Raw genomic sequence first — 471,377 nt, forward strand, 5'->3', positions numbered from 1 at the left:
CACTCCAAACAACATCGAAACACTTCTTCATGTTTGATGGGCAACGTGGGAATATTCTTCTGCTGTCGAAACCACCTCTGTTTCAGGTCAGCTGGGTAATAAATATATAATTATCGCTCAGACAAAAAGTCCGATTTCGCCTTCGGTCCGCTTGCGACCCCGCCGTGGGAACGCAACGCTTGTATTCAATTTCTTTTCTTCCTTTTCCCTCCGAGTCTAAAACCGACTCACGCGTGGGCGAGGGGAGCAACGTCCTGTCCAGGAAAGGCGTAGCGGGTCCACAGAAATGTACAAATGTGCAGTCTTGGGGTGAGCCCTACTGAGGGGGGAGGGAATAAGAGACAGGGCCCCCCCCCGCCGACCGCCCCCCAGCAGAGGCCTGCTGGCAGCCGGGTGGGACAGGCTGCGGGCGGGGGTCGGACGGCCAGTGCTCCCCTTACACTCTTCCTTCCTGCCTGGTTCCTGCCGCCGTTCGCGCAGCGCTTGCCCCGGCCGCCCGGTTTGCCCCCGCCCGCGAGTCACCCCCTGTCTGGCGGCCGGGGAGAGGTCCCGAGCCCAGCCCTGGGGGCCGGGAAGCTGCCCTCGGGGCGGCCGCCTGCCCCGCACCCCGATTCCCACGCACTAAGCGGGGCGGGGCGGCCCCTCTCCTCCCCGGAGTCCTTGGGCTGCGCGCAACAGCTGCGCTCCGGAGCAGCCCCCCGGCCGGCGCCGGGGAGGTCATAGCGCCGCGGCGTAGGCTGCGGGGTAGGGCTCCAGCTGCGGCTTGCCCATGCCGGGCAGCAGGATGTAGGCGAGCGGCGGCTGGAGGCCCGGGCTGGGCCAGGCGCTGCAGTTGCAGGGGATCATGTAGCCCGGGTTGCCCGGGGACGGGTGCGAGTGGCTGTGCCCCCCGGCGGCGGCGGCGGCGGCTGCGGCGGCGGCGGCGGCCCCGTGGAAGGCGCCGGCTCCCGCGGCGCCGGGGTAGGCCAGGGAGGGGCCGTAGGGCAGCGCGGCGCCGGAGGAGGAGGCGGAGGCCGAGGACAGCTCTGCCATCTTGGAGCCCAGGTCCAGCAGCGAGTAGGGGCCGCCCGCGGCTGCGGCGGCGGCTGCGGCGGCGGCGGCCGCGGCGGCCGATTGCGGGAAGAAGACGCGGGCGGCCGCGGCGGCGGCCGCTTTCTCGGGGTTGGCCAGCAGCGAGTCGGGCCCCAGCCCCGCGCCCGCCCCGCCGTGCAGCCCGGCCGCCTTGAGCCCCGGCGGCGGCTCGGCCTCGGCCAGCCCGTAGGGCACGGGGAAGGCGAACTTGTCCTTCTTCAGCAGCGTCTTGGGCTTGCGGCGCGGCCGGTACTTGTAGTCCGGGTGCTCCTTCATGTGCATGGCGCGCAGGCGCTTGGCCTCGTCGATGAAGGGCCGCTTCTCCGCCTCGCTCAGCAGCTTCCACTCCGCGCCCAGGCGCTTGCTGATCTCCGAGTTGTGCATCTTGGGGTTCTCCTGCGCCATCTTCCGCCGCTGCGCCCGCGACCACACCATGAACGCGTTCATCGGCCGCTTGACGTGGTCCGCCGGCTTGGCCATGCTGCCCGCGCTCCGGGCGCCGAGGTCCCCGCCTGTGCTCCGAGCCGCCCGGGGCGTCACAGGGACCCGGGCCAGGCGGTCGCCGCGCGCCCCGCGCTTCCCGGCTCTCCCGAGCCCGCCCGGGCGCTTCTCATTTGACGGCGCGGGAGAGGCGGCGGCTCGCGGGGCAGAGCGAGCCCGGGGCGCTCACGGAGTCCGGGCCATGGCCGGGCCGGGCTGCTGGCGGCGCGCGCGGTCCCTCTCCCTGCCCGGCTGGCTCGGGCTGGAGGCTGGCGAGCGGCCGGTGCCCGCCTCTCACGGCCAGATCCGGGCGGCCGGCGCGCCGCTGCCAACCGCCTGCCCCTGGGACATCCCGGCTCCTTCTCCTTCTCCTTCTGCTTCTCCTTCGCCTTCGCCCCGCTCCCGGCCGGCTCCCGCCGCAGCCCCCGCGGCTCAGCGCCGCCTCCCGGGATCAGGCTCCGGCTCCCAGTGCGGCGGCGGCTCCCGGAGCTTCCCCCAAACTTCGCCAAGTTTCATGCGGGCGCGCTCCGGCTCGCTCGGCCCGGCCCGGCTCCTCCCCCTGTCCGCCTGCCTCCGGCTCCCCGCGCTCGCCTGGCCGGGGCGCGGGGCCGCCTAATGCCGCTGCCGGGCGATCGCCGCCGGTAAAGTCCCCGGCGCGGCTCTCAGCCGTGGCCCCGGTGCGGCAGGCAGGCGAAGCGCTGTGCGGGCGGGCATGGGGGCCGGCGGGGTACTGCCTGGGCCGTGCCTGTGTGGCTCTGCGCGCAGGAGAACGCGGGGCCCGGGGCTACCGAGAGGGAGGGACCGCGGGCGCGCCGGCTCCCACCCCCGCCATTGATCGGCCGGCACGCCCCTCCCTCGCCCTTCCCGGCAGGTTAGGGGGGCGGAGACTCCCGAGCCTGCCTGGCCGGGCGGCGCTCGCCCGCCGAAGTCGGGGGCTGGGAAGGCGCCGAGAGCGGCGGAGCCGCGAGCGGCGCGTCCGTGCCGCCCCCCACACCCCGCACACCCGCGCGGGGATCGGGGCCACCCCGGGCCGCGCAGCCGGGCCCCCGGAGAGAGCTCGCCTCCGGCCCCACCGCTGGGAGCCTCCCGCCAGCCCCGCTCGCTGTCCGGGCTGCTCTCCCGGCGCCCCTAGGCGCAATGGGCCGCCTGTCTCCGGCCCTGGCCCCGCGCACCGGCCCCGCCGCTCCGCCCGGGCGCAGAGCGCTGGCCCAGGAGCAGCGTGCGGCCCCGCGCCGGCCGGCCCATTGCCCCAGCTCCGGCAAGCGGCAGCGCGGCCCCTTCGGGACCGGCCCAGGGGTTGTTTACTCGTAGCCAGTGCTCCACAGCCCCCCGCCCCGGCTTTGTCAGTGACGTGCGTCGGGCCATTTGCATATTTCCCTTCCCTCTGGACGTGCTCCCACCAGTTCCCAAGCCCCCGCTGGGGCTGGCTGGGTTCCGAACAGCCCGCCCGGGGCTCGCCTCGCCTCGCCTCGCCTCGCCTCGCTGGTGCGCCAGCAGCTGGGGCTTGGCTTACCTGTGCGGTGTGGGGAAGTGCTGCCTCCCACGCAGCGCGAAGGCTTTCACGCCTTGCCATCCGGCTGGGGTGTGCCCGCCAGAGCCGGGCTGTGACTCAGCCTGCAGCCCAGGCGCAGGTGACTCAACAGTTGGAGGGACGGACAGCGGGGCGGACATCTCCGCGGCGGCAGGTTTACTTCCAAGAAGCGCGTGTTAGCTGGCAAGAACTTTGCTGCCTAGCTGCGCTCCCCCTGACATCCACAGGGGCCTGGGTCAGGAGCACTGGGCTGGTGGTCTGGGGATGGTGGGGTGGGAGGCGTTTGGGGCAATGAAGAGGGGGATTTCCTTTCTTGCTGCAGGACAAGCAGCCCTGTTGAAAGTTCATCTCACTTCAAGCAGGCCCCAGTGTTGTGGAAAGGAGGTGTCCCAAGGGCTCTCTGTGTAAGCAATTCCTTTCTAAAGTTGGCCAGTGGCAAAACTTAGGGGCCACGGTTACGCTACAAGGATCTGTTGACAGAAGTCACTATGGGAAGAGATTTCCCAACAAAACTTCTGTCGAGAGAGTGCGGCCACACACAAAAGCCAATTGGGAGAGGGCTCCGTTCTGTCGACAGAGCTGCCTGGCTGCCTGGGTGCTCTCTTAAGAAAACAGGCACCCTGAAGCACAGCAGACAGGGCTGCCTATTGTTGTGGATGCCCTGTCTGTCGAGAGAAGGTCCCCCCACCATGTCCATGCAGCATTTTTGCTGACAGAACCTGTCAACAAAAGGTGCTTTTCCTCATCTTGGTGAGGCAGGTTATCAGGAGAAGGGCCGACTTTTGGTATGTCACCAAAATGCATTTTGTGTGTGGACGTTCACCCGTTTTGTCAACAAAACCAGGGTTTTGAGAGCAAAACTTGCTAGTGTAGCCATAGGCAGGGGTAAAAACTTAGCTAGGGCTAACCCAGCTGGAGCTACAGTCAGGGTATGATATCTATCATCAACCCGATGAAAAACTGTAATCCTGCGAAGTTTTAGGCTACTAGGACATTTTAAGAAGCTCCAGCACTGAAGTGAAAATATGAGATGTTCTTTTTCTTCTCCTTCTGTATGTGCCCTATGTTGCACATCTACAGGGCCAAACTGATAACCAGCCCCATAGCTGGTGAAAATCAGTAGCTCCATGAACCTCCCTGGAGTTCTGCCTATTGCTACTGGTTGAAGAGTTTACCAGCTGAAGTACTTCTGGGTTAAAAATGCCCTGAACGGTTCACACGTAAAGTGCACCTGCCCTTTCTTCGCATTTAATGCATTATTCCCTTCACGGCTCATCTAGTCAGATTCCTCTCAATCTTCACATCCACCTTGCCAACTTTTGAACCCTAGCAATCCGTTTAGCTGTGCAAAAATTACAATCTGTTGTGAAAGGCAGGGAGATTAAGCTCTCTACCAACATGACTGGCATTTAGGCTTAAAGTGGAAATCCTGTTTCTTGGAGGTTAAAGAAATGGCCAAGAGTGGCTGTAACTCGTATAGGTATTATTATTTTCCAGGTGACTCTTTCACTCTGTCACCAATAGCTTTCAGCTCTGAAATGAAGTCAGTATTTAAAAATCTCCTCCGTTATGTTAACTGTGGTGCAGTTTCATACTTCAAGCATTTAATGGCATATTTTATAGTGGAAAAATCATCCTAGAGCTCTTTTTGCTTAGAGTAGATGCTGGCATAATCAGTTACTTGCTTCCTTACTTTCTGTAGGCTAAGTCTAGGTGAGAAGCATGTGATCTTCCAGCAAAACTTCTGTCGACCGACCCTGTCCACACACAAAAGCAGTTTGAAAGAGCAACCTGCTCTGTTGACAGAGAGTGGCCAGACTGCCTGGATGCTCTCTCAACAGAAAGACCAACTGGAAGCAGAGCAGATAGGGCTGCCCATGACCTGGAAGCCCTGTCTGTCCACACAGGGTCCTCTGGAGTAGCCACATGGCTTTTTGTAGACAAGAAATTGTCAACGAAGGCATTATTCCTCAACAGTTCTAGTTACACTGATCAGAACCACTGACAGTAGTACGAAAATGGGTGGTCTCAAAAATGCAAATGGCCATTATTAGCATATTTGCTCACTGGTAGATGCTGTTGCCAGCACAAAAAAATCTGTGTAAATGTGGTTCTGCTGGTGAAACCTTTGTAGGCAGCCACTTATGCCAGGAAAAATCAAGCACAAAATGCTGCATATGAAGAGGGGAGTTCGCCTGCAGAATCAGATTTCCATTGCTTTTTTCTGCTGGCAGCAGCCTCTGCCAGGGAGTGAATATGCAAATGAGGACCATTTGCATTTTCAAGACAGCCTATTTGCATACTGCTGCCAGCGGTTTGAATCAGTGTAACCATAGCCAATGTGAAGAGGCACAATGTTGCCAGCTGATGTGCCAGGTTTTGTTGACACTCTGTCGACACAGCGCATTTTGTGTCCAGATGCTCCATTTATTATTATTATTATTATTATTATTATTATTATTTACAAAAGCCCAGTTTTTTCAGCCTTTGTGTGGCTGTATTGTCTATTGTCTGGAAGAGGGAAACAGCAGGAGTTATTTCAGGCAAGGAAAGGACGGGAGAACATTATTTAGCTGGCCCCGACCACTTTGATAAAAGGGGTGAGAATCACCAGAAGCCGTGACAAAGAGTTGACCAGAGACAAAAGCCGCCCTTGGGCTGCTACTACCGAGCAAACTCCAGCCCATTACAAGAGGACGGGACAGGGGCACGGTCTCTTCTTCCTTTATCCTGCCAACATACTCAACTGGGAAACTCAGATAAGGAGTACGGGGTGGGGCTAACAAGGAGACCTGTTACTGCAGTCGCCTCTAACGGGAGTGGCGTTTCCCTCCCTGCCATGGGATCCGAGCACTGTAGCTACTGACCTGATCCGTGGCGTTTCTACCCACGGTGGAATGATGCGCTGACATCCGGCTGGCTCGGGCAATGGGTGGCCCAAAGAGCCAGCGCACCAGGAGGCGCTCAAAGAAGAATGGTTCGTAAATTAAACCCCCCACCAGCCTCTGCTCACGGGCTAGCAGGAGACTTGTCCGTGTGCTTGGCGTGGAGCTGGGGCAGCGACACGGTCCATCAGGAGGTCGGAGCCCGGGCGCAGTTTGGTGACCCTGTCCTAGCGTGGCTCGCAAGTGACAGCAGGAGGCCTGTTGGGACAGGGCGTGACTGCGTGTGAGGGCGGGCTAGGGGCGCCAACAGGAACGATCGACACTCACCGGAGCGGGGGACCTTCAGGGGGTTTCCCAAGCGGGAATGGGCAATGTTCGCAGCTGCGCCTAAAGTTTGGCGGCGAGAACAGGGCGACGAGCACGTGCGGGCTCATCTACTCGCGCCCCCGCGACGCATCGGGCTCTGGGTAACTGGCGGCGTGTGCATTCCCCTCCCACCGACCCAAGCCCTGGCCTGGCGGGAAGCCACTCTCTGACTCCAGTGAGGTGCGCTTCAGGTTCCCTGGGGGCGGTCCCAGGCGGCCGGAACAGCTGCGAATACACCAGGCTAGCGGTCAGAAGGGTCTGTCCCAGGCTGGCGAGGCGCCGCTGTGCAGCTGGGGAGCAGGTTTTTCCTCCGTCCACACGCACCACTCGACCCGAAGACCGGCTTTCAAACGCGCTTGTCCTCCCGCTTCCCCGCGGGGGCTGCCCACGCCCGACTAACTCGGCCCCGTCCGCCTGCCCCGCGGCGCGCCGGACATCGCCGGGAGCCAGGGTGGCCCCGCAGAGGAAGGACCAGACAGCGGAGGTGCCGCGGCCCCCTTCCCGCGCCCCGAGGTGCCTTAGTCTTGGAGCGCGAGGGGGCCGGACGGGGGCGCGGGACTGGTTCCACCGCGTTCCATTTTCGAACCCGGGCCTTCCGGCTCGATTTAAACGCAGGCGCTTACGGCCGTACCTGGCTGAATGTGGCGAGGCCGTCGGTCCCTAGCGGTACGCTAGTTGCTCAGACTCTACGGTGGCATCGACGTCATTGCTGAGGAGGCTCGGGTGCCGTGACATGTGCTCGCCTTATGTGACAGTGCAAACTCAGAGGCGCGCTTGCGGCTTCCGGCGCAGAGAAACGAGCGGCCGCACTCCCAAGCTAGAGTAAAGGCATAACCCACTTTATTGGAAACTGTCGTATTTTCTTCTAGCAGCCCCCCTCAAATTGCAGAGGGTGCAGGATCTTTTCAGTTAATTTGGGGAACCTGAATGCGTTTAAAGTAAACCACCGCGAGCCCCTCCGTTCTGTTAGCTTGTTGAAGTGACGGTTCCTATTCCAATCCTGTGATTTGATTACATATTTCACCTTTGCGCTCCCGGAAGTTTGGCGTAGTTTTAAGAGGCTGTTTCGGTCTTCAAGCGCCGGTAGAGCAGCGATAGAGGAAGTAAGCGCTGTACTTCTTCTTAATTTGTGTTATTTGAATTTAATAATAAGGTGGCAAGTCAGAGAGATAACAAGTATTGGAAGAATAGTGGTCAGCCTGATAGCAATCTGCACCTAATCATTCCAACGGAGTCAAAAGCTGACTCATGAGCTCAATAGACTTATCACTGCGTTGTATTTATAGAACCACATTGTGATTTTACTGCTTTGTTTGCGCACTAAAGCGTTCCCGTATACAAATTGGGAAGCTGACATTTTTCTTTGTGCTGATATCAGGGACCAATTCCTCATTTACTTTCGGTTGTCAAAAGTTGGCAGACACTTTAATTTCTTAACCACACTTTTCTATGTGGCTTAGTTTTCAGGGTTGCCGAAGTTGCTTACCACCTCACCAGCACAAGATTACTAGAAGAGAGGAAGTAAATTGTACATATATAGCAAAGAGCTTCAGCGTGTTGAGGAATATTAATTTCCAATAATATTCACTTTTTATTATTAGAGTACTGGCAGCACACTTTTAATTAAGTGTCTGGTAATCACCAAGCACGGTTTGCTAGATTTGTATTTTGTAATCTGGCTGTCAGAGTGTAATTCTGGCATCCAAAAACTCAGCTGGAGAATAAACTTTTTATAACTAACACATACATTGGTTAACGAGGTTTGCTATGTTGGAAGCTTTCAGGGTTCTATAATTAAATATATATATTTTAAATTAAATCTAAGGTTTTGGGTAAGTCTGCAATATGTTCTAATCATTTTGGGACAGATCCTACAAGTACTGAATATACAGAACTCTTGAAATCCAAGGAAATGGCATGAACAGGACAGCTGCAAGATCAAACTTGGAATGGGATCCCTGTTAACATGGACCATAAGCAAGGAGTAAAAAAGGTAGTGCTACTTTGAAAAGTTAAGGGAGGCTGTAAAATTAGCATACTCATGCTCAAATGATCTGAATCCCATTTGTAATCAGAGTCATATTCATTTACTTCAGTGACTAGAATAAATTTCTGCTCTTTTTAATCCTGTTGACCCTGGAGAAATTATAGCTTTGGGTGAGCTGGAGTCCATTCTGGCTCATATTTAATCAGCACAATTGGTAACCAAGTTCTGGCTGCAGTATCTTTGCTGCTGCCGGTTCACAAGCCAGAAAGAATTCACTGTGCTCTTAGATTCCAAGTTGAGTTCCCATCAGTAGCAATTTGAAACAAAGCCAAACAAAACAGCTTTTTACTTTTGAACTGGACATAGCTGATCTGTAAATGAGTGGAAAACAATTAACACAGACCCGTCAATACCGTTTTTAAAGAATCACTTTTGGTACTAGGGTCACATTTAAATTAGAGACCTTACAAACATTTATGTATATGCATGAACTTCTCTCAGATGAGTAGCCTTTTCATTTCAATGGAAGTACTCCTATGAGTAAAGTTCTGCCTGGGAACACTGAGCCAAATTATCTGGATTAATTAAATAAAATTCCCATGAAAGAATTTGGGCCAATGTTGTCTCGTAATATTATAAGACTTCTACTTATCTGAGCAGTCTCTGTCTACTGAACACATCACAACATTCTTGTCTTAGCTGAAGTTAAATTAGCTTTCATGCCAAGGGCATAATCATTAGGGCTATGTCTACACTACAGTGATATGTCCACAGAAGTTGCTGTCATAATATATCTTCTTACAAAACTTCTGTCGACAGATCGCGGCCACGCACGAAAACAGATTGTTGATCCGCCAGAGCATCCACACAGCTTTTTTTGTCGGCAGATTCTGTCAAGAAAGGTGCTCTGCTTCCTGGGGCAAAGGCAGAAGGTTGTTGACAAAAGTCCGGGGTTTTGTCGACAGTACGTCACTAGAATGCATTTTTGGTATGAATGATCTGTGAGTTTTGTTGACAAAACTGGAGTGAAGAAAACTCTCTAGTGTGGACGTAACTTAGAGTTACATCTACACTAAAGGGTTTTGTCTGCAAAACAGCCATTTTGCCAAGAAAACCCATGGAGCACCCAAATTCCCAAGGCGTTCTGTTGACAGTAAGTCAACAGAATGCAGCACTTCTGTTGACGGCTGTACCCCACTCCGCATGAGGAATAATACCTCTGTGGACAGAGATCTGGACAGTCCAGCCTCCGTTCCTTGTCAACCTGTGTTATTCTAAGAAGGCAAATGTCTCTCACTGCAACCTAGATGAAGAAAGGGAAGGAGTGTGGTATGATAGGAACTATGATAACACCAACTCTTCTGCCATGCCTAGGCCACTCCCTCCCTTTCGTTCCCCAGACTTCTGGGGGAAGGGAAACTTTCACCATCTCAGTATAGTGTAGAGGAGGAGAGCACAGCAACTGTGAAAGCCACACAGCCCGGCTAGCACAAACTGCACTGCCATGCCTTGCCAGCCCCTTCCTGGGCTGATTGGTGAAGGGAAACTTTCACTGTCCCAACAAAGCAGAGAGAGAGAACACGTGACAACCCCAAAAGCCACCCAGCCTCAAAAGCAAAAGCTGCACGGCCATGTCTTTCCCCCGCCCTGGCCTCCTGGGGGAAAGGAAAGTTTCACTGTCCCAGCAAGGTGGGGAGAGGAAGCACAAAGTGACTGTGACAGCCACACAGCCCTGAGAGCACAAACTGCATTGCCCTGCCTGCCCCCCTGCCAATGTCCCTTCCTCAGGGTTTCTAGGGAAAAGGAAACTCTCAGTGCCCCAGAAAAGTGGGGAGGGGAAGAAAACAGTCACCACAACTGCCATAACCCAAATAGCCACCATGTCTTCCTGCTACTTGTAGTGCACACAGCTGCAGAAACTGCTTTTGGAATCATGGGGCTGAAGGCATGCCCCAATCTAGTCCTTACCATGACTGGAAACAAACCTAGTCCAACAGGTCACTTAAGATCTCTGTGTAGTATCTGCTGCACGGAGGAGGCTTAAAAGCTGAAAATTGTTGATGTGCATAACGCATCCCTATTATTTGCCACAGAGGATCTTGTATTAAATTTCTTTGCATGTTGTAAAATTTCTCCCACCCACAGTAAATTTCTCTCTCTAATGTCTGGCCTTTACTTATGTTTTATTGCAGTGTACACAAGAGCAGGCTCTTTGACCCCTGCTCTCTGCCCACTTCCAGCTGTTAGACGGGCACAGATCTGAAGGTGAAAATGAACACAGGAAGATATGTTCCTAGAGCCCATGCAAGCCACGCATACAGACAGGATGCAGTTAAAGGCATGGATGAGAATCACACTGGAGGAGAGGAGGGCAGATCAAAAGGACAGGAGATTGGATGGAGTGGAGGAGAGAGTGGTCAGACAGTATGAAGTCCAGATCCAGGAGGAGATGTTGAAGCTGACGGTGCAGCAAACAGAGCTCCTGAGAGCACAGAGTCCTGCTGCAGCCCAAGATAAAACACATGCCCTCCTCACCATTTTCCTTGTCCTCCCCCTATCAGCACCCCAGAATGTGGGAGCTGGGGAGAGAGCCAAGGGAAGCCTTGCATTCCACTCCCAGGAACATGTCTCAGAGCAGAAGGCTGACATTTCCCCACCTGTGATGGCAGAATGCCTCTTGCCATTGCTTATCTCTGAAGTTCCTGCCATGAACTCCTTTACTGTGTACAACATTTTGTGCCCTAAATAAAAACAATGAAGTTATCAAAAAGAGCATCTTCATTGTTTGTTTTGCATAGGGAGGGGTTGTATGCATCAGGGTTTACAGGCCAGCCTACATCAAATGGGAGGCAGCTCCTTAATAGCAACAGACATGGCTGTAATTTCACACTCTGGTAATTCAGAAAGCTGTTTTTTAAAGTGTCTCTGATTAGCAGTGCCCCTTGCTGGGCTCTCCTTACTGCCTGGTCATCTGGCTGCCCATAATTAGTAGCCAGGTGCTTTACCTTGGCCCTGTAGCTTGGCATGAAATTATCCCCCCTCACTCTCACACAGGGTCTGGAGCACACAGCAGGTTGTCACCATGAGGGGCATGTTTCTTTCACTGAGGCTCTGGAGTCAGAAGAGCCCCTACACAGAAGTCAGGAATGTAGGGTTTAATATGAAACTAGCCATCAGATGAAGGCATATATATTAGGTTTGAAAAAATACCCATGCCTTATCCCTATTTATGGAGGATGTCATTGCTGCTCTGAACCCTGCAGGATAGCTCAAATAAGACTTTATCCTTATTGGTAAGTTTGGCTAATTTTCCAAGTATTTTGTTAACTGGGCAGCATCACTGGTGTCTCTGCTCTTGTACAAGCTCACTAAAGAAATCTTAATGAGGTCTTCCCTTTCTTGGGCCCAGAATTATTTAAATAAGTAGGAGTCTGGCTCAGCCTAAAAGAGCCAGGCCTTGAGAGCACTAAATATATTCAGGTTAGTCCTCTTGCTTCTGTAAATTGTTCGATTGCCAGCAGCACTCCCAGTGTGTTTCAGGAGAAGATTCACCCCTTGGAAGGGCAGATGGTAGTACTGTTCCTGCCCTGTTTCAAATATTATGTCAGAGGAAGCCACTTTATACTTGCTGGGCTGTCAGAGGCTGCCAAGGGGATATATTGAAACAGTGTCTGTTCACGGCTGTCTTGCACACTTCTTACCACCTACGTTTTGGCCTGAATTCACATTCCACCACAGTAACTTCTTCACAGCAGACTTTTCATTACCCAGGGCCTGCACTATGCTGCATTTTGCTGGTTTAAATCCTAGCTCGCAAGCTAGCTAGCTAGCTTAGTACCTCTGTGTTGGTTATCTAGTGGACTCTTGTCATAAATAATATTTTGTAAAATGGTTAGAAATATATTTGTTTTCCATTAAGCTTATCTGTAACTTTTCAATAATAATTGTTAAGCAAAATGTTTAGGCTCATGGACCTAATTCTACTTTTGCTTTTATTAGTATTTTATGTTTCTGTTAAACTTTTCTCTAGAGGGTTTCTCAGGATCGTAAAGTTAGTTAAAGCCTGTTAAGCCTGCTGGCATGTAGGACAGCAGCAAAGGTCCTCCACTTCTGTCTGTCTGTGGTCATTTTCTCCAGGGTGTCCCAGTTGTAGTTCAAAGATCATAAAGGAAGTCTATAAAATTGTACTATTAAGAGAGTAAAGAGATAGAGCCCATCTGCCTACAGAAGCTGGTTACAGCTTCCTGACAGAGAAAATAGGAGATGTTTAAGAACAGTACACTTGATCTTTTTTCCCTCAAGAACTTACATATTCTGTTGTACCTCGGCCCACAGCCTTCTCACATTTGCAAATTTGACCAAGAGCACCACATCTTAGGAACAGTGCCTCAACATCTCAGTGGCCAGAATTCTCATCTACACTCTCCTATTAACTTGGTAACAGAAATCTGTTTCTCTGGGCCACCTGATGCCTTAAGTCTCCATGATCCAACATGTGGTAAAGGCCAGGGGCTATCTTTTCACATTATGGAGAAGTGTACCCTCATGAACCATATTCTTTGAAAACTCAGATGATTCACACTGATTTTCAAAACCCAGTTAAACACACTCAAGCTCTCCATGGACTTGCTGCAGAAAGTACTTACATATTCATCTCTGGTTCCCTCTCTGGCCTCTACTTTGACCTACAGCGTAATGCTACTCCTCTCTATGTCAGAACTTTTTCTCTGTAGCCCCTGTTGTCTGGAAAAATCTTTTTTTTTTTTTGTCAACTTCCTAACTTATTTCAAATCTCCATTGAAAATATATTTTCTATATTACTGAAACTTCAGCTTTTCTCCCGTTATTAATCTTGCTTATTTCATTGTTGTAGTCGTATTTAATTTTATCAAGCATCATAAAATACAGATGAAATGAAAAACTATCTGTATAATAAATGTGTAGTGTTCTGGATAGATTACAAAAGAATTGTCAATGATAAACATAAATAACCAAAAGAAGTCAATGGGGTTGCAGAAAAGATGAATTTGTCTCTTTGTTCATTAATCTTATTTAAGCTTTTTTGGATACTTTGTACCAAGCCAATCTAAATCTTTTACAGCCAATTTACTTCTTTACACAATATATTCATCAGGGTAACTTATCAGCAAGGACAGTAAAATATAAATATTGGGTTTTTTTGAAAAATGAAGTTCACAACTTAAAAATATGACCCTTTTCATGGATGCTATAGATGAGTGAGAAATTTGAAAAGCATCTACATTCAGGTAAGGAAGCTAGAAATGTGCAAATAATTTTACTAGCATTGATAGAGACATATCCTTCTAATTAATGGGAAAAATCAAATCAAATTACCCCAGAAAGAGAAATTCCTTTGATTTTCTGTTATCTTGCTCTAATATTTGATTATCAAATTTCATTATACCACATGAACAGGGTTATGCAAAAAAGAATTCATTCTGGATGAATTATTATTAGCGCAGCAGGTAAATAAGTTGGGTTGGGATTTTCAAAGAAGCCTAAGGGAATAAGGCCCCCAAATCCCATTGAATTTCAATGGGATTTTGTGTCTTTACTCTGTTAGGCTCCTTTGAAAACCTCAGCTTTCATAGATGAGTAGTCTAGACCTCAAGCATGTTGATGCGTTCGTGAAAGAACTAGATTATTATTGTTCTCTCACCCTTGCTCCAAACAAGCTTTCAATCCTGCCACTTTTCGGCAACTAGGAAGGCTGCACAGCACTTAGATCAAAGACTAAATAAAATTCAATTAGTCTTTATTTGCATTTACCTGGACCTTTGACTTCACTTTGCTCTTAGGCCCTGCTGCTCTCACTGACGAAAGGAAAAGCTAAAAATTCAAATGGATTTTTACTTTCGCCTCAGTGCCACATGAACCATCAGCCCTGTCCTGCAATTTTTGAAACACATTGCATGGCAAGACCTGAGGCAAACGTCAGCTGCAAAATATACTTTCCCTACCCATCTACATTTCATTATAGATAAAGTTTCTCTTTGCTGCTTAGCTTAGCTCTTTGTTGGCATAGATAAGTGCTCCATTTTTTAACAGAATACTTGTCTGTATATTTTTGCGTACTGCAAAACACTGGAATTAATGAGAGAACCACTTTCTGTATATCATGCTATAATCCAATTAGAGGAAGAGTGGTGCATGTGTGTGTATTAGGAACGCTAGTACTGTTGTGTTTAGCTGCAGCAATAGCGGTATCTGACATATACAGTGCTGCATGTCTTCACGCTCACAAATTGAAATCCTGGCCTCATTGAAGTTAGTGACAAAGCTCCCATTGACTTCAACTGAGCCAGTGCCATTGACTTCAACTGAGCCAGGATTTCACCCACTGTTTCTAATGTGAACATAGGGCCTGATCCAGAACCGACTGAAGTTAATTGAAAGGGTCCCATTGACTTCAGTGAGCTTTGGATCAGATCCATAATGAATGTTTTTCACAGACTGAAACTATTATAGCAAATAAAAAAGGCCAAAATGTCCAAGGCTGCTTTGTGCGAAATGATATGTTACATTAACGTTGGATTTGGCCTGGCATGAGAATATGACAAACACAATGAACATTATTGCCAGATTTATTTTTTATTTCATGATGCATTAAATTTAATGTTTAATGAAAATGTGAAATTGATGGGGGGTTTTCTCTCAGGCATAACAAGGACAGGTGCAACACGAGCTTCTGGACGTGGGTTGCAAGATGCGTAATCGAAGCTCAAAGTCACACATGGCTGGTACTCAAGTCCAGGGAGGAGGGGGAGCGTCAAAGAGGGCAGTTGCCCTGGGGCCCAGCAATTCAAAGGGGCCTGGGTCTCCCAGTCACCATTACTACTATTGAAAGAGTGGTGGTGGCCAGGGCCCAGGGCCCTTTAAATCACTGCTAGAGCCCCACACCCACACGGCTCTGAGGGTAGGGAGGATCATGCGGCTGTGCCACCAGTGCTAAAGCCCACCCCTTTCCAGGAGCACGGATCCCCTTCTGTCTGAAGCCCCCGACCCTTTCAGGAGCATGGAGCCAGTCCCTCCCCCAAGGATACCTTGCCGAAGGGCCTGCAGAGGTTGTTGGCTCCTCTCACGTTATTAGAACAATCTTAGAAAGTCTAAAATCACAGCTGACAATTTCCTGATTCAAGAAGTGTTGCATTCAACATGGGAGAAATCCATACCAGCTTTCATCTTGACAGATGAAAAGGAGCTGAACACAGAACTGAAAATGAATGATAGCTTTAGATATAGGTGATCATGATTTGATCTTTGTGTTTTAAAAGGTCCAGTTTCACAAGCTGAAAACAATTATAAGCCAAATCAACTGGATGGAAGAATTGAATCAGAAAAACGGGAATCATAATAATTTAAAAACACCTTCCCAGCTGCTCCCAAAGCCACATTAAGGAAGTTAAGCCATATTAGGCTAGGGTTCAGGGCTCCTATATAGGACTTCTTAAGGCAAGGGAGCAGAGGGTAAGCAGGATCACCCAGTATTACGATAAGCATCTCCACATTGCCAATCTGGATTTTCCAGTCCGGGGAACAAAGTTCCATCCACTAGCTTTCTGTACAGTCCAGAATTTCTGAAGATGCCTGTTGTGAACCCTCCCTGACCATCCCATATTGATGTCAGAGAAATGACCTTTGTGATCTACCAATGCCTGCAATACCATGCAGAAGTATCACTCTCGGTTTATGTACTCACAGGCCAGGTGTTCCGGGGCCATGATGGGGATTTGTGGGCCATCTATTGCCCCACTGCAGTTAGGAAACCCCATGTCAGCAAAGCCATCCACTATGGCCTCTACATCTCCCAGGATCACGTTCTTCCTGAGGAGACACCAACAGATCGCATGAGTGACCTGAATCACCAAGGACCCCACCGTAGATCTGCCCACCCCAAATTGATTAGCCACTGACCAATAACTGTTGGGCATTGGAGACTTCCACAGGATGATTGCCACTTGCTTCTGAACTTTTAAAGCCAGCTTCATCCTTATGTTGTTTCGTCTCAGTGCGGGGGCCAGCACATCACAAGCTTCCATAAAAGTGGACTTGCACATTCGAAAGTTCTGCACCCACTGCTTGTCATCTCAGGACTCCAAAACAATGTGGTCCCACCAGTGTGTGCAGGTCTCACGAGTCCAAACCCGACGTTCCACTGTCGGCAATGCATTCAGGGCAGCCAGCATTCCTGACTTCTTGGACGGCAGTTGAAAGATTTGCTCTTCAAAACCATCATCATCATCATTATACTGAAACATCACTGTGCTTTGTAATAGAAAGCAAAATTGCGTGACAATCTGTGAAGCTGCCACAACTGTGTGTGCAATGACTTGAAACCATTGGGGATCCACACTTGCATTAGCACTGTGCCAGAGAAAATGCTGGGCCAAATGGTGTGATCTTCAGTTTGTTTTCGTCCGATTACTGGGTGCTCTCAACTCTGAAAAAGTGCTTTTCATTCTGGGATTCTGTCATGAAACCCCCACAAGCAAGCAGGGCTAAGGCACTGTGGGATAGGTAACCATAATGCGCTGCTCATTCAGTCGAACTTCAATAATGCAATGGGGACACAGAAACTCAACATGGAGAAACAGTGGCTCAAATTTCTAGAAGGTTTGTAGACACTTAAATTCGAATTCATAAGAATGAGATTAAAAATTCTAATTTAGTAAATGTCGAATTTATCTCGAGGTGTAGCTGCAGCCATTGATATTGGGTAACGTAATAAAGCAGCAGCTGGGACTCCGTTAATGAAGAATGAAAGGAAGGCAATATAATGAGTAACAATCAACATGGGTTTATGGAAGATACCTCCCAAGATGTTCTTCAGGCAGCCTCTGGCAAAGCAGGGAAAACATGGTGGATGAGGAAGAGGAAGAGGATGACGATGGTCAGCAGTCGACAGCCAGGAACTTTTTTAAACTTTATATCTTGTCTCCCATTTGACAGCTGGATCCGGATGGCGGGGAAGGCACCTCTGGTGAGTTCTCATTTTAATCATGCTACAAGTGGGTTACGGCATTTGGGTGATCTGTGGGGGTACTGCACCTACACACTCTGGACCCCTTGAACCAACTTAACATGTCTGCAGATGGAATGTCAGTCCTCCATGCACATCCCTGTAAAGCTTTGTAATCCTTTTCATGAGGAGTTTCTGGTGAGGCCTGCCTTATTCCGACCTTCATGCTAGGGCACTTTCCATGCCAAGCCAGCAGTTATTAATCATTTTCAAGTTGTATTGGCAAAGGAGTGATGGGATATAGTTAGTCTTGGCATAAAGCATTTGACTTGGCACCTCATGACATTTGGATTTTAAAAAATGGAATTAGTATCAGGTTTAAAATAACAACAACAGTGTAGGGCAGGGCACACACTAAGAGGCCTCAGTGCCCACACTATGGTCCTTCCCCTGCTCTGCCGGTGTCCCTCCCAAGGCCCCTCCTCTGATTGTCTTCTGCCATGCCCTCAAGGCTCTGCACACCACCTGCTCCTCTCTGCCCCTCCTCCCCTTAGCTCTGCTTCCTCCTCTCTGCTCACTCTTCTCTTGGACCAGTGTTGGGTAGGGTCTTGTAGCAAAGCATGAGTGGGGCCTCAGGGGGAATGTACCAAGCACTGGCAGAGAGCGAGGGGCAGGGCCATGGTCTGCACACCAAGGCCCACATAAGATCAATTTGGCCTTGAATAGAACAATATAAAATTAACATGCTACACGTTAGATAAGAACAGCCATACTGGGTGAGACCAATGGTCCATCTAGCCCAATATCCTGTCTTCCAACAGTGGCCAATTTGAGGTGCTTCAGAGGAAATGAGCAAAACTGGTAATCATAAGGTGATCCATCCCTGGTCAACCATTCTCAGCTTCCGGCAAACAGGCTGAGGACAGCATCCCTAAAAGCTGATAGCTTTCACAAAGCAACTGTAAACAGAGAATAATCACATGTAACATTAGCCGTGTCTACACGTGCACGCTACTTCGAAGTAGCGGCACTAACTTCGAAATAGCGCCCGTCACGGCTACACACGTCGGGCGCTATTTCGAAGTTAACTTCGACGTTAGGCGGCGAGACGTCAAAGTCACTATCCTCATCAGGAGATGGGGATAGCGCCCTACTTCGACGTTCAACATCGAAGTAGGGACCGTGTAGTCATTGCGCGTCCCGCAACTTTGAAATAGCGGGGTCCGCCATGGCGGCCATCAGCTGAGGGCTTGAGAGACGCTCTCTCTCCAGCCCCTGCGGGGCTCTATGGTCACCGTGGGCAGCAGCCCTTAGCCCAGGGCTTCTGGCTGCTGCTGCTGCAGCTGGGGATCCATGCTGCAGGCACAGGGTCTGCAACCAGTTGTCAGCTCTGTGGATCTTGTGGTGTTTAGTGCAACTGTGTCTGGGAGGGGCCCTTTAAGGGAGCGGCTTGCTGTTGAGTCCGCCCTGTGACCCTGTCTGCAGCTGTTCCTGGCACCCTTATTTCGGTGTGCGCTACTTTGGCGTGTAGACGTTCCCTCACAGCGCCTATTTCGATGTGGTGCTGCGCAACGTCGAAGTTGAACATCGACGTTGCCAGCCCTGGAGGACGTGTAGACGTTATTCATCGAAATAGCCTATTTCGATGTTGCTACATCGAAATAAGCTACTTCGATGTAGGCTTCACGTGTAGACGTAGCCATTATGACCAAGAGGGAAAATGTGATCCTTGGGTGCACAAACAAAGAAATTTTGAATAGGAACAGAGAGGTTATTTTCTCTCTTTTTTGGCACTGGTGACCACTGCTGGATCATTGTGTCTAATTGTGATGACTGCAATACTGACGAGCCATAAGAATGATGAAGCAATTAAAAAACCTGCCATGTTGTGATAGACTCAAGGAGCTCAGTCTATGTAGCTTAATGAAGAGAAGGTTGGGGTGACATGATTAGTCTTAAAGTACCTACAAGGAAAACAAACATTTCATAGAATCATAGACCACTGGGACTGGAAGGGACCTCGAGAGGCCATGGAGTCCAGTCCCCTGCCCCAATGGCAGGACCAAGCACTGTCTAAACCATCCCTGATAGACATCTATCTAACCTGTTCTTAAATATCTCCAGCAATGGAGATTTCACAACCTCCCTTGGCAATTTATTCCACTGTTTGACAACCCTGGCAGTTAGGAACTTTTTCCTAATGTCCAACCTAAACCTCCCTTGCTGCAGTTTAAGTCCATTGCCTGTTGTTCTATTCTCAGAGGCCAAGAAGAACAAGTTTTCTCCTTCCTCCTTATGACTCCCTTTTAGATACCTGAAAACCGCTATCATGTCGCCCCTCAACCTTCTCTTTTCCAAACTAAACAAGCCTAATTCTTTCAGCCTTCCTTCATAGGTCACGTTCTCTAGACCTTTAATCATTCTTGTCGCTCTTTTCTGGACCCTCTCTAATTTCTCCACATCTTTCTTGAACTGCAGTGCCCAGAACTGGACACAATACTCCAGCTGAGGCCTAACCCGCGCAGAGCAGAGCGGGAGAATGACTTCTCGCGTCTTGTTCACAACACACCTGTTAATGCATCCCAGAATCACGTTTGCTTTTTTTACAACAGCATCACACTGTTGACTCATATTTAGCTTGTGGTCCACTATAACCCCTAGAGCCCTTTCTGCTGTAGTCATTCCTAGACAGTCTCTCCCCATTCTGTATGTGTGACACTGATTGCTCCTTCCCAAGTGGAGCACTTTGCATTTGTCCTTATTAAACTTCATCCTGTTTACCTCAGACCATTTCTGATAATGGACTCTTCAATCTAGCAAATAAAGTATAACATAGGCCAATGACTAGACGTTAAAGCTAGACAAATTCAGGCTAGAAATAAGGCGTAATTTTTTAACAGTGACGATAATTAACTATTGGAACAATTCACCAGGGATCATGATAAATTCTCCAGGACTGGTAATTTTTGAATCAAGATTGTCTATTTTTCTAAAAACCACACTCTCAAAATTGTTTTGGGCAAGTTCTCTGGCCTGTAATTTAGAAGAAGTCAGGTTGGATTATCACAATAGTCCCTTTTGCTTTATAATCTATGAATTAGATCTCTCAGCACAATCCGTTAAAGTCAGCAAGAAGACCTCCATCGACTTTAGTGGGCTTTGGATCAGGCTCTAAATTAAAAGTGAAGACAATTTTTGTACGACCTCATTTACTCTTGAACTCAGGTCCCCAGAAATAGAAGACCCATTTATTAAACCACATTATGAATCATCTCTTTTTATGTATCAGAGGGGTAGCCATGTTAGTCTGGATCTGTAACAGCAACGAATGTTCCTGTGGCACTATATAGACTAACAGAAAAGTTTTGAGCATGAGCTTTCGTGAGCACAGACTCACTTCATCAGATGATGGCAGTATCTGTTTAGTGGAATAATTGGTTGTTTTAAAGATAACTATAGTGGGGGGTCTATCGGAAGGCAATGGCTTTTGGTGTATAATTCCTGTTAACACTAGAGGCAATGAAAGCACATAAATCCTTTTTAGAATGGGAGAACAGAGGCCTTTGAGTGTGTATGCTACATAGATTAGAGCGATCCCTTCACACAGTAACACGTTTATAGATGTTTTTTATATTTTAGAGGAAGAGATAAGTTTCACACAAGGGTTTTTCCTTTTTCATTTATTTTCTTTTCTTTTTAAACCTCAAAGTATAGATGCAGTTAGTATATTTTTGGCTTGCAGCACACACAAATTTATGATAAAACAATAAATTAAAGTAGCCAGGTTTCCTTCAGGCATTCAGACTTTCATTTAATCAGAAGAGAAAGTTGTAACAATTGTGGAATATTAAGTAAAAGTCAGCTATCATGTGCATGTGATTACTTATGTGAGCACATAGCTATACAAATACCTGACTACTAGTGTCATCCTTAAAAATTACGCAGGTGATTCCAGCTAACTTAGTGAAAGATCGTTGCAGTAGCTATCTATGCAAGACTGAACATGATGGGGAATCTTGCATATTTCCCTGACAGTACAAAATGCATTGAAACGATAGCCTTTAGCTGGGTCTACACTACAAAGTTCTGTCTACAGACGTCACTGTTGACAGGATTTTGCCAAGAGAGCCTCTGTCTACAGAACATGTCCACACTTAATCCAGGCTCCCCCTGTCGACACCCTCTGTCCATAGAGAGAGGCCAGACTGCCCAGCCTTCTGTTGACAGAACAGCCAATCGGAAGCTCTGCAAACAGGGCTACCAGGTGAACCAGAAGCCTTCTCTGTCGACAGAGGGCCCCCAGACCATCTACACTATTTTTCTGTCTACAGAATCTATCTACAGAGATGCTATGCCTCAAACTTTTAAGACATAACTCTGCTGGGAAAAAGATTGTGTACTGTTCACAGATTCTAGACAGAACCCATTTGTCGTGTAGATGCTCACTAGTTTTGTCAACAGAAGGCTTCTTCAGTAGACAAAACTTTGTAGTGTAGACCCAGCAACAGTGTGTCTGTGTAGACATAATTATTCTAAAATCATATGAGATCAGTACAAATGATACCTTATTTCTGAAGACATTTGTAGCTAAACTTAGGGAAAAACTATCAAAACAAAAAGCAGTCAAGTAGCACTTTAAAGACTAGCAAAATGGTTTATTAGGTGAGCTTTCGTGGGACAGACCCACTTCTTCAGACCATAGCCAGACCAGAACAGACTCAATATTTAAGGCACAGAGAACCAAAAACAGTAAGCAAGGAGGACAAATCAGAAAAAGATAATCAAGGTGAGCAAATCAGAGAGTGGAGGGGTGGGGGGGAAGGTCAAGAATTAGATAGAGCCAAGTATGCAGACGAGCCCCTATAGTGACTCAGAAACTTCCCATCACGATTTAAACCATCTGTTAATGTGCCGAATTTGAATATAAAAGCCAGCTCGACTGTTTCCCTTTCCAAAACGATGTGATAATTCCTTTTCAGTAACACACATACCTTTAGGTCACTGACAGAATGCCCCATTCCATTAAAATGTTGACTAACTGGTTTGTGGATCTGGAGTGTTTTGATGTCTGTTTTGTGCCCATTGACCCTTTGTCTAAGGGAGTTAGAAGTCTGTCCAATACCCGAAGTATCTGGGCATTGTTGGAAAACAATAGGGAAAAACTGTTTGTATTCACCTTATTTTCCTTTTTTTCTCCACTTTTTTATTGAAGAAAATAAGCACAATTTAATCGAGTATGATTTCAGTGCAGTTTTATAAGTAAAAAGACCTGAATATAAAATTTAAACTGTATTACATTTTAACTCTGACAATATTATAGTCACCTATAAATAATCCCAGAAGATAGCGTGCATTGGTAACAAACTCACTCTTTTACTGGCCAGGTCCCAGATTAATGCTGTTATTGTTAAATGTTAATTTATTTGAAAACACTTAAAGTAAGGTGATCAAAAAATTTTCAGAACTCATTTTGTTGAAAAATGTTAATTTGTGAAATTTTAACTGTTCATGAAGTAGGGTTAAGTTCAACAAATTTCCTGACTTGGAAAAAAATTCAAGAAAAATGTTTAGAAAACAAAACTTTCAAAATGAAAAATTCTGCATTGTTGTTGCTGCTTCATGACTTTGATTCAAAATGTAAGCTAGTTAGACTGAAAAGGGTAAAAGCACCTAATTTCAGTTAACAGCTATTTGCAAGATTTTGATTATTTTTTGCTGTTGTTCTTATTTGAGAACAGAAAAAAATTTAAACTATCAAAAATAGTTTCTAATGCAAAAACTGTTGTCTGCCCAGCTCTTGCTTAAAATCAATCTACCCAAAGGTCTGAGTGAACCTTTGCAAATTGTATGAACTGGGCTAATGTTTAGAACCTAAACTTCGCTGAATACCCTTCACCTTCAGACTCAGGGTATGTATACACTAGGAGATTAGGTTGAATCTGTTACGTGGATTTTTTAGCACCCAATTTTGTAAAGTCAAGGGTGTGTGTTGACCCTGGTGCATGAAGATAATGGAGTGTGTCCCCACTAGGTTTGGCGCTTTGGCTTTGCCAGAAATGCACTGTGAGTATTTATCCTGTAGTTCCAGCTGCCCCCTTGTATTGTGAATTAAGCTTTCAGTATCTGAAGAGACAAAAAATTAGTTCTGGGCAAATAAATATATGGAGATATACATATCTCATAGAAATGGAAGAAACTTTGAGTGGTCATATGAGTTCTGTCATCTGCCCCCTCAGCAGGACCAGGTACCCTCTTAGTCTCCCATAGTACATTTATCTCCTCTATCCCTTTGGAAAGCAATGGCAAAAAGTGTTTCTGTGCTCTTTTTAAACTGGCTAGCTGAGAAGATGTCTTTGCAAGCTTTAAATTCTTGTGGCAAGTCTTATGAGCATTATGCATTGTGCTGTAGTATGTTCAGAGCCTTAGAAACTTTCATAGTGATGAAGACTGAGGAGGACACAGACATACACAAATGTAAAAGAAACATTCCCCTCGTGGTGTCAGCCTGCTCTATGCTCCATAACTTATGTGAGAGTAAGGGTTAAAATTTCACGTCAGTCTCCTTCTCCTAGGAGCACAGGGACATGGATGTTTAGAGTTGGGGTTATATTTTACAATGTGTATTACCTTGCGTTTATCAATCTTGAATTTCATCTGCCATTTTTCTGCCCAGTCACCCACTTTTGTGAAATCCTTTTGTAGCTGTTCGCAAGCTTCTTGGGACTTAACTACCTTGAGCAGTTTTGTATTGTCTTCAAATGTTGCCTCCTCACTGTTTACTCCTTTTTTCCAGATCCTTTAATATGTTGAATAGGATGATTCCCATTACAAATCCTTGGGGAAAGAGGGCAGGGGGGACACAACTATTTAACTCCCTATTTACCATTCCAGAACCTGACCATTTATTCCTGTTCTTTTTCCTATTTTTCAGCCTGTTCCTAATCCAGAAGAGGCTCTTCCCTCTTACCCCATGACGCAATTTTATAGTACATTGTCAGAGAATATTTGTGACCACTGTTGTATCATAGCTGCAAAATATACAGGAATAGCAGAGTATGTTATATTGTTGGGGGGCAGGTACTATAAGTGACAGAAAGCAAAGTAAAATATTAAATGCATCAAATTGTTCCAAGTTTGAACAGTAAGAATATAGCAATAGGTTTATATTTCTGACCACTTGAGCATGATGGAATTAGTGACTCTGAAATACTTAAGGTGATTAGAGAGGCTACAAAAACCAGAAAACCCAATAATAATCGGGAATATCAGCTCTCACCATAATGACAGGGTACACGTCACCTCAGGAAAGGGTGCAGAGATAAAATGTACTGGGCACCATTAATGATAAGTTCTTGGACAGTCCTGGAATCCACATCTGAAGAGGCAATTCTTAATTTATTCCTAAGTGAAGAACAGGATCTGGTCCAAGAAATGAATATAATTGAACTGTGCAGTAATAGTGACCATAATGTTATTAAATTTAAAATCCTTGTGAGAAAGAATACACCAAAGAAAACCACCTCAGTAGCATTCAACTTTAAAAAAGGGAATTGGAAAAAAGTGAGGAAGCTAGTTCAACTGAATTCAAAAGAACACTCACAAGCATGAAATGCCTGTAAGCTGCAGGGAAGTAATTTAAGGCCACCATAAGTAAAGCTGTCCCCTCCATTGCACTGTTGAGGCAGCTGTTCCAGACCCCATGTTTTGGAGGGCCTGTGGGGTTACTGGTGTGCCTGCACTGGCAGTAGGGATGGACTGCTGCCCCGGAACTCAACAGGGGCAGGAAGTGAAGCAACCCAGCCCCAGCCTGGTCTGCTACTCCAAGTGATATGGCTGGGAAACAGGGGACCAGAGCAGACCATGAACAAATCTTTCCATTTCCTGCTGCTACAGTGAGTGCAAGAGAGGTTTGACACTTGCTGCTGGCCCTAGAAGCTCTGCTTATCCCCTGGGCCATGTCATTTGGGGCTTGGGGGAGGAGGAAAGTGGGGGCAGATGTAGCATGGTAGGTGCTGAGAACCCTCTGTCATGTGACTGGACTTTTATGTCGGGTATGGAAGACATTTTACGTGTCCATTAAAACAAAAAAGCAGTCCAGTGGCACTTTAAAGACTAACAAAATAATTTATTAGGTGATGAGCTTTCATGGGACAGACCCACTTCTTCAGATCATCATGTGTCCATTGTATCTGTTGGCCCCAAACAGTGTGCAGGGAGGGGCTGTGTGAGGTATCTAATGAAAGCTGAGGATGCCCTGAATCTGTGTCTGCTATTTTTGTGTCTGTATAATGTTTGTAGGTAGAGTTTTAGGTTTTAGCTCTGTAGTTGTACTAGCAATGTTTTAGTGTAAGATACGCAGTGGAAGGCCAGGGTATTTGACTGAGACAAAGAAACAGATTCCCTGACATCAATACACATCTCAAGAATTTGGGACTGTCTCCTGGGACTCATCCAAAGGCAGTTTGCCACAACAACCCACCTGAGTCAGGTGATCTAGTTAAAAAGACTCTCCAGTGCCTGATGGAAAAGAAGAAAGGGCTTTTCCCTTCCACAGGAGAAAACTATAAAAGGGGCCTACCATCGTCCATCTTGGTGGGAGTCTTTTTCTTTGTTTCTGTCTTTTGTCCTGTTCCAAGGATCCACGTTCCAGCATGCTGACTCCAGCTGGCCAGGTCTACAATTCTCCAGTAACTAAGACTATGTAACCTGGAATCATATCCCTTATGGGGTGGACTTTCAGAGACTTTCAAGAAGCATAGCACATCAGTGGCCTGCATCAATAGCTGTAACTGATGTATGTACAATATCACTTTAACAATTTTTCTCTATCCCTGTTCTTTCTTTTTTGGTTAATAAACCTTTAGATGTTTAGATGTGAGGGATTTGGCAAGCATGGCAATTTGGGTAAGATACAAGTATATATTAACTGGGGACTGTGACTAGACCCTTTGGGGCCCAGGAGAATCTGTGTGGTGTTGGTGAAATAGGTTTAATAACCACTCACTTTAGTTGGGAATTGTTGGTCTGGGCTGGTTTAGCAGCTGGTAAGTCTGTGGATTTGTTTGTGTGGCTTCTGGCTGGCCAATGGGGCTGGCTGAGGTACTTTTGTGGCTGGCTTGATTTGCCTTAGCGAGAAGAAAATCCCAGCCTGGGGCTCTAAGTGGCCTGGTGTTAAACAAAGATTCCCTGGTTTGATTTTCTTAGCTGTGCCCAGAAATCCCATCACATCACACCCTCCAGTTAGAGAGGAAGTCTGTGCCTATGATAAGTGAGGTCACTGGAGAAATGAGGTACTAAAGCACCACATAACGAAGACAAGGCTAATGTGGAAAAGCTATATTAATTCTTCGCATTAGTCTTTACTGCAGGGCCAGTGAGGGAAATTCCTACCCCTGAGCCATTTGTGTCAGATGACAAATACGAGGAACTGTTCCAAACTGAGATGTTATTAAGGTAGGTCTTGGAACAAACAGTAATAAATCACCAAGAGCACATGGTATTCACCAGAGTTCTGAAGAAATTCAGATATGAAAATGCTAAACCACTAACTCTCTGAAGCAATCTGTCACTTAAATCAGCTTCTGTGCCAGATGACTGGAGGATAGCTAATGTAACACCAGGTTTTAAAAAAGGGATCCAGAGGTAAGCCTGTCAAATACAGGTTGGCAAGCCTAATATCAGTACAGGCTGAACCTCTCTAGTCTGGCATTCTCTCACCTGGAAACATTTGTAATCTGGCATGATCTTAGTTAGCCAGATGATCACTTATCATGGATGTGGCCAAGTGCCCTGCAGTCCTATAAAATTTGTTTATAGCCACCAGTCCTGGCTGTTGGTGTTCCGTGCTGTTCTTTAGCTGTAACTTATCCCTAAATATCTTCTCAGAACTCAGTAAGCAGTGGAAGTATTGGTAATGCTACTAGACAATATTGACCTCCCATTATCCAGCAAATTCTTTCATTCAGACCCAGTCAGGTCTCAAGGGTGCTGGACTAGAGAGGTTCAATCTGTATTTGTGTTCATGCAAAATGTACTTAGATCCTGAAAAATACTTCACTGAGAACGTATTCTTACTGAGTTAACTGCTGTCTGTGCTGTCTGGCTGGGTTGTCTCCTTTAAGAATGATTGAGTGCTTTGTTTCTGCTTTATGTTTTGCACAAGAGGTGAAGCAACAGTGGGGAGACGCTCCAAGGACATTTTTATGGATGATCTCCAGAGCTCTAAGGCCATTTCTGTTTGTGAACCTTAATAATGAATTACATTTAAGAATATTCAGTTCTTTAAACTGGTTGTCATATATCATGTCAATTATGCAAAAATACTAGTTTTGCAATTTTTGTTCTTGAAATCCCCATTCACCTTTCACATCCCAGGACAAATTCTGCATTTGTCTTGACATCAATGTTGACTTGACATCAATGGAGATGCACAAGATGTGAGTCAGGGCAGAATATAACTGCCTGGCTATGTCTACACTAGCAAGTTCCTTTCAATAAAATGGGCCTTTTGTGGAACTACCTGTGGAATATCTATACACAAAATGCATTATTTTGATCTGAAATCAAAAGAACACAGCAGTTTGTCTGGTGGCCCTCTTCCTCTCCCTGATGAGGGAGAATGCCTTTGTCTGAAAGATTCTTTCAGAAAAAAAAAAAGAAAAGTGTGCAGACACCATTGGGACCCTTTTCTCAAAGGAACAGTCCTCCTGGCACCAGATTTTTTGACCCCCCGCCAATTCTGTAAAAAGAGCAAAGGCTGTGTGGACACTCTCTACCGAAAGAGCAGATTGATTTTTGGACCTGCTTTTTTGTCTGTGGACACGCTCTTTCAGAAGAAGTGTTTTCAGAAGAGATCTTCTGGAAGAACTTCTTTTCCTATGGTTGCATGTATACTAGCAAGTTCTTTCAAAATAGTTTTCGAAAGGAGGGCCCTTTTCGAAAGCTCCTAGGAGCATCTACACACAAAAAGCATTCTTTTAAACATAATTTTGAAAGAACACAGCACTCATTTCATAATCACTCTTCCCTTCTGGTGTCAGGAAGAGCCCTGTCTTTCAAAATCCTCTTCCGAAAGAAGGCATGTGTAGACGCTCCACAGGGTGTTCCTTCAAAAGAGCAGTTCTCCATGGTGCCCGCCAGCTGGCGTGCGGAGATGCCCCTGCCAGCACAAGTGAGGCTCTATGGATGGTTCAGCTGGCCTCGTTTAAAGAGGCAGAGACTCAGAAGCCCTGTGGCAGGAAGCTGAGAGGGTGCTGTGTGCAGGAACCCCATGAGCCTTCAGCAGCATGCCCACTCAGAGAGGCCAGAGTCCAGTGAGGCACCCCACCAGCCCCGTGGCCAGTTCCCAGGACCCCTGTGCCCCCTGGGGCCCCCTCCGACCACCAGAGGGATCCTTGGAGGGCAGCCAGGGGCCAAGGAAGAGGGTCCCCTCCTGGATTAAGGGAGAGATAAAAGACTTGCTGGAACTGTGGGGGGACAAGGACGTGCTCCTCCACACCAGTGGCAGCACCAGAATTCTGCGGCCCTCGTCTGGCTGTCGGCAGCACCGAGGACCCAAGGGCACCCCCACTGCACAGCCGACCAGGTGAAGTTGAAGGTGAAAGAACTGCAGCAGGCATACACCTGGGCCCAGGACATGGCCAGCCACTCAGAGGGTAGCAGCCACCAGCTGCCCCCCACAGCAAAGCCCTCAATTGGCTCCTGGGGCTGAAGTATGCAGCCGAGCTGGAGGCTGTGCTGGACATAGCGGCAGCTGAGGTGAAGCCCCAGGTGGCACCCGATGGCCAGCCGGGAGCCACAGTCAGGAGCCAGGACTAGTAGCAGGAGACGTCCTTGGATGAGGAGGGGGCCCTGGTGATTGCGATCCTGTCTGGATCCTCAAGCCAGGACCCCTCCTCCCAGGCCCTCCCCAAAGTCCTCAAGGATCCTCAGGTAGGTAACTGATGAATTGGACACCCCAGGACTGGGCGGGGCCACCCAGTACAGCCGGCAGCAGGCCAGCCACATGACCACCAGCTCCATCTCGAAGCATCCCAGTTGGCCACAGCCACCCAGGCACAGCACTCAGCACCCCCTGCTGCAGACAGAATCACAACCCACAAGACCAGGGAGAAGGACTGAGAGGGGGTGCAGACCTCATCTGGCATGTGACCGACCTGTGCGGGGACTCCCGAGTGCCCAAGATCCCCCAAGGCCCACAGGCCATCTGATGGGGAGCTGGTCACAGGGGATGCGGGGGGCAGCCCCTGGGGCCAGATGATGGGGCTAATGGGTCACGTCCTCTCCCTTTCTGTCTCCATAGCACCACTGTCCGAGGGCTAAGCGAGCCCTGTCCAGGGCCAGGGGAGCCCACCCCCTGAGTGGTGAGAGGACCAGGCCATCACAACCCCCATCTCCTGTGCAGGCCCATGCCCGGAGGCCAGGCCACCACTGTCACAAGGAAGAGGAGGAGGAGGCCACCTTACAGACCATGGCTATCTGGGAGCAGACTGTTGTGCTCCAGTGGTGGCCGGAGCTGAAGGAGGCAGACATGGGGTGGTGGCGGGAGGCCTCGGGGGGAGGTCGCCAGGGCCCTCTGAACCCTCACCTGGGCCATCGTCCAGTGCCCATTCCCACCACCCACCATCCCCCCGCTACCTCCCCTGCCAACCCCTCCTGCTATCTCCCCCACCACCACCCCCAAGCTTGCTGCCCTGCTCCTGCCCAACATCCCTCCCGCTGCCCTGATGGAACTGGTGCAGCTGCTCACCACCAGGGCAGGCCATGCCAGGTCAGCTCCCCACACCTCTCTGGCTCCTGCCACTGAGCTTGTGGCCGCAGCTCCCCCACCGTGCCCCTACCTCCCTGTGGTCCCGGCCCTGTCGCAGCCCCACCAGGAACCCCAGGCCCAGGGCTCCCACAGCCATCATGGGTCATGGCCCCCCCACCCCTGTGGAAGACTGAGACACCCCACAATGCCCTCCCACCTCTAGGTTCAGGTGCCCCCACACCCTCCCACTACACTGTATATAGTTCCTCCCATTCACCCCTGTATAATCCCACCCCCCAATTTATGTTCTTGCTGAAAGATGGTTCATTTTGAGAGTTAACATGTTTACAAATACCCCCATGTCCCATGTGGTAGCCCACTCCTGCATGAATTGCTCACGCTTGCACTCGCCCACCACCACGGGCGCATTCTGGATGCTGACCTCCAGCCCCATGAGGAGGCACTGAAAGTGTCCCTTGAAGCTCCACCATGCCCCGGGCCTGATTCAGGCACTCACTGAACTGCACCTGGGGGGGGGGTCAGTTTGTCCTGTGTAGGGTTGCATGAGCCACGGGTGCAAGGGGTAAGTGGCATGGCCACAATGCAGGGGGCATGGTGATGTCCACAACAGTCCCCTCCTGCATTCTGTGGCCCAGAAAGGAATTGTGAAAAATCTGGCCATCATGGGCTCACCTGAACCATCCCACACAGACATCCATGAACTGGCCTTGGGCATACACAAAGGCCTGGAGGATCAAGGAGTGGTACCCCTTTCTATTGATATATTGCCCTGCACAGTGGTCCAGGGCCCAGATGGGGATATAGCTCCCATCTAGGGCCCCAAAGCAGATGGGGAAGCCCAGGCCAACAAATCCCTCCATGGTGGAGTCAAGGTCCCTGACTTAGATGACCTTCTGCAGGAGGATGGCACTGATGGCTTGAATGACCTGCATGGAATGGACAGCGTGTGTGTGTTGGGGCCCCAGAGCCCCCTATCCATGGCTCCCGCCCCTCATGCCTCTCCCCCACCCCTCCATGGCTCCATTCCTGGTCCCTTCCCTGACCCTTCCAGGGCCCCTCCCCTGTCCTCTGTCCCTTCCAGTGCCCCACCCCCTCTCCCCAATGGTTCCCCTTGCCTGGGAGCCCCCAGACCCCCCTGGGGTGGGAGTGTGACCCGAGCATCACTTACCTCCAGGAGGATGGCCCTGATGGTGGACTTGCCCACCCCAAACTGGTGGCCAACTGAGCAGTGGCTGTACGGGGTGGCCAGTTTCCATAAAGTGATAGTTACTCTTTTATCCAGGGGGAGCATGGGCCGCATCCACATGTGCTGGTGCTGAAGGGCGGAGCCAGCCAGTGGCACAGCTCCAGGAATGTCTCCTTCCTCAGCTGGAGGTTCTGGAGCCATCGCTCATTGTCCCACTCAAGCATCACCACCCGGTCCCACTACTCGCTGCTGGTGGGGTAGCGCCACAAGCGCCGGGTGGCATGGGGGGATGGGGCACGGATAATGCTCCGTGGAGGACACCTGCAGAACCGGGGCAGGGGGCATCAGCGGCCACAGGAGGTAGAGGACTGTGGTGACAATCGTGGCCAGTAGTTTGACCTGGTCATCAGTGGCATCCCTATCAGGGAGCTGGAGTTGATCCTTGGAGTCTGAGGGGGTCCTGGCTTAGCTCTGGGCACAGGGTCAGAAGTGCTGCGTCTTGCAGAGCAGTCCTTGGTGTGTGCAGGGCAGGGGCGTTTGGAAGCAGCCCTTTAAGGGAGCAGCTGGCTGCAGGGCCCAGAAAGGCTTGTCTGCCATGCAACCCCATCTGCGGCATTTCCTGGCTCGTTCTTTCGAATGCGGTCCCATGGCTGTGTGGATGCTCCCTTTCAAAAGAGTGCCTCAGTCTTTTGAAAGGACAGATTGGAAGGTCAATCTGGCTTTTGGTGTATGCACGCCCTTTGACACCTAATCTTTCGATAGGTGCCTTCAGGAAGATCGCCTTTTGACAACACTCTGGAGTGTGGATGCAGACTACAGCTGTGTCTACATGTGCCCCCTCCTATTGGAGGGGGCACATTAATGAGGCAGTTCAGAAGATGATAATGAGATGCTGCAGGAATATGCGGTGCCTCATTAGCATAATGGCGGCCACGTGTGATTCGAAAGTGCTGCTTTCAGAATGCACACTGCCCATGTAGATGGGGGCCTTTCAAAAGGACCGCCCCCCCCCGGACTTTGAAAGCCCTTTCTTCCCAAAGCCAAGTAGAAAGAAGGGACTTTCAAAATCAGGGGGTTCTTTTTAAAGTCCTCCAGCTAGACGGGTAGTGTGTGTTCCGAAAGAGGCACTTTCGAATCACGCACGGCCTCTATTATGCTAATGAGGAGCTGCATATTCATGGTAGCACCTCATTCGCATCTGCCAAAATCCCTCATTACCATGCCCCTTCCAAAAGAAGGGGGCTAGTGTGTATGTGGCCTTACAGAATGGCTTATTTTGAAATAAGGCTGCTGTGTAAAAATAGCCACATAGAAAAAAGGAAAAGGGCCAAAAGTAACAGGGAAGGAGTGGGGAGAGAGAGTGAAAGATTATAAACCTAATCCTTTGTCACATATATTCCATTCAAAATTAGGATTTGCTAATATTTACTTTTTTAATATAATCTGTTTCTTAAAATTAAATAATGATCAGCAATAATTCAAGGTTTTCAATTTGGCTAAGGCTGTATAGGCCTGTCTATGGATTCTTGTGCTATTCATAAGCCAGTTTAGCTCTGCACTTGTGTTGTAGAAGGATGGAATTATAGCTTTGCAGTAGATTAGGTTTCTTTGTATTATTCTATTTATATATCTAGTTGCTCTATTATGCATTTTCTTCATACTATCTTATAAACTGATTGGGACATATCTCCTTTTCTATTGTGTGCTTAAGTGCCCACCACAGTATGTATTCAAAAGCAAAATTAAATACCCAATATCCCAGGCTTAGAAAATCATTGGTGCTCAGTTGCTGCATTGTAATTCTGCCTACAGTTCTACCTATCTACATTCAGCTTATACAGGAAATGCAGTTAAAGACATGGATTGCTGAGAAATGGGAATTATACTCCACAAATAGTAATGAGTAAACTTTGCCCATTTCTTGTCCCATATGCCATCCTTGAGCTTTATTGAGGAAAGCTCTCAATACAATGCACTATGTAATATCTAAGTACGTTCTCAGCTCAGTTAGCACCTTTGTTTGCTTTTGGGCTCTGTGTCTTTGTGTCCTAAAATTATAGGCACATAATCCTTGAGTCAGCTATATGACTTGAAACAACTAACATGGTATTATTGCCTGCGAGACACCCATTAGAGAGGGGAAATACTGAGTATTTTACTGAGCAAATGAAATGTTATTCAAGTGATAACACATCTTAGCACAAAGCAGATTCTAATACCATTCTTTTGTATTCATGGCAGTAGAGACTCGTAACACCGATTAAATCCAAACATAATGTGGGCAGGTGCTATGCAAGTTTTCCCTCCAAGCTTTATCAGTCCATTTTCTTCTCATTCTGCTGCTGTTGCAGTACCAGAGCTCCGTGGGACAGAAAGGTGGTGCTTTTTGCTTTGTAGACAAACATAGTGAGGTTGAGGATGAAAGCACTATCGGTCTTTCACTTGATTGAAACAGGATTTAATAGGTAAAAGGTTAGTTCGTTAATGTACCATATCACCTAATCATCACATACCCTGTCCAGTAAAGGGCTCATGGAGATCAGATATAGTACAGAGATGAATCATTTAGTAAAGTTTTAGGATTAAATGTAGTGCACATTCCCTCTCCCAATATATCTTTCGGTTTCTGGAACGATATTGACTAGAGAAGATGCTATGGGCCCTCTTTACGAATGGATGACTTTTGCAAGGAGTGTAGGAAATGCAAAGCTTTATGGGAAGGGGGTGGTTTAGAGTATACTAGAAAGAAAAGTCTCAGTGAAGATGCTGAAAGAGGTAGTTGATTCTCCCCAGCTTCTATCCCTGCCTCACCTGTTCCCCCAGACCACACCCCACTCCACCTCTTCTTCCCCTCTGTCCTGTCGCCATCACTCATTAGATTATCTCAAGTAACCTGGCTGGCAGTATAAGGCAGCCAAGTGAGTAGGGGCTGGTGCTGATTAATCACTTGGCATTTTCCCTTCCCCCACACTAATTAGGCTTTGGCTTTGGGTTTGGGCACCATTTAGGGTTGCCAGTCCCCAAAACTTGAGCACCTGGCAATCTTAAATTACACCTGACCCAGAAGCCAAACACCAGGCTATCCAGGTGGCAACCCTAATGTTTGGGATGATTTGAGGTGTTCAGTTTCAATAAGATAATCTATTGTATAGCTCTAAATACAATTTCAGTGTTCTCTAATCTTGTTTGTCTTTGCTATGGTCCTCCATGGGGTCATTCAGACCAATTCTGTGTGCTTCCATATGTATTTATGTACTTATAATAAAAATGTAAATTAAAGACTCAAAAACTAACGGCATTATTTCATAATACTTCCCTGGAAGCATACATGCACAGAGAAAACATTTGAAAAAAAATATTAGTAGCTCTAGGAAGCATGGAGTGTTTAATATCCAGATTAAATATTTGTAGAGCTTGAGTTCCTTTTCTGTCAGTCTATCTCCTGCTGTTGTCAAAGACTCCTGTCACATGTCTCCTGACCAATTACATCTGGTGTAGCTTGGGAAGAATCCTCCATATGACTGCTCACTGTGCAATGGATGATGAACAGTAGACTGATCTGAATTATTCTTATGGTAACCCCTTTACGGGTTTTAGAAACAATTAACTTATCTATTTTCTACTAGTCCTTAAGCTTTCTGGATAGCACAAATGTAAATATATTTTAACCTCAAATCCAATGTATAATTTTTGTGAAACTGGAAATAGGGAACCAGCGTGATTGGAAGATACATTTCAATTAATTCTTCCACCAACGCTTTATCTGTTCAGCATCAGAACCTTTTATAGTGTTAAAATTAACAATTATGCAGCTGATGGCTGGCTGAATCCACCAGGGGACCGGGAAAGGGCTTCAGATAACACAACATGTATAAATCATTCAGGAGAACAATTCATGAAAGAAAAGTTATCTGTGTTTTGGATGACATTGGGAGAACTAAATAGGAGTCAATTTGAAGAAGGGACATTTCACTCTATTGTCCAGCATGGCTTTTATGTGTGTGTGTTGTAATATACATTTTCAAAATTAATTAACCATTAACAGCAAGATAAATGTCTCTTCTTGTGCTAAGGAAATATTGGACTCAGTGGTGAAAGATTATTTCACATGAGTAGCACTCTTAAGGAAAGCTGTTGCCAGATAAGGTGGCAACAGTACTTGGAAGAGGAACAATGAGAAGTGACAGACAAGCCCATGTTTACCAAACTGAATAGAGAACTTGCAGGTTTCCACTCACTGATCAGTTACATAAGCATAGTGAATCCAGTCTGGAGTGATGTTTCACCAACCTCGTATCAGTAACAAAGTGGTAACTACTTCAGAATATAATAACATGCCATGAAATCTTACTCCAGGCAGTAATGAATAACATTTTGTATTTCAGTTTTATGAAATGCTTTAAAATACATCATTGGAACTGGTCTGATGTTTAAACATTTGGCAACTTTGTTCAGTGCCTTCCTCCAATGATGAGGCTTTTGGTTGCAGAGTGGCTGGGATGGGGTGTGAATCTACCTGGCCCAAACTTAAAATATTACTCCATTAACAGGGCCAGAAATGTGGCAAGAGGAAGATGTTATACAACTAGCCTGCGGATTAATCTGGTTTCTGCTCCCTGCATGGAACTACATGGAAGGCTTGGAGAGGGGCGGGGGCGGGGCGTGGTTTTGTTTCATTTGTGTGTGTGTGTGTCTGTGTACATGGAAGGTTTGGGGGGGTTGTTTGTTTTATTTGTGTGTGTGTGTGTGTTGATTGGCCTTAGAACTGAGCCCCAAAAGATCTTACGATATTAACATAGGGAATATCACAGAAGTCTAGTTCAGCATTCATCAGTGTAAATTAGATCAGAAGCTTGCCAAGCATGTCCAAATACCTTTTCCTGAAATGTTGCCTTATGAAAAACAGTAAACTAGGAGAAACAATAGTGATGCTGCAAGAAAGATGTATTTGGCGTCACTCTAAGAGTTGTGCAAATAAGTGATTTTTTTGGTTTTCTGACTGTACTTACTTATTCACTGAAAATCTGTTGGGTCTACCTGAGACGCAAAGTATCTTATTTTTTTGGCAAGCCAGAAAAGTTAAAAAAAATAATTTGGGGCTGAATAAAATGTTTTGTTTACCTTCAAATGATTGTTTTTAATTTTTTTAAAAAATAAAATTGAGGAAAATTAGAAATGTCATTTCAAATAAAAATCAGAAAGTCGTATTTCAGAAAACATTTTAAACAATCAGAAAAAATTATCATATTAATCTGATGAATTAATCATAAATAGGTACACACTATATATATATTCTCTCTCACCATCTCTGTCCCCACACACTAGAAGATCTACCCAGCATTGCTCAGGTCCTTCAGGGCAGGAGGAGAGATTCAGGAGTCAGGGAGGGGCCGAGAGATATTTGGGGCTCAGGGCAGGGAGCTAGGGGTGTGGAAGGTGCAGGAGTCAGGGTACGGGTTTGAGGGCTCAGGGCAGGGGCTGGGGAGATAGGAGTGAGAGGTGTGTGGGGAGCTCATGTGCCTGCTCCTCGGGGTCAACCTGGTGTGGTGGGGGCCATGCTGCCTGGTCACTAGCGTTGCTCCTCGGACTGGCCTGGGGCGGCAGGGGCCGTGTCACCTGGCCAGCATCATTGTTCCCCAGGACCAGCCTGGGACAGCAGAGGCTGCACTGCCTGGCCTGGCGGTTGCTCCACATCTCTCCAGAGTTATCATGGGTATGCATGTTTGTTGCCCCCTGTGGTCATAATGTCATGTACATGTCACTGCTACCAGACCCCTCTCTTTTCATTTAATGAGAAACAATTACATTTCACACACATCCCATTGTCCTGGCATAACCAAGCCCTGACCCTGCTTTAAGTTATGATCAGAGAAAGCTGAATACCAAATTTGGTAGTCCTAACTCTACCATTCAGGAGGAGTTCTTGAACTGCTGGATTCACAGACAGAAGAATGGACAGACGGATATACAAACTCTCTCAGGTAAACACATGCACATTATATATGTGTGTGTGCTTACACACACAGGTAAATAGTCAACTAGCCATGTGTAGATTGAGAATAGTAGAGTGTAGTTAATGAATATTCTTGAGTTATTTGTATTAAACACATTTTAAAAGTATTTTAATAATATAAACATTTTAAGAATATAATTAAACCAAGAATATACATCATCTACAGCCCATTATTCTTGATCTATGCAAAACTAGTTTCCTATTTACTCGTATGCTGCACATGTATTATAATTTAGTCTCTCATTCTTTGTCTTATCTCATTTATTTTATCTTGAAGTTACAGAAGGAGAGGAGTAGTTTGGATATTAGGAAAAGTACTTCACCAGGAGGGTGGTGAAGCACTGGAATGTGTTGCCTAGAGAGGTGGTGGTGTCTCCATCCCTAGTGGTTTTTAAGTCAGAGCTTGACATAGTCATGGCTGGGATGAATTAGTTGGGGTTGATCCTGCTTGAAGCACGTGGTTGGGCTCGATGACCTCTTAAGGTCCCTTGCAGCTCTGTGATTCTATGATTTTCCTATATAGTTATTTAAATATACTCTTCTGAGTACTAACTGTACTATTTATATGATATTTTATATGTAACTTATTTTTATCTTTGGTATACGTTGGCAGTAATATGAATTGATCAAGGAGTCACCACCTCCTGTACTTTGCAATACAAGGATGTTCAAATTTATGAATAAATTTAACAAGGACATGTAAGCATCCTGCATATTTTTCCATTCAAATACAAACACTTCTAATTACAAACCTGATGGAACACTGGTGCAGAAAATACTTCTTTCAGATGATAAGGTTGCTTTGACTGTCAGAAATATGTTTTTAATGTACAGAAAAAATGCTTTGTATTGACTTTGACACACTTTGCAATATGCTTCCTCCTAGTGACAGTCAACAGACTTTGCTTTTTGTTCCATCTGCCAAGTAATGGCAAGACACTGGAGAATCAGTAGAGCCCCCCCAACCAATACCATGTATGTGCTGTGTTGGTCCTCCAAAAAAACCGCAAACTAAAAGAAAAATAGCAAAGACCTGACCTTCATATCATATGTTTAATAGTGATAAAATAATGGCATTCATTGGAAACTGTTCACACAAAATCAAGACATATGCCATAAAAAGCCACTTTCTTTTGGTGGCTCATAGTAGCTGAAGACACATATTCTGTTGTGCCAGAAGGGCATGGGATTGTCTCTGTGGAGGAATATCTGACTCTTCAATTCTGAGATCATAGCTATGCCCTAATAACCTCCAGCATGGGTTAGAGCAGCTTGGAGGCTGCTCTAATTTTATACCAGCTAGATACACTCTCTAAGGCACAGCTTGCCAGCTGACCAGCATATTCTGCCCTAAGTCAGGGATGATTGGAGTGGCTCAGAGGCCAGATAAGTCAGATCTTGCTAGGAGCTCTTCCATGCCCGGGAAATTTTCAGCTGGCTAGATCCAACTGCTTTCCAGTCCCTTTGTATGGCTTATAGAATCATAGAACATTAGACTGGCAGGGACCTCAAGAGGTCATCAAGTCCAGCCCCCAGCCCTCATGACAGGAACAATCACTGTAGACCAGCCCCGACGGGCATTTATTTAACCTGCTCTAAAATATCTCCAATGGTGGAGATTCCACGACCTCCCTAGGCAATTTATTCCAATTTTAAACCACCCTGACAGTTAGGACGTTTTTTCTCAAGTTCAACTTTCATGTATGTGGGTAACCTTTACGAAGGAGATAAATCAGTGGCCTAGAGTGTCTACACTATTAACTTTCACTAGTACAAGTTCATTGTTTAGGTGCATGAAAAATCCATACCTCTCAGAAACGCAGTTATATTGACCTAATCACTGATGTAGAAAGTGCTCTGTTGACAGGCCAGCTTCTCCCATCAACATAGATACCTCCTTCCAGTAATGTGGAGTAACTACAGCAATGTCAGAAGTTCTTCCTTCAGTATAAATATCTGCCCAAATAACTGCATTTGCAATTTCTAGGCTTACTAGAACCACAGGCTTAAATGCTGGCAGTCAATTCAGCAATTAATCATTCAGAGATGGAGAGTTGGTCCTTTGAGGACTAAGATTTCTTGAATTTTAAGCTTGGCTCTGACTTTCTCTCTCTTTGGCCAGGGGAAAACTACTTATACCTTTCTGCTGTTGTTTCCCACCACTAAAACTGAGGCAATAATATTTACTTAGCTACCTCACATGGGTGTCATAAATTAGATAATATTTGTAGAGCACTCTGAACACATTTAGTGCTATGTATTACTCTTTTAATTAACATTTCCATGGAACCTTCTGGGTAAGGATTTTTGGGTTACAGTTTACAAAGAAAGAACCCATCTATTTTGCACAGATGTTAAAAATCCTAAGGCAATTTTCAAAACATAAAGGTTTCCACTGGTGTCTTTGACCCTAACTTTGCCTCTTCCTAGCATTGCACTTTACTATGAGCAATTACCTTTTGTCTTGCAACCCACAATCACCTACATTTTAGTAATGGGGTTAATGATTTCTTACACAGTAATAAAACCAAAATGCATAATAATATGTGTGGCTTTCACTTTCTTCTTTTTGGTTTAAAAATGTCCACAAACAGAGTCCAGTATTCTCATGTTCATTCATCTTTTGAAAGTAATGATTTTTCCATTTTCCTGTGTCAGTTTCTCCCAAACAGTGGATTGTGAATATTTAACATTCGATTTATAACATTTCTGTTGTTACCCAAGTCAGATGATATTGTTTCTGTTCCCTAGGCAGATGACTTGTCAGTTCAGTGCAGATTTCGAGTTTCAAATATAACAAATCATTGTACAGTAAACCCTCATTTTATGTGGCTTCATTTTTGCGTAACGTGAGTTTCACACAATGTGAAGCTGCTGGGCTCTCAGCCTGCCTAGTTCCCTCTAGCTTCAGGCATCCAGGCAGGCTAAGAGCCCCTTCCCCTGCTTTCCCAGAATGGCACTAGACACTGCTCTGAGAAGGTTGGGGGAAGGCTTTTCGCTCACCTAGCTGCCTGCCCCTAAGGGCAGCTAGGCAGGCTAAAACCCCCTTCCCCTTGCCCAGAGCCCTGGGGAAGTGGTTGCCATGGGTGCTCCCCTCCAGGAGCCCCAGGGAAGCGGCAGCCGTGGGTGCTTCCCACCTGGAGTCCTGGGTAACCAGCAGCTATGGGCCCCCCCGTCCCCTTCCCAGGGGCCCAACCCATCCCCCAAACCTTCCCCAACTTATGTGAAATTCAAGGTACGTGAGGATTGTGCTCCACAAGGGATTACTGTATAGGTGATTGCATAGGTTCACTTTGCTTCCAGGGAATTTAAGAACATTTGAGCTTAACATTCAGATTTCATTAGTATTTCCCACAGTAAAACTTGAGAGGTTGATGATCGTGAAAGGCAGACATGAAACAGTTAAGGATATATTCAAATGGAAATCTGTCAGCATGAGGGTTGTTTTTCTTTTAATTCTTACTTCAGCTGTGATGTATGTATAGTTAGCAAAACGATGATAAAAGACAATATATTACTGTAAGGGATTATTTTTAATAAGTTATAAATGTACTTTGTGAAGAAAACAGACCCCCTATATTAATGAAACTTTATTATTTGGTTATATTCAGGGAATACCAAGACCCAAGCTTATCAATCCACTTGTCTAAATTACCTTTTATTGATGATGTCTTTTAGTTCATAAAGAAATCTGTTTATTCTCAAGCTCCACTCATATGAAAATTCTTTATTTTGATTTTGCATTTTTATATTACTGTGTACCAAATGGTGAGTAATAGATAGGATAAGCTTTTCTTGCAATACTTCATTCTTCAGTGCACTTCTGCCAGCACAAACAGGATTATTTCCAGCTATCAATATATAGGTGGTCTATCTGGCTGGATCAGCTCAGATGCTGCCTGTCTCTAAACAGCATAAGTGAACCTTGTTCCAGAGGATGATTTGTGAATTATTGTTTTGCTGAAGTTCAGGCTAAAAGAGCAAAACTAAATACATTTAAATTAAATTTTCTAAACTCTTTTTGTGGTCTTTAGAAAGGAAAGATGATCTTGTAATTAAAGATACTGGACAGAAATTCTGGAGCTCTTCGATTAATTCCAAGAATTGCCACAGACTTCCTATGGAACGTTGGGCAAGCCACTTCAAAACTCTGCCCCTTAGTCACAAAGCCTGGGATTTATTTTAGTGAAGGGCCCTGCTCTGTGCTATGCAGGAGATTAGACCAGACGACCCTAGTTGTTCCCTCAGGCCTTAAAATCTATTACGCTGATTTCCTATACCCTGAGCTTTCCAGATTTCAAACTTTTTTTCTCATCCCAAATTATGGCAAAAATGCAAAATCTCAAAAATGTTCACCGATCAATAACCCAAAAGAATTTCAGGTTGGGTCAATCAAGATGTTTTATTGCAATAGTTTCAAATTGTTTCATTTTGGTTTTGACCTTTAAAATTGAGCTCTTTATAATGTAAACAAACTGATATTTCAAACTGGAAAATAAAACTTTCATTTTGAAAATATCAGAAGGGAATGTTTCAACAATTTTTGAACTGGGAGATTTGTCAAAACCAATCATTTCAGCAATTTGGTTGAAAAAAAATTCCCAAACAGCTCATCTGCAAAATGGGGTAATGGTATTTCCTTTCGCTTCTGCTTTGTGGGTCTATCTAATTTAGATTGTAAATTCTGCAGGGCACAAACTGTCTCTTAATATACGTTGTGCTAGAGTCACGGTGTCCAAGATGTTTGCCACTCGTCGCATGTGGTGAACTAGACGCTGCAGTGTGCCGAAATGTGGCCCATTTTTGACCATAACTTCTACTTCATTGATTGCTAAATGTTTTTTGCATGGTTTCTTGAGGAAATTTACATTTCTTATCTGGTACCATATAAAGTAGCCTGTTTTTGCTCTTTGTATAGGGTTTTCTTAAATAAACAATACAGATATCTTTGGATACATAATTTGGAAGATGTTCCTGCAAGAAATTAACATTAAATCAACACACTGCAATAAAGTGGTATTAACTAAAATGCAGCAGGAGAAGGAAGTAGATGGTCAACATGGATTACTAGCACCAAGAAACAGGCAAGAGAAGGTATCAGTCATCACAGAAGTCTTGGAAACACGAAAAAGAAATTGGATAAAATTCCATGATCATAGAGCCAAACAGAAAAGCACCTGTGCCGAAGATACATGCCTGCAGGAAATAACAAATCTTAACAGCATTCAAAACTAACCTACAAGTGGAATGAGCAAAGTGAAAAACAGATATAACTGGTATTTACTGCTGCTCAAAAGAGAAAAATAACTTGGAAAACACAGAAGAATGCTGAAAAAGCCGTAATAAGTGCTGAACAGAAAAAAGCTGCAAGCGATGCATCTCACAAAAGAAATGTAACAAAAGAAAAAAAGAATTAGCTGTCATTTGTTAGAACTAACTTGACCAAAGCTCATTTGTGTGCCTGACTTCTGACAGCTAATCCAAATTATGTTAAAGGGAGAGAAAATATTTTAATTAACACAATCATGATTTATGTAACGTCACATGGCATATATCATCCATTCTGAGACTATACATAAGTGCCTGCAGCAAGTCTCAAACAGAAGCTGGTCCAAGGTGAGTTCAGCAGGCACCAAACACTTCTCCTCAAACTCTCAAACACCTGATGCAATACAGCGAGAGTCCCAGATTTTTCTCTCAATCAACTTTATTGGTAAGAAGGAAATTCTTTTATTTGGTCAGGAAAATAGTAGAGTACCTGATTTCTCTGCATATACTTCCTATCTCAGAATTATTATTTAATATCCAAACAGACAAATGCCATGAAGCTGAATGCAGACCCTTGCAAATGTAGACAATAATTAATATTTAGCACATTGGATCTCTGTTAGTGTATGACAGTTAACAAAAACAGCACATTAAAATCTAAAGCTATAATGTGAAGTACTCTGATATTAAATAACAATGTAACATTTTGGGGAATATTCTAATGAACACACATGCGTGTGTGCATATTTCAGTGCTGCTTAGATAAATCAATAAAGTTTTTGTTTCTGATCCAATCTATTTCCCCCAGTTTTGTGTAGTTGAACAATATAGCCCTTGTACATTGTCCTGCTACTAATCATTTCAACCACTGTCAGTACATTCCAGATCTTTATTTATAAGCATATAGGTTTCTTTACAAAGGTTAGATCCAAACTGAAATATTTCACATTATTTCTTGTGGAAAGGAATAAACTATTTCATGGAACAGAGGTAAGTGAACTTTTCACGTGGGCCCCAGTTTTCATTCCTTCAATTAGCAGAGCCCCCTCAAACTGTGTAATATAATCCAAACTGACAGAAATTTTGGTTATGTTCATATAAAAAAAAACCCCTTTTGGCAAGTGTAAGAAAATATGTATAGAATGTAAAAACTTTATTAATTGGTATATATATGTGAACACACAGACATAAAAACTTAACGTATTTCAACATTTGAATGAGATGAGTGAGCCTGAGACCTAGCAGCTGATCGTGCTACACCCCTCTTACAAAATTCCACATCCCCTGAGGGGTCCGGCCCCCTGCTTTGCTTACCTCTGTCATAGAACACTTCCTAATTTTAAATTTAAACACACTTGAGGTATTACCAAAAGTTACAGTTTTGGTGTCATCAATAAATGTTGCCACTCTACGAGTCAGTCTTGGATTAAGTCGAGGTCTGCAAGCAAAATAGTGAAAAGAGCCATTTTTTCTAATTCAGTTACATAATAAATACTTCGAGAGCTGCAATGTGTGCAAATACAAGACAGTTCTTCATATACAACTTCAAACTGTACTTTTTGTAGCCCCTGTTTTAAGAACAGCGCACACACAATGATTTGTACCAGTTAGAAAATGTAAATTACTTTCACCCCCTGTCTTGGAGAGTAAATGAGGACAAGGAATAGGAGACAGGCTCTTAAGCAGAAAGGAACAATGTCCACCCCCGCCCCCCCAACATTCCAAGGCTTTACCCCCTTTGGCCCTCAAATCCATCCCTCATCACCAGGCTTTACATGCCTCAGAATCCAAACCTGCCTACCCCATCCCCAGGATTAAACCCTCTCAGCGTCAAACCACCCCCTTCATCCCCAGGCTTAACCTGCCTCAGGTGACAAGCTCCTTTAGCTGTGCATGTGCACGGGCCACTACTCCTCCACAGCCGTCGCCTACGCCTCCTTCTGTTTCTCAGCACAGCCACGTGATTCCAGCAGGAGCAGACTTGGCTGCCCCCCTCCCGCCAGCTCTCCTGCTCATTTCCCCAGCTGCACTGCGGGCAGCTCCCTGCCCTGCCTCACTGAAATAACGGAACTCAATTGAATTGGTTTAATGGCTGGATCCCTGCCACTGCCCTGCCGTCCGCTAAACCAATTAAGTTTAGTTCCATTATTTCAGTGGTGCCCAGGCAGAGAACTGCAAGAGAATTCAGCGGCGGCAGCATCAACCACAACCTAAAGTGACTCCTTAAATAGCCACATGTGGCTCTGAAGCCACAGGTTGCCGACCCCTGGATTAGGTCATTTATCCCATTAATGACTATGATTACTGGAACTCATTCTCATTTATGATGACTGTTTTGGCTTCAATCTATTAAGCCAATTTGCTATCCACTTTGCATATCAGCATTCCTTGCTGTTAGTTGGTCAGTGTAGAATCAAACATTTTGGTGGTTCTTTGTCTAAAGTATTATTAGACAATATTGTAAGAATTTTTCTTCTTCATAGTCTCACTGGTTTCTTCAGAAAAGAAGAAGTTAGGCTGTCAGGCATAACCTATTTTTGTTAAGACCATCTTTATTCCATTAAATTATATATATAATTGACTCCAGAAATGTGTTTGGGATTGATAATAGATTGGCCGATTTACACTATTTTTCATCTTTAAAAATAATGTAACATGAATGCTAATGTCTATTTATCTGGTATTTTGAAGACTACTAAGGGCAAACTGAACATATGACAAGAATTGCAAGGTGGTTATAGCGTTCTCTGAATTTTCTGGGATGCAAACAAGCTTTGCCCATTGATTTACTTGTGTTATAGTTGTGAGAATAATTTTAGTGGTTATCATTCTGTCAGCATTATTTCCAGACATTATTTATAAACTTAGTTTATTTGGTTATGTACTTTATCTGTCATTTAATGTAAATTTATTCCTTCACTTTTGCACCTCTCGCATCTTCAGTTAAGGTCTTCCTATTTTTGCTTTCATTGGTCCCATACTAGCTTATTCACTGATTCTCTATATAGTCTCTGTATCCTGGAAAGCAGTGACTCTGAGGATCTAAGACGTCAGAGGGGACAGTCAGCTCAAGCTGAACTCCCAGTGTGACTCCTGACAAAAAGATCATTGGATGTATGAAAAGGAAAGAAATAAGCTGGAGTAGGAAGGTAATTTTACCTCCATTAGCAGCATTGGTGAGATTGCTACTGGGATACTGTCTACAGGTTTGATGTCCTTGTTTTAAAAAGATGTTGAAAAATTTGGAAGAGTACAATGACGATCCACAAATGATTTGGGAGATCAAGAAAATGCCTTGCCATGTGACATTTAAACAGCTCAATCTGTTTAGTTTATCAAAAGAAGGATTGACAGATGTCTTGGTTTCAGTGTTTAAGTACCTTGAGAGGGTGGAGATACCAGGTATTAGTGGTGTCCTTATTCTACCAGAGAAAATAATAGCAAGAAACAGTGCTTGTAAATTAAAACTAGACAAATTCAAATGGGAAGTTAGGCATACATTTTTAACTGTGAGGTTGAATAGCCACTAGACCAGACTACCAACAGAAGTGAGGGATTACCCCATCTCTTGATGTCTTCAAACCAAGACTGGATGCCATTCTGGAAGACATACTTTAGCCCGATACAAGTTATTGGGTTCAGTTCTGAAGCAAGCGTGTGAAACGTAAAAGTAGCCAAAGTAGATGATGCGATCACATGAGAGTATGCAAATGAGGTGTGCAATTTTTAAATTAACACCTCATTTGCATTGTTGAGTGCCCTCATTTGCATGACCCTGCCTGCAGCAGCATGCATGTAGACGCAGCCTATAAGGCATAAGCAGTTCTCATTTAATGATGCATTTTTAGCTGTATGTAATTGCCAGATTTTATACTGTGTAATTTAAAGCTGTCTTCAACAAGCAGCAAGGTGAATAATGGCAAACATTATCTGTGGACCTCATTTTCACAGGAGATCCAGCTAAATCAACCTGAACCATCTATACAGTATAGCTCCAAGTCCTCTCACTTTCTAAGCCTGCAGTTGCTGAAGTTCTGGAGGCTCTTCAGCAATATATTGTTGAGGGTCACCAAATGAGTTTGTTCCCAACTAAAGAGAAGGAGAAGAGAATTGGGGTCTGTTTATAGGATTCTGTATGTAGTATTTTAAAAAAATGTTTTCCGCTGCTTCACTGATGATCACTTTACAAATACATTCAGTAATAATTATCATTATCATATTAATCATCTTGCATAGGAATAACTCAAGCATTTTTATTAAGCTGCTAAAGAAGTTAGATTAATAATTACTTGTTTTAAGCATGTTTCATACTTCATGTGATAGAGTAACAACAGTACCCACATGCATAAAGGATAACTTCCCAGGAGAAGTGAATTAGGATATCACACTACCTAGTGCTTAAGGCAAATCTACAAATATGATTGCCAGCTTTATTGACATCATTCTTGACGTCACTGACAACTAGTAACGTATTATGAGGAACGAATTTGCTCCTGTTTCAGGCTTCTTATACAGAGTTCAAGACAACCGAGGTAAGTGGCTATCCAACAGTTTTACATGGGCTTAACAGCTAGAATTATCATAATAACTGCTAAAATGCATACCTGAGGGAGATGAGTAGAGAGTGCCATTTCCACCGTATTTTGGAAATTTCTGACATTAAGTTCAGGGATCTCTTTGAAAATTGGTTATTGGAAGAAATGAAGCCATTTAGATATTGTTTTTAAGTTCTTCTCCTATCGTACTGTGTTACATCATAATGTAAGGGGGAAAGTGGCTTTTGCTCCAGGAATTGAGTCCCATACACAGCTTTCAGGTAAAATTCCCTAGTAATAAATATGATTTACTGAGGTCCATGTTTGGCTTTGCTCCTTCTGAAGCATAAAGCCCATGAAGAACTCCATGCTACCACAGCAACTGTTAGAGTGATAGAGGAGAAACTTTTCAGCAACAGCTCCAAACTCCCAAACCAGAGGGCAGATATTGTGAAGGCACTGTGTGAAGGTGGAACTGGTTCCACAATTTCCTGGTAAGTAAATGAAGGGCAATGACATTGAAGGCCTGTGTTTTGGGGGGTAAAATCTGGTTTTATGTGACTTGGGGAAAGGAGCTCCACCTTTTGACTTGCAAAATCTACCCTCAGTCTATGAAATACCAGCTGCTTGGGAAGAAGCAAGTCACAGTGTTTTGGGGTCACTCAGCTTTGGAACCATCTGGACTTTGTTGCCAAGTGTCTGTAGCAATTTAGCTCATGACAAATGAGAAGTGTGTCAAGATGGATATAGTGTGAGGTATCCTGCTTCTGTAGCTCTTCTCACGTGTTGTGGTCTACACAAGGAAAACATACCAATGGAACAGAAGTAATTGCAAGAAAGAAACTGGAGGACAGGGCATTCAGAGAAAGCCATTTTAAATCGAGGATCTGCTAAAATAACACATTTAAAAATAAATTCTCAATGCAATAAAAGATAACATTCAATAGAAATTTAACACAGTAGAATAATAGAATCATGACTATATATTCTTGATATCAAAAAAATGTATGTATCACTGAAGTGTCTCCTTAAACAAATACTTCAGAAAATAATTTGGTGTGGATAAGTTATCTATTAAACATTGTTCCTCTTGCAGGGGTATTTAAACAAGGGAAAAAAGGAAGTCTTATTCTGAAGAATTGGCCAGCGTCCTTAGATGTGGAAATAGCTTGGCACTTATTTAAAAATATAAATATACTTTTTTCTAGTTCAGTTCAGTACAGGAATACATGACCCTGGTACAGAGTTTTAAATTGGTCTTGATACACGCAGGAGAAAGGGCCTTATAGCATTGGTAAATTTTACACTAATGAAGAGACGTATAATTAATTTCTAGTGAGCAATAAATACATGTTGGTGTGGTTACTTATTTCTATTAATCATTCTTAGAGACCGCAGCTGAGATTGGGCCTCCCCTTGCACTTGGTACTATGCAAATACATATGACAAGACAGTCCCTGCCTCCAAAGAGCTTACAGTCTAAACAGACAAGACACCAGAACATTTTACTTGCCCTATTAGATCACACTGTTGGTCCATCTAATATGCTGTCATTGTGACAGTAGCCAGCATGAGATGCTTCACAGGGAAGTACAAGATCCCTGCAGTTGGCAGATGAAATAAGGGAATAATTCATCAGATGAAATTCCCTCAGGGTACTTAAGAAACTAGCTGAAGCAAGCTCCAAATCATTAGTGCTTATTTTTAAGAATTCCTGGAGAAAACGCAAGGCACTAGAGGGCCAAAGAAGGGCAAACATAGCACCTATCTTTAAGAAAGGAAATAGAGAGGACCTGGGAAATTACAGACCAGTCAGCCAACTTTGATACATGGAAAGATATTGGAGTAAATTTTATTAACAATTTGTAAGCACCTAGGGGATTATAAGAAATAGGCAGCATGGATTTGTCAAGAAGAAATCATGCCAAAGCAACCTAATTTACTTCTTTGATAGGGGAAAGCAGTAAATGTGGTATTGCTAGATATTACTAGAAATTTTGACACAGTGTCACATGACATTTGGTAAGATCAGTGTATAACTTGTTGAAAGACCACACTCAAAAAGTAGGTATCAGTGGTTTGCGCTCAAACTGGAAGGCCATATTTAGTGGAGTCCTGAATGGATCAGTCCTGTATCTGGTATTATTCAGTATTTTTTTAAAGACTTGAATAATGGAGTGGAAAATATGCTAATAAAATTTGCATATGATTCCAAACTGGGAGGGATTGCAAGCACTTTGGAAGGTATGATTAGAATTCAAAACTATTTGGATAAATTGGAGAATTGATTTGAATTCAGCAAGATGAAAGTCAATAAAGACACATCTAAAGCACTTCACTTAGTAAGAAAAAAATCAATCAACCCACAACTACAAACTGAGGAAGAACTGGCTAAGTGGAAGTATTGCTGAAAAGGATCTGGGGGTTATAACTGAATATGGAATATGAGTTGACAATGTGAGGCAGCTATGAAAAAGGCAATATTGCTTTGATGTGTATTAAAAGGATTCTCATATTTAAGACATAGGAAGTAAATGTCCTTCAGTTCTCAGCACTGCTGAGGTCTCAGCTGGAATATTGTGCCCACTTCTAGATGCCACACTATGGGGAAAATGTGGATAAACTTAAGACAGTCCAGAGAAGAAGAACAAACATGAAAGGGTAAGAAACCTGACACATGAGTAAAGAATAAACAAACTGGTCATGTTTACTTTTGAGAATAAAAGACTGAAGGGGCCCCTGAGGTCATCTATGTAAAGAGGATTGTGATTAATTGTTCTGAAGGTCGGAAAAAAAATAACGGGCTCAATATGCAGCCCAGGAGATTTAGGTAGATATTAGGGAAAACCTTTTAACCATAAGGTTTTTTAAAAACTGTAATGAGCTTACAAGGGAAATTGTGGAATCCCCATCAGTGGAGGTTTTAACGTTCCAATGGACAAACACTTGCTAGGGATGATCTAGGTTTACTGGGTCCTGCCTAAGGCAGAGAAAGCTAAAATAAATCAGCTATTAAGGTACCTTCTAGTCTTGCATTTCCGTGATCCTCATTTTACAGATGGGAAACCAGGGCGCACAGTAATTAAGTGGCTTGTTCAAAGTCACACAAAAAGTCTATGGCAGGGATGGGAATCTGAATCCAGGTCTCCTGAGCCCCTGTCCAGACCCTTAATTACAAGACTAACTTTCTACTGCGCAAGTACAATCAACCTGTTAACACAAGAGCCACAAAAAAGCTATGTCATGAGCTCCAGAATAGAGCAAGTATTTTTGTAAAGTACTCGGGGTCGGGGGCGTGTCATAAAGTCACACTCTGTTGTGATCATGTGACTCCATTTCCAACCATTCACTGATACTCACTCTGGTTTGCGTTTATGCTGAACTAAAGGAACCTTGTATATTATAGATTCTCAGTGTTGATTTGGAACTATGGTCCTGTTGATTTTATTTGAAGATATCAACTCTTGAAAAAAATAAAATGATAGTAATTATTAAAACTAGTTTTTGGCAAAACGTCATCTCTACTTGAGAATTTCCTTCACATGGGAATTCATGGCAGGATCACTTCAGCCATCAAACACCAGTCTTAACTTGTTCCTCCATTAGCCCATGCTTACTACTATTAGATGACTTGTATCTTCCTAACGTTGTCTTCAGCTTAATTAGAAATTTGATTAAGTGAACTAAACACAGGTTGTGTGCAGCTAGAATGAGAATTTTTGTGGGTGAGCTGGTTTTTGTCATTAATCTCTGTCATACCATTCTGTTTTGATGCATATTTGAATTAATGTCCTTGCTGTTAATGTAGTCTCTGTCCATCCCGAGATATTAAGACTTCCACTGAAATTTGCTGAGAAAATAATAAGGATCTTAAAAGTTCTTAAGGGCAAGACCCATAGACCCAGTATCAGCTCTGAGTGATCTCTAACCACATATCACTAGTAAGGATTTAGCCAACTGAATTGTAGCTTAACTAAAATAGCTTCAGCAGAGTTGGAGGGTATATCAGCTTTCAAACAAGATATGAGATATCACTCAGAGATGTGAAGAGCAGCTCTTCTCACTGAGTCTTCTAGCCTATCACTATTGTCTACAAATACCAGAAGGTTTCAATCACTTTGAAGAAACCTTCCAATGCAGCCAGTTGGCAAAGCCAATTTGAACAGGATGGTCCCCACCCCTCTGTTAAGGCTGTGCTCTTGGGGTTCATTCATTATTCCAGATGTTGGCTGTATTCTCACTGTGTGGCAATATTTCCAGGGGCTGTAATCTGAAAATAGGTTCTATTGTATGTAGAAACACTATTTTGGAATACGTTTTGCTTATTCTGGGACTTCCTTGTCACATAGATGCGTTATTCTGGACTATTTTATTTTATTTTGGAATAATAACTCTGGCATAAACTAACCTTGCTGTGTAGACATAACCCATGAATGCATGAAATGAATCAAAGATAACTCCCAGGTTATAGGCATGAGTGAGAGGAAGAAGAGTGGTCATTCTTATTAGAGTCTGTCTAAGTTTATACGAGGTCCCTCATCACTATGTTAGATAGATGCAATTTACATGGTTTAAAGTGGGAGAAAAAGTCCAAATATAAGGTCTCACCTTGCTCCCATTGGGCCTGACTCTCTTTTATTCAAAGGACACGTTATATCACTCTGATACTGCAAAGGGATCTTACAGTGAGAGTAAATTGTATTTGCCTTATACAAGTAGAGCCGTGTAAATAAGCATAAATAAGAGTCAGGTGATGGGGTCAATGGTAAACCTCCATTCTTCCAATGGGAGTTAGGAGCTGACCAATTATTTGCAAATACACTAGGATAACCTTGTCATTCTTTGCCACCACAAATATCTGATTGTATGACATTTATCTGTCTCCTTCTGGAACCCACTTTTTAAATGAAACCAGGCAAATAAACTTAAACTTAAACTTAAACTTAAACTTAAACTTGGTGAGAGTCATCTTCAATGCTCTCTGCAGAATGGTTTATGCCACAAAAACATGACACTTAAATTAGCATTTTTACCAAGATAGGAAAGTACTGTATATGCTGAATAGTAATAACAGTTTTGAAGTGCAAACTACCCATTCGAGGACTTTCCTTACACTTTCCGTTATGAGATTTTTCAGCTTATACACAACTGTTTGATTCTGTTCATAAGCTATATTATATCCTGCCCTCATCACTGCAGCATGAAAGTGCTTTAGCTGTTTTCTTTGAGTCATGTCACTTTGGGCACCCAAGTAGATCAGTTAAAATTCTCTCTCTACCATTGGGTAGTAAATGCTGTTTTTATATTTCCTGTTTTTATATTTACTTCAACTTTAGCAATCTGAGCAACTTTAGCTCTCAGGCACCCAGACAACATTTAAAATTCCCTTTCCTCATCCTTGGACCACTACGGGTATCTCTATGTAAGTATATCAAATATTACCTCTTACTGAATCTTCCTCTCCTCAGGAGACTGGCTCCCGTACTGCCATTGATGTGCTATCACACACATTAGGTTCATTAGGTTAGGGGCACAGCCACAGGTACCAATTTGCTTCTTCCTGGGTAGGTTCTCCACCTTCAGTTGGCTGCTTCCCCCAAAAGCCCACAAGTGCTCCTTCTCTTCCCACCCAGCTCTGCCCGCTCCTCCCACCTCAAGCCTCCCATCTAGCAGCCGAACAGCTGATTGGCTGGTGGGAGCTGAGCACCAACTATTTTGTTTTTCACTCAGCCTCGGCACATCCACAGAGTTGGCGCCCATGTGCACAAGGCTAGATGTTACAGTCCTAATAAGAAAACCAAAAGCAAATTAAAATGAATAGTGTGCAGTGTCCCTATTAAACCCTCAAAATCCTTTCCAACTAATCTTTAAATGGTAGCTATAGTGCTCTCTCATGCTCTCTCTCTCTCTCTCTCTCTCACACACACACACGCAAACACACATGCGCACACACTATCCACATCCAATATTTCTAACCCTAGCAAGTCAGAACTCCAAACTGGAAGGAGTACATTGGCATTATCCTTGTATCTGTGTGAGCTGAAACTTGTTGCAAAGAAGTTGAGCATCAAGGAAATATGCAAACGGTACACTGCACCACACTAATCATACACAGTAACACGTATCACTGTCTGTAGAAAAGGAAATGGGGCTAAAGTTGCAATAACAACTTCTTGTTTCTTCCCTCCTATATTTTTGCTCAGAGGCAGCAAAATGAAATCCTGTTGAGAAAACTGTATTTTTGTTTACATGCAATGAATTTGTCTTTAGCCTGCCTTTTGCTTTAATCACAGTCTGACTGTGTAGTAACAAATGACATTTGTGTTCTGAGGAAGGACTCAACAAGATATAATTAGAAATACTTTAGCTGACCTTTCATAAAATATGATCCCCAACAACATTGTGCAGAATTGTATTAAAAAATGGATGTGTCTCTTTTGTGGGTACAGAAAAGATTACAGGATACTTTTATTTTAGAATAATTACACAGTGACCTTCAGAGTTATTTGAAAAGGTCATATGCTCTTCACATACCCTTGATTTCCTTTCAGTTTTTCCTTTTGTCCCACCAGACATAAATTTAGCAAAGGAAGAAGAAAGAAAGAGAGAGAATTTTTTCTGTGGTTAAAACGGAAGAAGATAGTTCAAAGTCCCCATAGGCACTCAGAGGAATGTGGGCTGATAGGCTATTTTCTACCATTTAGCTCCTGCATTATCACTACTCCTTTTCTTCATTATTCTCCACTTATCACATGCAGCATCGCTGCAGAGCCCAAATAGAGAGTTGTAATTACCCAGCTGCCACCTGATAGTACCCCTTCTATCATCTTTATCTCACTAGGCCTTGCTGTTTCATCATTGGATAAAACTTGCCCATGGCAATGACTGTGATAGCACATCTCAGAGATACATTTAAAGTTTACTCATTTATTGCAGAAAAATGCTGAACCCATGCAATTATTAGCTACACTTGCCAATTTATTTGTTCAGTAAGGCTACTTTAACTCCCTTTTCTATCAGCTATTTGTTCTGTTCTTCTTGAAAACACTGAGGTCAATGTTGGGCACTGAGGTGAAACAGAAAAATTGCCAAATGTCCAGTACCATGACTGCCAAGAGACACCTTGATAAAACCACACATTCCCATTCACTGGAAGTCTAAACTGAAGGCCTTGCATTTTTGAGACATTCTTGCTTATATTACTGGATGATGCTGATGTGCAGAATCCTTCAGTTTTAGCATTCACAGCTTTTCTGACAAACTTGTGACTCTCAGGACCCGTGTACCAAAATACCAGAAAATCAAGATGTACATTTCAGAAATTATTCCCCTGCTGATGAATGTCTAAGATAAGTCAAGACAAATGGAAAAACATGAGTGTGCTATATTAAACTTATAAATGGGCTCATCAGATTCTCATTATTGGCTCTAACCCAAGTTTTGACTTGTTTTAAACTGGTTATTTTCCTTTAGGACTGATGCCATTTTCTAGCTTGCAATCTGAAAAATATGTTTCCCAGAAGATAAATAAAAATTATTTATTAAAACTCCCAGGAAAAGGGAAAACACACCACATAGATTAGAGCACTAAGAGATGCAGTTCTTGGTTTGGTATTGTTTGCATTATGGTGTGATGTTGACTGAGGGGTTCCCACCAGTGGCATAGCTAGGAGAGGAAAACTGGGTGGGCCCTGGCTTTTGTGTGGGTGGGCAATGATGGGGTAATGGGGGTGGGAGGGAGACAATGAGCAATGATAGGAGGCATCAGGGGCAGGAAAGATCCAGTGCCCAAGGGAACAGGGGAAGTGAGCCTTAGAAAGAGGGAGGGAGGGAGGGGGGGACCCACCCACCCCCTCCCCCTCCCACCCACTTACCATTCATCTGGCACCTGGGGCATTCAAGCTGCTGGACATGCCCATGGAGCGAAAGGGAGGCCCCACTGGGGCTTGAGCTCTTCCTGCCCTGCCCACCTGTGGATCTGTCTGTCAGCCTGGCCATGTCCTGCTCCTGTTGGTGCCCTAAGAACAGTAGAGCTACAGATCTCCTTAACTATTACCCATAAGATACATTGCGTAAAGATTACGTCAAACTGATTGGTTTCTGGCTCTCAGTAGTCAGCTTTCATTCATGTAAAACCTATGTATCACCCTGTGCTCTGTCTACACTGGCATCCAGAAGTCCCACAGTCATACAGACTAGTACTTCCAGGTCTCTGCTGTGTTAAATACTGTACAAACGCATAGCCTGTCCCACAGAGCTTACAATCTAAGTGGGAGAAGTTTAGATGCGCCTGACTCTCACTGAAAGTCACAGGCCTAGCTGCCCTTTTTAATTCCCCCCCACCCCACCCCCACCCCATTCAAGGTGAGCTACAAATTCTATTCAGAGTCTTATACCTTGTCCATCACTGTGGTACCTGAACAACAAATAATGAGAGAAAGGAAGATGATTAGGCTAGTTTGAGAGGTTGGGATCTGGGGCACAATAAGGACACGTCTACACTAGGAGATAAAATTGATTTTAGATGCCCAACTCCAGCTTTGAGAACTGCATAACTGCAGTTAGCAAATCTAAAATCAGTTTTTGCTGCCAGCCCCGCAGCAGGAGGTTGACAGGAGAAACTCTCCTGTCGACTTCCCTTACTCCTAGCAACTGTGAGAAGTAGCAGCGGTGATGTGGGTGCCCTGACCATTCAATTTGGTGTGGCCCCACTAGGCACACTACGTCAAACCCTGGAAGGTCAACTGCCAGTGCATCGATCTTCCAGTAAGAATAGATGTACCTATGATAATGTGACTTGCCACAAGTCACACGGGAAGTCTGTGGCAGAGCCAGCAATTAAAGTGAGATCTCCAGAGTTCTAGCTCTGAGACTTAGCCACGAGATCATATCTTTCCTTGCCAAAGCTCTGTGTCTGATTGAAATGATTGCATTCTTTGTTGCTAATTGATGTTGACATTGTTTATCATCACTGACCTTCTTTGTAAGTTTGCTTGAGTGCATATGAGGAAATAGTACTTCATTGCTAATTCAGAAGTCAGCAGTGAAAGAAAAGCCGGCAGAAGCAATGGGATCCTGACAGCACATAAGCCATATACAGTTTCCTAGTTGTTTGCTGAATTAATGTTTGTAAAGTGCTTTGGAGACAAAATATTTCAAGCATTACTGCTACTACAGCTTCAGAGACATGAGGCCAGAGCAGTCTGCTCATCCCCTTATTCACAGGAAGGCTTCCTCTGGGGGAAAATGTGTGTGCAAAACCCCCATACCTGATGTCTGTTTAACTGCTTTTGTTGCTCTTCCTGAGAAAGGGTATCTATTAGGGGAGATGCCATGCACGTCTTGCATTTACTACTGCTCCAGTAAAGACTGTTAAGACTTTTTTAATATTTAGTATATACTTGGCATTATTTCCTGGGCACTGAGTCAGGATATTTGGGTCTGCTTTCTCAGCCATGCCACTGATTTACCATACAACCTTGGACAAGTCACTTAAGGTAATATTTACGAGTGTTGCTGCTTCAGTTAGGGTAGGTCAAGGGTCTGTATGTGGCTCTTTCAGGACTTCTTTTGGGTCCCAACACTATAGCTGGGTCTACGCTAGAAAATTAAGTTAAATTCAAGAGTCTAAGGTTGATTTTATAAACCATCAGTCTATACCACAGTGCTCAATATGTGAATTTTAAGGGGCTCTAAGGTCGACTCCTGTAATGCCAAATTCATAGGAGCTATGTCTACACTACTTCTCCCATTCAAAAAGGGCATGTAAATGCTGCAGACCTAAAATGCTATTGAGGGGCTGATATGAATATTCAGTGCCTCATTTGCATAATGATGGCCACTAGTCACATTGAAAGTGCTGCTTTCGAAAGGCAAACTTAGCCATGTAGAATACAGCAGGCCACAATAACAAGGGTAGTGTTTTCTTCACTGAGGTCTAGGTGGGTCAGAAGGCACCTGACCCTGGCTTTTAAATGGCCAAAGGCATGTTCTTCTGCTATTCTGCATCTGCGCAGCCTACAGTTAAAGATCTCCTTACTGGAGTCCAGGGTGCCTGTGTAGGGCTTCATGAGTCAAGGGAACAAGGGGTCAGCAGAGTCACCAAGAATCACTATGAACATTTCTACACACCCCCAGTGTTGATTTTTATGGTCTGAGAAGAAAGTTCCACTCTGAAGCCTTGTAAACAGACCAGAATTCCTAAAGATTCATGGGTCATGCACCCTTCCCGACTACCCCATGTTGATAGTGAAATGATCTTGGTGATCCACCAACACCTGCAACACCCTAGAGAACTACCCCTTCTAGTTAATGTACTCTGAGGCCTGGTGGCAGGATGCAGATGTGCTTTCCATCAATGGCCCCACCACAGTTAGGGAATCCCATGACAGCAAATCCATCCACTATGTCCTGCACATTCTCCAGAGTCACTGTCTTTTGCAGGAGAAGTTTATTGATTGCCTTGGCTACCTGGATGGCAACAGCCCCAATGTAGATTTGCCCACTCCAAATTGATTTCCACTTTCCAGGAGCTGTCTGGTGCTGCAAACTTACACAGAGCAATTACCACATGCTTCTTGACTGTCAAAGCAGGCCTCATTCGTAACGCTGGGCTCCAGAGTGGGAGACAGCACTTCACAAAGTTCCAGGAAAGTGGCCTTATACACATGCAAACATTTTGCAGCCACTGCTGACTGTCCCATGACCACAAAAAAGATACACTCCCACCAGTCTGAGCTGGTTTTGTAGATCCAGAGCCTGCGCTCTATGCTGTACAGTGACTCCAGTGCTGCCAACAACGCCACAGTGCTATTCTCTGGGTCTTCACATCCATTAGTGTCCCCCACATCAATCCACTGGTAGTGCATGGGCATTACATTCAGAATACACTGCATTGCAGTGTGGAAAGTCATCACAAAACACTGCATCAAACATTGAAGCATCTTTGGATCCATGGTAATGTTTGTAATGGCAGGTGACAGTCAATGTAAAAGCACCTCAAAAATTCCCTTGTCCATTTCTTTTCAGCGGGAAGAGAGGGAAAGGCATTCTAGTATGATGACATCAGAAACCCAGAACCACTCGCAGTGACTTTTTTTCCCCCACAGGAAACTGGCACTTAATTCCAAAATGTAATGGATCTGTAGGAACTGTGGGATAGGTGCCCACAATGCACTGTCGACACTGTCAAACTTAGGCAAACTGGCCAGGACACACCAAGTCAACTTTGTGAGCAGTTTCAGACACTCAAATTTGACTTTATAAAATCAAGTATTAAGAAGTCGAATTCAATAAATTAGACTTTATTCCCTATAACTGCAAAGTAAAAACACCCCTTCTGATTATTCTGAAGAAATGGTGAATGTCTAAAAGCTCCTACATCCCCTGTGAGGTCAGTTTCGCACATCCCTACCAGATGTGCGAAATTGAACCCCTGAAGTGGGTTGATCTTCCAGGCCAGTGTAGACACACTGCAAGTAGCATAACTGTGGCCAGTTATGTGACAACTCAAGAGACTGTGAAACAAGGAAAGCCATTCATGGATGGTGAATATATAGAAGAGTGCTCTATAAAAGTATCTGAGTAGATGTACAGTAATTTCAAAAAGAAAAACAAAATAGTTCAGAATCTAATGTCCTCCAGAGACAGAGGTTTGGGAGTGAAAGTCAGGGAGACAGTGATACAAACACACACATGTAAACTGTGAGGAAATAGAATATGTAAAAATTTGTGAACATCCTGCAGTAAACATGTATCGCATTACAAACCATTGTGTGTGCACTATTCTTCATACAGGGGTTACAAAAAGTATAGTTTGATGTTATTTATTAAGGACCACCTCTTATTCACATGCATTGTGACTCTTGAATTATTGTTTTTATTGTTTTTTTTTTTAGCTGAATTAAAAAAATGGCTCTTCTTGCTATTTTTGTTGCCAGCCCCTGGGGTAGGTCTACACAGCAAAGTTTTTTCAAACTAACAGGCATTATTTTGAAATAACTATCCTAGTGTCTACACAATGCAACTGCAATTGCAAAATAATTTTGAAATAGCTGTTGGCTTATTTTGAAATTGCTAACGTTCATTCAATGAAGAATAGTGTTTATTTCAAAATAGGTTCAGTTAAGACAGGGAATGCAACCTATTTTGAAATATGCCATAGTGCGTCCAATGTCTCAATTTCGAAATAGACTATGTGCGTAGATGCTGTATTTCGAAATAGCTAAGTTGTATTTTGAAATGCATTTTTGTAGAAGTGTTATTTTAAAATACGCTATTCCAGAATAGCTCTTCAGAATAGCTTATTTCAAAATAAGGCTGCCTTGCAGTCATAGCCTTAGTGTATCAGGGATGTTCTGGATGATGCATGGTCCTGCCATGACGGCAAGGGATTGAACTCAGTGACCTCTCAAGGTACCTTCCAATTCCAGTGTTCTATGATTCCATCTAAAACTAAATCTATACATAAGTACCACAATAACAATAGCCTGGTTTTTCAGAAATACCCATCACCCACAACCACAAGCAGAAGCCAATGGAAGCCACAGGTATACAGCATGTCTGATTATCACCCCATTTATTTGGAGGCCTTAATAAATATTTGGGTATCTATCTTTAAGAACCCACTTAAGTGGGTCTGTCCCACGAAAGCTCACTTAATAAACCATTTTGCTAGTCTTTAAAGTGCTACTTGACTGCTTTTTGTTTTGCTAGTGTATAGACTAGCACGGCTTCCTCTTTGTTACTTTTGAAAATGTTGGCTTTGGCGTTAAGTGCCTTACTTTCCTCATTTCTGTCAACAGCAAGATTGCAACCTTTTCGCACTCTTATGAAGTGCTTAGAGATCTATGGCTGCAAAGAGCTACCTAGTAGAAGTGTTAATTGCTTGTTGTTATTGTGATCAATTACATTAGTTTTGGCAACAAACGGAGGTTTTAGAAGATCGCCATGAGGTCATTGCCTGAGACATCCTCTGTGAGATCAATGTGAGAATCCCACTGGGCCTATTACTCAGTTTTCAAACTTTACATGTTTACCACACCCTTGGGAGAAATTCAGGCTGCAAGAAACTTAGGGTGTTCACCAGTTCAGGAGCAGCATGAAAAGCGTTTGCATACCTCCCACCCACTTGAAAAAAAAAGAGTGCCAGATAATTAGTTTGAATTGGCATGGAATATTGGCTCAAAAAGTGCAGTGGTTTAAAAAAAATTGCTCTGAATGGTGTTACGTGCATCCTGCTACAAAATGACATGCTGTGTCATGCATTTTTAACTAATATTTGATTGAGGCTGAATGGGTGTCACATTTTTACTACCTCTCAGCACTGCATATTGAAGTATAGAGATTATTATGGCAGTTACTAAAACTGCACCTACTGCTCTTTTAAAAGGAGTGCTTTTAATTAAGAAGTCAAAGCATGGTTGAAATTGTACGCCATGCACTAAATGGCTGGGTGCAAGGTTGGGCAAATGCCGACGGCAAAGCTGAGTGGATTGCCAGCACTGAAAGAGTCATTTAGTGCAGTTATATCACTCTCCTCACCACGTGTTATTGCTAATATGCTGGGCATAAATCATATATTATATTAGAACAAACTCCACTTTGAAGAACACCTGATGGTTTTCTGAAATGAGCCAAAACCAGCCTGACCTTTCCAGGCTGGCTACCCACCCCCTACACACACACACACACACACACACACTAAGAAGGGGCCAAGCAGTTATACTTTCTTCTGCTTTCTCCTATGCAGCAGTTAGGGCTTTGGGTACTCGCATGTTCTTTTCCTGGCTGGTGAACCACCTCAAAGGAAAAACTGGGATGTTGTTAAGGATGGTCTTGCTGCTACAGCCCATTTATCAGTGTAAAGCTATCTCAGGCTATTCAACTCTCACTGCCCCTTTGTCTCCTGTCAGTGAGTATGGGCTGTTTTGGTAAAGGATCCAGTGGAAGGATGTGTGTGCCCAGCGCTCTTGCTTGTACGCAAGGGGGCAGAGAGATGTGCGCACTGTAGCTAGCTGCATGTAAACTGGTGCATGAAAAAGTAGGCAGTTCACTCTCCTGCCCCATCCAGCACTCTTTGGAGAGGAGCAGCTCTGAAGCAATCTTTACTCACAGGCATTGCAAACCAAACCAAACCAAACCAAAATGTACATCACTTTCAGCTGTCCAACTGCACTGGGAAAATATGACTGTTGTGAATTCTTGCCCTTTGCCACTCAGTACAGAGGTCTCCATTTAGAGGAAATTAATATGTTGTGAGCTTTTGAACAGCTGCTCATTTTTGCTCCAGAGGTGGCACCAGCTCTGGGGATGGACTCCTGTGAAGTTGTATGCAAAAACCACATACTCACTTCTACTTACGCAATCAGATGGCAGCCTGAAACTCCAGCAGCTGGGTGTGAAGGTTGGGATTGTCAGTGCCACAGCACATGATCCCCTCCTTCTATGAATGCCCCACAGAGGAGGAGGAGTTGGGGCTTGCGGAGACTTAGCCATAACCCACCTTCTGCTCTGTTTGAAGCCCATGGGACAAACCAGCACTTCTCCAGACCTTTAATCATTCTTGTTGCTCTGCTCTGGACCGTCTCCAATTTCTCCACATCTTTCCTGAAATGTGGTGCCCAGAACTGGACACGGTACTCCAACTGAGGCCTAAGGAGCACTGAGCAGAGCAGAAGAATGATTTCTCACATTTTGCTCTCAACACTCCTGTTAATGCAGCCCAGAATCATGTTTGCGTCTTTGCAACAGCAACACAGTGTTGACTGCATGGCAGGATGAGGGTCCCATTACACAGTGTAAATTCCCATCATACCTCAAGAGTTGTTTAAACCACAGCTCCTGGAATCCTTCCCCTGCTAACCACACAGTGGGGTTGTGTAAGTGCAGGGTCTCAGTCCAGATGACCAAAACCTCCAGTGGCTCCCCACAAATCTACACATATCTCCTGGAAATAGCCAGTTTGGGTAATGCAACTTCCTGTAATTTCTTATCAGGAGAATAATGAAAAGCAAACAATAGCAAAGTGTTTTTTTGTTATTTTCATGATAGGAACATCAAGCAACACGCCTCATTAAGCAAGACGCCATAAATATAAATAGTAATAAAAAGAGAGTGCCAGCCCTGAGGAGCTTACAATCTAAATATTTAGCAAATAACTAACAAAACTCACACACACACGCATACACACACACACTTATGATAAAGATTTTTGAAACTCTAGGGATACACATGATGCCATGAATAGCAGCAAATCAAGTGTGAATGATTTGGTCAGAAATAGATCGGTTCATCCTTGTTTCTTATTTGACCATCGTTGCATGCTCGTATTTAATCCTTCAGAGTGCTGAGTACTCAGGCCTCAGTTCCACAAAGCATTTAAGCATGTCATGTTTAAAGGACTACACACATGATGGGCTTTGCTGGATCAGACCCAGCGCTGAGCCCTACCTCAGCAATCATAACACTGTGGTAAATCTAAACAACCAGGCTTTAATGAGTCGTTAACTGGGAACAGGGGGATGAACCTCTTACATATTTAACCTTTATCTACAGATCTATGAAACTGTTATACAAGGAATATTAATGCCTTTACACAGAAGAGCACTTACGCACATACTTAAGTCCAGCAAATCAATAAGGCACTTAAGCTCATGCTTAAACTCAAGCACAACTGCTAACTGTAGTTACAAACCTATCTTCCCATGTAACATGGGGACAACAGATATCTGCATCTATATTTTAACTATGCCTGTGTGAATATATTCACAAACAAGGTACATATTGATACACAGGACAGCTAATGGCCAAATTTTAAGTATGATTATAAGCATGCAAAGCAACTGACAACAAAGAAAGAAAAGCCTCTGAGAACAGTTGAAATAATCCAAGTATAATTTAGTGACTGTAAGGTCTCAGAATGAATGAATGAAATGAGCTTGTTCAGGCTGGATCAGATTTAGGTAGGAGATGGGTCAATAATTTAACTTTATTAGGGAATCTTCTTGAATGTTCTTTTCGTTTGGGAGTCTTCAGCTACCACTCTTAAATAAGGCCAGTAAAGGAATCCAGATTGCTTTATTTTTTCTGAAGCACATTCAAGGCAATCTTTCCATCTCCATTGTGTTTCTTGCATTTTTGAGCCTAACACAGAAAGGCTTCTGAATGTATATTTCCTGAAATACCTTTCCCAGCCAAAATAAAGAGGTTTCTAACCCAGTTGCTTCCTTATCTCACATTCATCTAAATTATTTATTTTTGTTATGACATTTTACAACTAGAAGTAGAGATTTCAAGGTAGTATACAGATCTGGCTTGCTATAAAGTTGTGTAATACCCTGGTAGTCTCTTTGTAGGAAAAAAAGCTTGAAATATACTAAAATATAGAGATTCATTTTAGTTTCCCAAAGCATCATATTTTCCAGGCAAAACTTTCTTGGATTTACTACTGGCAAAATGACATTTAAACAACATTTTTATGCCTCATTACATTGTGTCATACATGTAATTCAGTGATTGAAGGGAGGCAGTTAAAAATTCAGTACTAAATACAGAGGACTGACCCACAGGTTGCATCTTCTTTCGTAATGATGAAGCATTGCAATTATTACTAGCATGTGTTGAAAGAAACTGCAGTGGGTGTGGTTTAGGAGCCAAGATCTTGTTGTCTCTGCTACTTTGTTCTATAAAGAACATGACTGGGTTATTCTTAGAATATTTGTTTTCTCTCTGGAAAATCCTATGTCAAGTAAGTTGTTATTGTTGGTGTGACTGATTATTATTATATTACGTAAACACCCGTAATGGGAGCAATAAAAGCTTCCTAAAAGTAGGGGGGCCAATGGTGCCTGAGGCATGGCCCTGCTGCCTGCTTTTACTGGCTCTCCTCCCTGAGTTCCTGCCTATGTACCACTCCTCCCTACACCCGTGCCTTCACACAGCCCCTTCCCCCATATCCTGCCCCACCTCTTCCCCTCAAGATTCCACTCACTTCTCTCCACCTTCTAGCTCACCTTGCTTGCTCGTACACAGCCAGTAAAAAGTGGTGTGGTGGGACTATGGCCTCCTCGCTTCTTCCCTGCCAGACGTTCCAGCACCTCGACCTAGGACAACCCACATCAGCACCCCATTGCGTCAGGCACTGTTCAAAACACATAGTGAGAGAGGGGCACTGCCCTGAAGAGCTTGCATTCTAACTAGGCAAGAAGGAAGTCAAAACGTGCCATAAAAGGATGGACCATACAAATAGAGTATCGGGAAGGAGGTGAAGAAAGATAAAGGGTAAGATTTTATAAGTTATGCGCCCCACTCCCATTGAAACAAATGGGAATTAGGCATGTAAATACCTTTAAAAATCTTCCCTAGAGTGACAGACCATCTATCAAAGACTCAAGGATTGATCCCAAATCTTCTGAGTACCAGTCCATATGGTGCATATGACCTTCCTGTCTTTTTTAAAAGCTCTTCTCTTCTGAAGTGCCAGTTACACTCATCAGTGTAACAGTTGGACTGGTCTTTGTTCTGGTCCAGCTGACTTACTATAGCCACTGCACGAGAATAACCATGTGTAAGCATCCCCTGTGGTGAAAAGCCCACCGGAAAAGATGCAGCTGAAAGAGTAACCACAGTCTTCCCTCTACATGAAAAGGGTATATTAGAGGAAAGAACTGTCTGTAAAATGGGCAGGGCCAACCAGAGAGAGGGTACCTATGTGGATAGGAGGATAGCACATTGTCATCATAATTCTGCATGAATGGCTCATATGTAAACCATCAGTGGATTTAAAGCTGGTTTCTCCTGGTCTCCTGAGCCACGTCTACATGTGCACGCTACTTCGAAGTAGCAGCACTAACTTCGAAATAGCGCCTGTCACGGCTACACGTGTTGGGCGCTACTTCGATGTTAACATCGACGTTAGGCGGCGAGACGTCGAAGCCACTAACCCCATGAGGGGATGGGAATAGCGCCCTACTTCAACGTTCAACGTCGAAGTAGGGAACGTGTAGTCATTGCGCGTCCCGCAACTTCGAAATTGCGGGGTCCTCCATGGCGGCCATCAGCTGAGGGGTTGAGAGACGCTCTCTCCAGCCCCTCAGCTCAATGGTGGCCACGTGGAGCGGCCCCTTAAAGGTCCCCACCCCCTCCCTTTCTGTGCAGGAAGCTGAGAAAGCGTGCAGGCAGCAGCAATAACATGCAGCTCGCCTGCACGCTCTTCTTCAGCCACCCAGACCCCCAAAGGACCTCATGGCCGCCCAGCAGCCCCCCTAGCGCCCTCAGGGAACCCCCCCGAATGGGAGCCAGGGAAGCCAGGGCAGGAGCCAGGCCGGGAAGTGGCAGCGGGGCCCCTCCTGGACAGAGGCCGAGCTTCGGAACCTGCTGGGGCTCTGGAGCGAGGAGGAGGTGCTCCAGGTAATGGGGAGCAAGAGGCAGAATGCGGATGCGTTCGCTCGGCTGGCCAAGGGCCTGGCCGCCCAGGGTCACCCTGCCCGCACTCCGGACCATGTCCGGAGTAAAATGAAGGAGCTGCGGCAGGGTTACGCCCGGGCCCGGGATGCAGCCGGCCGATCTGGGGCCGCCCCCATCACTTGCCCCTTTTACAGGGAGCTCAGGGACATCCTGGGCCCCCGGCACACCTCCTCCCCTCCGGCCACGCTTGACACCTCGGCTGAGGAGCCCCAGCAGGCCCCGGAGCCGGAGTCCGCCCCGGAGGCAAGCCCCGCACCCGGGGGTTCCCCCCTGGAGCCCACCCCCGGGGCACCGGAGCAGGAGGAGGAGGAGGAGGGGGACTCCTCCTCTACCGACACCGGGCTCCAGATCCTCCTGCCATCCTGGAGCAGCAGCCGGGCGTCTGCCCCCTGGGTGTCCCCCGACCATGGGGCCCTGCAGGCCTCCACAGCCCAGCCCTGAAAGAAGGCCTCCCCCTTGCTCTCCACCAGGTTGTGTAGGGCACTGCAGGCACCCACAAGCTGGAGGATGTTGGTGGGGCCCGCATCCAGGCGGGTGAGGAGACACCTCCAGCGCTCTTTGAGGTGCCCAAATGAGCACTCCACCACCTGGCGCTTGTGGTTCAGGCGCTGGTTGAAGCACTCCTGGCTAGCGGAGAGATGGCCCATGTACGGGTGCATGAGCCAGGGCCGGAGGGGGTATGCCGCATCTGCGATGACGCAGAGGGGCATGGTGGTGTCCCCCACAGGGATCTCCCACTGGGGGATGTAGGTCCCCACCTCCAGCCGGCGGCACAGGCCCGAGTTCCGGAAAACCCGGGCGTCGTGGGTACTGCCAGGCCAGCCCAGCCCACATAAATGTCCTGGAAACTGCCCCAGCTGTCCACCAAAGCCTGGAGGACCACTGAGTGGTAGCCCTTCCCGTTGATGTAGTGTCCTCCACTGTGCTCCGGGGCGCGGATGAGGATGTGAGTCCCATCCAGAGCCCCGAAGCAATTGGGGAAGCCCAGGGTGGCAAAGCCCGCGATGGTGGCATCTGGGTCCCCCAGCCTCACGAGCCTGTGGAGGAGCATGGCGTTGATGGCGCGGACGACCTGCAGGGGAAGCACATGGGAGAGCACCAATGAGGGGTGAGCAGTGTGTGTGTGGCCCTCCCCTGCCAGGGCCCCCCTCCCCTGCCCTGCCCTGCCAGAGCCCCCCTGCCCTGCCAGGGCTGCCTCCTCCCCCTCCCCCCGTGGGTCCTCTTACCTCCATGAGGACAGCCCCGACGGTGGCCTTGCCGACGCCAAACTGCTGTCCCATGGATCGGTAGCTGTCGGGAGTGGCCAGCTTCCAGACAGCGATGCCGACCCGTTTCTCCACAGGGAGGGCACACCGCATGGCGGTGTCCTGGTGCCTGAGTGCGGGGGTGAGCCACTGGCATAGCTCCATAAATGTCTGCCGGCTCATGCGAAAGTTCCTGAGCCAGCCGTCGTCCCACTCCCCAAGCACCAGCCGCTCCCACCAGTCAGTGCTGGTGGGGTAGCTCCACAGCTGGTGGCGTATGAGGCAGCGGGGGGGTCAGGGTGCTGCAGGGTTGGGGGTTGCATCCTCCTCGCCTGCGGGCATCTCCTCCTCTGTGGCAAGGAGGTGCTCAGCTGCCTCCTGCATGGCACGGAGCAGGGCGAGCACTGCTCCTGCAGGGGCGCCTGGGTGGACCTCTGGCTGCTGCTGCTGGGGGGTCCATGACTGCGTCGCCCGAAGTGTGCGTGCCTTTGGCTCTGCAGACCACATGCTGTGCAGGCTGAGTGTGTCTGGGAGGGGCCCTTTAAGGGAGCGGCTAGCTGTTGCCCTGGAAGCGCTAGTCCGCCCTGTGACCCTGTCTGCAGCTGTGCCTGGCACCCTTATTTCGATGTGTGCTACTTTGGCGTGTAGACGTTCCCTTGCAGCGCCTATTTCGATGTGGTGCTGCGCAACGTCGATGTTGAATATTGACGTTGCCAGCCCTGGAGGACGTGTAGACATTATTCATCGAAATAGCTTATTTCAATGTCACTACATCGAAATAAGCTACTTCGATGTAGGGTTCACGTGTAGACGTAGCTCTGGTGTAACTTCCAGAGGAGGACAGCTGTGGATGCATTGCTTTCCCTTCTCCAGGGTGAATTACCACTGAGGATGGCACATCAGCCTCTGCTGATACAAGGCAGTACAAAATGATTCAGTAGAAACTCTCCAGGGCCAGAGCCTCCATTTATGTAAACTGTAATAACTCCATTGATTCAAACAACACTGTACCTAGTTTTCATCCTTGGTGTTCTCTATAACTAACCTTCTTCCCTGTTGAAAACTGGGAATTTTTGTTTTCTACCTTGAGTTCACAACACACTTTTCCTTCTTACTCCAGGACTATTTAATTTCCTAAATTCTGTCCTGGAAGAGACTCTTTCAAAGGTTTTAAAAATTTGCAAATAATTTATAGCAACCAGCTCTTTTTGTCCCCGCTTGTTTGACTATTAGACTGGAGCAGCACAATTTTTCTTTACAGATTCTGCATTGATCCGTCCCTGCCATCACATGCAAAGTGATAGGTCTTATAATTCTGCTATTTTCAACTCATTTACTGGGTAATAATTCCCACCGCTCTGTAAATTCCATGTTCACCCACACAACCTTTATTAAATATAATTATAACATTGGTACCTTCCAGCCGTCTAGTCTGGTAGCTGATTTTAATGCTAAATTACCTTTTTGGTAAGCAGCACAGTCCCTCCATTCTTATGCTTCTTTAGAAATGGTGGATGAACACCATTTTGTGCTATGTTCAGATAATAACAATATTCTGTCAAACTGTGCCTTCATGAGTTTTAGCTGGGTTAGCCAGAATCATATACAGTAAACTTTTTCATATCTGGCAGCCCCAGGACCATGAGGTTTCTGCATAGTCAAATATTCTAGATAATAGAGAGATATACCTACCAACACAAAACATTAAAGAAAAACAACATTAGATATTAAGAAACAAACAAAAATGTATGCAAAGTACTTTATTTACCAACAGCAACATTTACATATGGTTAGGATGCTGGTTATTTGAGACTTCCTGATGGTAGAATAACGGCTATGAAAGAGTTTTGTGGGTTAGGGACAAGGGAAGAATGCTGGGCAGAATCAAAGCTGTTATTTAAAATATTATTGGCTTGTTGAGTTTACCAGAACAATGAATGGCCTAGTATAAGCCTACTTTACTTATTTGCCCAGTTCTTCCCCATATATTTTAGCCATTTTCCAGGATAGAATGTCCTAGCTAGCAGGACTGAACCTATGTCACAGGTGGCCAAATTGTGTTTATTCTTTCTCCTCTTCACTAGTAAGAGTCTTAGGATGGACATAAAGTTAAGCTCACCAGTCTTCAGTCTTTCTCCTCATCCCTGCTAGCTGTTCATGGGGTCACATTTTAAGGTTTTTGTCCCTTAAGCAGAACTTTCAAAATATTTCTGAAAGCATTTTTGTTTGCAACAAGTCTGAAGATGCCTGATATGTCAGTCACATGGCAAATAGCAAACAAAACACTTGGACATCCCTCCGCCCCTTAATATTTCCACTGCTTTGAAAGACAAAGGCAAATTGACTGCCAGATGAGAGTTCTTCAGTACACAAATCCTTGTCGGCAAAGCCACTGAAACTTTGCACAGTGCCTTTATCTTTCCTCTTTGACTGTGAGGCTATAATGGGGACACTGTGTTCAAACAGCTATTTGCTGGAAAAACTGCAAACACTTGAAAAATTAAACCTAGCACAATTGCATTCAAGCTAATGAAAGCTGGGAATGTTAGAGGTGACACTCTCCATCTTCAAGATGAGGGCGTATTATAGAACCTGTCATTCTTCAGTGCTCCTTGCTGCCAATCTACTGTATGGAGTAGCACTAACAATACCCATTGCCGTGCAAAGCACAGGGTTTGTGTCATGAAAGGGCAGCAGGCTGACAAATAGGGTGGGGGTGGAGAGACTGAAAGCACATGACGCCACTTGAACAGGCACTCTCTCTCTCTCTCTCTCTCTCTCTCTCTCTCTCTCTCAGGGAGGTGATAACCACTTTAACGGCAGCGTGTCTTTAGGCAGGACAGCTGACACATCAATGACTGTAGCCCTGGCTAAACGAAACTGGCATTGCTGCCTTTGTCTAGATCAGTGTTTCTTAAACTTTTTGAGACCACTGAACTCCAAACAGTAATATTTTTTATGTAGTAACACATATGACAATGTTCTTCAAAAAATTGTTAGACCAATAAAAAAAACAAACTGCAGCATATACAGCAAAAACAAAATGCAGTAATTTAATCAGGTATCCTAGCAATGAAAAATTAACAATGCATCTGGTTTTAATAACAGAAAATACACACTATCAGCATATGATACCAAAGAAGTGTCAGACGCTCGCGGCACACCAGCAAGTTGCTCCCAGAACACCAGCGTTCCATGGAGCATAGTTTAAGAAACACTGGTCTATATTATCAGACTGTTTTGCAACACAAACCATTTAATCACTTGTCATTCTTCATACTTCCAGCAGAGCAGAGCAGTCAGACACATCGATTGTGTCCCTCCAAAATTCCTTCTTCAAGAACTGCATAATTGCAGAAGTTGCTACTTCACTTGTATTTGTGTTGAAACTGCAGGAAACAAATCCATTGAAATGGACACATATGACAGAATGGTAGTACTTACAGGTATTGTCGGGGCTTTGGCATCTACTAAGAATTCATTTACTTGCTTAACACTTTATTTCGCAGCGTGAAGGTGTTTGGTGTCGGATGTCAGAGTTCAGGAGGGTATCAGCTCCAACACGCTGTTCGATACATAATTAATCTCTGAGAGAAACTCCATCTGCAAAGCACATCCACGCAGAGCGCGCACACAGAACAAACAGTGGCAGAGATGGGCTGATCTTTGGTGATGTTACATTAGAAAAGTCTAGGCCCAAATCATGTAAAACTGAGCAGTCTCACTTTTGTTTAGATAATGATGGTTTAAAACAGGATCCAGCATGGTGTTGTTTGGTAAGATGCCGCATAATTCAGTTCCTAATCAGAATATTATATCCCCACAGTCAAAGAGGAAAGATAAAGACATTAATGGTAGACCTCTGAATTGAGGAAGATGCTTTTATTTATCCATGTATCAGTGTGGCTACTGAGACCTTGTCTGCACGATAGTGCTGTCAACAGAAGTATCAGGGAGGTAGCCGTGTTAGTCTGTATCTTCAAAAACAACAAGAAGACCTGGGGCACCTTATAGACTGACAGATAGTTTGGAGCACAAGCTTTCGTGAGCAAAGACCCGCTTTGTCAGATGCATGAGCTGGGGGGGAGTCTCTTGCCAACAGAAGTTATTCCATTTTAATTAAAGCACCTTTGCATGTCCGCACTGTGCCTCTTGTATTGGCAGAGCACAGCTGCACTAGCAGTTCTTGCATGCGCACAGAGTGTGCACTGTGGGTAGGTATCCCATTGTACAACTGGCTGCAGGGGAGCTTGGGAAGGGTTTGCAGTGCCTCCTGGGGCACGTACAGCCTCTTACGAGGCAGTTGCTCAATACCATTGCTCTGTGGACATTATATTAGATTACCAGTCCCTTTTCAGCTGAAGTGGGGAAGAAGAAAAGGGGAGAGTGTGTGACAGGCAGTGTGTGTGTGTCGTGTGGAAGGGGGAGACAGGAACAGTGTGTGGGGGGAAGTTTGTGTGTTGGAGGAAAATGTATCAGTATGCTCTGTCTTTAAGGTCAGATGGCAGCCTGAGCAACCAATCCTGGAGCAAGGGACTCCCCACCAGCCTTACCCCACGCCAGCCCCTGGCTCTGCGCAGCACAGCGGTCTCTCTCTCTCTCACACACACACTCCAACCCACCTCGCATTCTCAGACTGCTCTGCTTACCTAGTACGGTACTGTGACTCCATCAGATTTCTCCCTTGGCCTCCTCCGCTACCCAAAGTGGTATGAATGGTATTGCCTCTTGCCTTCAAAAAATCCTAGCAAACTAAATGGGCCTATGCAGGCCCTCTGTCACTTGCCCCAGAACTCAGAGCTTCAGCAGCAGTGGTGGCCATTGCTCCAGACCCCTTTGAAGTGCCAGTAGCGCTGCTCCCCTACTTCACGCAGCTGTTGGGGGCCCAGCTCCACAGTCCCAGTGGCACTGAGGGCATAGAATGAGGAATGGTGTAGCCAGCTGCCCAGGAGAAGTCCCTGAAGACACCTGGAGGAGTCTGAGATGAGGTCACTGTGACAGGGAGAATTGAGAGATTCTGGGAAGTTGGGGAACTCATCAGTTTTACTTAAAAACAAGCATCCTTTCCGGGGTTTGAGTGAGTTGTCTGGAATTTCAGTTTTTGGCAGACCCTGAAAACCCAAGAGAAAATCAGGATCAGAAGATATAACTCCTGTTACAGTTTGGTTGAAATCATGAGAGCTGAAACTTAGGGAAAGGAGTCAGAGGGGGTTCACACAACTGTACTTGATTGATCCTTTCCAGGTCTCCTGCTTTTGCTGACAAGCTTTCCCTGCTTAGTATTATATCAACCTAATTCAGGAAATGAAAAGAATACCAAAAAGTCTGCCACCCAGTAAGCAAACAAACAACAAAAATGACATTCACCATTCATTTCCACAGATCCCACAAACATACTGACAATGCCCTGAAACAATGTTGTACCTTGGAAAGAGAGAGTCACCAGGTTCAACGAATGGGCAAGTTTTTCCTGTGTCAGAGCTCTGCTGAGCACGGGAAAGAGGGGAGGGTGGCTGGGACCTGATTATGGTCCCTTGATTGTCAGGGCCAACAGTGGCTCTAATATCTTAATGGACCCCATGCCAGCAAAAGACAAGGGTAATGAACAGGACTTTCCTATATCCCTTTCCCACATGCTCCTTGCCTGCACTGATACACCTACTGTGCTTGGATTGGAGGCAGGCAGGAAGGCTTATACTGGAGCTGACACACTTACACCCAGCAGAGAGTTTGTGATCTTCTTACACAAGACACATCTGCAACCAGAATTCTGTTATCTCCCTTTCCTAAAGGGAAAAGGTACAGGGCAATGCTGCCTATCTGCCTTAACACATATTCCTTCTCCAAAACCAAAGGCACAAAGCTTGCAACAGCCTAAAATTTGGTGTGAACAAAGCCATAAATTGATATACTCCCCTAAATGGGCAAACTTCCCCCACCCTCCATGGATACACAAGTCCCCAAGCTGAAAAGCAATGGCTAGCTAGCCAAAGGCCTATAATCAATCACTAATCACAACACTTGGGTGGACAAAATCAGAGAAGGTGCCCAGGCCTCGTGCACATTATAAATAGTTCAGATACTTTTGAATGCAAGATTATGAACTAATGCTAATCAGCAAGTGGAGTATGCCAATTACTGTCCACTCTGCCTATACTTAATAGACTGAGGACAGTCAACATTCTAGCTACCAGTTCAGTTTCTACATATTCATTTTATAGGCATTCAAAATATTCATAACAAAATGCAAAACTGCTTGAATATTTTTGGGTTTTGTGGTGTTGTGTCTGGTAAATGGACACGTTTGGTGCTGTTCATAAATCTTCACATTCATAGATTACTAGCTCTCCCTGCCCCCCTCAAATTAGACAGAGATTGGTTGAACTATGATGTAAATTGCAAACCTCCCTGAGTTATCTTCTTCTTTTCTAGACAAGTTCAGGTAAGTAGATGTGAAGTGAAAGCCACAAGAAAGTCAACACTGGTATTTTATATAAATCTTAGCTTCTGTAGTAGAGAGATTCTGGCTTTACTTCAGTGTCTATAGGTTACCCAGAGCTCATTCCCATAGAGAAGGTGGGGATGAAAACAGCCTTGTAGACTAAGATTTTGGTGCCTCTTTGCAGAGCCCCATCACTGAAGGCTCGTTTCATCATTCTTCCAAAGGATGCATTAGAACAATATACTCTGTTTTCAATTTCTGTATCAATGCTGGCTGTTTGAGAGAAGCAGATGCTGAGGTGTGGAAAATGGTCCATATTTTCCAGAGGTGATGGTGATTTTCAGAGTAGCAGGACTAGTTTGAGCAGGTGAAGGCTGGTGGAATATGTAGGTTTTCCTGATGTTGAGAGAGACTCCTGCAAAAAGGCAGAGGGTGCTTTTCAGACAGTCTCTGTGTGAGAGAATGATGCAGTCATAATCAGTGAGGATCTTCCTAGTGATCTTAGATTGTGTTCGGAGAGGTCAGAGATTGAGGATTTGGTCATCCTTATGACACTCAGTCCTGATTCCATCAGGAAGGCAGTTGTGGATGAGAGGCAAGATCACAACAAAATAAATGGAAGAAAGTGTTGGAGCAATGACACAGCCCTGCTTGACGCTAGTGCAAATGATGAATGATTCAGTCTCTGAGCCATTGAGGAGAATGGTAGCTGTCTTCCCACACCATGCAATAGTCTGATGATGTGAATGAATTTCTGTGCCACAGCCAAACCTACATAAGAGCATCTATAGGGCATCGTCAGTAATGGAGTCAAAAGCCTTGGTTAGATTGATGACTGCCACGCACAGTTCCTGGGGTTGCTCTCTGCACTTCTTCTGAATCTGTCACACCACAAAGACACCATGTTAGTTGTGCCTTGGGAAAGCCGGAAGCCACACTGTGAATTAGGGAGAGATCCTCGACAAAGTGAAGAAGGTGATTTTTTATGTTTGGGGCAAGGATCTTCCCTGAGTTGAGGAGGAGGGCAGTACCACTCTCGTTCCTACAAAAATATGTGTCCCCTTTCTGGAATACTGTAGCAATGATGGAATTCTTAAAGTCAGGTGGAATTTCTTCCCAGTCTAGATTTTATCAAGGAGTTGGCAATTTTTCTGCTGGATCATTGTTCCACCAGCTTTAAAAACCTCAGCCAGAATCCCAACTGGGTCTGGTGCCTTATGATTTTTGTTTGGGTGACTTCACACCAGGCTTCCTCAGAAGATGGGGGATCAGCAAAGTGCTCCATTGCTGAACGTTGTGGATAGACTTGACGGTGTCTTCAGAAATGGCAGATTTGAGGCTTAGCAGGCTCTCAAAGTGCTTCTTTCAATGTTTAGTGGCTGCATTTTCCTTGGGGAGGGTAGAACCATCCTGGGCATGTAAGGGTACTGGGCTTTTGGAGGTTGGTGTACATATGACTTTTGCTGCAAGAAGAAGCTTCTTATGTCATCCTGGTCTATGAAGATGTCGATCTCACAGGCCTTCTCTTGCTACCACTTATTTATTTTTGATGATATCCAGCCTCCTTTTAACTTTGGCTTGGAGCAGGTAATAAGCCTCATGTTTTAGTTGGTTAGAGCAATCATGTTTCCAGTTAGAGAATGCAGTTCTCTTTGGTTGAATTAATGTTAGGATTTTCTTGTTGTTTTCATCACATCAGTCGCCAGTGTCGACACATGGAATATCCTATAGTTTCAGCACATGCACAGTGAATGGTATTTTTAAGTTCAACACAGGGCTCTTGAATGTCAACGATGTCATCAGGCAACGTAGAGATTTTCTCAGACAGTTATTGCTGGAACGTCTCACAGCTGGCTTGGTCTTGAAGTGCTTTGACGTTATATCACTTTCACTTTGTCATTATTTGTGGTGTGATGGAGAAAGCTGCAGATACCTGATCTCACTAACTGAGTGATCTGTACCTCTCATAGCTCGAGTTTTACAGACATTGGTGTAATATTGGGTGGTGCCAGGAGGTGCCAGTGTTTGGACAAAGGCTATTTACAGGAGGTTTGAAATGTGTTACTCTGCCTAAAGATGGCACTTGTGATGAGCAAGTCCTGTGCCATATATTTGAGGAGGAGAGTACCACTGGGGTTCACATTTCACACCCGTTCTTTGTTACTATGCATCTCCAGAGTTGGGAGTCCTGTCTGACTCTGGCACTGAAATCTCCCAGGAGGATGTATGTCTGACTTCAGTGTGGTTGTGTGGCTTGCACTGAGAATGCTATAAGATGCTCCTGTTGTCTTCCTCATTATCAAGTGCTGGGGTGTGTGTATTGATGACTATTGCATACTGATTGTCACGAAACAGTCACTGATTCCCACAGGAAGCTCCAACAGCTGCCTGACGATGCGGTTTTTGATGGCAAAGCCAACTCTATGAATGCATCTCTCTTCAGGTAGCTTTCCTAGACACCCTCCTCTTCTTTTAATTGTCCCTTTTCGACCCGGTGGGTCTCACTACCTGCAATGTTGAAGATGAGTCTTTTCAGTTCTCTGGCAATTTTATGGCATTCCTTCTTTGTGGGCATTCACTGAGCTGTGAGCTCATAAGGGTGCAGACATTCCAGGTGGTGAAATCATTGTCTTACATCTGTTTTGGCTGAGGAGTTGAGTGATCCTGCTGGATAGAGCTATCCAGTTGGAAGACTGTGAGACAGCCCATGTTTCAGGCACCTGTTCAATTCAGCCACTGCTGCCGGAATGCACTTCTCACCCAAGCACAAGGTGACTGCTCCACTGCTGCTGCCTGAATGCAGATTTGTGATTAAAGGCTGAGAGTCCTTTGGCAGAAGCTTGTGCCTGCAATCTTTTAACTTGGGGAAATCAGTGTGCAGGTGGTGACCACACAAGACTCAACAGGAAGAAAGGTGATCCAAAGCAGCTAGGGGTCTCCCTCTTGCTGAAGCCCTCATCCAGCTTCACAGCTAACTTCAAAGCCACAAGTCCTCTGTATATGCCTGATTCTTGTGAAGTTTGTGCCACAGTTAGTGAGGAGCACTGCCTCAGGCCTGCTCACTGAGGGGACTCCTGCCAGGAGTCTGAATGCTCAGATGATGTAGCCCTAAGGGTCCTTAGCTCATTCAAACCTCTCCATCACCATAAGGTTGTGGAATAGGAAAGTGTAGTTTATTCATTAACATAGCATAAGAATTAGGGCTCACCTGATGTAATAGGCAGCAGGTTCAAAACAACATAAGGATGAACTTCACGCAACGCAGGCTCCACCCGTGGAATTTTGCCAGGGGAGATTGTGAAGGCCCAAACTATAAGTGACTTTAGAAAAGAATTAGAAAAGTGCATGGAGGATTTGTCCATCTATGGCTATTAGCCAAGATGATCAGGGAGGCAAGACTGCTAGAACTGGGATTAATGACAACAGATGGAGCACTGAATAACTGCCCTGTTTTATTCATTGCCTCGGAAGCATCTCACACTGGGCACTATCAGAAGAGAGGGTGCTGAGCTTAGATGGACCATTGGTCCAAGCTAATTCTTATGTTTGTATCAATTGGTTTAATTTACCATCACATCATTGGATAGAATGATTTTTTTTAAATAAATCAAATATCCACATGCATTGCAAGGTTAAAAAACATTTACAGCTAAATGCTGTTGATTCTTTCCTCTTTCCTGGTTGCTGTCACCTTTGAAATACGAAGGTCTAATGGCAAAAAAAAAAAAAAAAAAAAAATCCCAGCTCCCAATTCAGCTTTTGTATAACAGAAAGTCACTAATGAAAGTTACCCAGATACCAAAAGGCGCAGCAGGCAGGGGAGAGTTTCAAAAGGGAATGTTAGTTTGCTACATTCCATTGCTATCTCCTTGTAAGCCGAAGCTACATTTTATTTGTTCCTTTCTCTTGGAAGAGCTGCTTAGAAGACATTTTAAAAGATTCCCAGGAAGTCCTGTTGTGGAAGTGTGCAAGAAGAAGTAGCCATTCAAAGGCCCCAGTCCTCAGATGGTGTAAAGTAGCATTATAGCTCCATAAACTTGAACAGAGCGACTTCAATTTACGTCAGCTGTAGATTTTGCTATTAATCTCCCCTCCACAGATGAGCTTCCTTTTCTGCCATCTCTGTTCCCCCAAAGGCAACCAGGTTGCTTTCAAGAGCATTTTTGGCCTTAAAAGGTCTAAATCAGGAACATGGTATCAGAAAAGCAAATTTCAAAACAGCCAGGCTGCCTGGGAGAATCTTCAATACAATGGGAAGAATTGAATTACAAAGGGGCTGGGGAAACAGGTAAATTCTAGTTTTACTGACACCTCTGAGAGATCTATCACCTTTGTGCATCCAGGATTTTGTACAAGGCCGTTCAGTTGTGGGACCAGATAAGTCCCACAGACTTAAGTGGAATGGTTCCTAAGCTTTGTGAACCCAAAGCTCTGCCCAGGGGTGAATTTTACTCTGTCTACACAGGTAAGGTGTAAAATCTTTGTTGGAAGGAATCTCTTATTTGTATGACAGTCTTCATTTCATAGAAGGCAGCACATATGCGCAACACTGTGTAAATAAAATGAAAGAATAAAAGCAAACCAAATGACTAAGATCCCCATGCAGCAGTCAGGCTTTATGAAGTCTTATATTTACAAACTGACTATTTAATTGCAATTTAGCAGAATCATGGCAGAAATAGAAATGACATTGCATTTCATCCAGAGCATTCCACAGCACAAGCAGGGTGTCAATAGACTGTATGAGATATTTAAATTGATCTGACCACAGAACTCAGCCAAAATGGGCATAGATAAGACACATTATTGCTGTTTACCTGTGCAATATAAGGAAATTGTAGGTACTTGCTTTAGTCTGGCTTTCAGTGCCACCATGGGAGACTCAGGCTTTATTTTACCTGTCAGTGGAAATTTGCTAGATTTGTCAGAGCTCAGCGTGACTATATTGCTATGGATGTAGTCAACTACAGCACAGATCTTGGATTCCTGATGCAAATGATCTGAGAAAAGTTGCCATGGATCAAACAGATAATTTCCCATAGCACATGCAATGGTATTTCATTCTAAGTTACAGGTTGCAGCTGGTCTCTCTCTTGCTGTGTGCTGCTAAGTGCTTAGACTGGCACTTTTATTATCAGAATAGAACAAATCTAGGCTAATGTGTGTAGTATAAAGAGTCCCAGGGAGCCACAGCTCCTCATTCTCCAGCCATTCTTTCCAGTTTTTCTGCTGTTGCACTCTGGATAATTGCAGTTTAATTGGGTGACATGAAATGAAAACTGTGTCCACATTATCCAGGATTATCTCTTTTTCCTGAAGCCTGCCACCAATTGAAAGGAGCCCATTTATCAGTCCAAAGAGCTGTACTCAGTTGCTTTTACGAGCTGGGAAGAGTGTGAGAACAGGCTAGGACTGGGAGAAAAGGACCTGACAGCTAAGAAAAATTATTTCAGTTGTTTATCAGGAGGAAAGTTTATCTGATCCTTTACTCATGGCTCGACACTCTGAACCTCCGTATCATTTTGTAATGAACATTGACCAAGTTTCCTTCCTCAACTTGATGTGCTTCAGTACTGCCTCTCTTTTGTGTGGGCACAGATCAACTTTAAAGCTTCTTTCAGGCAGCATGAATGCACTTCATTTTACCAAAAAGAACTTTGTATTGCTAGCTAGAAAAAAGGAAGGTTGTTTAAAAGGGAAGGGTAGACAATCCAGACAAAATGAAGAGCTTTCAGTTTCCATTATGAGCATGTCGCTCTATTCTTCTCAGCTGTTTATACATTCCCAGCACAATAATGCTGCTTTGCAGTAATATGTGTCCCCTTTTACACTATTCATATTGGAAAAAGCCCTCACATCATGACCACAGTAATAAATACTATAGAAATGTGGGTATAATGTCAATTTGCATTCTGTGAGAAGATCAAGGTAAACCTAACGGCCAAAAGAATATTCCACTAATGTTCATTCATCATTCTATAGTTCCAGGTAAAAGAAGGACCTTGTCACTACACTGCAAACCCTTTCAAATGCTAGCACGTTTGTGTGAATATTTTAGCCTAATGCACTGATTGTTAAATAGAAAGAGAAGCCTTTGAAATTGTCTATGGCACTCAAATCCCTAGCTGCACAAGGTCTAGGCAGGAGTGGTTTCTATTCAGAAAGAAATAGAAGGCTTTAGTTCAATAAGAACAGTGTGTATGAAGGTTACGCAGGATATTGTGTGTTATTAAATGAAAATTTTTTCACTGAAAAAAGCTCATCATCTATAAATGGCTACAGTAAATACAGAGTCTCAGGCTTGTATACATGCATGGCACAGTATGCACTCTTGGTGTGACCATATGTCCCTATCCCAACTACAGGACAGGGAGACACGATGGGGGAGGGGCAGCTTCTCCTGGCTCCACTGAGGCGAGGGGAGACAGGAACCCAGCAGCAGCCATGGGTGGGCTCCCGGCTCCCCACGCCTCTGGGAGCTGGGAAGAAGGTGGCAGCTGCCAGTGCTCCTCCCGGCTTCCCCAAGCCTCATGGAACTGGGAAAGAGGCAGCAGCTAGAGGTGCTGCTCCTGGCTTCCCTGAGGCAAGGGGAGCCAGGAACTGGGTGGCAGACACCCCCAGGGCCTCAACCTACCCTTAACTTTGCAGGGCCCCCTCTGGCTCCCTCTTCCTGTGTCTGGAGACTACGTTAGTATGTGCTCTCTGGCCAGCAGCTGCAGCTGTGCACGCTGGTGAGGTAAAGGGTCAGCCAGCGGTGAGGAGGGGAAAAAATATGGGGCAATTAGCCCCTTTTAAAAAATAAGTCAGAAATTCTTTCTGGCAGCTGAAATATGGTGCTGTCCCACCCAGTATGGGACAGATTGTCACCATATGTATTCTCCACTCTCTTTTAGTTAGGCATTTCGTTGAAGAAGGGTTCTGTAGGTATGCAAGTTAGGAATTGTTACCTTTTCTATCATTTATGCATCTTTTTAAGATTAGTCACATACCTATAGTTATCAGTCAAGTAGCACACTTTGCCCTCTCTCAGAGACACACATGCACACAGAAGATGGGTCTACACTGCAGAGGTCTTCTGTTAACAAAACTCAGGAGTGTCCACACTACAAACGTGTTCTGTCAAGAATCTGTTGACAGAACGCAGCACTTTTCCCAGCGGAGCTCTGTCTTGACTGTACGAGCCATAGCACCTCTGTTGACAGAGTGTTGACAAAAAATAGTGTAGATACTCCGGGGAGGGGTGGCCTCTGTTGACAGGACTTCCGGTTCACTGGGCTGCCTTGTTTGCAGAGCTTCTGATTGGCCGTTCTGTCGACAGAGTGAGCCTGTATTAGGTGTGGATGTGTTCTGTAGACAGTGGTTCTGTCTGGAAATATCTATAGACGGTGACTTCTGTCGAGAGAACTCTGTAGTGTAGATAGAGTTAGAGTGTATGCAACAACTGATCTCACCTCCATTCTGGACATATCCTTGGTTTATACACTATATATGCAAATACAGATCAAGCCAAAGTCCACTGGGGACAATGAGGAAACTGCATGGGCTTTGCTTCAACATTTATAAAAGGGACAGCAAAAATATCCGAAGTTGTTATAATTATAACAAAAACAAGGAGAAATTATTAATTTATAAGTTCAAATTTAACCATCCTTACTTTCCCACGTGCTTTTCACAAACGTGACTTATTACCACCACACTCAACTGGCAAACATCGACTATTGCAGTAATGAATTGTGGGAACCTGTCCCCCAGTTCCCTCATCCCCACACCATTCCGGGTACACTCCTGGTTCTTTGAGATCATCTTCCCACATTGCAATTACCTCATTCCCCTCCTATGGTAAGCAAATGTCCATTTTTCCCTATTGGAAGGAAGGAAAAGTCAGGTGTCCATAGAGATGGCAAAAAAAGCTTACAGAAATGTCTTTCTTCTGCAGCTGAATTCTCAGCTGGCCACCCACTGAGTGTCCTCTCTCCATGTCTGCATCCAATTCCTGAAAATAATACAGGGACCTGGACTGTATTTTCAACGTTAGAAGAAAGAGGATAGAAAAGTGTAAGAAAAAAGATTTTTGATTCCCCTCTTCACTACACAGATATTGTGAACATGGGTGATGGCAGTGAAATACCCTTTGGTGAACTATAATGCTTCTGTGCCACAGCTGTGTTCTTAACTGGCCATCCACTGAGTGTCCCACCTTCTATCATTGCATCCGATCCTTGAAAATAATACAGGGGCCCGGATTGTATTCTCAAAGGCAGAAGAAAGGGGATAGAAAAGGCTAGGAAAAAAGATTTTTGACTTCCCTCTTCACTACACAGATATTGCCACCACGAGGGATGGCAGTGAAATATCCTACACGGAACTTGTAATGGAAATGGTAATCTCAGCGAGCCCCCTCCCCACCTCCGTGGGGGTCAAAGCGTGAAGACAGATAGGAAGTGTTAGCAAAAAGATTATATAGCCAAACTATCAAACCAGCAGGTGTCTGCAATGGTCAGCGAGCTCCCGAAAATATATTTGCCAGGGTGTGTGTGGGGGGGGTGGGGTGCTGTGGTCTGCAGCTGCAGAGCCACTTGGAATGTTGAAGTAGCTGAAGTAGTTCCCCTGACTATCTCAGCCACTGGGGGAGACTTCCCCCCCGGCGGCAGCAAGCCCCCGATTTTCTTAGCCACCGGGGGAACTTCATGCTCACAGCTGTAAGCACCACTGGCCCCTTGCTAGGGGTGTGTTGGGTTCAGTGGGGGGGGGGCAGTTGAAGTGGTTCATCCAACTGTCTTAGCCACCAGGGGATACTTCCACCCACAAGCTGCAAACTCCACTAGTCCCTTGCAAGGGGTGTGGGGGGTTCAACTGGGTGCCAGTTCAAGGGCCCCCCAAACTATCTCAGCTGCCAGGGGAGAAATCCCCTTGGCTGCTGAAAGCCCCCGAATATCTTTCCCACCTTTGGAGCCCTAAGCACGCACAAGCTAGGACATGGTGCTGCCTGGCAGCATGGTCAACACCCAACAGCAGGCGCATCCTTTTATGGGGTTATTTGAAAGACACAAATTACAGTTGATTTTTGTCTAACTCCTCTAATCTCAATCTGGACTCCAATTTTTTCTGCAAAATTTTTGCATGCATATTTCTTCCCTCATACAATTTCCAAATACTGTACAGTAATGGAACTGCTATATTTATGCACATCTGCCTAGCCCTGGCTGAGTCAAGCAGCTCCAATCCCCCATCCTCTGGGTCCTGCTCTGCATCTTGTCCCAGGCAGGCCAATCCGCTGGTCCCCTGGCCCCTGCTTTGCCTCTCAGCCTCAGCACCCAAATTCCTCAGCTCCACTGCCAATTCTCTAGGCCCTCACTCCACCTCCTGGCCCTGGCAGCTCCAATCCTTTGCCTCCATCTCCACTATCCAGTCACCCAGTCTCCTGATCCTTTGCTTGGCCTCCCAGTCCCAGAGCCCCGAATTTCCTGGCCTGCAGCACTGATGGGCTGCACCACTTCCCCTTCCACCAGTTCCCCCACCAGCTCCCTGCTCTGTTCCAGCCCCCACAGCCCTGAGCACAACCCCCCCTCCCCTCCACGCAGAGTTGCCATGCAGCAGCCCAGCGGATGGGTGTTCAAGCTGCACAAGGCACCAGATATCATAAGGATGGCCCTGACTGGTTCTCAACCTGTGGCAATTGGCCCATTTGTGGCCCCATCAGTACAGACCTGCAGCACATGGGAGATCCTCAGGACCACAATGCAGTTTACATACCACATTCTGGGCCCCACAGCGGTAACTAGGTTAAGAATCACTGACTTAAATGCTGGGTACTTGATCCATTCCATGGAAGGGTTCCTTGCTCCAGGAAAGGGTTGATTCACCAAGGAGCATTTCCTTGAAGCCAGGAATGGTGCAGCAGCTGTCGTTCATTCTGTTGACCCTGTCTTTGCTATGGGAGGGTGAGGGGGTGGTCCTGCTGCCATAATTCAGCCTTCCAAACAGGTCACCTGGTTGTGTCTGCCCCTTTTGGGGTAACAATATTCAATAGACAAAAATCCAACAAATAATTCCAAAGCCCTATACTCAGAGATTTCTGTATCTAGCCAATGCCTCAGGGCCTAGTGGCCATTATATAACTCCATATTCTGAATTATCCTTATCCCCTTATGCCAGGCACCACCTTCACAATGGCAGTGGGAGGTGGGAATGCAGGCCACCTCTCTATGCAGTGCAGGGGAAGGGGCTAGCTAGTTTCCAGCCCAGGGACTATACAAACAACAGTCATGGTCTTCACAGTCCAGCTGCTTTCTGTCGTTTCCCTGGGGTTCTTCTTAGCCTGCCTTTCTACCTTACATGCTCTGCATTAGACTCTTCTTTCAGGAGCAGGATCTTAGACCGTATTCTTCCCCTCTGGCTTGACACCTAGCTGTTCTAACAGAGTGACTGCAGACTCCCTCCCTGCAGCCCCTTCTGCTGCAAATGTCCCTCTATACAACCCAGCCTGCTTCTGCCCAGATGCATTTCACCATCTGTTAAGCCTGGCTCTGTCTCCAGGTGTAGACAGATAACATACCTAGTCTGTCAGACCACCTTAACAGCTTGTCTGAAACACCACCCGCCACCATCACCTTCAGCTATCAGCAATGATTCAAAAATCTCCTCTCCCACAAAAATCCATCTCCCTCAATTCAATCCTACACAGCTAATTACCTCATTGATATAGCAGTGTACATGGCTCACCAACAGCTCATGACTGACAGGAACAAAACTGTGGTTAATTTTTGATCTAAAACTTCTCCTCCATGATATTTGACAATGTCACATTCTCTGCCTTATTATTCAGGCTCATCCTTGACTTCTCCACTTCCCAACATATCCAGGCTGTCTCCAACTCTTGCTGCTTCTTCCTGCACAACACATTGAAGATTCAATCGTGTGTGTGTGTGTGTGAGAGAGAGAGAGACAAACAACTAAATCTTTGTTCACATCCTAGCCCCTCTCTCAGGCTTAGTACTGTAACTTCTGACTATACACAACCAACCTTCTCACACCATCCAAAACACAGCTATTACAATCATTTCTTACTTGGTTAGCCCAGCACTTCAGTCACTTGTTCAAATCGTTTGACAGCCTTACTTCTAAGTGCTATAATGACCTGGGGGACTGCACCCTGATTACTTAACAGGGTCTCAGACCCACTAAAAATTACTGTGCCCAGACAATCCTTCCCTCAGTTATGTGCAGCCCCATGCATTCTGGGTCAGGGGTTTGAGAGTTAGTGCTGTGACTGTCCTTATAACACAGACAGCCGTAAAACTCGGAGTTTATATATGTCTGCCTTGTTTTAAGGATCTCCCAGGAATTTTGAAAAAATATCAAATATTAATTCTGTTTTTGTGCAGTCTGTAAGTACCAATCCCATAACACCCCTGCCTCCTTCCTTCAGTCACTGCCCTCAGCAACTACCATACTGGAGACCCTTAATAATACAAGACAAAAGAAAAGGCAACTCAGATCTGTCAGTTTTTGCTGCTCCTGTGATGATACTGCTGTGAGAGGCCTGAAGCACAGTATCAGGCCTGGACATTGCTTTGTGTGGCACGGTGTTATGTGGGGGATATTTTGTCCCATGTGCCTGACAGTCTGCACTGCTGTGTCAGTGCTGGTATGCTTTTGCTCTTGCTCTGCCTGCCTCTGCTCAGCTCAGGATGCCAGCACAACCCTGTGGCTGCGTCTACACTGGCCCCTCCCTTTCAAAAGGGGCATGTCAGTGAGGGAGTTTGGAAGATACTAATGAGGTGCTAATATGAATATGCAGCGCCTCATTAGCATAATGGCAGCTGCGCACAATTTGAAAGTGCATTTGGTTTTAGGAAGAAGGGGCTTTTGAAGTCAGGGGACCCTTTCAAAAGGCCCCTGGCTACACGGGTGGTGCGTGTTCCAAAAGTGGCACTTTTGAGTCGCATGTGGCCACCATTATGCTAATGAGGCACTACGTATTCATGACAGTGCCTCATTAGCATCTTCCAAACTCCCTCATTAACATGCCCCTTTTGAAAGGGAGGGGTGAGTGTAGACGCAGCCTGTGTGTGTCTCATCTTCGCTTCTGCTGCCCACAGCCCCCACGTCACTGCTGCTGGTATTTGGTGTAGTGTTGTCTCATCAAGTCCCTTCCAACATGCAGGGCACGCTGGGTTTCTTCTGTGAATGGAGGGTTTATCCCTTTATTTAACAGGTGAATAAGTGACATTCAGGGCTTACTGGATTTCCTCTGACCTCAGCAGGCGATCAACAGCTGCGTTGCATGGCAGTGATACATTTTAGGAGGGACCTTCAAGTCCTTACAATAGGAGGGACCTTCAGACTCCTGCCACTGTACGCTGGGGCTCTGCGTGTTTTGGGGAAGGCAGGAAGGAAAGAAACAAACTGTGAAGCATCCTCACTTGGCATCAAGTGCTCTTTCAAAAAGGAGCTTGAGATCATGCTTCTTCCATGAGAAGCTGATGCAGCCTTAACCTATGCTCAGTCACTGCACTGTGAGGAAGAGCAGTGCTGAGTGAGGACTGCCCATGAAAACATGGCTGGCTCCACAGACTGGAGCATCTCCTCCCTGAAGAGTGCTAGGATCCACAGAGCAGGGAAACAGCCCAGCCTGCCTCTGCCACACACATTCAAAGCCCCACCCCCCAGAAAGAAGGAATATAATAGTCAAAACTCCAGAGGTGAACCTCACTGTTTCCCAAAGCCAATGTGGACATCCAGCTGCTTTTTCCAGAAGATGCTAGGCTATCATCTCAGACGTGAGGTAAGTTCAAAAATCAATTCCAGAGGGTGGGATCCCCTAGTCTAGCCAAGTTGCTCTCCGCTCACGACTGGGATAAGATGTTGGGCAATTTTTCACCCCCTTTATTGCCGCTCCTGGATCTTGGGGCCAGTCAGGGTCTAGTTCAAACTGCAGTGCAACCTAGAGCAATCTCAGGGCACCACTGTGTCGCATCAGACCGCCCTCCACCCTGAGGGGTGTTACCACCAACTGATGATCACCCAAAAGCAGCGCTCTGTAGGCCTGTGGAACTCCTTGCCAGAAGATGTTGTGAAGACCAGGATTTTAGCAGGGTTCCAAAAAGAACCAGATAAATTCATGGAGGTTAGGTCCAATCAATGGCTATGAGGCAGGGTGGTTAGGAATGGTGTCCCCAGCCTCTGTTTGTCAGAGACTAGGAATGGGTGACAGGAGAGGGATCACTTGATGATTACCTGGAATTACAGGTAATTACATCTGGAATTGGCCACTGTTAGAAGACAGGATATTGGTCTGGATGGACCTTTGGTCAGACCTAGTATGGCCGTTCTTATGTTCTTACGCTCTTAAACAGTGTGGCACTCCAGCCACAGCCCGTTGGCATGTGCCTCCCCCGACCCCCGACACTAGGTACAAGGAAGAGCGCTGTACAAAACTCTCTTCACACTACCACAGTGATACATAGGGACAGTAGCAAGGGTCACAATCTAACCCAGAGTATGTCTTTTCTAAATTACTAACATCAGGCCATGCTGTGCGAAGGCTTTCTCATTTTCTCACCAGGTAATGTGACTATATGCCTGCCATGATTAGCCAGTCAGGAGTCTGGGGCTTCCAGAACTATTGGCCAGTTAGTAAGGAATGATCAGTGTTTAACTATAGCAAGTTATTCTCCCTGCAGAAGGTGTTTGACCCCTGAAGAGTATAATACAGGCATTCCCATATATTGTATGGCTTGTATATACATACAACATTTTATTTTTTTATAAAAAGTTCTGGATATCTGTTTTGACATACCAGGGGATAGTGCAGACAGTGGACTGCTCTCTCCTCCCTATCCTGTAACCTTGAGTGTCCTAAAATGCCTTGCTGATTTATCTCCCACCTACGCTGCTCACAAACAACCTTCCAGCTTGCAAGCCAGACCCCCAGTGTAACTGCAGCCTGCCAGTTACTCTTGGCTTTCAACAGCCTTGGTTATTCTTCAGAGTGTCCCCACCACATCACACTCCCAGATGTCCCCTAGAAATTTATCTCCCATACTGCCCAGCCCTCTCCTGCATGGGATAAACATATTAAGTTGGTTATCCCTTTGAGGGAATAATATGCCAGTTTATTACCTTAAATTGAGTTACACAGACACTTCAGTTTAAAAACTATTGGCTTAGATAAAAGGGTGAAACTAGTTTATTACCTACAAAGAGCGAGAGCCTTGAAGTTAGTACAAGTAATGAGACATCAAAGTCAGAAATGGTTGCATGAGAAAAAAAAGATAAAATACTGACTAGTGCTTAATTTAATAAACAACATTAGATTCAAGCAAATTTTCTCACCACATACTTCCAGCAACATTGTTAGCAAAAATTTTTCAAGTCAGGACCCTTTCTCTCAAAGTCCAGCCACCTTTTTTCCTTTGTCTTCTTATAAGTAATGCCAAAGAGCAGCTGGGAGAGAAGGAGAGTGGGTATCTTGTTTGCCCGTTTTTTTATAGTTTCAGTCTTCTTTTTAAGAAACATTTCTACCTGGAAACGAGAAAGCAAAGAGTCTGCATGGAAGGATGTTCTCTGCTGCTTCTTTTTCACCTGTTTGAGCTTCCTGGTTTCTCTTGCTACGGGCAAAGCACAGCAAACATAAGAACATAAGAACAGCCATTACTGGATCAGACTAAAAGTCCATCTAGCCCAGTGTCCCGTCTGCCGACAGTGGCCATGCCAGGTGCCCCAGAAGGGGCGAACCGAAGACAATGATCAAGCAACTTGTCTCCTGTCATCCATCTCCAGCCTCTGACAAACAGAGGACAGGGACAACATTCCTATTCCCTAGCTAATAGCCTTTTATGGATCTAACCTACATGAATTTATCTAGCTCTTCTTTGAACTCTCTTATTATCTTAGCCTTCATAGTGTCCTCTGGCAAGGAGTTCCACAGGTTGACCGTGTGCTGTGTGAAGAATAATTTTCTTTTATTATTTTAAAACCTGCTACCCATTAATTTAATTTGTTGTCCTCTAGTTATTATATTATGGGAACAAGTAAATAACTTTTCTTTATTCACCCTCCCACACCGCTCAGGATTTTATATACCTCTGTCATGTCCCCCCTCAGTATCCTCTTTTCTAAACTGAAAAGTCCCAATCTCTTTAACCTTGTTTCATATGGGACCCATTCCAAACCCCTAATCATTTTCGTTGCCCTTTACTGAACCTTTTCTAATGCCAAAATATCTTTTTTGAGGTGAGGAGACCACATCTGTGTGCTCCCTTTTTTCGAGAAAGGCCTCTTTGACCAGTGTGGTGCAACATAAGTTTTGAATGTATGCTCTTAACATCATAGAGGGAAATTTGATAATTTCATATACAATATCACCACGCATATTTCAGTAGGACAGTAGTAAGTGTGCATATTTCAGATGATACAATAGCATGTAGGGTGTGCATCCAGGGTGAACTTTATCACAATCTGAATCCAAATTGTGGCTTAAAGAAGAAGCAAAAATGAATTAGGCACTATGGGCTGGATCCACAAAAGGACATAGATGTTCAATGACCAGTGTTGCAACACCCACCTTTTAGGCACCCAGAAAGTCACTGTAATGGCTTGAGGGGGGCAGCTATCTCTGCTTGAGATGTACAGCTGGGAATCCCTCTCTTAGAGTCAGGTGACTTGGGTGTCTAAACCATTTGTGGTGAACATGAGTTAGGCAGCTGCTTCACTCAGTAGACAACACTGACAATGGGGGCCATTGGGGGTGATCTTAAATGTGGGGAAGCCCTGTTCAAATTCCTCTCCCTCATGAGATAGAGGGGGGAATTGACCCAAGGTATCTCATTCAAAATGAGTACCATAACCTCCAGGCAAAAACCTATGAGGTAGGTTGCCTCCTTCTGTCATTTTGTGCTGAGTTAGGCATGTTCAGAGCATGCCTAATAGCTCGGGCCCAGCATGGAAGATAGGCATTCATACCTCCACCCCCAAGTTTGTAGCTCATGCTAGGGCTTAGGTGTACGATAGGCATGTGTAAACCTAGAGTGAGGCAGCACTACATATGCTCAGAGACCATAAGATAGGCATTTAGGGAATATTTACTGTGAATATTTAGGAGCTGAGTAAGCTGAGGTGTCCTAAGGGATATGCAGAAGGTCACATGGGGTGCCTAAGACTGAGCACCAGATACCTAAGATCTTTTGTTGATCTGGACTTTTAGCTTAGTGTTTTCATAGGAAAGAGAACTGCTCAAAAATCTACCACCTACTTGGCAACCAGCACCTTCCATTTATGAAGGACCTACCCATGAGGTGATTCATTGGGAATCCATGCTGTTGACAAGAAGAAAACAGAAGGTTTTGAGCTGTGGGGTTGCTGAAGTTGCTTGTGTATGTCCTGGATGGGAAAAAAGAAGAATGGTTATGTTAGAAATGATATTGGAGAGAAGCAGGAACTGCTTTCAGAAATTACCAGACACAAACATATGTAATTTGGCCACAATAGGCACAGAGATGGAAATAACCATGAGAGAGTTACCAGGGAAGGAATACTGGGAGATCTTCTCAGCTGGAGAAGACCAGGTGAGACTCCTAAGCCCAAAGCAGGAGGGAAAAAATGTCATCTGGAGGAAAAAATCACTAGGGCTACGTCTACACTAGTCCCAAACTTCGAAATGGCCACGCAAATGGCCATTTCAAAGTTTGGGGCTAGTGTAGACGTAGCCTAGGGCAGTCAGACTTTCCATGCTGCATCAGCCAAAAGAAGATTTTGCTTAGAATAAATATTCATTTAAATCAAGAAAAACTATCATTTCAAATCAGAGCCATCGAACCCAAACAACAAGATACTGGCCAATTTAATAATTTCTCAAAGCAGGGTCTGATTCTGAAGTTCCTTTCCAGGCAAAGCGCCCATTGAAATTGGAGTCAGTTTTGCCTGAGTCAGGACTTCAAGATCAGGTCCCCTGGAGATTTACCACCTCCCCTGCACAATTACGTAATTCTCATTGACATTAGTATAAAGCATTCTCACAGGTCAAAATTTTCAAAGCCAACCAAGAGATTTAGCTACGCAGCACCAGTGGAATTAATTTAATATTGCACATGTGTCTTGGCAAAGAAATTACTATGGTCAAAAATAACAGCAATATAGGTTAGCCAATTTTACTAAACAAACACAAAGAGCAGGAAAAGAACTGTAGTAAAGGAACCAGCAAAAAAAGCATGTCTAGGGGCCAACCAACCTACAATTACAATCAGGGGACTGCTCGAACTGCTTTTATTAAAGTCTCCTTGAACTATGTACTTTTACTTTGTACAGACCCAGATCAATGTTCTGTGTATTGTAAAAGAAATACAATCAAGCACCTGATATTGCTGTCTCGTACTGGAACACAAGTGCAGGGTCATCTTTATATCCAGACACTGGTTTTGCTGTGTTACCATCCAGAGCAGCACTATAAGCTCACCTTTTGTTTTTCAGATGCATTTGTTGCAACTGGATTTCATTCACAAAGCACCCTGGGACTCAAGTCCTACTGCAGCACAGAATATATTGTTAAAGGAAACAAAAGTGGCCTTTGTTCTTCCATTAGGTAGAAAGCTTTGGGAATCTAGGAATAATTGTAACACAAATTTGTGTTCACAATCTTTCGGGTGATTTTCTTTTTGTAAAGAGTCAAAAAGCAAATATCACAATTTCTTTTGCAAACATGACACAGAAGGCAGAACTTGATTCATTTGTGAACTGTCCCACAGCATATTTGTTTTCAACAGGCTTTATACTCGCTCAGGCTTTATACTACCGAGCTACCTTTCTGAACTAAATGCTCACTACTGGTTCTTTGTATGGCTGCCAGCAGCGTTGGAGCTCTATCCACATGTAAACGAATTGTTGCCATAAAGCAAAATAATTAGGGGTTTTTGTAAGATGAATGTGTTGTGACATACTCTCTAAGCCCTCCAAGGGCTCTTGTGGACAAGATGTGATTTGTTGCTAACATGTTGTGCTGTTTGGCTGTTCACTTCATCTGTTAATAAAACCTAAAAGATGCTCTCTCGGAAACAGCAAAAGGAAAGTGCAAGCCTTGTGACTGCAGTGATACAGCCTGACGCACTGCAATGCCCCCTGAAGCCAATGGAAGGATCCCTCCCTGCCCCACCCCGACTTCAGTGGGATTTGGTTCAAGTCCAGACTGATCAAGAGACATGGCAGAACAAAATTTGCATCATTAACCCCCCATTAATGGCCCACTGGATGTCCATTTATTGAATAATCATTGCCTTGCAAGTTGAAAAAATATGCTAAAGTTAAAGGGAAAGTTTTTATTACCTCCCTCTTTTATGAAGGTAATCCCACTGCAACTCTCAACATAACACAAACATCTGCGAATGGAACAAGTCAGACAAATCTTATGCACTTTTGGGTCCCAAACCCACAGTCTTGTGCTTTGGGAAAAATCTTTACTAACAACACTAGGGCTACATTTATGCTACAGAGATCTTCCAAAAGAAGTTCTTCTGCAAGATCTCTTCCGAAAAACTTTTTTCAAAAGAGTGCATCCATGTGCAAAAAAGCGGATTGAAAGAGTGATCTGCTCTTTCGAAAGAGAGCATCCACACAGCCCCCGCTCTTTCAAAAGAATAGGCCAGGGATCAAAAATGAAGATTGGTCTTTCTAAAGAAGGGCCTTGTGGAGCATCTATACGTGTTTTCTTTTGAAAGAAGATTTGGAAAGGGGGTGCTCTTCCTGAAATGGGAAAGGAAGCGTGATTTCATAAGGAACAGCACATTCTTTCGATTTACTTTAGAAAGAATGCATTCTGTGTGTACACGCTCCATGGGCTCTTTCGAAAGAGCCCCCTTCTTTCGAAAAATCTTTTGAAAGAACTTGCTAGTGTAGACGCAGCCTAGTAATGTTGCCTGAATGATGACTGAAGAATCAGTTGATCATGGGAACTAACCACTTGGACATTTTACAAGGGAAGACTGTATGGAATATGCCAAGAATTTTGGAAGATACCTTCAAAGGTCATTTGTCTTACAATGTCTAGTACCTATTTGAGAAATCACTTCAAAAGAATAGTGATCTATGGGGCAACAGCATTTTTTCAGACTGGGAAGATGTGGAGGAAATTATTTGAGTGAAAACAATGAGAAGTTTTGTGGCACCTTATAGACTAACAGATATATTGGAGCATCAGTTTTTGTGGGCCAAGACCCACTTTGTCAGATGCATGTGATGAAGTGGGTCTTTGCCCATGAAAGCTTAAGCGCCAACAAATCTGTTAGTCTATAAGGTGCCACAAGACTTCTTATTGTTTTTGCGGATACAGACTAACATGGCTACCCCATTGATACTTGCCTGTTGAAGTGTGTATGTCTGTATGTATATGTGTGCACACGTGCAGAGTCTTCAAAGGGTTACAACTAAAATGGCTGCAGAAAATCAGCTTAAAATGCTACACAATGAAACATGTTATTGCGGGTATTTGAGACAGGCTTGATAATGAATTTCAGGCAAAAAATATTTCTTTGGTTGTCACAGAAATATGTGGTGAGCCAAGTGTTTGCTTTCAATGCTCAGAATATGTTTGGTTACATTTCATTACCACAGGCTAATTGTCTGGGAAACTGTTTTCACATCCAGAATTCCTGATATGGTTAAAAAAAAGGCTACTGGGAACCGAGAAGACTTATGTTGCTGATTATTTAAGAGTTAAAGGATTAGTAGTGGCAGTGGGTATTTAGGCGCTTTTTGAAAGAAACCCAAGTTAGGTCTGTGATTGATGCTGTTGCCCACAAATCATAACTCATGCAGAAGGTGAAGCACCACGTGTATACTGACTGCTTGTTTATAAATACCTCAGTAGCCTTTTTTCAGTAAAATATGGAAATTCCTGCCTTCTATAGCCACTTTCTCCTACATCATTAAGCATGTCAATACTGCTGAACAATCAAACAGGAAAATGGTTTAATCTGCTTATGTTGGAGTACTTATTTATTATAATCATTCATCAACAAGATCTGTGAAAAAAGGGAGCTGATTATATCCACTGGTTAAATACTGCACAGTACACAACTGTGGCAAACATCAGAAAAAGATGGGCATGTTGCCTGATAAAGAATTACACTGGCAGTGAAAGGCTGACCTACAGTCAGCAAATGTTAATCATTTTTACACCAAAGTGAGTGTAACATTTCTATAGGGAAATTACTTCAATCTGGTCAGTGCAAGGAGCAGTTTGTATAATCGGATTGCAAATAAGGTTTGATCACATTCCAGCTTAATCTACTCTCTGAGCACCATTTACAGCACTAAATCAAACACTGGGAAGCTGCAGGTGCTGCCTTACAGTCATTACACCCAAGGGGCAAAGACTTGGTAATAAACAGCAAATAAATTGAAGCACTGACTTGCCTGCTACAGGGCATTTCTAATTATCCTCTAGTTTAGCTGGAAATTGTCATGCTCTCATCACAGCTTATTTTAACTGCTGCTGAATAAGTATGATACTTTTAGACTGAATTAACTGAGAATATAAATATATGCATATCCTCTCTCTCTCTCTGTCTCTCTCTCTCTCCCTCTCCCCCCCCCACACACTTTTTTTTATCATAGTTGGCTATAGAAATATAAATCCCAGGGAGGCCATGCTGTTTTCATATCCTCATGAGAAAAGCAGAAATGTAATGACTCTATGCCTCATTTATTTCAATTATGGGTTGAAGACCTACCAAAACAGACACCACCTACCAGGATATGGGCTGATAAGTGCAGCTGCATCCTTCCAGGTTGCTGGTGGTGGTATTTACCAATGCATGGCAAGATAGTTGATATCAAAGAATGAACTGATATTAACAAAACAAACAAGTGCAGTAATAAATGAATAAGTAAAGGGAGTCAGGGGAATAGATTCCAGGTTTCTGCAAAGAAGGTTGGTTGGAACTTTGCAGATAATGTGAGTAACTGAAAAAACCACACATATCCGAGCAATTTGTGATACCCACAGTTCCTCCCATCCAAGTTTTATTCTGAAAATTTGTGAACACGAAAAATATTCAGGAGGATACAATATTAAAAGGAGTGATGATAAAAATGGACATCTCTACTGGGAGGGATGGGGCATTAGGAATAAAGGTATGTGGTATGCCTGGATGGGTGATGATTTGGGTATCATTTCTAGTATGTATAGTAGGATGTGAAAAAAGTGGTGTGGTATACAGCTAGCCTAACAACTGCAGTAATGAAGCTGCTGAAGAACTGAAGACAATACTGCGCTGATTCTTGACTTTAGTTAGTTAGTTAGTGAATTTGCCTTCAAAGATAAAATTTATTTACTCCTATTTTTTAAAAAATGTAATTGCATAACTCAATTAGTCAGATGGAAGTTAAAATTTGAGATAATGTTGTGAAATAAGATTTATAACCTTTAGATAAATTGATCTCTATAATATCCCTAAAAACTGCTTAACAGGTAATAATTATAATGAAGGTATACATTCACCTTCATCGTTGATGTTCATGATCCTCTTGCTAACACAAGGACAGTAGAATAACCACTGGATTTGCATCTTTCAGGAGTGCAAGCATTTGAAGAATAGTTTGTTACAGAAAAAATGACTATTTGCTTGGACATGGTGCTTATATTTAGAACAGTCACCTGGAGACTACTTGGAGACTACAGGAGAAAACTCACACAAAATGCAGTATAGTTCCTGAAGTTCAGGCTGCAAATAACCTCAGCTGGACAACTTCAACTTGCAGCAACACCTGGCTTCTGTGAACTGGTGTTTTCCTCAGTAAGAAATGTACATGGACTGTGCCCCCAGAGTCCACAGCATCCATTTCTGAGGAAAATGATCATTTCCAGACAATAACCAGTCACAAACTGGAGAGAAAGTGGGGAACAGATTACTGTATTGGCCAGTGAGATACTGTTGGAGTTTCCAAATTGAATTGAAGAGTGATGGCTGTGCTCTCTAGGGGTATCTGCTTTGAGCTTACTCCCAACCCAGCTTGCAGGGTTAAAAAAACCACCTAGTTGTTTTATAGTCACCAATTTGGCTTGAAAACTGCATTACTTATACGTAGATGCTATCACACAGGCATGAAATATTCTTCCATCCTTACCACCCTTCTTCCAAACAATAGTTATCCCAATGACCTGTCCCCGGATCATTCAACATTAACATTACTGGCAACTTTTTTTTCCCTTAGGGAAATGCAAAGACTGTCCTTTTGTTAAATGTTGATTTGGTATGGTATCTGCATTTAAAGTGCCTCCATGTTGCAGATGAGCTATGCTGTTTCACATTATGTTCTTTCTTTTGGTTTTGAGGCAAATTAATTAACATGATACAGAAAAGGAAGAATACAAATGCTGAAGCCCTCACTTTAAGCCCTCATACTCTTTTGTTCTCCATTATTGCACCAAATTATTTAATTGGGTCTCTCTGATTGTGCACAGACACAGAAAAGAACACAGTCTATTGTGAGAAGCCCTACAACCATAATGCAGTATCAAATTCAATTCCCATCAAAAGTGCTTGCTGCTAAAAGCCTGTACTGTGGCTGCAGATTAATGAAGATCTGCATTGAGCAAAGTGGTGGTCATAGAGACATTATTTTTCTCCAATAGAAGGCCTATTCTTGAAGAACAATAAAAGCATAGAAAAGCGTTAGTCTGCTTATGGATGGAAATAAATCAAAATGAATAAGAGGGTTGATGGAAATAGTCTGAAAGCAGCAGAGTGGGATTCTGAAAATACTGGTTTTGTTTTGTGAGGATTCTCCCCCACGCTTTTCTTTTTCCCATAGCCTCTCAAAACTGCTGCTCAAGGGAGTGAAGGGCAAATTTGAAAAAATCAGAAAGAAGTTGCCCGTAATCACAAATGCATTTTTTTTCCTGCAGAATATGTTGTAGAGACTCCTCAAAATGAGAAGAAAACATGGTGGGGAAAAGAAAAGAAAGAGGAACATTGCGTAATGCTAAAGCACAGGTCTGAGCCAGGGAGCAATGTTGAAACTGCATCCAAACTGCGTTTTTGGCTGGTTTCCCCTTTTACATTTCAATTTTACTCCAGTTTTTGCAATGCTTTTTTGGCTTGGCTAAATGAAGGAGTGACACCTGTTGGAGGACTGTCATCAATTTCAACAGGACCGGGGCTTTATCACTGGAACAAGCTTATCTTTCTAAAAGCCACAGAAGTGTTATATTCACCTCCTGGGGAAATAGGTGTGGAGGCTCTGCTCACAGCGGTGCTCTCTCTCATGCTGAACAATGAGTATAGCCCTCAGTCAAGATGAGCTCAATGGGCCTGATTCTTCTTCCAGAGAAGTTAATGATGCAGGGTCAAGGCCACTCTCCACTTAGAAAAAGAGATCTATTTTCATTACCCATGACGAATCCTACCTCATTGCACTCCAGCAAATCAGGCGACAGAAACAGAGAAGCAGGTAGATATGTCACATGGCTGGACTTTTATATTAGGTCTGGAAGCGATTTTGATGCCTAGTGTGGCTATTGGCCCCAAACATTGTGCTGGGGTGCCATGTGAGGTGTCAAGTGAAAGCTGATGAAGCCCTGAATCTGTGTTTGCTACTTATGTGTCTGTATCGTGTATGTAGGTAGTTATAGGTTTTAGCTATGAAACTGTATTAGAAAATGTTTTAGTGCTAAGGTGTGAACTCAGCCCCAGCCAGGACACTGGTCTGAACAATATAGGGTGGAAACCAGAGGCTCAAGCACCTAATCACATTCCAGATGATTGAGACATATCAATGGGATGGAGCCCAATGGTCAAAGTGACCTGGGCTGAAACAAAGGAAAAGTCCAGTTCAGAAATCTGAGACTATCTCTGAGGATTCATCCGATGGTGCTTTGCCACAACAGACTACCTGAGTCAGGTGGGGGTGGACCCTCAGGGCACTATGGAAAGAAGAAAGAGTTTTGTTCCTGAACTGGAAGAGAACAGAAGAGACAATACAAGAGTGAACAATGGTGTGGTCTTAGCAATGTCCATCTTGGATCCTTTGTCTTTTGGTTTCAAAGTGTCCATGTGCCAGCATGAGGACTCCAGAAGGCTGGATCTACAATGCTTTAATAACTGAATCTGTGTAACCTGAAATGAACTTTCAGAGACTTTCAAGAAGCAGCAAATAACATTGTTGGCCTGCATCAGTAGTTAAAACAAAAAGCAGTCCAGTAGCAGTTTAAAGACTAACAAAATAATTTAGTAGGTGGTGAACTTTTGTGGGATAGACCCACTTCTTCAGACCACAGCCATACAAGAACAGAGGTCTGAAGAAGTGGGTCCATCCCACGAAAGCTCACCACCTAATAAACTATTTTGTTAGTCTTTAAAGTGCTACTGGACTGCTTTTTTGTTTTGATAGAAGATATGACTACCACGGCTATCACTGTTACTGCATCCGTAGTTATGACTGATGCATGTAAAGCATTTTTTTAACAATTCTTCTCTCGAACCCTGTTCTTTCTTTTTTTAAATAAATCTTTAGCTATTAGATATAAAGAATTGGTGAGCATGTTGTTTGGGTAAGATCCAAGTATATATTAACCAGGGGCTGGGGCTGGACCCTCTGAGGTCTGGAAGAATCTGTGTGGTGTTTGGTGAAACGGGCTTAAGAGCCTCTCCCCAGACTTTTGGAGTTGTTGGTCTGGGCTGATAGCTGAGAAGCCTGTGGGCTTGCTTGTGCGACTTCTGGCTGGCCAGTGAGGCTGGCAGAGGTACTGTGGTGGCTGGTTGGATTTTCCTTAGTAAGAAGGAAATCCCAGACTGGGGCTGTAAGTGTCCTGGATTTTAAGCAAACCCTGGATTGATTTCTCTAGCTGTGCCCAGAAACCCTGTCCTACTACAAGATAGTGGAGGACAGAACTGGGAATCCAGTGTACATGTGACTGTTGAATCAGGAAGTAAAACAATCTCTACACTGGGTTTCACTTTCTGAATAATGAGTCAGCAATGAGGCACATTCCTTATTTTCCATATAGTCACTGGCATGAGGTAGCCTACTTTTTCATGTGGTCTTTCAGGCCTACCTAAATAGCTTACTGTCCCCGCTGTTTAGTTAAGACCTCTGAGAAGAATGAACAAGTCTTACATGAGGCATCAGTGTGAAAGCCAGTGCCGTAACAGAACCTTTTTACTGCAGCTAGAACTGCAGATGAAGAATTCTGTATAATGTACAGAATCAGCAGTGTGCAGTGGCTTGCCCTTTTAAACAAAATAATCCACACTGAATACTCTTGGCCTGCTAATCAGTTAATTAATTTATACAATATAAAATAGTACTACAGGTTGAACCTCTCTCATGCAGCACCCTTGGGACCTGACAGGTATCAAACCAGAGAATTTGCTGGACAATGAGAGGTCCATGTTGTCTAGTAGCATTACCCAACACTTCCACTGCTTATGGGGCTCTTTGAAGACATTTAGGGGTAAAATAGAGCTACATAACAGCACAGAACACTGATAGCCAGGACTGGTGGCTGTAAACTAACTCTATGGGACCACTGGAAACTTGGCCACACCCACGATAGGTGATCATCTTGCTGAATTATGGATGTTGCTGGATGACAGAATGTTGGACTAGAGAGGTTCAACCTGTAGTTGTAGCCATTGAATAATACTTTCGTGAATGTTTTCTTTTCTTAACTGTATCCAAAAGTATGTCCTTAACTTACCTTACATTTAATTAAAGTCCCATCAGTCTTTAAAGCTTTCCATTTCTGCTTCTTGTAGGTACATTCAGAGGGGAAACAACATGGAGATACCTTGAGTCCAGAATAGTGCCGCCATGGAGTTTGGTTGGGCTAGGCAGTCTGAAAGCTGCTATAGCAGAGGCTGGCAAAATCAGCCCCATGGGCCAGATCTGGCCCTCCAAGCATTTCTCTCTAGCCTGCCCACTCTGATTAGCAGAGTGTGTGTACTTACAGCCAGTAGCATGTTTTCAGCTGCCCCTCCCCCACCTTGTTCCTTCTGCAGCAGAGCTGCTCCTAGGATTCTCCTGCTAGCTGTGCAGAGGGAGAGAGGGGGAGGGAAGAGGGTAGTGCTAAAGTCAGGGTATTTGCCTGCCCGCCATAGTCCATCTCTCCAGAGCAGGGATTGGGGTAGAGAGACACACAGCAGAGCTGCTCCTGTCAGAAGCATGGATGGTAAGTGACTCACTCAGGAGTGCATAACAGGGAAAGGGGAGACAACAGAACAGGACAGATTTCCCATAAAGAAACAGAGGATGGCTTCGTTCAGAAATGTACCCAATGGCAGCCAGCACACTCACTCTGTGTCACCATCACACATGTACCCAGTCTGCGCCACACACACACAAATACCATCACACCTCTACTCTTGGCAGCCGCTCAATAACGAGGAGGATGTCTTCATGTCACCCTCCTATTTGTGAGTCCATTGATGGCTGACCAGTCCAATTCTGGACTCTCCTAAACTTATGTCCTATGCCGACTGCGAAATGGTGACAGGAGCAGGATTATGAAATCTGGAAGCTTTTAGTCATGAACCAGCACGTAGGCAGTGGATTTATGTATCAGTCATTCTGTTTTGAAGACCGAGGTGGCAGAATGGTCCAGCTGCTGCATCTATGACTGAGCAGCCCTATTTAGGATCTGCTCTGCTCACCCCATGTGGGGAGGGGCTGGAAAAAGTGCCTTAAACATAATCCACCTCAACTCCCTGACTAGATGACCGCATCCAGTGGGTTTACCTCTCTGCAGTAAAAATTGAATGGTAAACTTTGGAATGTGGATTATTCTGACCATAATGGATAACCCAGACAGAGGGTGACCCAAATTACCCCTGGCAATCATCATCTGTGAGCTGCGAAGATTCAGCATCAACATAGCTGCCCTGGCAGAAATGTGTGAAGCAGAAGAAGCACAGCTAAGAGAAGGTGGAGGATTTTATGTCAGATGATAGTGGTGACTCAAAATGAATGGAAACCTTTGAGTCATGGCCTTAGGTTCTGGTAAGGGCTACAGATGGGGGTTGTGGCAAAGGGAGCCATATAATTCACAAACCCAGTGATCACATCCCCACTTGTCCCTCCCACTCCTCCTCTGTGATTTCATGAAGCGCTCAGTGACTGACAACCAACACAGAATCCTGCTGTATAGGGAATGGAACCCAGTTTCCTGGTTCAGTCTCCTGTGATTCGCTTGCATTGTGAGTCTAGTGGAACTATTCAAAAAAAGCAGAATTCACCCCTTTCTCTTGTATCACTTGACAGTAGACTTGTGTTTCAGAACTCTTGTCTCCTTCTTCTACCCACAAAGAAACATTTTTGTGAAGTTCTTCCCTAACTCACCATCTCTTTCTTAGTCCTGACAGCTGTTGATGGGAAAATCCCTACTTACCATAAGGTAGGCAAGTATGCTGATTTGAACACATCACTCAGATTGCTGCTTAGATATGTTTCAAAATTATTATGCATTACAGGTATTTTTAAAGTTCTGAAATTGTTACCCAGATCCTCAGCTTCTGTAAATTAATGCAGCTCTGTTGAAATCAATGGCTTTGTTCCAGGTATCTGTTCAGATACCTCCTATTTATATAGGTGTAAAGCTTTCTGCAGTGACTCACAGACATATGTAGCAACATCAAGGTAGGCTGTTAGGAACCAGGGCACAATCCCCAAACTGATTGTGGGTTCTATACTCAGATTTTGCCAATCAATTATCAAAGGTGAGTTCCTCAGGCACTATAACAGCCTTAACACAGAGTAATAGACCCTTGGGTATTCCAAGGTAGCTTGCCAGCCAGGTGAACATACCTTTGCAATAGATGCTTTCTTACAAGAATCACAGGAATATTTATGTTATTCCCAGTCCCAAAGGATTTACCCTAGGTCAACTGCATTTTAAATCTTACACCAACAACGAAGATGGTAACCAACGCTATAATAAACTATATATAGATTTATTAAGCAGGAAAGTGAAGCAAGAGAATTACTTACAATGTTAAAGCAAGTAAACCTGCACGGAAAAGTTATAATCTCAAGTTTCAAAAAGTAATAGAAACTTCTATAATAAGTAACAGAGAGGAAGCCGCGCTAGCTCCACATGACCTTTAGGGTTAACCCAGGATAAGCTCTGGGGATCTCGTGCTTATGCCAAGGAACCTTCCTCCCATAGTCCCAGCCACATACAGCTACAATTCTTGTTCATTAGAGAGGTTTTATTCTCCTCCTTGCCTGTGCTCTGAGCTGCAAGCTCAGCTGACAGGAGGCACCACCTTCACAGCACATCTTTGGACGAATGGGGGGCAGGGGGCAGGGGAGGAGGGGAAGTTGCAAAACAACCAACATCTTTTGTCCTCTTTATCATTCAACAATAATCCATCAGGTGTAGATGGACCTTTCCAGTAGGGCACGACAGTAGCATCTTCTGTTTGGCTACGCCTACACCAAAGAGTTTTGTAGACAAAACTTGTGGAGCATCTACACACAGAACGTACTTCGTCAATAGAAACTGTCAACAAAAAAAGCTGCGCAGATGCTTCAGGGGGTGGAAGGGCCCATTTGTTGACAGAGCGGATCAAAAAATTGATCCATTTTTATGTGTAGACTGATCTGTTGACAGAAGTTTTGTAGGAGCATCTCTTCTGACTGTAACTTCTATAGACTGATGCTTCTAGTGTAGCTGTAGCCTTGGAGATGAGCACTTCACACTAGCTAATGTGTGTCTCCTGTCTGGTGACTCACACACTCACAGGCTCTGTCTACACTAGCACAAATCTTCGAAATGGCCATGCAAATGGCCATTTCAAAGCTTACTAATGAGGTGCTGACTATGCATTTCAGTGCTGAGGTGCCTATTCAGCCCCTCATTAGCATGCCACCAGCCATGGCTCTTCAAAATTGCCGCCTTTCACTGCTGCGCAGCTCATCCAGACGGGGGTCCTTTTTGAAAGGACCCTGGGACCTTTGAAATCCCCTTATTCCTACCAGCAGTAATTTGCTCCTTATTAGTAATTTGCATGGCCAGTTCGAAGATTTGTGCTTAGTGTAGACACGGCCACAGTGTCTCACAATACAACTTCTCAGATATTATTTTACAATGTGAGGTACAGCTATTACAAGTGAGGTTAGTGCATGCAGCAACTCACAAGCATTCCATAAAGACTGAACCCTGAATACATTTTTGTAGCTCTAATATCCATTGTAATAATACTAACACACAGGTGAGCCAGACTAAATCCAGCACTGTATTTATCTGTATTCAGCTGAGGCATGGTGACTGTGACATGAGCTATCTCTTGGTCTGCCAGCATCACAGTCAGATCTTGCCCTGGGCAATGGAATGAAGAAAAGCAGAGATGCTGTTGTGGGTGTCCTTTGGTGTACGCATCCTGATTAGTAGGACAGGGTTCAAGAGAGTAGTTTTAGCGGAGGCATGGCAAGACAGGCATTGCTGATACTCAAGAGACCCTGTGTTCCACGCTTGCAATGCATGTATCTAATCATGTCCCCCAACTCGCAGATCACACTCCTTGCATACAGTCTGATGGAGAGTTTTTGGCCTTGTCTACTAGTGCTATGGAAAGACACCCTGAGCAGGACTGAATATATAATATTTGAAGAGATGAAAAGATGTGTTATCAGACTAATAATTACTACATAGGATGGTCATTTAAACTGTATAGCAGAAGACAGTTTGGTCAAAGCATGAGCTAAACTGGACCTAAGATTGTAATTATTGAAGGAAATCCCTTAAAACACGGTAGTTTCTTCACAGTTAAGGTACCACTTAGCAAAAAACCAAAAAATGTGAAAGTGTCGCAAAGTAGAGACATTAAAGTGTTCAAAAATTGTTCTGTGACAGGTAGGCCAAGGCACCAGGTCTGGAAGCCACTTTTCCTCAACGTGGCATCACTCCAGATGTCTATTTCCTATTTTATTGCAACAATAAATGCCCCAAATGAGATTCAAGCCCCATTGTGCTAGGTGCTGTACAGACACATAAGAGGAGGTAGTTTGTGGCCCCACGAGCTTGCAGGCTAAACTGAGAAGGATGGGAGACAAGAAATAAGTGGCATCATGACATCCCCATTGAATCTTCTGCTCCTCCTTGTGCCCCTCCCGCTTCTCATTTGTCTCATCCTGAAAGGCATACAGACTAGATTTACTTGGGGAGCACTGTCCAGGTAACAGTTGGTGCTGTTCCTTTAAATCATTTCCTTTCCAAACACATCTTCCCTACTCCCTGCCTCTCAGAGTGACTCCATGCTTCTTCTGCATGCGTCCCTGTATGTTCACTTCAGATAACCGAGTTTATAAACTCCCCAACAGGGCCATACAAAATGCATAATGAATTCAGAAACTATTACCACTTCTATTATTCGAATAGTCCTGACACACACTCCCACATCCCAAAACAAGCAAAAGACCAACAGCTGAAGACTGGTGTTCCTTGTTCAAACTAGTTATGATGACCCCCCCACCCCCAAAAAAAGATAAATATATTCAAACAAGTTTGTTGAATCCTAATGTATCTTTAAACATCTTATCCAATTCACCTGAAACTTTCTAGCAAAAATTCTACTGTGATATAGGAAGATTCTAAGCTGTAAATGTTACATTTCTGTTGTCAGGTTAATTTGCCATGAATTTTTGAATAGTGTTCCTAAACTATGGAATGTGAGGATTAAAGACTATTGTTTCTCATCATGCAATATCTTCTCCAAGCAAAACCTCCATAAACAGATGTTGTCAGCAACTCATAACTGGATCTTCATCAAACTACCTCGCTCTTTAGAAAGACGAAAAACAACAACAAAGGCACTTTAGTCATAGAGAGTTTTGTACTGTGTTATAATTTTCATATTACCCTTTGCCCAGCCATTCTACTCTGGCTGCATATGTATATCATTCATTGCAAGTTTACTTCATTCCTCTGGATTCATGGCTGATGCTCTCTGGACCATAAAATTTCAGCTGCAAAACCAGAACATCTCATTATTTCTGAAATATCAAGCTTGTATCTCTTGATAAATAATTCCTACTAGTATAATGTATCAGACTAAAACATATTTTCTGAGGCCAGTGAGGTTAAAGCGGCAATCTCACCTTTTTTAATTTTTTTGCCCTGAAGACAGTGATTTCCATATATAGAGTGACCCTGGTTTGTGTTGAACATGGGGAATGAGGGTGAAGCATGAAACGACACATATTGCTGTCAGAGATTTGAAATGAGGCCTGCTAACCTGTAGGCAGCCTTACAGGACTAATCAGTCCCCCACATTAGCAATATATTCAGATTGCTGCATGCGGTAGCCAGCTATGCCTGGGAAGTTTTCTTTTTTTAAATCACTGCCATTGACAAACATTACATTTTAATGTGATTTTTCTCCTTCTAGTCCCCTTCTAAAAATATCTATTGACACCATATCTCTGAGACACTAGCTTCATCTGGTTTCCTTGACACTTGAAGAGTCAGTGAGACTGCTGATTTGCTTTTGCATACACATCAGTCAGCAGTGCTTAAACAGATAATATTTTTACTCACATAGATGACAACACAGAATTCTTTTGAATCCGACTGCTTCTTAAACTTTACCTGTGAAGTGTCTTAGGTGCCTATGTTGCCGCTGTTGAGTTTATTTTTAAATAGAGCAAGATGCACAGAGCAGGAACGAAAACTTTAAACTCTCTTTTTCTTATACCTTTTAAAATCTTTTGGTAATCAAAATATTTAAAAAGGAACCCTTAGAGTCAATGATGTTCCAGTCTTTCCCATTCAGCATACTGCTCACTGCAGCAAAGGCTGGGTTTGCCTTTGTATAATAGAATTCTAAATTATATTTAAATGTGTATAAATGGCTGGTGCAATGTACACCCATTTGCTTTTCCCAGTATGTCTCGTGCAGTAGGATCTTTGTGCTTTTATTCACTAAGAGCTCCCATCTTCACTGTTTTATGCAGGGAGAGTAACCCAAAAAAGGGCATGTGGCTGGGCACCTCCTTCACCTAGTTGGCCTTGGTGTTTCTCCCTCTGGTGATGGAAGAAGAGGAGGAAGGCAAAAAACGGTCCTACTCTGAAGAGGTTTTCTCGCTCTGGTTTATTTTTTTATGTTAGCATAGGAGATCTCAGGATAACCTCAAGCCACACTCTTTGGCCAAACCAATAAGAACCAAAAACACCCTCCGAACACAGAAAGGGATTTCCTTTCCCTGTCTCTTCTCTGGGGTATTATTTCATTATGCTGACTTCTGGGTCCCTGTCCTTCCTCAAACAGCAGTTAGCTCAGTTGCTTCCCTCATTGGGAAGAGACCAGCCTTCTACCCCAGAGAATCCATTTCTCCCTGTCACCACACTAACTCTGCTACAGCTTGTCTCTCCCCTCTCACCTCCATACCAGAAGAGGGGTTTTTAAAGGACTGAGGTCTAGTTAACTTGAGGTAACCTCCTTTCAGCTCAGAAAGGAGCTAATGGAATGGAATGGGAGCTAATGCTATGGCTAGCAGCGCCAATGCCTATGTGGATTTGTACTCGGAAATCTACTAGTTTTTGAGTGAAGCAGGTGGCTAATAATGTTGATCCCTGTCTCCTTCCCATGACCCTGCTCTAGCTCCCTATGCCATTCTTCATCCCACAAAGGCCCACCACTCTCTTATAGCCATCACATCTGATTTTGCCACAGCCGGAAAGGCAGAATAAAGATACCAGTAAGTGGTAGCTACAAGAAATATGTCTCTACCTCTGTGGCACCCACTTGTCTCTCCAAAGGAACACCACCTAATTTCTCAGTCAGATTCAAGAAGCATGGGAAACCTCATTGGGGTTCCTCAGCCTGGGTGACTGTTCAGAATTCTCCCTAGTACTCTTCTGCCTGAATTGGGATTTTCAGTGGGAAAGAAATACTTAGTCACTTCAAGAAACTGAGTTTTGTTTAGTTTATTTTGAGGACCAGCATCCTAGACAAGGGTCAAGGACAGCAAAAGAAGGAAGAAAAGAATTTCTACATCATATGTCCCATCCTTATGAGCAGCTCTGAAAGGTGCTGAGTACGCTCAACTGCCATTGCCGTCAATTGAAATTGTAGGTGCTCAGTACCCTTTTGAAAATACTGAGCATCCCATATGATCAGGCCCTATCAGTAACCACTTGTGAAAGTAAATAAAATAAACTGAAGAAAAGACGACAAATGGCTCACCAGGGTCTATTTTTTTCAATCTACTTACTTTGAGGTGAATTTTGCAGAGTGAAGCTACAGTGCTCTGCAGCCAGTCGAACACACAACAGCATACAACACATTACTGAAATCTCAAGGTAACAACTAATAACACGAATGGAACATACAATTGGATGTACTGGGTCAGACCAGTTAGCCATCTAGTTTGGTTAGTAGCCTGCCTCTGGCAGCAAACAGCATCAGCTGACTCAGTGTATGGTGGGTATTGAGAGGCTACATATCCCACACAGTCCCGAGAATGGGCTGGACAGCTGCAGCAGCATAAGTAGCATGGTTACTTGATTAAGCCTAACGTTTCTAAGAAAGTAACATTACACGGAAAAACGAAGATGAAAGTAAAGGTAAAATCAAGCCTATGCAGAACAGTGGCTTATGATAGGATTCCTAAAGCTATATCTATACTAGGGAAAGGAAGTTGATTGCAGATACGCAATTCTAGCTGTGGCAATTGCATAGCTAGAATCGACTTGTCTGCAGTCGACTCACCTGGCTGTCCTCACTGAAGAAGGTCAATGGGAGAGTTTCTCCCATTGACTTCCCTTACTCCTTGCATCTCACAATGAGTACAGGGATCAGTGCCAACCCCTGATAAGTTGACTTTGCATGTCTCTACCAGACACAAGAAATCAACCCCCAGAAGATCAGCCCTTAATGGGTCAATGTTGCAGGGCAGTGTAGACACAGCCTCAGTAGGTGAAGCAATTCCACCATCTTTGTATGCTCCATTGCGACTTACTGCTTGTTTTTGCTCGAAGAGTGGGCCTCATTCAGGTAAGGTGCTCACCACCTTTAACCTTAGTGATTTCTCTGAGCATCAGCAGCACTCAGCACCTGAAGGTCCCAAGCCTGAACTGGCACTTTAGAGCCTGACTGAAAGGTCACTGAAATCAGCAGAAAGACTCCCACTGACTTCCAAGAGTTTTGGAACACACTACTGTGCCCTGATTCAGCAAGGCTCTTGCAAGCATGTGTCCAAATTTAATCACACGAGAAGTTCTCTTCTGAGTTCAGTGGGACTAGACACATGCTTAAGCACCTGGCTAACCTGAGACCTTAGGGAGCAAGCATTAAAGGGGCCCAAGGGATTTAAAAAAAGTAATTTGATATTGTCTCCAAATTAGTGTCATCTCCAAGCACTTAACTCCTTGTAAAAATGGTTGATCTTGGAGTTCATTGTAGTACAAAACCTAAACATAACTTTGGGGAAATGTCTGTTTTTACTATAATAAAGGATATTTTTTTGTTTTTTAACATAGATGTTATTTTGCCCCTGTGTAATATATGCAACTGAACTCAATAACTTTTTAAAATCAGAATAGCTTCAAAGGCAATTTGAATAAATAAACAAATCCGATGAAGTGATAAGGGTTTCTCTGGAGGAAAGCTCACTGGCAAATTTATTTTTAAAAAAATCTTTTAAAAAATCAAAACCATTTCCTCCATTTTAAAAAGATGTTTGAAGTCTTTTTGAATTTGCCCCTTGGTCTCATTTAAATCTAACTTCTAATCCCCTCGCCTTTGCAATCATGTAACATCTTTATTTTGGTATTACAACTTTTATTCTTGAGTACATGCCAGGTATAGACTTATATATAATTTCAAGCACAAGAGATGTGATTGAAATTGATGTCTCCCCAAAGAAGCTGAAAACTATTTAAACATCCTTGGACTCAATTAAGGGATTTGAAGGATTAGAAAGGCAAAAATGGAGGTTAAGCAGGTACAGTTACCATTTAAAGTTACATTTAATTTTAAGAACCTGCTACAAATCACAAAACACTGAATCCCTCTGCTTATGTTTTGTACCAGCAATTTGCACTTGGCTGTGTTTTCTCAGACACAGTGCTATTAAATGCTGCACTCACACAGAGCCCAATCCTGCATTCTCTACTCTTTCGATTCAATGAAATTAAAGATAGGCACAAATTAGGATGGTCAATCACAGTTAACTCACATGATTAACTAAAAATATTAAACACTATTAAAATTGTGATTAACCACAGATTTGATCACACTGCTAAACAATGGAATACCAATTGAAATCTATTAAATATCTTCAATGTTTTGCTATATATTCATTTACAACACAGAATACAAAATGCACAGTGCTCACGTTATAGTATTTTATTACAAATATTTGAACTGTAAAAATGATAAACTAAAGAACAAGTATTTTTTCCACTTACTTCATACAAGTGCTGTAGTATGTTCTCTTTACAGAGAAAGTACAACTTACAAATGCACTCAAAACCAAAATATGTAAAACTTTAGAGCCCACCAGTCTATTCAGTCTTACATCTTGTTCTGCCAATTGCTCACATAAAGTTTGTTTTACATTTGCAGGAGATAATGCTGCCCACTACTTATCTACAATGTCACCTAAAAGTAAGAACAGGAGTTCACACGGCACTGGTGTAGCCTGCACTTCAAGGTGTTTGCGTGCCAGATATCCTAGATATCCCTATGCTCCTCTGCGCTGCAGACATGATGCCAAAGGACATGCTTTCATGCTGATGACACTGATCAAAACAAGTATTAATTAAATCTGTGGCTCAGCTCTTTGGGGAAGAATGGTATATCTTCCACTCCACACGTTGCCATGTATTTCATATTACCATGGTCTCAAATGACCACCCAGCACAGGTTCACTTTCACTGCAGACCTGCCAAAGTGCAAAGACAGCACTGATGTAAGATTTCTAAAGATAGCTACAGCATTTGACCCAAGCTTAAGAATCTGAAATGCTTTACAAAATCTGAAGGACAAAATGTGAAACATGCTTTCATAACTCGCAACAGAGCAACACTGTGATGTGGAAACTACAGAACCTGAAACAACAAAAAAGAAAATCAGCTGTCTGCTGTTGGCATCTGACCTAGATGATTAAAATGAACGTGTTTTGCCCTTCACTTCTTTGAGTCATTATCAAGCAGAATCCATCAGCAACATGAATGCATGTCCTCAGGAATGGTGGTTAAAGCATGATGGGACATGCAAATCCTTTGCTCATCTGTCATGTAAATATTTTGTAACACTAGTTGTCACAAGGCCATGTGAACTCCTGTTTTTAATTTTAGGTGACACTGTAAACAAAACCAGGCACCATTATCTTTTTCATATGTAAAATGGACATTTTGTCTGAAAGGAGAAGAAGTAGGACTCAGTGGACTTGTAAGAGCTAAAGTTTTACACTGTTTAATTTTTAATTCTGTTTTTAATATAATTCTACATTTGTATGTTCAGCTTTTATAATAAAGAGATTGCACTAGTAGTAGGCATCCTTCAGTCTGCACAGACTATGGATCGCGCCCTTTAAAGTTTCAATTTAAGAATTCATTTACAGCGTCTATTGTGACTATAAAGACCCACACGAGAGTGACAGTCCTTGCTGCATCTCTTGCAGATGTAGTGGGTGGCTGGCAAGTCCTTATTGTGCTTTCTGTGAACTCGTTTGTCCTCTGCTAGCTGTCTGATCTTCAACTTGCCCTTCTGAAGGCCCTTGTGTAAGCCCTGCCTCCATCTGCCGCGGTCATCTGCTAGTTCTTCCCAGTTGTCCAGCTCGATGTCTACCTCTCTGAGGTCTCTCTTGCAGACATCTTTGTAACGCAACTGGGGGCATCCGGGGGGTCTTTTGCCAGAGGCTAGCTCACCATACATGATATCTTTTGGAATCCTTCCATCGTTCATCCTGTGGACGTGGCCAAGCCAGCGGAGTCAACGCTGCCTGAGGAGGGTGTGCATGGTCGGGATTCCAGCTTGCTCGAGGACCGTGGTGTTGGTCACTCGGTCCTTCCATGATATTCCAAGGATGCGCCTGAGGCAGCGCAAGTGGAAGACGTTCAGCCTCTTTTCCTGGCGGGCATACAGGATCCAAGTCTCGCTGCCATAAAGTAGGGTGCTGAGGATGCAGGCTCTGTAGACTTGCATTTTGGTGTGAGTGTACAGCTTGTTGTTATTCCACACTCTCTTGCTGAGTCTGGACAGAGTTGTGGCTGCTTTTCCGATCCTCCTATTTAGCTCAGTGTCCAACGACAGGGTGTCAGTGATGGTGGACCCGAGGTAAACGTACTCATGGACAACCTCTAACGTATAGTTGTCAATGCTGAGATTGCACTGTAGTACCTGTATTATGTGAACTGAAAATATTGCTTCTTTTTTTTTTACAGTGCAAGTATTTGTAATACAAATAAATATAAAGTGGGCAGTATATGATTTATATTCTGCATGGTAAATGACTCAAAACAAAAAAGCAGTCATGTGGCACTTTAAAGACTAACAAAATAATTGATTAGGTGATGAGCTTTCGTAGGACAGACCCACTTCTTGAATTTGAAGAACTGAAGAATTTGAAGTGGGTCTGTCCCACGAAAGCTCATCACTTAATAAATTAATTTGTTAGATTTTAAAGTGCTACATGACTGTTTTTTTGTTTCGATAGAATACAGACTAACATGGCTACCTATCTGTCGTAATTGACTCAATGAGTGTCATCAGCATTGAAACACAGCCTCTGGAATGGTGACTATATTTGAAAATTTGGAAAACATCCAAAATATTTAAATGAATGGCATTCTAATATATTTCTAATGACTGATTGTCATTAATTTTTTTTAAACACATGATTAATTGACAATAATTTTTAATCACTTGACAGTCCTGGCATGACCCATAACCTGTCATCCAACCTCTGTAACTAAATGTGAAACTCTTAGTTCCCTAATAGGTTAAAAAAAAATCAAACCCTGAAACTGAATGCTCCCAAATTTCAGGATTCCAACTCAGGACCCAAATAAAATGACTCCTAGGCTATCTCTAGATTGAAAAGATCTGTTGGCAAAAGATACACAAATTGTGCAACACTTTTGTGTATCTCCTGCCCACAGTTCTGTCAGGAGAGGTTTTCCCAACATTTGGCCTGTCTACACAGGACTGAATGTTGGACAACCCCCCGCGCCCGTGAAAACATTCCCTCTTCCTCATGGAATGAGGATGACTGGGATGTTGACAGAAGGCTCCTGGAGCAGCAGACTTCTGTCAGAAGCCTTCCAGGTTTCTGACACAAGCCTGCAATTTAGACAGAGCCCTACTGGTTGTGGTGCTCAGTGTCTGTGTTTGGGCTCATCCTGTTACAGTTGTTCAAAGTGCAAACTCAGATTGACACTTGGATATGGGTTTGCTTCTGTGTCACTGGTCCAGGCTGAAACAGAGCTAACGTCAATGGGCGTTTCACTTCTGTTAAGGACTCAAAGACTTGGCCCTGAACAGCGCTGAAATTTTAAAAGCTGGTACAAAACATTGGTGGCACAGCTCTTACTTTCTTCCTACCACCAGGTGGGATTTGATATATCAAGAATGCATCTCTCTGAGGCAAGCAGTACTGTAGCACCTTAGAAACTAACAAATTTATTAGCTTTAATCAGTAAGATCCATTTCTTCAGACAAAAATGGATCCTACTTAATTTGCTTTATCAACTAGTCCTACTAGCAACAGGTAACCGGCTTTTTTTCCTTCCCTCCTCCCTGCTAGATATATTCTGGCTTCGATTTTTCTACTCCATTTTCATCTGAAAAAGTGGGTTTTACCCACGAAAGCTCAAGACTAACACATTTGTTTGTCTTCAAGGTGCTACTGGGCTGCTTGTTATTTGTGAAGCAACAGACTAAAACCATTACCCCTCTGAGAGTAATAAAGCACTTCTTCTACCTCATGCCCTCAGAAACTGATATATTATTATTCTGTCCTAAGGCAAAATTTCTAATGCACTCAGTGCTGTTACTGATATACAGGATGCATTGTCCCCATTGTCAAAAGCTAGCAATCCGAAAAGACCAAGGAAGTCTGTGGAAAGGGGAAAGCATGCAAGTGAAGTTATGAGTGGTCACATTGACCCATTTTGGAAAACTTCTTTGAGTTTCCCATTAAGGCCCAGCACAGTAGGCCAGGAGGATACTCCACGAGATGCCACTGCAGAGCTGCACCTGACCCACACCTGAAAAGCTTTGAACTTGGAAATGAATTGTCTATCTAACAGCAGTGGGAAAAGCCACAAACCACACCTGAACACTGCGCATAGCCCCTGATGCTGACTTACAAGGATGACACTGGAGAATTCAAAAAGGTCTAGAGCAGCAAGGATAAGAAGGGGTCTGAGAGATTACAGCAACATGGAGACATTAGGAAAATTCTGAATTTGTTAGCAGAGAGGAGACTGAGAGAGAAAGGTCGTGCGTGCAATGTATACAAGTCAGAGCAAAATAGGTAAGCTAGATGGTAAGAAACAAGTTCAAGGGTGCCATGTTTGAGAGTAATAAGGCACAAATTGAAGGGCAAGGTTCTAAAGGGAGTTTTTACAGTATTTCTTTATGCTAAAGGTAATTCGTCTGAAGACCAGAATTATACTCAATAGTCAGTTATAGTAGTTGCAGCCATGAGTACATCTACCAGACAGTGGGGCAGTGAAAGGCTTCTGGGAACCCTAATCAAGCTTCTCCCACTAGCTGGAGAGGAGGATTGTGTGATTTCCCTGACTTTGAAAGGCACCTTTTCTACAGATGCTACTAAATCAGCCCTTCCATTCTTATATTGGGGTTCACAGAAATAGTTCTGCAGAATCTTTTTATGACAGCAATGGATTGTACTTTGGAACTGGGATCGTTGAACATATGGCACAGATAAATTGGCTTCCTATAGCATTTGCCTTTTTCCTTGATTATGGTTATGAGAAAATATTATGGTGACTTAAATGTGATACCTCTGAACAGAGTGACCAGTCTGTCTCAGCCCTCTGCTACATACACATTTCTGGTACAAGGGGTTTACAGGAGACTCAGGATGAAATCTCCTGTAAGATCCCCTAGATGAAACACCAGCAACACGCCTTTGTTATAAAACGAGAAAGACAAGCACTAAGGGTCACTGCCAACCCACCAACTTCAATGGGAGTCTTTCCCATCCTTTCAACGGGCTTTGGATCAGGCCCTCAGAGGGAAAATACAGTTCAGTGCACAAGCACTGAGTGGATTGACTCAGATGGGCTCCCTTGGTCCTGCCGCATTGTTGTGTGCCTCAGGGGATTTTCCTCTCAAGATTCCAAACAAGATGACCATTATATTTTTGTTTTAAAAAGAAAAAAAGCTCACGCGTTCTTTCCAAACATTTACAGTTAGATTTTTCTTTTTGTAATTCATGCCATCATTTTATAAATGTGATGAATAGAACATCACTTGTATTGTGATCCACCCTACATGTGTCATTCTAGGAAGCCCCCTCCCCCCCACCCCATATAAATCTGCATGCTGCTCATTTCCCACAAACGGTTCTTAACAAAGCCAAGGAGCTCTCCCAGGGTGTGCTCATTTGGAGAGCACCATTTTCTGTGCCCTGCATGGCCTCTTGGCATCCAATCTGTAATAGGATATGGTGACAGCCGCATCTTTTCAAAACACACGCAGGTTGGGGAAACACAGAGATGCCACTGGAGCAGAGTACTGAGCACCTTTACCAAGCCTTCTTCTTCAGCGTTCATGCCCATCCCGCCCAGCTGCCCAGAGAAGCAAGAACCCAAAGCCATCCTCATGTTTCCACACTGAATCTAGGGATACTTCTTTTACTCTCACTCTAGAGGCCTGATCCAAAGCCTGGGGGAACCTAAACACTAATTTCAAGGATAGTGCCAGGCCTGCAGGATAACAGTGTAAGTGGGCCTTTTTGATACACCAGCATCCTATTGTGATCTTCTTGACCCTAACTATTCTTCATATTTCCCAGTTATGACTGCATGTTGTGATTAGATGTTTAGTGACTACCACCAAGGCCCGCATGTGCACATGTAGTTGGAGAAAGTAAAATGTTACAGAGTAAACCTGTCTCTCAGGAGCAAACTGGATGTTTTTGTTTTACGGGGGTTTTGGTTTATTTTATTTTATTGTTCCTTTTTTTTTTTTGCACAATTATATGGTTGAGTTACTGTTGGCCTGGTGGCTTGAGAGGTCACTTGCCAGCCATGATCGGAGATGTAAAGGCAGTGGAAGGAAAAGCCTTGTGTTAATTTGGCTCAATTTGCAAACTAATGGAAGCCCTCCCAATGTGTTTAGGGTCAGCTCTGCTCTATTTGGGAAATGTTTGACTATTACCATTTAAAGCCTCAGATGTGCCAAGCCCCATTTCCACCTCCCATTCCCCAGCCCTCTCCAGGTTGCTCCCTCCTTTAATTTCCCTGCAGATTTTAGAAAGGATGTATTAAATTAAAATCGCTCGCTGTTTTGTGAGCAGTCTTTTGTGACCAATAATGAATGTAATGAGTGAAAAAGGAAAGGGAAAACAGGATGATTAAACCATGCCAGGCTGCTTTTACTCAGCAGTTTGCAATGCAACACAAATGGACAATTGGGGCTTTTCTTCTTTGATTAATTTGTATCTGTGTTTTCATTTGCCACATAAAAAGGCAAATTATTTGCTTAAACATGAGTTAGGTACCAGCTGTTACTGTCCTTAAAATGAAGGATATGAGCTTAATGCACCCTATATCTGATAGCACATTTAGACAACTTCACTTTGGCATTTTTAATTTTGGATACAAACCTGACCACTTCATAAAGCTTAGATTTTGTTTTAATGTTGATAGAGGAGGAGAAGTGTTTTCTTTTGGTCCTTGTTATTGCTCACTGGGAAAATACAGTGGTCATGGCTACATGGCTAAGTTTTGTCTTGCGTTTCCTTCCCTCCCCCACAAAAAAAACAGTGACATTTCTGAGCATACAACTTAGACAATAAGCATGGTTTCAAATTGTGCATGGAGCTGGGACCATTTCTTTTTCAGGAGTAGTTTGTTTTTTACATGTGATGTACAGTGATCAAAAGCATGCTTGCCTGTGTTTTGCTCTCTGTGGGGCCTTGTGTGTGTGTGTGTGTGTGTGTGTGTAAGCATACACATGCACACTAGTGCAAAAGAGGGAATGCTGATGCTTATCTCTTCTCTAAAGTGCCTGGAATGCCGCTGATGAAAAGGGCCATATAAAATCTGTGTATTCTTATTATATTATTAAACTATATAATAGAGAGACAAACAAATATCCCAAACATTAGAGGTAGCTATAATACCTTTCCATGGTCCCGAGAAACAATTTCAGCTTCACTCAAACGTAGCAGATTTCTGTTTACTGAGATCATCCTCCTATGCAGAAGAAATTGATGATTTCAATAGGTTTTGAATCCAGTTCATAATGCTGGCAAGCATAACTAGAGCAACATTCAATGAACTTGCATAAAGTTGATCCTACAGAAATGGAGGCCAGATTTGGACAATATATCTTTAAACATATTTCTATGTCATACCCATGTTACCTTCCGGTATATAATGGGAAATTGATGACTTTGAGCACTATTGTAGTCTGAGAAGGTCCATATTCAAGGTCAAATTATAGAAGTGTTTTTCAATCTATTTTTAATAAAGTATCCCTTTTTCAAAAAAGTACCCCCAGACTTCTCTGGCATATCTATGAGGGTACATGTATCACTGGTTGAGAATCACGGTCCTAAGGTAATTTGAGGTCTTGAAATAAGTGCCATTCAACCTGTCCAGATTACTGTACCCTTTTCAGGAGTTAGATTTGTTTTGCATACCAAGTTGCACCTCACTTAAAAACTACTTACTTACAAAAACATACATAAATATCACAGAAGACTATTACTAAAAACTTGCTGACTTTCTACCATCTTATCAAATAAATCAATTGGAACAGAACTATTGTACTTAAATTTCAGCGTGAGGCATATGAAACAGTAAAAATAAGTCATTGTCTGAATGAACTTTTAGACTGTACTGGTTCTACTAGTGTTGTTGTTGTTTTAATGTAGACTGTTGTAAAACTAGGCAAATATCTAGACAAGTTGATGTAGACCCTGGAAGACCATAGTACTCATACCACTGGTTGAGAAACACTGCTATAGCATACCTACACCCAGTAATTCTCAACAACTGCTCAATCGCTCAGTTCAGAGCAAATATAAATTATAGTGAAGCAGACGAGAGTGCAATGATTTGTAGAGTGGACTTGGGTCCGTCTCTTTTTAACTTTGTCCTTTGCAGCTGCTGCTTCACATGAAGTTACATGCCCTGTTACGAAGGGTTTCTAACCAGAGTCATCACTGGCAAAGACAAGTGCCAAATGCAGTGAGCCAGGATAGATGTAGCAACAACAACTTTATCCTATTATTAAGTAACCTCTTCATCCAATTTCCATTTCAATTTTATAGCTAGTGCTGAACCAAGTAATTAAAATGCATAAGTTCACTACAGAATTATTCAGTCAAATAATACAGATTCTGACAAATCCTTAAACTCATAAAAAGCATTTTCCTTTCCCAAACTTCCAGTAAGTACAGCTGGCACCACACAGAAACACTCTTTAAACGCACTGAAACCAAAATGTAGCAGCCTTAACATTCTGATTTTCTCCATCTTATATTTGTTTTTTTTTCACAGGATGAAAATGAACTGTCATGCCAATAGGACAATGGCAGTCAATACTTTTTGTTTTGTTTTTAATGAATGAAGGAAACAAACTTTAATTTGAATAATAAACCATCCAGAATATCTAGCTCAAAACATGTTTTTATTATTTACATTCTTGGGTTTGGCTTGTTATGCTCTTGGCATATCTATTCATATCACTTGCAATATTTTTTCATTTCATATATTAATATTTAATATTCTTTATACATTGTTCAACCTTAATGGTTGTCTAATTTCTGTTTCTCCTCCACAGAGAAGCTATTAATTCATGAGCATATAGGGCAGTAAGTAATAATTTGCATGAATGCCTTGAGCAGATATGCTTCCATAGGCCCCCATAACATAGACTCTGGAAAGAATGATACCATCTATTGGCCAAGCTTCATTGAACAGTGCCTTACAAGAAGAAGAAGAAAGTTGTTTTAATCCATAAAGAACTCTACTAAGTGAAAAATCAACACAGATGACAGGAAACAGTTTCTTTCCAGGGATTTGATTTGATTTGATTTGATTTTAATGTGTTAAATATATTCCTGTGGAGCAAGTTTTAAAAATGGCAAGGAAATGGATGTCTTCTGTATATTCTAAGATCATACAGTGCACATTGAAACCACACCTAGAGCTCTGCTGACCTGCCCTCACTCTTTTCCGCCATTGCTCCCAACTGGAGCCTAAGGCCTAGACTACATTACTGAGGGCCATCAATCCAAGTTATGCCACTTCAGCTACATGCATAACATAGCTGAAGTCAAGCAGTCCAGTAGCATCTTAAAGACTAACTAATTTATTTGTTAGGTAATGAACTTTGGTGAGTAAGACCCTCTTCTGCAGATTTGAGTACAAACTAAGAATCCAGGGTTTACATGACAGGGCGAGGAGGAAGGAAGGAGGAGGAGAAGCGAGAGAGAGAGAGAGGGAGATTTAAAAAAATGGGGAGGGAGTCACCCATTATTAATAGGAGCAGTGGGAGAAGTAAAGTAAGTGGGATGGGTGCCATTAATTAGTGACCTAGTGACAGGTGACGCTTGTTCTGGTGTAGTTCCAGAGTCGATAGGAGTGTGCTCAGCAGTCGGGGCTGGGGGCTAGAACAATTCTTATAGTGAGGATGCTGAGAGCTGTTGAACCAAAGTGGAAACCCTGTACATAGTGGAAACCACTTCAAGCCAGGGAGTGCTATGACAGCGGTTGATTGATCGCATCTACACTGGATGCAATATGTCTACCCTCCTGCTGCATCGATCACTGCCTTTCAATTCACTGTGCAGTGAAGACGTGCGCTTAGATTTCTCAAGCTTTTGTAACATCAGGTCCTGATCTATGTACAGATTTCTTCCTTTCTCCACACAAATACACTGATGTAGCCCCCTTATAATTTTCTGCTATGCATTACTGGTCCACAAAGACTAGACTGAGGTAATTAATGCAATACATTTTACACCATAGCGTGGATAGGGGGCTACAATTGTATGCATTTAGGAGAAAAGCCATTGTTTGTCTGTTAAGTGCATGTTTTCCATTGTAGCAGGCAACTCACTAAGGCTGTGTCTGCACTAGCCCCCTTCTTCAAAGGGAGCATGGTAATCAGCCTGAGTGGAGAATAATAATGAAGTGCTGTGATGAATATGCAGCACCTCATTAGGTGAATTCTCCCTGTGGCAATTTTGAAGTTGCAAAGTTCAAAGTGCCAGCATTTTTTGGGAGTAAGGGCACTTCAAAGTTGCACAGGTATTTCAAAGTGCCCATGGCTACACGGCTTGCCAGCACTTTGAAGTTTGCAATCTCAAAGTTGCCACTATGAGAATTAGCCTAATGAGGTGCTGCATAATCATTGCAGCACTTCATTATTATTCCCTGCTCAGGCTGAGTACCATGCCTCCTTCTAAGAAAGGGGCTAGTGTAGACACAGCCTAATTGAAACTGGCTATGCAACACAATTTTATGCTTAAAACTTCTTGAAAATTTTCTAACAGAACTCTTACCTAAAACATTTCAATGTAATGGCCCCGCCATTTTTAAATGAGAAAATGTATGATCAATTCAGTTGAAACAATTTCCAATATTATATTGATTCTGTCAAACTTTTTCGTGGGAAATGATCAGAAAGTTTATTTAAAGTGAGAGTGCTTTCTTTTGACTATTAAATAAAATTATATAAAATGTAATAGTTTGAATGATAAAAATCAAAACAATTCATGTATACCTTACTGAAATAAAATGTCTCCATAGGATCATTTCAATATTTCCCAAACAATTATTTTGAGAAATTTCAGTTTACCAAATGTCAAAATTTAAATTTTTCATTTTGTTGAGACAAAAGGAATGGAAATTTTAAGTTTGATTAGCTCTGTACTTAATATAGGCCAGACACAAGGCAATGTGCATAAGTGGAAAATATGCTCTTTTGTGAAAGCCCAAGCAAGAAAGCAACTCCTATGGATGTCTCTGGGTCAGTTACAGTGGGAATGTGGACAGTGGTGCAGTCTAATTAATTTATAATTTACACCTGACACAGCATATCACTTTTGAATTTGTTCCATTAGCCTCCCTGCCAGCTGTACAGTTTAACCACCACATAATTCTTTGAGAATGGACTCCTCCATGTAAGACACACTCCATAGTTCAATATTTAAAGTGTTCTATTAAAGTATTTCTTATTGTTTTGATTTTGGGGAATAAAGCATACACAGTGGAAAATGCGGATGGGAATGATCAAATGAGCATTTATCTTCATAGTTATTTTCTATTCAATTTCCATGGTAGAAGAACGAAACCTCTAATATTCAAGTTCTAAATTAAACTGTGTATATCAGTATACTAATATTACTTGATAGTATGTATAATAATGTGTTACATTGCTTTTCCAACTCATCATTAATGAATTAATGAAAGGGTTGAATCATTTTTGTACTGTGTATATAAAGAGATATACAGTATTTAAGGCTTTTAAAGATTTAAGGCTCCTATTAATGAAAAATAATTATTATCCTATAGCAGTAATTAAGTTAAATGAGCATGAAAGTAACATTTTCTTATGCAAAAACATTAGCAATGTCAACAGTTCATCAAAGAGCTCTAGCTTGGGAAACGGCGGCCTGCTAACCATTCTGTAATATCGTGAAGAGGAAGATGAAGGGGCTAAATGTTGCTGGGGAGCTAGGTGTCTCCACTGACCATTATGAGATTGACAGACAGAGAGAAGGCTGGGGCCAGAGTTTTTAATGGGTGTTTATGTGCCAAAAGATGCTGATAGCGATCTAGTGCAATTCTCAAAGGCACCTACCTGCCTTGACCCCCTTGTGCATGCGCATTGTGATACATTCTAGTTCCATGATCATGTTGGGCTGCAGACATAGGTAGGCCTGAGAGGGACATGGCCCATCCACTTTGCCTCCAGACCCACCTCACAGCCCTCCCATGGCTCTCTTTGCACCCCAGCACTTGCCCTGCTCCTCCTGTCTGCTCCACGCTCCAGCTGGTGGCAAGGTTGAGTGCTTGTTCTGCTCCATCAGCCTGCCTGGCACTCCTCCCAGGGAGCTGGAGTGGGGCATAAGAGCTCACCCCACTCTACCCAGTGCTGCAGCTGGGGGGGGCGGGGGTCGAGGCTCAAGGGCTCTGCTAGTCACTCTAGCCCAAGATAGGAGCGAAGGGCCAGCCCTGCTCTGTCCACCCACTTGGCACTGCACCAGGGGTGCTAGGTCAGGACACAGGGGTCCACACCACTCCTCTGGGCACTCCAGGGAGTGGGGACAATGACTCACCTCCTCTGCCTATCTGCCCTCCAGCTGGGGTGTGGGGTCAGAGCCCAGCCACAGAGCATGAAGAGCAGGGCTAGAACTCGGCCTATGATCTGGGGCTGGAGCGCCAGGCAAGCAACAGAAATAGGGTACGACCCTGCCACATGGTGCCCCGCTCTCTCCCCCTGCAGTGTGTTCCTGGGGCTTGGCGTCGCCTGGCAAGAATGCCCATCACACCCCCAGTAAGACCAGCTGGGGGGGAGGTGGCCTGGTCCCTCATAAGTTCCTCCCTAACCCCTCATGACTGCCTGCCCACCCGCCCCTAGTCAGGGCCCACACAAGTGTCTATTCCACTAGAACATATAAGCTGCAGCTACACTAGCTCATTCTTCTGAAAGAGTAGGCCCCACTTTGAAGTAGTGCATGGCATGTCTACATACACCGCGCGTCCTTTCCAAGATGAAATCAACGTTAGGTGCCGCAGGAATCAAAACTGCTCTTCCAAACAGAAAATAGGAAGAGGCAACTTTTTTTTTATTTATTTTTATAATTGGAGAGACACATCTCCTAGAACTGGAATGGACCTCAGGAGGTCATCTAGGCCAGTCCCCTGCCCTCTTGGCAGGACCAAGCACCATCCCTGGCATCCCTTTGCCCCAATCCCTAAATAGCCTCCTCAAGGATTGAACTCACAACCCTGGGTTTAGCAGGCCAATGCTCAAAAAACAGACATGTGTAGAAGCTCCATGTCCCGCTTTTCCAAAAGAGTGGGGTCCGCCATGGCAGCAATCAGCTGTTAGGCGGCAACGTGCTGCCCAGCCCCTGCAGGACTCTATGGTCTGTGCATGCAGCAGCTCTTAAAGCTGCATGGACCAGGAAACTGTCGCAGGAAGCTGAGAATGCAGGCAGCAGCCGTCACATGTGGTGCCCCTGCACACCTCAGTGCGATCTTCAGCACCCCTCAGAGAGGAATGGCCACCAGCCAGGCATGCAAGAAGCTCCAGGGCTCCCCCTCCGAGTGCACCCAGGGCTCCTAAGTGTCTAGCCAGGGGTGAAAAAGCCCACCCCCTCCTGGAGCAAGCACAAACTACAGGCCCTGATGGGGCTCTGGCAGGGGGAGTAGATGCTCCAGGTCATGGGGAGCAAGCGCCAGAACACAGAAGCCTTTGCCCAGCTGGCCGAGGGCCTGACCAGGTCAGGAGTAAGGTGGAGGAGCTGCAGCTGGGTTACACCCAGGCTCGGTACTTGACCAGCCTTTCGGGGGCTGCCCCCGCCTCCTGCCCCAGGACACCTCCTCCCTGCCAGCCCTCCGGGACACTGCAGCTACGTCTACACGGGGATGCTACATCGAAATAGCTTATTTCAATGTAGCAAAATCGAAATAAGCTATTTCGATGTATAGCATCTACACATTCTCTAGGGCTGGTGCCGTCGACGTTCAACGTCGACGTTGGGCAGCACCACATCGAAGTAGGCGTTGCAGGGGAGCATCTACACGCCAAAGCGGCCCACATTGAAATAAGGGTGCCAGGAACAGCTGCAGACAGGGTCACAGGGCGGACTAGCACTTCCCGGGCAACAGGAAGCTGCTCCCTTAAAGGGCTCCTCCCAGACACACTTGCACGAAACAGCACAAGATCCACAGAGCCGACAACTGGTTGCAGACCCTGTGCATGCAGCATGGATCCCCAGCTGCAGCAGCAGCAGCCAGAAGCCCTGGGTTAAGGGCTGCTGCACACGGTGACCATAGAGCCCCGCAGGGGCTGGAGAGAGTGTCTCTCAACCCCTCAGCTGATGGCTCCCATGGCGGACCCCACTATTTCAATGTTGCGGGACGCGGATCGTCTACACGTGCCCTACTTCAATGTTGAACATTGAAGGAGGGTGCTATTCCCATCTCCTGATGGGGATAGCGACTTTGACGTCTCGCCACCTTACGTCGATTTCAACTTCGAAATAGCGCTCGCCACATGTAAACGTGGCGGGCACTATTTCGAAGTTGGCGCGGCTACTTCGAAGTAGCCGGCACTTGTAGACGTGGCTTGCAGCTGAGGAGCCCCAGCCAGGACAGAAGTAGGAGCTGGGACCAGCAGCCAGCCCCACACCACCAGCACTGGAGATGGATCCAGTCTCAGCCAGAGACTGGTCCAGCAAGGAAGGGGAGCTGGTCATAGACCTCCCCTCCCGCACCTCCAGGGAGCCATCAGCTAGACGGCCATCCCCCGACCTCAGCAGTGGACCCTCAGGTACATACCCAACAGGGCACACACCCTGGATCATGGGCTGGGGGCACCCCAAACCTTTGGCAGACCCCGTCCCACCAGCGTCCAGGTGGACCATGGCCCTGGGATGGTGGCACAGCTGCCAGTGCTCGTCAGCACCCACTCCCATGGACAGTGCCGTGCCCTGCCCCCAGAAGGCGAGGTGGGGGGACAGACCACACAAAGGGGCTTCCCACAGGGCCACTGATCCCACAGAGGCCTTTGTGCAGGGGTGGGTGCCTGAGGCTGGAAGGGGCTACCCCCAGCCAGCTGCTGCCCCTAGCCGCCAGGCCCACTAGGACAGGATCTGCATCCGGGAGGCCCTGCGGCGGTACTTTGGCCAGGGCCCCAGTGGGCACTGCCCTGGCCACCCCCGGCAGGCCTTCCACACACTCCCCCCCCAGCACACACTCCCCACCACCAAGCACACAGGGGTTTTTGAAAAATAAACCACTGCATAGGTAACTGCAAAAACTGTGTGCGTAATACTTCTTGCTAAACATAATGGTACGGCTAACTACTTACCGGGGGTGGGGGACCTAGGTGGCCCGCCCGGTGGGCTGTCAGTCCAGGGCATGTTCCAGGATGTTGTGGCTACCCTGCCCACCATGGGCCCATCCACCAGCCCCCCGGGAGAGGACCCTGCTGGCCCAGACCGCCGGACCTATCTGATCCCCAGCCCTACCTCTTTGTACTCCCTGCACCCTCCCAGGCACGTCAGGGACCCCGGACAAGAAAGGGGCATGGGACCCGGAGCCAGCGTGAGTCACACCCCCTCCTCCCACCAGAGCTCCACAATTCTCCTTGTCCCCTGTATTGTCACATCCGTCATGCAGTGCTCCTGCCCCCTGCATCGCCTTTCACCCACTTCTTGCCCCCACACATCTTTGTTTCCCCTTCAATCCCTTCTTGCTGTGCCACCAAATAGCTGATATGCAAATTGTCCCTGCAAGAGGTACACTGGGACGCTCTCCTTCAGCACACAAAGGGTGCAATATAAGCCCCATAAACACAGAAGTCTCAGGAATAACACGTTGAAAACCACTTTTTGTTCCATTTCAGAGCAACAAGCCTGGGCTCCAGAGAGTCTAGTGATGAACGCAGGAAGCAGCATTGCATATACCAGCTCCTCAGCCATCCCGGGAACTGTGTAGCACACAATAAAAACTTCCTCTGGTGGAAGCCCAGACATTCAAACTACCGAAACCTGCAGTCCAAGACCCAGCGGCATCAGCAATGCCAGGCTCAGCCTCCCCTGGTCTATTATACTTTATTTTACACTTGTGTGTAGCTTTTATTAGCAGGCAACTTCATGTTTTCTTGGTTAGTGATGGAGGAAGGGCCCTGTGGCAGTTGGGAATTGGCTGATTTCTAACTCATCTTGGAGGGTTTGGGTTTTTTAAATGTTTGTAAAGGAAGCGTCAGACTGGTTCTGAGTGTTAGAGGGGCTCCCTTCAAACACAATTTCAACTTGCTGACATCTGGAGGGTGTCCCAAGGCCCTAACATCCAAGGAGGCACATTTGGGGTTAAAATTACATTCCTGTGACATCAGTGAGCGGTGGAGTGGCATGAAGAAAGAGACGGGGAATATCCCCATAGAGCCCAACCTCAGTTTTGTACTTGCCCCTGTAAAATAAGATTCTAGGACTAATAATAGGCATTGATTTCATCCTTTCTTTCTTGACCCCAGTTCTGCTGTCTTTTATTTTCACTGACATTAACTCCAGAGTACCTGCATTACAAACAATGAAGTTTTTGTCGTTTTTATACTGATGAAAATGCCAAAAAATCTGAGCCCTTTCATTTACTTTTTTTTTTTTTTTGGCTACGTCCAGACCACAGGGATTTGTCAGCAGAAGTTTGCGTCGGAAGATATCTTGTGACAAAACTTCGGTCAACAGGTCACATCCAGACCTCAGGGCAGATCGAAAGAGCAATCCACTCTGTCAACAGAGAGCAGCCGGACTTCCCAGCCACTCCATTGGCAAAAGAGCCGCTCGGAACCACAGCAGACTGTGGTGCGGGATCCTGGAGGCTTTTTCAGCCAACAGAAGGCCCCCCGGAATGCCAGACCGGTGTTTTATCTGCAGATCTCTGTCAACAGCAGCATTCTTCCTTGTGGCAAGCTGGGTACAGTTGTCAACAAAAAAGCTGTGTTCCCTCAACTTACTGTTGACAGAAAACACTTGGCAATCTGGACGCAGCGCTTGTTTTTTTCAACAAAATGGCCATTTTGTGGACAAGCCCCTGTAGTCCAGACATTGCCTTTGACTCTCCTGGATGTAGAAACAGGCTGCAAGCATATGAAAGCACCCTTCAGCCCATGGGCAGGATCAATTATAGTATTAGTTGCTGTGGCCGGTTAATGCACTCTAATTGTTTCCTTGGAAAGCTGAGTTCAGATTCAATTTAGGTGACAAATAAAAATGACAGTGGTTTTATTTTTATCCCAAATAGATATTTATCTACCTGCAAATGCCCTGGGATAATTAACAATGTCTTGTGCAAATCTTTGCTACTTCTTAAGATCAGGACTGAGGTACTTTAGGATAGCTGAATGATGAATGATGAAGCTTGAACAATATCTGCTTGTATTATTCCTTACCCTGGCCTATGTTGTTAGGTCTTAAGGCGAATTACATTCCTACATCATATCTTTTAAGAAAAGAAAATCTGAACTGAGGGCTTGGTCCTTCCCTATTAAACCCAAATTCAGCCATTTACTTTAATAGAGCAATAAGGTGGGTGACATAGTTTGTTTTGAGACAAGTATCAGAGAGGTAGCTGAGTTAGTCTGTATCTTCAGCAAGAAGTTGTTTGCCCACAAAAGCTTATGCTCAACAATACCTGTTCATCTATAAGGTGCCACAGGGCTTCTTGTTGTAGTTTGTTTTATGTGACTAACTTTTATTGGTAGAGGAGAAAGAGGTCTTCTTCAGGTATGGAAAAGGTAACCAGGTAAACTTAAGGTAGGGCAATTTGTTGAGCATAAGGGATAGGCAGAGCACTATGACATTTGAAAGCTTACCTCTCCTACCTTCAGAAGCTGGTCCAGTAAAAGATATTACCTTGCCCATCTTGTCTTTCTCATGTCCCAGACCTGTGCAGCTGTAATACTGTAAACAACAAATGACTTTATCATTGTCTAAATATCTATTGAAGTCTGTGCTTTAGTTTAAGCCATTTTCAAAACAGCCACTTATTTTTTCAGTGCTTTAAAGTGGAGATGTCTGACCTGAGATATCTCTGGGCCTCAAGTATGATACCCCATACCAAGCCACAGAAACTTTTCAACTTTTTAACTTTCATGTTTATGACCAGGATCGTCAAATGTTAAAACAAGCATCTGTTTGCAGTATGGTCATCAGCATATTTACACTTGCTGAGTATTTTCTAAAATGAGAAGATTGCCAAAATAAGAGATGCAGAAATCGAGGTGGATCATTGGCTCCAACCAATTTTCATTCTTTAGGTAGGTAAATATATATATATATATATATATATATATATATATATATATATTCCTCCCCTCGTGGTAACTGCAGATGATTCAAACTACAGCTAAAGCCATACTGGCAGCAACTGGGTCCTCACCTTGTTTCCAGCCTATATGTACAGAGCCTAACACGTTAAGGAAGAAAATATGCCTCATATGATCTCACATATTCAAGGGTGCCTACTTTAGAAAACTTATTCACTATTTCTAGGTCCAGACACTTTCTAAGGAGCCTTTTCCTGTATCAGCAAAATGCAAAATCATCAGCCTTCCAAACTCCATCCAAATTGAGTATTATGCTATTTAGAGTTTATTAATTCTAAATTAATAGATTTCATCTATTATTAGTCCAATTAATCCAACATTTATAGGTGTGACTTCACAGCTATAGAGAAAAAGGACCTTTCATACCTAGATGCTTTCAATATATCAGGGCTGGGCTTATTGATCGAGAACCACCTTGACATTTAAACATATGTCACTCATTCCACAAATGTGTCTAGCCCTCCACTCTCTCCAGCCCCATGGCCCTTATGAAAAGGAAACTGAGCCTTTTAAGGGCATTCATCAAATGTCAGGCAGGCAGGCTTAAGCTGCAGTGTGCTCCCAGGGTAACTGTTGTCTAGTTGCTGCTAAACCCCTGACAAACAAAGGAGAGCACTAGACCTCTTGAAATGAAACACAATATAGGAAGAACTTTCTCAAAATGATTTGCTGGTGTGAATGTACCTGCACAGCCTTCCACTTCGAAGTGGGAGGTTTGTATTCAGTCAGCAGCCACAGCGGACTGCAGCCACGCAGTGACCACAGCACTTGTTATAATTAATCTCTTGGCAATCATAGCTGTGAAAAGTTAGAGAGAGTGAAGTAAGCACAGAGCACCCCCCATCAGCACAGAAAACAATTTAGAGGAGCCATTAGGGGAGCCCAAATTCTTCTTGGTTTTACTATGCTCTGTACTTTATTATTCTTAGACTGGGAAATTCTTGAGAGAATGAGAATAGAATGTAAATGAAACAACTGCAAGGCTTTCCTCTCCAAAAACAGAGTAGTGATTATATGTATTATTACATCAGGAAAATAACAGATGTCAAGACACCCAGCTTTTCAAAGATAACAAAAATAAACAGCTTTCTGTTGCTCATAATGATTTATAAGATGAGCTAGTGGCCTTTTCAGATGTTATTCTTCATAAAAATCCTTTCCTACCTAAAGATATGTTTATATTTGCAAAATATGCAGTAATATCATGTCAGCTCCTAAATGATTTATCTCTCAGTCTGCAAATTACATTAATGATATAATTAATAACATATATAAAAACATGTATGTCAGGGCATTATGTCATGTAATCAATGGCAACAAATCATTTTCTCTGGTATTTAATGATTGCTCCAAGAGGATGAATCTATAAAAATGGAAGAGTCAATCAATGAAGAGGGTGCATACATTGTCTGTCTTATCTGCAGACTCAAGTACTCAGGTGGCTTACATTGTTCAAATTTTAGCTATTGGAAATCAATTTAGGAACATAAAAAAGCAAAAAGTATTAATGGCAAAAGAAGTTGGTATCTATAAAGTTAGTCTAGTCAGAATTGGCTGTTTTCCAACTATCGCTCAGGGTTGTTCACTTGGAAATGTTTATCAAAACATTACTGCAAGCACAAAAACAGAAACAGAGGTAGGACACTGAGTAATTAACTTTATAAAGGGCATGCCATATCTCCAAACAGTAATATACAGCTTGGAGAGGCTCTGCAAAATCAGGGAGCTTTTCCGACCACTCTAGTTCATTTCCACATCTCCTGGCAAAAGCCCCAGTCAAGCCTTAGCTTACTCATGCTTTTGAGCAAGACAAGAACTTTGTGCAGGACCTGGGCTCGTTTAATTGCCATTGACAAAACAACATTGTCTAAACAACTGTTTTAGATGACCTTTCAGTCTGTTCATTTCCTTATGAGCATATTAGAAACACAGGAGGAAAAAATCCTTATCTGCCAACTTCTCCAGCTCTTCAGGTTCATCCCTGGTCTCTAAACAAATATAGTAGTACCTGTCCCACTTCATTCTAATTCAGAACCAACCTTCATTCAGCAGCGGGATCTGTAATTCAGAAAATGTTTTTATGTTGCTATAGCAGCAGAGCATTCTTTTATTTTCAGTTCCACGACAATAATGTATGCAGACTTTCAAATATTTCAAAAAAAAAGTACTAAGGACATTGTGTATGTTATTTTCATGCTGTCCATAGTAAATATTGGTGTGCAGCCCAGTCCTCCGGGGACAGGAGAAAACACTCTTTTTTAGAGCAACACAGTTCCTTTCAGGACCGCTCTTACGTATTGGCAAGGAACGGAACTTTGCAATATCCCTCTAGGACAGAGAAAACAGAACTAGGGTTGCACCTGTGCCATGCGCCATCCCACCTCCTCCATTTGCTTCTGACAGTAGAGAATATTATTGCTTCAGTAGCAACCTAGTAAACATTATGTAAAGGCTTCAGGATTTGGGCCTTTCTTCTTAGAACTTTTCAGAGCTTGGCCTTGATCTTGTTCAGGTGATTATCTCCTAGACTAGGGGTGAGCACACTTTTTACATCAGGCCCCACTTTTTGTCCCTGCAATTAGCAAGGCCCCTCCCCCCAAGTCTAATGCAATCCCAAACATTTTGTTCATATGAAAAAAAAAATTCAGCATGGGTAAGAACATAAGTCCGTAGAATGTAAAAACTTTATTAATTGGTAGATAACCATGAATACACATACATAAAAACAGCTACATATTTCAAAAGTTTTAATGAGATGGACGAACCTGACACCCAGCAACTGACTGTGCTGTGCCCCCTTTATGAAATTTCATACCCCCTGAGGAGACCCACCCCCCATTTTGTATAGTCCTCTCCTCAGCCAGAGATGTTTGGGGATACATTGCTTGACAAAATGCACCAAATTCACTGTAACAAATTTCAGTACAAATACATGGCACTATCAGTGTAAGTCGTTTTCATCTAGCATATTTGATCCTTTGCATAACAAACCTCCACTTTTCCTAGGGTAAAGATGAACTGTGCTGTACGCTGAAAAAAGATTTTTGATATCTAGAACAGGCAACGTATGGTTAGACTAGAATGACCCATATTCACCAAAAGCCAGGGACGACTAAGGATCAGTTACACGTTGAGCTTCTAATGATCTTTTTACAGCAAAAGCCCTTTCAAGACACAGCAACATGCCATACCTGCACTGCAAGGGCTCCTGAACTAAAGGATAACGTAATCATTGGCACAATATCCTTTCTCTTTTGTGAGTACTTTAGGCAAGGGAAAGAGGTAGCAATCACTCCCGCATTAAGTATCATCTTAAATAATGCCTAGAAACAGTAATGTAGCCTGAGTTGTCGAAAGGACAGCATCTGTACATCTGGGCTGTTTGGATGCTTTTACTATATTTTCAGTTGTTTTTTCATGATTGGTGTGGTTGACCTGTATGGAACGTGGGAATTCTGGAATAATTAGCTAATCTGTTCAATCTATTTTATTTGTTTGATAAGGAGGGATTTATATGAGCTTTGCCTCCCTAAACCTCTTAATATAAAGAGTAAACTAGTTTGCCTGTGAACGTATTGACTGTGTTAAGAATGCTGGATTGTATTGCAAAGGAGTTCAGGCCTGTAATGTTATCACTCAGCAGGAATGGATCCCATCAGAAGGCACATGGTGTGCCATGACGTAGCCAGTCTTAAACCACAAAAGCAGACTTTTCTCTGTGAATTAGACAAACCACACAAAAGGCAACAATAGCGAGCATAAACACTATTTAATACTATTCACGGGCTATTGAAGAGATGGGCGTTGACTAAGAATTGCAGCAAAGCCAGTACATTGTTGTCAGATGAAAGGAAGGCTAATGAACAGGAAGCATCATTTGAGCAGGCTGACAGTAACCATATAACTGCAGGATTGTGGGACTGGCATTTACCCCATGGGTCTTTACAGTCAGGAAAATAAAGAGAAATTAAAGCATAAGGAATCCTTTTTTGTGGGCACTTAAAGCCCATGAAGCAACACAAGGAAGGATACAATTGTCTTTTCAAGATTTGTCTCTGCTTTAGATAATTATGAAAAGGGAACATTTGGGGAGTGCTAACTATAGGTTCCATGTCATAACACAGAAACTTTTTGTTTAAAATACATGAGGTTTGGGTCTTTGCAAATTTGTAATTATTAATTTTAATACAAGGAACTTTTTTTCTAATTGTATCAACCTAGGCTCCTGTAACTGTTAGCACATGACATTTTATTACTTGACTCTTAAAAACAGACTAAATAATACCCATCCATTTTCCACTTAATTTTTCTAATCTGTGATTTTTCTAATCTGTAGGGTATGTTTAGAGAGATTCCCCTTATGATGTAATGATCCAAAGGTTCTTCCCCCATCCCATTAATGGAACATGAAAAATAGCTCACAATTGATTTTTAATATCTTTTCAATTCCAGCACCTGGCAAGTTTATTCAAGGTGCACACTTCTGGGTGGTGCTGATCCCCCTCAATGCACACTGACTTGCACTGAAGTTGAGGGTGCTTAGGTCCTCATAGGGTAGAAGCCATTGAGATGAATCTTATCCATCACTGAGTACAATCATTAAGTACTTCAGGATTTGCCTGTTTCTAAATGTTATGATGAAATTTGCCTTGGAATAGACTATCTGGATAGGGCCCTCTATACCACTTACTACCCTTGTTTAGGAAAGCATGTGGCATTTGGTGGATTGGCCATGCCCATTAGCACTTGCGATTGAGGAGGCTCCGTGCCCCAAACAAGGCAGCGTCAAGGTGGACTTGGATATAGACCAGAGGACGAGCTGCAACAGCCATGATTTCTTCTGTGCAGTTTGACTTTAAGTTGCACACAAGCAATGCAGACAGTTGTGCACATTGCTCTGGCCCATTTGCTGCAGTAGCACCTGCAGGATTTCTCTTCATTTCAACCCTTGCATACTTTATCTATGTGTAACCACAGGTGAACATTCTAGCACTGATGCAATAACTAGGAGGGAAGGCAAGTCCACCGGGAATTTTCAAGAAATAAAGGCAAATTTCACATCTATTAATTTAAATGCTTTCTCCATCAGCCATCTCTGCTATACAGTAAGTCTTCCAGGAAGCTGAGAGATATTGCACTGCCTGTATACACTAAAGGCAGTCCTTGGTTTCCTGAGATACTTCCTGCTGGGACAGAAATAAGGAAGTCCAGAACAGAATAGTGGCAGCTACACAGAATAGTGAGAAGCTTGTTACCTCATTGCTGAATATAGGTCTTGTTGACAATGAAGCGTTTATCCCTACACTGGTGTGCTTGTAACCAAGGTATTACATGGTATCAGAAGCAAAAGACAGTGTCCTAAAAGACAATGGGAGAGGTGACATTACCATGGCTGCTACAGAGCCAGGGAACTCCATCAGCCCAAAAACTCTGGGAAAATGTTGAATGTGCCAGGAAAAGGTTCAGATGGTGACATGAGCTGTATGTGATAGCCACAGGTCCACATAAACTGCATGGAGGATGACCAAAAGATGGTTCTGCACTTTCATGTGGCAGGCACAGAAGCCCTAAGTGGCTATGTCTACACTAGAAGCATCTGTCTACAAAAGTTACTGTCGGAAAAGATGCTCCAACAAAACTTCTATTGACAGATCATGTCTACACTTAAAAACGGATCGATCTTTTGATCTGCTCAGTTAACAAAAGGGGTTCCCGGAGCACCTACACAGCTTTTTTGTCTACAGTTTCTGTTTACAAAACACATTTGGTGTACAGATGCTCTGCAAGTTTTGTTGACAAAATCCCTGTTTTGTCTATAAACTTCTGTAGTGTAGATGTAGCCAATGTGTCCAATGCATTCCATGAACATGGTAAAGAGGAAAGATATTTATAAGATAATGAAAGCATGTGACAATCATTGTGCCCCTGGAAATATATGACTTACAAGGGATATGTGTTCAGAATCCGAACAGAAAAAGGGCAACGATACAGGAGTTTGTTTCAGATGAAATTAAATAGTCTTGTGAACATGGAATATCAAGGACCAGATTGGTTTGGAGTGTAACAATAAAAGTCTTGCATGTTGGATAGTGACAGAGGGAGGTAGCCGTGTTAGTCTGTAGTTCAACAAAACAAAGCGGCAGAAATGTAACACTTTATAGACTAACAAAATTATTTATTTGGTGATGAGCTTCTGTGGGACAGACCCACTTCACGTTCATTTCATTTTCAATACAGACTGATATTTATCTCAGACAGGACAATTAACATCCCCCACCTCTCACCCCCTTCCTTCTATCCTATTTGATTTGTCAGTTTTTATTGCAATTTTCTTTTTTTGTCCTCTGGACTTAGAAATGTCAGTCTGTATTGGAAATGAAATTGATCTGAAGAAGTAGGTCTGTCCCAAGAAAGCTCATCACCACATAAATCATTTTGTTAGTCTTTAAAGTGCTACATTTCTGCTGCTTTTTAAATAAAAGTCTGTGAACTAAAGGACTAGAAAGGGCAATATGTATACACCATGCAGCAGAACAAACAGAAACACAAAGAAAAAGCCTGGAGAACGACACAAAGCACATGACTGAATACGATAGCCAGACCAACAAGAAAAAAATTCATAGAAGTTGGCCAAGGATAGAATCATGGGAAGTAGAAAGAGTGTCAGTGTCAGGAAATGCCCAGCACTCAGGCAAACATAAACACAACTTCTCAAGTGAAGAGGAAGAGTTGTTTTTAAGCATAATAGTGGAAGAGACTAAAATCCGAGAAGACTGGCTAATTAAAATGTGCAAATATGGCACGTATGTGACAGACATGATAGACACTGAGGAACAGATATAGTAGTAACAGAAACAGAGATGTCAAGTATCAGAGGGGTAGCCGTGTTAGTCTGGATCTGTAGAGCAACGAAGGGTCCTGTGGCACCTTATAGACTAACAGAAAAGTTTAGAGCATGAGCTTTCGTGAGTTAACTCATGAAAGCTCATGCTCTAAACTTTTCTGTTAGTCTATAAGGTGCCACAGGACCCTTCGTTGCAGAAACAGAGATGTGTAAGACAAACATAAAAGTGGAACCATCAAAAGTGTCTGTGAAAGACAACAAGGGACAAACACTTCCAGGGTTAAAACAAAAAGAAGTCAAGTAGCACTTTAAAGACTTTAAAGTGTTACTTGACTGCTTTTTGTTTCGATAGTATATAGACTAGCATGGCTCTCTCTCTGTTACTTCCAGGGTTGGAAGAGTGCACACTGACAGTATACTACAAAGAAGAAATGATGGAAAAAATGTTGCAAAAGAAGGAAACGTGATTCTGGGATGCATTAACAAGACACAAGAAGTCATTTTTCCGCTATACCCTGTGCTGGTTAGGCCTCAGCTGGAGTATTGTGTTCAGTTCTGGGCACCGCAGTTCAAGAAAGATGTGGAGAAATTAGAGAGGGTCCATAAAAGAGCAACAAGAATGATTAAAGGTCTAGAGAACGTGAAAGACTGAAAGAATTGGGCTTGTTTAGTTTGGAAAAGAGAAGATTGAGGGGTGACATGATAGCAGTGTTCAGGTATCTAAAAGGGTGTCATAAGGAGGAGGGAGAAAAGTTGTTCTTTTTGGCCTCTGAGGATAGAACAAGAGTCAATGGACTTAAACTGCAGCAAGAGAGGTTTAGGTTGGACATTAGGAAAAAGTTCCTAACTGTCAGGGTGGTCAAACAGTGGAATAAATTGCCAAGGGAGGTTGTGGAATCTCCATCGCTGGAGATATTTAAGAACAGGTTAGATAGATGTCTATCAGGGATTGTCTTGACAGTACCCGGTCCTGCCATGAGGGCAGGGGGCTGGACCCAATGGCCTCTCAAGGTCCCTTTCAGTCCTAGAATACTATGATTCTATGGAAGAAAAGAATTTGTGGTGGTCCACAGAGGCGAGGAAGCAAGCTTTGGCCTACACATGGGCAATTTGTTTTGTTTCAGTATACCATAGAGAGACACAAAGACAACACAAAACCAGATATGGATGTATTAGTGGTATCACATGAAAAAAGAATTCACAGGAAATGGGTGCCTCCCAGTAACACACAAGATAGGGTTAAGGGACACAGAACCTGTGGTACACACTATGCAAAAAGTTCCACTGACTTTAAGAAAGAAGTTTGAAGAAGAACTGCAAAATATAATAGCAATGGATATAATTTGGAGAACAGGCAAACCTACAGATTGGGTTTCTCAGTAACTGTAGAGGAAAAAAGGAAGGAAGATGACTGAGATGTGTAAGGCTGTGGACCTCAAGAAGCAGAACAAAAACACGAGAACGCATCCATCTGCCCAAAATAAATGAATGATCATGTGCAACAGCAGTAGTCATAGTCTTCAGCAAATTAGAAGCATTGTCTTGATTTGGGAGATTGTCTTGGACACTGAGAGCTTCAAGATCTGCACTCGCAACACGCTATTTGGAAGATACTACTTCCTAACACTGCCTTTCAGGGCTACGTCTACACGTGAAGCCAACATCGAAATAGCTTATTTCAATGTAGCAACATCGAAATAGGCTATTTCAATGAATAACGTCTACACGTCCTCCAGGGCTGGCAACGTCGACGTTCAACTTCGACGTTGCGCGGCACCACATCGAAATAGGTGCTGCGAGGGTACGTCTACATGCCAAAGTAGCACACATCGAAATAAGGGTGCCAGGCACAGCTGCAGACAGGGTCACAGGGCGGACTCAACAGCAAGCCGCTCCCTTAAAGGGCCCCTCCCAGACACAGTTGCACTAAACAACACAAGATACACAGAGCCTACAACTGGTTGCAGACCCAGTGCCTGCAGCATGGATCCCCAGCTGCCGCAGCAGCAGCCAGAAGCCCTGGGCTAAGGGCTGCTGCCCACGGTGACCATAGAGCCCCGCAGGGGCTGGAGAGAGAGCATCTCTCAACCCCCCAGCTGATGGCCGCCATGGAGGACCCGGCAATTTCGACGTTGCGGGACGCGGATCGTCTACACGGTCCCTACTTCGACGTTGAACGTCGAAGTAGGGCGCTATTCCGATCCCCTCATGAGGTTAGCGACTTCGACGTCTCACTGCCTAACATCGAAGTTAACTTCGAAATAGCGCCCGACGCATGTAGCCGCGACGGGCGCTATTTCGAAGTTAGTGCCGCTACTTCGAAGTAGCGTGCACGTGTAGACACAGCTAGAATACATTTAGCTCCAGAAGTACTGCACCTTACAATGGTCCAGATGCTAGATAGTCTGCTGATGTGAAAGTACAATGCTGACATAGTGATTTGGGGCTGTATTAGAAAGGGCAATATGTATACGCCACACAGCAGAACAATCAGAAACACAAAGAAAAAGCCTGGAGAATGACACAAAGCACATGACTGAATACTATAGTCAAACCAACAAGGAAAAAGTTGGTTATACCAAACCTGCACTAGCCAATGCGGGCTGACCAATCACTGAACCAAGAAGGTCACGCCCCCTCCAGCTGACAAAATTCACCCTGATCATCTGAAGTAAGCAATGCATGTACTTGTGAACACGATCAAAGTGTCATGGGCTGATTCTTTCACCCTAGATTCTCCCCTTGGCCCATGGCCCCTGTGGGAGCTGAGTTCCATCCTATCATAGGCAGCCCATAGGCAGCTTTCTCCACCCAGAGCATAGGCAGTCCACTGCTTTCCCTATACCCTCACCCCCGCAGAGCATGGACAGCCCAGCCTGGATGCAGCACAGGCAGCCATGGCCCCAACCCCTCACCTGGAGCCTAAGTTCAGGGGTGGCCCGGAGCCCAAATCCAAGGAAGGCTGGCAGCTCATGGTCTCAGCCTTGGTGGGGTTGAAGCCCAGAAAGCCTCAGGAGAATAGGGAGCTCAGTGAATGGGAGGAACTAAATCATGTTTAGATTTAGTCAGGACATTTAAACGTGGGATAAAAAGGGGAAGAGGTACTACAGAATAAGTCTTGCAGGAAATACTCAGAGGCAGTACTTTATTTCTGGCGACATTTCTTGATGGGTTAGAAGCCCAGAAGCCCAGAACAGGGCAATCACTGACTGCAGTTATACAGACCAAGAGGAAGTTTGCCGACTCACCATTCTGCCTAGATCCATATTTGATAAAGAGTTTATCTAGACGCTGGTAGTCTAACAGAAAAAATACTATACACCATCTAAAGCTCTTAAATAAGCACAAGGTGAAGCACTACAGAAAAAAATATGTAAACTAGATAGTGAGGGGATGTAAAAAGAAGCTGGCGGCATTATCTCTTGCAAATGTTTGTTTACATGTTTGTCTTGTCAGTTGGCTGAACAATAAGTAGCATTGAGTAGACGTGTAGGCTCTAAAGTTTTATATGGTTTTATTCCTGAGTGGAGTTATGTGATAAAAACCCTACATTAGTAATTTTCACTTTCACAATAAAGAGATTGTACTACAGTATGTATGAGGAAAACTGCAAAATACTACTTCTTTTATCATTTCTACAGTGCAAATATTTACAATAAAAAAGGGGGCATTGTACATTTTTGAATCAATACATCTGAAAATGCAGAAGTCCAAAATACTTAATACATTTCAAACAGTCATCTATTGTTTAACAGTGCAATTAAAACTGTGATTAATTTTTAACCACAATTTGTGAGTTAATTGCATGAGTTAACTGGAATTATTTGACGGTCCTAATTTTAACTATATTTTAGAGCAATGACCATAGTGGGATGAAAAATTAGAAATTGATTAGTTGAATAGGAAATGGGATTTTATAATCTAGTAATTCGTTACTCTTACTCTTGCATATTGTATTCTAAATTTAGGGAGGCAATGTTGAGAGTAGATGGCAATCTCAACTGGGTAACATGTGAATGAAGAAAACTTGTATAATGAGAAGCCAGTTTAAATCTTAATTATGAAGTGGCTAGTGCAGTCCATAACAAATCTAAGGCTGGAAGAGCAAAAGAACAATAAGAGAAACCGAAAGTTTAATTAAAAGCCATGGCTGCAGTAGAATGCAAATCTTTTAAATAGAGCATAATTGGTTTAGCAGTGAAATCCAATGCCATAAATAACCATTCATAATCATATACAATTAACATATCGATAGTGCTGTTTGTTATCGTTCATAAGCTAAGTAAGTTCTGTACTAAAGCAGGCTGACAAAACAGAGTTCATTAACATCCTTTTCAGAATTTGGTGTGTTACAGCTAACTGTCCTGCTATTTCAGACATCTGAAATACGGAATGTATTAAAGTCTCTCTCTTCAACGTAAGGAAAAGGGTGTATTTTTGCCTATTTAATGCCACTCAGCTCTGCAGAGGGAGGAATAAAGCAATACCAAGTCTTCTGCGAAAAGATGCTTAAATGAAGTGGCATATACTGCAGTTCACTGGTGAGCCAAAGAGTTGCACGGGAAATTTGCTGCAGCAAACGCTCCAGTCGTAATCTGAAACAATCTGTCTTTAAAGATAGCAGTCTTTTTTGTTTCACAATATATGTGATATATTGGTGCAATATAGGTGCAATACAGATGATGGTAGTAAGGGTAGCATAAGTGTTTGCCTTTCCTGCAAATTAAATTCATTTTTCTCTACCATATATTAACAATGATTCAATCCTGATCTCTATCACAGAAAAAAGGTTTCAGGACAACAGGAATTTTCTTACTACCTGCAAACCCAGAGAGCTTTCTGAGTGCAGCACAAATTAACGAGGACTCAGAAAAGCTGTAATCGTCCTCACAATGGGTTCAAACTTTCATCTCAGAATTTCTTCAGATAACAGGGGGGCAACTGAATAAGTGAAGTTCCTATGCTGCTTTGAAGAGAGGATACACACACTGGATACTGCCCAACTTCATGCCTTTAGAGTTGGTTATAGTGACAAATTTAAAAACTGAAACGAACATCAGTCCAGGATAGATTGCTCTTCAAATTTTGATGTAGGACTCTATCCCAGCTCCTGCTTCCTTCTGCCTCAGAAAGGCTCCAACCTCTTCAGTGCCTAATTAGGTCATGACTCAGCACAAATATTTCATCTCCATGCAGGGCTCAAGCACCCGATATCAGACTGACTTATCGGAAGATCTTTATGTTAGGCCATAAAATCTGTGACCTTGTTACAATTTTTGCATGTTTCTGACACCTATAATTTGAGGATTTTTTAATAGTTTCACTTTTTAGTGTGTTAAAACTCCATTGAGCACTTCAGCAAAGCTAACTGAGCTATTTAATATTTTAGGACAAGTTTTAATTCTACCATTGTACACATTCAGTCCTTTCCTCCAAAAGAGTCGGCCAAGGAACATAAGAAACAATCTCAACTTTTAGATCCTTAATATCAACACACAGTTTAAGTAGTGAAACTATCTGTCCTAACAAGACCAAGTCCTTTCCTGAGGACACTCGAGCCCATGTCCATATCCAAGCCTAGATTCCTCAATACAAAGATGACAGTAGATATACTAAGCCCTTTCTGTAAGGATCCTCACCGATGCCACATCAATATACCAAGAATACTTCTTACTGAGATGACACCTGTTTCTCTCACATACTTTCCTTTATCACTATGACATCAATTTAAATCATAAGGGTACTTGTCCCCTGAACTATAGAACTGTTAATCCAAGCTACTTCCACTGACAACTTCTCTCAAAATGTATACAGAGAAGTCAGCAGTCACTAGGTTGATGGAGAACCACGAACTCTTCAGAAAGAACTGTAGCAGTCTCCAAAAGCCAGTTCCCGCACAATCACATTCAGCCTTCTCCCCAGTTAGAATTTTCCTGATGTTTAAAGTTAGAGCAGAAATCACTAAGATTTACAAAACGTTCTTATGAGCCTTGTCTCGTTCCAGAGCTCTTATCCAAACCCAAGAGGAATCCAAAGAGAATAGTGAATATTGAAGTGTTATAATGTGCCCTCTTTATTCTTGTTGCTGCAGACAAAATCCATGAGCTTTATTTTCAATGTTTTGTTACCATGGGGTAGAAGGAATAGACAATTTGATTGATGTGGTCAATATTACAGTAAGCTAGTTGATTATTTCAAATTGGCTGCCACAGATACCCATTTCACTTACATCACTGGCTAATAGTTAACCAGACAACATTTATAACCATTAGATAATGTGTGCAAAGGCTGTGTTAATACTTGCTAATCTCTGATCCACTCACTTGAACTTTTGAAGCCTAATTTTAAATCAGAACTCCCTAACTGCAATATGAATTAGGTAGTATAGGCAAAATACCTGCTAACCGCCTTCAGAATACTCTGCTCAGAGGTCCACCAGACCATCCACTTGCTGTGCTGAGACATAACTACCCACTGTTTAATGTGATTTTAACCTTCAGAGTTAATGTAGAATGTGTAGTGGAATTCTGCTATACATTAATGGCAGGTATGTATGTGTCACAACTAGTGGCAGGGCAGTCAGAAAACTAAAGGATAAAAAAGTAACCCACATTGTAAAAGGACCTAAATCTAAAGGTAAGCAGATTGTATATCTTTAGTTAAAAATATTTTGATGTTAATCAAAGGTTGACCCTCTCACATTCGGCTCCCTTGAGACCTGACCAGTATTGGATTGAGAGAATTTGCTGGATCACAGGAGGTCAATATTGTTTAGCAAACTACGAACACTTCCACTGTTTACTGAGCTCTTAGAAGACATTTAGGGGTAAATTACAGCTACACAACAGCACAGAACACTGAGAGCCAGGACTGGTGGCTGTAGACAAACTCCATGCGACCAAAGAAAACTTGGCCAAACCCATGATAAGTGGTCATCCAACTAACTAAAATCATGCCAGATTATAGATGTTGCTGGATGAAAAAGCTCTGGATTAGCAAGGTTCAAACTGGAACATAAATATGCATCATTTTACCACCTGAATAAGATGCATTTACAAAAATGGTCCCTCCCTCCCAAAATTTAAAATCTAATTAAAGTAGAAACCAAGATACAGTAAAATAGTTCTGTGCTGGGAAGATGTATAGACAACATTGGTAAGGGTATAAGTAGATGGGATTTGTAAACTGGAATTTGGAGGAAATGTGAGAAATTCAGAAGTCTTCAGCATAGAGGTGGCAGCTGAAGCAGAAATGCAGGGAGAGATGAGATTGTAAAGAATTAGCAAATGGGAACAAGAAGGTACAATTTGATGCAGTGAAAAAAGTAAGCTACTGGAAGGGTTTGAGGTGAGTGACATATTTGGAATAGTGAAAGTAGAAAATAGCGTTAGCAGTGATAATTTGGATGGACAACAGTAGGAAGAACTGGGATGTGGGAAAACTGGTAAAGAAAACCTCATGATAGCTGAAGTGAGATAGGATAAAGGCATAGGTAAAGGGTTTAAGTGAGCACAGATGACAGCTCATGTTTTGTTTAGTCAAAAAGGAAGTGGCAGGATTTAATGAAAAGCTGGATATGCAGAGAGCAGGAAAGAGGTGTCAAAGATGACACCACAATTGAGTCTGGAAGAGTGGAGGAGAGGAAAGTCATCGGTGATTGGTAGCAAGGGATCATGATAAAAGATAGGAAGTTCAGTTTTAAACCTTCTAGGTCTGAAATGGTTGTGGATATCACTGTAGATGTGAAAGTGGAGGACAGAGGGTAAACTTGGAAGTCTTCAGCACAGAGATGGCAGCTGAAACCGTAGAAGCAGATGAGGACTAAAAATAAAGTGTAGATGGAAAGCTTAGCTTTGCCGCAGGTCTTGTGCCCACACAATGCTGAAGGAACTTTAGAACCAAAATCAGGAAAGTTGAGAGTCCTAAAAACCCAGAGAAGAAATGGACCGATGATTGTATGAAAGGCATCAGACAGATTATGTAGAATAAGAACAATGAAGTGACCCTGCGAATTAGCTCATAGCCTTGGAATGGATGGTTTCAGTGGAATGGAAAGAGAAGAAACCTGCTGTAGTTGACAAGAATGCGGACAACATACTCTAGCATTGTTAAGACAAAGAGGAGAAGAAATACACCTATAGTTAGGAGGGAAGTTGGATGGAAGGAAGAGTCTTCAAGACTGAGGACTCTAAAGCTTGCTTCTAAATGCATCAGAGGTAAAAGCGTGGTTGAAAATAAGTAAAGAATATGGATCGGAGAAGACCAGAAAGGAGCAGAAGCTGTAAAGGCTAGATCTAGGTAGCAGAAGTGATAGGTGCAGAGTACGAGACACTTACGAGTCGGAGAGTAGAGTGAAGATTAGATTAGAAGAAGAGAGGAGAGAGGCAAATGGCAGAGTGAGTAGCACAGTTCCTGCCAGATAGTATCACTGCTCCTTTTCAGTTATTGCCAAAAGGCAGGGAGAGGGAAGGAGGGGGGCAGGCAGGTGTGTGAGGGTCAGACATTTGTAAAAAACATGGTGCTTTAAATCATTGGATGTAACAAGCACCAAAAAACAAAGGAGTGGAGTCGTGGGTGTCTGCCTCCTTCCCATCTGTCTCAAACCATAGTTTTAACCTGGAGCAACAAGAGCTCCTTTAATCTGGGCACAGCAGCGTCTCTACTACATTCTAGTCCGATATCCCGAAGCACCATTTTTGCAGACTTATATGTCAAACTTGTACACTTTCCTTGGCGTGCACTTGGAATGAGCAATTGAGCAGATTCAGCTGCCTGAATATATCCTTGAGAAAAATATATTGTTTTGGCTTTGAAGATTTTTGTGTTTCTCCTCTGATTAAAGCAGACAAGATCCTCTGCACATCTGTTAAGGAATATGTGCCCTAGTAGGCACATGTCTATTATGAACTACAGTTTGCAGACAGGGCAGAGCTGGCATAATTCAGAGCTTGCCCTGTGATATTGTAGTTTCTCTTCTCTCATTTTGTGGCCACACTAAGAGGCTTTATTTGCACTGAACCCGCTATGTGTGCAAAATATCAGACTCCTGCATCTCATCTCCTTGCAAGCAGGACTATTCACTAGAAACTCCTCAGCAGTCTAATACGCATTCTAGTATTGGATATTTTTAAGTATTTCTCAGCCCTTTCTTGTATATTTTTCTCTTATCTTCTTTCTTGTATTTAGTTTTTGCACAGTCTGGAAACGCCCTGGTCCTTGTGCAGCAGGTTTGGAATCCTTTGAATGGAGAAAATTTGCTAAAATTACAAGTCATGTGTCCACTGATCTTAAAATCAATCCCTTCTATAAATAGATTTCTAAACATGTAATAACACCAACAGTCCTATTAAGGTCCACATTTTCTGGAATGAAATTTATCAGTACTTAATCTGGACAAGGATTAATAAAGAGTTTATAAGGTGATCCCAGAAATTACAGACCATTAAGTCTAACGTCAGTCCTGGGCAAATTAGTTGAAACAACAGTCAAGAATAACATTGTCAGACACATAGAAGAACATAACTTGTTGGGCAAAAGTCAAAATGGTTTCTGTAAAGTGAAACCAGGTCTTAATAATCTATCAGAGTTTTCTGAAGGGGTCAACAAACATGTAGACAAAGAGGATCCAGGAGATTCAGGCGGTGGCCACACTAGCCCCTCCTTTTGGCAGGGCTATGGTAATGTGGCACTTCAAAATATGCTAATGAGGCACTGCTATGAATACACAGTACCTCATTAGCATAATGACAGCCATGCGCGCTTCGAAACTGCCAGTTTCGAAATGCAGCCGCCCGTGTAATCAGGGAGCCTTTTGAAAGAACCCCCTGATTTCAAAAGCCCTTCATTCCCATCTGGTTTAGAGAATAAGGGGCTTTCGAAATCAGGGGTCTGAAACTGCTGAGTTTCGCTCCCGTAAGGCTCTTCTACACGGGGGGTCCTTTTCAAAAGGACCCCACCAACATCCATAGGAATAAGGGGATTTTGATGTTGGTGGGGTCCTTTCAAAAAGGACCCCTGTGTAGATGAGCCACAGGAGAGCGAAACACGGCAATTTCAAAGTGCTGTGGCTGGCAGCATGCTAACGAAGTGTTGAATATACATTTCAGCGCCTCATTAATATTCTTTGATTTGGCCATTAGCATGGCCATTTCGAAGTTTTGGTAAGTGTTGACATAGCCATATTGACAGTAAAAAAGGTTCAGAAAAAGGCAACTAAAATTATTAGGGCTTTGGAACAGGTTCCATAGGAAGAGAGAATAAAGAGGCTAGGACTTTTCATCTTAGAAAAGAGGAGACCAGGGGGAGACATAATAGAAGTATATAAATTGTGAGTGGTGGGGAGAAAGTGAACAAGGAAAAATATTTATTTATTCCCATAATATAATAGCTAGGAGACACCAAATGAAATTAATGGGCATCAGGTTTAAAACAAATAAAAGGAAGTTCTTCACACAGCACACAGTCAACCTGTGGAACTCCTTGCCAGAGGAGGCTGTGAAGGCTTGGACTACAACAGGGTTTCAAAAGAGCTAGATAAATTCATAGAGGTTAGGTCCATTAATGGTTATTAGCCAGGATGGGTAAGCAGTAGTGTCCCTTGCCTCTGTCAAAGGCTGGACATGGATGGCAGGAGAGAGATCACTTGATCGTTACCTGTTCGTTTCACTCCCTCTGGGGCACCTGCCATTAGCCACTGTTGGCAGGTTGGATATTGGGCTGAATGTACCTTTGGTCTGACCCAGTATGGCCATTCTTATATTTTTAACAATTATAAGAGTAAAAACAACAGTACCCAGAGGGCTACATCTACACTACAGTGATCTTTTGAAAGAAGCCCTTCTGAAAGAACTTCTTTCAAGAAAGTGCATCCAGGCACAAAAAAGCGGATCAAAAGCATGCTCTGCTCTTTTGAAAGAGAGCACCCACACAACCCCCACCTCTTTCAAAAGAATGAGCCAAGGATCAAAAAATGAGGTGTCATGAGGACTGGTCTTTCAAAAAAAAAATGTCCCCGTAGAGAATCTACACACGTTTTCTTTCTAAAGAAGTTTTTGAAAGAATAGTAACAGAGAGGAAGCCGTGCTAGTCTATATACTATCAAAACAAAAAGCAGTCAAGTAGCACCATAAACCTTTATAAACCATTTTGCTAGTCTTTAAAGTGCTACTTGACTGCTTTTTGAAAGAAGGATTTCTTCCTGAAACGGGCGTGGAAGAGTGCTTCCAAAAGTAGCATCACATTCTTTCAATTTAATTTTGAAAGATCACCCTGTTGGATGTTTCAGAAGAGCCCCTTCTTTCAAAAAATATTTCAAAAGAATTTGCTAATTTAGACGCAGCAAAGATGAATTCTAGTCATAGAGCTGATTAGATGGAAAACTGCACTTTTGTATCCTTGTTCATGGGAAATGGAAAGCTTTGCAAAGAGGCACAGATGATGCACAATGTTAAGTAAAGGTGTGGGAAGTAGCAGTGTAGATGGCACCAACCAGAGGCCCAGACACTGGGCCCAATGTTGCCTGAGGGCTCCACTGTTGGCCCCAGGTTCCCACCAGCCACAGATCCTGCCTGCAAGGTTCCAGCTGCTGGCCCCAGCTCTAGGGGGTTGTGAGGGGTGCAGAGATGGGTAACGGGGAGGTGCAGCTCAGCAACCCCACTCCAAAAACCATCCCAGCACTACTAGCCTGATTCAGAGTCCTGTTGACCTCAGAGGGATTTGAACCATGTCCTTACTATAGCACTTCGTATGGAAGAGCCCTCCCATTGAGACATTAAAGACAATAAGGCTGTGGCCACACTAGCCCCTCCTTCCACAAGGCATGTTAATAAGGGATTTCAGAAGATGCTAATGAGGCGCTGACATGAATATGCAGTGCCTCATTAGCATAATAGTGGCTGCACATGATTTAAAAGTGCCGCTTTTGGAACGCCGCTGCCCGTGTAGACGGAGGCCTTTCGAAAGGACCCCCTGACTTCAAAAGCCCCTTCTTCCTATTTGATTTTAAGAAGAAGAGGGTTTCAAAGTCAGAGGGTCCTTTCAAAAGGCCCCCGTCTACACGGGCGGCAGCTTTCCAAAAGCGGCACTTGCGAATCACGCACAGCCACCATTATGCTAATGAGGCACTGCATATTCATATCAGCGCCCCATTAGCGTCTTCCAAAATCCCTCATTAACATGCCCCTTCTGAAAGGAGGGAGCTAGTGTGGCCACAGCCTCAGTGAGTTTTTTTTATATCAAAAGGAGAGTAAATTGAGAATAAATTTCACCTCACTGCTTCACCTCACTAACCCGATGCATTAAAGATACCAGTTCTCATATAAATAATCTACAATATTCACATTTCTATCACTGCTACTGTCTTTACCATCTACATCTACTGTTTTTTCTTCTAACATACCCATGTGCAGCAGTATTATTCTAATAGTTCTTTTTTCAGATCTAAAAAATAAAAGGCTTCTAGGTTATTTATAATCCTCACAGCTATAAGGATGCTTCTTCCAACATATGATTTTTGTTAACATCCATGCAATAAAACAAGACAGGAAACACACAAAAGGAACTTTTAAAAATATACAAAAGGCAAGTTTGCCACAAAAACAATGAGAAGTCCTGCGGCAACTTATAGACTAACAGATTTATTGGAGCATAAGCTTTTGTGGGCAAAGACCCACTTCATCAAATACAGAAGTTTACCACAGTGAATGGCTGTGTCTACACGTGCCCCAAACTTTGAAATGGCCATGCAAATGGCCATTTCGAAGTTTACTAATGAAGCGCTGAAATGCATATTCAGCGCTTCATTAGCATGCGGGTGGCAGCCGCGCTTCGAAATTGACGCTCCTTGCCGCTGCGCGGCGCGTCCAGACGGGGCTCCTTTTCGAAAGGACGCCACCTACTTCAAAGTCCCCTTATTCCCATGGGGAATATTTCCCTTTCGAAAAGGAGCCCCGTCTGGACGCGCCGCGCGGCGGCAAGGAGCGTCAATTTCGAAGCGCGGCTGCCACCCGCATGCTAATGAAGCGCTGAATATGCATTTCAGCGCTTCATTAGTAAACTTCGAAATGGCCATTTGCATGGCCATTTCGAAGTTTGGGGCATGTGTAGACACAGCCAATATGTGAAAAACAGTTATAAGTAAAACTACTGATTGAAGAAAAAATTGGGTTTATTCCACTAGCAGAATCAGCAGTTAAAAGACACTAAACCAAAAAAAAACAAAAAAAAATCCAAGTTTGAGCATCAGGTTAAGGCTCACTTATAAATACTCACCCAGACTACTGGGTCCCAGCTGGACAATTTGCAAGAGACCATTATGCATGAGTGGCAGCATTGGGATAGCTCTCTCCAAGGGATCAGCTCATTGCAATCCTCTAAAAACAAAAACCAAACACAAAACAAAACAAAACCCCCAAACCTTCAGCAGCAGGACAGATAACATACTTTTAAGTGTAGAGAGTGGATTTTTAACAGTTGTCTTACCCTGAAACCACCCCAAAGCACACACTCTTTTTTTCTGATGTTGGGGAGTTTAATTACAATACTAAAAGCACAAAAAAGAATTTTGGTTTGAAGTTCTGTGTGTGTGTGTGGGGGGAGAATGTATTTAATTTCTATAAAGTGGAACGGTAGTTAAGGATATTTGAATTGTCAGTCTCTATAATTACTGTGTGTTCTCTATTTCACTGTTCTATTCCCCTTCCTTTGCTGCAAATATCTGTTGTGAGGTAAGCGAAGGGCGAGCAACAATAGACAAAGCCTGAGTGTCAGAAATTAACACACTCAAAAGTATGTTAGTGAACTTTACCACCTTCCTCTTTACCCATTTACCCACAAGATCTGACTGACAAACATTACCACATGCCAACAGCGTTGTAGCCAGGAAGCCCACTGTTCATGTTTCATGTGTTGAATTCTAACTAGAAAACCACAGGACTCCCTGCTCAGCCTACTCCAAAAAGATGGATAAGCAGTACTACAGCATTTAATTTTCCAAGACTTTTTAACATTTCATTGTTCAGCTTTTTTTTAAAAAAATGCAAATCTTTAAAACCCCCCTTTGCCCCCAAATTAGTTAAAGTTACATTTTTACCCTGGAAATCAGTATGAAGCACACATCATCAGACACAAAGGTATGCAAACAAAGGCTACATGAGGTCAGCACGAGGGAGAGCAACTATTATGAACAGCAGAAAATATATGAAGATACAATAATGTTAGTACCAGAGGAGAAAAATCAGTTTTACTCCAGTTTCCAATTGAGTTTGAGAGAGGTAGCTGCTAAAAGGCCTCCTCAGAAAGTCTGACTTCACTCCTGCCTGGAAAATTCTCAGAATGAGAGAGATTTTCAGGTCTCAGCTTGTACTAGCAGATTTGTGTTTTGTTGGCAAGTTTTACTAAAATTGCCTAACCGATTCCTTCTTTGCTAATATCCACCCAAAGAACTCAAGCATTTTAGTAAATGATCAACAGTTCAGCAGAGCAAAACGAAGGTAAAGTAACCTGTCGCATCAAATGTTGTGGTCTATTTATATTCTTTGGCTACGTCTACACTACAGTGATCTATTGACAGAAGTCACTGCCGGACGATATCGTCCAACAAAACTTCTGTTGACAGATTGTGGCTACACACATAAGTTGATCATCAGAATGACCAACCAGAAATACAGCAGACAGGGCTGCCCAATGTTTTGGAAGCTCTGTTTGTTAACACAGGGCCCTCTGGAGCATCCACACTGGCTTTCTGTCTACAGATTCTACAGGAAAGGTGTTCTGCCTCCTGGGGGAACAGCAGAACTCTGCTGACAGAAATACCGCGTTCTGTCAATCTACTGTTGGCAGAGTGCATTTGTAACACGGGTGTTCTGTGAGTTTTCTCGACAAAACACCAGTGTTGACAAAACTCTCTAGTGTAGACATGGCCTTTGACTGCACCCACCATCATGGGGATATTGATACCATCACAAAGAGAGATGGTCTTGACACAGAGACAACCTGCATTCATACCTATGAGGCTGAGCTGTGTTAAGGTGGGTAATAGGGACAATGCTTCAGCATCAGTAGACGTTACTGTATGCCGTAAAATAAAGTGCCTCATGTTTTGGAAGGGGGCCAAGGCATGGCAAGGTCTCATAAAGCAGCCATTGTGAGGCCAGAAATCTCTCTTCTGGAGTCAGGCAGTTCTTCAGGTGGTACAAGCTGATCTCACTTTATTGCGTTCCCCAGCACTAGAGGGGCTGCACGGTGTCTCTCCTGCTCCTTGCTCAAGTGTGTGTTGGTGGGAGGAAAAGGGATCCCTGTGTCCTCTCCCCATCCTAATGCATCTGCATGGAGTAGACATAATTTAGCAGTGTGGTTTTTAGGAGGCAGGAAGTGCCTTTAAGGGGTGTGTGTGTGTGTGCGTGTGCGCGTGTGCACATGCACACATAATTTTGCATTCCACAATAGGCCCACAAGTGAGAGTTGCCTTGCCACAAAACAAGATACACTTACTAAGAGTTAACTATGCTACATGACTTGGGCTGGTATACACAGGATTTGGGAAGTACGACTGATCTGATGAACGACAACCACAACTGAGATGGCTGCATGGCCTAGAATGCTTTGCACTTGACTAGGAGTCTAAACACTTACCTCTACCGTATTCTCTTTTAAAGGTTCTCCTTCCACATTGAAACCCTCCTCCCAGGCCAAAGCCAAAATAAACAAAAGAAAAATATAAATCAGTTGAAACACAAGTATCTGTTAGAAAATTTCACTGATTTACCGGCAAGCTGCCATGCATACTAACCCCCTCTTTAAAGCAACACCACCACCACTACATGCACGACTAATACAATTATGTAATTTTTAACTAAGTGGTGCACATCCAGAAATGCTATTCACCCTCCCGCTTTGTTTACTTGGGTTTGTGGAAGGTACATCCTCCAGGGCAGGAACCACATCTTTCTTGGTACAGCCCTAATCACACCAAAGCCCTGCAGCAGAGCAGCACCCATCACTCACTACTGCCCTTTTCTGATCTAAGGTATCTGCAGTTTTTGGAAGGGGAATGCAAATGCAGCAGATCGGAAATGCAAATGAGGGACTGATTTACATATCACACCTCATCTGCATAATGGTGGCCACTCACTGCTCCAGAAGAGCTGTTTTTGGAAAAAAAACAAGCCGTGTAGATGGGGTTTGTTGAAAGGAAACCCCACTTTCAGAAGTATCTTTCTTCCTTGTATTTTTCAGGAAGACAGGTTCTTTCGAAAACGAGGTTTCCTTCAAATGAACCCCATCTACAGTGCTTGTGTTTTTTTCTGAAAACAGCAATTCCGGAAGAGCAAGTGGCTGCCATTATGCAAACGAGGTGTGCAGTATGTAAACCAGCACCTCATTTGCATTTCTGATCAGGCACATTTACATTCCCCTTCTGAAAGGGGAATGTAATATAGATGCAGCCTTTCAGATTTGCCCCTGGTTTTGTAATGATTCACCAAGTGCCACACCGTGAAACAGAACAGAACTCCTCCAGTATCCACTAGGGAGTCTCTCTATCCCTCTGGAGCCCCTGGGATTGAGCCATATAACCAGGGGGGCTTCTTCCCTAAAGACATGGTCTTACTGTGACCTTCCAAGGATTCAGTCTAAGCAGCCAACCATGAGGTCCTTTCCCACTGCCACAGTCCCTGCCAGCAGCTGTCTTAGGCCCAGTTGGAGTAGCCAGCTAAGAATTCTATCGTAGGCTGCATCTATGCTACAAGATAAATTCGAATTTAAGGCAGTTAGCTCAATATTACCACATGCCTACTTCATTGTAAATGCCATTAGCTTGATTTAGGGAGCACTAATATTGATATCACAATATCATCAGTATCAAACTCAAATTCAAAAGTTTGATTAAAGGCCATTGTGGAAGCACCACATCTTAAAATTGAACTTATGAGCCTCCAGAGGTGTCCCGTATGCAACATACAACGCCTCTCAGTGCTCTGCTCTTGCTGCTGCTCTCCAGGTGCGCCGTAATTAGGTAACAGGAAGACCGTGAATTTCAAATCATGACCAGGAAGCCTGTGGCTGTGGGGCCATGTTTGTATGAGAGCCTGAGAAATGTCCGTCTTGCAATTAGCACTGTGAGCACATCTATAAATAGTTCCTGCAGGGAGTTCTTGTTTCTGACTGTACACTTGCTATTTTTTCTGAGCTGCCTGGCGCCAGCCACTGCCCTGCCACATCATGCGGCAACAAGGCTGCTGTGGGGGTCATTCTTGCCTAAGAGGCTGAGAAAATTCTTCTCAGTTTTTTACACTTGTGTGCAAACCCCACTCCTTTTCCCACAGGAGCCACACACTCAGGGTCTTTCCCACGCTCACCCACATCACATGGGTAGCCCCTGACCCAATAAAGGGACATGCCTGCCATTTGGTGCTGACCATGCCGCCAGGTAGCACAATGTCCTGGCTTGCACACAGTTAGGCTCCAAGGGTGGGAAAGATTTTCAAGGGCTTGCTGCTGCCAGGGGAAAGTCTCCCCTGGTGGCTAAGATATCCGGGTGGGACTACTTCAACTGGCCCCCCCAAAAAAAATATTTCTGGGGCCTTTCTGCCACTGGGTGGCAGTCTCCCCTGACAGCTAAGATACTTGGGGGGACTTATTCAACTGGCCCCCCCCAATGAAACCTCCCCCCACACCCCTAGCACTGGACCAGGGAGGTTTGCTGCTGCTGAGGCGGGAAATCTCCCCCAGCAACTAAGATACTCAGAGGGGCTTGCTACTGCCAGGGGTAAGTCTTCTGCAGTGGCTAACATACTCAGGGGGACTACTTCAACCACTTGAACATTTCAACTGGCTCTGCAGCTGCAGCCCACAGCCCACCCCACCAAAAAATATTCTGGGGGCTTGCTGCCCATTGCAGATGATTGTTGATTTGATATTTCTGTTATAAAATCTTTTTCCTAACATTTCCTCTCTTTCTTCATGCTTTGACCCACCCCCGCTCCAAAAACACAGCGGGAAGGGCTAGTTGAGATTCCTGTTTCCATTATAAGTTCAGTGTATGAGATTTCACTGCCATTCCCCTTGTGGGCAATGTCTGTGAAGTGAACAGGGAAGATAAAGATCTTTTTTCCTAGACATTTCTATCCTCTTTCTTCTAACTTTGCACTTCTTCATGCGGGGGGAGAGAGGGCGGAGGGCCAGTGGAGAATACAGTCTGTCCCTGTGTTATTTTCAGGGATCAGATGGAAACACGGGAGAGGGGGACAGTCAGTGGAAGGCCAGTTGAGAACACAGACTGTGCACAGAAGCCTTATAGGCTACATCTACACGTGCCCCAAACTTCGAAATGGCCATTTACTAATGAAGCGCTGAAATGCATATTCAGCGCTTCATTAGCATGCAGGCGGCAGCGGCGCTTCAAAATTGATGCGCCTTGCCGCCGCATGTCGCGTCCAGACGGGGCTCCTTTTCGAAAGGACGCCACCTTCTTCGAAGTCCCCTTATTCCCATGAGCTCATGAGCCCATGAGCCATGCAAATGGCCATTTCGAAGTTTACTAATGAAGCGCTGAAATGCATATTCAGCGCTTCATTAGCATGCAGGCGGCAGCGGCGCTTCAAAATTGATGCGCCTTGCCGCCGCACGTCGTGTCCAGACAGGGCTCCTTTTCGAAAGGACGCCACCTTCTTCGAAGTCCCCTTATTCTTATGAGCTCATGGGAATAAGGGGACTTCGAAGAAGGTGGCGTCCTTTCGAAAAGGAGCCCCGTCTGGACGCGACGTGCGGCGGCAAGGCGCATCAATTTTGAAGCGCCGCTGCCGCCTGCATGCTAATGAAGCGCTGAATATGCATTTCAGCGCTTCATTAGTAAACTTTGAAATGGCCATTTGCATGGCCATTTCAAAGTTTGGGGCACGTCTAGACACGGCCATAGTGGACTGGGAGGCCAAATACCCTCCCCTCAGCAACTCTATTTTTTCAAAAACTTTACTATCATTTCTTTCTTCAAGCTTTTCAGGATCCCAGTATTATTTTCAGTGATCAGATGCAATCATGGAAGGCAGGATATTCAGTGGATGGCCAGTTGAGACTTCAGTTACAGAAGAAAGAGATTTCTGTTAACTTTGCCATTTCTGTGGATGGCCTACTTTTCCTTCCTTCCGACAGAAAAAACTGGTGTTCGCTTAGCATGGGAGGGGAATAAGGAAAATGCAATGTGGGAAGATGATGTCAAAGGCCAGGGGATGCAGGAACTGTAGGATAGGTTCCTGCAATGCACTACTGCAATAGTCAATGTCTGCAAATTGAGTGTGGCAGCAAAAAGTCAACTTTGTGAAGAGCATCTGGGGAAGTGAGGAGAGTCAAAATCGAATTCATAAATTCCACAGTTACAAAATCAGTATTAATAAATTCAACTTTATCTTGTAGTGGAGACACTATCTTAACTCCTAGTCCCCGCCCACTCTGATCTGTCTCTGGTTCTACTGCTCTTTCAGCCAGCCAGTAACAGTCCTCTCCCTTTCAGCTCCAAATTTGCAACTGAATGATGCTCTACTCTACAGTTTCTTTTATATGGTCTTGCTGTGCCCTGATTGGGTGTTTCCCTGCAACCACTCTCAGTTGCTTGGAGGACTCTCTTCTGGAAGAGGGTGTGGCAGGACATTGACATCTCCAGTAGGGAGCTTTTTGGCTTAGGTCCCCCATCACAGGCTCCAGTATTGACTGGGACTTTTGGACACCACTATAATATAAACAGCTACTACTACTACTAATTTTGAGGACCATAAACTCTGTCTGAAGTTACCACCTGTGCAATCCAGGAAACATCACACCATACCTATTTTATGTTAAAAATTAAACTAGGCCCTCCTCACGCTGAAATCAGAACTCCCATTAATATCAGTGGGTACAAGATCACGCCTTTAGGCTTTGTCTACAAGGAAACATTTCCTAATACAATCTAAAATGTGAATTTATACCAGAACAACACTATCTCACACTCTAATTCAGATATCTGAGAGCCTTATTTTGCTTAATATATGTCAGTTGGGAAGGGATTTAAATTAAACTCAAAAAAGCCACAAGTGTATCTGGGGGCGGGGTGTATTAGTATATAGTATAATTCTAGTATATTAGTATAACTCTACATCTTGGCTGTGTCTACACTTGGTAAAAACTTTGAAATGGCCATGCTAATGCCCAGATCGAAGAATACTAATAAGGCACTGAAAGGCATATCCAGCACCTCATTAGTATGCAGACAGCCATGTTACTTCGAAATTGCCACTTTTCACTGCCGCGTGGCTTGTCTACACCAGGGTCCTTATTCCTATGAGCTCACAGGAATAAGGGGATTTTGATGTTGTTGTGTTCCTTTCAAAAAGGACCCCGCTGTAGACGAGTCACGTGGCAGTGAAAATGGCAATTTCGAAGTGCCACAGCTGCTGGCATGCTAATGCACTTCAGCACCTCATTAGTATTCTTTGATCTGGCGGTTAGCATGGCCATTTTGAAGTTTTTATTGAGTGTGGATGTAGCCCTGCAGAGTGGCTTTCTCTGCTCCCTGCACTTCTCCTGCAGCTGCCTTAGAGAGAAGACCATGTCAACGGTAGACCTCTCTGCGTGGAAGCCGCACTGCGATTCGGGGTACACCCTCTCAGCAATCTTCTGGAGTCTGCCAAGGATGACGCGAGCGAACAGTTTACCAGTGACGCTTAGGAGGGAGATTCCACGGTAGTTGTTGCAGTCGCTTCTGTCTCCTTTGTTCTTATACAAAGTTACAATGTTAGCGTTGCGCATATCCTGTGGAACCTCACCCTCTTTCCAGCACAGGCACAGTAGCTCATGTAGGGCTTCCAGGAGTGTGTCCGCGGCACATTTGATTACCTCTGGTGGTATACCATCCTGACCAGGGGCCTTTCCTGCTGCAATGCTGTCGATGGCTCTCTTCAGTTCATCCACAGTCGGTTCTTGATCCAGTTCGTCCATTACTGGTAGGAGCTCAACAGCATTGAGGGCTGCATCAACCACAACATTCTTGCGTGAGTACAGCTCAGAGTAGTGCTCAACCCAGCGCTCCATCTGTTTGGCTTTGTCAGCGATGACTTCACCAGATTTGGATTTCAGAGGTGCCATCTTGTTCTGGGTGGGTCCTAATGCCTTCTTCATACCCTCGTACATTCCTCTGAGATTACCAAAGTCGGCACAGGTCTGGATGCTGCTGCATAGCTGGAGCCAGTGGTTGTTGGCACAGCGCCTGGCTGTCTGCTGTACTGTTCTTCTGGCCTCTCTAAGTGCTTGCTGGGTACTCTGGCTCGGTGAGCGTTTGTACTCCAGGAGTGCAGCGCGCTTCTTTTCAATGACTGGAATCATCTCATCAGAGTTAGCTTTGAACCAGTCATTCGTGTTTCTAGCTCTTCTTCCAAACACCGACAAGGCTGTGTTGTAAACTGTATCCCTCAGATGTTGCCATTTGGCTGTTGCATCGGCGCCCCCAGAGCCGCTGCGCAGCCACTCTACATAGCCTTCATCGACTTGACCAAGGCTTTTGACTTGGTCAGCAGGGATGGTCTGTTCAAACTGCTCCACAAGATAGGCTGTCCTCCACAGTTACTCAAGATGATCCAGTCGTTCCACGAAGACATGAGAGGAACCATCCAATATGACGGCACATTATCAGATGCTGTCAGAATCAGGAGCGGCGTCAAACAAGGATGCGTGCTTGCTCCGACATTGCTTGGGATCTTCTTCGCACTCCTCCTGAAGCATGCCTTTGGATCTTCAACAGAGGGCATCTTGCTGCACACAAGATCTGATGGGAAACTGTTTAACCTTGCAAGGCTGAAAGCTAAGTCTAAGGTGCGAAAAGTCCTCATCAGAGACGTGCTGTTCGCAGACGGTGCTGCTGTAGTGTCTCACACAGAAGACCAGCTTCAAAAACTGCTGGATCAGTTCTCCAAAGCATGCAAGGACTTTGGGCTTACCATCAGCCTAAAGAAGACGAACGTACTCGGTCAGGATGTTGCTGAATCCCCATCAATCAGCACTGACAACTATACGTTAGAGGTCGTCCATGAGTTTGTTTACCTTGGGTCCACCATCACTGACACCCTGTTGTTGGACACTGAGCTAAATAGAAGGATCGGAAAAGCGGCCACAACTCTGTCCAGACTCAGCAAGAGAGTGTGGAATGACAACAAGCTGTACACTCACACCAAAATGCAAGTCTACAGAGCCTGCATCCTCAGCACCCTCCTTTATGGCAGCGAGACTTGGACCCTGTATGCCCGTCAGGAAAAGAGGCTGAACGTCTTCCACTTGCACTTTCTGAGGCGCATCCTTGGAATATCATGGAAGGACAGAGTGACCAACACCGCCGTCCTCGAGCAAGCTGGAATCCCGACCATGCACACCCTCCTCAGGCAGCATCAACTCCGCTGGCTTGGCCACGTCCACAGGATGAACGATGGAAGGATTCCAAAAGACATCCTGTATGGTGAGCTAGCCTCTGGCAAAAGACCTCCCGGACGCCCCAAGTTGCGTTACAAAATGTCTGCAAGAGAGACCTCAGAGAGGTAGACATCAAGCTGGACAACTGGGAAGAACTAGCAGACGACTGCAGCAGATGGAGACAGGGGTTACACAAGGGCCTTTAGAAGGGCGAGTTGAAGATCAGACAGCTAGCAGAGGAGAAGCGAGCGCACAGAAAGCACAATAAGGACTTGCCAGACACCCACTACATCTGCAAGAGATGCAGCAAGGACTGTCACTCTCGTGTGGGTCTTTATAGTCACAATAGACGCTGTAAATGAAGTCCTCAATTGAAACTTTAAAGGGCACGATCCATAGTCTATGCAGACTGAAGGATGCCTACTACTACTACTGGACGTAGCCCTATAGTACATATCCATGTAAGCGGTAAAATTTTCCAGGATCTGAGTCTAGTAAAAATACATAAACTGCTACTTACCAGAAGTGCTAAGTTTAGCACCTACCACTCCTTTTAACTTCCACATTAGGCGCTAGTGCTAATCATTTTCCAGGATATCATTACTGCTCAAGAAGTGCAGTAACTTAAGTGTCCTACTTTGTGAAAATAATTTTCTTTTTAAAGAAGCACTTTTAGATTTGATCCTGCAAGTCTTCTACATGCAGAATTCTCATTCACTTCATTTGGAGCGTGGTGCATACAGAACATAGCATGGTTTATGTTTACAACAGGACTATATTCCTCTCACATGGTAAAGTCAATAACCACCCCTTCCTGTTGCTATTGTTACATCTTCCTTTTTTTCTTTTCAAATGAAATTCAAATAAAACATACTATTGAGTGAAAATGTTGTCTCCTTACACATAGTGTTCCAAATTATATTTCTTAGCATGTGAACATGTCATGAAATAAATGCTTGTCTTCTTATAAGTTTTTGATTGTACAAATTTATAGGTAGACAGAGCTGTTCTAACAGGGAGAGAGAGTGTCATCTGCTATAGTCTCTGATTAATATAAAGTGGAATTGCCCTTGGGATTTGGACATTGGATCTGGGCTGAGAGTCTTGAAAAAAAAGGTAGTGTATGTATGCTGTTTGACCACCTCTGTTCCAGGACTGTGGTACATGTGTAAGTAACACAGGTTACAGTTTGACTTGAGCTACACTTAAAAGTTACATTGGCATAGGTTGTCAGGCATTGATGTGAAAAAATAAACCACACCACTGACCAAACACAGCTATGTTGACAAAAAAACCTCAGTTTAGATGCAGCTGTGTTGAGGGAAGAATGCTTCAGTCGACATAGCTACTGTCATTTGGTGAGATGGTGTTCCTATGCTGACTGGAAAACTCTGTGATTGTACTCTGCATTCACACTAGGGAGCTAAGCCAGCATAACTGTGCCAACATAACTGTACTGGCATAGGCTCCATAGTATAGACATAACCTCAGAATACAACCAGATGCCACATCACCGATTCCACTTCTATGCAGGAGCTGGCTTGCAAGATCTTGACATCTGCTACTGCTTGGCAGTATGGGAACTATAACCACCAACCATTAATAACTAGACATCTGTTAGTAACCACTATTGCTGAACTTCCTTGCTTTTTTCTGATCACACAGCCACTTCTCATTCTCCAAACAGTTTTTTCCAAATATCTAGTTTGACCATTGAGATGGACTCCTGGAGCCTGGGTTTGCCTGGTATGTGTCATTTTCAGTGACTATATAGGCATGTGTCACTTCTGATAGTACATATCCCCAAGAAACAAATAGCTGGTGTCTTCATTGCTTTTGTTTATAAGTTTTCTGCTTTTTGTAGGACTGATCTCCAGGGCTGTGGCCACACTACCCCTCCCTTTCAGAGGGGGTATGTTAATAAGACAGTTTGGAAGATGCTAGTGATGCACTGCGATGAATATGCAGCACTTCATTAGCGTAATGGCAGTCACATATAATTCAAAAGTGCCACTTTCAGAAGACACGTCAGCTGTGTAGACAGGGGCCTTTCAAAAGGACCCCCTGACTTCGAAAGCCCACTTTTTCTATTTGGTTTTAGGAAGACCTATTTGGTCTACACAGGCAGCATGCGCTCTAAAAGTGTCGAATCACGTCTGGCTGCCGTTATGCGAATGAGGCACTGCATATTCATGTCAGCACCTCATTAGCATCTCCAAACTGCCTCATTAACATGCCCCCTCTGAAAGGGCGGGGTGGTGTGGCCACAGCCCAGGAGAGATGAAGGCATTAAACTTTTGTGCAGTGGAGATGGTTGTAACCCTGCCAGATTGCCAGTTGTATTATTATTATGATGAGAGAGAATATTTTCTTCCTCTTGCAATGAGGGTAACTGTTTAGCTCAGATTTGATTCGCGCAAGCCATTTTTATATCAAGAGTGAAGCGTCACAACAATACAGGGGCAGCAGCGGTACAGGCCACACGATAAATCTTTCTGGTATTCCACTCTCTGCCTCAGCCCCCACTTTCCCAATGAATACAACGTCTCATGTTCATATCCTTTCCTGAGTAACATTTTATACTAAGGTACAGTTCTGTTGTGTGTTAATCAGTGCTTTGGAAGCATATGCAACCAAGTAATCATTGGGGATATCTGGCACATAACACTCTGCAAGCCCCAGACGTAAGAAAAAGTTATTTAAACATTTATCGACTTGAAGGGGAGTTGAAGATATAGATGTTTGCGCTTCCTGTAGCAAGTTGCAGCCAACAAGACCCTTGGTTTGAATCCAGAGCTGAAAATACTCTTGAATTTTGGAGTGAAGATCATGTGAGCTCCTCAGCTTTTCTCATACGGAGCATTCACGTTTGGTGGCCTTATTCCATATCATTTATTTTATTTCAGCTTTTGCTTAGTATCTGAGAGAGAATGAAATTTCTTTTATATCATAACATGGTCTCAGAATCATCAACCAAAATCAGGACCTCCTTGTGCCAGCACTTTACAAAGGTAGCCAGGAGATAGTCTCAGCCCTGAAGCATTTACAGTTTAAATGGACAAGACAGGCACGTGCTCCACGTATATTTCATAGCACACTGGATCTCCATCAGTGTGCTGGTTAATGCAGCTCAGTCCTTTAAACCCAAACAAATTCTTTACAAATATCATTTGCATTTTGTTTAGTAGACACGTCACACGCTCATTAGACCATCTGCCTTGCCAGCGTGCTTTTCAGCCCGGTCATATTGGTTCAACAATTTCAGATTCTTCTGGGTAGAATTTCTTTCCATAGACATGTTGATGTAGAATATTTTTGCCAAAGATTTAGTTGTTCTCTGACATAATCAGTGTAACAAAGCTGTGATACGCTGAGGTACTGGTATGAGTAGAGGCCTAATCCTCATTTCCCAGTTACACAACATAGGGCAGGATTACAAAAATTTACACTCCTATCACATGACAGGAGCACAATCTTCTGATGCCAGTGGTTGCAATTACACTCACACTATATTTCTTGTTTAAAAGAAAGATTAATAATTGAATTTGATCTCAACATCTGCGCTGCTCGTTTATTTTAAATTCACCCAGTCAGAAACAGGAGACTGAACTATTTTACTTGCACGTGCTAGTAACAGTCACTTCTGTGATCTCATACACCAGCCCAAGGCTGTCAGGTTTGAGTTCTCTGTATCTCAAACAATTCTGTGACATTTTAAAAAGACACTAAAATATATTTCAGTTATTAAGAGAAATGGTGAAACTCCCTCCTTTTATAATGCAAACCCTAAATTCAGGGCTTGGATTAAGCTGACAACTCCCCACTTAACGAAGCATATACTACCTCACTTGCACACATAGTCACTGAGGACTCTGGGCCTGCTAAATGTTTGGAGGATGTTGTTCTATGTAGGAACAACAAAGGTGACACTTTTTGGTATGTGAATACCAGGTTTTGTCAGAAATGAGACAAGGTGGGGTTACTTTTAATGAAAAGACATCCATGAGCAGTGAGTCCTTGGGGGGGCGGGGAGAGAGCAAACATTTTGCTTCACATGAACATTGTTCATGCCTGAAGTGAAGATTTATTAGTCCACTAGACGGTGGCTTCTACCATGCTGAACACCCCACATACGTAAGAGACATGCAGATGCAATGGATTAAGGGTATTTATAGTTTCCCCCAACCTCCTGCAGGGTTCAGACTTTCAGAAGAAGGTGACATCACTGTGAAACTTTCCCCTGCTTAAGCTCCAAGCAACATGCCTCCTTATTTAAAGATCAGCTTATCCTTCCTCCATTGTTTTCCATTTGATTTTGTTTCTTTTCTCCCATTTTGGGAAGGGCAGCTCACTATTTTAAAAAGGTGATGGACCATGTCAGGATTGAAAGAGTGAAAGGAAAGAGATTGGTTTGGATTTTCTCCCTTTTCTTTGTGGGCTCAGAAGCTCAGTACACTTAAAGTGCTGACTGCAGGTACAGAGGAGAAGGAAGCTTTTGTGCTCTTACAAACCCCAACTTTCAGTTGGACTATAGAGGTAGTCAGAAGGCAGGAAAGAAGTTCAAACAGTCCTTTAACTGCTTTCCATTTCAATGTGAGGTTATTAGCAATATTCCAGGGTTTTAAGGATCAGCATTTTAAGTTCCAATAAAAAGTTTCAAGAATTTACAGATAACTTGTTTCACCAGTGACAATGAATAATGATGAACCTGTTGCAAAGAAGGATGGAGGGCTGTCTGTAGCCTACATCTGAGTTTATCATTGTCACAATGCTGGAAAACGTGCAAAATGGCAATAAAATTGTGTGTTTATATGTGACAGCAAAGGAAACTGTACTAATCCAACTGCTGGATACTCTGCTTCATTTCTTATTTAAACTGTCCCTAGCAAGCTTCTGAATTGCAGTAGAATTATCAATCCTCTATAATTTCGGAACATTCCATTGTGTTGATGTCATCTTTATCTAAGGCTGTGTCTATACTGTCGAGAACTGCCAGCAAAAGATATGCAAACTGTGCAACACATTTGCATATCTTTTGCCAACAGTTCTATCGGAGAGGCTTTTCCGACATTTGTCCCGTCCACCCTGGCGGCCAAATGTCAGGAAAAAACCTCTGTCGAGACATCCCTTTTTTCCTATGGAATGAGGTGTGCAGGGATGTTGACAGAATGCTCCCAACCAGCAGCTCTCTTCTGGGGGATCTGCAGTCCGGACGCGCGCTCTGTCGTCAAAACTTCAGAAGTTTTGTTGACGGAAGCCTGCAGTCTAGACATAGCTTAAGTAATTCACAAAATAGGTAGAGTAGATCAAAGTGTCAGAAATCAAGCATATCTATACTAATGCTAATGTATTTTATTTTATAATAATGGGTACGAAAAACATAAACAATTTTGCTCTGGAGTCATGAAAGTTTGATTTTAGAATTCAGCAACACAAATTGTAATACAGCACAATGTGGCTTAATATAATTTTGGCCAAGCATCTCACACAGGGCAACAGCAGTTTCATACATACTGCAAAATATTAACTTTGAGTGAATCATTTGCCATGAATGATTTATCTGATAAATCTAATGTCTTTTTCTGCTCGTGGGCTGTTCATGAGCACGCAATTGTCTTCAAATAATTTGTTGTTTGAAAAGGTTCAATAACTATTTCTGCAGTGTTTTAACTATTGATCGATCACGTGTGGGTTTCTACATTTTTGTTTGTTTAGTTATTATATGCTCTTTGACTGTGTTAGTTAATTGTGGTTGGTCATGAAAGTCAGTTTCCCGACTGGATGAGTGTGGCAATAGAGTCCCCAGTGAGAAACCACTGCAGCCAATCAGAGTTTTGCTATTGATTTAGTAGGGGCAGGATTGAAGTCTTACTGCACACTTGCATGCTGACAATCTTCATTCTGTTTTAGGGGACCAGTCCAACATATGCAGATATTAAAGTAGCACACCTGACATTGAACAAGTTGCTCTTTTAGCTCAGTAGCGGAGGCTAGTATGCTTAGCCTGAAGGTTCTGGTTTCAGATCTGCTGTTGGGTCAAGCAGAATCATCGTACAAGTATTTCTCTCATGAATACTCATGCATGCTAATTTGAAATGCTGTTTCCACATGTGCAGCCTTGAAATTTGGTTTCTGCAAGCTAATAGGCACTAAAACGCTTGGAAAGTGAACATGAAAGGGGTGTGAATACGGCTAACATAAATCCAGTTTTAATACCAAGCATTCGGGAAAAGGTTTACCCAACTTTAGCAAAAATACAGCAACAAAATATTCACAGAATTACATGTTCTTTCAGCAGGCTCTTAAAATGGCACCATTTTTTAGCAACAGTATAGCTAAGACATAGTCGTTTATTGGACCAAATTCTTATAATGGAAGATACAACCTTTGTAACTATACAGTTCTTCACGTCATTTCCCCCCAAGTTAATTTATCTTTCAGAAAATGTACATCTGTACAGCGAGTGGCATGAGTGCCCCCTCAGATTCACCAATATCCTGCTGAGACACTTTTGTTTGTCAGATCTTTGAACATGTTTACACTGAAATCACACTGAAATTCTAAAATCAAACCTTCATGACTGCAAAGCAAAATTGTTTATATTTTTCATACCCATTATTATAAAATAAAATAAAATAAAATAGCATTAGTATAGATATGCTTGATTTCTGACACTTTGATCTACTCTACCAAATGGAGATACTCTGAACAAGTATGATACAAGTATGTATCACAGACGGTAGAATTCACCCACTTCTGGCTCATCTCTCTTTTTTGACCCTTGAAGGTTTGTAACAGGACCTAGACAGTATTTGTCTTTATGGCTTATGTCTATTTCCACATAACCCTTCATAAACTACACATCCCACTTCATAAACCTACATATCATATTTTAAATGTAGTTGATGTTTACAGATATTCCTTTCTCTTTTCTCATTTAGACTTCCTGTGCATGGGAACTATCTCTGGCTATTCAAGGACAAAATAATCTTTTTGGCCATGTTTCACCACTTTGACACACAGAAGATTGCAATAGGAATAGCAGGTGTTTAACATACTCGCCTTTTGGAGTTTTCGTTCCTCTACATCAGGAAGTTGTTTTGGGTTGCCTTTGCTTGAGCATTCAAGCAAGGCCCTACAGTGGTGCTCCAGACAGCAGAGAGGAACAGAAAAAAAGGAGAAAACAAATATTATATGTGCAGAGCAGAGAGAGGATCTTTTTAGCTGTTCCTGACAATGAATGACTGAATAAAAAAAATAAAAAGAAAAAATGTAATGGAGATATGCATCTCCTAGGACTGGAAGGGACCTCTAGTCCAATCCTCTACCCTCTTGGCAGGACCAAGCACTATCCCTGACATCTATTTGCCCCAATCCCTAAACGGCCTCCTCAAGGACTAAGCTCACAATGCTGGGTTTAGCAGGCCAATGCTCAAACCACTGAGATATCCCTCCCCACAAATAAGGAATAATTGCACATTGTGTTATTATTCCAACTTGTAGATATAGGATAAAATCCAAGTACAATGAAGACATCTCTTGAATAACAACTGATGGCAGCAGGATTTGGTGAATTAAACATCTATCCAGTATTTTTCCTCCTTCTTTTCATATCTAGTTGTCAGGTGGAGGGGAAGAGGAGAAATTCTGAATTGCTTAAACTCTTCAATACCAGAGGTACACACACAACATACAGGCCAGCATGCTTTCCTGATGAGACTGAATAGGTATGTGAGGAAAGGCAGTGTTGTGTCTAAGGCACAGGACTGGATTCAGGAGATCTGGTTTCTGTTTGAGACTCTGGCATTGACTCTTTTGAAAAGGTCATTAGCACCCACATTTTGATTGCTCCATTTTTGATACTGTACTTAGGTCCTGATTTTCAAAGCGGGTGGGGAATCATCACTACTAATGACATTGATAGACGTCTGAAAATCAGGCTCAGGTTTCCCCTCCCATTAGTAGCTATGTTATAATAAAACAAGTAATAATACTTAACTATCTTGCAGAAAAGGTATACAAGGCTCATTTAATCAGAGGTGTTGTAAATGAAAAGTCTAATTATTATCATCATTGGCATATTATAGAGATGCTACTTCATTAGTGACAGTTGATAAGGGAAAACGCTAACATCCCTGGACGTTCAATAATGGATTTAAAAGTAGCCGTGCTTTTTCAAAAGAATTTTACCACAAGATTACAGAGGGAGACATCTGAATTGGAATTAATTTGTACATTTGACCTGTTTAAATTAGGCCGTAACAGAGATTTCAACTATCTTACGTATTACATGGCATATTTGCAGGAATGTGACACATCTTACTTAATTGGCCTCATCAAGTGAGCCTACTAGTTACACATAAACTTCTTTGTTACATGCCTTCCTCCATCCCTCTACACCCTGCTATATTAGCCCTGGATTCTACTGTCTACCGCAATCCTCTGAAGAAGTGAGTCTTACCCATCAAAGTTCATGACCTAATACATTTGTTACTCACTAAGGTGCTACAGGACTGCTTCTTATATTTTAGAGAGTTTGTTTGATCAAGGACTCCTCCTAAATGGCAAGAGCTAGGACCACCAAATTTGGTATACAGGTTCTTATTGTCATAACTTAAAGCAACATAAGTATTTGGTTGTGCCAGGAAAAGAAAATGTGCCCTGCATTGTTTCTCATAAAACCAAACAGAAAAGAGACAATCACTAAATCAAGTACAGTGCTCAAAACTGACAAAACAGAGCAAATGTTGAAAGAGACTGAACCCACCATGAGCTAGAAAAATAGGATGAACCTGGAATAGGATTGCTGCTCAATAAACCTCACAGAAAAGAGATAAAACAAAGAAATTTGGATGAGTGCTCTGTTTTGGCACAGCTAAATAAATGCTTAACGTTTGAAATTTTGAGGAAAATGTTATTGGAAACTAAACTGAGTAAGAACATATTGAGATGAAGAATAAATATACTTGATGGAATTGCTGTTCAAAAAATTCAACAAATGTTAACAATCCCTTTTTAAAAAATCCAAAATAAAAATTAACAATAAAATAGCACTGTATTTTTGTAAAATATGATAATTTAAATAAAGAGTGTACATTTTCCTTTTATTCTCCCTCCCCTTCCCGCTTTCCCCCCCAAAAAAAGAAACAAACAAAAAAACCCATAGTTGAGTTAAGGGTATGAGAAATGCTGGGTACATCTACTAGTAAACTATAAGCAAATTCTCAGGACTTAACACATTCAGATTCAAATAATACATCCATTGTATAAAGATAAATAGATATAGAGGACATACACAGAATGTATGAAGCTTTGCAGTTTTCTTGCAAGCCTTACACATGACAAACCTCAAATCTGTTAGTAGGCCCATTAGCAGATTTTGCAGAATCAGGTCCTCATGATGATTTTAACACATAGAAGGTTTTAATCTAATCAAGGTTTAAATGGTACATGCAGGTTTTATTTGTAAATGGAGCTACCATTTTTATGATATTTCTTGTTAGGTGGCACTAAATAACATTACAATTATGTTTGTCGGGACAAGAATGCATCATTATATTTCACTGTGTTCCAGTGTTTTTTGGCTATGTTAATGTATTGCCCTTTTTAAAAGTTGTCATATCCTTTGAACAATAATGTCTCTATTTTAAAATAATTTATATTTCATGTTAAAAGAATTTGGCCATTATTCTGACAATAGATTGGCTATAATTTACATGTCAGGTTGCCTTATATCTACAGAGATAGCTTTCTGGATCTCTGATCTAATCATACTAGGACTTACCATTACTCATCTACTTCCGCTACTCAAAGCATGGACTTTTCCTTCAAACTTTTGCTAGGCATACTTTGTATAATAACTCATGTCTTGCTATCACTTGCAAATTCGGTGGTTCATTAATGTGGTGATTACAGAGAAGTTGCACTACATATTGATCTAATAAATGCTTTTGAATCAGGACAATAATAATAGGATTAATTATTGTAATTTGTGCTACAGAATTGTGCGTGTGTGTGTATATACACACACATATAAATAATAGGATTAATTATTGTGATTTCTGCTGCAGAAGTATATACACAAATAGGCAATTTCCCCCAGTATAGTCAGTAGAAAATGAATTTCAGACATTAGGACCTGAGAGACTGGAGAGCTACAGCTGCTGAGTTAGTGTCCCTCCCATAGTTCTGGCCAGCAGCTCTGACATCCCTGCACAAAGTAATCACAGATCACAGCATTTAATCACTGAAAACAAGCACTCCAGAGGACAGCAGTGTCAATATCCCACTCTCTCATTATCTGTTTGGATTGCACATCCACACTGTCAGATAAACAGAGTGGAAAATTAAGATTAAAAATATGGTAATTTCATTTCAGGCAGCAGGCACCACTCACTGCCCCTATTATGCTATTGATTACCTCTGAATTCAATTTTTCTTTCAATGCAAACTTTAATCTGTTTGCTACCCAGCAATTCAACTCCCCAAGGGCTATTTGAGAGTAAGTAACCATTTAATCTGATGCTAACTGAAAAATCACCGTCCTTAATGAATTGTGTAAATCATTCAGCTCTAAAGCACCTTTGACTTCTATTTCATTTTTTATTTTCTGCTCAATATAGGAAGGGATCGGCGTGTGAATAATTACAAAGTAGCAAGTATTTTTAAATAGAGCAAATATGATAAAAACCCTATTATAGTGGGGCATGTGTAATGAACAGTACTTTTTAATTTCAAAATAGCTATTCATTAAAAAAGAATGGAAGATTAAAAAGAGAGGCTCAAAGCTCAAGGTAAAAGTTGATAGACATTGTAATTACATGGTTAATTTCAAAGATTTATATGCTGTTATGATTTAAAAGGAATTTTTATGACCTGACATTTTCATTTGAGAAGATTTTTTTTATTTAAAATTAATCTTCTAGCTCCTATTCTTAATTATTTCTTGGCAAGCGATAAATGGGAATACAAAAAATGCCCTATATCAAATTTTAAGCAGAATAAATGCATGTGAATGTGTGACCAGCAATAAAGTGGCCCTACTTACTGTATTTGAATCCCAGGCAAAACTAAATTCTTTCTAGGTGATGGAAATTGTTGACAAATTTAAGAAGGTGATAAGACAGTGGATTCAAGGCATTCCTTACTCTCTTTTTAATAAGGATTTGTGAAGATGTTGGCCATTATTTTAATTCTCTTGGGTGATCCAAATTTCAGCAGGAGTTCCCTTCCTAAATGTTGCCTCACTTTACATTACAAAAGGACTTGCCTTGCAAGGAGGACATTTCATAACAGATTTTCCTAAATCTCTGCAATAGAAAGAAAAGTCAAGAGGTGATTCACACCAAAAAAATGCTGAGGTGGTTGTATACAGTTAGAGTTTCAAAGGCTACTTCCACAAATCACTATGTAGAGCAAGTAAAACAGAAGCAGCCTTCCCTGAGGGGAGCTATCCTGTTACAATGACATGCACATGGAGTTGTGTATGTATTTTGTTTTTCTTGAAGAAGATGTGAGGCATTCTCATTTAGCCAGCTCCTCGCAGACTCTTCACTTCAGAACGATGACATTGTGATTGAACTGAACAAAGAGTAATCTTATTATAAAAGCAGTCCAGGACCTCTCTAATTATCTTTTAATAGGTACTTAGCACATACCATCGGTCAGGGCTTCTACTGCCACCACCTCTTCCTACCAAAAAGGACTTGGAAGACTTTCTCCCTAGCAGCAGCCGGAGTTCCATCATCAGCAAGGAGGTGGTTACTCAGCGTGATGGAGTGGAGAAAAGAGAACTCATCTGGGGTGGCGAAGCAGGATAAAACAACATCCCACTGGGTTTCTCTCTCACCAACATGGTGTGCCCTTTTGGAACCTCAGCAACTGCTCCCACATGTCTGTAGACTTCTCCTGTTGCAGGGTTAAACCGAAATTATGTTCCCCACATGCAGACTGAGAAGTTAGATAACAACATGCAATACTCTTTCTGGAAGGTTCCAGTGTGACAACCTGTTAGAACTTTAGAACTTTTGTTTAAGCATCCAGGAAGCTAATGTACCAGACACAAAAGCGCAGAGTAACAAAAGTTGGCTGTTCTCTAAGGGCTTCTAGTAGGGTTGCTGTATAAAAAAGAGGACTCCCCTGAGAGGGAGTGTAGCTGTATCAGCACCTACAAACTCACATTGTATTAATGTGTTATAGAATTTCTAGTACACTAATACATGAGCTGGTACATACCGATACAGCTACACTCCCTCTCAGGGGTGTCCTCTTTTTTGAAAGGCCAAAATGGTAACCCTATTTCTAGGAAGGATCTTTCCACACCATCTCTGATTGCATGCTTCACCACAGAGCCCCTTAATCAGCACACAGATGCTGGAAACCCTCACCTCTTAAAATGACAGCTTGCAAGTCCAACACAGTCCTCAAGGCAAGAATACTGCTCGATGCAGGGAGAACCTCCTCTGTACTGAACCTATCACCAGCTCGCACTGGGCACAAGCAGCGCTCCTTGGAATACCTGCAAACATTGTGAGCCATTTCCAAGCGAGTGTGCATCAACATTGCTGCACAACTTCAGCTTAAGTCAAATTGAGGTCACTGGAGCTTTGCCAGTTTACACCAGCTGAGGATGTGACCAGTGTTCCCTCTAATTTTTTCCATCCATAGGCAGAAAAAGAATTGTTACGTGCAACAAGGTATGTGTGGATGTGCACCACCAACAGGAACGTATGTGCATACTTGTGGAGAACATGTACATACACAGTATATGTTGCCATAGTGACTGTGTCTTTTATCTCACCTCGTATATTTCCTATCTCTAGCGGGCTGTGAGTGCTCTGCGAATCAGCTGGGTGGCACCTGAATCGTTCCTGGGCAGCTGTCAAAACACCCAGCTTACAGGGAACACTGGATGTGACCCTGAGTTTCCTAAGACATTTGTTGTATAAATTAAAAATGGCAGCTCAGGCATCAACTTCCCTGAGCTCAATCAACACAGAGTATTGTGTATGTGCAGCACAGGCTAAGCCATAAGCAGCCTTTGGCAGGCGTGGAAAAGACTGGTGCAACACACCTCTTTGTTGCTCTGCTGTGCAGGCCCAAGTCACTCAGGAGCTCACACTGCTCTCTGTAGCACCAACAGTACCAAAGAGAAGGAATGAGTTTGGGCCTAGCCCCTCCCTTTGCACAGCCCAGAAAAGCTGAGCACCAGTCACAAAGGCAACCAAAAGCCCCCCAAGACGAATTTTGTCCCTCATGTGCCTGGGTCTGACACAGCTGGCTATAGATAGGAAATATACAAGGTGAGATAAAAGACACAGTCACTATGGCAACATATACTGTGTACGTACATGTTCTCCACAAGTATGCACATACGTTTGTGGATAGCACATTATGGTTTTCACATGTACACACACTCATACGTGAGGTATGTGTGGAAGGCATGGGAGCAATTACATTTTTATGTCTTCCAGACATAGTCACCTGCATTCTCTGCCCCACATCTCGGTTTCTGCCCTCCTTACTTCTCACATTCCAAGACTCTGAGCAACTTCAAACAGCAGCCATTCATTTTTCAAAATCAACCTGTCAGATAAGCATTTCCATCTTTCCTGCTAGGGCCCTGATTTTACAGACATTTACACACCTGAACAGCTTCATGCCCTGTAGCACACCCACACTGACTTTCGCAAGAGTTACATGAGGCCCACTGAAGTCACTAGAGATACATCCATTGACTTAAGCAGCTATTTGATCAGGAATGGTGTATAAAGTGATGCTAATGTGTATACAGGTTGGGGGCCTAATGCCCCAGATTCAAGGCCCCAAATAGGTTCTGAACTAGTATCAGCTTTAAGGTTTGCTATTACCTCATTCATTAGGATTAAGAATGGTGGCTTTATCCTGAAAAGAGGATCCTGACTTTTTTTGTAATACACACGGAATTTGCTTGTAGCCTAACCAAAAAAACACCAAAAAACAGAGGTTTCCCATCATAAAGTTGTCACTGTATGATGGATGGAAAAGCAGTTTTATTTAATTTGTAAAGGTTTCTAATATTGAGAAGTTACACGCTTCCTCTCATGCCAAGTACTGTAGAGCTGAAGTCAGTGGGACTATTCACATGATAAAGTTACTCAAGTGTGTAAATGTTTACAAGTCCCTAAGTCCACTGGCTTTATAAGCAGAAAGTTATACTGCCAAAAACATTGTTATATGCTCTCTAAAATACTTTCAGGGCCAATAAAATATGGCATACAGAGCGTGCATGATGCTGGAGCATAATATAAAAGTTTCACTGGCACTTGTTTGGGATAATAGATATAATTGTGGTTTTGCCACTCATGAACATTGCATATAAGCCAAATTTATGGTAATAAAAGTTTTGACAGGTAGGTTGAATAAACACCTGTCAGGGATGTTCTAGATTTACTTAGTCCTCCCAATATACAGCAGGCTGGACTTTTTGGGGTCCCATTTGACTCATATTTCTATATTTCTAAGGTAGAAAGTATACACAGAGAATGTACATAAGTTTATGTGGGTGCATATGTACATATTTCAATAATAATTGTTATATTTTTAATAGCCCATTTTATGTAGAGATCTCAAAGCACTTTACAAACTTTAGGAAATTACCACACCATATATATCCTATACTAATATCAGAACTAGGTTGAATTTCAGATAATGAATTCATATTTCAACCAAGGTTGGCTAATTTTATTTTTCACTAATGAAAGGCCATGGCTACACTACGCCCCATCTTTTGGAAGGGGCATGCTAATGATCCACTTTGGCAGATGCTAATGAGGTGCTGCCATGAATATGCAGCATCTCATTTAGCATAATGGAAGCCACAAGCATTTAGAAAGGGCTGCTTTTGAAACGCATGCTGCCCATGTAGACAGGGGCCTTTTGAAAGGACCCCCAGACTTCGATAGACTCTTCTTCCCAAAACCAAACAGGAAAAAGGGGCTTTCAAAGTCTGGGGATCCTTTTGAAAGGCCCATGTCTACAGGGTTGGCATGAGTTTCAAAAGCAGCACTTTTGAAATGCGTGTGGCTGCCATTATGCAAATGAGGCACTGTATATTCATGGCAGCACCTCATTAGCATCTGCCAAAGTGCCTTATTAGCATGTCCCTTCCGAAAGGCGGAGGCTAGTGTAGCCACGGCCAAAGACAACTAATATTAATATTTCCATTGAAGACATAATGAATTAACATATACCAAAATCCTGACAATTAGATTTCAGATAAAAAGATAAAGAGATAAAAGGTAAAAAGAAAGAGACAACGGATAAAATTTGTAGAAGTTCTTTAGACACTTAAAACCCCTTTTCAAAAGTGCTACCACAAAACAGCAGTGGCTGGCTTATGTCAGCTAACAAGGGCTCACAGTACTCAGTCCGTAGGATTATAAAACTGCAGTAGACTTGTCCAGGCTCAGGCTCAGTGGCACATGGAGCAATTGCCCCCACACTGTTCATCAGAAGTTTTAAAACTATGAGGCAAGCTACAGTGTTCCTGTCATTTCCTGGAACATCTGCTATTTTCTGCCCTATAGCATGAGCCCTGCGAACACAAGTCAGTTGACCTGAGCTCCCTGTCACTGCATATTTTACTGCATGGTAATACCCTGAAGCGCACTAAAAGTCAACGGATGTAGCTTCTTAAGTCACTTTTGAAAATGGGACTTAAGTTACCAAGTCAATGAAGTACTTTAAAATTTTAGCCAACTGCAGTAACTGTAAAATTATCCAAAACAACCTTCTGCCTCAGTGCTCACACTATATAAATATAAACTACAAGAGCTCAAGGCTATAACAGAACGACAGTCATACTAAGCTATATATAAGATGACAATATACATAGAATCACATATGAATGTATCTGCCTGTCTTTGCCCACACAGATTCGCTACACATACTGTACACTGGTCTATGCTACCATCCATTTTTCTATCACACCTGTCACCATGATACATGAATATTCACTAACTGCACATATTAAATATATATTTTACATATACACTGCACACTTATTAAAAGCTGAAAGCAATTCTGAAAATGAAGTTTATTACTTTAGGAGACTTATACACTGACATACATTGAAAGCAGCCTCACTGTGAGGCAGGTTAGGGCTTTAGGCTCTTTAATTGGTTTTTGCGAGCCCACAAGGAGACCCATTTTACTAGCAGAGAGAAACATGTTGCTGAACAGCCTCTGCAAGTTATTTCTTCTCTTCTGAATTTTGCGTGTGGTAAATGCTGCTTATGAAAAGCAGCTCCTCCTTCCAGACAGAATTGTTTCTTTGTCACTTTGATTTCACGCTTCCTTCATCACCCCCTTTCTTACCTGTCCTGCTGCTGCTAATTTTCTGAGTGTCCAGAAATATTGTTAGGTCTGTGCTTTTCCTGTGTATCTATTCACCATCTGACTTGTCAAAGCCTGTCTAGAAAAGAAACAGCCAAGATCCTCTGAGCAAAGCCTTTTGCAAACTGTGATGGCTCAGCAACAGCAGCAGCCTGCAATTTTGCATATTTCTTTTTCTGTGCCCCCTACAGCATTAGCTAGCTGGCACATTTTCCATAAAACGAAACATCACAAAAGCTCTTGAAGGCCACATATTTACTTCTAATGCATTATCATAGGGATTTTCACACCATTCTTTTGTTGTAAGGTCCAGAAACTTAATACAAATGGTGTGCTCAACAAACACATTCTTTTCCCTCTAAATTATCAAAAAAGTGTAATTCCAATTTTGCTCACACAAGTGGGATAATGACATGAAACACACAGTTTCAGATGCATGCACATTTAAATATAATATCTAAGCAGGAGGACTTGTGTGTACACAGATGTCCCAGGCACAATTTTTGAGGCTAGCTGAAAATTTGTCCCTTGGACACACAAACACCAATAAATTAAGGCTGCAATGCCATCCTTAAACTACTCACTGACTCTAAGTATGGTTTATAATATAGTATTTAAAAATCATCTCTTCTTCAGAGACCCCTGATGGAAGCCTCTACATTTGGTCACAAAGGTATACAATGGATGGATCTACATGAGCAAGGGGCATGTTAATGAGCAAGTTTGAAAGATGCTAATGAGGCGCTGCAATGAATATGTAGCACGTCATTAGCATAATGGTGGCTGCGGCAATTCGAAAGTGCGGCTTTTCGAATCGCGTGCCGCCTGTGGAGACCGGACCTTCCGAAAGCACCCCCCGCCGATTTTCGAAAGCCCTTCTTCCTAACATCAGATAGGAAGAAGGGCTTTTGAAAATTGGGGGGGGGGTGTCATTTCGGAAGGTCCCGTGTCCAGGGGCGGTGCACAATTCAAAAAGCTGCACTTTCGAATCGCCGCGGCCGCCATTATGCTACTGAGGCACTGCATATTCATTGCAGCGCCTCATTAGCATCTTTCAAACTTGCTCATTAACATGCCCTTTTCAAAAGGAAGGGGCTCGTGTAGACACAGGGAATAAGAGTAGGCATAGCTAAGCCGCGACTGTCAGCATTTTATGCAATCTAAATCATATCTGTATACATTGCAAAAAGAAAACCTTTTTAACTCAGAACTTGCACATTTTAATTTATTTGTCAATCCAGATTAGGTAAAAGATGCCATACCATCCAACTTGTTCTTGTCCTATTTCAGTTTGTCAGACCATCCTTATAACATGAAGTCCCTGGCCAAGGTTCCACTAGCAAGTTTTGTAGACAAAACTGGATTTGTAGACAAAACTCCGGGAGTATCCACACACAAAATGCATTTGGTTGACAGAAACTGTTGACAAAAAAAGCTACAAAGATGCTCATAGGGGCCCTTTTGTTGGCAGAGCAGATCAAAAGATCGAGAAGCTGTTATGTGTTGTCAGAATCTGTCAACAGAAGTTTTCTTGGAACATCTCTTCAGACAGTAACTTCTGTAGACAGATCACTGTCATGTAACTGTAGTCCTCTGTTTGTGTGTCTCTATGTAGTTCCCTTTATTTTACTTATGTTTAAATTCTTTTAGGGCTTGTCTACACTAGCCCCCTCCTTCGAAGGGGGGCATGTAAATGAGTCCGAGCTGTGAACAGCAATGAGGTGCTGCTCTGGGATGAAGGGAGTAAGGGAACTTTGAAGTTGCATGGGTACTTGGAAGTGCCTGCGGCTACACTGCTTGCCAGCACTTCAAAGTGAGCACCTTTGACATTCGCACAGAGAATAATGCTAATGAGGTGCTGCACATGCAGCGCAGCACCTCATCGCTATTCTCCGATCAGGCTCATGTACATGCCCCCTTCCAAGGAGGGGGCTAGTGTAGACAAGGCCTTACGAAAGTACAGGAGAGTCCAGATATCCTTTAAAATTGATTGGCTCTTCATTGGACATGAGTCAGATCTCTTGTGTTTAGGGTAAAGATGAGCACATATTTAAAAAAAAATTCAAATTAATGTTATTTATCTTATTGGTTGTGCTAGCTCCCTTAGAGCTGTTGTGATCCATCACGTCTATGAGCACTTAGGGACTTTTAAATCCACAAATTACTCAGTTGCCATGCATATGCACCGGAGAGGATTATTCTCAGCTCAGTGCGCTGTGCACACAAATCCAAGTTCAGACTCTACCTCTTGGCTGATCCATACGCTGAAAATGTGTGAGATTGTTTTATGGGAAAGTGATTGAAAATAAATGCGTCTGTGTGTGCATAAAACTGAGGCCTAAATGGAGAAGAAAGCTAGAGTGTTTTTTGTTACTTTCCCCAAAATATCTCAAGACCTTTGTGGCCATCATTGTCTAAAAGTTGTGAGCAGCATGTTCAGTTTTAACACATGGAATCACAGGAGACCACAAAAAATTAAACAATTTATAATAAGTTAAAAATCCCTGAATGGCATTTTGCAAAATTTAATTTGGAAAAAACCCCAAACCATTCTTGAGCAGTGACTTTGTAGTTTAAATTTCTGCAGCATGAGCTTTTTTTATGGTGGTTACAAGGCTCTGAAAAATGTATTTAAGATGGCAACACTTACAGACCTTTTTATTCATTAAACATCAAGTTTAATGAATATAAATACCATATTAAAAGGTCTTTTTCACAGTTTAAACAAGCAAATGAATTCACATTTAAGCCCCCACTCTGTCTTTACCCCAACCAATTGGATAAGTCTCGGTATGGCAGATCCTCTAATGCTACACACAGTAAACTCTTTCATATCCAGCAATCCCAGGACTGAGAGGCTGCTGGACATTCAAATATTCTGGATAGCTGTGGGAGCCCCGGTCGGGGGCTGGAAGCAGGCTAGGGTGCAGAGTCAGCTCCAGCCCTGGGGAGCTGGCAAGGGGAACTCTGGCAGCGTTAGCCCCAGGGAGCTGGCCAGGGCTGGGAGCCAGCAGGGGCACACAGCTCCACCAGCAGCTCCAATCCCAGGGACCGCATGGGGCTGGAGAACCCCGGAAACCCCAGGTCTGGGAGAACCCTGGGGCCAGGAGCCAACAGAGCGTGGAGCCCCACTGGCAGCTCCAGACCCAGGACAAGGGCTAGAGGAACCCCAGCATCCCCGGGGCTAAGAGCCCCCCTAGCAGCTCCGAGGGAGGCAGGGCAAGTACTGAGTGGGCTGGCCCCCGAGTGGCAGTGTGATATGATAGCTAAAGAAATCAATCCAGGGTATCTTTGCTTAAAACTGGGCCACTTAGTGCCCCAAGCTGGGATTTCCTTCTCGCCAAGACAAATGCAATCAGCTACAAAAGCACCTCTGCCAGCCATGCGGGCCAGCCAGAAGCCACAAAAGCAAACCCACAGACTTCCCAGCTGCTAAACCAACCCACACCAAGAACCCCAACTGAGGTGAGTGGTTATTAAACCTATTTCACCCAATCCACACAGAGTCTTCCAGGCCCCAAAGGATCCAGCCACAGTCCCCGGTCAATATACACTTGGATCCTACTCAAATCACCACACTTACCAATCCTGCAGCTCTAAACATCTACAGGTTTATTTACAAAGCAAGAAAAACAGGGTTATAGAGAAAAATTGTTAAAGCAATACTTTACATACATCAGTTACAGCTATTGATGCAGGCCAGCGAAGTTCTATGCTGCTTCTTGAAAGTTTCTGAAAGTCCATCCCATAAGTTGTAAGATTCATATTTTTAGTTACTGGAAAACTGGAGACTTGGCAAGCTGGAGTCAGTGTGCTGCAACATGGATCCTTTGAACAGGAACATGAACAATGACAGGAAGAAAAGACATAAATTTTCTCCAGACAAAAGACTTCACCAAGATGGATGCTGCTAGGCCCCTTTTATAGTTTTCTCCTGCAGAGGAAAAAAAACCTGTTTTCTTCCCATCAGGCCTGGAAAGTCCGGGTCACCTGATTCAGTTAGACTGTTGTGGTACTCTGTTATTAGCTGTTGAGCTTGCCAGCACACCCCAGCCTGTACACATAACGTGTGGAAGGGATGCCTGGTTTCTATCACATTGTTTACCCCATTATCCTGCTGGGGCTGAGTTCACACCTTCCATTGTGAATCTTAGCACTAAAGCATTGCTAATACAACTACAGAGCTAAGAGGCATAACTCTACCTACAAACAGGACACAGACATATGAATAGCATACACAGATCTAGGGCATCCTCAGCTTTCATTAGACACCTCACACAGTCCCCCAGCACAATATCTGGGGCCAACAGACTCACTGGGTACATAAAATGGCTTCCATATCCAATATAAAAATCCAGTCACATGATAGGCCTGTGAGCTCTCATGTTTGTGTCTGTTATTTGAGAGTTCCAAACAAATACCAAATGAAACAGAATTTACTGTACTGCTCACAGGAAAATGGCATGGAAAATTGACAGCTTTACCTTCGAATTTACTTGCTTTTGTCAAGTTTAGACAATTAGTATTATCATAACTTGTTTTTCTTGTAATGGTGCTCTTAACACAAGCAAATTCCTTGTGACTGCCTAAGCACTATTTATGAGATGGTGTTCTTCCACATTTTATTTCTCAAAAAACTGTCTAAGAACAAGTTTAAATAGATGTTCCCAAGCTTTCCATCATATCCAAGATCTAAATGTTGTAAGTAGAGGTGAAAACCAACATTTTATTATAACTACTCAACAGATCTGTTATTTGGGTGCTTTGTTTCCATTTTAGCTGAACACAAGTTTCAGATAACAAAAAAGAATATAAATTTGGGCTGAAATTCAATCAGATGCAAGGATTAGAAGTTATGGGTGTGAAAAAATAGGGAAGAAATAAGAAACATCTTAAGAATTCCTAGGGTAAGGTGGAAGGGGAAAACATGCCAGGAACCCACACAGTGGCAGGAAGAGCATGAAACTATCCAGAATTTTCGGAAGGGTGGAGAGACTCATCCATGGCCTTTATGGGGAACAAGGGGGGACAACATCACACTGGATCTTTCATTACAGAAAACACAAAGGAATTGTGCTCTATAGAGCCCGTAGTCTTGAAAACTGGAAAGTAACGTGTCAGAGGATTCTGCATTCAGGTGGGAGTGCAGTATCATTGGGGAGAAGATTCTTCTGAAAGGAAGGAAAGTAGTTTGAAAATATGCCCTTTCCTCAGATCCACCTGGAGACAGCACCGCTTTCATGTACTTATTTGGGGTAGGGTTATTGGGGATAGTCTCTCTACTTTGTGTTGCAAAATAAACAAGCAATATTAACTGTGCTATTGAAAGTTTGTATTGTCAGGACATGGTGAATTGCCAACTCATTGAAGCCCCTCTTTGCTATGCAGGAATAGTTAAAAAAATTCCAAACAAAATACTGGAATGTATCAAGAATGATATAGGAAATAACGTTGGAAATGCCATTAGGTAAGTCAATAGTAGATTCTCAGGTACAGCTATACATATCGGAAGATCGACCTGGTAAGAGTTGATCTTCCAGGATTCAATTTAGCATGCCTAGTGGGGAGGCACTAAATTGAGCCATCAGGTCTCAACAGTTGACTCTGGTGCTCCTCATTCTCATGAGAAGCAAGGAAGGTCAATGAGCAAGTTTCTCCCATCAACTTCCCTCTAGGAGGACGGCCTGATAAATCGATATGAGATACAGCACTTTCAGCTACACAATTGTTGTGGCTGGACTTATGTATCTAAGGCTACGTCTACACGTGCACCCAACTTCGAAATAGCTTATTTCGATGTTGCGACATCGAAATAGGCTATTTCGATGAATAACGTCTACACGTCCTCCAGGGCTGGCAACGTCGATGTTCAACTTCGACGTTGCTCAGCCCAACATCGAAATAGGCTCAGCGAGGGAACGTCTACACGGCAAAGTAGCACACATCGAAATAAGGGAGCCAGGCACAGCTGCAGACAGGGTCACGGGGCGGACTCAACAGCAAATCGCTCCCTTAAAGGGCCCCTCCCAGACACACTTTCATTAAACAGTGCAAGATACACAGAGCCAACAACTAGTTGCAGACCCTGTATATGCAGCACGAACCCCCAGCTGCAGCAGCAGCAGCCAGAAGCCCTGGGCTAAGGGCTGCTGCCCACGGTGACCACAGAGCCCCGCAAGGGCTGGAGAGAGAGTATCTCTCAACCCCCCAGCTGATGGCCGCCATGGAGGACCCCGCTATTTCGATGTTGCGGGACGCGGATCGTCTACACGTCCCTACTTCGATGTTGAACGTCGAAGTAGGGCGCTATTCCCATCCGCTCATGGGGTTAGCGACTTCGACGTCTCGCCGCCTAACGTCGATTTCAACTTCGAAATAGCGCCCAACACGTGTAGACGTGACGGGCGCTATTTCGAAGTTACTGCCGCTACTTCGAAGTAGCGTGCACGTGTAGACGCAGCCTAAGACTGACTTTCAGGTCTAGTGTAGAGCTGCCACTAAATATAATATGTTGCTCATCTCTGGTGCCCTTATTTCACAACAAATGTGGAAGGGACTCTGACAAATACAAGGGGAGGCATGGGAAGCCTTCTGTTTGGAAAGAGAGAAAAATTCAGACTGCTTAATTCCCGGAGGAAACAAGTGAGAGGGAATATGGTGAGGTTAAAAAATAATGAATGGTTTTCAGAAGGTAAATTAGATACTTCTATTTACTGTCTCTCATAATATGAGGACAAGAGGAAATTGAACTGAACTGCAAACACCACATTTAAACTGTTAAAATATATTTGTGACCGTGTGGAACAGCAGCTGAGCCAGCACTCCAGTCACTGTGGATGTAACGCCGTACATAGCATGTAGAAGGGTGCAGGAAAATGATATTGTAAATAAATAGCCTGGAGTGATTTATCAGCAAAAAAGTCACTGAGCTGTTTGTGGGCCTGAACAGGGGCAGGAGACAGCCAGCTCTGTCACACATTCGAGGTGTGTGGCAATCTAGAATTTAGTTGGCACAAGGAGTCAGTGGCTTGGACCAGAGATGAGCCCCTGAACTGGATGGTAAAACAGCCAGAAGAAATGCAGAAGACCCTGACACGTTTGGAATGATCCCACCACATGGAAAGGCAGGCTTGCTTGCCTAGCAGGAAGAGCAACAAATATGCAGCAGAAGCTCCTAGAGAATGTGGTGAGTCCTGCGGTGACGGCTTGCAAGTGGGCACAGGGCCAATGGTAAGATGGGCCATGCTTATGACCCAAGGCATTCCGGGGCACCTTTGAAAGGGTAGCTATGGACTCATGTTGAGATGGGGGAACCTGGCACCATTCATGCAGCCTGATACCCTAACAAACCAGATAGGCAGCCCACAGTGCAGCCCCAAAGAGAAGAAACCCAAGCACAATTTGCAGAGTTAGGAGAACCTGAGGTCCTGAGCAATCAGAGGGATAAAAGGACAGCCCTCAATCCACCCCCAGATAAAAAGGAGGAGAGTGAAGGGACCGTCATGTGATGACTGGTGTGCCATACCAGATTTGTGGGCAGTATCCAAGTACATTTCCTACAGGTGGAGAATGAAGGGTCCAGATGATCACTCTAGAGACAGAGAAAATCCTGTAAGTGAGGGAGAACATGATGAAAGAAAAACGTGGCTTGGCTATGCTGCCATCTATACAAAGATATCTAGAAAGGAATTTGCAATATGATTCTAGTGCATGTAAAACACTGGCTTGCTAACTAGTCTTCCAAAAACTAGCAAACTAACAGATACCCATAAATACAGTATGCTTACCCTGAGATCATCATAAATCTGTTGGGGAACCTCAGATAGGCACAGTGTCATTAGTGGAAAGCACTGCGGACTTCCACACCACAACATAAATTAGATAAATCAAACCTAATTACAAAATTACTACTTGTGTTAGCTGATTGTATCCTATAATTCAATTGATTTCTACATTATCCTGAAGGAAAGACTGCAGCTCAGTTTTCTTCACCCAAATTCCCAGAATGGCTAAGTGGAGCTACGATAATTACCCTCCTTCATTAATATGAAGAGAATAAAATTTCTGGTAGTGTTTGAATCAAAGCTGCATATTCCTCTTCCACCATAAAACACTAGTAGACAAGAAACTAAAGACTAACAGACACATAATTTTCTCCTAAATAAAATTATTTCCAGTCTTCAGACTAATGGACAAAACCCCCTCACCTAAAACCAAATTATATTCAAGACATTAGATCAAAACTTAAAATATTAGGTGTAACTGCAAAAATATTAGAAAGCTGAACATGTTAGATTGCTGAAGATTTGTGCACAGAACTTTCACACAGACAACCTTATTCACATTGTGAAATGTTACATCCTTTAAAGTAGACCCTCAGCAAATGGAGAATCAATGACTATAAACTAGAAGTGGAAATTGGAAGAGGCAAAGCACAGAGCAGAACTGGAGAGAAATTATTAAGCAACCAACGTGATAGAGAAGAAATTGAAATGGGAAGACACATCCTATTTCAATGCCCAAAATAGGAAACCTCTTTCTCACATTTGCACCTAAAATTTTTCAAAAATGATAAAAGATTTTCTATTAAAAAGTGAAGAGGAAAAAAATCATGCATGCTCTTAGGAGAAAAGAAAAAGATGGTTATGATCATCAATTGTGTAGGAACTTGCCACTGAATCAAAAATATGCCATGATGATAAATGGAAAGAGGTTACAACCTCAAATGCTACTTTTACACTAGGCTGTAATCTGGACAGATGTTGCAATCTGAGCCTTGTGAGGTCTTTTTTATATCTAGTATTTTAGAAAAAATGGTATGGTTTGTTCTGTTACTAAAGTATCTCATGAAAATTAAATGCAATTATGTGAGGCCAAACAGAGTCTACATTGGGCAAATGAGCCAGTCCTGGATGTAAATGGAGGAGGGGGTAGGGGGTTCAGGATTGAATGGCAAATTACTGAAAAAGGACAGAAAAGTGCACTGAAATTGCAATGTGGTAAAACTTGGAATAAGAGTCAGGCTCTTCAATGTCTTGAGATTATCAATCCAGCAGCATTCCAGTGGCAGACAAATCATAGTCATCATTTTCAAGAAACAGATTCCACACAAACAGTAGATTCACTACCCAATTACACTAACAAGCAGATTCATTATATAAATTAAACATAATACCTATGCTCTTCCTTAAAAATTATGGGCCAGATCCTCATCAGCTGAAGTCAACAGAGCTCCACTCCTTTACATATGGTGAAAACCTGGCACTCTTGGTGACATTTAGAAATTAAATTTAAAATTAATTTATCTTTTAAAATCTCCAATATGTCCAAAGCTTAGAAATAAGTGGCTCCAAATGCAGTTAATATATAAAATTAGAAGCCGTGTTGTATGCGAGATACAGCAAAAATAAACACTCAGCCACATAAAGATATGATAGGCCTTCGCCTTGTGACATTACATAGATTCATGGATTAGAAGGTCAGAAGGTGCTTGTAGCCACATCAGACCCAGGATATTAGAGAAACAAGGTTACTCAGACCTGAAGAACTCTGAGTGAGTTCAAAAGTGTCTCTCTGTCACCAAAAGGATTTTAGTCCATTAAAAAATATCAGCTCACCTTGTCTCTCTAAGGCCAGAAGGGACCATTGTGATCTTCTAATCTGACCTTCTGTAGAACACCGGTCATGGAACAGCCCTCAAATAATTCCTTTTGAACCTGAATGTATCTTTTAAAAAACTTTCACTCTTGATTTAAATATGTCCAGTGACAGAGAATCCACCACAACCTTTCATAAAACATACCAAGTTTTGTAGCATCAGGAACAAATTCACCACCTTATGTGGCACTTGTCTCTTCTCTCCATCATAGTTGCCATGATTCAAAACTGTACACAAAACACTTAGCCCAATCATTCATTGCTTACATTAAACGTCTACTGCTCAGGCATGGTGAGGGGGCTGGGTGGGGGCAAAGGAGGCAGTTGCCACCAGGCCTGTCATTTCAAACGGGCCTGGAGCTCTGCCTGCTGCTGAAGTACCAATGGTGGGGGCCACAGCTCAAAGCCCCTTTGAAGCACTGTAGAGCACTGTGCCACTTCTCTGCGTAGGCTCAAAGGGAGCAGGAGGGCAGCGGCCCACAGGAGTGATTGCCCTAAGCCCCGCCTCTTCCTCCCTTGGCCTTATGGGGCAGGGAATCAGCCCCTCACACACATTTCCCACAAGCCCACAATGGCTGTTGGCTCCACTGCTACTGCTAGTCAATACTGTGAAATTCTAGAATGCTTCTGTTTCTGAAACATGTCACTTTTCAATAGTTCTGGGGCACAAGTTCTACCAAACAAAGAAAAGTGAGAGCACAGTAATGGCACCTACCTGCTCCAGGCTGTATTTCCAAGTTGTAGTTGCTTCCTTTATACTTTTGGCAAAAATAAATAATAAATAAAATATATTTCTTGGCAATGTTCTATTCATGTTCAGACTGCAGAACCCATCCAGTTCTGGAGAAACATTTGAATTCCATTATGCCTCATGCATTACTAACAGAATTGCTAAGTTCCAATTTCAAAATCTTTATTACTGGTGATGCACAAGTATGAAAGAGCCCAGCTTGACTTTCGGATCCCAATCAGCGTTTTCAGAGCTGGCAATTAGAAAAGAAAAACATCTTGGTAATCTAAGCAGATCTCACAGGAAGTCAGTGGGAGAAAACACATACAACAGCCAACAACATCATTTCTACAATTTCACTTTAAGAGCACCACCAGACATCAGGGTTTTAAAGTCAACTCAACCTGTGCTGAAAAAGAAGTTATCCAGCCCTTTTGAATGAACATCCACAACTATACACTATGGCTACGTCTACACCATAGTGATCTGTCGACAGAAGATACTGTCAGAAGAGATCTTCTGGCAAAATTTCTGTTGACAGATTATGTCCACACACAAAAGCAGATGGAAAAACAATCTGCTTTGTTGACAGAGAGTGGCCAGACTGCCTTGCCACTTTCTTGACAGAGCAGACAACTGGAAGCTCAGCAAACAGGGCTGCCCGGTAAATCAGAAGCCCTGTCTGTTGGCAGAGAGCCCCTGGGAGCAGCTACGTGGCTCTTTTGTTGACAGAAACTGTCAACAAAGGCATTATTCTTCGTTGAGGAGAGGCAGAATGCTGTCAGAGAAAGTGCCAAGTTTTGTCGACAGGCTGTTGACAAAATGCATACTGTATTTAGACGCTCCATGAGTTTTGTCAACAAAACCCCGGTTTTGTCGACAAAACTCTCTAGTTTAGACATAGCCAATAAGTCTCTCAAATGAAGAGCACATTGCCTGCGAAATGGCTTGAATTCACTGGATAGCTCTTACGTATATTGACATGCGGAGTACACACTGCTATACGTCTATTTATTGGTCATTACCTGGCTAGCCAACCACATTCTAGGCAGCCCTTTTCATTATTATGTTTATAAGACCTTCCAGAACCCTACAGTGAAGTATGTTGAGTATTACAAAATTATTTTCAGTGAGATGCAGTGAGATCACCCTCTTAGGCACAGCAAAGACTGAGATTTTTCTGTTTTTCTGCAGTCACTGAAGGTAGCTATTCACTCATGCTAATAAGGGATCTCTTTTGATTTCGCTCTGTATGACAGCACTTGTTGAACCAAGTATTCAGATTGGTATTTACTGAATATATACAAAAATCTCACTCTATAGTATCCTTTTAGGGTCAATGGTCAAAATAAGGTGACTTTATTGCCATCAGCACAGATTGGATCGTCCTTATTCAGCACCCTCAGGATGTGAGTGGGCCCAAACGAGGGAAGTTGCTGGACCACAGAAGGTCAGGCCTTCAGGCTCTCACAGGGGCCATCAGCCTGCTGACTGGTTTCCCTCCTGGTCACTGGCTAGACTCCCTGCAGTGGGGCTGCCAGCAGATCTCTCTGCCTCCAGTGGAGCTCCCTGCCAGCAACCCACTTGTGGGGCTCTCCTCTGTCCCACCAGCCAGAACGGCTCTGTGCTGCTGGAGTTCTCTAGTCCAAGGGTTCTCTGATTTGGCAACATCAGTGGTCCTGCTGGGCCCCAGATGATGCCAGAACAGAGAGTTCTGAACTGAAAGGTTCAACCTGCACAGGAAAAACGATGAAGAAAACCCAGACTGCAATATTGGAAACAACATTCTTGGTGTTAAAATGGAAATCTTCCTATTTACTTTAATGGCCTTTGGGATCAGACTAATATAGCTCAAAATAGCATGATGGGATTATAATTGGAGAAACTGAAGTTGAGGGGGTTTGTCAATGATTTCAATCGGAGCAGGAACTGTTCCTCAGAGACTTGGCTTCTAGCCATTCAAGAATTGTACCATGACCAAGAGGAACTGGCTTAGACCCAGATATAAGACCAGGGCTATGTCTACACTAGCCAAAAACTTCGAAATGGCCATGCAAATGGCCATTTCAAAGTTTACTAATGCAGCGCTGAAATACATATTCAGCTCCTCATTAGCATGTGGGCGGCCGCAGCACTTCGAAATTGACGCGGCTCACCACCGCACGGCTCGTCCAGACAGGGCTCCTTTTTGAAAGGACCCCAGCTACTTCAAAGTCGCCTTATTCCCATGAGCAGATGGGAATAAGGGGACTTCGAAGTAGGCGGGGTCCTTTCGAAAAGGAGCCCTGTCGGGATGAGCCACGCGGCGGCGAGCTGCATCAATTTCGAAGTGCTACGGCCGCCCGCATGCTAATGAGGCGCTGAATATGTATGTCAGCGCTTCATTAGTAAACTTCAAAATGGCCATTTGCATGGCCATTTCGAAGTTTTTGCTAGTGTAGACACGGGTCTAGAGTGAGATGATGGACAGTGCTGATCCTGTATCCAGCTCCATCTTCAGTATCTCTCCAACCCACCCAGGGTGTTAACCAGATTATGTTTCTATCAATCTTGTGCAAAGCTGAATATTTCTAAGTTGGCTTCTTCACTCTTACAGACTGCATCACTATCTGTGTCCACAGCATGCATATTTTTATTTAGTCTTCTGGCCTTCACAACTGATTTTCCTTTACCCTTCCCTAAGCAGCAAATATTTTTGTATGTGTCCCTTTCTGTTGCACTTTCTCAAACACTCACCTTGAAATCTACATGCAAAGGGGTTACAGGAAGCTCTCCTATAAGAATAACAGCCTTCTGCTTTCTTAGAATTCTTCCAGTTAACATTCGGGTTTGTGACTATTTTATGCTGCTTCCCTTCTGTCTTAACACAAGGCTGAAACTCAGTTGCATCTCTTTCTGCAGTTTCCATAGGCACAGAAGTTTCAGTGGCATGGGTGAAATTTGAGGTCTGCCTCAGTCAAAATCTTTGAGTGTGAACTTTCAGGCTTGATTCCATATCCTAATCCATCTTTTAGTCCTTCATGCAAACTATTATGAAACTGGGAGTTTTCTGATAATTACTTTAATTCTTCTGCTGTGCTAGAAAGGAAAAGGATTTGCTAGCATGCTGATTTCATTTACGAAAACTGAACTTTTACAGCTAGTGGCATGGGTGATAAATGTTTGTGTAGAATATTTATAATTCTGTCATTATTTTAACAGCTGTGCTCTCTGGAGCAGGCAAATGGAGCAGTAAACTCTATGAGTTTTTTGCCTCACATTAAATTTCAACAGGCTTGGACTCTTTTCTCTGGCTCTCTTTCATTAATTTAAAAATATTACTCCAGCCTTTCTATGTGTATTGGCTAGTCCCTTATAGAAGTACCAAACATATCAATTTTTCCCATGGGTATTTCCCCTGCCATTCTTCCTGTGCAACCAAACATTTTATAATACTTGTGCTCAAGGTCTAGTTCTGTTAGGCTGGAAAATGAAGCACTTTCTGTTTCACAAAGCGAAAAATAGGCCTTTCTCTCAGCAGGGTTATGTAAAGCCAATGGACCTGGGTTGCCTGCCACAGGGATAGAACCTGCAAGCATAAGGTCTAATGCCCTGTGCTCTACCACATGAGCTGAAGGTCACTCTGCTCTCAGCTCAGGTTGTAGAGTAGAGACTTCACTCAGCCCAGATGAGGTCTCAGTGCCTCTAAGTACTTCATCCTTTCCCAGGCTGAAGAAGCACATCCCAAGCTCCTGAGACCTTCCAGCAGTTTTTCCTGGCAAATGCACCAGTTGTAATGCTGATAGACAAGGTTACCAGACCCAGGGAGAGAACTTGCAAGTACAGGGTCTAAAGCCTGCCACGAGCTAAAGCCCAACTGGCCACCGGGGAGGCTGTAGAGCAGAGACTTCACTTACCCCAGATGAGGTCTCCATGCCTCTGGGTACTACAGGTGAATGCTGCTAAACATCAGAAAGCGAGTCTTTGCTAAGCAGTGAGTAAAACTGAAATAAACAAGAACCACACAAACCCCATGTGTGGGAGGTTGGGAGTGGCTAAGCTTATCTTTATTAAAGGAACTACTGAAATATAGCAGCAGATTCCACACAACCAATAGCCAAGATGACCCATATCAGTGATACCTGCTACACGTTACATCAGTAACACCAAACAACGTCTTCTCAGCATTTTGCCAGAAGGTGGGGAAGGTATTCGTTGCTTAGGGAAGGGTAAAGAAAAATAAGTTGTGAAGGCCAAAAGGTGGATGTGGTGGTTTTTATTTAGCGGGAGAGTCATTTGTTTGTTGACCAGTGGCGTTGGAGGAGTAGCTTTGAGATGGTGTGTTTTGTGATGTAATTTTGTAAAAAATAAATATGTATGATCAGATTCACGATACAGTTAGGATGGGATGCCAGTTTTGGCATGAGCCATGGCAAGACATGATTTTTAATTCCTGGAGACTCCAGGACAATTTTGGAGGTTTGGCAACTCTAATTGCGGAGTCTCTAGGTGGGAAGCAGGAACTTATTCAAGAGTCTGTACACAGTATCCAGCAGGTAGTAGAATTCTCTGGGTCTGACCTGCCCATTCTGCAGAGATATCTGTTGGCAGGGTCTGGGATGGTGAGTGGAGAAAAGTTATTTGACACTCTCCTGTGGAGTTTCCCAAATTATCCCATTACATCCCGGTGGAATGAGCTGTGAGTTTCCTCTCTAAGCCAGCGTTCATCAGTATCCCAAGTAAGCTGTATGTCTCTGCACCAAGTGCCAGGGACCTCTACCTTCAGCCCTAATAACTCCTTGGTCTTTCAGTAGCATGACTTCAATGGCACAGTGCTCCTGTCTTTAATCCCCTTGGAGGGGGTTTTCTAAGCATGGAGGGACCATGATAGGGTTTGATACATACACTGATGCCTGATTTTCTACAGGGCTCCAGCGAGAATGTTGCACTTGCCAACGAATGTCCCCTATTTCCAACCATGAATTGCTATTCCCACACTTGAGTGTGGGAGTCCTGGTGGGAAGGGGAAGTGCCACTGAGGTGATTGACCCACTGTCCCATGTCATGTGGCTAATGTTGAGAAACGATCTGGCCCCATATGTGTATACCAAGAGGGACAGGAGCCATTGGTGTCTGGCATGGGTGGGAGAAAGAAAGGAAAATCTGCGTGCATGGGCTGAGCAGAACATAGACGTATTCCTGCCAGGGGGTGTAGGATGCTGGCATCAGGATTCTCTGGGGATAAGGTGCTTTTGGGGGTGCATTGGAGAGCATGGACATGCATTAGCTCACTGTCGGGTATAGGACAAGTAGCATTTTCTGGGGAAAGACAAAGGAAGCAAAAAAGTCTTTGTTTTCCCAGGCAAGCTGGGAATATACTATGTATACAAGGCATTTAGTTCAACAGGACAAAACACGAAGGCAGGATAATTGGAGCGTGACTCTGATTTTAACCTACCCTGCTGTGCATCTGTGGTATTCAGAGGGGTTAAACTATTGTATGATACCTTAGTCCTGTGGGCTGAGTACTATCACATTTCAGCAACAATTACTCAGGCTATCAGAAGTGGCCAGGTTGGTTGATATAAGGGAACATAAGGAAATGTTTAAGGGAACACATGGACATAAGAGGTCACATGTAAATGGTCTCTTCAGGTGTAAAAGTTGCTATCATTTGGAGACATATATTCCTTCACTATCTCAGGGTAGGAGATATCACCGGTGCTGGCATTCTTGCTCTCTCAATTTGCAAGAAACTTTTAAAAGCACAATAACCATACTATAAACCATTTTCTATAACATTTTGGTGTGGGGATAGAAATTAATAAAAAAGATATACCAAACTCAAATGCTACATCTACACTTACCAAAAACTTCGAAATGGCCATATTAAAGAATGCTAATGAGGAGCTGAAATGCATATTCAGCACCTCATTAGCACGGGGCTGGACGTGGCACTTCGAAATTGCTGCGTTTTGCTCCTGGCGGCTCAGCTACATGGGGGTCCTTTTCAAAAGGACCCCAACCACATTGAAATCCCCTTATTCCTATGAGCTCAGAAAGTTTCCCTAACCTCACATGGATGGAGTCGTCCAGCTCATGGCTCCACTGTAGAACCACACTAGTCCCCCTGCCTTTCAAACTGTATGTATTGACAAGACAGGATTTCAGTGAAAACACATTACTGTAGTTCCTGCTGCTACACGCAATTTTTTCGCCATTTTCTCTTTGGCTACGTCTACACTTACCAAAAACTTCGAAATGGCCACGCTAATGGCCAGATCAAAGAATACTAATGAGGCGCTGAAATGCATATGCATATTCATATGAGCTCATAGGAATAAGGGGATTTTGATGTTGGTGGGTCCTTTGAAAAGGACCCCTGTGTAGCTGAGCCTCCAGGAGTGAAACATGGCAATTTCAAAGTGCCATGTCTGGCGGCATGCTAATGAGGCTCTGAATATACATTTCAGCACCTCATTAGTATTCTTCCATCTGACCATTAGCATGGCCATTTCGAAGTTTTTGGTAAGTGTAGACGTAGCCAAATAGAAAATGGTGAAAAAAATTGCATGCAGCAGCAGGAACTACAGTAATGTGTTTTCACTGAAATCCTGTCTTGTCAACACATACAGTTTGAAAGGCAGGGGGACTAGTGCAGTTCTACAGTGGAGCCACGAGCTGGAGGACTCCATCCATGTGAGGTTAGGGAAACTTTGTGAAACAAAACACGGGAAGATGTAAAGGGACATAGATGCACCTTCTACTTATACACGATGAAGAGAAGGTAGAGATGACTGTAGCTGGTGCAAGCCCTACAACGTAGTAGCACAATGGTGCACAAAGTGGGGGGGGGTGTCCCTCAAGAGAGGGCTTGACATTTTGTAAGAAGGGCACAGCACGATCAGCTCCCCCGCACTCACAGCTTCCGCTGACTCACCAGCCCTCTGCTTTCTCCCACGCTAGGCCGCTGCTGTCTTCAAGGGAAGGTCCCTTCCCCACCTCTGGGCCATTCAGAATGCACGGAGGCCCTGAATCAACCAGTGGGGGTATGCAGCGAGTTCCTGGCTTGATAAGGTATCCTCCTGGGGTCCTCCCTTTGAATACCTCCCGTGCTCTGGAGCCTCCCAGCACCCTCTTCCCAAGCATCCCACGCCCTTCCTGAGTGCTCCCCCCCAGCACCCCTTCCTGTGGTTCTCCCACAGGTTGGGGGAGGAGCTAATTGCAGGTCCAACGTAAAAAGTTTGCTCACCCCTGTAGTAGTAAACATGAACTTGACTGTGATACCTTGATAGGTGGTTTCCAAACCCCTCATGCTTATTGGAAGCTTCTGCACCATCGCCATCAAAGCTAATTCTAGCTGCTATGTACACTTAATGAAATGAAAAAAGGAAATCACAACAGATTTTTGGACAGCAATTAATAACATTAGTGGAAGATTTTTAATTTAAAAATAATAATTGAGTCTAACTTTGCAATTTCTTTAAAACTTATTTTCTAAGATCATTTTTGTTTATCTTTTTCTTTTTTTTACAGACCTCCTGCAATACCCACGCGGATCCCTAGGACTCTGCAAATTCCAGATTGGGAACCACTGGGTGAGTATAAAGAAGGAGGCTGGAAACACAATGAAATGAAGAATGTGCTTTTCAGGAACCATTACAGCAGAAGGGGCACACAGGGCAAAGCTCCTGTACCCCTGGGGGCACAATGTGGCCATTACACCATCCTCAGAAAGGTTAGCACAACTGGCACACAGTGGCAGTTTGTGGCACTCCAGCCAATTTGAAAGGCTAGTGTCAGTGCATGCTAGCACGGAGAACCCTTGTATAGCCTGTGTGAAGGATTCCTACTATACCCAGTCTCTTAGCGATGTAGGCAGTTTATACATATATAGTCTCCACAGGACAGAAGAGAAGCTGACTGGAGAAGAAGACTAAAAATGCAAAGACAATTATAGCTAAGTAACTTTTTTTCTGTTAGTTTTCTGTTTCTCAAGCTGCAATGGGAAAATATTGAGACAGTGGATGCAACATGCAATATGGATAAGGAAGAGGGCTTACCTTATAGGAGAGCTTCAATTTTTAATCCTCTGCCCCAAGGAAACCACTGCCTAGGCAGCCAAGTCCTATCTGCAGTGCCTAATGGAAGCAGGAGGTGGAGAATAAACCCCATCGCAGCTGTACATATTTAACTGGTGAATAAGCAGGTGCCTGAGCCTCCTCTGCCCGGGAGGCTGAAATTCTGTTCATGAAGGGCCTTCTAACATTAATTGGAGAGACACAACCTGCCTTCTTCATAAGACAAATTAATAATTTTCTAAATCCATCATCAGGAAATAAAAACGCTTTGATGCTTTAATTCCCTTTCTGTGACCATGGCAACAAGAAAAGTGGAGGTGAGGGGAAGGATGGTTGGACAAATAGGATGTTAACATTCTCCAATTGTGAGTGCAGAGCTCCTGGAAAGAAGTAGCAAAAGTCAGGCAAAAGGCAGGTAACAGAACTGGGTAATTAAGCTGGAAACTGGGGTTAGGAATACACAACACAACTGGGCGTGGGGGAGGAGTAATTGAAGAGGGTCTGGAGGAGGGGAAATACAATGATTGCTAACCTCAGTGCAGCCAGTTTTAGGGGAGGTGAATCAGCTCACAAAAATGCTACCCTTTGAGGAAAAGTTGCTGGGAGACTCCCCATAAAACCTCAGAAAAGATAGCCCCATTAAAACCCTAAGTGCTAACCCTAAATCTCATTGCAGGACAACAGACCCATTTCCAGAACGAGCCTTTTCACTACAATAGTACCAAAGAAATGCAGAATACAAGGGTGGAAGGACACATTACCAACATGGGATAAGTTACCTACACCATAACAGAATTCAGCAAACCATGTCATATAGAAATGAAATATATAAAATAACAGTAAGTCAGAACACTGTCGGGGGGGACGGGGCTAGTCACTTAATTCTGGCTTGAACTTGACCATCAAGAGTTTAGTCTTGCTTACAAAGAGGCGTCAGTTATTCAAAGGGGAACTCACTGTATTCATCTGCAGACACTAAGGGGCAGGTTCTGATCTCTTTACTCACAGTGAGTAGCACCTCATTCTGCAAGGAGTCCTGCAAATGCAGGGACTCCCATTTCCATTCAGGGGACTACTGCAGTGGGGCGGTGTTGCACAGCATGGTAAGGGTCTCTGTACAGCCAGGCGCTGTGCCAACAACCACTGGCTCCAGCTATGCAGCAGCATCCAGACCTGTGCCGACTTTGGTAATCTCAGAGGAATGTACGAGGGTATGAAGAAGGCATTAGGACCCACCCAGAACAAGATGGCACCTCTGAAATCCAAATCTGGTGATGTCATTGCTGACAAAGCCAAACAGATGGAGCGCTGGCTTGAGCACTACTCCGAGCTGTACTCACGTGAGAACGTTGTGGTTGACACAGCCCTCGATGCCATCGAGCTCCTACCAGTAATGGACGAACTGGATCAGGAACCAACTGTGGATGAACTGAAGAGAGCCATCGACAGCATTGCAGCAGGAAAGGCCCCTGGTCAGGATGGTATACCACCAGAGGTAATCAAATGTGCCGCGGACACACTCCTGGAAGCCCTACATGAGCTACTGTGCCTGTGCTGGAAAGAGGGTGAGGTTCCACAGGATATGCGTGACGCTAACATTGTAACGTTGTATAAGAACAAAGGAGACAGAAGCGACTGCAACAACTACCGTGGAATCTCCCTCCTAAGCGTGACTGGTAAACTGTTCGCTCGCATCATCCTTGGCAGACTCCAGAAGATTGCTGAGAGGGTGTACCCCGAATTGCAGTGCGGATTCCGCGCAGAGAGGTCTACCATTGACATGGTCTTCTCTCTAAGGCAGCTGCAGGAGAAGTGCACGGAGTAGAGGAAGCCACTCTACATAGCCTTCATCGACCTGACCAAGGCCTTTGACTTGGTCAGCAGGGATGGTCTTTTCAAACTGCTCCACAAGATAGGCTATCCTCCACAGTTACTCAAGATGATCCAGTCATTCCACGAAGACATGAGAGGAACCATCCAATATGACGGCACATTATCAGATGCTTTCAGAATCAGGAGCGGCGTCAAACAAGGATGTGTGCTTGCTCCGACATTGTTTGGGATCTTCTTCGCACTCCTCCTGAAGCATGCCTTTGGATCTTCAACAGAGGGCATCTTGCTGCACACAAGATCTGATGGGAAACTGTTTAACCTTGCGAGGCTGAAAGCTAAGTCTAAGGTGCGGGAAGTCCTCATCAGAGACATGCTGTTTGCAGACGATGCTGCTGTAGTGTCTCACACAGAAGACCAGCTTCAAAAACTGCTGGATCAGTTCTCCAAAGCGTGCAAGGACTTTGGGCTTACCATCAGCCTAAAGAAGACAAACATACTCATTCAGGATGTTGCTGGATCCCCATCAATCAGCATTGACAACTATACGTTAGCGGTCGTCCACGAGTTCATTTACCTTGGGTCCACCATCACTGACACCCTGTTGTTGGACACTGAGCTAAATAGGAGGATCGGAAAAGCGGCCACTACTCTGTCCAGACTCAGCAAGAGAGTGTGGAATGACAACAAGCTGTACACTCACACCAAAATGCAAGTCTACAGAGCCTGCATCCTCAGCACCCTCCTTTATGGCAGCGAGACTTGGACCCTGTGTGCCCGTCAGGAAAAGAGGCTGAACGTCTTCCACTTGCGCTGCTTCAGGCACATCCTTGGAATATCATGGAAGGACAGAGTGACCAACACCGCCGTCCTCGAGCAAGCTGGAATCCCAACCATGCACACCCTCCTCAGGCAGCGTCGACTCCGCTGGCTTGGCCACATCCACAGGATGAACGATGGAAGGATTCCAAAAGATATCCTGTATGGTGAGCTAGCCTCTGGAAAAAGACCTCCTGGACACCCCCAGTTGCGCTACAAAGGTGTCTGCAAGAGAGACCTCAGAGAGGTAGACATCGAGCTGGACAACTGGGAAGAACTAGCAGATGACCGCAGCAGATGGAGGCAGGGGTTACACAAGGGCCTTCAGAAGGGCGAGATGAGGATCAGACAGCTAGCAGAGGAGAAGCGAGCGCACAGAAAGCACAATAAGGACTTGCCAGACACCCATTACATCTGCAAGAGATGCAGCAAGGACAGTCACTCTCGTGTGGGTCTTCATAGTCACAATAGACGCTGTAAATGAAGTCCTCAATTGAAACTTTAAAGGGCGCGATCCATAGTCTATGCAGACTGAAGGATGCCTACTACTACTACTGGAGTCTAACACCTCTAAGCTGAAGATCGGCTCACACCCAGTATTTTAGCCTTAGCAGAGAGGGCAGCCTTCAAAGGTGAGGAATAAACTGAACTGCAAATTTTATTAGGGTGGTACTTGTTCACAAACCTGCTAGAATGGGTGATTTGTGTAATAAGAGACATGCCTAATGCCAATTTACTTTTCATTATTTTATGTGTAAACTCCCTTACTTCCTAATTCATAGTGAGGGCAACTTCTCCTTGTTGCATTAAATGACAACTAGAAATACAATCAATACTGTCCAAATAAATTGCCCAGTGTAGTAGTGTAGCTGTTTGGTGGGTACCCCTACATGGCCAGAGGTTGCTTTGCAGGAATCCAGAATTTTTTTTTAAATAACTTTGGCATTGTCAAAATGATGCACACTCTGTTTCAAAATAAATTCAAAGTAATGGGTGCATTATTTTGATTCTGGTAAACCTCATTTCCTGAGGAATAACGCCTCTTTCGAAATAGGTCCTAATGGGCTCCAATGGCACTATTTGGAAATAGCGCTATGTAGTGCCTTTTATGTAAAAAATGAGGCCAACTCCCTGCCCCACCCCCCCCAGCCAATCCCATCGCTGGGGCCGCTGAGGTCCCAGTACTCAGTACAGGCAAATACTGGCACAAAAAAGCACAGGAGTTATGCCCTCATTTAGAAATAGCAGGGTGTTATTTCAAAATGCATTTTGCATGTGGTTGTGTTATTCTGAAATAATTTATTTCCAGATATCTTATTTTGAAATAAGGCTGTTGTGTAGACAGACCCTAAGAGGCCACTTTTGCAGGCCCTTTAAAAATTCCCCACTATCTATAATTTGGTTAGCAGCAAAACTAAACAAGCAAACAAAAAAAAAACCTAATACCTCACAGCGTCTTCACACTGCTATACACAAAAAGGGGAGCTAAGAGGGGAGGGATAGCTCAGTGGTTTGAGCTATTGGTGTGCTAAACCTAGAGTTGTGAGCTCAATGCTTGAGGAGGCCATTTAGGGATCTCAAGCAAATAGATTAAGAAAAGGGATGGTGCTTGGTCCCCCTAAGAGGGTAGAGGGGCTGGACTCCATGACATCCCAAGGGCCCTTCCACCTCAATAAGATGTGTATTGCTGAATATTAAGGGGCTTTGCCCCTTGAAATAATCTCTGCAAACAGCTTTTGGCAACCTCCCCCTTCTCCAGGTCCAAAATAAACACATGCAAACAAAGCACAGGTCTTATCAGCTTATGTGAAAGCTCTTTTTGCTGTGCCGTGTCTGTGAACTGTGGGTGCAAATGAGAATGCTCTGTTTCACAATGCAGTGGCTGTGTGACCATGATTTTTGACTTATTTCACACTTGGAAAGTTGAAAAAAGTGTCATTAAAAAACAATGCAGTGTAGACACAGTCTAAGTCAAAATTTCAGTGTTTCCAAATACTATGAGGTTGATTCTATATAGCAGAGGTTGAAGGTATTTTGTAGATAGAAACTGAATATGAACAGGAAAAAGGAGCACAGAAGAACCTGGCCTTAAGAGCACATACATATTTGCCAGGTTTTGCAGGCTGAACCTCTCTAGTCTGGCGCTCTTTTGTCCGGCAACATGTGTAATCAAGCAACATTTTAGTTAGCTGAACAGCCGCTTATCCTGGGTGTGGACAAGTTTCCTGTGGTCCCATAAGGTTAGTTTACAGCCACCAGTCCTGGCTTTCAGTGTTCTGTGCTATTATGTAGCTGTAATTTAACCCAAATGTCTTCTAAGAGCCCAGTAAGCAGTGGAAGTGTTGGCAACACTGCCAGCCAACAATGACTTCCCTTGGTCCAGGAAATGCTCTCATTTAGCACCAGTTGTGTTCAGAGAGGTTCAACCCTTAGAACAGGCAAGGCCCAAAAGGATGAGGAGAATTACACTTAAGCCCGTCTTTTGGGACATACTCATTCTCCATCCATGTTCCACCCCTGTATCCTATGATGCTGTGAGGGAGAAGGCAGATAGGTGACAGTGGAGGACTTACTCAAAGCCACACAGTCTGCGCGACCCCTTGCACTCAAACACAAAAAGCTTATATGAATAACAACAGAACTGTCAGGAACAAGGCTTAAGAGAAATGTTGGTTTACTGAAATTATTTAAAAATCCATTGAGACATGCTGGATTGTTCTAGCTGCCTGTGCTCATCGAAGCTGCTTGCAATGAGCTATCAAGGCCACCAGACAGGAGGGATTCTTACAGCAGTATAATCTATTTGCCTCCAGCAAGTGTATGTTTAGGAACTCAGGAGGGGCTTTGGGAGGTGAAAATTGGGGGTTTTCTAGATCATAAAAGCAGGCCGGTGAGAGCCGTTGCAGAAGTTCTCCCAAGGAAGACATGTTTGCTAGAGGTTTCTGTCCCAAGATGAGAAGCATCCATCACTTTTTCACTGGAGATGTAGTGAGGTTTTCGTCACTCATTTTGTGGTAAACTGCCTACAAGTGTGTGGAATTCCTAAAAGATTTGGCAGCAGTTAATCATTGTAGATAGGAGCTCTTGGGCCAGAGGTAATAATTTATTGCTCTGCATCATTCTTGATGCCAGGCCCGCTGATGGGGATGGGGGGGGGGGTTGATGGAGGGGAGAAAAGGGGGCAGTTGCCCCCCCACCCCAGGTCTGGCATTTCAAAAGGGCCCAGAGCACAGGTAACCACTGCTAACTTGAAGTGCTGTGCCAGCACTGCTCTGCATGGTGGTGAGGAGGGTGGTGGTCCCTTTCTCAGGCACATAGCTGCCCCCACCACCTTGCCCTGGGGCCATGGTGGCTGTCAACTCTGCTGTTTGATGTTGTTTCTGAACTATTTATTAATCACACTATCATAATGACTAGGCACCTTAGTCATGGGCCAGCATCCTATTGTGCTAGGCATTATACAAACACATGTAGAGCTTTAAATGATTTATCTTGCACTCGGGGCTTTGTAAATAAAACTTGTGCCTGTTAAACCAGTCACACCTGCCCCTGCTTGGTTGAAGAAACGTGCCGTGTGATTTAAAGTACCAGTAGTAAGGCTGGAGTGTTTTCTTCTTCAGTCATACTTTTTTAAAAATAAAAGGAACCAAAAGGGATTTTATTGTTGGGTGCAAGCACAGGGGTTCGTCTGGTGCAGCTCAGTTCCATTGTGGCACTAGATTTCACCAAGGTGCTGCATTTGGCATTGCTTGTAACAAATTTGGCATTGCTTTCAGTGGAGGTGTGGGCCCAGATCCTGGACTGCAGCCAAGAAGTGCAGAGTGAACCTCACGGTGGATAGATGGAAACAGGATTATAAGATACCTTTGGGCTCTTCTCAGCCACAGCTGGCTACACGCATCCCATGTCATGGGTTAGAGTTGCCTGAACTTTGCTCTAGAGTTAAATTGCCTGCCAAAACTCTTAATGGATCCTTAAAGTGCCTGAGAATCAGCAAGGTTCATGTTTCACCTCCTTTTTCCTTGGTAATACTCCGTAAGCAGCCAGCTAAGATGACAGCTGGCATAAGTGAGGTTTGCTGGTTTGACATCTGTGGAGGATCTTCCTCCAGTGAGGTGATTCTGCCACAGTGACTTACAAGTAACAGCCGTGTATACTTGCTGTAAGGTAACTGTGCAGCATATTGCAGAAAGGCTGCACCACACCGAGACACTGATGTGGTTTCATTGGTTTAACATTTGTGAGCTTTGGGAAAAGTAGCAATCTCTGCAACAGGAGCTGAGCAGATAATTCATGGTCACTTATCTAACTTCATTCCCCTCTAACCCTCTTCTTCTCTGCTCTGTCCACCTCACCTTCCTTCCAAATAGCCCCCAAACTCAAACCATCATCCCATTATAGAATCATAGAACACTAGGTCTGTGGCCCCACTTGGCCAAACGTTCGAAATGGCCATGCTAATGGCCAAATCGAAGAATGCTAATGAGGCTCTGAATTGAATATTCAGCGCCTCATTAGCATTCGCATGCTTCTGGCCGCACCACTTCAAAAGCGCCGCTTTTGAAAATGTGCAGCTCAGCGCAGCTACACAGGGGTCCTTTTCAAAAGGACCCTGCACATTTCCAAATCCCTTTATTCCTCTCAGCTGAGGTGAATAAGGGGATTTTGAAATGTGCAGGTTCCTTTCTAAAAGGACCCCAGTGTAACCGTGCTGACCTGTGTGGGTTCAAAAGCAGCACTTTCGAAGCGCCATGGCCGGAAGCGTGTGAATGCTAATAAGACGCTGAATATTCAATTCAGCACCTCATTAGTATTCTTCAATTTGGCTATTAGCATGGCCATTTTGAAGGTTTGGCCAAGTGTGGCCACAGCCTAGAAGTGGAAGGGACCTCAAGAGGTCATTGAGTCCTGTCCTCTGCCCTCATGGCAGGACTAAGAACCATCTAGACCATCCCTGACAGATATCTATCTAACCTGCTCTTAAATATCTCCAGTGATGGAGATTCCACAACCTCCCTAGGCAATTTATTCCACTATCCCACTTGTTATGCCCTTCCAGCATGACTGTGTGCCATTAATAATTACTCTCTGAGAATAGTTATCCAGCAAGTTATGCACCCACCTTATGGTAGCCCCATCTAAGTTGTATTCGCCTAGTTTATTGATAAGAAGATCATGCAAGACAATATGAAATACCTTACTGAAGGCCACAGCTTCTCCTTTATCCACCAGATTTGTTATCCTGTCAAAGAAAGATATCAGACTGGTTTGGCATGATTTGTTCTTCACAAATCTATGCTGGCTGTTACCTATTGCATTATTTTCTTCCAGATGTTTGCAGATGAATTCCTTAATTACTTGCTCCATTATCCCTCCCAGCACAGAAATTGGTTTGACAGGTCTGTAGTTTCCTGGGGTTGTTCTTTTTCCCTTTTATTAGATAGGCACTACGTTTGCCTTTTTTCCAGACTTCTGGAATCTCTCCCAACTTCCAGGAGATTTGGAAGATGATAGCTAAAGGCTCAGAACCTCCTCTATCAGCTCCTTGAGTACTCTAGGATACATTTCATCAGGCCCCATTGGCTGGCAGTCATCTAATTTTTCTAAGCAATTTTTCACTTTTCTTCTTTTTTTATTTTATCCTCTAAACCTACCCCCTTCCCACTAGCATTCACTATGTTAGGCATTTCTGCATCAGACTTCTTGGTGAAGACCAAAACAAAGAAGTCATTAAGCACCTCTGCCATTTCCAAGTTTTTCTGATATTGTTTCTCCCTCCTCACTGAGCAGTGGACCTACCCTGTCCTTGGTCTTCCTCTTGCTTCTAATATATTTATAGAAAGTCTTCTTGTTACCCCGTGTCTGTAACTAGTTTAAGTTCATTTTGTGCATTTGCCTTTCTAATTTTGCCCCTGCATACATGTATTGTTTGTTTATATTCATCCTTTGTAATTTCTCCTAATTTCCACTTTTTATATGATTCCTTTTTTATTTTGAAACCTTGCAAGATCTCCTTGCTAAGCCAGGCCGGTCTTTTACCATACTTTCTATCCTTCCATGCATCAGTATATCTTGCTTTTGGGTCTTTAATAATGTCACTTTGAAAAATTGCCAACCCTCTTCAGTTGTTTTTCCTCTTAGTCTTGCTTCCCATGGGACCTTACCTACCAGCTCTCGGCAGTCACAATTTTTGGGGGGTTGGCTGTGGCTGAGGGTCTTTTAGCTGCCCCAGGGACGTCTCCCTTGGCCGTCATGATTTTTTCGGGGATGGCTGTATCCAGTGGTCTTTAGCTGCCCGGGGCACACCTCCCTCGGCGGTCATGATTTTGAGGGGCTGGCTGTAGTCTGGGTTATTTTAGGCAGTTGTGGGAAGTCTCCCTCAGCATTTAACGTTTTCAGGGCTGGCTATAGACATGGGTCTTTTATCTGCCCAGGGACTGTCTCCCTCAGCGGACATAATTTTTGGTCAGTGGAAGAAAATCCTTTGTCACTAGCGTCCCTGTCTTCTGGGACCAAATTTTTTATATGGCTTTATCAAAGGCCAAAGGGACTGGGTTTATTCGGGGGTCTTTTCGCTGCTCTGAGCCGTAACTGTGTCAGTGGTTCGTTTGAGTTTCAATGTAGCAACCATGTCTACTTAAACATATTCTTCTTCTCAGGGTCTTCTTTGGCAGGAGGCCTAAATCCATATTCAGGTCCAAACATAATCAAAGGGTCTCCGTGGGTGGTCATGATTTTCAGGGCTGTCAAACATCTGCTGTCTTTTAGCCACCCTGAGCCGTTACTGATGATTCATTTGAGTTTCGGTGTAGCAGCCATGTTTACTTAATCATACTTAACATGGCAGAGGAAAGACAGGAATGAAATGTGGGAAGATGTCATCATATACTCGTGGGGCCAGAATGCAATGGTTCACAGGGAACTGGGGGATAGGCTTCCACAATACACTGCGGAAGCACTCAATTTAAGCTCAATTGAAGCTACTTGTGTGTGTGGCAGCAGTAAGTTGATTTTGTGGAAAGCATGTGGGAAGGTGAAGATGCTCAACATTGAATGGATAAAATCCAGCATTAAGAAATCAATTTTAATAAAAATCAATTTTATCTAGTAGTGTAGACGCAGCCTGAGTTTATCAAAATCTGCCTTCCTGAAATCCATTGTCTTTATTTTGCTAGTCTCCCTTTCGCCATTTCTTAGAATAACGAACTCTATGATTTCGTGGTCACTTTCTCCCAAGCTGCCTTCCACTTTCAAATTCTCAACCAGTTCCTCCCTATGTGTTAAAATCAAATCTAGAAGTGCTTAACCCCCAGTAGCTTCTTCCACCTTCTGAAATAAAAAATGTCATCAGTGTAGTTCAAGCGCTTTCTGGATAATCTGTGCCTCGCTGTGGTAGTGTCCCAACGTATGTCTGGATAGTTGAAGTCCCCCAACAACACCAAATCCCACGTTCTGGATGATTTTGTTCGCTGTTTAGCAAAAGCCTTATCCATCACTTATATGTGGGTAGGTGGTCAGTAGTAGACCCCTAGCATGACTGCTTTATTTTTTTACCCCTTTTAGCCTAACCCAGAGACTTTCAGTGCGTTTGTTTCCTGCATCCATCTCCACCTCAGTCCAGGTGTGCACATTTTTAATATATAAAGCAACACCTCCTCTTCTTTTTACCCTGCTTATCCTTTCTGAGTAAGCTGTATCCTTCTATACCAATATTCCAACCATGTGTATTATCCCACCACGTCTCTGGGATACCAATTATGTCATAGTTGTATTTATTTATTAGGACTTCAAGGTCTTCGTCCTTACTACCCATACTTCTTGCATCTGCTTTTGCCTCCCAGTTCTGCATAGTTCCTCTTTTTTCTCTGTTATTATAGCCCATGAGCCCGCCCATTTACAATGCAACTCCCAGGTCTCCAGGCTTTTTAATTACCTGGGGCTTTGGTCACCTGTCCCCATTGAACCAAGTTTCAACCTCCTCACTAGGTTAGACAGTCTTGATCCAAATACAACTTTCCCATTCCTTGAAAGGTGAACCCCATCCCCACTTAGCAGTGCTTCTTGGAATAGCACCCTGTGACCAAGGAGGCCAAGGTGTTCCTGGTGACACCATCCTCGCTGGTAGGCATTCACCGCCAGGATGCACCTGTCTCGGCCTGGGCCCCTACCTTTGACTAATAAGTTCTTGGCTGCTGTCGCAAGGCTCACTCCCCTAGTGTGCTCTACCCCATCCCTTACTCTGTCTCTGTCTTGTCTATTTAGATTGTAATCAGTTTGTGGCAGGAATGGTCTGCTATGCTGTGTTCATACAGCACAAAGCAAAAAGGGGCCCTGTTTTTGTTGAACCTCTGACCCCACTGTAACAAACGTGGTTAATAACAACAGTGAATTTGGTTCCCCTTTGCACAAACAAATGATGATTTCTTTACATTCATTCTTTCCTTGAAATTACTCAATAAAACTTTTTGAAATTTTTCTCTCCTTGGATTGATTGCAAACAGCTGCCTGTCCGTACAGTAAATTCTCTTGTATCCAGTATTCTTTCAACTGGATCTCCCACGTAACCGGCACAAACATGCTGCTTGTTCTGAGAGCAAAACTGACTGGAAGTCACTCCTAGCCATCACTGCCAGACCTTCCTTGGCAGGCTCCCTGGCCCTGGCACTGCCAGCCTCCGGCCCTGCCAACTTCCCAGCCCTGGAGCTGCTGCCCCTCCTGCAGTGCTTCTGGTGCTCCCCCAGCCCCTGCCAGCTTCCCAACCCTGGCACGGCTGGAGCCCCTGTGGTGCTGCCAGTGTCCCCCTGCACGCTGGCCAGCCTCCCACCACCAGCGCTGCCGGCACACCCATGGTCCCAGCTGCAACAGGATCCCCGGCCTGGGAGTTGTCGGCGGTTGTGAAGTACACTTTGAGTTTATTCTGGGAATACTTGGGCAGGTATCTTTGAATGTCAGTTTCTATGCGCCTACAGTGGAGTGGATTGTTAGTGGAATGTTGTGGCCAGTCTGTTGCGCTAGGTGATTTATTCAGAGTGCACTCGGGTTCGGGTGATTAGCTCTGCTCCGTTTTCTCTCATGGGGCCGATGGAAAACATAGCTGTGTGTTTGCAAGGTGGCGTAATAAAAGACTAAGGCTTTGCAGAACCAGTTACAATTGTTGAAAGGAAAAAAAAAAAAAAAAGGCTAAATGCTCCCTGGAGAGAGATCACAGGTTCACCCTCTTGAAGCCCAGGGGAAGGGAAGGGATTCAAGCACATTCCCAGAAGATTACTGTCCTGTCCTCATGCGAACTGTGGGTATAGCAAGGGCTCCAGCTGCTCCCTGAAGCAAGAGCTTGAACTCAGTCCTACTAGACCTTTGGAGCCCTTTGAGGGAAGATTGGGCCACTCTCATGACCCCTCTAGAAGTTAGCACCGCTCCGTAGGTTGTTTACTGGGACCATGACAGGAGGAACAGTATGGAGATTCTCCTGCAGGACCCCATGTAGTATCAACTAAGTGTTCTGTTCTTCCTATTTGAAGCGCGGGATCAGACACTTGGAAGAGGCTATAGAGTGACCAGCTGTTGTGAGGGACATTTGACAACAGACAATGGCTAAGACAACTTCCTAATAGTATGGTTAATTGACTGATAGAGAAATCTTTGCACCTTCCCCCACCCCCAGTAAATGTGAATGCTTATTTGCTGGACTCCACTGACTGGTTAACAGAGGACAGGACTAAGTCGATTTCAGATACGCAATTCTAGCAATGGTATCTGAAATCAACTGCCTTCACTAACAGCAGTCAACAGGAGCAATAGCGAGGAGTACAGGAGTCGCCGGCTGACTCCAGACAGATTGATTTCATGCCTCTCTACCCGACATGCAAAATCAAGCTCCAGAAGATCGAACCTGACTGGATCAATCATCTGCATAGTACAGACAAGCCCAGAGAAACTTGTGGGACTCTGGAAGGGGCCTTTTCTGGGTTGCCAACAATACAACTGATGATAAACTGGTTGGAATTACTGATGCTGCTGCCAAGGATCCATTGAAAAGGTTGCTTTCCCTTCCAGCTTCTTGTTCTTAGAGGAAAAGTGTCAGTCCCCCTTTCCATGGAGAGGTTATTGAGGCAAACTTCTATCACTGCATGTTAACGTTTGTGATCTGGAATGAACGTTTCACAAGCAAGAGGTGTTGGCTCAAACAGTGATGTTTACTTTGGATCAGGAGCGACCTTAGGGAAAACTGCACTCTGGGCGAGTTTGTATTTTGGTAGCCCCTCATCACCTCTAGTCCCCATGAGCTCACTGGGACATGGCAGCCTTCAATTAATTCCAAAGTTTGTTAGCAAGAGGGATGGTGAGCAACTGTTCTCTATGTCAGCTGAGGATAGGACTAGAAGTAAATGGCTTTGTTTGCAGGAAAGAAGATTCTAACTATAAGGACACTTAAGTGCTGGTAAAGGTTATGGAATTGCTCTCATTGGTGGTTTTTAAGAACAGGTTAAATAAAAATCCGTTGGGTTACTGTATCTGACATTTGAAAAAAGAGAACACCCTGGAGAGGAAGTGTATCTGTATCAGTATCTACCAATTCATGTTGTATTAATGTACTATATACACTATACCATATTAATATGGATACAGCTACATTCCCTTTCAGGGGTGTCCTCTTTTTTTATATGATAACCCTATTTGAACCATGTATGCTTAATCCTGTCTCAGCATGGAAGGATGGATTAAGTGACTTCCCGAGGTTCCTTCCAGCCTTACATTTCTATGATGGAACTGAAATATAAATCCTTCCTATCCAGATGCTTACAAGGAGAGGAGACTGTCCTGATAGCAGGTAGTATGAGAAAGAGCTGGTAGCAAAATTGCAGGCCACTCCCAGGTTGAGAGACGGTGGCCCAGGGAGAAAGGCATTTGGTACTCAACATTCAGCAGCTACAAGATGACACAGCTCTGGAGCTCAAAAGTTTGTTTCTGTCATCAACAGAAGTTGGTCCAATAAAAGAAATTACCTCACCTACTTTGATATATGGCAGCAAGGACAGACAGTTTCAACCCAGAGACTTGGATTTCAGTCAAAGATGAAACAGAAAATATGAGAGCAGTTTTTTTCTCCTTTTTTCAGAAGCAGCATTAAAAAGTCTTTTTTCATCTCCAAAATACTGTGTCCTAAAGCAACAATATAAATTTTTCAAACAAGTCAGCACATTTGAAACACACACATTCAGGTTCAAGATGGAAAGACTTCTTAGTTTTCTCAGTTTATTAATGACTCTATGAATTTCAGGTGGGGAACACAAGAATAGGATTTCAAATGTGCTGATTTATTTGAAAACTGTATTTTCCTTGTGCATGCGCGCGTGTGTGTGTGTGTGTGTGTGTGTGTGTGTGTGTGTGTGTGTGTGTGTGTGTGTGTGTGTGTGTGTGTGTGTGTGTGTGTGTGTACTTCAGAGACTGAAAGAAAGCAATTCTTCAAAAACAATAGTGTCCTCTGTAAATTACACTGAAATCTTGTAAATTTTGTGTCCTGTCCAAGACGTCTCCTGGGGCTTGCTCAGCTTGGGTGCTATGCTGACAGTATTTGATATGAGAAAAAGCCTGTACTGTATATGCAGAGTGCTTGAACGCCCAGGTGTCTTGTTTTCTTGGGATCTTACATAGTTCTCTACAAGAGAACTTGGGTGGCTCAAAAGTTCTGGTCTAGTACCTCTTCTGCCCTGGGTCATCTTCAGACAGCAAAGTCACCTGCGCCGACTTCTTAAGCTTTTAGGTTTTAGTTTCATTTCTTTGTTAACTCCACTCACTGATCTTTCTTGAGCTGTCACTTTTGTCTCTTCCCAACAAAGAGCAATATGTCTGTTGCTTTTGCCTGGTACAATATAGATTTTTACTGCTGTATAGGCAGAACATTTTGGGGACAAATAAGGGGTTCTGTCACAGACTGCCATGTAACATAGAATCATAGAATACTAGGACTGGAAGGGACCTCAAGAGGCCATCGAGTCCAGCCCCCTGCCCTGATGGACCAAGTACTGTCCAAACCATCCCTGATAGACATGTATCTAACCTGTTCTTAAATATCTCCAGTGATGGAGATTCCACAACCTCCCCTGGCAATTTATTCCACTGTTTGACCACCCTGACAGTTAGGAACTTTCTTCTAATGTCCAACCTAAACCTCCCTTGGGTGTAATAATGCTGTGCTGTTATTTTCCACATCTCTGCCTTCGCCAGTAGCCAGCCTAATAGGGTAAGGTCCCATCCTGGCTTCTACCAGCCTGGCTACCTTTTACAGGATTACCACAACAATTCCTTCTGATCCTGAGTGCCCCAAAATCTGTCTCCCTGCAGCCACTCAGGTTTTCTGAGTGGCTCATCTCTCTGAAATGCATGAAACCTGCCCACAGTTATCAATTCACCCCGACACACATGTTCCGTACAGTCTGCACAACAGAGACCTCCTTGAGGCAGAAACAAATATGAAGTTTAATAGAAAAAAAATCACAGATTCAAAGATGCAGTAGGAAGGAAAAGCGAACACACACACACACACACACGTTACATAGAACATAAAGACACAATCAGAGGCTTTATGTGAGTTGATTTTCCTTTGGTGATACAGGTCACCTATTCACACTGAACAGTCTTCTAGAGGCCCTCTGCCCTGGAGGGAAGCCAGAGCTCCTCAGAAAGCACACTGCTAAGATGCTGGCCCTTCATCTGTGGATAGACTTCACTTCAAATCCCTTCCTTTAACAGGATATAGGGCGTTTTCTTCCCTTTCCCCAGGTTACCGCAATTCATGATGACTCAGAACAGGTGATGGAGTGGGGTGGGTGGGGGTGGGGTGCCCAGATTAGAGTTTTCCTTTCAGGTCATTTCAGTATTACTCCATTAACATTGATGGTCCACCATTCTCTCTCCCCGTCTGGAGACTCTGTGGTGCTCAGAGAGCATATGCCTGCCTGGGAGGTGTCCTCCCTGCCTGACTGCCTCACTGCACTGCTGCGAGATGCTGCTGCAATTGCACTATAGTTGCAGTTACAGTTTTCTACACATATATCCATTCATCAGTTCATAGCCATCCCCTGCAAATTTATCTCCTAATGACTATCAGGTTCAGGACATTGCTAGCACAGCCATCCCACCCATAAGCCAAGGTGGGCCGGCTTCCCTTCCCCCTGCACTCACCCCACTGCACACACCACTCCGCTGCTGCCTCCTGGCCCACTGAGCTGTGCTTCTCTGTGGGCAGCTGCGAGGCCCCCAGTTGTCCACAGAGAAGTGGAGATCAGTGGGTGGGAGGACATGGCAGAGCGCTGCCTGGTGCGTGAGGGGAGGGAGGCTGCAAGGAGGTGACCTCCTGTGGCTGCTGTCCTGCAGCTGTAATCCACAGTCAGGTTGGTAAGGGAGGGGACCTGGCTCAGGGTGGGGGCAGAGCAGGGAAGGGATGGGGTCAGCACAAGGCAGGGGGATGCCCAGGGCTCCAGGCTTCTGGCATTGTGGGGAGAGGGTTGCCATGGGTTTTGCCCTCCCCCCGGGATGGCCCTGATTACTAGTTTTCACAAAAGAACTAAGTTGCTATATTTATACAGATTTAGTTCTTTGTTGTGGAGGAGGCAGGGGCAGGTCCAGGCCCCTTCCCCTTGATTATTCCTTTCTGTTGCCTGGACCTTGATTTTCACAACAGCCTTTTTAGCAACTCCATCACATTAGACTCATAATCAACTTGTGATCTTCTAAAACTTACAGATGCTGGTCAGCAGCACTGCTGCCGAGTCAGGCACACTCCATGCTGTATTTGTGCATTTGATTTTATTTCTTCCTCAGAGCTTCACACTTGTCTTTTATGAATTTCATCTTGCTGATTTCAGACCAAGCCAACAGTTTGTCAAGGTCATTTTGAAATAATTGTTTTCTTCCTGCTAGTTTGCTTAACACCTGCTATTAAACTTAATTGATATGTTAATATCCTAAACATACTGACAAAGAAGTGTAACAGTGGACACTTACACCTGGAGTGACCCCTGGCAGCCTGTGGAGGAACCAGAGTTGTGTCTTTGCCTCCGTTTCCCTGAGAGTAATTTCAATAACCAGTGAAGCTGGTGCATATTGCATAGTACCCCTTCCATGGCCTAGTTCATGCATTCCACGGGGGAACGTACGAGCCTCCACTCCATCATCCAACTGCTAGGGGAAGGGGGCAGAGTTAACCTCAGTCCATCATTACCAGGGCTGCTGACGGGGTGTGGGGTGAAGAGGACAACTGCCCGGGCCCCAGCAATTTAAAAGAGCCTGGGGCTCCCAGCCACTACCTCAACCGTGGCTGGAACCCTGGGCCCTTTAAATTGCCAGTGGAGCACTAGGTGGTGTGCCTCTGGAGGCACTGAAAGGCTGGCTGTGGGAGACTAGGGCGCATCCGTTTTGCCCAAAGCCTTGCCCCAGGCCCAGTGAAGTCTGTCTTTAGCCCTGATATCCACCTTCTATCCAGACTCCTTCCTAGCAAAGGCCTCTTGTCCCAGGCCTCTTCTCCGGAGTCGGGGCTGTGACAGGTATTACAAGCATCTATTTCTCCTCCTAGCCTTTGTCTGGCTGGCTTGTTTAGGCTGTAAGTCCTCTGGGACCAGGACCATTTCTGACCATGTTTTTTTTTTTTTTTTTTTTTTTTACAATGTTGCCAAATCTCATGATAATTTGCTACTTTTTCTAAAGCTCCAAGTCATGGGTGTGTGAGAATCTGTTATATTTTTTTAAATGAATTCAGGTTCTAGGCTTCATGGTTGTAGAGAAAAGCTTGAAAACAAGACCTCTAAAGGCCCACATCCAGAAGGTAAATAGACCAAATTTTTTTCTTTTTTTAATTTCATCATTTTTTGCAAGCCTGACTTTTGGAGCCCTTAATGTGGCAACACTGGAATGGGATGATCATGGTTGAGGCCTCTGGACATTGCCATAATAGAAGTTATTCCAAATGCAGGACAGCATGTGGGCCTACACTTGGTAATGTGTGTGATCATAATAAAAGGGATATACGTACTTTTGAGGATTTTATCATCACACTTGCTTCACACAGCAACACATCATTCAATAGGGTCAACTAAAACTCCTCCCCACGACAGTAACAATCAAAAGTCATTATACAAATTCAAAGGTAAGCAGTTAAAAGTTCTCAAGCAATGCCATATTACTGAAACTAAAGGGTATGCAGAAATCCATATTCTTCTATCAGAATGTCAAAAGTTTCAGCCTCATCCCAAGAAATGAGAATGAAAACAGATATGAAAATGTCAGATGTTTGTGTGGAAGATTGGGAAATCCGAAAAGCACCACATTTCCTGATGGTTTCTATCTCTCTCAGAGTCCTGAAAATCTTCCATTTGATCATAATTTTATCCATGTATATCACACCACTGTTTTTCTAGCCATTGGTTGGAAAGTTTACTGGAGTCTGTCAGTGATCATTCAGACAACCGGAAAAAGTTATTTCAAGCATTGGGCTGGTATTGCTGAACTTTAGCCTCTATCTATCCGAAGAGTGAGGTTTTGGTGTGGGGGGGTGGGGTTCTCAAACTTTGTGATACCGCAACCCCCTAAAATGCTAAATGAATTTATGTGACCCCCTCCCTCCAACCCTCACTGCTCCCTGAGTAAAGCTAAAAGGCGTTGTACAGTAAGGGCTTAGAGTACATGAACCCAGAGTACGTGACCCTGCTCTTATGCCGCTGACCCCGATTCCTACAGTAAACCCTCAAAATGTGTGATTTCAAGTTGTGCTTAACTTGCATTAACGTGAGTCAAGCACAACTCAGAATCTTGCTCCTCCCAGCTCAACTTGCCCAGCACCGGCTTGATCCCCCCGCAAAACTCTGCTCACCACCTGTGCCTGGCTCTAGCTTACCCCTACCCCCACCTCTGGCTCCTGCTCACCACCCCTCAGGCGTGGCTCTGGCTCATCCTCCCCGGACCCGGTTCAGCACCAGCTCAACCCACCCCTGCACCCAGCTCTAGCTCACTGACCCTTCACACATAGCTCTGGCTCAACCCTCCCCCCGCCCTGGTTCAACCCCCCTGCGTGTAGTCTTGGTTCCATCCTCCCGCCTTAGTCTGAACTCCCCATGAGTGGCCCTGGTTCCATCCTCCTGCCCCTGTTCAACCCCCTGCACGTGTCTCCGGTTCAACCCTTCCCCCTCCACTCCCCCCCGGCTCAGGTTCAAACCTCCCACAGCCTGACTCACCACCCGAGCAGGGCTCCGGCTCACCACCTCCAACGCGCAGTTTCAGCTCAACTCCACCCCTCCTCCTCCTGCAGCCCTAACTCCCCTCAGGTTTAGCCCCACCAACCCCCTCCCACAGCCCCAGTGCACTGCCTGGCTTAACCCTCCACAATTGCCCCCCACCCCCACACTTACCTTTCTGCTGCTTCCCTGCCTGCAAAACACAAGTTCCACCAGGGAAAAAACTGGACCCTGACTTACGCATTTTTGCAAGAGAAATAACAAATCCAGCTGTAACCCCCTCTAAGTTTCTCGTGACCCCACAGTTTGAGAAATGCAGGTGTAGAAGATTCAACAGAATCTTGCCACAACACCCACTGGACCAGGGACAAACACTAAAGAATTAATCTTCCTCCTGAAGGCATTTATTCTTCCATAATTTGTCTATTTTGTACAAACAGGTATCAAATATACCATGAGTGGAGCTTGTCTACATTACAAATTACTAAATCAGAAGCAAGGGTTGCTCTTAGTCTCTTTCTCTGATGCACCGGTGGCCTTCAGAGTCGTTGCATTTTAAGTAATCTATTAGAATGAAGACTATAGAGTATTTAAAGGCAGCAGATGGTGAAGAACTTATTTTAAAAGTCTTTGATAACTCATAAAACGGAGTTTATTTCCAATCAGTTCCTACTCAGGAATGTAGCTCATAATGACCCAGCTTTGCTGTTTGTAAATAAATCAAGAATATTTCCAAATGAAGCGCTGAGAACTGTTTGAATTTTACCTGAAGTCGGTATGTAAAAGATTTGAAGCCTGTACATTTAACAGCCAAGAAACACCACAAATGGAAGGCCAATTCCCTCCCACGACGACAACAGGGTGCACTGACACATTTTTTAGTCACTTGAAAGTAAATGGATCAGTCAATGTTACACAACATAATTTTTAAAACAGTAGTGATTGTCAAGAAGAAACTGAGCAATGATTCATTGGTTAAATTTAACTTGCGTTATTTAGCTTAACTGTTTGTTTGAAGAGTATAATATGGATTTAGAGGCACTGAAAGAAGTTCCTAGAATATGAACATATTAGTACCAATTATCTTGTTCAACAACTTGCACAGTTTTTCAGTTTGATTTGTATTACATTGGCATTTGATACATATAGCCAGTATACTCCTGTCAAAACACGCTATCCAGCAGAATCAGAATTCTCATAGATGCCTAACATTTTTGTGTGCATTCAAAAAGCTATAGTATCAAATTAATTCTAATAAATAAAGTAGGCTAGTTTAGGGTCTGCTACAGCAAGACCTGTCTAGTCTTCATGCCACTGAGCCTGCAGAAGCCAAAAAAATCCAATTCTTGTCGCAAATATAAATTACCATAGACGCATTTTTGGCTGAAATGGTCTAAATCCCCATTATGCACATAATCCATGAACATAATGCACCAAATATTGATGGAAATTATGGGCATAAATTCACAGTACCAAATTGCCAGAAGTCTGCACTTTTTAAAGTATGTTAAAGAACTCCAGCGTATTACACACAATCGCCTCTTATCTTGTAACAGAGAGAGCCGTGCTAGTCTATATACTATCAAAACAAAAAAGCAGTAAAGTAGCACTTTAAAGACTAACAGAATAATTTATTAGGTGGTGAGCTTTCGTGGGACAGACCCACTTCTTCAGATCATAGCCATACCAAAACAGACTCAATATTTAAGGCACAGAGAACCAAAAATAGTAATCAAGGTTGACAAATCAGAAAAAAAATGATGAAGGTGAGTAAATCAGAGAGTAGCGGGGTGGGGGAGGAGGAGTCAAGAATTAAATTAAGCCAAGTATGCAAAAGAGCTCCTATAATGACCTAGAAAATTCGCATCCCAGTTCAAACCATGTGTTAATGTGTCGAATTTGAATATAAAAGAGAGTTCAGGTCTCCTTCCCGCCCCCCAGAAGTAGAGTAAATGTATGTAAAACCTTGGAATTGTGTCACTGTCAGACAGTGTTAGTTGAGAATAGAGTCAGCCCAATGAAAGGGCCCAAATGTGAGACCTTTATGTTAAATAGCACCGTATCATATGTTACCTATTGACTTCGATGGGAGTAATTGTGGAGTAAGGTGCTACTCATCAAGAGAAAGAGTGTCAGAATCCAACCAAGCACCAAAGTACTTCGTTTTGGAACTTCATGGTATCAGTAAAAGAATGTTACTAATGTCCAGACACCACAACGGTGTAGATGGTCAAATCAGAACCAAATGCAGCAGAAATGATCCATTTCTTCTGAATCTAATGCAGATGACCTAAACCACAAAGAACCCCCAACCCTTTGTATGTCACAGAGTAGAGTTCTGTAGAGGCTGGTCTATTTTTTGCCTTGCATAAGTGGATGTGTAGGAGTGTGACTGGCAGGGTACATCCACAATCTTTCCTCTTCTCCTCTAGCAAACCCTGTTGCATAAAAGCTACTACAAGTTGGGAATGAAGACTCCATCCTTCAGCCTTGCCAGTACTAGACTGGATTTCTGCAGGGCAAAGCCCTTCTCCTCAGCCTTTGTTTGTGGCAAGAGGTTTGACATTAATTAACTTACTAACAAACAAAGGAGAATTTTGTACTTGAATTAGAGTTTTCCTGGTATCACTGCTTGAAATAAAATTAAAAGTTTGGGTTTCCTATAATTTAGTCACTTTATTTTCAATATTTGTCATTATTTGCAGCTCTTCAGTTTCTCCTCTTTGTCATTAGGGAATATCTTTTAAAATGTAAGGTGAATAGGCTTAGACTGCACTGATAGCTTAAATTCTAGCTATCTCTATTAAAAATAAAGGACTAGGATGTAGCAAGGAATTTGTTTAATTTTTAAGCATGTCAATAGTGCTACTTGCTTAAGCCCTCTGCTGGATCAGGACCTAACCTATGATCACAGAATGAAGATCTCTTTCCCTTCTCAGTATAAGTAGGGGCATTCAAAATTTAAAGTGATACTTTTCTACCCATGAGAAGTGCAATAGAAACTTCACAACACTCCCTTTAAACAGAGTTCCTGATGCAATTTTTTAACTACTTTAATTTAAAACAACAAAATAAAAAATGATACTTAATGAATTTGTTGTGTACCTGAAGGTGGAGATTTGGCTTGAGTTGTTTTAAGGCACATACAATGCAACTAATGTATACATTGCGCAATGTGGTTTTCTAAAGATAACTTTCCACAGCTGATGATAAGTCTTTCAATAAAATACTTCCTCTATGGTGACCAATATCAGAGGGGTAGCCATGTCAGTCTGTTTTGGCAAAAACAACGAGAAGTCCTTAAAGACTAACAGATGCACTTGATGAAGGGGGTCTTTGCCCACAAAAAAGCTTATGTTCCAAAAAAATCTGTTAGTCTATAAGGTGCCACAAGACTTCTCACTGTTATTTCCTCCAGTTATTTTAATATTTTTTTCTTAGGTTAGCTGGATAAAAAGAGGAATGTATATTAAATTATTTAAATATTAATGTAGTGCAAAATATATGCAAAATGCAATCATTTTCTTCTAAAATACAGTAGTAGATAGATATTGATTTTTCAACATCTGGATCTCAGAAAAGGAAAATGGCAATTTTTACATTCATTTCTACACAGCATATTCGTATTACATTTTAATTTAAAAATGAGTATTTATATCAATATGCTAACTTATCTCTATAAACTCTATTCTTGTTTCTGACTATTTGCAAAACTGCTTTGAAAAGATTGAGTATGTAAAAGTATTGCATTAGAAAATGGTGTGTTACATTATCAAAACTGCTACAAGACAAGCTTGTTATTTTAAAGTGACACTACACAAATGTTTTTTACATGCCTTCCGTTCAGGAAAATAGAGAAATTCCAGGTTTTCTAATGACCTTTACATCTGAACCTCAGAATTTTCAGATGCCCTGCACCTCTGACTTAAATATAAGAGTTTCCACAACTTAAGTTTCAAATAAAATCTAGGTTTGCCTAGTTCCTTTGGGAATGGATATTTCCTTAGATGAAAATGACAAATGTATTGCACTAAAATTAAAGAAAGAGATTGACCGGACTTTTAAAATATTAAATGTGATTGTTGTGTAGTATAAAAAGCTCCCCTCTAAACATTGTCAGTCATCCAGGTCAGATGGTTTCAGGGTTGTACTCTATAGAAAGCATTCATGTCGACGCTGGATCACAGGGCAGTCTCAGAAATGATTAATCCTGAGGAAACGTCTATTGAAGAATCTGTGAGAACTTGACCATTCTGAATAACTTCTGGGTAATTTTTAGTGACATAGACCTACAAAAAGAAAACATCAATATGCTGATTAATTTTACCCACTACTGTTAAACATTTTTTAGCTTCAGAAGATACCTTTCTCCAGATTAATGCAACCTAAGTACAGGAATTAATTTCCTTAAGGAAACTGAACAGGAACTTTAGTTTAACAACATTCAAGAAATATTATTGCTCCTTATTCACTGAGGAATTGGTAAAATACTCCCTGATCATGTTCTTTGATCAGAATAAAGTTTAACTGAATCCTCACATGACCGGTAGATCCACTCAACTTCTGATAATTCAGATCAATATATATATTTTATCACTTTGCATGAAACAGATAAGTAAAATTATTTTACTGGCTCAAAACATGGAGATAAATTAAAAACGGGGTGACAAAGAGCCTGGGAAATCTAGAGTCTGCACAAGGCTTTCTCATTTTCACATATAAAATGAACACAATAGATTTGGATGTTAATATCAGGTTGTAATCCTTATATTTTACAAACTATGATTGACAACCATTGAAACTTCACAGTGTATGTATGAAATGTCCCAGCGTTTAATTTGTGCTGCAGAGCAGTTATAAGGCCCATAAAAATGTGATCTCTGGATAGTGTACCACAATAATGAAAGGAGAAGCAAAAGCCTTAACAATGACTCAACCAAGCAACTTCTCTAAAATATAAGATGATACCAAATAATAGGACAGTTCTTTGCCAAGCCTTTGAGTTCTTGAATTCTACCAATTTCTAGCTGAACTAGAAGAGATACAGGTTTCCTGATAAATGTATAATCAGAACATAAAGGAAATGAAATGCTGTCAAGTTTCACTGTTCCACAATCATCAGTTTTTACTTGCTGTATCATATCTCTGTTCCTTGACAGATGCACATAACAAAATGAAATAATGTCAAGACTTGTGCGCTCTTATCTGAAAATGTGTTTGGGTGAAAAAGGACTTAAATGTAATTTTTTCAAAGAAGAATGTGAAAAGTTTTGTTTGACTCTTAAAAAAACCAGAAAATATGCTATCTTTCTGAGCCTGACATATGTCATAAGTTAGGTTTCGTATTCACACTATCCTGAATATGGCCTGTGAAACATTTCTCCTATTTATATTTGGGAGCACTGTCAACAAAGTTAGCTTTGCCTGACAATTATGTTATTTTCCTATATGAATAAATGTATAAGATGTGATATAAAAAAGAAATAGTTATATTCTACAAAGCCTACTGTTTGTATAAATGTCTCCCTTTGTGTACACACATACTAGCGCAGTGAATTTATACAATTTTCAAAGACTATTATGATTATCATTTGAACCAACAAAAGGACTGGAAGTCAAGGGCTCTCCAGTGACCAGCCACAATGGTGTGCACTAGAAGAAAATTAAGCTGATGCCTGTCTGCATCTATATATTGGAGGTTGGCGCCTCAGTAGTGCATTTCCATCTTTTTTTACTGATGTAAAACATAATCATCACATACCTCAACAGTAGCTTTTGACAGTGAATTTTTTTAAGGAAAAGTAATAGAAAATCTCAGCACATTACTGAGGATACAATTAAGTGCAGTAGCTTTTCAATCATCTCACTGTAAGCATATGGGAATCTTTCCCCTGAGCTCGATAATGCAAGAGGTGAGTGCCCACAGTTCAAGTGTGGAAGGGGCATAGGGCCTCACATAAGGTAGGTCTCAAGGACAGGGTTCTTCCACTAACATTAACAAGAGTGCAACAGCATTAACACTTCCAAGAAGTAATGACTGTACATTCACAATAGCTGGCATTTAAATCTCTATCGCTGTGTCTACACTAGCCAAAAACTTCGAAATGGCTATGCAAATGGCCATTTCAAAGTTTACTAATGAAGCTCTGAAATACATATTCAGTGCCTCATTAGCATGCGGGCAGCCACGGCACTTTGAAATTGATGCGGCTCACCGCCGTGCGGCTTGTCCAGATGGGGCTCCTTTTCGAAAGGACCCCGGCTATTTCGAAGTCTCCTTACTCCTATCTGCTCATAGGAATAAGGGGACTTCGAAGTAGCCGGGGTCCTTTCGAAAAGGAGCCCCGTCTGGACAAGCCGCACGGCGGTGAGCCGCGTCAATTTCAAAGTGCCGCGGCCGCCCGCATGCTAATGAGGCACTGAATATGTATTTTAGTGCTTCATTAGTAAACTTCAAATGGCCATTTGGATGGCCATTTCGAAGTTTTTGGCTAGTATAGATGTAGCCTATGGGTGCATCTACATTAGGAACTAACTTCAGAGTTAACTTCGAAGTTAGGCACTACTTCGAAGTAGCCACCAGAGAGTCTACACATATTTTCCCTTACTTCGAAGTTAACTTTGAAGTAGGGAGCCCAGCTTTGAATTCCTTACTCCATTCCTGGTAATGGAGTAGGGCCCTACTTCGAAGTTTAACTAGGGTGTGTGTAGCTCTCAACTGTGAAATTGTACTTTAAAGTAAGCAACTCTGAAGTTATTTTTGCAGTGTAGACTCAGCCTATATGTTTGTACAGAAAACTCTTATGTTTACCAATGTATTCAAAGGCTGTTAATACAACTAGGGCCCACTCCTGGTGCCAGAGAAGTACACAGGAAGGGAAAAAAAATCCCTGAATCAGGATTGGAGTCCAAATGGTAACTTTTGTTTATCCCAATAAATCATTGTTGAGTGGCCAGGATTGGGGTAAAGTAAGTTGCGCTCTGTGAACGCATTAGGATTCTGACCATTACTTCTCATTTATTTTATGATTATCTCTCAACAGCTCCTTTTAAGTGAATATAGTTATAGCAGCGTTCATGTAGGGCTCAAGCTTGCAGAAAGGTTTTGGGTTGGCTGAGCAGTGCTGGACAGGATTCAGATGCATGAGCAACTCTGAGGTTGCACAGCAGTACGGACTTTGAGCTCCATCCATACTAAGCCAGGGTTGCTGCCTTCTACAGCAGTGCAAAAATATTAAGGAATGCCAAGTGGCCGAAATTGTCAGAACTGTGTGAGTGAGGTGTCAGAAGCTAAGATTTTCCAAAGCCATTACTACTCTTGAGTGCCTGCATCCTTACATATTTAACCTAAAAATTAGTTGAAAATTTAAGTTGTCTCTAGATTGGCAGTCAAGATTAGACATACATCATCTCCGATGACTTATGAAAATCTTGGTGCTGATGCAGAGGCATGCATTTCATGCCCTGAAATTAAATGCACCACTGTCCTACTGCCCCATAAAACTTACTGTAACGCTCATCCTCCAACCACTTTTTGCCAACGTATGCTCTGCTGCAGGATTCCGGCCAGGTCAGTGCAAAACACAGAAATGTCTATCAGCTAACAAACCCACATTCTGCACCATTCTGGTAAGGCAAACCACTGTCAAATAAGGACGTGGTTTGAAAGGCATTACAATTCAGTGCTCACCAGTATTTACGGTGCAGATGGTGTGAGTACAAGAATACCTCAGAAACCACAGTAGGCATGTATGAGAACACAACAAATTTACCACAAGAGTAAGAGGAGCCATTAGGATCAGCACTTCTCACACGTCCCATGTCAGTGTGTACGTGGCACAGGGGACATGAATTAAGGAATCTCCAGTTGAGCCTCCTGCCACTCTCCAAACTGCCATGAGCTGTGGCTTTTAGAAGTTGCTGAGATTCCCTTTACACCCACATCTTGGAAGAGGAGGTGGCAAGTGCCATGCTCTACTCCCTTAGCAGATACTTATGCTTGTTTCTACCATCTAGCCCAGTAGTTATCAAACTATGTCACAACACGAACCACATCTTAAAGCACACTATGTCCAAGAGGGGAAGAGATCCATGAACCAATCACATAGCATCCATGTGTCAACAGCAGGTGATGACATAGACAAGTGCCATCAGGCAATTCTATTACACATTTTGAGCCATCCTGGAATTCCGTTGTGCAATTGGAATGAAGGAGAGACATCAGCGTGTGGTCAAGCTCTCTGCAGATGCCAGTTTCAGAGCCTTAGCTATAGCCCCTCCATTACATGCAGGATGGAGCCCTCGTTTCTCATGAAGCTGGTCTTCGCTTTGTAGGCACTCATGTACAACAACTTTTAATTCTCTTGATACACACTTAACTTTCACCTTAAATTTAGGTTTTTTGTTTTCTATGCAACTATCATACAGATATGATTAATCATTTTCTCTAATAAAATATCTAAATAGGAGTCACCATGCAACATCCTGGAAATGCACAGCAGGCTCAGGAACGCAGTCTGGTGATCCTGAACAAGCGATTGTTTCCAGAGTTCTGAAACTGGTGCCACACAGGAGATTTATAATGTAAGCTCTGCTTTGCTTGTGCCGTTCAATAAATCTCTTCATTAGTATTCACAGTTATAAATAAGGCCTTGTGTATGTACTCTGCACCTATAGAATTTGTTGCAGAGAACACTACTGACTGCTAAAATCAATTCCACTTGAATCTACCCCTTCTTTTTGTAAAAAATGGAAAAAAAAGTTCTAGATATCATTACTGTGAAGAAAAGCCTGGAAGTGTAAAGTTATGCAGTGGTCTCTTCCTCCATATACAGAAGGGTGAAAATGGTAAACCCAAGAGGCATGATGTGCCCCATTCATTGAAATCATGAGCCTGTGGACTTTTAAATACCATTGCTGCAAATTACATGTTTTTCCAAGGTGGCAAAAAATTGCCCACTTCTACTACGCACTTCTCCACTATGCAGAAGCCAGGTGCCAGTCATTTTGTTTTCTGAATCTCAGGCATTTTGCCTGCCCTGTGTTCTCCAGTCTGTCCCTCAGACTGGATTCTAATGCACGCTCCTGATGATGTACTACAAAGACTGGCAGCAAGATCCAAGGGAAGCCAGGAGCATAGTCTGGCAAGCTGGGTTGCCCTGGTAAGACTGCAGCAAGCCTTGTGATGAGCCACTGAAGCAAACTGCAAAAGCCTTTCTTCATTGACATATGTTTGGGGGATAGTGGAAAGGACAAGAGAGGAGGGAAGCAAGGTGTTTCTGATCTGTGCCAGATAGCATCAGTACAGCTGAAACCAGGGTAGATTGGCTGGCTGAAGACCATAGCAAAGTGATTGAGATAAAGGCCAAGAGAGAATACTGGGATGTGTAGCTGAAAAGGTGGGAGACTGGGACAAGAGAAGGCTGGAGGGGTCAGGCCAGAAGTGTCTGTAGCTACTAACATCCCCTCAGAACAGGGAATAGAAACCAACGTTCCTCTCCACTAAGCAAACAGATGTAAAACCAACTGGCAAAATGTATGCTGCATTTACCTCCAATGGCTGGCCCACACAGAAGATGACAACCTAACCCTGTGATCAGCTACTCCTTTAGCTCAGTCAGTAGAGATGTGAATGGTGGATGCCAAGATTCTGGAACTGCTAAACCACTATGTAGGAGTCCAGGCAATTCCATCTGATGGAATTTGTTTTTTCAGGTTGTTTTTTTTAAAAATTCAGGAAGTTACATACCAAAAGCTGCTTTAATGTTAAGACTGCAGAGTCATGCAGTCAGAAATTAGGAAATATCAGTAGAAAGGTGCTTTTGCAATCATAATTCTCTACCTTGGTCATATGCATTATAGTATGCTCTTTAATTACACAGTCACATTCTGTTTGCTAACAGGACCCTGGCATCATTCAGTGCACAATATTAGCCTGTTTTGAGAACAAAGCATGATTGTGTAACTGCAGAAGGCTATTGTCTGTAGGGCTCCGCCTTGTTTGTTACAGGAACTAGAAGGTGTATAGTGAATGAGGCAGGTATTGCAGAAAAAAGAAGAATCTCATAATTAAAAATGTTGAGTACCAATCTTGAGCATGGGATTCTATACCTGCCTCTGCCACAGAGATCCTGTGTGATGCTGAACAAGTCACTTAAACCACACTTGTCCAAGATGGTCAATACTGTATGTTCTTGATCTCTTACGTACCCAGTTTGAGAGAACTGGAGTTTGATTTGCAGACATGCTAAACATTCACAGCTGCAACAGAAATCAGAGTGTATTCAGAACAAAAAGTGCTATAAAATGCTAAATTATTTAAAATATTGGGCCACAAACTTATCAAACTGGGCACCCCAATTAGTAGGCCCTTGATCTCAATGTCTCTGCGTCTCAGCTCCCCATCTCTAAAGTAGGAATAATATCCCCCTCATCTCAGAGCAGTATTGTGGAAATAAATCAAGTAATGTCTGTGAAGCACTCAGATGCTGTAGTGTTGAGCATCATAGAAAAACTCACAAGGAAATTAATAATTCTTAATTTGGAGCTGGTTTGAATGTGTAATAAATAAGGCCTGGAGCCATATACTGAACAATGAAAAGAAAGCAAAATATTAAATAGCTGCTTATTCAGTGAGCACCATTCATCGTGTGCACTGAGCAAGGAAAAGACAGTATATGATCATATGACTAACCTCTGTGTCACAAGGGGGCTAAATTAAGGTTGCACAGGCAACCTTAACTTTGGCATACTCTAATTTCTGAGTGCTTGACCTTAATGTTCCTTCAGGATCGTTTTCCATGAGTGACATACGTCTACAGCAAACACTGTATTATTTACACAGACATATATGTGCAGACACAAACGGATGCAAACAATCTCCAGCATAATCTTTCACCTCAGGACACAGATCATTTTGTGCTCTGGATGTACATTACTTTAAATCCCAGTAATAACTCATTGAATTTAAGGGTTTAGAATTGAAAAGCTGATAGTCCCTTAACTCCAGGAGCGGGGTGGGGCCTGCACTAGTACTGAATATTTTAACCTGTGAAAAACAAGACTATAGAGACAAACTGAATTGCAATGTATTTTAAGCCTACCTGTTTGGCTGTTTCAATCAGAGCAGAAGCTTCAGCCTTGCCCAGATGTTGCACCATCTTGTATAACAGGCTCTCTTTTTCTTGTAGCAAAACGTATGGCTCATTATAGTCTTTTAGTCTTCCTGCTTCTAAAACCTGTGAATCAGCAGCAACACACCTATTAACACATTAAATTCTAATACAACTTATTACAGTTCACTCACTACAATAGTAGGGATGGCAGATGGGATTTTTAAACAGTATTATTTGATTTAATGATAAAAGGCATTTTATGCATTGAAAGCTGGATGTTCTAATATCCTTTTAGTGGGAGCCTGGTATATTTTCTGTTTCTAGACCAGATGTTTTCAACCTTTTTCTTTTGGAGACACCCCCTCCCACAACATGCTGCAAAAACTCCACAGCCTTGGGACAGACTCCATGCTTCAGCTCTAGGGGCAGGAGGTCTGCCCCATAACGCTTGGGAGCCTCACAAGATAAGAGGGTTTAAGGATTTTATCCTGACTCAGTGCTTTGCTACTCGGGGCAGGAGGAAGCTTAGTCCTCTAGGGCTGGAATGGCTTCTGCTGAGGCTCTACGGATGGTACTTCACCCCTGCAGAAAGCCAAGGCACAGAGCTTCAGTCACATGGGGCACAGAAGCACAAGACTTCTGCACTATGGGGTCCCTGGGCTTCGCATTTTGGCCCACAGACTGCTGGCACTCAGGACTCTGAGCTTTGGGTACTGGGGCTCTGAGCAGCACTGCCTGGCAGACCCCCTAAATGGGTTCACAGACCCCAAGTGATCTGTGGCTCCCCAGTTGAGAAACATTGTTCAAGGCTACATGTACAAACTATAGTGCTCTAAAGTCATTTCACTATCTGGAGCCAAATGGAGATACTTAAGAATATGGAAATCCAACACTACTGAAGCCACTCAAGAGGCATATCAATTACAGTATTCATCACACAAGGAGGAAATTAGGAGCATAAAGATGGAATCTGAGGAGTCAATACCTGAAGATGTAAAATAAACAAGCAGTTTCTGAAGTGTTCCATGAACAGGCAGATCTTTTGGACTATTGGGGGTAAAAGTGGTAATTAAGGAAGACAAGGACATTGCTGAGAAGCTAAATGATTTCTTTCACCAGTCTTCGCCATGAAGTATGTTAGGAAGATACCTACTCAGCTATTTCTTATAATGAAGATGAGGTATTATCAAAGACAGAGGTGTCAAAAGAAGCGCTAGAACAAATTTATGTCTTAAAAAGCAGTAAGTCATGAGGCCAACAGTATAGGCTCAAGATTTTGGAAAAAGAAAAAAAAAGAGGAATACAGTGGGTGAGTTGCTAGGAAATAGTGAAGTTTCTAGGAAAATTGCTAGGAAATAGTGAAGTTCCCACTCTGCTAAAGAACTAAAAGGTAGCAAATATTGTACATACATTTTTAAAAGATACTAAAGATGTGATCTGAGGATTTACAGGCTATTAAGTCTTACTACTTCCATTGGTCAAAATGATAATTAAAAGTAGAATTATAAAGCACTATGTAGGTCATGATAAAATAGTATCATGGCTTTTGCAAAGGAAAATTATGCCTCACAAATTTATTAAAATTGCACCAGTAACACATTTAGATAAAAAGTCTCAGCAGAGTAGCTGTGTTAGCCTTTAACTTCAAAAACAACAAGCAGTCCTGTGGCACCACAGAGACTAACAAATTTATTAGCCCACAAGGTTTCCTGAATAAAACCCACTTATTTTACCCATGAAAACCACTTGTTGAATACATGAAAGCGCATGATAAATTAATAAAATAAATAACGTAATAAATTTATTCATCTCTAAGGTGCCACAGGACTGCTTGTTGGTTTTACAGTAGACAAAGGAGAAGTCATTGAAAATTTACTTGAACTTCTGAAGGCTACTGAAGAAACTTAGTACACAATATACTACAGACAAAGAATGTTCATTGTTTAATGTCTCACTAAGGCTATGTCTTGACTGAAGAGATCCATCAGCAAAAGATACGCAAATTGCACACAGCATTTGAGTCTCTCATGCCAACAGTTTTGTTGAGAAAGGCTTTCATGACATTTGACCCACATACATGGGGCTAAATACCAGGAAAACCCTGCTCTGCCAACACAGCACTTCTTCCTTGTGTAACAAGGATGGCCAGGTTGTCGGCAGATGGCTCTTGGAGCGGCAGATTTCTGATGGGAGACCTGTGGCCAGAAAAACTCTCTAAAATATGGTAGATATACACTTACCTAGAATTCTGTACTCAGTTCTCAAAAAGGATACTGCAGAAAGACAGGGACAGGTGATGAAAATGGTTAAAGAGATAAAAATGCGTATTGAGGGATGTTAAAGAAATTGGGATTATTTGCTTTAAAGGAGAGCTGAATAAGAGGGAACACAGTAAAAGTATTCAAAATAGTAAACAGTAAGGAGAAGTTAGCCCAAAGACCTATTCTCCATATTTCATAATACAAAACCAGGGAATGCTAAATAGAATTGAAGGGTGGCAAATTCAAAACAATAAAGAGAAAACCACTTCATACAATGCTCAATCTATGTATCGTGCCCATTGTGACAAGGTTTTATTGAGGCCAAGAGGTTACAGGACAAATTAGACCAACAGACTGATCTGTATGGTAGTCCCCTGTAAGAATTAGGCTTTGTTGATGCTTTCTGCTAATACATTTTTAACATCTGGATTTAGCATTAGGAAATGTAAACTCCCAGCTCTAAGCTGCTGCTTAATACAATGTACAAATTTTATACATTTAGAAGTATAAAAATGCATTATATTTGAATGTGTGATAATTAAGATAATACATAGAAATTATTTTTAAAAAAACTTACAGAGGAATAGCTATATACTATTTTTTCCATTCTGAAAAACTTCTGAAGAAAATGCAAAGGCTGTGCAATTAATTTTTCTAGTGAACAACATGTATCCAGTATTGTAATGTGTATTTACAGAGTGTTAATGGGAAACTTTTGAAAGCTCAAGTCATATTATGTAGCACATAAATCACACTCACTCTATAATGAGTGTTCAAAGCATGTCACCTGGGCAGGTATTAATTACACATGCAGATATTTCAGTATTCTCAGACCCATTATTGTTAATTGACATATTTAAGGATAAATTACAAATGTAATTTTCACTGCAATTTTTTGTTTACTACAGTAAGTCATAGTTAAGTGCAGCTTTCTTAACCATTTAAGGATAACTGAATCTATCATAAACACAGCACCTATGTACATAATAATTAAGATGACCTATAATTTGGCATTCCAAAGGTACCCTAAATGTGCAATCTTTTTTTTTTTTTTTTAAGTATAGCACTTTATTGTGTAACCTCTCCTTATGAAATCAAAGACTAAGCATGTTCTTTAAATATAGGACGCTCTCTATGTCTCATGTGAAGATCTGTGTAGATAAAATGAGGTTATTTTCTAAGTCAAAGACTGCTGCATACTATTATGGAATACAGATTGTGCTAAAGATACAAGAAACTTTGGGAACTTTACAAGAAACAAGCCACTAGACAAAATTTAAAGTTTTTGACGTATAAAAGGCCTACATGGCTTTTGGTTTACTTATCAAAAGTCTGCTTCTCGCCTGCGCCACACTATTGCCACAGCCGCATTCAAAGGAAACAGATGAGCTGGAGCCCCCCATTTCCTCTAGTCTCAAAGGGCAGAAGCAGCTGATGTGGCATTATCTCTGGGCACACCTCACTTTTGGAACTCACATTGCACTTTAGTCTGAAACACTTGTAGTTCATCAAGCTTTGGAGCAGCATGCAAGGCCCATATGCTTTCCCTAGCTGTAAGGAAACACTACTGTGGCCAGAGTTCTTAATGATTTTAAATAGGTTTTCCGCTACTGGATTATCATTAGTAGACATGAATATTGATTATCGGTCGAAGTGCAAGGGGGTGCAGGTATGGTCTCATTCGGAGGTGCGCAAAGTGAGGGGGCTGGCTTCCTCATGGGGGGCATGAAATTTCATAAGGTGGGTTGCAGCACGATCAGCTGCTGGGTGTCAGGCTCATTCAGCTATCAAAAATGTTGAATATGCTACTGTTTTTATGTCTGTGCATTCACACTAATATATTGATTAATGAAGTTTTACATTCTACATATTTATTTTCTTACATGTTCCAAAAGGGTTGTTTTTTTTTTTCATATGAACATAACTGAAATTTCCATCAGCTTGGGTTACATGAGACAGGTTGTGGGAGGGGCAGGCAGCTGCTAACCGCAAGAACAAAAAGTGGAGCCCACCTAAAAGATTTGCTCACCCCTGATCTATTTGGTACTAATATATTTAAGAATAGTTCATGAAAGTCTAGAATAAAAGATAGGTAGTTTTCTTGAAGTGGATGAAATCATTTAAAAAAAAACACTTCACATTCATAATAAGTAGTACTTTAATTCCAGAATTAGACCTATTAAAATCAATATCGCTATTCACAAAGTAAGCTGCTACTCAATGTAAAAGCAACAAAATTTGGTCCTGAACCACTGAAACTTATCTTCTGATCAAATTACATCCAAAGTATAACTCATGCCACTGTAGAATATGACTAAACTCAGCTCAAGACACTTTCCTAGATTGTTGTACCTGTTGAATTTGATCCAGAAATGCCAGACAGCAAGATCATACAGGAGGGAGTGAGATAAGCATGGAAGCATGTGTTAGTGTTATACCAAAGTTAGATCTTGATTTACATCTAAGCTGACACAGATTTTATCTTGGACAAATCACTTAATTTCTCAGTGCCCCAAGTTTCACTATTTGTAGACTCGCAAGGGTGCTGTAAGGATTATGAACTACTTATAAAGTTCTTTGAGTGCTCTGGGTAAAAATGCTTTATAAACCCAAAGCAGTGATATATAAATTAGGGCCTGACTCTCCACTGCCTTGAACCTTGTGCAGTCATTGCCTGTGCAAAGTGAGTGTAAAAAGCAACCATTTTGATTTGGCAGTATTTTTGTACCCCCATGCACTGATTCTGCTCTGATATATGTGACTATACCAGGGGCAAAGCTGAGGACACATGTCTAAATCTTGTAATTTACTTTCATGGGGCTATTGTCACGGGTCAGAATAATTCAAATGAATACAAGTATACAGGACAGAATCTTGGTGATCGCTCACAGGACTATGATGAAGGTCATCTTTAAAGTTGATGGAAGACATCAATCTATCTTGATGTGCAAAGTGCATGTGATTATAACTTTTTCCTCCCCGGAATGTCATTTGTCCTCAGGTAGCACTGGTTATACACTTTTTAATTTAAAAATGTATAAATGTGGCTTTAGTTCTTGAATAGACCCCCCCAGCCATTTCTGAACCATCTCATGTTTAATCTGAGTACGGCGTTCTCTGGGGATGAAGAACTGTCATCCACCTCATCACACACAACGTCATGTGAAAGTTACAAAAGCAGTGTACCACGCTGGACAGAAGGAACCACTAAAATTTAGTTTAAAAGAGAGAGACAGATCAACAGAGAAAAGAGTGGGAAAGGATTTAACAAAATGAGAGGAAAGCAGTGAGTTGAACAAGCAAATCTGGTAGCCAAGTGTTACCCATACAAACTTCTCTCCTCCCCATGGCCTCTCCAGCCAGCCTCTGAGAAATTTTTGGTTTTGCCACAAAATATTTCTAAGCTACTTTTCTATAAAGATTTTTTTTAAACACCACAAGCTTGTTGACCATTTTTTCTCTGGTATCTGTTGCAATAACATGTTCCCCTTTCCTCTCAATCAGTGAAAGTTTTAAGGATTCTTTTTCATAATTTTATTTTTATGCATTAGCTTAGGGCCCAATTGGTGCAATAGCTGATTTTTTCACTTTTTGTGCCATCAAATACATTCTGAGCATCCACAGCAAAGACCAAACTGGCCAGCAGACTTCATGAACATTACTTTTTGCTTAAGATTAGTTTAAATGTATTATGTACTGAATTCTCCTCACAGACTAGTTATTTGGACATTCAGCACATTTTGGTGGCTAGGTCTGCATTCATTCTTACTTTTGCAAACCACTTAAATGAATGCGGGAAAATGTTATGTCTAAGTATAAAATACAGGATAAAGAAGTGATAATGTAATCTAGAGTTGTTTTTGGCTAAGAGGAAAAGGGGTTTAAAAGATGTTGAAGACAAAGAAAGTACATGCTGTATAAAAACTAGATTGGATGTATGCATTGAAACGTAAGTGACAAAACACGTATGCACTATTTTTCGTTTACTCCTCTTTCTGCCCACAATACTGAGCTGTAGGATTTGGGTGAATTCAAATGAGATACATTTGCCATAAATACTCATTTTGAAAGCAAATAATACTTTTCTTCTTACATAATCTATATTATCTGCATTATCTCATCAAGCAAACATATCACAAGCCACTGCTTAAGGTAAAGCCTACAGCCTCTGAAAGAGGACTAGTACATAATATATAAACGGTGGCTATCCAACAGAGAGACAAAATTTGAACTGGGACTTTTTTAACTTTGTATTCGTTATTTTCTAACTTTCGCCAATGAAAGCAGCCAAACAAATAGAACTCATACACTTATAAAACAAACATTCTGAGCAAAATAGATTACAATGTTTGAAGTGTTCAGCAAGAGAGAAGGGAGAGAGGGAAATAATTATTTCAATTCTTAAGGAATGAATTCACCATACAGCCACAGGGAAAATTGGACATTCAAGAGTTGACCATAAATGTTGTTTTTATTTCCTATTAAAAAGGAAACTAATTCAAGCAAATTTTCTCCTGGGGAATAGGTCTGAATTAATCTAAATTTAGAGAGAATGTAACTAAACAACAAAATTATTATGAAGTTCAATATGCTATTAAGAAAAAACACTTGAAATAGTGTTATCCTCTGAGGACACATCAAGGTGATCTGCAAAAAAATGCTGGCAAGAAAGGAGTACTTAAGAGACACTTTGAATTGCATTGCAACTCTAAGAAATATATTTTATCCAAAACGCTAGATAATGCACAGCTTTGTGGGAAATAATTCAGCAGCCTGCGGCCAAGTTGAAAAAACTCAGATTGAAGTTTTAAATGTTCTCCTCCTGTGGCTGGTCTAGCTAGCTCAGAAGCTTATACACATTTTTCATAAGAAATATTTTGTAGATCTCATCCTCCCTAATTCATGGTTGCAACCCAATGAGGATACATAGAAGTCTGCACATTTAATGTAAATGTTCCCCATTTCCCTCCTGGGACCTGGTAAAACTACTCCATTGTTAATGGCAGCTCATATTGGGTGCTGATTTCATACCACTTGCTGTTTCTGTACCCGTCCCTCTCTCCCTTTACAGTGCTGAGCACAATGACAACTTTAACATCCTTCATGTTCCTACCCATTTCGCCACTGTCTAGATAGGAGAGTGGTATGACAGCACCACTGACCATTAAGCTTCTGCATATGCTCTTTCCTGACTTTCTGGGAGAGAAGCAATGCTTTAGCACTCTCCCTCTAGCATCTGAATTGCTGGGTCTGCTAAGTCTTAATTACAACTCACTGGAAATTGACCATGCTTCCATCAATTAGTAAATTACTCTACCCCAAGCAAATTAAGGTATCAGTCACCTCCACTCTTGTTAACTTTTACCGGTAGCTTCTTTAACATTCTAGCTTTTTTCTGTTTGCTCATTTGGCTGCAAACATCTGTAACAAACTGCTGAAATTCCTTCACTGATGGCCATCCTCTGATACTAACACCTCATATATTCTGTTTCCAGCAAAGATGTCTATGTGTACCACTCACTGTGGAAGTTTATTCATTCTTCAGCCTCTGCAACTCAAAACCATATCTGTAATAGACTACTAGATTCACATGATTTTCACTATGCAGTGTGTAAAAGTCTGGCATCACCCACTCCTGTGGAACAGACAGTGAGTTAACGGATTACACACTTCCAAGAGTTTTACTGGCAGGTTTCTCACAACAGCACAAGCTTTAGCATTTCTTCTATTTGTTCATCCTTAAGAGACCAAAACAGCTCTACTTCATCACAGTGTGTCTTGGAAGACTAACCCATGCCTTTCCAATCTCAGTGACCACAAAACCACAAATAGATCACCTGTAAGAGTCAGACCATACATAACTACTCGCTACTTACAGAATATCCAGAATCACAACAATTGTGACATTTTCCTCATGATCAGCCAGCAACAATAGCTTTCTTCAGTATATATAACAGAAGAGCTTGCTTGGCTGTGATCCTGACTTCTGTCATTTTCATACTTGGCAACAAATGTATGACTCAAACGATTCTTGGAAATTGCCCTGTTATGCCAGAAACTATCCACTTAAGGTTTCAGTAACTGGTATGTCATTTTCTGGTCTCTGTTTAACAACAATGTTGGGTTTCCACCACAGGAAAAAAAATCAAATTCTTTTCAGTCAGGTACTGCTGTATGTGGGTTTTATTGATCTTCGGTTGCATACAAAGGATCTGACTCCACAGTCCTCTCTCACTCCCAAATAATATTGGAGGAAGAACTCATAACTCACACAACAGATTAATTTCTTTTTCAATGTGGACATAGAGGCCACATCTACACTTAGTAAAAACTTCAAAATGGCCTGCTAATGGCCAAATTGAAGAATACAAATGAGGCTCTGAAATGCATATCCAGTGCCTCATTAGCATGCCAGCAGCCAAGTGCCGTGGTTCACCCCTGCTCGTCTACCCCAGGGTCCTTTTCAAAAGGACCCCACCAACATCAAAATCTGCTTATTCCTATCAGTTCACTTGGGACAGAAGAATCCCAAGCACACTTACAGGCTGGGGACCAACTGGCTAACTAGCAGTGCAGCAGAAAGGGACCTGTGGATTAAAGTGGATGAGAGGCTGAATATGAGTCAACAGTGTGCCCTTGTATCCAAAAAGTCTAATGGACTATTGGGGTACATTAAGTGAAGCATTTCCAGCAGATCTAGAGAAGTTATTATTGCCTTCTACTTCGCACTGGTGAGGCCAAATCTGGAGTAATGCATCCAGTTCTGGGGCTCCAGTACAGAAAGGATGTGGACACATTGGAGTGGGTTCAGCGGAGGGCAACAAAAATGACTAATAGGCTGGAGAACATGACCTCTGAGGAGAGGCTGGGAAGATTTGGGCTTATTTAGGTTGCAGAAAAGAAGACTGAGGGGTGATTTGATAGCAGCCTTCAACCTTCTGAAAGGAGGCTCTAAAGAGGATGGAGAGAGACTGTTCTCAGTGGTGACAGATGGCAGAACAAGGAGCAATGGTCTGAAGTTACAGAGGGAGAGGTGTAGGCTGGATATTAGGAAAAACTATTTCACCATGAAGATGATGAAGCACTGGAATGTGTTACCAAGAGAGGTGGTGGAATTTCCATCCCTAGAGGCTTTTAAGTCCCAGCTTGACAGATTCATGGCTGGGATGAGTTAGTTGGGGTTGATCCTGCTTTAGGCAGGGGGCTGGACTAGATGACCTCCTGAGATCCCTTTCAGCCCTAGAATACTATGATTCTATGTACTCTACTCATGGTCCCACCATTTAAGAGTCACGATACTAACAATACAGAACACAGAGATGTAGCCATGTTAGTCTGTATCTACACAAAACAAAAAAACAGTCCTGTAGCATTTTAAAGACTAACAAAATAATTTATTAGGTGATGATCTTTTGTGGGACAGACCCATGTCTTGAGATCTGGAAACTCTGTAGAATTCATGAGCCTGGGACCTGGGCACTCAAGGCTTCCAGGGTCTTTGATGGATTATAAAGGACATGGGCCTCAGAAACATGCCAGGAAGACTGTTGAGGAGGTGTCCTGGCTGGAATCTCCTGTGTTTTCCAGCAGGATTTTGTCAGAATTAAACAGCCTCTACAAAATATTTTAGTTGGATATTCTGGCAAATTCTGATGACAATAGAATTTGCAGATCTGAAGAAGTGGGTCTACCCCATGTAAGCTCGTCACCTAATAAATCCTTTTGTCACTCTTTAAAGTGCTACAAGACTGCTTTAATACAGAACATGTCACTCTTTGTTTCACCTTCAGGATTATCATTTCTTAATACTGAGGATTCTAGAAACTCTACGGGCTTTATAGAATAAGTGATGTTATACTTTGTCACCTCTGCTTGGTACTTAGACATAGAGATGAGGCCAGATTGGTATAACAGCTGCTGATAAAATAGAGTGCATCAGACTGAGTCTAAATATTTCCCAACAGAATGATGGACGTAGGCTCACTGCTGTCTGAACTCTTGAGGTCTGACTGTGAAGTACATTACAGTACTATAACTTTGTCTTGCTGGATATTAGTCATTCCAGGATGTAACTGAAACATACTTTCTGTACAACCAAGAGATACCCCCCATATGTTTGAAGTTCACAACTACTAGAAGGGTGAATTACATTTTTTTTAAATTAGAAGTATTGTTTGCACATTGAGTTTCCATTTCAAAGAAGCCTTATAGTGATATGTAAGTCTCCAGGAGGGAAACATCACTATCACTCCGAAATTTGGCAAACATTTCTCATCACTTCAAAGACTTCTACACAGCTTTCCTCATAGAAGAGCAGCATGATGTAGGGTTCAGAGCAGACAAAAGCATCAGGATTAAAGTATTTTAGTTCTGCTGATGTCTTACTGCGACTTTACGCATATCCCTCAACAGTCTCCCTGTCACTCAATTTACCCATCTGTAACATGGGGATAATATTATTATGGTTTTATTATTATAGGATTATAGGTTAGATGACCTGACCTAACAAGTCTTTTCCAATTGTAGTTTCAAGACCTCTGAATACTTCCCTACCTGGAGGGGTGCTAAGGTTTAATTAATTATGTTTGTACTCAGCTTCGAAATTTCCAGATGAAAGGTTCTGTACAAATGCAAGATATTATTACTCATTTATGTGATTGTGTTAGAAAACTATTGCCTTACACAATACAACTCTTCTCTCAATGATTTCAAGTGTTTGAAGTTTTGATAAACATATTTATAATTAAAAAAGATGTAGTGGAGATAATCTTAAGGCGTGCCCTGGATTATGAAACCAGAAATATGGCTTTGGGGAGGAACAAACTAAAATTAAAAGAATTCCTCTGCCTGTAGTTGAGTAAAAAGCATTCTGTTCTTTCTTTTTCAATTCAGCTTCTTTCCTTGTCCTAAACAGAATAGATTCTTATAGTGTGAGTAGATGACATATAATTTTTACCCTGACCCAACTTTGACATTTATTCATTACTATCTCAATTTTTTGTTTTAATACTTGGACTTAACCATTAGTACCGACAGGGCAAGGTGGAGGGGGTTTGCCTGGTACTAAAGTCAGGCTTACAGTCCCATAATTGTTGGGATCACCATGGGAGACCGTTTTAAAAATTGGTGTCATATTAGCTATCCTGCGGTCATTAGAAGGAAAGGAATAATAGACACTAATAGAGAGTAGGAGTGGATATCAAGAAGAAAGACAGTGCCAATACCAATGAAACTAATTGGTAGGCAATACTGACAATAGAATGACTGGATGAAGCCAAGCAGAAAAAATGAAGATGTCCATATACCAGTAAAGGACCCAGTGCAACAAACTGTAACAAACTGGAGAAGCCAGAACTATTAGTGCAGGAAGTCAGACCAGATATTATAGGAATAACAGAAACATTCTGGAATAGTAAAGAGTACAGCTGTTCAAGGGTATGTGCTATTCAGGAAAAACAGACATAAAGGTAAAGATGTTGTAAGTAGCTTTATATATTAATGATAAGCTAGACTATCAAGAAATTAGAAGAGAGGCAATGGACAAAACAGAGTGGCTATGTCTACACTACGGCGATCTGTAGACAGAAGTTACTGTCAGAAGATATATTTGACAGAACTTCTGTCGACAGATTGTGGCCAGATAGCAAAACACATAGAAAAAACTATCCACTCTGTCAACAGAGAGTGGCTGGACTGCCCAGCTGCTCTCTCAACAGAATGGCTAACCAAAAGCACAGCACACAAAGCTGCCTGGTGACCCAGAAGCCCTGTTTGTCGACAGAGGGGGCTCCGGAGCATCCACATGACTTTTTTGTCAACCGATTCTGTCAAGAAAGGCGTTCTGCCACATGGGTGAAAGGCAGAAGTCTGTAAACAAAAGTGCCACATTCTGTTGATTTACTGTCAACAGTATGCATTTTTAGCGTGGATGCAGCGTGAGTTTTGGTGACAAAACCAGCATTTTGTCAAGAACATTCGCTAGTGTAGACATAGCTAGTCTATCTGGGTCCAAAATCTCTTTGACAAAGAAAACTACCAGAAGCTTTCTGAGGATCTAATCTGGATATGGGTAGAGACCTCTTTCATGTTTTTAATGAAATAAATACTACTGGGAATTGTATGATTTAGGAAGACTAACTGCTCAGATGTAGATTGGAGGACTAAAAATAGTAGGACCCAAATTTTCCTAAATGTGATAGCTGTCAGGTTTCTTCATCAGTCATCAAATCTATAAGAAAGCCTACAAGGAATAGGAAGATGGGATGCATCAGCAAGGAAAGCTACCTCTTGGAGGTCAGAAAGTGTAGGCAAAAAGAGATAATTACCAAAAGCCAAACAGAGTTGGAACTTGAAAAGCAAATTAAAACCAATATTAAAAGATTATATAGCCATAAAAATAAAAAGAAAAGGAGGAAAAAAGTGAGACCTCTAAGCACTGAGAAAGGGGCAGAGATTAAAAACAATCTAGCCATGGTCCAACACCTAATCAAACACTTTGAGTTAGTTTTTAATTTGGGTAATGATCAATCTGGAAGTCATAGTAGGAAGGGTCATGAAAATGAGGATCTGGAAGTAGAAGTTACCACATTCAAGGTGGAGGACAAACTCAAAACAGTTTATTTGGAATAAAGCAGAGAGCCCCGATAATCTCAGTCCATGGGATTATCCGTATTAAAGGAGCTAGCTATTGCGATCCTTATAGGAAGAATGTTTAATAAACCTGTAAACTCGGGGGTCATACCCTGTGATTGTAAGATTGCTAATGTAGCATGTAGTGTTAAGAAGGCATATAATATGAGACAGCATAAATTTGGGATGGCCTAAAACTGAGGGAACTTTTCTTAAATTATTTTCAGCATTCTGGCCCTTCAACCATGCCTCTTTGTGGGTGCTGACAGAACTGTATTCTTATTCAAGGCCTGGTCTTTCAAGTGGGAGCATCTTCTTAACCCATTTCTGCCTGGTATGGACTTTATATAAAGGTTGAACCTTCACATAAAGGTTGACAGGACCTGACTGGTGCCGAATGAAAGAGCTTGCTAAACTACAGCAGGTCAATATTTTCTAGCATATTACCAACACTTCCACTGCTTACTGGGCTATTAAAAGACATTAGGGAGAAAATACAGCTAAGTAACAGCACAGAACACAGAGTCAGGACTGAGGGCTGCAAACAAACTTTATAAAACCATCAGAAACTTGGCCACACCTATGATAAGTGGTTCTCCAATTACAATCATGCTGAATTATGGATGTTGCTGGGCAAGAGTATGCCGGACTAGAGAGGCTCAACCTCTACCTCATAACAATTACACATTTATATTTAACAAATAACAAAATATTCAGAGCCCATATCTGAAAATATATGCACAAAGAGAATACAACAAGAAGACCTGTGACACCTTATAGACTAACAGGTATTTTGGAGCATAAGCTTTCATGGGCAAAGACCCGCTTCTTCAGATGCATGAGCTGGGGGTTCCAGACAGTTAAGGTTAATCATGACCTTAACGTTTGAAATTCTCTGACTTTTGAGTAATTTGTTTATTAACCTTAATCAATAATAATCAATTAACAGTTTGCTTGCACAGAACATATATATTTAGGGGTGCCAGATGTACTACTACCACCATTAAAACAGTCTTCTTGTTGTAAGAACATTGAACACCGTTTTGGGTTTCATTTGTTTTGAACGCAGACTTTTTTAAAGTATAGTTTCATTTTAAAGTATCTCTTTCATAGACAGCGCCACTTAGCTTCTGACTGGCAGAAGCTGAGAGTGGATTATTCAATGGCTGACCTTTTTTGTCTTTCTGAAGCCTGGCATTGACCAGTATTGGAAGACAGACTTCTAAACTAAAGGCACTGTTGGTCTGACCCAGTACAGTCATTCTTATGTTCTTATTTTCAATGGCAGACAGTGCTTCTGATTTTTTTGGAGGCAGAGCCAACAGTTTCAAGTTGGTGTCTTTCTTGTTGCTAGTGTAGTGAGAGAAGATTAACTCTCACTCACAGCTACTGGAAACCAGCTGTAAGTGGCTCCAAGCCAGGAAATGCTCTGTGTAGTGACTTGAAGAAAAGAGGTTTCTTAATGGCTCACAATAGGTATTACATTTCTCATTCTTTTTGTATTATGTTCCCCTCCCCTGCCCCTGCAAATTCTTACTGAATTCTCAAGCTAGAAATGTGAGCTAGTAAAGGTTGCTGAGCTTATGGGACACTTTGTAAATCTCTTCCTTAATATAATCCAGAAACGACAGCCAAACCATTCCAAAGAGACGAAGACTGGATTGTATATGGACAGAAAGGCATTTTAAAGGAGAGGGGTCTGTAATATAAGCTAAAAGGAAACAATCCAACATCAAAAATAGCAAGCTAACTCTAGCGCTCGAACAAATGAACTATGTTTAGCAGTAACAGAGAGAGCACTATGAGAAGAAATACTATTTTGAATTTATTTTGCTCCAATATTTTGTAGGAAATTAATACATAAAGAAAGAATTAATAGCTATCATTATGACTATGCTGTATTTAATAACATGAAAACATCGTTATAAAACAGCATTCTGAACCTAACATGCTAATGGTGACTAATGAACCAAAACCCATAGAAACTCCTTTGGACAGCCAACACATAAACAAGGCTATTGATTAGATGCAATTGTTTCCTAACAAACCTTTTGTTCAATATAGTGGCAGTAAACAAAATCAGATCCATCAGTCTTTATGGGGAAGTATTCATCAGTGAAACAATACTTAATTATTGCACCTTAAGCACTTGCAGTTACATGACTTATTATGATAATCTTTATGAAGTGACTAGCCAGCATAAACTATAATCCATCAATTCACAGCCTAATATACAGCTGCTTCATTTTTGTATACACCATACTACCCTTACAATACTTAACTATTTATTTAAAATGCATTTATTGTGTCCAGGAGAAAAAATAACTAGAGAGAATAAATACACTCCCTCTTTAACTTTTATGAGAGAAAAGGTTTAATAAAAGCAACTGCCAGTTATTTAGTTTAATTTCACCTGCATCTAGGAGGGGAAAATATACTTCTGACTTCAGCTCCACTAAATCTTGACCCTTCTGTTCAACTATAGGGATGACCTCCAGTGTCATTTCTGTTGCTGCTTTTTGTGATGTACAGGCCCACAGAGGCCCTCATCCTATGATTAATAGCGTGTGGGTGGATAGTTGTGCCCGTGCAGATTTGCATTAACTTCATTTAGGCTCTGTGCAAGAGCAGCAGTCTGCTGTGAGCTCCCAACTACACGATCAGAGCTTAAGAACTGAGCAGAGATGACAGATCCCATTCATTCAACTACTGAACAACTGGCAGTTGCTTTCATTGACTACTATCAAGATCATTTCAAACCAACCAACAAGCACTGAACGGCTTCATATTACATTCCATGCTCTTAACATGATGACCTCCATCTTGATGCACTATGTCTTTATCCAATTTTCAAGTTTCTTATAGTAAGACAGTGCAAAAGACTGAAGAAACACGGAAAGCAAATAAACTGAGATATGCTTTACACAGATATTCAGTGGGAGGAAAGAACCTAGAAAGTAATAGTTCCAATAAAGAGCTAGAGCATATAACAAAGAACAAGGACCAAATTAGACACAAGTTTGCAATGCAACATGGGAACAAAATAGGGTCATACTAATTTAAGTTGTCCACACACAACAATGGCAGAGCAGAAAAGCAAGGGTCCTTCTCAATATAGCTCTGAGACTGCTACATAATAAATATTAATAAGAAGTCCTGTGGCACCTTATAGACTAACGGATATTTTCGAGCTTAAGCTTTCATGGGCAAAGACCCACTTCATCATCACCAAAATATCTGCTAGTCTATAAGGTGCCACAGGACTTCTTGTTGTTTTTGAAGATACAAACTAACTCGGCTACCTCTCTAATAATAAATATTGTTTGCAATTCTGCATGCATCAGTGCTAGAAAGATCCTCACAAATTGGAAGAACTTCAAAGAGAAGAAACAACAGTGCTTAGTAATTGAGACTTTGCAGGGGCTTACATATAAGGAAAGACTTAAATGTCTCATTTGAATAGTCATAGTAACAGAGAGGGAGCCATGCTAGTCTATATACTATCAAAACAAAAAGCAGTCAAGTAGCACTTTAAAGACAAGCAAAATAATTTATTAGGTGAGCTTTTGTGGGACAGACCCACTTCTTCACACCGTAGCCAGACCAGAACAGACTCAATATTTAAGGCACAGAGAACCAAAAACAGTAATCAAGGAGGACAAATCAGAAAAAAATGATCAAGGTGAGCAAATCAGAGAGTGGAGGGGCAGGGGGGAAAGTTAAGAACTAGATTAAGCCAAGTAGGCATACGAGTCCCTATAGTGACGCAGAAAATTCCCATCCCGGTTCAAACCACGTGTTAATGTGCCGAATTTGAATATAAAAGCCAGCTCGGCTGCTTCTCTTTGAATAGCGGTGCGAAATTTTTTTTTCAGTAACGCATACTCTTAAGTCATTAATAGAATGCCCCATTCCATTAAAATTTTGACTAACTAGTTTGTGGATCTGGAGTGTTTTGATGTCTGTTTTGTGCCCATTAACCCTTTGTCTAAGAGAGTTAGAAGTCTGTCCAATATACAAAGCATCTGGGCATTGTTGGCACATGATGGCATAGATTATGTTAGTAGAGGAGCATGAGAAAGTGCCCGTGATTCTGTGAGTAACCTGGTTAGGTCCAGTGATGGCATTTCCAGAGAAGCTATGTGGACAAAGCTGGCAGTGGGCTTTGTTGCAAGGGAAGGTTCCTGGACTGGTATTCCTGGGGTACAGACTGTGGCTGTTAGTGAGGATCCTTATGAGGTTGGGAGGTTGTCTGTAGGAGAGAGCAGGCATGTCACCTAGGGCCTTCTGGAGTATGCCAATCTGGTGTCTGACCTCTGTAACTTTGTTCTCACACACAATTATTTCCAATTTGGGGACAATTTATACCTCCAGGTTAGTGGAACTGCTATGGGCACCCGCATGGCCCCACAATATGCTAATATCTTTATGGCTGACCTGGAACAACGATTCCTCAGCTCTCATCCCCTATTACCACTCCTCTACTTAAGATACATTGATGACATCTTTATGATTTGGACCCATGGTACAGAGACTCTAGAAGAATTCCACAGAGACTTTAACAATCTACACCCCACCATCAACTTATGCCTCAATTACTCCACGCAAGAGACACATTTCTTGGACACTACAGAACAAATCAAGGATGGCCTGATCAGTACCACAGTGTACCGAAAACCTACTGATCACTATACTTATCTACACCCTTCTAGCTTCCATCCTGCACACATAACTAAATCCATTATTTACAGTCAAGCTCTTAGATACAATCGCATTTGCTCTGATCCAACTGACAGAGACCAAAAACTACAAGACCTTTACCAAATATTCATAAACCTGAATTACCCATCAGGAGAAGTAAAAAAGCAAATCGACAGGTCCAGACAAATACCCAGAGACCAGCTACTCCAAGATCAGCCCAAAAAAGCCCAGAACAGAACACCACTTGCCATCACCTACAGCCCCCAACTCAAACCACTGCAACGAATTATTAAAGACCTACAACCTATCCTTAATCAGGATGCCACACTCCAGAAGGCCCTAGGTGACATTCCTGTTCTCTCCTACAGACAACCTCCCAACCTTATGAGGATCCTCACTAACAGCCACAGTCTATACCCCAGGAATACCAGTCCAGGAACCTTTCCTTGCAACAAAGCCCACTGCCAGCTTTGTCCACATAGCTTCTCTGGCGCCGCATTCCAGGACTTGTTGTACTCCCTCTGTACACGTGCTCTTTAAAGAGCTGAGCCATGGATTAGCCATGCTTGTAGGTGCAGACCCTGAGGGTGCGGGTGCACTAAGGACCCCTGAGCCTGCATAAGTAAGTCCGGCACCACCGGTAGAGGGAGCGGTGGGCCGTCCAACATGCGCAAAAGCAAGGGAAGCCATTGCTGCCGATCCCAAGCGGGACTATGAGTATCATGCGAGCTCTCTCCCTTCTGGCTTTGCGCAAGACCTTGTGGCAAACAGATAGATCTGGGGAAAACCCCCATGTACGAAAAATGCGCCATAGCAGATCGGAGCGGATCTGCCGTTCGTGTGTGATTGCAAAGAGCCTGCTCAGCTGATCTGCTTTCACGGTGTGAGCGCCCGGCAAGTACGAGGCTTTCAACGTTATGTTGTTGGCGATGCACCAATTCTACAATTGAATTGCTTCCGCACATAGGGCACGTGATCGTGCTCCTCCTTGTCGATTGATGTAAAACATAGTGGAGGTATTGTCCGTATTGAATCCCGACTACTTTGCCATGTAGGTAATCTCGAAAATGTTTGCAGGCGTTGAACACTGCTCTGAGCTCCAGCATGGTTATGTGCAGTGTCTGTTCCACAGGGGACCACAGCCCTTGCGTTACCTTGTCGCCGATGTGCGCTCCCCATCCTATGTGGGAGGCGTCGGTTGTAAGAAAAAATAGAAATTTGTGGTTGGTGAAAAAGGCACCCCCACTAGCAGATTCTCGGGGTTTTCCCACCACGCCAGGGATCTGCGCACCTCTGTTGTGGGCGACACCACCCTGTGGACAGTGTGGGATGCCGGTTTGTAAACGCTTGCCAGCCAATGCTGCAGGCTTCACATGTGCAACCTGGCATTCTGTACCACAAACGCCGCTGCCACCATGTGGCCCAGCAGCTGTAAGCACGTTAAGACCGGCACCGTGGGGCTGTATGTGATGACTTGCACCAGCGAACTGATGGCGCTGAAGCGGGCATCGGGTAGGGACACCCTTGCTGTGATAGTTTTATGCATGCCCCTGTGAACTCTATATGTTGTGTGGGTTTGGACTTTGACTTTGCGAGGTTGATGACTAGGCCCAGCGAAGAAAAACGTGTCTGCTGTGACGCGTATCATGCATGAGACCTCTGCCTTCGAGGTCCCTTTTAGCAGGCAGTCGCCCAGATATGGGAAAAATAAACACCCCCTGTCTGTGCAGGTAGGCTGACACCACTGCCAGGGTTTTGGTAAAGACTCTGGGGGCCAAGGAGAGGCCGAACGGAAGGACCCTGTGCTGGAAGCGCTCCTGGCCAACCGTGAAGCGGAGGAAGCGTCTGTGTGCCGGGTGGATTGTTATATGAAAGTAAGCATCTTGTAAGTCGAGTGATACAACCCAGTCTCCATCGTTCAGTGCCATGAGTATCAAGGCAACTGTGATCATCCGAAAACGTTGCTTGCGCAAGTAATGGTTGAGGCCCCGAAGATCTAAGATGGGCCTCCAGTCTCCTGTTTTCTTCTCTGGTAGGAAGTAGTGTGAATAAAAACCTTCCCCTGGAATTATTCCGGCACTCTTTCCACCTCCCCTATGAACATAAGGTGATTCACCTTCTGCTTGAGCCTCGCCTCATGGCAGCGTCCCTGAGGTGAGGCCTGGTGGGAGGCTTCGTCAGTGGAAGCAACCGGAAGGGGATCGCGTAACCCGTGGCTATGATCTCCAGCACCCATTCGTCTGTGGTGATCTTTTGCCATTGGGAGTGGAACGGTCTGAGGCGATGATGGAACATGAGATGAGAGTGGCATTGAGCGAGGGTATTGATAGTGCAGCCCCCGACATACCCGTCAAACTTGTTTTCTTTGGGCCTGACCCAAGGGCGTACGGCTTTGTTGAGAACGTTGCCTAGGAGTTCTGTACTGTTGCTGCTGTTGATAGCGCCCTTGGCCGTAGCCCCGTTGATATTGAGCACTCTGTGGTTGTAAGTGTAGCGTCTTTGCTGAGGATAAAATTTTTCCCTCCTGTATGGGGAAGTATAAATGCCCAAGGTTCTAAGTGTAGCACTCGAGTCCTTACTGGAGTGAGGGACCTAGCCGGTTGAGTCTGCAAACAGCTTTTATGTATCAAAGGGAAGGTCCACGATCTTCACCTGTAGGTCCCTCGGGATACCCGACGTCTGGGGCCAGGATTCTCTGCGCATGACCACTGCTGTAGCCGTTGAACGTGCCGCCGTCTCCGCCACATCCAGGGCAATCTGGACTCCCGTCCGTGATGCTGCGTAGCCCTCTTGAATAATCGCCTTAAACACCGGCTTTTTGTCTTCCGGAAGTGAATCCATGAGGGGAGTAAGCCTGGAGTAATTATCAAAATTATGGTTTGCTAGGTGTGCCCATAATTTGCCATTCTCAATAGCAGGGTAGAAGAGGAGTATACCTTCCTACCAAACAGCTCTAGCTTCTTAGCATCTTTGTCCAATCCCCCCGATTTGTACTGAGAAGCCTTTGACCTCTGCTGGGACGACTCGACCACCAAAGAATTTGGTTGTGGGTGACTGAAGAGGAACTCCATGCCCTTTGCCGGGACGAAGTACTTCTTATCCGCTCTCTTGTTCGTAGGCGGAACAGAGGCCGGAGTCTGCCATATAGTAATGGCTGACTCCAGAATGGCTTCGTCCAGCAGAATAGCAATTTTGGACGAAGCCGGGGGTCTCATATTTTCCAGGAGTTTGCGATGTTTCTCCTGCACCTCTACCATTTGAATGTCTTGCGTGAAAGCCACCCTTTTAAACAGTTCCTGAAACTGTTTAAGGTCATCCAGGGGAGAGACATCCCCGGGGGCCATGGCCTCATCTGGGGAGGATGAGGAGGAACCACTAGGGTAAACCTCCCTCGAACCCTCGGGCTCCTGCGGTCGATGATACACTTGCTCACTGGAGGATTGTGAAGGAAAGTCTTGGGGTTCTAAAATTAACTCCCCTTGAGACAACTGTGTTTCCATCCCCGATCGGGAGTGCCCACGGGGGTATTGAGCGGCCGGAGGGGACCTGCCCCGGGTGTAGGCCTGTGGTGTCTGTGTCCAGCATGGTAAGGACGACCATGGCAACATGGGCAAGGGTCCGGGGATGGAGACCTAGACCACTCACGGGGTGTGTACCCCCGATGTCTGGGAGAGCGAGACCTCTGCGACGACAGATAGAGGTGAAACTGGCTTGTGATAGTACTCCAGGGGATCCAATCCCAGAAATGGTGAAGGTGGCCCAAGCCATGGTGACATTGGTTGGAGGAACGGAGGAGGTGGTTCCGGATGGGCCGGTGGAGACACAGGCCTTCGGTGCAGCGTGTGTATCACAGGGGGAGGGCTTGGTGCTAACAGCAGCGCAGCCCTGTCCAGAGATGGACTGCGGTGCCGGGCTTTTGATTTTGCCTTGCCCCTCCCATGCAGGGCTGGCACTGCCCCCTTCCGTGCCAGGGATCTCGGCCCCGCTGTCAGCGCTGCGCTCGGCACCGTCAGCTGCGGTGCCGCGCCAGTATCCTCCTCCGGTGCCTGCAGGCTCCGTGCCTGGCGCCCCTGCACCGTTGGTGCCACGGGGGCCGGTATTGCCTGTGGCGGTGCCGCCGGGTCCGGCGCTTGCCTCGCTGACGCTCTTGGCGCCGCGCGTGCCGGCTGTTGTATAACCGGAGGCTCAGCCTCTGCCACGTGTGCTGCCGCGCTGCCGCTTGCCTGAGTATGTGGCTGGGGGCTGTGTGCTCCGCTCGTCCTGCTCGCTGCAAACGCCGGCAAGGATTGAGCCAGGGAGAGTTTCCCCGGTTTCTGCACCGAGGGGGTCAGAGAAAACTGCCCTCCTCTTATGCAATCCAGAGAGCCCTTCTGGGTGAGGCTTCTCTGGCAAGTCCGGCTGGAGAGCCTGATCAACAAGAGCATTTTACGCCTCATCGCTCTGTCCTTCCTGGCCCTGGCTGTGAGCTTAGCACAGTGAGAACACTTCTGGGTTCGCTCCTCTCTTTTTCTTTCTTTCTTTTTTTTTGCTGATATTCTCTTTGTCTTTGCTTTCTCTCTCATTTTTTTTTTAATAACCAAAAACAACAAATGACACGTAGAAAAAAAACACTATTTAATCTGACTCTGGCCTTAGCCTGAGTAGATTCTGTCTGCAGCCGATGGCGGTTGAGAACGAACTGGCGGGGACCGGATCGCGCACGCGGCCGGGGGTGCACTGGCGCATGCGTGATCCAGGAGAAAGATTTGCGATTTGCTGGAAGATTTGCGATCTGCAAGCCCGACACCTATTGTGGAGCACCCACGGGGACACCCGAAGAAGAAGTGGGTCTGTCCCACAAAAGCTCACCTAATAAATTATTTTGCTAGTCTTTAAAGTGCTACTTGACTGCTTTTTGTTTTGAATAGTCACAGTTTGGGTTAGGGACTGTAAAAGGGTAGATACAAATATCTGAATGCTGACGAAGACATCAGAGAGGGAAAGTTATATCAGAATGGCATAATGAAGTATCCATAATATAATGTGATGAAACAAAGAAAACAAAACATCAACACAACTCATATTGCTGTTGCATAATTTCTCAAGGGCAGTGGCAAAAACCCCACCACTGTGTAGGACATTATTTGAGGGGAATACTAATTCATGTACTTAAGGCAGGGTCATGCAATGGCTATGGAATTCAATTCTTATTGCAAAATTAAGCTCCAGAATCTGTTTCCATATGACACACATGGGACTTGTCTACAACTAGCTCCCTCGTTTGAAGCGAGCATGGTAAATAGGGTGTTGGGAGTTTATTAACCAAGTGCTGCGCTGCAAATGCACCACTTCATTAAGCAAATTCCCACCCACCGCTGCGGCAACTACGAAGTGTTAAACTTCAAAGTGCTGGTTTACATCTAGCCGCAGGTTATGTTGTTATTATCCCTTATGTTCACGAAGATAATCTTGAAGAAGTTACCTAAGTGTAAACCAATACAGTAATACTGACCTCAGCCTGCAGACAACCTTAAACAATAACCCCAAGAGCTGTGTTTCATTCATGTCATTTAGGTACATAATTCCACAAAGAATTTGTCATGTTTCCAAAATACTCAGCTATTTGCTATACAAGTTGGCATTTTACTAAAGGCAGGTGGCTGACATTTGTGTTTCTGTCTCCCTGGCCTATCAAGCCCTTTCTGCAAACTTTCCCACTACGGATAGTCATTCCTTTGAGCCTGGGCACCTAAAATGTCCAATTTGCATCCAGGAAGGAAGTGTGTGTCTATGTGTGGGAGGGAGATGGGAAGAGATAAGGGTGATGGAGGGAAATCAGGTATTGGGAAGTATAGACTGGGAAGTGGGGCTGTTTGGAGAACAGAAAAGCAACTGAGCACTGGGAAGCTGAGGGAAGGAGCTGCTAAAGCCACCTTTGAGCTCCCTCTTTCCCCTGGCACACAGGGGTGGAAGAATTTTCTGAGCCAGGCAAAACAACAATGTAATAGCCAAAGCCCAGGGACTGCAGCCAGGTTGCTGGGAGAGCACAGCAAAAATATCCCCTCTTGAAAAGTAATCAACGGATTGTACTTTACTGAGTCTTTTTCAGCTGTGACTTCAGGGGAGCAGGAGAGGAGGGAGATGACACTGAAAGGTACTGAATAAATTAACACGTTTGCAGAGTGCACGGAACCATGACTACTAGCACAACGCCGCATCTTCAGAGAGCGGGACGGAACGATCCAGCAGGTCTTTCTACACGCTCCACGCCTATGACCTCCTAAGTCATGGTCGTTATCCATAGATTGTTTTTGTTACACCCACCTTCTCTAAATAAATAAATAAAAATCCCATGTCTATTCAATCTTATTGAGAGGGAACTTGAACCAATTATATTAACTCTTACCATAATCTTGTCGCTGTCGATAATGGTGTTCAGCCTATGTGCAATGGTCAGCACAGTGCACTGGGCAAACTTTTCACGGATTGTCTTCTGAATCAACTCATCTGTTCTGAAACACAGAAAGACCAGTGCAAACGGAGGTTAGCGAGATGCACGGGCAAGGATCTGACTGCAGAGAAGTCCTATGAGGGAACTACAAATAATTGTAACTTCGGGAAATACTAATTAACAGAGGCATGTCAGTATGTCATCCCTTCAATATGGTTTGGCACATAATAAAACATACCCCAAAGGAGGATTCTGGCGGTTAAAGATAAAAATGCTTCTTTTTCAATGAAGTTCCACTATCATGTGCAGCAAAGATCAGTGGTCAAAGTAACAGGGAACTCAGGGAGAAAATGGTTTCTTCTCCCTGACTCGAGGAATTAGGTCTTTCCTACAGGTTCCCCTTCTACTCCACCAGTGCAGTAAAAGATCCCTCTTCTGTTCCAAAATACTTTAATCACCACGCTAGACCACATCCACCCCAAAGACCTCACGCTATCTACAGCTCTTATAATGTCAATCTGATTTTACTTAGAGTCTGAGCGAAAAAGACAGTTACCTGTTCCATAACTGCTGTTCTTCAAGACGTGCTGCTCATGTCCATTCCAAACTAGGTATGTGCTGGCACATGCCCTGTCGCCAGAAGCTTTTTGCCCTAGCTGGCAGACATCAGGTCAGCACGGCGCTGATATGGCGATCAATATATGCACCGCCCGACCCATCCTCTGCTCATCCTGTCCCCTGCTCAGTTCCCTCTTGCTGGCTACTCCGACGCTGGGGAAGGTGGGCGGGTTTTGGACTGGACATGAGCAACACATCTCGACGAACACCAGTTGTGGAATAGGTAACTGTCTTTTCTTCTTCAAGTCACTACTCGTGTGCATTCCAAACTGGATGAATACAAGCCAAATGCCTAGGAGGTGGGGTTGAAGCCCTCTAAGAACTGTAATACAGCCCTGCCCACTGCAGTGTCTGCCCTTATGGGCTGCATCAACGCATAATGGGCTGTAAATGCATGAATCAAGGACCAGGTCTCTGCCCTGCAGATGTCCTGGATAGGAACATGGGCTAAATATGCCACAGAAGATGCGCACGCTCTGGTAGAGTGAGCCTGGATCAGGGGAGGGGGAACCCCGACAATTTGTAACATTCTTTAATGCAGGTCACTACCCAGGAGAAGAGATGCTGAGAGGGGACTGGGAGGCCCTTCATCCTGTCAGCACTGCCACAAATAGTTGCCGTGCCCTTCTAACAGGTTTGGTCCTGTGCCTGTAGAAGGCCAAAGACCTTTGAACATCTAAGTTATGTAAACTCCGTTCCCTGGGAGAGGCATGACATTTTGGGTAAAAACCCGGCAGTGAGATATCCTGGTTGGCATGGAAAGGGGAGACCACCTTCAGTAAGAATGCCGGTTGCGGTCTCAGTCTAACCTTGTCCTTGTGGAACACCATATAGAGTGGGTCCACCCTCAGTTAGATACCCTGCTGGACAAGGTAATGGCCACCAAAAAGGCTTTTGTGTAACTTACAAACACCAGGGAACAAGAAGCAATGGGTTTCAAGGGGGCCCCCCATAAGCTGTGACAACACCATATTAAGATCTCACGCAGGTCAAGGGGTCTGCGCCTGTGGTTTAATCCTTTCCAGTCCTCTCATAAACCTTTTCACTACAGGGTCTGAGAACACTGAGGATACCCTGGGACGAGGGTGAAAGGCTGAAGTGGCTGCCCAAATGCACCTTAATGGAAGGTAAAGACAGCCCTTCCTGGCTTAAACACCACGAATAGTCAAGAATCAAAAGTATCAAGCCTGTGACGGGGAGCGCCCCCCTTCTGAGAAACCCAAATCGAAAACCTCATCCACTTGGCTACATAGGCTGCCCTTATGGAAGGTTTCCTACTGGTTAACAACACTTCCCCTACAGGGTCTGAGCATGAGAGCTTCACAGCTCTCAACGATGGAGCTTCCACAGTGTGAGGTATAAGAACAGAAGGGTGGGGTGCTGTAGTTGCCCCTCCTCCTGTGTCAACAGATCCAGCTGTAATGGTGGTGCTATTGGTTTGCAGACCGACATTTCCCGGAGGATTGAGTACCACTGCTGTCAAACCCATGCTGGGGCCACTAGGATGAGTGATGCTCAGTCTGACCTAATTTTGAGTAGGACCTTTTGGATGAGCTGAATTGGAGGAAGTGTGTGTAACAATGGGCCTGACCAGGGAATGCTGAATGCCTCTGCCCAGGCCCCCAGATTCCAATCCCAGTAATAAAAAAATGTCTGGCACTCTGCATTGAGGTGTGAAGCAAACAGGTCCACTTGGGGATGTCTCTACCTTTGGAAAATTGGTTGCAGCACGTCTGGGTGTAGTGATCACTTGTGGTCCATAAAGGACCTGCTGAGATGGTCTGCTAACGAATTGTGGACTCTTGGAAGGTAATGGACCTGCAGAAGGATCTGATGTCAAATGCAAAACTCCCACAGCTTGAGGGCCTCGTGACACAGGGGAGAGGTGTTTGTTGATATATACATTGCCGCCGTGTTGTCTGTACTCATGGCCATGCAATGGACTGTGAAACTGTCCCAGAAGACCTTGCATGCCAGGCAGATGGCCCGGAGCTCCCTAACATTTACACAGAGTCTGAGGTTTTCCTGGCTCCGTAGGGCTTAGGTCTGGTTCTCCCACAGATGAGTCCTCCAGCCCAGATCCAAAGCATCCATCACCAGAGACAGTGAGGGCTGGGGAGGCCTAAAGGGCAATCCTGCGCAGACCATCTGAGCGTCCAGCCACCAGCTGAGGGTGGACAGGACCTGAGGTGAAACTGTTACTAACATGTCTATGCTGTCCCTGACAGGCTGGTAAACCAAGGCCAGCCACAGCTGAAATGTACACATTAGGAGTCTAGCGAACTGGACTATAAACATACAGGCCACCATGTGACCAACAGACTCATGCATCACCTGGTCATGGTGGTGGGGAACCTGATATCACATATAATACCCACTATAGTTTGAAACAAGCTGTCTGTCAGGAAGGCCCTGGCTCTGCTCAAGGCCAGGAGGGCTCCCAATGCCATCAGGCAGCCGAGGAAATAAAAATATTCCAGCGCCACAAGTGGGGGCAATGTTGGTGTCAGAGCCATTAAAAGACCAGGGGGTCAATGCTGTAGGGGGCAAAGCAGGGGAGGCAACTTTCTGTGACCCCTCAGGTCCTAGGCCACAACGCCCATCTGTAGGAAGCAAAGTAGGAAGAACCCTGGCGCACATGAGGTCCTGCACTGCATGAGACGCCTCTGGCATCAATGGAAATGCTGAAATGTGCAGGTCCTGGCCACGCACTGGAGTTAAGGCACATTCCTCAGGCTCTGCAGAGTGAGTGCATCAAGAGTTGTCTTGATGGCTCGGTGCCATAGCGGAGTGACCCCTATCATGCCACTTCTTTTTTGGCAACAGGGATTGGCTCCTGTGCCTTCTGGTGCCCTCCTCTCGGCACCGAGCCTCCTTCTGCACCGACACCAGTGCCTGCACCGGGGCGCTCCTCACTGAGGAAGCTGCACTGGGCCATTCGGGGCGGGGAACATCTGGCTGCAAGGCCACCCCCATGAGGAGAGCTTTCAGCCTTTGAGCCCTATCATGTAGAGTCCTGGGCAGAAAGGACCAGCAAATTGCACAGCTGTCACCCTGATGGCCTTCCTCAAGACAGGCAAAGCAGTCAATGTGCTGATCAGATTTGGGCATACATTTGCCACAGTTCTTGAAGCCCAGAGAAGCAGGCATTGCCAGGACCGAGGCACAGAGAGGGGCAAGGAACCCGCCCTGGTTGACTGGGCATGCACCAGCACACACAGTTTGGAATACACGTGAGAAATCACTCAAAGAATAAGCAAATATCCCCTACTGAAAATAATCCAGTAATATAAAAAATGTGTATGTTACCTAAAAGAAATCTCATTCATAGTTCATGACCACCTATCTCTCTCCAGCAAAGAGGGTAGTCCTGTAAATATAGTTATTTTTCTAGAGGTGCAGTAGCAGAATACTAGCTCCTTGTGGAAGCAGGACTATGGGTGGATACAGTCCCAGAAGCTCAGCATTCATGGAGACCTCCTTAAACTCTCCTGAAGAAATTGCCTCTTAAGGAGATCCATGTCTTCCCCTGAGGGAGAAAACTCAACAGCAGTAGAAATGCCACTGAGGCAAGGTTATAAGGGACCCCCTGAGCTTCCTCGTTGCCCACTCTCATCTCCTCTGGATCCACCTTCTGCCACCTTCATTCCCCAGATCATGGTAGTATTAGAGAACTCAACCCATAACCAGCAGGTTTTCTGACCTCTTCTCAGAGACACCTCAGAGACCAACCCCTGCTACTCTCTCTGCTGTTGTCCCTGGGGGGAAACTATGGCCCTGACAATCTCTTAGTCACATGGGAGACAGCAGTCCAAGGAGGAAAGAGGGTCCCACTGTGAGAAGCAGTTGTGTGTAGGCATTATATACACACCTCCTCTCCAATAATTCTAGAAAGAGAAGCGGTTGGGGATGGTTTATACAGAAGAGAGGGGAAAAAAAACCTCTTTTTGTTTGGTTTTGAAAGAACAGTCAGTAAATTCAGGACTATTTTCACTGACGGGGGCACTAGGGGAGCAGAAGAAGTTATAGTTAAGAAATTCTGGAAACAATTTAAAATAAAGTTTAAAATATTTGGAACTTTTCAGCTGTCAGCCTTTGTAGCCAGATGATCTTACCATCACCTTCGTGCACCCTTCGTTTATGTTGTTTGTTACACTCTCTTGTTACATCTTTTATTACAGGGCAGATGCCATGTTTGCTTATATTTTGGACAGAAACTAATACAGTGGGCTCTGGTCCCTAATGACAAACCTGATGGCTACATATACGAGCATTTTCAAAAAGTTCTGAAAGTGAGGCTGCCAAAAGAAAAATTAACCATATTCATTAGAAAAATGTGGGCGTGCATACTTACAACAGCACAGTTTACAATGTAATATAGAACCCATCACTGATTGGCATTGAGCCAGACTCACCACAAGGATTCTGCAGATTCTGGAGGAGTGCATACAGGAGGAAAGGGGGAAAATGGGCTGTGGTGGCTGAAAGCCGAGGGGGTGGGGGCAGGGGAAGGAAGAGGATGTAAATGCTCCAGAAAGTTTCACAAGTCTCTATTACTGAACATTTTTATGATTTCCAATTCTATTGCCAAAGGTTTCACCTGCAATGTTTAAAGAATCCTTTAACTGGAACAGAATTATTTTATTCTCGGGGATAACAATGCCAATCTCATGAACAAGTCGAAAAGCTAAAATTGTATTATATTTTCACTGATTATCACGTGAAATGCTCAGGCCACCAGGCTTACGCAAACTTTCATATTTATGCCATCTCCTATTCGGCAAGGAACTGCAGTACTTCCAGACATGCATCCTATGAGGTGAGATGGAATCCCAATCAAAGTCTTCAAAGAAGATGATCCAGAGTTCCACAAACAGCTCCACCTCCTGATTCTGAAGATCTGGAATAGGGAGCAGATGCCACAAGATTTCAGAGACACTCTGTCAGTCTTTTCAAAAAAGGTAACAAGTTGGACTGTGGAAACTATTGTGGCATCTCCCTCCTGGCAACAGCAGAGAAAACCTTGGCTTGAATCCTTGCAAACTGACTCCTGCCACTCAGAAGAAAGTTTTCCAGAATCCCAGAGTGGCTTCCAACCATTCTGAGGTACAGCAAACATAATCTTCACTGCCCAGCAACTGCAAGAAAAATGTCGTGAACACAACCAAAACTTATATATGAGTTTCATCGACCTGACCAAAGCATTCGATTAAGTCAATCATAGTGCCCTGTGGACCATCCTCTCAAAGACTGGCTGCCCCAAAAATTCATTAGCATTTTAAGGCTGCTTCATGACAACATGACTGCCACAGTACTGAGCAACAACGGATCCCAAAGCAACCCCTTTGAGGTCAACATGGGAGTTAAGCAAGCTGCCTCATCACTGTTCTGCATCTTCATCACAATAACCCTTCACTTCATTGATGGCAAGCTTCCAGATGGTGTTAGGATTGTTTATACAATGAACAAGAAGCTTTTCAATCTCAGGAGACTGAAGGCTAAAAGCAAGACCACCACAACCTCGATCATGGAGCTCCAGTACATGGATGACAATATGGTTGTTGGTCTTTCTTCCACAGCCCTTCAGACCATCTTAAGTGCCTTCACTGATGCACATGACAATCTCAACCTCACACTGAATGTCAAAAAGACCATGGTGCTCCAACCTTCACCGATGTGACAATCTCATACACCTCCTAGGGAAGTTAATGGAGAACTGGAGGAAAATGTGGAGTATTTCCCATACCTTGGAAGTCATCTTTCCGCTAAAGTCGACATTGATGCAGAAATCTAGCATCGTCTGAGCTGTGTAAGCTCTGCTTTCACCCATCTGAGACAAACGGTCATTGAGAACTGGGACATTTATCCCAAGGCAAAGCTCTTTGTATACCGTGTAGTGGTTGTTCCAACACTACTATAGGCATGTGAAACCCGGACAACATACAAGGGTAGTTTGAAGGCACTTGAACAATATAATCAACACTGCCTCAGGAGAATTCTAAATATCTCTTAGGGGACCAGGTGCACAAACACGAGCATTGTGGAAGAGTCAAACATGACCAGCATTGAAGCCATTATCATCCATCAACAACTTCATTGGATTGGTCACATGGGTCGGACCTCTGATCAGTGCCTCCCAAAACAGAGTTTGTTTTCCAAATTGGAGGAAGGACAGAGGAGTGTTGGGGGCCAGCAGAAGAGATATAAGGACATGCTGAAGACGCACATGAAAAAGTGCAGCATTGGTGTCGACACTTAGAAGAACCTTACCCAACACCATCCCCAATGGAGAATGGTGGTGGTGGTGCAATTTGAGAGGTCCCACTGCCATGCAGATGAAGACAGGAGGAGAAGAAGAAAAGAGCATCAAAAACTGCTCTGCACCCCTCCAACAGCTACCAACACCTGCCTCTTCTGTAATAAGATCTGCGGTTCCAGAATTGGTCTGATCAGCCATCAAGAGACTCACAAACAGGAAGGTGGCATGAAGATGTCCTCATCATCAAGTGACTGCCAACGCTGCTTAAAGGTCCACCTCTATAGCAATAGCCAAGATATTAAGAAAAAAGTAGTACACACTGCAATGCAAACCAATGCAAAGAAGTTAAAGTTGATTCCTCTTCAGTCATTTATAATGCTTACAGGTTCATATATGAGCCAACATTTACTTTACTGCAAATATCTCCAGCAAATTTCAAGTAAGATAATTTAAATGGGTAGTGCCAGTAAAATAAATAAATAAACAAACAAATATGTCAGAATGGGGAGGATGAATAAGAGGCTATGGAATTTCCACTGGTCTGATTAAATCACAGATATTATCACTTTTTAGCCAAAAATAAGATTGCAGCCCAAAATCTGTGGAAAAGGAAAGGCACTTTCTCTACCCAATTTAGAAATGAAATACATGCTTAGCTGCAAAGCTTCTCTGCTAGCACCACTTCTCTCCCAGGACAAGGTTAAAAAGTGAGTGATGGGCAAAAACCTTCACAGAAGGATGAATTTGTGGTTCTGGACTCCATGGGAATCAGTAAACAGTCTCTTAACTGTGTGTGCGTGTGTTTTTAACATACGTGAAAACAAAACAGCCTGGTTCTTCTATGAGTGCAGAAAGTGATCTTGGCTATCAGGAAGATAAGAACTAACAATGATACTTTGCTTCTAGAATGACAGACTTACTATAGGTAAACAAGATACAGTTAACTGCAGTTGGGAGGGTCTCACTGGATATGCTCCTTAAACTTTTTAAGTTTGCCATTCCAATGTAGAAAGGCAACTTCTCCTGACGCTGGTCCATTATACACCTTGCCAGGTTCTGACACAGTACTAAATCAGTCTGGCAATATGCAGCACTGTAGGAGTGGAATTAACTGTGTATTGTGTATACAGAATGTTCATCATTGATCGTTGACTTCCTTGGGGAAATCAAGAATTTGTACTGCCTCCTCAGAAATGGCCACAAAACCTGAAGGTCTTGCATGTGGCAATATGTTCTCAACTCCTCAGTCAGCTTTTACATTTCCACTAGCACCCAAATTTAATTTTCCACAGGAAAACTATAATCAAGGGCACTCCGAAGAGACCTACAAGGAGCAAATAAAATATCAAACAGGCCCCAATCCCGCAAGCTGATCCGTATAGCAGGTCCAACTGCACTGATAATCTTGCACGAGCATCACTCTCTTCTGCCATGATGCCTACAAAAACATATGGAGATACACACATCTCTGGAAGGGACCTTCATAGGTCATCAAGTCCAGTTTGCTGCACTCAGGACAGGACCAGTCACCATCCCTGCTGGATTTTCTTTTTAATTTATTTGCCCCAGATCCCTAAACAGCCCTCTTAAAGACTGAACTCACAGCCCTGGATTTAGGCAGGGTAATGCTCAACCCACCGAGCTATCCCTCCCACCTTACAACAGTTAGGATGTTGGTGTGCAGACAACCCTCCCTATCCTGCTGACAAAAAAAGTCTCATTTCTTTGTTCACTGCCATCTGCCTTTATCAATCAGTTTTCTACTTTACCACAGAGATTGTTAGCCACTTGGACAGGGACCACCTCTTTATTCTGTGTCTAAGGCTACGTCTACACTAGCCAAAAACTTCGAAATGGCCATGCATGTAATGCTCAGTATTATTTATTGGTTTACCATAGGAGGTATGGCCCCTAGTTGTGGAAGAGGACCCCATTGTTCTTAGCAACACTTAGGCCGTGTCTACACTAGCCAAAAACTTCGAAATGGCCATTTCGAAGTTTACTAATGAAGTGCTGAAATACATATTCAGCGCCTCATTAACATGCGGGCGGCCACGGCACTTCAAAATTGGCGTGGCTCGCCACCAGGCTGCTCATCCAGATGGGGCTCCTTTTCGAAAGGACCCTGCCTACTTCGAAGTCCCCTTATTCCTATGAGCAGATGGGAATAAGGGGACTTCAAAGTAGGCAGGGTCCTTTCGAAAAGGAGCCCCGTCTGGACGAGCAGCGTGGTGGCGAGCTGCGTCAATTTCGAAGTGCCGTGGCCGCCCGCATGCTAATGAGGCACTGAATATGTATTTCAGCGCTTCATTAGTAAACTTTGAAATGGCCATTTCGAAGTTTTTGGCTAGTGTAGACACGGCCTAAGTGTTGCTAAGAACAACGGGGTCCTCTTCCACAACTAGGGGCCATACCTGCTATGGTAAACCAATAAATAATACTACGCATTACACGCTTGAATACTACAGGAAAGATTTTTCACTAATATTGTTCAGATCCTCATTATATCCACAACTGATTATAGTCACTCCTTCTATATTGGAATATCAAACCAATGCCACTGATTGCAGCTAGTGCAAAAAGGTGCACAGATCTGAATTGGAGATACAGGCATCTCCTAGAACTGGAAGGGACCTCAGGAGGTCATCTAGTCCAGTCCCCTGCCCTGTTGGCAGGACCAAGCACCATCCCAGGCATCTATTTGCCCCAATCCCTAAGCCCCCTCAAGGACTGAACTCACAAGCCTGGGTTTAGCAGACCAATACTCAAACCACTGACCTATCCCTCCCCTCAGATAACCACTCATGAACCTATAACAGCAGTTCTTTGACTGATGAGTGAACTACAATTTGCTTTGATGATGTATGAAATATTATATCCATCTATTTGAGAGACTTACTGTTGTATTGACTTTGGGTTTTTTCAAATCCCGGGTGGTGGAACTATTAATTCACTCAAACAGATGCAGCCCATATGCAATGTTTTCAAAAAAATGCAGTCGATTTCAGGTATTCCCACAACCGTTTAAAAGAGCTTGAAAGACTATTTTATTTCGTAGTTCCTATGATATTTCAAGATTTTGAGCTTTTCTATTAAATGAGATGTATCTGTAATCCACTGTATGTATTAAAAAGCATTTGGAAGAAATGACACCTAATGAATATTACTCGTCACTGTCATTTTTCCTTAATATTCTCTGTCAGTGCAGAGGATACCCTTCCTGGATTGACAGACCCAACACTGTTTCTAAGTTTTTTTTATCATAAGGACCCCATCTTTGTAGCATGGCATCAGCTTTAGAATCTTTCCACTCTAGGAAGTGTTTTGAGAGGCTATGTTTTGTTTGCAGTCTATCTGTCCATTTTAAGGCATTAGAAAGACACCAATAGAAGTCAGACCAATAAAAATATATTACCTCATCCACTCTGCCTCTCTAAGAGGTTATCTTGACAGTGCTGATCTGCATGTCTAAAAGGAGCCTTTTATCCAGGGCTGCTGCAGGGTAAATAGCTTTGATGTTAATTTACACACCGAAATGAAGGGTATTTTTCTTCTTCTGAGGACAGAGCCTGTATCTACCCCCTCCCAGGATGCATTCAGGAGCTTTCATGATCGAACCTCTTAAGCCACGTACAATGTTTAGTTTGCCTGTTCTGATTAGGCATTAGAGATGTTGTCAGCATTTCATGAAAGCACAAAGTCTAACCCAAGTTGCAAGAGATAAAAAGCTTTTCAGTTCACCTCTGTATTACACCAACCAAATACAAATAGAATAATTTATTTTACTATGGCCTTGGATGTTTTACCTTGGGTCCACATTTGCTGTTGCTTCATCAATAATCAGAATTCGATTTTTTTTGAGAATTGCTCTGGCAAGGCACACCAGCTGTCTCTGGCCAACGCTAAAATTAGATCCAGATTCTGCCAGCTGTGTCTCTATTTTATCAGGTAGTTCCTCCACAGCCTCCTTCAGTTGTACCTGCAGGTGTATCAGTAAACTGTAGGATGAGTAATTCACTTCTAAGCAAGATACTGGTGGCGTGATTAGGTTGCCTATTTTTTGTTATGCTTCACACAGCAATAAGCATGTAATATTTGCCTTTCATACTCCCATACATACACTATATAATTCAATTCTACAGTTAAGTCTAAAACTGTTTAAAAATCTATTTTTAATTCATCAAAATATAACACACCTGTATCCAGAATGATAAAAAAATATTAATGAAAGACTAGTGGGTCAGTGTTATATGTACAGTAAACTCTTTCATAGCTGGGATCCTATGATCCGGAATTCTCATATAGCCAGCATTTTAATGACAAGTACATTTTAGTTACATTTTCTGTAAGTAACTACAAAGAAATACAGGAAATATGGTGTAAGTTTACAGTGTACAATACAACTGTTGTTGGTAAATATAATACTCAGCATATATTTTTGTTTGTTTCTTAATAACTAATCTTATTTTTCTTTAGTGTTCTGCATTGCTAGGTATACATCTCTATTATCCAGAATATTTGAACATCTGGCAACCTCCCACTCCCAGGGCTGCCGGATGTGGAAGAGTTTACTGTTTACCCTTAAACACCCCACAACTGTTTTCTCTTCTTCAGGTCAGCCATATTTTTACTGAACCCAAGACAGTGAAAGCAAACCTCATACATATAAACACTGCAAAAATGTTATTTTATATGTAAACGTGAGACACAAATGATCAATGTTTTGGAATTACCTCTTCTAAGACATTCCAAAGCTCTTCATCAGTGTATTCATTGAAAGGATCTAAATTTTTTCTCATAGTTCCAGTGAACAAAACAGGCTCCTACAAACCAATGCAACATCATATTTTACTTTTTATATACACTTAGTTTTCACATTGCAATACAGAATTTAAACACGTTAAAGATGATTTGAAGCATGCATGGCACATACATGTAGCACAACCACAAATTACCCCTAATACAATGCAAGGAAAAACTGTTGAGATTCTTTTCATATCATAGAAATAATAAAAGAAAAGAAAACTCAGAGGCGTATTAAGAAGAAAAAAATTAAGATAAATGCTTAACAAGCCTGCATGAAGATATTTTATTAAAACAGAAGAGCCAAGGCACAGGTATTCTGACAAAATCAATATGTCTATATGCAAGAGTTTATTCTATCTGTACTTGAACTGGCATATCTGTGCTACTTTCGATACCACAAATACTTTATAGTGTATTTACTGACATTGTTAGCAGAAACAAGCAGCAACACCACCAACAAGGTCAAGTCAATGGACTTATGACCCTAGAATACTAGGGTGCTTTTGAAAGTGTGCAAACTATCTGTATAAGACACAGACAGAGAAGAAGAATCAAGTGGCTCAAGGTGTGGGTATTTTTGTTTTATTTCTGTCTGGAGAAACTCTCCAAGTGTAACACTAAAGAATCTAAAAAACAGATTTCACAACTTTTCTCCAACATTTATGTCTACACACGTGTATTAAGGATGGTTAATACTAATATTTGTACTTCAGTAGCATCAAGAAGCATCACTCAGAATTGGGCACCTCTGGGCAAACACGTGACAAAGTATAAGCATTGCCCCCTCGTGTTCACACTCTAATTTCAAATAAGACTCAACACAAGTGTGACAAAGCAAATGAGACTAGGAAGGTGAGACAAGGGTGGCAAAGATGCAGGCTAGATACATGCCTGAGTGCATGGTTTCACACAATCAGCATTTTCTTTTTAACCTAGCCATGACTGACTGATTTCTTGTGGGGACACGGCAGAACAGGAGCTGACGTACGGATTAGCTCAGGGAGGGAACTCCATATTTCAGGCAATATGAAAGAATGCCTGGAGGTAGTTGTACTAGAAGCAGACAAATGGGCATTAAAAGATGACATAATTGGCATGGCACAGAGTATGGGGGTGTTAAGAATGAGCAAATCACTAAGGAGGGAAACGTAAAGAGCTTTGAGAGGAGGCTAAGAAGCATGAACTTCTCGGCAGGTTCCCAAACTTTTCGGCATCACACCCCCCTTTTGATTTTAGAGAAACCCTCATGCCCCCCCCACTTCTTTATCATCATCCACCCCTCCTTTAACAAAAATCTCAATTTGTAATTTAAAAGTGAAATACAGTGAGCCAGTTGATGGAATCAGAAAGGGAGGAGAAGAATGATTATGGCCTATTTTCCCAGCTGGGACAGGTTGAATCCCTTAGACCTGCTGCTGACATCCTAATACTCCCTCTGAAGTCAGCCAGGATATACTATTAGTCTATTCTATGGAGGGATTACATATAACCTTGGTAAAAACTATTACTGCTGCACAGACCTCAGGCAGGACAACAAACTTAAATCTGGTAAGGGAGACCCACACCTGTTAGATTTTCAGCCTTCCTTTTTTATCCTCTGTGCATGTAAAACCCTGTTCAGTCACTGGTGGGATAGATGTGCTTGTTTGTGCTCCTTGGGAAAGCAAAAGCCTATGCAAAGAAGCGGTCACCTTCTGGATTCTCATCCAGGAGAAGAAACACTTAAGATATCCCTCAAAATCTTTCGCCTCCTCCTAAGGGGAAGGGAAGCTGGAAGGGATGCCTGCCATTTGCCTAAGGAGAAGTGTCCTATTTAAAAACTTGTGGCAGGACTCATGTCTTAAGGGAGAGGGGTTGGGTTTGATACCTTCTCTCTTGGAGCAGGTCTGTGGGGTGAATGGACTCCCCACAGATTACTCCCTCCTCACTGTGTTCTCTCTCTCAGGGTGGAACATATTGTGGCTTGATGGGAGACAAACCCTCTCAAACTAGCCTAACTCAAAGCTTCTCCTTTTGGCATAGCAAGGGTCCATGGACTGTGGACAGGCTATGCAAAGTTCTCCTGAACTACTGAGTCTCAACAGATAAACACTGCTTAGCCTCTGGTTGGTGTCTTCATGGTGTCTGCATGAAGAGAAGGCATAGAGAAACCTGTCAGGAGGCATTAAGCTGGAAGACCCAAAAAATAAAGGCCTCCATGCCTAAGGGTAAAAGAAACGCGAGAGAGTAAAAAGATGAGGATATAAATTTGTTCCTACCCAAAGGCCCCAAAAGGAAAATATGGTTAAGGCAACAAATGTGGGAGAGGGATGACCCACTGAGCTTGAACCAAATGCAACAGTATCGGAGGGGTAGCCGTGTTAGTCTGGATCTGTAACAGCAACGAAGGGTCCTGTGGCACCTTATAGACGAAGAAAAGTTTTGAGCATGAGCTTTCGTGAGCACAGACTCACTTCTTCAGATACAAATGCAACAGGTGGATCTTTAAGTCAACAGAAGCAAGGACATTATTTTGTCCCAGAATTCCCTTTTAACAGCCCTGAATGTCACTCATATGCAAGCAGAGACAGCACAATCGGAGAGTGCTGGAGGAAATGACAGAATGTCAGCAACTCTTGGTGCCATACGCAAGGTAGTCCAAGCCAAAACACATAATAGTGCTGTTGAGGACTGTGGCATATCTGGCTTTTTATCTGAGTTTTTTAAATCTACATTTAAAAAAGAGTAACCGTTTCTTTATACTTTATTTTAGGCAATGCATATGTTAAAGGTTAAATCCTGGCCTGAGTCAGACCCCACGTAGCCTTACTGGCCTCCATGGAGCTTTGTGGATGGTGTAGACCAGAGGTTCCCAAACTTTTCGGCATCACGCCCCCCTTTTGATTTTATAGAAACCCTCACGCACCCCCCCACCACTTCTTTACCATCATTCACCCCTCCTTTAACAAAAATTCAATTTGTAAGTTAAAATAAACACAGAACCTTGATATAAAAATGCTATTTAAAATTAAAAATATGCACCAATAGTTTTTCTTGGTCCTTGTGGGTGCCTGGCACAGCCCCAGCTGGCTAGCTGCCTAAGTCCTGTGCTAGCCACCAGAGCTGCCTGTGCTAGCCACCTGTGCACCTGAGAGCTGCACTGCCAAAGCCGTATGCCTGAACCCCACACCACTTGAGCCAGCCATTTGCCCACCTACCAGCCACTGGGGCCAGCTGCAAGCCTGCCCACCCCCCAGAGGCCCACACTGCTGAGACCAACTGCCCACCCACCAGTCGCCTGCCCTAGCCACAGGCCAGCCGCCTGAGCTGCCCACCCAAGCCCCACGCTGCCAGAGCCAGCTTCCCTCCTGCCAGTCCAAGCTGCCTGAGTCCCCCACTGCTGGGCCCAGCCACTCACCTGGCAGCCTGAGCTGCCCACCCGCCAGCCCAAGTCGCCCAAGCCCTGCACTGCTGGGGCCAGCCACCCACCCGGAAGCCCAAGCCACCCACCTGCCAGCCTGAGCTGCCTGAGCCCTGCGATGCTGGGGCCAGCTGCCCAAACCCCACAAGTCCCACAAGCCACCCACCTGAGCCCCTCCCCTCCCAGAAAGCCAGGCACCACCAGCTCCTCACTCTTACCCCATTCCCCTCCTGAATCAGGCAACCCCAGTCACCCCCATCTAACCCCACCCTCCTCCTCCTCTTCCTCCTCCCCCCAACTCACACTCATTCACCTTTGCACATACATGGGACTTCACCGGCTGCCTGCTTTTCATAGTGGCTGTGCCAGGTCACCCACATAAAATGGCAGGGGCTGAGAGCCGGAAGCAAATGCTGGCTCTTTCTTCAGGCGGGGCATATAATGGGGAGAAGCTGGGTCACCTTGCGCCCCGCCCAAGAATTTCTTCACACTCCCCTCCCAGGGGGCACACCCCTCAGTTTGGGAAACCATGGTATAGAAAGTCCAGCAGAATTTAGACCTAAATCTTTTATGCTTATGTGTTAATTTTTAAGCCATTCCTGGAATATTATGAAGATATTGATGACAGTAGAACATGATACAATAAATGTAATGAGATAGTGTGTTTGTTTCTTTTTATTTTCTTGTAATGTGCCAAGTATTTGAAAATGTTTGTTGCATCAGCAAATTTCAGTGGAAGCCTGTTGAATGAATAAATGGATTTGTTCAAATAGTTGAGGAAATATTTTTCTTAAAAACTAAACACTGTGAGTAATTTGTGTAACAATACACTTTTCCATAAGTTATTTAAAATGTTCTGAAGGTATTGTTAAGATAACTTTCCATTTCAATCTATTTTTACAGGCTGGCAAAATAAGAAATTGAATTTATGAAATGTTCATAGCTATTATGAGACATCCTAAAAGCAAACATGTATTGCAACAGTCGATAAGGATAATTTTAATTATCATTTCTGACACAGAGTAATATTTAAAATAGCCTGTATTATGAAAGGAAATTAATAAGCCAAACCTGTAAATAATTGTTGTAAAAATGCTTTCAGTCGGGGTAACAGATCACATTTGTACAGAGAAGATTTACAGAAAGACACAACCTTCATACAGCTCCATCCATGCAAACAATTGGAAACCTAAGCACATTTTTATTTCTGTGGGTAGATATTTAAGCTCACATTTAAGAAAATTTCAGTCTTGTCTTTCCCCGCTCTCCGGAGAGTGACTCAGTTTAGCATGCGACACGATATGTTTTACTGAGCGCCTACAGCTAGACTACATCATTTACCCACAGAATACTGACTGCAGCTACAAACTGTAGACTCCACCTTAGGTAGCTATTTGTGTTACTTGTACAAATATTAGTAAAATGGTACAAAATGACCATTGATCACTCAGTCCATTGTGGTATAGTTATTTCCCCACTCTCCCATACTCCAAAATGGTTAAATTTATTCCTTGGTCTCAGACCTTTGCATATACTTAGTAGAAAACAAACCTCTCTTTATCTGGGAGAGAAACCCTACCTGCTAACCTTCAGACACTTAAAACCCCTTTGGGCCATGACAAAACTGCCTCTTTAACTAGCAAGAGAGAAGTCATAACATTTTACTTTATTAATAAAATATGGAATTAATTATTAGTGCTCCAGGGGCAGAGACAGCATATGATCAGCAGTTTTCCACCTCTAAAGTTGTATTTCACTCACCTGTATTTCAGTCACCTAAATGTGAAAAATCACCTGAGATACACATGGTTAAAGATCTCTAAACCCTGCCGCCCTTGAATGAACTGATCATCATCCATTTTCAGGAGAAAAGCACATTGTGCACAAACAAAAGAGAAAGAATTTAAGTCTATGTAAAGCCCTCTTTAGATACAAAAAGGTCACTAACTCCACTGACTAGCACTACTGTGCATTAATGAAGCCTTCAGTGTGCAGAAACAAAAGACAGACCACATTAGGCTGCAATCCAATTGTATTTCTTTGCTAGTAACAGCATACTACCTCTTTCTGTTTGGCTTCTATTCTCAAGAAAATAAAATAAATGCCAGGTAGAGAATAAGGCATTAAAGAGCCATTGCTTGTTAACCTGCTTACCACGTTCTATAATTACTTATTTTATAAAAAGCGAGAATAAAATACAAATAAAATACATAAAACAGTACATTAAGTGACTGCTACCTTGATTTCTTCCCCCTGCTGATGGACCAACAAACATTCAGACACAAATATGGACATAAACCTCTGGATTCAACGTTACCAAACAAAACAGAATGAAAGCTGGAGAGCAACAGTTAACAGGCTACCTCCCAAACAAATCCCAGTGATGTTTTCCTCCACTCACTCACGAAAAAAATAGGATGAGCGACCTGCAGACCAACAGTGACCATTCGTCCCATTTTCCCCAGGACAATCCTGTATTTAAGATGTCTCACAGGGGTCCCAACCTTTTTAAGAAAATAGGCAGATTGTCCCACATTTTGCAGGGCTCCTGTTCCCTGACACCCTGTGTCTTGGGGTGGCAGCCTCTCCCGCCAGGGAGCTCCTCCACGGGGTGGCTGCCCTGTTCCCCTGAGCTCTGCACCTTGTGGCAGCAGCTCCTGCTGCAGGGGAGCTCCTCTGTGGGGCAGCTGCCACATTCCCTGGCACCCCATGGTGGCAGCCCCCACTGCTGACGAACTCCACAACGGGGCAGCTGCCTCACTCCCTGGTGCCCTACACTTAGAGGAAGCAGTGCCCGCTGCCAGGGAGCCCCTCCACCAGTGGCTGCCTCATTTCCCAACCTCCCATGCCTCAGGGAGGCAGCTCCTGCTTCATTCCCGGCCCCACTGCTGGGAGGCTTTGGAACACGATTCCCTTTCATCCCTGGTGCCTCCCCACTGGCGGCTGCAGAGCCCCCATCCCTGGTGGCTCACCCTGGAGCCCCAGCCCCCATTGCCAAAGAGCGCTGACATGGGACAGCAGCCTCACTCCCATCCCCGGAGGCTGGTGTCCCATATTTGCCACAGTGCAATGTCGCCACCCTAGAGGAAGGCATCCCAACTTATTTTAACACAGGTACTAATTGTCCTGTATTTACGCCCCCTACTGAGCTGCCCTTCCCCCAGGTCAGCACAGCAGCTGGCTGGAGAGCATGTGGAGCACACAAACTCAACAGCCATGTGTACAGGTGGCAGCTGTAGAGGGAGCCAGCAGGGTCCATGCGATAGGTTAGTCAGGCAGGGTATGTTTGGGGTAGGGCATTGTGTATCCCACAGTCCTTTTTAAGACTTTAATGAGACATGGTGCCCTGGGCAGCTGCCCCTCCAGCAAGGGATACCCCTTCCCCCTCAAGGCAGGACTGCAGCCTTGTTCTGGGTCCCCATGGCTTGGGGAAGCTGGCAACCTCACCTGTCAGGCCACAGCCTCATCCCCAGCTCCCCATGGTATGGGGAGAAATCAGGAGCCTAACCAGCAGCTGTGCAGCCCCACTCCCAGCTCCCCATAGTACTGGAAGAAGCTGGGAGCCTCACCCACCTGGCTGCAGCCCTGTTCCTGGCACCCGGAGGCATGGGGCAGCCGGGAACGTCCCCTGCAGGGTGGCAGCCCCATTCCAGGCGCCCAGCGACATGGATCATCTGGCGAACGCCCTGCTTCTGGAGGGCAACCATCTCTGCAACTGGGGAGCTTCCCCATGGAGTGTCAGCCTTGTTCCAGCACCCTGTGGCAGTCAGGGAGCTGCACTTGCTTGGCAGCTGCAGCTATAGAGCCATGCAATTTCCCTTCCCTCCATCCCCGGGTGTCTCATATTTGACTTAGGGAAATATGGTCACCCCGTGCAAACCAGATGCCTTGGAGGCCATGTCTTCAGGAAAGGAGTATGGCACTACAGAGGGGGCAACCTACAGTCATGGCTGCTAGAGCTACGTTCCATTCTCTAAGGGGAATTGTCGATAGAGGGTAGGTCAGATTTCCCATGGAAGCCAGTGGCCTGCATAGGCCTTGCTACTCAAAGGCATGTTGATCATGCCAAACTCTTTTGTTGTAACAATATGTGGGGGTCCAAGTCCACTAGGTCCTCCACTGTTCTCCCATGTCCTTACCTCACTATACTTCCAAAAAGATACCAAGTTTTCATATATGACTGCATTCAAACTACAAAAAAATGAAGAGGAAGATCTGATGGCTTCACCCTACGTTCTAGGTCAGGACCAGGCAATAGAAAAATGGTGGACCGCCAGGGTCACAGGTCACAGATCATATGTCAGTGGTATGTTGCTTGAGTGCAACATACTCCTGGTATGCATTCTCTGCATCTTTCTTCTAGTCAGGAAGGTGTCATACTGCTTGCACCCACCTACTTTCCAGCCACAACAGCACAAACAGGACAGAGAAGAGGAGAGTCAAACACAAAGGGATGATCCTATATGTTACGGAAGAGGCTGTCTTGTAAATTATTTCAAATACATCCAATTTCACAGATGCACTATCACAGCTATTGTCTCAAACTAGCTGTTGAAGAACAAGTCCACAAGAGTGGATTAATTTAAATGACCAAGACATATTGGCCCCAAAATATGCGCTACTTTCAGACTGAATCACTTGGATACTTAATATAGAGGCTGTTGTTTTCAATTTAGTAGTCCGCAGCTGAGAGATTAAGAAAAGCAATAGCTACTAGGTCTTTTTAGTTTTTGGGGGGTAGGGGTGGGGTGGGGGAAGTCTATGAAGTATGTGCTGTGCTGGCTGTTCAGCATCAGTTAGCCAGCAAACTTTAATTCGAACTGTTTCTAGAAATGTGCTGATATTGATATCACTGATGCACAGAGAAAACAGTAGGTTGAGTGTGACAGTACTCCACAGATAAAAAAGTTGTTTAAAAAGCCATGATTATTCCAGCTCCACTCTAAGGCTACAGTGAGGAGACAGGACAATTAATAGTTGCAGAATGGACAAGGGTGAAATTTAAGTATCTAGGAGTACTACAAACAGAGAGAAGAAAACAGAAAAAAAAAAAAGTTGATAGACTTGACCTTGACAGAGTTCTTTAAAATGTTACAGTCCTAAAATGAAAATGCCTGTGGTGGACACAGTCAGCTTCCTACCTGAGGTATGATGGAAATTTTTTTCCGCAAGTCATGAAGTCCCAGTTCTGATGTTAAGTACTTATCAATCCAAATGCGTCCTTTGGGTTCAGCCAGTCGAAAGAGGGCTGCTATCAAAGAGCTCTTTCCAGCTCCTGTTCTTCCCACAATTCCAACCTGAAAAAACAACCAAGGAAAACATAAGATGAAGAAGAGCTTAAATTGTTCTGCTTGAAATCATGCATTCTTCAACTTTAAGAGTCCACAGAGTGGCTTTGTGTGACAGAGTGCGGTGGGTGGATGTGTGTGAGAGTCAAGCTGAGCATCTTACACTCACTGGGGATGAGCCCCTGCGGTCTGTAATTTAAGCTGGCAGGTAACACCTCTGTCCTGAACGAACAGCAGGGAGGACTCCAGCTGGTTTGAATCAGAGGTGGCCATTAGAAGGTGGATGGGTGTGGAGTTGAAAGGCAGCAAGACTGTGCTGAGGAGAGAGAAGGAGAGCAGGGAGCTGTTACACAATTTCTTCTGGCCAGGAGTCTTTGTGGCTGTCCATCAGTATTGCCAGTCCTACGACCCCTGCCAGAGGGTGGGGAAGACCCGAGACAAGGGGAAAGCTGCCTTGAGGCCACTGCCTGTCACAGGGGAGCCTTTCCAGAAAGCGGCTGTGGACATCGTGGAATCCTTCAGTACGGCAACCCATTTTGGGAAGAAATACATCCTGGTAGTGGTAGGCTTTGCCATGCACTACCCAGAAGCAGTGGCCTGACTTCTATCGAGGGTGACACTGTGGCGGAAGCACTGCTGTCTATCTTCAGCAGTGTGGGGTTCCCCAAGGATGTCCTTACTGACCAAGGGTCCAATTTCGAAGCCCTGCGGTGAAGCTTGTGGGAGATGTGTGAGGTCCAGCACACCTGGGCCACAGCCTATCATCCTCAGACCAATGGGCTGGTGGAAAGGTTCAGTGGCACCCTAATGAGAACCTTTATGAACCAGCACCCACAAGACTGAGACAAGTACTTACCCCACCTGCTGTTTGCATACAGAAAGGTTGTATGCAACCACAGGGTTCTCCCCGTTTAGCTGCTGTGTGGAAGGAGGGTCGGGGGCTTGCTAAGAGATGAGTGGGAGGGGAAGGCCTCTCCCAAAGGGGAGTCAGTGGTGGAGTATGTATTGGCCTTCCAAGAAAAGCTTGCTGAGAACATGGGCCTGGCCTGGGAGAACCTGTCCACGGCCCAAGGGAAGCAAAAAGTCTGGTATGACTGCAACACCTGGACACAAACCTATGCCACTGGGGACCAAGTGATGGTTCTCATACCTGCGTGGCAGAACAAGCTGCAAGCAGCCTGGATGGCCCCTTCAAGGTCATCAAACAGCTAAATGAGGTGAACTGTGTGGTGGAACTGTCCAATCAGGCTCACAGTCACCGCGTGTACCATTTGAATATGATGAAACTGTACTGGGATAGGGAGATATTGGCGCTGGCCATGTGCAGCTACTAGGAAGGGAAGGGGGATGATCCCTTGGTGGATCTGCTCGCTGGGACTGCAGCTGGCTCCTTGCTGGAATCTATTCCCTCTCTGACCAGCTGACCCCTGCCCAGCAGATGGAGATCAGGGAGGTGCTGCATTCACACCAACAGCTGTTCTCCAAATGTCTTGGACTCACTAACTTGGCTGTCCACCAAATAGAGACAGGCGCCAACATCCCTAAAAAGTGTACACCATTCAGAGCCATGGAGAAAACCACCCAGGACATAGAATGGGAGGTCCAAGACATGTTGGCCCTGGGGGTGATCCAGCCATCCTCCAGCCCCTGGGCCTCTCCTGAGGTGCTGGTCCACAAAAAGGATGGCAAACTCAATGCCTTTGCCATGTTGGATGCCTATCCCATGCCCAGGCCTGACGACTTCCTGGACAAGCTTGGGGGAGCCCGCTACCTCACCACCACAGACCTAACCAAGGGGTACTGGCAAGTGCCACTAGCTCAAGATGCCCATCTCAAATCGGATTTCATCAACCTGGTGGGGTTCTATGAGTTCCTGGTCCTGCCTTTCAGCCTGAAGGGGGCACTAGCCACCTTCCAGCACCTGGTAGACCAGCTACTGAGAGAGATGGAGAGCTTTGCCCTGGCTTATATGGACATTTGCATCTTCAGTCAGACATGGGAGGGCCATGTGTCCCAGGGCAGCCAAGTGCTGGACTGACTTCAGGAGGCTGAGCTGACTATCAAAGCGGGGAAATGCAAGGTGGGGATGGCCAAGGTCACCTACCTGGGCCACAAGGTGAGCAGCAGCTACTTAAAGCCAGAGCTAGCTAACGTGGAGGCCGTCAGAGAGTGGCTGGTGCCACAGACTAAGAAGCAGATCCAGGCTTTCATAGGAATGGTGGGTTACTACTGGAGGTTTGTGCCCCACTTTAGCTCCATTGCAGCCCCCCCACCTCATGGAACTGTGTAAGAAGGGTAAGCCAGACAAGGTGGTCTGGACTGAGCAGTGCCAGGGGGCTCGCTGCACACTGAAAGAGACCCTGGGCAGGGCCCCAGTGCTGGCAAACAGACTCTGAGAAGCACTTTATGGTGTTCATTGTCACCTCAGACACTGAGCTGGGTGCTGTGCTAACACAGGTGAACGACAAGGGAGAAAGAACCCTATTGTGTACCTGAGCAAGAAGCTGCTGCTTTGGGAGCAGAATTATGCAGCCATAGAGAAGGAAAGTCTAGCCATAGTGTGGGCTCTGGGGAACCTGCAGCTGTACCTGTTTGGGTGGTGCTTCACAGTGTATGGTGATCATTCACCCCTGACTTGCCTGCATCACATGAAAGGGGCCAACGCCAAGCTCCTGCAGTGGAGCCTGCTCCTGCAGGACTACAATATGGAGGTGGTCCATGTCAAGGGGAATAACAATATCACAGCAGATGCCCTATTATGCAGGGCGGGCCCCGAACCTCCCCAGGTTACTGGCTAAGTGACCCCACTCAGTTCAGTCTGGAAGGAGGGAGGGAGTGGGGGGTAGATGTGTGTAAAAGTCAGGCTGAGCAGCTCACACCAGCTAGGAGTGGCCCTCTGCTGTCTGTAACCTAAGCTGGCAGATAACACCTCTGTCCTGAAAAAAAGAGTGGGGAGGAGCCCAGCTGGTTTGAATCAGAAGTGGCAGTTAGAAGGTGAGGAGGGGGAAAGTTGGAAGGCAGCGCACCTGTGCTGAGGAAAGAGAGGGAGAGCAGGGGGCTAGTCCCTAGATGGGACACCCCTCAGGCCTCCTCTCCCCAAGGTGGACTGGAATGACTGTCTCTGCCTGCTGTACTGACACCTTTGCACTACGCTGTATCTCTGTTGACAAATACATTTCCTGTTCTACCTGCAGAGTGAGAGTCACTTCTGGCTGTGGATAGGGTGCAGTGCTTGGGGATTCCCGAACCCCATTACACCTTGCAGTTGCAATAAGTTCTCCCATAAAGACAGACAGCCATTCATTCTATCAATATGCTCATTGTTCTGAGTAAAGATAAAAATGTTGCTATTGACAATACCCTTAATATTTCAATTTTTTTAAAAAAATGCAAGAAACAACCTTGCAAACTGGAGTAGAGGCCACAGTGGAGGCCACAGTCCTCCTGAAATGAGGTTGCTTCAAATGCCTAGGAGAAAGAAGTCATGTCAAGTAATGATGACAGATTATTTTGAAGTGGCAGGAAAGCAAGAAAGAGGAGCTGAGAAAGCAGAAGCAAGCACAGTGAACAATCGAGCTAAAATGCATGCTTCAATCCTGTCAATAATGACCAGGCAAATGGAAATTACGAAAGCAATGCTTCAATAATCAAACACCAAAAACTCTACACCTCCTGTCCAATACATGCCCCATTATATGCCACCCTATCCATATTCATTCTCTTCACCTGGTTGAGGCTCTGTATCCCCTGGCCACTCCAGGGCCCCTCAGACTTCCCTCCACACAATTAGTTCCCTCCACTGCTCATGGCTCTGCACCCACTGTACAATCTATGTCCCCTCTTCCAAACCTCCTCCTTCCACACATTCTGCCCCCTCCTCTCATCAAGGATCCAGAATGAAGGGGAGAGGGGGTCATGGAGATTGCTGCACTCTACCCCCAAGGAATCACCTACCAGCAGAAAGCTAAAATGTGATGCACTATGAGCTTATTATCTTTTTGTTTTCCCTATACCCACCAAAGGTAATGTTTTCTCACTGAGGTCCAAGAGGGTCAGAAGGCACCAGAACCTGGATTTTAAATGGCCAAAGACACATTCTACCACAATTCTGCACCTGCTCAGATTGTAGTTGAAGAGCTCCTTACTGGCGTCCAGGGTACCTGTGAATGGCTTCATGAGCCAAATGCACAAGAGGCAAACAGGGTCACCAAGAATCACTAAGGGCATTTCCATGCCCTCAATGTTCATCTTCTGGTCAAGGAAGAAAGTACTACTCTGGAGCGTTCTAAACAGACCAAAATTCCGAAAGAGTCATGCATCATACACTTTCACCAATATCAACAACTGAAGAAGAAAGATAAAATGGTTAAATATATACAGCAATGGTTCTCAACCAAGGGCACAAACACCCCTGGAGATACATGACACAGAGGTCTTTCGTGGGGTATGTCAACTCATCTAAACATTATCCTAGTTTTACAATAGGATATATAAAATGCACTAGTGAAGTCAATACAACTAATATTTCATACACTTGTTCATACTGCTCTCTATTTGCTATACATTGAAAGGTAAGTACAATATTTATTTTCCAATTGATTTATCTTTTAATTATATATATCAAAAATGAGAAAATAAGCTATGTTTCAGTAATATGCTGTGGCACTACTGTATTTTTTAAGTCTGATTTTGTAAGCAAGTAGTTTTTAAGTGAGGTGAAACCTGTGGTATACATAACATAAAGCAGACTTCTGAAAGAGGTACCATAACCTGAAAATGTTGAGAACCACTGATGTATGTAGTGTAGCATGGCTCAGAGCTTATCAACTGCTTAGGGTTGATCATCTGGGGCTTGATTTCACGCATGTAGTCTGGATGCACAAAATCAAGCTCTCAGGGGTTGCAGTCGACCCCTGTAACTCCTCGTGACATGCGAGGAGTAAGGGAGGTCCAAGGGAGAAACACTCCTGTCAACCTTCCACCATACAGACAGACACGTTAGCTAGGCATGGACAACTCAAGCTAAAATTGCATGTCTGTGGTCAATTTTCTTAGTCTAGTATAGACATAGCCTAAGTGACTAAAAGGGCACATGACAAAAGAAGAATATTTGAAAAGTACAAACACCAAACAAAAGAGGACAATTATGTAATGTGATCCACAGAAATACTGGAATGATATTAAGGGAAGGAAAATTTAAGGGTAGGAAACCTTAAGGAGAATACCAGGAAAACACTCCTACCAGAGACATTAAGCTATGGAATAGGTTCCCAAGCAAACTGGCAGAACCTGTATTTAAAACAAACAAACAAACAAACAAACAAAAAACCTAGATTAAGCACAAGAGAATATACTGGAAGGAGCAGCTACTTGGAACATGGACTGAATGATCTAAAAAGTCATTTCCACCTCTACATTTTCCAATTTTATGATTTTATTGAATGATTGGTTCAGAGAGGTAGGTGCAAACACTATTATGTAAGTATTAATAATTATTTTGCTCTTTCCTAAAAGAGAGTATAATTTTAGCAACTGTTTAAAGGAATGTTATCAATGGAAAAAATAAGTGAAATAATCAGAACTATTTCAGATGAAATTCTACAAAATCTCTTCTTCCTTCAGAAAAATAAATCAGAAAGAAAAAAGCTAAATGGAGAACACATACAAGAAGTGTTTTAAATATGAGAGTCCAAAGGTATTTCTTTTGAAAACCTTAGTGCCATATGCTACTGTATTAACAACATGAAGGAAAACATGATGAAAAATAAAGTAGCCCTTGCAACAAAAATGCAGCTGCTTATATTGTTAACATCTCTCTTTCAGGCAGGCATCAAATGAAAGCATCACATTTTTCAACGTCTGACAAAAAATACAAATGGATTTCTCTGAACTGATTACAGTCTGCTAAAATCAACATGAATTTGAACTGGCTGTCAGTAAACAGAATTTTATTCCTTTTTATACATCATGTGATTCAAAAAGCAAATTATTCTTTCATATATAGGTCATTCTCAAATCTGTCCTGCACATATGGTTCCCCATCCTGCAACTGAAACCACACAGGCAGACCCATGTGCAGCCCTAAGCCAATGGCAACCTCCAGACATCCGGGGTCAGTCAGCAGGACTGTGTCCCTGATTAGTACACACAGAAAATAAAGTATGTTTAGCAAATGGAAGACCCAATGCGTTCACATGTTTTCAAAGGGCACCTAACATCTAGCTTTGACAGGGACAGTCATGTTTAAAAGCCACACTCTCTTTGGCATGGCCTACCTTTGAACCTTAAACGAAGAACAGAAGAATAGCCAATAGCCTGGCCAACGTCAGGGGCTTCAGAAGGATAAAAAAGGGCATCTATCCCCTATCATCCAGATGAAGCTTCTGTAAGTTAGAGACTTAGGCTGCTTCTACACTTGCCCCCTCCCGACAAAGCCTTAGAGACATTGAGAGCAGAGGGTTGTGTTCCTGACTATTGTGGAGAACAGCCATCAATAGACCTATCCTCTAGGACAGGGGTGGCCAAACTTACTGACACTCTGAGACGCCTACACTAATCTTCAGAAGTTGGAGAGCCAGGTGCACCTGTTGGGGCTTGAGGCTTCAGCCCCATGCAGTATGCTAGCTGATACACAGGGCTTCAGCCTGACCCAGGGTGTCCTGTCAGGGCTTCAGTCCCATGGGTTATGCCTGCTTGGGCTTAGAGCACCTCCCAGGGCTTCAGGCCCACAGCATGGTGGTGGGGCTAGAACAGTACTTCTCAACCTGTGCCCCAGGAGCCAACTGAGGCCCAATCAGCACACAGCTGCGGACCATGTGACATTGCGAGGGCTACACATATTGTGTGCATGAGGCCCACAGAATCAGAAAGCACTGTATATGCGACCCACAGTGGCAAACAGGTTGAGAACCATGGGGCTAGCTAGGAATGATTCTTAGGGTTTCAACAGGAGGTACCTGCCAGGACTTGGCGTTTCAGCCCTGTTCCTATGAAAGAAGCGTGGAGGGATTTCACTTTTGGCACTGTTTCTTTTAATTTTTGCTCACCTAACATCCTCACTTGCATGTAGCTCCCTTTTCTGAAACCAAGTGCTACTATGGTGGGCTGCTTTGGTGTTTTTCCCACCACATGGATGTTAAATTTAATTATATTATGGTCACTATTACCAAGCAGTTGTGCTAGTCACTGTGCTCCACTTAGGACTAAATCAAGAACTACCTCTCCTTTTGTATAGTAACAAAGAGGAAGCCGTGCTAGTCTATACACTATCAAAACAAAAAGCAGTCAAGTAGCACTTTAAAGACTAGCAAAATGGTTAATAATGAAATATTATAATATAATACTAATAATAAAAAATGGTTAAAATAATAATAAACCATTTTGCTAGTCTCTCCTTTTGTGGGTTCCAGGACCAGCTACTCCAAGAAGCTTCCGCAGTGTAGACATAGTCTTCATCTACGTTAGGTGCTAAGTGTTGTTTGAGTCTATAGAGGACAATGAGAAAATACTTTGACATAGTCTATATTTAAACCTTAGGTCAACACAGCTACAGTTCTCAGAGAAGATGGACTGAAAAATCCACATGCCTGCACACTGTACCTACATCAGCCTAACCCCTACTATAGAGACAGTGAGGCTGACACAAAAATGTTTTTGTTGACCTAGCTGTCATCACTTGGGGAGACAGCGTACCTACAGTGATGGAAAAAAACCTTCCATCACGGTCATCTGTGTTTACACTATAGGACTGAAACAGCATAGCTTTGGTGCCATAGCTGTACCATGGCAGATCCTGTAGCGTTGACGTGGCCTGACATGTTAGCAACTACAAGGTTTTCAAGAAAGGCTTCCCTCTTACCAAAATCCAGGAAATATGGGCAGATAGGTGAAAGCCTAGTATTTTACACATTGCAGTGATGACAGTCTACTGTCACAGCGCATGATACATTATCAAAACCAGTAGCTTCAAAAAAAGGAAGCCAAGCTCTCTCCAGTGCTGCAGGAACTTCAAACTCAGAAAATTCCCTTTCAGATGACAAACCCACAGCACAATCACCCAGATTAAAAAAAAAAGCAATAAGCATTTAGCTAGTGTCTGAGCACCTCTCTTACTTCTGGTCTTTTATTTTACTTCTGTTTCTTGCCATGAAATTTAAATCTTCTTGTTCACTATTACATTAGAGTGTCTGATTATAACTGCTACAGAGCTGGCCCCAAGGCAAGAAAAGTACGGACAAGATAAACAGCTTTTTTCTACACTTTGTAAATTCCTTGCCCTCACCTCCCACTTACCTTTCTCTGTGAAATCATCTTTGTACAAGGTAGAGGGACTGAATTCTTGTAGTAATAGTCTTGTTATTAAAATGATTCACTTGAGAATTGTAACAGAGGCTGGGGCTGAATGAAAGGGCATTTAACAAATTAAGCGAGGACAATGATTGCATAGAAATCAACCAACCTCCCAGGGAAGATTTCCCACTCAAAAAAAAAAAAGTGTATGTGCATTTGAAATGTGGCAAAATATGAATTAACACTGCAGGGCTCTAATTTCATTTGCCTATGGGGAAAACTTGCCTTATCACACTCTTTCAGTTGAGATGGTGTCAAAATTGGGAGGTGGGGCAAAAGGAGAAGAGTTCAAAGTTTTCAGAGTGAGGGTTTTTGTATGTTTCTTTTGGCTACTAACGTAATTAATGCTGACAGTTAATTGGGTAAGTAGCCAAAAGGAAGAGAAATAAAATGCCCACAATCTTAAAATTATACACTTGGTTTTCTCCCCCTTTTCTTTCCTTCTTCCCCATACTGGGGGATTGTGTGTGTGTGTGCACCCTCCTTTTCTGTTATTGTTGCTCTCCACCTTTTGTATTGGCCCTTCTTCCCCCTTTGTGCTTCCTTTAGTGAATACTCAATGTGTATTTGCATGGCTCTGTTTGTCTCCCCCTTTTACTGTCCATACTTAGCTTAATAGTTTTGCTTGCCAAGATCAATACTGGTGGAAAAGTTATTAACACGGCATCTAATTTAGGCAAAAAAATCACAAGCAGTTAGCTAATACAAGTTAGTTGTTAGGGGATGAGCTTTCATGGGACAGACCCACTTCTCCAGATGTGGAAATTCTGAAGGGCCTGTCCCCTGAAAGCTCATCACCTAATAAATTATTTTGCTAAAGTGCTGCTACAGGACTGCTTTTTTGTTTTGTTAAGATACAGACTAATACAGCTACTTCTGACTATTCACAAGTTTGTTGTATTGGCATACATGACCTTTCTTTTGCCCGCTGGATACAAACTGTAGGAATCATAACAGCAGCTTTGTCTTCTCAAGATGCCCTTAAGCAAGATGTGACTCTTCCAAAATAAGCATTTCTTTTTACTTAGTAATAGTAATGTGTTCACGAGGCGGCTAACAGTTTTGCATACCCCCAACGATTTATTTATTTTGTAACCACACGACTGGCATGCAGATTGTTTTCCTTTTGGCTACGTCTACACTACAGCACGCTTTCAAAAGGCGAGTTTTTGAAAGCAAGTGTCTACACACAAGAAGTGTATCGAGCCTCCAATCCGCCCTTTTGAAAGGCCCCGGCTATGAGCAACCAACTGCTGCCCCATGCCACCAGGCGCACCAGGATGGGATGCAGGTCAGGAAGAACAACAAGATGGCCTTCACTCAGGGGCCCGCAGTGATGCCCCACACATGCCCCTCACTGCTGCCCCAAGAATTACAGGGGATAGGGGGTGACTGAAAATAAACTGTTCCTCTAACTCTAGCAACTGTTGCCTAATGCAAAGAACAAATATGGAGGTAAATACAGGGGAGAACAGGGGGAAGCTATGTACATTGTGGCAGGTGGGAGTGGGGACACCTGAACACAAAGAGGGGTTTGGGGTGGGGCAGGGGGCCACGACCAGTGTTGGGTGTATGGGCAGGGCTGAGACCACAGGGAGGTAGGGGAGGGGCAGGGCTGCTATAGTCATGGGCTCAGAGGCTGGAGGGAGGTGGCCGGGGGGACTGGCTCGCCCTGGCCTGCGCTGGTGATGAGCCATCAGCATACTGCCAACCAGGCTGCTCAGGGGAGGCCTGGTGGGATCAGGGCAGGGAAGTCAGCCAGCAGGGAGGGAGGGCAGCAGAGATGGGGGCAGGGGGCAGCTACTCTATGATGGGCCAGGTGAGAGCCTGGAGGGCCACAGTGACCTCACCCCAGGCCTCCCACCACAACTCTATGTCAGCCTGCTCCAGCTCCAGACACTTCTCGAGCACAGCAGTCTGCTGCTTGATGGCTGCCATGTACACGGTGGCCTCCTCCTCCCAGGGGCAGAGGTGGGGCAACCTCCAGGAATGGTTCTGCCCAGACACCAGGGAGCGAGTTGGATTGGGCCTCTCGGCAGCTGTGGATAGGCCCCCTGGCCCTGGACGGGGCTCACCCGGCTCTTCGAAGGCAGAGTGGTGGAGACATAAGAGGAGAGGGATGGTCCACCAGGCTCCAAGGGCTGTGCTCCCCATCCTCAGTGGCCAGCCCCCCCTCCGATGACGCAGTGGCCCTGAGGGATCCCAGGCACTAAGGGGTTCCCGCGTGGGTGGGGCATGTGTTGAGAGTGGTCCACAACCCCTTCTAACCCGTCCGGGCACACAGGTTGTGGTGTCGTCCACAGCAGCAGGTTCTGAGTGCTGTGTGTGGTCTGCCCTGCGGCCTGGGGGATGCGACCATCAGGGATATGTCCAGACAGTGACCAGCAGCCGTGTGGCTGTCCTACTGCCACCTGAGCCTGGGGTGGATGCTCCCCTCATGGCCCAGGGTGTCCCAGTTGCTGGTTACCTACTTGATAAATTCAAGGGAGGCCTGCATGGAGGGGGCCTGGTCTGATGACCTGGAGGGGATGGCAGTAAAGAGAGAGCCCTCCTCATCCAAGGAGGTTTCCAGCTCCTGGTCCCAGCTCTTGCCTGAGGGTCCCAGCTGGTCCTGGGGCTCAGGCTGGGGCTGGGGCTCTGGCGCTGCAGTGTCCATCATGGCCTCTGGCTCAGCTGCGTCCTTCATACCTAGTAGCCGGTCGAGATCTCAGTAGTGTTTGTGGGGGAAGGGGGCAGCTGGTGGACATTGCCCGAGTGGCTGGCCCCATCTCTTGCACAGCAGTAAGCCTGCCAGAATTCCTTGACTTTGGATCTGACCTGATCCAGTGTGTGGCTGGGGTGCCCCAGTCGTGTCAGGCCCATCAAGAGTTGGAGTAACGCCACTGCATTCCGGCGCTGGCCAGCCTGATGGTGGAGGACCTCCTCCTCCCAGAGTCCAAGGAGGGCCTTTATTTCAGCCTCGGTCCAGGAAGGGACCCATTTTTGGGCCCTGGCTTGGCTCCTGGGAGCCCTCAATGTGTTCGGAGGTGGACCCCTTGGGGGCGCAGGGCTCTTGGCTGCTGGCCATACCGCTGGTGGGGTGTGTTGGGGAGCTGTGCTGTCAGCTGGAGGGCAGGCTGCTGCCAGCTCATGCTCTTTCTGCTGCTAGCATACTCTCAGCTTCCTGTCACGGGGTTTCTGGGTCCCTGCATCTTTAAACACAGATGGACGCTGGGAGGACAAAGCCCTGCTCGTGCTGGCAGAGGCATCTCCGTGCTCTAGCTGGCCGGCACCATGGAGGAGCTCCTCTTTTGAAAGAGTGGCTAGCAGAGCATCTACACACTTTTCAGTCGAAAGTGTCTTCCGAAAAGGAGCGCTCTTCCTGGCAGGGGAATGGAAGAGCGACTTCAAAAGGTGGGCTGCGTTCTTTCAAAAATTGTTTTGAAAGTAGGGGTTTTGTGTGTAGCTGCTCCCCGGGCTCTTTCGAAAGAGGCCCTGCTTTAGAAAACTATTTCAAAAGGACTTGCTAGTTTAGACACAGCTTTAGTGACTTCAGAGCATTTTGATATAAAAGCCATGATCATGTGATCAGATCTGCTGAAGAGGATCCATATACCTGTGGGTTGAGCCCCACTGAAGTCACCAAAGATTCAGATCTTCCCACGTGGATCCAACCACAGGATCAAGACCAGTGTTCCCCCTAATGTTTTCCATCCATGGGCAGAATACATTTTGTTATGTGCACCCAGGCATGTGTGGATGAGCACCACCAACAGAAATACATGCTGCCCCCTGTGGGTGGCTATGGGTCCTCTGGGGATCAGCTCGGTGGCACCTGAATCTCTCCTGGGTGGCTGTCCAAGCACTCAGCTTACTGGGAACACTTATCAAAACCAGTATTTGTTTTATTATTGTTACTGGGCTACGTCAGGGTGGGCAAAATGCAGCCTGTGAGCTGGGTCTGGCCCACCAAGCTGCCAGGTCCGGCTCACAGGAGCCTGCATGAGCTTCCTGCCTGCCCTGTCCCCTCCCTGTGCTCACAGCAGCTCTCTGAATGCTGCCAGTCTGTGAGGAGGAGGGGAGAGGCTTCACATACTGCCCCTGCCTCCAGCAAAATTTTGCAGCTCCCATTGGCCACTTTCCTGCCAACGGGAGCTGCCTGTTTGCAGGATGGACGGCGTGTGAAGTACCCCTCCTCCCCTCTAGACCCTGCTCCCTCCGGGCTCGCAACATTCAGAGGCAGCCACCTATGGCCTCTGCAACCTTTGCAGGGGCACGAAAGGCAGGGAACTTAACTGAGAAGCCAGCTGGGCTGCTGTCAGTCCAGTCCCTCTGTCCCCCTCTTTCACCTCTGCCCCATGTAACCCAAACCTTCTGCACCCCTGGCTCCTGCACCCATATGCCCTCCCAGACCTTGCACCTCAATCCACTAACCTCAGCCACAACCCAAATGTCTGCAGCCATGCCCCAGGTCACAGCCCTCTCCCAGAACCTGCACCTCCACCTCCAGTGCTCTCCAGGACACAGCCCTGTCCTAGATCCTGCACCCCTTTGCCCACCCTGTCCTCTACCCGTTTCCTGCTCCAGTTCACAGCCTGCTCCTTCATGCAAACTCTTTCCCAGTTCCCACACCCCAGTCTCCTACCCTGAGCTCCTGTCTGCACCCAGCTGCTTCCCAGACTCCGCCTCTCCCCTCTATTAACATCATGGAAGAGTGCAGCCCTTGACTGCTTCCCAAATTCTTGGTGTGGCCCAACTCATCAACAATTATGGCCCATCGGTGGCCTATGTAGTACCTAGAGACCCAAACCTCACTGGGACAGGCACTTTACAAACATATCACAAAGAGAAAGTCCCTGTGCACTGGGCAGAAGCTAGAGGCAATGTGCCTGGAGGGTAATGCAGGGTCACGTGCCTTCCCACAATTTTTTGCCAGGTTCTGCTGGTCCTCCTTGGTTACTTGATACCATCAGGCTCCCTCCCTGCACAGCAGTTCCTAGAGCTGGCAAACTGGAAGTTGCAGCCATGAGGAGAGGCAGCAGGAAGCTAGCTGCTGGGAGCAACACAGAAACACTGCGTTTTGCTGCTGCCTCTCCCTGGAGAGCTGAAGCAGCCTGCAGTCCCTCCCTTGCTGCAGTCTCTGCACAGTGAGCTCACACCAGGTTGCAAGCAGAGAGGGGCTGCTGAGGGGAAGAGGGGGCCACACGCGGGAGCATGACAAACAGCTGAAGAGGGGAAACCTTTAAATAGTACCTCCCATCTCATCAGACACAATTTGTCTCTGGCAGAAGCCCATAGTACCCCACCATCCTGCTGCAGGACAGCAGCCCTGATCTGCAGTCTGATAGGTGGATACAGGGAGGTCCGCAAGGCATACTTTAACTGCAAAAAAGACATGGGCAGCTCGCGAGCTGAAGTCTGACCACTCCTGGTAAATTTTCTAGCACTGTATAGAGCCAGAAAAAAAAAAAAAAAAGACAATAAAGTATCGTCTCCTTGGCCGAAATGTTGTGTATATTTGAAGCAAACATGCAATGCATACCTTTTCTTTCGATTTAATTAGAACAGAGAAGTGCCTCAACACCAATGGGCCATCCAAACTGTAAGTGAAGTTAACGTTTTCAAAGGCTATCACTCCTTCACTGGGCCAGGTAGCTGGTGGGCGTTTGCTGGACTCCCAAGGAGCTTCCGTTTCAAGTGCTGTGTACTCCAGTACTCTTTCTACCGAGATCATCTAAAAGAAAATGTCATACAAGCAATAAACTCACACTTGTTTCTAGTTTGGGTAGCAGTTTGATCTATTTATTTATTTATTTTAAAATGAAGCTGTGGAACAACACTGGACATTTTCTTTACGTTATATGAGAGACAGAGACAAAAAGGACAAATTGTGATAGTCCTATTTTTATTAGGATAGGACATATATTAGGACTATAGGTCTTACCTCCTAATATAGGTTGTGATCCAGAATAAAGCTTAAATATATACTTAATTTAAAGCACGTTAATTGATTGAACATTAGTATTAATTTGAGATCAGTGAGATTCCTCACATGTTGAAGTGGTTTGCAAGCCTGGAGCCTTATTTTCTACATGATACATTGACCTTCTGATGGGCATCTATGGGAGTAGTGCTTCTATTTGAGCTACAGGAAGGCAGAGCCTATGAGCAATATCATGGGCTAGTTTATCATTTTTATGTGCGCTGAGCCACCACACCCTCTGATACTTAACCAAAGACCTCGTCCCTTGCAGCTCTGGCTATGACTGTCACTTGCTTGAAATAAATGTCTCTCCCTCGGCAGTGGAATCAAACCGATATGCTGGGTACTACAGTTCTGGCTAAATTGCTTGCAGAATTTTTCTTCACATACACAGATACACATATAAAAGAGGGCAGCTGAATTTATGGGTAACTGAGAATTTATGGGGGTTTAAATGGAAAAAATAACAGAACTCTCCCTAAATTTGAAACACTGGAGCTATATCTTGCTCTCTGCCAATATGGGAACCAATACGCTTTTGGCCATGGGTACCCGTTCCGCCATTCCATCAGATTACTACATCAAAAATGGTAAGAAAAAAACTAAATTTTTCTCAGTACATTGTATTTCACCTTACTCAGCTTCATTAACTTCATTACGAACCCTAAAGAGATCATTGTAATAGTACTCACAGACTTACCTTGATCTGGGGAGGGAGGCAATCTCAGAAAATAAACCCTGCAGTAGCAAGGTCTGCATTCTGGACCTCTCCCGCCACATGGAAATACATGAGACTCAGAACGCAATAAGAAAAAATGACTAGTAAAGAAAAGTTAAGTGGGACAAAAACGAAAAAAAAGGGGGTTCTTGTGAGTCATGGAAAAATGAAGCCATTTGTGGAAGATCCATGAAGTACTGCACATTCCACACTAGTGTTAGCAAATGATAAGGCTGGCTCTACAATACTACTGAATTCACCTGCCACAGAATAATTCATCCTCCACAGCCCCACAACTTTGAACTTCAGTAATCCACAGCCTGGTCATTCAGACAAAAAGCCTACCAGTGTCTTCCCCTCAATCAGAAAAGATTTATCAGGGTGGCTTAATTCATGCTTGCAACAATCTTTGAGAATACAATCAGCTATCACGCATAAAGGCTAAATACAAAATCATTACTAGCAAGGGTGCTGTAGTACAGTTTAACACTAAATAAACCTTTTTAACTCTTTATGTAGTGTGCATATTGTATTTACCAGAATGTTATGGTAACTCATCATAAATAATTATAAATAAACCACAACTGCCAACACAAAGTTTTTGCGATATAGTGTCTTTTTAGTGTGCTTTTTTATACTTTAAAATATGTAATGTGCAACAAATAGCACCTTAGTAAACAGATGTTCTACCATATACAAAAAATTTACAAAATGTCTCAGCCTTATATAGTGTGACGAATGAAAATTCAACATATTGTAAACATTTAATAACTTTAAACAAATTAATAGGGTCTAAGGCTTTAGACAAAAGTAATCGGGTCTTTAAAATTCCATTAATGCAAAGATAACATTTCTAGGCTGCAGCTACACTGAGCCGTGCTGCCAGCAGCATGATGCAAAGGAGGGTCTCGAAAATGCAGGTGGGTGCTCGTTAGCATAGTCATATGACTAATTTGCATAAGCTGCATTTACACTATAAAGTTCTGTCTACAGAAGAGGCCTTCTATCGACAAAACGAGGGAACGTCCACAATACAAATATGTTGTCTAGAATCTGTTGGCAGAAAACAACCTTTTCCCTCACAGAGTTATGTTGTGAAAGTTTGAGGCATAGCACCTCTGTAGACAGTTTCTGTCATCAGAAAACCAGTGTAGACACTCCAGGGAGCCCTCTGTCGACCCAAAGGGCTTCTGGTTCACCAGGCTGCCCTGTTTGCAAAGCTTCTGGATGGCTCATCTGTAGACAGAGGGCTGGGCAGCCTGGCTGCTCTCTGTCTACAGTGGGCATTAACAGGGGAGACCGATTAGGTGTGGATGTGTTCTGTAGACAGAGGTTCTGTCGGGAAATATCTGTCAACAGCAACTTCTGTCAACAGAACTCTGTAGTGTAGACACAGCTCAAGTTGCGTGAGATCGCCCTGCCAGCAAAGGCTGCTGCCAGCAGAAAACAAGCCGTGTAGATGTGGTTCTGCTGGCAAAACTCCCCTTTGCTGGCAGTCCCTTATGCCTGGAAAAAATCAGGGACCCCACCTTTGCATTGCGCTGCCAGCAGCACAGCTCAGTGCAGATGCAGCCCTAATGTTTTTGTATCACTTAATAGCAAAAATAAGTGAAAAATAACAAAACGAGCAAATTAATCTTACTAGGTTTTCAGCTTCAGCACTTTGCCTAACTGTCCACTGGAACATTCCCATGAGAGAGATTGCATAAGACAATGCCAAGCCAACCTCCCCTGCATCCAGATCTGTAGGGTGAAGTGGGGGAAGAACACACACATATATATAATTACATGCCTCTTTCAAACTAATATACCACTGAAGTGGTCAAACAAGACTGCTTCTTGGTCACACCAGTTTAAAATGTAGCTCTGTGGAAAAAAGTCTATTTCATAAACCTTCTAAAATGATACTTGTGTTTGAAATTAAAGTTCCACAGCTTGTTATAATATGGAGAAATACAAACATTTCTCACGGAGCTCAAGAGGTCATTGAGTCTAGTCTCCTGTACTCACAGCAGGACCTATCCCCATCCCTGCTAGATTTTTTTTTTAATCTACCCAGCCCAAGAACCTGGAAAGGTTAAGGACTAAACTCACAACCCTGGGTTTACAAGACTCATGCTCTGACCACTGACCTACCCCCCACTCTGCCACAAAGGACCATGGCACCTTGTCTTTAAAAAAGCCTTGATTCCACAAAGCTCTTACACACATTTAGGGTCACTGCTATTCAGTTAAACTATTAACAACCTTTCAATTAATTTCAAAGGGAGTTAGAGCAGGCCCATAAATCTGTGCAAAGTGAGAATAAAATGCTACTAAAGCACAGTGTTAGCACTTACACAAACTACATACAAAAGACTGCAAGATCAAACAAGAAATGTTTGAAATACAAAATTCAGTTCACATGGACATATTCTACATGGTCTACTCACATGGACATATTCATTATGACTAATGGGTAAGCTCTTGTTAGTAGGCTAAACAGGATTTGGTCCTAATACTGGAGATGGTTCTCCTCTCACTGTAGCCATTTTCTAGCAGCACAACTCCACCGACTTCACAAAAGCTACCTGTAATACTGCTTGGAGAGATGAATGAACGCTAATGTTTTGATTTGTCTTCAAGTCTAATACTTGTAACCCAGCCGGTAATCTTCTGTATGATACAATCATAGGTGGAAAAAGTACTCAAAAAAGTTACTGGAGTAAAAGTACAGCCTGGGGGGCTGTACTTAAGTACAAGTCACCAGCATCCCTCTGGAAAACTACTCAAGTAAAAGTACACATGTTGCGCCTTGACTGCACTCAAGAATCCAGAAGTGAAAGCAGGTACACTTTTACTCATGTAACTTTTTGCATTCTTTTTCCACCTCTGGATGCAGTGTATATAGATCTCATCAAAAGGAAAAATAAAGGAAATAAAGAACAATAAATCAGCATCCATATTTCATGTTCAAGATCAATGCTTTCTTTATATATTTATTTTTAGTACCTCTCTCCTAATTACCTCCTGGGGTGATCATATAAAACAACAGCATGAAAATGGCAATGAATATAAAACTTACAATGCAAACTCCCTTTCTGGGATTGGGCCCTCCCTGAATTTAAGACATTTGAGCTGCAACCCTGAAAGTCCAGGCTGCTCTGTTTGGCCTAGTTTGCCACAAGAAGAAGGGAAACAAAGGATATTTCAAAGAGAGCTTTAAAAGCTAATTCTTAATCAGGAAAAGCAAGACTATAGAATGGTACGCTGCGGTGCGGGGAGATAATTTGGAAGAAGGATGCAAGGTTCATGGCCAAACCTTTGATCCCAGTACAGTCTCCAGCACTTACACGAACAGAGGCACAGCCCAAATATCTTGGGCTGAAGGACTTAATCAGGATCAAGAAAGAAATATTTAACTTAATTGCAATTCTTAACCGTCAGAGAAAGCAAATTCTGAAAAAGAACTAGGCAGTATCATAAACTGTAATAACATTAATCTCTAGCATCTGTACTTACTCTTTGCCAATAGCAGTGATCCAAAGGCAACTGCTGTAACAAATATGCCACAGATGGCATCCAGGCGCACAGCAAACCATCGCGAGGTAGTCAGAAACAGAAACCAAGCCTCTAAAGATTTTTTTTTTTAAAGTCATAATAAGAAAAACAAGTTATTGGGGAAAAATAATTTCTGTAGTGACTCCCATAATACAGTAAATGCCAGACTATTGTTCACTAATTCCATAAGTGGCAAACATATCACTGTCTTGGAGGGAAGTTTGCATGTGCTGCTACTGATGCTAAGTTTTCCCAGGTAATACTGACCAATTTTCAGGTTTTTTACACTGTTTAACACAGCTGAGACTAGTGTATCAAAGAAGAGTTGCAACAGAAATAAAAGAATCAAGGGCCTGATCCAAAGCCCACAGAAGCCAACAAAAAACCTTCATTGACGTCAATGGAGTATGGACTAGACACCGAATACATTATGTAAAATATCATTATAATTTTCTTTAATATATATTTTCACATAAAGTATACCCCAATATGCTTCACAGAATTAAATAGTATTCAGCAGTGGAAGTTATATGATATAAATCACAGCAGAAAGCAGTACAGTCTGTATGATGAAAATTAAAGTGTTCAAACTCAGAGCCAATAACAGAACTCAAACAGGCCCAGGTAGAATTTTGTATCATTTTGTTAACTGCTCCTGTTCAAATAAATAGTATTTTCATACAGCCAACTGCCCCACCTCCCTTGGAGAGCTGGATGGCTGGGCCCTGTTTCTGGCTGGGAGCCAGAGCAAGAAGCCCATGTGTCTGGATGCCACACCCAGCAGAGAACCAAGACTCACAGGGCTGAGCAGACAGCTGGGTTCCTGGTATGGAATTGTCAGTGGAACTCACAGAATGGACTCTAAGCTCCCCATAATGCCACCCTCTGGTTGGTGGAAGCACTCCCAGTAGCAACAGGCACCACTGACCCACAAAGGGCAGTGTGGACAAGAACCACCACATTAAATTACTGCTGTGAGTATAAGTCAACCCAATATAGAGAATCACAGAAGATTAAGGTCGGATGGAACTTCAGGAGTGTGCCTAGTCCAACCCTCAAACAGGTTAAGTTTTCACCTCAACTGGGTGAAAAAAATGATACTTTAAATATATTTTTTGGGTATACTTTAAAATGTTTATCTTAAATGTTGTTAAGATGCATGCCTGGATCCCTCAAATTGTATGAGAGTCCTAAGTGAATTCTACAAATTCAGAAAGAGAAAACAAACTACTATGAAATCAACTACAGGTTGGACCTCCCTGGTCTGTCACACCTGGGACCTGACCAGTCCCAAACAAGAGAACTTGCTGGACCAGTGAAGATCCCCTGCTGCTGGCTCCACTTCCAGCCCTGGCTATCCACCCTGCTGTTGGCACTGGCTCACCTGGCTGCCATGCGCCAACCCATGTCATGCTGCTGTGGCCCCAGCCCAGCTCTGACTCCCTTTCTGGGCAGCCCTGGCCGTAGCTTCCTTGCCAGGCTGCCACTGCTCTGGCTCCCAGCCCAACCAAGTTGCTGCAGCCATGGCTCCCAGCCCAGCCACTGTGGCTGCTGCAGCCCTGGCTCCCAACACTGCTGGGCTGCTGCGTCTCTCTTCCAGCCCAGTGGGACTCTGAGCTGCTGCCCTCCTGCCCGAATCCCGGCCACTGGGGCTGTTTGGCTTGGGAACACTCATGGTCCTGCTGGATCACGGATGTTGCCAGACCAGAGAGTCATGGTTGAAGGAGGTGCAACCTGTAATGAAGAGAATTTTCTCCACAGAAAGCTATATGAAAACTAGCAGGGTCTCTGCATTTTACCTGTACACTACATCTAGGGGGAAAAGGTATTTCCCTTGAGAGGGTTGCATACTTAGATGTCCATGTCTACTCATGACAAACCTGAATGAAGATCTTGATGAGCATCAAATAATTCTTGGAATCTTTGCTCTGCTTTGAAAGCACGAATAGTCCAAAGCCCCTGGAGTGATGATGACAAGTGGGAGAACACCGGACTTCGAGCTGCAAAGTAAAAAAGACTAATTCATTGTAGCTGGAGGGCAGCAGTCACAGCTTTCGGAACTATGCTAATCTTGAATCCTACTTCTCTGTTTACTCGCACATGCTACTGAATGATATATTTTTTTTGAATAAACCTAGTATTTTTAACCTACTTTCCTGTTGCTCAATTATACTCACTTGGACAGCAAGATGGATTTATACCAAAATTTCTTCAACAGATACTATCATCCATGATATTTTCCCTTACTTCATTCACTAATCAGTGAATTTTTTAATTTCATGATACTCAACTCTGTGCTACTTTAAGGTGACAGTCCATTTAAAATACCAAAGGTTACCCTGGATCAAAACCTACATTATTATGTGCAATAATGAACTTGACTTCAATGAGATTAATTGTGGTCTTAAGCCTGAGGTTAAGCAAATTCTGAAGGATTTTGCTGGGTTGAGACCTGAGACAACAAGCAAGGCATTTGCAAACCAAAGCGAAAATTCCTGATTAGTTGATTATCTGCAGAATTTTAGCATCTCGTGTAATTGCTTGACAGACTTAAGGTTTGTCTACATGGGTAAATTACTGCACTGAAACTTTCTCACTCACAGGGGTGAAAAATCACACCCCCAAAGGGCCTCAAGTTTCAGCACATCAACTTGCCAGTGTAGACAGACTTCATGGAGGTAGTTTTCCTAAAGTGTTGGGAGAACTCTCTCACAGCGATGGAGCTGTGATCACACTGTCTCGTTAAACACTGCTTTAAGTGTAAGCAAAGCCTTAAAATCAGATGTATGCAAGCAACGTACTTGTGGACTCAAGACGTTTAATATCTCTTGCCGTGTCTAAGAAATACCGTCGAAGAACAAAGAAAAGAATACAAAGTGGAACTAAAGGGATGAGTATCCAAGGAATCACTGCCACTGCCACTGCCACCACACCGAAAACCTGCAGGGAATTCTGCAACACAGGTGAGAGAAAATATTACAACCTTATCCAGGAAGATTCTATTTAAAACAAGCTCAGAACTATTTAACATCATTAAAAGGACGAACATTCAGACGTGAAGATGATGTTCCAATTAAAAGGACAAACAACACTTTTCATATACACTCATCCTTCGCTATTCGAGCACAATTGGTTCCCAAATTTCTGCTTGTAGGCGAAAACTCATAAGAGTGACACTAAATTCCCATTAAAATACATGTAACAGTCTCCAGTTTGTTCCAAGTGCTTGTAACTTGACATAAACCGGTTGAATTTAGGTATTTTTCTGATGTATTTGAATAGTTTGGCACCAGAAATAGGAGGTAGGGTATGTATGTAGACCAGGGATTCCCAGCCTATGGGTCCCATTAGATTTGTTAAAGGTCGCCAGCTGGGCAGTTCCCAGCTGCATGTGACTGGTAAAGAAGCCATTTGCAGTTTCTTAACACCGCTGCCTCAGGCAGATATCTATCAATAGAGATAGCTACTGGAGAAGGCAGCTACTCTATCACTAGGGATAGCAATTACCTTATGCCTAGGTGCTGAAACCTAAACACTTGAGTTAATTGCTGGGAGCAAGAGGGCTGGGGGAGTCAACCAGCCTAGCAGCCCTGGTGAAGCGGCTGCAGGAAAAGGAGGTGTGTCTAAGGCTGGGTTTGTTGAGGGATGCAGGGAGGGTTCTAAGACTGGGGGAAGTTTGGGGCTGCAGGGGGCGTTGTAAGGCTGGGGGTGGTTTGGGGCTGCTGGCGGGGGGTTTAAAGTGGGGGCAGTTTGGGACCTTGTGTGGGGGGTTAAAACCTGGCCGAGGGTGAGGTCTGCGGGACGGGCGGGGGTGGGGTCTAATACAGTAAACCCTTGAGTTACCCAGGGGCTGTTCCTGCAACCTCTGCATAACTTGAATTTTCCTGCAAAGGGAGGGGAGCCAGGAACCACCAGGGCTGGTCAGTTTCCTGGCTCCCGGAGTGGCAGGAGCTGAGAATCAGGGCCAGGCTGGTTCCAGTCTCCCCATGGCTTGTGGGACCGGGAAGTTGATCAGCTCATGGCTGGTCAGTTTTACATTCCCGCCAGTGCAGCGGAGGGATCCAGGCTAAGAGCCTTCTCCCTCTCTTCCCCCAGGATGCAGGGCTGTCAGGCAGCTGCATGTCCGAGGGAAGGGAGGGAGAAGGCTCCAACTGCAGAGCTGCAGGTCTCCCCGCCCCTGGCCAGGGACCCCAGAGCTGAAGTGGAGCCAATCGCAGGACTGCGGGTCTCCGTGCCTCCCGGCCAGAGACCCCACAGTTGGCTCCGCTCCAGCCGTGGGGCTGCAGGTCTCCCCATCCCTGGCCAGCGACCCTGCTCATATAAGCGGGGGAAGTTCACTCATACAGTGAATAAAGGTGGGTAGACATATTCCTCGTTTTAGCAAGTACTCATTAGTAAAGTACTTGTCACACGAGGGATGAGTGTAATAGCTAGACCACAATTACTTTCATAACATAATTGTTAAGATTTAATGTTTTAGTCTTTTACATTGATTGTAGAGTTTGCTCTCTGTCTTCTACGTGGTTTGTTCTGCCAGAGTCTAACGGGAGCAGCTTCAATCAACTTGACACAACATGAGACACTTGTGTCCATGGCAGTGTTCCATTTCCCGTGACCCTACAAAGATCTGCCAGTGTGCTGATTTAGGAGACGGACAATTTCAAGACAGGTACTAGTTCATTGCTCTGCAGACACTCAGAGAACCATATTGATACATATTTTCTAGTTCAGGTAAAAGACTGAACTGAGCTTTGACAGGAATTCAGATGTTGTTCCGTGAATCACTTTGCCCAGCATAACCTGAAGACCTGGCAGTGTGGTCAATATGGTGAACTTTCTTTGCCTACGTGATTAATCTGTTAACAGAAAAGTAACATCTACAGCACACAACAAAATGGAACACTGCCAAGAGATTTAAAAACAGCGTACCAGGTTAATGACACAGCAAGAAACAGGAGACTGACCAGCTGACCTAAACTTGAAGCTTACCTATAAAATCTGGAGATATCAGAGTGAGAAGCTTAATCGTCTAGGGTGTGGAAAGCCTCACAACAGTCAGTGCTCCCATTTGCACCCAATGGTAGGTAACATAATCCTTATGCAGAGAGCTGAAATTTCAAGTTTATGTTACTCTCCAGCCCAATGTCAACTATTTCTTGGAAGGTTCACTGTTAGAAAACTGATTTCCATACTCAGCATTAATCCCTGCATCCAGTCCTGTTCAACATCTTCATCAGTAGCAGAGAGGGCACAATTTTAAAGTTTGCACACCGTATACTTATAAATATAACACCAAACTGGGAGGGGCCGTAAGTGCTTTGGGGGATAGGACTATAATTCAAAATGTCCCAGAGAAATTGTGTGAGGTAATTCAGTAAGCAGTAATGCAAAGTACTAGACTTAGAAAGGAACAAGCAGCTGCACACATATAAAATGAGAAATTACTAGCTAGAAAGAAGTACTGAGGTAAGTGAACTAGGGGTCAGAGTGGACCACAAACTTGAATCAACAGTTTAACACTGTTGAAAAAAGAAAAGCAAAAATAATTCTGGTGTCTATTAGCAAGAGTGCTGTAAGCTACAAAAGTAATGTGCAAAAGACATTCATGTTTCCAAAAGCAGTAAATCTTGCATCCCTTTTCAGTCCCTGAAAAATACTGTCATGAATGAATGCTGGGAAAGGGTTAACCTCAACACAGACAACTCTCAGCAGGGGGCAGTCAGGTAAGACAATGGGAGGGAGAAAGACTTTTTTGAACTGAGAACAATTGCAGTCTGAGGGGTCTTATGTCTGTGTGGCTAATGCAGAGGGAAGACAGAGAGATGATTTCTCCCAAGCAGTTGAAATGAATCCAGTACATATCCTGACCTTCTCAAAATCAGCCACAGATATGTAAGTAGAAGGGAAATGCGTAGTCAGATGTGATCAGGTGATGGTTCTTCTGAATTTGGTGTGGACTGACTATCCTTATTTTTAGTTGCTTTGGTTAATGACTTGATTTCTTCCTCCTGTAACTTTTAAGCTGAATCCCAGGGAAGTAATTCTCTGTGCTGCAACCAGTATGATTTATTTTCTCTTGCATTGTGAATAAATTACTTTTTTAAAGCAAATTACTTGATCCCTGTGTCCTAGAGGAGTCTGAGTATGTTCAGGACTTAGATTAAAAGGTCAGCTACTAAATAACAGTTCTTTGTATCTAAGCTCTCTCATGAGGGAGGGTTAAGAGCTTAGGGTACCCCACAGGGAGACATTCCAAGTACATCTTCCTGGTTTAGGCTTTTTTTCCCCACTTGGGTGGTGGCAGTGATTACTGTAACCTTGTGGAGCTTTTGAAGCAAAGCCTTTTAAAGGCAGGGTGTTTTTTAAAGATTTTGCGGTACCCAACTTTCTGCTCTCAGAGTGTCAGAGTGGGGAGCAGCCCTGTCCAACACCCTCCTCTTTTAATGTACTAAATGACCCAAACTGCAGCCATTTTTAAAGGCCAACTTAACTGAAACCTATTTCCACAGTCTTGGACAAACCACCTGCAATAAGAAATCCAAAATGGTGTTGTGTCTACCCTTACCTCATGCTTTGGAGGAGGCGTAAGTGTTCATGTACAATAGGAAACAGCTCCTGGGAAAGACTTGATTTTAAAAAAAAGTGTGTTTTACATTTTCTAAAGACTACTGCTGTATTGCTGGTGCTGCCACAATGTGGAAGAATGTCAAGAAACAATGAAGAAAGTAATACCCAAAAACAAAGTTAACTTGCAAGCAGTAAAGAAGCACATGGAACAGGCCACCTCATTTTCTTCGTAATATTCTCTACCCAAAGTGATAGGACAGATGTCTGACTACTGAAGGAGATGATGCTACTAGGACCTGGGCATCTAATAGTTATCCATTAATCATGCCAACTGTAATGACTTTCAGGGTTCAAGGTGAATCATTCAGGCAATACAGGTTTGCTGATGATCTTCCAAAGGAAATCACACCATTGAATTGATGGAAGTCACTAGCTAAGCATCTGGAACCAGAGCCTGTTGAAGTGCTACAACTGCTTTTCACAACATTTGCTTCTTCTACAAGCACAGAAAGAATACTTTTCTTCATTTGCACTGACCAGTTCAAAGTTGAGAATTTAATTAGGAATTGAAAACTTGCGTACTCCAGTCTATGAACAAAAATGAGGAGGAACAGGGTTGTGATCTACTAGTTTAAGAAGTATGAAGAACAGTCTAAGTAACTTAATAGACTGTCTCACTTTCACGAGATTTAGTTCAGTTCAACACAGTAACTTACATTGGTACAATGACATAGCTCAAGGATATGTAAAATTCACATCTGAGGGACAAAATTACACCAACCTAACTCCAGCGTGGACAACACTATGTCCATAGGTGAAATTCTCCTATCAACATAACAACAACCTCTTGTGGAGGTGAATTAACTGCACCAGTGGAAGAAGCTCCCCCGTCAGCATAGCCGCATCCTCACTGAAGCACCACAACGGCTCTGCTGCAGTTTTTAACAGCTGACTTTAGGCCATAAGCTTCAGTCACTTTTACTTATTTTTACATAACTGAAAAAGTTACCAAGCTGGGCTGACTACTTTTAATCCCACTGTTTATTAAATCATTAGTTGTAAATTTGAAACACTTTGATAATTAAAATGTATGTATCTAAAATATTTAAGGCATTAAAAAATTGTAAATGCTGCTTTGCATTCAATTAAATTCCAGTTTTCATCTTAATACAGATTAACACAACGCATGAGGGAAAAAGATCTTAATTATCAGGTAAATAAATAATCTATCATTCATCATTTTCAAACACATTAATTCTGGCCAAATAATAATAATCTTTAAAATTAGCTATTTTAAATGCTAAATATTAAATGTATATGCTTATAGCAGACCCTTCTACATAATAACAGAGAGGTAGAAGTGTTAGTCTGTATTCTAACAAAACCAAACAGCACTCATGTAGCACTTCCAATACTAACAAAATAATTTATTAGACGATGAGCTTTTGTGGGACAGATCCACTTCTTCAGAAACAATTATTTGTAGACTAAGAAGTGGGTCTGTCCCACGAAAGCTCATTAACTAATAAATTATTTTGTTAGCTTTCTACATAAATTGTTTTGATATTTAAATGTTACCCATCTAACATAAATGTTTTAATGGTTATACTAACAAATAAGAAGGTACCTTTCTTTAGAACAGAAATCAAGTACAAATGAAAAAGTTGATTACAATTGCTGATTTATATCAAGGATTTTCACTTGGTGACTTAAATAGCTTGGATTTAAATCGGTTCACCGACAATGTACTGTCTGTGCACTCATCAATGCAACTCCGCAATCTGCTGGAGGGTTCACTGATCAGCAACTGTATCAACTTCAGATCTTATGAAAAGCAGCAGAAAAGTTCTTAAGCAGTGCATGATATGCACACATAACCCTAGCAGCACATCTCTGTGAGATATATACTTTTTGTTAGAGAAAATTTCTTGTCCCCATGTTTGTTTTCAGAATAAATATGCATAACACTTCATCAACCACACCAGTAAACATTGTTTAGTAATTCGAATTATGTTCAAAGTTAGGATTTCTTCCACAAATCAAAAGTAAAATCTGCTGTCTTTTTGCCAGACAGTGATATCCTACTTTGTTTGTAAGCACATAAGTCATATCTTCAGTGTATCAGTAGTTTAAGGCAATCTAGAAGATTTGTACTTATCGCCATTTGGAACAGGATTGTTACACTCTATGACTGACAGTAGAATTAAAAGATTTCTAGCTTCTGTAAAGTGTTAGAAATATTAATGACCTTCATATGTCTTTTTTCCCTCAATAAACAGGTTGTGCAACAAATGTGGAGGGCTATAAAAAACAACTCCTCTACGAAAATAATTGAATGTTCCACCCGTGTCAAAAGCAAATTTAGTAGTGCAACAAATAAAGACCCAAAATACAAATACAGAAAACTCTTTCATATCTGGCATTCTATCATCTGGAACTCTCTAATAACCACCATTTTAACCATATGTAAATTTTAGTTACATAGTCCATAAGTACAATATAGTGAAAGTAAATACAAATAAATACAGGAAATACAGTATACGTTTACAGTATACAATACTACTGTTGTTGGTAAATAAATAACTCTGTATACATTTGTGTTTGTTTCTTAATATATAATCTTATTTTTCTTTAGTGTTATCAATTGCTAGGTATACCTCTCTATTATCCAGAATATTTAAATATCTGGCAGCCTCCCGGTCCAGGTGCTGCTGGATCTGAGTTTACTATAAACTGTTAAAATATATTCGCTTAGTCTTTTTTAATACCCCTTGCCTGTCCATAAAAAATGTACCAAACCCATCTTCTAACAGACTTGAAGAGTTTAGGACCAGTGGGATCTCTTGCAAGACATTTATGATTACAGGGTGAACTCAAATCCTCACTTGGTCTCTGAGCCACCAAATCCTCAGCTGGTGTAAAGCTGGTATACTTCAGTGCACCTAAACTGATTGCTACCAGCTGAAGATCTGTCCCAAAGCTTTCCGGGAAGAAAAATTGGGATTCACCAAGGGCAAGTCATGCCTGACCAATCTAATTAACTTCTATGACGAGGTCACAGCCTCTGCGGACATGGGGAAGCCAGTGGATGTGATATACCTTGACTTCAGCAAAGCTTTTGATACAGTCTCCCACATCATTCTTGCCCATAAGTTGAGGAAATACAGACTGGATCCATGGACTATAAGATGGATAGAAAGCTGGCTTGATGGTCAGGCCCAACAGGTAGTGGTCAATGGCTCAATATCTGAATGGTGGTTGGTTTCAAGCGGAGTGCCCCTTGGCTGTGTTCTGGGGCCGGCGTTGTTCAACATCTCTATTAATGACCTGAATAAGGGACTGGATTGTACCCTCAGCAAGTTTGCAAATGACACTAAGTGAGGGGGAGAGGCAGATACATTGAAGGGTAGAGATAAGATTCAGAGTGACCTGAATAAATTGGAGGATTGGGCCAAAAAAAATCTGAGTTGGTTCAACAAGGAGAAGTGTAGAATCCTACACCGGGGACGGAAGAATCCCAAGCATTGTTATAGGCTGGGGACTGACTGGCTAAGCAGCAGTACAGTGGAAAGGGACCTAGGGATTATGGTGGATGAAAGGCTGGATATGAGTAAAGGGTGTGCCATCATAGCCAAGAAGGCTAATGGCATATTAGGGTGCATTAGGAGGAGCACTGCGAGCAGATCTAGAGAAATGGTTGCTCCCCTCTATTTGCCACTGGTGAGGCCACATCTGGAATACTGTGTCCAGTTTTGGGCCCTCTAGTAGAAAAAGGGACATGGATGTACTGGAGCAGGTTCACAAGACGGCAACAAAAATGATTAAGGGGCTGGAGCACATGAACCAGCCTTCAACTTCCTAAAGGGGCACTCTAAAAAGGATGGAGAGAAACTGTTCTCAGTGGTGACAGATGGCAGAACAAGGAGTAATGGTCTGAAGTTAAAGATCGAGAGGTGTAGGTTGGATATTAGGAAAAACTACTTCACCAGGAGGGTGCTGAAGGACTGAAATGCATTGCCTAGAAAGGTGGTGGATTCTCCATCCCTGGAGGTTTTTAAGTCCTAGCTTGACAAGGTCCTGGCTGGGATGACTTGGTTGGGGTTGATCCTGCTTGAAGCAGGGGGCTGGACTAGATGACCTCCTGAGGTCCCTTCCAAGCCCTATGTTTCTATGATATGATAGGTATGGGTTGATCTACAGCTTTATTCAAAACTAGGATTGAATCTTTGTTTGGTTGTTTTGTTGAGGAAAACATTAAAAAAATCACTTTAATGTAGTTTTATGCATCTCAGCCCCATTTGGCTGCATACAGAGGCATCAAAATACTTCGAGCAAAGCTCTTCTTGCTATATTCCTGATCCTTGTAATCAGTCAAAAAACCATGAATTACCAGAAATCTTGCAAAAGATTGCAAACAAGAGTTCATATATCACTAAATGAACACTAGTTTTATTTTTCAAGGAACTGACAGCTACTATATTTAAAACACTGCTTTTCACCACTGCAATGAGAAAAAATGGGAAAAATAACTCAGTTACAACATATTGTTGTGAGATGAGAAGTACACAAAGAAAAAGACAAGAAAGTAAGAAAAAAATGAAGAAAAGGGTTAGGGAAGAGAAATATAGTCATCAAGAGCAAAAGATGAACACAAAATAATTAAGGGGAATGTTCGTGTTTTGTCCTCCTTCACATATGAATAACAGTTATAGGGAATTGCATTAATAATTTAATCTACTCAAAAACAGAACTGATAAAATCTGGCAACTAAATCCAGAAAATATTGAAATAGCGATCCACATATTTGTTATTTTATATGAAATTTCTGTTTTGCTATTGTACTAAACAATAAATGCAAATACAAAGAAACACAGAGAGAATGAAACTTTACCTGACACTAGTAATGCTGAAAATCATTGTAGAGTATAAATAAAAACTGTAAGCTGGAGACCTCTATGAGCGCTGCATGGCTGTAGCCTAAACCTAGATGACTAACCTACCCAGATATTTGGTTCAAGTGCAAGAAATAATTTTAGAAATATAAAGATAAATAGATAACCTTTACAGTCTAAAGACACTGCAGAGGCTTTGGCATATATTATCTACACTGACGGTTATCATCGAGATGAGTCCACCTGGCTACTGAGATTTAATAATTGGGACATTCAAAAGCGGAATAAGAAATGAAATACTGAATTATATAGCCCATACACCATTTTCACCACACACCTGTATTTTTGGTCTTTAAGACAGAAATCCTCACCTCCTTTTCCCACATCAGTGTAACAACTATTGTTTTTATTGTGAGTTAATAAAGAGTATAAAAATGCAAAAGCAAAAAAAAAAAATCGAGATTTCAGAAGTTACAGAATCTTTTTTTAAAATGGACATTTCAACCTCACCATACTTCTGTCTAAACGCCTGTGCTATCTTCTACTAGCCATAGGAAAAATTACATCCGTATTTTTGCTCATGTCCCTGTCCCAGTAAGTCTTCATTATCCTTACGTTAAATACTAACCGATCCATTGTAGCACGGATGCTGGAAAAAATATATTGGAACAAGTAAATGAAAAGAGAAAAAGGATCAGAATTCACTGTGATTAACCATCTCTATGAGACTATGCTCTTTTCTCTTTTAGCTAAACTTCCTTTCATGGCAAAATCACAAAATCATTGCAAAAAATCAGAATGTAACAAAACACACACACACACACAAAAAAAATTCCCTGACATGTCTGAACACTAAGTCTTTGGCTATTTTTGAAGCCCTCATTATTCTGATTTTTTAAAATATAGTCAAAATGGAACTAAGTTACATAATCTTTTAGCAGGTAAAGAACTTCTATTTAATTATTCATCGCACACATATCTTAACATTATATTACACACACCAAAACCGACTATGTAACTCGGTGTAAAAAAAAAAACAAAAAACAAACTATAGGATCACAAAATGACAAAGTCATTGTGAAGCTAAAAGATGCTGGAATTCCTTCTACACACTTTCCCTGACACTGACAAACAATAAAATGCAAGGGTCAGTGGTACTGAAACAAGTAAAGGCAGTTCCACTCTTTTGCACCTATGAAAGCAAGTGACCCTAGCTTATTATTCCAGTCTTAGGCACTTTTTGTTCTTAATATCCAGATGCAGCAGCTATTTTTTAAAAGAAATGACTGTGGACACCTTCTTCACATTTTCCTTTTCTTCAGCATTTTCACTTCATAAAGCTGCAGTCAATGTGTTTTGTGTGTGGTGAGAAGGGAATGACACATTCCACGGTGGTCTTAGCCAAAGCCTACATTGGTGGCTCAAGTAGTCTCAAGATTAGGTCTTTGTATGTGCTGAAAGGATATGAAAAGTCAGTTATTTAAGCTCAGTCAAGCTGTTGATTTTGGGGAGGAAAAGGGTTTTGCAATTCAGTTTTCCTCAATAAATCACTGCCCTTTACCAAGGGCAGCTGCTGATAGTTCACATGTTCACAATGTTCCCCAGAAACAAAACAAATCTTGAGTTTTTAAAATCCAGCACAGGATAAAACCAAAATGAGTGGGAGATACTTCTTTTAAATTATCTTCTTTAACTATACTAGAAATTAAACCAGCAATTCATTTATTTAGAAATAAATAATGAAATCCTGGAGGATTTGCATTTTGTTATCAAAAGGGCAGCACACTGACATCTATATTATGCGGATTTTAAACACCAACTAGTGGCTATTGTAGAAGAAGGGAACGTAAAAAGAAAAAGAGCACGAAATGGTGACTTTATTGGAAATGGAAGAATCAACTGAACAGTATGGTGATGAGCATAAAGACCAACATTTTCTAATGGCTATTAATTTTGGGAGCCCAACTTGGGACATGTAAAAGGCTGATTTTGAAAGACGCTAAGTATCCATAAGACCTCTTGAATTTAATGAGATGTTGGTTCTCTGCACCTCTGTGAATAAGCCTCTAAAACATCTCAAGCTGGGCATGCAAAAATTAAGGCCTCAAACTGGCAGCCATTTTTGAAAATATGGATTATTGTGCTCAAAAATGTTATTTAACATAAGAGGTTTTATACCTTATATTTCCTATTAAATTATGAGTGCTATAATACTTCACCATGGAATTCTTTCTCCAATTCAAAAAACAATACACATATTTGTTATGTTAAGTTAGATGTAGATATGGTATTTTATGCACAGTTTATTTAAATGATAAGGCTCCATCCATCAATGAACACAACATGGATGGAAATTTGTCCTGCCCGCCATGCTAGAGGCAGAGTCAGGAAATTTTGATTAAGAAAATAAGGGTGCATCTATACTAGGAACTAACTTCCAAGTGAACGTCAAAGTTAAACAATAAATTGAAGTAGCCAGCAGAGAGCCTACACACATTTTTTCCTTACTTCAAAGTCCTTACTCCATTCCCAGGAATGGAGTAGTGCCCTACTTTGAAGTTTAACTTCAAAGCAAGGTGTGTGTAAACACTCTACTTCGAAGTAAGCAACTTCAAAGTTATTTTTGTAGTGTAGACACAGCCTAAGTGAATTTAAAAAAAAATTTCAAAACAGCCTAAAGGAATTGAGGGCTCAACTCCCTTAAGCTCATTTGTTTAAATTTGTTCAATTTTTAAAGGAAGGCTATTTGTCACTAGTATGTATATTCTGGTAGCACCTTTAGACCCCAGTTAGGACAAAAGTCTCATTTTGACAGATAAAGTCAAACATACAAGCAGGTATAGAGTAAAATATTCAGGTGCATCTAACACGATTTCTTCCTTTCAATGCAAAAAAAAAAGTGTTAGCTAACTCAAAATAAAATAGTAGTGAACACACCGCAGAGCCCTGTGCAGTTACAAAATTAGTATCCAAATAATGATCCACAGATAGCTGTATCCACATCCATGTATGAGGATTTCCGCAGATATAAAGCAGATAACTGCAGATTTTCTGGGTTCTAGATGCCAAATCTGTATCCACATCTGCATTCATGTCTGCTGAACTATGGATGCAGATTTCTGTGGCTATCAAGCATATAACTGAGGATTTACAGGACACTAGACATCACAATCCAGCTTTTAATCAGGTTAGCACTCGAGTACAATCCCAGGCTCCCCTACAGGCTTTACTTTGAGCTTCAAGCTCAAGATCATAGTAGAGTTTTCAGGTCCACACTGCTATTTTAATTTGTTAGCTAACTTGAGTTAAGAACCCTATACTGTACTTACAGTGTAGATGCACCCTAGAACTTTAGGTGTCTAAATCCTATTGACTGTACCCTACTGATTTTAGGTAATCAAAACCAATTGAAAGTCAATAAGTCTAAGTTACCTAAGACATCAATGTACTTTTTCAACATTTTATCCATGGTCCTTGCCCTGAAGAGCTTACAACTTAATTGAAAACAAGCTTTCCCAAATAAATATTAACAACAGGAGGAAAGAAAGGGACAGGAAGAATGAGGGTAAAAGTTGTAAGGGTACTGATCGACAAAATATATGGGGTAATGTCAATCAAACACTGTTGCTTTCATTTTCCTTTTCAAGTTATTTCCAGCCATGTATTAGCTTAAGTCATTAGCTTTCCAAAAATCAGCTAGGAATATAACAAACACAGCAATAAATGTAAATGTCCAGTTATGAATTTTAATAAATACAGCACTAATTTTCAAAGGGATGAACTGGCATGGAAACATATGCCTACAGAGTCCATCAGAAGCATGAAGACCCACAACAGTGCACCTATTTGTAGGACATGGGCCTTGAACACAAGATGCCTGAGCCTACTGAAGTCAATGACAAAATTCCCATTTACTTTTGTGAGCTTTGAAAGATATTGTAAATATACAGTTCAAAGGCTGGGTCTACACTTACCTTGAATAGTGATGGCTACGACGCAATTTTAGGTACGCCAATTGCGTACCAAAAATCGATTTTGCAGACATCAATATTCATACCTGTCTGCACTGAAGAATGCTGATGGGAGTGCTCCTTCCCTCAGCATTTCTTAATCCTTCCAGCTCACACGGAGTTCTGGGTTCGACATTGACCCCAGAATGTGCCGCTTCATGCATACGTGAAACAGTATCCCAGAAGATCAAATGTAAGTGTTCGATCTTCCATGGTGAGTGTAGACCCAGCCATAGAAACTCAGGTAAGTAAAATAGCTTACCCGCTGTCTGCACATACAGATCAATTTGATATCAGTGTAACACTAATCATTCTAATTGTTGTTTATAAAATGAAGGAAGGAATTATCTCAACAGTAACAGAGAGGCTACGTCTACACGTGCAGCCAACATCGAAATAGTCTATTTCGATGAATAACGTCTACACGTCCTCCAGGGCCAGCAACGTCGATGTTCAACTTCGACGTTGCTCAGCCCAACATCGAAATAGGCGCAGCGAAGGAACGTCTACACGTCAAAGTAGCACACATCGAAATAGGGATGCCAGGCACAGCTGCAGACAGGGTCACAGGGCGGACTCAACAGCAAGCCGCTCCCTTAAAGGGCCCCTCCCAGACACAGTTGCACTAAACAACACAAGATACACAGAGCTGACAACTGGTTGCAGACCCTGTGCCTGCAGCATAGATCCCCAGCTGCCGCAGAAGCAGCCAGAAGCCCTGGGCTAAGGGCTGCTGCCCACGGTGACCATAGAGCCCCGCAGGGGCTGGAGAGAGAGCATCTCTCAACCCCCCAGCTGATGGCCGCCATGGAGGACCCAGCAATTTCGACGTTGCGGGACGCGGATCGTCTACACGGTCCCTACTTCGACGTTGAACGTCGAAGTAGGGCGCTATTCCTATCTCCTCATGAGGTTAGCGACTTCGACGTCTCGCCGCCTAATGTCGAAGTTAACTTCGAAATAGTGCCCGACGCGTGTAGACGCGACGGGCGCTATTTCGAAGTTGGTGCCGCTACTTCGAAGTAGCGTGCACGTGTAGACGCAGCTAGAGAGAGCTGTGCTAGTCTATATACTATCAAAACAAAAAAGCAGTCCAGTAGTACTTTAAAGACTAACAAAATAATTTATTAGGTGATGAGCTTTCATGGGACAGACCCACTTCTTCAGATCATATCCATACCAGAACAGACTCAATATTTAAGACGCAGAGAACCAAAAATAGTAATGAAGGATGTCTTTCTGATTTGTCAACCTTCATTACTACTTTTGGTTCCCTGTGCCTTAAATATTGAGTCTGTTCTGGTATGGATATGATCTGAAGAAGTGGGTCTGTCCCATGAAAGCTCATCACCTAATAAATTATTTTGTTAGTTTTTAAAGTGCTACTGGGCTGCTTTTTTGATTTAATTATTTCAACAGTTATTGAGCTAACATGATCTTTCTTATATGCTCTTAAAGATCTACAAAGTCCAAGCTGAACCTCTCTAATCCAGCACCCTCTTGTCCAGTAACATCCATAATCCAGCATGATTTTAGTTAGCTGGACGACCATTTAACATGACTATGGCCAAGTTTCCCAAGGTCCCATGAAGTTTGTTTACAGCCCCCAGTCCTGGCTCTCAGTGTTCTGTGCTGCTGTTTAGTTCTAATTTACCCCTAAATGTCTTCTAAGAGCCCAGTAAGCAGTGGAAGTGTTGGTAATGCTGTTAGACAATATTGACCTCCTGTGGTCTGGCAAATTCTCTCATTTGGCACTGGTCATGTTCTGAGCGTGCCAAAGTAGCGAGGTTCAACCCATAGGAAGCAAAAAATCATTTCCTCATTCTATAAGCCCAAAATCTTCCCTTTTGAATGCCTTTCTGCTGAAGTTAAGCAGATCTGTTACAAAAGAAGCAGAATTTATACAGTATCCTGCCCTTTAATCCTCATACATTGAGCTATGAGATGCAGACTCAGGGTATGCTTTTACATCCACAGCTCAGAAAATCACACTCAGCTTTGGAACCCAAATACAATACAATGACTTTATGTAAGAATTTTTGTTTTTCTTTATACTCCTATTTCATTTTTCTTTCTAACAAATCTTTAATAAGTGTCCAGAACATTTCTAGTCACTTTTTAAAATAAGTCCAAAACATTTCTAGTCATTTTTTTAAATAAACAATTTTTTCTGGTTTATCTGATGACAGACAAAATAAATGTAATTTTTTGTGTTAGGAATTATTTTTCATCCAGTATAGCTGTAAACTAGTCACATTCATCAGGACTATAGTACAGTGTGTAAATCTTATTAGGGGGCCTATGAAAACAATGAGAATTTATAGTATACTCTTAACAGCTGTATTCTTTTATACTATGAAATTGTTGACACTAGTCCTTTTCTTTTTATTATTTACAGGTACTTCTGCAGCACTCATCACTGTAGTATCGAAGCCCTGCCAAGATAGATTTACTTACTCAGAAATGAAATATATCCTTGCTAATGTAGTAATGGACTGGAAAGCTTCAAAACTACCCTATGATAACTCACAACAAGAACCACTTCTTCAATGCAAATCCTCACAAGAAAAGCTTCTATACACAAAGTAAGATGAACCAGTAACTGCATTGTTTATTAAATTTCACTTGATTCCTCCTGACAACCATTTAAACAATGAATGTTGGGAAATGTCTCTCAAAGAATCAACAACAATAGTAGGGATCAGAGCTTTTATATTTAGTTAATACTGTTCTTAAAAAGAAAAAAATATTTCTTCCTGAAGGGATTATAGAAAGTCTTACAAAAGACACCTGCAAACAAAACAAGTGACAAAAGATCTTTATCATAACTGATAACACTTATCCTCTGTAGAAATCTCTGCTTCCTTAGAGATAAATACCCATACCTTTGCTGTTAAATTCAAGATGTATTAACTAACAGGCACTGGCAATATTCAGCAGCACTACATTTTAATAAAAGAGAAGGAATGTTTTTCCTCTCATGCTCAGAAGTTCAATAGCTAAAGGCAACAAACCTACAATAAGATTTCAGTAAGCAAAGATTCTTATGCCTAACAGAAAGGGGAGCACTGAAATCTGTCTACAACAAAAATCATTTAAATAATTTCGGTAAAGATTTTAGACACATACAAGCAGTGTATTTTCCACTAAACAATACCATACCATGCAGATGTCCTTCCAAAGCTTGTGTGTTTTCACATACAGTGCAACCTTTAAATGTCTATCTTTCAACTACGTAAATGCCCTATTTGCAAGAGATGAGCTAAGTACATTTATTTGGCTGGGAAACTTGCGAACTGCAGTTTTCACAATCGGGATAAGAGGCACACATTTACAAAGAAATACTTTATTCTTTCATCCTGGATCAGTCTGACTCTGTCCCCGTTTTCCTGTAATATGTGATCATTTACCTTCTATAGTGGCAGGCACTTGAAAGATGAATATAACATAAATTACCTGCACTAGTCAGAAAGATGTATTTGTATCTCAATGTCTAGAAACTTTACAATACAACAGGCCCTTCACCCCAGTCTCAAATGAGTGACATGGATGTGTTAATGCTAAATTGAGGAATACAACCTGGAACGTCATTTCCCCAGAAATTGGCTGTTCCCCTCTTCAGTTTCTCAGCAATTCTACTGTCCTTTTGTCCCCCATATTCTTTTGAATCCCTGCTGTAAAACTCTCTACTCTCTGAGGTCTCAGAAGCTGCATCAGCTTTGGCAGGGCAGGCACTAGGTTTTGTGGGGGAGAGGAGTTTCATGCTTATTAGGGGAGGCGGGGAGGGGGAAGCCAATCAGATACTAGAAGCAGAAGCAAAGTCATGTCATTTCACTGTCTGCCGCCTAAATTTACCCAGACTAGTACATAGTGGGGAGAGCAGAAGCACACTAGAAACAACAGAAGAGGCTAGCAAATGGACAATATGAAAAGCAGTCTGGGAATGCAGCAGCACAGCAGGACACTAGAAGCTGTGCTCCCGCATGCCTGTTTTGTCGAGAGAGCAGCCAGGCAGTCTGACCTCTCTGTCGACGGAGCACAGTGCTCTTCCGATTGGCTTGTGTGTGTGGCAGCACTCTGTCAACAGAAGTTTTGCTGGGAAATCTCTTCCGGCAGCGACTTCTGTCAACAGATCGCTGTAGTGCAACTGTAGCCGTACATTCTACCAGACTGTCTACCTATTGTTTACAGGACAAATCTCCTACATACAGTAAACCCTTGATTTAATGGACTGGGGGGGAGGGGTGTCCGTTAAACCCGAAAGTCCATTAAATATGAGGGTTTACTGCCCACCCACTCCAGGCAGGCTCCCCCAGCCCCCTCTGCCCCCCCTTACTTTTGTGGAGCTGGGGGGGTGAGATTTAGGATTTTACAAGCCCTAATTAAGTGGACCTGGGGAACAACAGGGGGGCTGGCAGATGTCCGTTGTTCCCGAAGTCCACTAAATTGGGGTCTGTAAAATCAAGGGTTTACTGTCCTTTGGAAAATGGGCCAATTCAAAAGCTTAACAGTAAGAGTTAGACAAACAGCAGAAAATGGTAAAAAATGTTTACACTTTCTAATGGAGGTGCTGAAAGCACATTTCTCTTTTAAACAAAGCCCAACTTCTTTCCTGAAGAGGGTCTGCTGAGCTGAAGAGCTTTGGAAAGCAGGGCAAAACACCTTTCCATCTCAAGTCCATAACTAGGCAAGAAAACAGGTGTATTCTAAAAAACATGTTTAGCTAACGATTTCCTAAATTAGTTTTTCAGCACACTTCAAGATGTAAGTATTAACAATGCGCTGAACTTAAGTTTTACAGCCCAAAGTTCATTCAATTTCAATATGAAGATACAGGTGAAAACTCTATGATGTCATCTGTAAACAACTTAAAGCACTAAGTAATATTACTACAGGAAGCATTTCTCAACAGGTAGAGTGATGAACCTACAGATTGTCTCATCAATATTTTCCATCTCTGATTTTGGCAGTTCTGATTTTTCGGTCTACAGCCATTAAGATCTTCACACACAGTTGTTTTATGTAAACATTTTACTTTGGCATTATTCACGAAAAGGACAAATTGGGATGCCAGTCAAAATCATCATAATGCCATAAATTTAATCCTTTCATTGACACTAAAATCCTTTGTGATTACAGACATTTTTCTTTTTGGAGTAGATTCTTTCTCTTGTTCCTGTTAAGACTATTATTTTCACTCTGTTATTACTAATCCTTTCTTTGTAAATAGCTACACCTACTTTAATCCAAAATGGTATGGTAAGCATTTGCTTCTTTGTGGAAGTACACAGATAATTAGGTTAATCTATGCTATCTTTCCATGTGAACTGATTGTTTCTTTACTGTGGACATATTTCATAACATAGTACTATGCTTGCCAGACTGCTTGGAGGCAAATCTGGAGCGCTTCACAAAGCATGTAGCTACTACGAACTGAAATCTTGATGTGATTGCAAGCTACACTGCCAGTCCGACCTGCCAGTTATTACTCATGATAGTTTTTCATGTGAATGTTAAATTTTGACCACACCTCTCTTTTACAAAAAAGCACTTCCATGAAATTCACTCAACTAAAGCTTTGGCAGATAAGTTACTGGGTTTTGTACATCAACTGAATATTGAGGACTTGAAATTCAAGTGCAAGGTAAAATTCTCTAACAGTAGCAACTATTATTACCTGTATGAAGTCCAAAATTGTCAATGGAAGCAAATCATCCAGATGGCCAATATCTTTGGAGAAACGATTTAGGATTCTCCCTGTGAAAAGAAGATTCAAAAGAAATTGGTTTATTCTCCCCTAAGACAATTAAAAAAATCACCAAAAATCCAAACATTTAAAAAAACACAATATGCATTAGTTTTCCAGACAATTTAAGAAAAGCGCGAAATGAATGGCTGACATTTATGGATGAAAGGCAATATTTGAAAACTGAACACAAAAGGAGATTGCTAGTGCAATATATTTTGCTAAAAAGGGTTTTTTGAATGACTGCTGCTTTAATACAGATATAAAATGTTTGTTTAAAAGTTCAGTGTGGGGGCACCACCATTTCAAATGTTCACTAACAATCTGAAACTAGTCATTTAGCTGGGATCCAAGACCCCAATCCTGCAAGCCCTTACCTGCATGCATAATATTATCCAAACAAGTAAGCAGTTATGAGGCTCGAGTTTTAATGCTTAATTATATCAATCTATATGGCTGTGGCCATAATACCTCTCCCTTTCAGAAGGGACATGTCAATGAGGCAGTTCAGAAGATGCTAATGAAGAGCTAACATAAACATACAGCAAGTCATTAGTATAATAGCAGCCGCACATGATTCAAAAGTGCCGCTTTCAGAACGCATGCTGTCTGTGCAGCTGGGGGTCTTTCCAAAGGACCCCCTGATGTCGAAAGCCCCTTCCTCCTATTAGGCTTTAGGAAAGGGAGGGGTAGTGTGGCCACAGCCAATGGGTCGTAACCTGGCTTACTCTGGTCCCTCCTTGCAAGTTCCACTGACACTTACCCTATGTATAGGCATTTACTATAAGGCCTAATATTAAAGTGACCATCTGTCCTGGTTTTACTGTGACAGTCCCTTATTTAAGCTGTCTCACAGACATCCTGACTTTTTTAAGAAAATAGGCAGATTGTCCCACATGTTGCAGGGCTCCTGTTCCCTGACACCCTGTGTCTTGGGGTAGCAGCCTCTCCCGCCAGGGAGCTTCTCCACGGGGTGGCTGCCCTGTTCCCCCCAGCTCTGCACCTTGTGGCAGCAGCTCCAGCTTCAGGGGAACTCTGTGGGGCAGCTGCCACATTCCCTGGCACCCAATGGTGGCAGGCCCCACTGCCGGCAAACTCCACAACAAGGCGGATGCCTCACTCCCTGGTGCCCTACACTTAGGGGAGGCAGATCCTGCTGCCCAGTAGCCCCTCCATGGGTCGGCTGCCTCATTCCCCAGCCTCCCGCACCTCAGGGAAGCAGCTCCTGCTTCATTCCCTGCCCCCCCACCCCCACTGGGAGTTTCTGGAACACCTCCCCAGCAGGGGTTTCTGGAGCCCCCATCATCCATTCCCCTTCATCCCTGGTGCCTCCCCTTTGGAAGCCTCAGAGCCCCCATCCTATGCGACTCACCCTGGAGCAGCAGCCCCCATCACCAATGAGCCCTGACACGGGATGGCAGCTCCACCCCCATCCCTGGAGGCTGGTGTTCTGTATTTGCCATACGGCAATGTGGTTACCCTACCTGATATGGTCCTTTTTAGTAGTTCTGTGGGTTTAAACCAACTTACACGGCACAAGAAGAAAAGTAAAGAAATTTTACTATATTTCAATTTATGTTGCAGCTGGTACTGGAATCAAATTTTAGTTAGCTTCATGCTGACATCGCATTTTTTATGTGGATGTAGCATTGTTTTTATGTTTATTGAGAATCTTGGCAATGCTGATCTGCATTAAATGTAATAACATTTTTACTTTGCTATCACTGAAGCACTTACTCTCTTCTATTTTCTTAAGTTCTATTTGAGTGAAAAAAAAATCAGTCCTAGAAAGAGACCTTTAATTACAAACATTCTGCCACCATTAGGTAGATTAGTACTTTACTCCACAAACTCATGGTTCTATGAAGTAAGGTACCACTTAGCCTAGGGATGAGAATCTTGCCTTTCATAAGGGGTTTATACATGTGAATACATTCAAGCTTCTTTCTTTTCACAATTATTTTGATGTATTTTGGATTGAATTTTTTTTCTCTCTTTTGGAACGGTGTATAATAAGGGGAGGGAATTGAGGAAGGTATTTTTATTTGCAGAGGACTAGCAAAATTAGTGCTTTCCAAACCCTCCTTTGGTGGAGGGCTAAGAGCAGATGCTCTGTTGAAAAAAATGTTGAGTTTAGAAGTTTGGGATAAAGGTGAACTGCAGATTAAAAATGAAAACAGAATTAAACTGAGATTTTCATAATGGCGTGTCTAGGTTTACTGAAGAGATCACAAAATGCACTATTTGGTGACATCACAAACACTATGGCTGCATCTATACTACAAAGGTTCTTTGAAAGAAGTTCTTCTGAAAGAGAACTTCCAAAAACCACACAAAAAAGCAGATCGCTCTTTTGATAGAGTGTGCATACAGACCCTGCTCTTTCAAAAGGGATCAGAAAATATGGTGCCATGAGAACTGCTCTTTCAAAAGAAGGGCCCGTGGAGCGTCTAAACATGCTTTTCTTTGACAGGCTCTTTCGGAAGCAGGCACTCTTCCTCGTTGATTTCAGATCAAAAGAGTGCGTTTTGTGTCTGCACACTCTGCATGTTTTTATCAACAAAGGCCTGGCTTTTCTGCAAAAAAACCTGATAGTGTAGATGCAGCCTGTGTGGCCCAAGTGTTCCCAAGATCTCCATGAAAATGTCATCACAAAATGGGAAAGCACAGTGTCTTCTACAGAACTAGCCACACTCTCCTGGTATCTCAAGAAGACTATTCGCAGTGTCAGGATTAATATGGTGTGGGTTGGACAGGGACTGGGAAACCCCACATTGGGTTGGGGTGGAGTGAAGTGAGAAACATATAATCATCCCTTTAGCCTTGCAAAGAGTACTCATAAAAATGGAGCTTAGCGCACTAATTTGTTCTGAGATATCCTTGACTCATGAGGAATCACATTTTAAAGGTGGATACTGAGGCAAGTACCATCAGGAGTGTCCCTGTTCATGCTGAGTCATTGTAGAGGGAGAAGGCAGCCACGCTGGGGGCATAGAGACACAGGGACTCCATGCAGATGATGACGCAGAGATCCTGGGTAATATGCAGATTTGCAAATGGGCCTTGGCAGTTGTTTCATATTGGAACAGAAAGATCAGGGGAAACTTCAGCAAGGGATACCTCCTGAAGTGTTCTGACCCTTGGGTCCCCTCACTGGAGTTTTGATGCAAGAGGGTGAAACTCAGCCCATGAAATTTATGTAATGCAGTGCAGCTCCTGGTAGCTCTAAGTTCACATTATGGGAGACCTTCACTGAACCAAGAGAGAAAAGATCATTTATAAAAGTAGAATGTTTACTTCTTTTCAAACTGCCCCCATGGCCTGCTTAGCACCGAAGCCTGATCTTATCTCTGTCTTAAATTTTGCTTTGGCAATCCCAGTCTTGGTTATACCTCAAAGAAAATTCCATAATATACAGCACTACGTCAAAAAAGCAAACTGTTTCAAACTAGTTACTTCCACCTGTACAGGGCAGGTCAGTATTAACTATGCTAGGAAACCTGGAATACCTTTACCAAACTCATTCCTAGAGCAGCATTAGTCACTCTAATCCAGTTGTGAAAATAGTTTAACTCTTTGTACTTTTTGTAGGTGGGTCCCTAAAAGATAGAGGGCTGAGACAAATTAGCAATGAAATAACTATCACAAAGCAATTTACCCTTTGAAGTTTCAATATCAACAGCATGTGAAGTTGTGCTGTCCATCTTCTCTAAGACTACAACTACACTAGAAGTATCTGTCCACAGAAGTTACTCTCAAAAGAGATGTTCCAGTAAAATTTCTGTCGACAGATTGTGTTTACACATAAAAGCCAACTGACCTTTTAATCCACTCTGTCAACAAAAGGGTCTCCTGATGCATCTACACGGCTTTTTTGTTGATGGTTTCTGTCAACAAAACAACTTTTGTGTGTATATGCTCCACCACTTTTGTCGACAAAACCCCAGTTTTGTCCAAAAAATACTCTACTGTAGATGTAGCCTCACACTGTTATTCCAATTTACAAGTTAAAGTTGATCAAGAAGTGTTGAAGAGTTTTATCACTTTTTACAGGTTTGTGATGCTCCTTTGTGCTACTTCAAAATGTTTCAAAGCTCTGCTATGCCCACCTCCTCACCCTCACCTTCCAAAGAAAAATGGGAAAAGTTGCCAACATCTGGCACTAAAGAAAATAAAAGAAAGCATATACAACACAAAAACTGCATAATAGAGATCCTCATTATGACTGCCAAGAACAAATTCCAGAACATTCTCATTTACAGTAACAATTATCATTTTGGCTAATAAATAATAATTTTGACTAAATAATAATCTTTTAGAGAATGATCTTTGAGGCATACAGACCCATGACAAAACCAAGCAGGATGAACCATAAGAAAGATTCCTCTGGGATGACTATTTCCTCACCATATTCACATTACAAACAAACTGCTACTGAATTCTCACGGGTAATCAAGTTGCTAATTAATACCAAAAACGTAATTTTGGTGATTGCCTTATAAAATTGTTATATGTTTTAAAAGAATGTTTTGACACAGCAGTTAGTAGGAAAGTAGAAATTAATCTGAGATGATCAGTAAAATATGAAAAAAATTCTTTTCATCTGCCTAATCCACATTCAAATATAAATATAGTAATTCTACAGAATGACAAGAACTAAAATATGAGTAAGAAAAACAGTTGGTATATGAACATGACTAGACTTGAAGGCAATGGGGCCTTCTACAATCCATTCTAAGAAAAGAAAATAATTTAAATATCTTGGAGTTCAATCAACCAATTCCTTAATAGGCTATTTGAGTTTATCTACAGTTGCAAAATTTTAATATATTTGAACCTTTAATAATTAATGAACAAAGCTGTTAATTATCTATTCACTATTTAGGAACACTCCTTTTGGTGATCCTTAAGTTCAGGGCAAAAGCTAATGTTTTCTTCTTCTACTGCTAATTAGTTATTCTAGGGCCCATTCCTATTGCATCTGGATGCATCACAAATAAAAAAAAAATACCTCGATCAGTAAAAACAAACAAATTAATGGGCTTTCTTCCCACTTTCACAAACACTGATTTTACCCCAGTGTTACTCCACTCACTGTTTCGCTGTGTCTACACTAGAGAGTTTAGTCAACAGAAGGGGGTCTTTTGTCAACATAACTCAGGGCTCATCTACACGCATAAAGCATTCTGTTGACAGAGTCTCGGCAGAACTCTGCATTTGTCTCGACAGTGTTATCCCTCGAAAGCTTGAGGAATAACGCGTCTGTTGACAGAAGGACAGCGTAGACACTTCTGTCACTGGGCACCCCTGGTTTCAGAGCTTCTGGTCAGGCACTGTCGACAGAAGGCCAAGCAGTCTGGCTGTTCTCTGTTAACAGAGCAGATTGCTCTGTCAACCTTCTTTTCTCGTATAGATGTGCTCTGTCAACAGAGTTTCTGTTGACACAACTCTGTCAACAGACAGTACTGTCAACAGATGCTTCTAGCATAGACGTAGCCTATGAGATCAGAATCAAGCCCAGAAGACCCTGTTCACAAGAAGGCATAACTGAGCTGAACAGTAATAAACTCAAGCTATGACCCACCAAGGAAGCAAATTCTACCATCAGGGACCAGACACAGTGTCCAAACTCTAGTGCCCCATCCTGGGATTTGCCATCCTGATATTGCATAGACAAAGACTGCACAGCCACAGTCTGGGTACTGGATGTCCACAGTGCACTTTGACACCATAGCTGGCCTGTTCAGCTGAATCAGGCTCCTGGGGCTTGGACTAAAGGGCTGGTCAATAGCAGTGTAGTCATTAAGGCTCGGGCTGGAGATTGGGGGGTTTCAGAGGTCAAGTTGCAGCCTGAGTCCAAATGTCTACACTGCTACTGAACATCCGCTTAGCCCAAGCCCCAGGTGCCTTAGTCAGCTTGCGCAAGCCTGCCATAGGTGTCTAATTGCACTGTAGACATACCCTAATTTAAATGGAAGAGAGTTTCACAAGATATGAAGAAACAGCTTTCATCTCCCTTTTAAAGAGCATATGTTTTGTAATCTCTTAGATACACAACACTACAGGCAGCACAGGAGAAGAGATCCTAAATATGATGTCAACGTTAGTCATTCTTGCAAGAATTTTCCAGCTTTTCCCAAGAACACTACATGTTTTCTGCCAGTATTCAGTGCAAGAGTTTGCCCAGGGCTGCTCCCCAGATTCAGAGGGGTTTTGCACCTCATATCTAAGAACTATAAAGCTGACCCACAGAAAATATTTTCCCTGAACCCCCTAGGTCCTTAATAGCCTATGGGCTGCTCTTCTGCATTCCCAAGTTCCTTACAGAAGTTATGGATTTTGTGGATCATTTGGATGGTGTTATTTGCAGGATAAGTGTAGTGAATTTGTCCACATAAAAATCCCACCTTAGAATTCATCCACATTTCAGCTTGTAACATCCTCAAACTCAGCTACTGCATGCAATTTTAATTATTCAAATAAAAATCAAAACTTCTTCACATAACATTTTAAAAGAAGTAAAATAAACATATAGACATTGTATAGTTACGATACTCTACAGTAACAGGGAAAAAAGGTCTGCAAATCAATTCAGAAATCTTTTAAAGTGTCAGTGTTGCAAAGAGTACTTGACTCTGCCCAAAGAACCTGTTATTTTCAGGGTACTATGGACTTTCCAAGTCCTTCACATAATTTCAGTAGCAAACTGTAGCAGAAGACGTGCTCACTCTGGCAGTTCCATGTATGTTATTACATTAAATAACTTCATCAAACCACACTCAGTTCTTAGATTTCTTCTGAAGTAATTAAATAACTACTGAATGCCAATTAATCACAGTTAAATAAGGGTCTGTCAACAAAATGCAATGTACACATTTGAGACTATTTGACTGTCAAATACTTGGCAGTATCTAAGTTAAACAATGATTCATTAAACCTCCTTTACTACACAATGGTTAGGCTAAACTTGAAGTGAAAGAATCGAAACTCTTTTGTTCTGCATGAAAAGGGCATCCAACCTCATAGTGTGATATTCTTTTCTTACTAAGTTTGTAAACTGATTCCATGAATCAGAATGTGTTCAGGTGCTCCACATTCACTTTGCTTTGTTGATATTTCAGAGTAGATGTTCGAATCTTTTCATCCAAACAATGAAAATACTTGACAATTTGACACATTTATTTAAAATGGCTATTCATACTAAATGATGAAAGGAACAGAATCCAAACTAAATCAACATTTATGATCTAAACACCAGCAAATGAAAGATTTTTTTCTACCAGTTATACGTTAGTATCCTTCACATTAACCTTCAAGTGCTACTTTTAGCATTTAGGGGTTCCATGCCAGTCCCAAGCCTGGATAAAGAAGGAAGGTTGGTCAGATGAGTTTCGATGTGCTGATTGTGAAACAACAATATGAACGAAATCTAATGCCAGTACGACTAAATGATAAAAGATGCTGGCTTGGACACTGCCATAAACAAGGTCTGCAGCACCAATCGAGCAATCACATTTGGGTCGATAAATCGGCTTTCAAAAGAAAATTTCAACTAATGCATATACTATCAATTGGAACGTGGAACATCTGAACACTGTGGGCAACTGGAAAGTTAGAGCTGCTTTGAAAGGAGATAGATATTAATGCGATATGGACTGGCAGAGATGCATTGGACAGCATCAGGAGAAATGTGCGGTTGCAAAGTCATTTGGTCAGGAAATGAAACGAAGCATGACGCAGGAGTCGGATTCCTTCTTAGCAAAAGAGCTAGAGGAGCTTTGTTAGGACACAAACCAGCAAGATCAAGAATGACGGTAGCGAGATTCAAAGCAAAGCCGTTCAACATCTTGATCATTCAGGTATATGCACCCACATCAGAGAGTATGGAGGAACACATCGAGTATTCTACAAAGACTTGACAAAGATGCTCAAAGAGATACTCAAGAGAGATGAGTTGATCATCGGAGGAGATTGGAATGCAGAGGTTGGAACAGATAACGTAGTTTGGAGGAGAGTCATGGGAAGGTTTGGATACAGATACAGAAATAAACAAGGCAAGAAACCACTAGAGTTTGCTATGGAGCATGATATGATCTGCAACAAGAGATTCCAATAAAAGGCCTGTAGGAAGTGGATATGGCGATGGAATGATGAGAAATCCAATAACATGATAGGTATGATTTTGATAAGAAGATGAGTAACATCAGCGCAGCAGTGATGAAATTTCCAAGGAGCAGATATAGCCTCAGACCACAGTCTAGTGATTGCAAATTTCAAGATGAATCTCAATAGAAAGTACAAGACATAGTTTAAGAAAAGAAGGCTAGGCAAGGAAGAAATAGGGAATGCATACAGAGCAGTACTCGAAGAGAAGATTAGGAATTCAGGCACAGAGAAAGACCTAGATAAGAGAGTGGAAGGGATAGCCACAGTGATAGAAAAGGCAATTGAGCACACTGTTCCAGAAGAAAAGATCAGTAAGAAGTGGATTACACAGGAGACAGTGAAGTTGGTCCATGAGAAGAGAGCATTGAAGATCAGAAGGGATTTCTCCAACAGGGTGGAACAGCAATACAGGATGAAATGCAACGAGACAAGGGAAGCTGCCAGAAAGGTTAAGGCGAAATGGTTAAAGGAGTGGTACGAAGATATAAGAGAGGTATTACAGTGAGTGTAAGGCCCGGGAGGTGTATAAAATGATTAGGAATATTAATAGGAAGTGGCAGCCAAAGCAGATGTCCATCAAAGACGAGAACGACGAGGTGCTCATGAACAAGGAGAAGGTTGTGAAGTGATGGATGAGATATTGCACCGATCTGTACAAAGCAAAGTTGGATCTGAGTGTCTCAGAGGGACTGATTGACGAACTGAAAGAAATATCTCCTATGGAGAGCGAGACAAATATTTTGATTGAGGAAGTAGAAAGAGCAGTGAAACGACGAAAGAACAAGAGCTCTGGAAATGATAAGATCACAAGAGAGATGATCAAATACAGTGGAGAAAATATGATTCAGGAAATACACCAACTATGTAATATAGCATGGAAAGAAGGGAAGGCACCTAAGGAGTGAACAAGATCCATGCTAGTGACAATACACAAGAAAGGAAGTGCATTAGAGTGAAAGAACTACAGAACAATTGCTCTAACAAGTCATCTAGGCAAGGTGCTCATGATGATACTGACAGGCTGTGTCTACACTAGCACAAATTTTCAAAATGGCCATACAAATGGCCATTTCGAAGATTACTAATAAAGCTATGAAATGCATATTCAGCGCCTCATTAGCATGACACCAACCGTGGCTCTTCAAAATTGCCACAATTTGCTCGCGCGTGGCTCAGTCAGACAGGGGTCCTTTTTGAAAGGACCCCACCAACTTCAAAATCCCCCTATTCCTATCAGCAGGAACGAACTGCGGCAATTTCAAAGAGCCGCAGCTGGTGGCATGCTAGTGAAGCACTGGTAATGCTAATTTGTGCTAGTGTAGACACAGCCACAGAGAGACTGAGATCACAGATAGAAGAACATCTAGCTGATGAGCAAACGAGATTCAGGAAAGATAGAAGTACCATACAGCAGATATGGACAGTAAGACTGATAATGGAAAAAGCTTGACAAAAGAACACGTACAGTTGCTTTGTTGACTTTCAGAAGGCATTTGACAGTATAGATCACAAAGTGACAGGGCGGTGTTAGAGTCATATGGAGTGGCTAGCAGACTGATATGGTTGTTGAAGGTTATCAGCAACAATGCAGAGGCAGCGGTGAGAATGTGCAGAGAGTTGGGACGTTGGTTTAGAACGAGTAGAGGTACAAGACAAGGAGAACGGATATCATCAAATATCTTCATCACACATCTAGAGAATGTGATGGACAGGATCAAGGAAGAGGTAGAAGGGATATCGATGTATGAGATGTGAATAAACAACTTGAGGTTTGCAGATGACATAGTTAACACTGAAGAAGATGAAGAGAAGCTAGGGAGAATGGTGCACGTGCTAAACAAGGAAGGGAAGTGATATGGACTTATTATGATCATAGATAAAACAAAAACAATGGTATTTGGACATAAGGAAATAGGAAGGAAGGATCAGTGCAGACAGGATCTAACAAGAGAATGTGGAGAAGTGCCATTATTCCCAAAATATATTTTCTGTGATGGTTTATTCCACATTTATTTTCCCTCAAAATGCACAAAATAGTTCATCTACTCAGATTTGCACAAAGCACCACTGTAGCAGAACCTTGGACTAGGCCATGTAAAATGTATGACTTGCTGTCTCTTTACCAGTCAGATAATTTATTAGACTCTCACTTCGATTTTGGTGCACCATAAACACATTAACTTATGAAAGGACATGTGTGGTATAAATGTATGATGCTGTATGAATCCTGATTGTATTTAGATTATTTCTTATTTCATTTTGTTCTCTTTTAGATCTCTTTTCAGGAAGTAATTCACACAATATATCTTAGCATGTGATTTTTGCTGTTGAATGCATTTGACCTTTGTCTGAGCAGGAGAAAGGAAAGGGGCTGTGGTGGCTTTGATGGCCCCACTGAGCAAAAGAGGACCAAAAATGCTGCTCAGCTGACAGCACTAACCTGTTGGGCACACTGGTTAGAGGGTGTGGAGGAGGCTGACAGTATTTATATCCCATGGTCCCCTTGTGGACACCTGCACCAATCAGCAGCACTGACACTCCCACTCATAGGATTAGAGTAGAATGGGGCTACATCTATACTAGGCAAAGCAAGTCAATTACAGATACTCAATTCTAACTACAGCAACTGTAAAGCTAAAATCAACTTATCTGTGCTCAACTAACTTGGTTATCTAAACTGGAGAAAGTCGATGGGAGTACCAGGGTCAACAGCAAACCCTGAGAGGTTGATTTCACATGACCATACTAGGTGCGCAAAATCAAACCTGGAAGATCACCCCTGAGTGGTTCGATCTTCTTGACTAGTGTAGACGTAGCCTGGATCTCTTCCGATCTGTTGTAAGCACTGTGCTAGCTGATGTGTTCTTTGGGGCAAGAAAATAATGTCTCCTTCCACCAGACCAGCCAAGGCCAGGTACTTTTTTTTTTTTAACCTCCTCATAGCAGGTCACAGCTCTAGTGAGGTAGGTAAGGTGGTTAGTTCAAGGTGTCACAGTTCAATAGGTACCCCTGTGGAAGGTCTCCAGTGCAGGTAATACTTCTAAAGGTGTTCGCGTTCCCTGAAAAAAGGAGATGGAAAGGGATACCATAGATATTTCTAAAATTTCATGATTTTCAAGACAATCTTGTGATTTTGCAGATCTGATTCACGTCTGAGTGCTTGGTGTTGGTAATATTGTGAAAAATATATACTTTATGACAAAGCATTATAAATCCACACTAACACGCCTGGCTAGAATTTACAAAGCAGGATATTTTCCAGAGGACAGCATGTGAAAGCAGGTAGATAAGAAAGAAAGAGTGAAAGAAAGAATGAAAGAAAGAACAAAAGAAAGGAAGAGCTATTGGAACAATAGTCTATAAAGCCTCAAAGATGATCAAATGGAGATATGTATCCACAAAAAAACTAAAAGAAGTAAAAGAATGCACAGATGAACAGATATGGCCAGAGAAAGACAAGAGAGCATTTTAACTCTGCCTGAGTGCACATGTACACTCCACTTGTACGAAGGGATGGTAGCTACCTGACCAGATATCCTTTTGACATAGTGTTAAATGAGGTATCAGCTACTTGGAGCTTAAACAGGCAAATTTTGTGTGCATTCCATCTGGATTGGTTTTGCAAAATCTATAATTTTGGAGAGGTTTGACTCAGGAAGTCCAGGTGAATGGCAGTGCAAACTGTAATATCATTCCAAGTCAGACTGGCATGCTAACAACATAGAATATCATAGACTACACAACTTTCTTTTTGAAATTCACATTTAAAAGGCCTTTTCCTTCCTATGTCATGTGTCTATGGTCAGGAAAGCACATGTTATTAGCATCCTGTATAAGTTTCCAGAACCTTTATCAGCTGTCATGATATCTTCTATCTCATACCAGTGAAGATAATTATGACAGTGCTGCTTCTATTTCATTTCTGCCTAGAATCTTCCAAGCAAATCTATATGGACTGAATTTACCATAACACTTAATTTAGAAAGCTCTGGCATTAAAGTTCTTCATATAGTCCACCAAATCACCAATAAGTTTAGAAAAATCCATTAAATGTGACATTTCATGCACTCATCTAATTTTCTAGAGGCTCGTTTCCCATCTGTTTTTATTTTTGGACTAACTTTTTACTAAGATATTTACATCAAATTTTTCTTTACTAATCTTTATATCTATTTTAGTCTTGTTCAAACCGATCTCTGTTTTTCAGCAATCACATGCCTAGTAAGGATAGCTGTAAAACTGATATTCATAAAAGGCCCATTCTGCCTTACAATTTAGCAATAGCACAACTTGTATGATTCCTAAGGCACCTTTCCTTCTTTGTGAGTTTATACTGCCAAAGAAGATAGAGGTTGCGCTCACATTGTCTGGCATGGTCAGGACCAGACAAGGTACCAAACAAGAGAATTTACCAGATGAAGGGAGTCCAGGGCTTCTATCCACAGACAGCCCCCCAGCTGCCAATGGGCAGCCAGAGAACTCCATCTCTGTCCCCTGGCCCCACAGAGCAGGCAGGGGGAGTGGGGGATCCTGATTTTTCCTGGCTGCCATGAGGGAGGCATGGGGCTCTGGCTCCAGGCCCTGCAATGCTGCTGGGAAGGCAGGGACTCCATCTCCTGGTCCCATGCTGCCATGCGGCAGAGAGGTGCTCCTGTTCTTGGCCCCACGCTGCTGCAGGACAAGTGGGAGTGGGGGCTCTGGATCCCAGCCGCACTCTGCCATGGGTCAGGCAGGGACTCCAGATCCCAGCCCCAGCCCAGTACTCTCTTACCCTGGAACATCTGTAGTTTGGCTGCTGCTGTACGATAGAGTACCACGTTTGAAGGTGCAACCTGTACCAAACTTGTGGTACCCAGAGTGTTTTGCTACCCCACATCTGGAAAGGTTAGTGCAGTCTGATTTTCCATGTCTTTTGCCCATCTGATATGAAACACATCAAATGGCTGTGAGTAATGTTTTCTCCCAGCACTACTTAGCTGGGACACTTTGTCCCATCGTAACAGATGAAAGGTTGGTTTCAGTTATTCATGCCTCTGCCCCCTCTTGGATGGATTATAGCAACATATAAGATATACCTGGGTATAAGACTTTGAGCATTCAAGAAACTCCAACTTGTGAAAAACACTGCAGTGCATCTTTTCAGCAACACAGGCTACCATTCATCAAATCTGTTTCCAGTTCTTTACCCTGGCTTCCCACATAATTTTGAATCAAGTTCCAGATCTTGGCCCTCATCTTCAAAGAGTTTCATGACTTGAGCTCATAACACCTAAAAGATCACTTAGGCTATGTCTACACTAGCCCCAAACTTCGAAATGGCCATGTAAATGGCCATTTCGAAGTTTATTAATGAAGCGCTGAAATACCTATTCAGTGCCTCATTAGCATGCAGGCAGCCGCGGCACTTTGAAATTGACGCGGCTCGGCGCCACGCGGTTCGTCCAGACGGGGCTTCTTTTTGAAAGGACCCTGCCTGCTTCAAAATCCCCTTATTCCTATGAGCAGATGGGAATAAGGGGACTTCGAAGTAGGCGGGGTCCTTTCGAAAAGGAGCCCCATCGGGATGAGCCGCACAGTGGCGAGACGCGTCAATTTCGAAGTGCCGTGGCCGCCCGCATGCTAATGAGGCACTGAATATGTATTTCAGTGCTTCATTAGTAAACTTCGAAAAATTTAGAAGTTTGGGGCTAGTGTAGACATGGCCTTAAAGTTACAGGATGAACATTCTTTTGAGAACTTCAGACCTCCGGCACAACAGAACTCTCAACAGTAAGAGTAAAGCCTGGCTGTGTGGCAGACAGAAAAAATAATTACTCACCTTTGTAACTGTTGTTTTTCAAGATGCTTTGCACATATCTACTCAATACCGGTGTACACATACCATGTGCACAACTGTTGGAAAGCTTTTCCCTAGCTGCTACTTATCAGGTTGGGTGTGGAGCCCCCTGGAGTGGCACCACTGTGAAGCCTATCCATGATCCTGCTGACCTGACTCCCCCACAGTTTCTTCTTGCTGGCTACTCTGACCGCGTGGAAGGAGGGGATATTCAATAGATATGAGCAACGCGTCTCAAAGAACAACTGTTACAAAGATGAATAACTGTTTTTTCTTCTTCAAGTGCTTGCTCATATCTATTCAAGTAAGGTGGTGCACAAGCCGTACTCAGGAGGATGGGTCAGGGTCAACACATGGCTGACTCAAGGACGGTAGCCCCGAAGTCTGGATTGTTGCACAATAGCACAGTGAGACATGAAAGTGTGTAGCGAGGCCCACGTTGCAGCAAGGTCCATGTTGCAGCTCAACAGATTTCCTAGAGAGGAACATGAGCCAGGATGGCAGTGGAAGAGGCTTCAGCTTGTGTGGAGTAAGCCATAACAGATGGCAGGGAAACCATAGGAAGGTTGTAGCACATTCATATACAGATGTGATCCAGGAAGAGATGCGCTGAAACGAAACCAGGAGCCCTTTCATACAATCAGTGACAGACACAAATTGCTGCGAGGTCTTGCAGGGGGGCTTGGTCCTGTCAATGTAGAAGGCAGGCGCCCACCTTGCAAGAGTGCAGTGTCTGCTCCCATGTGGAGCTGTGAGGTTTAGGATAGAAAACAGGAAGGAAAACATCCCGGACAATATGAAAACCAGAAACTAGTTTCAGAAACAAAGCTGTGTGAGGGCGGAGTTGAAACTTGTCCTTACGCAAAACCAGCACCATTTTTGTTTATTTAAAAAAAAAAAAAGAGGAGCCAACACTCAGCTGGCTCCGTGCCCCCACTCCCTCACCCACCCCCAGCCAGTCTCGTAGCTGGAGCTGCCAAGGTGCTGGTATCCAGTACCGACACAAAAAAGCACTGTGCAAAACCATGTATGCGGTCTCTGACATGAGGGCCTGGAACTCAGACACCCTTCTGGGAGAGGTGATGGCCACTGGGAAGGCCACTTTCCAAGAGCGGTAAAGGAGGGAATATGTGGCCAAGGGAACATGTGGCCCCATTAGCACCTGGAGGACCAAGTTAAGGTACTAGGCAAGAACCAACTGGTGGGCCAGAAGGTAAAGATGATCTATGCCATTGAGAAAGTGCCCAACCATGCGGTTTGCAAAAACAGAGCACCTGCCCTCCCCCAGACAGAAGGCCAAGATGGCTGCCTGGTGGACCTTAAGCCAAGAGGAGGCAACACCCTGCTGCTTCATGGAAACAAGGCAATCCAACAACTGCGGAAAAGAGGTGGACAGAGGCATGAGGTCATGCTGACAACAACAGCAGGTGAAGCATGTCCACTTAGCCAAGTAAGACCACCTCATGAGCAGCTTACAGCTACTGACAAGGTTGTGACACACTCGTTCCAAGCACGACTGTTCAATGGGGTTTAACCACAAAGCTGCCACTCCATAAGGTCAAGAGCATGAAGGTCTGGGTGGTGAAGACGACCATGGTCCTGCATGGCGAGGTCTGAAAGCAGGGGACCCAGAATGGGAGGAAGCTCCGAGAGCTCCAGCAGTGCTGACAAGCCCAAGCACTGGCAAGCCCCAGCCAGGGCTATAAGGATAACATTTGCCTGGTCCCTGGGGATCTTGAGGGGCACCTTGTGCACAAGAGATAATGGAGGAAAGGCATAAAGCAGCCCCAAGTCCCACCAAATGAGGAACACATCCACGAGGGAGCCGGCTCTGAGGCCCTGGAAGGAGCAAAACTGAGGACACCTGCAGTTGTTCTGGGATGCAAAGAGGTCCAGCAGGGGAAAGCTCCATTTTTGGAAGACAAAGCAGAGGACATCCATGCAAAGTGACCACTCACGAGGGCGGAAACAGCAACTGAGATGGTCTGCCAGCTGGTTCTGGACCCCCAGGAGACACAATACCTTCAGGTGGATAAAGTGGGCTATTGCAAAGTTCCCACAAGCACAAAGCCTCCAAGCATGATGGGGAGGACCGTGTACTTCCAGAAAGTTAATGTAATACATGGCCATCATGTGGTTTATTAGGACCATGACACAGTGGTTGCAGAGGTGAGGTAAAAAGGCGAGACAGGCAAGGCAACCAGCCTGACACTCACACACATTGATGTGGAGAGATAATGCCTCTGCAGACCATACTGCCCGAGTGGTGAGTGACCCCAGATGGGCTCCCAGCCCAAAGCAGATGCATCTGTTACTAGCAATATGGTAGGTTGGAGTGCGTGCAAAAGGGGACACTGACCAGCATGTTCCAGGTAAATAGGCACCAGCACAGAGTAACAGAGACATGTTGTGGCATTGTGACAATCCTGTCCGTGCTGTCCCAGCCCTGCAATACACTGATGCCAGCCATGCCTGGAAGGGGCAAAGGCTCAGCATGGCAAATGGGACCACATATGTTGATGCTGCCATACGCCCAGTACGCAGAGGCACATCCTGGTTGCGGTCACTGGAAATGCAGAAAGGGAGAATAGAAGCTGAGTGAGAGCCTGACTTCAATTCCCCAAAATATTGTGAAACAAACATATTGTTTGCTGCCATCACACTGTTCACTTGGTGTGTGTGTGACAGACCTTCCCCGACTCTGTGTCTATTTAGATCACAAATTCTTCCAGCAGTCTGTCTCCGACTCCATGGTGGTACAGCACCTAGCAGAATGCAGCCCCATTCATGTCTGGTTCTTAGGCGCTATTCTAGTAAATGCAAAACCACAGAAATGTAGAGCTGGAAGAGACGTCGGAAAGTCATCAAGTCCAGCCCCCTACGCTGGAGGAGCTGGAGGGGGCCAATGGCAGTACCACCTTGGTGCGTCCCCAGATTGTTCAGAAGATGGGATATCAGGAGCCTCCAGAGGGGGAGCTGAGGTAGGTTGAAGGTCCAGCAGTGGATGACTAATGGTTGCCTCAGGCACCAAGACAGTAACTGAGGACTGAGCCTGGAAAAGGGGCATAGTGATCTGAGCATGGTTACATTCCCAGGGCATCCAGAACTGCCACTGGGGAGGAGGACACTGAGGAGCTCCCGCCACCCTGTGCAGACAAGGTCTGCTGGGGTCAAGAGGTTGAAAAGGACAAAGACCTCCCAGCAGAAGGAAGGCAAAGCCGAATGAGAAGGCTTTGGCAGTGCCAAGCCAGCAGGAGTCACTGAAGGAGGGTGGTAGCAAGCTGCGCCAAGCTGAGACAATGCAAGTCAACAAGACTGAAATGGAGAACAAGACCGGCAAGGCGAGCAAGAGCAGCATGGAGAACGATATCATCATGGAGCGCGGTACCAGTGTCGAGAATGAAAAGAGCAGGATTTGTGCACCAAATGAGACCTGTACAGGGTGTGTGACTGTTTCATCGAGGAGGACCAGGGCTGAGATGGGGACCTGTGAAGTGCAAGGGATGGATACTGAGATTGGGACCGATGCACCAAATGAGACAGGCACTGAAATTGGGACCGATGTGCCGACTAGGATCAGTGAGGAGACTGGGACCTGTGCGCTGAGGGGAACCATCACGGAGAACAAAACCTGTGCATCAAGCAGGAACTGTGCTGAGGAGCACCCACGTGTTCGAGAGAAAGGGGCCAAGATCGCTGACCATTGTGACTGATACATCGGGTGGAAGATTCTGAGCTGGAGCACTGCCAGGATGGATGTTGCCCCTTGGTGACATGGTGTCTAGCATCAACGTGGTGGGCCAACCATCTTGAAGACCCAGACACCAAGCCCGAACCACCTGCCATAGAGGCCCTGTATGGAACTTGGTGGACAATGCTGCCATGACTGCAACTGGTGCCATGAGTCAGGCCAACGATGCCACGAGTGTCCACACAAGGACTCCAAGTGGTGACAGGACCCTGAGCATATAGGCACATGCACTGGGATAATCACTGTGAGACACACCAAGGGACAGATGCCTCAGTCTGTGCTGGGGACTGCATTATTTCAATAAGTCCACGCACCATATCATACATGTCCAGCATGGAGGAAGAGCTGACTGGCCTGGGTTCTCCTCTGGGTGAGTGCAGCAGAATCAGACTAAGTGCACAAGATGCTGAGGCATAGGTGTCACAGGCGCTGCAGTTTTCAGGTGCCACTGTGCTACATGTGACAAAGCCATTGGCACTGCTGCCAATAACTTAGCTGTCTTCAGGTCCCATGCTGGAGAGGGGGAGTGGTACCAGGCCGGAGGCTTTGGGGACTACCGGTGTTAAGAGAAGTCCTTCTTTGGTGCTGGGCCCAGGGTCTAAGATGGAATGCTTTGTACCAAAGAACCCAGTGCAGGCTCCTGCCATGGAGGTTGAAGTGCTGATTCCATGAGGAGCTGATGGAATTGAAAGTCACGCTCCCAATGAATCTGAGGCTTAAAAGCCTTGCAGATTTGGCACGTATTAGCCTCATGAGCTTCCCCCAAATAATGAAGGCAGAAATTGTGAGGGTCATCTGTCAGTACAGGCTTCAAGCAGGAACTGCACTGCTTGAAGCCCTGCAACTTCTTCATTCCCCAAGTCCCTAAGGGGATACAGTGAGAGAAAGGAGATCCCTTCCCCACCCACTGACTGCTATCACTAACTAGAAGCTCACTGCTCTAAAGAAGAACTGAGAGGTGGTTGGGTCAGCAGGGTCACATATAGGGCTCTGCATCAGCACAACTCCAGGGGACTCCATGGCCAACCCAACCAGTAGCAGCTTGGGTAAAACTTTCCAACAGTTGTGCATGCAGCGTGCACACACCTAGCTTGAATAGATATAAGCAATCACTTGAAGAAGAAACTTCTCTGGGGCTGGTTCAAGACTGTGGAATGAACTCCCCCAGGAAGTAAGGACTACCACCAATCTCTCCACCTTCCATTCCAAGTGCAAGGTAGATTTCTTAATCTTCCCTTCATTAGTATAAACACATAAGAATGGGAATTTTTAATAAAAACAAATAGACAAAAAAGTTTTACCAAAATAAGATATTCCATGCACCTCTCCCTCCAGTGAAGGTTAAGAAAGCAAACACATTGCAGAAGGGCAGTCACATTGCTTAATGCACTACTGGAAGGTGCTCAGTTACTATAGTGATGAGCACAGTATAAAAGAATCCACATAGAATAATATTGAAATCGTAGCCCCACTGAAACTAAAAGGAGTTTTGCTATTGACTTTGCTATTGACTCATTCTACCCATTGTGGTTAGGAGTGGCACAACACTTTAAGTGTGATTACCCCATCATCAGATTCAAAAAGCAATTTAAATTTTGCAGGATGTTGGTTTTGGCCTGTATCCAGCCAGAGGCCATCTGCAGTTAGCCTTTCCTCCTTTATTTCCAGTCCTGGAATTGTAACAGAGGTTTTGGTTTGGTTTGGTTTGGTTTGGTTTGGTTTTAAGTGAAGAACTTTCTTTTCTCCCTGACTAAAACTAAGATACACTTGAACAAAATTTCCTTCTCCCCAACCTTCCACAATGATAACCCAAACTGACGGGCAGAGATTATGCATAGGAATTTGTTGGTAAAAATTTTCTTTGAGCCATCAGCATCCGAAAAAAAGATGCTATCATAAAAATATTTATACAGCATTATCTATAGCTTTCACTAAGAGCAAAAGCTTGATTCTATCGGAAATCTCATATCCTGTATTTCTAATAAGACAAACAAAGTTGAACAATTTCTCCTTAAGCAATTCACATTGGTATATACAATTAGATACACTGAATAAAGAGTAAAATCCACATGATCTTAAATAACAGTACTTGGCAAAGGTAATATTATACATTCACAACTAGTCACCTATTAGAAATTTGTATTTGTTAAAGATGTAAACAATAGCAGTCATGACAGTAAGACAAAGTAGTTAATATTGGAATACAATGATATGACTGATTCCAATTGGTTCTCATGGTAAATACAAGACCAGTGATACATGAAACTAAACCTATCAAAGCAAACTTTACACCTTATGAATATTCTTCAGTATTCATTATTGTGATCACTTCTCATCATGTACAGGCATAATTTATTTGTAACACCTCCATTCTTTGAGAGCTTATTTACATTATTATGTGGGTTAAGTTTTAGACATGCATGTATATGAAAAGCAAATTATTCCAAAGGAGAAAAAAAACTCACAATCCTATAAAATTAAACTTCTTCAGATCTCTAGAAATAAGCTACACAATTAGTAGCAAAGTTTTAAAAAGTATATTTTAAGCTTTGATTTACAATGGGGCAACAGGTCGACAAAGCAAATCTGAGGAGGCAATTACAAAATATAAAACAAGGCGAAAGTGTAACATTTGGGATGGTCACATGGGCTACGTCTACACGTGCATGCGACATCGAAATAAGCTATTTCGATGAATAACGTCTACACGTCCTCCAGGGCTGGCAATGTCGACGTTCAACTTCAACGCTGGGCAGCACCACATCGAAATAGGTGCTGTGAGGGAACGTCTACACACCAAAGTAGCACACATCGAAATAAGGGTGCCAGGAACAGCTGCAGACAGGGTCACAGGGCGGACTCAATAGCAAGCCGCTCCCTTAAAGGGCCCCTCCCAGACACAGTTGCACTAAACACCACAAGATCCACAGAGCCGACAACTGGTTGCAGACCCTTTGCATACAGCATGGCTCCCCAGCTGCCGCAGCAGCAGCCAAAAGCCCTGGGCTAAGGGCTACTGCACACGGTGACCATAGAGCCCCGCAGGGGCTGGAGAGAGAGCGTCTCTCAACCCCTCAGCTGATGGCCGCCATGGCGGACCCCACTATTTCGATATTGCGGGATGCGGATTGTCTACATGTGCCCTACTTCGACGTTCAACTTCAAAGTAGGGCGCTATTCCCATCCCCTCATGGGGTTAGCGACTTCGACGTCTCATAGCCTAACGTCGATTTCAACTTCGAAATAGCGCCCAACACGTGTAGCCGTGACGGGCGCTGTTTCGAAGTTGGCGCCGCTACTTCAAAGTAGAGTGCACGTGTAGACGCGGCCATGGTGGTGCTACTGTTAGTTATTTATATTATGGTAACAAGTATCACAGAGGTTGCCAAGTTAGTCAGTATCTTCAAAAACAAGTCTTGTGGCACCTTATAGACTAACAGATATTTTGGAGCATAAGTTTTCAAGGGCAAGGACCCGCTTTGTCAGGTGCCTGAGTGGTGGGTTCCAGAGGAGGGTTTAAATATATGGGCTTATGAAAGATGGGAGGAGAGGTCATCTCGGGCAAGGGAGGGGCCAGCACTGACAAGGTCTGTTCAGTCAACTCCACATTAACAGCTGATTAAAGAGCCATATCCTCTGTGACTGAACAGACCTTGTCAACGCTGGCCCTTCCCTTGACTGAGACTCCCCCATTTTCATAAGTCCATATATTTAAATCCTCCTCTGGAAACCACCCCCCACCCCGTGCATCTGATGAAGGGGGTCTTTGCCAATGAAAGCTTATGCTCCAAAATATCTGCTAGTCTCTAAGGTGCCACAGGACTTCTTGTTGCATTATGGTAGCAGGACCAAGTAAACCTAGATCATCTTCGAAAGATGTCTTGTTCAGCTTGTTTTAAATGCTTCCACTGATGGAGACTCCACAATCTTCCTTAGAAGCCTTTTCCAAAGTTTTACTAGCCTTATAGTTAGAAAGCTTTCCCTAATCTAATCTGGGGGCACTAGAATCTTCCCTCTGCCATGTAGATTTGGAAGAAAATTACAGAAAGGACTCAGCTGGTAAGAGCAGCTGCAGAAGAAAGCAAATCAGGGACTTTTGGGCATTCATAGAACATTCTATAGTTCTTCTTAGACTTTCTCGATCCTATGCTGACTGGCTGTTTGCTCTGTCCACACCTTTCCTGTTCCTTCACATGTTCTTCATCTGAGCTTCACTCCAGATCTGTCCCTCTTACCTTCATCTCTCCACCCCTTCCATTTAGTCCCCTTCCTTGCAATGTCATCCCTCCACTTTTCTTCTTTATTTAGTAACTGCCTCTTAACCTCAATTCCCCAAAATATTGTGAAACAAACATATTGTTTGCTGTCATCACACTGTTCACTTGGCTTATGTGTTACAGACCTCTCCCAGCTCTGTGTCTATTTAGATCATAAATTCTTCCAGGCACAGTCTGTCTCCAACTCCATGGTGGTACAGCATGCAGAATGCAGCCCCACTCATGCCTGGTTCTTAAGTACTATTCTTGTAAATGCAAAATCACAGAAATGTAGAGCTGGAGGAGACCTCGAAAAGTCATCAAGTCCAGCTCCCTACACTGTGACAAGACCAAGTAAACCTAGACCATCTTTGAAAGATGTCTTATTCAGCTTCTTTTTCAACTGCTTTCACTGATCGAGACTCCACAATGCAATGCTGAGTGAAGGTAAAAGAACGCTGGCAGGCCTATTACAGAGTCTGGGAAGCCAACCAGCAGTCAGGGTCATCTCCACAGACCTGCCACTATTATGAACAGCTGCACGTGCTTACTGGGGGCAACCCCACCATAGAGCCCAGAATTAATTATGACACTTGTGGAGGCCCTGGTCTGGAGTCTGGATGATCCAAGAGGAGCTGGGGGGAAGAAGGAAAGGAGATGGATGAAGGAGGGGAGCGGGGGGCCCAGGAGGAAGGGGACAATGAGCAGGAGTCTAAGAAGTTCTTCCTAACAGCCTGGAGCTCTTTGCCCTAGATCTAGAACCAGTCACCCCCTATGCAGGTCCCCCCCCCGACTCCCATTCTGGTCCTCTCTACACCAGTCCCCAAGCCCCGAGGACCAAGCTGTTCTGGTAGTGCTTTTCTGAATGCTAGAAGCAGGTCACGAGCAGGTATAAGTATAGGCATGGGTATGGGTACAGGTTTTCTATGGATCTGTAACCCTCAGAACAACATGTTAATATTTCTGGGGATGGAGCACTTCTCCTTTTTGGAAATCTCTTCAAATGCCTCATCCAGGCACTCTTGTATTTTTTGCAAAAGATTTTGGGCAGACCTCACTTTTTGTGGCTTCCATGGTAGCACAATTTGCCATGCCAGGCAACCAGATAGCGATCTGGTGTCACACGCCACACAGCATTTTGGCAAATTTTCCAGGCTTGTGGTCACACTGGATGAGCAGCTGCTCTTTGTCGATATCTGTTAGTTTTAGAAGTGTGACGTACCAGTGAGCACCGAGAAACATCTTTCCCCCAACTCAGTGAACGGCAGGAAAACCTCCCTTCCCTCAACATTTCTTTTTACTTTACAGGATGTGGGCAGCCTGAAAGCACAGGTGCCTGCCACTAAGCCAAAGTGGACTCACAGCAGAGACACGGGGTGGCCAAGGGGGAAGGCACTGAAAGTGCAGGTGTCCTTTTTTAGGAAAATAACTCTCCCTCCACATCCATTCTACTTCCTCCAACTTAACCCCTTCCCACCAAGTAAAAGCTTTTTTTCAGTAAGACACGGTCTGATTTATCGGTTCACATTTGGTGGGGGGCACAAATCAGTTTGGGGAGTAGGGCTTGGTTGGGATTACAACAGAGAAATACATCGCTATCACTCATATGACAGATCATTCATGAAGCTATTTTTTAAAGCATCCCTGATTGATCCTGCCTCCCCACGGTAATGGCCGTGAATCGTGAATGACCATCTAGGCGGCTGTGAATAAGCCCTGGTGATGGCCTCAGACTCAGAATTCCACTCAGACAGGAAATTCTCCTGCCTGGATTCACAAATGTTATGCAAATAATGCACACTGTAATCACGGTGGGGACATTAGTTTCAGAAAGGTCCAAATGGGTCAATAGGCATCTGAACATCACTTTTAAACAGCCAAAGGTGCTTTCCACCAGCACTCCTCACTTGCTGAGTCTGTGATTGAAGTTTTCCTTGCTAGGGTCCAGGGCTCCTGTATAGAGTTTCATAAGGCAAGGGAGCAGAGGGTAAGCAGGGTTGCCCAATATTACAATAGGCATCTCTACGTCACCAATCATGTTTTCCAGTCTGGTAAAAAAGTCCCATCCAGGAGCTTTCTGTACAGACCAGAATTTGTGAAGATGTGTGCTTCATGAACCCTCCCTGGCCACCCCACGTCGATGTCGGTGAAATGACATTTGTGACCTAGGAATGCCTGCAAAACCACTTTCCGTTTATATACTAAGAGGCCAGATGGCCCAGGGCCATGATGGGGATGAGCGTGCCATCTATTGCCCCAATGCAGTTAAGAAACCCCATGGCAGTAAAGCCATCCACTATGGCCTCTACATCTCCAAAGGTCATGGTCTTCCTGAGGAGATGCTAACACATTGCACGGGCCACCTGCATTACCATGGGCCCCACTGTAGTTCTGCCCACCCCAAATTGATTTGCCACTAATCAATAACTGTCAGTTGTTGCACAATTCCACAGAGGGATTGCTACTCGCCTTTGAACCATTAAAGCTGGTCTCATTCTTGTGTCGCTGCACTTCAGGGTGGGCACCAGCACATCACAAAGTACCATAAAAGTAGACCTTCACATGCAAAAGTTCTTCACCCACTGCTGGTCATCCCAGGACTCCAAACCAATGTGGTCCCACCAATACGAGCTGGTCTCATGAGTCAAAAACCGCTGCTCCACTGTCATCAATGGATTCATGGCAGCCAGCATTTGTGAGTTCTTGGACCAGAGTTGAAAGATTTCCTCTTCAAAACCATCATCATCATCACCATACTGAACCATCACCGTGCTTTTTAATGGAAAGCAAAATTGCATGGAAGTCCAGGAAGTTGCCGTAATGGAATGTGCAATGATTTGAAGCATTTGAGCATCCATGCTTGTGCTAGTGTTGTGCTGGAGGAAATGGCATGATCTCCAGGTCGTTTTTGCACAATTACTTGGTGCTCTGAATTCTGGGGCAGTACTTTTCATTCTGGGATTCTGACATGAAACACTCACAAGCTATCTGGGCTACAGCAGAGTGGGATAGATATCCACAATGCACTGTTCACACAGTCGAGCTTGCATAAGGCAATGGGGGTGCAAAAACTCAACATGGAGAAATGGTGGGTTGAATTTCCAAAAGGTTTGTGGACACTTAATTAGAATTTATAAGAACGAAGTTAAAAATCGATTTATTAAATGTTAGATTTATCTTCTAGGATAGACGCAGCCCTGGAGAGCAGAACAGACAGCTGCAACCTGCTAGGCTGTTGCTGCTCCAGGGAGGAATATATGCCCTTCCTTTTTCACCAGCCTGAGAACATAAAGGCTACGTCTACACGTGCACCCAACTTCGAAATAGCTTATTTCGATGTTGCGAAATCGAAATAGTCTATTTCGATGAATAACGTCTACACGTCCTCCAGGGCTGGCAACGTCGATGTTCAACTTCGACGTTGCTCAGCCCAACATCGAAATAGGCACAGCGAGGGAACGTCTACACGCCAAAGTAGCACACATCGAAATAAGGGAGCCAGGCACAGCTGCAGACAGGGTCACGGGGCGGACTCAACAGCAAGTCGCTCCCTTAAAGGGCCCCTCCCAGACACACTTTCATTAAACAGTGCAAGATACACAGAGCCAACAACTAGTTGCAGACCCTGTATATGCAGCACGGACCCCCAGCTGCAGCAGCAGCAGCCAGAAGCCCTGGGCTAAGGGCTGCTGCCCACGGTGACCACAGAGCCCCGCAAGGGCTGGAGAGAGAGTATCTCTCAACCCCGCAGCTGATGGCCGCCATGGAGGACCCCGCTATTTCGATGTTGCGGGACGCGGATCGTCTACACGTCCCTACTTCGATGTTGAACGTCGAAGTAGGGCGCTATTCCCATCCGCTCATGGGGTTAGCGACTTCGACGTCTCGCCGCCTAACGTCGATTTCAACTTCGAAATAGCGCCCAACACGTGTAGACGTGACGGGCGCTATTTCGAAGTTACTGCCGCTACTTCGAAGTAGCGTGCACGTGTAGACGCAGCCAAAGTCAGTTAATTCCAAACAAAACTGATTTCTTGTTTCTTTCTCTCCTTCTTGCACTTTCTAAATCAACACTCTGAGCAGGTAAAAAAAAAAAAAATAAAGAACCAACTAACCAATCAAATTAATATTCATTTAGGCTATGTCTACACTAGCCAAAAACTTCGAAATGGCCATTTCATGGCCATTTCGAAGTTTACTAATGAAGCACTGAAATATCTATTCAGTGGCCATTTGCATGGCCATTTTGAAGTTTTTGGCTAGTGTAGACATGGCCTTAGCTAATTATTCAGACCTCTTTGCTTAACTCCTACGTAACATCTATTCAAAAATTAAAATTGGAAAGGTATGTCTATGTTCTCAAGACAAATTGTGCACTAAAATGAGACAGTAAATATGACATAACTAAGAGCAATAAGACAGTACATTTTTATGCTGAATAGCAGAAAAATTCTTCAGTCAACACAAATTATCATGCTGTGGAACAATTTCCAACGGAAAGTGGTGGAAACTCAATTACTAGATTTATTTAAAATCTAAATTATAAAATGTATTAAATATACAGTTGGCAACAATCTGTAACTGACAAAGGGAAAGACAAGATGGTTTAAGACTTTTCCTTGCACATTGTCTACAATACTTTGATAATTATGGTATGAAAATGGCAGTGAAAGAGTTAACTGTTGGCATATAAGCTGTCACATTTAGCCATCAAAGTTTGCCTTTTTAAAGACAAATTGAGGGGCTGTCGGTTCATTTCTATTGTATAGGCCTGCAAACAAATGAAATAATGGTGTATTGCTGTAGATCATAAATTCATGCTAGCAATCAGATGTAAGAAGAAATGAGCAGAAGCAATATGACTTGTACGGAATAACTTCAGCAGCACAGGTGACATTCCTGGTTTCTTTAAATACACTATAATAAGTCTGACTACTTGCTTCCTAAAAATTCAGAAGCTGGTTATGAAGTATGAGAATGATCCGTTTTTCCCTAAATCATTCAGTAATTAGCCAAACCACGTTCCTCAAAAAGTGTGATTTTTTTCAAAAAACAATATGCTTTTCTTTGTCAGCAAATTAGCAGTTTGTTAATATCAAGGAGACAAATCTTTTTATAAAATGTACCTAAAATTAAGGATAGTAATTTACCTTAAAAAAGTTTCACATGGACACAACTATTTTTGGTCAAAACCATATATCCCAGGACATTAAACCAGAGGGCACACTGCATAGCCCACTGAAGTCAAGGGTCTTTCCACTGGCTTCAGTGAACTTTCTTTGAATCAGGACCGCTGTGAAGTTACATTGAATATGTAGGGCTTTGATATTAATATTTATTATATGTGCAGGCCTGGAGATCTATGAACTCTGTGTAAAAAAAGGAGCTACATGAGAGTCAACTCACTGCACACTATAATTTTATGTGTGGTCTAAAGCAGAAGTTGCCAGTGAAATGAAATAGCTTCCTCCTTCTCTTGTCTAAGCTAAATTACTTGTCTCAAACTTACATGAAAGATAGACACATACCTAGTTTTATGTGCTAGGTTATGTGGATAATCCTATGAAGGGCCACTGAGGGTCTTTTAATTGTGTCCTTAAAAAGGCCACAAAACTCTTGTCCATAGCAGAAATGCAATTATACTACACATATCTGTCGAGTGATAACATTTGCATGGACATTATCATCCCCATTGGCTGGGATTTAGCATGATCCTGTTTATTTAGGACTGATTGATGGGGGGAATCGCAACATTAAGGAAACCTAAAGTATTTATTATTCGCCCCTTGGCAGTACTGTAACGGTTCCATTTTGACCAGTAACTCCCCGGAGAATTTAAACTGATGCTCATGAATATGTATAGAACCATGAGGGAAGCACGCTGATTGGTCAAGAGCCAAGCCTTTCTGGAACTTTCCATCAGAGTGAGGAACTGAGAGAAGACTTAGCAATAGGCAAATGTTCTCATTAATAATTCATGAGAACCCTCTATAAAAGAACAGCCCGCACAGGGCTCTGGGTCCACTGTTCTACTGGGTGGGCCAAAGAGAGCAGAACTGAAATCACTGTAGACTTGGAGGGAAGTGGCTGGTGAACCCTGCTAGGGTAGTAGATAGCGCAGTCCCGGGGCTTTGCCCCAAGTCCTGAAGACTTCAGTGGCAGAGATTGGCAACCGAAGCCACATTTGGCGCAAAACTGTCACCTTATCTCAATTCACGGACGAATTCCCAGAGGCGCAAGACTGTCGCCCAGCTATGCACCGGCTGCAACAGCGGCAACTCCTGCGGCGGTCCCTGAAGCAACACCTGCGGTAGCGCATGAACACAGCAAGGCAGTGCTTCTGTAGGAGAGTCAGCTAGGGGTTGAACTGGCCTGTTCGCAGTTACTGTGCCCCTAGTATCATAATCCTCAGGGCCCGCCTAGAGGGCTGCAGCAGCACATCATTGACAACCACAACTCACCGGACTTGACTTGAAAATATCCTTTTGCCAAAAAGGCTATCAAAAAACCCTGGACTCCAAGACTCCTTATTCATTTAAGAACTTTTTAAAAGAGCTTACCTATGGCCTTTAGTCTGTGCATTAGTAAAATTGTTAGTTTCTTTGTTGTTAGACTCATAGAAAAGGTAATTAAGTATATTATTATTACTGTGTTATTTGTTTTATAGCGAGTAGTAACATTGTTAATGTTCCTTGTATTTGTTAGTTATTAGTAGTTAGGTATTTAGGTAGTTATTAGTTATTGTTGATTTGCTAAAATTCACCTACCTATCCAATCCCACTGAAGGGCCTCGAAAACCTTTCAGTAGGTGTCTGGACCACAAAAGGGATGGCCTAGCAAACCGTCCTTGGTAATGTGAGGAGGCCTAGCAAACCTCTTCCTTACCCGGGAGGATCAAATAATCTCCCTTCCAGAAATTGATCCCTGTTGCCTCTTTCCTAAAAAGTTTCCTTAAGACCATAGTTCTGTTTATTGAAAAGAGAGAAAGATGGCTTCCTCAGTCTTTATTACTGTGAGTAATCGAAAACTTGTTAATTTAATCCCTGTTCGGTTCCTCTATTTTTCAAATTACCTACTTGATTGTTATTCCAGTGTTTTGATCTCAAGTTTTAACACTTGTGTTTGTCCCACCCTCTTTTAGATTTTACGGGTTGTTTTTTAAATAAAATAATTACAGTTGTTTTGCATAACTTCTTCTCGTGTATTTATTCTCTCCCTCCTGGTGTGGTGGTGCGTCTTGAGGTTGACTAGGGAGTAGAGGGCAGGGACAGAGCCACCAGAGGCAGAATTTTAAGACAGGAGCAGGACCAGTGTGCCTGGTGAGGACAGGTGAGCTCTGTGCGTGCGCCTTTATTGACACACGGGCATACTCCTGTCCTTGCCGTGGGTTCCTGTGCCCACTGGCCCACAGGTCAGTATCTTTCATGGAAATTACATGAAAATAAGTCTTACAAAAAGACATTGCAATTCTTTTAATGAACCTTAACACACTTGCTGTCAGGAAGCAAACCATAGGCATATTAAATATTACTGATGCAGTGTAATAAGAACATAGGATTACGGACTGACAGAATATCTGCCAACATATATTTTACATCTTATACCATAAAAGCAATATAATTCCTCATTGAGAATCATGTTCAGTGACGCACAGATCAACAAGCTATGGAAAATTCTAAAGCAGGAAAGAGAAGTTACTCACCGTAGTAACGATGGTTCTTCGAGATGTGTCCCCGTGGGTGCTCCACAATAGGTGTCGGGCTCGCCCCGGCGCCACAGATCGGAAACTTTCCAGCAGTTTCTCCCGGACCGCGCATGCACCGGCGCGCGCCGCTCCCTTGCGCGCCCCCCGCCACATGCGCGATCCGGTCCCCGCCAGTTCCTTGACCAACCGCCTCGGATGCTCCTGAAAAACACAAAACAGAGATCCAAAGCGGGGAGGATGGGCGGGTGGTGGAGCACCCACGGGGACACATCTCAAAGAACCATTGTTACTACGGTGAGTAACTTCTCTTTCTTCTACGAGTGTCCCTGTGGGTGCTCCACAATAGGTGACTACCCAGCAGTAACCCAAGTAAAGAGGTGGGTAATCAGTTTATGTGCAGCTTGCCCCTGAAAGGACTGCTGTCGACAGACGGGTATCTTCTTCGAGTACCTGGTGCAGAGCATAATGCTTGGCGAAGGTGTCATAGGATGACCAAGTCACCGCTCTACAGATGTCTTTTAACACGATGCCCTTGAAAAAGGCTGTTGACGCCGCCATCGCCCTGGTGGAGTGAGCCCTAGGTGGGGCTGGCAAAGGAGTCTTTCAAAGTTCGTAGCACATTTTTATATAGGACACAACGTGCTTCGAGATTCTCTGTGAAGAGAGAGCCTCTCCTTTTGACCTGGGAGCAAGAGAGACTAGAAGTCTGTCCGTTTTCCGGAAGGACTTAGTTCTGTCTATGTAGAAGGCCAACGCCCTCCTCACATCCAGGAGATGCAGGTGTGCCTCCTTGCTGGAGCTGTGAGGCTTCGGGTAAAACGAGGGTAAACTATAGGTTCATTAAGGTGGAACTCTGAAGAAACTTTCGGAACAAAGGCTGGTGCAGCCGTAAGGTTACCGCCTCCTTTGAGAATACCGTGCATGGCGGTGTTGCCATAACTGCTGCGAGCTCGCTCACCCTGCAAGCTGACGTGATCGCAAGAAGGAAGGTTGTTTTTATCGTAAGGAGACGTAGGGGAGCTGTGGCTAAGGGTTCAAAAGGTGAGCCTGTTAGCGCGCTGAGCACCAGGTCCAAGTTCCACAATGGTGGAAGCAGTTTCCGAGGGGGGTACAAGTTTACCAGCCCCTCCAGCAACCTGGTAACGAGAGGATGGGCGAACACCGTGGGCCCCTCCTCTTCACACCGAAAAGCAGATATAGCGGCGAGGTGGACTTTTAGCGAGGATAGGGAGAGCCTGCCCCTCTTGAGGTCCAGTAAGTATTCTAGTATTACAGGTATAGGAACATCAAGGGGGTCTAACTGCTTGGCAGAACACCATGCAGTGAATCGAGTCCATTTCTGCTTGTAAGTCTTCCTGGTGGAGGTCCTTCGGCTACTCTCCAGGACTTGTTGTACTCCCTCTGTGCATGTGCTCTCTAGGGAGCTGAGCCACGGATTAAGCATGCTTATAGGTGCAGGCCTTGAGGGCGTGGGTGCACTATGGACCCCTGGGCCTGCATGAGCAGGTCCAGTGCCACCGGAAGGGGAAGCGGTGGGCGGTCCGACATGCGCAGAAGCAAGGGGAACCATTGCTGTCAGTCCCACGTTGGGACTACTAGGATCATGCGGGCTCTCTCCCTCCTGGCTTTCTGCAAGACCTTGTGGATGAGCACTGTGGGGGGAAACGCGTAAAGCAGGGGGCCCTTCCATGAAATAGCGAATGCATCCCCCAAGGACCCCCGCCCCAATCCTGCCCTGGAGCAGTACTGGGGGCACTGCTTGTTGTGTTGAGTGGCAAACAGGTCCATCTGGGGAAACCCCCACGTGTGAAAGATCGGTCGTAGCAGATCGGAGCAGATCTGCCATTTGTGCGTGAATGCAAAGCGCCTGCTCAGCTGGTCTGCTTTCACGTTGTGAGCGCCTGGTAAGTACGAGGCCTTCAACGTTATATTGTTGGCGATGCACCAGTTCCACAGCCGGACTGCTTCCGCACGTAGGGCACGGGATCAAGCTCCTCCTTGTCGATTTATATAAAACATGGTGGAGGTATTGCCTGTATTGATCCCGCTTACTTTGCCTTGTATGTGGTCTCGAAAGTGTTTGCAGGCATTGAACACTGCTCTGAGCTCCAGTATATTTATATGCAGTGACTGTTCCATAGGGGACCACAGTCCTTGCGTCACCTTGTTGCCAATGTGTGCTTCCCTACCCTATGTGGGAAGCGTCGGTAGTAAGAAAAACAGAGATTTGTGGTTGGTGAAAGGGTACCCCTGTTAGCATGTTCTTGGGGTTTACCCACCATTGCAGGGATCTGCGCACCTCTGTCGTGGGCGACACCACCCTGCGGACAGTGTGTGACGCCGGCTTGTAGACGCTCGCCAGCCAATGTTGCAGGCTGCGCATATGCAATCTGGCGTTCTGCACCACAAACGTTGCCGCTGCCATGTGGCCTAGCAGCTGCAAGCACGTTAAGACCGGCACCGTGGGGCTGTATGTAATGACTTGCACCAGCGAACCCATGGCGCAAAAGCGAGCGTCAGGTAGATAGACCCTTGCTGTAATTGAGTTTATACGGTCCCCTTTGAACTCTATGTCTTGTGTGGGGTCGGTCTTTGACTTTGTGAGGTTGATGACCAGGCCCAGCGAAGAAAACGTGTTTGCTGTTACGCGTATCATGCATAGTACCTCTGCCTTCAAGGCCCCTTTCAGTAGGCAGTCAGCTAGATATGGGAATATAAATACCCCCTGTCTGTGCAGGTAGGCTGACACCACTGCCAGGGTTTTGGGCCGAGGAGAGGCCGAACGGAAGAACCTTGTATTGGAAATGTTCCTTGCTGACCATAAAACGGAGAAATCGTCTGTGTGCCGGATGGATCGTTATATGAAAATATGCATCTTGTAAGTCGAGGGCTGCAAACCAATCTCCATCGTCCAGTGCCGTGAGTATAGAGGCGACTGTGATCATCCGAAAACGTTGTTTGCGCAAGTACCGGTTGAGGCCTCCAAGATCTAAGATGGGCCTCCAGCCTCCTGTTTTCTTCTCTGTAAGGAAGTATTGTGAATAAAACCCTTTCCCCTGGAGTCGCTCAAGCACTCTTTCCACCGCCCCTGTGAACATCAGATGGTCCACCTCCTGCTTGAGTTTCGCCTCGTGGGAAGCATCCCTGAGATGAGGCCTGGGCGGAGGTTTCGACGGTGGGAGTGACTGGAAGGGGATCGCGTAACCCGTGGCTATGATCTCCAGTACCCATTTGTCTGTGCTGATCTTTTGCCATTGGGAGTGGAATGGTCGGAGGCGATGATGGAACATTAGCTGGGGATGGCATTGCGCGTTGGTAGTAATAGTGCAGCCCTCGACCTGTCCGTCAAACTTGTTGCCTTTGGGCCTGTCCCGAGGATGCACGGCTTTGTTGGGAACGTTGCCTAGGAGTTCTATACTGTTGCTGCAGTTGATGTCGCCCCTGGTCGTAGCCCCGTTGGTACTGAGCGCGCTGAGGTTGGTACGGGTATCACCTTTGTTGAGGGTCATACTTTTTCTTTCTGTATGGAGGGGTATAAATACCCAGGGTTCTGAGTGTAGCTCTTGAGTCCTTACTGGAATGAAGGACCGAATCGGTTGAACCTGCAAACAACTTCTGCGTGTCGAAGGGAAGATCAACAATCTTCGCCTGCAGATCCCTCAGGATACCCGATGTCTGAAGCCAGGATTCCCTGCGCATGACCACTGCCATAGCCGTTGAGCGTGCCGCCGTGTCCGCCACGTCCAGGGCGATCTGGATTCCCGTCCTCGAAGCTGCATAGCCCTCTTGCATGATGGCCTTCAGCACTGGCTTCTTATCTTCCGTAAGTGAATCCATGAGAGAAGTAAGCCTGGAGTAATTGTCGAAATTACGGTTCGCTAGATGTGCTGCATAATTTGCCATTCTCAACAGCAGGGTGGAGGAGGAGTATAACTTCCTGCCAAATAGCTCTAGCTTCTTGGCATCTCTGTCTGTGCCCCCCGCTTTGTACTGGGAAGACTTCGATCTCTGCTGAGACGATTATACCACCAGTGAATTTGGCTGTGGGTGACTAAAAAGGAACTCCATGCCCTTCGCCAGGACGAAGTATTTCTTATCCGCTCTCTTGTTTATAGGCGGAGCGGAGGCCGGGGTCTGCCATATGGTGGTGGCTGACTCCATGATGGCTTTGTCGAGCGGGATAGCGATTTTGGATGAAGCCGGGGGTCTCAGATTTTTGAGGAGTTTGTGGTGCTTCTCCTGCACCTCTGCTGTTTGGATGTATTGCATGAAAGCGACCCTTTTAAACAGCTCCTGAAACTGTTTGAGGTCATCTGGGGAAGCAACGTCCCCGGGGGCCATAGCCTCGTCGGGGGAGGACAAGGAGGAACCACTAGGGTAAACCTCCCTCGAACTCTCAGGGTCCTGCAGTCGGTGGTACACCCGCTCACTAGAGGCTTGCGAAGGAAAATCTCGGGGTTCCAAAATCAACTCCCCCTGAGACAGCTGAGTTTCCGTCCCCGTCCGGGAGTGCCCGCGGGGGTATTGGACGATCGAGGGGGACCTGCCCCTAGGTGTATGCCTGGGGTGTCTGTGCCCAGCATGATAAGGGCGACCATGGCAGCACGGGCACGGGTCCTGGGATGGAGACCTGGACCACTCTCGAGGTGCGTACCCCCGATGTCTGGGAGAGCGAGATCTTCTCGATGATTCAGACACTGGTGAAACTGGTTTGTGATAGTACTCCAAGGGATCCAATCCCAGAAAAGGCGAAGGTGGCCCAAGCCATGGTGACGCTGGTTGGAGGAATGGAGGAGGCGGCTCTGGGTAGGCTGGAGGAGACCCATGTCTTCTGGGTGGCGTGCGCAGCATAAGGGGAGGGCTTGTTGAAAACAGCACTGCAGCCCTGTCCGGAGAAGGGCTGCAGTGCCGGGTTTTTGCTGCTGCCTTTCCCCTCCCCTGCGGGGCTGGCACCGCCCCCTCCTGTGCCGGGGATCTCAGCCCCGCTGTTGGCGCCACGCTCGGCACGCTCAGCTGCGGTGCCGCGCGGATAGCTTCCTCCAGTGCCTGCAGGCTGCGTGCCTGTTGGCCCTGCACCGTCGGCACCGCAGGGATCTGTGCCACTTGTGGCGGTGCCGCTGGTTCCAGCGCTTGCCTGGCCGCCGCTCTGAGGGCTGTGCGTGCCGGCTGTTTAGTAATCGGAGGCTCAGCCTCTGCCACGTGCGCTGCCGCGCTGCCACTTGTTTGGGACTGCGGCTGGGGGCTGTGTGCCACGCCCGTCCCGCTCACTGTGACCGCCGGCAGAGATCGGGCTGGAGAGAGCTTCCTCCGTTTCTGCACCGAGGGGGTGAGGGAAGCCACCTTCCTTTTATGGAGCCCTGTGGGTCCCTCCGATTGAGGCCTCTCCAGCACGTCGGACTGGAGGGCCTTATCAAACAACAGCATTTTCAGCAGTGTTTCTCTGTCCTTTCTGGCTCTGGCTGTGAGCTTTGCACAATGGGAACACTTCTGGGTAACGTGTGATTCCCCCAGGCACCGAATGCATTCGCTATGCCCATCAGAGGCCAGCATAGCTTCGTGGCAGGACTCACACTTTTTGAATCCTGAATAGGACATCGCGGTGAGTCTTTTGAGCTGTTAATAGGGTACTTAGCCCTAGCTCTGTGCCTGTTCCCCTTTCACGGACCCCAGCCTGCCACGGTAGGAGGCCTACTGGCCTTCACGTCCCCGCGTTGTCTCCACTCCTCTCTCTCTTTTTACTAAAACTTTCTATACATATATATATATATATATATATTTTGTCCTTTTTCCTTTTTCTCCTTTTTTTTTTTTTCTGCAAGAAAAGAAACCAACAGTTTAAACTAAAAACTCTAACTACGCTGACTCTGGCCGCAGCCTGAGCGGATTCTGTCTGCAGCTGATGGCGGTTGAGAAGGAACTGGTGGGGACCGGATCGCGCACGTGGCCGGGGGCGCACAAGGGAGCGGCACGCGCCAGCGCATGCGCAGTCCAGGAGAAACTGCTGGAAAGCTTCCGATCTGCAGCGCCGGGGCGAGCCTGACACCTATTGTGGAGCACCACGGGGACACTCGTAGAAGAAAATTGCATGATCAGTTCATTAAGAAACTTTGGTTTGGCTCCCATGCATCATCTTGTGGGATCAGAACCTAAATTAGGTGCTTTAAAAGTGATTGAAGAATTGGGTCCCTAGTGTGGAAATCCAAATGAATGTTATTAACAAACTGTTGTGTTATGTACCACAAAATATGCTGAAGATAAGGTTAATTAGTGCCAGTACACACACTCAATTCCTCTATTCTTCTCAGAAAAAAATAACTAAATGACCACTTCTATGTTTACATAAGAAGAACTGAAAAGTTCTGACATCAGAGAATTTAAACTAGATTTGAATCCTATTAAGTATGCATGACTCATCTCTGAGGTTTATATTAGATTATCTGTTAAGGGGAGAAACATTATAATCTATGATAAAGGGTGACTGCCTGCAGAAAACTAAATTTTTGCTTCTAGTGGCAGATGCTTCAACTTTAAAGGATCAGAGACTAAGCTTTTTTGTGTAAGCCTTTCTGACAGAACTCAAACAATTGAAATAATTCCTTTATAAGTCCAAACTTCACTCCATACACCACATGAAAACAATATCTAAACTCTGGAAAAGAAACTACATTGTCACTTCTAAAGTAACTGAGATCAAACAATTTATGGAAACCAAGACTTATTTTGATGACAATTAAACTCTATCACCAGGATTTGAGAGTCAATGAAATTTGACAATTGTGGAGAAAGGGGCTTTGTTTTTCTAAGTCTGGAGTACTTGGAAGACTCAACAGAAATACTATAGCAAACCGAATTAGAGAGAAGTATTAGATGTTTTTTGAAGGTTGTCGAGAGTTCAATAATTAAAAGAAGTGCATCTTTGCTCTGCTCTGTTTCCTTCCAAAATTATGTTTGGATTTACTGCTGCTATAGAAAAACATACTGCAAGATGCAGAGTTTGCAGAATAAGCATTACACTAGTCAGGCTTACTTTTAGAGGACTGCCATATTTTGGCATCTTCTTTATTGTTTCAACTCTATTACAACAGAACCCCTGTTCTAGAGGTTCCCATCTTTTTCAGTAACATAACACACTTCAATGAGACAATTCCCTGGCACCACCAACTTTTTTCAGATGAATTGTTTGACTACTAGATGCATGAAATCGAACCACAGAAGATTAACCGTAAGTGGGTCAATCTTCCAAGGGAACTCTGTCTACTCTGCTGTTTTTGTTTTTGGAAAAGTCTCTTCCAGAAATGTGACTGCATGAGCTTATGCAAATGAAGAGAAAGATTTGTAAATCAGTGCTTCATTTGCATTTTTGATCTCCCTCATTTGCATTCCTCCTCCAAAAGGGGAATGTGATATAGACACGTCCATAGACCCCTGCTAATTAGTAAATAGCAAACATAAATCCTCATATTCTAGTTTCATCAGAGACCTTGTTATGGCTTCCTCTATAGCTCATTGATGTTCTTCCTTAACTGACTGAAAAGGTGGCAAGAAAGCAAATACAAAGGCTTTAGCTGCTCACTCCATTATTCTCATTCCCAAATTAAGGGCAGCATTTAGATTCCACAGCTGGTTTTCCCCACATGTAAACATATTGTGACTGCATTGAGATTAGACCAACATGGTTTCAAAATTGTGGTCTTAAAGTAGTGAAGTTGCAGAATTATTAACTGTGGATTGTAACCTGTTGTTTAAATCATCTTCTGTACTATCTGACTGGAAGAGAGTTACCATGACACCATTTTTTTAAAAGGGCTGCAAAGGTTATCCTGGCAGTTACAGGCTGGTAAACGTCACTTCGGTACCAGGCAAACTGGCTGAAAGCATAGGAAAGTTCAATATAATGACATATAGGCTATATCTACACTTGCCCCATACTTTGAAATTCAAAAATTTTGGGAAGTAAAAGCACTTTGAAGTAGCACGGGCACTTCGAAGTGACTGCAGCTACACAGCACTTCAAAGTTGCTGCGGGGTAGAATTAGCCTAATGAAGTGCTGCATATTCATCACAGCACTTCATTAGTAATCTCCCATCAGCCTGATTCCCATACCCCCTTCAAAGTACGGGGCAAGTGTAGACACAGCCATAGACAGATATAATTTGTTAAGGAAGAGCCAACGTGGCTCTTATAAAGGGAAATCATGTTTGACCAATCTACTAGAATTTTTGAGGGGTTGAACAAGCATGTGAACAAGCAGGATCCAGTAGATACAGTGTACTTAGATTTTCAGAAAGCCTTTGACAAGGTCCTTCTGCAAAGGCTCTTAAGCAAAGTGAGCTGCCATAGGACAATAGGCAAACTCCTGTCCTGGAATGGCAACTGATTAAAAGATAGAAAACAAAGGGTATATATAAACAGTCAGTTTTCATAAAGGAGAGAGGTAAATTGTGATGTTTCTCAGGAGTCTCTACTGCACACAGTCCTATTCAGCATATTTATGAATGATCTGGGTAAAGGGGTAAACTGTGAGGTGGCAAAATGTACAGGTGATATAAAACTACTCCCAAGATAGGTAAGTCCCAGGCAGACTGTGAAGAGCTGATGATTAGGCAACAAAGTGGCAGATGAAATTTAATGTTGATAAATGTAAAGTAGTGCATAATGGAAAACACAATCTCGACTATACATATAAAATGATGGCTGTTACCACTCAAGAAAGAGATCTTTGGGCCATTGTGGATAATTCTCTGAAATCATCAGAATTTGTGAATCCTGAAGAAAGATACAGTGAATAATACAGAAAATATCTTGCTTCTTTTTAAGTCAATGGTACGCCCACATCTTGAATATCACATGCAGATATGGTCACCCGGTTTCAATAAAGATATATTAAATTGGAAAAGGTTCAGAAAAGGGCAACAAAAGCAATTAGTGGTATGCAACGTAGGTAAGGAAGTGCTCTTTATTTCTCATAACACAAGAACTAGCGGTCACCAAATGGCATGAATAGGCAGCAGGTTTAAAACAAATTTTAAAGTATTTCTTCACACAGTGGTGCAGTTAACACATGGAACTCCTTGCCAGAGGATGTTGTGAAAGCCAATACTAAAACAGTCTTAAAAAAAGAAATAGATAAGTTCATGGAGGATAGATCCATAAATGGCTATGGGCAGGGATGGTGTCCGTAGCCTCTGATTGCCAGAAGCTGGGAATGAAGGAGAGGGACTGGATCACAAGATGTTTACCTGTTCTGTTCATTCCCTCTGGTGCACGTGACATTGGCCACCATCAAAGACAAGATGCTGGGCTAGCTGGACGTTTGGTCTGAACTAGTGTGGCTGTTTTCATGTTATATTCTTAATACGTAGGAATCATGGTTAAAACACATCTGATCCATTCAGAGCTGCCTCTCCATGAACCACCAGCTTGTAGTGGTGGAGAGGGTTGTGTGTTTCAATAACCCTGTGAGTGACGCTATCTTGGGTCATGCAGTCTCTTAGGATTGTACGTGTCAGAACAGTCAAGGTGAGGTTCCAGACAAAATGTGATCCAAGAAGTCCTTAACGGCAAAGCAGACAGAAGACAACTGCGCAATGGAGGTGAAACTGCTGTATAAAGTCATAACTGCTTTTCCATTGGTTTTAAACCCTCTATCTGCCAAGGACATTTTGGTGACAGTGGTGCACGAGACACCCCATTCTAAAAGAAGTTCTGCATAGGCATCTTCCAGGTTTGGGGAAACAACACTTGCACAGGCAAAAAGTCCAGTGGTGAACCGGGAGTGGCAAAAGCAACAGGACAGTGAGATCAGGAAGTTCCTAGTTAAAGACTGCGCACAGGTAGTGGATGTGTGAGTCACTCATCTTGTTTGAGGACTCACTCGGGTCAAGCATTTTGGCAGCTGCACCCATGACTGAGCAGTCCTTTTTAAGGTCCCAGTCTGCTCACCCCAAATGGGGAGGGAGTCTGGAAAAGGTTCTCTAAAATAGTATTGCCTCTATTCCTCTTGGCGGGGTAGCCACATCCAGCAAGATCACCATCCTGGCAGTTGAAAATGTAAGAAACATTTTTTTAATTTTTGAACTTAGAACATACATACCCTGATGGACAACTCAAACAGTGGCAGACCAGAGTGACGTGTAGCCATCATTGCTCATAAATTAAGTCGGTTTAACATCAATATCACTGCCTTTTCTGAAACTAGAGGAGCTGATATAGGACAATTGAGGGAGGAGAAAAAGGATAAACCTACTTCTGGAATGGAAAATCTTTGCGTGAACCTCACTTTCACGAAGTGGGTTTTGCTATAAAGAACAAGTTCATAAGGTGCCTCTCAAAGGTATCACCTGGCATCAGTAAGTGGCTAATGACACTCTGACTGAGGCTCACTAAAAACCAACAGACAACTACTGGGAGTGCCTATGCACCAACACTGGATGGCAGTGATGAGGGGAAAGGGAGATTTCTATTCTCAGCTGGAAACCATTTTATCAGAGACCCCTAAACATAAGATCATCCTTCTGGGGAATTTCAATGCACATGTTGGACAAGACTCAGACCTGTGGAAAGAAACAAGCAGGAAAGAAGGAGCTGGCAAAAGTAACTCAAATGGAATTCTGCTCTTGACCAAGTGTGCTGAACATGAGCATATTATGAACACTTGTTTCCAACAAAAGGACAAGTTCAGAATATCTTGGAGACATCCACAGTCAAACCACTGGCATCTTCTTGACTTTGTCATAGTTTGTGCTGTATACCGTAATGATGTACTTCTTGCAAGAGCAATGACCAGTGCTGATGATTGCTGGACTGATCATCACCTCATTCGATCCACAATTAAAATTAAGATTGTCCCCAAATGGAGGCTGCAAAAGAAGCAGGTCAGGCGCAAGCTGAAGGTTCAGGATCTGAAGGACCTCATTCAGTGTGACTGTTTCCTAGCAGTCTTAGAAGAAAAATGTCCATCGGAGTTTCCAGAAGAAATCAAGAGAGACTGGAGCCAGCTAGCAGGAGTACTCATCAATACCTGTGAGGAACCCGTAGGCTACAAAAGCAGAAAACAACGGGACTGGTTTGACAAGAATGATGCTGAAATTGAGCAGCTCATCAATGAGAAGAGAATGGCATTTCGAGCTTTGCACAATGACATAAACTGTAATACACAGGCTGTCTACACTAGCCCAAAACTTCGAAATGTCCGTGCAAATGGCCATTTCGAAGTTTACTAATGAAGCGCTGAAATACATATTCAGTGCCTCATTAGCATGCAGGCGGCTGTGGCACTTAGGAATTGATGCAGCTTGTCCAGACGGGGCTCCTTTTCGAAAGGACACCGGCTTCTTTGAAGTCTCCTTATTGCTATCTGCTCATAGGAATAAGGGGACTTCGAAGTAGCCGGGGTCCTTTCAAAAAGGAGCCCCGTCTGGACGAGCTGCACGGTGGCACTGGTGGAGTCAGGTTCATCAAGCAAGTTCATGGATCTGGAGTTCACCCAAGGACACAGGATCCTCACCAGCTCAAGGACTCCCCAAAGTCAGTGGAATCAACATAAATGTCATTACTTTTATAGGGACCGGTCACCTGCCAAATGGTTCCCTTAGAGGTAACTACTCTTCCAGGCCATAAAGAAATCCTCTAGTTTGGGTTAATTCATGCTCTGCATTCACCAGTTGTCTTGGGGCATCCACTGGCAGTCAGGCATGGTATGTTTTGACTACCCCATTGTCAACAGTGCTGTTTCCCAAGCACTGACCCAGGATCAGCAATTTCTTGTGGCTTGCTTGGTTCTCCAAAAAATTCAGTAGAAGATCCAAATGCAACCTCAGCAGCCTAAACCACCTCTTCAACAGCTCCAGACACTCCTTTTAAATATCAACACTGCCGATGCGTTTAACAGAAAGCCAATATCCTAACACTCCATCGCAGCTACATCTGCCCCACTGAACTCCATCCAGGAGCAGAGGTTCCATTTTGGGGCATTTATTGCTTCTCCATACCCAAACTACTGGCACTGTGGAGCTATCTTGAGGCAGAAGGGGATGATTTACTGCTCCAAATCCTCAGCGGCTCTCCGATCTTCTTTCCTCACTCTTGTCTTCTGTGGACCAATGATCTCTAAAAAGATTACATTTCAAAAGTAGTACTCCTTTCCACTTACTAATGAGATATTTTAAAGAGTTCACTTTCCCAAGGTCTTTGCAAAGTTGGATCTCAAGGAAACTTATAACCTGATGATGATCTATGAAGGAGACAAATGGAATGCAACCTTCCATACTAGATATGACACATCAAGTATTGGGCCATAATGTCTGGATTGTACAAAACTCTGGCAACCTGCCAGAATTAAAAAAATTACATCTTTAGCCATATATTACACAAATTTCTCATCATTTGTATGTGCACCCTCCTCATTCTCTCAGAAAGTCAGGGGACCTCCACAGACATCACATATGCACTGTTCTGGACAGACTCCACCAAAACCACCTCAACATGGAACTTGGAAAAGTGAGATTCTTGTGGGATTTTTGGAACAAATTATCTCTGATTTCAGTTCTGACCCAGCTCCACTACCTGACCAAGTGTGCACAAGCTTTGACACAACATCCTTAAACATGCTCCTCAATTCATGATGTTCTTTAAAAATATCAATTCCATTAATTTATTCCCAAGAGCTAGCTCTCTGCCATGTTTTGTGTAGCTAAACAATGTTTAAAAAAATTAGTCAACAATATAAAACAGAACTGCCAATGAAAGCAATTCATCAGGAGACCAAATTTAAATGCTTCCTATTAAAATATGGTAAATCAAGCCAATGTGAAATAAAAACTGAAAATGTGATAAACATTTAAGTACAGGTTCAACCTCTCTGGTCCAGACTATCAAGAACTGAGTGGTCCTGGGCCAGGGCTTTTGCCAGACCCGGAATGGTCAACTCTGCCTCGCCTGCTGGCCTCAGCCCCTGCTCCTGGGCTCCCGTCCTCGTTGTTACCTGTGGCTTCCCAACTCCCCCGCCCCACCAGAGGCTCCACAGCCACCAGCTCCCACCCACAGCTACCCCTTCCCAGCCACGGCTTCCCTGGGCTGCAGCTTCCTGCCCAGCCCTGGTTTCCCACATCGCAGATTTGCATGCAGCCCTGGCCTGAGGATAAGCCACCGTGAGCCTTTGCCCCCGGGCCAGGAGTTTTGCATGCAGCCCTGGCCAGGAGATTTCCCAGGCTGTAGGGATGAACTGCTGTGAGCCTGGGCTCCCTAGCTGCTGCCACTCCACCCCACCACCACTTTGCTGCCAGACCAGCTGTGGCTGCCCTGCCCTGAGTCCCAGCTGGTCCTTCCAGCCCCAGGACTCTCTGGTCCTGTAAGATCCATGCTCCTGATGGATGACTGATGTTGTTGGACAAGAGAATGTTGGATTTCAGAGTTTCAAACTGTAGTTTAAAATTTCACCCCAAAATAGACACCAAACTCTATTTTAAATTACTAATTTAACCTGGAGTCACTTCCCAGAGCTTCTGTAATAGACACACAACATACATCTACCTTTCATGTTTCCTTCTCTTAAAAAACAATAAATTAAACAAAGCCATACAAAGCTATAATTTACTAATACACGAGCTATTTAAATACAGTAATCTGTCAACAGACCTAGCCCATCAAGCTGCTGCTTGACCTCCATAACTAAATATTATTTAGGATATGTTCACACAGTGGGAGACAATGTCACACATGTACAAATCATGATGCTCTTTAATCTTCCTACACTACCATTCCTATTAAAGGAAAATATGCTGTAATTCAAAACAGCTGACAAAGCAATGCACATCTTTTTTTCTGAAAAACATAAAAATAATTTATTCTGGATTATTTTAATGGTTTGCCAATTAATTCTAACTGTTACCCCTTCATTTTCTAATTAAACATCAGAATAGTTACCATTTAAATACCATTAATTTCAGAAATTTCACCACTCCTCCAGCTTTACTGATTTCTACAGTTCAGGCTCTTATATGGATATCTGGAGCAGGTAGCTTCTGAGATACAGAATCTTCTCAGTTTTCACTCATATTGTTTACTGAAATATTTATTTTGGATTCTAAATCTGAGAAGTGCCTTTCCTTTTAAGTCTTCCTTAGGAGCTTCACAAACAAAAACAATCGACTGTTGCATAATCTGCTAGATGCTTACAATATGGTATGCGACTAATTAACTCATCCAGATGCTGCAGTGCAGATTACCAAGGACCATCTGGGAGAGAGAGTTCTGAGCAGTACAAAGCAGAAAAGCACTGTTAATGCAACATCTTTTTTAATTGTAATGCCCTTCCATTCATCCAACTTGCAGAAGCCCAAATCACAGCATCAAGTAGACTGACTTCTCTGCAGGCAATGTTGTGTTTTCAATTGTGTCCGTTTTAGCAAATTAGAAATTATACTAAACACTGATGGAAGGTTTTTATTAATTTGATTAGCCCACCATAAAACTTATAATACAAGGTGCAGTTCCCTGGAACACTGTTAGTTTTATATTTCAAAGATTTATACAGGCAAGATCAAGGGCTCTGTCCAGAAACAGCAAGACAGTGACTTTTGGATCTTTTTTTGTTTCCAATTCACAACAATCATGGCATCCTCCTATGATTTTTAAGCAACTAGACTAATACTTTCTCCGTTCCAGCAATAACTTACCACTCATTTTTAAACTCTACTTCTCCACAGTGTTCCCTCTAATTTTTCCCATTGATGTGTGGAATAAATTTTGTCGTGTGCACCAATGCATCTTCAGCTGTGCACCACCCTTAGAAACACATGCTGAACAGGTGGACAGCCTTTGAATCTGTCCTGTGCAGCCACCTCAGCGTTCAGCTTAGAGGGAAAACTGCTTATCTACAAAGTTGTCTATTTATTTTGTGGGGTCACCCTAACTGGGCTATTCTTCCCCCTGGTACTGTTTTAAAGCACTCACCTATTGTTTCACTAGTATTATCACTCTTCACTTCTAACCTTTTGAAAGAACTTTGAACTATCAATATTTTCTTCCCACCTTTGTTATGGTCTTAAAAAATTATTTGAATCCATTTATAACCATGACATAATTCCTCTTCTACTTGCCTGTGTTCCACATTCATGACTTTCAGTCTTCAAAATTCAACACTTTGAATCAGGTTCCTTTCCCTTTGCTAGCTTCACTCCCTATCCCTTTACATTTGGTTAGGATGGAATAGTGGCTGCCTTTCTGGCTGTTTAAGCAAGTGGCAGCCCAGAACTACAATATAACGGGCAGGTCAGCATATGGTCAGAAATGAGATTCACAGCAGGCCATTGTTCTGCAGGGGGTCTTACTGTGAGGAAGATGAAAAACCTCTGTGAAGGGACTTGAAATCTTGTGCCAGTAAAGCAAGACACCGACACTTGGAAGTAGCTTAAAGCACCAGTGTTGCTCTATTTCTGTTTCAAACAATGTGTAATATTCACCTAAACAGCTTTTTTAATATTTTAATTTTATTTCACATATTTAGGACAATTAGAGTGAATGCAATGTGATAAACTGCAAAGGTAGTGGGGCTTGTCTCATTATTTGTCTCTGGCTGGGCTTCAGCAAATGATTATTACAAATAAAAATTACAATGAAATAGGTTACAATACAGATAATGATTGTAACCAAAAGTCTGGTGCAATATTTACTAACCTTAGACTACTCCTACAGTAATCAACTTTATAAAGGCTATTGGCAGAATTACAACAGTAATCAAATATACGTGAGTGTAAGGCTATTTAAATTCCTAACAAAAGCTATGAGATTATTAACAGCTAGCAAACAATTCTCATATTATATCATTTAATAGCACACCCTGATAAGACTAAGTATATATACCATTGTTAGATGAAAAAACATTGAAGCTTTTTAAAAAAAATATGGCAATCAAACAAATTTTAATTACCACACCTACTTTAAACTACAAACAATTCCAGTCAAACACCCAACAATAACAGAATGTTATGTGGTTGTTCAGGATCTTTACGACTGATGAAATCTATTCTGCTGTCATCTTTGTAATCAGTCATAACTGTGGTTAGTAACAAGGAAAAAGAGTATTTGTTTTGATTATACAGTAAAGGTTGTCTTACAGTTACTAACTCTTTCCTCTGAACATAAACTAACAAATGTGTGTGCATGTAAATATGTCACAAAAGTTGGCACAAAGAGGGAGAAAAAAACAAAGCCTCTGGTACTTGAGCTAATATGAAAAATATTCTGCTGAAGAGAGCTGTCAAATACCTATTATCTTACTCACAGTTTCTTGAGGTTTATCTTGATCACAAGGAAGCATCAAAAAAACTATTCTGAAAATCCAGTACATAATATAATATATTTTGTTATAAAAGGAAGTTATTTGAGTAATTTCACTCATTTAGGCATATAACCAATTTTCTGGCATGAATACTGAATATTTTATCAGCAAAGAATGATAATTGTAATGAAATATTTTAACGTGAAGCCTTGCCTTGTAAACTGCCCATCCCATATGTCAAAACATCACCTACTATAAATCACAGAATTTAAGACCAGTATTTCTTGTTTAAACATGCTACTTACTTAACGAAATCACTTGTGTGAACAAGCGGAGATAACACAAAGAGTCTTGCCATCCAACAAATAGAGCTATAATTTTACTCCATTATCAGTATTGTAATTTTCCGAGTGCTGAAATACAATGCTAGTTGAAAATATTACACATCACAAATACTTTAACATTACCCATTTAAAGCTAATTTCATCTTTCAAATAAAACACAGAGGCACTTATGTACTGATAAACATACTTTTCATCTTTTTAGACAAAGGAACTTTCTCTGTTAAATTATAGGTATTACATCATTAGATTTATGAACACCATACTTAACTTACACCACAGAAAAAATAAACTGCATTATAAAACCACTTTTTTTCTTGTATTTTCATCTCCCGTATTTATTCTGTAGTTGTGATTTGCATTTGCCTGACTACCTCATGGCTAGTAGCTTTCAGATTAGTACATCATTTTTGGCTGTAAAGGTAAGGAACTTTTTTCTATAACAATGATGCTTTAATCTAAAAAAGGCTTGGCATGAACGAATCCAAAACACTGAATACTTGTTCACAGCTTGTCCAGCCCTCTGGCACAAATGGGCTAGAAATTTCACCAAAAAGGTCATTTTTTGCAAGAGTTTCAATACTTTCTGGATATGAACAGGCCAGAAATGCTGGAAGGGCCCTCTTGTTCCAGTCACAGCTGGAAACCCACAATGCTTAAAGTACTGAGCTGCTGTTTGGTTGGTTGGTGTATAAAGATTTGGAAAATGTTGTATATATCTCGGTAGTGCTTCTGGTTTCAGACAGAACTTTAGACCGGTTCTTATTTTATCAGAATAAATAGATATATATGAATCATTTATTTTTTTCTTTACTACAGCATTGATCAATATGGCAGCAGTGGGCTTCAGTTTCCTAAATTTAAACAGACAAATTATGTAGACCTTCCACAAAAATTAAAAATACTGTAACCACTAACATCCCTTCTCTAAGCAGAAAGAGAGAGACCTTCCCCCAAGAGCCAAGAAACATAAAACACAATAATTTAAAAGCTATGAAACTGTATTTCAAAGAAGGAACTCTCAATTAAACAATTGTTCTACATGTGGTCTTGGTGACTTACCGTGGGTTCTGTCAAATTTCATGACAAGTGGAAAAAAGAGACTAACAGAAGGTGGCTACAGTCTTCCTTATACAAGCCAAACAGGTAAAATTCATAGTTACGTGACTCCTTTGGTCACTAGGTGACAAGTCTACACAGTTTGAGAGCTGAACTCTCTTTGAAGGTAGGCAGAGAACTTACAGTGAGAATAATTAAGGAAAAACATTATACTTCTACATAATCAAGATAATACACCAGCACCATATTACTCCCCAATGTACATATTGAAAATGAAAGTCCAATACTCAAAGACTGCTTCTAAAAATAGATCAGATGATTCCTTGCTATTTTTCTAATAAATCATTGTAATAGTAAACCAGGATAAAACAGATCATGCTGCCCCCTTGTGCCAGACTTGCAAAAGAGAGCAAGCCTTTATCCATGCAAGAGAACAGATGAAGTGGAACATATGTAGCATTCCCTATGAAGTGGAAAATGTCCACAGTTTCTTCCTAATAGCTAACCTGGTAAGCATATGACTCCCATACTGGTATCTGGATGGAGGAGCAGAGGAAAGTCTGAAGTTGTAAGTTGTATATCCTTTTAAAAGAATGCAAGTAAGTTTTATTAACCAATGCAGACAAGCAATACATAATATAATATCAACAATGTGATATCACATACAAATCAAACATTATGATTGCATAATGAGGATCTGAAAATCTACAAGTAAACTTGAATTTCAGTGTCCTAATTTTCGCTTTTGTGCGTAGTGTAAAATTTTCAGAATTTTTTAAGTCATTTAGAAACTTCAGGCCAATTTGTCATGAGACTCAGGCTCCTATGCATACATGTATGCTGCAATTAAAACCTGCCTGGCTACTGGTTTTGGGTTCTACCCTCAGCCCAAATAGCTACACCACAATTAAACAGCCCCTTAAAACTACACCCCATGAACCTGAGCCAGCTGAATGTCTAAATGCAATGTAGATATATTGGAAGCCACTTTTGAAAAGAATGTAAACAATTGATCCTAATTACATGTTTACATATGTGTTGCATTAAACAGTGGTAGACTCTGCCTACTTACAAACTTTTATTTTCGTTATTAAAAATAATATTTTTTAAAATATGTTACACATTTTTCTGTTCCTTTTATTTCCTAAAACACCTTGGCTGTGTCTTCACATGCACCCTCCTTTCAGAGGGGGCATGTTAATGAGGCAGTTTGGAAGATGCTAATGAGGCACTTACATGAATATGTAGCACCTCATTAGCATAATGGCAGCCAAGCACGAGTTAAAAGTGCTGCTTTCGGAATGCATGCCGTCCGTGTAGACGGGGGCCTTTCGAAAGGAACCCCTGACTTCAAAAGCTCCTTTTTCCTACAACCAAATAGGAAGAAGGGGCTTTCAAAGTTACGGAGGTCCTTTCGAAAGGCCCTCATTTATGTGGGTGGCATGCGTTCCAAAAGCAGCACTTTCAAACCACGTATGGCCACCATTATGCTAATGAGGCCTGCATATTCATATCAGCACCTCATTAGCATCTTCTAAACTGCCTCTTTAACATGCCCCTCCAAAAGGAGGGAGCATGTGTAGACACAGCTCTTGATGTCTAGATCTCCAAAATTATTCCAGATTACCAGGTTAGTAATAACACAGTTTCTCTTACAGCCCTCCAACCTAGACTGCAACATTACCAGATTTTATTTATACAAAGACATGTTTACACACTTCTAGAACTGTCAAAATGGCACAAAAGGGTTTTCATATAAATGCAAATCAAGCCCCATATCTTAGTCGTAAATTAACCAGTAAAATATTATTTTTAAAGTTATTCCCATTAATTATCTTAATTGATCTGACATACACCAATGGTAGCTGAAGGATATGTCATGATTCATCACCTTTTTCTATTTTCCAATGCCACTTCCATGGCCCTGCTTCCTTTCCCAAATAGAAACTATTAGGTACGCAGCAGTTTCACACAATCAAACTGCTTATTACATAAGTAACTGGATTTAGAAGCTTAATTTAGTCCATGATTTTTAAGTCTTGGCTGTGGTATTTAGTACTGCTGCTAATACCTTCAGTGATCATATAAAGAACAATCTTACTGTACTAAAGAGAAGTAAAGACATTGCTATGGGGATATTTATCATGAATTCCTGAACTTCTGTGTTGCTACAGTCCTCACTGGTGCATGTTAAGAGTGTAAATATACCACTACAAGAGCAGCACTGTACTTTCAAAATGAAGTTGTAGTTCTTTTCTTCAATAGTAAAAATAACAAGGCACGCCTCTTAATAAATGGAGACACCTTTGGCTCAGGCAAACCTTGCTCCAGTTCAAAAGCTACGTGGATAGGAACTGATGAGCAAAATGGAACCCTCAGGGTGAAGATCTAAAATAAGATGCAAACATGGTACAAGATTTTCTATATGATGTACATCTGGTGCTCAGCACTAACTTGTAGAACTGCTCACTGCTGCAACTCTGAATAAAAACAACCGGTGTCCCTTATGCCTTCTTTATGAGAGAAAGAAGATGTACAAAGTACCTATACACTAATATCTTCTCAGGCTCAGATTACCAAATGATGTAGGAAAAGGAACATGGAATTATTTCTAAATTATAAAATGTCTACTGATAATGGAAACATACCTGTAAAAATCATAATCAGATCTGGGTAATACTGGTGGATTTGTTCCATGCAGAGCACTTGTTAAAAAACAAATAATGATGTTTTACATCACACTTGTCATCAATAGGTTTCAAAGTACATGACAAAGCAGATGGTAAGTGACACTGCAGGCAGCTATTTAATTCCACCCCATAGATATGACCTAGAGATTGTTATAATGAATTACCTTCATTGAGCTTACGACAAGATGATTACATCTCCCCTCAGATGGAGTTACTGTACCTTGTTAAACACTTCAGAAGGGGGAAATACTGCATATCTGGTGATATCCCCCTTGGTTGGTCCTGACATTCCTCATGACCAGCTCCAACAGGCATCACACAAACAGATATATCCTGCTCCATTGAACAGCTCTCCACTCACCAGCCCCCTATCTGAGCACACAGTTTCTCTCACAGCCCTCCAGCCTTGACTGCCACATACCCATAATGTTGGCCCACAAAAAACACGCATCTATACATGCATACAGTTATGTTCAAAAAGGATACCATGGCTATATACTACACTCACAGAATGCTAGAACTAAAAAAGACACCAAGAGGTCACCAGGTCCAGTCCCTTGTCCTCATGGAAAGACCAAGCACCATCTATATAATCGTAACCTCATATCCACTGCTTTTTACTTCATATGAACTTTTATGCACACAAAAAATAATAATTTTCTCATAGAAAAGCACCCTAGACTTGTTCTCACAATTCCTGGAAGATGTTTTGTAACAGAAAAGCCTCTATAGAAATATATCACATCCTCCTTCCATTTCTCAAAGACCAACGCTTCTCTCCTTGATATTTTCTTTACTCACACTGCTTTACTTCCACTTCCTTTCCCTGCCTTAGCCACTTCCCCCGCACCTCAAATTTCATAATCATATTTCACACAAACTTATCAGGTGTACTTTGAACCCAAAAACCTTCCTCTATTCCACTTGGAAGGACACTGACCCAGATTATACCTTTTAAATTGCTCAATTTTATTTTCTATCCATTCTGGGTATGTGAATGAACTGTGTTTACAGCCTCTGTCCAAACCTGTTCCTACAAATTTTTGCACTGTTATATCATACTTTAAATAGACTTTTTGTGTAATCTCTTTACACATCTTTGCCATCCACTGGTAACATTTAGGACCAATTTTTCAATGAAAGGCACTACTGATGTCATCACAAAAATGCATGTATACTTGTCACATTCAGAAAAAATTTTAAACTCGTGCATAATCAAGCAATTAATAATGAAACTCGTAGTTCAATGTACAACACCAATCTAACAGTTTCTGTCTGCATGTGCAAATGCAGAATTAGGTAAACATCCAAAATAAGATAACTCAGTTATTAATATGCCATGTTGCTTTAAAGAAAATGTAAATAACTATCTATTATATGAGGTATAAGGAAATATGAAAAAAATTAAAAGTAAAAATGTGTATCAGAAGACCTAATTAGTATTATCACACAGTTGTTTATATTTTCTTATCATACTAATTGATATGTAGTATGTAGTTTTTTTTTAAAAATGTCCATCTTACCAATAGGATTTCTGTCAAAGAACAACATTGGAGCTTTCAAAAGCGATTGAAACATGTTGTTGTGCAAAGTTTGACCAGCATTCACAAGAGCTGTGAATACCAACAGACTTCTCATTATGCCAAACAATACTGCGGCCACCGTCAAGCCTAAAATTAAACAAAAATGGTCACAGTATATACACAACTCTATCTCTTTGCTGATGCAGGGGGAGAGCATTTTGGTTAAAACTGCATCCATTTTGTTTAGAAACTTCACATGAAGCAAATAATAATCGTAAATCTTAAATCTCGGGATGAGTGCTCTTTTCCGTATGAAGCATTAGTCTAAACTTGATACTGTAATATATAATTTATCCCAAAACTGTCAATATAAACTGTTAATTTTTTTCCCATTTACAAAGAAGCATCACTTTATATAACCAAAGGAAGTTTCATTAACTATCGGATAGTCTATGTAGTATCCTTTGCACATCCATTATTCCAACTAATTCACTACACTGCATTACGCATAATTGTAACTTATCTTGGTCACTACTGAACAGTCAATATGTGTTAACAGTTACTAATCACGTAGGGTGTGTCTACAGGAACCCTCTCCTTTCGGAAGGGGCATGTTAATGAGGGAGTTTGGAAGATGCCAATGAGGCACTGCCATGAATATGCAGTGCCTCATTAGAATAACGGCAGCTGCAGCAATTCAAGTGCCGCTTTCAAATCGCGCGCCACCCATGTAGCCGGGGGTCTTTCGAAAGGACCCCCCCCATCTTTGAAAGCCCCTTCTTCCCAAAACAAATGGGAAGAAAGGGCTTTCGAAGACTGGGGGGGTCATTCTGAAAGCCCCTGACTACACAGGCAGCACGTGATTCAAAAGCAGCACTTATGAATCGCCATGTCCGCCCTTAGGCTTATGAAGCGCTGCATAATCATGGCAGTGCCTCATTAGCATTTTCTGAACCCCCTCATTAACATGCCCCTTCCAAAAGAAGGGGGCTCGTGTAGACACACCCATAGGCTGCTCTGCACTAGCAAGATCTTTCAAAAGATTTTTCAAAAGAAGGGGGCTGTTTCGAAAGAGTCCACGGAGCTTCTACACACAAAAAGCACTCTTTCTAAAGTAAATCGAAAGAATTTAGTGCTCCTTTTGAAATCACTCTTCCTTTCCTGTTTCAGGAAGAGTGCCCCCTTTCAAAAGCTTCTTTCAAAAGAATACATATGTAGATGTTTTGTAGGGCCCTTCTTTCAAAAGAACACTCTTCATTTTCGATCCCTGGCCTGTTCTTTTGAAATATTGGGGACTGTGTGGATGCTCTCTTTCAAAAGAGCAGATCGATCTTTTGATCTGCTTTTTTGTGTGCGGACATAGTCTTCAAAAGAAGACCTTTCAAAAGATCTCTGTAGTGCAGATGTAACCATAGTGACCTATTACTTTCCTATAATAAGGATGAGGGACATTGGCTGTATTTCAGATGCCTCTATATGGCAGCAGTGGGAAATGTTAAGTCAACCACTTGATATAATCAGGTCTACTGATTGTACCATGCTATTTGCAGGAGCTTTTGTTGGTTTAAAGTGTACATAAGTAAAATATCCTTTATCTTTCTGAATCTGTTTTATACCTAGGTTGAGAAGAAATACTGTAGCATTTATTTCCCCTGACCCACCCATCATCCAAGATCTGAAATAAAACATAGTTTTTGCCAAATATTCAGAAATGGTAATAATAAGTATAGATCACATTAGACTATTAAGGTATGTCTCCATTAATGGGTGGGTCCATGCTATCGCAATCACTCAGCTGGGGGGTCAATTTAGCATATCTAATAAATCTACTGCTGAACACTCTCCCATTGACTTCAGTATTCCACCAGAATGAGAACCTTAAGGTACATCTATGGGAGCTTTTTTCATGTTGACACAGTGTAGTGTAGACACCACAGAAGGTCAACCTAAGGCATGTTGAATCCAACTACGTTATTCACATAACTGGAGTTGCATAACTTAGGTCAACCTTAGCCCATAGTGACCAAAGATTCATCCTCTTGCTATTGGTTTTTAAGATTTTTGTGGGGTATGATTTAAACTGGGCTTCTGTAAAATGAACATTGTACCTATGTATTTCTTTCAACTAAAAACAGAAGAAAAACAATTATCTTTGAGATATCATAAGATTTGTCTCTCTTGTGCACCCTGCAAATACCCCTGCATCCACAAAGGATCTATGAAAACAATAAATCTGTATCAGAACACTTGCAACATACATTTGTCTCCCTCATGTCCCTCAGGACCACTACATAAATGAGTGCTACCCATCATGAAATTACTGTTGTTCACAAAAAAATCAAAACACATTAAACAAACTGAAGATAATAACAGAGAGATAGCCGTGTCAGTCTGCATTCTATCAAAACAAAAAAGCAGTTGTGTAGCATTTTAAAGACTAAAAAAATTTAAAAAAATAAAAATAAAAATAATCAATTATTTTGTTAGTCTTTAAAGTGCTACGTGACTGCTTTTTTTCTAAACTGAAAATAGTGACAACTAATTAAGATTTGATAAGGCTTTTTACTGTCCACTTGAATTTTTCAGGCTCATTTTGTTTTCTGACTAATCAAAAGGGAATGTAAAAATTAAATGCTATTGGCCAAAGATATTTTAGATGCTTCAAGTGCATATAGGCACATAGCTGGATTTTTAAAGCACATGGGCATTCAGCGCCCACTGATGGGAATTCAGCATCTAAGGCACTTTTGCAAATCCCATTAGGTGCCTAACTGCAGCTTTAGATATCTAAATATCTTTACAAATCTGGCCATGTGTCTGTATCAAAGATGTTTTTTATTGGTTATTTTGCTAAGGCACTTCAGAATGATCATACCCACGCTGAAGTGTTTAAAACCTGGCACTTTAATAAACAAAAACTGGAACAGAATGTTGCAGAATAGGATCAATTTCTAATCCCTCTTGCTCACCCATATAATGACTGATGATTTAGCCAAAACAACCTATTAGTAAAAGACAATAGCCACAAGTTACAGGGTCTGCCTTTTTGAATACTCAATTCCTGGTTCACGTTCCAAAATCCAGCAGAAAGCAAATTAAGAGTCTGCAACCTATTGCTTCAACTAGAGGCCTTTAAAAAAATTATTCTAATTAATTTAGTCAGGAAAGAAGGCTCACCCTGCTAATCAGCTCAGAGATTACTGAATAACTGTTAGAAATCCTATTTTCCTACACTGCTGCTTAGAATGCTCCTTTCAAACCCCTTTATTACAATAGAGCAAATGATTAACGTATTTTACCTGCATAAATTCCTATATACAGTCTAAGATCTAGATGTCTTGTCTCATTTATTCCACTTAATCCATATGATGTGACATTCAGCTTTTCTTGCTGGTTTGACCTACAGAAATGTATGCAAAAGATAAATAATAATCAATACAATAGGAAGATCATATAAGCAAGGCATTAGCTAGCCATTCTGAAAATGGAACACACACATGAAATTTGCCATATATATTTATCATATTATTATTCAAACTAAATCCCACATTCTGACAGAGACTTGGGACACCATTCCTACCCATACTGGCTAATAGCCATAGATGGGCCTATCCTTCATGAATTTATCTAGCTCTTTTTTGAACCCTCTTAAAGTCCTGTTCTTCACATTATCCTCAGAAAGAGTTCAACAGGTTGACTGTGTGTTGCGTGAAGAAGTATTTGCTACTACCAGTGTTACCTCTAATTTTTTCATCTGTGAGAGTAACTTTTGTTATGGGCACAAAGGCACGTGCACATGTACACCACCACAGAAACGCATGCCACTAGCTATTCTGGTAATCAGCTGGGCAGCATCTGAATCTCTGCTAGGTGGCCATCCAAGCACTCAGCTTACAGGGAACACTGGCTACTACTCTCTAAGCTTTCGGTTGGCTGTTCTTCAAATTCTTTTTTGGCCTTCCTAACTATAGTTACACTTCATTTGACAGAGTTTATGCTCCTTTCTATTTTCCTTGCCAGAACTTAACGTCCACATTTTAAACAATGCCTTTTTTGCTCTCACTGTTCCTTTTACTTGTTTTGCTAACCACATTCGCACTTTTTTTTCATTCTCTGATTGTAGTTTTTAATTTAAGATATACATTTAAGTTGAGCCTTTCTTATGGTGTCTTTGAAAAGTTACCATGCACCTTGCAGGGATTTCACTTTTGACCAAGTACCTTTTAATTTCTCATTAATTCCTATCACACTTTACTGCAAGAAATAAAGTAGGAGGGAATAGAAAACAAGGCTGAACAAACTGAATTGTCTTGACACAGGCTTTCCTTCCCACTCCTTAATATATATTATTATTTTCTACGAATTATATAGCACTTCTGTGCAAGAATTCAAATAACTTACCAATATGAAAGCCACCAATCCTGAAGTACAAAAGCAACCTAGAATAAACAAAGGAAACATTTAGATCAATTCACAAAAAGTCTATGGTTCTAGAGACCTCAACTTCCTCAGCCTTTCTTCTATGTCCCCTGGTAAAACCTATCATTAAAAATTTCTGCTGCCGAACCCAAACCCTTCCCGCCTTTATCCCCTCTCCTCACCTTTTACTTATTCTGAACTGGGCATATACTTAAGGCCCAAGCTCATTCTCCAGTTAATAGTACAATTTGCTGCATATCTAGTATAATCAAATACTAGGCATCCATATGAAAGTGCATAAGCAGACTTCTCCCAAACCAGCAATGACTGGAGAACATACCAGGAGAGCTAGAATCCTTAGATTCCAGAAGGCAAGACGTTGCTTAGCTATGAAAACTGCATGATGGTAAAACAAGAGGAAAGCAAGAGGAAACAAGAGGAAAGCAACATTCAACAAAAAACAGCCACAACAACTCTGTCTAATGGACATTATTCCTTTTACAAAGGGTTTGACCTTTCTGTTCTGTGTTCTCTCTACTGAAGACATTCTGAATTGCTTCTTACTTAGTATATATGCTCATGGGCAAAAGAGCCAAATCCTGATGTTGTCAGTACAGAACTTTATTTTTATCAGAGATTACTGGGAATATACTGTCAAAAGGAAGGAAAAACTGAGAAAAATTTCTGCCTCCACACCCCAAACAGAGCTCCAATTTATCCCAGAATCTGCCTCTGTTAATTTCAATTAAAATAATGTGCATCTGCAGCACTTCATTAAGCCAATTCTCCCCTGCGGCAACTTCGAAGTGTTAAACTTTGAAGTGCCGGCTCGCGTGTAGCCACGACTAACCCAGCGCAACACTTCATTAATAATCTCCCGACATCCTACATACCATCCTTCCTTCAAAGTAGGGAAGTAGTGTAGACAAGCCCAAAAAGAGCTTAAATTCATTGGTAAGACTATTAAACATAGAATTATTACCCTAATGTCTCACTGGAATACAGAAACGACATTCAAATATTATCAGATTTGATCTGGTATACTGCAAAGAGCAACATATACCAAAAGCTTTGCACGTAAACATCTGAACAGTTGTTCAGTACACAATGTCAATCCAAACAAATAACAAAAATCTATACTTTATTATTTGTCACATCCATCAGATATCTTACCTGTGCCAAAATATTTAAAATTAAAAGCATAAAAATTACAAAGTAGTTTGCTCCAGCAGTAAAATATTTTTTGTAAATCTTAAAGTTTATTTTTCCCTCAGACCGGTCCTCTTCCGGCAGTGCAGTCACCAAAGGTTCAGCCTATAAAAGATAAAATGAATAAGAAAGTATTACTAAAATTCATATTAAAGTCATAGTTCCAGAAAAAGTTACTGCCAGATGATAGTTATGACTTAGCAAATTACTAAATAAGGAGATGAAATTATAATTAAAATGTTTTTAAAACATTAGCATTGTGACACAAGAAACAAGAGAAGACAGGAAAAGCAATGCCCCTTCTCCATGTATATTGGACAAACTGGATAGCCTCTGCACCAAAAGATAAATTGACTTAAACCTGACATCAGGAATGGTTACACACACAAACCTGTAAGTGATCATTTTAACCTCCCTGGACATTCAGTAATGGATTTAAAAGTAGTCATTCTCCTATAAAAGAAACTTACCACGAGATTACAGAGGGAGACATGTGAATTGGAATTCATTTTACAAATTTAGCACCTTTAACCTTGGCTTGAATAAGAGATCTTAACTGGCCTTGTGCATTACAATAGGAACTTCCCCATCTTTGATATTCACAGTAATAAGACATGTCCAGTTTAATTTGTTGTCCTTCTAGTAACAGGTAACTTCCTTCTCCCCACCCTTCTCGCCCCCTGCTATACGTCCTGAATTCTATAGTTCTACTCCAAATCCATCCGATGAAGTGCATTTTACCCACAAAAGTTCATGACCTAATAAATTCGTTAGTCTCTAAGGTGCTCCTGAAGTGCTTGTTATTTGTGAAGTTACAGACTAACACAGCTACACCTCGAAGACTCAATCTTATAATATAATACTATTCCAAGAATTGGACTCTGTAAAATAGGATTATGGGGGTTCTATCTTTCTTTCTCAGTGACCCCGTGGTAAAATTAATCATACCTGGTCTACACTAGGAGATTAAGTCAAATTTAGGTAACTTAGGTCAAATTTCTAAGGAGTCAGTCCACACAACAGGGACAATTCTGTCAATTTTAAGGGCTACTTTTGTATTCCTGCTTTTCATGAAGAGTAACGCCAAATTTGAGCTTGCATGGTCAACCATAGGGTAGTGCAGACAAAGTGTTGTAAAATTCGACATTCGTGGCCTCCTGGATGTGCCCTCCAGTGCCTCAAAGTGACCACTCTAGCCACTACTTTCAGCTCTGTTGCTCTCCAGGTATGCAAGAAACAGCCTGGGAAAATCTTAACTTCATCTCCTGTTTGACCAGCGTGCTGAGCGGAGCAGGCTGCACACCTCAGCAGCACATCTCAGAATTTCCAAGGCTGCAGATGAGCTCCAGCATGGAGGACGCAGGAGATCCAAGACCTCATTGCTGGGGGACAGGGGAAATGAATCTGTGCTGGGAAAACTACAAAGCAGCAAAAGAAATGAAGACATATATTCCAAGATCTCACAGGGCATGGAGGAAACAGGATACACCAGAGATGCCCAGCAGCGTTGTGTGAAAATAAAGGAGCAGGCATACCAGAAGACAAAGGAAGCAAATAGACGTTCTGGGTCATTGCTGCAAATATGTTGTTTCTATGAGCAGCTGCATGGGATTGTACGGAGAGAGCCAACCACTGTACCCAAAGAGACTGTGGATACCTCCAAAGCAATTCCTCAGGAAGCCTCTAACAACAGCAAGGAGGACATAGTGGATGAGGAAGAGGAGGAAGATGACAATGTTCATGAGGCAAACGGAGCAACTAATCTCCCTGAAAGCAAGGAACTTCTCATAACTTTGGATCTCATCCCCCTTCTCCCAGGACATTCTGCAGCCAGACTCTGATGGAGGGAAGGGCACCTCTGGGAGTCCTCTTTTTTAATCATACTACAAGTGGCTAAGGCAATTGGGTGTGATCGGTGGTGGCCACGGTACCCATAGCTCGGGGCCACTGGAACAACTTGTTAACTTGTCTGGGGACAGAGCACCAATCCTTCTTGAACATCTCCATAAAGCTCTGAGACAGATACTCTAATTCTTTTCACAAGGTTTTTGGGGAGGCCTGCCTTACTCCAGCCTCCTTGATAGGACACATTTCCATGCCAAGCCACCAGTAAATAATCTGGCATCACGGCACCACAGACCAATGCAGCACAATGACTGGCCTTGTGCCCACATTCAGTCAGCATCCATCCCTTATCAAGGTGCTACTATATGACAGCACAAGCTCCTCCACTATTCCTGAACCACCCCACTCCCTTCCGTGGGCTGCTGGGGGAAGAGAAAACTTTCACTGTCCCAGCAATGGGGTGTGGGGTGGAGGGGAGAGACTATATGGTGACCGAGAAAGCCACGCACACCACTTCTGCCACAGCCTCTAGGTTCCTGCCATATGCCTGCAATGTATACAGCTACAGAAACTGTCTTTGCAATCATAGGGTTGAAAGCATGCCCTCACTCTATTCCTTACCATGGCTGAAAGCAAACTGAGCCAAGCAGGTCCCTTAAGATCTCTGTGTAGTACCAGCTGCACAGAAGATGCTTAAAAGACAAAATTTATCCTTGCATGGAATACATCCCCATTGTCTTTGAAAGAGGTGCATTCATGAAAATCCTTTGTGTGTTGTTAAACTTATCTACGGTAAATGTATCTGCTTACTGTCTGTCCTTTGCTTATGTTTCGTCGCAGTGTGTGCAACAGCAAGCTCTTTGACCACCGCTCCCCACCTCCCCGCAGCTGTTAGACTGGCACAAATCTGCAGGAGACAATGAACACAAAAAGGGATGTTTATAGAGCACACAGAAGCCATCCGCATGGACAGGGCACAGTTAATTGTGTGAAGAGAACCATGCTGGCAGAGAGGCAAGCTGATGAGGATGAAGTGCGTATTGTGAGGCAAGGCAAGATCTCAGACATCATGAATAGGAGACCCAAAGAGCAGGTGTTGCAGCTGATGAGACAGCAAATAGAGTTCCTGAGGTGCCTGGTACATAAGGACTAAAACCCACTGCAGCCCAAGCTGAAACCCTTGCCCTCCTCACCATGTTCCCTAACCTCCCCACCTCGGCACCCCAGAATGGGTGGGAAGGGAGTCAAGGGTAACCTTGCATTCCACTTAAAGGGATGTGTCTGAGAGCAGAAGGCTGATATCCCTCCACCTGTGATGTCAAAATGCCCTTACTTACCCACCCTTGAAGCCCCTGCCATAAGCTTCTTTAGAGTTCCCTGAATAAAAATGATTAAACTCACAAGACCATTGTCTTTACTGCTTGTGTTGCACTGAGAGTGGGGCGGATTACAGACTTTACAGGTAAGCACACATCATTCTGGGGGAAATGCCTTAAGAGCAACAGAAACAACTGTCATGTCGCTGTCTGGTTATTCATAAAGCTGTTTTTCAAAACCTCCCTGATTAGCAGTGTCCCTCATTGTGCTCTCCTTATTTCCTGGTTTCTGGCTGCTCATAATTACTGGCCAGGTGATCGGCCTTGGCCCCCCCAGCTTGGCATGAAAATCTCCCCCTTGCTCTCACATAAATTATGAAACACAGAGCAGGCTGTCACCACATGGGGAATGTTGCCTTTGCTGAGGTCTAACTGAATCAGGAGGCTCTTGAACCTGGTTTTTAAAAGGCCAAATGTACATTGTGCTACCATTCTGCACTTGCTGTGGTCCAGCTTGCATTTGTATGGCTTCATGACCCAAGGGAGCAAAGGGTAAACAGGGTCACCCAGGATCACTACTGGCATCTCCACATCTCCAGTGGTGATTTTCTGGTCTGGGAAGAAAGTTCTATTCTGCAGCTTTCTAAACAGACCAGAGCTCTTAAAGATGTGAGTGTCAGGCACCTTTCCCAGCCATCCCATGTTGATGTCAGTGAACCAACCCTTGTGATCCACCAATGCCTGCAACACCATGCAGAAGTACCCACTGCAGTTTATCTATCACTCTGCCACAGTTAGAGAACTCTGGTGGCAAAACAGTCCACCATATCCTGCACAATTCTCAGAGCCAGTCTTTCACAGCAGAAGAGTACTGTTTGCCTGGGCTTCCTGGATCAAAGCAGCCCCCTATGTAGATCTGTCCACTCCAAAACGACTGCCTATTGATCGGTGGCTGTCTGGCATTGCAAGCTACCACAGAGCAATTCCCACACACTTCTGAAATGTCAGTAATAAAGTTTCCAGAGACCACGATCACAATGAGGAAAGCATTCATATGCAGAAAGAGCACTTAAGCATACGTATCAATATTTCCTGGAATAGAAATGGTTTTAAACATGTGCTTTTTCAGAATCATAGCCTTAAAGAACAATAATAAAAATAGCCAAAAGCTGTGCACTCTATTTGCTTTAATGAGTCAGCCTCTAAACCTTTGCTTTAACGGGTCAACCTCTATAAGAGCAACTCCCTTGAAACAGTTCGGACCACAAGAGCCACAAAATTCCAGCCAATGTCTTGTAATAAATTCTCTGAAGTGTAAGTGCCCATGAGGGAGCTTTCAGTAGGGAAAACAGAAGAGGAAGAAGATGGCAAATCGAGAAAATTACATTGAAGAAAGCGAAAAAACATTATACAGCACACAGAAAGAGCAAAGAGGAGGGGAGAGAGCGTGCACACAACACAGAGTCATGAGAAAAGCAGTAAATGAACAAAAAGAAACAAAAGAGAAAATTTGCTGAGACTCTAAGTCATTTTTTGTAACTGTATGGTCAATATACAGAAAGAATGGTGCTAACATAAAACAGTGAAATACATAATGTTTTATTTAGCTGTTAAGGGATGTGGATTGTGTCAGAACAGGAGGAATGGCAGGCCTCCATTATGGCCAGGAGACAAGCAGAGGAATGCAGCGTATGTACACACAGGAGAACAACAGCCTGTTCTAGGCTTGTATGTCACGGCTGGCGCTTTGCACAGTTTGGGTTGTGATGTTGGCAACCAGGTGCCAACTCCTGCCAAATCTTTAGGCCTCAGCTGAGTGTAGTAAGTACAGGCCCAGTATGAGGCCTTAGGCCTGAACCAAAGTAATGGTCAAGACTTTGCCACTTTCGATCACGTGCAGCTTGTCTACACAGGGTTCTTTTTGAAAGGACCCCGCAGACGTCGATAACCCCTTATTCCTATTCGGTTATAAGAATAAGGGGATTTGACATCTGCAGGGTCCTTTCAAAAAGGAGCCCTTGTAGTGAGGAAGTGCTGCTTTCTAAACACACACCACCCATGTAGACAGAAGCCTTTCGAAAGGACCCCCTGATTTTGAAAGACCCCTTTTCCCCTTTGTTTTGGGAAGAAGGAGCTTTCAAAGTCTGGGGGGGGTCCTTTCAGAAGGCTTCTGTCTAAATGGAGGGCGTGCATTTCAAAACCAGCACTTTTGAAATGCGGGTGGTCACCATTAGGCTAATGAGGTGCTGCATATTCATGGCAGCGCCTCATCAGCATCTGCCAAAGTGGCTCATTACCATGCCCTTTCCGAAAGGCAGAGGCTAGTGTAGCCACAGCCATGTAGACATAGCCCTGCTGGAATCTAATTTAATTGCTGACATAAAAGCACAGTGGAGCAAATCCATAATATAAGAATATCATTATGTGACCAAAATTAACAAGCAATATCATGCTTAATTCATCTTTTATGTACTCACTGGTAGCTGTTCTGTTGCACCATCCTTCTGAGACTGCACTGAGGAATCTTGTGACCAGACAGAGGACTGGGAAAATGTACGGTTTCTTGCCAGCTTCATTGTGGGGGTTTCAGGAATTAATGATTGTTCATCCTCTTCATTTTTTTTCAAAAGGGAAGCAAAATCGATTCCAGAGCTCAGGAACTCTGAATAGGTCCCTTTCCCCACCATCTTACCCTACAGCAAAATAGTTGTTAAATTTTGTTCACATTCTGTGTGCAAGTTCTGTACAGGGTAAATTTAACAATCTGTTGCATAAGCCTTCATTACTGGAGCCCCATGGTATTTCACACGTGCACGATCGGTAAATGAAAGCTCTAGAGAGTGCTTAAAAAGCCCTCACCTCTTAATATTGAAAGGTTAAACCTTTCAATTATCCATCCTTTGTAGTAAAGGATTACAGGTAAGATCATTACCTCCCACTAAAGCAACATTTTCATACCAGGTAAATGAGGTAGAGTGATATATAAAGGGATCTGGATCTGGATGGGGAGGATCCCTCAGAAGGTCCTACAGAAGGTAGCCTGATAGCTGTAAAGACAGGTTTCATAAACAGTCCCTCAGCTTTTGTGATATGCCAGGGGCTATAAAGCTACCCAGGATTTGAAAGTCTTAAAGCCACCTTAGCTCTTTGCTTCACATGGGCTCTTAGGAGAGCCACACTGTATTCGCCCCATGTGTTCCAGCTTAAAAAAAAAACACACACACACACACACACACAATCGACTCTTTTGTACCTACGCCAGAGTTTGTTGTATCAAAGAAAAAGAAAAAAACAAAAAAAAAAACCAGGTGTTGTGGCTTTTTCTGAAACTTTGTGAAGTACTAGAGACCTGGTTGCAGTTCCACTTGCAAGCAGAAATTGGGCTGGAAGAAAGTTCTACACAGAAACTTGTTGTAATACACATTCAAAGTGTATGGGCCAGGCCCTGCGCTAGCTGTGGGAGGAGCTCCACTGGGGGCTGGGCCAGGCCCCACGCTGGCCAGAGAAGGGGCTGGAGCTGGCAGAGTGGTGGGAGGCTGTGTGGGAGAGGGGCAGGCACCGTATGTGAGGGGGGCTACTTTGGGTGGCTGGGCCAGGCCCCGTGGTGCTGGGAGATGGGCTGGGGCCAGCACGGTGCAGGGGTCTGCTTCCTCCAACCTTAAAAAGTAGTAAGACAATCTTGCAGTATTTTTTATTTTGAATATTCAGGATCATCAAATTTAGGGAACTCCACTTCTGCTGGAAATTGGTCTCAGAAACATATGACTTTTTCTAAGCCTTTAATTAAAAGGAACGAAGGTGCTGAATCTAATAAGTACAGCATCTCCTGATCCTCTTTCTTGCCCCTCCTAATTATAAATCTAAACAATATATAAATGTTTAAATACTAAATAAAAATCTCCTCCCCAAAGGTAGAAGACACAACATGATACTATGTCAGTTCAGATTTTTCAGGCAAGGTGGTACAAGAAAATTCTTCTCAGCTTCCAATGTTAATAACAAGGTTAAACAAAATACATTTATAAACTGCAATGATATTTCATAGAAAATCACTTTTCCCCGCTCTTCACCTTTTTACCTTCTGAGTATGAATGAGTAGCAGAAATAGCTAAGTTGAAAAGCCAGCCTGTGATATCACTTACCTCTTTTAAAATCACAATCTGATTTGCAGCATGGATGTACTGCAACTGATGAGTCACTAAAATAGAGACCTTTTGGTGCAAAGCCTGATAAATACACCTGCAAACAGCAGGAAAGAAATTGATAGAACAGTAATGTTTTGAAACATTTTTGTGTATTACAGAAATGTACATAAAAACACATGTATTGCAATACAAGCTTTATTATCCGGCATCTCTGGGGAACCAGGGACACCTGATAATAAAACGTGCTGGCTATTCAAGCAGGGGCCGTCATCCATGCCCGCTCCGACCACCTCCCCCCACGAGTCTGGACAGCATGCAGCTTTCCCTGCTCTACCTACCCAGCTGGGCAGTGGGTATCTAGCCCTGCACCAATGGCCCTGGCAGGGCAGCCGGCCTGCTCTGTTGGCCCCAACTGTTTAACCAGGCCTCCAGCGGCAGCTGGCCCCAGCTGGTCAACCAGCTCGGCGGCAGTTAGCTCCAGCCAGGTAACCAGTCCCATAGCAGCTGGTTAACTGAATGTGCCTATTATCTGGGTCCCAGATAACCGAGTTTTCACTGTAATTATTTTGTCTTCAAAGAAGAAAAATACCACTCCAGGACAAGCAGACATCCAAAATAAGGTACTAGTCAAAATTATTTCAACTTGGCATGAGTCTAATAAAGAAGTTTTATAATCCAGCACCCATTGGGAACTGGGGGTGCCAGATAATCAAATGTGCCAGATAGCGGAACAGAGCCACCAGCCCCACTCCAGCAATTGATTTCAATGGAAATATAATTATGAAGTTAAATGTGTGCACAAATGTTTACAGGATATGACCTTTGTTATTCATTTATATGTGGTTTGTTCATTCATTCTTATTTTCTTCTCCTATTCCTATCAATTTTTAATGGTTTTAGGAGTAAGATTCTCCAAACAGATTTGCAAATTTCAACTAACTCTATTTAAACACACATTTTCAAAAACTAAGTAACAAAGCCTTTTTACAAATGCAGGCCAAAATTCTCTACAACTTACTAAAGAAAAAAATGTGCCTCATACAGTGAGGCACATAAACTCAATGCATATAAACTTCTATGATGCCGTTTTTCTCTTCACACTTTTTTCCTACATATATCCCATTTCATGAAATGCTTCAGCATGCAGTGTACTAATGTAGCTGAACTACAAGGAAGAGAACCAGCAGAATGTGAGTAGCAAGACCTCCACAAGTCACTGCTTTAGAGACCTCTCTAGGGTTGCACTTGGTTTTAGGTTTCCCAGACACATGATGGTGTTTTGTTTTGTTTACCAATAACATACTGAAATCTGAACTGGTAAAGGAAGATCAGTTAAAAATGAGTGAGCTAACACGTTCATTTAAAGTTCTCATTAAAAAGTCCTCCAGTTTTCATGGCATCCATGCTCTTTACTCTGCAGTTCAAATATTTGCTATATGACTCGAAAGTGCTATCTTTGAACCGTTCCACAGCCTGATAGTCTATAAATGCAAAAGACCATGCTCAAGCAGAGTTTGGTTCTGTCTAGCATGGTTGGGAACCAGCAGACTTTAAAACATGTACCAAAACTGGTTGCTCATTCTAGCTAGTTGCCGAACATCAATAATATTTAGACCTTTCCCAATTCTACAGCTGTTATGGCAGTATCAGAAGAAAACTTCTGCTTTGATTGGCCAATAGGAGCCGCAAGGTGTGAAATGCAGTGTGTAAAGCCACCTGGACAACCCTGAGCTGGACAGGCCTGTCTGCTTCCCAGGAGCCATCTGAGGTAAGCGCTCCCTACGCACTGCCTGTATCTCTCACTCCCTTCTGTACCCCAAAACACATCCCCAGCCCTGAGCCACCTCCCACACTCAAATGCCCTCCCAGAGACAGTACCCTCCACCAAAACCCTCACCCCAACTGTGAGCCCCCCCTGCACCCAAAATCCCCCCTCCAGGAATCCACACCTGCATCCCCTCCTGAATCCCAATCCCCTGACCCAACTAAGTGAAAGTAAGTCAGGGTGAGGGACAGCAAGCAACAGAGGGAGAGGGGATGAAGTGAGTGGGTACAGAGGCTTGGAAATGGAGCAGGGCCTCAAATGGTTAGGGGCTAGACAGGAAGTGGGGCAAGGGTATTTGCATTTCTGAAGTTAGAGAACTATCTGCAAATATCCTGAATAGGACCTGAGCCAGGAATGCTGATGATCATTCAGGATAATAGGAGAACGACCCACATGATCATAACACGTGAGGATGCACAACATGATCCACAACTAAAGCCTCTGAGTACAGACAAAGAGAATGTTTACCCTTTCAGCAATCACTGTGAAGAGCTGAGTAGATCTATGGAATGGTACAGTCCAAGCATGAGAAGAAGGACAAGTGCCTGATGAGGCAGAACATGGTGACAGTGTTGTCTGTAAGCACCAGCACATTCCTTCCCAAAATGTCAAGCAAGGCTGCTGGACAGGACAGGCCAACTGCGTGGAGCTCTCTGACACTGATGTGTCACAAAAACTCTTATGGAAACAAGAGGCCTTGAGTACTAAGGGGCCCAAGGTGTGCTCCTCAACCTCGCTTCGACAAGTCTGAGACCAGGGAAATCAGCAGATGGGTCAGCAAGCAATGAACACCCACACAAACTCTACTTGGGTCCAGCCAGCGAGGGAGATGACAAGTGGAGAAGGTACAGTGAGGACCAAGTTCAGACAGTGGCAGTTAGGTGCACACACCGAAACCAGCTGTGGCGGGAGGGAGCTAATGTGTAGTCATGCGTGTGACCGAACAGCCTCCAACAGAAAATAGGCTGTTGTAACAGGATGGTCCCCAAGGAGTACTATCAGGGATGACATTATCTGAAACTGACCTTCTGGGAGGACGGCTCTGGCCTGGCTGTAATCAAGCACCATTTCAATAAACTCTGTCTTCTGTATCAGAGTCAGAGTAGACTTACATGCATTTATGAGCATGCCCAAACCTAAAAAGTTGACTAAATGAGGTGAAATCCATGATGACCTCACTCAGAAGTAGTGCTTCTTGCAACGAGCCCACCATGGTCAGGATGTGGACAAAACTATAGGAGAATGCTTTTACTTCCTCCATCTGGATGCCCAAATTTTCAGCCACCTTTTTTAACAAATCATGGTGGGCCTTGTAGTTGTCATTGGGAGATGACTCACCTGCTTCCAACACAGTCTCCGCACCTTCTGTATTTGCCAGCTGTCCAGGCACCTCCTGCTGGTACATGGCACGGACCCTGGATAGGAGTCTGGTGTAGTTCTGTCCTTCCTTCAGAGGTCACTGAATAGGAACACTTTACTGGGACCCCTGCATGAGAGGAAATTCTCATGGGTTCCAAAAAGCTCGCTGCATGGGCACAGGTTAGTGACCAGGAGACCAAGTACTGCATGACATCACCCAGCTCAAGGGCACAGCTAGGTAGGGATGACTTCAGGAATGCCCAGGTCTATTCCTTGGACAGAAGGAGTACAACCCCCTTCTGACTCTGAAGTCAAAGAGCCTTTGTCTGGTGACCATGGTTGATTGGCTCCCAGTTGTTCTGCCAAAGTTTGCATCACAGGAATGGACATGTGCAACCACAGAAAGAGTTTTCCCAGTCTTCCTCTTCCATAATGTATCTTTGTTTTGCTCTACAGCTTGGAAAACAAGACTGAATAGAAGTTTTACTTTTTTTCTGAGTTTCACAATTGCTCTTGATGAGGCCTTTTCTTGCTTCATGCCATTTAGCAGGAAAGGGAGATCCTATGCCATTCAATCAATGTCACTTAGCCTCTTTATGTTCCTTATTGGTAGGAAAATATTACTATTTGTACTGCGATAGTGGGCAGTACTCCCAGTCCTGTACCTCACTGTAGGAAGCACTGTATGAACTCTGAATTAATGGATCTGGAAATATCAGGCCGGAAGATTAACCCCCAAAAGGTACTTATTCCCTTTCCTTTTTTAATTTGCACACTAGGTAATGAACATTTTAAGATGGGAAGCAGCAGTGGACACAACACACATTTAACATAACTTCAGACACAGCCACTGGGAGAGCCATCCCACAAGAAGATAAAAAAGGAGAGAGTGGAGCTCAGACTATGCTCATGGAATGCAGTGGAGAACAATGGAATACCTGAGCTTTATAAGCAATGCACACCAATCAGAGCTTGTCTCCATTATACAGTTGGTCGACGCTGCAGTGATTGATGCACTGATGGTTTATTTATCATGTTTGCTTAGACATGCTAAATCGATTTCCGTGTTCTGTCCCATTGATTCTGGTATTCCACCAGGCCAAGCAAAGTAGGCAAAGTCGATGGGAGACCAACTGCCACTGACCTTCGACAAAGATGACACGGTGGTAAGCAGGTCTAAGTATGTCAACTTCAGCTATGCAATTTGTATAGGTGAAGTTGCGTATCTTGGATCATCTGGGAGGCGCTTGGTGTAGACTAGGCCATAGAAGGCAAAATTCTCCCCCACTCCCTCCACCCAACAAAAGGCCTATGGACCAATTACGTCATATTTAAGACCTAAAAGCAGAAAATGGTGGCTCACATAACTGTATATGGTCTACTGAAAGAAACAAAATCAGTCTGATGAATGAGAATGTGAAAAAAAAATTTTCAACTAGTCTACAAATGCAGCTGGAAATTTTAAATAACTAAATAAAACTCACCAACAGATATTAAGATGTGCAATTAATTAATCTAAATGTTACTTTTTTGCATGTCTATGGAGGTGTGTGCAAGACTGAAAAGCAAAACAAATATAGATATCAAGAAAACAATCTTGTTCAGGGCCTCATCCAAAACCCACCGAAATCAATGTGAATCTTTCTTTTGACTTGCAACAGGTCTTGGGTCAGACCTGTCAGTACCGATAAGTGCGTATCAGGTATATTGGCCTACTCAACTTGTTTCTGGGTTATCTATCTGAGTTTGTAGAGCACACTTCTAAAAGCAGAAATGAGAGAAAAGAAAACCACCATAATATGTATAAGAATGGGAACCTAATTCTCTTAAAGAACAGTTCTATTTTCCGTGGGAATGAGGAAAGGTCTAGGTTCCCCTTTCTTCTATGGGAAACATATTTTCTCTTTCCTGTCTCCTCAGACAGCTTCCAAGTGTCTAGGCTAGTCATGACTTGTTATTTCCTCTGTTTGAGACAGTTAAACTATTGAGAAAGAGAGAAGAAGAAAATCACTCAAAGACATAAAAGAGAAGGGAGAAGCTTCTCCCAAACACTTAGAACAAAAAGTTGCAATTAACAACTTAAAGCTCTAAAATTCTTTGGTTCTTTCTTCAGGTGTAGACTGAAACATTATAAACTGTTTGGGATTAAAACTTGCTTATGAAATGTAATACTGCCCTATCAAATTTACCATTTTGCTCCAAGAAAATGGCACTTTTCCCTTAAAAATATAATCCTATTTATTATGGCCTCAAAATAGATTATGGATTCAAATGAGGAATGAAATAGCATGAACAGATTAACTGTTTTCATGCAAATACGTTGAAGAATAAGCTCAGGAAGAAAACACTGAGAATATAAATCACAGAGGCAGAATTGTCTCTAAAAACAATATTTTTCTGACTTTTCCCAGTTGAATCTAAATTATAACGTAAAGAAAAACAAAACAGTAACATACTTTTCAAACAAGTGTCTGCTAACTTCTGCATCTACTGCACTCAGTGGATCATCCAAAAGGTAGATGTCTGCATCTTGATACACTGCTCTACAACATTTAACGAAATGTTAGTCAAGTCAGTGCCAAATACTTTCTTTATAGTTAGCTTGTTTCTATTAGTCACTAGTGACCATGATAGGTATACCCAGACCAACAGATACTACAAGAAACGGAATTTTCACCTGGCAAGATTTACACGTGCTCTCTGTCCACCACTCAATGTAGCTCCACGATCTCCTATCATAGTTAGGTCCCCATCCGCTAACATTTGCATGTCCTGTGAAGATAGAGAACATATTGTGGTAAAAATTCTTTACAGAAGGAATATCTCCTACATCTAAATCAAAATTACTTTCTTTACCATGACACTGAACCTATTTTCCTTCATCACTGTATTAAGAAAAGAGTGTATCAGATACACAAGGCATTTGAACAATGCAGTGGGATGAGCCTCCAAGCCATACAACATGTTCAGGCCCACCAACAGCACACAGAAGGGGAGTAACTGCATACGAGCCTGGAGCTCCAGGGCGTTGCCACTGCAACTGTGGCAGCAGCCAGGAGCTCTGGACCCCTTTGAAGCACCTGGGGAAAATTGCTTCACTGCTCTACATGGTTTCCAAGGGCTAGGAGGGGGCCAGCATCGTGGTCCCAGCAGCACTAAGAGCTGCATGCCCTGGGCCCCACCTCTTCCACCTAAGGCTCTACCCCCCACAAACCTGGCCTCAGGCCCACAGTAGCTGTCGGTCCTGTTAAACATTTTCAGTACGTTCACTGCATTTTTAACCACCCATAAGTCTGAGGAAAAAACTCTAAAAAAAGCAGAACTGACATAAGGCGAAAAGTCAGTTTTAAGCCTGAGGCGCTTTAAAATGTTGGCTTTTAAGAAATGTGATCTGTGCTCTGTACGAACTCACTAAAACTTGGAATTTCAGACAATTAACCAGAACAGCAGGATAGATTAAAGTAGTTCTATCTACAGTATGTAAAAACAACTCTGCAAAAAGATTTTCCATCACTGTAACAGTCTACGTTTCAACTATACCTGCTGACAAGAATATCATAACATGCTGCAGGATATGCAGTATACTACCCTTTTAGCCACCAAGCAAAACGGCTGTTTCTTGACAAATAAGTTTAACCGTCTTCTGTATCACATGTCAAAAATTCCTTCTATACACACAAACAGACGCCGGCACACACACTCCTTTCAGAAACATTCCACAAAGCTACAAGAGCTCAACAGGTTGTCCAGTGTGTAGTATTAACCAGCTATGTACATCACTTTGTAATATGCACATTGCATTTCTTAAAGAGAGTACAGCATTGTATACAGGCTCTCTGCAAAACAAATGTGCCAAGTGGTATCAATTACAAATGTTTGTGTTCTACCTTGTTAACTCATTTAAGCACGCAATTCATCTCTAAAACTCACTGGTCGTGTCTACACGTGCCCCTCCCTTTTGGAAGGGGCATGTTAATGAGGCACTTCAGAACAGGTTAATGAGGCGCTGACATGCATATTCAGTGCCTCATTAGCACAATGGCAGCCAGTTGCATTTCAAAAGTGCTGCTTTTGAAATGCAGACTGGTTGTATAGACACAGGCGCTTGGAAATAAACCCCACACTTTGAAATTACCTAATTCCGAAAACAAATTGGGTATAAGGGAATTTAGAAGTGTGAGGTGTATTTCAAAGTACCCGTATCTACACAGCCAGTCTGCACTTCGAAAGCAGCACTTTCAAAGCACGACTGGCCAACATTATACTGAAAAAGTGTCTCATTAACCTGTTCCAAAGTGCTTCATTAACACACCCCTTCCAAAAGGGAGGGGCAAGAGTAGATATGGCCACTATGAAACAAAATACTTAGAACTAGCTTTTTCACATCAAATTTGTCCTAGCTTTCTCAGAAAACCAGTCTCTGTCCAGTGAATTTATTTTGAATTGTAGGAATTTGCTTTAATACGTAGATCTAATAAAGCAGCTATGCATGGTGTTAAATTACAGCATTACTTTATCTCACATATAAATTAGTAACTAATTCTATAGATTACACAACACAACAAATATTAGCTATCATTGCAACATTAAATTGAAAAACAATCTTGGCTTTTGCTAAAACAGAATCAACATTCAAAAGAAAATCACTTACTTTCTTAAGAGCGCAAACTTTTAGAACTTTTTCATACTTGTCTTTATCATATTCTCTGCCAAATAATATATTACTTCTCACGGTGCCAGGAAATACCCATGGCTGCTGGGACACATAAGCTATTCTTCCTCTAACATCCACCAAACCTTTGTCTTTAGGCAGTTCACCCAGTACAGCACTCAAGAGAGATGACTGCAAGAGAGGTTACTGTTGGTTGATGATTTAAAAAAAGTTGATAAACTCAGATTTTGAACACAATAAAGGAAACACAAAAAAGTAATGATACTTGCCCTCACTGCAGAATCAAAAACTAATTTTTCATTTTAATGTGTAAAAAATTTTGGATAAATTTTTCAAAAGCACCTAAATGACTTCAGAATTCTAGTCCCATTGTAACTCAGTGAGATGAAAGCTCCAAAGTCCCCTAATGGAAGTCACTGAGGTACTTCTAAAAATTTCACCTTTTCACAAAGTTGGTTATATCATTTTTAAAATAATGGTAACCTAACAGGACAAAACTTAAAAGAATTCCAAAACTATGAAGTTACCAACTAAGTTATTTCACCCATTTACCCAAACAAATATCCAGGTACTGGTAACCTTCACATTCTTACTGAAAAGAAAGGACTTAATTTTGAACTTCAGGCCATATTCTTCACAAGAAGTGGCATTTCACGAACAATTCTGTATTCCAGCCTGCACATCTATATGTATTATACAACACAAGAAATTCATAAAATTTCAGTGCATGCATCCACCAGAACCGTAGCAAAACGATGCAAACAAGAGCAACACATTATGACGTACTTTCCCAGCTCCCACAGGGCCAATCACAGCCAGTAATTCTCCTGGTCTGACAGTGAAAGAAAGTTGCTGAAGGGTTGGGATTTCCAAACTCTGTGAATTTATGAAGGAAAAAATAAGTTAATTTTTCTCAATACTGAAAATTATGTCAAAATTATCTTAAAAACATAATTTAAAAACATAAAATTACTCTTAAAAATAAATCAGCTGATACAAATCCACATATTTAATAAACATGAGACTATTAAAATATATATTTATCTTTCTTCTTTGTCTTCTATGTCTTCTTAAGTTCACACAGCACATTTGTTCACATGTTGCATTTCTCCCTCTGAGCTTTAATTGTAATATTTCAATTCCTAGTAAAATGGGAATTCATCGCTTCTTTGAACAGGTATTTTAAATTGTAAATTCCTTACAGCCATGATCTAACTGCAATCAATCAATGGGCTTTGGATTAGGGTCTGCCTTTAACTGTGTGTTTTATAGCGCTGAACACCTCACTGACACTAGAATACAAATAAAGATATTTGAACTGGATGCTATTACACTATTATGGATCAAATCTAGGTTGATGATGATGTTCAAAGGGAGACAGAAGAAAAAGACAAGCAACCAACTCTTTCTGAACACCAGGTGAGAGTTCCCAAAAACTGAAGTATATAAACTCACTAACCACTTTTAAAAATTAAGGCCAAGAATTCTCACTTCAAGGACTGGTTTCAGCTGACTACACAAAGAACTTGAAGCAGAATTAACTTCTCCAAATGGAATGGATGGGAGTGGAACAGTCAGAGCTAAACTCCCGCTTCCACAGCTACACATCTCCAGGCTAGTAGATCTGCCTTAACATTTGAATGCACGTGCACTGGGATCTGCAACTAATGTTGTAATACATCTCTGGACCAATACCAAATCAAGTTGGTGCCTTAAAGGCACAATACATTTGTCTGTGATCTTGATCTCTTTCGGTAAATGAACAATTCATCTTTTTACTACAATAATTAATCCCCACAAGGTGGCAGCAACAGGACATTTTTACATGCTGATTACTCAATCCAGCATGAATGGCCTAGGTTCTCTGCTGATGTTTACTTCAATACAGCGAGAACCGTTTACAACAGCTGGGGACCTCAAAATATGTTTATTTATAAGGAAGTGATTCTATAGAAATATAACAGCCAAAATGACCCATTTGTCAGTGTTATAATTTGAAGATATACACAACTTATAGAGCTGGAAGGACCTTGAGAGGATCATTAAGTCCAGTCCCCTGACCTATTATGATCCTGACAGTTTTGGGTTTTTTTGTTTTTTTTTTTAAACAAACCTTCCCAGACCCTTGGAAGGCCCCCTCAAAGCTTCAACTCAAAACTCTGAGTTTAAAAGGCCAATGCTCTAACCACTGCGCTATCCCTCCCCGCAGGTGGTTCACCCATCAGGTAGTGGCCGTAAAATATCCTGGGTATAAATTGAGTCTCAACCTTTAAAATGTGTCCAAATGCATGAGACATTTGGAGTTCCACAGAAAAGTTTTAACTTGAGTAAAAGTGGCAAGAGAGTCTATGGTACCGGTGAAATTCTAGAGAAATTAGCATACTTTAAATTACCTAAATTACCTAAACATATTACATACAGTTAACATTTATATGCAATCATTTCCTATATATAACATAGATAAGGGAAAAAAGCTTGGATTTGAGTATCTCCTGGGCAAGATAATTCTGAATAGAATTAAGTACCTTATTTAAATTTCTCAGTTCTAACTTCAGAGCTGTTTTGTTGAACTGCCATAGGTTGTTTCATGATTTAACTGGCATATAAATTTAATTGCTACATTAATAAAGATCCATAGCTCCATGCTGATACCAAAGTAACTTGCTCCAAAGAACATGGAACTAGAATAAAGTATGCCTTTCGAACAAGAGTACTATAAAACTTTCAATTAATTAGCTTTCCTTATCTTTGGAAAAATTATAACATTCTGTGTTGAGTATTTCTTTTAAAAGGTTGTAAACGCTACAAGCCAACAATTTTGCTTTCCCTGATTTCTTATTTACTTGATTTTGACAAAATTTATAGATCCACAGTAATTCTCCTGCTGTAGTCCAGCTAAGACACAGATCCAAAGAACCATGAGAAACTCAGTAAGGTCGTGGTTAAGTAAAATTTCTTAACCAAATCCCATGTCTTAAATTCTTCCATTACTGATTCCAAATGCAGAAAAGACCACAGTGGCCATCTAATCTGACCTCTTCCAGAACTTAATGAAATTAATTCAGATAATGTATCTTTTAGAAAAACATCCCCTACTTGATTTTAAAACGTTTAGTGATGGAGAATCCAGCAAAACCCTTGGTAAACTGTCCCCCTCCAACTGCCCAAGGCCTGCAGGCCATGCAGGTGGGGAGCCAGGTGTCAGGGGCTGCTCCCCCACCTCCACTGTCCTACAGGATGTCTGGCGGTGATTAGGTTTTGGGGGCAGACCCTGCCTCCTGCAGACCCCGCAACTCCCTGGCCTGTAGACTGCTGAAGTGAGGGTGAGGTTCTGGGGGTTGCTACTACCTTCAAGTGGCCTCAATATGGCCTGCAGGCTGAGCTGGAGGCAGCTCTTGGAGCTACCCCCAGCCTCCAACATGGTCTCCCTCCCCCACAGCCTGCAAGCTGTCTGAAGGGCAGGCTCTGGGGGTTGCCCCTCTCCAACTGTCCCCATGGCCTGCAGGCTGTCTTGATGGGGAACCAGGCTCCAAGGGCAGACTTCTCTTCAACAGCACCTCCACAGCCTGCCAGATGTCTGCATAGGGGCCAGGCTCCAAGGCCTCCCCGCACCCCCAGCTGCCCCCCCAGCCTGCAGGTTGTCTGGAGAGGGAACCAGGCTCAGAGCAGCTGCGCCCCTCTAGTAGCCTCCCATAGTGTTCAGACTGTCTGAGGGGTCCAGGCTCTAGGTGTCTGCTCCCTCCAGCTGGCCCCCGCACCATCCACAGGCTGTCAGAGAGGGGCAGGCTCTGGGGGCTGCCCCCTTCCAACTGTCCCACCGCTCTAGCAGCCCCCTCGCAGTTACAGACTGTCTGGCAAGACCCAGTTCCAGGGGCTGTCCCCCGTCAGTCTGCAGGTTATCCAGGCGGGGCCAGGCTATAGGCAGCTGCCCACCCTCCTCCAACCCCCCCATCCTCATGGTCTGCTGTCTGTCTGGGGGAGGCAGGCTCCAGGGGCTCTCCCCCCTCCAGCTGTCCCCCACAGCTGCAGGCTGTCGAGGGGGGATCCAAACTTTGGTGGACTGCCCCCACTTCCACCGACCTCTACAGTGTGCAGGAGGGTGTGGTGGCAGAATCTGGGGGGCTAATTGCCCCTGCAGCTGTCCTCCGTGGCCTGCAGGCTGTCTGGGTGGGAGTCTGGGAGCTGCCCCTGGCCTCCAGCATCTCCTCGCCTGGCCCACAGGCTGTCTGGGGACTGCTTCCCCTTTCCACCAGCCCCCTTTGTGGCCTGTAGGCCCTCTGTTGCAGGGCAGGCTCTGGTTTGGGGCAGGAGAGCTACTTACCCAGTGTTTGTGGCAGGCAAGATGGCAGAGCTCTAACCCTGCGGGCCTTTCTATTTGTGCTGCAGCTGCCCCCAGTGGCCACTCTCAGTATCGCATCCCTCCTGTCTGTGCCTCTCTATTTCACCTCTCTCCTATCTGTGCCCTGTGTTCTGGGAAATCCTGGGATTTCAGGCATTTCCCACTCTCTAGGCACAATCAAACCTTGACCTTGTTCTAAGTTAGGGTAAGAGGAAGCTGCACACCAAATTTGGCAGTCATAACCTTTTTCATTTAAAAGGAGTTCTTGAACAAACGTAGCACCAACCAACAGACACTGGATGGATGGATGCATGGATGGATGGATAGGCTGATGAAAGCTGATGCTCAAATACACTTATTAGTGTATAAGGTGCCACAGGATTCTTTTCATTGTTATTGTTCTTGGACTCATTTTATTGAAAACAGACACCAACTAGGGACTAACATTTAACTGCACAACTGAAATACTTTTGCATATATATATATAAGAAGCCAGAGAGAAAGAGAGTAATAGAACTTCCTTTATAGAAGTGGGTTCAGACTGGCAGAGGCATGCAGCATGGCTTATGATAAAATGAAATTTATATACAATATAATTTTTAGAACTTCAAGAACCCATACAACTACAGATAGAAGCCACTGTGCACTAAACAATGTACTGCACTAGGATGCACAATATGTTGCCATTTGACACAGCATTGCTAGTTCTGAAATGAAATAGGTACCTTAGCATCTTTTAAAAAAATCAAAAAATCCTCATAATAGATTTATCTCCTACGTAATACCTTTTTAAACACCACTTATGAGTTTATGAATTTGTGGGACCTTTTTACATAAAGAGCAATGTATAAATGAACTCTTAAGTTGTCATTGTAACTGAAAGAATAAAATGCTTCAGGTTTGCAATGGAGTGCTCATGCTTTCCACCCCAATGGCTACGTCTACACGTGAAGCCTACATCGAAGTAGCTTATTTCAATGTAGCAACATCGAAATAGGCTATTTCGATGAATAACGTCTACACATCCTCCAGGGCTGGCAACGTCGATGTTCAACATCGACGTTGCGCAGCACCACATCGAAATAGGCGCTGCGAGGGAACGTCTACACGCCAAAGTAGCACACATCGAAATAAGGGTGCCAGGCACAGCTGCAGACAGGGTCACAGGACGGACTCAACAGCAAGCCGCTCCCTTAAAGGGCCCCTCCCAGACACAGTTGCACTAAACAACACAAGATCCACAGAGCCGACAACTGGTTGCAGACCCTGTGCATGCAGCATGGATCCCCAGCCGCAGCAGCAGCAGCCAGAAGCCCTGGGCTAAGGGCTGCTGCACATGGTGACCATAGAGCCCCGCAGGGGCTGGAGAGAGAGCGTCTCTCAACCCCTCAGCTGATGGCCGCCATGGCGGACCCCGCTATTTCGATGTTGCGGGACGCGGATCGGCTACACGTGCCCTACTTCGATGTTCAACTTTGAAGTAGGGCGCTATTCCCATCCCCTCATGGGGTTAGCGGCTTCGACGTCTCGCCGCCTAACGTCGATGTTAACATCGAAATAGCACCCAACACGTGTAGCCGTGACGGGCGCTATTTCGAAGTTAGTGCCGCTACTTCGAAGTAGCGTGCACGTGTAGACACGGCTAATGTGTGGCAATGCACACACCCTGACACTCTAGACTAATGGCTAACCTGCAGTCAGCCATTCTACTGAACCACAGGAAAGAGTAAAAGCTTTTCTTCTTGGCAGTCACTCATTAATGAGTAGGACATCTTTACATCACCGTCCTATTTGTGAGTGCGTCAATGGCTGATAAGCCCGATTCTGGAGCTGCAGATCTTATCACAGAAGGGGCAGGTGTTTGTAGCTGGTGAAGGGGCGTGGGGCAGTTTTTGACACTCTTTTTTTCTTCTCTGCCACTCCTCATCTGCACTGCAGTGGTACCTCTCAACCTATGCAACCCTCCCTCAGATTACCGTTCTCCACTGGAAACAGTCTTGGAGAAGTTTCTCCCAAATGTTGACACCGCAGCTGCACTTTTTCATGTGTGCCATCAGCATGTCCTTATATCACTTACTCTGGCCCCCAACACTCCTCTGTCCTTCCTCCAACTAGAAAACAGAATCTGTTTTGGGAGGCACTGATCAGCTAGCTGAACCATGTGACCAGTTCAACGACGTTCCTGATGAGTGATAATGTCTTCAATGCTGGTCATGTTCGACTCTTCCAGTACGCTAGTGTTCATGCACCTATCCTCCAAAGAGATATTTCTGATTGTCCTGAGGCAGCATTGATGATATTGTTCGAGTGCCTTCAAATTACGCTTGTATGTTGTCCAGGGTTCACATGCATACAGTAGCACAACAACCATTGCACAGTGTGCAAGGAGCTTTGTCTTGGGATTGATGTCCTGGCTCTTGAAGACCCTTTGTCTCAGACAGGCAAAAGCACAGCCTGCATTGCTCAGACAATGCTGGATTTCCACATCAATGTCATCTTAAGCAGAAAGATGACTTCCAAGGCATGGGAAGGACTCCACATTTTCCAGCAGTTCTCCATTGACTTCAATAGAAGGTATATGAGATTGTCCCATCGAGAGGGTTGGTGGAGGACCTTGGTCTTTTTGATGCTCAGTGTGAGGCCAAGATTCTTGTATGCTTCAGCGAAGGCACTTACAATGGTCTAAAAAGGTTGTGGGAGAAAGAGCAGCAACCATATTGTCATCTGTGTACTGGAGCTCCATGATCGAGGTCGTGGAGATCTTGCATTTAGCCTTCAGTCTCCTGAGATTGAAAAGCTTCTCGTTCATTCTATAGACAATATTCACACCATCCAGAAGCTTGCCATCAATGAGGCCATGGTGATGAAGATGCAGAATGGTGATGGGGCAACGATGTAGTCTTGTTTGACTCCTGTTTTGACTTCAAAGAGGTCATTTTGGGATCCATTGTTGCTCAACACTGTGGCAGTCATGTTGTCCTGAAGCAGCCTCAGGATGATAATGAATATTTTCAAGCAGACGATCTTTGAGAGGATGGTCCACAGGGTGCTATGAGACAAATGCTTTGGTCAGGTCGATGAAGCTAATGTATAAGGCTTGGTTTTGTTTATGACATTTTTCTTGAAGTTGCCAGACAGTGAAGATCATGTCTGTTGTTCCTTCAAAAGGTCGGAAGCCACACTGGGATTCTGGGAGAATTTCTTCTGAGAATGGCAGGAGTTGGTGTGCAAGGATTTGAGGTAAGACTTCTCCTGCCATTGCCAGGAGGAACATGCCATGATAGCTTCCACAGGCTGACTTGTCACCTTTCTTGAAGAGATTGTACCCTAAAAAGGTCACCAGAGAGGAACATTCTATTCCATTTTACATTGTTCTGTGTCCTTGATTAGTAACAAACTGGAAGCGAGTCCAATGGCACCTTACAGACTAATACATTTATTCAGTTACGAGCTTTCATGGGTAAAACCCACTTCATCAGATAGGTTGGAAGTAGGGCTCAAAGTATCAGAATTTCAGCAAAGAGCTATTCAGCCAATCTGAGAGAAACTGTCACACAGAACGAAAGCTTTTTATTTAATTGATTTTAACATTTAGAGATAGCTGTATTTTATAATTAATCTAATTTGTTAATATTTTCATACCTATAGTTTTCACTTCACCTGCTAAATGCTTTCATATATATGCAGCCGGGTATATAAGTTTGTGTATTGACTGTATTGTACAATGTACCCATTATCTTATTTAGACTCAAAATACTTGGAACAGCAAATTCAATATGAGTTTTAAAAAGCCAACTCTACATTCCTGTGGTTTTTCAGAGGGAGATTTACCTTATCCCAATAACAAGTCAAGTTTTGAACATGAACTAGGACATCTTCACTGCTGTTCTCTGGTTGCAGACTGAATGGTGAAATCTCATCAAGTATTAGAAAGTTCTGTAGTAAAAGAAAAAAGCAAGGATTGCTTAAACAGGACCTGGAAAAGTAAATTAAAAATAAAAGGGCTTCTGTGGTAAACTACTCTAACCTAGTAATTATGCTTCCAAATCAATGTAGAAAGACTTCAAACAGTATCCCATAATTAAGTAACCATATTTGTGCATTTAACTATTCTGCCAACAGCAGTATCATCCAGAAGTGTACATTTCAAGGAATACAAACACTTCTAATGAGGTTGCAGGATTATTTTTCTCAGAACTCTTATGAGAGAGTTGGTACCATAATCTGAACTTCAAAATCAGCTGAATTTGTTCTTTGAAATTTTGACTATATAACAATCTGTGTACGGATTTCCCCACTCATTCTGTCCCATCTGTAGCAACCTCCCCCTCACGTCACTAGTCTTGATTATACAGTAAACTCTTTCATATCCAGCAGCCCCAGGACTAGGAGGTTGCTGGATATTCAAATATTCTGGATAATACAGAGGTATACCAAGCAACACATAACATTAAAGAAAAACAAGATTAGATATTAAGAAACAAACAAAAGTGCATGCAAAGTACTTTCTTTACCAACAACAGTAATATCGTACACTATAAACTTACACTGTATTTGCTGTATTTATTTGTATTTACTTTCACTATAATGTACTTATGGAAAACATAACTAAAATTTACTTATGTTTGAAATGCCATTTATGTGAGAATTCTGGATAACAGAATGCCAGATATGAAAAAGTTCACCGTATATCTTTAAACCATCGCATTACTTGACATATTTCCACATCCCCTTCCGGGAAACTGAACTAATAAGCACCCATTTTACACATGATTCCTTCCTTTTCTCTCAAGCCCAGGCTTTCTAATTCAGTGGCTCTCAACTGTTTTGGGCTCAGGACCAATTAGTATATGTTTATGGCCTGTTATGGCCCAGTAAATAGTATGGGAGTGAAGGCCCTGGGATGCTTTCAGGCAGGTCCTACCCAGCCCTCACTCCATTATGATGGCTTCTGAAACTCCGGTACTGTGGGCTGGACCTAATTCTCTCTGGGATTGCAACTCCCACCCTCCCCACTACCCACTGTAACAATATAACCAATATGTTTTTTCTATAGCCATATTGAAAGCCCTTCCTCTACAAGCAGAATGAAAAGCAGCAGCCATTAACTGTCAAGCTACAAGTCACACTCATATTCCATCTCAACTTTGTTACAATAGTGTCACACCAAGCTGATAAGAGAGAGACCACACCCCAATGCCACCCATTGTCTCCAGATAAAGAAATATATATCAAGATGGGTAAAGAAAACTTAGTTAACTGCATTTTGTCTGGCAAGAAACTATCAATGACTGAGGTTGTGGAATCCCCACTCTATGATGATTGTCTTCAGTTTTCTACTGTTTTCTGTCTGATCTCTGTCTGGTTTGTAACTGTTTCTGTCTGCTGTATAATTAAGGTGGTATCACATGATTACTTAGGTAATTCTGCTAGAGTAGATTATGACTGGTTAGTAAAATAATATTCAAATAATTGGTCAAGGTATAGCTAAAAAGGACTCAAGTTTCACTATTCAAATCACAACCTTCCGACATTCATAAACAGATGCCTGAGGTACACCTTTCATATCAAATGGCAAAACTTCATCACAAATGAGGAGTTTTGGAACAGAGCAGGACAAGAACCAACTGACACTGAAATCAAGAGAAGAATGGGAATGGTTAGGCCACATTCTCAGAAAACCATCACCCAGCATAGCCCATCAAGCTCTCACATGGAACCCACAAAGAAAACGCAAAAGAAGAAGATCTCAGGCAACATGGAGAAGGTCTACTGAGACTGAAGGACAACAGCTGGAGTACTCCTGAAGCCAGCTAAAAGTTTTGTCCCAAGACAGAGTGAAGTGGAGGAGACTTGTAAATGACCTATGCTTCACCTACACAAGGGTTAAGTAGTGGTAGTAGTAGTAGTATTGTCCCTGAAGTGTTGAAGGGATAAATACATTTGTGCAGGTAACAAATTGGAATGGATAAAGAAATTTGTGTGGGCAACACCACTGAAACAAATTGGTGTGAATGACATTGTGTAACTGTAGCATGACTCATTTAAATCAGGCCTATCAGACTCTCATCATGATGGCGGGGCCACACATGAGTGGTGCTGGGACCCCAGAGGTTGTAGTATCTGCAGTAGGAAGGTAAGCCCAGCCTGCCCCATGGGATAGGAGCCACTGGAGTGGCCATGAGATCCCTTTGAAACATTCTGGAAATACAGTTTTGAGGTCAGACCAATAGGATAAGAAATAAGGATGCCATTTTGAAAGGGCAAGGGAGGGGCAGCAACCATGTGTACCAGGATGCTATTCTTCCTGTTCCCCAATCAGAGAGTGAGAAGAAAGTACTCAGATTGTGAATCACTCCTCTCACCACCCAGGAATGAGAGAAATCTACAGAAGCTGCTTACTTTCCCCTCGCTCCCTGACAGTCAGGAGAATGGGAAGAACAAATGACACCCCTTCCCTCCTGAAATGGCACCCTTGGTGAGGATCCCTGTTCAACTGAATGTATGCTTACAGTGGTGCAGCTACAAAATACACAAGTAGGTAAGCTTCTATGGGAAGCAAGTCTATGAGGAAAAGCAACTGAAGACAGTCAGCAGTTTTTCTAAGAGACATTATTAAGGGCACAAAAGGAAATTATTCCACTCATAGGAAAGATAGGAAGTATGGCAAGAGGCCTCCCTGGCTTAATCCAGAGACTGTCAATGATCTAAAAATTGAAAAAGCTTTCTGACAAGTGGAAACTACATCAAGTTACAAGGGATCAATATAAACAAATATTAAAAGTCTGTAGGGGCAAATTAGAAAGGCCAGGACACACAAGGAGCTCGAACTAGCTAGTGACATACAGAATAACATGAAAACATTCAAAAATATATTAGAAGCAAGAGGAAGACAAAAAATAGGCCTGTTACTCAATAAACATGGAAAAATAGTAACAGAAAAAGTGGAAATGGCAGAGGTGCTTAATGACTTCTTTGTTTCAGCTTTCACCCGAAAGGTTGGTGGCAATTGGACACTTAGCGAATGCCAATGAAAACTGCAAAGGTTCAGAATCTAACACAGGGAAAGAACAAATTAAAGATACTTAGACAAGACAGGGCCTGATGGAAATACAACCTAGAATGGTCAAGGATCTGACTGAGGACATATCTGAGCCATTATCTATTAGCTAAGAAAAGGCATGGAAGACAGGAGAGATTCCAGGAGACAGGAAAAGGGCAAATATAGTGTCTTTCTATAGAAGGTAAGCAAGGACAATCCAAAGAATTACACACCAGTCAACTCAACTTCTGTATCCAGAAACACAACAGAGCAAATAATTAAGGCATCAATTTGTAAACAGATAGAAGAAAATAAGATAATAAGGAATAGTCAGCATAGGATTTGTCAAGAACAAATCATATAAAACCAAACTGATACCTTTCTTTGACAAATTAACAAGCCTTGTGAAGGCGGGCAGGAGTGGTTGCATATCTACACCAGTGATTATGATATTATGAGACTCAATGGCTACGTCTACACGTGAAGCCAACATCGAAATAGCTTATTTCGATGTAGCAACGAAATAACGTCTACACGTCCTCCAGGGCTGGCAACGTCGATGTTCAACTTCGACGTTGCGCGGAACCACATCGAAATAGGCGCTGCGAGGGAACGTCTACACGCCAAAGTAGCACACATCGAAATAAGGGTGCCAGGCACAGCTGCAGACAGGGTCACAGGGCGGACTCAACAGCAAGCCGCTCCCTTAAAGGGCCCCTCCCAGACACAGTTGCACTAAACAACACAAGATCCACAGAGCCGACAACTGGTTGCAGACCCTGTGCCTGCAGCATGGATCCCCAGCTGCCACAGCAGCAGCCAGAAACCCTGGGCTAAGGGCTGCTGCCCACGGTGACCATAGAGCCCCGCAGGGGCTGGAGAGAGAGCATCTCTCAACCCCTCAGCTGATGGCCGCCATGGCGGACCCCGCTATTTCGAAGTTGCGGGACGCGCAACGACTACACGGTCCCTACTTCGACGTTGAACGTCGAAGTAGGGCGCTATTCCTATCCCCTCATGGGGTTAGTGACTTCGACGTCTCGCCACCTAACGTCGAAGTTAACTTCGAAATAGCGCCCGGCGCGTGTAGCCGTGACGGGCGCTATTTCGAAGTTAGTGCCGCTACTTCGAAGTAGCGTGCACGTGTAGACACGGCCAATAATAGGAAAGAAACAGAAAACTCATTGCAGGTCATTTCCATGCCCAGTAAAGTCTGCAGAACCAAACAATCAGCCCTTAACACCTGCAAGAATACACATCTTCCCACATTTTAAAAGTCCTAGCCACAAAGGCATGTAAAAGAAACTGAGCTGCTAATAACTGCATAAACCAGGGTTTCCCAAACTTAAAACATTTGCATACCCCTTTCAGGACTTTGGCCTTATCAGTGTACCCCCAATTTTTAGTAATTTACTTTCTCCCACGTACCCCTTGAAATCCTTTTGAGTACAACTAGTAGTACATGTACCAAACTTTGAAAAACACTGTTCCAAACATGCTCAAAAACACAGTATATTAATTCATTTTCACTGCAGTGGTATCTCTTTATCAAAGGAAAAAGCAGAATTACCTAGTATTAGGTTATGTTTGGAAACTGGAAGTTTATCTGTAAGCAGAGACTGAAGAATAAAATCTCCTCCTCTGGAGAAATTAAAATCTAACCGCTATCTTGCAAAAAGTTCTTTTTCCATTGTTTTCAAAGGGACAGAAGCCAAAGGCTACATAGCTAAGATGCTTTTTTTTCCCTCGGTGGTCACTGCCTCATATAGTTCCCCACAGGAATGAAGCCAAAGTGCTCCATGAGAAGATGATTGCCCACACTATCATCAGAGAGTAGTGAGAAGCTTGCGAGGAGCAGAGGTGCAGCCAGGGAGACTGAGGCCATCTTCCCTAAAGGCAACCAGTTACCTCAGTCCCCTTGAGAAAAATGAGAAAACATGGTCATTTTGAAAAAGCAGGATGCAGAATTCTGTGCAATAGAACATTCTCCTCTCTACTGAGAAAGAAACTTTCAGTTACGAAGAGTACTGAGGAAAAACCCACAATACTATTTTTCTTCAAGGTTAGCCAATGCACAACATTTCGGTGAATTTTCGTGGCAATAGGGTCACCATAGTTGACCTTTCAAAAAAGAGTTCACCCCTGAGAGGGAGTGTATCTGCACCAGTATCTACTAACTCACTTTGCATTAATGATCTACATATACTGCAGTAACACCCCACGTTACACGGAGGGTAGCATTCCTCGCAACCCCCGTGTAACTCAAATTTCACGTAAGTCAGCTAAGGGGACCCCACCCTCCTCCTCCAAGCCTGTGGGAGCCAGAAGCCAGGTACCACAGTGCCTGGTCACTTTCCAGGCTCCCACCCAGCCACAGGGAGCCAGAGCCAGATGCATCAGTGTCTGATCAGTTTCCTGGCTCCCCACTGCTTGCGGGAGCTGGGAAACTGCACAGGTGCTGCTGCGCCTGGCTCTCAGCTCCTAGGGGGCTAAGGGGCATCCCCCGGCCTCCGTACTCCACCTTACCTCATCCTCCTGGCTGCCAGCTCCCTGGGAATGAGTGTCTTCCACCGCTCTCCCCTCCCCCCGCCCACCTCCCTCCTTCTCCGAGCCCCCAGGAGCCAGGCACAGCAGCACCTGGTCAGTTTCCCAGCTCCCTGCTCCTGTTGGGGGCGGCACTCACATTAACCCGAGAAACGTGCAACTCGGCTGCACATATCTCGGGGGTTTACTGTATAACACATTCATACAACATGGCCATGTCTACACTAGCCCAAAACTTCAAAATGGCCACGCAAATGGCCATTTCGAAGTTTCTAATGAAGCACTGAAATACATATTCAGCGCCTCATTAGAATGCCGGCAGCTGGGGCACTTCGAAATTGACGCGGCTCACTGCCGCGTGGCTCATCCCGACGGGGCTCCTTTTCAAAAGGACACCAGCAACTTCGAAATCCCGTTATTCCTAATATGTATTTCAGCACTTCATTATAAACTTCAAAATGGCTATTTGCATAGTCATTTCGAAGTTTTGGGCTAGTGTAGACGTAGCCCATGAGCTGGTAAATACTGATACAGATACATGCTTTCTCAGGGATGTCTTCTTTTTTTATATGGTAACCCTAGTTACAAGGTAAGTTTGAACAGTCTTTATCACCATGTTATGAAGATCATTTGGAACCAAAAAAAGGTTTGAGACAGAATGTTAAAATTTCTTTAAAGGACCCAATGCTTAATTCAATTTTAACTCAAACTAATTAATAGCTTTATAAAGTCTCAAAAAATCATTCTGTACTCAAAACCCAAGTGCTGTACCTTTGAGCAGGCTATGCCAGCACTGAATCCCTGCTGCAACTCATGTCTCCATAGTAAAAAGAAGAATTTAGCCACAAAAATATAGTTGCAGCTCTGTGATAAATGAGGAATTTGAAATTAGCAGTAAATATTTAAACAACATTGTATAATTAATATATAGGTATTTGACATAAGATAATATAGCACATTACTCAACACAAACTTAAGAGACCTAGCTGTTGAATCTTAAAGGAAATACTTCTCTGTTATGTTTCTCTCCTGAAATATAATAGAAAGGAAGATGTGACACCTCCCAAATCCACATCCCAGAAACATAGGTTTACATTACTTTAGAGTACTGTAGTGTAATTCAGATATTTTCTGAAGCACTGCATACACATAAAGGCTATACTGCCTTCCAGAACAAGGTTATGCCATAGTAGTCCAAAATTCTACAAAGTACAACATAAAGTAAAACTCTGTTGGAGACTCTAAAATATCAATGGAGCAGTATAATACACGTGCGTGCACGCACACGCACGCACACACACACCCCATTAAATTCAAAAAGTCTCAGTTTCTCAAAGTACCTTGATTCGTTGGATACTGACCAGTGCCTCAGAGGCCTTCTCAACAGCCACAGGGAAGAAAAGAGTGACAGTCAATCTCACTGCACCATACAGTGACATGGCCATAAATACCCGACTTGCAGAAATAACATTACCAAGTAGTACATATGTTACAAAAGTCACAAAAACCGTTATTTTGCTTGCAACAAAGAAAGATGCCAAGTTCAATCCTCGAAGATAGGAGCTTTTAAGAACCATGGAAATCTCATTCCTGAAAAATACAAAACAGTTTCAGAGCTAGCATTATAGTAAACCATTCACACAAGTTCACTCATGCCACAGACTTCTTTCAATAATACAAAAATATCCAGTTTCAGCATTTATTGTTAACTCTTGGAATTTTTTAATTGCTTTTATCCAAGGATGTGTGCCCTTATAAAAATGCAGTGAAGAATGACTGTTAAAATAATAATGCATTTGGCAAATGGAAATAAAATTAAAAAAAAAAATAACCCCAGAGATTCTAAATAGGGCTTAGAACAATATTTGAATGCAAGGCTTTTCATCAACCATAGGAAAGGGAAACTCTAACTCAGACTTTTTCACAAAGGAAATAAAGCAAAAGAAAGTGCTTTCTTTTATCTAATTTAATCAAGATACAAAGCATCACTGTGGGAAACTGTGTCTGTGTCTACACTTGCCCCCAACTTCAAAGGGAGCATGGTAATCAGGGCCACAGGAGATTACTAATGAAGTGCTGTGTTGAATAGGCTAATTTTCCCCCACAGCAACTTCAAAGCATCAAGCTACACGCATGCTGGTACTTCGAAGTTTGACACTTTGACCCATTCACCGCAGCACTTCATTGGTAATCTCCCATGGCCCTGATTACCATGCCCCCTTCCAGGTAGGGGGCAAGTGTAGACACAGCATGTGACTTCTGTGAACAACTTATTTACTCTTTTTACTCTTTTACTTTTTTCTTAGTTTCCTCTTTCTAACTGTTTACTCTTGTTTAATTTCATACTTTGTGGGTTTGTTCTATGTAGTCAGAACATCCAGAAGTTCCCTGCCATTATCAGTCCTGGAGTTCAGCATTGGTTGACCATCCAGGCCACAGGTAGGTGGGTGGGTAGGGAAAGGAGAGGAGCAGCTGCCCTGGGGCCCGGTGATCTAAAATGTCTTGGGACTCCGGACCCTTTAAATCATCATCAGAGCCCGACACAGTTATGGTCAATAGACATCACACAGCTAAAAACTCACGCATCTCTGGAAAAAACATACATGAGTTCACCTGCAGGATGCTGGTTCCAATTAATGTGTGTAGCTACCAGGTTGCCAGTTCTTCTGGCTGAATCTCAGGACCCTCAATGTTCCCTGCTTTTGCTCCAGATCCTTCATTAGACTCAGGCCCTAGTGCTAAGCTTCTGCCTCTCTAGGACTGACAGCCATGACCCACACCTGCAATCTCGGTGCCAACTATTCTGCCAACCATTACACTAGGTGGTGCTTGGTAGACCAATTCAGGCTGTAGGAATACAAGGCTGTTCACCTAATTCCTCTCCCCATAGTAATCTGAAGGTTGCTGGAGCATATGTTTTCCAAACAAAAAAAATTTTTAATCTTCAGTTTCCACTTCTGAATTAGTCATTCAGTCTTCTGACCCACAGGTCATGGTCTGAAGCCTGGTTGTCATTAATTCTGGCAATTCTTTTCTCCATGTAATACGGTTGGAATAGTAATTCTGGGCAGAACTGGTCATATTCCAGCAGAATTGACACTGCACAACGGAAATAATGACCCCAACTATAGATACAAAATGATGGCAACAAAATTAGCTATTACCATTCAAGAGAGATCTTGGAATCACTGCAGATAGGTCTTTGAAAACATCCACTTAGTGTGCAGCACAAGTCAAAAAACCAAACAGAATGATAGAAATCATTATCAAAGGGATGGAGAATAAGACAGACAATATTTGATTGCCTCCATATAAATCCATGGCATGCCCACATCTTGAATACTGTGTATAGATGTGATCACCTCATCAAAAAAAAAGATATGTTGGCATTGGAAGAATTTCAGAAAAAGGCAACACAAATGATTAGGTGTTTGGAAAGGATGCTATATGAAGAGAGAGTAAAAAGACTGGGATATTTCAGTCCAGAAAAGAGGACACTAAGGGGAGATATGACAGAGGTCTAAAAAATCATGACAGATATGGAGAAAGCGAATAAGAAAAAGTTATTTACTTGTTCCCAAAACAGAAAAATTAGGAACTACCAAATGAAAGTAACAGTAGCAGGTTTATGAACGAACAAAAGGAAGTCTTCCTTCACACAGCACTGAGTCAACCTGTGGAACTCCTTGCCAGAGGATGTTGTGAAGATCAAGACTTTATCATGGCTCAACAAAGAACTAGATACATTGATGGAGGTTGGGTCCATCACCACTTATTAACTAGGATGGGTAAGAATAGTGTCTCTAGCCTCTGTTTGTCAGGGCTGAAAATGGAGGACAGGAGAGGGATCACTCAATAATTACCTGTTCTCCTCACTCCCTCTGGGGCATCTGGCATTGGCCACTATCAGAAGACAGGAAACTGAGGTAGATGGGCCTTTGGTCTGACCTGGTATGGCCGTTCTGCTGTTCTTAATATGTGACAATTATTCTCTTCTGTGGCTGCTCCTTCACTAGCCCAAAACTTCGAAATGGCCATGCAAATGGCCATTACTTCAAAATCTCCTTATTCCTATTTGCTGTTAGGAATAGAGGGATTTCGAAGTTGGCAGGGTCCTTTTGAAAAGGAGCCCCATCTGGACGAGCCGCACAGCTGCGAGCCACGTCAATTTTGAAGTGCCGCAGCTGTTGGCATTCTAATGAGGCACTGAATATGTATTTCAGCGCTTCATTAGTAAACTTCGAAATGGCCATGCAAATGGCATGGCCATTAGTTTTGGGCTAATGTAGACACGGCCTGTATGTTCTATTAAGCTTCTGTTTGAATTTACCTAATATAACTTCTATTAAGCTTACTACTAATTTTGTTTTCAATATCAAATCTTCTTCCAGTACTTAAGTGAATAAATAATCAGATTATTTTCTTTGACAGTTGGATACTAGTGCTAAAATTTTACTTGTGCAATTTTAACCCATGTGAAGGACCACAATTAAATCAAAAAAGGCTGCAAGAGGGAAACCAAAGTGAAATATAACAATAACTCAGATAAGGTGTTATCATAAGGAAAGCCCAGGGTCCTGCTTGGCTCTGTTCTTGCTAGAGTGATTTACTCTTCTCAAGGCTCACTCTGGCATCCGAGGAGAATGCTAACCCATTGCAGGTCTCCCTGCACTTAGAAAGGTTGAGAAAAGAGCACTGACGGGGTGCAGGGAAAGACACAGAAGCTGTACCAAAGAGGAAGCCTGCATCTCCCACCACAGACATGTCGGTAACTTAATCAGCAACAGTTAGAGGCACCTGAAGGAAAAGGCTTCCAGGAACTGAACACAGCTGGGAAACAATGAGGTCACAGTCCAGAGATCCAGCCCCAGGCTGAGTAAACTGCAGAGTTCCACTCTTGACAGAGGTACAGCAAAAGGCCTGTCACCTGATGGCTCCACTTCAGATGGAAACAAAAGGAGACAGGGTACAGCTTCGGAGGGGTTCTAGACTTACATTTAAGGTGAGAAAAGAAATCCCATGATATTCCTCAGAAAAAAGAATTTTGCAGTTTAAGGTCAGGAGAGTCAGCAAACAGGACCGCAAGGACCCTGATGGATATAGCTTCTTTGGCAATAAACCAAATGTGTAAACATGAAAAATGGTGATTCCACATTCACATGTAGGAGAAACCAAATAATAAATATTAAGAAATTTTCTCTGCCCTCAAGGTAAACTCATTCTGTTACCCTTTAGGTAGAGGTGACAAAAAAACCTACAAACCTGTACAAGGATTCTAGGAATTTCCTGCATTTCAAATACAAAAATAAGACACTTATTAATATATAAACACCTTAAATGAATTTAGAGCAACTACCACAGCATAAATTTCAGTGGAATACTGATTACCTTCTTATATTGCTAACTAGTTCTGCAAATGATTTTTCCCAGGCATACATCTTTATTATCTTCATACCAGATATGACTTCACTCATTGTCCTAATTCTGACATCTGTAAAGGCTGCAGTTCTGCTCCTGCAATTAACAGAAAAGTTCTGAGATTCACAACAAAAAAGGCAGTTAAATTTATATTGTCACACTTACAAAGTACATTTGATGTTCCGTGAAAACTTGTGTTTAAGTGTTCTTAGCTACGCAGTTTCTAAGAAACAGCCTAGCATTTGTACGCATCAGGAAACTATGTACCACTATATATAACACTGCAGGATTATACATCCTATACGTAAAAATAAAACATATTTTTGCCTGGGCAAGAATAACTGAGTAAGTAATGGCCAGAGTAAGAATATTTGCCAATAAAAGTAACTCTGAAAAGAAAATACCTCCTCAAAAGAGTAACATGCAACGGAAGAGAGATTTTTCAAATATATTTTAAAAGGTGAGGTCAGAAAAGGGAAGGAAAAATACTGGACATTCAAACAGTAAATAATCTGAAGCTATGTCTACACAGCAGCATTATTTCAAAAAAAGCTATTCCAGAAGAGATTTTTTCCAGAATAGCTTTGAACTAGCACATCTAAGCTACGTGTACACATGTATGCTACATCAAAATAGCTTATTTCGATGTAGCGATATCGAAATAAGCTATTTCGATGAATAGCGTCTACACATCCTCCAGGGCTGGTAACGTCAACGTTGGGCAGCACTACATCGAAGTAGGCGCTGCAGGGGAGCGTCTACATGCCAAAGCGGCACACATCGAAATAAGGGTGCCAGGAACAGCTGCAGACAGGGTCACAGGGCAGACTAGCACTTCCGGGGCAACGGCTAGCTGCTCCCTTAAAGTGCCTGCACAGCACGCAGTCTGCAGAGCCACAGGCACGCACACCCGTTGAAGCAGTATGGACCCCCAGCAGCAGCAGCAGCAGCCGCCAGAGGTCCACACAGCCGCCCCTGCAGGAGCAGTGCTTGGCCCGCTCAATGCTATGCAGAAGGCAGCTGACCACCTTTTATTCACAGAAGAGGAGCTGCCCCCAGGGGAGGAGGAAGCAGCCCCAGACCTTGCTGCCCTCCGCCCCCCCCCCCCCCCACACACACACGCTGCTGGCTGTGGAGCTACCCCACGAGCACTGACTGGTGGGAGCGGCTGGTGCTCGGCAAGTGGGACAACGAGCGCTGGCTCCAGAACTTTCACATGAGCCGGCAGACATTCCTGGAGCTCTGCGAGTGGCTCACCCCTGCACTCAGGCACCAGGACACCTTCATGCGGCGTGCCCTCAGTGTCGAGAAATGGGTCGGCATCGCTGTGTGGAAGCTGGCCACTCCAGACAGCTACCGATCTGTGGGGCAGGAGTTTGGCATGAGCAAGGCCACCGTCGGGGCTGTCCTCATGGAGGTAAGAGGACCCGGGGGGGGGGGAGCCCTGGGGTGGAGGGGAGCCCTGGGTTGGAGGGCAGCCCTGGGGGGAGGGCCAGACACACCCTGCACACCCCTCACTGGTGCTCTCCCATGTCCTTCCCCTGCAGGTCATCCACGCCATCAATGCCCTGCTCCTCCACAGGCTCATGCGGCTTGGGGACCCGGATGCTGCCATCGCGGGGTTTGTCAGCCTGGGCTTCCCAAATTGCTTCGGGGCTCTGGATGGGACCCATATCCCCATCCGTGCCCCAGAGCACAGCAGAGGATGCTTCCTGAACAGGAAGGGCTACCATTCTGTGGTCCTCCAGGCCTTGGTGGACAGCCGGGGCCGCTTCCTGGACATTTACGTTGGGTGGCCTGGCAGCACCCACGACGCCCGGGTGTTCAGGAATTCGGGCCTGTGCCGCTGGCTGGAGGCGGGGACCTACATCCCCCAGTGGGAGATCCCTGTGGGGGACACCACCATGCCCCTCTGCTTCATCGCAGACGCAGCATACCCCCTCCGGCCCTGGCTCATGCACCCTTACATGGGCCATCTCTCAGCCAGCCAGGAGCACTTCAACACGTGCTTGAACCATGCTGGGACTCCGCCTCCAGGGCCTGCTGGGGCTCGTCGGCCGAGGTGTCAAGAGTGTCTGGGGGGGAGGAGGTGTACCGGGGGCCCAGGATGGACCTGAGCTCCCTGTAAAAGGGGCAAGCGGCGGGAGCGGCCCCAGATCGGCTGGCCGCATCTCAGGCCCAGAAGTAACCCTGCCACAGCTCCTTCACCTTACTCCTGACGTGGTCAGGAGTGCGGGCAGGGTGACCCCAGGCAGCCAGGCCCTCGGCCAGCCGAGCAAACGCATCCGCGTTCCGCCTCTTGCTCCCCATTACCTGGAGCACCTCCTCCTCGCTCCAGAGCCCCAGAAGGTCCCGGATCTCGGCCTCCGTCCAGGAGGGGCCCCACTGCCTTTTCCCAGGCTGGCTACCAGCCTGGGAGCCCTGGTTCCCCTTGGGGGGGGGTGCCCTGGGGGTGCTTCGGGGGCTGGCGGGCGGCCATCGCAGCAGGGGTGGTGGATTGGGGCTGCAGGGAGGTGTGCAGGCAGGCCGCGTGTCAGTGCTGCCGCCTGCACACGCACGCAGGGGGTGGGGAGCTTTAAGGGGCCGCTGCACGCGGCGACCATAGAGCTCAGGGGCTGGAGAGAGTGTCTCTCAACCCCTCAGCTGATGGCCACCATGGCGGACCCCACTCTTTCGATGTTGCGGGATGCGGATCAGCTACACGTGCCCTACTACGATGTTCAACGTCGAAGTAGGGCGCTATTCCCATCCCCTGATGGGGATAGCGACTTCAACATCTCACCGCCTTACGTTGATTTCAACTTCGAAATAGCGCTCACCACGTGTAGACGTGACAGGTGCTATTTCGAAGTTGGCGCGGCTACTTCGAAGTAGCTGGCACGTGTAGACGTGGCTCTACACACAAAACGTGTATCAAAATAGCGCCCAGCTATTTCAAACTAGAACATCCAGATACAATAGAGCCTATTTCAGATGAAAGACACTGGATGCACTACAGCTTATTTCAAAATAGCCCCTATTCCCTGTCTACACAGCCCCCCTTCCAAAATACCTATATCAGAACAGACCCTATTCCTCTTAGAATGAAGTTTACCAAACACAAAATAAGACACCCGCTTACAATTATTATTCTGAAATTACTTTGCTGTGTAGACATACCCTAAGTTTAACACGCCAAAATATAAGCATTTCTGCAAAGCAGTATGTTGAAGCAGTTGCTTTATCTGCAAACAAACTGGGCATGAGGTTCTTCTGAAGATGTCAGTCAAGGACCACGCCGCACCTGTAAGCGGGGGGATGTGTTTTGGGCTTGCCAAAGGAAAATAGCAGTGCTTTATCTGGGAAAAGGAGGGAGGAGAGAGGGGAAAAGATGTCAAACACTGCTGTGAATAGGTAGGTTGTTCTCAGGTTTGCCACACTGTCTCTCACTCCACAAATGTGAGGTCTGAAGACCAGAAAGGTGTAAACCCTGCGTGTGGGAAACCCCTTTGTTCCACACAGCAGGCAGTGCAACACCCACCCTCCCTCACCTAGAGGTGTGACTGTTAGGTTGGGTTCTGTCCTGTCAGTCACTCCTCTTTTAAGGGTGGGCTGGGAAGGAGTTTTTCCCCACATCACCAAATTGGCTTCAGTGTTGGAAGGTTTTCCCAGCTTTCCCACAGCAAACGTCAGGGAGGATATCTTCCGGTAAGAAGAAAAGGGCCAGGCCATATGTTGCAACATATTTTGTAAGTGTGGAGCAGATGTCCAATGCAGATACTCCATAAGGAAGGCATCCAGCTTAACGGCCTGATAAAGGAGGTGCTAATTAAAGGAACCAAACAAGACGGGAGGAGTTGGTGATTTTTATGGTTGGCATGGGAGGGCTCCAACATCCCTTTTTCATAGCCAGCCTTTACCCTCCTATGGAAGGGTGCATGGTAAGGTGCAAGCCACTGGTTGGCTCTAGAGCCTGCAAGGAAAATGGAGGGTTGATTGAATCACTGGGTAGTTATATGAACAAACGTGGAGTTGCCAGTATCGTACACTTTCATCTACCCGGCAGTCACAGGCATCTGATAATAAACTGTCTGATTAAACCCATATCAAGTATTTCTTGTCCTTTTGGCATAGATGGACAATGGGATTGATCTGAGCTTGGCTACTTTTTTGGCTAACTCTGGGTGACACAGAACATAACCTATGATATTGAGCATTAAAAGTAATTATTTATAATCATAAGAAAATTGTTATGGTCATTCAGTTTGTCTGATAAATGAAGTGGGGAGGGTAAGCTGAATTCTTCTTTTCTGACCAGCTTCAAATATAACAACACTGCATTCCAAGTTATTGGTACCTCACAAGCAAGTGGTATACACTCAGTCTTAACAACTACCTAAAACAGTTTAAACGCCAGTAGGACAACAAAGCCGCGTCTACACTAGCCGGCTATTTCGAAATAGCGCCCACCACATCTATACGTGCCGAGCGCTATTTCGAACTTGAAATCAACATAAGGTGGTGAGACGTCAAAATCACTATCCTCATCAGGAGATGGGAACAGCGCCCTACTTCGACGTTCAATGTCGAAGTAGGGCACGTGTAGATGATCCGCGTCCTGCAACATAAAAATAGCGGGGTCCTCCATGGTGGCCATCAGCTGAGGGGTTGAGAGACGCTCTGTCCAGCCCCAGAGCTCTATGGTCGCCGCGTGCAGCAGCCCCTTAAAGCTCCCCGCCCCCTTATTTCCTGTGGCAGGAAGCAGAGAGTGTGCAGGCAGCAGCACAGACACGTGCACAGCCTACACGCCCTCCAGAAAGCCCCAACCCACCACCCAGCACCCACAGCAGCCAGCCAGCCCCCCAAGCACCCACAGGGCACCCCCCGCAAGGGGGGCCAGGGCTCCCAGACATCCAGCCAGCGGAGGAAGAGGCAGTGAGGCCCTCCTGGTCCAACGCTGAGATCCAGGACCTGCTGTGGCTCTGGGGCGAGGAGGAGGTGCTCCAGGTAATGGGGAGCAAGAGGCGGAACGTGGATGCGTTCGCTCGGCTGGTCGAGGGCCTGGCTGCCAGGGGTCACCCTGCCCGCACTCCTGACCATGTCAGGAGTAAGATAAAGGAGCTGCGGCAGGGTTACGCCCGGGCCCAGGACACAGCCAACCGATCTGGGGCCGCTCTCACTGCTTGCCCCTTTTACAGGGAGCTCAGGGAGATCCTGGGCCCCCAGTACACCACCTCCCCCCTGGCCACCCTTGACGCCTCAGCAGGCCCCGGAGCCGGAGGCCAGCCCGGAGGCCAGCCCTGCACCCCAGGGGCTCCCCCAGGAGCCCACCCCTGGGACAGCAGAGGAGGAGGAAGAGGCCTCCAGCGACAGGGGGCTGCTCATTGACCTCCCCTCCCGCAGCTCCAGCAGGGCATCCGCCCGATGGGTGTCCCCTGACCGTGGGAGTGGACCGTCAGGTATGTACCCCGGTGCACACCCCTGGGTTAAGGGGCGGGGACAAGGGACATGACCAGGGCCCTCCACACACCCAGCTGACCAAGGCCCTGAGGACAGCAGTGGCATGTCCCTCAGAAGAGTCCATCAGCCCCTGCCCCCCAGGACAGCGCCATGCCCCATCCCTGGGGATGAGTGGGGAGCAGAACCAGAGGGTCCCCCCAGGGGGGATACCACACCCATCATCAGCATCTCTGGGGGACAGGGGATGGGGAACCAGCAGCAGAGGGGTAGGGGAACATGGGCCATGGGTCAGGGCCCAGACTAACGGCTGTCTCCACTCTTCCCTCCTCTGTTCCGCAGCCGCACCATCTGAGGGCCCCGAGAGCAAAGGCCACCGGGGCCATCACAGCAGGCCAGCCCAGCGGCGGAGCAGGGACTGGCCCCAGGACGAGCCCGACAGCGGCGGAGCCATCCCCGGGCATCTGCTGACCCCCAGCTCCTTGCCACCCTCTGGCATCAGGTGGAGGTCTTCGAGAGCCGCCTGCGCATGGAGGAGCAGCGGCTCCACCTGCAGGAGCGAGTGCTGGCCTGGCGCCAGGAGGCGTAGGGGCCTTCATGCAGACCTTCGAGCGGATAGCGGAGCAGATGGCCCCCCCGCCACTCCGCCCACCATCCCTCCGAGCTGCCCTCCACCAGCTGTCCTGGAGCCTGCCGCAGAGGGGGACCATGGGCTTCAGGAGCCAGCCCGGCCATATCTGCAGGTTCTCCTGGCCCCCACCCAGCCTTGACGGGGCCTCCAGCCCAGACATGGGTCTTGCCCCCCCACGCCAGGCACAGGACAGGAGGGGTGAAGGAGGCCAAGGATTGAGCCCCCCAGGCCCCCCCTTTGTACATATTCTCCCCCATTAATTGTAAATAGTTGACTTGTCCCACCCCCCTTTAGTAGCTGTCCCCCCCATGTACATAATTCCCACATTAATGCAAGAGTTCATTATTTGATTTCAACAAGGTTTTGGTTTATTTACAAAAAAGAAACGTGTGGCTGTGTGGTCTCTGGTGCTCAGTGGTGTGGGCGTGGGGGCAGGTAGTGTTGTGGGGGGCGGTGGGTGGCTCACCAACAGCTGGCCCTGGCAGCGTTCACCCCGCAGCCTGCTCAAAATGGGCCCACAGGGCCTCCCGGACCCGGATGCCCTCAGGGTCGACCTGGCGACTGGGGGCAGCGCGTGACTGCATGTAGGCCCTGCCAGCCTCTGCAGCCCAGCCCTGGACAAATGCATCTCCCTTGCTCTCCACCAGGTTGTGGAGTGCGCAGCACGCGCCCACAACCTGAGGGATGTTGGGGAGCCCTGCATCCAGGGCGGTGAGGAGACACCTCCAGCACCCTTTGAGGCAGCCAAAAGTCCGCTCGACCACCTGGCGCGCATGGTTCACGCAGGTGTTGAAGCGCTCCTGGGTGGCACTGACGTGGCCTGTGTAGGGGCGCATGAGCCAGGACCGGAGGGGGTACACCACGTCTGCGATGAGGCAGAGGGGCACAGTGGTGTCCCCCAGCAGGATTTCCCACTGGGGGATGTAAGTCCCTGCCTCCAGCCAGCAGCACAGGCCCGAGTTCCTAAACACCCGGTAGTCATGGGTGCTGCCAGGCCAGCCAACGTAAATGTCCAAGAAACGGCACCGGCTGTCCACCAAGGCCTGGAGGACCACGGAATGGTAGCCCTTCCTGTTCAGGAAGCGTCCTCCGCTGTGCTCCGGGGCACGGATGGGCTATGGGTCCCATGCAGAGCCCCGAAGCAATTTGGGAAGCCCAGGCTGGCAAACCCCGCGATGGCAGCATCCGGGTCCCCAAGCCGCATGAGCCTGTGGAGGAGCCGGGCGTTGATTGTGTGGACCGCCTGCAGGGGAAGGACATGAGAGCACCCATGAGGGGTGTGCAGGGTGTGTCTGGTCCTCTCCCCAGGCTCCCGCCCCCCCAGGGCTCCCCCCCCCCCCGAGCTCCCCCTCACCCCTGGGCACCCCCTCCCCCAGGCTCCCCTCTCCCCCTGGGGTCCCCTTACCTCCATGACGACAACCCCGACGGTGGCCTTGCCCACTCCGAACTGCTGTCCTACAGATCAGTAGCTGTCTGGAGTGACCACCTTCCAGACAGTGATGCCGACCCATTTCTCAATGGTGAGGGCACGTCGCATGGGGGTGTCCTGGTGCCGTAAGGGAGGGGTGAGCCCCTGGCAGAGCTTGAGGAACGTCTGCCAGCTCATCCAGAAATTCCAGAGCCAGCGGTCTTTGTCCCACTCACCAAGCACCAGCCGCTCCCACCAGTCTGTGCTAGTGGGGTACCTCCATAGCCGGCGGCGTGTGCGGCGGGGGAAGGCGGGGAGGGCAGCATGGTCTGGGGCTGCTTCCTCATCCACCAAGGACAGCTCATCTTCCTCGCAGAGAGGATGCTGAGCTGCCTCCTCCATGGCACTGAGCAGGGCAGACACTGCTCCAGGGCGGGTGTGTGGGCCTCTGGCTGCTGCTGCTGCTACTGCTGGGGGTCCATGCTGCTCACATGGGGTGTGCGTGCTTGTGGCTCTGCAGACTGCGTGCTGTGCAGGCTGAGTGTGTCTGGGAGGGGCCCTTTAAGGGAGCGGCTAGCTGTTGCCCCGGAAGTGCTAGTCTGCCCTGTGACCCTGTCTGCAGCTTTTTCTGGCACCCTTATTTCGATTTGGGCCACTTTTGTGTGTAGATGCTCCCCTGCGGCGCCTGTTTCGATGTAGTGCTGTCCTACGTCGACATTGAACGTCGACAGCACCAGCCCTGGAGAATGTGTGGACGCTACTCGTCGAAATAGCTTATTGCGATTTCGCTTCATCAATATAAGCTATTTCGATGTAGCATCCCAGTGTAGACGTAGCTCAAGAGAGGGAAAGCAGACCAATTCTAACACCACAGGAAAGGAGAGTAGGAATTTATTACAATTCCTATCTTCACAGAGCAAGAATTAAAGAAAGAAATTTTCTTCTGCATACATGTATTTCCACACTTTGGCCGTGTCTACAGTTATGAGTAACCTTCAAAATAGCCATGCTAATGCTCATTTCGACGAATACTAATGAGGCACTGAAATGCATATTTAGCACCTCATTAGCATGCTGCCAGCTGCAGCACTTCGAAATTGCCGCTTTTCACACCTGGGCGGCTCATCCAGATGGGGGTCCTTTTCGAAAGGACCCCGCCAACTTCGAAATCCCCTTATTCCTATCAGCAGCATGCTAATGAGGTGCTGAATATGCATTTCAGCCCCTCAGTATTCTTCGAACTGGCTATTAGCATGGCTATTTTGAAGATTTCTCTTAGTGTAGACATAGCCTTTAAGTCTTAAAATCACCAGGGATATTTCCAAAAATAATAAGAAAAATGGTATAAAAGTGAAAGGGAGTGATAAGAAAAAATCACTACTTGTTGATAATTATATAAAATATGATAGCATATAAAATATGATTTGTTGTTCAGTTCCATTGAGCATATCTATTCTAACTTTTTTTCCTATTACTTATAACTAGCAGTCATAGAAATGCATTTGCCATTGAAAAATAGGGAATTTGTGTTTTTATAGCAACTCTTTAGTTTCTACAGTCTGTGAACAAATAAAATCCCGTTCTGTAGAGCCTCTATTATCCAGCTCTCCGTATTAACCGAATCAGGACTGACAGACTAAGCCCCTGGCAATGGAGTTGCCCCTATGAGCCCTGTACGACGTTGTTCAGGCTTCATCTATCTACACAGCCCCATTCTGAAATAAATGTTACTGTAACTTTTATAAGAATATATTGATATTTTATATTTACTATGTTTTCCTAATGTAAATAAGGCCTGCTAGTAGAACACAGGAAGAAAATATAACATGTTACCCTTGTTTCATGTTAAGAAGATTATCTCTGCAACTATGATGGTTATGAAATTGTTTAACAAAATCTGAAAAACTTCTACAGGGACTACTCAACAGCCATGACAAATACTCTCTCCCATACTCAGATAATAACAAAACAAAATAAAAACGGAATCTGTGATTTGTTTATGTAACAAACCAACAGCCTTACTTGCAAGTTTATGAAATTTTTGCCATTCAGACTTCTATTTTCCAGGGTAGATTTTGCATGTTAACGTTTGTACAGTTTGAGCCAGGGAAGTGGAGATTAGCACGGGGATTATTTTAAACAAAATAATCCGTTATGATTTTTAAACTATCCCATTGAGGGCACGTCTACACGGCCCTCGAAAGCAGGTCTCTGAGCCTGAGTTGAGAGACTCGGGCTTGCAGGACTTGCACTCCCACACTGAACACAGGTGTGTAGTCATTGTCTTGCAGTTTAGGCTCCTAAGCCTAGGGAGGAAAGCAGCCCAATGCACAATTTACAACAGTTCTCCAAGCAGCTCTTATAAGCATGGTAATATGAGCCTTAGGACTATTGACCTAGGCTGGAAGACTTGCGCTATTGGCTGACACTGAGGCTATGTCTACACTAAAGCATGAAGTTGATTTTAAGGGAGTTAAGTTGATTTTATAATGTACCTTTCTTCACTATAAATATCATTAGGTTAATTTTAGAGGGTTCCAAAGTCAATTTTTCTACTCCAGCTTTTTATGAAGAGTAGCATCAAACTTGAGTTTACAAAGTCGACTTAATGCTAGCGTAGACACAATGTTATTTAATTCAGTTTTATTGACCTCCAAAAGTATCCCACAATGCACCCAATGTGTCTGTTCTGACTATCGCTTTCACCTCTGCTGCTCTGCAGGTGAGCAGGAAGTAGGAAACACATGCATCTACCCCACCACCACCACCCAACTGCTGGGCTCTCCAGCTTGATCTCCCTACCAGGCGGCTGCTGGGCTCTCTGGCTCCTCCCTGCACTATGCAGCTGCCGGGCTCTCCGGCTCCCCTCTGCATCAGGCAGCTGCCATGCTGTCCAGCTGCCCCCAGCATCACATGGGTGCTGGGTCAAAATGAAACTAACCAAAATAACACTATCAAAATGAAGCATTTCAATAGTAGCAAAACACAACTTTTCAATAGCTCCAAACTGAAACTATAGATTTTTATTTCTGCATTTCACATTTCTCAGGACTGGCCTGCTAGCCTTGTTACGGCATGTACCAGGGCAGGCTGTAGAAGAGTGATGTGAAAATAGATTTGGCAGTTTGTTTTCAATGGGAGCAGGGAGTGAGGGCAATGCATTCTGGGATGATGACATAAGACACTCACAATCACTTGCAGCACATTTTTTCCCATAACACACTGGCACAGAGACCCAGAATGCAACAGGGTGCAGGAACTGTGAGATAAGTGCCCACAATGCACTGCTGACACAGTCAAACTTATCAAAGGTAATAGGGACACACTATGTCGCCTTTCTAAACATGCATGGACACTCACCATCGACTGTTTATAAAATCAACTTTACTAAATTCGACTTTATTTCCTAGTGTAGACACAGCTTGAGTATGCATTCATCTAATAAAGTGGTTTTTACCCATGAAAGATTATGCCCAAATAAACATTAGTCATTAAGGTGCCACAGGACTCAGCCAACTGAAACTGACCGTGCAGACATCCCTAGAGGAGCTGAAGACAGGAATTCAAATTTCCTATGGTAATAGTCCTCAATGGGAAGCATCTTCAGCCTTTCCAGTGAAACTTAGTTTTTATTTGGTTGACCCATTAGACGTCATACCTGCACATGCGCTCTGGAGGCCAGAGCCTCACTGCTGTAAATCAGAGTAGCTCATGGACTTCCATGGAGCTTTGACAATTTAAAACCTATAAAAGACCTTGCCTCAGATTTTTAAAAAGGACGATCTAAGCTCAACACATGCACATTAGCTATGCTACAGGTGCACTCACACCAGATTCAGGTGTACAAAAGAAATACACCAAATGGTTTCTGTAGGCTTCCTAAACCATGCATGAGAGGTTCCCTCATACAGTCTTCTGTGCTTCACCCTACACTCACTGAGTTCAATGACACTAAATGGTACCAGCCACAATGCATGGGACGGTGCTTACCAAAGGTGCCTGTCCCAACAGAGGAATTAATCTTTTCTAACTTTTTCTCATTTAAAGCATATTAAAAACTTACATTTTTAAGGTACATTTAAAGAGATTGCTCCAATTACATGGGTAAGCCCTGAAAAATTCAATAAATTATAAGATTGCTCACATAACCTGAAGGTTGCTCCCCTGCGTATATTTACAACACAGTCTTCAATTTCATAATCACAAACTGTTTCTCAAATAATACAGTATAATACATACATTAACAGGTGTGTTGTGAACAAGACACGAGAAGTCATTCTTCTGCTCTACTCTCCACTGGTTAGGCCTCAGCTGGAGTATTGTGTCAAATTCTGGGCACCACAGTTCAAGAAAGATGTAGAGAAATTAAAGAGGGTCCAGAAAAGAGCAATGAGAATGCTTAAAGGTCTAGAGAATGTAACCTATGAAGAAAGACTGAAAGAAGTAGGCTTGTTTAGTTTGGAAAAGAGAAGATTGAGGGGCGACATGATAGCAGTTTTCAGGTATCTAAAAGGGTGTCATAAGGAGGAAGGAGAAAACTTGTTCTTCTTCGCCTCTGAGGATAGAACAAGAAGCAATGGACTTAAACTGCAGCAAGGAAGGTTTAGGTTGGACATTAGGAAAAAGTTCCTAACTGTCAGGGTGGTCAAACAGTGGAATAAATTGCCTAGGGAGGTTGTGGAATCTCCATCGCTGGAGATATTTAAGAACAGGTTAGATAGATGTCTATCAGGGATGGTTTAGACAGTACTGGTCCTGCCATTGGGGCAGGGGGCTGGACTCGATGGCCTCTCGAGGTCCCTTCCAGTCCTAGTATTCTATGGTTCTATGATTTTGTACAAACGTTCATGTTTACCTGAAGCTACCAGTAGTACTGTGTAATAGTGTCCCAAAGACCACAAAGGTCATTTATATAAAAAGCACACTAAGACATCACAGGATAAAAACCTAACTCTGAAAAACAGGCATTGAAGTCAATGGTACCATATGTCTGAGCAAAGTTTCTAACATGCATAGATTTTTGCAAGACTGGGGTAGAGGTATGAAATGCTGCATAACAATGAATGTTAGCTGTGATACAGGGCCCACCTAAACTTGCAGCAGTGGCTCTAATCCTGAAATATTAGCTCCATGCAGATGGACCACTATGCACATGAAGAATCCTCAGAGACTTCATCGCACATAGCCCACTGCAGAATTGGAGTCTACTTCAGCTTCATTCCTTGAAGTGCAAATAAAGGGAGACTTACACAAATGCGGAGATAAACATCTTCCTCATTCCCCTGTGTTGTGTAAGCAATTATCTGCTTCTGACTGAAAAACACTGAATAGTACATGGCCACTGACTAATTATTAGAATACATACCTCAGAGAAGACAATTTCTCACCTTGTTGTATGACCCTGGACAAGTTACTTAAATGCCCTGTGCCCGTTTTCCCAGCCGTAAAATGGAGATGATAATGCTTACTACCTTAAAAAAGCACATTGAGCTCGATGGATGAAAAGCACTACATAAGTGCTAAGTATTAGCCAATAAAGCTATACTGGATCATTATAAAAATGATACCAATGTAAGTGTGTAGAATGAAAAAGTTCTTAAAACATGATATATGTATGTGTAACTTAAATGGTGGGGAAAAAACTATTATTATTTGAGAAATATTATGTGACCATGAAACTGAAGACTATACCATAGTGAATATGCATGAGGAACTGTGTTCTATTGCTAACTATGATTTGGGCTTCGGAGTACTTAGCCATGCAATGACAGTGGCAGTATGACTATTTTCATACGATTCTATCTTCAACTAATCTTAAAAACAAATTAAAATGTCAGCACCGAGCCATACAGTTTTTGTTATAGAAAGACCATGCAGGAAACTAATCACCTTCTAACAGGTTATGCCATAAAGAGGATCCAGTTTAAGTTCACAGCCATGCGCTCGTAACATATATTAAAGAACTTTAATAACATTCTCCATCAAAGCCAACAAATACTTCATTAAAACATAACACATTTGTAAAATAAGCCATCTATTAATTTAACACTGTTAGCATTTACCCTTGTTTAACAAATACCATCAGACTTCCCGCAGGATGTGATTTTTTTGAGAAAAAGCTTGGAGGCCATAAGGTTTGACTCTGGTTGGAAAGCTACAGCACAGCCATTATATACTCTTCCTGTTACAAATCCTGCTCCACCACTGAAGCCCTAAGGAACCCATTTCCCGTTCCTTGTTTCCTGGAAACCCCTCCCAGGGGTTTAAAAGCCTGAATCTCGGGTACTGTGCTTGCCGATGAGACTTGGATAGGAATCTTTTTAGAGCTTCTCATGGCGTCTTTTTTGAGCTTATCAACCTCAGAGACAGACTCACAAATGGAGGAGGGGGGAGAGCAAAGGGGACAGGAGCACAAGGGTCCAGCATTTCAAAGGGAAACAGAGCTCTGGCCACTACCACTGCAAATTGGCTCTGACAACGGTGGGAGCTCAGGGCCCCTTTCAAGTGACAGGGCAGTGCTGCTCCACACAGCTGGGGGGGGAAGAGTGCCATGATTCAAGTGACTGCCCTAGGCCCCACCCCTTCTGCCTTTGGTTCCACCCCTTCCAGGGTGCAGAGCCAGTCCCCTCTCCCTCACTGCCACAGGGCCCACAGTGCTTGTCGTCACTGTTGCTCAAAGATCCATCCTGTGAAGAACCAAGGCACTTACTTTTTCCTTTGGCAAGGACAAACAGCATTGCCTACAATAATCCCAGTCCCTAAACGTTCAGGCAACAAGAAATCGAGGTCAAGACTTTTAGTCAAAGATTTTTAGTCAAGGCACTAATTTGGTGCCTAAAATTAGTCTTAGGTAGGCAAGCAAATAAGCAAGGTTTTCAAAAGGATTGGTCCCAAGGCAGGTCCCAGTGATTTTAATGGGACCTGCTGGATGCTCAGAACTTATGAAAGTAGCTTTCTTAATATTAGTGCTACTTTTTGAAAATACTGGCAAACATTGGAAACTGAATGAAGAGCCCAGTCCATGGCAATATTGTCAACACACCAGCCAGGTACATGCACTTTCAAAACATGCACAAATAATACAAAAGTACACCTTACCTTAGTGAAGAAAACAACCTTCCAAACAGGGTTTGTAAAGGAAGCAGAATAATCAGCACTGCAATTCCAGCAAGGCATGATGGGCCTATATCAAGCCAGAGAAGCGCAGTTACTGCTACAACTTGAAGTGGTCCAGCCCATAAGAAATGTAAGAAAACTGTTACCTGCACAATTAATGAAGATACAAAAATAGGTTTTAGCATTAATTGAAATGACAAAAACACAAAACAATAAAAACCCTTATCAGCAAGGAAATTTTATATATAAATACATATAATTTTCTACTTTAAAATACAATTTTTTGCACATTGCCCACTTTCAGCTACAGGGAATGGAAAGGTGGGGTGCCATTTTTGGTTCTGGCAGACAGTTTGAAAATAAGCCCACAGAAGGATTATGGTATGACGTCAGAATAAAGAGAGATGGCACAATCAACTTACTGAGAGAGAACTTAAAAAACTGTTTTAAGAATTAACCTCAGATAGTTCAGAGTACCGACAATTACATAAATGGGAAAACTATACAATTATGCATTAGTAACTTAAGAGCTTCCTGTATTCCAGGACAATTCTATGAGTACAGCACAGGTCCTGCCATTTTCTTGCTTCATTTATAAAACTTACAATTATCTGCATAGTGGCATCTCACTCAGTGCACCTTGACTGAATATCGTCATTTTTTCAACTGAATTTTTCTAGGGAGAGGGTCTGATCCAGACAGAATATTTTGCCCATGTTAAAATTACACCAGCCTTTTCTTTGTGAAGCTCAAGCACTCCTTTTCTTTAGGAGCAAAGACGCGAAATGTGGTCTTCATATAAGAAATAAGCCTTTTGCCATCTCCAGGAAAATCCACCCACATTTGCCCAAGTAATAAGCTTTGGAAAAAAAATAAATCACAGTTCACGCATCTCTGGAAAAAATCTGCTACGCACATTGAGTATGCTCCAACCTCTCACAACTCCTAGCTCTGAACATACGTCACTACAGAGCATATGAAGAAATTAATAACCTGTATTCAGGGCACAGTTTGAATAGTGTACAGTAAATAAGGCCCGGGTCCACAACTGAATCATGAGGATAAAACAAAATACTGAGACAATAAGAAGTCCTGTGGCATTTTATAGACTAACAAATATTTTGGAGCATAAGTTTTTGTGGCCAAAGACCCACTTTGAAGCAGGGTCTTCACTTTATGCTCCAAAATACCTTGTAGTCTATAAAGTTCCACAGGACTTACTGGTGTTTTTGAAGATACAGACTAACTTGGCTACCCCTCTGATACAAAATACTGACTGATAAATCAGTGAGGTCTATTCTTTCTATGAACTGAAACAGACAGGTGTTATGTGGAAAAAATAGTATATATTGGTGTAATCAGAGTTTGTAATGCATTGCCTAACTTAAGAATGCTGGATTTTGGAACTTTAATAATCTTCTAATGTTGTTTTTATGAGGTTTTTCTAATATTTTGTTTACATTTTAAAACACTCTAGTGTAACACATACAACATTAGGCTGACACCTACTAATTCAACAGCAATACAACTTTGGAATATCAGTTCTGCCCAGGATACCTTATTATGAAGCATGGCAGTGTTTCCTAGTTATTACAATAATCTTGGTTGAACTGCAGGTTAAAAACTAAAATGAAGAGTTTAAAATGTGTTTCATTTCAATCAACACACCCATTTAAAAACTAAAACCAAAAGTGACAAATACTCAGCCAATTGAAGAGTTGGCTTTAGTACACTTACATAACCAGCACTATGCCAGCTTTAAAAACACAGTAGAAATATCTATGCACAAAAAGAAACCTGATTTTTTTCATTTTAAGAAAGATCTTGCTATCAATATGTTTGGTAAAATCACCTGTAACCATTAATACTGAATTATGAGCCTACATTATCACTCCAACAACGATTGTGAAGTAAAACCTACCCCTCAAATATTATTGCTTGGACCCATCTCTCATCTCCTCACCAGAATTGTCTTACCTGATCAAATTTGTTCACGTCATTTGATAAAAGATTAACTATTTGGCCTGTGGTAGTTTTTCCCAAGGCTGTGTTACTGAGACGAAGTACCTGAAACAGGAAAAAAAAAGGAAGCCTTCTTAAATTATTTTACATTAACAAAATAGATGCATCAGCTCATGTAAAGCCTGGATGTACTATAGTCAAATCTGGCATCAGAGCCATGTATTATGAGGCATTTTTAAGATGAACACACATGATATTCCTGGAACTGCAGTTCAAAGTCCTTATTTAAAATACTACCTAGTGCTTTGGCTCTGAAGTAAGAGAACACATACAGAATAATATTTGAGGGCAGGAGGACAGAATTGACATTAAAACCTATTTCCCTCTGTGTTTCCAGAAGTGACTCAGAACAAAAGCTAATATGGCAAAATATTAAATCTGAACAATAACAACAAAAACCCCAACTTCTTTCACGTGCATCCCGCCATCAAGAGCACCTGAGCAAAACTAGATTGGAAGTCTCTGTCTTGAAGGCTCATTTTGATCAGCTGAGGCTTTGCCCCAGTCTTCCTATAACAATACAGAACACTGCAAATACCTAAATACAGGTACTGCACATATGGAGGTGCTGAAAAAATGCCAAGATTTTTAATGGTGCCTACTGTATACTTGAAATATATCTTTAAGAGGCAGATCAAATAGTTCTTGGAGTTGTACTGCATCACCACTTTCCAAATAATCTCTTATCCAAAAAGCATGTAACAGAAAGCCTTGATCCTGTAAAGACATGAGCATACGCTCAACTTTAGGCAAAGCAGTCTCAATGAATTCAGAATCTGGGCCTAAATAGGAAAGACAGACAGTCAACCAGGAAAATAGCTGACATGGTCTTAGGTGCATATCTAACTAGTTAGGTTAATGTGTTATGTTTTACCAACTCTCCCTCTTTTTTTCTAGGCACCTTGGTTAACCTGTTTTCCAAGAGTGATTTCCAGCACGTTCATCTTTTTCCCCGCTGCCTCTGCCCCAGCACCCAGTCAATTATTTTCCAACCAACTCACACACTTTGTTAAGGGCAGTAAAGGACAACTGGGTTCCTGCAAGTCAGGGTTTGCAAAATTAGCATTTAAATGGTCTAAGCAATCTCTGCTGCAGAAGCTGAATCTCTGCTTTGGACTACAACAGCTTCAGGTGGTGGGGCGTGTAAAAAGGTAGGGATGTCAATTAACAAGTGTTAATGCATGTTAATTTCTTCAAGGAGTTAACACACATTAATTGACAGCCCTATTTGAAACCATTAATGATAGTTGTGAGAAGCAGGGTGAAAACTACTGTCAATGCTGTCATCTTCTAAAATGCTGCCTTCTTTCATACATGAGCTTAATGGTCCTTTGTCCATTTCCTTCCTCCTATTATAGGCAGTTCGACTCTTGACCCAACCAGAAATACCATCGAAATAATACCAACATCAATTAATAGAGTAGGATTAATTTTAGAACAAAGTTAATAAATTCTGGTCTCCCTTCTTAGATCTTTGCTCTCTCCCTGTTCCACACTGCTGTGAAGAGGATCCTTAGAAAATGAAAACAATTATTTTCAACTTAAGCACTGCATCAATTGTCTTTGTCTTACAGTATAGGATTGGAACAAAAAGCAGTCAAGTAGCACTTTAAAGACTAGCAAAATAGTTTATTAGGTGAGCTTTCGTGGGACAGACCCACTTCTTCAGACCATAGCCAGACCAGAACAGACTCAATATTTAAGGCACAGAGAACCAAAAACAGTAAGCAAGGAGGACAAATCAGAAAAAGATAATCAAGGTGAGCAAATCAGAGAGTGGAGGGGTGGGGGGGGAAGGTCAAGAATTAGACTGAGCCAAGTATGCAGACGAGCCCCTATAGGCTACGTCTACACGTGAAGCCAACATCGAAATAGCTTATTTCGATGTAGCAACATCGAAATAGGCTATTTCGATGAATAACGTCTACACGTCCTCCAGGGCTGGCAACGTCGATGTTCAACTTCGACGTTGCGCGGAACCACATCGAAATAGGCGCTGCGAGGGTACATCTACACGCCAAAGTAGCACACATCGAAATAAGGGTGCCAGGCACAGCTGCAGACAGGGTCACAGGGCGGACTCAACAGCAAGCCGCTCCCTTAAAGGGCCCCTCCCAGACACACTTGCACTAAACAACACAAGATCCACAGAGCCGACAACTGGTTGCAGACCCTGTGCATGCAGCATGGATCCCCAGCTGCTGCAGCAGCAGCCAGAAACCCTGGGCTAAGGGCTGCTGCCCACGGTGACCATAGAGCCCCGCAGGGGCTGGAGAGAGAGCATCTCTCAACCCCCCAGCTGATGGCCGCCATGGAGGACCCGGCAATTTCGACGTTGCGGGACGCGGATCGTCTACACGGTCCCTACTTCGACGTTGAACGTCGAAGTAGGACGCTATTCCGATCCCCTCATGAGGTTAGCGACTTCGACGTCTCGCCGCCTAACGTCGAAGTTAACTTCGAAATAGCGCCCGACGCGTGTAGCCGCAACGGGCGCTATGTCGAAGTTAGTGCCGCTACTTCGAAGTAGCGTGCACGTGTAGACACAGCTATAGTGACTCAGAAAGTTCCCATCACGATTTAAACCATGTGTTAATGTGCCGAATTTGAATATAAAAGTCAGCTCGTCCACTTCTCTTTCCAAAATGGTGCAATAATTTCTCTTCAGTATTGTTACTGAATTATTGTAAAATAATATACGTAAAAATATATGTAAAATAAAAATACTGAAGTATTGTTATGTGTGTTACTGGAGAGAAATTACCGCACCGTTTTGGAAAGAGAAGTGGACGAGCTGACTTTTATATTCAAATTCGGCACATTAACACATGGTTTAAATTGTGATGGGAACTTTCTGAGTCACTATAGGGGCTCGTCTGCATACTTGGCTCAGTCTAATTCTTGACCTTCCCCCCCCACCCCTCCACTCTCTGATTTGCTCACCTTGATTATCTTTTTCTGATTTGTCCTCCTTGCTTACTGTTTTTGGTTCTCTGTGCCTTAAATATTGAGTCTGTTCTGGTCTGGCTATGGTCTGAAGAAGTGGGTCTGTCCCACGAAAGCTCACCTAATAAACTATTTTGCTAGTCTTTAAAGTGCTACTTGACTGCTTTTTGTTTTGATAGTGTATAGACTAGCACGGCTTACTCTCTGTTACTATTCAGTATAGGATTGGGTATTAGCCATGGGACTTCGATTCTAATTCCGTCTTTGCAACAGATTTTGTTTGTGCAGCATCTTATTACTACTGCTTTTTTGGTGTACGCAAAACATTTTTTGGTGTTTTAAGAACACAAATAGATAATGTTTTGTTCTGAAGAAAAAAATATTTTCCTATCACTTCATATGAAAGAGAAAGGAGTTCATATGGCACCCTCAGGACCTGACCGGCGCTGAACGATAGAATTTACCAGACCACAGGAAGTCAATGTCGTCTAGCACAGGGGTCAAAAACTACTGGCACAGGTGCCAGGAGTGGCACAAGAGCCAATTATCATTGACGTGTGAAGCAGAAGCTCAGACCCACTCCTACTACCTCATGAAGCCAGAAGCTTACTCAAAGCCAAGCCACCTGTGAATTAACAAATGACCAGCTAATGCAACTAAGCACCACATAAACGGTATACCTCTGCACCTTCATTTATTTATTAATGAAGCTACTGTAAATAGGACTATTAGTGTCTCTAAAGTATCACCAGCACTCAGACCTAACACAAAGGTCAAAAGATCAAATTTCAGCACTACCTCTCAGAAAGACTGCTGACTCCTTATGTAGATATATCTAACAATAGATAGATAACTACAAAGATATAGACACAGATAATATGATAACCCTGATTTTCATTTATATAGATTAATACTCTGTTTCTTCAAAACGATTTCAAGAGTGAAAAATTGTTCAGATACTTAATATTAACTAATTATCAGATTAGCTCATTAATACACATATAGCTTTGGAAAATGAAAGGCTGCTTACCTTGCGATAAATCATGTGACACACTGCTATTCTCAACCTCATGCCAGCCCGTTGTACAAGAAAAAAGAATAAGTGGGGCACTATGGCTAAAATCAATGTACATACAGACAAAGCAGCTGTACAGCCATAGGCAAAATTCAATGCAGCAGCATCAAGGGGATCAAAATTTTCAAAATAACTAATAATTTTTCCCAAAAAGACTGGCTGAATTATTTTGATTGTTTCCTAAAAGAGAGAAGTGTAAGAAAAAAATTATTTTCTAGTTTTCTATCCAAGTTAAGTAAATACTTTCGGGAACACTCACCTTCATTACCTTGCTTTAAACAGATAGGCTAGTTTTTGTTGATACAAAACACAAAAGACATGGACTTGGGTATTTTAATAGCATTGATTTTTTTTTAAAAAAAAAAAAGCTTTTCAAAAGCATGTTATATAAATACAGAGGTCTTTTAATTTCAGAAGATCACACGGTACTTACCCGTGACACAGTGACATTTAGACTTGCTTCTGGAATCTCCACTATATGAATCTGACGAAATGGGTATCACCCACGAAAGCTTATGCTCCAAAAAATCTGTTAGTCTATAAGGTGCCACCGGACTTCTTGTTTTTGTGGCTACAGACTAACACGGCTGCCTCTCTGATACTAGTTACATTTAGCAAAAAGCTTTTTCTATGATTCATCCCACTAACCTATGAATGCCGCAACGTACAGCCTCATACCAGGTACGAGTTCAGAAACAACTCCATAACAAGTGGGGCTGGCAGTGCCACAGAAATAACATGCACGTAACATTATCCCACTGCTATACTGGTGTAACTGAAAGGAGACTCTAACCAACAGTATGTCTACGCTATCAGCTGGATCAACACACAGTGATCAATCCAGCAGCACACTCAAAAAATCGACTACCAATCACTAGTGTCAACTCTGGCACACCACCAAGATGAGAAGCATGAAGGGAGTCAATAGACAAGCCTCTTCCTTCAACACACCACAGTGACGATACCATGACAAGTAGATCTAAGTACATTCGCTTCAGCTGGGTTATTCATGTAGCTGAAGTTGTGTAACTTTGATCTGTCTCCCCTTGTAATGTTGATCAGAACTTAGTCTGCTCGATATCTAGTAGTCAAGAGTGTAGCCCAATTATATGTTTTCTGAGAGCAACAGAGAAAGAAAGGCTTAAGAGGAGACATTCTAGTCTTCAAAAAACAAAAGTACAGAGTGTGTAGCTGCTACAATGTGGGAGATAGAAAATATAAATGATAAAAGAGTTGGGGCCCAGAATGAAATCACAAAAATACCTACTGGGACAAGATTTAAGTTGCTATTAGCTTAAAAAAAATCCAAAGACATGTTCTATTTTCCATCTCTTACCTCAGTCAATGTGAACAACCCCAAACCTAAGTAATATTTCCAATAACAAAGTATGATTGCTTTTGTTAAGTGTGGTGTTCTTGCTTCTTTCTTAGCTTTTTGTACTTCTTTATCCCAGTACCTACAAAATAAAATGAAATGAAACTGAAGGACAAGAGAAGTTTAATTTAAAAATCAACAGACTTAGAACATCATTCGCCAAAAGAATAAAACAGAGTTAGATCTAAGTAGAATTGCCAGTTTTTTTGGTCTGTCCCTCTACATCCTGCACAATCATACAGTTTCTCTGAAAGAACCTCACATGAAAAAACTATTATTTGTAAAGTATTATTATTTTGCTGTCTCATGAAAGCTTGTGTTTAACATTACAGGTCACTTTGTTCCAGTTTGCTCAAGAACACCTGATAGTGTCAACAAACCTTGGATGAGCTGCTGATTTACAGAAATGTACAACAAAGGCAACTCCACCACGAAGTCTCTAGGAGTTCCATGCCAGTCCCAAGCCTGGCTGAAGGAGGAGCGTTGGTCATATGAGTGACAATGCACTCACCATGAAACAACAACATGAATGAAATCTGATGCCAGTACGACTATATGACATAAGATGCCGGCTCAGAAGTTGCCAGAATAAACAAGGTCCACAACACCAACCAAGTGATCAGGGTTGGATCAATAAGTTGGCTACCGAAAGAAAATTACAACTAACATATATGCTATTAACTGAAACATGGAACGTCCAAACACTGCGGGCAACTGGAAAATTAGAGCTGCTTTGGAAAGAGATGGAGAATTACCGATGCGATATACTTGGACTGGCAGACATGAGGTGGATGACATTGGGAGAGACTGCGGCTGCAAAGTCATTTGATCAGGGAACAAAATGAAGCATGAGGCAGGAGTCGGATTCCTTCTTAGCAAAAGAGCTAGGATACAAACTGGCGAGTGCAAGAATGATGATAGTGAGATTCAAAGCGAAATCATTCAACATCTCAGTCATACAGGTGTATGCACCCACGTCGGACAGTATGGAGGGAGAGATTGAGCTATTCAATAAAGATTTAACAAAGACACTGGAGGAGATACCGAAGAGAGATGTGTTGACTATCTGAGGAGATTGGAATGTGAAGGTTGGAACAAATAACAAAAGTTGGCAGAGAGTCATGGGAAGGTTTGCATACAGAGAAAGAAATGAACGAGGCAAGAAACTACTGGAATTTGCTACGGAGCATAAGATGGTGATCTGCAACACAAGATTCCAACAAAAGGACTGTAGGAAGTGGACATGGGAATCGAATGATAGGAAGTCCAAGAACATGACAGATACAATTTTGATAAGAAGATGGGTATCATCTATACAGCAGCACCAAACTTTCGAAGGAGCAGATATAGATCACAGTCTAGTGATCGCAAAGATCAAGACAAAACTCAAGAGAAAGTACAAGAAACAGTTCAAGAAGAGAAGAGACATGGTGATGCTAGGCAAAGAAGAAATAGGTTATGGGTACAGAGCAGCACTCAAACAGAAGATTAGGAATGCAGCCACAGAGAAACACCTAGGTAAGAGAGTCAAAGGGATAGACACGGAGATAGAAGAGGCAATTGAGCATACTGTTCCTGAAGAAGAGAAGATCAATAAGAAGTGGATTATGCAGGAAATGGTGACGCTGGTCCAAGACAAGAGAGCGTTGAAGATCAGATGGGATGTTTCCAAGAGGGCGGTACAACAATATAGGGTGAAATGCAATGAGGAAGGAAAGCAGCCAGAAAGGTTAAGGCGAAATGGTTAGAGGAGCAGTGTGAAGATATAGACCGTGTCTACACTAGCCCCAAACTTCGAAATGGCCACGCAAATGGCCATTTCGAAGTTTACTAATGAAGCGCTGAAATGCATATTCAGTGCTTCATTAGAATGCGGGCGGCCGCGGCACTTCGAAATTGACGCGGCTCGCCGCTGCGCGGCTCATCCCAACGGGGCTCCTTTTCTAAAGGACCCCGCCTACTTCGAAGTCCCCTTATTCCCATCAGCTCATGAGAATAAGGGGACTTCGAAGTAGGCGGGGTCCTTTAGAAAAGGAGCCCCATTGGGACGAGCCGCGTCAATTTCGAAGTGCCGCGGCTGCCCGCGTGCTAATGAAGCGCTGAATATGCATTTCAGCACTTCATTAGTAAACTTCAAAATGGACATTTGCATGGCCATTTCGAAGTTTGGGGCTAGTGTAGACGTAGCTATAGAGAGGTATTATGGTGAATGTAAGACCAGGGAGTTGTATAAAATGATTAGGAATATTAATAGGAAGTGGCAGCCAAGGCAGATGGCGATCAAAGATGAGAACAAAGGGGTACTCATCAACAGGGAGAAGGTTGTGCAGTGATGGATGAGATATTGCACTGATCTGTACAAAGTAGATATGGAAGCAAAAGACTAGAGGCCTACCAAAAGTTTGGTCAAGCTATAGCCTGGCCTGAAAGGAGTGATGGTTGTTACACTGAAGGTGTGCAGAGATGAGATGCAGATGCTTCTAGCATACTGATAACATCAAGCAACTTCGAGATAAGCCACACCCAGGCAGTACAAACTCCCATTAATTAGGACAGTACGCTTTGAAATTTATCTGTTACTAACTCATGTGACTATTGTTTTGCTTTCTTTTAAAAGCATATATATCTGCCCAAATTTACATCTGGGGAGACACCTACAGCTGGCTAATGGAAACTCTGTCAGTTGGTGCCCTCCCCTGCAGCTGCTTGTATATTCTAATAAAGCGTCTCCGACAGTTTCTAACCAAACCCAGAGCGAAGCTTCATTTCTTCCACAGTTCTGGTGCCATGACTCAGATGGCAATGCCCAGTTAGAACTTCGATGATTTGTGGACCATTCCCCTCCAAAACCCTCGGCACCACTTGAGAGGTAAGAGACCTTCTGAAACCTCTAAAAGGGTTTTTGGTGGAGAACTGCCCGTGGGTGTTGGAGTCACCTGAGCCAACACCATCTGGACTTTTAAATCTTTAAAACTGTCAGATGCTCCAAAGGGTTTAAGTTGTCCAGACAATAGGGGTGGCCAATTTGTGTGACTTGAGGTCCACAGCTACACTGACCAGGGCTAGGACTAGGCAGAAATCCTGATTCCTGTGCCCCAGCATCTCTCCCTTTGTGTGCCTGTTTCCATTGTATGCACTGACCAGGATAAGGCAGTGCCTTTCCCCTCCCTTATGGATGAATGAGATGAACCGCTCACCAGGTCTGGGACTAGGACTGGATGTGTTGTCCTTTAGAATCACTGTATAAATCGTTGACCAAGCCTGGGATTTAAGTTGACTTCAGCCGCACCAGGGCTCCCAATATATGAGGAGACTCTGAAAGCAAGGGTGGGGGGCGGTCAATGGAACCTCATGGCACAACGAGTAGGCCCCTCTTACCCTAACCCTTTTCCACAACTGTCCAGTCTAAACCTGGTGACCCAGCAGACTTGTGTGGTTTCTTTCCCTTTTACCTCCATGGCACTCCTTCCGAACGTTCGGAGGTGAGTGTGACTGTCAGACTGTTAGGACGCTGCTTTGAGCACTGCCCTCGGTTTTGCCTAATCCTTAATAAGCCATTCCTGTGTGAGTGCCCCATGTGAATGAGTTAATGGGGGGCAGTGAGTCCAAGAAGGTCCCAGCCCCACCAAAAGGCAGCCCAGCATACTACATGTATGCTCCTTATGGCCATAAAGTGTGTGTGTTTTTGGATGAATGGAATTGGTATATCAGAAATGAACTTTTGAAGCAATTTCCTCAAGAGGGTACATTTGACTTAGATAAAATTACTTCTCTCCAGAGGGCATTAGAACCAAAAGTTACCAAAATTTCTCAAACTCACTAGGATGTATATTTTGATTGGTATAAATAAACTAACAAAAGAAAACATCCAAGTGCTTAAATGAATCCTGTGTAAGGAGTCTTAAGGACTCCAATAATAAACTGATGTTGCAGGTAAAGGAATTGAAGCAACAAAATAAGACTGATCAGTCTGACCCTTCAAATTTAAAACCAGGTCCTACAGGGCATGGGAAAGAAACTAACACTAAAACAAATTAGAGCCCCGGCAAGTCATAACTGCTGTGAATCTGTTATTAAACAGCTGACGCAGAAACTAAACTTCGCAACCCGTCAGGTCGCAGTAGCAGTCACAGCAGGAGAATGGGATCAAACACAAGATAGGGAAGTAAGGAATATCGGGGCAGTTGCATCTGGGCTGTGAGAAACAGCTTTTTGGACAAAAGCACAGATTATAAAGACGTTGAAGAAACTGCTCAACTCTGAAAGCTGTTGGTTCAAGTTCTTTTTCCCAACTCCTTAACTCTCTGTGGTACAGAGAATAGTCATGCAAGTATTCATGTTGTGGTATATGTGTATATGTCATGCAGTTTTGCTTAAATTAATTGTCTTGCTAACAAGTGTTTGCATCAGAATCTGATAACTTGTCCTTGTGGCAACAAAGAACTGTTTTGGTTTTGTACTACCAAGTGTCTGGTAATTAGAATCTGTACTAATCTGCAGTCCTCATCCTTTTGTGTTTGGAGCTTCTTTGCTTTGTGACCAGTGTGGGGTAATTTTGTCTGTCTGTCTGTTTGTTTGTCTTGCTGGTGTATGCATAAGGAGGGGATGCCTTCCAATATGGACACCTTCCAATATCAGAGAACAGAAGTTGTGTAAAACCTAAATAGGCTCACGGAGCTAAATTTTCTCCTCTGTTGTAAAATTAAGTAAATTATAGAGGTAACATCAATATACAGAAATAATGGGTGAGATGTACTTGAAATCACCTGCTAAGGGTTATGCCCAGCAGGACCACGAGGATCTGCAGGGTCTGGTAAGCCAAAACTGTAAGTCAGGAAAAGGGTTTAATACCCACCTGCCAACAGCTCTCAGCTTCAAAGTTAATTCAGGCAAACCCTACCATGCCAAAGTGGAGGCAGGAATAGAGAGAGTAATCCAAGATTTACTAAAGGAAGGGGTCCTCATTAAGACCCAGAGCCCCTTCAATAGCCCATATTTGGCCAGTTCTAAAGCAATATAGTAAGGTCTCAGAGTACGCGAACCCAGAGTACGTGACCCTGCTCATACACAGCTGACCCCGATTCCTACAGTAAACCCTGTAGCGCAATCTCCAGTTGCACTTAACTCACTCCCCCGCCCTGGCTCACCCCACTGGCTCTACATGGCCCAGGCTCAGCCCCCCCACCCCCAGCTCCACTCACCACCCGCACATAGCTCCTGCCCACCCCCCACCCCCGCCTCTGGCTCTAGCTCTAGCTCACCACCCCTCAGGCACAACTCCAACTCAACCTCCCTGGTCCCCGTTCAACACCCCTGCCGGCTCACCACCTGCACATGGTTCTGGCTCACCTGTCACCTCTGGCTCTGGCTCACCACCCCGCACGCGTGGCTCCGGTTCACCCTTCACCCCTCGCCCCATTTTAAAACCCCCACACACGGCTCCAATTCAAACCCCTCACATGCGGCCCCGTTCCCCTACTTCTGCCCCGGTTTAAATGCCCCGTGCGCAGCTCTGGTTCAACCTCCCCCAGCCCCCCACGCACAGCCCCAGTTCAACACCCCACTCCCAGTTCAACCCCCCTGCCAGCTCACCACCCATCCCGGCCTCTAGCTCTAGCTCACCACCCCTCAGGCGCGACTCTGACTCAACCTCCCTGGTCCCCATTCAACAGCCCCTGCCAGCTCACTGCCCATGCCCGGCTCTGGCTCTGGCTCAACCCCCTGCCACAGCCCAGCTCACTGCCCGCACACGGCTCTGGCTCAGCTACCACCCCCACCTCTGGCTCTGGCTCACCACCCTTCATGTGTGGCTCCAGTTCACCCTCCATTCCCCGACACGGTTTAAACCCCCCATGCACAGCTCCAATTCAAACCCCACCCCCGAGTTCACCCCTACTGCTGTCTCACCACCTGCGCCTGGCTCTGGCTCCAGTTCAACCTCCCGCTACATCCTGGCTCACCCCCCGAGAAGGGCTCTGACTCACCACCCCGCACACAGCTCCAGCTTAACTCCACCCCTTCCCCCCTGCAGCCCTAAGCCACCCCAGCCTTATCCCCACCACCCACCTCCCATGGCCCCAACCCACCACCAGGCTTAACCCTCCCCAACTGCCCCCCCACCCCAGGACTTCCCTTTCTGCTGCTTCCCCAGCTGCAGAACATGTGCTCTGCCAGGGAAAAAGCCAGACGGCCACTTATGCGAAATCTGGGTTACGCGAGGGTGCGTGGAATGGAACACTTACATACTCTGAGACCTTTCTGTAATCAAATTTAAATCTCCATAATTCAGCCAAGCTAGCTAAAAGAAGATAAAGGGTTTCTATTGGAATTTAACTGCCCCGAATGTATAAAAGGGAACGTAATCTGTGTACAGCAGTGTAAAATTAGTTAGAGTAGTGCAAGGGTGTTAAAAATTGTATGCACTTAACATGACTGACCCTGTAAAAAGGTACAATGTATATGATTGTCTTTTAATCTTTTAAAAGGAGAAGTCTTTAAGCAATGGTCAAAATGGTAATTAAAAGAACATCCCTTGTGATAAAAGGGGTGGGGGTGGGGGTAAGTCAAGGAGCCCACTCTCCTTGCTATGTTGGCAGTGAGTTAAAGCCTGTGTCCTTAAAAGAAACCTTTTGACTATGAAAACAGGATTGGGCCCACACAGGTAAGCAACAGATAAAGAAAGCTATAGTCTGAGAGCCCTGAGGCCATAGTGGCAGGAGTAAGGGAAGTAATAAAGGTCTAAGGGAAAGTCAAATCCCTGTCATAAAACTTCAAATGGTGAGATCTGAACTAACAAAATTTTCATTTTTGAGGGAACAAGCATGTGATTAGAGGGAAAGAGTAAGTCACTATCTCTGAAGCATCTGGAGAAAACTCAGAGTAAGAAGCTTGCAGAGTTTAAAAAGAACTAAGCATATTTGTAAATGGAGTATTTTAAGATGCAATCTGACACCCTCAAAGGGGTTAGAAAAGTGTTTTTTGGCTTTCAGGAACAGAAAAACTGATATTAATTGAAGAACAACCTAAGACATCATGAATCCCCTTTCAAAATGAAGAGTGGTTTTGTACTTTATGTTTGTGCTTATCTTATTAATAGCACTGTTAAGTTGTCTATATTGCTAAGTAAACATAAAAATACACATGGGTTCACAATGTTTCAGGTGAGGCAAAACCCAGAACAGGTAAACCCTGTTGGTATAAGATTTTGCCCAAAGTACTTTGAAGCTTCACCTCTCAGTTTTTCTGTCAAGGCCATGTGTTATCTAGTCCAGTGTTAGTAACAATGCAGTACCAGCTCCACAAACCAAATTGCCCAGCATCTGCCTAGACTAATGAGTGTGGTGCCTAACATCTCCACCCTCCCTCAAATGTACTTTGTCAGGCAAACTAAAGGAAGAGGTATGGAAAACAGCTAAAACCTGATTCCCACATTAACTTGCTTACCTGAGTAATGGTGTTGTAACACCTAAACTCTTTACAGAGGAAAACAGTTCTTCCAGCCACACCATCAACACTATTGGGTCAGGGGCTAGCCACGTGATGTGGCTGGATGCAGAAAGACCCCCGACTGCATGGCACCTGTGGGTGGGGCGGGGGGCTGCCCCTTGTACAAATGCGAACCGCAGATCTCAGCCTCTAATACAAGCACAGCCCCCATAGCCTAGCCACCACGGGCTTCCTGGTGCCGAATTCAAACTCACAGGCTTCCTGTTACCTAATTCCTGTGCACCTGGAGAGCAGTGGAGATGGAAGCGGCCAGAGCAGACAACTGTGAGGTACTGTGGGATATATACAGGACATGTCTGGAGGCTAGTATAGTCAATTTAAAGACGTGGTGCTTCCACACTAGTCTTAATATAAACTTTTAAATTCAAACTTGAAGTTATGTCGACTCGCTTTGTGGGTGTAATAATATAGACCTTAGTATTTACAGTGGTATTTACGGTGAAGACAATGACATTGTAAAATCGAGCTAACTGCCTTAAAATTAACTTACTCATGCAGTGTAGACACAGCCTTATTTTCTTACATGTGTCAAAGGGGTTCATTTTTTCATATGAACACATAACTGAAATTTTCACTGGTTTGGATTACATTAGACAGGTTGGGTGGGGGTGGGGAGGCTGCTAATTGTAGGGACAAAAAGTGGGACTGATGTAAAAAGTTTGCTCACCCCTGGTTTAGATGATGCTTGATACTGCCAGTAGTGTGGGACCTCTCAAGGTCCCATCCAGTCCTACGACTCTATGATTCATGAATGACACTCCTTGTGGGTTGCCAATTCGAAAACAAAGTGAAAATGAACCCACAGACCCATGGATTCTGCTAAATTTCCCACTAGCGTTGTTACAGGCTGGGGTCCAACTGACTTGGTAGTAGTTTTGCAGAAAAGGACCTGGGAATTGTAGTAGATAAGAAGATGGACATGAGTCAACAGTGTGCCGTTGTAGCCACGAAGGTTAATGGCATATTAGGTTGTATCAAGAGGAGCGTTGCCAGCAGATCCAGAGAAGCGATTATTCCTCTTTATTCGGCTTTGGTGAGGCCGCATTTGGAGTACTGTGTCCAGTTCTGGGCCCCCGTTTATAGGAAGGATGTGGATACACTGGAGAGGGTCCAGCAGAGGGCGACCAAAATAATTAGGGGGCTGGAGCATATGACTTATGAAGAAAGGTTGAGGGAATTGGAACTGTTTGGTCTGCAGAAGAGAAGACTGAGGGGGGACTTGATAACAGCCTTCAACTTACTGAAGGGAGGCTGCAAAGAGGCTGGAGAGAGGCTGTTCACAGTGGTCACGGATGGCAGAACACGGAACAATGGTCTCAAGTTGCAGTTGGAAAGATCCAGGTTGAACATTAGGAAAAACTTTTTCACTAGGAGGGTGGTGAAGCATTGGAATGGTCTACCCAGGGAAGTAGTGGAGTCTCCATCCCTGGAGATGTTTAAGTCTCGGCTCGACAAAGCCCTGGCGGGGCTGATCTGATCGGTTTGGTCCTGCTTAGAGCAGGGGGCTGGACTCGATGGCTTTTTTAGGTCTCTCCCAGCTCTATTGTTTTATGATTCTATGTCTATGCGAGCATTTTTCTTGAAAACACAGGAAGAAAGTGCAAATAGTGTACGAGTCAATGGAAAGATTTCATCCTCCTTTACAGTGAAAGCCACGAACTCTTCGTCAGTGGATTTCACTTTACTTATAACAAGGACTCACTCATACTGATGTTCACCTCCACTACACTAAGGGTATGTCTCTATTTCCGGGAAGATTGATCCAGTCAGAAGTCGATCTCTCTGGGGTCGGCAGCCGACCCCGGTATTTCATACTAGCATGTGGAGTAAGGGAGGTTGACAGGAGAGTACAGGGGCTAGGTCTATTCCAGAGAAATAAGTCGATTCGATACGTTGATTCTAGCTACACATGCACTCTACCAATTGCTCTCTACCAATAGTAGCTTATTCCACTTGTACTCAGGAAATGCTGTTGCCCCTACTAACTCAAGATTTTTTGCTCTGTATTTCACGCAAAAAGGTAGAAAGTACAAACTTATTCACCTGTTTGTAAGGGGAAAAAAGTTGCATGATATATCTTTACTACAGCTCAGAACATCCTATTGCTCTATTAAGAAATAATTGACGGAATATCAGAATACATGCATGTTGTAGAGTGCCATTCAAATAAAGTGTATTTGAAGAAAAGATTATAATGCAAACCCTTTTATGTTTTCATTAAAAATGATTATGCTTGCTTGGAAACAATCACTTCCAGGGTGAAACAAAATAATATACTCACTAGCACTATAGCTAAGCAGACTCAGTCTGCATGACTCCTTTCATCCCACAGCACTTATTGCCACAATGAAGATGTGACTATATGAAGTGTTGATTTTTGACTTACCACTGTAACTCTTCTCCAAGCCTCACTGATGAATCTTCAGGCAGCAATGTATACATATCATCTTCTTCAAGCTTTCGTTTGTGACCAATAATAAATAAAGGATTCAACCACCTATTTAAATATAAGATAAAAATTATATTCAGCCTTGATGCCATCGGAACAAAAAGTGTAATTTATTTATGCATTAATTGGATTTTGAAGGCACTTACAAGCCTCCCCCAACATATTATTGGGGTAACTGAGCACTTCACAGTCTTTACCATTAACATGCAGTCCTGTGACACCTTAGAGCAGTGGTTGTCAACCAGTATGCCGTGAGGACCGTCAAAGTGTGCCCTGGAAATTTCATTAATTTACCCTTCCTCCAGCTCTTTGCAAAGCCAAGAAGAGGGGAAATTGATGACATTTCACAGCACCCTTAGATGATCCCACACTAGCTGGGGCTCAGTCAGTAAGGCTGCCTGAGTCCCAGCTGGCATGGGGTCATCAATTTCCCTCCTGCAGCTCTGCAATGCCTCCCAAGGGGAAACTGACCAACCCTGAGCCAGCTGGGAATCAGGCAGCCTTGCTGCTTGAGTCCCCAGCTGCCTTGGGGTCCTCAATAACCCTCCCACCACTGCCCCACCTGTGGCTCTGCAAAGAGCTGAGGGAAGGGGAAACTGACTCAAGCAGCAAGGCTGGGGGCTCAAGCACTAAGGCTGCCTGATTCCCAGCTAGCTCTGCCTTGGTTAATTTCCTCTCACAGAGACTTTGCAAAGCTGCTGCTGTGGGGGATGGGCACTGGATCAACAAGGCATCTCCATCTTTTGTAACCATAGTAAATGTAAGTCAATGTGACGGCTATGAGCAATTGATTCAGCCAGAAAAGGTGGGTGTGCTGTTGTGATCGATCTTCCGTGGTTCAGTTTAGCATGCCTAGTAGAAACAATGCATCAAATGGCAACCACCACTCTACATCAACTTCACAGACTTCATGAAAATCTTCAGACAGGCAGTCCATCTGGACCATCATGCAACAGTACGGAGCCCCATGCAAACTGATTACCATCATCAAGAAACTGTATGAAGAATACTCCTGCCAAGTTATCCATGATGGAAAGATGTTCGAAAAATGTCAGATTACAACAGGTAGATGCCAAAGCTGCTTTCTTTCTCCATTACTCTTCCTGATTTTCCTAAACTGGGTCCCAAAAACAGCTGACTCAGAAAGGGGACTCCAATGGTCACAAACTAGGAAATTGAAGATCTAGAGTTTGCAGATGACTTGGCCCTGATTGCAGACAAAGTAGAGCATATGCAAGAGAAAATGGATGCCCTACAGGAAACATGATGAGGGGAGCCCTGTGTAATCCATATCTTACTCAGTCATGATGACGACCCTGTACCTCCACAATAACTTCAAGCGTTGGTGAGACTTCATAATTCTGACACTGGGTGTTAGCATAATTTATGATTTTACAACAACATTTTTACAATGGACAAAATCCCACTGCTTCTTTGCTTCCTATCAGGCTTTGTTTGCAAGATATCACATATGCACACCTTTGCATTCTCATGCAAATGGTCTCTAAAAGATACATTCCTCCCATCCTTCAGCAGCATTGAATTCCTACTGGCACATTGCTTACACCTATAATATTCCTATTATTTCTATTACTCCCTCCTACTCATCTAGAGTAGGCTCACCCATTCTCCTTCATACTTTCTTATTTTCTCTCTCATCCCCCACTACAGAAACTATCTACAAGTGGCACTGTAAATGGAAAGAGCTATGCCATTTATTATACAATCTCTTGTGGATTGGTGTTTGGCTGGCACTTGCTCTTTTTTACTTAACAATCCTTTGGGCATAGACGGAGTGTACAAGCAGCAAAGAGAGGCAATCCCTCCCCTGGGTCTTTGTGCCCCTCTCCTCTTCCTCCTATCCCTATCCCATGGTTTCCCAAACTGGAGGGGGGGTAAAGAAATTCCAGGGGGGTGTAATGTGACTCAGCCCCCACCCGTCATCCCCCCCACCCAAAGAAAAAGCTGGCCTTTGCTTCCAGCTCTCATCTCCTGCCACTTTACATGGGCAACCCGGCACAGCTGCTATAAAAAGCAGGCAGCCAGCGAAGACCCACCTGGAGCTAGCTGCCTCTTGCAAAGGGGAGTGAGTGTGGGTTGGGGAGAGGAGGGGAAGGAGGAGAAGGATGGGGTTAGATGGGAGCTGGGGGTGCCTGGCTTGCGGGAGGGGGATGGAGGGAGTGGGGGAAGGGGGGTGCCTGGCTTTAGGGGAGGGGAAGGGCTTGGGCAGGGGGACTCGCAGGGCTTGGGTGGTCTCAAAAATGCCTTAAGATATAAGATATAACCGCATTTGCTCCAACCCCTCCGACAGAGACAAATACCTACAGGATCTCTACCAAGGATTCTTGAAACTGCAGTACCCACCTGAGGAAGTGAAAAAACAGATCAGCAGGGCCAGACGTGTGCCACGAAGCCTCTTGCTACAGGACAAGCACAAGAGAGAAACCAACAGAACACCACTAGCCATCACCTACAGTCCTCAGCTAAAACCTCTACAGCACATCATCAGGGATTTACAACCCATCCTGGACAATGATCCCCCACTTTCACAGGCCTTGGGAGGCAGACCAGTCCTTGCCCAGAGACAACCTGCCAACCTGAAGCAAATCCTAACCAGCAACTATACACCGCACCAGTCACTCTAACTCAGGGACCCATCCATGCAACAAACCTCGTTGCCAGCTCTGCCCACATATCTACACCAGCAACACCGCTACAGGACCTAACCAGATCAGCCACACCATCGTGGGTTCATTCAGCTGCACATCTACCAATATATAATTTATGCCATCATGTGCCAGCAATGCCCCTCTGCTATATACCTTGAACAAACTGGACAGTCTCTACGTAAAAGAATAAATGCACACGAATCAGATATCAGAAATGACAATATACAAAAACCCGTAGGAGGGCACTTCAATCTCCCAGGCCACACAGTAGCAGACTTAAAAGTAGCTATCCTACAGCAAAGAAATTTCAGGACCAGACTCCAAAGAGAAATTTCTGAGCTACAATTCATCTGCAAATTCAACGCCCTCAGCTCTGGCTTAAACAAAGACTGTGAATGGCTGGCTAAATACAGAAGCAGCTTCCCCTCCCTTGGTGTTCACACCTCCAGATCAACTGCTGGTAGTAAGGCTCACCCTTGCTGACTGAGCTAACCTTGTTATCCCCACCCTTGCTCTGGCTTATTTATACCTGGCCCTGCGGACTTCCAAGGCCAGCATCTGATGAAGTCAGTCTGTGCTCACAAAAGCTCATGCTCAAAACTTTTCTGTCAGTCTATAAGGTGCCACAGGATCCTTTGTTGCTGACCCATAGGTTGGGAATTTCTACTCATCCTATTTAATAGCCATACTCCTTGAACTTGTTTTGTTCATACTGCAACCCTGCTATAGCTTGAGCCTTTCTACCATCCCCTGGCAATGAGCCTTTCTACCATCCCCGGCCAGTTCTACAGGCTGACAATGCAGAAATAATTTCTGTTATTTGCTTTAAATCTGCCACCTATAAACGTGTGTGGCCTTCCTGTGTTATGTTAGTGAAGTAGTAAATAGCATTTCCTTATTCCATTATTCCACATCATTCATGATTTTCTAGCTCTCTAGCATATCCTTCCACCTTCAGAAACTGATTTTTCAAGCTGAAAAATCCCAGTCCTTTTAATCTTGCTTCACATGGAAGCCATTCTTCAATCATCTCTGTTGCCCTTCTCTGTAACTTTTCAAAATCCAATATATCTTTTTAGATGGGGCAACCAGATCTGCATGCAGTATTGAAGATGTGGACATATCTTGACTTTATATAGAAGCAATATGTTGTTTTCAGTCTTATCTATTATTTTCCTAATGATTCTCACTAGTCTGTTCGCTTTTTAGATTGCCACTGAATACAGAGCAGATGTTTTCAGGGAACTATCTTTCTTGAGTGGTAATAGCTAATTTAAATTCCATCATTTTGTAGATATAGTTGGGATTATACTTTTCTACGTGCATTACTTTGCATCCATCAATACTGAATTCTATCTGCTGTTGTGTTGCCCAGTCATCCAGTTTTGTGAGATCTCTTTGTAACTCTTCGCAGTTACCTTTGGGCTTAATTGTTTTGAATAATTGTGCATCATTTGCAAACCTCCCAGTTTATCCATTTTTCAGGATCTTCTATGAATATGTTGAATAGTGCTGGTCCCAATGAAGACCCCTGGAGTACACCATTACTTATTTCTCCCTTTGTTTCCTTTCTTTAAAGTAGAGGACCTGACAATATTTTCATGATCATCTCAGGATTCTTCAGTTACTTGAGTGATAAGCCTTGTGTTGCCTTAATCACTCTGCCTCTCTCTGTTTATAAATAAATTCCCTACCCCAAAGTTAAAAGCTGCCTCGGGGCAAAGACATGTGCAGGGCTGCCCTGAGTAGCACATACAGGTACAGGTTGAACCACTCCCATCCAGCAACACCCATAATCCAGCATAATTTTAGTTAGCCAGATGGGCACTTCTCATGGGTATGCCCAAATTCCCCATACGCCCATAAAATTTGTTTACAACCACCAGTCCTGGCTCTCAGTGTTGTGTGCTGTTATGTAGCTGCAGTTTATCCGTAAATGTCTTCTAACAACCCAGTAAGCAGTGAAAGTGTTGGTAAGGCAGCTAGACAATACTGACCTCCCATGATCTGACAAATTCTCTAATTTGGCACCTGTCAGGCCCCCGAGGGTGCCAGACTAGAGAAGTTCAACCTGTAGAGGACAAGTGAAGTGACTTAAAAGGACAATGTTCAGTAAACAAGGCCTAACACATGAAGATTTTTAGGAGATTAAAGATGGGAAACATTGCAAAATATTTTTTTTAAATTTATTGAGAACTGTGTTGTTTTTATCTAAAACAAAAACATCGTGCCTCTGTATAAATATTTATAAGTGAAATTGACTTTAGGCATATGGCCTTGATCCAGCCATCTGATATAAATTAGTAGGCTTCTTTGTGAGCACCTGTGAAAACAGTAGGTTCTGCACAAATGCAGGAGTCTGTGTTGATGCATCGCATTAAAGAATAAGGGCCTATATTTTTGTCATTACAAAAGTCAAAAATTATTCACTGTTGATTTCTTATACTTGTTGAGCTTGTCAAATAACAAAAAGGTGTAAAATAGATTTTTACAATTCTCAGATTTTAACAGGGCACTTTCAAATGGACAGATTATAAATCAGAATAAAAATCCACTCTTTGCTTTCTTTTTCCACCACTAAAACGTGCATAAGTATACAAAATAAGACAAAAAAGCTTATATGTCTAGAGAAGAATAAACCCTACCTATGCAGCTTGATTCACCTGTCTACACTTATGAATGAGACCCAGCAGACTGGGGTTTCAAGACCTTAAGGAGGGATGGATAGCTCAGTGGTTTGAGCACTGGTCTCCTAAATCCAGAGTTGTGTGCCCAGTCCTTGAGGGGGCCATTCAGGGACCTGAGGCAAAGAGATTTGGAGGGTGGGGACTGTCAGGGATGGTGACAGGTTCCGCTGTGAGTTCAGGGGACTGGACTAGCTGACCTCTCAAGGTCCCTTCCAGTTCTGTGAGACAGGTATAGTTCCATAAGGAGGCTTTAAAACACAAAGAGCCAAGGAATAAGCTGATGAATGCTGTATGGCTTGCTATGCAGAGTGTCAGATTTACCTGATGGGATGAGCAGTAATGCCCCATGTAACCTAAGATTACTGCAGACAAGAGACATAAGTCAAATGTGCACAGCCAACATCAGCCCAATGCCAACTGGAGCTGCACTGCTCAAGGGGAAGTATGAGCTTGTGTGTGGACAGGCCCTAGTCCTATCCAGCTCCTTCAGTACTTCCAGTGACTCAAGCCCAGTACTTCCAACCCCAACTGTTTGAAAACCATGAGTCAGGCTCCCAAAAGTCACATGGCAGGCTAGAAAACAGAATAAAACATGAGACCAAAAAATGTGTTCTTTTTATCTGCCTTCTGCTTTTAAGTCTTTAAAGTGGTTTCCACGCTGTGGTGTGCATAAGGGTGTGGAAGCTCTTCTCAGGAGGTATGCAAGAAAAATCCTATAAGGGTGGACAAGGCATTATATTTAGTACAGATGTTTTCAAACTGTGGGGCATGCCCCCCAAAGGAAGCATAGTGGAACATTCAAGGGGGGGCAGCAGCCAAGTCAGGTAGTTCAAGCCAGCCCTACATGGTGGGGCTCAGAGATTGAGAACTACCTCCACCCCCGATTCAGCCCAGTGGCCCACCCAGCCTGTCCTGGTTGGGGGGAGGGATAAAACAAATAATTTTACTAAAAGGTGAGAAAAAACAGAAATTGTAGGAGCACATGACACACCCCCACACCATGTCATCTCTGTCTGTGTCAGACGGGGGTATGTGGTAGACCACTTTATTTGGAAAGGGGGGACACAACCTAAAAAGTTGGAAAACCACTGCTTTAGGGAACCAAGTGGGTCACATTTCCATGCTTTTCTGTACAACTACAAGAACCAGCAGCATTCTTTTTTATAAATAATTGTACAGTACTTATGTACTGTACAGTAAACCCTCAATTTAACAGACTGATGGGGGGAAGGGGGAGTCTGCTAATTCCAAAAGTCCATTAAATCCAAAGCTGCAGGACTGGAGGCACCTTGCAAGGTGCACTAGGGAGCGCTCAAGACCTGGGAGGAACGCTGGGCTCAGGAAACAGCTCAGCAGCAGGATCTTTGTGCTTTTTACAGAGCAGAGCCTCTGGGCTTGTTTGGCATGAGCTGCTCATTGCCCACCCATGCCTGGGCAGTCCCACAGAAACTAAGTTTCCCTGGAGTGGGTGTGCCTCTTCCCAGGGCTCCAGATGGCAGGAGGCACACCCACTTTCTGGTCCGGGTACCCACCCTACTGCGGTGGCCCTGACGGCTCATCTGGCCCTGTCAGCTCCTGCAGCAGCAGCAGCAGCTCTGGTGAGTTGCCCGCCTTTACGTGAGGGGTGGAGAGGGCTGGCGGACAGTGTCTGTCATTTCCCAAGTCTATTAAATTGGGGTCTGTTAAATCAAGGACTTACTGTCATCACACCGTTGTTAGAACTTCAAGAAAATAACAGCAATTGTCACAACCACCTCCCTGAGATCTAGCTCTGGAACCTGAAGTACATGTTTTACTCTCCCATATATTAGTACACAGGACCATAAGCTTTCTTAAGTACAAATAATTACAAAGACGTTTTTAAATCATGATCAATAACAACCACCATGGGCTCAGTACCCATTCGTGTCCGATGCCTCCCTCACTATTTCCCTCCATCTTTCCCTATCCTGTGCGGAGTGGCTTAGTTTCTGTAGACAAACTCTGCATCACTCTACTATATCATCTACCCATTCTCTGTGGGGTCTGCCTCTCCTATCTGAACCGTCCATTATGTCAAATACCAGAGTCTTGATTTTTTGTTTGTCCTTCATTCTACATTTCTAAATCACATATGCTTTCGTTACTCCCCCTTGGAACAATGAAAACAGACAAGGTGAACACCAGTCATGGTCTCAGTAGACTTCAAATTGATGGCTCACTTTAACAATCCATCACATACTGATTCTCCTCTGTCCAGAGACTGCAGCGATGTTAACTGCGCCTTCCTCTGAAGTGGGTTCTTGCTCAAAAGAAGCCCCTCCTTATGCTGAAAAAGTCGGTCCCACTTCAAATTTAACTGCGACCCACAGACCCCCAAAGAGGACACCTGGCACAAGCAGGGGTCAGGCATGGCACAGTAGCAAGCTGCCAGCAAACCAGCGGGATGGCCGCTGCCTTGGATTCCCCAGAGAGCCAGGTGCTCCTTGAGCCAGGGCAGAACGCACAGGAGGCCACGGTGAGTGACTCGCCTCTGACCCATTGCGTAAGTGGAAGAACTAATGGCGATTACCGCCAACTCGCACAGACCGGCTGGCACCACAGGCGGCCCGGGCAACAGCGAGCAGTGCCCCGCGCGCCGCCTTCCTTCCCGCCCCGCGCAGAGCAGCTATCACGCCGCAAGCAGCCGGCCAGGCGGGGTGTCTCCCGGTGACCCTGCGCCGCGGGGCCAGGTGCAGGCTGGGGAGCCGCGGGGGGGTTCCGCGGCAGCGCTACTTCGCCGCCCGCTCCCGCCGGAGCGGTCCCGGCCGGGCTCGTCTCCTCCCGCCGCCGGCGAGCGGCTGCCTGGCCGGAAGCTGCAGAACCCGTCGCAGCCCCGCCGAGCTGCTCGCCGGGGACGGACGCGGGTGCCCCCGAGAGACAGCCACGCGCCCAGCGCCCCTTCCCAGCCCCGGCCAGCCCGCGCGGGAGGGCACCGGCGGGGGGGCGCGCCGGGCCTGGGCGAGCTCCGTGCGCACGCGGGGCGGCTGGCGCGGGCACTCACCAGAAGAAGAGCCGGGAGCAGAGGCTGGCGGTCCGCAGGGGGTTGGGCCTCCCCTGCCGCCGCGGCGCCTCCATCCCCTGCGCCGGCCAGCCGCAGCCGTCACTTGCCGCCGGCTCGGCCGCTCTGGGGCCTGCCCCCCGCCGCGCAGCTTCTCGCATCCCGCCCGCGCCCGCGGCGCCTCCTACAGGCCCGGCGCTCTGCACACGCCCGCCCTCCCCCCGCCGCCGCGCTGCCCTGCCCTGCCCTGCCCTGCAGGTGGCTGCGAGCCAAGCGCTGGGGAAGGGCGTTTCGTCCGGAGCCCGTCGCTCCCCGCAGGCAGGGGGCGGGGGACCAGGAGTTCGCTGCGCCCCAGTCATGCACACACCGATCCCCGCCTGCTCTGGCTGCAGCCGCTCAGCTTCCCATTGCTGAGATGCCTGTGCCTTTACTACTCTTTCCAGCGGGGGATACATGTGCTATTTCCAGCACGGTATTTCCTCCGCGTGGAACCCTTCTGCCAGGAGCCCTGGGCAGCAGCCAGGGCCAGGTTCAATATCTAGCAGTTCCTTTACCTCCAGCTCACACAGGATTGGCTGGACCCCCACCCCGTCCCCCCGGGCGCCTCGGAGAGGCAATGCTTCCTCGCTCAAGCACAGAGTCTGAGTGTAGAAAAGAAACTTTTGATGAAAGAGGTGGAGAAGTCACATGGCATTAGCCAGGGAAAATACCACAGCCTGCGTTCATAACCGACCACCAAGTAATTTCCCCTGCTTGAACAGATTGAGCAGTGTCCTGTGGCTCTCAGGCTCACCAGTGCGACACTATAAAGGTCGCATTTACTTACCCAGACTTTCTCCATAACCCCCTTCAAATGCCCCACTCACAGCTCTGTCCAGTCTGTGCAGACCCCAACACATCACCCTGATGACTTCCCTCATTTGAGCTTGAGGCAATGCCACCTTTGTGCCTCTCCTACCGGCCAGCCACTCCTGCTAGCCACCTGCCGCTTCTTCTAGTGGCTGCCCGCCAGTCACTCCTGCCAACCAGCCTGCTGGCTGCCTGTCCACCAGTTTGTGGGTTTGGCTGAAGGCAAAACCCTGTGATTTCAGCTCTCAGTAGCTTCAGATGCCACCCTGTGACTTCAGCTCTCAATCTCACTATCTATTAGAATGGACTTTCACACAAAAGAATATAGATTCTAGCATCGAGCTTTAAGTTTTATCTTTGAAAAGTGGGGTGAAAGACTCGTCAAACCAGGCTTATGGCTATATGACCAAGGCTCAGTTTGGCTAGAGGCTCACAGACAGCTGGTTCAACCAATAATCCCTGCACCTCATAATGCTCAGATGTGGGGAGCCCTGTAAGATGATGGCCGCCTGTGCCCCCACAACAATTTCAAGCTTTGGTGAGACTCCACAATTCTTATGCTGGGTAATAGCATAAATTGTGACTTTAAAGCAACACGTTGTTACAACAGTTACAATATTACTTCATCTTCTCCCATCAGGCTTTGTTTCCAAGGCATTACATATGCACACCTTTGCATTTTCATGAAAATTGTTTCTGAAGGACACATTCCTCAAATTTCTTCAGCAGGGTTGAGCTCCTGCTGACATATTCCTTACATGGTTAACCCTCTAGTAGGAGAGTTAGCAGGAAGTTCAAAATAGCAAACCTCAGCGCAGTGTAAGTAGCTCAGAATGACTTACACAATAGGGCTACAATGTAGCCCTAAATGTTTGCAGGGTTGGAGCCTTAAGGTACGTCTATACTTAGCATACATTCAATGCACCACGATCACTCCTCTGGAATTTGATTTTGCTGCATCTGTGAAGATGCAACAAAATCAATCTTTCTGGGCTTGGCTATCAAGTAAGAGTAAGTATCACATGGAATAAGGGACGTCAAGTAGAGTAAGGGAAGTCGGTGCGAGCCCCAATCTACACCTGGATGCTAAATTAATCCTGATACGTCGATTCTAGCTACGCTAATGGCATAACTAGAATTGCATGTCTGGGATCAATTTTGTTCCCTGGTGTAGAAAGATAATGGGAAGGGAAGGCTTAGTCTACATCTGTACTAGACGTAGAAGTAGACCGCCGATAAGCAAGTTTAGCTACGTCAATTACATAGCTGAAATCGATTTATCTGCGGTTAACTTCCACATCTGCCCACACGGAGGAAGGTCAGTGGGAGCATTTCCCCTGTCAACCTTCCTTATTCCTCGCCTCTCGACGTTGAACCCAGGGAGCATCATTTTACAAGTGTGCTAAATGAAACCCAGGAAGATCAACCCTCAGCAGGTCGATCTTCCGTTGTAGTGTTGCCCTAGCCTCAGAAGGCCAGCTCCACTGGGCTATGTGCAGGTCCCAGACTTTAGATCAGTGGGGTTTAAGGTTACCAGATTTGAACATTCAAGAAAGAGGATACCACTGAGAGGCAGTGTATCCATATCAGCATCTACCAACTCACTTAATATTAATATGCAGTAAACTCTTTCATATCCAGCAACCCCAGGACTGGGAGATTGCTGGATATTCAGATATTCTGGATAATAGGGTAGACCTAGTAATGCATAACACTAAAGGAAAACAAGATTAGATATTAAGACACAAACAAAAATGTCAGCAGAGTATTTACCAACAATGTAGTATTGAACACTGTAAACTTATACTGCATTGCTGTATTTATTTGTATTTACTTTCACTGTACTGTACTTATGGAGAACATAACTAAAATTTATGTATGGTTAACATGCCGGTTACTTGAGAGTTCCACATGATAGAATGCTGGATATGAAAAAGTTTTCTGTACTATATATATATCAGGAATCAGCAACCCCTGGCACAGGTGCCAAGAGTGGCACGCAAGCAGATTTTCATCAGCATGCAAGGTGAGTGCTCAGCTTCACCTCTCCTCCCCGGTGCAGTCAGGAGCTTGCTCAAAGCCATGCCACCTGCAGATTAACAAAAGACCAGTTAATGCTATCAACCACCACCTAACCGGTAAAGGTCTGCACCTTAATGTATTTATCAATGAAGCTGTTGTAAGTAGGACTATTAGTGACTTTAAAAAGGATCACTGGCACTCAGCCCATACCTAAAGGTTAAAGGTCAAATTTCAGCACTCCACTTTGGAAAGGTTGCTGACCCCTGCCGTAGTACATTAATGCAAGATGAGTTGGTAGGTACTGATACAGATACAGTCCCTCTCAGGGATGTCCTCTTTTTTGAAAGCTCAAATATGATAACCTTAGTGGGTTTTAACCTTTCAATTAAAAAATGTGGTTAGAGCTACAGACTCCTTTTGGAAATCTTAGCTATAGAGCAATGGTGGGTAACCTGTGGCCCGTGGGCTTCGTGCAGCCCATTGAGATTCTTTGTGTGGCCTTGGAGACATTTTGGTTACTGTTGCACCATGTGCAGGGTTGCCAGAATCCACTTGTTTCTGTCGATGTCGTGTTTTTCCTACTGGTATTAGTGAAGTGACATATGTAAAGTGAAGGCACATTGTGAGAGGTGTGTGCTGACTGCACACAGCATTAACTGTGAGAGCTGCATATTCCCACTGCATCTAGTCGAAGCACTGCTATGGTTCAGTCGGCACACCCCAAAAACTCTACATATACAAATGCCGCTAGCAAAAGTACTCTGTTCAAAGAGACTGTCTTAATTACTTGCAACTCACTGAGAGGAAGGAAGACCACTCATGTAGCCTGCTCATTAGCCCAGGTTGCCCATTGCTAACATAATCTGTGGACATCCAGGTGTTGCTGGACCACAGATTGGAAAGCACTGCCTTAGATGGGCAGCTTTTTAGGAGAGGGACAGTTTTGTACAGTGCCTGGCCCCCTTTTGCACTACTGAAGTACAAATAATCACTAATAGGATTTTGGTGGACAGCTGCAGAAGGATAGCATCCTCACACCTAAACTTAAAGATCTTCATAAAACGTTAAAAGTTAGAAATAAGACAAGTATAACTACTTAATACTTGTGAGGCATTTCATCCAAACGTTCTTCCTGGCATTGTCAGAAAAGAAAATATTTCTAAATCTCAGTTCCAAGTCCCAAATTAATTGCTGTGACAAACTTTATGTGATTTCGATGCTCCATGAATTAAGAGTTTATGGCCTATATGTGCAAAAGTAAAACACAGTTTTTGAGCTCACAGATACTGATTAAATTTATTCTCCTACAAATTACATCAAGAAGAAAAGCTTGTGCCAAACACAACTTCTTGAAACAACTGTAAGGAGTGAGTTAAGCGCACCCTCACTTTGGCTTTTATAACCACCAAATGGTGAACTTTAGCCCCTTCATTTTCAGTTTTTATTTTATTTAATTTTCCCTGGGAAGTTATCAATATTTATTACCACAGCAGGTGATGAAAACAGGTGAAGATCAGTGCAAAAAACTATTAATAATTTTCTAAGTAAACATTGAGAGGGCTGGAGGATGGAAAGATGGGAGTAAAGAATTCAGTAAATTAATGCTTTGTATTCCCTTCATTAATGATGTTTGCTGAAGAGCTAAAAAAGAACCCTAATCATAATGCCTCCTCTCAGTTCAACAAAATGATGTCTCATACCCAAATAAAACTCATCATTCGAATACATATTTTACTATGGCAGATGTAGAAGTATTCATTTATAGTATTTACATTTAATAATTGAGCCACACCATTTGCAGCACATACACTTAGGCTACGTCTGCACTAGCCGGCTACTTTGAAGTAGCTGGCACAACATCGAAATAGCACGAGTCGCGTCTACATGCGCCGTGTGCTATTTTGACGTTCAAATCGACGTTAAGCGGTGAGACATCGAAATCAGTATTCCCATCAGAAGATGCGAATAGCGCCCTACTTCGACATTGAACGTCGAAGTAGGGTGTGTGTAGACAATCCGCGTCCCGTTACTTCGAAATAGCGGGGTCCGCCAAGGCAGCAATCAGCTGAGGGGTTGAGACGTGCTGGCCAGCCCCTGCATGGCTCTATGATCTCTGCGCCCAGCGGTTCTTAAAGCCGCACGGACCCGGAAACCCCGTAGCAGGAAGCTGACAGCGTGCACGCAGCAGCCGTGCCACAAGGTGTCCCTGCACAGCCCAGAGGGACACAATGGCAGCCAGCCAGCCAGCCTCCTGAGCGCCCCCAGAGCTCCCCCTCTTGGCCATCTCAGGGATCTCAGGCCTCCAGCCGGTGGGGTAGGAAGCGGGGCCCCTCCTGGACTGACCCTGAGCTCCGTGACCTGCTGGGGCTCTGGGGGGAGGAGGAGGTGCTGCACGTCATGGAGAGCAAGCGGCGGAACACGGAGGCGTTCGCCCGGCTGGCCGAGGGCCTGGCTGCCTGGGGTCACCCTGCCCGCACTCCTGACCATGTCAGGAGTAAGGTCAAGGAGTTGCGGCAGGGTTACGCCCGACTCAGCCAGCCGGTCTGGGGCTGCCCCCACTGCTTGCCCCTATTACCGGGAGCTCAGGGCTATCCTGGGCCCCCAGGGCACCTCCTGCCCCCCAGCCACCCTTGACACCACGGCCGACGAGCCCCAGCCGGCCTCGGAGCCAGGGTCAGGTCCAGAGGCCAGCCCTGCCCCCCACAGGGCTAGAGCCGGGACCCTCCACCCCAGCCACCTAGTGGTCCAGCGAGGAGGGGGAGCTCGTGCTGGACATCCCATCCTGCAGCTCCAGCCGGGTGTCCGCTGCATGGGCATCTCCTGATCCTGGCAGTGCACCATCAGGTACGTACCCCACAGGGCACAGACCCCCTGAGCATGGGGCCAGGACACCACTTGACCAGGGGCCCCACACATCCCCACAACACCCCAGCCTGCCATGGCCTGGGCACACCACAGCACAGGGACGGTGCCACAGCCACCAGTGCCCAGCAGCACCTCCACCCATAGACGGTGCCATGCCCCACCCCCGGTGGGAGGGGAGAGGGGTGGACAACTGGAAGGGGCCACCCACAGGATCACTGCACAAACCAATGGGGGATGAGGGGGGAACACAGGCCCTTAGGGGGATGGGGGTGGGCCACGGGTCAAGGCTGGGTACTCACAGCCTCCCTTCCTCCTTTCCTCCTATTTCTGCAGCCGCACCATCCGTGGTCCCAGACAGCCCTCTGAGACCACCAGAACACCAATGCCCGGGGTCGCTGCCTGCACCGGGACGGGCCCACCCGTGCCGGGGCCACCGCCGCAGCACACATGACCTGGAGGTGGCTGCGGCCCTCCGGCGCCAGGCGGACCTCATGGAGCAGAGGCTCCAATTCGAAGAGCGGGAGGCCGCCTTGTGCCGGGAGGCCTGGCGGGAGTTTATGGCCACCTTCAACCGGGTGGCTAACACCTTTGAGGAGCTGGTGGCCCGTCTGCCCCCTGCCGATGTCGTCCGTGCTGCCCTCCCCGCTGCCCCCCCTGCTGTCCCACCTGATGTCCCGCCTGCTGCCCCACCTGATGTCCTGCCTGCCGCCCCACCCACCAGCTCCTCAGGGCAGGAGCCACCCGGGGCCGAGGACCCTCCTCAGCCATACCTCCCTGTCCTCCCGGCCCCCAGCCGGCCTCACCAGAGACCCCGGCTGAGAGGGAGACCGGCCAGCTGAACGCAGCGGGGCTCGTGCCCTTCCACCCCTGCTCCAGAATGATGGGCCAATGTGTGGCCTTCCCACGTCTGCCCCCGTACCTAGTTGTCCCCACTCTGTATATAGTTATTTATAGTTGACCCCCCGTACATAGTTTATTAGAGATGTCCCCACTTGTATATAGTTATTATTGTTGTTATTTGAGTCTGTTTTATTTGCTAATATTATTATATACCAAAAAGAGGCGACATTTTTGTTCCTGTAAATAATGATACTTTTATTTTTCCAAAAATCTGCGTCCAGTGTGCTTTTGGTGAGAGTGGGGCGTGGGTGCTGGGGCGGGGTGCAGGGATGGCCGGGGGATCGGTCACTGGGCCCCCTGGTCCAAGTACTCCCTTAGAGCCTCCCGGACCCGGACCCCGTCCTGGTGGGCCTGGCGGCTCGGGGAGGCGGCTGGCTGGGGGTAGGCTGTTGCGGCCTCCTGTGCCCAGCCCTGCACGAAGGCCTCCCCCTTGCTTTCCACCAGGTTGTGGAGTGTGCAGCAGGCCCCCACAACCTGGGGGATGTTTGGGAGGCCCAGGTCTAGGAGTGCCAGGAGGCAACGCCAGCGGCCTTTCAGGTGCCCAAAGGCTCGCTCAACCACTTGTCGGGCATGGTTGAGTCGGGCGTTGTGGCACTCCTGGCTAACAGTGAGGTGGCTTGTATAGGGTCGCATAAGCCAGGGCTGGAGGGGGTATGCTGCATCCCGCACAAGGCAGAGGGGTATGGTGGTGGTATCCCGCAGAGGGCTCTCCCTCTGGGGGATGTAGGTCCCCGCCTGCAGTCGGCGGCATAGTCCCAAATTCCAGAAAACGCGGGCGTCATGGGTAGAGCCGGGCCAGCCCACGTAGATGTCCTGGAAGTGGCCACAGCTGTCGACCATGGCCTGCAGGACCACAGAGTGGTAGCCCTTCCTGTTGATGTAGCACCCACCACTGTGGTCTGGGGTGCGGTTGGGGATGTGGGTCCCATCAAGGGCTCCAAAGCAGTTGGGGAATCCCATGGTGGTGAATCCCTTGATGGCCACGTCCAGGTCCCCAACTCGGACGGCCCTCTTCAGGAGCAGGGCATTGAGTGCACGCACCACCTGTGGGGAAGGAACATGGGTGCCTGTGAGGGTTTGCAGAGTGTGACCCCCTCACCCAGGCCGCCCTCCCCAGGGGGTTCAGCCCCAGGCCTCCTTACCTCCATGATGACAGCCCTGAGCGGCCAGCTTCCAGACAGCTATTGCGACCCTCTTCTCGACGGGGAGGGCGCACTGCATCTGGGTGTTGTGGTGCCCGAGTGTGGGGGTGAGCCACTGGCAGAGCTCCATGAAGGTCTGCCGGCTCATGCAGAAGTTCCACAGCCACTGGTCATCAATCCGTTCCACCATAACCAGGTGTTCCCACCACTTGGTGCTGGAGGGGTAGCTCCAGAGTCAGCGGGGCAGCCTGCGGGCCGGGGGGAGCAGCAGGGCCCGATGATCGGGGGTGTCTCCTGGTGCTCCTGGGGAGGGCTCCCATTCCAGAAGCTGCTGGGCGGCTGCCCAGGCAGCATCTAGAAGGGCGCCTGCTCTGCAGGAGGTGGCTTGTAGGGCTTCCAGCTGCTGCTGGACGTCCATGTCTGCAGGCTCGAGGTCTGCGAGGCTTGTATCACCAACACAGGGCTGCTCATGTGGTGCAGGCCGAGTGTGTCTGGGAGGGGCCCTTTAAGGGAGCAGTTTTCAGCTGCCCCGGAAGGGCTAGTGTGTTCTGTGACCCAGTCTGCGGGCTTTCCTGGCCCCTTATTTCTAAAGAGGGGGCTTGTGTGTGTGGACACTCCACGTTTCCTTCCAGGGCGGCTCTTTTCGATATTCCCCGGCACTACTTCGACATTGAACGTCGACTTTGCCAGCCCTGGAGGATGTGTAGACAATAATCATCAAAGTAGCCTATTTCAATATTCTTACTTTGAAATAGGCTACTTCGATGTCGTGTCCTAGTGTAGACGTAGCCTTAATTTTATATTGTTTCTGAGTTTTTTAAAGCTTTTGAATACTTTCTTGTGTTCAGAAATATAATCTGCTACAGGTTTGCATTTTCTTCCCATTTTAATCTGTCAGATCTTTAAACCAGCGTCTGCTAACAGCTCAAAATGTGTTCATAGTCAGTCTGAGCTTCATTAGTACACTCAGATGTGCAAGCACTTCAGATCCTGCATACCAGTTTGTTTACTGTGTCAGTCTTCTGAATTAAAACGTAGCCTTACTTCTGCTAGAAGCTTTAGCCTAATGTGTTAGTATAATACATATATCTCATGCAATGTATTGTATTTTACAAGTAAAACAAATTGGCTGTGTCTACACTAGCCCAAAACTTAGAAATAGCCACGACAATGGCCATTTTGAAGATTATTAATGAAGCGCTGAAATACATATTCAGCACCTCATTAGCATGCGGGCACCCGCGGCACTTCAAAATTGCCACTGCTCGCCACCACGCAGCTCGTCCAGACAGGGGTCCTTTTCGAAAGGACCCCACCAACTTTGAAATCCCCTTATTCCTATGAGCAAACAGGAATAAGGGGATTTCGAAGTTGGTGGGGTCCTTTCGAAAAGGACCCCCGTCTGGACGATCTGCATGGCAGCGAGCTGCAGCAATTTCAAAGTGCTGTGGCTGCCCGCATGCTAATGAGATGCTGAATGTGTATTTCAGCACTTCATTAGTAATCTTCAAAATGGCCATTTGCATGAGCATTTCGAAGTTTTGGACTAGTGTAGACATAGCCATGATGTTTATATATGTGAATGACACGAAAGCAGGGCGAGTCAGAAAAAACTGAATAATACTTTTTATAAAATCTGGGAACTGTTAAGTAACAATGAGTTTGAACTAAAAATGAGGAACATGCCTAATGTTTTGACAGCTAATGTTGCCTGCCACAAATGGGTGTTTCTGAGAAAAGGAAATATGATACAGCGGGGTCAGCAACCCACGGCATGGGTGCCGAGAGTGGCACATGAGCCAATTTTCATCAGCATGGAGGTAGGAGCTCAGCCCCGCCCATTCTCCCCCATTCAGCCCAGAGTTTGCTCAAAGCCTTGCCACCTGTGGATTAACAAAAAAACAGTTAATGCTACTAACCACCACCTAAACGGTAAAGCTCTGCACCTTAATTTACGTATCAGTGAAGCTGTTGTAAGTAGGACTATTAGTGATTTTAAAAAGTATGACTGGCACTCAGACGTACACAGAGGTACACTCTTCCTCAGAAAGATTGCTGACTCCTGCAATGCGCTAACAAATAGAGATGAATTGTTAGCTACTTTTTATTAAAAAATAATACCAATATGATAGATGAGTCCAAAAAAGAATAATAGGCATACTTATCTAAATGAAAAATAAATAGCATAAGTCTTTTTCCAGATCTCGTATTAGACAGGGCATGAGATTGTACCCTATGCTGTATATTTCTAATGCTCTGCTAGAGTTAGATTGTTGTAGGGGGAGGAGGAGGAAGGCAACGGAGATGGTACTGTCTATAAGCTCTGCCATACCATCTGATGACTGCTGCCTTTTTCTGCTAGAATGATCAGCAGTGAAATGGGCGAATAGGGCTGACATTTAAATTATCATTATACATTTGAAACTGTTCCCTGTAACCTGGGTGCTTGTGCAGCTTCTCGTGAGAGATTCAAATGCAGCTCCACTGACTAGCAGAGTGTCAAGACCTAGATTTTTGTTTTTACCAATGGTGCACATTCACATATGCCTTGGTACACATAAAAATTTATTCCACGCATTGATGGGGGAAAAAAATCCACTCATGGAAGGAAAAGGTTAGAGAGAGCACTGGTTTCAAGGTGACACACTGTTGGGATTTAAGAGGATAGTTCAGGCTGTCTTTGTGGAGACAGCAGATACTACATCAATTCACATTTGAAAGATTAACAACCATAGATCGGTTTCCCCAAATGTAGGCTCACATTCAATAGAAACCGATGAGGCTGACAAAAAAGTATTGGTCTAGACTGGTGTAGCTTTGTGTGCCAGCTCAGTCTGCCACCTGGGATCTTGGGAGGAATAATATTCTTCTTACTTGCTGTTTATAGAGGCTTTGAGGCCCACATAATGAAAGAACTTTAATTTTCGTTTCAGGGCTCTGATTTGAGAAGACAGAGTCTGTCCAAAAATGTGTATTATAGGATCTAAAGTATTTAGGTCATCTCCCAAAATGTACGAACCAAATTCTGGCCCTCAATTAAATGGGTCAACCCACTGCTTTTGGAGGGTCAAATTTGCCCAGCTGTGTATTAGTATGAAATTAATGCCAGAGCTGTCCTTACCCAGAATCAGTTAAAAAAAAAAAAAGACATTCACTTCTCTACACTCGAGCTCCACCTCCAGGAATAGGGAGACCAGGTCTAGTAGATCTTGTGGGACCTCTCTCAGCTCTGAAGAGGGTCCAAAATGAAGGGTTGAGTGCATGGGTGGGCTGCCAGGAATGGGCTGGGGTGGGATGTGGATCTGGCAGTATGTAGATGTAGGAGTGGGGTTGGAAGTGAACGTGCAGGGTCTGGGTGGGACATAGGATGCACTAGGGGAGTGGAGGTGGGAGTGTGGGGTCTGCAAGGGAGGATGCAGGAGCATGATGTGGGTTGTGCCCCTGCATGGGGGGTGGAGAAGCTGAGCCTCAGGGGCCATTGGTTCCCCACCTCTGGTTTAAAAGTTATTTTAAAAATATTTCATTAGTGTGCGGCTGAAGATTATAAAATCACAACTCTAAAAACTCATCCCTTTCCCCTTGGCTGCTATCGGGGCACCAGTTTGCCAGTACTGCATAGGACCCCATAAATCCTAAGGACGGCCCTAATTAATGCTATGATGGGGCTAATTCAATTCCCGGAGACTTCAATGTCACATGGGTCCAAATGTCGGGAAAACCCCCTCTGCTGTGACAGAAGCCTGCAGTTTGGACTTAGCCTTGGAGAGGAAGATGAGAAAAACCATTCATTGATCAGGATTGAAATCAGAATGTTACGCCAAAAGAACATGTTGAACTTGCACTTCTGTTACATTTGAATGTTTCAGAGTTTCTGGATCTGAATGATTTTATTCCATCCCCCTTGACTGAGTACTGGAGAGTCTGAAATAAGTTACTGTGAAATATCTTTGAAAGATAATGGAGCAAATAATGAAGGAATTCATCTGGAAGAAAATAAGGTGATAGGTAACAGCCAGCATGGATTTATAAAGAACAAATCATGCCAGACCAATCTGATAGCTTTCTTTGGTAGGATTACAAGTCTCGTGGATAAGGGAGAGGTGATACATGTGGTATACCTAGACTTCAGTAAGTCATTTGACATGGGTCTTGCATGATCTTCTTATCAATAAACTAAGCAAATACAATGTAGATGGGGCCACTCTAGGTGGGTGCATAAGTGTCTGGATAACCATTCTCAGAGGTTAGTTATTAATGGTTCACAGTCACGCTGAAAGGGCATAACAAGTGGGGTTCCACAGGGATCTGTTTTGGGACCAGCTCTATACAATATCCTCATCAACGATTTAGATATTGGCACACAGAGTATGCTTATTAAATTTGCAGTTGATGCCAAGCTGGGAGGGGTTGCAACTGCTTTGAAGGATAGGCTCATAATTCAAAATGATCTGGACAATCTCAAGAAATGGTCTAAGGTAAACAGCAGGAAGTTTAATAAGGACAAATGCAAAGTACTCCATTTAGGAAGGAAGGATCAGCTTCATACATATAGAATGGGAAGCGACTGTCTTGGAAGGACGACTGCAGAAAGGGATTTAGGGGTCATAGTGGTGGTTGGTCCTGCCACGAGGGCAGGGGGTTGGACCCGATGACCTCTCGAGGTCCCTTCCAGTTCTAGTGTTCTATGACTCTTTGATCTGTATGTACTTAATTCTTATGCTGAATGTTGATAGATGGGTTCACTTGTCCCTGTCTGAATTTTCCCAGGAGCTTTTCTCTTCCAGAAACTCTGGCATTCTGACTAGCTCCAACTTTCCCAATGTATTTGCTCCTAGAATAAGTTGTAGCTGTATCTGCTGGGATGGACTGAAGTGAATTAATGTCTGTTGCTGAAATGTCCATCCCTTGCAGAGTTTTGGTCAGACTGCCTACCATGCTTAGGACTTTGGATCGAGACTATCTGGGTGATCCACAGATGGTTTAAAGATGTGTTTGGCATCTTTAGTAATGACAGGTGTTGTGTATGTACCTGTTCACCAAAGCCCTGCCATGATATTTTATCATCTTCTTAAATAGGTGCTAGGCACAGAATCTGAGCCTTCTTTGGGAGAGATGGATCTGTAACATAGGGCTTGTCTATATTTACAGGTAAATCAACACCCCTGACATCGATCTCTCTGGCATCGATTTAGCAGGTCTAGTACAGACATACTTAATCGACCTCTGTTTGTGCTCCCATTGATCCTGGTACTTTACCATATCGTGGGAAGTCAGGAGTCACACACACCCTACAGTGGGGACGCTGAGGTAAGTCAAACTAAGTTACACTGACTCTATATATGTTAGTCATGTAGCTGGAATTGCATGATTTGGACTATGTCTACACTACATGATAAAGTTGAATTTAAGGCAGTTAACTCAATTTTACAACATCTTCACTGTCAATGTCATTAGCTCAATTTTAGGGAGCACTAAGATCAATAGCATAACATCATCGAAACCAGCTAGGTACAGCATCAAATTCAAATTTAAAAGTTCAAGTGAAGGCTAGTGTGGAAGTGCCATGTCTTTGAATCACATTCCTAAGCCTCCAGAGGTGTCCCATATGTATCTCACATTCTTCCACTCTGGCCATTTCCATCTCTGCTGCTCTCCAGGTGCACGGGAATTAGGTAACTGGAAGCCTGTGAATTTGAATTCAGCACCAGGAAGCCTGTGGCTGTGGGGTCATGCTTGTATGAAAGGCTGAGAAACTTCTTTCTGTCCTTGCTATCAGCGGTGTGAGCATACATACCTATTAAAAATAACCCCAAAATGGAGTTCATGGTTCTGTCCCTACCTCTATAAGCTGAACACTTGGATTTTTTTTTTCTTTTCTGCACTGGGGTCAATCACTGCCTCACCACACCAACTGGCAGCTAGGCTGTTTGGGGGGATCATGCTTGTAGGAGAGGCTGAGAAACCTTTTTTCTGTGGTTTACATCTGTGCAGGGGTCCACCCCCCTCCCCCACAGGCACCATGCTGTTGGGGTCTTTCCTGCACCCAACCCCGTCACGTGGCTAGCACCGAACTCAGTAAAAGGATGTGCTACTGTTCAGTGTGGACCATGCTGTCCGGCAGCACCATGGGGATGGGGCTTGCCAAATTTCAGCAAGTGGTGTTGCTCTGGGGGGGGCCAGCCCCAAGTGACTGTTAGGAGGCGAGACCCCCTCTTCCCATGGGGAGGGGTTGAGTGGATTGGAGGATGAAGAGCCAGTTAACGAGGTCCCTTCAGTGTTGCTTAGGCGAGGGGGGATGTCTCCCATCACCATAGGTGGGAGTGGGGTCTGTGGCTGCAGAGCCAGTTGATGTGGTCTCCCCACCATGGCAGTAACTCCTGGAATATCTTAGTGGCGGGGGGAGACTTTCCCCAGTGGCAGAAAGCCCCTGAAAATCTTTTCCACCCTTGGATTCCTCATCATACACAAGACTGCCTGGCATCCATCTCACACAGAACCGGCTCGAGCCCCCACCCAGTAGCCTGGGAACGTCACACACCCCTGGGCGCCTCGGAGAGGCAACGCTTCCCCACTCACAAGCACAGCGTCTGAGGGTAGAAAGGGACTTTTAATAAAAGAGGCAGAAAAGTCAATTAGCATAAACTTGGGAAAATTACCGCACCCAGAGTTCGTAACCAATCCTCAAGTAACTGTCCCGGCTCAAATGCATTGAGCAATGTCCTTGGCCTCTCAGGCTCACCAGTCCAATACTGTAAACAGCCAATCCACACACCCAACTTTCTCTGCACCCCCCCAATTCAAATGCCCCACTTACAACTTGGTCCAGTCTGTGCGGGCACTGACACCTCACACTGATGCATTCCCTCATGGAACCTGAGACAATGCCACTTTTGTGCTGGTTCGGTGTTCTGCTTGCTCCTACCAGCTGTCCACTGGTCACACCGCCCGTCCATCCACTGCTCCTTCTACCGGCCACCTGCCAGTCATGCCGTCCGTCCGCCCGCTGCTGCGAGTCTGGTCTAAGGCAAAACCCTGTGATTTCACCTCTTGGTGTCCTCAGCTGCCACTCTGTGACTTCATGTTTTGGTGGCCTCAACTGCCACCCTGTGATTTCAGCTCTTGATACCTACCAAAGTGAAGTCTCTTTAAAAAACAGTGGTGTCCAGCTCTATCTTTTAACAGGTGGGGAAGGCTAGTCAAACCAGACTTATAGCTACATGACCAAGGCATAAGCAGGGCACTCAGCTAGCTAGTTCAACCCACATCCCTTCCTTTCTGTTTTACAATGCTTTAAACCAGGGAGTCCTGTGTAATCCATGTCTTATGCAGTTGTGACAACTGCCCTGTCCCCCACAATGACTTGGAGCATTGGTGAGATTTCACAATTCTTATACTGAGTGTTAGCATAAATTGTGATTTTACAACAATGTGTTTACAATAGACAAAATCTCATTGCTTCCTTCCTATCCCATCAGTCTTTGTTTGCAAGGTATCACATATGCACACCTTTGAATTCTCATGCAAATGATCTCTGGGAGACACATTCCTCCCAGCCTTCAGCAGCATTGAATTCCTGCTGGCACATTCCTTACATCAGCAAGAGATTTGGAGATTTTTGTTGATGATGTACTTTTCCTTCGAAGCGGGTCTTTGCCCACGAAAGCTTACGCTCCAAAGTATGTTAGTCTACAAAGTGCCACAGCAAATCTTGTTGTTTTTCAAGATACAGACTAACATTACTACCTTTCTGATACCTTTCCTTCGTTCCTTCTGGAAAATGGCCGTTTGCTTTCCACAGGAGGGGAATGAGGGCAATGCAATGTGGAAAGATTACATCATATATCCACAACCACTTATGGGGCATTTTTTTGCCATTTTTTGCCATTCTGAACCAGTGAAAGATACCCAGAATGCTACAGGGCTGAGGGAACTGTGGGATAGGTTCCCACAATGCACTGCTGCAACAGTTGATATTTGGCAATGGAGTATGGCAGTAATAAGTTGACTTTGTGGGGAATCTATGGGAAAAAGAGGGTATTCACATTCAAATATATAAAACCCAGCATTACAAAATCAATTTTAATAAATTTGAATTTATCTCACAGTTTAGACATAGCATGGACTTTTCCCCCAGTGTAGACCTGCCCATAGTTTCCACACCTTACTAGGTAAATTGGAACTGTTAGTCCAAACAGGTGGAAACGATTTCCTTTTCTAAGATTTAGTAGGTTTTATGTTTTATGTTTTTATCCTCCTCACTAAGAAATCCAGAGCTTGATTTTCCTGTATTAATTAGAATTTAAATAGTTTTATAAAAGTTTGGGACTTTTGCACATATACATTAGTATGATAATGTATGAAGGCATAAATCCTCTCTTTCGAACCACTCCCCTGTGGGCTTTGCAGGAGGCCACATCTCCTCTATATACATGTGTATAAAAAAGTCATAGCTATTTTAGAGGGTGCTGCAAAAGGACTCTTCATTTACTGGCCCTGTGACACAGTGTGGGACTGGCAGACTCACTGACAGAACATGAGAAGTGTCTGTCCTTCGGCTGGAATTTATTCTGCCTTCCCACACCAGGCTCTGTCTCGCTACAGGCTCAGAGGTCATTAATCAAGTAAAAGAAAACCCCTCAGATGCCCAGATTCCCAGATGCAGAACACACACTCTCCTCTTGTACATGACTGGCTTTGCTGACCCAGCATCCTGCGAGCACCAGAGAATTACTCATCCATATGCCTTCTGCCTCCTCCTTTCCCGCCTTCTGCCTCACAAGGCTTTGTGCCGAGCCATCGGGTTTCACTCTCTCGCCGAACTTCAGTGCTTTCTATTCCTTTGGGTTGAAGCTGCAGTCCAGGAAGGTCTCGCAGTAGGCGAGCCCGCTGTTAGGTGGCTGACTCCTGAGTCACAGAAATCCCCCGCTTTGCACGGTTCCCCATTCACACAACGCAATTCCTGCAGCTGCCAGAGCCAGAGCCCCCTCCCCTGCTTCCCAGAGCGGCACCGCTCATGCACACCCATTAAACTCCCCACCGGCTCAACCCCACCCCCCAAACTCCCCGCCCCCTGCCCAGCTCCTCTCCCCCAGCAGGTGGCTCCAGCCGCACACCTGAGGCTCCCCTCGAATCCCTGCAGACCTGGCCCAACCCCCGTGCCCCTCTCCCCCGCACACCTGGGCCTCGAACCCCCCACCTGGACCCAACACCCACAAACCCCGTGTTGCCCAAGATCACCCCCCCCGCAGCTCAGCACACGCAAGACTCCAACCTGCCCCCCACTCAAGCATCCCGCCCCGGTGCACCCCCGTTCAACCCCTCCCCCGCCTGGATCAACCCCTCTGCCCCCAGCTCACCCCCCACCCCCATGCATGGGGCTTCGACTTCAACCCGTGCCTGGGGCTCCAGCTTCCAGCCCCAGCGGGGCTCCATCCCCCTCCACTCAACCACCCCACCCCAGTGCACCCCCCATTCAGCCCCCCTGCCTGGCTTAAAACACCCCCCAGTCCCCAGCTGACCTCCCCGCCCCCCCGGCAGGCACTGGGCTGTCACCCACTAGCAGCATGGGGCTCCAGCTGTCAGCTGCTGCAGGCGCATGAGGCTCTACCCCCCCCCAGCGCCTCCCCACCCTGGTTCACCCCATTCAACCCCCCCATCCCCCATGGCCCCAGTTCACACTCCCCAGCACGGGGGCCTCCAGCTTCACCCTGCGCCCGGGGCTCCCAACCCCCAGCGCATCGGGCTGCAGCTCCAACCCCCCCTACCCGTCACCCCTGCAGCCCCGGCTCCAACCCCCTGGCCGGGCTCAACCCCGCCCCAAGCCCCTGCTGCCCAGGTCCAACACCCTGCGAGCCCCAGTTCAACTGCACCCTCCCACCACCCCTGCTGCCCTAGCCCACCCCAGGCTTAACCCTCTGCCCCCTCCCAGGGCTCCATCCCCCATCCTCCATCCCCCAAAGCCCCCCCCCCACCCCCGACTTACGCAAACCTCGGCTCTTGGTGCCCTAAGGTAATGCACACTACAACAAAACTCAAGCCACAGTACCTATTAACACGTGGTATGAACAGAGACATCAAGTATCTCACACATTACAAGAACTGCTTCCCTTTCTTTGGTGCTGGTAATTATCTCAGACAGGACAATTAACATCCCCCCACCTCTCATCCCCTTCCTTCTGTGGTATTTGATTTGCCAGTTTTTATTGGAATTTTTTTTCTTCTTTGTGGTCCTCTGTACTTATAAATGTCAGTCTGTGTTGGAAATGAAATTGGTCTGAAGAATTGGGTCTGCCCCACCAAAGCTCATCACCCAATAAATCATTTTGTTAATCTTTAAAGTGCTACATTTCTGCTGCTTTGTTTTGTTGAAGTACAGACTAACACCGCTACCTCTCTGTTACTATTCCACATTAAAAGAGTTATTCCAAAAGGAACTCTGTCAACTACAGAAAGTGCCTTTACAATCCTTCCGCTATTGTGGGAAGCATACCCCGAGCCCTTTCAACAACTCTGTTGTACAGGCATCTTTTGCTGCCGAGCAAGAGGCTCACCAGAGTTAAGCTTTTTGGACCAGAGGGCAGAGCAAGCTTCAGAGTCTGAGCCCTCTCAGAGAAGCATTTCCAGCATGTCCCCTCTTTTATAATGCTGGAATCCAGCTCTGGCACCTGTGCATATCAGACCTGTGACTGTAGGGGACAGGTAAGGGCCATTCCTTAGGTCTTACAAGATCTTAGAAAACAATCAGATGTAAACTACTTAACAGAGAGTTTGCACAGTGTACTTACCTGTTTAGCTGGTGAAGCAGTGACTGGCAAATGAGGGCAGATAGCAGAGAAACTAAGAATTTCAGAAAAGTCCAGAAAGTTGCAGACCTGAGTTTCATTCATTCATTTCTCTTCTGTGGAGCTACCAATTGTCTTTCTCTCCCTCTAAAGCAAGTTGACAGAACCAGGAAATGAGCAGACTCATTGACACACTGGTCTTTAGACTATCAAAATCCTAGGAAAGAATTAAGAGAGAAATTATTTGAGCAAGTTTAAAAAAAAAAAACCTAGAATATGCCTAAAATATTCACTCTAACGTTTCTAAGAGTCACAGTAGCCAAAAAAGCAGAGAATAATGTCCTTTGCATGAAAGAAGAAAAAATGCTCAATGCCAATACCATAGGGCATAGTCAGCCCTTGCTGCTGTTCTCAAGTGAGAATTTCCTGGGTTGCTCTCTGCGTAGTTCATTGGAAGACATTGTCAAGTCCATGAGTGGAAATCCAGGATAATTCCACTAACTTTCAATATATTTGTGTAATGGATGAGAACTTGGGCCCAAATCTGTCTCTCAAAAATGTACATTTTCATCATTTTAACAATACAAAAATAACAGAGACAAGCATCAATAATAACCATCCCAAGGCCATTAAAGAAAAATCTTTTGAATTGTAGGTGGCACTGTTCTGTCAATGTTCTCTCTGCTGGAGACTGTAGCCAGGTAAGTTTACCGGAGTTTTACACCAGGATTTCCTTAACAAACAAACAAAATGAAAAGTGAAAGGCAGAAGGGAAGAAGGATGACCTGGAAGTCTGTGTTTTACTGAAAAGGAACTTTAAGAATAGACTTCAAAGAGAGAGTGCCAAGCTCTCCTTTATATTCAAATTCGACACATTAACACGTGGTTTTAACTGGGATGCCAATTACCAGGGTCATTATATGGACTCTTTTACATACATTGTTTGATCTGATTCTTGACTTGCCCCCCGCCCCCCGCGTCCTACTGCCCCACTGCTCTTCTGATTTGCCCATCTTGATTACATTTTTCTGATTTGTCAACCTTGGTACTATATTTAATTCTCTGTGCCTTAACTATTGAGTCTGTTCTGGTATGGCTATGGTCTGAAGAAGTGGCTCTGTCCCACGAAAGCTCACCACCTAATAAATTATTTTGTTAGTCTTTAAAGTGCTATTGGACTGCTTTTTTGTTTTGATAGTATATAGACTAACACCGCTATCTCTCTGTTACTAGTTTTGTAGACAAGTACTCTCCTGATCATTCTTTATTACAAGCCTCCATAAAAATGAATGGTCTTCACTTCCGCTGGTGTAAATTAATGACTATAATGGCACTACACCGATTTAAACCAACTGAGGATCTGTTCTAAAGAGTTTTCTGCAGAGCTGAGTTAGGGAACACAGGAACACCTTCCCTCACAGATTATCACTATGCAAATCTGAGCCTTTCCTCATTTTAAATTATTGCAAAGTCATGGCGGAGTTAGGTCAGATTGGCAGTAGAAACTGGTCCCAATATAAAGGATTTGGTTAGTGATTTGATTTTGTATTATTTAAACATATTGCCCCAGTAAAAGTCCAAGTGCAGAGTATCTCGTTGTACTACCAAAAAAGTGTTTTTGCTGGTATAGCCTATTTTGCTTGGAGTACTTGTGTACCAGCAAAAGAAAAAAAAATCCAACCCTTTTGCCAGTATAAATTTGATTTCTTCTTCCCTTTCTTCTCCAACCTGTGATTGTCCCAGTGATGTCTCCTCCTTCCTTGTCTTCAGTTCTCCTTGTCCATTTAATCTCAGTCTTCAATCCTTCTCATCCCAGTCTCAGTCTCACTACCCTAGTCTCCCTTCCTCACCTTGTTATCTAAGTCCCAATCTCTTCCCAATTCAGTTTCCCTGCCAAGCCAATCCCACTTTTGGACTCATTATGCAATCTGTCTCTTCCCCCTTCCCCGTTGGCACTCAGTCTCTCCCCCACCAAGCTCCTGATCCAATTTCAGTCTCCCTATCCACCCCATCTTGGCCTTCTTGGCCTCCATCTTACCCCTTTCCAGTATACTCACAGATGCTGTTTTATGAGCTCTTCTAAGATGTGGATCGAAAAGGCTAACAGAGATGGTGTACCTTCAGTCATAGGGGACTGCATCTTGGCTGCTAAGTTTTCCAACTGCTTTCATCTCTCCACCAGCCGGAGGTGACCTGTGAGGGAATACCCAGGGGACCATCAGCCACATGACTCACCCCCAGCCCGGAAGGACCAGTACAACCTCCCTCTGCCCCAGCCCTGCCTCTCTCCACCCTGTTCCACTGCCTCCCTGCCCTGGCTCCACCCACCTGCATCTCTTCTCAACCACAGCTCCTCTTCCTCCTCCCCTTTGTGATGTAGCCCAGGGGACTGGCGGGGCTACAGATCCAGCACTGGCAGTGTGGGTCTATTCCCCCTCACCAGCAGTGTCGGGGAAGCAAATCAGTGAGCGCAGGGAGTGTCCTTCTCCTCTCCCCTTATGACATGGCCACAGGAGCAAAGTGAGCACGGGTCATATTGCTCTGCTTTCTCTGCTGCTGCCAATGAGTGGGGGGACAGCCTCCTGCTGCAGGCTCAAAGACCTCCCACCACTAGCTTCCCCACTGGCTAGTGTTGGTCCCTTCAACACACAGCATTTGGGGCACATGACCCCTTGTTCTCTTGCCCTCATAGGCCCTGTGACCAGCATAACTTCTGTCTCACCTGAGTTCAGCTTCAGCTAGTTGTTCTTCATCCATGGACTGACCTTGTCCAAGTACAAGGCTGTCTTGGTGGGAATAGTATGTGGTGCAGGATAGAGCTAGCTGTCATCTTCATATTGGTAGTATTTGTGTAACCCTTGGGTGTAAGTCATCATACTAGCTCACCTAGTGGCAGCATGTGAATGGTGAATAAGACTAGTGATAGAATTAATCTTTGGAGGATTCCACAGTGTGGGTTATGGGGAAGAGGTGCCATTTGCCAGTTCTACCATCCAGTTGAATGTGTTTGCAGAATCAGGCCTTACACAGTGAAGGGCAGCTTCCTAGGTGGTTTCAGCTTGTTAACTGAAATACTAAAAAACATTAAAACAATACAAAAGACCATTTCCGCTTTGAGCTGCAGCTAAGCATGGAATATTTCAGCTAAAGGGATTTTTCAGTTATGTGAATGGGAAAATGGTGGATTATAAAACAAGGTTCAATATCACGCAACTGCCTCTTTTGCTAATAAGCATTAAAAATATGGGTTGGGTTGGTTTTTTTTAAAAAAAATTTAGAGAATTAGCTTTCTAAATAGGAAAGAGCATTCTGATCTTGCAGACTTTTGTTGTCCGTGTCAAGCAATAGACTTTTGAATGAGTCATTCAGTCTTTCAATTATCTGAAGAGATTTTCCTTTAGTTATCTTGAGAGCATAATGTTTCCTTAGCGGAAGGTCATTCTCAGATCTAAGAGACCCACCCAGAGAAGGCAAGCTGCAGCTTTAATAGCTTTTATGTTTGAACTCGTGAGGTGGTGAGTTGGCCAATGTTGTGTAGACTCTCTCAATCACACAGGAAGTCAGTTTAAACCGTTCCTTACTCACTAAGAATGCCTTGGTGTAACACCCACTTGCTTTGTTTAGATTGCTTCTGTGTCTGAACTGGAACTATGAACCACATGGGGCTTGAAAACTTCTGCACAATTGGTGTAATGCTCCTTCTACAACTTCTTTGTGTATCGCCCCTCACAGAAATTACCAGTCCTAATGTAAACAGAGAAGTCATCCTCTCCATTTGTTATACCAGCTCTTTGGGTTAGTTCAAAGGTGGAATAGTACATCAAGACACCCCTGCAGCTCTTAGCATTGTTGAGAATGGATCGGTATGCTAAGAGGACAGGTCCAGCACAAAATACTTCAGCTCTCTGCCTCCATGGGAATTAGCTAGTACTTTAAATAAGTAGCCATGCCCTTAAAAAAAAGGCAGTATTATAACAAAGGCATAGAAGGTTGCATACCTTCTTCCTGTTGTCATTGCCTTAAGTGAAAAAATAGCCACAGATGCATTAATGCAGTTGTAAGATAACTCATTACTAAAATATTTTAATATATTTGTTGGCACTGATCTGATGATCATGGCTAACCCTGGATAGTGTCAACATATAAAAGGAAAAGACACGCTAGATGCAAACAGTTGCATGGTTTCAATCCTTCATCCTGAAGCTACTAATATTGTTATATTAATGTAAATGTATTGTGATTTTCATTCCAGAGTTTATTAATTTGAAAAAAGGAATACAAAATATGTCCTTGTGGTACAGCCATATCCCAGCAGAGGGGAAAAGTCTGCAAAGAGAATAAAACACAGCTGCTCGAGCCACGCACAAGCCTTTCTGTCATGCTGTCAAGCTAGGAGACGTCCTCATGGAACCCATTTCCCAGGCAGTCTTTGCCAAAGACCCTTGTAGTGAGACCTCGCTGGCTTCCCCTAGCAGACAGCCGGGGAGCATTGCAGTGGTGGCAGTCTCCCTCAGTGTGAATCCCATTATTACTGCTCTTTCACAAGTTCAAGGACTGACATTTGTTTAAAAAAAATAACACCCTTTCATGCTCACGGGAGCAAATCCAGACCAATCCATTGCTGAAAGTGATGATGAGAGCTCTACTGTCCATTTATAGCTAAAATGAGAGAATAGCCATCAGCAATCTGGGACCATCCCATGTATCTCCTACCTGGGCGGGAAATATACACCCGATTCCATCCAGCTGGGTCAGATGATGCCCAGCACATACTTGCTGTGCTTCTCTCCAGAAAAGGGCTGTCAGCTCCCCAGCCCTGCAGCTCCTTAAAGGGGCAGACCACTCTGTTACACTGCTCTTCTAAGCAGTTGATGATTTGAGTCATGTTGCATATTGATTACTGATTACTCCAGTGCTACCTAGAGATGCACAGACTCTGGGTCCCATGTCAATGCAAAACCCCATTGGGTCAGTTTAATCTGTATGCACATTCTAATGTGGGAATACAGTGTGAGCTCAGAAAGGTGTACGGTGCTCTCTGGGTGGCCCCAGGCTGTGTGCTTGCAGGAGTCCTGTCTGCAATAACCACTGCAGCAGCTGATTTTCCTGACAGCATTGACTAGTTCAAACTTACACCCAGGTGCTTTGGAGGCAGCCTCCCCCTTACCTGCTGCCACTAGCAGCAAGGGAATGGCTGCTATTTTGTTCTTGGGGGACAAGATGAGAAACAGGTTCCTCTCCATCTACTTATTGGATCAAAGCATCTCAGGTCTGTAGCCAACTGTGTGTCCTGTGATGGAGTGACACATTCCCTCCTGACAGCCAATCAAGTTCAGATGTACCGTGTTCAAGTCTGCAATCTTTTTACAATGGGGTAGCAGAGAGGGGATGGGAGAGGCTCTACCCCATGCCCTACATGTCATAGGGTAGCAGGCATGCCCAGTGTCTAGCCCAACCTCAGCAAACCCATATGAGTTGGGAGAGGGGGACCCCCTATTTGGGTTTTGAAAATGTCACTCTGTTCCTTCCTCATTGCTCAGCTCTGTCCATGCCCTAGGGAAAGGCTCCAGTGCCTCCATCCTGCATGGTCCTGCCTCTCTGCTCCTCACCTCCTATGGGGACGGGATCAGAATCAGTTGTTTCCAAGGAACCATCCCACTAGTGGGGGGACCCAGTGATTCTTTCTAGCCCTGTCTCCTGGCTACTAGGCTATGGTTCACCATCCCCCATTCTGTTTCATGGCTTGGGCTCAAATTGGCAAGGCTGGAGTTGGGTAGGTGGGAGGGATAGGTCAGTGGTTCGAGCTCTGGCCTGCTAAAGGCAGGGTTGTGAGCTCAATCCTTGAAGAGATCAGCTGGGACAAGTAGATTGAAAAAGAAGAAAAGCTGTCAGGAACATTGATAGGTCCTGCTTTGAGTGCAGGAGACTAGATTCCATGATCTCTGAAGGTCCCTTCCACTTCTGTGAGATAGGTGTATTTCCATTTATTCCAGCAGACCATCTCCTCTGGTCTATCTACCAACCCTGCTCTTATCTCGTATGCTGGTCATCTGGAATACAGGAACCCTCAGACAGTGCACAGTTCCTGGCCTCAAGCTACATCCAGTTTGAAGTTCCTCTGCTGGTTATGTGGGATCTGGCCCCCAGCACAAATTTCCTGGTGTCAGCAACAGACATATTTCTGCATGAGCCATTAGTAGCCATGAGCCAGCTGCCTCACTGAGTCTGCCAGGGACTCTGGTTCCTGGGCACTCAATGTTGAGCACCAGGACCATATCTATTGCCAACCAGCCCTGCCTGCCAAATACTATTCACTGATGTAAGTACTTGCAGGGTCAGATCCTGAGCTGCTATCTGTCATAATCTGCCCAGCACATGGGACTTAGGTACTATTAAGTTATTATCCTGACTATTAAGTTATCCTGTTGCATATCTACTAGACTGCACAGCTGTACTATGAACTCTAACTGTTTTGGTTTTTCACACGGTCACTTTTAAGACATTTTTCAGTAAAATCACTACAAGAGAGTAGTCTGGAATGCTCAATTACTCCAGACCAGTGGTTCTCCATATCCCATTTATGTTTCTCTCCCTTTTTATGAATAAGAAATTTAAACTTATTTTATGTTCATCTACTTTTTTATTTATCCATTTTGCACAATCATAAGTATAATGGCAAGTTTGTAGGCTACAGGCAATTTCTTCCAACCAAACAGGTGTGATTAAGTTGTTGAAATAAATGTGTTGCAGTGGTAGAAAAAATTGTGTCTGAAAATTGTAGGTGCTGGGGTACTTATTATTATTTTTTTTAAAAAGGGGTACTTCATAAAAAAAAGTTTGAGAAACACTGCTCCAGAAGATAATCATCCATTTTTTTCAGTGAAACATTCAAGTTATATGTACAGGTCACTTCATCTGTCATTGAAATGCTGCCTCTGTGGTAAAAACTGTTGTTTTTTTTTAATAGAGACAGTATTACCATACAACCATATATCAGAGACATCTAACACTGTATCCAAATGAAATTGTAAAGGAGGGTGTTAGGAACATGCTTTAAAAAATTCAGACATTAGCTTCATGTCTCCTTAAAGTGTAATATTCCAATTTTGATTAAGCTGAACATTTTAGAAGGTGTTTTATCTTTCTGGAGACTGACATAACTGATGAGGAAGGGATACTGAGAAACATAAGAATTAAGCCTCTCTCCAGAGAAAGGTAAAAGCTCAGAGCCTATTCAAACTTCACAGGAAACTGGTAGGCCTGCTGTTCCTTTAGAAACAAAGAAAAGCAGCTGCTGTTAGTTTTAATTTAATTTGCAGCTGTTCCAAAGACAGCACATGAGCTAATTATTATCAAAGCAAGAATTTTTAATATGTTAAACTGGTATAGTGATAATGACTCCCCTAAGACCTAAGGTGAAAAAGTGGTTTCAGAAATCACTCTACATTTACCTTTTGGCATCCAAAGGGTGCAAAGTTGCAGAGTCATTACAACAATAGAAAGAGCTCAAATCTGCATTCAGGATCTCAACGCTGCATGGATTGACCCTGCGCCAGGGAGCCAGAGATATGATAGCTTCAGCCTTGTGCAATTGTAAAGATGTACTACTGCTTTATCCTGAAAATTGTCCTGAGACGCCCCATAGGAATTACAGTCGGGTCTCAACATTCGTGAGGGTTCGGCGTGGAGAACCCTCGCAAATGCTTGAATTTTGCAAATAGCATTTTGCCCCATGGAGGAGACAGGACTCTTGCCAGGGGGATCGCCTGGCTCCACCACGGCAGCGGCTGCTGACGCTAAGCTGCTCCTTCCCTCCCCATTGACAGGGGGCCCACGTGGCTCCGCCGTGGCAGCGGCGGCCGGAGCTGAGCCGCTCCTTCCCTCCCCAGGATCACCTAGTTCCAGCAGCACCCAAGGGCTCAGGCACGCCTGCTGACTGTGAATGAGCGAGCTCAGGAGCCAGGCAGAGGGCAGCGGCTTCCCCAGCCCAACACGCGTGTGCGAGCACCCGGCACGTGCTCGCCATAGCCACCTGGGCTTTTGGAGCGTGAGCAGAAGCAGGGTGGGCACCTCAGACATCTTGGGCTGCTCTGCGCAGGGAAGCCCAAGCACCGAGGCAGCCTCCCCAGCCCGGCCACCCCCATCTCCAGGGTGGCGCTGCGCCTGTCAGGGGCTGGGGCTGGAGCTTCTGCCGCAGAGGCGTGCGTGCATCCCGAGGGCTTACTGGGGCTGGAACACTCGCAAATTCAAGCGCCTCTCGCCGCTAGCATGTAACCCCAGCGTCCTGCCAGACCGCATTCCAGCTCCGTGCGGGCTGCCTTGCAGGAAAACGACCCCTATAAGAGGAAGGGAAGGGGCGGCTCCGCTCCAGCCGTTGTCGCCCTGATGGAGCCAGGCTATCCCCTGTCCAGGGGGAGGGAAGGAACAGCTCTGCTCCAAAACTAGTAGAGCAGGATTTTTCACAGGAAGGAGAGGGAATGGGCTGAAACATACCCATAATATAATATAATATAATATAATATAACGGCTCCCCATTAAACTCTGGCAAAGGCTCACATCCCCCTGTCTGATCTTTTCCTCTTTTGATAAGTACTCTTGGTACTGGGCCATCTCCACCTTGCTGAATAGACCTTGTCAGCTCTGGCCCTCCCTCTTACTGGGACCCCACTCTTTAAATACCCCTCTGAACCCCCCCCCCACTCATGCATCTGAAGAAGCAGGTCTTTGTCCATGAAAGCTTATGCTCCAAAATATCTGTCAGTCTATAAAGTACCCCAGGACTTCTTGTTGTTCTCGAAGCTATGGACTAACACGGCTACCTCTCTGATACCCATTACTGTTACTGCTGATGCCTCTGTGTCTATTACATCACCTCCAGGCCTTGGCTAAACCCGACAGGGACTAGGCTTTGAGTGAGGCTGCACTGGCTGCAAACACAGCCTAGGAGAGGCCCATTATGCTGGTAGGCTGTGGGAACCACATGGAAGAAGGGAGTCTGACCACCTTTTGTTAATCAGGATTGCAACCAGGAAATCCTGTTGGGTTGGATCACCAGCTGCTTCAGTAGGCTCAGGTAGGAGCAGTGGCCATGACTGGCATATTGCGAAAGTGTCAGATTTTCTTTGGCATACAGCCCTTGCCCTAGTGCTGCTCCCCTTTGTCACCAAGGGATAAGGCTGCTGGGGTGTATTCTGCATGGCGCGGTTGCCCTAATGCCCTTAAGACCACTTGGGAGCAGTCTCTGTAAGCCGTGCACTTGTGCCGAGAGAGCTTCCAACACTGCCCAGCTGACTGGCAGAGCTCCCACAGCTAGGCTTTGTGTTCCCGTTGGTGGTGCACATTTGCACATGCCTCAGTGCATGTAAAATTTTATTCTGCACAAGGAAGTGAAAAAATCCACACACGGATGGATAAAAACCAGAGACTTTGCTCACAGCTTTTTTGTAGGTAGGCTGTGCCAGCCTATTTGTTACAGGGTGTTTTTCATAAGCCACATATGAAGCCTACACTTAGTAACCTGCAGTGGTTTCTGATTCAGTTCCAAGAGCAATTTAGGGTGTTTGTTTTATCTGACACTCTAAAGTCTGAGCTGGGTTGAGTCAGAAGTAACTGGTGAAAGCGGGTAGGGAGGGCCACTGGACACATGTCCCTCTATCCCCCACAGCCAGAGAAAGGGCCGGGACAGGCCTGTTCCACCCCTTCTTACCTCTTTCCCCTCTCACAAATGCTGTGGCCTGGGAGACTAGTGAGGCCAGGCTCTGGTGCCCACAGCAGGGCAAGTAGATCAAAGCAGCCCCAGATCACTCTGCTCCCCAACCATCTCACTCCACTTCTCCCAGGGGAGTGCAGGGCGGTCCCGCACCTCCCCAGAGCAACATGGCCAGAGCAGTGCAGCACGCTCGGTCCATTGCTCCACTTGCCCCACTGCTCCTGGCTGCGGGCACCAGACCCAAACCCCCTGCAGGCCTTCCCACCAGCGCCTGACCAGCACTTTGCCCCTTCTAGCATTGGCAAGCACATGGCTCCCCTCCACACATTGCCTATGGTCTGAGTCCCAGTCACCTCAGAGTCATTTCTCACTGAACCATAACCACAGCCACTGAGGGAGTCTTGATGGAGTCCTTGAACTAACAGCTCTTTATTGCCAGGGGTCAGGACACAGAACTTTTTCACTGAGGCATCCTCAGTTGCTGAATAATTTTCCGCTTTCCCTTCACAAAGCCTGCGTTTGCTGCACTTCATGTTATGCTCCAAGGTCCAGTTATTGTCTTCCCAGGCTTATCCTAAAAGTGAAGAAAAGAAAGGGAGGGCACCAGAGGGAGAGTTTTGTTTCTGAAGACATCCAGGAGACCTGCGAGAATTTAGGTGGATAAAAATTGAAGATATTTTTAAAAAATAAAAAATAAATCAGATTTTTTATCTAAATCAGGTTTTATGTTTTTTTTAAATCATCAATAAAATTTCTCATTTAAAAATAACAATAACAGATACGTTGCATCACAAACATGCTATACCACCTTACCCCTCTGAGGCTGCATCTACGCTAGCGAGATACATTTGAATTTAATTCAGTTAGCTCAATTTTACCATGTGACTGTCTTCACTGTAAATGCCATTAACTCGATTTTGGGTGCACTAATCTCGAGATTACAAAATCACAGTTACCTGATGGGTGTAGCGTCAAACTCGAATTCAGACGTTTGATTAAATGCAAGTGTGGAAGTGCCATGTCTTAAAAGCAAACTTATTAGCCACCAGAGTTGTCCTGTATGTAACCCACAATGCCCCACTCAGTGCTCTGCTCTGGCCTCTGCTCTCCAGTAACAGGAAGAATTTCCAACCGGGAGCAGCGAGCCTTTAGCTGTGGGCTCATGTTAGTTTATGACAGCCTGAGAAATGGCTTCTCTCTTTCTATGCTGTTAGCAGGGTGCGTGCAACTACCCATTCAAATAGCCCCTGCAAGGAGTTTGCAGCTCTGTCTGCACACTTGCTATTTTTTTCTGCGCTGCCTGGTGCCCACCCCTGCCCCCCTGTACCATGTGTCAACAAGGCTGTGCTGGGAATTGTGCTTGCATAACACGCTGAGAAACTTCTTCTAAGCAGTTTACATTTGTGTGCGAACCACCTTCCCTCCCCCACAGGTGCCATACAGTCTGGGTCTTTTCCAGCCTCAGGCACATCACATGGGTATCCCCCAACCCAACCCAATAAAAGGATGTGCCTGCCCTTGGGTGCTGGCAATTCTGTCAGTCGTGCAGGAAAGTGAGGGCTTTTCTGCCACTGTGGGGAAGTCTCCGCTGGCGGTTAAGATATGGGGTGTGGGAGCCATTTCAACTGGTCATCCAGTGATCCCCTCCCTTGGCCCACACCTGGACTGGCTGCCGCCAAGGAAAACCAACAATTCTTTTTTTCTGCGATGGTGGGAGGCGGGATGAATGGCCAGTTGAGAGTACAGTCACTGAACCCGTGTTGTCAATATAGTGTAGGTAGGGGGAAACTAAAAATTTGTTCTTTCTTCCTGCATTCTTCTCAGGCTAAGAAACATTCTGGGCCCCTGCATTATTTTCAGGGATCATGTTTTGGCAATGATGGAAGGTGGGATGGATGGCCAGTTGAGAATACAGTCAATGCACCTGTGTTGGCAATGCAATGTGTGAGGAAACCAAAAATTCTTTCTTCTAATTTTGAGGGTCTCGGCATTATTTCCAGGGATCAACATATTTTCAGGGATTCGGGGGGGTGGGGGAATGAGGAAAATGAAATGGGGGGAACATGACGTCAAGACCAGCGAGCATACCCAGAATGCTACAGGGATGAGGGAACTGTGGGATAGCTTCCCACAATGCACTACTGCAACAGTAGATGTGAGCCAATGTGTGTGGCAGCAATTACTTGACTTTGTGGGGAGCACGATGTGAAGTGAGGATGGTCAAAATCGAACTTATAAATTCCAGAATTAGAAAATCAATATAAAAAAAATTGAATTTATCTCATAGTGTAGACGCAGTCAATGTCAATTCAGTCAGCCCCTATTTTACTTCAGCATAACTCAGCTTTTCCATGGCAACCCTGTTCTGTACTTGTTTCCTCAAAAAATAGAAATGCCAGTGAGTTCAATGGGGCTTACTGCTAAATTAAGTGCATTTTAAGCATAGCCAGCCTTAGATTTTTTGGCAAATTGATTTAAATCAATTATTTTTTATTTGATGATTTAAATCCCCTTGATGCAAATCAATCCACCCTGGCAGAGATCTCGGTTATTTAGAGGTAGTTGTATAATGTTGAACTTGTGGGTGCTGTGCACCCAAATGACCTCTTTATTTTAGTTCAAGAGATTAATTTAGATCAATAGAAAGAATATAAAAGTGAAGCTATTACTTGCCCATAAAAACTTTAATAACTTTCTGCAAAACAATAATATGTAAAATCTGCAAAATAATAATAATAACGTTCTGTTTTCAATAATATGTTAGGAATTGGCATTGATATGCATTTATAAGAGCACGCCTGTAGCAATAAGATTCAGTTAAACTGCATGGGATTACATAATTCATGTGATTAATGTATTGCCTATTGAAGTTTTAGCTAAATAGTGCAATACAAATCAGAATCTCTCTCTCTTCTTCCCTTTCATTGTTTGGAAATTCAGTCCAAAAGCTATCAGGACAAAGTTTTCTTCTAACAAATAAGCTTGTTCACTTACAAAGAGGACAAACCTCGGCATTTTCCAACATGTTAAACAATTAATTTTTAACTCTGCCTCGAACTTCTTAAATCACAGATTAACTTTTTTCTTCAGAGCTGAACTTCAGAAATTAAGGTGCAAGTTTGGATTGTTTATTTCCTACCACCCACAAACTTTTAATATGGGCCATGGTGCTTGTTACCAGCAACTCAGTAAAATTACTCACAACAGGGTGAAATCATCACTAAGTAGAGGATCATCATCAAAACTTATGAATCACTTAAGTCCCACTTAAGACATTAGTATGCAGTTGAAATTCAGACTTGTGCAGGCCTGCAGTAAATGTCATCAGTCAGTAAGCACAGCACTCAGCAAAAGAGTTTAGATCCACAGAGACCTTAGGTAACACCTAACCCAGAGGCACCCTGTCAACAAGAGGAATTCAGAGCCCTGAGTTAAACAAGCCAGTAAGCTGAGCAGGGAGCTGCCGAAACTTATCAGGAGTGAAATAGGGAGGAAAGGGTCAGGAAATTTTTAGGTGATTGATCTGTGCCACTAGGCACCTGACTGACATACCAGAGTGAGGTGCTTTCTACCCCGCACCCAGGATCTCCCAGAAACTCACTCTTCCTCTGCCCCCCCCACCACCACCACCCACTCAACCGCCACTTGGATTCCAGCGAAAGGTTCATGGCTGAGCATTAGGTCCCAGAGCCAGGTCAGCTGCTGAGATAGCCCATGCCCTAGAAGCCACAGCCCCAGACCTCTTTCTCAGGAAATAGAATAGAGAGAGCCCAATTTATTGCCAATAAGTCAATGGCCAGATTGCTCCTCTGGAATGTGGGAGACCAAGTTTCAATCCCTGATCTGTCTGTTCTGGAGCAGAGATTTGCTTTCACATCTCCAACAGCCCAGGTAAGTGCCCAAGCCCCCAAGTCCCTGGGTAATCTGGGATGGGCTGTTATTCTGTCCTCTTCAAGCTGTTCTACTTGGGATAAATAATTCATTATCCACTAGGCCAGAAGGAGTGCAAATCATTTTAGTCCAGTGGATAGGGCACTCAGGTGAGAGACAGAGATGGCCCCACTCCAAAAACACCCAATAGCCTAGTGGGTTAGGGCAGTGACTGGGAGCTGGAAGAGATCAATAAAAGTCCCTGCCACAAATCTGTCAGAGCGGGGATTTGAATTCACAGATTGAAAGGCCCCTTGTGATCTCCTAGTCTGACCTGCCATGTAAGACAGGCCATAGACCTTCCTGAAAGCAATTCTTTTCTGAATTAGAGCTGCTCTTTTAGAATGAAAGCATCCACTCTCAAGTTAAAAATTGTCAATAACAGAGAATCCACCACAGCCCTTGGCAAATTGTTCTAATTGCCAAGTACCTTTGGTGCTAAAAAAGTCTGCCACATTTCCCTTGTAAATTGTCCAGTTGCAGCCTCCAACTATCAGCCTGTGCTACACTTTTCTCTGCTAGACTGAAGAACACATTACAGTAGCCCCTTCAGTTACTTGAGGGTTGTGTTCCCTTGAACCCTCACGTAACCCTAATTTCATGTAAGTCGGGGGGTGGCTTTTTCCCTGGCAGAATGCAAGATCTGCAGCTGGGAAAGTAAGTGGAGCTCTTTTTGAAAATTAAGTCCTGGTTTGCTGGCGGCAGTTGGGGAGGGTTAACCCTGGTGGTGGGTTTGGGCTGTGGGAAGGGGCAGCTGAGCTGGAGTTGCATACAGGGGCGTTGAACAGAGGTGCATGCAGGGGGTTTGAACTGGAGCCGGGGAGTGTTGAACTGGAGCCGGGGGCATTGAGACAGGGCTGGGGGAAAAGGATTTTGAGTTGCGCTTAACTCACGTTAACGCGAGTTAAGCGCAACTTGAAATGGTGCGTTTTGAGGGTTTACTGTATTAAATGTTTGGTCCCATGTAGATACTGCTAGCGACATCCCAGGTGGGGGCCCTAACCAGAAGATCATCAGATACAAGCAAATGCCCCTTGCTCTCTGGGAAACAAATACAAATCTGAGGTGTGTTCTGAGAATGCCCATGGGTTTGGGCCCCACTGGAAAGAGAGCTGGGGGAAGGCTTCATTTAAGAATTCCTCTTTGGGCTGCTGAGGCTTCATCTTCAGTGAAGTTTCTAAACCCTGGTTAGACGTGGGGCAGTATCAGTGCTTAGATGCCTTTGCACATGCCTACTGGTTGGGACTTGGACAGCCATGGGACTTGGGTACCTCTGCCACTAGGCACCAGCTGAGCTGTGATTTTGAGACTGATAATATTGTGTAAATGATGGATTTAGATACCTAACGGGGGAGTTAGATGCATAAGACCTTTGTAGACCTGGCCCTACATGTTTATAGGACTGGGCTCCAGTAAGATGTCATGTGGCTATGACAAGGTATAGTAAGTCATTTCTCTTTATCCTAAGTTTAGCCTAGTTAAAAAGAGTAAATGCAACATTTTTTACTCATGTGATAAGTTAGACCAACAATTCTTACTCATAAGAAACAGAACAGCAGTCATGTACCACGTTAAAGACTAACAAAATGATTTATTAGGTGATGAACTTTCGTGGGACAGACCCACTTCTTCAGATCTATATAATTTCCAGTCCAGACCCAGATATATAGCACAAAGGTAAAAAAATAATTCAATAAAAACTGACAAATCAAATAAATGAACTGAAGGAAGAGGGTGAGGACAGTAAGTGTCTTGCCTGAGATAATTACAAATATCAAAGGAAGGGAGGCAGTCCTTGTAATACGAATTAGTACAGTCTATATAGATCTGTGACTTCAGGGCTATACTGGCTGTTTCATTAAAGAATGGAAAATTAATATAAAATAGGTTGGTGATTTGAGAAAATAAGACAGTTCAGATTCTGAAGATTCATTTTCACTGGTTCTGTCAGGCTCCTACGTGGATCAATATAGTCCTCAAGAAAAAGGGGAAATTTGTGACAATGTATGTTAGTGTTCAATGGCAAAGTTGGTGGTCATCTCTTTAAGAGTAGGTTTATTAATGGATACCTTCTATTCATAGGTGGATTCTGGCTGATGAATCTGTACCTTAGTCTAGAAGAAATCCATCCTCAGACTTTTTTTAAATCTTCCAAAATACAGAGCTACACACATAAGGCTTCTCCCAAAGATGTTTTAATCTTAGAGACGAGCTACCAGTATAACTACTTCAGACAAGTGAATTTATTTTAGACTCTCTTAAAATGTATTTTTTAAATCTGCTAATGAGCACTGAAGAATTTGGACTCTGCACTTTTTTCTACAATTGTTAAGTTTCCAATTAACTTCAAATT

At 43.9% G+C, this 471,377-nt stretch overlaps 2 protein-coding genes across 8 annotated transcripts in view; both read right to left on the reverse strand.

Moving 5' to 3' along the window:
• The window catches only part of SOX21 (SRY-box transcription factor 21), a 2,682-nt gene extending 399 nt beyond the window's left edge, over nt 1–2,283 (reverse strand). The window contains exon 1 of the mRNA XM_074983103.1: nt 1–2,283. This exon is cut by the window's left edge and continues 399 nt beyond it. Coding sequence (XP_074839204.1) covers nt 718–1,551 — 834 coding nt within the window. The 5' untranslated portion in view covers nt 1,552–2,283 and the 3' untranslated portion in view covers nt 1–717.
• A 207,574-nt stretch (nt 2,284–209,857) lies between these two features.
• Nucleotides 209,858–436,995, reverse strand: ABCC4 (ATP binding cassette subfamily C member 4 (PEL blood group)). Of its 7 annotated transcripts, none has more exons than XM_074989214.1 (31): nt 436,830–436,995; nt 428,389–428,499; nt 418,458–418,578; nt 417,077–417,301; nt 413,056–413,145; nt 411,061–411,224; nt 396,458–396,583; nt 392,431–392,659; nt 385,315–385,419; nt 377,931–378,020; nt 377,124–377,315; nt 375,150–375,244; nt 374,929–375,015; nt 369,286–369,382; nt 367,621–367,836; nt 361,947–362,087; nt 360,756–360,793; nt 359,654–359,754; nt 356,355–356,501; nt 304,679–304,758; nt 286,334–286,484; nt 285,413–285,532; nt 283,494–283,604; nt 281,635–281,735; nt 278,834–279,025; nt 264,817–264,972; nt 256,203–256,292; nt 255,276–255,448; nt 244,548–244,653; nt 220,560–220,694; nt 209,858–213,746 (listed from the first exon to the last, which is right to left on the reverse strand). In XM_074989214.1, exons 1-31 carry the CDS (start codon nt 436,985–436,987, stop codon nt 213,639–213,641), a joined length of 4,056 nt encoding a protein of 1,351 aa, XP_074845315.1. In that variant the 5' UTR covers nt 436,988–436,995; the 3' UTR covers nt 209,858–213,638. The 7 variants fall into 7 exon arrangements, 5 of the variants coding, with proteins under 5 accessions (XP_074845315.1, XP_074845308.1, XP_074845324.1 ...); XM_074989207.1 differs by having other exon boundaries at nt 392,410–392,659; XM_074989223.1 differs by lacking the exon at nt 374,929–375,015 and having other exon boundaries at nt 392,410–392,659.
• Nucleotides 436,996–471,377: the final 34,382 nt, after the last annotated feature.

The sequence above is a fragment of the Carettochelys insculpta genome, chromosome 1 (genome assembly GCF_033958435.1).
Source record: "Carettochelys insculpta isolate YL-2023 chromosome 1, ASM3395843v1, whole genome shotgun sequence".
NCBI lineage: Eukaryota > Metazoa > Chordata > Testudines > Carettochelyidae > Carettochelys > Carettochelys insculpta.

Bases quoted from the DNA above. Each gene is read 5' to 3' on its own strand.
- ABCC4 (XM_074989207.1), bottom strand. From the start codon at position 436,987: ATGCGAGAAGCTGCGCGGCGGGGGGCAGGCCCCAGAGCGGCCGAGCCG. The intron at 378,021-385,314 runs GTAAATCTCCCT...ATAAATTCACAG, and splicing joins TGACTTGTTATTGGGATAAG to AGTTTGGAAATCCCAACCCT. The intron at 377,316-377,930 runs GTACGTCATAAT...CCTCTCTTGCAG, and splicing joins GCCCTGTGGGAGCTGGGAAA to TCATCTCTCTTGAGTGCTGT.